We start from the raw sequence: 576,716 nt of genomic DNA on the forward strand, positions 1-576,716 counted from the left end.
TAATGTTATTAAAATAACAAACAAACAAAAAGACAAGCAAGAAAGAGAAAACAATACAAAGAAACTAATTTTATTTGTGGACTTATTGTCACCATTTTACTTATATACATCCATTGGTAAAATACAGATATTTGCACAAAGAAATAAGTAAGCGCCCAAAATTGAACAATCACATTTCCATATCTATCCATATATTTTATATGTATATAAATATATACATGTGTATATGTGTGTATGTGTATTTATTATATGTATAACATATGCACGTGTATGTATATAGATGAATAATTTAATGCATCACTTTGGTCAAGCCACTGTTCGGAGTACGGAGCATACATATTAATCTTCGTAGTGCCCTTTTTTTGGGGGTTGGAAAAGCAAGTCAAAAACTTCTCTTCCAGTCCCCCTCACCCCCACATTCAAGAAGACAAGGTAGATTAGTTAAATTTCACAATCTCCCATGAGGCCTAAGTTCCAGAGGCTCACGAATTCACTAGGCATGTGGTGAGGATCTGTAGGACCTACTAGTTTCTCAGAGCTAGAGAAATAAAATCTTTCCCTGGCTGCTACTTTTCTATTCTGAAAATTCTCTGCCTTCCAAATGTATTATAAAGACAAGCCCATGTGCTACACCTGTGCCTCATGTAAGAAGGCCTGCAGTGGGCGGCTGGGTCCACCTTTGCATGTGCATTGGCACAAACTCTTGTGTTCTTTCTGCAAAAGAAGAGGCTATCTCTGTAGCTGGTGGTAAGAGCTGACCCTCGGGCATGTATTAGAGGAAATAGAGGGCATATGTCTTGTTTTGGTTCCAGACCATTTGAGCCTAATAGTAGAAACTATTTCCAGTGCTCTGACTTCATACCAGTAATTGTCCTGAGTGCTCACGTGGATCATTTCCTTATCTCTCATATCAACCATACAAGGTTGCATTATGACTTGAATAAGACAATTCTCTCTTATTCTTGGTGGTAGATATTGTCCACAGTAGCAATTTGCGACGTATGAGTTTGCTACTTTGTCACAACCTCTCTACCAGGAGGTTATAAAGAAAACAAATCTCAGATCAAAATCTGCCACATATTAAAGTCATTAATTAAAGATTATTTATTATTAAGCAGGAACAGAACAGTTCATACAATGTATTCTGCCGGTTTGATCAACCCCAAACCTGTCCCTTTAGTGCTCCAAACTTCAACATGAAGGAATATTATTTAAGACAGATGACCACATATTTTAAAGTCAGAGCTCCATTTACAATAAAGTCAGCATCGACTAAAGAAACCCCCAAACCAATCAAGAACCATATGGACACTCTCAGGGTAAAGACTACTGGCCTCCCTAGATGCTTCTGTCTTGTTCTGAAAAGATGGAGCACACTGGTAATATTTTTTAAATATTTAAGTCAATCCTCATATCTTGAAAACACTTTAACTAAGTAAAGACCATTTCTAACATTTGTTATTCTAATTATCAAGCCACCAATTTTACAAATAACAACTTATTCCTGAAATTCACCATTAGCAAAGTAAAATTACAAAGTATAATTAACAAAGTATATTATGTTTATTATGATATCAATAACAGAATTCACATGCATTTCAATATGGTTTCCTAGTGTGCATCATTTCTAAATATAGTATTAACTGCACCTATATTACAATATTTGAAGATAAATTACAGACATTATAACAAGCAGGAACTGTGATCATCTCTATGTTACAGCTAAAGAATTTGAGGCCTTCAAGAGATTACATAACTCTAAGGTCACATTTAGTCAAAATTCAAACCTAACAAGTCTGTCCCAGGGCCCATGCATAATTTACAGGATTCAGCTTAGGTCATAGAGTTTTATGTTGGATTTGGGAACCAAAGTGCAATACTCAAATAGACTGATCCTTTGCTAGCTACAGCTCTCCTACATATGCTTTCCCTAGTCACCTCTCAGGAAGTACTTACAGGTTAAAGACAAGATTAGGGGGCCTTCCCTGGTGGCGCAGTGGTTAAGAATCTGCCTGCCAATGCAGGGGACGTGGGTTCAAGCCCTGGTCCTGGAAGATCCCACATGCCACAGAGCAACTAAGCCTATGAGCCACAACTACTGAGCCTGCGCTCTAGAGCCCATGAGCCACAACTACTGAGCCCACGTGCCACAACTACTGAAGCCCACATGCCTAGAGCCTGTGTTCCACAACAAGAGAAGCCACAAAGAGTAGCCGCTGCTCACCACAACTAGAGAAAGCCTGCGTGCAGCAACAAAGGACCAATGCATCCAAAAATAAATAAATAATACATTATAAATAAATAAATAAATAAATACAAGATCAGGATAAATATCTTCACTCACTATATTAGCAGGACCTTTCAGCTCATACCATGTAAGTTCCAATTTGGTGTTCATTCAAAAGGTTATTTATCCTAATTTCTGTTGCTTTCTCATAAAGAAAAAAAGTATATTTTTTAAAAAAATATAGCAAATTGATCTAAGATCACTTTGGTATATTCACATTTTGACCAGAGTAAAACTTCAAGTGCTAAATATATATTGATGATGTTTATTAGTCTTTAAATTTTCAAAATAATTTAAGGCTTCTGAATTTCACTTCCATTTGATCCTGATAAAATGCTGCTTGACTCTGAATAAATAATCTTAAACATGCTTGAAACAAAAAGCTGCTAAGATCCTTTAGACATCAAATGGTCTCATGAAACACTTGAATGGGCCAAATATAAAAGACTCCGAAACATAAGGATTAAATTTCCCTTGACATCCACTTGTTATAAAATTAAGAAACTGTGATTGGCCAGTTTTGGAAATTTTGTAACATTTGTAAAGGCATTCAAGATGTTTTTCAGAACTTAAAGCAGTCTGGGCTCTTCCATTCCCAATAAAAAATATATAATAAATTTACACACATGGAGAGTGAAAATGTATATATGTATGTGTGCATACATATATATATATAATCATTTATTTTTTTAATTTTACAGTTTCAAGTGGAAAGTTTGTACCTCAACTTTTGACTTCTGGTGATACCTGAATATACATTACCTAATCCCATTACTTTAAACCAGAGATCAATTTTTTGCTAGAATTTTTAAAATATGGAAAAAATTTAATTATTCACCGAACTTCTATGGTACTATAGCACCTGGAGGCTCATCTTCAAATGCTCACTTCTTTAGGAAGTGAGCTTTTGTGTCATAAATATTATCTGCATGGTGGAATTCCTGCAGGCAATGTTCCATGGGCTATGACAGATAGTAACTATGGTTCTTCAGATTCCCCTAATTTTATGGATAGCCCTAATTCCTTCTTTTTTATTTTCCAGTTTTATTGAGATATAATTGACATATAACATTGTGTAAGTTTAAGGTGTACAATGTGATGATTTGATGTATATATATATATATAGTGAAATGTTCACCACAAAAATTTAGTTAACACATACTTCACTTCACATAACTTTGTTAATGTCATTATGGTGAAAACATTAAAACTCTCATAGCGGTTTGGCCTGAGGCGACCCAGCACTGGAGCCTGCCCGGCTCTTTGGTTGGGCTAATGGTGGACTCTGGGAGGGCTCACACCAGGGAGTGCTTCCCAGAACTTCTGCTGCCAGTGTCCTTGTCCTCACAGTGGGCCGCGGCCACCCCCCGCCTCTGCAGGAGACCCTCCAACACTAGCAGCCTTTGCTCAAGATACAAGAAGGAAGAAACCAGGTACGTTGACCAGAGCATTCGGGGTCCCTTGGTGTTCCCTTGCCATCAGAGAAAACCTTCTCCCACTAAAGGACTGGATTCTCACGTGGTGCAATCTATTTACTCTCTCTCCTGAAATATGCAATTTTCCATCTGTTCCAGGAGTTGGTGCCCATCAATATCTGGTGTGGAGTAAAAAGCTCAAAACATCAAATGAAGACTTGCCTCAGCAATTCTTTCAAATCCCCCACTGGAACTTCTAAAATGGCCCACCTTTCAAAGTGGCATAAAAAGCAATGAGCCATTTAGTGATTCAGCCAGAAATACAAAGCCCAGGCTGCTTCTCCTTAAACATTTCCATAAGGCAAAAAACAAACAAAAAACCAGCAAAGAGAGAAGAAAAAGATAACTTTTTCTTATGATCTACATCAACGATGGCAAAAGGCTTCACCTCACATGACAACTCCAATCAAGTAGTAGTTCTGCCTGAAGTGCTGGGTTAAGAACTTTGAAGTCATGTCTGGACATGGTAGGAAATGTGCCGTGATCAATTAGTAATGTCTGCATATATAATGAGGAGTGGAAGCCTGTATGCCATCCTGGCTTCCACCTTCCAAAAGTCACAATTGTTTAAGAGTTTATTCATCTGGAGTTATCTAGTATGTGTTATTATATGTGGATAATTTAAAAGTATCTTTTAATGCCCAGCATAACTGATGGCATTAAAGAAATTACAATACATATCAGCAATTTTCCACAATGGGCCACTACTCAGAAAAGTGATCTAGAGTTTTCCCTAGACAACCGTGTAAGAAACCTATCACATGCTTACATCTTTATTGCTCACATCTAAGCTCCATAAAATTGGCTTCACCCAACTGGATTTCTCTTTAAAAATAAATAGTTGTTCTTTCTATTCTCACTCCCCCCATAAAAACCTCTCATAGCAACTTTTGCATAAACAATACAGTATTGTTAACTATAGTCACCATGCTGTACATTAGATTCCAGAACTTATTCATCTTGTAACTGGAAGTTTGTACCCTTTAACCAACATGTCCCCCTACAGCCTGCCCTCAACCCCTGGCAATCAGCTTCTACTCCCTGTTTCTATGAATTTGGTGTTTTTAGGTTCCACATGTAAGTGAGCTCAGCAGTCTTTCTTCATCTGACTTATTTCACTTATCATAATGCCCTCAAGTTTCATCCATGTTGTTACAAATGACAAGATTTCCTTTTTTATGGCTAAATAATATTCTCTCTCTCTCTCTCTCTCTATATATATATATATATACACATACACACACGTATGTACATTTTATGAACAAAAATAGAAAAACACATCACACTCTAGTGATTTCCAAATTGAATGTGCAGCCATATCTTTTTTCCAGAGATCAAACCTGTATAATTGAACATCTGCTGAGCTCTTTCCACCAGCCACCTCCAATTAAACATGCCCCAAACCAAACACATAATTTTCTTCTGTTGCTTTGTCTGAAATCTGCTTAAACCACTTCAGCATTGTCATTATAATATGTGTGTGTATTAGTTTTCATTCGCACCCTAGGGGCAGTCAATTGTCCTAATCTAGAAAACACTCCCAGGATGGGTCTTGGCAATTAAAAGATATAGTTACTTGAAGTAATTTAACTATCTTTTTTTCCCCAAACAAGAGCAGAGGTTTTGCTAATTAGCATAATGGACATTAAGAAGGAGGTTTTGTTTGTGACATTAGTGGTATTAAAGATATGTACATAAGCTAGAACAAATTTTAGGAAGCTAAAGAGACCAATCATCTGTACCTATAGAAATAATTCTCTTGCCTTAAATCTAAAAACTCATCAGAGGATTCTTGGACACCTCTCTCCAATAAGATGGCTAGCTAAATCCTGCCCCTAGAATATTAGCACATTTGCCTCCAACGAACTTTTTATGAAAGCTGCTGTCCCTAAAAGGACAAAGATCCAGAGTTGTTTACACTTATATAACAGGTTGGATGTCTGTGTTTATAACCTGATTGCTGATAAATGCCTATATGCATGGCAGCATTTTTCTGAGAATGCTTTCTTTTTTTTTTTTTTGCAGTACGTGGGCCTCTCACTGTTGTGGCCTCTCCCGTTGCAGAGCACAGGCTCCGGACTCACAGGCTCAGCGGCCATGGCTCATGGGCCTAGCCGCTCTGCAGCATGTGGGATCTTCCCGGACTAGGGCACGAACCCGTGTCCCCTGCATCGGCAGGAGGACTCTCAATCACTGCGCCACCAGGGAAGCCCCGAGAATGCTTTCTTTCTAATCTAGGAATGAGAATTATTGAAGGACCCCTATAGTCCTCACCCACTTATAATTATTGTAGACTACAGATACTTCCAGAAACTATCTAATATAAACATGCAACCATCAAACATTTTCCTACTTTCATATTCCTTAGCACAGCAAGGAAACCTTCGTTCAGTTTGTAGAAACCGGAAATCTAGACATTATTGTGACAGCTCCTGCTACAGAGCCCCATATATAATTTCATATTGAGTCCTATGATTCCTCCATAATGAATTGTGTATTTATTCATTTAATTTTTTTTCAATCCTAATAAACTCCCCCTGTTCAGGCTTCCATTATTTCTCACATGAATTGAGACAACTTCATCTTAATTCATGTCTCTGGGGACAGTCTTTCTTTACATTCTACAAGCTGTACATGGAGTAAGCATTCTAAAATTGAATTTCAATAATGGTACACCATCCCCCAGTTAACCTTCTCAATTGTTTCTCATTAGCCTCAGAAGCATGTCCTAATAAAAAGGTGCAGGACCCTGTGGGTCCCTCCTTGGTGCAAATCCTTTCCTTTCCATGTCCCCCATTTCTCGTTTGTAGGAAATAGGCTTCATTCCACCTCCTTGACCTCCCTTGAGTTCCAAAGGGCAGATTCAAACAGTTGCTAATCAGGGAAGGGAGGGAATGCAGAAGCAAGGGAGGAACAGTCAAGAAACAATAGTACAGCCTTGCTGCTGGTTTCTGGTTCCTCCTGAAGGAATATACATAACAATATCTTTGAGTTCTTCTTCAGGAACTAAGATCCCTATCCAGGTGGAGGATGGTAACTTCAGGCTGAACACAAGATTCCTGGAGCACTACCCTGTTACCTCACCACCAGCCGATCAGAAAAAAGCCACACACCCTGCAGCCCTCACCCCAAATTTTGCCTATAAAAACTCCCCAAAAACTATCTGGGAGTTCAGGGTTTTGGGGCATGAGCTAACTGTTCTCCTTGCTTGGTCCTTCAATAAACCTTTCTCTGCTCCAAACTCCGACATTTAGGTTTGTTTGGCCTCACCGTGTTGGGCACACGAACTTACATTTGGTAACATTAATGCCCTGATAGAGTAACAAAGTTCTCAAGAAAGACACTTATGACTTTGCCGTTGTGTTCCCTTTAGCAAGGGCACAGAGGCACGAAGTAGTACAGCATTTCTGCAGAACTTTCAACCCTTCCATAGTGTCTGAGGGTGAAGTGAAGATGGTGGAGTGATGCAAGATTAGGGGAGGTTGGTGGTGGCCACATCATGACAAGCCTTGTGTTCATCAGCCGGTGCTTGGGCTCTATTGCATTTAGTTTTGTTTTTTTCATTTGATTTTTTTAATTAAGAATTTTCAACATCTGCCCTATGAAGACGTGCAGTATAAAATTAAGCAAAAATGTTATAGGTTTCCAAAATGTATTGAAATTCTGATTCTTAATTTTAATCATTGTAATCCTCAATGCAAAGACAGACTGTAAATAATTAATTGGGAGTTAGTGCCCATTCAATGATTTCCACTTATTAAATAATTTGACTTTTACTATGAATTCTTTTGTTGCATTCAAAACAACGGTCTGTGTTGAAGAATGATCTTAAAACTTTTCTTATGACCATAAATGAGACATTATTGTTTCTCATTCTCCTCTGCTTGCTGTTAATAGTAAGTTTAGCTGTCAGAAACCGGAAAGAAAATCCTGTGATCTTTACCATGTGATTTTCTCTGACATATCAAAGTCCAATTTTGAGAAGTTTTTGTGGTTCATCATAAAAGATGAAGAAGAAGAAGGAGGAGAAGGTAGAAGAGGAGGAAGAGGAGGAGGAACTAGGTCCATTGAGCATTTAAAATTGCTCCACTTACTTCATTTTTAGCCTAATTTGTGGTTTCTCTGAGAAATCTTCATTTAGCAATCCCAAGACCCACACAGCATGGTCAGTGCACTGGAACAGAGTAATGCCTGGTGGTGTCAATTCTAATCCCCTATGGGTCATGACATTGCTGAGTGCTATTGAATTATACTTGCAAGTAAAAGTCTGTAGTTTGGATCATGTGGTGCAGATAAACAATACAGAACCAGAATGAACAAGGCAGAATCATATTGATGTCTCTTTACAGAACATATGCTACAGGTCCATAAGTAATAAGGCAACTACAAGACAATTATAAACCTGATCTCTTTGAAATGTACCAGAGCAAGTGCTTTTGCATTTAGGACAATTTTTGATAATGTGTTGTAAGAGTTGTAAAAAGAATATTTTAAAGTGAATTTGGCCATAGTGAACATACAGTAAAGTAGGGCTTCTCTTATGTAAGTTTTTTCATATGATCACAAGGAATAAAAAAGTAATAAATTCAGAATGTGCATGGGCAATTTGATATGCGAAAATTATGGAACAGGCTAGTGTTAGGTTTTGGTTAAGATAATCAAGTACACAAATGTTTGAAGCAAAATTATAAAAGCAGAGAAAATAAATGAGGTGGGAGAATTGCCCTTATATTATGATTTGATTAAGAATTAGAAGTCTACTCATCTTTCTGTTATGATGTAGACTGAAATGACTTCCTTCTGTAAGTCCTAAATAAACGAACCTTTATTTATTGATTTATTCGTTTAACATGGGTTGTCCAACTGGTAGCTATGTTTGGTCTTTCTTGAAATCTAAGTATCCTTTGACTTTTATTACCAATTCTTTTTTTTTTTTAATTTCACTTAAATTGTTTCACTTAATAATTTAACCCTGACATCCCTGTTTTGAACATGACAAACTCTTTCTTGCCCAGGGCCGGAGCTATGAGCCAGGATGTGAACTCAGAGCTAATGACTCCAGTGCAGACTTCAATTCCACCCTCATAAAGTTTAAATCTAGCATAGTAGTTGTTATTTACATATATAATCTTTAAACAAGGTGGAGAGTAGTAGATAACATGACACATATAAAGACCAAATTCTAGAAAGTCCCTTGATAAGACAATCTGGAAAGGCTTTGTGGATGTAGTGACATTGCAATGATATTATTTCAGAAAGATGGAACAGACATAGAGACTAGGTAGGCAAGGGGGCCATCTGAGATAAGTTAGAGAGTGTGTTAATGAGTGTGTGGATTTTAAATGAAGAAGATGAATTATTGCCTAAAAAGACTTTAATTGAAAGTGTAGGAAACCTGACTCTTGGGGACAAAGCCATCAAGCATTACTTAGAATCTGAAAGATACTCTATGTATTATTGTAGGCACAAACAATACTTCCATTTTTCATACTGAGAAAATCTGGAAAGCATGAATATTAAAGAAATAAATGAAGTTTTTCACAAGGCAAAACATAGAATTACTCCTATATCCCTTCTGTACCTATGAGACAAACATCCAAAAATGTATGAACAGATCACAAACCCACACCCATATCCACACAAGAAAATGTTTAAGAATTTAAAAAATCACATAAAAATCCTTGAAAAATATTTAGTTTTTATTTTGTTGTAAAAAACATTTTTATATCTCATGAAATATAAAAATCCAATATCACCTAGATATAGCTGTTGTTATTGTTGAAATCTTTCAAAAAATGTTTCCTACATGTCCACCTACAACACACACACACACAGAGTTTTTAAAACTTACATCATGTATTTAGTAGTTGAATAGTAATTCAATGAACTTAGGTACTGATTGATTTAAACAATGTCCTACTGGTAAATATAGATTGCCAAGTTTTGCTTTCATAAATAATCCTGAAAGGAATATCTTTAAACAAATATCATATTGTTCTTGTTCTCTGATTTCTTCATAATAAACTCCTAGGTGGTAATTGCTGTATTTACTTATACATCCAGATATATAGGTAGATAGATATATGATAGATGAAAGAAAGAAAGAAAGAAAGAAAGAAAGAAAGAAAGAAAGAAAGAAAGAAAGAAAGAAAGAAAGAAAGAAAGAAAGAAAGAAAGAAAAAGAAAGGAAGGAAGGAAGGAAGAAAGAAAGGAAGGAAGAAATAGATACATTATGTATACATAAAATCTGTCCAGCAGATAATTTACCAGTTTATCTACAAAATAGTATATGAGCATATCCATTTCTCCAAAACCTTACCAATATTAGGAGTTATCATTAAGTTTTGATAATCTGATTTTATATAAAAAATATTTGAGAGCCTATATAGGCCAGTCTCTTTTCTAAGTTCTGAGAATGAGCAATCATCATATAACATTCTCTGCCTTCAAGGAGCTTACATTCTAGTAGAAAGAGACAGATAATAAACAAAACAAATAGAAAGTTTATATTACAGCATGTTAAATAATACATATAGCATGTTATAAGTTGATTTTGTTATGAAGAAAAATAAAACAGGAAATAAACAATTAGAAGTGCGGCAACAGTGGTGGAATTTTTCCATTAAAAAGTGATATCCCACACAACTTTGTGTACATTTCTTTCATTGTTTCCTAGGTTTGTATATTTATTGGACCTTTCTTCTTTATCTTTTTATATCCACACCTATATTTTCCATTTGGACTTTTTTTCTTATTGAGTTATAAGATCTCTTCATAAGTTAAATGTAATATATAATACATTATATTGATGTTATATATTCATTAATTATATAATTAATAGAATTAATACCAATAATATATTGCTTATATACAATACATATATGTACTTATAGTATAATATATATTTCTCAGCACTATAGAATGCATAATCATCATTGGTCTTTTAACTTTACGGTATTTTCTATACACATGTACATTTGCTCATTTGGAGGAGAATTTACATCATTAAAATATTGACTCTTCATTACCATGACATACATTTATGTATACTTGTCTTTTCTAGCTTTACATAGGATTCTAGAACCTTTTGTTTGTATTCAAATAGATTCTGAAAACAAGTAATTTTTAAGTATTTGTTGCTACTTTCCCCCTATTTTATCTCCTGCTGATTGATGTTGTTATATTGCTGTGTCTTTGTTTTGACTTGCAGATTCCTTGAAGACCTGATAAAATCTCTGGAAACTTGTCTGAATAAACTACCCACATATAATTTTGCATACAATTTCAGAGACTCAGTGATCTCTTGAAGTTCAGACAGACCTTTTAGTTGTATATTAACCCTCAGTTTATATATTCTGTAATATATGAAAGCTATTAAAGTTTGCATTTTTAAAATTCAGTCATCTTTCTGAATTATCATACATGTACTTTTTCAATGGATTTTCTAGTACTTTCCAGGTAGACAATATGTCACTTGAAAATAACAACATCATCTTCTCCTTACGAATATTTTTACTTCTTATTTTATCTATTTTATCCAGTATTTTCAGAACAATATTAAATAGCCTTAGGAAAACACTAATTAGCTTTAACAAGTACTTCACCTTATGTATATATGTGCTGTTAGCTTTAGTCAATTTCTTTATCATACTATAGAAGTATCCTTCTATTCATATTTTACTGTAAGGTCTTATCAGGTATTGGTGTTGAATTTTTCTAATACTTTTATCAGTATTTTTAGAAAGCATCATACGATTTTTGTTTGGTCAGATAAAATGTTGGATTATTATTAATAGTACCAGGCAGGAGAGTCTAGGCTCTTATATTTTCAGTAAGAAAACAACCACAAATCCTGTTAGAGTAACACAAGAAAAGGTTTTCTCGCTCATATGAGAGGCTTACTTGGGGGCGCCAAGGGACACCATGTAAAAGCTTAGGAATTCAGGTTGACAAAGACTTCCCCTTAACAGCTGCCACAATCATCAGAGAAGCAGGAAGAGAACCTGGAAAATCAGACTGGTTTTAAAGTTTCTGCCCCTAAGTAACACATGTCACTTCCACTCACATTTCACTGGGTCACTCGTTCTTGCTCATGTTTAAAAAAAACAGAGAAGGGCAATCGTAGGTATCAGAGGAGGGACTACAGAAGGAATTTAGTTATTGTCCCAACATTTTTGCCATCATGAAATAAACATTATTTTATGTTTTAGTCAGGGTTTTTTTAGAGAAGCAGAGCCAATGTATACTATAATTATATATATATGACTTCTTGAATTTTATATATGCATACCTATATATACATATATATATATATATATATGACTTCTTGAAAGGAATAGGCTCTCATGATCATGGAAGCTGAGAAGTCTAGGTCCAGGAGAGCCAGTGGTATAGTTCCAGTACAAATCTGAGTCCAAATGCAGGCGAAATCCAATGTACCCGCTCAAAAACCCTCAGGCAGAGAGAAAGAATTCTTTCTTACTCAGCCTTTTATTCTATTCAGTGCTTCAGCTGATTGGATGATGTCCATCCACACTGGGAAGGACAATCTACATTACTCAGTTCACGAATTCAAATGTTAATCTCATCCAGAAACATCCTCACAGACTCACCTAGAAATAATGTTTAACCAAATATCTGGGCACCCTACAGCTCAGTCAAGTTAATATATAAAATTAACCATCACACTTTATCAGGTGTATTATTGTAGTAACATAGTTCTATTATTTTATCATTATTTATTTATTATTTAAGTACTACTCCTTGTTTCTTTTTATTTGAATTTATCCAATATATACCTGCCCAATCCTTTTTAAATATTGTTTAATTATTTTAGTGCATTTGTTATATACATAGTAAACATTTGAATGTTATTTTTTGAACCAGTCCAGACTCTTTAGCTTTTGTTAGGGAAGTTTATAAATTCCAGAAAGGACAGAAAGGATGAAGGGTAAGAGATTCCTCATTTGAGAATGGGCACCAGGGCTTTTGACTCCTGGGCTTTTCAGAAGAACGAAGCAACAAATTCTATACTTTTGCTTAAATAACTCTTAACTGTGTTTCTGAACTTGAAGTCAAATTAGTCCCACTTGCATTTCAGATAGTTCTGATTAATGAGTTCTATTACCTTATAATATACTTCTGGCTATTTATGCTGCCTGACTGTTTTGTTTTTTCTTATCCTATCTTTTGCTATACCTCCAATGTTCTTATTGCTTTATCTTGTCTCCAATGGTATAAAACTTTATTTTCATTGTAGTAGCGAATGCATATATATTTTTAAATGTGAGCCTCTATTTTTCCTCCAATGTTACAATCATTTTAAAATAAATTATTTATCCTGCCTCTTTGGATGAGGAGCTTGCATGCTGTATTTCCTCTCCTCCATAACTGACAATTATCACATTATGGAGAATAATCTAGCTTTTTACAACCCGATTACTAGTATTAACTTAATTGTTACATTACACATTTAAAACAGCTGTATTATATCCATTTTAACACTTGTTTGACAATCAATTATCAAGTTTTAGTCTGCCTATGGCCACTTCTCTTACAACCAGTTTGCCCATATTTCAGATCATTTTTTTTTCATTTATCAGATGAAAAGGGTAATTTTCTAAATATTTTTTTTTTAGGAAAGATATTCAGATTCTTTATTTTATTAATGCTTACAAGCCTATGACTTTTTTTTTCCTTTTTGTATGTCATATTGTTTAGGAACAAGTTTGGCTACATCTAAGAGAAAATCCTAAATGAAAAATTGCTTAAAATAGGTTAACATTTATTTCTCTCTCACATAAATGAAGCCTGGGCATACGAAGTCCAGACCTGATCTGGTAGTTTCATGAATTTTGTTAGTGATCCAGGCTTTATACTTTGCCATCCCTGGAGTTCACAGCATTCTTATGGTCCAAGGTGGTTGCTGAAGTGCCAGTCATCACAAGCCCTTTCCAGGCAGAAGAATCGAGGAACAGAGAGATGAGAAAATAAAGTTACTCCCTCCTTTTAAGGAGAATTCGTGGAAGTTTACACACTTCCAGTTATATCTCATTGAACCAATAGGAAGAAAATTGTCAAATCAACGCATGTAATTGCAAGGAAAATTAAGAAATGTGCCTGACTAAAATTGAAGGAGAGAATGGAAATTTGAAAGTACACACAAGTTCTGGCTACATAACTGAGCATTACTTTTTATGAATAAATAAAATTTGGGGGTCACAAACTTTGTTTCTAAAATCTCCATCAATATTGCTTAATTATACCTGTCTTAAACGAAAAGTAATTATCCAGATTTTTCACTTTTGTAAGTAATATCTCCTTTTTCTCTTCTCAACATGCATTTTCTGAACTTGATATTTATCTCTGGAATTATAGAGAAAAATTCAAACATGTACATATATACTTTTCTTCATTACTTTTTTTGAATTCAATAATCCTTTTTAATTTTAAGATTATAGTCTTTCTTCCTCTCAGAAAGTTTCTTTCTATTACTTTGATTTTTGTTTCTCTTCCATTTATTCTGCTTTTACTCTGGCATTTGTACTATAAATACATTGGCTTTCTTAGAGCTCTATCCTCAGTAAATTATCATCCCTCCCTTATATTTTTATTTACTTCTGGAGAATTTCTTTACCTTATTTTCTAAGTCACTAATTGACTTACAATACATTTCCTTATTTGTCTGAAGTTTACTGTTAAAAATTTAGTAATGTTTTTCCTTAGGAATAACAGTTCCTAATCTTGTTTCTCAAATTTTGTTGTGAATAAAAGATAGAGGAACTTTTGATTTCTCTTCTTCCCTGTTTCATGTAGTAAGACCATTTCACAGAAATGCATCTGTACTGATTCTTCAGCACTACAATCTTTTGGACTACTGAGTCTTTTCATCCACCTGGTAATTTTTCTCTGTCTGCATATTCTTAAACAAGAGGTCTATATTTGCCTGGTAATGTGATTTGTGGTTTATTTTTCAGAGGTTGTGTTTAAATTTTCGTCCCCTATGAAAGAGGAAGAGAATGTTTACATTTTCTGTGGTTTGATTCTGCTGGCCTGGGGATCCAGATGGCCACAAGACATAGGGAAGGATGTGTTTCATCTTTTCTAGCAGGTTCTGTCCAACCACTAAAGCAGGTGACTGATTTCTGGCCCATTCTAGCCTGTAAGGTGGCCAAGAATTAATTCTGAATTGCATTTTCAAATGGAAAGGTAAAAGTTACTGTAAAGCTAAGGCTTAAGGAAAATCTCTTACTATTGCAACTGGTGGGTTTTTTTCCCCAGGTTTGTTGTGTATCAGGAGAGGTTGAGGAAATCTGCTGTGGCTGGTCACTTAAGTACAAAGAACGTTAACATATAGTACTCACGTCCAAATTGTCTAGCTAGCTAACTCTCACCTCCGGTCCTTATTATTCCAAGCTTAGCTTTCTATTTTCCCAGTCTTGTAGGGACAAAAGCTACCCACCTACCTAATAGGCAGGACAGCTCCTTTGACTCCATCTGCTTCATATTTTCCAAAAATTTCTCAAAGATTCTTGATCCTTGATGGAAATCCTGTGTTTCCAATGCCACATAGATATATTTTTATCTTTAGACCCCTTGCGTAATTTCAATAATTTGGGAGGAGGGAGAAGAAGTAAATGCATGGGCACAAATATCTATTTTGAAACTGAAATCTGAAAATCTGGTTTTTGAGCCAAACCACAACATAAAGGACAATTTTCCAAACTACAAATATGGTTTAAAATGTTTCCACTGCTTACAGTATGTGCTGTGTGGGGTAAAACATTTTAATTATTTTCAGAGAAATAAACTTGTTTTATTTTTTAATGTTGGTAAACCTATACATACAGGAATATTATAAAGCTGAAAATATTTTAACTATCTAAAAACCAGGCCTAGTGCATTTTAAGTACTAAATTGATAAACAGGACACAAGTCTAATATTTCAGTCTAATATAACAGAATTGTGTGGTTGGTATTTTTCCCATAGTGTACCTAAAGAGGCAACTAAAATTGTCAATGTTCTGCCAAACTTTAAGACCTGTGAGGCCAATTGTGATCTTTAATTAAATGTTGGTAATACCTACTTGACAGATTAAAACTACTTTTATCTCATTAACTTTATTGACCATATCATAATGTTTTTCCCTTTTTTCACACACACAGAAATATATTAATTCCATGCTCACAATCTTCTATCACAGGCCACTATATTAAGTCACACGTGCTTACAGAGGTAAGGTCAGCCTGGCTGTCCCCATTATAGTCAGTAAGAGCTGCTGAAATCTCCCAAATTTGGTCATCAGAATCCTATCTGCTCTCGGATGGATCCATCTGGTTCTAGTGAGCAATAAAGGATAGGATTCTTTAATCAGGAACTTTAAAAAGATTAAAAATTATTTTTTTAAAAAAGATTCATTGTGAAGAACTGAACTCATATTTTAAAAGAACTGCATAGATAAAGTTAACTAAATTGTTAACCTAAAGTAAAATTAAACACAAAAGGAGGTGATCTACAATCTTCATTACAATGCCTTTCTCCCAACATTGGTAATAGCTTTAGTGGTGATAATGGTGATGATGATAGAAGTTATTATGGTCCCCCCTGTGTAGTAGACTTTTGTCCCATCCAGCATTCATCACCCTATGTCCATTAACAGCTCTGGATTTTTTTCTTTGAGTAACAATGCCCTAATATTCTTGGGCACCCCTTTCTTGTTCTTTTTTTTTTTTTTTTTTGCGGTACGCGGGCCTCTCACTGTTGTGGCCTCTCCCATTGCGGAGCACAGGCTCTGGACGCACAGGCTCAGCGGCCATGGCTCACGGGCCCAGTCACTCCACGGCATGTGGGATCTTCCCAGACTGGGGCACGAACTCGTGTCCCCTGCATCGGCAGGCGGACTCTCAACCACTGCGCCACCAGGGAAGCCCCCCTTTCTTGTTCTTACTCCACTTCCTAGTCCCTGATAGAACAAGTTGCATGGCCAAAGACCAGGTCACAGAACCAATTGTTGGTCCTGTGATTTTGTAGGGATGAGCATGGATATATGTTGGTCAAATTACAGAGAATCTAGGGGGTTTGCGAGAGTGACCAGGAGAAGGGTGACTCTCTCTCCAATGAATCCAAGATGCCTGGAGCTGTGGAAATATCTGGACATCATGAGGAGGAAGCTTGCATGAGCATAGAACCAGAAGAGGGGAAGTAGAGCCAAGAGACAGAGGAAGAGAAAACAAGTTTGAGCAACACCAAATTTGAACTTAATCCCTGAACCAAGTCTTTGCTAAAGCCATTCCTACCCCTGGGCCTCTCGGTTCGTTCTCCCTTGCTCACTCCTCTGCAGCTCCTGATTTGCTTTAAAGAGGCCAAAGAAATTCTCACTCAGACCCCTGCATTTTCTGTTACCTCTGCCTGGAATGACTCCCATCCTCACCCTCAAGCTGTTCTCATTACTCCCTCCTTCACTGTCGTCAGGTCTCTGCTCAAATATCAACTCTCCAGATAAGCCCCACATGACACTCTTCCAAAGAAGCACTTTCTGTCACCTGCATAACCCCACCCTGCTTTCACCTGCCTAAGTTTCCTCACATCCGCCATTATATAATACAGCAGGTTTTTATGTGTAGCTTCTCTGTCTCTTCCACAGGGGTATGAGCTTCCATGGGCAATAGGTGTGCCTGCTTTCTCATTGCCACATCCAGCGTCAAGGGGCTGGAGGGGGGAGATGTAACAGGGAGGCTTGAGACAAGGGGTAGCTCAGTGTGTTCCAGAGAAATTGGTTTTGCAGGTACCACGAATGGAGCAGAAGGTGTGGCCAAGAGCCTTGGACACAATGAGGTTGAGAGGATCTGAAATGGTATAAAAGAGGTGTCTGATAGAGTAAGTTAATATTGAGTGCCTTCTTAGAAACATGTGTGTCATATTGGAAGCACCAGCAAATGTTATTCGTCTATTATTTACAATTATTACAGATGAAACATTTGAAACAGGGGCTTGATGGTTATAAATACATTACAAATAGCACAGTAGATATATGGAGATTTCTTGTATTCATTAATTATGTAGTCATTAATTATAATTAAGGATGTTCATTAATTCATTGGTTTCAATTGACCATCCACCTTGTGCAAGACAGTGCCTGGGACTAGTGATCACAGTAGTGAACAATTAGATATGGCTTCTGTCCTCATGAGAAGAAAGAGACAAACACATGAATTAAATCATGATTTTGATGGAGAAATACAGGGCTGCCTGGGAACATAAAGGAAGGATATGACCTAGCCTTGGTAGGAGATTATCAAGCAGGTCAGAGAAGTAACACTTTAGTCAAGAGGAAGAAGAGAGAAAGAGAGCTTTGTGGGCAGAGGTGACAGCATAGGTGTGGTAGTTAATTGCATGTGTTAGCTTGACTAGGTCATAGTACTTGGTTTTGGGTCAAAGACCAGTCTAGATGTTGTTGTGAAGGTATTTTTTAGATGACACTAGCATTTAAATCAGTGGACTTTGAGTAAAATAGATTATCTTTCATAATGTAAATAAGCCTCATTTAATGCTTTAAAGGCTTGAGAGAAAAGACTGAGGTCTCCTTGGGAAAGGATTTCGGCCTCCAAAAGGCCTTTGGACTGGAGGCTGTAATATCAACTCTTGCCTAGGTCTGGAGCCTGCTGTCATGCCCTGCAGATTATAGACTTACTATATATATATAGATATATCTACATCTCTCCTACTGGTCTGTCCTCTGGGGAGAACTCTGGCTAATACAACTGGGCAAAGGCCCCAGGACCACCAGAGAGCACAGCTTGTTCTAGGCTCTGAGAAAAGGGTACTGTGGTAGAGTGAAGTGTGAGTGGTTGAGCCTGGAGAGGACAGCAGGAGCCAGATATTCAGGACCTTAAGGCAGTGGCATGGATGTTCATTTTATTTTGAGTGCAATGGAAATCCACTGAATCCTGTGAAGTAGGCTGGGTTGTAAACATCTAGCTTTGAAATCAGAAAACCTATGTAATAATGTGGGTGAAAGATCTTGTGATCCTGAACTAGGGTAGGGCTGAAAGAGAGAGAGAGAGAGAGAGATCAGTGGATGTGGCCTTAGCTGTTCTTATTGTGTTTGCCCTGTAGGTGCAACTGTCTTGGATCACTGCAAAATACCCACAGTAGTTGCTAGTGAATAACTTAATTCTGGGGTAAAGATTTCCTCTTCTTGACCTGCATCTATAGCCATGGAAAAAGTTTTGTACATGATTCCAGCTTCTTCCAGGCCAGAGAGATAAGTTCATTTTAAATTCATATTCCCAATTTTTTGTTTGTTTGTTTTAGACATTGAAAAGTTTAATATTTTAACTCAAAAATGTTCAGACATCTTACAAATACCAAGAAACTCTTACCCTGGATGAGACCTGAAATCTCTATAAAAGTGATGTTAATATACTCCTTTCTTTCTCTTTTCCCATTGACTTGATCTGCTAAAATATGGATTGCAAGTTTCAGTAAAAAGCTTGAGATTTATGCTTAAATAGATATAATTACCAGTGAAATTAGAGAACAGCCAACTTAAAATTTTCTAGGTATGTGAATCTAATGCTAAGAAATTCACCAATGTTTAAATGGAGTCCTGAAATCTGCCCTGCAGCCCATTACATTCCTCTGGTACTCGTTTTCTCCAGTTACTCACAATATTTCATATCTTTTTCTTTCCCTTGGAATCTCCCACCTCATCTTCTCAGTACCCCTCCTGAAGCTGAAAACTTCCTCTCATACCTTTTGTGAAAACAGAAGCAATCAGAAGGAAAGTCTTCCCAAGGATCATCTAAACCCTCCTTGACTTTCTCCACTCCTACTTTTCCTTCTTCCTCTGATTTCAATGAAGAAAATGTCCCATCTTTCAAAAATTAATCTATCAAATGCTTAGGTTCCCATCAAGTTTTCTGTTGTCTCCTCCAAGGTTTTAATCTCTTTGGTTATCCCCTTGCGTCATTTTTTTCTTTTTTTTATAAATATATTTTTTTAATTAATTTATTTATTGTTGGCTGCATAGTGTCTTCATTGCTGCGCGTGGGCTTTCTCTAGATGTGGCGAGCGGGGGCTACTCTTCATTGCGGTGCCCGGTCTTCTCATTGTGGTGGCTTCTCTTGTTGCTGAGCATGGGCTCTAGGCACGAGAGCTTCAGTAGTTGTGGCTCGTGGGCTCTAGAACGCAGGCTCAGTAGTTGTAGCGCAGGGGCTTAAAGTTGCTCCACGGCATGTGGGATATTCCCGGACCAGGGCTCGAACCTGTGTCCCCTGCATTGGCAGTTGGATTCTTAACAACTGTACCACCAGGGAAGTCCCTTTCCCCTTACTTCTTGTATTTTTAAGTTCTCTGTCTCTGCTGGATTATCTGTCAGCATGAAAAGGACACTCAGTGATTCCCATTAAGGATGGAAGAGGAGGAGGAGGCAGCCCTCCTCTTTCAATGATTTCTCCAGCTTTCAGCTCTTCTCTCTTCTTTCCTTCTTCAAATACTCCTCATAACTATGACACGACTCTCCACACCCGGCATAATAACGAAAGGCATTCATCCTCTATTTTCAGATACACAGCAAGACAACAAGAAATTAAGACCACCTTGCAGTACTTTATTATAATTTATTTTTTACTGAGATAACATTTGTTTATAACACTATGTTATCATGTGTACATTATTTCTACTTCTGTATATGCTACAATGTGCTCACCACTGAAAATTTAGTTTTCATCTGTCACCACAGTTGATCTCCTTTACCCATTCACCCTCTTGCCCTGCTCCTCCCGCTATGGTAAACACTATGCTGTAGCTGTGTGTTTGTTTGTTTTGTTCTTTTACTTTGTGTGTTTGTTTATTAGTTTTTTAATATTCCACATAAGTGCAAAATCATACATCAACCCTTAGTTCTTTTTTTTTTTAAAAAGAAGTTGTTGGGGGTAGGAGTTTATTAATGAATTTATTTATTTTTGCTGTGTTGGGTCTTCATTTCTGTGCGAGGGCTCTCTCTAGTTGTGGCAAGCGGGGACCACTCTTCATCATGGTGCGTGGGCCTCTCACTATTGCGGCCTCTCTTGTTCCGGAGCACAGGCTCCAGATGCGTAGGCTCAGTAGTTGTGGCTCACGGGCCTAGTTGCTCCGCAGCATGAGGGATCCTCCCAGACCAGGGCTCGAACCCGTGTCCGCTGCATTAGCAGGCAGATTCTCAACCACTGCGCCACCAGGGAAGCCCAACCCTTAGTTCTTGACAGCGACCCCAGTGTCTCCAACAGCAGCCAATAGACAGCTCCTTCCTGGGAAGAGCACAGGCAGCACTACACGGTTGAGAGGTTCGGAGAAAAATTGAGCTGATTCAGCCATAGATACATTTTTTTTACAGATTATTTTCCATTATAGGTTATTACAAGGTGTTGAATATTATTCCCTGTGTTATACAGTACATCCTTATTGCTTCTCTATTTTATGTAGAGTAGTTTGTATCTGTTAATCCCAAACTCCTAATTTATTCCTATCCCTCCCTTTCCCCTTCAGTAACCATAAATTTGTTTCTATGTCTGTCAGTCTGTTTCTGTTTTGTATATAGACTCATTTGTATTCTTTTTTAGATTCCACATGCAGCAACTAACACATTTACAACGTAGTAAATCAACTATATTGGATTCAGAATGAGCTGAATCTGGCAGTCAAATCCACCAGTGAGCACTGCCTTGAAGGGCTGGGGCAGCACTAGAAATGCAAGGATTTACCTTCCCAGAACACACCCCGAGGTGATGTGGCTTTGGAGGAGTCTGGCAGCCAAGAAGCGCAAGCTTAGCCAGCATTCCTGATAACTATGGGATTAGGGTGCCTGCCAACTTTTCATCAACTTCTGTCTCCATAATAAGGACAGAAACTGCTTCACTGGTTATTAGAGAAAAGTCCAAATTGGTTAATTTGGTATAGGTTGAAGAAACAGATTAAAAAATAGTGAGCATCACCCCATATCTTCACTGAATTTTTAAGTTCTTACTTAAAATGATTTAAGTAATATTTTGCTTTTCAATGACAGTTTAATGTTAATTTTTGTGATCGCAAATGCATTTTGGAAATCCCCTTGATCACAGCTATGACTAATTTATTTTTAATTGCATACTGACATTGCTTAACTTCCTCTAAATTTTGGCAGTTTTCTACCATTCAGTGCAGCAATCTTTTCATGAGAAAAAAAAATATTTACTCCAAAGTGAAAACAGGTTTCTCTATGGGTGTTCTAATATATTTGTCACTTTCCAGTTCCAGAATATTTTGGCATTGAGAGTGTCTATTTGACCATTATAGAAGTTTTTGAAAGAGTTATTGTGTTTTAATGTTATTTTTCAATATCTTCAATGTAAATTTGGTTTAGAATTTTGCTTTCTGCAAATACTAGTACAAGGAGACAGCATCAAGTTCAAATGGAACTACATATTTAGATTGTGAATGTATTTATGCAGGTTACTACCTTATAAATGGAAATATAATGAGGCTAGGATCTGAAGCGACAAATGGGACTCTGAATGAGTATGTAGGTTAGATATTAATATTTCCATTTTTAAAATAAGGAGATTCAGACTCAGAGAGATTAAGTGATATGTCCAAGGTCACACAGTTAACCTGCTGTCTGGGCCCAACAATCATGCTTGTTCTACTACCCCACATTGATTTGTTATTTTTTGACATTTCTGAAAGAATTCAATCCACTGAGAGGGGTATGAGGGAAAAAAATTGGAAATGGAACATTATGAAAGATTTCTGTGGCTTGGAGACAATGAACAAACCATGCATTAGTCACTCATTTTCCTACACCCTCCCACCCATCTTGGAAAATTTGGTCAGAGAAAAAATTTATTTTTTGTTTGTTCCAGTAATTCTGCAGATTGTCCTAGGAAAAAAGGACAAATAGAAAAGAAATAGAACATTTGATTCCTGATTTGAGGCAATATACAATATACATAGGAAGAAACTACACACATAAAATAAGGAAAGAATGATCTTTATAAAGCCATGGATTAGTAAGTGCAAATTAACATGCAAATAGACACTACAGTGCTGGGCATAGAGATGGAAGTGGAAGCCAACTTTTCTCATAATCAGACAGACTACTTATGAAAGGCTACCTGAAGGAGGTTACTTTTAACAAATTTCAAAAAGATAAAGGACTTCCCTGGTGGCACAGTTGTTAAGAATCCACCTGCCAATTCAGGGGACACAGGTACAAGCCCTGGTCTGGGAAGATCCCACAGGCTGAGGGACAACTAAGCCCATGTGCCACAACTACTGAGCCCGCGCCTAGAGCCCGTGCTCTGTGACAAAGAGTAGCTGCAACTAGAGAAAGCCCGCGCACAGCAGCAAAGGCCCACCGCAGCCAAAAGTAAATAAATTTATTTTTTAAAAAAAGACAGAAAATAAGAATGTGTGGAGAGAAAAGGAGAGGGGGTAGGTTAAATGTTCAAGGACAGTGATGTGCTTAGCTTGTGGGGGACAGCTTAGAGAGGGAAAGAGTGGAAACATTTGGAACTGGTAAAAATCATTGAATTCTAGAGTTCAACGTCTAAATTTGATCATGAAGTAGTCAAAAATAGTTAATGAATGAAAAGACTCCTTAGGAGTTTCGCCTTTTGGGTGCCTGAAATGCAAAATGTCCCAAACACTTGACCTTCTATCTTTTAAGTCACAAGTTTCACAAACCTGGGACTTGAGTCATCCTTAACTTCCTCTCTTCCTCACCCTCCCTCTCCCAATACAATTTATTCCAAGTTCTGGCAACTTTACTTCCTAGACATCTCTTAAATTCATTTGCTTCTCTCCATCTCTATCACCACCATCCTAACACAAGCTCCCATTGTCTTTCTTCTGAATTATTTTATTAAAATAGCCTAATGTGTCTACTGTCAGCCAGTCAGGTCCCTCTGCAATCCAGTATCTCATCGCATTAAGACTGATAACGTAGCCAGCTGCTCACAACTTCCACAAATTGCCCTGTGAAGCCCTTTATCAACTGTCCTCCATCTATCTCTCCAGCCTCAACTTGTTCTCTTTGTACCAGACTCACTGACCTTCCATCTCTATTTGTACTCATCTTGATTTCTCTCAGACACATGACCTGTGTTTTCAATGTTCTCTCCTTTTTGACCAAGTTCATATGAACTCATTCTTTGGCTTTGTTCTTAAATAGCACATCCCATGGCATCCTCCCCTGACTTCCCTGACTAGGTCAAATTCCTGTTTTAAGCTCTCATGGCACCATTTACCTCTCCTTTGAAGCACTTAACGCCATTGCTACAAATTATCTCCTTTAATTATCAAAACTCCGTGAAAGTGGTTTAATTATTTTTACATTCTATTGACGAGGACACTGAAGAAAGAGGTTAAATAGATTCTTCAAGCTTATAAGAATAAAAAGTGATAGAAAAAGGAGACAGACCTAAGCAACCTGACTTCCAAGCCTGTGTTCTGGATGTAATAGCTGCCTTTATATACTTGTCAAATGGATGGATGGACAGATACCTGAATAGGCAAATGAGCTGATGTAAGCAGTTGTTTTTTGAGTACTTGAAAGAAGAAAGAGTAGGAAAAACGGCTACCCATAGAGTTGCAGTGGCAATCAGGTGTTTTGCTCATGGGTGAGATTGGTAATGGAAGAAGATCTGAGGAGTGCATCTTCAAGACAGTGAGAAAACTAGACAGGTGATGGCTGATGTGTCAAGGTCAGAATTGAAAGAGAAGTTGACAGCCATTCTAAGAGCATGACCTATGGAATTGGGAGAGTAATGCTGAGAGCCTTTTGTAAATGCTGTGGGACCCCTCAATTTTAAATATTTTGTCCATTATATTCTCCAGTTGAGTTCCACAAAGTTTTCTCACCTCATCCCCTTCCATGAATAGAAATACCTATCCTAATTTGTAAATCCCTCTGAAACATACTATTTTTTACACCTTATTATTGGACTGATGCATAGTATAGTATGGCTGTCTTGAGTAGACCTCATTTGTGCTATATTATGACAGCTAGTTTTTACTGATCATTGAAATTTCAGCAATTTCCTTTTATTACTGATTTCTACTTGAAACAAAACTTGGGGCACTAGTTATGCAGAATACAGATTTAGAAGTCAATTGCTGTAATGTTAAACTTGCCCCCGCCCACCAATTATTAGCAGTTTTATGATGCTTTTGACGGTAACAACTATTTTCCTGGGAATTTCTTTTAGTCAACACATTTTCAAAGCATTATTTGTTTTTTGGGAGATTTCACTAAGACAAACCATCAGCATGTTTAAATAATAATATAAATTATATAGAATATTAAAAATAGAGCCTTTCTAAGAAACAGTCTTGACAAAGCTAAACTTTTCAGCACCACTTAAAAAGATTCTATGAAGTATGTTCTTAGAGCTTTATTTATAAGTACACACATATTTTCTAAGAAACAAGAATAACCACTTAGAGACACATGAAATGAGTTTACTTGAGCACTGGGTACAGTTTCAGAAATCCCTCTCTCTGCATCATGCATAATCAGACAATATGGGTTGGTTTTTGGTTTTTTTTCTGTTTTTCCTTTATGCATAGCTATGATTTTGATGATTTCTCCAATGAACCTTAGTATTTTAGGCTTTACTCTGTGGAAATTCTTGGAGGGGAAAATGGTATTGAAAAAAATCTTACAGCAGATTTGTTTGTTGGGTTTTTGTTTTTCTTATTTGGTGTTGGTAGGGAGAGATAGAAAAGAAGAGAATGAGTCTGCACTCTTGCAAATATAAATGAACAGCGAAAAGTGTGAAGTCTGAAGCCATATTGCCACTTTTCAGCTGTGCAACCTTGAAAAAGTTACTTGATTCCACTGTGTTTCCTTTTCACCATATGTAGAGTGGGATGAGAGTAATAGCAAGTGCACGGAGTTTTCACAAGGGTTGAATGGATTATAAAGTAGTTGGAAGAGTTCCTGGCATATAACAAGGACACAATCAATGTTAGTTCTTATCATTATTAAATGTTAATTTCAACAAATTAGTCACTTGTTCAAAGTCTTTCATGGTGTCCCATAATCTTCAAATCAAACTAAACTTCTTTTCTGTCTTTCAGAGGAGGCCATAATCAATTCTTACCCTCCCAGTCTAATCCCTTATCCTCTTCGAATATAAGTCAACTGCCCTAATAACATTGTCTCTTCACTGACTTAAAACACCTTATACTCATTACTTTTAGTGAACCTCTTTTAAAAATCCCTTCATGCATTAATTAATAACCTCCCATTGAGTTAATTTTTTCTTATGAATGAACACAGGATTGTGCCCATTCCATTTTTATTATATTAATGATATGGTGCACATATTTATATTAGCATTTAAATCCCAACTTGGTGGTTTTATAATTTGAAAAATAGTAATAATAATTTGAAGCATATCTGGAAGTTTAAACTGTGGAGAATTATTGTGAATAATTTGATGAGGAAGATGAGTAGCAATTTATCTCCCAGATATTAAAACGCCCTCTAAAGTTATAGTGGTCCAAAAAGTATAGCACTGCACAAGAACTGAATCTGGATCAGTGAAAGAAAACAAACATAGAGATGCTCATCAAAATCCACACCAAAGGCAAACTGCAAAGCAGGAAAGACACTGGATACAAGAATGACACATAAAAGGTAAATATTCTTAATACATAAAAAGCCCTAAAATGACAATAAGGAAAATCAAACACTGACTAGAAATTCTAAAACATAACATTTGAATACATCAACTTGACATATTTTTCCTAGCAAAGCTGTTTGCATATATTGATGGTAGAAATAAATTTAAATTGGCAAAAAGAAAAAACAAACTATGAAAAGAAATGTAACACTATTTGTAAAGAATGTTAAAAGATTCTTAACTTTTGATGTACTAATCCCATTTCTAGGAACCTAACCTAATTAAAAATTAAAGAGATGCCAATTAAGTATATCTAAGTATGTACAACATATCATTAAGATAGTAAAAAAAAAAAAAAGTCACAGCACTTGGTCCATCAATAGAGGGAGATTAATTAGGTAGTCTAGTGATTTGATTTTTAAACAACAGCTAATGACAGGGGAAAATGCAAAATATCATTGCACAATAAAAGCCAGGAAACGTATAAAATATGAAAGCTCAAATGCCAGCTTCAAACCCTATGTTGCCCTCTCGAGAGACCAAACAAAAGGACCAAAGAATGTAAAGGTGTAGGACATTTTAATCAGCAGTGAAATGAAGGAACAGCACCAGACACAAATGTCAAGGAATTTGACTAGTATATTACAGATGGAGACAGATTGAAAGACAGACTCATACTATTCTGTCCAAGAAAATAATGCAGAATGGCAGGAAGTATTAAAAACTTCTGGCATAACATCAGAGTCATCCTTATTCAGAGGCAAGGTTTATAGTCAAGAGTTTCCTGCATGGGTAATGCGGATCTCTACTTGGGGTTCTTTTATTTAGATGAAACATAATCAGATGCAGCATCTTATGGCCCTTTTGAGATATTTGAGGAAAGAATGCCTGGGGGTGCATTTCTTGTCTCTTTACTCATCTCTTAATAGAAGACTAGCCTGGATGTAGTATGTGAAAATGGACAAGTTACTCATTCTCTGTAAGTCTCCATTTACTCATCTGTAAAGTGGGAAGAATAATAGTGCCTACCTCACTGAGTTGTGAAAACAAAATAAGGTAATGCTAAGTAAACTCAAACACAGGAATATCTCACTAGGTCTTGAAGATTATTACAAGCATAACTAAAAATCTGGAAGGGTGAATTTTGAAGGTGTGGTGGTCCATTAGAGAGATAGCGTCTTAGGTAGGGCACTTCAGGAAACAGACTCTGATACGGAAATTTGCCTACATTAGGGATTATCCTGTATGGAAATGAGACCAGTAGGACTGGGTAGAAGAAGCAGTGGAAATTCAATGCAGCAGTGACAAAGGTTTCAGCCTATGCCATGTGAAGATTTGATACTGGGATTATCCTTCAGAAATCACAGACCAGACACTGGTTAGTGGCTGTCCTTGGAGAGGAGCCTACCTATGGGAGAAGTAGCTACTTTGGGGCAGGGCAATTCCTAGGGGAGGCCTCTGCAGTGAGCCGGCAACAAGCAATGCATCCACCAGCTGGGACACAAGTACCTTCAATCTTAACAGGAGTCCTGGCTGGTCCCCAAAGCAGCCATTACAGAAGATGCTTGGAACCTTTAGCCACTACAGACCAAGAATCCAAGGAAGATACTCATGACCATGCCAAAAAGGAGATCTACTGGCTGGAGGGATGCTTTTTTCTAGCCTGATTTTTCATCCCCAACACGATAGTCTTTTAAATATATTTCAAAGAGGCTTACTCAAACTCAAAATGCAAAAACTACAGAAAGGAGTAGAGGCCTAGTTTCCTACTTTCCTATAACAGAAATACAGAAAACTGAAAATCAGATGCCCAGAGCTGGACCCTAATACAAAAGTGACAACAGCTTTATAGGAAGAAAAGGAATACACATACCTGACCCCCACACACATACAAACACACACAGAGGCAAGCCCAAACTTTGAAACTGACTTCTGGCCTCCAGACTCTGTTTTTACAGGTGCATTTTCACAACACCTGGGTAACGAAAACAATGGGATATAGCAGGTTAAAACAGAGAAAAGAGGGCTTGTTCTTTGCTTGTTATTCAAAAGCTAATGTCTTTAGGAAACCAGAGAGGACTCTCAGAAAAGAGATTTCTTCCTTCTCCTTAAAATAAGAAAGATTCCCTTGGGCTGGGCAGGGGCCTGGGCAGGGGGAGAGGTGTTGTAATGTTCACAGTGTGATGAGAATGCTGCCACTGGCGGGTTCTGGGAAGGGGGGGTTGCCCACCCTGCAGTCAGAGGAGAACTTCACGTAAGGTTGGGAACTCAAAGAAAAGGAGACCTTGCTGTGCTCCCTAGCTAGAGCCTGGAGAAGCTGAAAACCCCCAGAGCTGGGTAGGTGTCCACACAGCTAGGTTTTAAACCCTCACATTAATGAGTCCCCTGGTACAAAGTAGCCAGAAGGAGAGGAATGAATTCCTGCCTCCAGATATGACCAAAGGAAACATGCAAATCAGTAAAAAGTCAACCACTCCAATAGGAAAGCAAACAAAGACTCCAAGTATTTTTTATTACTGTTTTATTTGCTCAAAATAATGTGTGATTCATTCATACTGATACTATAATTTATCCATGTCTTGTTAATGGACACATGGGTTGTATCCAGCTATTTTGGTATTACAAACAGTGTGGTTGAGGACTTTCTTATGCATGTCTCCCGGTGCATATGTGCAAGAAATTCTGAAGGGTATATATTCAGGAGTTCAATCACAGGGTTGAAAAGTTTGCAAATCCTCAACTTGACCACATAATGCCAACTTGTTTCCAAAATGCTTGTAGCAATATATATTCCCACCTACAGTGTGTGTGGAAAGGTTTACTTTCCCCTCAACACTTGGTATTGTCAGACTTTTAAAAATACGCCAATCTGTTGGGACTAAAAATGCATCTCACTGACGATTTCATTTGCATTTCATAGTTTTAATGATGCTGAGTCTTTCTTATGTTTATTGAAATTCTCATATTTTGTGAAATGACTGTTTGTACCTTTGTTTCAAGAGTGAGTTTTTAACTTCCAAATGTATAGGAAATGTATGCCTTCTTTTAGTTTATATACATATAGTTTATATATAGTTTATATGTATATTATCTATCTATCTATCCATTATGAACAGAGAATGTGGTCTAAATGATACCAGTTCTCTGAAATTTGTTAAGTCTTGCTCTATGGTCTATGGCTTTATGACATTGATTAAATTCATAAAAGTTCATGTGAGCTTGAAAAGAATAAATACTTTCTATTGTTCTGTATTGGATCAAACTTATTTATTGTATCCTCCGTACATCTAAGCTTATCTATTGCTTGTTTTATCTACTTGAGCTGTCCAATACTAATAATAGTATATTTAAATATCCAATTTTGTTGTTGTACCATCTGTACCATCTGTTTCTTCTTGTAATTGTGGAAAAGTTTGCTCTAATGAATTTTGAACCTATGATGTCCAGTGTATATAAGTTTAGAATTATTGTATTTTTCTGGTGATTTGATCCTTTAATCATTATCTAGCCACACAAGCTTTATCTGATTAAAATTTGTTTAATATATCATTTTGTACCCTTTCTCTTACAGCTATTCTTATACCTATGATTAAAGATGCACACATTGTAAACAGTATCATGTTGCATGAGAAACGTTGAAGAAGGTCAACAAAGCTAAATGGCAATTCTGTTGAAAGTTTGATAAAATTTTTCCACCTCTGGCAAGAGTGATATTTATCTGTTACATTTTTTGTAATTACTGATATAAATGGATTTATTTTTATCATCTTAGTTTCTGTTCTGTTCCTTGTTTGCTGTGCTCCTTTTTGTTCTTCTCCTTTCTTTTCTTCTCTTGCATTTATTAATTTTTCTTTTTCTGTCTTTTTTCTGTTAGCAGTTTGGAAGTTATACACTCCAAACTCTTCTCATCTTTAAATGGTTACATTTTTTAACTTTCATATTTTACTTAACAAAGACTAAATAAATCAATGTATTTACTCTTTTTAAAAGCAGTTCAGAGGCATTAGTGTTCAAACTCTAATCAGTCACACACATACATGTACGCGTGTGCATGCACACAAAATCCCCATCTTGTTTTTTCTAATCTCGTCAATGTAAATGTTATTATAACATGCTTACAATTTCCTTTGCTCACCAACTTTTTAAGAAAATCATGCCTTTCTTTTGGAATCATTTTTCTTCTTCCTGAAATGTCTCCATTTCTTTAATAATTTACTTTTATTTGTCTGAAAATGTCTTCTGTGGCCCTTGCTCTTGAAATATTTTTTGTAGGCTATATAGTCCAAGGTAAATGATTATTATTCCTCAATATTTTAAATATATTGTTTCTTCACACTCTTTTGGCAAATTTCTGTATTTCCGTCTTTGGTGTTTAGTAGTTTCACTGTGATTTTTTTTTTTTTTTATCCTTCTTGGATATATTGAACTTTCCAAATCTAAAGATTCATGTTTTTTGCCTTTTGTCAGTTTTTAGAAAATTTGTACTCATTATCTTTTTTTTTGGAATTTTATTTTATTTATGTTTTTATACAGCAGGTTCTTATTACTTATCCATTTTATACATATTAGTGTATACATGTCAATTCCTATCTCCCAATTCATCCCACCACCACCACCCCTCCCCCACCACTTTCCCCAATTGGTGTCCATAGGTTTGTTCTCTACATCTGTGTCTCTATTTCTGCCCTGCAAATGGGTTCATCTGTACCATTTTTCTAGGTTCCACATATATGCATTAATATACAATATTTGTTTTTCTCTTTCTGACTTACTTCACTCTGTATGACAGTCTCTAGGTCCATCCACATCTCTACAAATGACTCAATTTCGTTCCTTTTTAGGGCTGCATAATATTCCATTGTATATATGTACCACATCTTCTTTATCCATTCGTCTGTCGATGAGCATTTAGGTTGCTTCCATAACCTGGCTATTGTAAATAGTGCTGCAATGAACATTGTGGTGCATGACTCTTTCTGAATTATGGTTTTCTCTGGGTATATGTCCAGTAGTGGGATTGCTGGGTCATATGGTAATTCTATTTTCAGTTTTTTAAGGAATTTCCATACTGTTCTCCATAGTGGCTGTATCAATTTACACTCCCACCAACAGTACAAGAGGGTTCCCTTTCCTCCACAACTTCTCCAGCATTTGTTGTTCGTATATTTTCTGATGATGCGCATTCTAACCGGTGTGAGGCGATACTTCATTGTAGTTTTGATTTGCATTTCTCTAGTAATTAGTGATGTTGAGCAGCTTTTCATATGCCTCTTGGCCATCTGTTATGTCTTTTTTGGAGAAATGTCTATTTAGATCTTCTGTCCATTTTTGATTAGGTTTTTTTTTTTTTTAATATTGAGCTGCATGAGCTGTTTATAGACTTTGGAGATTAATCCTTTTTCTGTTGATTCATTTGCAAATATTTTCTTCCATCTGAGGGTTGTCTTTTCATCTTGTTTATAGTCTCCTTTGCTGTGCAAAAGCTTTTAAGTTTCATTAGGTCCCATTTGTTTACTTTTGTTTTTATTTCCATTACTTTAGGAGGTGGGTCAAAAAAGATCTTGCTGTGATTTATGTCAAAGAGTGTTCTTCCTATGTTTTCCTCTAAGAGTTTTATAGTGCCCAGTCTTATATTTAGGTCTTTAACCCGTTTTGGGTTTATTTTTGTGTATGGTGTTAGGGAGTGTTCTAATTTCATTCTTTTACATTGTAGCTGTCCAGTTTTCCCAGCACCACTTATTGAAGAGACTGTCTTTTCTCCACTGTATATCCTTGCCTCCTTTGTCATAGATTAGTTGACCATAGGTGCATGGGTTTATCCCTGGGATTTCTATCCTGTTCCATTGATCTATATTTCTGTTTTTGTGCCAGTACAATATTTTCTTGATTACTGTAGCTTTGTAGTATAGTCTGAAGTCAGGGAGTCTGATTCCTGCAGCTCCTTTCTTTTCCCTAAAAACTGCTTTGGCTATTCGGGGTCTTTTGTGTCTCCATAAAAATTGTAAGATTTTTTGTTCTAGTTCTGTAAAAAATGCCATTGGTAATTTGATAGAGATTGCATTGAATCTGTAGATTGCTTTGGGTAGGATAGTCATTTTCACAATATTGATTCTTCCAATCCAAGAACATGGTCTATCTCCCTATCTGTTTGCATCATCTTTAATTTCTTTCATCAGTGTCTTATAGTTTTCTCCATACAGGTCTTTTGTCTCCTTAGGTAGGTTTATTCCTAGGTATTTCATTCTTTTTGTTGCAGTGGTAAATGGGAGTGCTTCCTTAATTTCTCTTTCAGATTTTGCATCATTAGTGTATAGTAATGCAAGAGATTTCTGTGCATTAATTTTGTATCCTGCAACTTTACCAAATTAATTGATTATCTCTAGTAGTTTTCTGGTGGCATCTTTAGGATTCTCTATGTATAGTATCATGTCATCTGCAAACAATGACAGTTTTACTTCTTCTTTTCCAATTTGGATTCCTTTTATTTCCTTTTCTTCTCTGATTGCTGTGGCTAGGACTTCCAAAGCTATGTTGAATAATAGTGGTGAGAGTGGACATCCTTGTCTTGTTCCTGATCTTAGACGAAATGCTTTCAGTTTTTCACCATTGAGAATGATGTTTGCTGTGGGTTTGTTGTATATGGCCTTTATTATGTTGAGGTAGGTTCCCTCTATGCCCACTTTCTGGAGAGTTTTTATCATAAATGGGTGTTGAATTTTGTCAAAAGCTTTTTCTGCATTTATTGAGATGATCACATGGTTTTTCTTCTTCAATTTGTTAATATGGTGTATCACATTGATTGATTTGCGTATATTGAAGAATCCTTGCATCCCTGGGATAAATCCCACTTGATCATGGTGTGTGATCCTTTTACTGTGTTGTTGGATTCTGTTTGCTAGTATTTTGTTGAGGATTTTTGCATCTATATTCATCAGTGATATTGGTCTCTAATTTTCTTTTTTTGTAGTATCTTTGTTTGGTTTTGGTATCAGGGTGATGGTGGCCTCATAGCATGACATTGGGACTGTTCTTTCCTCCACAATTTTTTGGAAGAATTTGAGAAGGATGGGTGTTATCTCTTCTCTAAATGTTTGATAGAATTCGCCTGTGAAGCCATCTGGTCCTGGACTTGTGTTTGTTGGAAGATTTTTAATTACAGTTTCAATTTCATTACTTGTGATTGGTCTGTTCATATTTTTTATTTCTTCCTGGTTCAGTCTTGTAGGGTTATAACTTTCTAAGAATTTGTCCATTTCTTCCAGGTTGTCCACTTTTTTGGCATAGAGTTGCTTGTAGTAGTCTCTTAGGATGCTTTGTATTTCTGCTGTATCTGTTGTAACTTCTCCTTTTTCATTTCTGATTTTACTGATTTGAATCCTCTCTCTCTTTTTCTTGATGAATCTGGCTAATGGTTTATCAATTTTGTTTATCTTCTCAAAGAACCAGCTTTTAGTTTTATTGATCTTTGCTATTGTTTTGTTTCTATTTCATTTATTTCTGCTCTGATCTTTATGATTTCTTTCCTTCTGCTAACTTTGGGTTTTGTTTGTTCTTCGTTCTCTAGTTCCTTTAGTGTAAGGTTAGATTGTTTATTTGAGATTTTTCTTGTTTCTTGAGGTAGACTTGTATTGCTATAAACTTCCCTCTTAGAACTGCTTTTGCTGAATCCCATAGGTTTTGGATCCTCATGTTTGCACTGTCATTTGTCTCTAGGTATTTTTTAATTTCCTCTTTGATTTCTTCAGTGATCTCTTGGTTATTTAATAACGTATTGTTTAGCCTCCACGTGTTTGTGTTTTTTATGTTTTCCTCCCTGTAATTGATTTCTAATCTCATAGTGTTGTGGTCAGAAAAGATGCTTGATATGATTTCAATTTTCTTAAATTTACTGAGGCTTGATTTGCGACCCAAGATGTGATCTATCCTGGAGAATGTTCCATACACATTTGAGAAGAAAGTGTCATCTGCTGTTTTTGGATGGACTGTCCTATAAATATCAATTAAATCTATATGGTCTATTGTGTCATTTAAAGCTTGTGTTTCCTTATTAATTTTCTGTTTGGATGATCTGTCCATTGGTGTAAGTAGGTGTTAAAGTCTCCCACTATTATTGTGTTACTGTCAATTTCCTCTTCTATAGCTGTTAGCAGTTGCCTTATGTATTGAGGTGCTCCTATGTTGGGTGCATAAATATTTACAATTGTTATACCTTCTTCTTGGTTTGATCCCTTGGTCATTATATAGTGTCCTTCTTTGTCTCATGTAATAGTCTTTATTTTAAAGTTTATTTTGTCTGATATGAGAATTGCTACTCCAGCTTTCTTTGGATTTCCATTTGCATGGAATATCTTTTTCCATCCCCTCACTTTGTCTGTGTGTGTCCCTAAGTCTGAAGTGGGTCTCTTGTAGACAGCATATATACTGGTGCTGTTTTTGTATCCATTCAGCCAGTATACGTCTCTTGGTGGGAGCATTTAATCCATTTTACATTTAAGATAGTTATCGATATGTATGTTCCTAGTACCATTTTCTTAATTGTTTTGGGTTTGTTCTTGTTCTTTTCCTTCTCTTGCATTTCCTGCCTAGAGAAGTTCCTTTAGCATTTCTTGTAGAGCTGGTTTGCTGGTGCTGAATTCTCTTAGCTTTTGATTGTCTGCAAAGCTTTTGATTTCTCCATCGAATCTGAATGAGATCCTTGCCAGGTAGAGTAATCTTGGTTGTAGGTTCTTCCCTTTCATCACTTTAAATATGTCATGCCACTCCCTTCTGGCTTGTAGAGTTTCTGCTGAGAAATCAGCTGTTAACCTTATGAGAGTTCCCTTGTATGTTATTTGTCATTTTTCCCTTGCTGCTTTTAATAATTTTTCTTTGTCTTTAATTTTTGCCAATTTAATTATTATGTGTCTCAGCGTGTTTCTCCTTGGGTTTATCCTGTATGGGACTCTCTGCACTTCCTGGACTTGGGTGACTATTTCCTGTCCCATGTTAGGGAAGTTCTCAATTATAATCTCTTCAAATTTTTTCTCGGGTCCTTTCTCTCTTTCTTCTCCTTCTGGGACACCTATAATGTGAATGTTGTTGCATTTAATGTTGTCCCAGAGGTCTCTTATGCTGTCTTCATTTCTTTTCATTCTTTTTTCTTTATTCTGTTCTGTGGCAGTGAATTCCACCATTCTGTCTTCCAGGTCACTTATCCGTTCTTTTGCCTCAGTTATTCTGTTATTGATTCCTTCTAGTGTGTTTTTCATTTCAGTTATTGTATTTTTCATCCTTGTTTGTTTGTTCTTTAATTCTTCTAGGTGTTTGTTAAACATTTCTTGCATCTTCTCTATCTTTGCCTCCATTCTTTTTCTGAGGTCCTGGATCATCTTCACTATCATTATTCTGAATTCTTTTTCTGGAAGGTTGCCTATCTCCACTTCATTTAGTTGTTTTTCTGGGATTTTATCTTGTTCCTTCATCTGGTACATAGCCCTCTGCCCTTTCATCTTGTCTATCTTTCTGTGAATGTGGATTTTGTTCCACAGGCTGCAGGATTGTAGTTCTTCTTGCTTCTGCTGTCTGCCCTCTGGTGGATGAGGCTATCTAAGAGGCTTGTGGAAGTTTCCTGATGGGAGGGACTGGTCTGTACTTATTGTCTTTTAAATGTTAATAATTAAAAGCACAGTCTCTGTTGCTGGACTGCCTAAATTTGACTCTTGGCTCTGCCACTTAACAGTTACGGTATCTTGGTGAAGTTATTTAGTCAATTTCTGCCTCACTTTCCTTACCTATAAAAAGTATTAATAATAATAATTATATGATGATGATGATGACAATGATTAATACCCACCTGATAGGGTTAGAATACTCCCTGGGCTATAATAAATGTATTTATAACATGTCATTTATAATATAATAAGTATTATTTTTATTACTATTCTGTTTATTTTCACTTTCTGAAAATCTGATCAGTCATTTCTTAGAATGTGTAGCTCTATAGTTCAAATCCCTAAAGCTCTTTTTAATAGTTCTTCTTTTTGCCTCCTTGATCTTCTCTGAGTAATTCTTCACATTCATCTTAATTTCAGCTCCATCAGATTTTTTAACCCATTCAATGAATTCTGTATATAATAATTCTAACAGCATAGGTTTTTCTGAATCTGGTTGTGCCTTTTATTGTTTCTGTTGACTCTCATTCATGGTATCTTATTTCCTTATGTGCTTATGTGTTTTGTGTTTATGTCTTAAACTCACTTCTGAGGAACATTGTATGTGATAATTTCTTGAGTACGCGCTTGGAGATGCATTTCCCCATGAATGAAACCCAAAGCTCTTTAAATTCAGTTCTCATCTTGGGTAGTGGAGATATGGCCCTTAAACTGGCTAGAGAGGGATGTCTCGAGGGAGAGTCTCAAGGGATACTCCTACCCTGCCAACCCAGAGACACTTCAGTTGTCAGTTTTTCATCTTTGAAGAATGCTTTCCCATCAATCCCAGCCAAATAACTCTTTTACTGAGGTTTTAGAAATCCTGCTTGTTTCAACACTCAAATACTCACTGATCTGGATTACTGGACCAGTTTTTAGTTTGCTTTTGTTTTCTTATGTTATATCCTTCCCTCCTTTCCAGATTTTCCATTACTTTCTTAATAGATTATCCATGCCTCTTTAAATGTTTCTTCTTTAAACAGTGTATCGTTAAGTGTTTTGTATTTGGAGGAGAATTTAAAACATTTCACTTACTATATTGCTAGGATGAGAATTTGATGCTTTTTTTTTTTTTTTTTTTTGAGGTATGCGGACCTCTCACCGTTGTGGTCTCTCCCATTGAGGAGCACAGGCTCCGGACGCACAGGCTCAGTGGCCATGGCTCACGAGCCCACCCGCTCCGTGGCATGTGGGATCTTCCCGGACCAGGGCACGAACCCATGTCCCCTGCATCGGCAGGCGGACTCTCAACCACTGCGCCACCAGGGAAGACCTTGATGCTTAATTTCAAAAATTAATTTAAATTCTAGGAGAATTCAACCCAATGAATATCTCAGTATGACAGTAGATTTTTAACTAACCAATTAATTAATAAAAATATTTTAAAGTAAAGATAGATATCTATACATTTGAAAAAATTGTTTTGTTTTATATTTGATACTGCTAGTGCATACACACCTACAAAAAGGCTAGATGAATTTTCATCCAATTTGTTGAAATAGGTTGTGCTAATTAAAAGTAGGACCGTGAAGATACAAAAAACAGTAATTTCCAGGGAACTCTTAAAAAGTAACAAGACCTCAATTGAAAAGGTGATTATCAAACGAACTATTTCTCTTGTTTGAATGGTCAGTAGTGGCAGAGATTTATTTGTTTAATGATAGGTGAAAGAGTTATTTTTAAATTTTTTCATAATCGAGATAAGCAAATCTCAACAAAAAAAGCTAAACCAATTTCATGGATATTATGTAAGTTTTCCCTAAACTTAAATTAAACATAATTTACCAAAGCCATTTTGGCTTAGTAAACACAATTTTAAGCAAGTATTATTTATATCTCACTTCATTTATAATGTTATTTTCCAAAAAGAATCTTTATGTGAAGAAGAAAACTGTAGATTTTCTAAGTGATATCCTCAGAATACCTACCTTTAAATAGAGGTGAGAACATATTTTGCAAGAGTAAATTTTTCAGCAGAAAACTTTGAGAGACATTATACAATAATGTTTTCAATGATTTTTTTTGTTGGTGCTGCAAAAAATCATTCCTCCTAATATATAGGATTGACTTCGTCCATAAATGGATCATGGCACTAAAATTATCTACTCTATCTGTCTGCATAGAATCTGAAATTCTGACCTTAAACAAAAAATTAGGAAATTCTGCTTTCTGAAAATGTTAATAAATGTCTAGCTCCCATATTTACAGAAAGTGAACCAATGTGTTTTGAGGACCCATTGCATGCAGAGCACTGTGATAATCAGTTTTAAGTAGGTGAATCTACTTATTAACCTTTTAGATAGGTAGTAGCATGAAGAACATGCTACAAATTACTTTCATGTTTAACAGCATGGAGCACTTCCAGAATTCAGATATACAGTACCAGGCAGCCAGGGGGAGGGATGGATGTGCTGTGCCAATTTCATAGCAATTAGATATATACACAATAAAGCATGAGTGATTTTCTAGGGAAATCTTTGTAAAATTATGAAATCCTGCCCCACTAATGGGAGTGAGTCACCATTTACACATTGATTTTATGCCTGTATCTTGATGGGAGGAGAATTCAGACTTTAAGTCAAAGCCCTGTAATGCACCACTGAAACTAGATAAAAGAAGGTTGTCACAATGATCCAAACACACACAAAGAAAAATTCCAGTGCTTCAAACCCTGCACCAAGAAACTACATAAGTTGAAGAAAATGCTTGATTCCAAAATGTACCAACTTCTCTTACTGATCAAATATTCAAATGCCAACTTAGTTGACATGAGGAATGAAGCAAAAGTTTGCAATGCAATAAGGTAATTTATCTGAAAGGGCTTTTACTCTAAAAGTTCAGACAGTCTAATTTCCACATTCAGAATAAATTTATGATGCCAGTTCTTTTTCTGATAGAAGGATTGATATTTCATCTCCAGTACTCCTTTTTTCCTACAAAACTTTGCATTGTTGATCATATTCAGTAAACTAGAATTGATCATGAAATTTGAAAAACAAATAGAGAGAGAGACATTTATTTTTCAACATTGCTACCAGTGAACTTTTTCTGATTTGATTGCTCATATATGAGATGTTATTAAAAATGATGGTAGTTTTAAAAGTCATTGTGTAAGAATTTATACCTTCAGTATTGTGGACCCACTGTGGTTCCCTTGGAAGTAGTCAGCTGTGAAAATTCTGCTGCCACTGTTCAATGAATATTTACATTTTCTCAGTCAGTAGTAACTCAAATGGATTAGACGTTCATTTCTTTCAATGCTGCTATATATCAGTCTTTCTTTTTGACAGGTAGTTCTTGTAAGATAAGTTCCGTTTCTGTTTCACTACTCATATTCTTTTCATAAGCATCATGCTTGGCTTGACCTTCAAATCATCCCATAAGCTTGTGGCAGAGAGCTTGAGTTATTTTGTTGACTTCTACCCCATGATTAATTTATTCATTCTTCAACTCAGTAAATAGTTATTAAGTGGCGACCATATTCAAGGCACTCTTCTAGGTTTTAGGAATACAGAATAAAATGAAAAAAAAAACAAACCCACAGAGGTCCAGCAGTCATGAATCTTACATTCTAGTGGGAAGAGATATACAATAAACAATTAAGTAAAATTTATAGGAGGTCAGATGATAAGCACTCTAGAGAAAAATAAAGCCAGGAAGGGAGAGAGTGTGCAGTAGGTAGGTGAGGCAAGGCTTGTAGTATTGAGAATGATTAGAGAAAGCATCAGAAATATGGTGATATTTGAGCAAAGGCTGGAAAGAAGTGAAGAAACAGGGCATAGAGGCCTCTGGGGGAAGAATGTTCTATACCCACGAAACAAATACAAAGAATCAGAAGCAAGAACAGCAAGACATATTTAGTCTGAGTAACTTGAAGGATGAATTTTTGATTTACTAAGAGAGGCAAGACTAAAGGAGGGCAGGGTTTGGGGGGGATGGGCATCAGAATTCCAAGTTTGGAAGTACCCATTTTGAGATGTGAAGTAGACATCCAAATGGAGATATCAAATATCAAGTTGTGTATATCCATGTGAGGTTATGGGAGATGTCTGGGCTGTAGATATAGATTTTGGAGACCACAGTGTGTGTGTGTGTCTGTGTCTCTGTGTGTGTGTGTGTGTGTGTGTGTGTGTGTGTGTGATATTTAAAGTCATACCATGAGATTGAATACGTGAGTATATAAGAAAGAGAAATGATCCAAGGAAAAAATCCTGAAAATTCTAATGTGTAAATTGGGGATTTCTAACTGGATTATGTGTATCCTGGGAATACACATAAGGTTTTCAAAGGAATATTCAGGCTGGGATACTTTGGGGGAAATCATTTTCCTTGCCCTCAACATTGAGATACGTAATCATGACTAGAATTGATTGACCTGAGATGCTTCAGTTGAGTAACCTGTATGTTTTTATTTCCCATCTTTCTTTTCAAAATATTTTACCCTGGGAGTTCCCTGGCAATCCAGTGGTTAGGACTCGGCGCTTTCACTGCTATGGCCCAGGTTCAATCCCTGGTCAGGGAACTAAGATCCCGCAAGCCACACAGCATGGCCAAAATATATATATATTTTTTACCTTTATGCTCTTTACGTATGATATACTTTTCACAGATTATGAATCTTCCTATGTTGCATTGCCCCAGGTGTTAATACCTTTGGACTCCAAACGGGGGGAAATTTGAACGTATTAGTGTCTAATTGTACTCTAATGACTGACAACACATTTTTATATATGTCAGGTTGTTTCCAGTTTTTCTATTGCCATGAAATTGGAGGGGCTCTAATACAAATATTACCTAAAATATTATTAAAAGTAATTTGTGATGATGGATCATTTAATTTGGGAGCATAGAGTTTGAAAGGTAGTTGAAGAACTAAGTGATATTTTTAGAAGGAGACCTCTCTTATCTCCATCTACCTGAACTGTGTTCCTCAGGGAGCACACATGCAACAATGAAAAAGAGGAATAGATGTGGAGCAGAGTCATATTCACTGACACATACATGAGCTAATAAAAGAGAAAGCTCCATACAAAACAGTAAGAAATGCAAGTGATTATATCGGAGAGGGAGGAAAAAGTCATGATTAGGAAGGGAGGGGTTACATTACACATTTACACATCTACGTTGTGTAAATGCTCTATTTATCTCGTGGATGGTGGTTACGTGAGTCTGCATTGTGATAAATTATTGAGCTGTACATCTTCATTTTGTGAATTCTTCTAAAGGTGTAATTCACAATAAAATGGCTTAAAATTACACTAGGATAAAATTCTGTGATGGGACTGCAATGGAAATAATAGTCTGAGGAGAAAAGAGAATGGTTTATAATTTCCTACTGCTAAAGAAAGCCATATTCATGTGCTTTAAAATAGATAAAGGTGTATATCAAATTGCTATAGTATTATTATTTCACTGGCTACATTTGTAAGCGTGGTGTCATAGTTCTGTGCAAAATGGCCCTGTTTAAAACATGTGGGCACATAACTTTTGCAACTATGTAAACTTAAGATGAAAATATTTAGACGTCAAATAAAAAAAAGAATGGTCCAGGAGATGCACGAATAAAACAGTTTGAAGACCACTGGTTTAGAGGTCAGGGGTGTAAGGAAATACAGCAAAGCATCCTGAGGTTGAACTGCCAAGAGAACAAAAGGAAAACTAGGAGAGCAATGGTCTCTGGAAATAATGTTTCTACCAGGGAGACAGGATCAGCTTTGACCAATACAACACTGCTGAAAGTTTAGCTAAAATGAGGACAGAGAATTCACCACTGGATTTGCCAGTTAGTGGTCATAGGTGACCTTGGCTGGGAGAGTAGTGGGCCAAAAGCCTAACTGAAGTGTGTTCAAGAGAAAATGGGGGAGAGGAACTTAGTGCAGTAAGCATGGACTAAACTTTCAAGGAGATTTGCTTTAGCGGGGTACAGCTGGAAGGCAATGTGAGGTCAAATCGATTTTTTTTAGTCTTTTTTGTTTGTTTAGATGAGAGAAATTACCACCTGTTTGTACGCTGGTGGTAAAAGGGAAAAAATTGACAATGCTGGGAAGAGAGAGGGATTACTGGAGCATTATTCTTGAGCAGGTGAGAGGAGATGGAATCTGGAGTATAAGTGGAGGGTTTGGTTTTACTTGAAAGTAGCTCTTTCATAGTGAAAACAGGGAAGGCAGATTATATACATAGTGCTGGAAGTTGGGTGGATGTGTTTTGAGGGTTGTGTGGCAGTTCTCTCTGAGTGCTGTTATTTTTTCAGTGTGATTGGAACAAGATTGTCATCTTAGAGTGAGAAATGGGGAAGAATTGTTGGGGGTTGAAGAGAGAATAGAAGCTGTGAAAGAATCATCTAGAAGCGTGAGAGACTAGAGTAAGGGCATGTATAGGGTCACTTGAAGTTAGTGATAATGAATTCAAAGTGATGTGTCAGTAAACACAGGGTTTTTTGTTGTTTTTTCCTTAGCCATCTTCAGCTATGTTCACTTTTTTTCTCCAACCACAGATACAGATGTGCAATAAGCAAAGTACTGTATTTGATCAATGTTGGACCTTGCTTAGCAAGTAGGATACAATGAGAAAGTTGTGAGTAAGTGATTAAATCATATTCCTGAACTCAGTGTAAGTAACAAGAAAGATGATGGCATGAGGAAGGCGAAAAACAGTGAACAGCTCATAGAACCAATGAAGGTTCCAGTGGGATCAAAATATTGCTGAAATCTCCCTTTCCCTTCCCCTTTTCCTGCCTCCCTTATTTATTTATTGCCTTCTTTTTTTGTTTCACTTCTAAATGGCCTTGAACAAATTACTTAATCTCTCTGTGCCTCAATTTCCTTAACTTTTAAGTAGAACACACCTCATTATATTGTTGTAAAGATAAACTGTTTTTGTATTTTGATTGTAAGGTATATGTAAAGTATACTTGGAAGAATGCTTAGCATCCAGTACATCTTCTACAAAGGTTGTCTATTAAAACTATTATAATCCTTTCTTAACACCTTTCCTTCTTTAAATGTTTGCCACACTTTGACCATGTTCTGGTGTACTATGAGATATACTGCGTTACAAAGATGAATAACACAGGTTCCAATAAACTCACAATATGCAAATACTAAGAGAGGAAACTGAATAAGGTGCTCTGAGATCATGTGGAAATATACACCTAATAACCTAACAGCGCCTGAGGCTGCTTTCTTATGGATGAGAAGGAATTAGCAAAATGTAGGATGTTTGATGGGAGTAGGAAGGGGATTCCAGGAGAGAAGGGTGATATCTAAAGTAAGGATTCTTAAAATAACAACCCTGGAAGGCACAAGAATCCTCATGAGCCTGTTCTGAAAAAGGCAAAAAATTCTGGGCTTTCAAAGTGTGAATGGAACATATTTCAGAACTGTCCTGATTTACATACAACTAAGGGCTACTTACTAGTAATCTACTGAGTGAGTTATTAAGTGTCAATGTATTTTGGAGTCTTGTATTAGAATTAGCTCATTTCAAAGAGCTAATTACTGAAATACTGAAAGAGCTAAATACTGAAATACTCAAAGAGCTAAATACTGAAATACTCTAATTGAGCATTTTACTAAGAAATCTGGCTCCAGGAAATGCTTGAGCTTCTATTTTATGTTTACATTGATAGAATATTTCTAAAACATTCAGAAAAGATGTTTTTCTATCAGTGCACCATAGTGTTACTGGATTTGGTGGTGGTTTTCCTCAGCTGTTCTTGCAAAAATTTATATAGATTTGGCTTTATCAATATCAGTTTTGTTGCAAATGTTGAACCAGTTCTATAGTATATAGCAACACATATTTATGTTTGGGGATTATACTTTTCCAATAACTAAACCTTCAGAATTGTATGCACTGAAATTTAAATATAAATTATTCATATTTTTTGTCACTAATGTAGATTCTCCCATAAATTCCTTGTAACTTGACTTTTTCTTGGTAATATGCTACCTCACACTGAATACTACTCGAAAAATCCTGCAACATATTATCAAGATAAGTAGTGGTTAAAACAGTGGGCAATTTTTAAATTTAGAGCATATTATTAATAACATAGGAATTATGTATACTATTTCAATTATTTTCTCTCAAGTAAATAATAAGCTATTTATGTGTTGCTAGCAGCAAGTTTTCTGCAGAGACAAGTATTTCCTCTCCAAAAATTTTTTTCTCAGTTAACAGTTGGAATATAATGGGGTTTTATAATCCTTGGAGTCTTGGTCCTTATGATAGACAGAATAATGTCCCCCCAAAGATGTTCACATCCTAATCATCAGAACATGTGACCGTCGTACCTTCCATGTCAAAAGGGACTTTGCAAATGTGATTAAAATAAGGGTTTTGATATGGAGTTATTATCCTGGATTATCTGGGTGTGTCCAGTGTAACCACAAAAACCTTATAAGTGGAAAAAGGAGGAAGGAGAACTAAAGTCAGAGAAGGAGATGTGACAATGAGAAAAAAAGTCAGCGAGAGATTTGAAGCTGCTGCTACACTGCTTGCTTGGAGAAATCACAAGCCACTGAATTCAAGTGGCTTCCAGAAGCCGGAAAAGTCAAGGAAATATTCTCCTAGAGCCTGCAGAAAAAATGCAGCCCCACCTACAATTTGGTTGTAGGACTTCTGACCTCCAGAATCATAAGATAATAACCTGTGTTCTTTTAAGTGACCAAGTTTATGGTGACTTGTTACAACAGCAACAGGAAACTAATACTTAAGTCCTACTTAGGGTACTGCAATCGTTAAAAAATTGAGAACAGTCATGACAGGCATATATGAAAATAGCCAGCAGTGAGCATCTTCTTTGGACCTACTGGACACAGAGAACCATTTGAAGGCCACTCTGAACCCACCTCTGAGTTCAGAAATGATCTGCTTTGCGTGGGAAACTCTGGGAGAGACTATCAGATCTAATTTTATACTTTGATTCTTCAACTGTGGTAAACACATAAGTAGAGAAATATGGCATTGTGAGTTAATAAACATTTATTGAATCATCTCTGGTTACTCAGAACGATATCAGCACTCACACTGCTGCCTTCAATACATATGGACTGAAACAGCAGTGTTGAGAGCCCACATCTGTATCCGTTCCTGGACACATTTGTCCAACTACATGAATTCTAAAGCCAAACACAAATAATTATTAATTGAATTGCTTTACCCATGCCTTTTAGCACCTCCTCAAATGGAATAATAGAGTTATTATAATACATTTCCCTTATAGTTCATAAACAAGAAGTGGAAGTGGAATATTGTTAACTTATTCCAGTAGAAGATCATAAAATGCTACACTCTGTCTAAAGTTATAGGGCAAAATCTTGGTAACAGTGATGGAGTAAATATCAGGTGGAGGGATGAATTTCCTCTTGGACAGCCCTAGCATTGCTCTATCTATGCAAATCTATAGATATCTTTAATAAATCACCAAACTTCATTCCTTAAATATGGACTACTGCTTTGGTCTGAAATTTTAATAGTTTAGAGGTTGAGAAATATCTAAACACTGCAAATAGCTTAACTATCAATCCACTAAGTGTGTAGTGGTAAAAACAGCATCTGATTACCTGCTCCAAATGCTTCTATAAACATGTTTTAAAAACATTTTTGAAGTTTTTTTCTAGCTGCTTTTGCCAAGTTGACTATTTTAAAGGTACCGTAGAGTATCATGTTCTACTTAAACAGACAGGTCTAAATGTGCTTTTAGTGAAGAACTCTCTAAGAGTGGCATTACTCTTACATTCCTATTACTTTTTCATGTTATAGTAACAATACTTCTTGAGAGATATGTTATATGAAGCTATTGCTCAAGAAGAAGTACCAGATAACTGATTTATTGGATTTTAGCTAGCTGTCTTGGTCACACAGAAAGTATGATTTGGATATAGGCCTGTCTCACAGCAGGAGCTGGAGCTGAATCTGCCAGTGAGACTTTTAACTTTACTTTTCCTTCATCCCTCTGCAATGTTGGTTTTGCAAAAGAAAGTAACGTCAGATATTTGCAAGTAACAAACTGTAACAGTCATATATCAGTACAATAATAAATTTTATCAAATCATCCCAAAATTTGTAGCTTAAAACAACCATTATTCATCCATGCTCACACAACTATAGATCAGCAGAGCACTGGCTGACCTATAGTGGCCTTGACAAGGCTTAGTTCCATTGGCCAAAGCAAGCCACATAGCCAAGCTCAATATCAATAGAATGAGGAAATATATTGTGCCCAAGTGGAAGGAAAAATAAAGAGGATATTTGCTAAACAATAATCTAAACTTGAAAGACTCTGACTAACTTAAGCCAAAGATCAATTTATTGCAAAGATACAGCATAGCTCAAAGGAGCAAAGGAAGACCTGAAGAATCAGGCTTGTAAAGGAAAGAGAATGGATCCAGGGGTCTATGTAGGAGGAACCAAAAGATAGTCTCTGTAGGTACTGTTCCCCAGGTGGATGAACACCAACCACTTTTACTCTTTGTGTCACTCCAATCAAGTTTAAAATTCCAAGAAGAGCACATCTGTTGAGCCGTGGTTCGTTCATGTACCTGCTCCTTTGCTTGGCCATCAGGAAGTGGTGATGCAAACAGTGACTCATTTTTATTTTGTCTTTCCTATCTGCCATCCAAGATGGAGTGTCAGCTTCATTTTAAGGAGGGTGACACTGGAGTTTGTAGGACTGACAGTCAGCTTTGTTAGGAGTTATGTAGGTAATTAGATCTCAGCTGTTTATAGCTAGTGAGAGAGAGAATACTTTTATCCTACCATTCTAGGCATGAGTCTGAAATTAATTCTGAATGGTTGTGAGACCATAGAATTAGAAGATGATGATTTATAGGAGGTAAAGACTGTACTTATTGCTGGTGATAATAGTCATCTTTTCTCAACTCCTATACACTGCATAGGGGAAGAAAACAACCAAATGAATATCTGAGTATATTTACGAAGGGTGCAAGAAGAACAGATGCAAAGAAGCAATAAACCAATGTCACTATACATAGCAAATAGCACCATAAGTTTGGAATTTCCTGAAATCTTCATTCAGAGATTTATGCAACTAATGTACTACAAAAGATACTACAAAAAATACCAGATATACAATTCTAGTACAAATCTATATATTGGTATAGGGGCATAAAGGATAACAGTGAATAAACCATGCATAAGTATATATGTCTGAGTTGCTCATAGCGTAACACTTCCCAATATTAAAAATTTCATATTAATTTAAAAATACAGATTTACATATATATAGAGAGAGATATTATGTATGTATGTTTGGGTACTGTTATATACAAACATACATACCTAACATGGAAAACATGGTACTGATATTTTTATGCTGGCCACCAGATGGGCACTGTTGCTAGAATTACATTTAATTTTGCTTTAAATAATTTTGACTTAAAATTTTTATTTTAAAATGTATATCATATTTGTAGAAAAATAGTGTATCTTTCTTTTTAACTTAATACATAAGTTTGAATGTTTTAGAAAAGTAACTTCTTGAAAACAATTGTAACTTTCAATGTTTTTCGTTTTCTTTTAGTTATGCTTTTGGATGAAATATAACATTTTGTGCATTTTGAATAACAAGTGATGTGTGATTTTTAGTCCTTTAGAATGTACAATTTGAGATTATAATAGGAATAGATAACAGAAAAGTGCAGATCAGGAAAGAAATGGAAAATCTTCAGAAGAGCTGTTTGCTTAAAATTTTTAAAATCTAGAAACAATGGAAGTGAGCGTACTTTTCTTTAATATGCTCTGTGTAAAATTTACAAGTAAGGCACTATATTTTCTTTATTTAATGAAGATTTACCAGTTAAAACATAAAAATAAACAACAGGTCAGATGAAATCCCAGCAACCTCATTTTCTTTAATAACTGAAAAGGTAAATATCAGCCCAAAACAATGAGAATGAAAAAGAGAATTATCCACATCAAATTCACAGCTCAGAAGAAACAAGTACACTCTTTAATGGTCTCCCTATTAAAGGATGAAGAAAACTACATTTATAAAATAGGCAAATTGAAAGAAAAAGACAAAAATTACTGTGTTTTTCAGATTATGATCCTAGAAAATGGCTGTCACATCCTTCTGACAGCATGAGAGTGTTTTTAGTAAAACACAATCTCACTCAAATCAATGATTATATAACTTTACTGGATACACACGGATGAACATTTAGTATTTAATTTTACATAAAAATTATTTTAAATGGAGAAAAATTGTAGACATTGGCATTTGTATTCTAAATCAATGGCAAAGAATTGCTACTATAATTATATGTTTCCCAACTAATCTTCAAGTCCAGCCTTGACTAATGAAGATCTCCATAACTGGATACACAAATTTCTTATTAGAGAAACGCAAAATACCACTTTCCAATTGAAAAAATAAAAATAATTCAAAAATGCAATTACTAGTATTCAAAAGTCTGAGTAAATATAAATAAATAACATTCAACAAAGGTAAGTAAATGCCAACATATTACTGCCAGTATAGAAAATAATAATATCACATGTTTAATATTAGCTCAGCATAGAATGCTTTTTATGGCACAAAAAGAACAATACTTACAGAAAGGAAAGGAAAAAGCTCAGTTTATTAGAAATTATTTCCAAATTTGTTGCAAGCAAAACTGATCATGTAAAATAGAGTTAAAATTAAAAATAATGAGTTTTACTATCTGGGATGGAGAAATAAATATTAGATTACTAGTTTAATGAGTAATAAAATAAGAAATTATAAATAAATAAAAAGTAAATACTATTCAATTCAATTTGGTTGTAGCAAGGACAAAAGTTATGTTGAACAACTAGTGTTTATTATAATTATTTTTGAATTCCCAAAAGAAAATAATAGAGTTGAATTCATTGGTTTTACACCTAATGTATCAAGTATGCATTCTGGCTTAAGAACTAAGAAACAATTTTCAGTATTGGTTTAAAAGATTTTCTATAGCTATGATAACAGTGTTAGCATAATTAATAATTTAAAATGTATACAAATTAAAATCTAGGCCAAAAACCCAGGAACATGTACAGTATATAGTTAGATTTTGTTGCTAGGAGACATGGCCATGACTTACTAATAGCAATGACATTCCTTAGAAAAATTTAGAGATTACATACAGTTTTTTTATCTGTCCAAAGATGGAACAAATAACTTGATAAAACAAATATAAAATATTGACCTCATAAATACACATGGAAACATGATGATAATGTTAACTAAATATTATTAAAGCAATTGGATTTGATTAGGCAAGATATGAGATGTTTTAGAAGACTAGAGATAAACTAACAGAAGACTCTTAAAGAGTGAAACGTGACCTTAGGTGAAGATTTAAATTAATAGTGAATATGTGCTATAAGTTATATATTACGAACTGTTGCTTGTTAGTAAAAAGGTTAACAGAAGTGTACCAAAAAAAAAAAATCTAAATTTGGCTGTGACACTTTTTAAAAGTTAAAAAAATACGTATTAAAAACTGCTTATATAAAAAAAAACTGTTTATATGTGTTTTTAAATCAATAGAAACTACACATGAAATATGCAGCAAAAATGACATTGCAACAAAATATAAGAGTTTAGAATAAGGAAACAAAAATGTTTTAAGCCTATAAAGGAGAAAGAATATTGCAATAATCACCAATTTCTACAGAAACTGTTTCCTGGTCTTTTTTTTTTTTTTTTTTTGCAGACTTATTGAGATAATTTCACATACCATAAAATTCACCCATTTAAAGTGATCAGTTCAATGGTTTTTAGTATATTCACAGAGTTGTGCAACCATCACCATAATCTAATTTTGTCATATTTTTTAATCACAAATTTATTGATATAATTCACATACAGTAATATTCACCTTTTTAAAGTGAACAATTCAGTAGTTTTTAGTATATTCAGAGTTGTGTAACCATGACCACCATCTAATTCCAGGACATTTCCATATTCTGCAAAGAAACCCCTTACCAATCGCTGGTCACTAGTCACCAGCCACTAGTCATTTCTCCTTTCTCCCCTGCCCAAAAGCAACTTTTCTCCACTCCTGAAAAACACTAATCTATTTTCTGCTTCTGTGTATATATCTTTTCTGGATATCTCATATAAATAGAAATATGGCCTTTTATGTCTGTCTTCCTTCACTAAACATAATGTTTTCAAGTTACATCCACCTTGTAGCATATATCAGAACTTCATTCCTTTTTATGACCCAATAATATTCACATGTATAGATGTACCACATTTTATTTAACCATTTAACAGTTGATGGACATTTGGGTTGTTTCCACGTTTCAGCTATCAAAAGTAATGCTATTATGAACACTTGTGTACATGTTTTTGTGTGGGCATATGTTTTCAGTTGTCTTGGATATACACCTAGGAGTGGATTACTGAGTCATGATAACTCTAGTTTAACTTTCTGGGGAACTGCCAAACTAGTTTTTAAATTAGTGGCACCATTTTACATCCTCACAAACAATACATGAGGGTTCTAATTTCTCCATATCCTTGTTAACACTTGCTATTATCTTGTCTTTTTGATTATAGCCATCTTAGTGTGTGCCGAGTGGTATGACATAGTGGTTTAGATTTGCATTTCCTTAATGACTAATGATGTTGAGCATCTTTTCATGTGCTTATTGGCAATTAGTAGAGCTTCTTAGGAGAAATGTTTATTCAAATCCTATGCCACTTCATAATTAGACTTTTTAAAATCTTTGTATTGTTGATTTGTATTTCTTGTCACTTTAAGATTAAAATATAGTCATATTTTTATTGAATAAATTTGACATATAAGCTGTATAAATTTAAGGTATACAATGTGTTACATTGATACATTTACATATTGTAATATGATTGCATTTGTAGCAATATTTATCCCACTATGTAATTACAGTATTGTTGTCTATATTCATTATAGTGTGCATTAGATTTTTTTTTTTTTTTTTTTTTTTTTTTTTTTTGCGGTATGCAGGCCTCTCACTGTTGTGGCCTCTTCCATTGCGGAGCACAGGCTCCGGTTGCGCAGGCTCAGCGGCCGTGGCTCATGGGCCCAGCCGCTCCACGGCACGTGGGATCCTCCCGGACCGGGGCACGAACCTGTGTCCCCTGCATCGGCAGGCGGACTCTCAACCACTGCGCCACCAGGGAAGCCCGTGTGCATTAGATCTTTATGATGTATTTACTACTCATTGAAAGTTTGTACCCTTAAACTACAGCAATTAAATTATAGTCCTGATAGAATAGAAATTTGATAAAATTGAAAAAATACTGCTCTTTTTGGTTTGCCTATAACATGCAACTTTAAAAAATTTGAAAGAACAAAATATGTAATACAGATGGATCTGTATTACAGATCCATTTAGATGGATCTAAATATCACTTTAAAAAGATGGTGAAAAGATAATAGATATGATAACAATTCAATACATAAAATCAAAATATTATAAATATTTTCTATGATTTGATAATTTACCTATGGACCCCCTTATATTGTTTGAACATGATATGTTAAAAAAATCCATAGTTTGTTTCTGAATTTAAATATTGCTTTACAAAATTTGTTGGCAATTTCAGTTACTACTGCCTCAGCAGAGCAAAATTTTTCAAAAAATTACCACCAATCTAAAAAGCCTATCTGGAAAAGAAGTGTGGGCAGCTATCACCAAATACTGCCAACTGAACCAAATAGATTAAAAGCCCTAGAACATTATTAAGAAAATTGTACAGAGAAAATATAAACTCAAATTATAAATATCTGAGACTGTAAGAGACTTAAAATGACCCTTGGTTCCCTTCCTTTGGTAGGCATGCAGCAGAAGGAGAAAGCCACTCAGAACATAAGGAAAACATATTCCTAACGAATGCCCACCACAGGTGGGACAAATAGGGCACAGCCAAAGATCACGGAGAAAAGTAATGGGCTTGAGACTTCTCTGGTGGGAAGCAAAATCAGGGTCTAATCCAGGAACATTTCCATCCCATACTCGCTTTCTAAAGTAGAAGGTCCTCACCACCTCTGCCTGGTAAGATTTCAGAATAGTTGTATATCAGATTAGTGTCTGCCATGGATTTTCTATTCTTCTTTCCAAAGGGAAGTGTTTAATACAGTTACTCTGTCCGTGTTCTACTATTGTATATTTGGAGAGCATGGAAAAGTAACTTATCTTTTTATTCGTGAGTGTCCAGAGCAAGAGAAATCACACTCAGATTTGATGTGGAATCTCCTGCATCATTCCCAAGGAGCCTAGGCTTTGAATTTGATATCATGGCAAAATGGGACTTTGGGGTTGACTTCTCTGGGAAGGACTGAGTATATTTTGCCTGTGAGAAGTAGAGTGAGTTGAATATTTTGGTGACCCGAAAGGCAGAAAGTGATAGTCCGTAATGCTGTTCACCATATATGTCCAGCTTGCAGTCTCCTGGGCATGTAGAGGATTATACATCCTGTCCCATTTGTTGTTGAGTAGAGTATGTGACCAAATCAGGTCAGTGGGTTACCCTGGAAGTGGGATGTGATGACCAGCAATGTTTGAGATAGTAGCTGCTCCATCAACCTGAGTCCGGAGAGGGTAAACCATGAAACAAAGCTCACAGCCAATACCCAACAGTCAGGTGCATGAGTGAGAAATAACTTGTGTTGTTATGAGTCATACAGAGATGGGAGTTGTTTACTACATTATAAGGTAGACTTTCCCGATGGCTATAGTGACATTAAACACACGGGCTTCTTTAATGAAAATGAAGTCTTCTCCAAATTAAATAGTTAAACACTTAATGGTTAAACTGGTGAGGAAACCTTAAGAATCATGCTATATTGTCTCAAATTTGTTTTTGAAATTTGTTGGTCCTGCGATGAAGTTCAGACCCAGAAAAGTACAATGCTTTTCCCTGTGAAAAGCAGGTGAAGTTCTGAATTTGGTATCTTTTATTCCACTTCCAGTATTAACAGTCACTGCTTATGGTACAATGACTTTAGAATAACAGAAGTTAATGTGGCTCTTTACTCCCAGCTTCTCCCCAGGGTACTTGGCAGTTTCTCTCAATCTTCTGGTTGCTTTCTCAAAACAGCTGGAACTTAATTCTGAAAATACAGAAAGACAACATTGTCCTACAGCTTTTAATTGCCAGTTAAGCAGGTTTCAATTTATGAATCCATCTCGTATGTGATTAACGTGGAGTTTTATGGGTATTTTTTATGTTTAAGGTTTTTAAACACTGTGAATACTTTTCCACCTTACTTACCTGAGTAGGGAGGGTTAATCCCACACTCCCCGGTCTCCTATAAGGCACATCACCCTCTTGCATAGTGGTTCTTAAACTCTGCACCTTAGATCATGTGGGAGCCTTAAAAAATTCTGATGCCCAAGCACACCCTGAATCCAGCAAGTGTAAATACTTTGGAGAGTGTGAGAATTAATTTCATGTGTCAATTTAACTGGGACATGAGCTGCCCAGATATTTGATCAAGCATTATTCTGGATGTTTCTGTGAGGGTGTTTTTAAGTGAGGTTAGCATGTAAATTGATAGACTGAACAAAGCATACTGTCCTCCCTAATGTGAATGGGCCTTACCCAATCAGCTGAAGGCCTGAATAGAATAAAAAGGCTTACCCTTCCCTGCACAAGTGGGAATTCCTCCTGCCTGACCGCTTTGAGTTGGAACATTGTTTCTTTGTTTGTTTTTACCTGCCTTCAGACTTGAACTGAAACATTTGTTCATCCTTGATCTTGAATCTTCTGATCTTCAGATTGGAATTTATACCATCAGATCTCCTGGGTATTCAGCTTGCTGACTGCAGATCTTGGGATGTGGCAGCTTCCATAATTGTATAAGCCAATTCCTTATAGTAAATACCTTATAAAATATATGTATATACACATATATAATTTTACTCATGTATGTATAAAGATTTTTAAATATATCTTTATATATACATATGTACATCATATGTACATTTATTTTGTGTGCATATATATATATATATATATAGTCATGTGACTTTATGTGGCCAAGAAAAGGTGAGAAGTTATGTATGTCATGTGTATATCATGCAAAAACCAAAGGGTGAATCTTCCTATTGTCTTTCCTCTCCTATGGTGATCACAAATGTTTTAAGGACAGGATGCTTAGTGAGTCTGGTTCTTGGAATGAAGATGATGTGGAAAAACAGTGCCAATGACATGAAATGGAGCACAACAGACCTAGTACAGACATGAAGCATGAATGAGATATAAACATTATTATCATGGGTTTTCTGTAAGAGTTTTTCAGCCTTCTGTTAACACATACATACACTACCCAGTCTATAAACTCTGGGGCCATTCTGCCTCTGGGTTTATTGTGATGTGAGATAATATATTTTCTTATAGACTAAAGCATTTGGATCATGTTTTTTGTGCGTTTGCATCTGTAATCATTCAAATTGTGCACCAAGAAAGCTCCTTTCATTTCTTCAAACTCTAGTTTTTGTCCTGTGTTCCTTGGGTTTTTCCTGGTTTCATAGGACAGCATTATCCTTCTAGCTTTTGTTACACTGCTATATATATATATATATATATATATATATATATATATATACTCATCACATGCATCAGAGTGATTGTTAATCTTATTTTTACATCATCTACCTGCTAGCCAACAAGCTCCCCAACAGAAAGATTTACGTCTTTTCTATCTTTATTTCTCTGGCATCTAGATCAGTATCAAGCAGTTTAAAAGGCCCAATACACATTTTTTTCTGAGCTAAGTCAAATAATCTTATAATGTGGAAATGGTAATTCTCTCACTTATTTATAATAGAATTGTCTTCAATATTTCATCTACATACATTGAAAATCACATAACACAGTGCTGTGATTTTGCTTCTACAATCAAACAGGATTTAGAAAGCACAAGAGAAGGAAAATGTATTGTCTTTATCCATATTTTTCTCCCTCCTTTGTTTTTTCTTCCTTCCCGATGTTACAAGTTTCCTTCTTTCATCATTTCCTTTTGTCTTAGAGAACTTCCTTTAGCTATTTGGTTAGGGTAGGTCAACTGGCAAGACAAACTCTCTTAGTATTCTTTCATCTGGGATGTCTTGATGTCCTCCTCTGCCATCTGATTGATATCAACTGATTGCCTTTCTCATTCAAACTGTGGTTTTCCTGGGTTTTGGTATGATGAGTGAGTTTCCTATTGTATCCTGGACATTTTGTTTGTTAGGAGACTCTTGATGCTATTTAAATCCTCTATTTTAGCTTGTAGTCACCCTGTTCAGATTTAGCATATAGTTTCTGGCCTACTTCTGTGGGTTTTAGCTCTAATGACAGTTTAGTTTTCGTAAGATTTGCAATGCAATTCTGGCCTGTTTTGCTATCCTGGTGCTGCTGGGTCTCCTGCTCAATTCCTACTGGTGCTGAAGTAATGTCTTGGCTCATCTTCTGCCAGGGGGTGGATGAGAGCCAGAAGATGCTGGGCCTGGGTTTCTTATGCCACTGTGTGGAGGGCAGGAAAAGCTGGGCTCCAATGACACTGCCTCGAGATAAGCTGTGCGTCAGCTTATCTGCTAGGGTGCCTTTGTGCAGCAGTGGTGGGTTGGGCTTTGGGGGCTTTGAAGCTGCTGCTTCAGGTAGGGTTCAGCCAGCTGGTGCCCTAGCTATGGAGCAGGTGCTGGGGCTTCCCCTCGGGAAGCCAGGTCTCGGACTTGCCCTTTCTCGGCACCATGTGAGATAGAAGGAAAACCTAGGAAACTCACAGTGTTGTCATTCCTCAGGTCCTGAGTCCCCTTGCCAGTCCACCTTTTTCTTTCCACCTCTTTAAATCCTTTTATCATCGTCTGTTGAATTATTTCCAGGGCATTTAGTTGTACTTAGAGGAAGGAGTGGGTATACATTAGCCTATAGTATCTTGTTCCAGAACTGGAAGTCTCTAAGTGCTTTTATGTATTAACTTATTTAATCTTCACAACTTCTTTGAAGTAGGGTAATATATAATCTCTTATTTTCCACATATGATAGGTTAAGGAAGAAAAATGAAAATTAATAAGATCCTGCCAAAGACGCCAAGAAAGAAGAATATATAAGTGAAATATATACACATATATTTTTGTGTACTCATGCATGCACACATGCGCACACAGAGTTATAGCTATGATCTTGAATAGATTTAAAGCTATAGTGCCTACTTTAATCACAAAATAAAGCAACTTAGAATGCATGAACAAGTTTTTAGAAGTTATTTTTATATACTATTTTGAACAGAATTATGATTCACATTTTATTTTTCATAATTTTTCATTACATTGTTTGGGAAACCATACATGGAGATATTTTTCTGTTGTGTTATCTCATAATCACAATGAACAGCACACAGCTTTATGAGTTGATATTTCTTTTTTGTATATATAAATTTATTTATTTATTTTTGGCTGCATTGGGTCTTTGTTACTACTCTGGCTTTCTCTAGTTGCAGTGAGCGGGGGACTATTCTTTGTGGAGGCGTACGGGCTTCTCATTGCAGTGGCTTCTCTTTTTGCGGAGCACGGGCTCTAGGTGTGCAGGCTTAAGTAGTTGTGGCATGTGGGCTCAGTAGTTGTGGCACATGGGCTTTGTTGCTCCGTGGCATGTGGGATCTTCCCGGACCAGGGCTCGAACCCGTGTCCCCTGCATTGGCAGGCAGGTTCTCAACCACTGCGCCACCAGGCAAGTCCCTGAGTTGATATTTCTTACACAACAAGATACAAGTAGCCAGAAAGTACTAAAGTAACGTTTCTGGGTTTTCAGACACAACATTGTATTTATTGAATAAACTTATTTGTTTATACTTAGAGATTCTTCTTGTATTATGGTTTTTCCTAAATTTACACAGACTTGTTTATCATTCATGTCTCATCTGCTGTAGAATTTCCATGTTGTTTTGGTGGGAAAAATATTTCTTTTGTCTTATGTAACTAAGGAGAGTGTAGCCCAAGTCATGAAAGAGAAATGAAATAATCCTATTAATATGAAAAGAAGGAGATAAAAAGGGTTGGCTCAAGTCAGATTATATTCACCCCAGTGATTCTCTACTAAATGTTTGTATGTTGTTTTTGCATTTACCATCTTCCATTAAAAATAATAGCCATAATGTGAATAAGAACAATAATACATTATTTTACAGTGTACATAGTTCTTTCAGATTCATAGTTTGCATTTCATTAACATGAATTTCCTATGATTCATGAATTAGTGAGAGGCCTAGAGCTTTGGACCCTTGCTGCTGGGGTTAAAATCCTAGCTCTACCCTTTTCTAGCTGAATGACCTTGGACAGGTTACTTAACCTTTCTTGGCTTCATTTTCCTCATCCCTAAGGTAACATGAGCAAATTACTCAACCATTTTGTCCCTTAACTTCCTCATCTCTAAGATGATACAGTTTTCCAGGAGGATTAAATGAGGAAATGAAGTAAAACACTTGGAATAATGCCCGCACATAGTAAATACTTAATAAATGTTACTTATTGTTATCTCCATTTTATATATGAGGACCATCTGGTTCAACAGATAAGCACCTGCAAGAAATGGATATGCAGCATATCTTATACTAATTTATTTTACATTAAAATGAAATGAATTTAAATTTTCTTTAAATGCTTTTGTGGAGTTGCATTTCAGAGCTCAAGAAGTAGAGCATAGATAATACAGAGAAAGACATTTACTGCTTGTCACAGAGCAGTCACTTTGGAGCTCAGAGCTCTTATCTTTACAACTTCCCTCTGAATTCTAACATAACCCTTGAGGAAACTATGACCTCCTCCATTGAACAACCACCTCTTTGGACTAAGGCCAAACTGGACCTGCCACCCTTTTTTATATCACCAGTGAGCTAAAACCGATTTTTATATAATAAACTTAGCAAGTGATTTGCTGATAGAAAACACTTATTTTGGACCCCAATTAAATGAATGTTATCCCTCCCAAAAGAATTCCATAATTCTCATTAGTAGATCTGTATTACAAAAATTTGTAATCAATAGTTACATTTTTAATTACACCAGCAAAACAGTTGTGGAAATTTGTTTGCTTTCTTTATTATGTTAAGTGTCTTCATAATATCCCTGATTTTGCCTATTGGCTTTCAAGACCTAAAGTACTCTTTGGTTCTTAACAGAAAAAGTTTGCTAACTCTTGGTCTAAGACATTAATGTGACTATTTTGCATGAGTAAATGGCTTTTTGACCATCACGCAGGTATACACTTTGAACTATATTTTTCCAATAGTGGTTATGAATTGCCTCTGTTAATCAGATTTGATTTTTATCTAAAATATATAATATTTAGCCTTGGGATTTGAAAATATTTATTTTGAGTTTATGTTAGATGAACATAAACTCATCTAACATATGTTAGATGATTTTGAGTTTATGTTAGTTTATGTTAAATTTCTTTGTAATTTTAGCATGATGTTGTGACCCTGTATGAGAACAGTCAACCTTTTTGAAATTAGCAGAAGGAGTCTGCAGATGTTGTGAGGGGTCCCTGCCCCCTCTTTCCCAAATAACACGGAAAGATATTTTTCTTCTGTGAAAATCCAGGAGGCATTTTAAATTTAGTAAGTCAAAAGATTAGGCAATTTAAAACTACTTTTACAACTGAATTTCCTTTTCCTCAAAGGTTAATTTCTTGTAAATTTATTTTAACCTCATAAAACTATTAAAATTTTTGCTGTTTATTTTCCCTTGGGCTTTTAAATGTTAATGTGTTTTTTAACCTGCATCACTGAGACATCTTTAATGTCTCAGAATTAAAGGAGCTGAGACATACATCGTGAGGAGCTCAGGGTCTGGAACCAGATATTACTTAATAAATATAGTTACATTATTACTGAGAACTGGGAAGGATCTATAGCTCAACTGGTCTAATCCCAACATTATATAATTGAGAAAAACGAAGTCCAGAAAATCTAAGTGATATATCCAAAGCTTCCCAAGCATTCCCACTTAGCAGCATATCCAAATTTCAGATTTTCATTTTCATTTCACTAAACCATCAACAGGATATTATATTATGTCACTGGAAAACCAACTCCACCTCTTCAAAAGAGTATTATGGGACATAATTATCATGAAACTAATTGTATCCATCTTCCCTCTTTTGTTCTTGATCTTTCCTCTACTTTTTTTTTTTTTTTTTTTGCGGTACGCGGGCCTCTCACTGCCGTGGCCTCTCCCGTTGCGGAGCACAGGCTCCGGACGCGCAGGCCCAGTGGCCATGGCTCACTGGCCCAGCCGCCCCGTGGCCACGGCATGTGGGATCCTCCCGGACCGGGGCACGAACCCGCGTCCCCTGCATCGGCAGGCGGACTCTCAACCACTGCGCCACCAGGGAAGCCCTCCTCTACTCTTAAAATACCTTTCCCAGGGTTTCCCAGGGCTCAGCACAGGAGCTACTTGATCATTGTAATAGTTAATTGAAATATCTAATCTATTCTCACAATACAAATAAAATATTTTAGAAATGTTCACCTCTGAGTAGTAGTAGTAATGATGAAAATAATTATACTGCCCTTTATTTAATAAATAAATACCTAACAGCACAATACCTCTACACTAGCATAGAGGTATTGTGCTGTTAGTTTGACAGATATGATCTTAATCTTCCTGATAATCATGAAAAGTAGGCATTTTTATTCCCATACATATGAAATACTAAACTGGAAAAAACTTGTGTAATGAATTTGGTACCTGGCTGAGACATAACAATTAGAACAGCTTGCTGAGATGGAAGCTCCTTCCATTTCTCAAGGCCATTTCTTTGGAAAATGAGCCTAAATTCTCGTTACTTCTGTGGGGCTGCCCATGAAAACATTTTGGTGCCCCCTAGAGGTTATCAGGAATGTACACTTGTCAAATGCCAGGAAATGGGAAGCTGAAGTCAATTCAGCAGGTGCTACCTATCATTCATTGCTGCCTGAGTCTCCAAACTTAGATACAACCACAGAGGAACTCTAGAGAGCTGTGATTCTCCAGCTTCAGTGAGTATCAAAACCACCTGGCAGCTTATTAGAACTCCGGTTTATGGACTCCAGCCCCAGAGTTTCTGACTGAGTGTGCTGAGGTGGGGCCTGAAAATGTGCATTTCTAACTATAATCCCTGGTGTTTCTGATGCTGCTGGTCCAGGGACCACACTCTGAAAACCACTGCCCTAGAGAATCATCTCAAAGTTTAAGCTAGCTCCAGAAGCTGGTCCAGTTTCAGTAATTGGGCACAGCTACTGTCAATACTAGTTCTCCCCTGCTCCCTTTAGATGATGTAAACAGTGTGTGCAGAGAGATGTGGACATCTGTATGAGGGTGACACTTCCTGATGAACTATAGATTCCTTGATCTCTGGGAATTCCAGAGACTCTATAGGGTGGGTGTAGGAGAATCAGATGAGGTATGAGGTCAGAGAACTCAGGTTCTGGTTTCAACTATGTCATGTAATCAGACCTGGCTGAAGACCAACGTCCTCACCTGAACACAAATAAAGTAGCCACCATCTAGAACTACACTGTGGTTTTAACTCTATCAAATAGCTTGGAACCTAGGAGGCATGAAACAAATTTTAATTAAATCTTCATCTCCATGATGTTATGGTTCCATATTTACATTTCCAATATAAAAATATTATAAGAAAAATTATGTAATTAACATGAAAACATTTTGAAACAATGGTAAATAGTAACATGAAAGTAAAATCCACAGAATTATTCTGTAAGTTTCATGAATTCAATCAATGCTATTACTGTTATCTAACTCTGTTTTTACTCATATTTACCTACTTTTCATCAATTCTCCTTTCTTATTCCTTTTCCCCATGTATCCCAATTTCACCAAATTTTCCTCCATAGAAAATGCAAATTGAGAGAATGCCTTCTCATTTTTGTTTCATTTTGTTTTTTTACTGTATGAGTGTTTAAATGTTTAAATTGTTTTCTCAATCATTCTAGCAACTGGATTTATTTTCTCAAGGTAATAGGGGACTTGAATGTTGACTCTTGTGGATTCTACTTCTGTTTAATCTAGGTCGGGATTTATGGAGAGCTCACGTGGTGACAAAAGGGACCACAGAAGACTTTCTTCAGGATGGGCGTAACAGAGTCAAAGAGAAATTCAGAACTCATTTGGGAACAACATAATCTAGAAAGAACTAAGACCTAGAAGTTAATGGTCCTGAAGCATGTGAAGCCTCCAAAAACATCCTGAAATAATACGGAAGGAATAATATAATTATATTTTTTTGAATGAGAAATCTGGTCACTCATGTATAAATTTCCCTTTATTAACTGAAAAGTTGATGACACATAGAAATTAATACGTCATGTCTCTCAGGAATTAGTTGTAGTTTTCCTTTCTTTCTTAATGAAATCCACTGGACATATCTTCTCATTCAAATTTGTATCAAATTAAAAAATATGTTTCTGTAGGCTGTGAATGTTATTTTTGGCTCTTTTCTTGGTTTTACACAGAACGGAAAGGGAGCCAGAGAAGGAATCAAACTTGAACTCACGTCTATGACTTGCATTGTGCAATGCTATAAATAGCATGACTTGTGAATATTTGGAATGCAAGATATGTTTTTGCAAGTAAAATACAGAACCATGATTCTATGTGGTGGATGAAGTTGAACATAAATACTCATATCTTGTTGCTGACAGGGTATCAAAGTTGTGGAATTAGGTTAATTAGTGTAGGGGTAAACATATTTCAACCACATAATTCACTAGTACAGACTAAAGAAAATTCCCTAGGGGTGTGTGCGGTGGGGAGTGATGGAAGAATCCTTCATCAGTGATAGGTACTTGTTCTTCGTCTCATTTTCCTTACAGGAAAAATGTGACTCTGGCTTCCACTTTTTCTTTCTTAAGGAAGTTATGTAACAGACCTTTAAGCTAAAATCTAGAAGGACAAATGAGTTAATGAATGTTAAATGCTTTTGAAGTATTTAAAAGAACAGAGGACTATTAAATCTGTGGCATTAAAATGAGTACTCCTCAGAGTTCCAATTCATTTATCTAATGGGTACCCCGTCTTTGGAGATGCCCTCACAGTGGCTTTAAGTTTTCCAGGGCAGGCAAAATGACATAGGTAGAGGTAGCCATTTTGCAAAGATATTTCGGAAAATGTAAGTAGGAAAAAAGTTATTGGGGATGTGGGAGAAATTTCAGATTGAGGATATTCTTGTGGTAAAGAAATCGGTCAATTTTCAGAGCGCCTCCTGTGTGTCGGGAGTATTGTTAGATGCTGGGAATAGAAAAATGAATTGGATGGGTCCTCTTGCCTTCAAGGGGGTGACAGATAATTACACAAATAATTATCACACTGTGAGACTGGTATTAGGCTGGGGACTTGCACAAATTCCTGTGAAAGCGGTGAAAGGTGGAATGGAAGCAGGAAGAACGAGGTGAGGCGTTTTAAATTCAAGCTAAATTGTTGACTCATTTAGATGCCATTTCAAACAATAGTGACTTTGGTTTTTGCTGGGGGCGGCGGGGCATGGGGTGGGAGGCAGGAGAGTGGTAGCAGTTGTCGGACACACATCACACTAAAAAGACAAGAAGAAACAAGGAAATTCTCTTCCAAAACAGTGAGGAAAAAATATCCAGAACTTCCCTGAAATAAAGGAAGCCTTCTGGCTACAACGTGCGTTGCTAGGGATTTATTTTTTTCCTCCTTTCCTAAGAGAGTAAAATCACGCAGACACATTCAAGCCCTTAGAGTTTTGTGAGCATATTGTGTATTCAGGACGTCAACTGAGCAGGGTGTTAAGTGCGTGACTATAAAGAAAGGGTTAAACGGAAGGGGGTGGGTCGGAGATGGGAAGGCTGGCAAGAAGGTTCAAAAACACCATTTTCCAACTTGCAAAAACTCTGAACTTTTAAGCACCCAAAAATACACATGTGTGTGTCTGTGAGCTCAGGCAGAGCTATTTCGGTAGAATTAAAAAAAAATTAAAATCGTAATCTCTCTCTGTGCTTCAAACACCGAGCAGCCCCCTTAGGATCCCTTGGCAAAAGCTGCAGCAGAGGCACCGGCAGCGCTATTTACGAGCCGCGCTCAAAGCCACCCTCTCGTCCTTCCCCCGCTGCGAACTACCGTCTTCGAGACTGGGTCACCTCTGGGGCCCTGGAGTTGGGGGCGGGGGCCCGGGAACCTCCTTCCTCCGCCAAACTTTGCCCGGGCGTGGGAGCGAGGGCGCGAGCCGCGGTGCGCGGGAACGCGCCGCCGACCGCCGCCTCCGCCCGGCGCTGGCAGCCGGGGGCCTCACCTCTCAGCTGCGAGGTGCGGGCTCCCAGCGCTCAGCCAGTGGGCGGTGCCGGGCCGCGCGGGGCGGAGCCGAGGGGGTGGGGGCTCCGCCGGGTATATAAAGGCGGCGCCGGCTTAACTTCTGACTTGGGGTTATTTATTTGGGGAGTTCGCGGACGGCGGAGGCTGGCGGAGGCTGGCGGTGGCGGCGGTGGTGGCTGCCGCAGACGGTGGTTAAAAAAAGGCGGCGGCGGCGAGTGATGCGAGCGCCGTGGCTCCCGGGCGCGGGCGGGAGCTACAGAGCTTTCCGGGCAAGGCGGGAGCGCTGAGGAGAAAGGGGAGCGTCCGGGGTCTCGCGCCCGGCTCCACAGGCGCGGGCTGGGTTTTTGTTCGGCTGCGCTGAGCGCCAGGCAGCCCGAGCCAACAACTCCAGTTACAACAACAACCCACCTTACCGCAGCTGAGCGAGACTAGGGCTGCTGCGTCCGTCCTATTGTTTAGACACTTGCCAGGAGCTCGGGAGTCAGCAGAGCCACCGAGTCCCCGCTCCCTGTCGCCGCTTTCTCTCTTCCTCACTTCCCTCCCCCAAGAAAGGGGCGCAGAAAGCCACCTGGAGAGGGGGAAGAGCCTGGAAGGAGACAAGCTGCTCCGGACTGCGGCCGCCGAGTCAGGTGCAGCGCCCAGAGTCGGGCGGCGTCGCGACGTCGGCGGTACGACTCCCACCGTGGCTGTGGGGACTGGATTCAAACCCTGGGAAAAGTTCCTGCACTTTGAGAAGGAGGACCCACTTGTGGGCTGTCGGGGGGAGACCGAGGGGCTGCCCCGGCCCAGGAGCCTGCTCTTATTTCTTCCACCTTTGCCATCAGGTGTCTGCTGCGGAGCTGCGGCGTATCCGGGAGACGAGAGGGGCTGACACACGCACGCACATAGGACTGCCGTTCAGCTGCCTCCTGGGGTCTCCTCGGATTAGCAGATACCACAGACCCAGCTGCCATCTCTCCACCGTCCGGAACGCCCCGGGAGGACCCGGGAAGCGGACACCTCCAGCTTGGCCTTTGCACTCTTTCTGGCCGGCCGGTCAGCCATTCCCTAGTCAGCCTTAGCAGGAGCTCTCATCCTCAACGTGGCCTCTTGGATTTCCTCTCCCGGGGTCGTGACTAGTGGATATTCCTGCCTGCTGGGCGGCTCGATTGCCCTTTTGTCTTTTCTGCGTGACCCCGTGGAAGGCCCTCTTGCGGAGCGTCTCCAAGGACGCCGGGGCGGGAGGCGGAATTGCCCAGACATCCTTCAGCGAAGTGCATGTGTGTTTGCAAATCGTCCTCCGCTGTCGGTAGACGACGAGGACCGGCCCGGGCTGCGGAGGAGCAGCAGGCCGGTGGGGCAGGCCGCGTGAGTGAGCCTCGTCAGGAGCCCCGCAGCGCGGTCCCGCGCCCCCTAGGCTGCGCGTCAGCCCGGTGCGCCCCCGCGCGCCATGTCCGGTCGTTCAGCGCGCTCCGCTCCCGGCCCGCGGGGCTCCTGCGCCTTCTAGTTTCGGAGAGCCCACTTTGACCGAGGCCACCATTCCTACTGAGCCTCCTTCTTCTGTCTCCTACCGTCCTTACTGGAATTGGATTTGCGGAGGGGGTTGGTGGAACCGGATCACCCCTGTTCCACGCGCAACTGGCCCCTGCATCTTCACCATCTTCACCGCGGTTGGGAGCTCCAGGTCTTTTACCTCCAAGTTGATATTTGTGAGGCAGACGACGCGTGACCTCCTCCCCGCTGCTTTGGGGTCTCCCTGTAGCCTTGGCCGGGCCAACTGATCTTCAGGACCTAAAGTTGCCCAAGGAGCGCCTGCCTTGCAGGAGGAGGGTGAGGGGAGCTGAGAGGCGTGTATCTGTGTTAGCTTTACTGCCTTGAATATTACTGTTACTTCTATATTATCTTGTGCACGTTATCCGGACACTCTGGGTTGCTAGACTCGCGCCAGGCACTGGGCCTCAGGCACAGCGCAGTTCCAACAGAGCAGCAAGCTAAAGAGAAAACCCCTGGCGCCGGCGAGCTAGGAGGCGGCGGGGGAAGATGCGCGGCGTGGGCTGGCAGACGCTGTCCCTGTCGCTGGGGTTAGTGCTGGCGATCCTGAACAAGGTGGCGCCGCAAGCGTGTCCGGCGCAGTGCTCCTGCTCCGGGAGCACAGTGGACTGTCACGGGCTGGCGCTGCGCAGTGTGCCCAGGAACATCCCCCGCAGCACTGAGAGACTGTGAGTATGGGCTCTTCCTCCCCCTTCCTCCCCACCATCGGGGTCGCGCAGCCCCTGCGTCGAGACTGGAGGGACTGAGCGGCACAGAGAACTGTGCCTGGGTCAGTCCTCACTAGCTTTCCCGAAGGCTCATCCTGGTCTTGAACTCTCTGGGAGGGCGCTGCCCGGGGAGGGGCCACTGCCCAAGGAGGGGCGGGCCCGCTGGCTGCTGCGCTTGGTCCCTTCCTCCGGCTTCAGTCCCGCCACTCGCAGCCCTTTGCGGGCGAGTTCTGTGAGGTTGGGGAGACGGGGAGATGGGGGACGAATAGTCGCGGATGCCTGGGGCAAGGGAGACGCGACTTTGTTCCTCGGACTCTGCAAACGGAGTCACCTTGCGGTTGGGAACTGTCGCGGGTCGGTTCAGGGCCGAGTCCCGGCTCTTGTCATCGCGGGTGGCGCGAAGAAGGGGGGTTGACGCGGGAGGGGGTGTACTCAAAAGAGAGAAACCTCCGCTCCCCGGCTTTGTGTCGCCCTCCTGGGGACTGAGGGAGAGGAGACGGGGTCGTGGGGCGGCTGAGCCCTCCCAGGGGCGCTTCTACAGGCTGCGGAAGGAAGGATGCCCCAGGACGGCAGCAGCTTTCGCGGTGGCCGCGCGCAGCCCCCCGCGACTCTTCCCCCGCCTTTCATTTCCCCTGGGAGGAGGCGGCGGCGGCGGCGAGCCCCAATGACCTGTCCGAGGGGGAAGGTTCCGGAGGCGGACCACGTCCCGTCGGCTAGGCGAACTTAGGGCTGGCTCTCCAAGCGGAGCCGGCCAAGTCGCGTCTGACCAATTTGGTGACCCCGCGGCCCTCGGCTGCCCCCTTCGGCCCTTCCTGCTGAGCCCTAGTGCCCCCTTTCCACCTTTCTGGCAGTTTCTGCGTCCCTGCTCGTGGCAGCCTCTCCCCTTCCTTCCTCTCTTCGCGCTCTGCTGCCCGCAGACATCCCCGCCTCCCTGTCTCTGTGAGCCTCTAATGAAGAAGTAATCGCAACGCGGGTGTTGACGGCCCACGCGCCGCTTGTGGGGCGCTTTCCGAGTTCAGGGAAGTGGAGCGTGGAGGCCGTTCTCTTTGTGAACGCAGAGGCCGCCGCCCCGCGCTTCCCGGGCGCCCGGGGCGCGCTCCCTTCACCGCTGAGCTTGGGCCCGGCGGGGCGAGGGCGGCCGGGGCAGCGCTCTCAGGCTGCGCTCCCCGGGCCCCTGCGTCCCCAGGCTGCGAGGGGGGCGGACGGCGGAGGGGACGCCTTGGATTCGCAGGTTTCCACCAGCGCGGCCCGCAGCGCGGCGAGTCGATCTTCTTATCCAACCCATTTTCCTCGCCCTTAGTTTAAAGGCCAGAGTTGAGCCATTCCTTCCCTTGCCAGTGGCTGCCCCATCCCGAGCCCCACTGGGCCGCCCGCTACTCCGTCTCTGCCCTCCTTCCCTGGCCCGCAGCGCTGGGCAGGTTGAGTCCCTACCCAGGGTATCTTGTCAGAATATGATCTCCCAAGTTTGTCTGGGACTGCGGGGCTGGCGGTGGCGGTTGGGACTCAGCTTATGGCAAGTAGCCCGGATAAAGAAAGACCCCAACCACTGTAGGAACAATTCGATGGTACTTTGCTCAGCACGGAAAATGGGTTGGGGAGAAAGCAGTGCAGAACTCTCTTTTAGCCCTTGTCATTTCATGCTATTCAGAACAGTTTAAAGTTTAAGCACTAACATGTCTTATTCAGCAAAAAGGGAACGGTTCGGGGAAAAAATAGCAATTGAGTTTTAAGGTCCTTGAAAAAAAATTTACCCCTATGAGGGATCTATAAAGAAGTTTCAGAAAATAGTTTACTCAGTGCTGGCTTATAAAATTATGCCATTGACAACATAAACACATTAAATACACATGATGTTTTCAAAGTCAAGGTGGGGTTTACTTCCGTGAAGGAGAACATTCAAACTGCAGCAAAGCCTGGTTTTATTTGAAATGATTGGAACCAGGGCAAGTTTAGATCTTGACCTAAGATGCCAGAAAAGGGGTTTGTGACTCTTGAGGGAAACGTGGTGCTGAAATCTGAACAAAAATGTCAGGGCCTGAATACTATTTCCACTATTGCCCTTGCTAGTAGTTTTCACTTTACAGTCACAGCGGGTGTCCCCGAGCTGCAAACGAAGAGTTTCGTTTTCATACAAACATAGAATTGTTGGAAGGTAAATGCTTATAAATGCGAGTCTTTGAAGTGCAGTTCTTTTGATGGCACTCAAACTTTATTCTTTGCCTTAGGAAGTTTAGCCATGGTGCCACCTAAGGATAGGGTTCTGAATTTTTAAAATTTTCTTCCTGAATAGTATTAGAAAAGTGTTCCTTTAACTTCCTGAAGGTAACTTTTTGGGAACATTACTAACAATAATAGTAAATATCAGAATACCTGTGAAATTAATATACACCCCCTTATAAAAGCAAAAATTGAAAGCATCCCATATACACACAAAAGAGAACATCTCTTGATAACAGAATCACTTCATTTTCTTGTCATATGACAGCAAGCATGGACTCTGTAAACTTAATCATTTTAAAAATTTTCTTTCAGAGATGACTTCCTTTTCTTTCTCTGTCTTTTACTTTGCAAACTACTTTAGTAATTGGAACTGATCCTTTATCTCAAAGCTCTTATTTTGTTTATATTTGTCTTTGTTTAACTAGATAGTGGTAGAAATTAAACAGAACTTTCATTTTCTTACTTGTTTTCTCTTAGGGATTTGAATGGAAATAACATCACACGGATTACTAAGACAGATTTTGCTGGTCTTCGACACCTAAGAGTTCTGTAAGTATGTTCTGTGTTTTGGAGAATTCTCTTTTGTTTTTTAAGGTTGTGTATTTTGAATTGTTACTGATCTCAGTTTTAATAACTGCCTCAATGACAGAAACATAAAATTTTAAAAGGCCTTAGTTTCCTTTTTTTTTTTTTGTTTATCAGTGTACTTCAATTTTAATAAAAATGTAGGCCTTTATTTTAAGGTTGGATGCAAGCCATAGAAACAGTATAATGGAAATGACTTCAAATGTTTGCTATACCATACCGTAAGTGCCTTATGCATATAAAAATGTAGAATAGTTGCTTTTACAATATGAATGAGTAATGTGAGACATTTGATATACTTTTAGGATTTGAGATTAACTATAAAGAATTTAAGTGGGCCTGCATTTTATTATTGCTAATATAAAAATGTTCAGACTCTTCTAGCAAGCAACATGTACCTATATTTTGTAACATTAAAATCAAACAATCCAGGTTTTCGCAGAGTTTTTAGTGGGAACTGTTTCTCTATAAAAATATGTTGGTCATATTTTGAATCGTTTCTTGTATTTTAAAGATTTGCAACTCATAAAATTGTTGCAGTATGATTACTTTTTTAACTAATGTGTTAAGTTAGTTGTGAATAAACAATCATTTGAGATTCAGTGTAATGTAAAATTGTTTTTACCTATAGATTTATAAATGTTTACATTGCAGTGCACATATACTTTTGATCATGCGTGTTCATTGTTCACTTTTGAAAAACACATTTTTGGCCTTTATGAATTCTTCCAATTTCTGACATATATCCATCAGTGAATTGAAGTATGTGTATGATGAATTATTGTATGTTGTTTCTTTCAGTTAAGAACTCACTTGAAAAACAGCCATCAGAGTTGTAGTGTCATGGGTTACTTTTCAGGATATACTATAGTTTAAGGTTCAGGATTCTGACGAAATTTTGTGAGAAACTGAATTAGCATTTTTTATGAAAGTTTCGTGATGAGGATGCTATTTTCCTTCCCTGATTTTTCTCAGATACAACATTGTTAGATTTGATATTGAATCTCAAACCAGAGCAGTATTTAACTTCATAAAGGGACAAGTTTTCAGTTGCTGAACTGACACTTTTTCAGATGGTGAGTGGTAACATTAAGACTCCTGTTATACTTTGCATTTCAGTCAGCTTATGGAGAATAAGATTAGCACCATTGAAAGAGGAGCATTCCAGGATCTTAAAGAACTGGAGAGACTGTAAGTATTTTCAATTCCAAACTTATGACGACATAACTATATTTTAAAAAATAGTTGCATTTCAAGGACCATGTCTTCAATTTCATGTCTTAGTCTTTGTAAGTTTACGGAAAAAAGAAGTTGATAAAGTGATTTTCAAACTAATTTACAATTAGAAATAATAGAATTTTTGCATAAATAGTACTAACTTGTACAAGTTCAAAAATACAGACTTACTTTCCTGAGACATTTACTTCCTTGGTAACCATTGCTTTGGTACTTAGAGATGTACATTTTTTCTTATTTTTCATCTAGTTTGTTTTATTTGCTTATGTAGGAAGAAAGGTGGTAATTTTATTTGCATTTATGGTACATTATGGAAAAGAAGAGTTTTGCTGATAGTTATTTTAGTTCCCATGCTATTGCTATGTGTGTCATTAGTGACATTTGAGGAAATATTTAAAGTTCTTAGTGATAAAGATTTACTTTCTGATATTTAACACTTGTGGTGAATATTATTAATAACTGCTATTCACAGTTTTATTTCATTATTTTATAGTAGCTTTCTAAATTTTTTTTTGCTGGAAAAAGAACTTAGTAGAAATGGAAGTAAGAGTTATGTTATCAAAGCACATCATTTAACATTGATTGTTTTTTTCCAAGAAGATCAAATGTGAACTTCAGGATTTAAAATACATTTTTATTTTTTCAGACACAAAATTTTATGGATTGTTATATATTACTGGAGGACCATTATTATTTAATGCCTATAGTGTATATATACAAAAGACAAAAACCTCTGCTGAAATAATTAGATAAAATACACAGTTTGTCATTTGAAATATGAATAACATATCTCCATATGTCTTGATAATTCAAGTTTAGTAGCTTTGCATTTCTAAGGGCAAATATCAGCTCTCTTAAAAGTAGCAACAATTATTTTAATGTTTCCATGCCTGCTTTAAGAGGCACTTTAGGTAAAAATAAACATTTTATTTAAAATAAAATTTATTTATTTAAATAAATTTATTTATTTAAAATAGTGAAATATGAAGTTCATTTAGGGCATAGCACGTGCTCAGATTCACTGGGCCCAAGGGCAAAAGTTAATTCTGTGTAACTGTAAATATAAAAGTGGCTTGTCAATTTCTAAGGTATTTGTAAATATAGGCTACACTTTTATAACCTAGAGTAAAATTAAACAGAGATATCTAATTTATTTTGCTATAAAATTTTGTTCATGAATAATATTACAATATAGCGATATAATTGTGGAATTCAAAATAAATTTAAAACCACTACTTAGAGTTAGTTTTGGGGAGGAAATAAAAATAAGTTAAATATTGGGTTAAGTTTATAACAAAGTTTATAAGTTCGTAAGCTGTTTCTTAATATATAAAAATACTCTGAAAGTATTTATTCTTTGATATCTTTTATGAATAGCTAATCTCTAGTGAGAACTTGGCAAAAGTATTTTTAATCCATCCATTAAAAACTAAGCATTAATATAATTTAAATGTTTAGTAAGATGAATAGATAATTTAAAATTATCATTTAAGCATTAACAGTTTTTTCCATGAGTAACTTTTATTTATTCATATATATGAGTTTAGTAGTCACATATATACATTTTTCCATGTGAGAGAGATATATATGTATGTATATGTATATTTTTTTCTTAAACAACTTTGATATCATTGAAGGATTCTCAGTGGCTTTTCATGAAGTCTGTATTTTGTTTATATTGTAATTTTAAATATTTTCAGAAACACTGGAATAAAACAAACTTTCTCATTATTTTTCAAGCCACTTTGGAGTACCATTTGAACTTTCATCTTGAATAAATGAACTTTTCCTAAAAATTATTAACCAGATACCTTATGATCTGAAATTCGATTAAAGTTGTAAGTAGGTACTATTTTTTGACTTTTACTTCCCCGGGAATGTCACTTCATCTCAGAACAATTTTCTGTTCTACGGAGATGCAGTCAGATGTTGCAGAGTGGGAGGAGGATTTGTAATTTTGAATGAAAACTAATATATATGCAGGACTTCTTTAAATCACCCCAGCTGTTGGCCGAGAGCAAATATTTCATATTTGTGAGGAAAAGCTGAGAAAATTCCTTTTGTTTACAACTGCCAAGTCCATCTGATGGAAGCACATTGTTATCTGACAGCCAATTCATCTCCTTGGGACTCTGGAATTCAAAACCATTTCTTAGGAGCATTGTGGATACACTTTTCAAATATTTATTTCTTTAAATACATTAAATGGCAAGCAGTTTTGCTAAAGAATGCATTCAGGTTATTGTGGAACAAACTATTTTAAATTTTTTTCAGTATATTAATTAAAAAAAATTTTAAAAAGCTACCCAGAGAGTTCTATAATCAAATTACTGTGGCCTTATAATAATATTATTATGGTATATATTCTTATTGTAGTAGGTGATGCCATTAACATCACACAAATTACCTTTTTTTCCCCCGAAAGTTGCAAGAGACAGTGTAATAAACAGGAAGTAATCAGTGAATTAACTTATAAATAATTATACCTTGTGTGAGTTTATATGTTTTTTTAGCAATTTAAATGTGAGTTTTAAATTCAAACTCCAAATTATGAAAAGGTGTATAAATGCAGGTTTATCTTGTGAATGCCATTTATACTGTATATATAATATAGCAAGTTAATTTTCTTTCTTTGTGTGAAGAACAAAAAATAAAAACATTAACTTTATTCATATGCAATTTATGGTTCTAAGTTATTTTTTCATTTTAAAATGATAAAATGAGAACAATTCCAAATATTTTGAGTATTTCAAAATTATAAGTTTTTTTCTTTTTACTTTATGTTGCTAGAGTTTTAACTTGATCAGAAAGAAGACATCTGAGAACAGAAGATAAGAGCTGTGCCTTTTAGAAATCCAACTTTTAATCTCTAAGAAACAGGGTCATGTGATTAGGTTGGATTTAATTTTAGTATAGGATGAGAAAATCATTATTGGCAAATCAAAGCATTATAGCTACAAAAGAAACACATTTTTTCCACTTCAAAGAATTGATGAAATACAAGGTTATCAGTCAAAATGTCAAGTAGTAGATGGGTATTGAAATCCTCCCTCCCTTCCTCCCTTTTCTGTCTCACTGCCTCCTTTCCCTTCACTTCCTTCTTTGTATTGTATAGAGAACAACAGCAGATGATATGATGATCAGAATGTGGTTATGAATCATTGTAAAAGGAATAAGTTTTAATCATGCCTACACACTATGAGCACACAGTACTTCCTGTTTTGTCAGTTTCCTACTTTATGCCCAGACCTAACATGTGCACTGGTGGATTCCCATGGATGCTCTGTGTTGCCGGTAGTACCTGCTTATCTGAGATGAGAATGAAGCCTTGAGAATGTGCCTCATGTAGATTGCATTAACAGGTCTCATTGTTTAATCAAATGTTCAAATGAAATCTAATATAGTTAAGTGACTAGATAGTCAATGGAAATTAATTAAGGAAAAACAAACTACAAATAAGCTACAGTAAAGAAACATTTAAGAATTATACTTCTTTATATTTCACAGAAGATGCCTGTGTATACTTGCAATAAAGTCTCCAGGCAAAATTATTAATTCAAGGTATTTCTTGGTTAGTGTATAATGTGTTAGAAGGCTAAAAAAAATCACATTGGGACCCCTGACTTTTCTATGCTGGTGTAAAGTTATGTTGTTCACTTATGTCTTATGGGATTATGCTGCAGTCATTAAAGTTCTATTTTATGGCCACTTCAGTATTTCACTACTGCAAATCATCTGCTTTTGTAAGTTGCTGGATAATACAAATGCAAGAGTATGAGAAAGGTTTTGAAATTTTTTAAAGGTTGTCCAAAAGAAATTAGGGTATTTTGTCTGAAATACAACGAAACACTCAATGCAAAATAAAATGTGTATATGCCTAGGTTATATTAATGAGAACCAATAGCATACCATTGAAAACCTTGGATATTAGATATTTCATTAACTTCACAGTCATACCCTTGCAATAAGGAAACTGCAGAAGTGATAAAGGCAAAGGCTTGGACTGCACTTTTTTTCCTACCAATACGTTGTAAAGCCATTCCTATAAGACAATATTGCTTTAAACATTCCAAATTTTGGTATCTTTGGATTTGAGATTACCTTTTTTCTACTAACGTTGTCATTTGATACTCATTTTTACTTGGAAAAAAGAGTCCTGAAAATATTATTATAATGAAGCCATGCAAAGCCTGTTCACTTAGCTATTTTAAAGTTTCTATCAAGTAAATACAAAGAAAATACTCATTTTAATTTAGAAATGTCTTTACAATAGAGCCTAAATTTGACTAGACACTATCCTCTCCTTAAACGATATCTAAAAGGCACATGTATTTTTTGAAGGTGATGCTGAGTTATTTCTCCCTGGGTGTGCACACCATGCGTAGGCATGAGACAGCCAATGTGAGGCTGAGGAACTACGGCACTCTAGAATTTTTGTTGTAGGTCGCTATACATGAGTTTAGATAGAGAATATGTTGTGGAACAGGTCTGAAGGAAGGCTCCCCTTATCCCCTGTTCATGAAGGTGGAGAATCCCTCTTCTGACTCATCCTGCAAGTTTATAGGCAACACATAACGTCCTTTTTCTTGAAGTAAGGGCAAACTAACAGTGCTAATCTCCTTGGAAAAGAATGCAAGCTCATCTTAAAAGAATTGTTCTCTGGCATCTTTATACCCAAGTTTAAAATCATGGCAGTTATTTTCTTGGGAAAGGCTCTTTAAAGAACATCTCAAACTCAGCAAAGAGGCTCAGTATGTACATTGTATGAGATAAATCATGCACCTAGATGTTCAAGAGTGTATCACTATCTGTGATAGCCAAATATCAAATTATTTTCACCTGTTTGTAAGCAATATTGAACGATTTTAAATTACATTTACTGACTATGGTCTTAGAAGGCTTTAATGCAAGTGCACTATTAGAAGTTTTGCAGAACATTCAATCTGTCTGAGAGGGTTTCTCATGCAGCGTTTTTTTTTATGGGCCTTGAAGTTGAACGGTGGTGAGAAGGCCTGTTTGCTCTTTGTGGACCGTTTTATAAATTCTGAAACAGCAAGGCTGTTTATTTTTCCCACATCTGTTTTGGGCTCATCCTTTGTGATAGTGTTTGCTGGATGCTGTGTCCTTTATACCTCCCCTGAAATGAGTAGTTTAGTTTGCACTGTTACAATGTATTTGTGGAAGCAACGAATGTCAAATATTTTACATTGAACTCTGTCTTTCATTCCTGTTGGATACCTTTCTGCCTGAATTATGCCTTCTAGCCCGAATTCCACAACTTTACATGGAAGGAGAGACTTTTCTGTGTGGACTTTGTATATATTGCTCTTATCTGTTTTCAAAGCAATTTATATCTGCTGGACTGGGAGGAATATTGGTGAAAACACTTTCAGAATGAAAGTTTGGTAACAATAGCACTGATTTGGTTTTAATGCAATTGGAATCTTGCTTTAAGATAATATTAACAAAAATTTGTTTGATTGTCATCTTGGCAGTGTCTGTCCGCCCTGGATGAAGGTGGAGCTTCATCTCTCTGCTGCTGCCCTACTCAGTGTAGATAACCTAGACTCCCCTCAGTGTAGGCAGCTTGTAATTTTATATGCTATTGCCTGGTGTCCTATGAGTATTGGCAGACACTCATTGGTTGTGCTGTTGATTATCTTTCTAAACAGATACAAACTCTTCTACCTGCTTTTAAAACATTAGATAGGAGTGGCATCAAAAAACCCTTGGTTTCAATTCCACTGTGAGATCTTGATCAAATTCCTTCGTCTTTTAAAACTGCAGTTTTATCATCATTAAAACAGAAACAATTATCATATCTCATAGTATTGGTACACGATTTTAGTAAGATAATGCACAGAGTTTCACAAAATGCTTGACACAGAGTTAGCACGTAAGGAACTATTATTATTATACATTTCAACATCTCCCTTCCTGTTTTTCAGAAACTGAGTTTCTGAATTATTTTATCTTATTGAGCTAATAAAATGTGTCTATAATAAATTTGACTTTTAAATATCCATATTTACCATCATTTTCCTTCTGATTTTCTTATAGCATATAATCAATAGACAAGATGTGAAGAAAGTACAAAACCTTCTCCAAATTTTTTTCAGAGTATTTATCAAAATCTCTGAATGTATAGAGAATATCAAGAAGTAACGGGAATGAATAGGAAGCAACATTTTTATTAATAAGTTTTGATCTCCCTACCACAGAATATAAAGGGTGAAAATACTGATATCACTGCTGAAAGTATAAACTTTATCTAATACAAGCTAAATGTTAAAAATCTTTGCCTTAAAAATGTTAGCATAAAAGGCGAATGGTAATTTACCTGAGAAGAAGGCATTTATGTTTGAGAAATAGAAGATTGTAAAAGATAGACTTTTTAAGGCAGCATTTATCAAATGGCACATTGTAATACCTTACATTTACAATGACAGGTAAATATGAGACTTGCATTTTTTACTAGCTTTGGTAAAATCGTTTTCATTTTACATTTTGGATGGGGGTGAACTTTGCAAATGTTAATTGAATTGAGGTGAAAGTTGAAACAATAAGAGACCTCCAACCTCTAGTAATGGACAAGTCACAGGAGCAGCTGGCAGATAATAATTTGAAACAATGCTTGTCAGTAATGCTTATGCTGCCCTTCAAGTTGAGGTTGTTAAGAACCTGCATTTCAGAGGCCAGTGATCTTTAGTGTGACCCAGAAAGATCATTCACCCTGCTGAAGGTCACACTGAAAAAATAGCCCATAGCACAGAGGAAACAGTTGCTGAGATCTTTCTTATCTTTACCCTAAAAATATGTGTCTCAGAGACACACATTACACACCTTTCTGAAACCATGAATTTCTATCCAGCGAATTTTCAGTCAGTCTCCTGAGATCTTGTGGACAGATTCCATCTAGCTGGTGATGACACAGGAGCTGAATATCACTGAATCTCTTATCTGTCCTTTGACACAATTGAGTATGCTTGCTGGGAACAATTGGTAATTGACCCACCTGGTCTGCTTAATGCAGCAAATTCATGTTGGTTCCCATAAATCCTCCTCTGAGATGCCCTTAATTCACTACATGCTGTTTATCTGTTCTTGGACTATCAGATTTTAACTTCTTTAACACATTTACATTAGAGTTATTATTATGACACACTCATCTTCGAGCTACCAAGAAGTATTCTGTGGTATTAGAAGAAGCTAGGTTATTTTCTCTCGAGCTGTGTTTAGAAATTGTTGTGCACCTTGATAGTCTAACTTAATTCTGGATTTTAAAAAATCCTCTTTAGTTTAAAAACTTAATTTCTGGTCATTGTATTAGAAATTCTGCTTAAATTGTTTTCCTTTATTGGATATTTTGGAAGAGTTTCACTTTTTATTTTAATGTTTGTATTTCAATTTATTCTTAGTTCTAATGGAAGAGGAAACAGAACAGGAAGCAAAAGTGTATTGATACTCTTTTAAAGAAAAAAAATGGAATCATACTATTTTTCTATGCATGTTACCATGTCACCTATTATCTGCCTTTTTTTGTATACTACTGTGTCTTATACACATGGTAGGCTTAGACACATTAAGATCATTCATAATAATTTTCATGGAATAGTGATAAATTACTTGAATTCTGAGAAAAATATTTTATACGTATTTTTGTTTTGCTCTCAACTTTCGGTATTTTAAATAGATCATTAAAATAGTGAACTGCCTATACAGCTAGTTTTTTTTTTTTTAATAAAACTTGGTGTTTTATTTTTAGGTGATTCATTCATAGATATTTAGGAAGTGGGCTATGTAAAACTACATTTTTCCCAAAAAAAGATTGGTGAAAAGGAAAGTTGAGGATTACATTATTTTGAGGAATGTTTAGACTGACTCTTTGAAAGGAGTGATTCAGAGGGTATGTTCTGGAGTCAGCCCACCTGAATTCAGGTTCTAGCTCTACTTTCTATGAGCTGTGTACCTTCATCCAAAACAGCAGTGACAGTAGGACCTACTCATGGGGTAGAATGAATGTGATAATTCATGTAAACTTCTCAGAACAACGACTATCACCTAGTAAGCTTAATATATGTTAGCTATTACTTTGGGAATGAATTAACAACCACTAAGAATTTGAAAAAAAATTGAGAAAAGACACTGCTTGCACCGTATCTGAATTATCTACTTTCTTACAGTATCTGAAATGAGACCAATGTAGACCCATTAACAAGAAATCTAGTAGCAGCCCTCAGTCACTTGGGTATCTGAATTTGTTTCACCATATTGAATTCCTTCCAATTTCTAGATGATGTTGAGAATGGCATGGCTGGGGGAGGTTGAAGGAAGGGAAAGGAGGCAATTGCTGTATAGAGCACATGAAAGCAGGTTTGGTGGCGGGTCTTAGGTTATCTGGAGGGTGGCATAAAACCTAAGGCAGGTACCTTAGGGAACATGCCTGGAGAAAGTTGCCTGAACATAAAATGCACATGCTAGGATTTTGCTGAACTATATCATAATGCAAAGAGCAGTTTTTCCTAAGGACCTAATAAGTGCCGGGGAAGAAGGAAGGAAATACACAGATATGGCCTTTACACTTGAAGAGTTTACAGTGTAGTGGGAATCAGACCAGTGTGTGAATAAATATAATATAGTGTGAGGGACTCTTATTTATCAAATACTATGGGCATATGGAGACACAGGCAAGGGAGGAATCAACTTTAGGAGAATCAGGGGAATTACACAGAGGATGTAAGAAAGTACCATTTGGAGAAAAGGGAAAGCTCTGTACAGAGAGTTGCCTGTGCAGGGGCTGGGGACCTGAAGGAGCGTGCTTGTTTTGGCTGGAGAATCATGGACGATGTTTGTTAGTCCAGTGGTTTGGATCAGATTATGAAAGCACATCTCTGTCATTTCAAAAATTGCAATTGCCTATTTGGACAATGGGGAGTCTTCCCTAGACAAATTCTCATTAGCCCTGTTGTGAATACTTGTAATCTGTTTTTTCAGACAAAATATAACAAGGTCATCATTAAGTTATATTTTATTGAAAATGTTTAATAGTAGACTCTGGAAGTACTCTTTCCTCAGAACCATGCCTGGCAAAGAAAAAAAAAAAAAGCTTTTGGTTTCACTTTACAGTTAACCTTGTTAAGTGCTTTATTCATCAAAATTAGTGTAGGTGAAAAGTAAGTCCACCCTTTCACTACTGATTTTACTATTTTTCCCTCTGATTGTCTCAGCATACATTTTTATGAGCAAACATTTTATTAAGTGCTGAGAGTATTTCTATAGATGACCAACTTCTTAATAATATGAGTTATGTAGCAAAAGATGGTAAGCATAGCTATCATTGCCTCATGGCGTTTTAGAGTTGGAAGAAGTTCTGAAGTTCACCTTGTCCAACTTTTCACTTAATGCAGAATTTCTTTTTATTACATCCGTTGCAGGGAAAAAAATGCATAGCCTCTGCTTGAATATATGTGGAGTAAGGAGTTGAGAGCTTCCTAAAGCCGATCATCCCATTTCTTAATATCTTTTATACTTAGAAAGGTCTTCCTTATGATCTACTTTCTTGAGTTATAATTACTAGTGCTATTCCTGCCCTCTAGAGACTAAATAACTGTAATTCTGCTCCCATCTGATGACTGTTTAAATATGTCATCATATTTAAAAGGGGGCAAGATTGATATGCCCTCTTTTCCTGCCACCTTAACATTTATCTTTACCACAAGAAACACCTCAAGTTTCTTCAGTGTGATGTTAGTTTCTGGACGTCCTTACTCTCCTCTAGAGCTATAGCAGCTTATAAATCATTTAAGTGTGCATTTTACATTAGCTTGTCATCATTTTATTTAAATTTGGGAAAAGTAGAGAGGATAGATATTTATTTTTACTGAAATGTTAAATTGTACACTTAAAACGAATGAGATTGGGATATGAGTACATGAAGGCCAGATTTTGCCACTCTTTAGTTAGTGTGCATAGTCCAAAAGAGCTTAGTTATGTAGTACCGGGGCTTAAATTGAGTTAGAGTTGCAATCAAGTTCTTTTCTAAAATATTTAAAACATCCCAATATCAGTTAAACATTAAGAAAACATTACTTAAACATTTTTGCCCTCATTGTTAGTTATAACTCAGCCTCATTCAGTTAAGAGTCAAGAACTGTGGATTGAGGTTTTCTTGTGATTTTGCCTAGAGGTAGAAACCATGCTGACACTTTCTTATACATTTTTCTGAAACTAAATGAAAAGCTAAAAAAAATGAAATTTCCACCTCCCCTCAGTACCTTGGCTGAAAATTTAGGTCGTTTGGGACAGCGTATGAATTATTTTAGGGCACCATTTAATATGGTATTTCTGCTGTATGTTGAACTTGCCTAACCTAGACACCAGAGTCTGAGTCCAGAAATCCTGTTTCATTGCATCTGTGCTGGTTGACTGATGTTGCAGGGGATGTGAATTTAGAGTTTAGGCCCCAGTAATCATCATCTGAGTAAGCACAATGGAAAATTGCTTTAAAGAGTCATGTAACAAAAGGTGTAACCAACTTCTGATTTTCAATGCTTGAATTCTCTTGAATGTCGTTTCATTCTTTCCTGAAATACAGGATGAGGCATGACACTACCCAATCACAGTCTCATTGTTGGGTACTTTCTATGTAACATATGCTTTGTTTTTGTTTTTCTCAAAAGGCGTTTAAACAGAAATCACCTTCAGCTGTTTCCTGAGTTGCTGTTTCTTGGGACTTCGAAGCTATACAGACTGTAAGTAGACAGAAATAGTTATTGTTGCTTTGGGTAGTACCTCGCGTTTTATTAAATGTATTTTGGATCTGTTTCCTTATGCTTTCCTGGAATCTATTCATCTATTCATCCGTAGATTAATGGATTAAAAGTTTGCCTTTCTTTCTTTTCTTCTTTTCGCTCTCTTTTCTTTTTCGTTTTTTTGGAAATTTATGATTGGTTTTCCAGTAGTTCCAGTTCTTTTATTTGGTTAGCATTTACTGATTCGTGTATATGTTATTGTAATTGTATTATTCTTTTTTGGTCCTGATGGGGAGATTTACCAGACTTCTTTATGGAAACTTTTGATTAAGTTCTGAAGGGGAAGATTGCCACTGCACTTCCTCTTCAGAGGAAGTTGGCAGTGTTTTCTTGTAAAGTTGAGGTTTTTAATGTCAGCTTTTTTGATATTGTTTCTGTATTCACATAGTGTTTATTAGTCTGGAAATATTATTATAAGGTATTTAAAGAGGACTGTAAATTTCCTCTTAAATGTTCCTTTTAAAGCCAGAATTCCAAACTGTGCAATATGAACGACTGTAAGGGTTTCATATCAAATACGTCATTGACTGTTAACAGAAGTACTTTGGAAGGAACGTAATGTGAGTTTTAGGCAGAATCGCTTTTTCTTTCCTGGAATGCTTGTTCACTGACCTAATGTGCATAGTGAAAATATACTTTTGAAAGCTTTTAAAATTAGATTTTCAGCCACATGAATGATTTTGTGCAGATGGGAGATAAGCTACAAAGTGTTGGAAAAATAAATAACAATGATTATTGATGTTTGTGGATGTTGTGAAAAATCGTTGGGATATATAGAATAAATTGCTCAGCCTGGCTCCCACCTGGATGGTGGGGAAAGTCCCATATGGTCATGCTTGTGGGGTAAGTGAAGAGATTGCTTTTTCTGAACTTGACTTTGTAGCCACGGCTTCGTGGTAGCCTACTAGTTCAATATTGTTGTTATGAATTCCAGAAGTAGGAAGGCCCTCTTCTCACAGCCCTCCCCCGACATTGTATCTCAGTTAGGCTCTGTGTTAGGTCCTCCTGACACCTTAGCTGACTATAGAGAGAATTTTCTCAGCAGGTGAAGGTGGAGCCAGCTACATACCAGGTCTTCTCTCTAGAGTTCTTTCCTGATTATGTTCCTCTAAGGATAGCCAAAGTCACCTAGCAGTATTTCTCCTCTGCGTTGTGTTCCCTGCTGGTTAATTGACCCAATTTAAGTAAATTTAAAAGAATCAAATAAAGAAACCTTGAGACCGCCTTTTTAACAAGAATTCTCTAAGGACTATTTTTACCAAGGAAACTAGATGTAGGCTGTTATGAAAATTATATGTATGAATATAAATTGATACTTGTATTTAATTATTTGTGCTTAGTTTGCAAGAAGGGCTACAGAGATGGTTTTAATAGATTCTACTTTCTGCTTTAACTTTTTTGATTGAGGGGATTTTGTAGAATTGATTTCAAAGCTAGTATACATTGAGTGCTATTAAATTACTACTTTGCTCACAATGTGCATATAAAAACAATCCACGTTGTCTAGAAAATTTTCTGTTTCCTATGTAGCTGTGAAAATATAATTTAAATGGAATGACTGTTATAGCTAGAATTAAAATTATTAAGCTGAAGAGAGGAAAATATAGGAAGTAACTTTAACACTGTCTCTGAGAAACTAGAATGTTTGATTTTTAGTCTGGAAGTACTTGGATTAATTTTCTTAGAGGGATTCAGGTGGTATAATCTAGTGCAGAATCACTTATCAGCAAATTATATTCTGTTCAATATTTTGCCCCCTTTTACAATGTCATATAATGGACCAAGGGATTTTCCATTATGTTTTGTTATGATTTTATAACTTTATGAAGCTGCTGTATGAAAGAAGATGGCTCGGAATCCTCATGTGAGTTAAAGAAACAGAACCCATAAAACTATAAGGCAACATTTTCTAGTTAATTAAAAGCATGTTAACAAGTGGGGCCATAGGCAGCTAGAAAATGTGTTCAGAGTCATGTTGTGCCTGTTTGGCTCAAAGGATTTCCCCTGGGGAGTAATGGAAGATAAAATTTTGTTTCTGATGTGGGACTAGTTGCAAGAGGGACTTGAAAGCTTTGATTTCCTGAAGTTAGAGCTTGATGGCTTAGTGTTCAGTACTGATTGTGACTTGACACCTGACATAGACACTGGATACACATGGAAACATAGAGGTGTAATTTTTTTCTGCGTCAGGAAAAAGGAATCTTCTTTTGGGTTGAGGCACTGTTCTCTCACCTGAATTAGACCTAGTGGATTGTTAGCAATGATCTTTCTCTTAAGAGGAAAGTTATAAGCTACATGTAACCAGTTTTTTATGATGGTGATCACTAACTGATTAAACAACCACCATTAAGAGTATTTAATAAATAAAGGAACAAAAGCTTGTGAAGCTAGCTGCCTGTCTAGTTTAATTTCCAAGAGGAAGGATGCAAGTTCAAGTATTCTTCATATGATACAGGTGCCTACTAGCTAACTGGAAACAACTGTTCTAACAGATGGAAAAATATGCACAAATCTACGTACAAAAATGTCCTTTAAAATGTTCATTTAAAAATGAACTTTTCTTTCACAAGAAGGATAAGTGACCAAACAAAAGATACAGAATTTTGGACAAACAACAGGACAATATGTTGTGACAGGGAAAAGTCCACTGGTAGCTGTATTTGCATATCAAATGATCTACAGTTGCCCTGCTGTATAATTCAGTAGAGCCATACACATCTAGAATTCATGAAAGAAACAAATTTAGATTTATTTTCTCTTTATAAATTGATGCATAATGCTAATTCGTACCTCTGGTTCTTTTCCTAACTTATTTTATCTTTTACCCTTTCTTAATACTATTGTTTCCTGATACATAATCAATGAAAAAGTTTACTTGTTTTACTATATAGTTCATACACTGATGTTTGACTTTTATCATTGTTTGCTTAGATTAAATCTAAGCAAACTGGACATTATACAGATTTTCTTTGTGCCTCTGTAATGAATAATCGCCATTTGACTCTTGGCTGAAAATGAGATGCCAGGTGAAGAAGCACACATGCTTTTTAAAAAAAACTCTAAATGCAGTATAAAAGAAAAAGAGGGTACACTGTATATGAATTATGATTCGACACGGTTGGTTGCTGCTAGCGGCCAAATATGCTTTTCCTTTGCTGTCTGCTCCAATTTCTCTTTGGACGGGTTGAGAGAGCACTCCATGTTCAGGTCAAGATGTTTGCTCAGAAATAGTAGTACAGTTGCAGCTGTGTTTGTTGGAGCAGGAGACTAGTTTAAATAGCATTACCATTTATCCAGTCCATTAACAGAACTCTGTAAAATAATACCAACTCTGCATAAACTACAGGACAGTGTAATAAAATTACAAGCGCTTGTTGACAGATGGAAAGTGTAAGTAAAGAAAAAAGAAAAGTAAAGGGCCATAGGTTGGAGGTTAAGAGACAGCACATAGTTTTCTTAGCTTATGTAGATACTCTGTCCTCCCCCTTTGCTCCTCCTCCAAAACTGAGGTTGCACTTTTATTATCAGTTTAAGAGTGGAGAACATGATTTTCAGAACAATTAGGAGCTGGTTAACGGACAGAAATTTCAGTGACTTTTGAAATGGTTGATTATGATTGAAATTTATGAGTAGCTTATACAGATGTTCCTGAAAAACATAACCTTAAAGGTGACTTACCAGCTAGAGTTTGCAGCCACTCATCTGGGCTCATTAGAGAGGAATTTCATTGCTAGTACTGTGGTTAAGCATTCCGTTACAAATATTTGTTTTGTGGTTTTCAGTTTATTTCTTTGAGTATTATATATTTACCCAGACTTCTAACATAAGCTTAAGTAGCCAAACCACGGTGCAGAAACTCATTTTTCACTTGTATCTACTAAAACAAAGCAAAACTAACAAACAAATACATAGGTCCCAGTGATTCATTTTTTTTACTTCTTTAAATAAAAACTCTTTATTTCTGGTTAACAAGCGGTGTTTCCCTAGAGACCTTTGGAACCACTAAATTATCTAACATTATAAGTAGTATTTTTAAAGCCAAGGACTCTTTTTATGGCCTAGTGACTCCTTACCTGAGACAAATAAATTTTGAGCGCTTAATTCAGTTGGTCAGATCACAATTCCTTTGCTGTTGGATGGGATCTCAGATTCTCCAGATACTCTTTGATAATAATTATTGGGAGTATTTAAGAGGAAAACGTAATTTCTATTAAGGTAAAAATTGATTTGTGAAACATAACAAATATACAGTGAAGCTGTCCTTATTTCCCTTTCTCATAGAAGGAGCCTTAGCTTTTGATTTTGCTTTTTAATAGTTACAAGGGTAACACATGCTTATATTAAAAAGGTTTAGGGGACTTCCCTGGCAGTCCAGTGGTTAAGCCTCTGCACTTCCACTGCAGGGGACTCAGGTTCGATCCCTGGTTGGTGAACTAAGATCCCACATGCCTCGTGGCCAAGAAAAAAAAAAAAAAGGTTTAGACAGTTCAGAAAAAGAGAAAAGTAAGTGGGAATAGAAATTATTCATGATCTCACCATTCAGATATAACCGCTAGTATACTTGACAATTATTAGTAGATTAGTTTTCTTTTTCTTTTAATTATGCTATAAATGCTGGTATACATGCATTATAAAAACAGTTTTTTTAGTATCCCCAGGGTTTAGTATAAGGCTTGACCTTTAGAAAGCTCTCAGTGTTTGATGTATTGAATTAAATCTCCATTGGGCTCAGGGTTTGTAACTTGAATGAGCAAATAGTAACACTGGGAAGGTAGTATGAATAATGGGGAACCAAATTAAATTTAAAGGGTACCTTGGCTAATTAAACGTTTGTCCCCTTAGGTTTTCTAAACATTGAAGCGTATCGGTAGACACTGAAAAATCAAAATGATCCATTTTCCATCTAAGCAAAATATACCTTAATACTGCACTTATATAAAACTAACCTCCCCCCTCCCCCAGTTCTCTGATGCCAATTAAGTGTCAGGATTCTTGGATTCAAGGATAAAAGCAGAAGAGAGCCATGGTGCCTGTGTCAGAATTCCTCTTGAATTAATTTCTGCCAGCTCTGATTAAAGTGTGGGCTCCTTAGAGGTGTCAGGTGTGTAGTTTCCTGCTTCATTTTACTCTTGGTCTGTTTGGCCCCTGCCACAGTAAATCCGACAGTGGTAGTGCAGGAATTGCAGGTTATAGTTGCCAAGGTTACTGTGGTCCCACCAGATCGACATCATTAATCATCCAGGGAGCTGCCATGATAGCTGCCGCTGATCTCTGTTGCCGAGACTGCTAGAGAGCTTCAGGTGCGGAGAAGAAAAGTTGTTCGGAGGTGGTTTGTCTGTGTCATCATTTGATGCAAGGATACACTATTTGTATTGTTAATACTGATACCTTGCTAAGGGGAACAGATTGACTCTTTATCTTTGAAAACAAAGATTTCATATGAGAGATAACACTTAGGAAGGTGTTAACTGTCAGTGATTAAAACCTCAAGTCCCTTATTATTTATTAAGTAACTTATTAATTACTTATTATTACTGAGCCCAAGGGACTCTGATCTTGCCACTTAAAAAAACAGATATATGAGGAGTATTTCATTGAAAGAGATTACTGTTATATAACCGAAGGTTTGTTTTTAAATAGGTAGACAAAACACTTCATAGACTGATATCTGGACACACTTCAGAGTAGCCATTACCACTTGCCACGAAAAAAAATTAGCCAAGCCATTGAATAGGACTTTTGTTTATAAATCAACATGCAATCGTATGATTTAGAAGTTATAAAAGCAGTGAAGATTAAGACTGTATTTGAGATTTTTGCCAGGCCTCCTGTGGGTAGTTTTTACTTCAAAGGGATCACTAATAAAAGACTTGTTACTGGAGAACGTCAGAAATCGGCAAGTTTCTACTATTGCCAAGCCACCAACTAGACTTTTTGAGTGTGAAATCCACAGCATAGTTCCTGGCAGAGGAAAGTCAAGTGCAGAAAGGTCTTTCCCACTCAAGTGTACTAGTTTAAATAGTTGCTTTCCCAAATGTAAATGTTTCTGTTTCCACCAGCAAATATTCATGGTTAGCCAACTTGAATTTGGCGAATCCTGTGATAGGTGCAGGGGAGAAAAACTGGCATGGTGTGTGGCCCTCTGTAATATGGGACATTTGTTGACCTCAACCATTGCTAACATCTGACCTGTAATATGTAAATTAAAGCCTACAATGTTCATGGAGACTGTGTTTTTTTTGAAAGATGAGTTTAAGTATATGGTTCTCATGTCAAAAAGATATTATTCAATACACATCATCAGGGAATATTTTAAAATTTGACTATAAATCATAAAATTGCCACTGCCATCTCAAGATTACAATTTGGGGACTGAAGTTTATATAAATATTAATTCTAGGAACAAGTGTCCATAGTGTGTTAGTTCTAATGAACTAATTTTAATGTGTTTACATTATGTTTTAAGACACTGAAATCAATTTATTTTATGAGAGGTTGCATAAAATACTAGTGTTTAAATGCCTACTCAGGTATTAGTAGCTTTGCTATCTTTGTCAATCAATGGATACCTCTGGAGATAAGGTTCCTTATCTGTAAAATGGGGATGATATTTACCTCCTGGGAATATTTCAATTCACAAGATAAATTCTGTATTCAAAAGAACATTGTCAACTTTCCAGTATGATAGAAATGATGCTTGTAGGATTATCATCCTCTCATTGCAAAATAGCATGAAATAATAGTCACAGATGTCCTTGCAAGTTGCCCACAGTCAGCAAATCTCCCAGTTCTCTTTCACGTCTCTCTTACATTTATTCTCAGTGTAATAACACATACATAAGCATAACCACATTAATTTTTTAACACTGCAAATTAGCATAAAATGTGCATTTGCATCATTCCAATTCTCCTTACTTGGCAACACAAGTTACATTAAGGCCAGAATGTTTTTAATGAGATCTCTTACCCACTCCCAGTTGATGATTCATATAATTTTAAAACTCTTATATAAAATGAATCAAGGATAGAAAAAGAGGCTGTGATTCAGGAACTATTTATGTTAGTCCACATATTAAATTGTCGTTTTAATGATGTGTTGTCTTGAATAACAAAATGAAGGAAAAATATGAATTAGTTAGAAAATGCTGAGTAAACTCCTTAAGGTATAGGTAAACTATATTGAAAGTTATTCAGAAGATTTACGTTGTGTTGCTAAAGAACATTTTTATTACTAAGATTTCAGTTTTAAAAACAATTAGTTCATTGAACTTATAATATACAAATATGATTTGATCTGTGGAACATCCTGCCACCTTTACATAAGCTGCATGTGTGGTTTTCAGTGCATTTTTAGACTAAACATTTTGTCAAAATGCAGTTCAAATTGCAAACTGTTTAGCACTTTGGATTTAAACAATGATTGATAATGAGATAGCTTTGAGCCTGAAGTTATTTTTATTTTGTCTGTTTTTATTATAACTCCAATACTTTTTATATGTACATAAGCTTTGCAGTCAGATGAATGTGTATATGTCCTCTTCATTACCTGTTACCCACAACCAAGTTATTTGCTATCAAGGAATTATTTATAGAGGGTTAACCTTAAAACATTTGATAAATTGTGATATAAGAAACTTAGGGCAAGAGTTTAAGAAAGCCTAAACTCTAGAGAAGGAAACAATGAAGAGTAAAAAGTCCAGTCTTTGGCAATACCCATGGTCTAGGGTACAACATGGCTGTGTGAAATGTTATTAAGAGAACATCTGTGCCTCTTGAAATGTCCCCCAAATGAATGTGAACAGCTAAGTATGGCAACTTGATTTAAGTGTTTTATAAAAAAGATGTAAAGAAAAGAGAAATAAATAAGTCTGGAAACAGAATGGAAAAAGATAGCTTTGCCCCCTCATGATAGGTTTCTTCTACTAGTGAAAGATTAAAGCTTGAAGTATGTGAATAGCTGAGAATAGCACAGAGAAAGGTTGATTGCTTCCCCTCCAACAGTTCCAACTGATTGAAAAAAGCCTAAAGTTTTGTTTGTTCTATGTCTTAAACCATCAGAATTCTCTTTTAGGACCAGAGGAATGCTCTGGAGGAAAAGAATCCAAGGATAAAAAGTCATTGCAAGCCAACAATTGTTCCTAATCCTCACAAAATGCTGGAGAAATTAAATTTATTCTTTATTGCTCAAAGTGTTACCTAGGTCACTGGGCGATGGGAAAATTGCACTGGAAGTAGAGTAGGCGCAAGCTTTGTTTTGTGTCTAGATGCTTAACCTTAGACACGACAAGGCATCTTAGAGTGTGGTGGGAACTTGGTTCAGAGCATTAACACCAAGACTTTTATTACCCAGGATTTATAATAGGCTGTGCTGTCAGGAGATGAAAATGTTGTGTTTACATTGCAGTGTTAAATGATCATTTAATTAACACCTAAGGAAAAAAAAAGTTGTGAAATTCTTAGCAGCTTTTACTGTTGGTTTCCTGGGAGGTTTTAATATCCGAGTTTCATTGAGATTTCTTTTTGTTAGTAGAGACACAAAAGACATTATACACTTTTTAAGGAAGACAAACAGTTTAACCTTGACCCTTTTTTTCCTAAAATATTAATTTAAATTACATTTTAAATCTGGTGTGCTTATTTAAAAGGTTTCTAGATTCGTATCTCAAAAGTATGTCTTAATTAAACACTATTTCTATGTAAACATCTGGCATTTAAATGTTATTTAATTTACATTCTAAACTTTCTGCTGTAAAACATTTGAAATTGCCAATTAATTTACCTTAGGTGTAATATATTTACAGTATTAACTATATGAATTTTACATCTTTTAAACTACCACTATAGTTACATTGTTTTAAGAATAAGGGTCAAAATAGGTAAACATTGTCAAATGATTCTAGGGGCGGGGGTCAGGGGTTGAGGTACATTGTTATTATATTATCATCATCATTATGTAATTAGAGATCATTATTCTCATATGATGCAAGAAGTTTATACATAGACAATAGGAAGAATGATGCCATTAATATGAAAATTCAGATTTACTTCATTAATTGCTAAAAGATTTGATGCTGTCAAATGCCTTCACTTATTCCTGATCTTTTATAAAAACAATTCCCTAAGATAGAGTGGTCTTGAGACAAATTGATAATATTTGGACAATATAATATGTACTGCCAAGGGTAGCCGCATACTCAGTAACACTGTCTTTTTCTAAAAGAATTATTAAAAAATTTATATCTGTTACTCTTCTCATTTTATCTAGGTATGCAACTTCGTATTTTAATATATGAAATATTAAAAAATATTTGTTGTTACTTGCTGTTAAAGTAAAAACTTTCTTAATTTTTCCAGAAATGATTATACCATTATAGTGTAGTTTTTGTAAGTACACTATTTTTATTCATATTGCAACTAAACATGTTTATTCCCATTTTTTTTTAAGTTTAAATTCAAATGCCTCAGGATAAAACCTGCTTTCTGTATTATTCATGGTAAAAGAGTGCAAGGAGGCTTGAATGTTATTAAAATCTCTTAATAGAACACTACCAAATGTAAAATAGATAGCTAGTGGGAAACAGCCACATAGCACAGGGAGATCAGCTCGGTGCTTTGTGTCCACCTATAGGGGTGGGATAGGGAGGGTGGGAGGGAGACGCAAGAGGGAGGAGATATGGGAACTGTATATGTATAGCTGATTCACTTTGTTATACAGCAGAAACTAACACACCATTGTAAAGCAATTATACTCCAATTAAGATGTTAAAAAAAAAATCTCTTGCCCTGCTTTGAACCAAGAATTATATTCTCATTCACAAAATACTACTCAGCATTACATAGCCACTTTGTACAACGTTATATGCTCTCCTTACTTCTATCAAGTTTCAGCATTTCTCTAAAACTTTTCTCTTTTTTTCTTAACCCACGTGATTTTTTTTCTTCCCAAAGCTGTTTCTCCATCCAGAGTCTAGTAACAAAACCCCCAAGTAGGAATATTGCTTTAAATGTTATCTCCTTTACACACATACCCACATTTTGATTGAGGTAGTTATAAGACACAAAATGCTCAAAAGTTAAAAGGTATGAAAGAGAGAGAGGAGTGACGATATCTGGTTACTTAAGATACTGGATAACTAGTATATTCTAAACGATGTAGTTCTTTATACCAATTGAAATTCCAAGCCAACTAGGTGCTGTGTGCAGGTGTGTATGTGTGTGTGTACACGCGCACGTGCACGTGTGTGTGTATAGTTGGAGATGGGGATACTGAGAGCTAGGGAAACAAATATTTTGTGAATGTTCAAAAATGTTTGAAGAATAAATAGGTAGGGAAATTATAGGAAATTTCATTTAACAAATTGTTGCTTTTACACTAAGAAAGCAACGATATGCTCTTATATGAGAAAAAGTCAGTGTTAAACCTTTATGCATTAATTATTTGGAATCTCTAAGTAGAAACCAAGGGGAAAGATTTCAGGATTTATTTTAGATAAAGTCTCCAGGTTTGCCTCTTAAGAATAGTAATAACTATTCTAAATACAAACAATTACACTGTAACAAATATGTTTGATAGTTATTCTATTAAAACCACTGCTTATAAGAGATTGGGAGATACAATATCTAGAAATACTCTAGTCCACTCTGCGGGGATTAGGTAGTTAAAATTAACTTCCCTTTTGCGTAAAACTCTTTTGCCTGACTTTCAATCCCCACGACAATCTAGTTCTGCTTTAGACTTTAACTTTCTCATGGCTGTCACAGCATATATGCTATGTTCCAGGCGAGCACATTTTCCTGTTACTGATTGGAAATTCCCAGCACATTTCTGGACTCCTTCCTTGCTTCCAATTTGGAGTAGCCTAGTCTGCCATCCTCATGTAAGCCTCACCTCCTCTATCAAACCTTTCTCAACTGCTTTCGTTACCTCCAAATGATCATTAATTATAATGTAGTGGTTCTGAGTACAGACTGTTGACTCAGACTGCCAAAATTTGAATCACTTAATGGGTAAACTTGGGAATGTCACTCAATTTCCTGCCCTGTGCCCCAGTTTTCCTTCTTGTAAAACGAGGATGATAGTTAGAACTTACCTCATGGAGGTGTTGTGTAGAATAAATTATTCACTAAATGAACAAAGCTTAGTATGATGCTTGACAATAGTAAGTGCTAAGTATTTTTTGTTTTTTATTATATGGGCTACCATGATTATTATCTGTCTCATACAATGTGCTGTTCGGTATTATTTTCTATTCAAAACATGTGTTAACTTTGCCAAGACTCCTGTCTTACATTTGTCTTTGTTTTACATACAGCATCTAGCCTAGTGCAGGCTGATTAATAAATACTTTCCAACTGAATGCTTGATGGAACTCCGCCTGAAAAAGACACTAACAATAGTTTGAATTAGGAATGAAATATATGTCATGTGGATCAGAAGTCAAAAGACATACTAGTTGTATTCCTAACTCTGCTGGTCACTAGCTGCAGATGCTAAGTAAAGGTACTTGATTTGAGGACCAGTTTCTTGGCTTATAAAAGTATTTGGTAGTTCATATAAGAGAGAGACAAGAATTCAGCATAACGTCTCCTGGTCTTTAGGGAATGTGCAAACATAACTGAGGGAAGAAGAGGAAATAAAAATGTATCAAAGATTTGCTCTAGCTCTTTTTCAAAAATGTATAGGGAACTCTTCACGGGACTTGCAAGAACTATAATGGTGGAATTATTCATGGTGATAAACCAGGAATAAGATGATGAGATTGTGAATGAATGATTTTGTTCTCTTTCCTATTTGCAGTTTAAAAAATAAAAGCAGTTTCTGTATGAGATAAATATAACCTGCTTACATTTTGCATGGCTTTGCTATTAAATGTAAATTGTTTGAAGACTTAGGTTAAAAAAAAAAACAATTGAAGGAGATTTGGGAGATTTGATGGTTATGAAGTATTAAGTGGTTATCCTGATACTTGATAATCCCTCAATATGAGATAAGTGGTGTGTAATTGAAGTAATTTCAATAATCACCTGCCTCTCAAACATCACTAATGGTAGCATGAAGAAATGAGTTAAAAATCAAACAAGGCAAATCAAGGGAGAATAATGGTTGACGCAGGTGTTCATGTTCATACTTGTGTTATCTTTTGATTTTAACAGGTTTGTGAGCAGGGGCCTTCATTTTCTGTAATTCACCCTACTAAATGGACTGTGCACCCTGGACAATTAATTTTCCTGACTTTTTGAGGATAATAGAATGTATAGAACCCAAATACTCTGAAGGCAACTGAAATCTGAGTCTGTTTCTAAAAGACAGGCTCGCTCTCAGAGTTGGTGTGGTTTTCTTTCCCTCTCTTTAAGGAGAATGAATTCCGCACATAATGAGTAGTTTCAAGAAAAGTTGTTAATCAGGTAGTCCAAGTGACCACCCTGGATTCTTTTATTACAGAGGAACTGATGGAATGAGAAGGCAACATAGTTACATTTGATAAAAGGAAATACCTTTTTTCCTATCCCCACCCACCATGTAATCCTCTGGAATTTAGTTGACTCGGGAAATTACTGCAACGCGGGAAATTACTGCAGTGTGAGAAATTACTGCAGCAAATAGCCTGTTTGGAAAAGCTAAGTTGGACAAAAAAGAATAACACTTGTAGCTACAGTAATTACATTAAAAATCACAAAGTGTATTACTCAGAGTATTTCAGGGCAAGAGTTTTCACCTGAGGGGGTCTTGAAATAATTTTTCTTCTATTCTTGTTAATCTTATAGCAAAGAATTACACAATGGGCAGTACCACTGTTATCAACATTTCTTTTTGTTCTTTTCTGAGTTATCAGATATCATTCTGTTGCCTAAGATGGGATACTACATCAAAATCAGATGAAGAACTTGACCTCAATATGACAGAGGGGCAAAAAAGAATCATACTTATAAAGGAATGTTATTAAAATGGACAAATGTTATTCTTTTAACTCTTTCCCATTCAAAAACCATATGCTAATTTAAAGAGAGAAGAATGATATAAATCAACAATAATACAGTCCAGATATTGCTTTATTTTCTAAATTAAGTGACCAAGTTGAATAATGCTATTAAAGTATAGGTAAACACGTTTTGCTAGAGGTTTAGCTATTTCCAAATAAATGTTATATTCACATCATCAGTGTCATATGTACTTACAAGGTGTACTTACTTTCGTTGTATTTTTATAAGATGATTCAGATTTAGATTTTTATTTTAGGTATAGGTCTTCTCCCCAATTCTCAAGCATATGTTAATTTAGTGCCTTGTATTTGTTGCTATGCTGATTATTTTATATGTATTATATTTCAAAGCAGTGATTCCTAAAATGTGCTCTCCAATGATCCAAGAGCAAAGTATTCTGTGGTCAGATGTTTTGGGAAATAATGAAAGTCGTATCCCTGTGGTGACTGCAGTGGACACTTGTGTGTTAATCTCCAAGGCATCTTGCAATGAAGAAATCTGTTTAACTTAAAAAATTTGTTTCTCAAAGTTATTTGACTATACAGGCCCCCCTTTTCCCTGCTTCCCCCACTAATACCAGTTAATCCAAATAGCAAGAGCAGCCTTTAGCTGTTCCAAAAAATAACTACTTTTCATTCATTCTCATTGAGAGTTTTTAAAAATAAAAACTTTTAGTCATGGATTGTTGAAATTTAATATTATTTTTCTTGTACCAACATGGTCAGGTAAACAACTCTTTATAGTGCATTGGTCTAATAAATCTGTTCTTTTCAGCCCACCTTTGAAAGTAAACTTGGTATTCGTTTGTTAACTCTAGGGATGGAGAAACTTAGATTCTTGGGTAAGAATTTTGATATCTTAGCACTGGTATTTGCTTATGTGTGTGTGTGTGTGTGTGTGTGAGATATATAAAACCATTTGTTATATGTATACACACACACACACACACACACACACGTATAAGCAGATACCAGTGCTAAGGTATTGAAATTCGTATGCAAGGATCTAAATTTCTCTATCACACACACAGCGCCACTGAACTCTGTTTTAATGACTGAGAACATTTTATCACTTAACTCTTTCTCTTTTCCCTGATTTTGTCATTGTAACACCTGAAGCCCGCTGTGCACAGCATTCTTTAGCAACACAGGGAAGTCTGCATCCTCTCAGCTGGGTGTGAAGCTGCAGGAGTCTTTCTCACTCCACAGAGTGTTGAAGCTAAAAGTATTTTATATACAATTTGTAGTTGGTTAAGGGACTTTGAAATCAACATAGAGTTTCATATGTTCAGTATTTTCGACCAAAACCCATGTCTCCAAGGACTAAAGGACAAAATAATTTAGATTAGATTAGGTTAAAGACAGGAAAGAAAGAAAAAAGAAAAAAAATTAATAGTATTGAAATCTCCTAAGACAGTTTTGTACCTCATAGGTACCTCTCAACAGGATACTTATACTGGTCATTACAGAAAATTGTTGTCCTTTCTGTTAGTTCACCTAGCATGTTGCTTGAATGCCAATTCTTATTTATATTAAATAGGGAAAAGATATCAAAGAAAACACCAGGTTATGGCTAAAACATAACTACTTCAGAGCCTGATGAAATGGGTTTAATCGAAATAATCACTTCAAATTATTCAGCATTTACAAGCACATTCTTCAGATTTTATTATAAGCATCAAAATAATCCATTGCGTCATAGTTTGGGTTCCTTCTGTGTGAGGAAACCGAGTACCCCAACCCTGTCTTCCCACTTCCCTGTTTTTCTTTTATGCTCCATCGCCATCTATCATATTGTGTGTTTTACTTATCTGGTTGTCTTTCCCTCCCAATTAAAACGCAAGTTTCATGAAGGCAGAGCATAGTAGTAGTTGCGCAAGAAATAACAGTTGAATGAATGAATACAGGTTTTGCAGCAGACTGCCAGGATTTGAAGCCTAGCTTCCAAGCTTCCTAACTGTGTGACTTGGACGTTACTTAACCTCTCCACCTCAACATCCTCTTCCTTAGGTGGAAATAATTAGAGCATCAATGTCACCGAGTCACTGAGAGGATTAAAATATGTAACCTATCTGCCAGAGTTTAATTGATGTTAAATATTTTTCACAAAAACAACTCTTGAATGGGTTAAGGGCAAATAACCAAACATTTACCATTATCTATTAAAATTATTTGTTATTGCTTTTTGATTTTTGACTGAGTCTGCCCTTCCCCCCAAGCCCCTCTGTACTAGAATGGGAAGCCTAACTGTTCAGAGACACATCACAAGCTGCTTGTTCTTTCCTTCTTTCTTCTCATCTGTTTCATGAGTTCTCCATTTTCATGGCGTTCTCTACCTTCGCAGTCCTGCTTCTGGAATGTTGAAAGTCCCGCCTGGCTTTGCTACTAACCAGACACTGCTTTACTTCCTGTCTACAGAGACTGCTGCCATTCAGAGGGTGCCACCACCCACCTGGGGAGAGGGGCCCTTCCTTTGTGTGGCTGTGCAATACCAAACAGTAGATACCTGCCAATATGCAGGTGTTTTTACTGACTTTTTACCATGATCAATCCACCTCTAGCCTAGGGAGTTAAAGATATTTGACTAAGTCTAGTATATTATAGAAATAGTTTAATTTTTATATTATCCTTATTAGTTTGTTAACAAAATCCCCTCTGTAGGTTGTACACCCCTCCAGGGTTTGGGCACTTTCATCTCTATCACCATAGAGCAGTTTTCACAGATAGTGGACATGTAAATATTTGTAAGCTGAAATAAAAGTGCAGGCAGTACAAGGATCCACAGTCATCTTGCATGCCAAATGAGCTACCAAAAGCATCTGACGTTTTAACTTTTTAGTATCTTTGCATTTATTCTCCCTTGATAGTGTTTAAATTTAAAAAGAGTAGCAATTAGTAAACTTGTTCAATCAACATATCTTATGTCAATGTAAGATATGCACTTAAACATAGGTGGCTTTTTGTACCAGTTTCCTCACTGTGATATTGAGTGTCTAGAAAAGGCTATTCTACAGCATCTTTGATAGCATTTATAAATTCTTTCCTAATATTTTACACATTTGTGTGTGTGTGTGTGTGTGTGATTTTGTGTAATTTGCAAATAAAGCAATAGTGCTACCGAATTAACTACAAAATTGAAATTGCTAAAATAATAGGAAGCAATTGAGGCGGCTAGTTTCATCTCATCATTTTGTATCCTTGCTTGGGTTGCTAAGGCACAGCTCACACATTTAGTGTGCTTCCACAATTCTTTGCCATTCTAGAGCAAGTACTTCTGACATTTTGATTAGGCTTTTGTGTTTGGTCACTGTATTAAATTGAGCAATTTATTCCTTTCCACTTAAATTGTCTTCCCTGTACAAGGGATGGAGAGGAATTCACAGCGCCTGCACATAAAAGGCCATTATCTTATCTTAGCAATTCCAGCCCTATAGAGACAGTGCATCATGACAGCTCAGCTGGGAAGCTGGGAAGGGAAGTGTACCAAGGAGGGTGAGATACTGAGTGTGAGTCATTGATGAAGCCTATGACTGGGTTGGTGGTGAGTCCATCAGCAGCAGCAAAGGTTAGCATCCCTCTGCCGATCTTGGCCTGATAGACCGTTTAGCAGACAGACTGAAGTTTGCCCCCAGGGAGTGTTCTCTGCCTATAGTCTTGATTTAGTTGTAGCTTGTACAAACAACTCAGGAGACCATATTACACTGTTATTCTTCTTGCCCCAAATCAGAGCACCTTTTTCTCTTTTTTTCTTTTCATGGGATAAACACACTGATATTTCGTGTGTATGGCCAGAGGCAGGCTGTAGAACAAGTCTGTAGAAACTTTGGTGCTTTACTCTAATACAGCCTTCATTCCACAAATATTTTCTGATTGAAGGAAGTGGTGGTGAGAGGGTGGAAATGTTGAGGTCAGCTGTGTCACTCTCATGGATTCAGCACATGACCCAGGAGCTCTTCTCAGAGGTTTATTCGTATTAATAGTTACTCACTGGATCTTCAGCAATATGAAGGGGATCCAAATTACAGATGGGAAAACTGAGACCCAAAGAGATCATGTAATTTGCCCAAGTGGCAGGCTGGCATTTGATTACAGTGCAGTGCTCGTTACCACATGTTTTGACTGGACGGGGGTCAAGAGTTTCCGTTAATTAGGTAAAAATGCTACAAAAGCCATGATCCTTATAATCTATTTAAAATCTTCACGGTGTTTGATGCATTGTTAACTCTTCATAGGTGCTTATAGAGAGCTTGTTCTCCTCTGTCTTCTACTCGTCCCATCACAGATCCAAACCTGAAGCTTCGTGTCACCTTGACTCATTTCCTCTTCCTTTATCCAGACTCTCAAGTTCCGTTGATTCTAGCTCCTGACAACCACACCCATCCATCCTCTCCTTTCCCTGTCTTTTTACTTCCTAACTAGGGTCCCCTGCTCCAGGATTTCTTCAACCAGAGGTATCTTCTTTTTTTTTTTTTTTGTGGTACGCGGTCCTCTCACTGTTGTGGCCTCTCCCGTTGTGGAGCACAGGCTCCAGACGCGCAGGCTCAGCGGCCATGGCTCACGGGCCCAGGTGCTCCGCGGCATGTGGGATCTTCCCGGACCAGGGCACGAACCCGTGTCCCCTGCATCGGCAGGCGGACTCTCAACCACTGCGCCACCAGGGAAGCCGCCAGAGGTATCTTCTTAAAGTACAGCTTGGATTAGGTCCTTTCCCCAGTCAAAATCATTTAGTCTATAAGCATAGCAGTTTAGATTTAGCAAAACATTGTCCCATGACAGTCACAGGAACTCAGATAAATATATATCATTGCTTCAATTGTACAGATGAAATAACTGTAGCCTACAGTGGTTAACTGAATTACTAGCCCACTGTAATAAGGCTGGTAAATAATAGAACAGTTACTTTTCTCTAAACCTTTACTAACACCAGGGTCTGTAGTCTAAACTCCTACCTTGGCTTTCAGGTTTCCTCAGTGGTCCCAATTTATCATTCTTGTTTCCTGATGTTCTCTTATTATACCATGTACTTGAAGAGTTACACATGTTAAGTCAGCTACTGTTGAGCCTGTGGACTTTTGCCTCTGGTATTTCCTCTGCCTTCTTCATCAGGCAAGCTTCTATTCACCCTCCGAGATCCAGATCATGCCTCTTCCACAGTGAAGGCCTCCTTGATTTCACCCAGGAAAATGTGACCCCATTAACTCAATGCCTCAGGCAAACAGTACTCTCCATTTAGAGGTCACAGCAGCCTCACACAGATTATCCCTCTTCCTTCTCCTTTACTACCTGACAGAATACTGCTCACCCCCTTTTTTGATAACAGTATGCCTTATGTCTCAAGAGGCTGTTACAGCAGAGGTCATACGTTAGTTATCTCAGTCACCTTAGGTCCTGGCCCAAAGTTGGGACTACTTTGTTGACTAAATGAGCTTACATGAAGACTTTGATAATGAATTCAAATGAATTCTTCTCTGAGGCTTTTTTTGGAGCGCTTAATCTGAGCCTGCTCCCTTTGCAGCCCTGCCTCATAGTTTTTCTTAGGCCTCTGTTAGTTTTATGTAACAGTTTCCTTTTATCATAGTTAATTTTTTCTTCTCTCTCTCCTTCTAGAATCCAAGCTTCTGGTGGCAGGTTCTAAGTCTTTTTCACTTATATGCCTTCCAAAGCACCTATCATATCACTGAGCATGTAGTAGGGGCTTGATAAATGCTTATTAAATACAAATAGTAAGGACTTTACATTCTTTTCCTCCAAGTCACATTTCTATCGTTGAAACAGAAAACTTGTGTCTGAAAAAAAAAATTTTTTTTAATCAGTAATATTGTATCTGATTTTTAAACAGTTCGTATTTGACAGAACCAGAGCATGTTTATGCAGATTGCTAAATCAGTGTCCAGACAAAAAGCCCTGCAGTTGTTGTATTCCATCGTGTTTATTACGGGAACGTTATGTTGTTAATTTATTTTAGAATTTAAAAAATGGCAAGTGAGTCAGCATGCTATGGTAGAGAGAGCCAAGATTTTGTGGGATGGAGTTCAAACTCTAGTTTTAGCAGTGTGCTGGGTGGGAAACAGTCTCTGACCTGGTTTCCTTACCTGTTAGGTGAAGATAATATACTACATATGTTACTGGGTCGCTGTGAAGATTTAGTTTGTGGTGTCAGCAAAGTGCTTGCACTTAATAAATTCTCCATAAATATCACTAGTTATTAGAAACACTGACACTTCACTGAATTCACGTACTCTACACATGTGCTTGAAAATGAGAATATTTCACTTTATTTTCTGAAATGCTCTCTACCCAGGATAATATTTCAGGTCAGCCAGCTTATTGTGGTTGCTTTTGGAAAAGCTCTTCCATTTTAAAGTCTTGTTGAATTCCTCAGTAAGATGTAAAATAGGTGGTTGTGGTTGGTGGATTAGTTATATGGGTTCAGTTGCAAATGAATGACACCTGTCTGAATCTGGCTTCAATAATAAGGAAAATTATGATCACGCTGAGCAAGAAACTTAGAGGTAGCGTTTCATTTGTTTCTCTCTCTTCACTTTTCCATCCTCGAGGGCAGCTTATGCTAAGGCTTTGCTCCTGGTCTCAAAATGGCCATCGTTTAAGCCTTCATGTTGGAATCCCACTGGTTCATATTGCAGTGGGAGAAAGAGGAAAAAAGAAGCGAGAGAGAAAAAGAAGAAAGGGAAAGACAGAGAGACGGGAGGCGATATTTCCTCCTGCCCAGTGGATTCTGAATCCCTTCTTTCAATCCACTGAAACAATTTAGGTAAAATGTATAACTTTAGAACAAAGGTTGCCAAAGAAATGGCAGGTAGTGATTGATTTAGACTAGTTAAGGTATCTCTCTGGACTTTTGGATGGATGGGTAAGTGAATCAGATTAGGATTCTATCAGGAAAGAGGAAGGGGCGCTGACTGATGTGAGGAAATAATCAACAGTGTCTGCTACAGTTAAGAACTTAAAAGTTTTCAATTGTTCATTTGATTTTACTGTAGGAATTTAGAAAAGTTGCTATTATAGCAACTTTTAGTTTCGGCGCATAAAACTGAACCTCTTAGATTTGTTGATTTATTTGTGCTTCATTTTCACATGTAGGGATAATAAAACTTACCTTTCAGGTTTTTGAGATGATTAAAAATGAAGTGTGTGTAAGGCCCAGCACATGAAACGGACTTGCTATAAGTAGTTGCACTTGTATTTTCTTGGTCAGAATTTCTTTATTTCATCTTTGTCTCATCTGTATTCCAGTGTTCCGATCCAAATATTTACATTATGAATCCTCACGGGTGCCTGATTGTCACATCTAAGTTTATACACCCAAGAAGAAAACTCATCAAGTTCTTTCTTTAACAAAACAGTTGACCTTTTATAAACTGTGTAATCATGCAATCTCCTGTGATCCTCACAGCAGCCTGTGATGTAGATATCAGTTATGCTATTTTGCAGATCTCTTTACTTGCCTCCTCCTCGAAAATGTGAGTTTCCCGAGGACAGAGACTCAGTCTGTTTTCTCCATGGTGGTATCCTCAGCATCCAAAGTAGCACATCACAATGGCAGACTGGTAGATGCTCAATCAGTGTTTGCTGAAGGAAAGGAGAGAGTGAGGCAGGGAGGAGTTCAATGTGAGCTCCTGAGAGTAAAGGACTCTCTCAGTTCATGACTTTGCCCTGAAGATATGAATCCCCATTCTTTGTGGGTCTTAGACCTGTACACCCACCCCTCACTCTTTAGCTTTATCCTGCTTTCTTCACCCTCCTTTTTTCTCTCTGTGCTCAGCTGCATGAGCACATGCGGTTCCCAAGATAATCCATGCTTTTCACTTCCATAGGGCCTTCGCGTATACAGATTCCCAGGCCAGTGGCTCTACCTACTCAGCCCCCTGCTGCCTTCCTATACCCGGTCACTGTCCCATAATATCCCTAGTTTACTCTAGAGCCTTCATGTTCCAGTTCAAACATGACTTCCTCTGGAAAAGCCTTCCTTGCTCCTTCAGATGAACTCACCTTCTCTTTACACATCCCCATACTATAAGGATATACTTTTAAATTTTTTTAAATTTATTTTATTTATTTATTTTTGGCTGTGTTGGGTCTTCGCTGCTACGTGTGGGCTTTCTCTAGTTGTGGTGAGCGGGGGCTACTCTTCATTGCGGTGCCTGGGCTTCTCATTGAGGTGGCTTCTCTTGTTGCGGAACACGGGCTTTAGGCACGCGGGCTTCAGTAGTTGTGGCACGTGGGCTCAGTAGTTGTGGCTCGTGGGCTCTAGAGCACAGGCTCAGTAGCTGTGGCGCACAGGCTTAGTTGCTCCGTGGCATGTGGGATCTTCCCAGACCAGGGCTCGAACCTGTGTCCCCTGCATTGGCAGGTGGATTCTTAACCACTGTACCGCCAGGGAAGCCCCAGGATATAGTTTTTAAATGCTTGTGTATGTGTATGGCTATTTTTATGAATGCTTTCTTCACTAGAGCTTCTGAAAACAGCATGGGTTTTTACTCATTATTGGTTCCCTAAAGCCTGACGAGTATCTGACATATCCTAGGTGCTCAATAAACATGTGTTAAGTGAATGTCACCAAACTTTGTCTTGTCAGCCTATTTTCATGTGTTACTCATAAATTATATTTACAGTTTGCAGAAGAAAGGTAGTGTTTTGTATTAGTCCCTCTTTTTTTTTTTTTTTGCGGTACGCGGGCCTCTCACTGTCGTGGCCTCTCCCGTTGCGGAGCACAGGCTCCGGACGCGCAGGCTCAGCGGCCATGGCTCATGGGCCCAGCCGCTCCGCGGCATGTGGGATCTTCCCAGACCGGGGCACGAACCCGTGTCCCCTGCATCAGCAGGTGGACTCAACCACTGCGCCACCAGGGAAGCCCCCTAGTCCCTCATTTTTTTTCATGTATCTTTTCTCACAATAACCTAAATACTGGAAAACTGTAAAGTCTTCAGGATCAGCCACTGCTTCCCTGCCTCAAATCTGTATCTTTATTTCCTTCTCTTATTTTAGGGCTCAGCTTAGAATTTACCTTCACTGGGCTTCACTTCACTCAAGGCTAGATGATGTGTCCCTTGTCTGGGTGACCTGATCACCCCTCCCCCCCATTAATGTAGTTATCATGTATCTGTTCTTCTCATCTGTCTCTCTTTTGAGCTAAAAAGTAGACTGAATCTAGTCTAAGATATTTGCCCTTCGCTCAGCACAATAACTGGCATGGTACACACCAGAGATATTTTCCCCAATGACTGAATGCATGTCCTGCACTTGTATGATATTCCCCAGGTATGACAATCATTCCTAGAAAAAACATTCAGTAAACCATTGTAATTTAATTCAGTGTCCTTAGTGTGGCATATGCATCCTTCAAAGATTGCTTACAATAATCTACTTTTTAGTGATCTTAAAAATTGCAGTGCATATTGGATGCTGCATACAAGTGCCTGGCTGAGGAGGAGAATGGGAAAGGAAATCCAGGTTGGCCTTTGCTTATTAGGCTATTTCTGCCACTGAGAGGCTGCCTTTAAAATTTTTTCACAGAGATGCTGTGTGTGATAGAATGGCCCTAGATATAGGAAGAAAATGTTAGAATTTTCTATTTAAATTTCTATTTAAATTTTTCTCTCAACTTTGAAAACTCTCTACTTTTGTCTATGTTTAGAATTCTCCATGGTATAGTGGTACTGTAATATTAATGTATAAATCCGTGAATAAATTATAAATGGTGGGGACATATGCTCAAAAAACTGTACTAATGATGATACACGATGAAAACAGTCATGGAGAACTTTGATTTAACATATAATTCCAACGTCATGGGAGTTTCCAAGTTGATTTACAGCTTCTTATTGATGTCATTTTCAGATGTGTTAAGAAAGGTGTGTTAGGGTAATGACATCCTGGACAACCCGTGTACCACAGCATGTGTGTACATGTGAATTTTATGTCTGCCTGTTGTGCTTGTGCTTGTGCTGAAGAAGAGAATGGATGAACTGTGGCTAAGGTTGTCTGTAGCCTTTGTTCAGATCCATCCCAATGCCTTCCTTTTTGGGAAAGCATATACCCTCATTTCAAGATTCTTGAGCCAGTTCCCCTTGCAGATGAGCAGTATATGATGAGCCTTGTTTCCCCATTATTGGCTTACTCTTACTCTTTAGGTATAAAGCAAATATTTCATTTCTTCTCTGCCTCTGGGTTATGATACTAATGAATGAATGGTAGGTTTCTGATCACAAAATAGACAAATATGCTTGGATTCAGAATATCTTACCTGAAATCATGGCCCAGCCACTTTCCAAATGTGTGATTTGGACAAGGAATTAACCTCTCTGAGCTTCTGTTTCTTTTTCTGTAAGATGAAAATAATAATTAATTCACAGATTTGTTGAAAGAAGTAAATAAGCATATGTGAAAGTGGCTGGCATAGTAGGAAATAGACAGTTTCTAGAATTTTTGAGTTTTGAGCATGCTAACTGCAGAATCCTTTCTCATATTTATTAGCAGCACTAAAATCACAGTTTCTTGCCTGTGAGGTCTGATGTGATGGTTGCTTTAAGATAAAAGTTTGCTCCTTCTCTGTATTAAACTAGTTAAAATGTGACTGTATGGTTAGATAATTGGCTTATGGATTAATCTGTTTTCTGAGGAAATGACAATCTCCTAGCCTTTTCTTTCTTTTTTTTTTTTTTTGTCTACTCTAAGCAGCCATACTACAGGGCTGAGTAATGAGACAGTGATGGAGCTTCCATCAGTGCCCTGAATATTGTTGAGTCATATAGGTGCTACAGGGCTCTAGAGGAGTAAAAGTCACTTCTCACTGCAGTATCTAAAGGCAACACAAAAAATCCATGTTAAGTGGATTTCTGTAATCTCCAAAACCATAAGAGAGGGAAAAATAAAAGCATCCATACAGAGAGAATAACATTATTTGAAATGGTTAAAAAGTATGTTTATTGACAAAGAAAAATGTCATATGTTTGTGGTATTGGATTAAGGAGAAATAGTCAAGAAATGTAAACTGAGACCATTTTAAAGGCTTGGAAATGCTAGGCTAAGGACTTCATTCAGATTTTATTTGGCAGGCAGGGGTCATCTGATCAAGGTAATTCTCTGGGAAGATAATGACGTAAATTGAAGTGAAGAAAGACTTGAAGCCTAGAGATCAGTCACAGAAATAATGCCATGGTCCAGAGTCCTAAATTCAGGGTGATGCTGTTAGGAAAAGAGGAGGACGAGGACGATATTTGCGGTGAAATTGCATAGGTGTTGTGTAGCATGATGGGTTTAGGTAGAGAACAGGATTTTAAAATTGTAAGCAAAGCCTATATAAACAACAAAGAAAGCCAATTCTGAAAGCATTTTGATTAATTAAGGTACTAATGATTATCAAGTGAAGTTCTTAAACTATAGTAGTGTGAAATAGGATCCTGCAAGGAAAAGCACTACTTTTATTTCAGGGTTTGGAATCACTTCTTTTTTCCTGACACATATGCCCAGTTTCCCTTTTTCTGTTGTTTGAAGAAGTAGAGGCTTAGCTGTATTGATGTGACCTTCAGTTTTCGTATTAGAATAAAAGGATGTATACTCCCATGCTGGAAAGGACCTTAGAAACTTAGGTGAAGAACTAGGTGCCAGAGATGTTATGTGACCTGCCCAACGTTGCCCAGCCTGTGGAGGAGCCTTCACTGTGGCTCAGGGAACCAGGCTCCTCACGTACAGATACTCCTAAGACTCTGTGCTGCCCAGTCTATACCTGCTCCAGGAACCCAGGTCCTTTTTCCTTCTTTTTATTACCATTTCGCACTGTTTGCATTTGTTGTTATTTAAAGGCACTTCCCTGAAATTCATAGAATATACATGATGTTTATTATTATTACTGTCTTTAGAAAGTACCCACATGTTAAGGGTGCTATGCTAGGCTCTGTTTAAAGCCAGATAGATATACAAAGGCCTTAGCTCCCACTGTGTCTCATATTTCATACACTGGGGTTTATATCCCAGTGTATGAGTAAATGTTTAAGTAGAAGTTTTCTCCTAAATTCTCCATTCTTACTTAGATGGTTTTTTGCTTTGTTTTGGTTTTAATTCTGGCTAATAGTTTTGGTTCTAAGGAAGATGGAAAGGAAATTCACATGCTGCTTTTCTTTTGCAAGAATCTATAGGTGTAGTTTTAATTTATACATGTTAACGTTCTTTCTAGAAGAGCTATTAGTTTATATACCTTACATTAGTTTACAGATGAAAAAGCTGAAAATTGGCTAGACTCGCTTATAAAAGGTAAAGCCATGATTGGAATTCATATCTTCTTAGGTCCATAAAATAGACCTATTGAGAAGTGACATCCTAATATTGACATTGGCAAACTGAAAGACACTCAGAGAAAAACGCTAAGGATGTTAAAAGGCCTGAATGGAATATCATATGAGAATCAGTTGAAGAAACTTGAGAGGTTTAGAAGAAAGAGATAGCTAATCTGGGTGCTACTTAATCAGACTTTCTAAAACATCTGAGGTATTATCCTCTCAAAGAAGTTTTAAACACTAGATAGCTCAAAGGGACCAGAGTAATTTGGCAATGGAACTGTTTGCCTCAAAAGTCTTTGCAGAGGGCTTGGGGCCAGATATTTGGTACTACCCCATAGTTGGAAGACTGCACAAGAATGTGTCTTAAATGTTTCTAATTTTTCTGTTGCTGAATTCCATTTAAAAGTGAATCTGATACAAAATGACGTATATATTGTTAACCATAATTTCTCTGAATCAAGGATGATAAGGCGTCCCCTACTCTGGGAAGCTCCCTGAGGGCCCTCTGAAACACTGTGTATGCAGTAATCTTAATTTGAAAATCCCTTCGGTAAATAATTTCCAATTTCCATTTCAATGGAAAGATGTTAATTTAACTTCAATTTAGAGCAAGGTCAGTTTGTGCATCTGACTCCTGATTTGTACATGAGTGTTGGGGAAGATTCTCACAGGTTTGTACTTGGGCGGAAGACATATCAGTATCTTCATAGCCAGAAGATCCAACTCAATTAATTTATTGCCAATTAAATCCAGTCCTCCCCCAAGCCCTCTTGAAAGGTATTTGAGCTGCCTGAGAAGCTATTTAACCCAATGAAATGAAGTAGAACAAAAAAAATCTTATATTATTTTCAGGATTTTAAGGAGGTATCTTCAGACATTTTTTTCTGAACACAGTGATCTTTTTCTTCGAAAAATCTATGCGCAATTGAGAAAGCATAATTATAAGTAAATCTGCTTAAATTTATAGGCTTGATTTTTTCTTAACAGACCACTTTTAGAAACAAAGAATGGAGAATAAGGAAGGACAGATATTATTAAATAGTAGAGTTACATGCTCAGATTATTATGTTCTTTGATACAGAAAGCTCTTGTGTAAACTACGTTTTCACTTTATTTATATGATGATCTGTGTCATACTTGAAATCTATTTCATCCAAGAAAATATCTAGGAAACAGTAGTATGTTCAAACAAGTTTTCTACTAATTGTTGTCCACTGACCTTCTGCATACTGTAGACATGCTAGAAATACTAGCAAAGCAAACAACTGTTCATTAATTACCTCTTGTTATGCTTATGAGAGCAGACTCGTAAAACAATTCATATTCTCTCGCTTTGAATGCAGATATATTAGTTAACTTATTGCTTATTTTATTACTCCACCTACTTATAATAATATCAAATGTTAAAAAAAGATGTGGAGAGTGGAATTTTGTGTGGAACAAAGAGAATAAAACCAAAAATAAACGAGTGACCCAAGCTGGAAACAAGTTAAAAAATGTAATTTTTCAGTTACACAGAAGTTACCATGGCATTACCTTTCCTTTAGTGTCTGCTGGTGATTTAATTTAGTAGTTTTAGAAAAAAAGTGTCTATTGCTGTGTTTAAAAATTCTAGTTACAACATTGGTAAAGAAATTTCCAAGTACAAGGGGTATTTGTAGAGAACTCATGAAACTGACAAGTGATTGACATGTAAACAACCTCACTGTGCCCTTATATTCCATTCTGTGATGCTAGACTATAGATACTAAATAAGCCTCAGGAAGTTACCACCATCCAATTTTTATTAAATGCTTGGCTTCATGGATGTAAACAATATTGTTCATTAGCTGCCTAAATAAGCCGCTTTCTTTGGAGCTGCTGTACCATCCTTCCTCAGTGTGGTGGGATAGATGCAACAGTGAACAAACGGAAACTTTCCTTTTGCTACGTGAACAAATGGAAACTTTCCTTTAGTATGTTTAACTGAATTTAAACTCTGGAAAGGAAAGCAAAGTGCAGATTTCATCAAACAGATCGAAACCATGTAAATGTGAATGAAAGGGACAGCATTTCCAACTTGAAATTTTCTGTTTATGACTTACCAGAGTCTGAGTGAAATTGCCCTTTTCTTCTCTGATAATGCAAAGGTGACAGCTCAGCATGTACACACAGCATTATGTTATGTGCAATCAGAAGCTCTTGTAATTGTCCTTGAAAGCAGTCTACTGTTAATATATCTTGATTTTCAGAGTGTCATTTTTTTCTCTCTTGGACCAAGACGTGCTTTTCCTGCTTCTTTACATGTAGTTTTCTTAATTCATATGCATTTCTTACTGTACTTCTTAGGTCTCATTTCTTTCTAAAAAATCTTTGTTACAGCCTGCTTTGATAAAATATTTTGAAATAGGTAATAAAAATAGATGAGTGCTGCTATAAGTTATGATTCTTTTAAATCATAACCACATTTTTTTCTAGTAAATTCAAAAGTAAAGGATTGATCTGAAGTAAAACTTTGTTTTCCTGATTTTTAAAGTTTGAAAGAAATTCTTCTGTTTCTTACCATTTTGTATTTCTAAAATGTTCAAATGATTGCCTCAGAGTTTGGAGACAAAATATTCGTAATTTTTTTTCCTCTTAAACTTGAATGCTAAGAACTTGGAAGTTTTAAATGAGCTATTTGCCAGCAGATGACAATTCATTCCAGATAAAAGAGAAGAGAAGTATAGTATGATCTGTGTTTGCTAACCAACAAAGTCTGGAAAATCGCATTTTTGAGATTCCTCAGGCAAAATTGTCAATCTAATAAATGTCAATAGGACTAACTGAAATAGGGTAGGGTGAATATTGTAGAATTTTAAGGTTGCTAGAGATTTAGTGTGTATTCTTGTTGCTAATTTTAAAAGTCGCATAGGGTTTTTGCAAACAAAAATTATATACCTCTGTAAATCTTGGCATTTTCATTTCTTTGCCCGACTGAAGGAAAAGTGGGAGGTAAAAAAAAAAAAAAGAAGGAAAAGGAGGTCAACATGAATTGACTCCAAGTCAACTGTAATCTATATCCTGTCTTCCTAATATATCTCATAACAAAAACGTTTTATGTCAGTATATTCCAAACGTTTGTAAGTTATTTAGAACTTGGAACATGTTTCCCATAGAAACAATGTTGTAAATATTGGTTCAGTTCCCAGGCCAGTACATATAGCCTATTTAATCCATATGTATCTAAGATACAGTACCAATGTTTGCCTGAGTTCTGGGTCCTAAAAGCATATGTGCAGGAAAGAGTGCATTGATGAGTATTTTCTCTCAATTTTCCGGAAAGAAAATGGTCCCCTAGGAATTTTCCGAAGGAACTATTTTTGATACTTGTTCCTTTTGTTCTGCTTATTCGTGTCCCAGAGGCCTCCTATGAACTTACAGTCAAGGCAGGGACCACAGGTTGTTATCTCACCTGACCTTGAAAAGGAAAGCAATTATCTTTAACATATTCACTGTAGGTAATGGCATTTTGACCCTTTTATTGTTCTGGACTTTTTGAAAAGGCTCATTAACCTCAACTTTCTAAATGACCAAATTTTAAGAAAAATAACAAGATAAAGTTAAAAAAATATGAAGTATGAAAAAAGACAATTAGGGTTTGACAGAAACATCTTGATGTGTTGCTAGATATTTAAAGTCTTTAGGGCTTAGTTGTGATTTTTAATTGCTTTCCACTTTGTCCCCCTTCAAATGTCTCATTTCTATCAAAATTTTGTCGTTTTTTTTTTTTTTTTTTTTCTGCGGTACGTGGGCCTCTCACTGTTGTGGCCTCTCCCGTTGCGGAGCACAGGCTCCGGACGCACAGGCTCAGCGGCCATGGCTCACGGGCCCAGCCACTTCGCGGCATGTGGGATCTTCCCGGACCGGGGCACGAACCCATGTCCCCTGCATTGGCAGGTGGACTCTCAACCACTGCACCACCAGGGAAGCCCAAAACTTTGTAATTTTTTACAGTAACCCTCAGAGCCTTTGTTGAGGTGAGGCAGTGTCATGGGGAGGTTGATAATGAATTCTTAGTGTGCAAATAGGGGATTGTAATTTATTGCATTATTTTTCAATTATGTAAACTTGCTATTATTCATAGTTGTAATTTTACATTTATTTCATTGGCTTTGTGGACTGTGCTTTCCCCACTGTCCTACATTCTAAGTGAGTAGGGATTTTATTGCTTTTTTGTTTTCTTTGCTCTGTACTAATTCCCACTCTTGCCACTGGATTTGAAATGTTCTCAGACAGACCTCCTGGGGCAAGCAGGTTAAAGACAACCCACCCAACGGCTGAATCATAATAGCCATTCAAGAGATGTAGGTGTTTCTTAAGAGATATAAACCTCTGCATTGCTCTGAATAATAAGAACATGCACACTTAAAAAACTGTTCTTTCTAATGCATTTACATACCAACAAGGGTAAAAACAAATTTTATTACCAAAATATTATTTGAGATAATATTTTTAGTGAGGAGTAAATGTTTTATTTTCTGTGTTTAGTTCAAAGGATGACATGCTTTTTAGACATTATACACTTCATTTGGCCATTTTGTCTATTTCATTAAATTGAAAATTAATTCCAGTTTTCTTAAGTAACTATTGAATATATGCTGATTTTCATGACTTCTTTTTATCCAGAAAAAAATATATATAAAAATAAAATAAAATCTATTAAAAAACATAGATTTCCAATGTGCTTGTAGGTCTTCAGTTTTGTTTATAAAAACAGACAAAAATTATATACCTGTGTAAATCTTGGCTTTTTCATTCCTTTGCTTTTTTTTTTTTTTTTTTAAGATTTGTTATGTGATGCTCAAAAGTGTGGACTTTTCAGGCCCAACAGGGGGAGCCAATTCCATATTCTATTGAGGTTGCTTGGCATTACTGCTGTAATTTGTTATCTATTTGTCAAAGCCAAAAAAACACTTTCTTTGTCTCACCTTGGCCATTTACAGGGCCCCATAACAGGTAATCATTAAAAAATGATGCAGTGTTTTATACTAATTATCTTTTAGTCTGTAATACTAAATTTATTAATCTATTATGGTCATGCTTAGAAAAGTCTGAAGTAAAGCTCATTATTTTCAAGTGTATATTTTTAGTCAAGGTAAAGGTAATCTTATAATCTTTTCACAATAAAAATCAACATGGAAAATATAGAACATTTTAATGCTCATAAAAATCATTTAGATATAGTATATTATGATTAAGTTAATAAAGATGGAAAATATATTTTCTGCTTTTTAAACTAATCAAATTTATAAAATAATTAAAATCATATGACTCTATTATACGGATTTTTTTAAACCGCATACCTTGTTTTCCTTAAAATAAAGATTTTTGACTAAGTTCAGGGTCTACCACAATGAATCATTTAGGGTGGTATTGAATTTTCATAATTGTTTCGTTCTGTGTTCTATTCTCAAGGAAGAAAGTGGAATGGTTTTACTTATTTATATTGCTGTAGGCTATACTTTGTCATAAGACATTCTCAAAGATTAGAAAACTTTTCAGTCTGATATTTACATCTATCTTGACAAAAGGCATGGGATTATATTGTGCAAGGACATTGTTTTCACAGTTTAGAATACATATTATTTCATAATATTCTCTGCAATAATTTTATTTTGAAATCTTCATTCATTAGCTAGCTACAAATATATATATATACATGTATCTCCTAGGTTATAATATATGATGAATGTATTTGGGTTGTCTCACATTTAGGCACCTGCAAGAAAACACACACACACAACACACAAATATACATCCTTTGTGTTCTCAATGATAACAAAACTTTGGTCTTCATTTTCCTATATATTCAGTGACTAACATAGTGATGGATGTATATTATGTACTAAATAACTAATTAATGATTAATTGCTTATCTTAAATTTCAGGAGAGATAAATCTCCAGCTTATTGATTGATTTTAGCAAAAGAGAAAATTTACATATATTTTTCTTCTGTGAAACTCTTCTTTTATTTTTTCTTTGAACTTAGCTTCTGTGTTACCTAGAGCTTCATTGGAATATCGATATGCTAGTAGGAGCCTAAAATGTAATAGCATTTAGTGAATTTGCAGTTTAAACAAAAATTGGATCTGCTATATATAATTTTCTAATTAAAGATTAATCTCAGTCTTTGTATTCCCTAACATACAGTACAGTGTTTTCAACAGGGTAGATACTTTGTATCTTTGTAAAAGTCCACGGTGGGGACTTTGTAAAAATGTGGATAAATGAATGAATGAATGAGGGGGTGAATTCTTACTGGCTATAAGACCTTGAAGAGTGTATATATCTGCTTTCTCATGTATAAAATTACATGCTTACTGCCCTGTTTTTTCACAAGGTTGTTGAGAGAATCAGATGAGGTATGGAAGAACCTTAAAAATTATAAACATTTTATAATTATGAACTTATGAATAATGATTAACACTACACTTTTATAATTTATAATATTGACTATCTGGGATATATCCTTATTATAATCTTAAGAAAGTTTCAATGTAAGAATGTCTCTTATTTTGCAGTGTTGCAGTGAATCATGCTTATAGGAATGGCCAAGTAGATTCATGTTTGTCAAAATGAGATTCCTGTTATATCCAATTACCCTTTTGTTCTTCATGCCTCAGAATGTCATTTTGCCCCAATAGCAAGACATTAATGGGGCATGCTAACTCTATTGTGCCTGCTACTTACGTAACATTAGTTCCAGACTCCCTGCTTTTAATTGAAGTGCTACGTAGTTAAATTCTCATGTCATGAATTCTAATTCCCTAGTAGAGCTAAGGAAGAGGATTCTATTGAAACATTTCCCAAATAACATTTTTTTTAATTGATGAGAGTATTTTGATTAATGAGATATTAGGAGGGGTGACGTATTTTCATTTGTAAATAAGCGCTGAGATTTAAAAAATTGTTAAAGAAGCCTATTTTAGAATACTCCTATCCCTCTTGAGAAAAGTTGTCTTGACAACAGTACCATTTATAATTAGAAGTGATGAATATTTTATTTCTCAAAGGAAAATTCTCCCTCAGTATGCATGACAGTGATTGGGCTAAATGTTCATCAGGCTCAATGATTTCTAGCGCAAAAAAATACACTGGATATCAACTTTTGGGCTCAACAATACTAAAGCTTTACAGTTCAGCTTACGGAGAAGTTTTTCCATATGCATATTTATATTAGTATTCTGTGAGGTAAGAAAAGGAGATATTATTGACCTTAAGAAGATTTGATGTCTAATAAGTGGCAAAATTAGAACTAAAGAAATGTGGAATAGTTTTTTTCTTTTCATCATTTTGCTAAAGGGTGTGGAAGCACATGGCACATTTCAGAATTGTGCTTTTACTCAGGTTGTAATCTATTTTTTTATATCCTAGAATTCGTATCTTTTCAATTTGAAATATTTTATTCTGAAGTTCATGAATGAAGACTTAGCTCAAATGAAAATATCCAATACAAATGTCAGTCTTTTTATTGAGTGTTCAAGATTGAAGTTAATGACTATTCGCATTAAAAGACATGACTCAAATTTCATTTTGTGCATTTATTTGTTGTATCAGTCATCAGACATTTATCCAGTGCCTGCTACATGCTAGGCAATGTGGAATGTTCAAGTTCAGTAGAACACAGTCCCTGTTGGAGGGATGGAAGGGTACATCTATACAAAGCAGTGGCCAACCTTCAGAGTATTGAAATCAAAACTGCTGCATGATGTCATGCATACCATGTTCACTTCCAGAAGGGGCCCATTTTGTGGAGGGAGGTTAAGTTGGGGGTACAACATCCACTAAGGGAAATGACTTGTGTAATCCAGTGTGATGAGAGAGCAAGAGAGAAGAATAAGTGATGCGGTGTAAGGTGGAATGTTAAATGGGGCCTGACTCTAGAAGGCCTTGAGTTTTGAAAGCAAACATTTATCATCCAATAATGTCTATTACCGTGAATTCAATGGCTTATTGAATTACACAACTGTTCGTATCTGACTGCATGTGATCGGAGTTTGCATGATATAAATTTACATCCTGTCATGATCTATATGACTGCTAAAAATCCATTCACTTTTGGAAGTCTTATAACTACAATTAAAGTTTAACGTGAGGCATATTTTATCATTAATTCAAACATTATACTTGCGAAAAATTCAGTGGATATATCCTCATGATGAATTTTAAATGGAAGTAGTGTTATATGGAATACTTTAATTTTATATTGTGTAAGACTTACTTTTAATACAGTTTCACTCTTCGGCTTGTATTCATAAGAATGCAGAATTTCATTCAAAGACATTCAGTGGCCTGATTTGCAAGATATAGCCTTATCTTATCAGCACCCTTGGAAGGCAGACATTTTGCTTATTCCAAGGCATTGAAACAAGGCTTGAACCAAAGTGTACTGGCTCTTTATATTTACATTTCACTTATTTATTTTTCACAGAAAAGAAATTTCTTTATTAGCCCTCATTTCTCATTAGAGCACATTTTATCTCGGAGAAGCTCTGACGTCATAAATTCAATATTTAATTACAACTGCGATGATATTTTTATTTCAGACGTAGTGCATGCAAGGCAGCACATTTCATAGAAATGAAAGAAATTATATGAGATGGCCGCCTCCTCTATTTCCTCCTATGTACCAAGCTGTATTAGGTGTTGAAAATGCCAGGTTGTGTAACCATGAACAAGGTGCCCACTGGGAGCCTAGTGTCCATTGAAAGGACAAACATGCGAAGAGCAGTGGAACAGCATCAATACTGAGCTAGAGCGAGCATTGCAGTCTGTGGAGGCATATGTGTGATTCATTCTTTCTGTCTTTCTGGAGGTCTTATAGAAAAGTATTTTGAGTGTGGCTCTAAAAAGAAAATTACATGTTCCTGGAGCTGAAAGAGCATTCCAGCTAGATGCAATGGCAGGAATAAAGACACAGACCTATGAAAGAGAATGAGAGTTAAGTTGAGGGGAAGCCGTAGGAGATGAATATGGAAAGGCTGGTTTGAGTTCCCTTAAATGACGTGCTACAGAGTTTGGATCTCATCTAGTTGTTTGGGGCAAACACTGAAATTGTTTAACTAGAGTTGTGACATATTGAAATCTGTATGTTAGAAAAATCATTACAATTAGGAGTGCGGGTTTGAGGGACTAGGGGCATATTTTTATTTATTTTCCCCTGCAGAGTTTTAGCTATGAAGGCAGAGAAAGTACCTTGTTCAGTCATGTGTCACACACAGTTCTAACTGCAGTGTATTCCTTACTACTACTCAATACGTGTTTCTTCACTGAATGAATGTCACTATTATTCCCCCTACCCTTAATTAAAAAGCCCAGCTAGATATTTACCAAAAAAAAAAAAAAAAAGAAAGTGAAAGAGAACTAAAAATTGAATTAAGGCAATGAAAATGGATAATATAAATGTATTTGGGGAACATTTCAAAGGTACTTGTTTGTGAAGGAAGAAGAGGAATTGTGGCAGACTATATTACATTGGCCCCACTGAGAAACACCTCCCAGTACTCATGGCCTTCTATAGCCCCTTTGGTTGAGTACGGGTTTGGCCTTGTGACTGGCATTGGTTAATGAGACATTAGTGAGATGCAAGCAGAGGTTTGATAAATGTTGGCACATTGGGGATTGTCCTCTTGGAATGCTTGCAGTTAGAGTGCACCTTCTTAGAACAGCTACCATGCCATGAGGAAGCCCAAGAAGTGATGTAGAAAGGTCCATGTGGAGTGAAACTGAGACCCCAGCCAACAGTCCCATCTTTGCTCCCAGCCAATCCCAACTGTCAGGGCATTTTGCAGCTTCTAGCCCTCTCAGCACCCTGGATTTATTTACCATATGAAGGATAAAAACTGCCTGCTTAAACCACAGCATTTTGAGATAATCATTGATTGTCCTCTTAAGTGACTAAGTTTGAGGGTGCTTTGTTACATAGCAGTATATAACTCAAATGGAAATCAAGAATAACTTTCATATATCTGGGCTGAATTAGTTGGTGGATTGTGATACCTTCATTTATCTAAGATCAGAAATGCAAGCGGAGTAGCCCCTTGCGAACGCACTAGACTGAACTCCTGAAAAGAGGATTAAATATTTTTTTACTGCATTTTAGCTCATAAAAGCTACTCAAAACTGTTTGCTGAATGCAATATTGAAAGAAAGTCATACTTAGGATATCGATGTGACATTTGATCAATGTTAGATAGAGAACTTTCCAAATAGCTTTCTTTTTTATTGTTGCTTTTGGTTATCATAGAACCCTGTAACCTAACATTCTGAATGGTAATAGGAGGTGGAAACACACACACACACACACACACACACAAACACACACATCAAAAAGGAAGGCACAATATTCTTTCAATTGGAACAGCTTAGATCAAAACACATGGGAAATAAATTTAAGGTCTACAACATATGTTAAAAAAACGGAAGTCGGGCTTCTCTGGTGGCGCAGTGGTTAAGAATCCTCCTGCCAATGCAGGGGACACGGGTTCAAGCCCTGGTCTGGGAAGATCCCACATGCCGTGGAGCAGCTAAGCCCGTGCACCACAACTACTGAGCCTGTGCTCTAGAGCCTGCGAGCCACAACTACTGAGCTCGCTTGCTACAGCTACTGAAGCCCGTGCACCTAGAGCCTGTGCTCCGCAAAAAGAGAAGCCCCCGCAATAAGAAGCCTGTGTACCGCAAGGAAGAGTAGCCCCTGCTCTCTGCAACTAGAGAAAGCCTGAGCGCAGCAACAAAGACCCAACACAGCCAGAAATAAATAAAATTTAAAAAAGAAACCTGAAGTTAATGAAAAAATTTCAGTAACATAGGATAAGCCAGGCTTATCTGTTGTATTACATTTAATCTAATATATGAAGAATACCTTGCATGGTAAACCTCTAATTATACACAAGTTTGTATACTTGGGTTTGAAAGTTTGGGGTTCCATCTGAATGAGAGGCAAATGATGTGTTTAGGGATTGGTTACTACTTCCTGATGAAAATGTACAGTTTAGAAATCCTAAATGAGCTGTGAGGTCTAATAGGATTGCTTGAGTGTGTAGATTTTCAAAGCTGTGATTTCCTCCTACAGAGTTTTGCATAATTCTTATACCTTCATTGCTATCAAAATTTCATTTGGCCAAGAAATAAGCCCTAGAATTTTGGTTATCCTGGAAGAAAAGAAAAATGGTGGAATCAGTTAAATCAGTGGAAGATGATGACAATAATTTTTTTTGTTTTGCTTCTGAAGCTGAAAGCAGCAGGGGGCAGTAGAACATTTGAGTATGGAACAGAGGGAAAGGAGGACTGGTCAGTGGAGAAGGACATTGGTGTCTCTCAGGAAGTGTTATTTTTTATTTTTAAAAATTTTATACCCAAGACTCTTTTTAATCATTACTCATATTTCCTGTTCTCACCATCCTGCAAGATGGGGATGAATAGTCAGATATAGTCCAACATTAATAGTAAATGAAACCACTACTTTAGAAAAAAATAACTTTTGCTCCTTTCTCAACTAAATCAGTGAATAGAATTTGCTTCTATGCACAATATGTAATACCAATTTGTGTTTTAATTCCCTTTTCCTCTTGTGTATAACTTTTAAAAGTCCTAATAAGTAAAGGGACTCAAATTAGGAAGCATGAGAATTATAAACCAGATGATGAATTGTGTTTAATTTTTCAGTAGATACGCAGCGTTCTGTTTGCTGGAGTTTGAGGTCTTTATCCCACTATACTTTCTTATGCTTCTTGTATTCTAGCAAGTCAAGCAAACCAGTCTTTATTTCTAGAGAAATTCTTTGCTCTCCTGCCTCTGTTCCTTTGCTCATACTGAACTTTTTACTTAGGTTTCCTGTATATTCATGGCTCCAGCTTACAATCAATCTTCAAAACTTATTTTAGATTCCAGATTATTGGTGACCACTTCCAGTATTTCCCAACCAAAATAGCTGCACCCTCCATGCATTTTCTCTAGCGGTATTCATGCACTAATAGTACGTGGTTTTCTACCTTATTAAAAAAAATCATCATTTGCATAAAATTTGCGTTTTCCTCATGAGATCCTCAACTCTTTGAGTGCAAAAATTTCTCTCTCTGACATACACACAGCACCTACAATAGTTTCTTACTCTTGTTACACATTTGAGCAGTATTTGTTCAGTCAATAAATGCACTTATCCTTGTTAAATCTTACCTATACTGCATTCAGGCATTCAGGAGGTAGGGGTGAAAAGACAAGAAACTAACATTTATTAAGTGCTTAAATGTGTGCCAGGGACTCTAATTTTGTCAGTGTCAGTTCTCACTCTTTAAGGTGGGTAATATGTCCATGCAGATGTGAACATGAGCTCACAGGCTGTGACTTGCCCAAGCTCACATAGATGGTGTGAGACAGAAGTGGGATTTGAGACGCTGCTCATCTCCCCACACAACCCTCAAAGCCCACGGTGTTTTTACCACACAGCAAATACTTATTTAGTATCTACTATCTGCCACATACTGCTTTATGGACTATTGATTCTACATTGAATAAAATACTATCCCTGTCTCTGAAAGGCTCACATTCCAGCAGGGGAGAGATTAAAGTTATTATTATGATTCTGAGTGATAAGTGCTTGAAACATGTCCTATGGGCCTGCGGGGAGGGGACCATTAGCTGCCTAGAAAGAGTTGCACCTCGTGGAAAGTTGCAGATCAGATTTGAGAGGTGACGGGGCCTTAGAGGATTAGCAATTCACCAGGTGGAGAAGATAGGCTCCTCGGGCAGAGGAAGGAGTGTAAGGTCAAGAAACAGGAAGGCAGAATCCAAATATGTCACTTCATTGGGAGGGAGTGGACTTTGAACTTTGTGTAAGAGGCCAGAAGAGAATGGAGGATGCTGTCATCTCATTGTAGGGCCTCTGTAGCCCTCCAACGTACCAAGAGGTAACCTGATGTGTTAAATCACAAGAATGCAGAGGTTTATAGACTGGATATGATAGAGTAGATAGAGGTTTATGGATTAGATAGGAAAGCAGTGGTTTTACTGAATCTATAAGGTCAGATAGGAAATATATGAGAAGAAGCAGCATGGTAAAGCAACATGGGCTTTTGAAGTCAAATAGAAGAAGCTTGTAGTCTCAGCTCTGACACTTTTTAGCTATGTGATATTGACCTGACTTCTTTGAGCTTTGGTCATTGCCTCTGTAAAATGGGGATATTAACTCCCTCAAAGACTAGTGGTGCAGATTAGAGAACGGATACAGCACCTAATAGACAGTAGTGGTATTTAGTAAACACAAGCTTGTCTATAGGCTTCACTTCTCTGCATATGGGTATACTTATAAAAATGTTGATAAAGCACAGTTTCTAAGACTATGTATTTTTATATATTGTATGAAGTAGATTCAGGATTCTAATTATATACATAAAGGCACGCATACATAAGTACATAAATACAAACATGTATTTATGTAATATAGAGAAATCCTGATGCTATGAGGGCATGCTTTCCATTTTCTTGCATTTACTAGCATGAAATAAAAATGATTTTGTCATTCGTCATTGAATCTTATTTTGGGGAGTTTTGAGAATAAGTCTAATTTTGTGCCATTCCTATGACATTTTAGGCTCCTAACATCATTATTAATTCAGAATTATAAGTTATATGCTTCTTCTGGTTTATAAACCAGTTTCCTTGGTTTCCAAGTATGGGCAGTTAACAATAGTGCTGTACTTTTTTTTTTTTTTTCCGGTACGCCGGCCTCTCACTGCTGCGGCCTCTTCCGTTGCAGAGCACAGGCTCCGGACGCGCAGGCCCAGCGGCCATGGCTCACGGGCCCAGCCGCTCCGCGGCACGCGGGATCCTCCCAGACCGGGGCACGAACCCGTGTCCCCTGCATCGGCAGGCGGACTCCCAACCACTGTGCCACCAGGGAAGCCCTAGTGCTCTACTTTTAACGGAAATTATGTTTGCCAGAAGTCCTATTCTAGGTATTTTTAAGTTAAAAGAGTAAGTATTCTATTTACAATAAAGTTACTCTCAAGTATTTCAGAAACAACAATGAAAAGTTTTTCAGTAAGAACACCAAGCAAAGTATGAAGGACGTCAAGTTGAATTCCCTGGGCTAGAAACTTCTTGACCCATTCACATCCCTACTTTCAGTCTTTGAATAAGGCACTGAACCCTCTTTTTGTCTATTAATTAATCTTTTAATTTTTTTCTTGATCCCCTCTGGTTTACTTTTCACCAGTCATTTCCATTTCTCCTATATTTTTAGCTTATTGCTTTTTGTTAGCTCTTTTCCTCTGCCTTTAAATATGGTCAAGATTCTGATGTCCTTAGCAAAAAAAGGAAGCAACAAATAAATCTCCTCTTGTTCAGTGTTTCTCTACTTGTTAAAATTCTATCACTTTCCTCTAAACAGCTAGACATCTTGGTATAGTTATCTATTTGCTACCTAATTTGTCATTAATTCCTCAATCCACTGTGATAACCTCTACCCTTTGCCACACCTCTAAAGCTCCTTTTACTAAAATTATTGTTAATCCTCTGAATCTCCTCTTCCCAAATCCAGTGATCCAGTCTTAATCTTCATCTGCTACATTGGACAGAATTTAGCACCATCCTCTCTCTTCACGCATGAACATTTCCTCAAATATCTTTCCCATTCTTTTTTTGTTCTTATTCTATACATGTTTCCTGGACAAGCTCACCAATTTCCAGTTTTAAACTGTACCACCAACTAACATCCCTAAGATCTAGATCTTCATCCCAGAACTTCAGATTCACACAAGAAAATATTTGCTGCCCATATAAACTTGGGTGAAAAACTAGTAACTCAGACTTACCCAGCACAAAAATGTCTCTTTCTCTCTCTATGCTGATCTCCTCCTCCTTCACCCCAGTCAAGAATGTGTTCCGTTCCCTCCGTTTTCTTTTGCAGTCCCCAGCACCATCCTTCCCTGAGTCACCTAGGACACAAACCTGGTGTCAGACTCAGATGTTCCTCTCATCTCACATCCCGTAAACCTTAATCCCTGACGATTTTGACTCTTAAGTATTTCTTGAATCTTTCTCTTCCTTTCCTATCCTGTTTACTATTACCCTAGATTATTACATTAGTCTAAAATGGTCTTGCTGGCTGGAGACCTGCTTCTTCCCATCGAACTTGCCCCAATTACTGCAGGGTACTCTGTCCCAAACCTAAGTCTCCCCATGTAATTATACTGAAATCTCTTTAATGCTACTCGGACCCATTCTCTAACTTAATTTCAAATAGCTTTCATTTATAAATCCTCAAAAGAAGGGAATGTGTTTATTATTATCTGTATTCTCAAGAACCTATCACAGGAAAGGTAGTCCATAAATCCCTATGAACTGAACTCAATATTTTATACTAAAATAATTTTAATTAAAAAAATAATGTATAGGAAAATTGGGAAATTAGAAAACATTTTTTAAGTTTAAACTCTACATCCCGTTTTAATACCATGTTGTTATAACAAGATATCCCTCAGATGTTTATGTTTTCAGGTAAATATAACATTAACTTTTTAAAAATGTGATGAAATAATTTTGAATATCTTTATATTGTATTAAGATGGCAGTGTTATAAAATAAAAATGAGGTAGGACTTGGTGCATTGTAGATGGACATTCTGATTGTATTTTAAATATAAGTTAATATGGAAACCAACTTATAAAATTAAAACATTTTTACTAAATTTTTCTCCAACTTATATTACATGCTGTTACTGGCAGTGAATAGTACTAGTTTGACTGGAAGGTTTTCTTTGTTGTGTTTTACTATTATAATTGAAATGGACTATTTTTTGTGGAATATTTAGTAAATTATACAGAATATTGAGGCTTGATTGCTTGCAAAATTAATGTAATCTTATTGGAAATACACTTTGTTAAGCCACTATAAATGTGTATCCAGTAAATTATTCAATGAATTAGTATTCAGATGAAAACATATTGAGTTTCTTAGGGCTTTTAATATCAGTTCTATTTCTGTAAGTATTTTAGCTTTCCAGTACAAGGAATGCAATTTGAATTGTTTACTGCTGTAAGCCACTGGTTATTTTCAGGCATAATGGAATAATGGTGTTTAACTGCAATGTGGTATTTTCTAAAAGCACGTGAAATATTTCACGAATAAGATTAGCTAAAGAATTTAGTCTCATTTTATAACCATGACAGTTTAGGTGTGCAACACGAGAAGTTTGTATTTTCAGAACAGTTTTTCAGCGTGTTATTTTAAAGAAAATGAAACTCTTTCTTATAGGATCAGATATTGGGTTTCCACTAACTGTGTTAAATATCTGGTTTTAAGTTACGGTATGGAAAATTTAGGTTACTCACTTATTTAGGCATTTTAATGTGAACCAAGAAGAGTTTAATAATTATAATTGAAAACTGTCATACAGATAGGATGGTGGGATGGCAAATTTATTCTTTAGCGGAATACTAAGAATTTTATTATTTCATCTCTGTCGGAGCATCCTGGGGGCTTTTGTTTCTTGCCATCCTCACGCCTTTCCCTTCTGCCCTCACCACACACAGTTTGCTATGTGGGCAGCAGGGTCAGAAGGTTGGAGGGGGATGGGAGAGGAGGGGGGCCGTTCTGGGGTGGCTGGACCAGAGGCAAGACTGGGACCTTCTCTTCTCTGAGGCAACAGGACTTCAGCAGCAAAAAGAAAACTAAGGTCCAGGGGAGCAAAGTTTGATGTTTCCTATCGTGATTGGATTTTAGACATGGCATCTTTGGCTCCATTTAAATTCTTGAAGTCTGTCAAATAAATGTCTTTGTTGTTGTGAAGATCTTTTAAGAATACAGAGAAAGAAACAAAGAACTTGTATAAAAAACATTCTTAAAACTCCTAGAAACATCTCCTAGGAAAGAATGTTACAGTTCTAGTAACTAAGAACTAACTAAGATCTAAGTCATTTTGGTGGCTTATTGGATTGATACTATTTCATGAAAATTAAATAACTGTCATTGTGGTAAAACATTGGAATGAATTTATAAGGAATTGTTTATTTTATAATACCAGGTAAGCATTTCTTTTCATGATTAAATCATATTATGAGTACCGCATCGAGCAAAAGGTCAATTGCCTTTTCCTTGTCTCCTATAGACTTCATAAATTTACATTGAAAGTTATATAAATTTTGTGGATATATGTTATATCTTTTGAAAAACAGAAATGTGTATATCTCAGAGAAATACAAATTGTTTTAGATTTTCATTTTAAATTAACATTCTCCAAACATTTTTATGAGTGATTAGATTTATAGAATGTTATAGAAATTATATGCTATAGTTTTAGATAAAATTAAAATACATATTGAAGGAAAAAAAATCCAAAATATTATTTAGAGTAGAACTTATAATTAATATTTTCATCTCTCTTCAAATGACAAATTTACAAAGTTTTTTTTGTTTTAATAATTAACTGTCATTCTAATAATTTTCATGGGACTCTGAAATTGGTTATAAATTGACTATAATTTTTGATGTTTAATTTTCAGTAGAGGGGTTGTTATTATTTAGCTATTAAAAATGTATCGGGTCGGGACTTCCCTGGTGGCGCAGTGGTTGAGAGTCCGCCTGCCGATGCAGGGGACACGGGTTCGTGCCCCGGTCCGGGAGGATCCCACGTGCCGCGGAGCGGCTAGGCCTGTGAGCCATGGCCCCTGAGCCTGCACGTCCGGAGCCTTGCTCCGCAACAGGAGGGGCCGCGGCAGTGAGAGGCCCGCGTACCGCAAAAATAAAATAAAATAAAATAAAATGTATTGGGTCAATGTTAACCTTTAATCTAAGCTTTCTTGTCTTCTAAGAATGTTCTTTCACATAGAAAATTGACAGAAAAGGAGAGAACTCTAACCCTAACAAAGAATAATACCAAAGGTTTTGGATTGCCATAGCAAACTGTGTGGCTTTTCGGTAGGAGGATTTTCATTCAATACTATTAGCCAAGTGATTCCATGGCAATATTACATTCTAGCAGTGATTGTGTCTGTCAGACCCCAAACATGGTAATCATTGGTATTTTAGCTAATAGTTTATTATTTGTGTGTTTGCTCGCCTTTATCAAATTCTTAGCTGAGAGATTTCTGTTTTCATCTCACTTACAGTAAAAACAGACTGTGCTGAGTCTGAATGTAAAAAAAAAAGCCAACATTTTTGCCTGAGGAATTTTTTTAAATCATATCTGCTAGGTGAACTTGTGGTAACCAATTACTGATAATCCCTGGCAATCATTATGAGAAATAGCATTTAAAAAAATAAAAGAAGAAAAAAATGTAATGATGCCACTGCATGAAAAAGAACATTCTGGAGTTACAGAAAATAGTCCAGTCAATGATAATCATATGTTATTCAGTACAGGTTACTCAATTGTCATTTAACAGCTTGGAGCTTTATATATATGTATCTCTCTCTCTCTCTCTCTCTCTCTCTCTCTTATATATATATATCTACAGTTGTTCCTTCAAAGAAATGAGATTTAATTTACATACTCATGCTCATGTGCAAACACACACACAAACTTGGTTAATAAAGTTCACATCTTTCTTATTTCAAGTTATTATAAATTTATTTTGTAGCCTGAAATACTTTTATGCTTTTATTGTTAAACATATGTCTTTGACAATCTCTGTGTGATTGTGTTAGAATTTGACATAATTAAGAGCTTCTTCAGTTCTATGATTGGTATAGGTGCTTCTAGACCTAGTTGTAAGATACTCTTTGTAAACTGCACTGCTTTAATCACATTCTCCTGTAGTTTCTTGGCACAATATTTGGCTTTTTGTAGAAAGTAGCCTTCTTATTGCTTTCTGCCTCCTATTTTTTCTTTTTAAGTTTATCCACATCACTGCTTAAGTATCTTAGAGTCCATGTTTTTACAGCTATTTTAGTGTCACAAAAATAAATATTTTATGTATTATGACTGCAAGTAGAATGTTGTTCTTGGTTTGTAGATCTTAGTTAGGTTGTTTCTCAGTCCTGGGGCAGTTAAAGCTGAAAATTAGATGATAAGCATATTTCTGCCAACCCCAGGTCAGATTACATTCTGATGGGCAGGATGACATAGTGGAAAATATCCACCTCCCACGTCAGAAAAGCCTGGATTTATATTCCAGCTCTCTATTTATCGGCTGTGTTATCTTGGACAACTTTCTCAGTCTTTCATCCTTAATACAGAAGTAACAATATGTGCCTCTGAGGATTAAATGAATGTTAAGATGTGCTAAGGATTAGAAACACTACATAATGACAAAGTACAAACAACCTTCCTTCCCACAAATATTTTACAGTTTTAGAGGTTAGTACATATACATGCACATTTATTTTAAAAATTGTATATTAAATACATGTATATGTAGATATGTATATGAGTTTCTACTTTTTGCCAGGCTCTGTTCTAGATTCTTGAGATACGTGATTTAATAAAACAAAGGCCCCAGTCCTTGTGCAGCGTAATAATTTAGAAAGTGAATATTGCAAACTTTCTTTCAGTGTCACTAATGTTTATTTTAAACCAGTCCAGCGATTTGGGCTATGTGTTTTCTTGGTTCTCACTATATTCATATTTCCATGAAATAATGGAGAGAAGAAAATTTCTCATGTGAGAAGAGGTCTTATGAATTGATTCAAAAAGACAAAGGATATATGGGAAAGTGAGTAAATGATATTAGTAGGTAATTCACAAAAGAAGAAATGCAGATGGCTAATAAATTCATGGAAAGCTGCTCAAACTCCCCAGTAACATGGGAAATGCAAATAAAAGGATATCTGGTATTTTGTTCACAAAAGTGGCAAAAGGGAGAAATATTGATATTATCCAGTGTTGGTATGTGAAGGTACGGGGAAAACAAGCAAATTTCTACAAAGGGATATGAATTGTAATTTTTTTTTTGGAAAGCGATCTGTATTACCTAATAAAATAAAAACGAATGTGATCATTTACCCCTGATTCAGCTGTTACCCCTGATTCAGCTGTTTCACTTTTAGTAATCTATCTTGGAGAAGTAAAGTTACAAATATGTAAAACTGTTTTCAACACTGTACTACATTACTATGTGTAAAAACAAAAAGCTAAGAAAAAAATCAAGTCTCTCAAAAAAGGGACATTTCAACACAAATATACTAATGTTTGAAATATGTCTTCAAAACTATTCATCAGTGTTTGTGAGAACAAAAATCTGGAAAAAATCATGAATTTTCATTAATAATGGAGTAGTTCAATGAAGTGTGGTGAACCCAAAGTATGCAGCATTATGTAGATATTCAAAACGATGAATAGGAGCTATCAGCATTGACCTCGGTGGGTGTCTATGATATATTATTAAGTGAGAAAAGCAAGAGGCTTGTAATGAACTTATGATCACATTTTTGTTTTAATACTTCTATATACATGGTTATTTCAAATTTGAAGATGTTTTGTGAACATAGAGAAAGATAGGGAAGAATGTATATGAAACTTACCTCTGTGAGGGTTGTTGATGGGAGATGGAAAGTCACAGCACTTGACTTTCTTCTCTCTGATTGTTTGACTTGTTACAATTATCATGTATAATGTTGTAATAAAGAAACAAAATAGAAAAATTAGAATTTCAAGCTATTAGAAATGGTCTATTTAGGGTTTAATTGGTATATCCCTTATCAGTGTGGAGGTTAGTTACAGAATCTACTGCAACGCTTTGCATTATAGTAGGTGTTTAGTAGATATTTCAATAATTCATTAAGTAAAATGTACTGAGGACTTTTAACACCTACCTATATGTATGTGTCTCCCTCTTTCTCTCTCTACATATGTATATACAATATTTACTTATTATTTATGATACATTTATACATAAAAATACGTTTGAGAGCTCTTGCATAGAAGGTACTTTTGTCTTGAAATGACCTTCCTGCTTAGCGTGGACTTCTGTTTTTTTGGTAGTGGGAATGAACCAAGCATAGATAGTAACAGAGCCCATAATAAAGTCATCTCCCTCTAGCTTCCTCCCAGTCTCCCAAAATGTGAGCTGGGCAAGGCATAATGAACTTTATGCATTCATTCACTCAGTTATTCCAAGGTTTATTGCTTGTTAAGCCTTATGGGGGAAACAACGATTTATTCATGGGTCTTTTGCCTATAAGGAGTTTACCGTTCTGCAGGTTATAAACATGTCATCAATTCCATGTCACTTGATTTTTTTCTTTTCAGCATAGATTATGGTTTTATTACATACTTATTATCAACTTTTACCCCAAAATCAAAACCCCTCCGTTCCTAACCCTTAAATATATACTTAGTGTAAGGAGGTGAAGCAAGGGTGTGATTTTACAGAAGGACCAATGAAGGTGGTTTTTTTTGGGGGGGTTTTTGTTTGTATCTTTTTTGCGGTACGCGGGCCTCTCACTGTTGTGGCCTCTCCCGTTGCGGAGTACAGGCTCCAGACGCGCAGTCTCAGCGGCCATGGCTCACGGGCCTCGCAGCTCTGCGGCATGTGGGATCTTCCCAGACCGGGGCACGAACCCGCGTCCCCTGCATCGGCAGGCGGACTCTCAACAACTGCGCCACCAGGGAAGCCCTGAAGATGTTTTTTTACATATGTTTATGCATGATGTTTCTTATGTATAAAAAAACAGTAAGCTATAGAGGACAGTTTAGACATACTATAAAAATGGCTACCATGGGCATTATACTTGCTGGACTAAACATTCTAGTTTAACTAGGCTCAGTTACACTTACCTACTAAAAAAACTTCCATCTAATAAAACTTCCATTCTTTAAGCCCAGAATTCTAAGCAGAAAAAAGTGTTCTAGTAGATACTTTTATTCCTAAGATTCTCGTTGTGAAAACATTGACTTTTATTATAGTCATGTTTTCATGTGTTTATCTTTAATATATTATTTAATATATAATCAAATATATAATATATCTTTAACAAAATATACACATATATATTATTATATAACAAAATATTTATTTAATATAACAATAAGATATATTATTTTTATATGTTTACATGTGTATCTTGTTATATATTCTAGTAAATCTACTAGAACTACTATGCATATTTTTTACCTATTGGTATCCATGCATTTTTAATTCTTGTGAATATTTTTGGGTAGCATTATTACACTCTGAGCCTCAGTTTCTACATCTGTAAGGTGATATCAGTAATGCACTTCTGAATTTGTTGTGGAAAATAATACTTATCAAGTACATGTAGCCTCCAACCAGACCCCTGTTCCTGTTAGTAACTGGTGCTTTAGCATTCAGTTACCACATACCAATATTGTTTGTAATGAATTACTACTGCAAAGAGTAAACCATGACACTGGCTGTGGGAATGTATTTTTCAGAATCATTCTTTTCCTTCTCATTAGAAGATAAAAGAACAAATGGTGAGACAGTCCTAAAAAATGTACTTCTCCATGTTGTGACTGATTCTCAACAAAAGGAAAAAGACGTTTACATAAAGGATTTCTGTTGGATTTCTAACTATAGAGAAGAAGCATTTTCTGAAATGCCGATATGTTATAATTTAATGATGTGTTCTTTGGGGAGATGGTCCACTTTTTGCACATTCATCATGGCTCTAAAAGTGAGTAAGGATGAAAAGCATGTAGTGCTTGCCTTGTTCTTACATCAGAAGAATTTTTTCTTTTGTCCATTTTATGCTTGTTTCCAAAGGCTTAAAATGAAAGCTTTGTTTCTGCAATAATGGCTTAGTGTAGGCTTACATTGTTGATCCCCTCAGTAGATGCAATGTAATCCACTTTGGTAATGTGAATTTTTAAACAATCATTCGCCTTTGCCATTAACCCTTCTCTACTAATGATAATACTCTACAAAAACTACAAAGGAACCCGGGCCCAGCTTAACATTAGACTTGGAGCGCACTTAGCTGAATTTGCATTTCTTATTTTAGTAGCAGTGAATTGCTGAGCATATGTTGAACTTCATCAATACCAAATGTAGAATAGGTGATTGTGAAACTAATGTTCAAGTGCAAGCATTCAAATACAAACACGGGAAACTAGAAGAAAATAATGATGAAATGAAGCAAAAGGGCTTTCCAGTCCAAAATTCCCCTTGAAGGGGCTTCGGCCGCTGTTGCTTTTTGCAATATTTTTTAACTTGACCTGTTGCTTTGCTTAGTTCATTGTAGTGCAAATGTCTCGAATAAAGCTGTACATGAGTCATTTTTTTTTTTTTCTCCTCAGTTCAGGCTACTTGGATAATAGCACACTTTGAACACAAGCATGGGAACCTATTGAATGTTTCCTGCATAAAGCTTAGAGCTTGGCTCAGCAGCTTGACATGTTTCTTTAGGAGAGAGAAATGGCAAATTAGCTAAAAGTAATTTTATTCCATGACATATTTCCAAACTAACTTTGAGAACACATTTCCACTTAGTGTTTGGATTCCACTTTGGGGACTTTGAAAAGGTTTCCTGCACTTGGTTAAGTAAAATAGTTGGTGGACGGCTAAATTAAGATGTTCTTCAGGGATTTGTAGATATTTAAAGTTTTACCTAAAGGAGAGAGGACTTTACTGCAATTCGTATTGAAGCTGCAGTACTGTATGCCTTCAGGGCTGTGGATTTAATAAACAAAAGATCTGTCAGTGAGCTTGGTGCACGGTAGGGGGTAGATGTAATTATATACTTTAAAGGGGAAAAGACTGTTATTATTTTACGTTTATTGAGTGCCAACATTTTGCAATGTGCTGAACCTAATATAGAATTAGACACAGTCCTTGCCCAATGGACTATCTATTTAAATTAGACACAATCTAAATATTTCTCTTAAGTAGTTCCTGTGTTTTCAAATTTGTTACACAGTCCATTGTACCAGTGCAGAAATATAACTGTACTTGCAATTGTTATTTAAAACTATGAAGGCTGTCAAAGACAGGTGGTAAAATGAGATGTGATTCTTAGACTATAAAATCGCATGTTTTTTTCAGGTCTTTTCCTTTAACAATCATTATTAGATCTAACTTGAAATGGGAAGCAGGAGAGAGGTATTACATCTAGAAAAGGAGGGATGTATCCTTTTGATTTTTACTTTGGAAAAAAAATGCTGTTTAAGAGTAATAACACCACTGATTTACGTAACTAAGTTTGGAGTTACATTTATTTGTGTGCTTTTTATATTTATTTTAAATTTAATTAATAATTAATTTTTTGTGTGTGATTTTTAGCTAATTGCAGTCTGAAATTCCATGGCAGCCAGCATCACACTGTCTAGCCCAGGGCTTTGCAAGTATTAGCCACTCACTAAAAATTGTTGAAGGGATGAATAAAATGGGTTTGCAAATGGAATTGCATGTAAGCCATCATTTTCTCATGACTCTCTTTTCTGATTTTAGAGACTGAGGAGTCGGTGCTATACTGGCTTTGGGCCAGGCACTAAAAAAAAAAAAACAAAAGCAAACAAACAACAACAAAATCTGAAATAATTTTCTGCAAATCTCTTTAAAGAGCCCTGGTTTGGAATGACTTCCTCTGATAAAGATGTTTCTTGTCTCTCAGCAAGGCTCAGGCATGACGATCCAGCAGATCGTCCAGGGCTGTGAGAGTCCTCAGGGCTGTTGCGATCCCCACCAGTGATCAAAGGACCCTTTCACACCGGATGTCTGGTTTCAAGGGAGGTAGTTACCATATACAGCGGTCGGCTTATTGATCTGTTGTGTGGACACACACAGTTTCTCTTAACTCTATTGTGAGTCAGGCTGGTATTAGGAAAAATGTACAGATAAACATAGAGAAGAATATATAAGTTGGCCTGTTTATGTATTTATCCTGTATATTATGACTGTTTCACACCAACTGCTGCATCCCCAGCTCCAGCACCTTCACTCAGCTCCCTCCTGAGTTCGCATAGTACACATCAATTCTCAATTGCGAGATGTATCTGTTCTCTCAGTGAGCAGAAATGAGGGTCCTTGATACCACAGTGGGATCATCTGGCCCTGGGTTTGCATCTCTGGCCTGCCATTTACTCTCCGTATAATCTAAATCAAGTCAACTTTTCTAAGCTCTGGGCTCTTTAGATGTAAAATGGGGGTAATAATGGCACTGAGCTCTTAGAATTTGGCTGAAAATTAGTCTAAGCTATGTACTTTGAGCGTACTACTTTGTTATTATTAATACTATTACCATTATTATGGATAATAATCTATTTACCATATAGTGTCATTGTCAAGTACACATATCAAAAAGTCAGTTGCACATATACACATTATTTTAATTTAAAATACAAACTTGATATTTCAAGGCAATTTTGTAAGCAGTTATCATTCTGATCTGCCAGCAGTGTAAATGTAAAGCTTAGGAAGTAGGGAGTTGGCCCAGTTTGGACTGCAGCATCCACCCTGCCCGATTCCTCGTGCTCACTCACCTGTTCCTTATGCTTGTTATGACTCTGTCTCTTCTGCCTGTTCTTCCTGTTCTAGTTCATTCCTGCCCTTCTGAGCCAGATGAACCCTAATGATTTTCCACTTAAGCCTTGACTTCTTACCCCTCAGCAATGGTCTTACTTTCTACTTTGGTGAGCATCTGACTTAATTTCCTGAAACATTTCTTCTGTTTTCCTCAAAATTTCTTCTGTTTTCCTCTTGACCTTTCTCCTCCCCTCCTGTTTCAGAACACAAAGAGTTTCTATAACATTTGAGATCAGTGACTGCATCTTACCCTCCATCTTCTGTCAGTTGCTCCTCCAATCTTTGCATAGTCTCCATCTTTTTTCTCCTTTTTGCTGTTTTCTCTCTTTTGCCCTCAAGATTCCCTTGATCTACTTGTCTTCCATTCACTCAACACACACTCGCTCTCCTCCCTGCTTCCTGTCTGAGACTGTGTTCTGAAAATTCACTTGTTGTGTGTTCTTATCACTAAATCTGATGGTCTCTTTAATCGCTTACCTTTCTTCTCTCTCCCTGCTCCCTTTTCCTCATCCCTGTTTTTGAAAGCTAATGAAAGCATTTTCTCCTTCTGTTTGAGCTTCTTATCACTCCCCACCCTTCCACTAACATGTAGGCCTTATGTTAGATATTACATTCTGTACATGATGTATAGATCTGTATATTCCACTTCAGCCTATATCTCATAGGCCTTTTATCTCTGACTGCTGGCTAGACACTCCCAGGCAACTCCAATCAACCAGCTAAAAACCCAACTTATCACCTTTCCTCTAAACTAGCCTCTCCTTGTGTTTTTCCTCTTTCTGTTAATGATCCCCCAATTCTCCTTAGATGCCCAGGCTACAGATCACTGAGACATTTGATAACCAATCACTTGCCAGAATTCTACTGATTTTTCCTCCATCTCTGTCCTTCAGACCTGCCACATCCCTTGCCTTCTCTGTGCCTGGCTTTTACTACCTCTTACCTCTTCTAGTAGCAGGAAATTCCTCCCTGGCCATACCATTTCTAGCCTTTGTAGAAAATGAAAAGCCACAAAATCCAAATGCCTTCAGCAGTCATTCAAGGTATTGGCTCTCAATGACTGGCTTCTGATCCAGTGGCCAAGAGACCTTAACACATAGAGATTTTTTCCTCACTCTAGGGCCCAATTAGGCTGCAAGAGATGAGATACTTTTCTGAGAGAATCCACCAAAAATACTGTTTAACACTTGTCCATTTGCTGGGTTGGAATCATGAGGGAAGAGTCACAAAGCGTGAAGTACCCAGGAGCATCCTCCTCTGTACAGGCCAATCAGATTCCAGCTTTATGTTTTCTGCTTTCTTCTCCCCGCAAACCTTCACAGCTTAGCCCTTTATGATTACAGGGCCCTCTGTGCCTTTCATATTGTTCATCACATTTTTTTCTGTTTGTTTAAGCCAACCATTTCCTCACAGTCTAGGTTTATGTCTCACTTCCATGAAACTCCTCTGAAATGAAATCTTGAGGTGTTTATTTCAGTAGTGATGCTATTTCTTTAAGAGTGATCATGCATTATTCTCTTTAATCATTGTATTTCATGCCTTATGCCCTAAAATAAGCTCTAGGAAAATAAAGTCAATGTCCAAGACCCATTTTAATTCCCCATAGTGTTTAGCTTGGGGCTTCCTTATAGTCTTTGATGATGAACTTTCAGGACTACACACACTAATGTTATTGAACACTCTGAGCACTTTATTACCCCTCATCAGTATGATGTCACCTTCTAACCACTTCTCTTAGGAACACTGTGTTAGACAGATCTTCTACATCACTGCATTAGGTAAATAAGTACCATTTAAAATATGCTTCAGAGCTTGAAGAGTACTTTCATAGAAACATGTCACTAGATCCTCATAAAAATTCTGTGATATAAGTACTTCTATTATCTCCATTTTGCAGATAAAAGGACTAAATATCTTTGTGTTTGAGAGTAGTACTCTCCACGTGAAAGACTGTGGAGATCAGAGCGGGAATCTCTCACACAGGCAAAGATACTAATAATTTAATTTTCTCTGTAGAAGATTTCAGCTGAAAAATATATTGTGACCTTGGATTTCTAGAGTATTTACTCATATCAAGACTCTGATGTCTTGCTTTCCAGGCAAGAGTAACCTAACCTTTTCAGTCAAATGTAGTTGAAGAGAGTAGCGTAGATGGAGAAGAGAATGGATTCTGTCTTTGAATGAAGACATTAACATTTAAAGGATTAGAAACAATTTTCAGAATAAATGTTTATATGTACACACATTCATGTTTAAAATTAACATAAAGTAAGAGCTTTAGCTGTATACACTGAATAAACAAGATTAAAAACATTTTTTGTACATTATGGCAAATACGCAACAGAGATACATCTAAGTCTTAGTTTTTATTCTGAATTTTTCTGCAACAGAAGCAGAAGAGGGAAATAATCCAGTATATATGTAGATACCAGAGTTAGCCAAACTGGAACTTGCCCTTAATATTCCATGGAAAAGGAATATTCCAATTCCGTTAGCTCTAGAACCCTGCCGGTTCTAGAAAAAATACCTGGTTGGGCAGAGTCAAAATTGTCCTAGGAAAAGCAGGTAGACAGAAACTGCTATAAGCTAAATTCAGTTATCGTGTCACTTGAAGAATTACCATAAACAGTGTGTTGTTGATGTTTCCTCTTTAATTCTTCCCATGTGTCTTGTACATTATATTGTATATAGCGTGTATTCAATTTGTATCTACTGAATCGTTTACTATATACCTTAAACAATATATTTAATTTGTAAGTTCATACCATGACCCTTAGGCACTTTGGACAACTTTGGGTTAATGATAACTAAATTTTGAAAGAGAGGGGAAGAAGTAATAAGATGTGAGCAGTAGTGAGAAAAAAAACGGAAAGCAAGTCAGAAGCACAAGGGTAGCAAAATAGAGATTGCTAAAAATATCTAAGGTTGGCCAGTCATCACGGCACAAGCAAAGCAATCTGAGGCCAAACCATGTGGCATTTGAGACCCCTGGAGTAGAAGACCAGGACACCATCTAGGCATGACAGTGCTGGTTTTGCCATCTTCATGTTCCCAGTGGATCGCAGCAATTTGGATGAACTAGAATACTGTGTTGGTGAAATGCTGCTTACCCTGATCAGGCATTCCCTGCTCTTCTTCCAGTGGTGTTAAAGCAGAGGCAGTGATTATGAAGATATTCTTTTTAAAAGCTCCTTTAAAATAGTGAAAGACATAAAAAGGGCAAAAAAAAAAAAGTCCTCAATAAGCTCTGAAAATAGAATCAAGTAATGAAAACCCATTGGAAGGAAAGCAGGCAGCCCACCTCTGTCTCTGTGTCTGTCTCTCTCTCTCTAGTGTTTCTTCCTCCTCTCTCTCTCCTCCTTTCCTTCTCCTCTTCCTAAGCTCTTTTTCCCTCCTACTTCCCTCACTCCTCTGCCCCTTTCTTCCCCTCTTCCTCCACCTTATCTTTCACCAAATCCAAAGAGAAGCAGTAGTAGAAGATGGCTTTTAACTGCTCTCTGGTTTATCTCCCTTTTGTTTAGAGGAATGGCTTAAACTCAGTAAAAGTATTTCAGAACAATGTTGTGGTAAAAAAGAATCTTACAAGACATCTTTAGTCTGCTTTCCAACTCTGATCCAATTAACTGTGGCCAATGGCACACGGTCATGAAGTCCAAACCCACCCCTATATGTTGGAGAAGGTAGGGGTAAGGTGAGACATTTAAAAAAAGAGAAGAAGGGGAAGGAAAAGAAGAAAAAAGAGAAGGAAACATCAATTTTGGCTCAGCAAATATCCTGAAAAGTATCTGCTACACCAGTCATTCTTCCAAATTAGTATGTCAAATTGCCAAAACAGAGCTTACCTACATTATTTGCCTTTATGTATATATAACCAAATATTTTGTCCACAGCTTGATCAGCGTTTGTTATTACCCCTAGGTAGAAGAACATTTACTGTTGTAATTTTGCTAGAAAGGGCGCCATTCATTCTTCCTAATTCCTATATCAGATTACTAAAATGGAGTATATCTGCATTGTTTAAAGCCTTTACATAATATTTACAAGTATTTTGCCCTCAGTTTCATCAGCGTTTGTTTTAAGAAATAGACCTAAGTAGAACATTTGCAGTTTTTGTAATTTTGACAAAAGGGAACACCATTCCTTCCTTATGCTAATTGGTATCTCTCATTTAATTGTCAAAACAAAAAATTCCTTTTTGAATTAAAAACTAGAAAAAAATTAGCTGCTGATGAACTGGGTTTCTTTAAAATATTTGACCATAATTTTATACATGTTATGTTATCAATAAATATTTGCTTCATGATGAAATAAATAAAGGAATGAGAGAATTCATCTTATTTAGCTTTTGCTTTGGCTACCAGGAATTTAGTGCTCAGTTTTGTGTTTAATGGCTGTAGCTTTTCTTAGTTAAGTGTTCCTGCTATATTCTTGCTCACCCTCATTTACTATTTTAATGTTCTTTTATGATTTTACTCTGTGCCCTTCAAAAATCTGTTTTGGAAGTAGCTGGCGTATAAATAGCATAAAAAAATAAACTGCATATTCTGACATTTACAGTTGTAAGGATAATTCCATGTTAAGGATGATTCAGTCTGCAAGTAAAGTTATTGGATATATGTCTAAATATATTTTAGAATCATTTTGATCATCACAAAACTTTTCTAAGATGCTAATGTTTCTTGTTTTGTTGTTTTTCTTCCCATTAAAACATTTCTCTCTCTACCCAAAAATGCACAATGACTCAGTTTGGCTAATTTTATCAAACTGATGTGTTGAAGGGCATTTAACTCTCTTGAGTCCTCTCATAGGCCCTAATTTTCTTAATTGTACCAATCCCACTATGGATTTCTCTCCCCCAGAAAGCATAGCTGCCCATCTTGCTTATTTACATTCGTAAACTTTTGTTCTCTCTGGATTTCTTTGCATTTGCATGCTTTTTCTTTTTCTTTGCTTTTCTTTGCTTTTCTTTTTTTTTTTTTTCTGTTTGCTTTTCAACCGTTCCACTTGTCTTGTCTTTCAAAACCTGGCTTAGGTATAACCTCTTTTGGTAAGATTTACTTAATGAACTCCAAGTGACTCTTTTTCCATGTCTCCTTGGGATTATCTACTCAGTTTTTACTCTGTTAATTTGCCCTTATTTGTATGACATGTTGAAAGTGTTCTGAAGCCCTTTTTAAAGTACAAGAATGAGTTCTGGCTCTCCACTTAGAAAATTTGCTAATTGTTTCTCAGACTGTATCTTCTTTCCCTTTTTTATATTATCCCTGAACCACATAGTTCAATGTTCTATGGGATGAAGGAATGTTCGTTAAATGATGTTGGCTCTTAGTCGCTCAGGTTAAAACACACAATATTGATGATGTTTGTCTTAACAAACATTTTATCAGGAGTTAAGATGATAATCATTTCCAGGAAATTTAAATTTAAACTTAGAGAAGTGCAGCACAGTTTTTGACATAGTTGTACATTCATCCATTTCAAACAGGTTCCTAAGCTAGTTTCTTTGTTTCTTCCCCTTTATTCATATTCTTTCCAGACTGATGGAGGCATATGGCTTTAATTATCAAGTATATGCTAAGGACATGCAGAGCTACAGCTTATTCCTGACTTTCATAATGAAGCTAGTTCCTAAGCAGCAACATTTGCCAGATTATTTTATTGTATTATGACATTAAACATGGACCAGCAGAAAGCTAGCTAATTGGGAATGATACCTTTTCCTTTAACTGCTTATTTATTTTCCAGGAAACTAATTTAGTTTGGTTATAAAATGAAACCTCATAACTCAGTATAAATGATTTTGGTCATATAATATCAATAGCTAGGTTGAGTAAATTCCTATAAGTAAATAAACAACACTTTTGAAAAAATTTATTTAAAAAATGAGTAAATGTAGCTTTATTGCTGTTATTTACAACATTTAAGACTGGAAGGAACATTTAGTACTTGTTTTTCTTCTGTCTTTTAATGATTTGGCAAGCATTATTTGTAATTAGTGAGTTAATTGTTTATAGTCAAAGACTGTTGCTAAAGTGCTTTAAAATTAAAAGCAGTTTATTTCATTTCGCTGGAAAATAGGCAAAACTCCTTATGCTTAGGTGTTATAATGATAACGTTTTCTACGCATCTATAGTTTTTCATTATCACCTCTGACCAGGGAGAAAAATTATATTAAATATAATTCTACCTTGCTAGAGAAATTACATACTAAGGTAAAATATTTCGTTGCATTTGCATTGAGCTTAGGAGAGGCACAAAGCTTTGTAGTATCCAAGACTTCTGCAGCCCCCCAAACTCAATTATTGCCCCCTTGTGGGTGACATTACCCCCATTGAGTGTGCATGCCCTATATTATCTTTATGTAAAACCATCTATAAAAACTTTTTTATTTAACCTCATCCAGACTTTACCTGAATTCTAAAGTTTGTTTATGTCACTTCTACTGACGCTTTTTTTTTTTAATTCACAAATATTCCAGAGTTAGAATAAAGGTAATATCATTTGTGTGTGTGTCTGTATGTGTACATACAAACACACATTGAGAAGCTCTCCTGTACCCAGAGTTGCTAAGTTCAATTAAAGATGTATTTTGTGCAGGGCTTCCCTTCCCTGGTGGCGCAGTGGTTGAGAGTCCGCCTGCTGATGCAGGGGACACGGGTTCGTACCCCGGTCTGGGAAGATCCCACATGCCGCGGAGCAGCTGGGCCTGTGAGCCATGGCCGCTGAGCCTGCGCGTCCGGAGCCTGTGCTCCGCAACGGGAGAGGCCACAACAGTGAGAGGCCTGAGTACCGCAAAAAAAAAAAAAGATGTATTTTGTGCAAAATTTTATGATGGTTATTGAAATTAATCTTAAGAAACTGCCAGTCCTCTTTCTGATTTTACCTGTCCCCAATTATATTCCATTTATTTTATTTTATAGTGCTATCAAAATATTGGTACCTTAAAAAGATTGTGTGAGAAATTTGTTAGGTTTTTAATTTTTTTAATTCTTGTTTGATAATACAAGAAGCAAAAAATGCTTAGCTTTTATGTAAAATACAATAGAATCAGCAATGATTAGGAAATTTGTATACAAAAAAATAGATGTTCTGAATTCTCAGAATCAGAGTATCTATTGGATATTTTCAAATTAAAAGAAAAAGCAACTTGGTATTCAACTAGTATGACATGGGCGCCTCTATATTAGACTTAGGATGTTGCCGATGAGAATGGTTGTACCTAGTGCATCACTATCATACAGCAACCCTGGATAACCATTGATGGTATATTCACATCTGGTATCTAGTTACATTTATAAGTACATAATCACAAGCAAAAGCAGTCAGCCATTTTAATATAATCTTCAGTTTATCAAAAGCTTACCAGTACCAGACATGTTCTAAGCATGAGAGAGAAAATGGAGTAAAACATGACCCCTTCCCTCAAAAACTTACCCATTACAGTGCAACTGACACACACAGTCACCGAAGTGAAGCTCATTTTGAGACAAAGAGAATAAGGAAAAAAATCTTGGCAAAAGTGATTATTTTAAAATAGTTTTGCAAGAAAGATCAGGAGTTGACAGGAGAAAAACCATAGCATATATCTCAGCTGAAAATTGCTAACTTAACATTCAATTTGTATAACTAATGGTTCCATCAGAGGATTCTGAATTTTTTTATTCATTTCCTAAAAGACACTTACTACTCTGTTTAAAACAGTGTTGCTTCAGTGTGCTAGATTTTATGCCAATACATCACATATATTAGTTCATTTAATCTTCCCAACCACCCTGTGAGGTTTTATTATCCTAATTTTACACATGAGGAAACTGAGGCTCCTAGAGATTTAATTGACTTGCTACATTTTTCAGGATTGAAACCCAGGCAGTCTCATTCACTGGATACAACTCATACAAAGAAGAAGAGTGAACAGGACCACAAAGATGAATTCGACATAGACCTTTTCCTCAAGGATTTTCAATGAATTCAAGGAAGATGACATTTGGTGGATAAAGCAGAAGTGATTTAGTGCCTAGGGAAGGATTATGTACTTTCTCTTAACTCAGAGCTTGTGCCAATTAGAACAGGAACAACTAAGTTAAGGTCAGCTATCTCTCCTAAACAATTTTAAATTTAGTTTTATTTTATTCTTTATTGTTGCCCTTCCAAAGTACCTTTTGAGATAGAAGGGTGAGAAGAAGGAATTAAGCCACGAAATATCAAAAGTGGTTTATGAAAAAGAATAAAGTGGTTTATGTTCTCTTGTTCCCGCAATATCCAGACAATAACAGCCTCCATTCTCTTCAGATTAATCACTACGGCAAACAAGGAAGAAAGAAAGAGCCAGTATCAAAGGGCCTAGGAGACTTCTCTGTTTCTGATCCTAGTAGAATTAATATGACCAGTTAGAATGAGCACACAAGAGACTAATCTCACAGGGTCCTGGGATTCCTTTCTCTCCAGGTGTTGACAGAAATGGGAGAGTCTGGATTGGTAGGTTTACATTTACCAAAAAGTCTGCAAAAGACATAGGTGTTCTAAAACAGCTCATACAGGAAAAAAAAAAAAGTACATGGGTTCATTTATATGCACATTTTTTTCAATAGCAAATACTATAGTACTACATGATCCATGGTTGGTTGGTTGAATCTTCTGATATGGAGGAACCATGGATACAGTGGGCCAGCTATAAGTTATACTTGGATTTTCAACTGTGTAAAGAATCAGGGCCCCTGACCAATGTGTTGTTCAAGGGTCCACTATATATGCAAATGTAGGAAATGTAACCATTTTGGTAGATGATTACAAAATATAATTTTGATTTTATTTCGTATATGTTTTGAAAGGTGCAGATGAAATCCATTAAAATGGTGTCCAGCCTTCGGAAAGGCCACATAGAATCTAGAAGTTTTCTGTATTTCTGTGTAGACAGCTAAAAGTTTATCTAGAGAGGTTTAAATACAGGAACATAGGACTTGAAAAGGATTGTGGGTAAAGGGAAGAATTTATAAAGAAGCTGGCTTTTGAGGTGGCCCCTTAAGATGGATAGAATTTAGACATGTGAAGATGGGGGGATGGGGTGGGTAGGGCTTCAAGCAGAAGTTAAAGATGGAACAAAAGCATAGAGTTAGGAGAAGAATGAATGTGTATGAAGTACTGGTTTATGTTGACTAGTTTATTTTGACTTGACTAGTGTATATTAACTTAGAATCATAAAACAAAATCACTGGTATTAAGAATGGACTATTTTGTTGAGATAATTTAATGAAATTCCTTGAATATCAAGTTAAAGGATTTATGCATTATTATATGGCAAATGGGAAACACTGAAAGTTTTTAACTGGGAAAGTAACATGTTTAGTTAGTTGTTTGGGAAGATATACCTGGTAGTAATGTGTGAAATGGATCAAAGAGGTAAAATCTGGGAGAACCATTTTAGGTTATTATAATAGTTCAGGTGAGAGTCCTAGTTTAGGCCAGTGGCAGTGAAAATAGAGAAGAAGGAATGGAACCAGAAAGTGAAATGGATAAAGGCCCATGGAGGTGGCTGCTAATTTTGGGTGGGGAAAGGGAGAGAGAGTTCAGTCACTGGTGATGACCATGAGGTTTGATTCTCAGTATCCAGGAAGATTCAGTTTCCATTAATGGAAATAAGAGAAGCATATTTAGGATGGGAAATGTTAAGTTCAGTTTTTAATCTGAAGCCATTAAAAATGCTTTAGCATTCATTTCTGGATATCTAAGAGTGGTTCTGAAACAAACAAAAAAGAGTTGTGCTGAAAATGCAGAGAGAGGCCAAGGCTGAAGGTACACCCACAGTAGGTATATTCATATAGAGGAAATATTACTATCAAGCCATTAATTTGCATGAAAGTTCCAGTTGAATGACTAATGAGAACAAGCTTAAGGCTTGTTTTCAGGGACTACCTACATTTGGAGAATAAAAAAAAACAGGGAAATCCATAGCAAGAAGGAAAAAAGAGAGGATCCAGGAACAGTGTGTTCCAGAAAACAGAGTTAGGGAGGGTAAACACTGGAAACATACCATTGAATTTGGTGACAATTAACCAATCATACCTAATCAAATTACATATACACTGTGTTCTATTTTTAGCAATTAGAGATGTTAGAATGCTTTAAGAACATTTTTAGGAGTCTGGAGTCAAAGAAATCAAAATGAGGGACTATGAAATAATCAAAGCATTTATTGTATATCTATTATGTACCAGGTTGAATATATGAATAAGTGATCCTACCTTAATTATATTTGAAATATATGTTCTGTATAATATGTATAATGGCATTATATTAATCAAGTTCCCAACAGTCATGAGATGGAAGATTGAAATGTTTAATTGGGCAGCGATAAGAAACATCAGGGAACAGTGACATACTTTGGGACTAGCAACAGCCAAAAGCCAAAGGACTAGAGGGCTCGGCTCAAAGGACTGAGAGAGAACAGTGTTACCAAAACCCAGGGAGAGTCAGTGCTGTAGGAGAGGCAGCACTACTGTCAGAATGGAACCTAGGCAAAGACACAGCCAAGACCTAGCAGTACCTCCCATTGGATGGACCAAACAGGAAAAGAAATGATTTGGGAGCTTGAGTGATTCTTCTCAAGAGTCAGACCCATAGTGCACAAATTAGGAGAATGGAGCTGAGGGAAGAGGACAGAAAGTATCACCAGCGTGCATAGTCAGTGCCCATACTCTTTATTTTAATAGCAGAAGTTGAATCAGTATAAAGATAAAATGACATGGTTTATTGTTTAATGAATGTGTGAAATGTGACAATACTATATCATGGATTACCTTTTTGATGTCGTGTATAAAAGGATATTTTAGTGGTTATTGCGATTTTCTTTTGAAACAGAGTGAGTAAAGAAATAAATATGAGTTGACATATTAGTGCATTTGCTGTGCCCCATCCCGCCAAAATGTTCTCAAGTTGGAGCACAAGGAAGAAAAACTACGAGTTAAAACAAAATTCAGGAGTCCAAGAATCAGTGTTGGCTTACCAAATTTCAGGTTAGAAGAAGAGTACAGATTATTTGTGGCTAAGTATACCAGAGAGGGACCTCAAAACTGCTTAAAAACTTCTAGTCTCAAGGCAAAATTGATTTGGACCTGTAGACTGAGATAAATCAGCAGATGGGAAAATCAAAAAATATTATTGTCTCAGGACTACCTGGTAGTAGTAGTAGTAGTATGGTAACAAAATTAGTAATAACTATCATTTATGGAGGGCTCACAACATACCAGACATGATGCTAGACACTGTATAATTTAGTTATGTAATTTTCGATCCAGTTGTCTATCCAATCTGGAAAAGAAATTATATCATTTCCCCCCATTTCATAGATTAGGAATCTGAGGCTCCGAATAGTTAAGTAACTTCTCCACAACCATACAGTTAATAAATGGATGTTGATAAGGCTGCCGTGCTTCGTCTTTGTATATTGTGTTCTCCCATGTTCTCCCAGATGTGCTGTACCTCCTTCCACCTCTTGCAGTCCAGGGAGCTATCAGCTTCCTCTTTTCCCTGTTGACTTATTTCACTTTTAGTGTCAAATCCTACTTGTCAACTTAACACCCCTACAGTTACTGATCCATTGTAGGTGGTCATGCTGTAACTGATATGCTAGATTGTGTTTATAATCTTCAGAAACTGTGTTGCCTATGATTAGATTCTGGCATTCATTAATTAATCCCAGTATTGATTCATCCCCTAGTATCCGCTAAGGACTGAAGCTCTGGGCACATTAGATACAGGATGTCCCAAGCAGAAAATTTCTTGCTGTTATGTAGAGGGGTCAGACAGTAAAAAGTAAACAAATATAAAACAGTGTCAGGATGTGGTATGTGCTATTAAGAAAAAGAAAACAGGGAAGAAGACAGACTCATTGGAGATGCTGTTTTAGACGGATCGATGCTTTTCTAGGCAGGCAATCACCTTCTCAAGAAGTAATATTTGAGAAGAGAAAGTGTGACTGTCAGGGGAAAGAACATTTGAGTGAGGGTGAACAGAAAATGCAAAGGCCTTACTTAATGTAGGGTTTGCTTACTTTCTCTGCTCATCCTTCAGGATAGGGCCAGAACTGTTCTGCTACGTAGACGTCATGCCCCTAATAACTGACAGATGGAGAAAGAGATAGAAGACTGAGGTTAGCTAACAGCATGTCCTTTGTGATATATCTACGATGGAGATTATCATGTCAGAGGTCCATCCAGTTATAATGCAAGTGCATAGGGTGATAGTGTATAACATCTCATCCCATGGTGACATTTAGGCATGTCAAAGTTTGCACTTAGCTCAGCACGTTCACCAGCATAATGCAGTTTTTTTAATTGTCTCTTTAACCCCCAGTTCCCTCTGCCAACGAGCTGAAATTCATTTCTCCTTTAAAATGTGAAGATGTGGACTTATCTGTAGCAGTTATAAGCACAGTTGAAGAACAGTTTTCACAGAGTTGGAAGAGGGCTACCTGCATCTCATTAACCTTTCAACTACTTGCTGCCCCTCCCCACAGATTACTGCAGTTACTTGATCAACATCCACACCATCAGAGATGTTGCTATCATATAGGGCTTCCACGTTATTTTCTTCTTAAAAAATTTAGTGCTTTATAAATATTTGTTTGTGGTTGGCTCCTGGTAAAGCAGTTTAGAATTATGCACAATTTTTTTCGGGGTCTAATTGCTTCCCTAATTCTCTCATAAGAGTTTCGAAGTGTTTTATTACAGTTCTTTCAATAAGCTGCTACAATAGGATGTATAGGTATTATTATCACTTTTAAACAAAGGGCAGGTTAGCTAGCAAAGCTTTTAAGTAATAGCCACTAGATCAACTGGGTAGTTGTGGAGTCAGGACTGAAACTTAGACAACTTGACATTAATTTCAGTTATTTCTCTAGAGCTTAATGTTAAAAGATGATAATGATACCTCACCTAAACAAGTCAGAATTGGACTGCTGTACAAGTATTTTTAGGCTAATCTATACATGAGTGGATAAGAAGCAAAGAGGCTGATCTCCTCAGGCAACAAGTGGCTTCCATATTCTTTTCTCAACTGATCAAACTTTGATCTTTTCCTCTTTGCTTCTCCTGGGTTAAAAAGAACTAAAAACTGTAAAGGTACCAGTCAATTATATTTTAAAAGAAAAAAATGATGCCACTTAATATGCCAGGTTTTTCAGTGGATCAAAAACTTTAAGTTCAGAGTAATTTCTTGAAAGCTTGCTTAATAAATAGTTGTTAATCCAAGGGAAATACAAGAAAACCTTCGAAATGCCACTCGTTTGAAAAGGGTTACTCATTTTGGATAAATAATTAGGTAATTTTTCAAGGATATCACTCACAAGTAAGGATTATTTGTATTTAAATGATTCATCTTTTGTCTCTTATAAATTAAAAAAATTTTCTCATTCACATTGTCACAGCTTGACAGGGTTGCTCCTAAGAATTTTTCTTCCTTTCTGTTAAACTTACAGAGGATGAAAGTATTTTTAAGTATCTATTGCTCAAGAGGGGCAGGTGCTATCCAGCCTACAATGGTCCATTTTACTCCCATCAATACATTGTTGGTCCCAGTGACTCCCTTTCTGATGGCAAAAATTACTTGCATATTATCAGAGCGAATTAAGGTGGTGCTGCAATCTGTCCCTAAAAGATTCAGAACATGATCCTTTGATGGCAGCTTTGGGGCAAGATAGTCCCAGCATCACATTTAGTCAGAAATATGGAGGGTATATGTTAATGTGATTTACATATCTCACTCCTGTGGAGTCTTGTGGTAAATAATAGAATTGGGCAAGGAGCCCTGCATCAAGGCAAATTCACATTATTTCCTGACACACACAGTGAAGCTTATTTTGGGATAATGGCTACATATGTTCAGGAAGATTGGGCTCATGAGCCCACTGTCTGAACATTTTCCAGAAAAAAAAAAAGAATGTATTATTAGAAGACATCGGGGAGGGGGTCCTCTGTTATTTATATAATCCCTTTCTATGAAAACAAATAACCAATAATCTTTTGTTCCCTTGATCAATAAATGGACTATTGTGGTTAATTGAATATTTTGACAAAGTGACATACATTATATATTCCATATGGATTGCAAATGTTTATAATACTGAAAAAAATAATAACCAACTCTTTAACATGATAATGCAACTGAACCTGATTTACTTTTTTTTTTATTTTGGTGGGGGAAGGTGTTTTCTGACAAGGCAGTTAAGGATTTTTTTCTCAGAAGTCTACTTGCTTACTTATTCAAGAAATATTTGTTAAAAGCCATTGTATGCTAGAAAGAATCTTAGTACCAGGGCTGTAAATAATAATTGAACACACTCCCTGCTTTCTAGTGGCTCAGAATTTAAAATTTAATATCGAGACAGGCACACAAACAAGGATTTCAGGAGGAAAAGGGGGATGGATGTTCCTAATTATCCTTGGACTGTTTGAAGGAATCTTCAGAGAAAAGGTTGTTTAAAAGAAGTCTTAGCAAGTGAATTTATATGCATTTTTCATATGGACTCTGGGGCAAAGGACATTCTAAGAAGGAGCCACAACAAGTACATAATTAAAGAGTCATGAAATGTCATTATCCTTTTTCGGTACCGTAAGGGATTAGGTGTGGCTGGAGCACAGATTGTTTTGAAGGCAGTGACGTGATCTGAACCACTAGTCTGATGACAGACCAGGGCACTATCCTAAAATGGCTTGTATGTGCCGCCAGGGTCTTGGGTTTTTATCCTGAAGGGTCCTAAGTCATTGGAAAACTTAGCAGTCAGTGTAAAAATACCTAATTGAGATTCAGAAATACCATTCTGGTTCTTACCACAATGTATATCATCATTATATGTCTTTCTAGGGCCCCAGTATCTTTCTAGGATCCTGTTTATGTATCCTTCTAGGGCCCCAGTGATTGCTAACACATTGTCAAATGAATCTAAGCTCATTATAATTATACCTGTTTTCTGAATACCCTCCAATCTTGCCTCCTCCAAAAACTTTTCTTCTTTATCCTCTCTCTCTTAATCTAAGTTTGTCCCTTTCTTGCTACTTTCTTTCTTTCATAGTCCTCCAATCCTGAGAGAATGGGAGGAAAGAATAACCACAAAACCCAAAATCCCTTGACACATTCAGTTGTGTCTCATAGTTATTCATCTGTTATTATCTCTCTTAAGCCAAGGGAGTATCTGTGTCTTGTTCATTAAATATTTACTGAAAAATTTCCAGTGCTGCTTCTCTTCTGGGTGCTTAGGGTATAATAATGAACAGAAGAACAAAAAAATGCCCAAACTCATAGAACATACTTTCTGGCCAGAGAAGATAGAAAATAAGCAATACATAATTAATAAGTAAGTTGTATAATATATTAGAACTTAAGTTCTATGGAAAGAAAGAAAGGATAAGGAGGATTGGAATGGTTGTTTTCAATTTCAAATAGAGTGGCTGGATACCCCTACTTAGAAGGTGAGATAAGGACAGACACTTCAAGGTGTAGAGGGAGGTTGCTGTATAGATACCTGAGGGTGAACAAAGAAGCCAGCCAGTGCAGAGGCCTTATGGAGGGTCACCCATAGGACCCCAGGTGGTGAAGGTCTTGCACCTTGAAGATGTGTTCGCAGAGTATTGAAATAAAGAGCAAGGAAGACATTGCCCTTCTCAGAGGCATAGAGTTTAGCAAAGGGAAAGTAAAGGAATTGCTTTCCCCTTGGACGCCCATAGAGAATGTGTCCTCTGTTGGGTACAAAAGAATTGGATGAGACATTACACCGAGTCTGTGTTTGAACCTCAACAATTTCCATTCCCTCACGCTGACAGTAAACTAGCTGCTAGAGCTGCTTACACAGCTCCACCTCTTGTTTTGTTTACTGTAACTTTCAGTGTTTCATAACCACAATTTCATGTGCATTTTATTCAACTTGTTTTCAAATAGAGGGAAAGAAAGTTTCCTTGAGGCATTTGTCATTCCTTATTCCACACGAACCTGGAGCAGTGGTGCAGGAGTGAGTGGATAAATCCATCTGCAAGTTAATCTAGTGGAACACCACTGAGCACGCTCATTTGACAGAAGTAATTAGAGCAAGGGAACGTGCTCAGGCCTTCCCTTTACCGTAAACACCGTGCCCTTTTAAAATTGTGTGAGTTGGAAAAATAACAACATCAACAAAAAATTCACTCCAGTCAGTAATTAACTCTTTATTGACAGATACATTTCTAAGAGATTAATTACTATTCAGTAATTATAGTGCATGCCCACACTAAGGATTTGAAATAGTTGTAGCTTCCTTTGGTGTAAAGTAGATTCTCTAATGTGTGCCTTTACTCCGAATTTTTAAATCTTCTTTGAAGGTACTGATTTTAGATTGTATTTTGCCTAATATTTGTCAAATAGGTTGTTGTAAATTTTTTGTGTAAAATTGCATTTTTGTCCAGATGGTTTACTTGTTTTTGGGAGTCGTAATCAAAGATAAATTTATTAGTAATTATATTAGGTTAGAAAGGCCATAGAACATATTTTGTGTTCAATGGGTTGAATTCAGTTGCTAGATTTCTTTGTATAAATGGACAGATTGGAACATGATTTTTAGAAATGTGTACAGTTTGTGATTACTAATGATTAATCACATTTAGGAAATTAGTATTTTCCCTTAAGTTTTCATCCCACGATGCTTTTAAATTATATGAACATCTGCTTAACACTGTGTGCCAAAGTCTATGGTTAATAATGTAGATTGCATAAGCACCTTTTTCTGATTAGTAGAAATGTATTAAAAACAATGGAAATTAAGGTAAATTTTACAGTATTTCAAAATCCACAACGCATGCTAACACAACAAAATGAAGAGTTACAGTGCTGTTTACTTCAGTGTTGATATCAGGAATAATCAAGACCCATCACACATGTTAACAGGGATGTACCACATCATTTTCCCTTCAGAGATTCTCTGTATGGCTTTAGAATTAAGGGGGGGTGGAGTTTGACCTATGCTATATCTAAATCTGAGCTATATTTCATAACAAAGTTTTACCAAGACTAGAACACTTAGCACAAGCCTAATAAACCTAGGACCAGAATCTAAATTTAAATACGCTGCTTTAAAATGAAACCATTGATTTAATTTATCTATTTGTTTCTTTTTGAACCTTTATTGAGTAGTAGTCACTGTTCCAGGTGCTGGATATACAGGCACTATCAACCACATGCCCGTCTAGCTATAGAAAGAGTGATTAATGATTAGAAGCTTAAATGTTTCTGTTAGGATACCAATCAACCCTCTATTTCTGATAATGATCTTGACCTTCAGAACCATAAAGCTTTTTCTACAATTTTTCATGGCCATTCATGCGGTAATCTTCTTTTGTTTGTTTAGAACCTACTCTGTGTAAAATATCTTTTTAAAAATACAGTCAAAACCACAAAGATGGAAACATACGATCTTTTTGCCGTCATAGCTTACAGTCTAGCAGGCAGAGTAGACAGACACACAGGGACACCCCTCTGATCAAGGTGACGGTGATATAAGTGCTATACAGAGAAAATAAACCTGCTATGGGATTTGAGGGACAGAAAATTCATTCTCATTGGGATGATCTGGGAAGAATTCTTAGAGAAATTTTCTTAAATATTATCCACCTTTTCCTTGTCTTCAATATTTTGATAATATTCTCCTTCCCACACTCCTACATTGCAATATTACTAGTAAAAAATTTGACTTTACCTGGGCATATGAGGGCTTAAATGAATAGAATAATCATCTGTTTCAGGCAGAGTGGATCCATTTCCTCTTTATTTTCCTTTTCCTGCCAAACTCCCTGCACATGGTTTGTATCCTTCTCTTGTCTCCCTCCTTGACACCCTGGGGGTTTTAATTCCATTCATTCTAGTGACCCATTTTCTGAATGGTCGCCCTTGACCTCCATCTAACCAAAGAGAAGAATGTTTAATCTTACTAATCCTGGTTAACCTGTGGGGTAGGAAGCACTACTGATAACCCCTAGCTTCCTAAAATCCTTTTCTCTCTTAGGACAGTATCTTTCATATATCTTTTCTTTTCTTTAAACACAAGAGCTATTTTTCTTCTCTGCTATAATACATTTTTGGAAGGCAAGGAAACATGGTTAATTTTACTTCCTGTAATGCCTACCTTGCCAAGAATATAATAGATGCTCTATAAATACATGCAGATTCTTTTGGGGAGGATTTATATTGGTGGTACCCACCATTAGTTATTGCTTGTGGAATGCGTGACGGATGTAGATATTATTTCACTAATCTTTGTAAGAATTAACAATATCTTTTAAATCAAATTAAATTTGATTTAAAATCCATAGTCCACAAGACGGGTGGGAACTTAAATCTCAGTCATGAGTGGCATCCTTCAGGATCCTATAAGAATTGAGGGTATTAGGTACTACCCAGCAAATAATGACAGAACCTCTCTCTTTAGTTCATCTTGGTCAGTGCTGATATATTTTCTTCCAAAATCTCCATGGGTCCTTGAAAACCTGTGACTCTTTGGCTCTGTGCCTTAATTAGGCACAGGAATTTTCGCCAACGCTGAGATCTTGAGTGCCCTGGGCCAGCATCCTTTTACATACTTGGACCTTTTCCCTGCAGAGGTCCTGCTACTCCCTATGGGTGCTTTAAGGACCTTTGGCCCTTTCCTCATCTGGAATAAATTCTTCTTCCTATGTGGCTGCTCTTTATCCTGTTTCTCCTAGCTTGGTGGAACCAGCTTCCTGGAAAAAGACAAACCTAGTAGCAAGAAGTCTGCAAATTTTGCATTTGCTCCTGTAACTGAGGTTTCTCAACCTCAACACTATTGACATTTTGGACCAGATAATTCTTTGCTGTGAGTGGCTGTTCTGATTACTGTAGGAGGTTTAGCATCGCTGGCCTCTACCAAACAGATGCCAGAAGCATCTCCCACTTGTGACAGTCAAAAACATCTCCACACACTGCCAAATATCCCCTGGGGAGACAAAATCACCTTTGATTATGAGTCACTGTTATAATTCAAACTTACTGAGATATGAAAAACTCTATATAAATTATACAGTCACAAATATATAGTCAGGAGATATTAATTCTCCTTTAGAAAAAATGAGAAAATTAGTTGGATTAGTAGCCAAGTGGGGGACGATAATGAAAAAGGAAGGGGAATGGCACTTATGTGTCAGCAAGATGTTATTCACATTTTACTGAACACTAAGAAACTGTATCTCAGGACTGCTTATTTATCAGGCAGAAGAGGCAGGTTTCAAGCCCACATCCATCCAACCTCAGATTTCAAGTACTTTTCATGAAACCATATACTAATCCAGCTATGCTGTTTACTTTGCCAAATATTTTAGTGCATACTTAAGAAGACTGCATTCTTTGCTTTACTTTGTAATGTGCCATTTTGTATTGGGCACTAGATTACAGGTATAAACATATTTCACCAAAAAATGAGTCAAAATGTGAAATGCCCATCAGCTCATTCAAATTTGAGTAGCAGACATATCTAGAGTTCTTAAAGGTTATGACTTTTGTAGACTGTCTGCAGAAGAAACATCATGATTAACTCAAAGCCCATGCTGTTTACTATTTTGCTAGACTCTGGTTCTTTTAGGACAAGTAAGGCAACTAAATAGAATGTGAGAGAATTGAGTGAGCAAAGGTGGGAGTGGAGAACTTCTAAAGAGGAAGAAGCGCATATAAAGATGAAGCAGTGTTTAACTGCAAGTTTGTAATAAGGCAGATGCAGCAAATGCAAAGTATGAATGAAGGGGAATGAATCTGTAGATAGTTGGGTATTTGTGGTGAGGTCTTTTTATGCTCCTCTGAATTTATTCTTTAAGCCATTAGGGAGCCATTGAAGAATTTCAAGCAGTAGCATTTCATGAACAGATCTGTGTTTCAGGGGAAAAAAAACACTATTGCTGTTATAATATGAACATTGGATTTGAGTGGGGAAAAGTCTCTGAAAGAAAAGAGTTAAGATGCTGTTGGTAAAAAGAATAAAATACCTGGGAATAAACCTACCTAAGGAGGTAAAAGACCTGTACGTAGAAATTTATAAGTCACTGATGAAAGAAATCAAAGATGACACAAACCGATGAAGAGATACACCGTGTTCTTGAATTGGAAGAATCAATATTGTGAAAATGACTATACTACCCAAAGCAATGTACAGATTCAGTGCAATCCCTATCAAACTACCAATGGCATTTTTTACAGAACTAGAACAAAAAATCTTAAAATTTGTATGGAGACACAAAAACCCGGCATAGCCAAAGCAGTCTTGAGGGGAAAAAACAGAGCTGGAGTAATCAGACTTCCTGACTTCAGACTATACTACAAAGCTACAATACGGTACTGGCACAAAAACAGAAATATAGATCAATGGAACAGGATAGAAAGCCCAGAGATAAAACCACGCACCTATGGTCAACTAATCTATGACAAAGGAGGCAAGGATATACAGTGGAGAAAAGACAGTCTCTTCAATAAGTGGTGCTGGGAAAACTGGACAGCTACAGTGTAAAAGAATGAAATTAGAATACTCCCTAACACCATACACAAAAATAAACCCAAAACGGATTAAAGACCTAAATGTAAGACCGGACACTATAAAACTCTTAGAAGAAAACATAGGAAGAACACTCTTTGACATAAATCACAGCAAGATCTTTTTTGACCCACCTCCTAAAGTAATGGAAATAAAAACAAAAGTAAACAAATGGGACCTAATGAAACTTAAAAGCTTTTGCACAGCAAAGGAGACTATAAACAAGATGAAAAGACAACCCTCAGATGGGAGAAAATATTTGCAAATGAATCAACAGAAAATGGATTAATCTCCAAAGTCTATAAACAGCTCATGCAGCTCAATATTAAAAAAAACAAACAACCCAATCAAAAAATGGACAGAAGATCTAAATAGACATCTCTCCAAAGAAGACATACAGATGGCCAAGAAGCACATGAAAAGCTGCTCAACATCACTAATTATTAGAGAAATGCAAATCAAAACAACAATGAGGTATCAACTCACACCGGTTAGAATGCGCATCATCAGAAAATATACGAACAACAAATGCTGGAGAGGGTGGGGAGAAAAGGGAACCCACTTGCACTGTTGGTGGGAATGTAAATCGATACAGCCACTATGGAGAACAGAATGGAAGTTCCTTAAAAAACTGAAAATTGAATTACCATATGACTCAGCAATCCCACTACTGGGCATATACCCAGAGAAAACCATAATTCAGAAAGAGTCATGCACCACAATGTTCATTGCAGCACTATTTACAATAGCCAGGTCATGGAAGCAACCTAAATGCTCATCGACAGACGAATGGATAAAAAAGATGTGGTACATATATACAATGGAATATTACACAGCCATAAAAAAGGAACGAAATTGGGTCATTTGTAGAGATGTGGATGGACCTAGAGACTGTCATACAAAGTGAGGTAAGTCAGAAGGAGAAAAATAAATATCGTATATTAATGCATATATGTGGAATCTAGAAAAATGGTACAGATGAACCAGTTTGCAAGGCAGAAATAGAGTCACAGATGTAGAGAACAAACATAGGGACACCAAGGGGGGAAAATAGGGGGAGAGGGGGGCAGTGGTGGTGGTGGGATGAATTGGGAGATTGGGATTGACATGTATACACTAATATGTATAAAATAGGTAACTAATAAGAACTGCTGTATTAAAAAATAATAAAATTAAAAGAAAAAAAAGATGCTGTTGGTATAATCCAATCAATAAAATTGAGGTCCTGCACTAAAATAGTGCCAGTGGTGACTTTTATTTATTCATTTACATTTAAATTTTTTTTTTCTAATTCAGAACTTCTCAAACTTTAATGTGCATTCAAATCATCTGGTAAATGTAGATTCTCATGCATTAGGTTTAGATGAAGCCTAAGATTCTACATTCGTTATAAGCTTCCAGATGGTGCCAGTGCTTCTAGTTCATAGGCAGTGTTGTGGGTAGTGAGGTTCTAAATAACATCCTCTGTGCTGGATACTGGAAGAATAAAGTAATGGCAGGTAGTGTTGAGCATGCGGTCCCAGGTGACTGCAATATAGGTGGCTCAACTTTGTTATTAGGAGTCGGTTTGCCTTCCCCTCCAGCTTTGACCTTACTATGTTGGGTTCACTTTCTGGCTTCCCGTAGTATCCTTCTGCAGCTCTGGGAGCTCATCCTCCCAGGTTCAAGTTTGGTAGAAATAAATTACTCACCTATTTGCCAGCAGCCCCAGTGAAAAGTTTCATGGTATTGCATTGGCTCCAGTTAAGTCATATGTCTACTTCTGAACAAACACTGGGTCAGGAGGATTGTGATGTTCCAATTAGCCTGGCCTGAGTTTGTCCATTCCTGGAATCAGTAGTAGAGTCAACTCCATCTGAAGTGCTTGGACTGATAATGGGGAAAGTGTGTCATTCCCAAGGAAAAATCAGGATACTGAACTGAAAAGGTGATTAGATTTCTTCTATATATGGTGAGTGAATGTATACCAGGGGTTTCCAAATGTTCTTGATTTTTTAGGAATTTTTTCCTGGAGCTCGAGTCCAAAAGAAATACCTAACAATTTATTTGGTAGTTAGGTCGTAATAACTTAATAAGGATTTATATTCTAACAACTTACTAGAGTTATGTTTATTAAGTAGTTAAGTCCAAATAACTTAATAAGATTTTTGTCCTAACCATTAAGTAGCTGCTTGATAAAATATTGCATATAATTAAAAGAAAAATGATATTTTTGTTTCATTCTTAAGTGACCTCAATCCCTTTCTAAGGGGATGTGTGCACCTGTTGGGCTCCACACAATTTCTTTTTTTTTTTTTTTTAACATCTTTATTGGAGTATAACTGCTTTACAATGGTGTGTTAGTTTCTGCTTTATAACAAAGTGAATCAGCTATACATATACATATATCCCCATATCTCCTCCCTCTTGCGTCTCCCTCTCACCCTCCCTATCCCACCCCTCTAGGGGGTCACAAAGCACCGAGCTGATCTCCCTGTGCTATATCCACACAATTTCTTGACCTCAGGTTACGACTGGATACTGCCCCCTCATTTCCTATTCTACAATGATTTTTGTGCAATAAATCCCTTTTTTTTCTAATAGCAGGTCCTAAATCTCTGCTTTACAAATAGATGATGTCATCAAAAGGAATGTATTATGAACACATATTTCTTGGAACTGTGAACTATCTTAAGCTAATTTTTGGTGTGATTGCCAAAGATGTTAAGTATCACTGTGTTACTCTAGAAATAAAATATAATAACAACCCCTGTGAATTCCCCAAGTTGCCTTGGTGCACAGTTTGGGAACCATGGTCTTAGAAATTTTATATTTGAATTTCCTATTAGACATCTGTGTAGAGATGGAGAATCAAATGTTGACTGTTTGGGTTGAGTTTAGGTAAGAAGTCTGGACTGGTGGACACTCTCAGCATAGAGATCCAATTCCTTCTGCATTTTGACCCAAAGAGCTCTAAGATGGTGCTGCACATCTCTCCCTTCTCCTCAAGAGTAAAATGACATATGTCTACTCAGCTACCACACAGCTTCACGGTACATTATGTTATTCTTTGATCTTATGAGTCCTGAATCTAATTGATGTCTTCCATGGAGTAGCTCATCTCAGTATTTGCATTTTATCTTACATTTGTATTTAAAATAAACTGCACCATTAGTGATGCTTTTGTCTTCTAAACTCTGGATTGTTCACATATTGGCTTAAATAACTGGAGGTGGGCAGCATGTATTTTTTATTCAGGTTGTAAACCCTCTGAAGTTTTTGACTTTGTTCCTTTAAACTTAATCATGTGTAACGTGGCTTAATTAATAAGGAATGAGCAGAGCATGCTTTTGATCTTGAACTGATTTTTTTTCCTTAGAGTAGTTGATAGAGTATTTTCTCATTGATTAGGCTTTTCTCCTAGCTTGTTTGTTGTTTTAATGGTGTAGAGTCTATATCTTACAAACTGATTTTCTATTTTTTTAATTTTTTTTTTTTACTGGAGTATAATTGCTTTACCATGTTGTGTTAGTTTCTGCTGTACAACGAAGTGAATCAGTTATATGTATACATATATCCCCTCCCTCTTGGACCTCCCTCCCACCTCCCCCCACCCCCATCCCGCCCATCCAGGTCTTCACAGAGCACCAAGCTGAGCTGATTTTTTAAATAACTTAAATGTAATCTGGAGCAGTAGGTTTCCCAAAGTATATGCAAGTTTTATTTTGCTAGAGTCAGTAATCTTTGTATGTCCCTAGTTCATGTATGAGATATAATGAGTCATCATTCTATTGTCATTACATCACTGCAGCTCATCTTATAACATTACTCTCTTTCTCATGAAACTGTCACTCCTACTGATTGTGTAGAATAACTTCTATTTCAATCTCGTCCCATAGTCCAGAAAATAAAATGTATTTAAAATATCAGGTACACCACTGTTATGTGAATATTTAATTTTTTTAATTAAAAAGCAAAAGCTACTAACAGGTATTCAGTTTCTACAGAAATACCGTGTTAAGTTTTTTCTCTTTGAATATCCAAATAATTTTGACTTTTATTTATAAAAACAACATAATGTTAGACTACTTATTTTTTTTTCTCTGTTAGATTCTCCTTTTACTTTTTATTTTTCCTTTACTTTTACATTTTTTTAATTGAAGTGTAGTTGATTTACAATGTTGTATAGGTTCTCCTTTTAATATCTTTTCATACTGCAAATGAAATACTTGAAAAGTATTAGCACAGCATTGTAATTGTTTATTTATAGCAGTAGACTTTGAAACACAACATCCTTGTACATGTTTATTTTTTGAGGTTTGGTGTAGTTTGTTTCTTAAATGGCATAAACATTGCTTTGCTATGACATGCATTTTTGACTCCAGGATATTTTAGGAAAAGTGTTAGTAGTGAGCATCTGCAAGTCCTTATCACATCACATAAAGAAGAGTGCTTGGATGAGGTGTTGGAACAGTACTTCTGCCTAGGCATCTGAGTTTGTTTGTGATCCTGAATATCAACAGAGTTCCCTAAATGATAATGCAGTTTGTGTTGTGAGGATTGTCTTCCCAGTGGGGGCCCTTAATAGCTTTTCTTAGTTCTTGTCTCAGTACTTATTTATTCATGATTGACATGTGACAGTCACATTCCTGGGTTTCATTTGTGTTTTTTTTTTTATCATGCAGATATTCAAATGTCTTTTACAGAAGGAGAATGACAGTGCATCTGTTGCTTGTTGAATAGACACTTGCTCTAGGCTTGCAAAATGTCAGTGCCGTATGTCTCAATGTATGTGATTTTTCTTTCGTACAGTCATTTTTCTCTTAGTATTCCAATGATTGTTTGAACGACTGTGTGATAGCAGTACTTAACCTGTCACTTACTGAACTTGAAATCATCACCATAGCTCACTGCATAACTCTACTCTCGGTCGGGCCATCCTGTCACTCCTGCTGATTGTGCAGAATAGAAGCCACTTCTCGCCTTTTATTTTTTCTTATATGTTATGCTCATATTTTGACTGGCATTTTGTATATCTCTGGTATTTGTTATTAGGAGTTAAGATATTTCCTGTCCCAGATTAATATCAGTACAAGCTAAAAAGCTGAACACTTTGTTAATGCATATTAAATATTAATCACCAGGGCTAGAGATTTTAGTCTTATAAGCATGTCAGACTGGGTAAACATTACTTAATATTTTGGCTGTTGGAAGGGAAAAATTATTTTGGATCTTCAAATTTACTAAGTCTCAAAGCATGTTAATTTCAGAGCGGACTATCCGAGTTTTGCCTTTTAAGAAATATCTGATTAGATAAATAAATTTACAGTAATACAGAAAAAATATTATGTCGTAAATACCTGTATGAAATTTGCTGTTGTATAATCAGGAGATGCCATTTGAATGTAGAAGTGGAGCAGGGAGAAGCATCAGATGAGTTCTCTCACATCTTGCCTTTGTTCTAAATTAGAGCCTGTTTTTGACTAGAGGTGTTATAGAAGGAAAAATAGGTTTTTTATTGACTCAGATTTGAGGTGCGTAACAGGTGTAAATTTATATGCCTTCTGACAGAGAATTAACACCTGGCCAAGGTAAAACTTTAGGCCTTCGTGAAAATTAAAGTTTTAACTTTATAGAAAAAGCCTCTTTGTTTTAAAACATGATGAAATTGTGGAATTAATGCGTAACTCAGTTGTTTTATTTTGAACTTAAAGACGATACTTTCAAAAGGCATCTTAAAAAACCAAGTATAATGACAATACAATTAAGCTTGTGATATAATAAGGCTTTTAATATATATAGACATATTGTAATTTGTTTCACAAATTGCGTAAACCACAAAGGCAGGAGCCAATGCAAATAACGCATAACATTTAACAATAACAAAAAGCATTTTTACTGAGAGCAGACACGTACATCATTTACTACGCTGTATACAAAATATTTTACAACCCTTTATTATTGACATTTTTTCTTGTGCTTGGAGAGCAGCACAGGTAAGGCCATCAGAACCTTATGGATCCTGAATGCAGCTGCAAATAGTGTCCCTTAAAAGAGAGTGCAGCTGGTTTCCCAGTCTTTTTCGTGCCAGACAAGGAAGTGACTTTCCTTAGAGAAGAGGATTACAGTCATATCCTCAAACAAGGAAACTAGAGCCAGATTTCTTTTTAGAACTTGCAGTGGGGATTCTGAAGGAACATTGCACTGAATTTTAGTTTATTCTGAACTTGAGTTACTAAAATTTTGGTAACTCTGCACATTCAACTTTGGAAGTAGATGGGACCACAGAATAATGTGTACTTTTCGTAACTTAAAAATAATCCTGTTCCTTGCATAGGATTAAATGGTTCTAAAACCAGAAGAAACTGCAAAGAAAAATGAGCACTACATTAGCAGTTACTCAAATATCCTCTCAAATGTTTCTTTAATTTTGTAATGAATTTTTGCATTTGTCTTCAAATTAAATACCAGGAAAGCATTATTTTCTCATTTTTGTATATTGTATAAAAGCATTTAATGCTAAATTAAGATGGCAAGGTAGTGTTTTACCTTCCCTTTCTGGAAAAAAAATCAAATATTTATTAACTGCTTTCTATTGTTGTCTTTCTCTTTAGAAAGTAATTTGTGGTCAGTGGAGCCCAGCAGGGAAGCTCCTTTTCCTCCAGATGGCTGTGACATTTGAGAAAACCTTGGAGGATTAAAGGCACTCCAGTGAGCACTCAAAGTCCTGACACAACTTGACAGTCCTAATCTGGGTCCCGAACTGATTGGATGACCAAGGGCACAAAATTCTCATCCAACTGTGCAATCACCATGCACATTTTTAAGGGCACTAAAATTATTCCAAAGTTTTGATGACTGTTTTAAACAAAAATATATAAACCTTTTCTTCCTGGCCTACGCTTGGAAAGGCTCATGGAGGTGCCTTGTATAGCTTAAAAAAAAACCTGGGGATATTTTTGCGTGAATGAGCACAGCATGCTATAAATGTCTTTACTCTTTATTAAGTAGGGTTTGCAAACAATCTAAATGGTTAAATGGTAGAGGAAACTATAGAAATTGATCTCGGTGAGCAGCCTACCAAATCTAATTATATATTGTCACCATCTGCTGAAATATGATAACAGAATTAATACAATTACTGTCAGAATTTGAAAGAAAAAAACTTTTGAAAAAAATCGCACGTGTAGCGTTTGTGTGTGTGTGTGTGTGTGTGTGTGTGAGAGAGAGAGAGAGAGAGAGAGAGAGAGAGAGAGATAGAGAATAGCAAGAACAAGAAAGAATAGCATCTTGTGTGTTCTTTTTTACTTTCCTCATTTTGTCAATTATTGTTTAAAATAATCGGAAAGACTTTTTCCTAATTTTTGAGTTGATTAACTCAAATCAGGTTATCAGGTTTTGGTAAGGTGATTTTATAGTTTGGAATTTTAATTATATCCATGGCAGCTTCCAAAATTACCATGGCAACAGGTGTGCAATTATCAGCATTGCACATAGCTTCAATGTGTAACGCATTTTTTCTGGCTGAATGAATATTAAATCATACTGCCTAACACCTTCTCTGCTAGTAAACAGATAAAGCTGCGGCCATGGCCTGTAAATCGATCCTGCTTCTATAGATTTCTTTTACTACAAAGCCATTGAATGGGGTAATTTGTGCCTTTCAGGGTTTTCTGAATTTGTTAGAGCTTGACAGAAAGCTAGTTTCATTTCATGTAATGAAAAAAAAAGTGACGTGTTTAATTACTACTCACATTTTCTTTCATAGAATTCTCTCCAAAAAGAATACACTGCTATAGTTTTTGGTTGCAAGGTGCGTGTTCATGACAGATGAGATTTTTTTTAAAAAAATTCATTTTCTTAAGACACCTTGTGTTTTAAGTGCCGCTGTTCCTAACAAATTCAGGTGGTCTTTGTATGAAGCACATATGAAATGAAACCTTTGAATTAAAACATAAATATCATCCTCTAATACAAATCAACTCTAAGAAGACAATATAATCCATGATATTTAGTGCAGTCTCAATTTTACATTGTTTCTAATATTCTAGGTGATCCTTTCAGACTGACTCCCACCTGTAAATAGGCAAGAGAGTGAATAATTATCTATCAAATATTATCTTTTGTATATCTCTGATTGTTATAAAACCCAAAATCTTCCTTAAATATCTCATGAAAGAGATAACAATTTATTTTTATTATTATTACTATTATTATTTTTTGATCATCCATTATCATTTAATTTATAGACCCAATATACATATTTGACTGATGGAAGTGAGGCTTTTTAGGAACTAGCGTTATAAGAAATCTGTCTTTGTTTAAAATACACAGATTAGGTCATGCCATAAATAATATTGTTAAATGGGAATCCAGCTAAATGATTACAAAGTTATATGGATCTTTTCAATATTCATTCTTTGTTTCAATGGCTATTTTATTCTGGATTGACATTCGGTAACTTGAGATCATTAAATGAAACAAACATGAGTTAATCTGTGTTAGAACAAAAGCTAGCATGAGAAGATATATTTAAAACTTCTAGACACTTGGATTTCCCAGACAGATGATTCTCCAAAAGATTAGAGAAAGGCTATATATGTCTACTCTATTTCTCCCTCTCCATCCCCAGCCAAATATCCCACAATACATATCATTTAAGTATCATCAATTTTAATTTGTGTGTTTTCATTTCATACTAAAGTTGAGGTTACCAGTGGTATAAGATCAGATCTCCTACTTATGTGTTGGTGCATCGTAAAATATAGCCTAACAGGCTGTATTCATAATATGAACTGAAACTGAGAAAAAGGTGAATCCTTTATTCACACAAATAGGTTAACATTCCCGAAGTAGTGTCCATGGCATTGAAAACTGTTACAAGAACGTGGAGAATATACTGGTTTTCTCTAGATTGGTTTCTCCACTATTTCTCTCTTTATTATTTACTCTAGCTCATATTTAAGCTGTGTTAATTTTTTTTTTAAAGAAAGGGTAAACACACACACGCTCAGTGTATTTCTGTAGACTCCCCTTCAATGGATCTCTGCCTGTGTTAGCCATTGTTTCAGTTGCTTGTGGCTGCTCGATTGTGCAAGGTTGCCTGGAAACGCTCCTTCTTCAGTGCAAAGCTCTCCAGCCACTTTCCATACCACCCAGTCCAGGGCTTAAAGATTCAGGAAATCCAGCCACTGGTGTTTCTTTTCAAAATCTCCTTAGTAAAATAATCATCTTGTAAATGTAGAAAATAGGAAAACAGCTTCACAGCCTATGGGGCATGCATGTTTAAAACAAAACAAAAAACTTTCAAAAAATTGTAAAATTGTTACAAGTTAAAACAAATTGAAAATTTTCTTCTAAGTGAACTTGATATAAAGTTTTGTTAAACCAGTATTTTGTAATGTGTAATATTATTTGGAAATATTTAAAATTAACATCTACCACTGTTTCTCAGTCTACAAATTTGGTCCTTTTCCCATCAAGGTTGCATCGTATTCCCATGACCCCTTTAAATTGGAAAACTTTGAAAGTCAGACACCTTGATTTGGAATTTTTATGCTTTTATTACATTTTAAAATAAGTAACGTTATTAGGTAGCAGGTTGTGATCATTATTTGCTTTTTTCCTTGGTCTGAGTTAACCTTGAGAGGTTTTCTGGAATATAAAATTGGTGTGATGTTTAATAATACTGATTCAACTGGTCTTACTTGACTTTGCTATTAAGTCATTTTCTCTTTAAAGTATAACTCAGTCACTTTAGCTGCAAATTAAGAATTGAAAATATCTTTGATATAATTTTTCCACCATTAGCAGAAATTCCTAATTTTGAAGTGTAAAGGGGGAGTATTATATCATCATGCATGAGTTAAATATATGCCACTCCATAATATCCATATACCATTACGATTTAGATTCTTTTTAAAAGTAGCACCAGGTGGGTTTTGGTCCTTTTGGTTTAAGTAGGAAGAATTATTGGTTTGTGATATAGGACAAGAAAGTAAATATGTGCTCTGTGGTGTTTGAAAGGTATACAGTCATCAGATGTGTCTCACCTACATTTAAAGTTTGTTAGACTTTGCTCTCCTAACAGTTTTCTTTTTTCCCAGTTTAGTTTCAAACTCAGATTCTAATTGTATGATATAAATATTGCCAACAACTCCCTATTGGTAGATTACGTAGGTTAAATTGGTTACTAAATATTAAAACTTCTCTATCATATCATGTATTCAGATTTCTTTGAATACTTTTCTCTATCTTTTTAATTTAAATAATTGTTTCTACTGATGCCTGAACTGTAGTTGCTGCATAAATTCATTTTTAAGGTTACTCATAATGTTAATTAGTTTTAAATGCCTATATGACCCTTGGTTGTTTTACTGATTTAGATTCACTCATTATGTTGTTAAGAAGTTATGAAGTTAAGAATTTAAATCATTGGTCAAGAAAATCAAATACATTCCTTCCCATCCTCTTTCCTTCTGTCTCATAAGCCAAAGTGTCTCTTAGGATAAAGTGTTGGATCTGCTTGTCAATTGCTAATGAAATTGTTTAGTTATGTTATGTTATATCTCAGATACCACAAAGTGATGAGATTGGTTTGATTTACATAGAGTACTGGGAGCAAGGCAGAAGAATGAAGCAGAGGCATATTGCTACCTGTTTAAGCATGTATCCACTCTATCATTAATGCAGAACAATTAGTTGTGGGCCACAGTTTGCTGCAGTGACTTAGAATTCTGGTGTTCTCATTGCCATCAGGGCGGGAGTCTGATTTTCATGTGAATTTAAATTGTTAAGGCAGGTAGAATATCAAAACAAGCTTATCATGGTGATTCTGAAATAATTATCAAGGAAAAGATGAGAGAAAGCGTTCAAGTATTTACTCTGTGAGACAATCTGTCTCCAAGGTCCTTTACATATTTTACCTCTCTCCATCCTGGGAAAGACCCTATGACTTGCATAGTTTTATTCCCATTTTACAAATTGAGAAACTCAAGCTTTTTGAGGTTAATTAAAATCTGATTTCTTCCAGTCATTTTTAATTCCAGCAGATATACTTTCCTACTACACCTCTAACTTTCTCACTAATGTGGGAACAGATGATATCTCTGGTGGCATAAAAAGTAATCACCTTAAGGATAGAGAAGCATAACTGCCAGGGATTTGGATTGTTCACATCAATAGTGTACTAAGAATAATGTACTCAGTATGTGAAAAACAGCCATCACCACAAGTAGAGCACCATGAAAGTTTCTGTAAAATTGGGCCATGCATTTTGAGCTTTTAACAGAAATAGATAAGGATTAATAGGTATTCTGATATTTCCATAGAAACCAGGAAAAATACTCTGGACCTTTGAGGACCATTATGTGCCAAGCCCACAGTAAGAGATGTAAAAATAAGTTAAGAAATGGTCTCTGCCCCCATGGAACTCCTACCCATGAAAATCACAACTATAGAAAGTCATTATAATCAACTGTGGTGATTGTGAAGGCATAGTATAATGTGCTATGGGCAAATGGAAGGTGTCACTGAGTAGTGACATTCAGGGTCTGGAAGGACGTGTTCATGGAGGAGGGAGGAAGGGAGGGGGATTTCATGCTGGCGCAGAGGTGAGGATGGCTTGGTGAGCAGCTCCACGTGACCCATAAAGAATGTGTTTTGGGCTTCCCTGGTGGCGCAGTGGTTGAGAGTCCGCCTGCCGATGCAGGGGACACGGGTTCGTGCCCCGGTCCGGGAGGATCCCACATGCCGCGGAGCAGCTAGGCCCGTGAGCCATGGCCGCTGAGCCTGCGCATCCGGAGCCTGTGCTCCGCAACGGGAGAGGCCACAACAGTGAGAGGCCCGCGTACCGCAAAAAAAAAAAAAAAACCAAACAAAAAAAGAATGTGTTTTGTTGAGTCAGGAGAAGCGTCTGGTTAAGTCCATGGAGCCAGTATCACAAAGTCCCTTAAATGACATGCTAAGGAATTTACATGCCACCTTATTGGATAAAGAGGAGATCTATAAATCATTTATTAATTATAGGCAAAAATGTGCAGATTCATACGTTGGAAAGATTGCATTTGTGGTACTCAAGGGGATATGGTAAAGGGAAAGGGATTACAGTAACATCAGTAAGGATATTACGTTCAGTCTAAAGATCTTAGGCTCTAGGGAACCAATGCTCAGGGCTTGAACCAAGAATATGAATAAGACCAAAGAAGAGAGACTCAGAAACCTTGAATCAATGTCATTTAAGTATTTAAAACTCATCTCCATGCCTTGCTTTTAATTCTTTTGGATATGTACCTAGGAATGGAATTGATGGACCATATGGTAACTCTGTGTTTAACACTTTGACAAAAGTCCAAACTCATTAGCTTTCATAATGAGGAAATGAGAGAGGACTTTCTGGCACTAATAAAATATACACGTTTCTCTCAAAAAAAAAAAAAAATCTTGGGAACCCTGTATTTACTACATAAGGCATTCAGCTTTTATTTTACTTTATTTTGTTTTTTAATGAATGAATGCATTGGTGGAGACAGTAAGGAAAAGTCAGCTGTGACATGCCTGGCAGTTAGCTATCCTCATGTGTAACAGACCTACAAAGACTTCAAGCAGGAAGAAGATTTAACATGGTAGGATGGAGATGGCTTGATAGAATGAGTAAGTGAAATGGGATGGCTCTTCCCAAGAGTGGGACTGCGCTTTAGAGAGGATGTGAAGATGAGGTAATCTGTGAGAGAAGAGAGTATTCAGTGAGCGACATAGTGGAGGAAAGGTGTGATATTTAGGCATGAAAAGGAATGAAAGATTCTTCATTTTCTCCTCTAGCTCTGGTCCTCAGACAGTGCTCTGCTCATTCCCTATCTTCACTTAAGAGAAGCTCCACTGAAAGGAAAATTGTATTAACTCCTCGCTTTCTCTCTGCATTAAGGTTTTCTACTAAAAAGAAAAACAACAGATATTAATTAAATAGCTGTTATTGGAGTCCTCCTCCATTGAGCTGAACAGAGGACCCATCACACATTAGTGAGAGTATTAGATGTGTCTGAAAGTGGGAGAGAAGACATTTCACATTTGGGCTCTATCTTCCCCCTTGGAACTTCTAAACGGTTTCATCACCTCATTTCATCCCAGACAAATGCAGGAGGGCTTTAATAGCCAGGAGAGGAGAGCAGGAGAGCCTCAGGACTCCAAATTATGGATATAAGCCTTCCTTTTGACAAGTTATTTTTTGAAAAGGAAAGAGAGAGGAAAGAAGAGAAAGAAAGAAAGAATGAAGGAAACAAAAAAGGAATAATTGAATGGCATAAAATTTCTTTTTTTAGTTAATGTACCCGCAATGAAAGTAGATCCCAGAATTTTGAATGTTCTATGACCTTCGGTAGCTTGTTTAAACTCTCAGTACCTCAAGGCCCTCTTTTTTGTAACATAGGGATAATGATTTTATTCCTATGTTGTGAAATAGGCTTTTTCTACTCAGTGTGAAGTGTTCAGTGTGAAAATACTTTGTAAATTTTAATGTTCTTAGAAAATGGGTTTTCTTTATACAGTGAATCCTTAAGGGCAATAACTTATACTTCTTTGTCATCTACTTTATAAGAAACATACTGTCTCAAAGTAGTAGAAGAAGTCAACGAAGTGGTAAAAATTGTGTAAATTAGATAAAAGTATATGTGATAAGTTAAAGTCAGGATTTGTAGAGTAGATAAGTTAGATTTTTTCATACAATTTACTAAGAACTGTGCCTGATACATACTATGCCCTTAGAAGCAATCATAGTTGTAAGGGATGATGTCTTTTTTTTTTTTTTTTTAATAGGTACCATTTATTGAGTGCTTACTAGGTCTTAGTCACTGTTGTAAACAGATTACATGTATGAATTCTCATTTTTACCGTCACCCTGTGAGCTATTATCCCCATTTTATAAACAAAGAAATTGAGGGATAGAGAGTTTAAGAAACTTGCCCAACATTAAACAGCTGTTACTTATTATGTAAAAATGAATCTATATTCTCATTTTGTATCAACCAAAGATCTGAATAATTGCTAACCAGAGCTGATTAACAAATGACGATCAACATGTTCAATATTTGACATTTTATTTACTTTAGGAGGCTGTTCTTAATTTTTACAGATTATTATTTATTTTAACCTATGATAGAATCATTAATATAAAGCCTTCTTAGGTGAGTAGTTTTCAAACTGTGCCCCAAGGATCCCCAGGAATTTCATGAAGAACATCACATCCTTTTCATTCATATTCACTCCAGGTATATCTGTTTTATATATTAGGTTTCATTATTAGAGCCCTCCCCTTCCTTCTTTCCTTCCTTCCTTTATCCCTCCATTTTTTCCTCCCACCCTCCTTCTTTTTATCCATCCATTTATCCATCCATCCATCCCTCCCTCCCTCCCTCCCTCCCTCCCTCCTTCCCTCCCTCCCTCCATTTATCTATCTATACAAACATCCAATCAACCAACCAGTCAACCAACCGACCAACCAACCAATCAATATGTATCACAGAGAGTGAATTTAAAACACAATTTTGTTTAATTTCACATATTAAATATTTTGGAAAAATATTATTTATATATTATATGTTATCCTTTTTATTAGAATCAAAGATGTTCTCTCTTAAGAGGGAGAGATGGAAGTTGTGTCCAACTTTGAGGAGTTATGTAGACCTTGGCTATGGGAATGCAGATGCAGTTTCCTGTATAGGAAATGATTATTTCCCTTTTTAATTTTTTATGAACTTCAAGCCAAGAAGGGTGAAGTTTTTACAAACATCCTGCCTTGATGGTTTGATTGACATGATCTGAGCTCACGCTAATCTATCTGAATTGACATGTGGTAGTAGGCCATTGTTCAGAATGGAAAAACAGATTGTTTCTGAAAAGGAAAATAAAATCAATTAACTATATTTTTCCCCTTAAATATTTAAAGTATGTAGTATTAAAAACAATAAAACTCCAATTGGAGAACAGGGCATTTAAAATTTTAGATTTCAGGATCTTTCTAGAGCTTGTGCAAATCACTTCATTAATGTCAGCAATATTATTAAATCCAAATTTATGAGCAAATATGTTAGCTACTAAGTATCAGTGCATTAAAAACTTTGGTCTTTCCTGATTAAATGTATAGCACATTAAAATGCAATACTTAATTTTAAAGTAGATCATATGTACCTTTAAAGATTGGACAGCAGAAAAACATTTTTGATTATGAAATGTTAGATTATCTCTAAATCTTTTTTCTTAATAAGTGTATTCAGAAACTTTAAAGTGATTTTCAATCTTGACTCAAAATACACCATCGTGATTTTTTTGTGTTTTCTTTTTTGTCTCTTTTCCTTTCCAGTTCTGCCATACTATATTAAGAAAGAAATATTGACTAAAAGGCTGGTTTCTCCTGATTAAAAATGCTTTCCCAGGGGCAGCCTAATTAAAATATGCTTCCCCCTCTGTCTCTCCCTGTCTCCTCTCCCATACTAGAGGACAGCTTTCCTGAGGTAGGTGAGAGAGCCTGGAACTACACTCAGAGAGATTATAAAGCCAGAAGTAGAATCTTCATTTCTATTGAAGATTTAAACCATCTTATTAAAGTTGGTTCTATTCACCTGACTTAAAACTTGTGTTGGGGCCTGAAGTTCAGGCTTGGCGGGCGGGTGAAGGCAGAGGGGAGAGTAACAAGGACACTTACAAAATCTCAAGGGGATGAAATAAGTGTATTGAGTGCTTGAGAAATGGCGGGCTGATTGGATACTTTTACTGGATTCTGAGGATTTGGGGGTAAAAAGAGGAACAGCTTGTTTTTCATGGTTTAATTTTCTCAGCAGATTTACAGATTGTCCTAATTTTGATGTGGCTTATATACATTTCAGTTAAATTAATTTTTATATTCTGAGAATGCTGTGTTATAAATCTTTGTATTTTATTTTGTAAACTTTTGTATATTTTTTAAGTCCCCAGCAATGCATACATTCTCTTAAAAATAGGTACTTTTATATCTAAAACTATCTCTCGAATACATATGCACAAACATATTTTTCCTGAAACTTAATCCTGAAGGTTTGGCTTTTCTGCTTAATTTTTATAAATTAATTTATTTTAACCACACACTTCTGTTACAGAACTTAAATATTAAAATGTTTCCTTTAAAAATTCATTGTCCAAGAGGAATGAAAATATTCAAAAGAGAGGTTTTAATGTTTACAGATTGCTTTCGGACTTGGTCTGTAGGTTAAGTACACCTTCAAATACTGAAAAAATAATAGTACTTATGGTTGATTAAACCCTGATAATAAAATCAATAAAATAAAAATAAATACTAGAACTAGATTCGCTTCAGATGTCTAATTAAAAATATGTTAAGTGAGTAAATTACAATGAGTCGCAAGAAAAAATAGAGTGAATAATCATGACATTAAAACAAGAGAATAGAAATATTCGGTATTAATGTCATTTTCTTAATTTGAAGCATGTGTATGATCTTTAATATATACAGCAAAAAATAAAAATACAATTAAGCCATTTTGAATGCCATTTTGAAAACAAAAGAAAACAAAGATATATTCCATTAATCTGCAGTAATAATTTAAACGATAGTACTTTGTCTTCCTTACTATAATTATTTCTGTAGACAAGAAGAATAACTTGGAGAGAATTTGCATTTACTTTTGCTTAATTTTGTTTCTGTCCTTGGGTTTCACTTCTGTCCCATGGTAATATGTAAAAGTAGGACCACCTGTTTTCCACTGGGCTTTCAGTTTGGGTAAATAGAGCACAGAAGTATATTCCTAATCAGAGTTCTTCTGGAAATCTGAGGTAAGTTAATGAGAACAATAATAATAATATAAAGCTGAAGTCAATAAAATAAAAGGTCTTCCAGAAAGACTGCACCCCTCAAAAGAAAAAAAAAGAAATCTATGAACAGACACAAACTTCCTGTGCTGACTTAAAAGCTTTATGAATAAGGAAATCAGCTCACTTCCATAAGGATCCAGGAAGGGAATACTTAAACGTAAATCCTGATAGATAGAATCTAGGTAGCATGTGTTTTCCTACAACAAATTATAAGAGAACAGATTATTATAGAGTAATGTTTTTAAGAAGTTGGAAATATTTCTGTCTTTGGAAAGATTGCTGTGAATTGGAGAAGGCAGAGGAAAAACTGTTTTTGCTTGAAAATTTGCAAAAGTATTTTGAGTTTGTATTTCCCCATTTATATTTTAAGTTAGCAATAGGGAAAAAGATCAGATTTGTGTATGTGTCAAAAAAAATCAGACCAGAAAGGCCATCTTCCATCAATTTTTCAACTTGAAAGGGACAGGGAAGGGAAAGTTGGTCTTTGCTCTCCTCCATCAGAGGAGGAGTCCAGTCAGTTTGTACGCAAATGATTTATTCTGAAAAGCAGACTTTACACTTAGAGAAATTCCAGAATGGAATATTAGTGCCCCATGGAGTGTTTGCAAATGCAGTAATGCATCAGGGAAGCCAGCTTCATGTATCCTGCCTGCCTGCACTTACGCAAGCTTAAGTGTTCATTTTCAATAATGATTCAAATAATTGGAACATAAAGGGGCTGCATTTCAGGATAGCTGGACTACTCACCCACTAGCTTTCCACTACAAAGAGGAAAAGAAAGCTTAACTGTCTAGTTTATGATGTTAGCAGATAATTAAGAATAAGAAAATCTAAAATTCAGACAGTATCCATCTTATTAAAATTTGACTTCGTTTCCATTTTTCTTTAAGTGCAAAAATTTTATGCTTAATATCATAACTGCCACTTTATGTAATTATATTAAAATTGTTTCATGTAAGGCATTTTCCTATTCTGAAGGTTATTTTGAGAAAAGCTAGAACTTCATTTTCTCTCACTCATATGTAAATTAGCCAGTGTAAGCAAATAGCTTCTATGAGAACCCAGGTGTTTTCAGTGATTTAATAATTAATTCCAGACTATGAATTTTATAACCCAAATACTGTAAAGTTTTAAAATAAACTTTCAGGCAGTGAATTGAGGTACTACAAGGTCATGATATCAAACTGTTAATTGCAGTATATTGTGACATTCCTCCAGGTTTACATGCTAACTTTAGAGAATTTCTGAGAGGTGTTCTCAATATTGCACTTAATTTAACTCATCAATATAGCATGTTTCATTTACATATATATATATATATATAAAATTTTATATGTTCTCTACTAAATAAAATTGTCCTCCTTAGCATTATATTTCACATTCTCCACAATCTACTCCAAGTGAAGTCCTAGTCCTAGTGAAGTTTCCAACTTGAATTCTCACTGCTTCATACCCCTCAGTTGACTAAACTTTTTGTTATTCTGAGTGGTGATTCTCAAATTATTTAACAACAGGTTCAGCGTAGTTACCAACTATTCAGAACATACATTTGTACATCCTGTAAGTGTTTAACTGCTGGATATCAGCTCTAATTTTTTTCTCATATATGTTCTGTAATTTCTGACATCCCTATTTCAGTTAAGAATGATTCATGTAACACAGCATACAACTGCTGAGTCTTCAACTGTTGGTATTTATATAAGAAAAGTCTAGAGGTAGGCAGTTCAGGGCGAGTGTAAATCCTCAGCAGTGACTAAGGAACCCAGGCTCTTTCTGCCTCTCTGCTGCACCATCTTTAGTATGTTGGCTTTTGTCCTTATGATTATCACCTCATATGCATAATGTGGCTGCTGTACCTCCAACTTTTCATCCATATTCCAGCAAGGAGAATCGTTAAGTGTAAAGGAGCAATAGTTAAAGGGCTGTGCCAGTTCATGGTGTTTTGTTTTGTTTTGTTTTGTTTTTTTAAGTAAAGTAGAAACCCTACCCAGTAGTCCTTGACTCACATTTCATCAGACAACACTGTGTCGTGGCTGCCTCTTCCTGGAAGATGGCTAAGGAGGAGGAAATGCAAGTGAGGATTGGGTCATTGAATGAGCACTCTACCACAATGCCTTTTGCTCACATTTATCCCTCCACTTAGAATGCTCTTTCTGTCATCTCTCCTGTGCCTTTCATCCGCAGCTTTTGTCCCATTGCAGACTGAGGGCCTATCAGCTGTTGGTTATATTTTCCTGTGGAATATCACATTTTAACCTTTATAATACAAGGCAAAATACCTGTAACTAGCTATGTGCAACTGTGTCTTAATCTTGAGGTTGAAGACTGTATCACCGAGTTTTAAGTGTCAAAAAATTATTTAAACTAGTTTATTCCATAATTCATTGATTCATTTAACATGGAAGTCCAGGGATTTGCTGGCTTCAGGCATGTCTGGATACAAAGGCTGAAATGATGTGCGTATTGTTATCCTCTGTATCTAGTCTCACTCGCAGACTTGTCCATCTTCCCTCCCTTTCCCTCTCTCCTCTTCTGTTCTCCTTCCCTCTCCTGTCTTTCTCTCATTCTTTATTCTACTTTCCTCTGTTTTGCTCCATTCTGAACTAGGTTCTCAACACATTGTGTAAAAGATAGCTATTTGTGGCTCTTACTTGATTTTTCATTATGACAGAGTCAGGGAGCCTCTCCTGCTCCCACATGCACTTATCAAATGTTTCTGGAAGAAATGTGATTAGCCTTGTTTGGCCACATTTCTACCCTTTAACCCATAGCTGCAGCGGAGAATAGAATGTTAAGATCGGTTAAGTCTAGGTCATGTGACCATTCTGGTGGCCCAGGGGTGGAGAGGACTATAATTGATGGTCCTACCACAGCCATATGTGAAGTTGGGGGAAAATGCTGTGCAAGCAAAATAATATCTGTTAATTTTCCTATCATTTTCCACTCCATGTATATGCGCCTGACAAAGTAAATAGGAGCTCAGTAAGTATTTGAAGAAGAGCATGGAAAAATAGGATAAGAGAACTGAGCTGACCTGTACGCAAGAGGAGAAAACCAGGTAGCGTTTCACAAGCTGTATTTAGATCATGCAATGCCATTTTACGTTTTGAATTCAGATGAATTCCTAGTAGATAAGTCATTCAAATTTTTTTAAAAACAAGAAATTTTAACCCAAAATCACGTGCAAAAATATGTTATCTTACCAATTGCTCTTTCAGCAAATATTTATTGAGTGCCTACTCTATGCTAAGGCACAAAGTGGAAAGTGTTTTATTCTTTGGGTGAAGGTAATTGAAATGTTTTTCCTCTATACTTAATGAAAATGTTAATCTGATAGAGAAAATAACAGGTGATGACATAGGTAGCAAGTAAAATATATTCAGGGAACCATTTACTTCCTTAAAGCTTCTTATAAAATGGTATAGTGGTGTATTCAACTCTAGTTTATGGAAATAAGAAACTTAAGGAAATGAATTCAGATATTTAGCCCTATTTATTTTAAACCAAACAAAGAGGCATTTGATACATTTTTAGGTCTCTCAAAAAACATCCTAAACATAAGCATATAACTCCAAATAAAATAAGTTTATATTTACACATTTTATTTCTCTGTTACTTGATTCAGAGTTGTTCTGGGGTGAAAGATTGTAGCATTTATTTCTCCTGATTTTTTTCTATTTGCCTCGAATAACTCAGTTCATGAAAGACTTCTGAGAAGTTCATTGCCATTGCCCCCTATCTTTTGCCATCAGTGTTTGGGATGAGGAAAGGATGAACTTGAAGCATGGTTGCCTCTTTGTCACTGCTGCACCTAGTCATTATCTCTCCAGAAAGCAGGCTGAATCTGTCAGGCAAAGCTTCCTAAGGCTGGATCCTTTCAGCCCATTCTTACAGGGGTAATAAGGCTTGGAAATTATTTCAGTGGGCCTGCCCTGGAACAGCATTCCTCTTGGTTTTCTTTTGAAGACTGATTGGTTTACAAAGAAAGACTGAAAGTGCTACTCTTTTTTCTCACTTTTTCTCTTTTTTTCCATTCTTGAAAGCTTGATAGTTGTATGCAATAAGAAGTCTTACTTGATAGATTTTGTGTCCATGCTTTATGTAGTTCTCTAAACCTGATTCTTGGAGCTGAGGAACTTTTAATGGGACTCTAGCTAAGCTGAAATCACTTATATAATCCAGCTCTGTAGGGCAATTTTTCTGATTTTTGAAATGGCATGATGAGATAGAAAAAGATAGAGGGAGCAACGGGTGGTGTGAAGGGAGAGATGCAAGAGAATTTCTAAAACTAGTCTTAACAGACTAAGATTAAAGTTCTCAATAGCCTTCTGGAAAGAGAAATTTCTAAACACAATTTTTGGCTTTTTTAAAGTTAATTGAAAATAATTATATGTGTTTGTGGTAAACCACAGCAATCTCTCTGTAGTGTCGTGCTCAAAATATGCCACTAGAACAAGTTAATGAGGATGTTTCACAGCAATTCTAGTCAGGTAAAAATCAATTCAAATAAATTAAACATAAAATTTAATCACCTACTCTGTACCCAGAGTCTTTTTGGGGATCTGGAAAACTCCTTTTAAGTAATTCTTATAATTGATGCATTTGATCTAGTGATAGGAATATAAAAAAGTGAAAAATGCTCATGATAAAATTTGACAGGGGCTTTGAGAGCAGTAAATATAAGGAATTACTTTTGACATCATATGCTCTAAGGAAGTACTTTATATCCTGACTCCAGTTTTAGGAGGTCCCCTGTGAACCTATAGGATGGCAGAAATGACTTTTTTCCTTCTATAATGGAGTGGATATTTACACATCACACTCAGATATACAAAACCGGTGTTCTATTTTATTTGTCAATAAATACATCCTGCCCACAATGATGGAGAGAGAAAGTAACTTTGCTAAACAAAGTTATTTTAGCCATCTTTGGTTTATATTGGTCTCTTTCAGATGAATTCAATTGCAATTGACATATCCTCAGTCAATTTGAAGTTCCTATTCCATGTCAGGAAGGTGTCTTCTCTCAATGAGTCCACACTCCTTCTGTATTCTTCCCAAAATGGCGCTGAGAGAAGGGCTAAATCCCCATGTCCCATAATAAGAGAGCAAGATGCTTCTGATCTGTGTGCTGTCTTTGTTGTCATTGATTTCCTCTGGGGTCAGAGGTATTGTCTGGTATTGTCTAGATACAATGCCTTGTATTGTCCCCAAATATCTTGTGTTCTTGTCCACGAAGGGCCAGCCATTTGGGGTTGTTAATGCTTATATAGGCTGTGAAAGGAGGTTCTGTTGCTATTGGGTTTTGAGAGCCCCGTAGTTTATAGCAAGGGTTGGCAAACTATGGCAGGCAGACAAAATCCAGCTGCCTGAGGGCCAAATCCAGCCACGCCGATCCATTTATGCATTGTCTATGTCTGTTTTAGTTCTACAACAGCGTAGGTTAGTAGCTTCTACAAAGACTGCATGGCCCACGAAGCCTAAAACATTTACTAACTGGCCCTTTTCAGAAAAAGTTTGCCTAGAGAAAGGTCAGCATCATGCCAGTAGGAGATGCTCTCTTTGTCTCTCCCTCTCAGTCTACAACTAATAAAACATCCGTATCTCAACCAAGCCTCCTCTGCTCAATACACCAGAATGCTGGAGAGATCCTCGCATCTGTACATCTGAAGGTGGGTAGACTGGAACACTGAGAGGAGGCAGAACTGAGAGAACAGCTGAGATGGTGCCTATGGTTCTGACCCTCCAGCCCTGGTTGACCTGCAACCCCAGAGAATCCAGTAGTAGCAGGGGAGCCAGTGCACACGATTCTGACTTCCCAGCCTCAGCAGCGTCAATGGCATAAAGGAACTAGACATCAGTGATGGCGGTTCCTTCAGCTGCAGCAACATCCATAACACTGGTCCCCCTGCCTGGGGCAACAGCACCACAAACCCAGCAACCACGAAGCACCTGCAATCCTGATGCTCCCCACGTCCTACCCCACCCGCTGTTGTGGGGGAGGCACCCAGTGGGCCCAGCATCAATGCCAGTGACGGTGGTGACATTGGCAGTAGGCAACAGCAAGGCACTTGTGACCCTAAAGGCATGAGTAGTGACAAGGCAGGCGCTGTCAACATGTCTGTAAGAGGTAGTAGAGGGTGGAAAATGCTGATTCTCAAATATACCAGAGGCTGCTCAGAAACTTGTGCTATAGTGCCACCTACTGAAAAACAAAAGAAGGGCCTCAAATTAACCACCTGTTGAATAGTTAGAATCAAAGTAAAAGAAGCTTTACCTAAATAAGAAAGTTGTTTGCTACTTGAAATATGCCGGCAGAGGACCAACTCATCGAGCTTCATGAAAAACCACAATAACATGGTATCACAAAGTGATAAGGACAATTCTCCAGGAACCAAACTCATTTAAAGTCATGGAATATTGCAGTCTGATAGAGAATTCAAACCAGCTGTCATGAAGAAACTCAACAAGCTACAAGAAAACAAAGAGGAAGTTCAGTGAGTGCAGGAATAAAATTGATGAACAGAAGTAATATTCTACCAAAAAGATTGGAACTGTAAAAAAGAACAAAACAGAAGTTTGGAGCTGAAGAGTTCAATAAATGAGATGAAGAATGCATTAGAAAGCATTGTAAATAGAGCAGATCATATGGAAGAGAGAATTAATGAGCTCGAAGATAGAAATATGGAAATGATTCAGGTAGAAGAGGAGAGAGAACTGAGTTTTTTTTTTTTAATGAAGAAATTTTATGAGAACTATGTGACTCCCTTAGGAAAGGCAACATAAGGCTAACGGGTATCCCAGCATGAGAAGAGAGTGAGAAGGAAGCAGAGAGTTTGTTTAAAGAAATAACAGCTGAGAACTTCCCAAACCTGAGGAAGGAACTGGATTATACAAGTCCATGAAGCTAAGAGAGCACCTAATTACCTCAGTGCAAAAAGACCTTTTCCAAGACACATAATATTAAAATTGTCAAAAGTCAATGACAAAGAAAGAATTTTAAAGGCAAACAGGAAATAAAAACAGTGACCTATCAAGGAGCCCCCATTAAGCTATCAGCATATTTTTCAACAGAAACTCTACAGGCCAAGAGAGGGTGGAATGACATACTCAAAATACTGAAAGATAAAAGCTATCAGCCAATAAAGCTCTAACCAGCAAAGTTATCCTTCAGGTACTAAGAAAAAATAAGGCCTTTCCCAGAAAAACAAAATGAAAAGCCAGCCTACCAAATCAGTGAAGATATTTGCAAGTCATATATCCAATAAGGGGTTAATATCCAAAAAATATAAAGAACTCATACAACTCAACAATGACAAAGCAAACAACTCAATTGAAAAATTGGCTTGGGACTTGAATAGACATTTTCCAAAGAAGGCATCAGATGGCCAGTGTGGCATGTGGAAGGATGTTCAACATCAGTAATTATTGGGGAAATGCAAATCAAAATGACAATGAGATATCTATCACCTCATGCCCTTTATAATGACTATTATCAAAAAGGCAAGAAGAAGTGTTGGAGAAGGTGTGGAAAAAAGAGAACACTTATACACTGCTGGTGGTAATGGACATTGGTGTAACCATTATAGAAAACAGTATGGCAATTTCTCAAAAAGAAATTAAGAATAGAACTACCATATGATCCAGATATTCCACTTCTGGGTATTTATTTGAAAAATATGAAATCACTAATTCAAAAAGATACATGCACCTCTATGTTTATGTTCTTTCCAACATTATTTACAATAGCCAAGATATGGAAACAACCTAAATGTGCATCTACAGAAGAACAGATAAAGAAGATGTGGTATATGTATATATACATATACACACAATGGAATACTACTCAGTCATAAAAAAGATAAGTCCTGCCATTTGTGACAACATGGATGGATCTTGTGGGTATTAAGTGAAATGACTCAGATGAGAAAGACAAATACCATATGATTTTACTCGTGTGGACTATAAAATAAAACAAACAACACAAAACAAAAACAAACACATAGATACAGAGAAAAGATTAGTGGTTACCAAAGGAGAAAGAGGCTTGAGGGGGGAGGGTGATATCGGTGAAGGAGGTCCACTATGCGGTGACAGATGGAAATTAAACCTTTGGTGGTGAGCACACTGCAGGGTATACAGAAGTTGAAATATAATGTTGTACACATGAAACGTGGAATGTTATAAACCAAACTTACCTCAATTTAAAAAAAGTGCCAACCCCTGATTTCTAGAATTTTGGGGTTGACCACTTCTTTGCCTGTCCTTCTTCTTGACATGTTTCATCTTTTCCAGGCACAAAGGAATGATTGGGTTTCATGCACAGCAAACCCAGACCAGGGAGCTATGTCAGATGCATCTGTGTAGAGACCTCCCTGTCCCTCTCCCTCTCCTGCTTCACTGCTTTTGTATCACGCTGGATGTAAAAAGGAAGCAAAGCACCAGTCCAATCTCAGCCTGTCCCTATTGCTCATCATAACTAGGGATATTGGAAGTGACTGTATTTTAAGATTCCACTCTCTAGGCTGAAGAACTTTGGTATTTTCTTACAGACTCATGTATCATTTTCAACTTAGTTATGTCCCTTCCAAATCTCTGTTCTTCTTCTTTCCAAGAAAGGCTTTCTACTTTGTATTGGCTGGGGCCGGGAGGGAGAGGACTTTCCTTACATGAATGATTCTCAGAGTACTGTGTACTAGCAATACCACATCATATGAAAAATTGCTAGGAATGAAAATTCTCCAGCCCCGACCCCAACCTGAATCAGAACATCTAGGGGAGGGACCCGGCAAGCTGTGTTTTAGCAAGCCCTCCCGGTGATTGTGATGTTTGCCAAAGTTTGAGAACCACGGCCTTATATCATAACTGCAACTAAAACTAAATGATCTGTGTTGACCAGGTTTCATTCTTGGTATGTGACAGAGAGCTTTCAAAATGTAGAAAACTCCTTTCTTTTTCCACAAAAATAGGCTGGAGTAGACTCAAAAATTCTGTTTTGAAAATTAAAACAGATTCCTTTTTCTCCTTGCATTTCTAGTCTAATAATTCTCATTATTCCTGAGGTACTCAATGACTCTAATTAAATAAAGTTACACACACGGGAAGAATAAGCATCTTATTAGGGTACAGTTTTCCTGAATACTTCTCTTCTATGCATTCATGACACAAATTTATCTATATGATAGTGTACATACCTGGGACCAGCAACATGATTTGCTGAGTCAGGAGTTTTAACTCTAGGCTCTTGAGTGTGATGATGGCTCCAAGATTGAAATCTTCAGCTTACCCAGAGAATTTCATTTAGACCTTCCATGGGCATTTCAGACTTGGCAGGAGTGAGAGGTCATTCCTTTTCTTTCCCCTCCATTTCCTGAATTCTCAGCCTTGGTGAATAGCTCTGGGACAGTGACTATGAGCATTTGTTTTATTAGTGTTGTGACCTTGGACAACCGACCTTTCTACATTTTCCTGTAACATGGAGGAAGTCCCAATTCCCACGGGTAAATTTTGGAGATTTGGTGAAAACGTATGCCTGATAAATGGTATTTATTATCCTAAACTCGCCACCTCCTTAATATACTCTTAGTGACCAAGTCACTAGGCAGCACTTCCATAAATACCTTTCAAGTAATATTGCTTTCCTTTCAACAAATCACTACCGCTAGCAAAGACCATCTTCAGTTATTTTGGGGATGACATGGTTTCTTGTTTGTTCTTCCCACCTCTCTTTGGCTCACCTCTCGGAGCTGCCACTTATGGTTTTGCAGGGTCTAGAACACACAAGGCACCCATCTAAGGGGGACCATTCCAAGGTCAGTGAGACCTCCCTTTCACACATACTCATACTCACCCACATACACACTATCACATAGCCACACGCACACCACACACACTGACACAGACATTCAAACACACACACGTACACACATGAACTCAGAGATCACCTGCCACACACACCCACTCACACTCATTCACATTCACACGCACGTTTGTATACTTATTATGAAAAAAGAGCAAAGCATTTTTTTCAGCAGAATATACATTTCTGTGACTGTATTGAGAAAGTAACACTTTTCTGTAATCCACATGGAGGTGTCATAAGGGAATCTCTGCTGTCCTCTCTCATATTTTCTTCAAGAGCTTCCAGAATGATTCTGTAAGATGCCCCCAACCCCTTCAGGTTCCCTGGACCGTCTCCCACGGCACTTTATGCCTTCTCAGACATGCATCGTTGTTTATTGTCCTGACACTCACCTGAGGTTGAAAAATCCTGTGAGACTCTCATTGGTACCCAACCTTGTACCTGACCAAAAGGAGACGTGTAGTAAATTATTTTTTCATTTTTCATCCACCAATGGGCAGTGAATGTTGTTTGGGGGCCACTTTCCGTATATATGGATTCAGTCACAGAAATATTGTAAGGGTTTCGTAACTTGCCCGTCTTTTTCTTAAATTGCCTGGTGATTACATATTTACTTATTTTAATTATGAGGAAGAACTTGATAAAACATAACCACTTCTTAGGTTTCATTAATAACTATCCTGTGTCATACATTTTTAGCAAAAACAGAAATTCCAGTTCTCAATCACTGTTCTCATCACTCTGTCCCTTTGAGTGGGCTAAAGCGTTCTGGCTGTCTTGTTCTTAAGCCACATTTAGAGTCTTTTAATATCTAACACCCTTGGGGAACTGTTTATATGTACCACCCACTATGCCAGATACTTTTGAAGCCTAATTTCATTTAGTCTTCAAACCAGTTCTGGGGCTGAGGTGATTCTTATTCCCATTCTACACACACAGGGGAAATACATTTTGAGAGGAATTTCCTTGATGTCAAAGGGCGCATAAAGGGCAGAACTTGGCCTCAAACTCGGGTGTATCTGCTTTCAGAGTTTGTGATTTTTATAATGATTACTGGACATTCTTTTTAGACCTCATTAAATTTTGTAAAAATTAGAGTGGAAAAGGAACCCAAAGAGGAAAGGGTGAAATACAGTTTAATATAACCATTTTTTAGACTCCTAAAGAAATTATTTTTATTACCTATAAAATATACAAATATATTTGTATTTATATATGAATTCTCTAACTTGCAAAGTTAACATTGTTCTATTTGTAAGTGTAAATGGTCTTTGCTAATTTTTATATTTTACTCTGTCCTATAGCATGGATCCTGCTAAGTTTTGACTTTCACACTGGGGAAAAATACTTTCCACTTTTATGATCCTTGCTGGTATATTTGCTCTCTCAATTTTACACATCTGCAAATACTGGATAGGATAAAACAAACCATAGACAAGGAGACATTTAAGGCCATTCACAGATTCAAGCATTATAATACCAAAATTGAAGGCAAGCATATTGATGTTGAGTAATATTTATCGCTAGAGTTTGAAAAGATCTATTAGATTATATCTCTTTTATTATGAAACACCATTTTGTTTTAAATGTGTCTACAATGGGATAAATATTTTATAAACCTAAAAGAGAGGACAAGTGGCCTTTAAAGAAACCACCAGAGATGGATGGATGTATTGTAGGAGTGTGTTTACATATACAAATATTATTTTCCCCCATTTCCTACTCAGTTCCTTGTAAGTAATAGGTGTTGGATGCTAAATGTCATTATATTTATATGTTAAGCAGCATTTCTAATCTCAAGTCAGTTCTTTCAACTAACACATCTGTCTTTGACCTCTCTCCCTGTGGCATTTTAGAGTTGCTAGGGAATTTATAATCAAAATTAGTTTGACAGGGCTTCCCTGGAGGCGTAGTGGTTGAGAGTCCGCCTGACAATGCAGGGGACACGGGTTCGTGCCCTGGTCTGGGAAGATCCCACATACCGCGGAGCGGCTGGGCCCATGAGCCATGGCCGCTGAACCTGCGCGTTCAGAGCCTGTGCTCCGCAATGGGAGAGGCCACAACAGTGAGAGGCCTGCGTACCGCAAAAAAAATTAGTTTGACAGCTTTCTGAAAGATAGAAACAAATGTTCCTTGCTGGAAGAAAAACATCAACTTATTCTGCCTTTATTATCACACTCAAGAAAACTTTATTATCACACTCAAGAAACTTTTTGCCATTGAGTTTAACTCTGTTGTTGACTTCTATTGGATCAGCTCTCCTGGATTTCATTTTACCAATATGTGTAACATGAACCCCCATGTCTGAAATGCCTAACTCATTAATGTATGCAGTGTTTCATAAATAGTCTGTTCCATTTCTTTGAAGGAAAGTTTTAAAGTGCTTGCCTTTTCAAATATAAGTTTAATAATAACCAGTATTAAAGTCTTGGTGTCATTCATTCTAAAATCTTGTCTATCCTTTAAAATAGCTAATATGTATGTATGTGTAATACACATGGGTACATGTGTGTGAGTATAATAAAGTTAGCTCTGACAGAATTCCTTAGGGCTTCCTTTAACGGTAATTCACTCATTTGACAAATATGTATTGAATTCTTTCGATGTGCTAGGTTTGATTCTAAGAGCCACAGATATGAAACTAGCCAAGGGTGACCGCATTCAGTTCCTCCAGGGGCTCAAAATCTACTGGGAGAAACAAGCATTTGAATAGCAATTTATAAAACCGTATAGTAAGTGTTTCTCTGGAGTAACACATAGAAGATGCACAGCCCATTCCAGGAAAGGTTATGAGATAAGGAATGATCTGCTAGAACCATCTGGGGCAAGAGGGTTTTTGGCAGGGGAAACAGTGAGCAGCGAGTAGAAGAAAGAAGTATTAGCAAAACCTGGCAGAGTTTGACTCCTAGGAACTGCTCCCCTCTATGAGAAACAGTAGATACGGTGATTAAGCTTGTGCACCCAGAGGCAAGCTGCCTCAGTTTGGATCTTGGCTCTGACACTTATGGAATGTGAGTTCTTAGCATCACTTCTGTGGGTCTCAGCTTCCGCATTTTAAAAGTGGGTTTTAAAATGTGTACCTTGTGAAGGTACAGTGGGGATTATATATAGTGATATAGACAGGGTGCTTAGAATAATGGGCAGCAAGTACTTTGAAAGTACTTCTATTGGTTTGTTAGAGCTGAGTATCAGAGTACCACAAACTGAGTGGATTAAACAAGAGAAATTTATTACCTCACAGTTCTGGAGACCAGAAGTCCGAGACCAAGGTGCCTGCAGAGTTGGTTCTTTCTGGGTACAGTGAGAGAAGGATCCGTTCCTGGCCTCTCTCCTTGGCTTACAGATGGCCAGTTTTCTCCCTGAATCTCTTCGTGTATTGTCTTCCCTCTATGCATGTCTATGTGTCCAAATTTCCCCTTTGTACAAGGACACTAGTCATGTTGGATTAGGGCCCACTCTAATGACCTCCTCTTAACTAATTACATCTATGACAACCCTATTTCCAAATAAGGTCACATTCTGAAGTACTGAGCGTTAGACTTCAACAAATGAATTGGAGTAGGGCACAATTCAACTCATAACAGTGCCCAGTTTTTAAAAAGTGCTCATGTTTTCTTGCAAAAAAAGGTAAATGTTTGGACAAGACAGGTGAGAAGAAGGAGGAAATTTGAATGGAAGCAGCTGCCCCTTTGGAAGGTAACAGTCATTGCCCAGCACTGCAAAGGTCTGTTCTGGCATACTTTTGATACTTATGAGAAAAATGCCAAAGTCCATGTTTTCATTCTGTGCTAGTTACTGTTTTCACTTCTTAAATTGAAGCTAAAGTTCTACTTTTGGTTGCCTCTTACTGAAAATCACAGTTATATATTTCTGAGCTATGATAGAACTTAGAGATCAACAATTCCAGCCATCTCACTTGGAGAGGAGAGGTACAGGAAAGTGGCTAAAGAAGCCTTTATTACCACCCTCATGGCCCTGACTATCTTCCCCTCTGGCCACTAAGCCCCTTGAGGTAAGAGGACATCAGTGACGCATACCTTACTTGTGCCTCGCAGGCACTCAGTTGCCTTCAGCAACATTTACTTTCCTAACTTGCTTATAATCTGTGTGAAGAGAAAAATTGCTTACAGAAGAAACGGGTAAAATTGTGCTTTAATCTGTTGCTTTCAATTTTACCCTAACTGCTCATTGTAATTGGACTTTTTTATCTGCGTTGCCATTTCTCTGTTCTTTAGCACTGAAGTAGCCTCTTCTTAAGCAGTTCAGTCCTTTTTCTTACCTAAGAGTCAGTCATTTCCTGCTGCCCCTCCAGCTGATAAATGGAGTCTTTTGCTAACTGAGGACTCCTCTTCCATCCCTATGGCTCCCTTCCTGCCCTGCCTTCCACTGTTTCATTCTTTACTCTTTCCCCCTCTCTCCTCTCTCCCTTTCCTTCCCTTTCTTCCCCTCCCCCTTGTCCTTTGCATCTCCATCCCTTATTTTCCTGTTCCTTCTACAGACAGTAAATAGGAAACGTAACTTCAATTGTTACTGAATCTTCATATATTAGTACCTTGGAAGATACTGTTTATGGTTTCCTAGCTGTGACAGTATAAACTCAGAGTTTATGTTTACTCCCTACATTGATGACTTTTCTGCCAACTCTAAATATCCTAAGTGTCAGTAAGCCACGGAGTTGAAATCTGCTAACATTTCAGACATCAATATGGTGTTGTCAAATGTGAGATTTAGCATTTTTTTCTATTGCTCTTTTTTTTTTCTTACAGCATCATTGATGTTCTAGTTAGGGAGAATGGAGTGATGAAACATGGAGAAACAGTCATTACAGGGCTAATGTGTATGTGTATAAGTGGGTATTAAACAATTAGATAAAATTAGTGTGATTTCTAAAAATTTTAGCTTGGGCAGCTGGCATTTTTTTTTAACATCTTTATTAGAGTATAATTGCTTTACAATGGTGTGTTACTTTCTGCTTTATAACAAAGTGAATCAGTTATACATATACATATGTTCCCATAATCTCTTCCCTCTTGTGTCTCCCTCCCTCCCACCCTCCCTGTCCCACCCCTCTAGGTGGTCACAAACCACTAAGCTGATCTCCCTGTGCTATGCGGCTGTTTCCCACTCGCTATCTATTTTACGTTTGGTAGAGTATATATGTCCATGCCACTCTCTCACTTTGTCACAGCTTACCCTCCCCCCTCCCCATATCCTCAAGTCCATTCTCTAGTAGGTCTGTGTCTTTATTCCCATCTTACCCCTAGGTTCTTCATGACCTTTCTTTTTTTTTTTTTCTTAGATTCCATATATATGTGTTAGCATGCGGTATTTGTTTTTCTCTTTCTGACTTACTTCACTTTGTATAACAGACTCTAGGTCCATCCACCTCACTACAAATAACTCAATTTCGTTTCTTTTTATGGCTGAGTAATATTCCATTGTATATATGTGCCACATCTTCTTTATCCATTCATCTGGTGATGGACACTTAGGTTGTTTCCATGTCCTGGCTATTGTAAATAGAGCTGCAGTGAACATTTTGGTACATGACTCTTTCTGAATTATGGTTTTCTCAGGGTATATGCCCAGTAGTGGGATTGCTGGGTCACATGGTAGTTCTATTTTTAGGTTTTTAAGGAACCTCCATACTGCTCTCCATAGTGGCTGTATCAATTTACATTCCCACCAACAGTGCAAGAATGTTCCCTTTTCTCCACACCCTCTCCAGCATTTATTGTTTCTAGATTTTTTGATCATGGCCATTCCGACCGGTGTAAGATGATATCTCATTGTAGTTTTGATTTGCATTTCTCTAATGATTAATGATGTTGAGCATCCTTTCATGTGTTTGCTGGCAATCTGTATATCTTCTTTGGAGAAATGTCTATTTAGGTCTTCTGCCCATTTTTGCATTGGGTTGTTTGTTTTTTTGATATTGAGCTGCATGAGCTGCTTGTAAATTTTAGAGATTAATCCTTTGTCACTTGCTTCATTTGAAAATATTTTCCCCCATTCTGAGAGTTGTCTTTTCATCTCGTTTATGGTTTCCTTTGCTGTTTAAAAGCTTTTTGTTTCATTAGGTCCCATTTGTTTACTTTTGTTTTTATTTCCATTTCAGAAAGGATCTTGCTGTGATTTATGTCATAGAGTGTACTGCCTGTGTTTTCATCTTAAGAGTTTTACAGTGTCTGGCCTTACATTTAGGTCTTTAAACCATTTTGAGTTTATTTTTGTGTATGGTGTTAGGGAGTGTTCTAATTTCATTCTTTTACATGTAGCTGTCCAGTTTTCCCAGCACCACTTATTGAAGATGCTGTCTTTCCTCCATTGTATATTCTTGCCTCCTTTATCAAAGGTAAGGTGACCATATGTGTGTGGGTTTATCTCTGGGCTTTCTATCCTGTTCCTTTGATCTATATTTCTGTTGTGCCACTACCATACTGGCTTGATTACTTCAGCTTTGTAGTATAGTCTGAAGTCCAGGAGCCTGATTCCTCCAGCTCCGTTTTTCTTTCACAAGATTGCTTTGGCTATTCGGGGTCTTTTGTGTTTCAGTACAAATTGTAAAATTTTTTGTTCTAGTTCTTTGAAAAATGCAATTGGTAATTTGATATGGATTGCACTGAATCTGTAGATTGCTTTGGGTAGGATAATCATTTTCACAATGTTGATTCTTCCAATCCAAGAACATGGTATATCTCTCCATGTGTTTGTATTATCTTTAATTTCTTTCATCAGTGTCTTATAGTTTTCTGCATACAGGTCTTTTGTCCCGTTAGGTAGGTTTATTCCTAGTTATTTTTAGTTGCAATGGTAAATGGGAGTGTTTCCTTAATTTCTCTTTTGGATTTTTCATCATTAGTGTATAGGAATGCAAGAGACTTCTGTGCATTAATTTTGTGTCCTGCTACTTTACCAAATTCATTGATTAGCTCTAGTTTTCTGGTAGCATGTTTAGGATTCTGTATGTATAGTATCATATCATCTGAAAACAGTGACAGCTTTCCATCTTTTCCCATTTGTATTCCTTTTATTTCTTTTTCTTCTCTGATTGCTGTGGCTAAAACCTCCAAAACTCTGTTGAATAATAGTGGTAAGAGTGGACAATCTTGTCTCATTCCTGATCTTAGTGGAAATGGTTTCAGTTTTTCACCATTGAGGACGATGTTGGCTGTGGGTTTGTCAGATATGGCCTTTTTTATGATGAGGTAAGTTCCTTCTATACCTACTTTCTGGAGGGTTTTTATCATAAATGGGTGTTGAATTTTGTCAAAAGCTTTTTCTGCATCTGTTGAGATTATCATATGGTTTTTCTCCTCCAGTTTGTTAATATGCTTATGCTGTATCACATTTATTGATTTGTGTATATTGAAGAATCCTTGCATTCCTGGGATTAAACCCCACTTGGTCATGGTGTGTGATCCATTTAATGTGCTGTTAGATTCTGTTTGCTTGTATTTTGTTGAGGATTTTTGCATCTATGTTAATCAGTGGTATTGACCTGTAGTTTTCTTTTTTTGTGACATCTTTTTCTAGTTTTGGTATCCAGGTGATGGTGGCCTTGTAGAATGAGTTTGGGAGTGTTCCTCCCTGTGCTATATTTTGGAAGAGTTTGAGAAGAATAGGTGTTAGCTCTTCTCTAAATGTTTGCTGGAATTTGCCTGTGAAGCCATCTGATCCTGGGCTTTTGTTTGTTGGAAGATTTTTAATCACAGTCTCAATATCAGTGCTTGTGATTGGTCTGTTTAAATTTTCTATTTCTTTCTGGTTCAGTCTCGGAAGGTTATGCTTCTGTAAAAATTTGTCCATTTCTTCCAGGTTGTCCATTTTATTGGCATATAGTTGCTTGTAGTAATCTCTCATGATCCTTTCTATTTCTGCAGTGTCAGTTGTTACTCCTTTTGAATTTCTAATTCTGTTGATTTGAGTCTTCTCCCTTTTTTCTTGATGAGTCTGGCTAATGGTTTTTCAATTTTGTTTATCTTCTCAAAGAACCAGCTTTTAGTTTCATTGATATTTGCTGTTGTTTTCATTTCTTTTTCATTTATTTCTGATCCGATCTTTATGATTTCTTTCCTTCTGCCAGCTTTGGGTTTTATTTTTTGTTCTTCTTTCTCTAATTGATTTAGGTGTAAGGTTAGGTTGTTTATTTGAGATGTTTCTTGTTTCTTGAGGTAGTATTGTATTGCTATATACTTCCCTCTTAGAACTGCTTTTGCTGCATCCCATAGGCTTTGGGTCATGGTGTGTTCATTGTCATTTGTTTCTAGGTATTTTTTGATTCCCTCTTTGAATTCTTCAATGATCTCTTGGTTATTTAGTAGCATATTGTTTACCCTCCATGTGTTTGTATTTTTTACAGTTTTTTTCCTGTAATTGATATCTAACCTCATATCATCTTCTTAAACATTTCTTGTATTTTCTCCATTCTATTTCCAAGATTTTGGATCATCTTTACTATCATTACTTTGAACTCTTTTTCAGATAGACTGCCTATTTCCTCTTCATTTGTTTGGTCTGTTGGGTTTTTACCTTGCTCCTTCATCTGCTGTGTATTTCTCTGTCTTCTCACTTTGCTTAACTTACTGTGTTTTGGGTCTCCTTTTCACAAGCTTCAGATTCGTAGTTCCTGTTATTTTTGGTGTCTGACCCCAGTGGGTAAGGTTGATTCAGTGGGTTTTGTAGGCTTCCTGGGGGAGGGGACTGGTGCCTGTGTTCTGGTGGATGAGGCTGGATCTTGTCTTTCTGGTGGACAGGACCGTGTGCGGTGGTGTGTTTTGGGGTGTCTGTGACCTTATTATGATTTTAGGCATCCTTTCTGCTAGTGGGTGGGGTTGTGTTCCTGTCTGGCTAGTTATTTGGCGTGGGGTTTCCAGCAGTGGAGGCTGCTGGTCCTTGAGTGGAGCTGGGTCTTAGTGTTGAGTCGGAGATCTCTGGGAGAGCTCTCGCCAGTTGATATTACGTGGGGCCAGGAGATCTCTGGGGGTCCAATGTCCTGAACTCAGCTCTCCCACCTCAGAGGCTCAGGCCTGACACCTGGCCGGATCACCACGATTCTGTCAGTCACACGGCATTTCCTCAAAAACCGCAAGGGAAGATCCTTGAGGACAGGGCATATCCTTGTTTCTCTAGTGCCTATTACAATGCCCAGTCCACTGTAGAAACTCAGTATGTAATCGGGAAGAACAAATCTGACTCCATACTGGATCAGTTTCTTTTACTTTAACCTTTGTATTCGATTGCTTCTGCTTAACCATACTAGCTCAGGAGGCATGAAACCGAGGAAGACCCTGTCAGAAGTGGCATTTTTATGTTGCTTATCATGTTTTTTCCATTCAGATTTTAGGTGGATTAATAGTAGAACACACATCCAGGCATTGTATAATTGTTGAAGCAAGAGTGGCATCATCAGTTCTTTAGAAGAGATTTGTTCTTCAAGTTCTGGTGCCTCACATTGTATGTGATGGTAGAGAACGTCCAAAGATTGATGAACAATTAAACTAGGCAGATTCTATGACAATCAATGTGTACAACAGCTTTGCCTAAAATTTTTTAACAGTTTTCTTTTTCCTGGTATATAGAGACCTGAAAATAGATTTATACTTTAAAAATATTTTAATATGTTGATTTAGTTTATTTTTCATATTCTTAATGACCTGGTCATTACAATAACATCTGCATATTAACCCTGAAAAGGGTCTAATTTTAGAGTTTCATTTTATACTTTGTAGATTTCTGAGGAAGAAATATGAAATTGACAAGGATTAAAAGGTCAGATATGTTGTTTTTTTGTATTCTGTATCACTGTTTCCAACTTCAAGGTCTCAGGGTCCCTATAAACTGTTAGAACTTATTGAGGACCACAAAGAGCTTATGATCACGTGGAATATATATTTATATATATATACACACACACATACATATAATATAAATTAATATGGAAAATGTTAAGAGGTTTATTTTGTAAATTTTTAAAAAATAATAAAACCATTATGTATTAACATAAATAACATTTATTTATAAAAGAACGTATTTTTCAAAACAAAAAATAGTGAGAAGAACATCATTGTTTTCAATTTTTGTAAATCTCTTTAGTGCCTGGCTTGTTAGAAAACACCTGGATTCTTCTATCTACTTCTGTATTCAAACTGTTGTGATATCAGACAACAGGTAGCCTTGAGGAAACTCCACTGTACACTCATGAAAGATTGAGAATGAAAAAGCCAAGAATTCTTAGTATTTTTATGACAATAGTTTTGACCTCAAGAGACCCACTGAGAAGTATCTCAGTGACCTCCAGAGGTCCCTGGAATGCTCTTTGAGAACGACTATTCTACAAATTTTTAATGTGAGATAATTTTGTTGTAGGAAGTGTGACTCCAAAATTTGGAATTTTTGTGTATTATTCAATTTTCAAAATTTTCATTTGATTTTTAACGTTGAAAATCTCTTTCCTGTGCATCAGGTTTTTCTACTGCCTATGTTTATGACAGTTAAAAACATGAGTGAGATGCTCTCCAAATAATTTTCTTCCCTTTTAGCCAATTTAAGAGACCTTATATGTTTACAAATTTTTATTCTTCACTTGACCATAAGCTCCATAAGGGAAGGGAGTATTCAATACTGTGTCTGATGTACTTGCTTGCTCAAAAAATATACATTAAATACCTGAATAAAGAAAAAAAGATAGGAAGGAACAAAAGGACATATTAACAAACCTTGAATAAAATGCCAAGTCTTTGCTTGAGGTAATTAGTTCTTCAAATGTCTAGATCATTCCCAAATGGAAAAAAAAAAAGTGATCAAAATTTAATATACAGTGAGTATATGAATACTTTATAGTTTCTCAGATAAAATATGAAGAAGTCCGCTGAAAGTGAGTTTGTCTATTCAGAAATTTTAAATGGAGTGAAGAAAACCTCTAACAATGTACAAGTGTTATGTACTTGCCTAAAAGGATGGAAATATTTACTGCTATATGTATTAAGCAAGAGGTGTTTGTAGTATTATAAACTAATCATGAGCCCTATTCTCCTATCAGGCAGAGTTGTAATAAGGGATCCATAAAAAGAGATCCATAAAAGAACTCTCATGCCACTTGGAATCAGATCACCTGGATTTTGGTGCTGATTGCACATAGCAATCTGATCATAAACTGCTTATTCAGCCTCTCTGAACTTACATGTCCTCCCACAGAAGAATGATCTAACAGTGGGAACACTTTAAATGTAACAGCTGCTTGTGAGGTAGTGAGTTCCTCACTACCGAGGGTTTTAAGTCCAAGAAGGAAGACCAGATCTCCAACACATTGCTGACAGCATGTAGGGATCCATGCAAGCTTGATTGCTTCAATGTCTGTAGACACCATTTCTCCCCTATGAGAACAATAGCCAAGGTATCTGTATTCTGCATCAAAGAATAAATGAATTGGGAGCAGAAACCAGTCCATGGCCACTAAGGCCCTCGAGGTAAACCTTAGATTGAGAGCAAAGGAAAAGAGTGTGTCAGACAAATGAAATCAGTGTGTGATTTTCATGTTTTTTTGAGTTTTATAGAATGAGGTGACACTAAAGGCTGTGCTTGTGTGTGTGAGGCAAGGAGTATATGGGAAATCTCTGTACTTTCTGTCCAGTTTTGCTGTGAACCTAAAACTGTTCTAAAGTCTATTAAAAGAAAAAAACAAAAGCTCTCCACCAGACAAAATCAGAGAAAAAACTCCAAAGCCAGATGTCTTCACTGGCACATTCTACCAACTTTTATTGGAGAAATAATGTCAAATCTACATAGACCTTTCCAGAAAATAGTAAAGGAGAGACTTTTTCCTGAAACATCATATGATAATAAAATCAGACAATTCCATTAAAAAAAAAACTGCAATCCAATATCACTCATGAACATATATGCAAAATTCCTTTTCAAAAAATTTAATTAATATAGTGATAAATAAAAAGTAATACATTATGACCAAGTGGGTTTTATCCCAGGAATACAACGTTGCTTTAAATTTTGAAAAATCAGTCATTACAATTTGACATATTAACAGATTTTTTAAAAAGAGAAAGCAACAACATTTAGCACTCATTCATGATGAAAACTCTTGGCAAACTAGAAATAGAAGGGAACATCTACAAACTGATAAAGGGCATCATTGAAAAACCGTATAGTTAACATCCTCCAAGTATGGTAAAATACTTTTCCTCTCAGTTCAGAAGCAAAGCAAGTATGTCCACTCTGACCAATCCTACTTGACATTGTATAGAATATCCTAGCCAGTCCAAGAAATCTAAAGAAAAATTATACAGCTTCATAAGGAAGAAGCGGAACTCTCTAACATCACGGTATTTTGTAGAACATCTTGAGGATTCATCAAAAAACCCACCCATGCAAATATTCAGTGTAGCTTTTGAAATAATAGTCAAACAGCAGAAAAGAACTCATTGTTTATCAGCTATTACTGTGGTTTAACAAACATAGTGGTATCCATACACAATGGAATACTACTACTCAGCAATAAAAAAGGACTGAGCTATTGGTACCTATAACAACTCTCAAAAGCCTTATGCCAAGTGAAAGAAGCTAGACCTAAAAGACTCTACGCTGCGATATAATTTATATGATATTCTAGGAGAGGCAAAATTATAGTAAATAGAAATAGAACAGTGGTTGCCAGTGGTCAAGGGCCCAGGGAGGGATTGACAGCAAAGGGTTATGAAGGAACTTTTTGGAGTGACGGAATAGTTCTGTATCTTGATGGGTTTAATGGTTACAGGACTGCATACATTTGTTAAAACTGTTTGAATTGTATATTTAAAATCAATTTTATTTCTCATAAATTACACTTCTGTAAAGCTGACTTAAAATAAGACACAAGACTCTATCTTCAGATAGCTCTTAATAGTTATACTGACAGAGTGTCACCAAGGATATTTTTCAGTAATTGGTTCAGAGTTGTGGGCTGATAAATGGATGAAAGCAAACCCCCAAAAAAGAGCTTAATAGTATTTTAGAAAGCAACCATTGGAAGTTAATGCTGGAATATAGCCACGTAAGGAGATCAGTAAATCCTAGCCAAAAGTTCAAATCTTCCATTATTTAATGAACTTGGACCAAGCTGTGGCACTTGTTAGTAATTATAATGGTGGTGGCAAATTTCATATGTATATGCTTTACAGTTTTGAAAGCAACTTAGAATCCATTGCTGTATTACCTGAAAGATCTTAAGCCTGAGACATGTTCTGGCCATGAGAGCAAGAAAATATGTTCATGGGTATAAATAGGCATCACCAAAAATTAGAATGCTGTTCAGAATGCAAAATAACTTCCCAAGTCTTTACAGCCATTCTGCTCATCTGTCTGCCTCTGCTGTTCTTACTTTCTGAGGATCTCATTTTGGACATCCCACATTCCAACTCTCTGAGATAGGATTTGATTTGACTGAGTCATTTTCCAAGATGGTGGATGCCCACCGAGAAGACTTTTTTGTATCAGATCAATTCATTGCCCAGGGTAAGGGGTTGTTTTGAGGACAGCAGTTAGCCCTGGTCTGGATGGGTATGATGAAATCATATGGCACCAGCACAATTACGGCATTATACCCATGGCAATTTTTATCAGAAGTAGTTGTGGCCTGACTGGTATTTTAAAATATAAAACCTCTTTAGTATATCGTTTCATCAGATCCCTATGACAGTCATTTTAAACTCTTCATTTTACAGATGAGTCTTTTCAGTTCCTTGTCCAGTGAGCAGCTCTTAGTAGGCACTAAGTAAATATTTGTTGAAGGATATTGTGAAGAAATTAATAAATGGATTGATGCAGAGATGAATAAATCAGTGATGTTCATAGAAGTTATATATCTTGGCCAAGGGCACAGGGCCTGGCACACATTAAAGGAAAGCAGTAGAATACAGTGCGCAGTTAATTTTGCAGGCTTTGCACTCAGATCTGGACCTTAACCTGCTTAGCCTCAACTTTTTCATGTGTGAAATCAAGGTAACGATTGCACTTACCTTTTCCGGGTCTTAAGAAGCATCAAGTAGGAAAATGTTTCCAGATGCGACAGCACATGCCAGGCACTTAGGAACTACCAATTAAAATTCAGGATCTCTGATCATAATTTCTTTGATTCTTGTCATTCCATCATCCTTGTGAAATAAACGTTCTTTTTGTAGAATAAAGGAACAAAAGGAACACAGTTTTCATCTTAGTAGAAATAAATCCGTGTCGTTTCTTTATCTTCCTTCTGCAAGTTCTGCTTATTACTGTGTATCTTTTTGCGTGTCCTTTTGTGAGTTTTTGGTCCCAATTAGATAACATATCTTCTCAAATTTAGTAGAATCTAATTTATCTGGAAACTACTCTTCACTTAATTTCAGCTCTTTATAACATGGCCAAAATCGAGGAATTAAAAAAAAAAAACAGGAGCTAACCATAGAGTACTTTGACCTTCCTCCAAATAAATGCCATAATATGTATGAAGTATGTATAAGTGTATAAAAGCTCACACATTTGACTCATAGGAGAATAATTTGAAATGTACTCACAGCTCATTGACCCTTTTTGAATATAATTCTCTTAAGATGGATTTTCGGATTTTCCCACCCAGAGCTGATTGAATCTAGCCAATTAAAAGAAGGCAAGAAAACTGACAACAGTAGGAATTAATTTTTCACAGGCTGTACTCTTCATTAATCTCAATAATACAAGGTATGTGGCTTCATCTGAGATGTAAATATCATTTATGCTAAACCTATTTCTTTGATAAAGGGTTGCGTTTGTGTTAAGAAACATATATCTTTACAAAACATCCCAAACATAAATAACTCAGAAAGCATTTCTTCATTAAGCAACATTTGAAGTTTTACAAATTGAATTAAACTTACTGAAATATGGATAATGATGAGCCTGCAATAGAAAAAAACTAGAAGTAGAGTGTGCAAACCGCATTTTTCCATTTTTAAACATAATATCAAAAATCTGTTCTTGAGTTCTCAGACACTGATTTAGCGAGAACTATTTATATGTATCAGACAATCATCTCTCTCCTTAACAGATATTGGGATAGTTTGACACCAGGCATAATCTGGAAATGTAAAAATATAAATGTTTAAGAGGATAATCTGGGACTTATCACCAACAAGGACCAAAATAACAGTGAGATATCAGACTGTGCAAATGATACGTCGTGACATCTCTTGTATGTAGACAGATTTAAGTCCTTTGTTCCAATTGGAGATACTGAAAAGTAGCATGTTCTGAACATTGAAGCCCATTTAGATAAACCCACAGAGTACATGGTGGGCTTTTGTTATAGTTTTAGCTTCCCAGCCTCTTGTATGCTTTTCCTTTGGGGGAAAGAAGTGTCTTAGTGGAGGTAGGGTGTGCCTTTTTTGGTAGTCATCAGCGTTTTCTCCTTATTTCCAGCTCTCTGCCCTACAGGATAGAATTTCCTGGCTGCCTTCCTGTAGGATGGGTCCATTTCTACTTCTGGTCAGTCAGGTGTGAGCAACAGTGAGGGGGTCTTCTGAGTCAGATCATCTCATTGCTGGTGTGAGACTCGCTGGAGCCAGTCTTAAGCTTTAATTTTTTTGTTTGTTTCAAGGCCCCTTTACAGTCTTAGAAATTTTTGAGGCTTGTAAAAGATTTGGTTTATGTTGGTTATATAGCTATGCATTATCTATGTGTTATTTTTATACCTATATATCTATATTTACTGTATTAGAACTTGAAACAGAAATTTTTAAAACGTGTATTAAATCATTTAAAATAGCAAAACAAACCCATTACATATTGTCACAGTATATATTATGTGTACAGATAGTGTATATAATATACACAGTATATATATGTCTGTATATAGTACATATAGTATATATATACACACCAAAAAGTGGAAAGAGTAGCATTGTTTTACATTTTTGCAAATCTTATTTTTCTGTCTCAAAAGAAGACAGCCTAGATGCTCATATCAGCTTCTGTATTCAACCTGTTGAAATATCGCAGTATCATGTAGCCTCTGGAAAATTCCACTGTATGTTAATTAGTAAGAAAATAAGAGTGCAAAAGGAAAATGCTAGGCACAGCAGACAAAGAGAAGGCAGATGAAATGTGGCAGCATGAGAAGGAATCCATGTGCCATTGCTGGTTCTGAGATTTAGGGCCCCATCTGCAAGGTCCAGAGAGAGCCCTCTAGGAGCCAAGGATGACCCCCAGCTGACACAGCAAGGAAGTGAAACCTCAGTCCTAGCACCACACGTAAGTGAATTCTGCCAGCAACCTGAATAAGCCTGCAAGTGCATTCTCCCTTTGTGCCAACAGAATGGAATTCAGCTCTGCTGACACCTTGATTTTGACCCTGAGAGACTTGCAGTTCACTGGACTTGACAGCTTCTGTTGTTTTAAGTCACCATCACCCCGCAAATCAAAGAATGTAATTCGTCATAGTAACAAACTAAAAAAAGAAAGACCATATGTTCATCTCTATACTCATAGAAAAAGCACTTGACAAAATCTAAAATCCTTTCCTGATAAAATTCTTCATGAAACTAAGAAGTAACAGGAATTTCCTCAAGCTGATACATGGAACCTATGAAAAATCCGTGTAGAGCATCATACTTCCTGCCCAAAGACTGAACACAAACATTTCTCAGATATGATACCAAAAGCACAGTCCTGAAAGACCAAATTGAAACATTAGACTTTATTAAAATGTAAAACTTCTGGTCTTTGAATGGCACTGTTAGAGAATGAAAAGACAAGCCACAAACTAGGAGAACATACTTGCAAATCTTATATCTGATAATAAAATTGTATCCAGAATGTATGAAGAATTCACAAAACTCAAAACTAAGAAAACAAATTACCCAATAAAAGGCAATTTAAAATACATTTAGGTCATAGACAGAAAAAACAGGCTGGAAAGAGAGAAGTGAATTCCTAGACAGAGGAGCAGCATTAAAAATATTATGGAGACATACCTATGGTCACCTAATTTATGACAAAGGAGGCAAGAATATACAATGGAGAAAAGACAGTCTCTTCAATAAGTGGTGCTGGGAAAACTCGACAGCTACATGTAAAAGAATGAAATTAGAACACTCCCTAACACCATACACAAATATAAACTCGAAATGGATTAAAGACCGAAATGTAAGACCTGACACTGTAAAACTCTTAGAGAAAAACATAGGCGGAACACTCTTTGATATAAATCACAGCAAGATCTTTTTTGACCCACCTCCTAGAGTAATGGAAATAAAAACAAAAATAAACAAATGGGACCTAATGAAACTTAAAAGTTTTTGCACGTCGAAGGAATCCATAAACAAGATGAAATGACAACCCTCAGAATGGGAGAAGATATTTGCAAATGAAGCAACTGACAAGGGATTAATCTCCAAAATATACAAACAGCTCATGCAGCTCAATATCAAAAAAACAAATAACCTAATCAAAAAATGGGAAGAAGACCCATTTAGACCCATAAAGACTTCTATTTAGGCAGAAGACCTAAATAGACATTTGTCCAAAGAAGACATACAGATGACCAAGAGGCACATGAAAAGATGCTCAACATCACTAATTATTAGAGAAATGCAAATCAAGACTGCAATGAGGTATCACCTCACACCAGTCAGAATGGCCATCATCAAGCAATAAATGCTGGAGAGGGTGTGAAGAAAAGGGAACCCTCTTACGCTGTTGGTGGGATTATAAATGATACAGCCACTATGGAGAACAATATGGAGGTTCCTTAAAAAGCTAAATATAGGGGGCTTCCCTGGTGGCTCAGTGGTTGAGAGTCCGCCTGCCGATGCAGGGGACACGGGTTTGTGCCCCGGTCCGGGAAGATCCCACATGCTGCGGAGCAGCTAGGCCCGTGAGCCATGGCCACTGAGCCTGCGCATCCGGAGCCTGTGCTCCGCAACAGGAGAGGCCACAACAGTGAGAGGCCCGCATACCGCAAAAATAAAAAAAAATATATAAAAGCTAAAAATAGAACTACCATATGACCCAGCAATCCCACTCCTGGGAATATACCCAGAGAAAACCATAATTCAAAAAGATACATGCACCCCGGTGTTCATTGCAGCACTATTTACAGTAGCCAGGACATGGAAGTAACCTAAATGTCCATCAACAGAAGAATGGATAAAGAAGATGTGGTACATATATACAATGGAATATTACTCAGCCATAAAAAGGAACAAAATTGCTCAATTTGCAGAGATGTGGATGGACCTAGAAACTATCATACAGAGTGAAGTAAGTCAAAAAGAGAAAAACAAATCTTATCAATATAATATTGCTTATATGTGGAATCTAGAAAAATGATACAGATGTACTTATTTGCAAAGCAGAAATAGAGACACAGACGTAGAGAACGGACATATGGATACCAGGTGGGGGGGATGGGATGAATTGGGAGATTGGGATTGACATATATACACTACTATGTATAAAATAGATAACTAATGAGAACCTACTGTATAGCACAGGGAGCTCTGCTCAGTGCTCTGTGTGACCTAAATGGGAAGGAAATCCAAAAAAGAGAGGAGATATGTATATGTATAGCTGATTCACTTTGCTGTACAGCAGAAACTAACACAACATTGTAAAGCAACTATACTCCAATAAAAATTAATAAAGAATTTTAAAAAATATTGTGGAGATCTGAACAAAATGAGTTTTAAGTAATGTTCGTTTATTATAGCTTGAGCTTTAAAATATCTTTTCTTGTTCACCTTATCTTTAAAGTTTATGTGTACATGTATGTGTGTGGTGGGTAGCTATTATTACTTATCTTTAAAGAATATGATAATCAAATGAGATCATTTCTGTGAGTGTAATTTGTAACTGTAAATTGCCATAAGAGGGGTTATTACCATCAGTAATATATTTTAATTATTATTATGGGGTATTGTCAATATATTATTATAATTATTATTATTAAAGATGAGTTGCTATATATCATCAAAAGGAAACAAAAAATAGGCAGATAACATCTTAATATTATTATGAAAATCGTTTTGAACTTGCAGATTCCCAGGAATCCCTGGACTCCACTTGATAATCATCATTCTATGACTCCTTTTCTCAGACATGGCGACTAGATCAAGTGACTGTCTTCATTTGGGTGAATACAGCATGTAGCAGTGTCCTCAGCTGATGAACACTGGGGATTGTAAAGAATGTGAGAAATAAAGTGGTTTTTCTTTTAGCCACTGAGATTTTGAGGTTTTGTTGCTATAGCACAATATAGCTCATCCTAATTATTACACTTTTCCAAACTGAAGTGGAAAGGTCCAGATACTCACTTTGTTGAAACTCTAGCAACCAGAGGAGTGAGCACAAACCTTATTTGCAGCCTATTCAATATTTCTATCTGGTATTTTGAGTCTAGAACAGATGTTAAGGAAGAGGTACAGATAAGAGTTTATTCCAGTGAGAAGCTGGCAGAGACCAGTAGCAGCAAAACCGCTGGTACCTGCAGCCTTGTTCACTCCTCATTGTTCAGCTATTGACAGACAAATGGGTGTCTGACTTTGTTTGACAGAACTGAATATCTTCTTCCCTGCTTATAAACTTGGTTCTCCAGTCTTCCGGTAACTTTCCTCCCTGCTTAAATTACCCAGAGCTCTATTCTTTGCCTATAAGAACACCGTCTAGCTTCGCACAGTCAGGTAAGTGAGGTTTTGCTCTTTAGGGGTGTCTCCAAACTTCTTTGATCATATTCCACATCAGGAAAAAATGTGAGCCTATAACCCCAATATATCTCCCTGCCAGAAATTTAGATCTCTTTTATAGACCAGGTAAATCTTGCTTGACCAGAATTCATTATTCCAAAATTTAACCTCACTATTCTAATTAAATACAAAGTCAGCTGTCTTATTGAAATGCAAAATTTTCTAGGTAAGTAATATTTGAAGAGGAAAGCAGCAATTCATTGAATAATTGGCCCTATTGATCTTATATTCACCAATAAGCATCTTTAAATATAAAATACTAACGTGGTATTGGAAAATACTATCACAGAGTTTTCCAGGCTGATGGTTTGCCGTGGACTATAGGAAAAATCATATAAAGATAGTATTAGGGTGCAAGCTGTACAGGCTTTGATATCTTCTAACAGAGGGGTTCCAGGGCACGGATTGACTTCCTAAAACCACCTAGCAGGTTGAATTGAAAAGTATTTTGAAAAATACATCACAGGGCTTCCCTGGTGGCGCAGTGGTTGAGAGTCCGCCTGCCGATGCAGGGGACACGGGTTCGTGCCCCGGCCCGGAAAGATCCCACATGCCGCAGAGCGGCTGGGCCCGTGAGCCATGGCCGCTGAGCCTGCGTGTCCTGAGCCTGTGCTCTGCAACGGGAGAGGCCACAGCGGTGAGAGGCCCGTATACCAAAAAAAAAAAAAAAAAAAAAAAAAAAAAAAAAAATCACAAACTTACTATGGCACTGCAGACCTACTTCTGCATTGAAGAATGAACTAGTGTAGGTTTTTGTCCTATTCTCCATCTAGAAGTTGTGCCCCTTGAATTGACATTTTAAAATTAAAATTTATTAAAATGAAGCATAATTAAAACAACTTTGAAAATATCAGCTTATTTTCAAACTCATAATTCTTGAACATTTTGAAAAAGATCTTTTATGCTTTTAGAAATTGCTGAGTTAATTAGACTATTCCCAAAACACCTTAAAACTGTGCTTTTGTTTTTGCTATTTCATTGAAAATTACTGAAACTCATTACTTAAGTATATGCTTACAACAGTACCTGATTGCTTTCAAGCTAATTTTCAAGTGAATTGAAACAAAACCCCACATTCCCAGAATACATAATCTTCCATAATTTTGTTTCCAGAATTGTAATTTTACAGTACCCATAAATAATCCATTTAAGGATGGAAAATACACTGTGCCTCAGGGAGTATCCAGACAAGTTGCTTTTATCACAAATATCTGTTTGGTTCTAAAGGCCAAAAAGCTTTTTTGTAAAAACTATTAGTTTGAGTTGTTGGTGCAATTTTTTTATATATATAAATTAAACCACAGAACTTGTTATAAAAGCGCGCATGTGATTCTCCAGGCTTCTCTTGTTGGTGATGATCTGGTAGTTCTCTAAAGTGCGTCAGCCAGAATGCACATAACCCATCTCAGAAGCATCATAGTATTCCTGATGCGTGAAATGACTCTTTTGAACAATAGGCAAAGTGTGTCAGATGGAGATGTAACAGGCAGGAAAATACACATGATCAGAGGCCACTAAGAGAACTGCTAGTAATTTCATTGCACCAAGTGTTTGTTTAACTGTGGAAAAAACCTTATTTGGCATAGAAAGTACATTCTTTAGAGAAGCTGACCGCATTGTTCAGCAGATATATCGCTTTTATGGCTGATGCATTAGACTGAAGCTGGAATTTTTATGAAACAATTCATTTATTGAAACTATGTTGTTGAAAAATCTCAATACTTTAAAGTACATGGTTAAAAATATGTTTCAGCGTGACATCTGATTTATCAACTGCCTAGTACTGATGACAGAATATTTGAATCAATGATTAGTGAGTTCGTTATCTTTTTGAATTGTGGGTTTTGCTAACTCCTAAACTGACTCCTGTTGTCAGGAGAGGTTTCTGGGTGTGTTTTTTTGTTTTGTTTTGTTTTTGTTTTTGTTTTGCGGTACGTGGGCCTCTCACTGTTCTGGCCTCTCCCGTTGCGGAGCACAGGCTCCGGAGGTGCAGGCTCAGTGGCCACGGCTCACGGGCCCAGCCGCTCCGCGGCATGTGGGATATTCCCGGACCGGGGCACGAACCCACGTACCCTGCATCGGCAGGCTGACTCTCAACCACTGCGCCACCAGGGAAGCCCATGGATGTGGTTATTTTAAAAGGTAGACTCAGTAAAGATTTCTTGGCATCTTTGTACTCCTTTTCTTTCTATTGGAAGACAACTTAATTCTACTTATAAAAATATTTTCGAAACAGGTTATCATTGACAGCCCTAGCGTGCTGACCCCTACAGGAAGAAATAGGGTACTGAATTAAGATAGGAAGGCAAGATCTGTAAGGCAGCGGTCCCCAACCTTTTTGGTGCCAGGGACTGGTTTCATGGAAGACAGTTTTTCCATGGCCAGGGGTGGTAGTGGGGGAATGGTTCAGGCGGTAATGTGAGCGATGGGGAGCGGCAGATGACGCTTCGCTTGCCCACCACTCACCTCTTGCTGTGCGGCCCGGTTCCTAACAGGCAACCCCCGGGGGTTGGGGACCCCTGTTATAATGGATACCAGCTATCACCAATCAGTCCAATGGTGATTATAAACCTGTGTTCTTCAGGTGCAATTGACAGTATGCCAATTGTCAGCATGAGAGATGTTTATATCTAATATTTAAGAAACATACATAAGTGCTTCCTTGTTCATACTATTTGAATTTCTTCTGATTTCTTCCATTTTGAGAGTCTACTGAGGAGATAGAAGCCTGATTAGATTTCTTGCCTTCTGGTCCCCTCAGTATCCCGACCCTTGGGAATGAGTTCTGAGTGAGAAACATTAAGCAGATGTATGGGTATAGTCATCTTCTGGCAAGCAGAGTGTTGGCATTACAGTAAGTCCCTTACATATGAACGAGTTCCGTTCTGAGAGTGCATTCGTAAGTCCAGTTTTGTTCGTAAGTACAACGAAGTTAGCCTAGGTACCCGACTAACAATCGGCTATATAGTATTGTATTATAATAGGTTTATAATACTTTTCTTACAAATAATACATAAAAACAAACACAAAAAATAAAGAAAACTTTTTTTTAAAATTTAATTAATTAATTAATTTTTGGCTGTGTTGGGTCTTCGTTTCTGTGCGAGGGCTTTCTCTAGTTGCGGCGAGTGGGGGCCACTCTTCGTCGCAGTGCGCGGGCCTCTCACTGTCGCGGCCTCTCTTGTTGCAGAGCACAAGCTCCAGACGCGCAGGCTCAGTAGTGTGGCTCACGGGCCTAGTTGCTCCGTGGCATGTGGGACCTTCCCAAACCAGGGCTCGAACCCGTGTCCCCTGCATTGGCAGGCAGATTCTCAACCACTGCGCCACCAGGGAAGCCCAACATTTTTAATCTTACAGCACAGTACCTTGAAAAGTACAGTAGTACAGGACAACAGCTGGCGTACAGGGCTGGCATCGAGTGAACAGGCAAGAAGAGTTACTGACTGGAGGAGGGAGAGGAGGTGGGAGATGGTAGAGCTGAAGGATCGTCAGCAATAGGAGACGGAGGGCAAGCGGCAATTTCACTCACGCCTGACATTGACGGCACAGGTTCTGGTTCCTTGCTGGAACCAGACGCATGTTTGCATCTTTGAAAGTTCGAAACTTGAAGGTTCGTATGTAGGGGATTTACTGTATTACCTGCAGTTAGCAAGTGTCTTCCCATAGGTTATTTTTCTGCTCTGGTATCTTCCAAATCTTTAAAACCTTGACTATTTGATTTTTAATTACATCTGTACCTTCTTGGTTGATTGAGAGAAGCCCCCTGAATTTACTCCAGGTAACTGGCATGTGTGCATGTGTCCCCAGGAATGTGAAGTAAATGACTGAGCCATTTGAGTTACGAGGTTTCCAGACACTACAGTTTAGGCTTGAGTGCTTTCATTGTGCTGCTCCTCCTTTAATACTTTTCTTTCTGCAAGAGGTTTCTTCGTAAGAGGATGAAGCTGTCATCATTTTTTATGCTTTGACGGCTTATGCTCATTACTGACGATTCATGGCTTGCCAGGATGAACCAGTGTTAGCTGTTTGCCTTGCAAGCCCCGTGCATTAACATTGGTTGGCTGTACTGGTGATGACAGGGACTGAGGGCAGCACTCTTTCTTGGGACAGCCAGCAGGAGCGAATCAATCACATCCTGTTGTGCTTGCATCTGTATGCAGCTTGCCTTTGCACAGCATGACTTAGTGAAAAATGGTCGGTCGTCGTGGTATTATTTTATTATAACTATGATGATTTTTTTTGGTTGCATTAGCATCAGCCTCAACTGCACAATAAAATAATTCTTGGCAACCACATAGAAAGTGTGAGACCTGCCATCATTTGACTCCTTCCGATGGTTTAAAGTCAGGCAGGTGTAAAGGGTTTTCAATAAAAATAAGATTGAAAATACATAACAATTGAGGGAAATAAAACGTTGACTATTTTTACAGGATAAACCCCATTTTAAGAAAACATCTTATTTTCTTTTTTTAAGTATGTCTGTCCGTCTTCCCTTAGAAATAGCACAACTTTATTTAAAAATTTCCCTAAAGAAATTTGAAATTCTAAAAACTCCCTGTTTAGAGTCTTTGTTGGGTTACTATTTCAAAATAACAAGGTTTTACCCCCATGGGTATGTTCTGTAGCATTACATCTCTCCAAGCAACCTACTAATCTTGTCTATTAGATGGGAATTTTTTAAAGAACTGTGTTCCCTTTTAAACAGAAAACTACTGTCCATATCCTGCTATTCTTCAAATTGTAGGAGCACATGGAGAGAGAGATCCAAATCCTACTAAAGTACTTTAGTTTCCATCTTTTTCATGCTCTAGAAATGGAATCCATTAGAAGCCAACAAAGCCCATGTGTATTGCTGTCCCTCCTGTCAGCACACTGCATTTTGATAATTCAGCCAGAAGGCATTTTTATAAAAACAGCCTTCAAGATCTATTCTTGAAAAGGCATTTGTATACTCATTATGCAATTCTGTCATTTGTCAATAGGGAGTTCTGTAAATAAAGCACTGAGGTCTAAACTGTAGTAGCTGATGGCAATAATCTTGGACAGAGCAATTTCTTTTTCTTTATATATCTTAATAGTTCACAGCCGGTCTTGAAATAATGATCTTAAGGCTTCGTTACTGTTGGTAGCGGCTGGATATTTGTACAGTAAAACCATAATGACTCAGAGACTTTCTGGTAAAAACTGTTGTTTATTATTTGCATAACCACCTGTCTAACTGTCCCGAACATTCTTTACTCTAAGATAAACAATATGGAAATCTATTTACCTTAAATTTATAACCATGCTGTCACTTACATTACATAATTACAATTTCTCTATATTCTGTAAACATTAAACATTTATGAGTGGGTATTTTGCTAGATAACATAATTAGAATGTAATTCCTGAGCTGAGACTTGGAGTGCGAATAGAAATTTGTTGGCCCATCCCAGCATAAGGAGACACACACATACACACACACACACATACACACAGATTTGGAGGATGGGCAGAACATGGGGAAATGCAACATATCAATATTTCAGATGAGCTATTTTGGCAGGTGCCTGTAGTGGACAGTGTTTCTGAAGGTAAAGATACATAAGCAGGGACCTGACAAAGGGCCTGGACCAAAAAATTTTAGATTTTATTTTGCAGGGATTAGGGGCTTTTGGGGGATTTTTTTCAGGAGATAAGTGATGTGATCCAAATTTGCCTATTAGGCAGAGCATTACAGCAACAATATAAAGTTGAGCCATTATTTTATTCTGTTGCTTGGCTGGTTTAAATAACCATAGCCTCATTGGTCAGATTGCACATAAAAATGCATACGTTCCCTTTGTAAATAGCTGCATGCTAGCTCTTGGCATAGAGCATTACATTTAAAAAATTTTAACCAGTTAACTCCTCTCATACAGACCAAACTTTGTTGAAAATATGAAAGTTAAACCCTGGTCTTATACCTTCCTTAAAACCCAATTATAAAAACTTTTTAGAAGAAAACTAGTCACAGCAAAACCCCATACATTTTAAAGCAATTTATTTTATGATGCTGGAATTTTCAAAACAGACTAGACAAGAATTGTTTTGATTTTTTAATATTAACTATCATGATATAATTAATTAACATAAGTAAAATAATATTTTTGAAAGATGAATCCTAGCAATGAACTATCTGTAGTAAATATTTAAAAGTACTCTCAAACTGCATTTTATTATTCTTATCCACCTGCACACCTTTTAAATGATCTGGCCTAGAGCATATAATAATAAAAACAAAAGTGGATCATGACTTTGTTTTGTCTTTAGATCCCTGACCTTGAATCCCTTTAGACCTTGAATATAGTAGGTATTTAATAAATGTCTGTTTTATGTATATATTAACAAATACCATGTAGGTCTAATTATGTGCAAGATACTGTTCCCAGCAGTTTTAAAGTTGTTAACTAATTTAATTAAAAAATAAATTAATGGATGACTAAAAATTAAGAAGATATCAAAGCTCAAATATTTTTCCCCATTCTTGAGAGATTGAGTACTCTATTGCCATGCTGTGTATGGACTCCTCACCTAGTTATAAAAGTGGGCAAAGTGTTTTACATTTGGTTCTTTTCACATGCATATCATGTGATCTTCATAACAATCCTGGGCCTGATGTTATTACCAGAGAGGTAAATATAAAAGAAGCAGAGACAAGAGAAGGAACTTTTTCTTCTGAAACCTAATCTTTTTATCTTTCTTGTTTTAAATTTTTATTGTGGTAAGAGCACAACATAAGATCTACTCTTTAACAAATTTTTAATTATCCAATACTGTATTGTTAATAATAGATGCAGTGTTGTACAGCAGATCTCTAGAACTTAACTCTTGCTGAACTGAAACTTTATGCCTGTTGATTAGTAACTCCCCATGTCCTCCTCCTCCTAGCCCCTGGCAAACACCATTCCACTCTTTGATTCAAATCCACTCTTTGATTTGACTATTTTAGGTACCTCATATAAGTGGAATCATGTAGTATTCATCTTTCTGTAGCTGATGTATTTCACTTAGCATAATGTCTTCAGGGTTCATCCATGTTGCTACAAAAGTCAGGATTTCCTTCTTTTTAAGGCTGAATAATATTCCATTATATATATTATATTATATAATATTCTATCATATATATATATATATATATATCACATTTTCTTTATCCATTCACCTGTCAATTGACACTCAGGTTGTTTCTACATCTTGGCTATTATGAATAATGCTGAAGTGAACTTGGGAGGGCTAATGGTCCTTTGAGATCCTGATTTCAGTTCTTTTGAATAAATACCCAGAGTGAAATTGATTGCTGGATCATAAAGTAGTTCTGTTTCTAATATTTTGAGGAACGTCCCTAATGTTTTCCATAGCAACTGCACCATTTTGTATTCTCAGCAACAGTGTACAAGGGTTCTGATTTCTCCACATCCTCCCCAAAACTTATCTTTGTTTTTTGATAATAGCCATCCTGACAGGTGTAATGTGATATGTCAATGTGGTTTTGATTTGCATTTAACTTGCTGATTAGTGATGATGTTCATTTTTTCATATACTTGTTTGCCTTTTGTATGTCTGTTTTTTGAGAAATGTCTGTTCGATTCCTTAGCCCATTGGATTATAGTTATTTTAATAGGGTTTTTAGTGGTTTTGCTGTTGATTTGTAGGAGTTCTTCATGTATTTGGGGGATTAACCTCTTGTCACATATATGGTTTGCAAATGTTTTCTCCCATTCCATAAGTTGCCTTTTCATTATGATGATTGTTTCCTTTGCTGGGTAGAAGCTTTTTAGTTTGATGTAGTCCCACTTTAGTTGTTGTTGTTCTTGTTGCCTGTGTTTTTGGTGTCACATTCATAAAATTGTTGCCAAAACCAGTGTCACGAAGCCTTTCTCCTATGTTTTCTTCTAGGAGTTTTATGGTTTCAGGTCTTATGTTCAAAAATCCATTTTGAATTGATTTTATATATGGTATAAGATAGAAGTTCAATTTTATTCTTTTGCATGTGAATATCTAGTTTTCCCAACACCATTTGTTGAAGAAACTATCCTTTATTGATTTTGTATTTTTAGCACGATTGACTATACACATAATAGTTCTATTTCTGGGCTATCTGTTCTTTTGGTCTATATGTCTTTCTTTTTGCCAGTACAATACTGTTTTGATAACTGTAGCTTTGTAATATATTTTGAAGTCAGGAGTTGTGATATCTCCTGCTTTGTTTTTCTTTCTCAAGATTATTTGGCTATTCATGGTCTTTTGTGGTTCCATATGAATTATTGAATTTTTTTTTATTTCTATAAAATTGCTATTAGGATTTTGGTAAGGATTACATTGAACCTGTAGATTACTTTGGGTATGAACATTTTAATAATATTAAATCTTCTGATAACACAAACATGAGTTATCTTCCCATCTGTTTTTGTCTTCTTTATTCCTTTTACATTTCTTCTATCCAGGGGAAAGACAGGGCCAGAAGAAGACCAGTTTAGGCCCTCTAAGGGTGCTCTTTATCAGACTGCTTCCGAAATAGATTTTGCTTTTTTCTCCTCTCTGTATTCTACACATCCTATAAGGCTGATTTTAATATCATATATCTGGCCAAATTACCCCTTGTTATCTCTCTCTTCTAAACCCTTTATATATATTTCTGTTGTTTGTTTTCCATATTACTAGTCATTTAATTATACTTCAATCCCTGTTAAGACTTAAAAGGCCTAGAGTTAAACTTTGGATTGATTTATTCATTAAATGATCAATTAATTTCTTTTTTCAAATCATATTTTCTGAACACTTTTTGTATACTGGTGAGTGACCCCAGGAATAGAGAATCTATTAGGTAAGACCCCACTGTGTAGTAATAAATATTTAAGTGCTGTATGCAAGGATCTACTTCACTAACTTTGGCCAAATCACGCCAATAATCTAAGGCTCTTTGTCTTCATTTTCTACTGATAAAATGAGGATAATAATATTTGTCCTCCTACCTAGAAACAGAGTTGGGATGGTAATTAAATAGGGTAACAGATAATAAAAAGCACTTCCTAAATCCAAAAGCACTGTGTTGAACAAATGATTTAGTAGCTCACTGCTTCTCAAAGTGTTTTGTTTACTCAATAGTTTGTTCTTTTGTAAGAATCTGAAAACCACTTCTCTATAGTTTCTCCTAGAGAATATACCTTTGTTTTCATGGAGTCAAATGAACATATCTTCCTTTTTCCTCTATAATTTTGTAAGATAGCTATCATGACTTTTCTTAATTTTCTTCATGAAGATGAATATTTCAAGTGTGCATATCTTTTAAAATTTTTATATGAAACAGTTTTAAATCTCTTGCCATTGCCATGCTCCTCTATATACCACCAAGTGTTTTTTATTAATTAGTAGATTTTAATTTTTCAGAGTAATTTTAGTTGTTTAAGACATTGAGTAGAAAATTCAGAGAGTTTCCATATATACACTCTCCTCCCTTACACAGTTTTAAGTTTGATTTTTCTATCCTATGCGATTGTCAAAATTGGACACGTTATTCCAGATGTGATCAAGAACTTCAGTTTACATGGAGTCTAGGGAGAGAGAGGACTCAAATGTGGCACCCAAATTTCTGACTTGTATAATTGAATGGGTGATGCAGTCATTACTCATATAGATCTCTGGGGAAAAAAGAGCAGAGTTGAGACGGTACAGGACGATTTCAGTTTTTGACATATTATGTTGGGGGCATCTGTAAAATACCCATGTAGACATTTCCATGAGACACCTGGGTTGAGATGATGGAGCTCTGGGGGGAAAGCTGTTGTGAAAAGGGACAGCATGAAACTAGCTTACACCCCTGAATGAATGTGGTGAAGAGGGAGAACAAAGAGGAGCTAGTAGAGGACCTAGGAAAGACTGAAAGAACAATTGAGGAGGTGAATGTTCCAAGAAAAACCAGATTTTTGTTGCTTTTGTTGTTTTCTTGCAGAGAAGTCACATGAGTTAAAGGGTTTTTGCATTTGGTTTGGCTGTGTTGGCTTCAGTAGATTCAGCTGAGCTTTCACAGCTCAGTCAAAAGTGGGTTCAAGAGTTACAGGAGGGCTTCCCTGGTGGCGCAGTGGTTGAGAGTCTGCCTGCCGATGCAAGGGACACGGGTTCGTGCCCCAGTCCGGGAAGATCCCACATTCTGAGGAGCGGCTAGGCTATGAGCCATGGCTGCTGAGCCTGTGCGACCGGAGCCTGTGCTCAGCAACGGGAGAGGCCACAACAGTGAGAGGCCCACGTATCGCAAAAAAAAAAAAAAAAAAAAAAAAAAAATGTTACAGGACATATACTACAAAGCTATAGGAATCAAGAGGGTATGGTACTGGCACAAAAATAGAGATATAAATCAATGGAACAGGATAGAAAGCCCAGAGATAAACCCATGCACATGTGGTCACCTTAACTTTGATAAAGGAAGCAAGAATATACAATGGAGAAAAGACAGCCTCTTTAATAAGTGGTGCTGGGAAAACTGGAGAGCTACATGTAAAATAATGAAATTAGAACACTCTCTAACACCATACACAAAAATAAACTCAAATTGGATTAAAGATCTAAAGGTAAGGCCAGACACTATAAAACTTAGAGGAAAACGTAGGCAGAACACTCTATGACATAAATCACAGCAAGGTCCTTTTTCTCCTTTTCCAAGATGGAAATAAAAACAAAAATAAACAAATGGGACCTAATGAAACTTAAAAGCTTTTGCACAGCAAAGGAAACCATAAACAAGACAAAAAGACAACCCTCAGAATGGGAGAAAATATTTGCCAACGAAGCACTGATAAAGGATTAATCTCCAAAATTTACAAGCAGCTCATGCAACTCAATATCAAAAAAAAAAACACCCCAATCCAAAAATGGGCAGAACACCTGAATAGACATTTCTCCAACGAAGAGGTACAGATTGCCAACAAACACATGAAAAGATGCTTAACGTCACTAATCATTAGAGAAATGCAAATCAAAACTACAATGAGGTATCACCTTACACTGGTCAGAATGGCCATCATCAAAAAATCTACAGAGAGACCTTCAAGATGGTGGAAGAGTAAGACGTGAAGGTCAACTTCCTCCCCACAAATACATCAGAAATACATCTACATGTGGAACAACTCCTACAGAACACCTACTGAACACTGGCAGAAGACCTCAGACTTCCAAAAGGCAAAAAAAAAGTCCCCACGTACCTGGGTAGGGCAAAAGAAAAAAGAAAAAACAGACGCAAAAGAATAGGGACAGGACCTGCACCTTGGGGAGGGAGCTGTGAAAGCGGAAAAGTTTCCACACACTAGGAAGCCCCTTTGTGGGCAGAGATTAGGGGTGGTGAGGGGGAAGCTTCGGAGCCCCGGAGGAGAGCACAGTAACAGGGGTGCAGAGGGCAAAGCGGAGAGATTTCTGCACAGGGGATCGGTGCTGACCAGCACTCACCAGCCTGAGAGGCTTGTGTGCTCACTCACTGGGGCCGGTGGGGGCTGGGAGCTGAGGCTCGGGCTTCGGAGTTCAGATCCCAAGGAGAGGACTGGTGTTGGCTGCGTGAACACAGCCTGAAGGGGGCTAGTGCGCCACAGCTAGCCAGGAGGTAAAAAGTCTGGACCTGCCTAAGAGACAAGAGACAAATGTTTCGGGGTGTGCCAGGAGAGGGGATTCAGAGCACCACCTAAACAAGCTCCAGAGATGTGCGCGAGCTGCGTCTATCAGCGTAGACACCAGAGACGGGCATGAGATGCTAAGGCTGCTGCTGCAGCCACCAAGAATCCTGTGTGCAAGCACAGGTCACTATCCACACCTCCCCTACTGGGAGCCTGTGCAGCCCGCCACTGCCAGGATCCCGTGATCCAGGGACAAATTACCCTGGAAAACACATGGTGCACCTCAGCCTGTTGCAACGTTACACTTGCCTCTGTTGCCAGAGGCTCGCCCCGCATTCCATACCCCTCCCTCCCCCTGGCCTGAGTGAGCCAGAACCCCCTAATCAACTGCTACTTTAACGCCATCCTGTCTGAGTGAAGAAGAGATATCCTCAGGAGACCTACACACAGAGACGGGGTCAAATCCAAAGCTGAACCCCAGGAGCTGTGCAAACAAAGAAGAGAAAGGGAAATTTCTCCCAGCAGCCCCAAGAGCAGTGGATTAAATCTCCACAGTCAACGTCATGTACCCTGCATCTCTGGAATACCTGAATAGACAATGAATCGTCCCAAAATTGAGGTGGTAGACATTGGGAGCAATGATATATATATTTTTTTCCTTTTTCTGAGTGTGTAGGTGTATGCTTCTTTGTGTGATCTTCTCCATAAAGCTTTGCTTTTATCATTTGTGCTAGGGTTCTGTCTGTGCGTTTTTTTTTGTTTGTTTTTGTTGGGGTTTTTTTAGTACAGTTTTTAGCTCTTGTTATCATTGGTAGATATGTTTTTTGGTTTGGTTCCTCTCTTCTTTTTATTTTCTTCGATTTTTTACTACTTTTTAATTTTTTAATTTTTAATAATTATTTTTTATTTTAATAAGTTTATTTTATTTTACTCTTTTCTTTCTTTTTTCTTTTTTGTCCCTTTTCTTCTGAGCCGTTTGGCTGATAGGGTCTTAGTGCTCCACTTGGGTGTCTGGCCTGTGCCTCTGAGGTGGGAGAGCCGCCTTCAGGACATTGGTCCACCAGAGACCTCCCGGCTCCGCATAACATCAAATGGCAAAAGCACTCCCAGAGATCTCCATCTCACTGCTAAGACCCAGCTCCACTAAACGACCAGCAAGGTACAGTGCTGGACACCCTATGCCAAACAGCTAGCAAGGCAGGAACACAATCCCACCCATTAGTAGAAAGGCTGCCTAAAATCATAATAAGGTCACAGACACCCCAAAACACACCACTGGATGTGGTCCTGCCCACCAGAAAGATCCAGCCTCCTCCACCAGAACACAGGCACTAGTCCCCTCCACCAGGAAGCGTACACAACCCACTGTACCAACCGTAGCCACTGGTGGCAGACACCAAAAACAATGGGAACTATGAACCTGCAACCTGCAAAAAGGAGACCCCAAACACAGTAAGTTAAGGAAAATGAAAAGACAGAGAAACACACAGCAGATGAAGGAGCAAGATAAAAACCCACGAGACCAAACAAATGAAGAGAAAATAGGAAGTCTACCTGAAAAAGAATTAAGAGTAGTCATAGTAAAGATGATCCAAAATCCTAGAAATAAAATGGAGAAAATACAAGAAATGTTTAACAAGGACCAAGAAGAACTAAAGAGCAAACAACAATGATGAACAATTTAATGATGAACATTAAATTGATGAACATTAAATTCCATTTAATTCCAATTTTAAATGGAATTAAAAATTCTCTAGAAGGAATCAATAGCAGAATAACTGAGGCAGAAGAACAGATAAGTGACCTGGAAGATAAAATAGTGGAAATAACTACCTCAGAGCAGAATAAAGAAAAGAGAATGAAAAGAATTGAGGACAGTCTCAGAGACTTCTCGGACAGCATTAAATACACCAACATTCGAATTATAGGGGTCCCAGAAGAAGAAAAGAAAAAGAAAGGGACTGAGAAAATATTTAAAGAGATTATAGTTGAAAACTTCCCTAATGTGGGAAAGGAAATACTCAAGCAAGTCCGGAAAGTACAGAGCGTCCCATACAGGATAAATCCAAGGAGAAACACATCAAGACACATATAAATCAAACTATCAAATATTAAATACAAAGAAAAAATATTAAAAGCAGCAAGGGAAAAGCAACAAATAACATACAAGGGAATCCCCATAAGGTTAACAGCTGATCTTTCAGCAGAAACTCTGCAAGCCAGAAGGGAGTGGCAGGACATATTTAAAGTGATGAAAGGGAAAAACCTACACCCAAGATTACTCTACCAAGCAAGGATCTCATTCAGATTCGATGGAGAAATTAAAACCTTTACAGACAAGCAAAAGTTAAGAGAATTCAGCACCACCAATTCAGCTTTACAACAAATACTAAAGGAACTTCTCCAAGCAGGAAACACAAGAGACCTACAATAACAAACCCAAAACAATTAAGAAAATGGTAATAGGAACATACATATCAATAATTACCTTAAATCTAAATGGATTAAATGCTCCAACCAAAAGACACAGACTGGCTAAATGGATTAAAAAAAAAAGACCCATATATATGCTGTCTACAAGAGACCTACGTCAGACCTAGGGACACATGCAGACAGAAAGTGAGGGGATGGAAAAGGATATTCCATTCAAATGGAAATCAAAAGAAAGCTGGAGTAGCAATTCTCATATCAGACAAAATAGACTTTAAAATAAAGACTATTACAAGAGAAAAAGAAGGAACAATTTAATGATGAACATTAAATTGATGATGATGATCAAGGGATCAATCTAAGAAGAAGATATAGCAATTGTAAATATTTATGCACCCAGCATAGGAGCACCTCAATACATAAGGCAAATGCTAACAGCCATAAAAGGGGAAATCAACATTAACACAATCATAGTAGGGGACTTTAACACCCCACTTTCACTAATGGACAGATCATCCAAAATGAAAATAAATAAGGAAACACAAGCTTTCATTGATACATAAAAGAAGATGGAATTAATTGATATTTAAAGCACATTCCATCCAAAAACAACAGAATACACTTTCTTCTCAATAGCTCATGGAACATTCTCCAGGGTAGATCATATCTTGGGTCACAAATCGAGCCTTGGTAAATTTAAGAAAATTGAAATCATATCAAGTGTCTTTTTTGACCACAATGCCTAGACTAGATATCAATTACAGGAAAAAAATCTGTAAAACGTACAAACACATGGAGGCTAAACAATTCCCTACTAAGTAACCAAGAGATCACTGAAGAAATCAAAGAGGAAATCAAAAAATACCTAGAAGCAAATGACAATGAAATCCCTACAACCCAAAACCTATGGAATGCAGCAAGAGCAGTTCTACGAGAGAAGGGTATAGCAATACAATCCTACCTCAAGAAACAAGAAAACAGCTCAAATAAACAGCCTAACCTTACACCTAAAGCAATTAGAGAAAGAAGAACAGAAAACCCCCAAAATTAGCAGAAGGAAAGAAATCATAAAGATCAAATCAGAAATAAATGAAAAAGAAATGAAGGAAGCAATAGCAAAGATCAATAAAATCAAAAGCTGGTTCTTTGTGAAGATAAACAAAATTAATAAACCATTAGCCAGACTCATCAAGAAAAAAAGAGAGAAGACTCAAATCAATAGAATTAGAAATGAGAAAGTAGAAGTAAGAACTGACACTGCAGAAATACAAAGGATCATGAGAGATTGCTACAAGCAACTACATGCCAATAAAATGGACAAACTGGAAGAAATGGACAAATTCTTAGAAATGCACAACCTTCCGAGACTGAACCAGGAAGAAATAGAAAATATGAACAGATCAATCACAAGCACTGAAATTGAAACTGTGATTAAACATCTTCCAACAAACAAAAGCCCAGGACCATATGGCTTCACACACGAATTATATCAAACATTTAGAGAAGAGCTAACACCTATCCTTCTCAAACTCTTCCAAAATATAGCAGAGGGAGGAATACTCCCAAACTCATTCTACGAGGCCACTGTCACTCTGATAACAAAACCAGACAAAGATGTCACACAGAAAGAAAATTCCAGGCCAATATCACTGATGAACATAGATGCAAAACTCCTCAACAAAATACTAGCAAACAGAATCCAACAGCACATTAAAAGGATCATACACCATGATCAAGTGGGGTTTATTCCAGGAATGCAAGGATTCTTCAATCTAAGCAAATCAATCAATGTGATACACCATATTAACAAATTGAAGGAGAAAAACTATATGATCATCTTAATAGATGCAGAAAAAGCTTTCGACAAAATTCAACACCCATTTATGATAAAAACCCTCCAGAAAATAGGCATAGAGGGGATTACCTTTATTCAACAGAATAAAGGCCATATATGACAAACCCACAGCCAACATCATCCTCAATGATGAAAAACTGAAACCATTTCCACTAAGATCAGGAAAGAGACAAGGTTGCCCACTCTCACCACTATTATTCAACATAGTTTTCGAAGTTTTAACCAGAGCAGTCAGAGAAGTAAAAGAGATAAAAATAATCCAAATTGGAAAAGAAGAAGTAAAGCTGTCATTGTTTGCAGATGACATGATAGTATACATAGAGAATCCTAAAGATGCTACCAGAAAACTACTGGAGCTAATCAGTGAATTTGGTAAAGTAGCAGGATACAAAATTAATGCATAGAAATCTCTTGCATTCCTATACACTAATGATGAAAAATCTGAAAGAGAAATTAAGGAAACACTCCCATTCAGCATTGCAAAAAAAGAATAAAATACCTAGGAATAAACCTACCTAAGGAGACAAAAGACCTATATGCAGAAAACTATAAGACACTGATGAAAGAAATTAAAGATGATACAAACAGATGGAGAGATCTACCATGATCTTGGATTGGAAGAATCAACATTGTGAAAATGAATATACTACCCAGAGCAATTTCCAGATTCAATGCAATCCCTAGCAAACTACCAATGGCATTTTTCACAGAACTAGAACAAAAAATTTCACAATTTGTATGGAAATACAAAAGACTCTGAAGAGCCAAAGCAGTCTTGAGAAAGAAAAGCAGAACTGGAGGAATCAGACTCCCTGACTTCAGACTATACTACAAAGCTACAAAGCTACAGTAATCAAGACAGTATGGTAGTGGCACAGAAACAGAAATATAGATCAATGGAACAGGATAGAAAGGCCAGAGATAAACCCACGCACATATGGTCACCTTATTTTTGATAAAGGAGACAAGAATATACAATGGAGAAAAGACAGTATCTTCAAAAAGTTGTGCTGGGAAAACTAGACAACTACATATAAAAGAATTAAATTAGAATACTCCCTAACACCATACACAAAAATAAACTAAAAAAGAATTAAAGACCTAAATCTACGGCCAGACACTATAAAACACTTAGAGGAAAACATAGGCAGAACCCTCTATGACATAAATCACAGCAAGATCCATTTTGACCCACCTCCTAGAGAAATGGAAATAAAAACAATAATAAACAAATGGGACCTAATGAAACTTCAAAGCTTTTGTGCAGCAAAGGAAACCATAAAACAAGATGAAAAGACAACCCTTAGAATGGGAGAAAATATTTGCAAATGAAGCAAGTGACAAAGGATTTATCTCCAAAATTTACAAGCAGCTCATGCAGCTCAGTATCAAAAAAAGAAAAAACCCAATCCAAAAATGGGCAGAAGACCTAAAGCGACATTCCTCCAAAGAAGATATATAGGTTGCCAACAAACACATGAAAGAATGCTCAACATCACTAATCATTAGACAAATGCAAATCATAACTACAATGAGGTATCACCTCACACCAGTCAGAATGGCCATCATCAAAAAATCTAGAAACAATAAATGCTGGAGAGTGTGTGGAGAAAAGGGAACCCTCTTGCACTGTTGGTGGGAATGTAAATTGATACAGCCACTATGAAGAACAGTATGGAGGTTCCTTAAAAAACTACAAATAGAACTACCATATGACCCAGCAATCCCACTACTGGGATATACCCTGAGAAAACCATAATTCAAAAAAGTCATGAACAACAATGTTCATTGCAGCTGTATTTACAATAGCCAGAACATGGAATCAATCTAAGTGTTCATCAACAGAAGAATGGGTAAAGAAGATGTGGCACATATATACAATGGAATATTACTCAGCCATAAAAATAAATGAAATTGAGTTATTTGTAGTGAGGTGGATGGACCTAGAGTCTGTCATACAGAGTGAAGTAAGTCAGAAAGAGATGCTGTATGCTAACACATATATATGGAATCTGAAAAAAAAAAAAAAGGTCTGAAGAACCTAAGGGCAGGACAGGAGTAAAGACGCAGGCGTAGAGAATGGACTTGACACAGGGAGGGGGAAGGGTAAGCTGGGACAAAGTGAGAGAGTGTCATGGACTTATGTACAGTACCAAATGTAAAATAGATAGCTAGTGGGAAGCAGCCACATAGCACAGAGAGATCAGCTCCGTGCTTTGTGACCACCTAGAGGGGTGGGATAGAGAGGGTGAGAGGGAGACGCGAGAGGGTGTAGATATGGGGATATATGTGTATGTATGGCTTATTCACTTTGTTATAAAGCAGAAAGTAACACACCATTGTAAAGCAATTATACTCCAATAAAGTTGTTTAAAAAATGTATTAAATAACTGAGATAAACAGTTATTAAACATAAATGTAGTACAGTTGTATTAATATAAAAAATCATATAACATTAAAAAAATCTACAAACAATAAATGCTAGAGAGTGTTTGGAGCAAAGGGAACCCTCTTGCACTATTGGTGGGAATGTAATTTGGTACAGCCACTATGGAGAAGAGTATGGAGGTTCCTTAAAAAACTAAAAATAGAACTACCATATGACCAAGCAATCGCACTACTGGGCATATACCCTGAGAAAACCGTAATTCAAAAAGGTACATGTACCACAATGTTCATTGCAGCACTATTTACAGTAGCCAGGAAATGGAAGCAACATAAGTGTCCATCGACAGATGAATGGATAAAGAAGACATGGCACATATATACAATGGCATATTACTCAGCCATATAAAGAAACAGAATTGAGTTTTTTGTAGTGAGGGGGTTGAACCTAGAGTCTGTCATACAAGAGTGAAGTATGTCAGAAAGAAAAAAAACAAATACTGTATGCTAATGCATATATGGAATCTTAAAAATATATATAAATGGTTCTGAAGAATCTAGGGGCAGGAGAGGAATAAAAACGCAGACATAGAGAATGGACTTGAGCACACAAGGAGGGGGAGGGGTAAGCTTGGATGAAGTAGGAGAGTGGCATGGACATATATACACTACCAAATGTAAAATAGATAGCTAGTGGGAAGCAGCTGCATAGCACAGGGAGATCAGCTTGGTGCTTTGTGACCACCTAGAGGGGTGGGATAGGGAGGATGGGAGGGAGATGCAAGGGGGAGGGGATATGGGGATATATGTATACGTATAGCTGATTCACTTTGTTATATAGCAGAAACTAACATAACATTGTAAAGCAATTATACCCCAATAAAGATGTTAAAAAAAAAAGAGTTATGGGACGTAAAGAAGGAGAGGCAGATGGTATGTACAAATGGTTCCAGAATTTGGAGTTTGAAAAGGAGAACAGAGAATTCAGTATTTGAAAATACCATGGAGAATCAAGGAGGTAGAAGTAGCATTTTGGCCAGAATTTTTGGAGGTGCTTAGTGTACTTTAAGTTGGGCCATCTTTTATCATCTGTTCCGCAGGAGACTTTATTATGTTGTTGCCATACAATATTCTCTGATTTTGTTTTATCCAAGCATGTACTGTTTCTTTGTTTTTCAGTTCCTAATATAAATAACATGCTATTCATTTGTATATTGATTTTAGGTTTCAGTTTTGCTGTTTATACATATATTCCATTCTGGTAGTCTGTGGATTCCTTTGTCAATTATCAGTTATTATTTCCAGAAATCCTGAAACCAAGTATATTTCATTATATTCAGTATAACATCTGGGATATATTTCAATTCTATTTATATTTAGCTCAATCAGTAATATCCATCCTTTGGCTAATGTTATTATAAATTGATTTAGCTATATTTTAAATTAATTGAAAATTTTACCCATGGTAAATACATAAGATTATCATTGAATCAAAATATATACTATTAAATTAAAGATTAATTTTGGGATAACACAAATATACTTTCTGGCATATGTACAATCTTGTAAAAAATAATAAGCAGCTTAATGTTAAGCTGACTAGCATGAAAAATATTCAGCATGGTAAAAAATTAAAAGAAATGTGTTCTCTATATCCAGTGTTTCATTAATGGGGAAGTTAAACTTTATTCTTTTTCTACTGTGGCTGAATTTTAAAAGTACTGAAGTCAGTAGCAGAATATAAGTTTTCAATACTATACTATTTGGTTTAAGAAAAATATTCTCTTCAAATTATAGAGTAATATTAATCTTTTAATATTATAATGAGGGTGCCCACACCATAGTCTTTAAATCTGAAGCCTGATAGGACAGTCTGAGTTTAAATCCTGGTTTTGCCATTTAAGAACTGAGTGACCCTAGGCAAATTACTAAACTCTCTGACCCTCAATTTTTGCATCTATAAAAGGGGTTAATAGTGGTATGTACGTCACAGGAAGTTGTGAGTTTTGATTAGATTAATATATGTAAAATGATCAGAACAGTAATTGAACATATTAAGTGTCCTGCAATTGTTTGCTAGCATCATAATTCATTTGCATCTATACACAGCTCTTTTCAGTGTGCATGCAATTATATGAATGTCACTGGGAATGACATTTTATCCTTACATAGTACTATTCTCATGATAGGTAGCTCAGACTTAGGTGTAGATGATAGAACTGTTCTACCAAATGAAATAGTTAAATTGATGATAGAGTTAAGGGTAGATTAGATCCTATTTAAAACCTGTACAAAATGTGTCTCACACAGTATGTTGACAGTTACCATTACTTGAATTTAATCTTTTCCCTACTCTTCTTTCTAGGGACTCAGTTAATCAGTGTTCCTTGAGTATCTAATATGTATCAAATATTATACTATGATTTTTAAAAATAATTATTTAATTAATTTATTCTTCCCTGCGTTGGGTCTTTGTTGCTGGACTCAGGCTTTCTCTTAGTTGCGGCGAGCTGGGGCTACTCTTCGTTGTGGTGCACGGACATCTCATTGCATTGGCTTCTCTTGTTATGGAGCATGGGCTCTAGGCACACGGCCTTCAGTAGTTATGGCACACGGGCTCAGTAGTTGTGGCTCGTGGGCTCTAGAGCGCAGGCTCAGTAGTTGTGGCACATGGACTTAATTGCTCCGCGGCATGTGGGGTCTTCCTGGACTGGGCATCGAACCCATGTCCCCTGCATTGGCAGGCAGATTCTTAACCACTGCGCCACCAGGGAAGTCCCTATACTATGATTTTAATGCTTAAGACAGGTGCAGTTATTGCCTTGAGGCAGCTTATACACTGGAGGGCAAGAGTTACATCAAACAAATAAGTATTGGTACTACAAAGAAAAAGTTATAGTAATATTATAGTAAAAGAGGGCATCTCTCCTGGTGCTGGGTGCAAAAGCCACCCTAACTGAAGTGCTATAATAACCTGAGATCAAAGAATGGAAACTTTAGCTACCTGAGGAGGAAAAGTACCAAGTAGAAAGCATGGGGTATGGGAGTTTACATGACATGTGTACTGACTGTAGAGCAATACAGGTGTGATGTATTCTCTTTCAGGGGACTGAAAGAGAAGCCAGAACTCCTAGAACTAAGAGTTCCTGTTAAAGATAGTGACTTGGGGCTTCCCTGGTGGCGCAGTGGTTGAGAGTCCGCCTGCTGATGCAGGGGACACGGGTTCGTTCCCCGGTCTGGGAAGATCCCACATGCTGCGGAGCGGCTGGGCCCGTGAGCCATGGACGCTGAGCCTGTGCGTCCGGAGCCTGTGCTCCGCAACGGGAGAGGCCACAACAGTGAGAGGCCCACGTACCGCAAAAAAAAAAAAAAAAAATAGTGACTTGGCCGACCCCCGAGGAGTCCCAGGCCATCAAAGCTCTTCAGAAAGACCTCGAACAATTTGCCAAGCTCCTAAAGCAGAAGAGGATCCCCGTGGGATATACCCAGGCCGATGTGGGGCTCACCCTGGGGGTTCTCTTTGGGAAGGTGTTCGGTCAAGCAACCCTCTGCCATTTTGAGGCTTTGCAGCTCAGTTTCAAGAACATGTGTAAGCTGCAGACCCTGCTGCAGAAGTGGGTGGAGGAAGCTGACAACAACGAGAATCTGCAGGGGATATGCAAGGCAGAGACCGTCATGCAGGCCCGGAAGAGAAAGCAGACCAGTATTGAGAACCGAGTGAGAGGCGACCTGGAGAGCATGTTCCTGCAGTGCCCAAAGCCCATCCTGCAGCAGATTAGCCACATGGCTCAGCAGCTCGGGCTTGAGAAGGATGTGGTCCGAGTGTGATTCTGCAACCGTCACCAGAAGGGCAGACGATCAAGCAGTGACTTTTCGCAGCGACAGGATTTTGAGGCTGCTGGATCTCCTTTCTCAGGGGGACCAGTATCCTTTCCTCTGGTGCCAGGGCCCCATTTTGGTACCCCAGGCTATGGGGGTCCTCATTTCACTACGCTGTACTCCTCGGTCCCATTTCCTGAGGCTGAGGCCTTTCCCTCGGTGTCTGTCACCACTCTGGGGCTCCCCCATGCATTCTAACGGAGGTGTCAGCCCTTGCCAGGAATGGGGACAGAGGAAGGGGGACAGCTAGGGAGAAAACCCTGGGATTCGTACCAGGGCTTTGGGATTAGGTTCTTCATTCACTTAGAAAGGAATTGGGAGCACACAGGGTGTGGGGGCAGGGAGTTTGGGGGAACTGGTTGGAGGGAAGGTGAAGTTCAGTGATGCTCTTGATTTTAATCCCTGCATCACTCATCACTTTGTTCTTAAATAAAGAAGCCTGGGACCTAGAAAAAAAGAAAAAAGATAGTGACTTGATGGACCCTAAGTCTTTGTGTTTTTGTTTCCTTACTAGCATGAACGTGAAATTACTAAGGTTATATTTTTAATGAAGGGGTTCACTTTAATGTTCTGTACCTTTGAACTGTATGCATTTGATTTAATAAGCATACCTATAAATCCTATAAATCTTATTTTGATGATGACTCTGACTACTATGGGAAGATTATTTGAATGGAAGATGTGGAGAGAGCAGATAGGAGGCAATTTAGTAATGCAGGAGAGAGATTATTGCATCTCGGCCTGGAAGGATGGCTCTTGGAATGAAGAAAAGTGGATAATTTTAGAATCTTTAGAAGAGACAATTTGTAAAACTTGGCAGTTGATGGATAGGAAAAGAGATGAGTGTACTATGGTTCCCATATTTCTGGTTTGAGTGTATGAGGTGTGGAATATAGGACGAGGTACAGGTTTGGATATGGGGAAGTTTATAAGTTTAGCATTAAAGTAGTATTTTTTTCTTTTCGAATTAGGTCTGGACTACTGTGGAGCAAATGCAATGTTGAGATGAGTATATGGTCTGGAGTGCAGAAGAAAGCGCTCAATTGCAATATAAATCTACAAGTCATAGTCATAGAGATGGAAATTGAAGCTATGGAAGTAAATCATGTTATAATGGAGGAAAGAATATAGAATAACAAAGAGGAGCACCTTGGAGCAACTAGAGCCTGAAAAAAAGCCAGCATTTAATGATCAGTTAAAGAAGGAGGAACTACTTATGAAAGGAAGCTAGAGAAAAAAATGAGAATGTGGTACATTAGATATCTAGGAAAGAGAGTTTTGAAAAAGGAGAGAATGGGCCCACAGGGTAGAATAATGTTAGGTTAAATAAAATGAGAGCTAAGAGTGTTTCATTAGGTTTAGTAAAGTGGATATTGAGGCCAAAACAATTGTAGTGAGACACATTAGGTACAGTAGTGAGAGTGGAAGAAATATTAGAATAAGCAGGAAGTGAGGAAATAAAGGGTAAATGTCTTGTTGGATATTTGAGTTTGGAAAAAAAGAGCAAATGTGATTGTCCAGAAGAGGAAATGGAATTGAGAGAGCATTTATTTGTTTTTGTTTTTGTTGTAAGAAGGGAAGTAAGATTTGCCCACTTAGGGCAGGAGTCAGTATGGACAGAATGACTAAAGATGGGGAAGAAAGTTTGTAATAGACATCTCCAGGGTCCTGGGAAGGTAAGAGGGATGCAGAACACAGAAGGAAAGGAAAAGGTGCCATGCAGAAGCAGGTTGGTTCATACATTCAGATGTTGGACATCAAAGGAGTTTCTGTTTAACACCTCTCCATTTCCTTGGTGAATAGAAGGCAGTAGCTTCCATAAAGTGTGAGGAAGGCCAGTAGAGTGGGGACCAGGGGTTGGAGAACAGTTGAGATTTTCAGAACAGGAGCATGAGAGAATGAGAGCTGACCAAACACGTGGATTGCCATGTGCTGGTAAATTCTTCTCAAAGGTGGTGACCATATATTTTATATGGATGTTAGCCAACTCTGAGATTGTTCCATGAGCACTCAGCAACTAAGATGCATGTACAGAGAAGATGGGCAGTTGGATTCATTCAGGGTTGGGGATTTTAGGGCAGGTGCAATAAAAACCCCAAAACACAAGTGAGTTTACGTTATTGGTGAGGATATGGCTGCAAAGATGAACCACTGAATCCAAGCTGGATGGGCTTCATCTTTGTCATCATTATCTTCATCCATTATCATCTTCTGAATAAGGATGGAATTGAAGTCAGAAATGCCTGAAAAAAAGGAAGAAAGTAGACAGAGTGGTTGGTAACGGATGAAGGATTCTCCCATCTCATCATGCCTCTATCACCACAAAGACACTGTGTTGAAAGAACGTCGTCTCTCCATCCAGTTCTTGGGAAGAACTCTAGTTAATCGTGGTGGTCAGAGCTAGACATTTGTTGGAACAAGTTTTGCTGGCAAGCCAGAACTTTGTACCTCAAAAGCCAGAGCCAATCTGGCTGATTCCTTTGTGACCGCCCGCTTTCTGGCTTTCTCCTCCATTTGCTTGCCCTCCTGTTGGGTGAACACTCTCACACATCATGTTTCTGGGGGAAGGGCAGAGCTGAAGGGGAAAGCACGTCAGCTAGGAAGACCTTCTCTCTGCCTGCTGACTCTAACCCATTCCATCCAGCAGACCTGCGCCCTCATCCATGCGGCTGGAGGTGTGGGTTCCCTTCACAGCCAGCTCTGTGATATCTCTGCAGGCGTACCTGGGGGTGCTGTTCCAAGATCTAGATTAGAGTGGAAGGCAAAAGATCCCTTTTAGCCTCACGCCTAAACTTTGTTCTCCCATCTGGTATAATGGAGAGGTTATGAATGGAGTTTTGTTGTCTGCATTTGATCTCTAACTGTGGGTCTTTGACCAGGTTATTTAAGCTCCCGATTTTTCATCTAAAAGTGGAACACTAATAATACCTATCTCACAGGTTGGTAATGAAGACCGAACAAGTTAATGCATGTAAAACACTTATCCAATACCTAAAGTATCATACTTAATAAATATTAGTTTTTAAAAATGAATTATTAAGTTACCAGTGGGCTCTTAATGTTATTTTAGAAGGTGATTAGTTTTGGTTGTTTTTCTTTTGTATTAAAACAACACAAGTTTATTACCTTTCAGTGTTGGAGGTCAGGGGTCTGGTATGGTTCTCAATGGACTGAGATCAAGTTGTTGGCAGGGTATGTTCCTTTTGGAGGCTCTTGGGGAGAATCCATTCCCACGCCTTTTCCAGTTTCTAGAAGCATTCCTTGGCTTGTGGCCCCTTTCTGGCTTCAAAGCCAGAAAGGTAGCATCTTCCAGTCTCTCTCTGTCTCTGACTCTCCTGCTTTCTTCTTGTGATTACATTGGGCCCACCAGGATAATCTCCCCATCTCAACATTCTTAATTTAATTATTTTGCAAAGCCCATTTTGCCACTTAAGGTGACATTCTATAGAATGTGGACATCTTTGGAGGGCCAATATTCTGACTACCACTGGAGGCTACTGCAAAAATCCAGGCAAGAGATGATGGTGAACTGAGTCAGAGTGACAGCAGTGAAGATGGTGAGAAGTGGTGTTGTTCTGGATATATTTTGAGGGTAGAGCCAACAGGATATTCTGAGATTGGACGTGGATCTTTCTTTTCCAGTGGAGGGGGACTTCCAGTCTACCTCTGTGTTGGGCCTGGACCTCGGTGAGGATGTGGGTTTCTCTGGCATGAGGACCAAGGAGTCACAGGTCCATTACTGGAAGCTATGTGGCCCGCTAGGGCCTGGTGCCTGTTGCATGGCCTGCACTTGCTCAGTTGAATGGGTATGAAGTCGGTCTTATAACCTGCCATTAGCTCAAGTGCAGGGGCCCTCCAGGGCACAGTTTCCCCCCACTCCCCACTGTCCAGGTTCTGCTGTGCCTGTCCTATTCCTATTTCTAACTTTTGGCCTGTTCCCCGGGAAGGTCACACTTGCTCCCAGGTCTGTCACACGTCATTTATTTATGTGTTTGTTTATGTGTGAAACCAAGTTCCCCTAAAACCGAGTTCCCTTACTGAGTTTATAATTAATCTCTCTATCCAAAACTTTATTCCCTTGCTTGTCTCCTCTGACCTCAATCCCTTTCTTGTCCCCTCTGGCCTCAATCCTATGCTAACTGAACACTTATCAACCAGAGTCGGCTATTGTTGATAACATCATCAATGTATTAAAATTGCTACATCATCATTACATTGTACTACATCATCATTAACTTACAAACTCAGGTGTTTCTCCAGGGCAAGATGAGCCCACAGATCCCCAAGCCATGGACTACCTGGACAGAGAATTATAAAAAGGAGACATCCTGATTCCTGAAACCATGATTAAGAAATGTCACGAGGCAATGATTAATTCTAGTTCCTTTGTTCTTCCCCCTTAAAACATTCCTAACTCAAAGACCAAGATGAAGTGTATCTGAGACTTGTCTCCCACTCCTTTGCTTGATGCCCTGCAAATAAATCCTTACTTTGCCGCAAATGCCTGCTGTCAAGAGTTCGGCTTTCTGCACCACGGGCACATGACTTCTTGCTCGGTTACATGTGTATCTCTCTGTCCAGAATGTGCTTAGATTTATTTTAACTTAAAAAATTTTTTATTTTATAATGTTTTACTCTTTTCTCATTTGATTGGTGATCTTAGAGTATGTACCTCATTTTTACTCTGGAGGGAAAGAGGGGGAAGTGGGAAGCTGGGGAACACTGAGTCCTGAACGACAGAGAAACAGCAGAGCTCCTGGAGGTAACTGAGAGGATAAAAGGGAGAAACAGGAAGATGGGCCTTGAAGGACGGGTACCATAAATAAATAAAATACTTAGACTCACATGGCTGGGAAGCTGTGGAACCTAAAATTCAAATCAGAGACTCATAAGGCTCCCAAGGCTTAAATCTGCCCCCAACACTATTGCCAAGTTGTTTGCACTGCACCTAAGAAAACTGAGTAACAGTTATTGCTTAAGTCAGAAGTGAAAACTAGAGTTAAATTATCTGTGTAAAACTTGAATTATTTGTTGTATATGTAATGTATCACAATATAACTAGCTATATTTGTTAGTTGGAATAAGAGCAAAGATATGGGGCTTCCCTGGTGGCGCAGTGGTTGAGAGTCCGCTTGCCAATGCAGGGGACACGGGTTCGTGCCCTGGTCTGGGAAGATCCCATGTGCTGCAGAGTGGCTGGGCCCGTGAGCCATGGCCACTAAGCCTGTGCGTCCGGAGCCTGTGCTCCACAACAGGAGAGGCCACAACAGTGAGAGGCCCGCGTACCGCAAAAAAAAAATAAATAAATAAAATAAAGACCAAAGATATGAAAACAATACTAATTCTGTTTCTCATTTAAAAACTCATACTGAAATATTTCATATTTATTCATTGGTTTTTATTGTTGTTATATAGTACGTTTTTAGTTATTGGTATTCAGTTTCTACACTGAGTATGTCCTACATATCTAATAAAGAAATAAAAGTAAGTTAGCATTATTGTTATACTGAGGAAAAAACTGTTTACAATTAATAATGTGGTTGTTAGTTTTAGCAAATTCATTTCCCACCTGATTACTTTCACCTCATACTTCCATACTTTCTACTCTACACACTTCATCTTGAGCATTCATTCAGCACATGCTGGTTTATCCATTACTGGGTTAATATACCTCAAGTGCAATTAGGATTCTGGGACTGAGAGGTTGAAGGTTTACTCAGGCTTTGCCGATCGTCAATAAATACCATTTCTCATCACAGTTCCTCAGTTCCTTTAGGTAAAATAAGGACAGTAGCACTGATCCATTTTCACAGTCTTGATTAAAAAAAATTAAACGCCTGCATGAAAAGATGTTAGTATGTTTTTTAAATAAAGATTTAAATGTGGAAAAATTGTAAGAGAACATAAAGTGGTGAAGGATTTGACTTAGAGGTCCTTTTTTTAGTTTTAAAACAACAAAATATTGAGATAGTGAAAAAGGTAATACAAGTAGAAGTACTCTGTAAGCTGTAGTCTATAAATGTAAGATGATATTGATATTACAAAACCATTCATATAAAATTCCCAAATTTCTTAAGAGATGTATCTATGTTATTTTAATTATAATAATGTATTTAATAATTGTTCACACTAAATTCCATTTAATTCTAAAATATGTTTTTGTACACATATACATTCTTTAGATAGGTGAACTTGTTAAATTGAAGGCTAGCTATATTTTATCTTTGGGAGTTAAACAATATACACCTGGAAAACTGGGGAAACCACAGTAATTTAAAATATTGCTATTCTGTGCCATTTTTGCTTAAGTTGACTCAGGAAATACAAGTAAGTGCCACTTAATGAAAAATATGTATAAATGGTTAAGATTAATGTAGATATGCAATGATGCAATAATGCTCCTATTTTGACTTAACATGAATCTTTGCTTTGTATCATATATTAAAATACCATTGGCAAACCACTCAACAATTCCCAGGAGTGTCCACTGGAGACAATGTTCCAAGAGGCCATTGAGCTTTGCGTTTTTGAACCTTTGCTGTTGGGGCATTGGTTTCTGGATTGCTCCTCTGTTAACATGATGAGCTAATTGGCCTAGCAGGACTCCCTTTAGAATAGCGGCTTCTGCTTAGTTCATCAGGAGTACAATTTGTTGTTTCATTTCCTCTTCTAGTCCCACTGGGGAAATTGAATTGTGAAAAGACTGCCTACTGGGAACATTCAGTACTCTTGACTGAATAAGTAACTTTATTTATCTATTTATTTCTTTGGTACTGTCTTAATTAGCAAAGAAAGAAGGACTTTATTAGGTAAGAGAGTGCTGTCGTTTTGATACAGATAGGTGCTGTTAGCAAAGCGTTTGATTCACAGAGCCTTCTCAAAGTCAGGGTGTTTTGCAGGTACAAAGCTTATGTGAAATTTTAATTTGCAGTGCTAGAGCTGTTTGCCATTTTGGTAAGTGTTAGTCATCCAGTGCAGAAGTTGAAGACAAGTCAATGATGGTCTTTAAAAAAAAAAAAACAACACAGTTGTGAAGTTTAGAAGATTTATTCTTTGGACCACACCAACTTTAGTTTTTCTCCAATGAATATTGTTGGTCCATAACAGTGTCCAAATGTGGGCTTGAACAGTGTATCCTTAAGTTTGAAAACCTTCACAATTTGTCAGTTGCATCATTATTTAATACTGTATCCACTCTCAGGCAAAAACAGAGTTTATGAGACCTAAACATCATGATGAACAAAGTCAGATAATATATTTTACATCTTTTTCTTTTAGAATTGAGGACTAGTTTCTACTGTACCTTATCAAACTCTTAAGTGTAATAAGGAAATTTCCTAAGATGTGATTTAAATATCCTCTAAATTAAAACCTCAGATGTTTTCTAGAACACCAGTTTAATAACTGCTTATCCTGAGAGTAGAGGCAGAATAATGTAATGATTAGAGATACTCTGGCTCTAGAACAAGACGGCCTTGATCCCAGTCACTGCTCTGTCGCTCACTAGCTTTGTGACCCTGGGCAAACAACTGAATTCCCTGAATCGCATAAGGTTAACTTAATAGGGATAGTGAGAGTTAATACAAGGCAAGCTCTTCGAAGAGCTCTTGGCAGACTGCCTACCACATAAGAATTGCTCAGTGGGTGTTAGCAGTTATTTTATATATTTCTTGATAATCCAGCACAAACCTGGTGCCAGTCATGTGTGCAATAAAGAACTCATAAATGCATTATTTAATGAGTGAATGGACAAGAGGAAGTGTTGTCCATAAAACTTAGAATCATTATAAATCCGTCTCTGCCCTATACTTTTAAACAAAACAGCACATTTCTCTGTAGTTATAAAATTACAGCCAAATGTGGGAGAGGCTCAGAAGAACTTAAAATCTGTATTTAGATAATAGATCCTTATTATCCCTAAGCCATTACTATATATATATAGTCTCTCAAAATTTTGAACATTAATTTGTAACATTCTATGAGTCTGGATGACTAGAAATAGAATTTAAAAATTCATCTTAATAAAATACTGTGAAAAACTTGCAAAGATTTTTTAAAAATATGCCTTATAACCCTTAAGAAGAAGAGCTTGTTTGTATACGGTTCCCTGATGTCTGAATTGAACAGGTAAGGGGAGGGGACTGGGGGAGTCACTTCATGGACTGAGTTCCTCATGTTCTTTGCCAGATATGATGAATATTCAAAAACGAAACAAAAATAACTAAGTCATTGTTCCTACTCCTAAGGAAGGTGTAATTAATCTACTTGTGTAGATAGTTGTAACACATGATAAATCGAATTATATATATTTGTATATATACTATTATTTTATATACATAAGATATATGTAATAGGTAGTATATATATATTATACACACATACATATATACGTGTAAATTCAAGAACTTAGTAATAAAGTAATTATTACTAATAAAGTAATTATTACTTTATTACTAATAAAGTAATACAGTATCATTGCTCTAAATAAAGTATTATTACTCCAAGTCTGTGTCCTAGGAGTTTAAGAAAATAAGGAAGTTTCCTTCCACTACTAAGAATGTTCTGCTTCCCTTTGAAACAGATTTATGGGGAACTGCTGAAGTAAGGGAATCATCTTAATCATTTTTTAGAACTCTTAGAAAGTTCTGGTCTAGGAAAAAGGTGAAAATATAAAATTTTCATTATGGGAGTTAGTTATTTTGTACGATACTAAGAAATATGAGTAAGATAGAGACATCATTGTTAATGATGTATGTACTTTTATTTTGCAATCACAGTAATTTATGGTAGTGTTGGAGGGTTTTTCTCCCCCATGATTGTTCCCATGTGTGGGAATGCAAAGCAGCGTGCCTGGCATATTATTTTCATTGTACTTGTCTATCTGTCTGTTTGGGCTTTCTTCACTCTTTTTTAATTAATCTGTGATTATCAACAAGAAAACATTGAGACTACTGTTACTAATTCAGCACAAATGGAAGATGGTATTGATGTACTAAGTAATACGTGGTGGCCGTAATCAAACTTTCCATGTGATTTCCATTTGGAAAACAACAATTTAGCAAGTTAATTCCTGCCTTTAGTTGATTCTTAAAAATTGGTCTCCATTTGGGCTCTCTGTTATAAAGGAATATGTTATTGTTTACTCTCTCCAGTGCATGAATAGTAAAATAATTCAGAAAGTACGTTTTCATATGATAGAAGTGTGATTATCTTGGCAGATATTACAACAACAATAATATTCAGATACTTCATTTTCTGTTCTTGGTGCTCTTGAAGCTAGTTGGGCCACGTGACTAGATCTGGACAATAGCATGTGATGTGTGTCGCTTCTGGATTGACTCAGCCCTTGTGTGATAGTGTAGTCTTTCTTCACTTTCCGTAAGGAAATGAGTCTTTTCAATAAATAGTCCTAGGTTAACTGGATTTACAAAGAAAAACAACTGCATCTTATCTCAGATATACACAAACATTAATTTCAGGTAGATTGAAGATTGAAATAGGAAATTCCCAACAATAATATTTCTTGAAAATGTCATAGAATATTCTCAAAATCTTTGGTTAGGCACATTTTAAAAAAGACACATAAAGCACAAACCTTAAATGAAAAGAATGAGAATTTGAACTCTATTAAAATTTTAAAAACTTTCATCAGAGACACCACTTCATAAATAAGAATAGAGGAGTATTTGTAATATATGTAAATGTAACCACAAAAGGATTCTTATACAAATTATAATTATATTTTAAACTTCTATAAATCAATAAGAAAGAGCAGATAGCCCAAGAAAACAAATGAAAGAGAGTGAGACCAATATCATATTATTATCGCTTATATGCGGAATCTAAAAAAAAATAATAATACAAGTGAACTTACTTACAAAACAGAAACAGACTCACAGACTTAGAGAACGACTTTATGGTTACCAGGGGGGAAGGGTGGAGGGAGGGATAGATTGGGAAGCTGGGATTGACATGTACACACTGCTATATTTTAAATAGATAACCAACAAGGACCTACTGTATAGCACAGGGACCTCTGCTCAAAATTCTTTAATAACCTAAATGGGAAAAAGAATATATACATGTATATGTATAACTGAATCACTTTGCTGTACACCTGAAACTAAAGCAACATTGTTAATCAACTATAATTCAATAGAAAATAAAAATTTAAAAAAAGAAAGGGGGACAAAAGTCTTGGACAGGCACTTCAAAATGAGAATATGCAAATGGACAATAAACACACTAAAAGATGTTCTACATCATTATTTATTAGGACAATGCTAATTAAAGCCACAGTAAGACACCATTACTTACCCATTAATACAACCATTTGAAACAAAAACCAAAAAACTGATAACACCGAGGGCTGACAAGGACTGTAGACCTACTGAAACTCTCAAAAATTGCCATTTGGGGTGTAAATTGGCATAACCTGTTTAGAAAACTGTTTTGTAATATCCTCTAAAACTGAACTTACTCATTCCTTATGGTACAAAAATTACTTACTCATTCCTTATGGTCTAACGATTCCACTTCTAGGTAGATGCTCAACAGAAATATGTAGATTTGTGCTTTAAGAGATGTGTTCCAGAATATTCATAACAGCAGTATTATTAAAACCTCCAGTGGAAACAACCTAAATTTTCATCAACAATGGGACATAAAAAATAAATTGGATAATATTCAAACTTTGGGTATGAATACAGTATGTGATGAAAATAAACTATGGCTACATACAACAACATAGACTCTTACAAACATAATGTTGAGAAAAAACTGCCAGGTGAATAAGGTCCAGACTGCATGATTTCTTGTCCATAAATCTTATTTATAAATAAGTCTAAAAATAGACAAAACTAATCTGCTCTAGTAAGAATCAGAATTGTGCTTTCCTTTAGGGAACTAAATGAGAATTCTGAGTCATGGGGAAGGGATTTACTGGTAGTGTTTTGTTTCCTTGCTGTTCTTACATGGGTGTGTTTATTTTGTTAAACTTCATCAAGCTGTGTTCTTAGGACTTGTGCACTTTTAGTTATATATGTTATATTGCTAAAAAATTCAACACTGAATCTGTAAGCAACTTATTACAAAAAGGCTACATTGATAATTACACTAGGAACATCTCCTCTCCTTTCAAATCAGCCAAATCTTATTACTTTTAAAGTCAGACTTTTGTGCGGTCTAACTTTGGTCCACATGTGCACTGCTCATATTCCCAGGATGCCGCTGTCTCTAAACATATAGGATTGCTGCCCTGAGATTTTCAAAGGGATGCAACATATTACAAAAATGCTAACAGCTTGTTTTGTAATGAGAAAAGATTTTTAAGCACAGACTGTTAGACTGTCTTCCAGATACTGAAATTTAATTCCCCAGTGCCTGCTCTTCCCCTTTAATAGTTGTTTTAGGTTAGAGTTTTGTTTTTAGGGAAAACAAATGAAGGGACCGGTATGGAAAAAAATCAATGGACATACATACTTAAATATGGTAACAAAATCACCAGTAGTGTAATCTGAGTCAAAATATGTTTTTCAAGTTGTGAATAACAAAACTGGACTAAAAACTATCTAGAAATGTCTGCCTCTTGTTATTTCTTTTCAGTTTTAACCAAATAATGTCTACCCTTTCACTGGCCCTGCCATCCCCTCAACTATTCTAATTCAGCATTCCTAGTTGGCAGGCAGTAGTGGAGAACTTGACTTCACAGTCTCAACAGCTTAGTCCCAAACCAGCCAGCAAAACATTAGGACTCTCAGTTGGCAGAAGCATGAAAGTATCTTCCGAAGGCCAAGTGATGTCACGTGAAACTTCTGTTTGTCCACCTTATTTGAGCAAAGCTCAATGAGCATGATTTCAGCAGAATATGAGGTGCCCCTTATTCTCAAGCTTTTGACTGAGTTCTGTATATGGACATAGCTGGGAAAAACTAAATATTTCTTTGCAAAGTTCAAGCTCCTCCATATCTAATGGAAAATTAGCATAGTGGAGAAGAGCCAAACACCAAAGATTATATCTACTGCACTGTGAAAGGCCTGTTCTGTGGTCAGAAGCAAAAGCAAAACAAAGCACTTTGATTGGCAGTGCTTATGATGGACAAGTCTTTTCAGACAGATGCTGAGATGGGGCTACAGATAAAGAAAAGCAGAGGAAATCTGAGAATGGTGGTGATCAGCAATTGTTCCTTATCTCCACCTGCATCAAAACAGTCTGTGATGTTAGCGTTTTTTTTAAAACTCATTTGTTCAACAAAGGCTGGTTAAACAGCTTTTCAATCTCAGTGATTAGCTTGGGATGCAGTATTCATATGACAGGGCACCTAGCTCAAGGGGCTCACAGACAAATTATAGGAGAAATAAGTTGGATAGAAACAAGTTACTACACTATAATGTAATAAAAAGAAATATACAAAAATAGAGTAAATCCACCAGGAGAATGTAATCCCCAACTCCAAGCTCATGCATGACAGAAACCCTTTTCAGGCCTCAATTTTGTATTACTTCCTCTGTTTGAACTTCAGGACTTTTACACATCCAGTTTTTTATTCTAGGGCAGAATGTGTGAGACCAGCTCCCTTCTCTACTGTTTATGCTCATATTGTAGCTTAAGCATCACTTTGCCCCAAAGCTGACCCTGATTCCCTTTTCCCCTACAGGGTAAAATTTCAGTTTGCTGACCCTGCTCTGTGCTCAGCCAACCTCCCTTTTGTTCATGATATTGCACTTGACTTTTACCATCTTTCTACTCCTACCAGATTATAAATTCCTTTAGGAGCAAGGCCATTCCTATTTCATTCAGTGTGGAAACCCAGCTTCTGACTCTGGAACTTAATTTATACTCATTGAGTCAATAGTAAGTGAGCCTTAGTCTGAGAAGCCTAGGGGACATGATGATGCAATCTACCTGGTAGAACCACAGAAACATAGGGAAGAAACAGCTTGTGTCACTGTAGCTCATGGCATTGTTCTAAGTGACAGTTTTCTTATATAGTTTTTTGTGTCCTACACAATACCTAATGAAGAAAGAATATTATCCACTTTTAAACTTTGAGCTCCTGGGGCTTCTTAAATTTGGTCTGTGTCGCATTGGAAAAATCAGATGAAATGTGTTGACCCTCTTCCATTCCCACCTTTCAAATGCACCTGTGCTCATACATGTTTGTATATAATTCCTAGGATCCCATGGGTCTGATTCTCTAGAATCTTGGTGCATTACATCATCTCAGCGTCTTACCAGGAAGTAAGAATGCTTATACCCATTTTATAGTCCAAGAAACTTAAGTGCAGCATGGTAGAATAAATTATTTTAGGTCATTTACCTATTAGTTTGTGGTAGGTCTTGCATATGAACCCAGATGGATCTTACTCCAAAAACCATGGCCTTTACACGACACCTGACTTCAAAGCATCTGGCACATGGTAGGTCCTTTCAGGTGAAAGGACAAAGATGGGAAAATGCCAATGTAGGGTTGTTTGAGCCACTGTAGAGTTGTTTGAGCCACTGTAGGGTTGTTTGAGCCACTGTGTTTTAAGCTGTTTGGTTTTTGTATATAGTGTTGAGACAAAGAATTAGAAAGTTCTTTAATATGTGGACTTGTAAATTTGTGCAAGAAAGTTGGGAAGGTAGGGCAGAGCCAAAGAGGAGAGCATGAGAGGGCAGAGCTACCCTACTTCAAAATGAGAGTTATGAAAAGCCGTCATTAATGATGTCTCATTTTATATTATTTTGGATGTGAGCTTGGGAAGATAATATTTTCAGAGTTATTTTGACTCAGGTTCAATTATTTTTCTCATGGTAAAATATTTGTATACACACACGTATGTATTTATATATGCATATATATTCATTTATATTTAACTCTTCAAAGGTGATCATTATTCAACTTAGATTCCTTGGTTAATAAAAATTAATAAATGCACATTTTATGTTTAAAAAAGTTTATGCAAAACAAATTTACTCACTTTGAGTCTTCTATTGTACGTTAGATTTTTTCTACGGCTGAATAAAACACAATTAATATAGGATTAATTTATGCTCTCAGCCCATTAGATGTAATTTAATATAAATTAATCATTTTATATAGAGAAAAAATGTTAACAGTATTTCCCTGCATATTATTGTTATTATTAGCCTCAACTTGTATCAGAGCTATTAACTTAATATGAAAGAAAATCCAAATTAATTTTTTCCCATGCTATGATGAAATCTTTTACATTTATGCTGTAAACTATAAGAGTAAATAAACAAATACTTTTTGGCTTGCAAGAATCATTTTATTTCACAGATGAGATCTGGTAAGTTGCTTTATTACAAATGATTTTTTTTTTAAATAAATGCTTTTTTAGAGACAGAATTCACATAATGTAAAATTCATGCTTTTAATGCATACAATTCAGTGTTTTTTGGTTTATTCTTAGAGTTGTGCAGTCATCACCACTGTCTAACTTTAGAACAGTTTTATCACCCCAAAAAGAAACCTTGGACCCATTACCACTCACTCCCCATTCTTGCTTCCCTAACCTTAGTTGTGTTTGCCCCTAGCAACTGCTAATCTACTTTCTGCATATGAATTTGCGTGTTCTGGACATTTCATATAAATGGAATCATACAAAGTGTGGCCTTTTGTGTCTGCCTTCTTTCACTGAGTATGATGTTCAATGTTTAGCCATGTTGTAGCATGTATCAGTACTTATTCCTTTTTGTGTCCAAATAATATTCCATTATATGGACTTACCACATTTTATTTATTTTTTGGTTAATGGGCATTTGAATTGTTTCCAGTTTTTAGCTATTTTTTAATAACCTTGCTATGAAGATTTATGAACAAATTTTATGTGGAGATATGTTTTCAATTCTCTTGGTTGTATACTCAAGAGTGAAATTGCTGGGTCATATGGTAACTCTATGTTTAGCTTTTAAATTGCGTTATTTGTCTTTTAATTGCTGAGTTGTAAGAGTTCTTTATATACTCTTGCTACAAGCTCCTTATTAGATATTTGATTAGCAAATATGTTGTCCCATTCCATAAGTTGCCTTTTCACATTTTTGAAGGTGTCTTTTGAAGCATGACACATTTTTAATACTGTCGAAGTCCAGTTTGTTTAGCTTTTGTCAATTGTGCTTTTGGTGTCATATCTAAAGCACACTGCCTAATGCAAGGTCACGAAGATTTACTTCTGTCTTTTATTCTAGGATTTCTTTAGTTTTAGGTCTTACATTCAGGTCTGACTTCATTTGAGCTAATTTTTTTTATGTATATGGTGTGAGGTAGAGGTGCAGTTTCATTCTCTTGCATGTGGATATTCAGTTGTCCTGGCAACATTGGTTGAAAAGACTATAGTTTTTAATTGTCTTGAGAGCTTGTTGAAAACCAATTGACAATGAATGTAAGGGCTTATTTCTATACAATTATTTATGCTCCTCTGATCTATGTCTATGCCTATGTCGATAACACACAGTGATTACTGTAGTTTGGTAGTAAGTTTTGAAATTGGGAAGTGTGAGTCCTCCAATTTTGTTCTTTATTTTCAAGATTTTTTTTTATAATTCTGCGTCCCTTGAATTTATGTATGAGTTTTAGTAGCAGCTTATCGATTGCTGCAAAACAAACAAACAAACAAAAAAATCCAGCTAGTATTTCAATAGCAATTGTTTTGAAACTATAGGTCAATTTGGAGAGTATCTTCCAATCCATGAACATGGGATATTTTTCTCATTTATTTATTTCCTTCTAAGTGCTGCTTTAGTTGCATCAAATAAGTTTTCTTTACTGTGTTGTTATTTCATTTCCATTCACCCTAAAATATTTTGTAATTCCCCTTAGTATTTTTCCTTTGAGCCATTGCTATTTAGGAGTATGTTGTTTAATTAACACATATTTGGGAATTTCCCAAATTTTCTTTTGTTATTGATTTCTAATCTCATTCTTTTTTGGTAAGAGAACATACTTATGTATGATTTCAATGCTTTTAAATGTACTGAGACGTGTTTTAGGGAGTAACATATAGTCTATCCTGGAGAATGTTCCAGGTGCATATAAAATGAATGTGTACTCTACTACATAGCTAGGTGGAATATTCCATACATGTCTGTAATATCTAGTCAGTTTATAGTGTTGTTGAGTCTTTATTTCTTTACTGATCTTCTGTTTAAGTTTTCTATCCATAATTGAAAATTAGGTATTGAAGTCTTCAACTATTATTTATGAATTGTCTTTCTCCCTTCAATTTTGTCTGTTTCTTTTTTTTCCCATGTATTTTGGACCTCTTTGATTTTATCTCACTTGGAGCTTGTTGGAGCTTCTTGTGTGTGTATCATGTTTTCATAAAATTTTGGAATTATCAGCCATTATCTGCCCCCCCTTTTTCTCTCCTCTACCTATTGTAATCCCTTAATGCAGATTTTAGTACATTAGTGGTATTCCACAGGTTGCAGAGACTGATTAATTTTGACTAGATGTTTTTGTCTTTGAACAACTAACATATTTATGGCATCTGAAGAATCTCTTCTTGATGACCTAGATGAGACGTAACATTCTATTTAAGTATTCTCATATTTTGTGTAATTATGATAATAAAGATAAAATAAAGTTTGGATACTTTCAGGGAAGGAATGTCTACAAGTATACTGTGAGAGAACAAGATATCTCATTTGAGCACATGAAAAGTCTGTAAATGTTTAAAGTGCTAGGAAGTGTAACTGACTGGAAGAAGTATTTGATTCTAGGAGTGTTTCAGCTATTATAATAGTAATAGGTATCATTTTTTGATCACTTACTAAGCTTTAGTCTTTTTCAAATATTACCACATTTAATAATTTACATAATATAATTATAGAAGCTTTAAGAATAGGTTAAAATCTCTAAAGCAATTTAAGCCTATTTATCTGAAAGTCCCAAGTTAACTTTATTATAGTTACAGCTGTCACTACCTCTTGGTGGAGAGCAGGGTCAATGCACTCTTCCCATGAAGTATGGAAATTTTGGACCTCTGTAGTTCATATGTAGAATGATTCTTTATTTCCATTTTACAGATGAGCAAACTGAAACTCAAAGAGATTAACCATTTTACTCAACACTATCTTTTGTTATATTTGTATATATCAAAGATAGTTGAAATTAAGTTCAAGAAGGGTTGATTATACTTTGTCACCAGTGGTCTTACTTATTCAATTCTTTTTTTCCATTATAGAAACATAGTAGACACTCAGTTAATGAAGATATAGTATTAAAATCAGTCAACTTTTTATTCTATCCAGGACCTGTTGTTTAGGCATGTGTTCTCTGAGTTCTCACTTTATATTTCTAAATCATTAGAAAAAGAAAGAAACATGATGGTTTATATATTAAAAATGTAAGTCTTGAATGTATTGTTGTCATTTCTTAGTATTAGTATTAGTCTGCCAAGGCTACCATAACAGAATACCACAGACTGGGGTGGCTGAAAAAACACAAACTTACTTTCTCACTGTTCTGGAGGCTGGAAGTCCAGGATAACGATGTCAGCAGCGGTTGGTTTCTTATAAGGTCTCTCTCCTTGACTTGCAGAAAGCCACCTTCTCACTGTATCCTCATATGGCCTTTCCTCTATGCATCCATGGGGGGCAGGGGAGAGAGAGAGAGAGACATCTCTCATAAAAAAGACACTCCTCATAAAAAACCAGTCCTATAGGATTAGGGCCACACCCTATGACTTCATTTAACTTCAGTTACTTCCTTAAAGGCCTTATCACCAAATATAGGCAAATGAGAGTTAGAGCTTCAACATATGAATGCAGGGGTGCACAATTAAGTGTACAATACTTTCTCTTACATAATGATTCTAGATACTGAGGAAAATGTTTTTTGAAAATATCTACAAATGGAGAAAAAAATCATATCACCTTCCTTCCCCATTTAACTTTTAAAGTTAAAATTAATATTAAAGTGTTATTTGTTTTAATAATGCTTATTCTGGCATGTGTTTTAAAAGACATAAATCCCGTTAATTGAGTTGAACACAAGCGTTAAAGCAACTGAGAAATTTTAGAATGAGCAAATTATTCTGAAAACAATTAGAAAAGTATGATTTCCGCTCAGTATGTTTTCCATTCAGCTCTTCATTTGGTTTACATAAGACTTGTTTGGAAAACTTTCTTTGTTCAGTTAAACAAGTTAAGTCTGATCTTAAATGTATCTGACTTGCCTTCAATGTTCTTGCAGCCACAGAAGCTTCCTCCTGCCTATCATTACTTTTATAGAATCTTTTCTTCACTCAAGTGTGATAAGTTTGAATATAGCTACATGAGCAAGTGGAAACAGAATGAAGCCTTGGGTTCAAATCTGGGCTTTCCTTTATACTGATCAGTGAGACCTTGAACAAATTACTTCATCTCGTCCTTCACTGCCTTGGCTTTGGAATCAAGATAGTAATATCCACCACATGTGGTGAATGTGGAGATTAAAAAAAGATGACATTTATGAGAGCCTGTTGCATTGCTGGACTCATCCTAATTCCCTTCATACCTACTCACTATGTTCTTATTTGTTGATCTATTTATATCTTTGTCCTCCTGCTTTGGAGCTAGGCTCCCGCTTCCTCTTCTAACTTATTTCCCACCACTCTCATCCTCTGTTAATAACATGAGAGCTGTCTTCTTTCCTGCCCAGCTCACTCCCACTTCAAGACTGTATGTGCTTTTCCTTCAATCTTGACTCTTGTTGCTCCAGATTTTTACAGAGCGGCCTTCTTATCCCTTCGGCCTGCACAAAAACTACCTCTTCTAGTCGCCTCAGATTCACTTGTTCTAAGAACACATGGACTTCCCTGGTGGCACAGTGGTTAAGAATCCACCTGCCAATGCAGGGGACCCGGGTTCGAGCCCTGGTCCGAGAAGATCCCACATGCCACGGACCAACTAAGCCCGTGCGCCACAACTACTGAACCTGCTCTCTAGAGCCCGTGAGCCACAGCTACTGATCCCATGAGCCACAACTACTGAAGCCTGTGTGCCTAGAGCCCGTGCTCCACAAGAGAAGCCACAACAATGAGAAGCCCGTGCACCACAATGAAGAGTAGCCCCCACTCACTGCAGCTAGAGAAAGCCCACACACAGCAATGAAAGCCCAATGCAGCCAAAAAAAAAAAAAAACCAATAAAAATTTAAAAAAAAAGAACACATACCTTCCTTCAACCTCCAGCCCTAGACATATTAACTCTTTATCCTTCACCTTGTTAAGTTTCCAGCACTTTTCACTATATGAAATGATCTTAAGTGTTTGCTGGCTGTCTTCTACACTAGAATATATGACTGGGAGGGAGAGAGACATTTTCTGTCTTAACTCAATATTCTGAGCATATGAGGGTTTGACAATAAATATCTATTGAATTATATACGAATAGAAGAATCTACACATTAAAACTAAGTAAATGACAATTTAGACATCTTTTATCTGACTTAGCAGCATATTTTATCCCTTGGGTTGTTATTAGATGTAATTCTCTGAAGTCACACGTGGTAGATAAAGTGGTCCAAAAAAGTTCCAAGTGATGATGGAAACTGAGACAAGGAATCAAGATGTATTGTTGTAAATTTACAATGTATGTAAAACACACATGGTTAGTTAAGACTTGTTATCTGCCACCTTATGGATATATTCGTGTAACAAAATATTTTTCTCTGTTATGTTTTGCTGAAAATTTGATAATGCAGCATATTGGTGTCATTTTCATTCCAAAAGTCTAGTTATAGGTTCAGGGTAACAATTAGATCTGCCATGGGATATATTGAATATTTAGTTTCCTTTCGATACAAGAGTCAGATGATCCTTTGACAAGCAGTAGTGAAAGCTTGAGGGTGATTTCACTGACTCAAACCTGATATTATCTGTTGCACAAACGAAGACATCAAAGGCTTTTTAAATACCGGTGAAATTCCTGGGAGAAGTAACTGCATATTAGCCTTAAGAACAACTCCTCTAACTTGTCACATACTGATATTTGTGTTTAATTGTTAATTTATTCACTATTAAACATTAGCAATTAAATATTAATTGAGAAGTCACTTTCTCTTGTTTCTGGCTCTCTCTCCTCTCTCTCTCTCTCTCTCTCTCTCTCTCTCTCTCACACACACACACACACACACACACACACACACACACATACACATACACACACAGGAATTACATCAAATTAAAAGGGAGAAAACAAGTGTGAGAGAACTGTGGTGGGAACTTTCTGCTTCCCAGGACACTAACTATACCCATTAATGCCCCCCAAAATTAAAAAAAATACTAATTCATGGCATTTCTTCATTAAAAGAATATCAGATTACTTTCTGTTTCCATTAAATGCATACAAGGGTACTATGTCTATTTTCACAGTTCAGTAGTTTCCCAGTAGATGGCACCATTGAGACTCAGTGTTGCTCCATCTTGATAAGGAAGTGTCATGAAACACTTGCAATTTCAAAGCATCTGTAAATAGAGATATAGTAACACTTGCAGTTGCCTTAGAAAACAAATACTCCTACAATATCTAGAAAATAAGTCAACTGTTGAAACCAATAAATGTCACAAGAACTCCCACCGTGTATATATAACTTTTCGTATCTAATGATTTTTGTAATTTTAAATTTAAACTATTGAAATTATTTTTATAAAGAATGTGAATACAAACACAGACACATATGCATATTTAATCTCTCTCTCCTCTTATAAATTCTGAAACCTTTCACGAGGATTTCTGTTAACCCCTCACATTCTTGCCCATTTTCTGCACATACTATAGCCATGAGTGGGGCAAGAATATGAGGGTCACTAAAGGTAACACTTTATGTCCAGACAGCTGGACTTCTACCTGTGTGCATTACCTAGGCTAAAGGAGGCTTCTAGATGTACAAATCTATGAATCTCTAACAGCTACAAGAATTTATATTTGGTTTTCCATGCTCTCAATTCCCAGAGTAATATCCAATCTAACTTTGCTAGTAACTAAAAAGCAATTCCCACATTTGTGTCTTAAAGATTTATGTGCAAGTTGCCTATGTAAAATTGGGAACGCATTTTTCTCTAGGAACGGTATTTTTAAAAAAAATTTTTATTTACTTATTTATTTATTTATGTCTGTGTTGGGTCTTTGTTTCTGTACGTGGGCTTTCTGTAGTTGTGGCAAGCACGGGCCACTCTTCATCGCGGTGCACGGGCCTCTCACTATCGCAGTCTCTGTTGTTGCAGAGCACAGGCTCCAGACACGCAGGCTCAGTAATTATGGCTCACGGGCCCAGATGCTCCGCAGCATGTGGGATCTTCCCAGACCAGGGCTCAAACCCGTGTCCCCTGCATTGGCAGGCAGATTCTCAACCACTGCGCCACCAGGGAAGCCCTAGGAACGGTATTTTAATGATTGTTAGGTTGTCTGGGTAATCCATAATGACATTTTAATCTGTGATCTGGTAAATTCTCTGTGACTTTGAGACGATAGAGCATAGCGGTTAAAGAAAAGGACTGGTGTCAAATAAACATCAGTGGATTTCAGTACCTTCCCAGTTAGTTATTAACTCACTATTTGTACCTATTTACGTATATTATTTACTTCCTACTCTTGCTAATTATTACTATCTGGATATATTTTGGCGAGTTACTCAGAGAAACTGGAAATTCCCATGGGCTTCAGTTGTTCCTATGAGAAAGGGATGGGGGATAGTGATTCCAGATCCTAAGTCACTGGTCACCAACCCCAGCTCTTCTCCTTTCTACCTGTATAACCTAAAGCAGTTAACATAACCTCTCGAGGCTCAGTTTTCCTGTCTTCAAAATGAGAAAGATGGCCCTACCTGGCAGTGTTACTGTAAGGATAAGGATTAAACAAGATTTGTTGTGTGTGTTTGTGTATGTGTGTATAAATATAAGATACATATTTGTATATACATGCGTGTATATACACACATATATGTATATATACCACCAATGTATACATGCAGTTGCATTACTATACTACCTGTATTGAAGTTAAGTACTAAAAGCAGGAGATTGATTATGTTTTATGACCTCACACAGTTTTCTCCATCTTAGAATAAGTACAAGCTTTCAGGGACTTCCTCTGGGCTGTGTCTCTGCTTTTTAAAATTTTTAGTCCTGGTAAACTCCAAAGCTTTAAAGTAACTCAATATAACACATAAACATGGCTCATGGAGGTTCTGTTAAGGGTCTGTATGGATCCTTTGAATAAAATAGAGCCAGCCCAGGCACTTTGAACAGATCATTCCAACAATAAGCAATAACCACTGCCTCTAATGTCCAAGTCATTACTGCCCATCTTTCTCCACCAGGCTCACAATTCATTGCACCATCTCCCTAAATAATTACCCAAGACAAAACCCCACTTCTCCCCATCCCATTCATGTCGGTTTAGCAACAGGCTTTGGTGAGGGTCTCTCTGTCCATGTGCTGCAAAAACTGTGGGCAGATGACTAACCTGAATTCTAACTTGGCCCCATAGGGTTAAGGCAGATATGTAGTTCTGAGTGGCCTTTGGGAACCACACTGTGCTTCTGGAAGCTCTCGTATATTCCTCTCTCCAAATGACCAGTCTTTTATTCATTAATTCATTCAACAAATATTGATGGAGCACTTAGTATGCCAGTTACTACATCAGGCACTATGTTTGCCCTTGTGGTCCTTCAAGTTTGTCTAAAAATATTGTCCATCATTTACTGAACACATCCTAGGTGTCAAGTGTTTTACAAACATTGCCTAATTTCATCCTTGTAGAACACTGTGAACGAAGGATCATAGATTACAGAATTGGAAACTAAGATGTAGAGGATAAGAAGGTTACCCAAAAAATGAAGGAAGAAAGGAGAAAGGAAGAGAGGGAGGGAGAGAGGGAAGGAGGAAGGGGAAGTAAAATACAAAAGAGTAAGTAGCAGAACTACCAATCCAGTAGAGGCTCCTCTGACTCCAAAGCTGAATGCCCTGCATGCTTGGGTGCACCGCCAGGTGCTGGCAAGAGAGGCCTTCTAATGTTAGGTAGGAAGGATAAAGCTATATTAAATAATGATTCAATATGTTACACTATGTGCATACATAGATAGCCACAAAGGCATAACTGAGCCAAGTTTATTAAATATATAGGCTTGCATGTGGTTGGGAAAGTTACAAGAGGTTTTGAAAGTAATTTTTGTCCCCTTGCGGTTAAGATGAAGTAGTGAATAGGGATCAATGAGCAAATGCATAAAGAAAGAAAGACAAAGAAAGAAAGACAGAGAGCAAGAGAAAAAAGGGAGGGACGGAGGGAGGGAGGGAAGGAAGGAAGGAAGGAAGGAAAGAAGGGAGGAAGGGAGGAAGGAAGGGAGGAAGGAAGGAAGGGAGGAAGGAAGGAAGGGAGGACAGCCAAGTTATTTTACAGTTGCATTTGTAAACAACTGTCGGAAGTTGTAACCTAATGAGAGTATCTCATTTTTAATCAGCCAAAATAATTCTCAACATTTCAAGTTTAAGGTTTTTTTGGCTTGAAGGTGAGACAGCATTAAATAAGATTTGGAAAAGTCACTGAATTGCTCAAGTTAACTATGAATTTTCAGGGTTTTTTTGTTTGTTTGTTGCTTAGCTGGAGTCCTTGTATTAGATAACTACTTTAATAAATATGTTGGCTCTTCTCACTGTTCTGATGAATCTGAATTTCAAGAAGAAAGAAATTTCTGAATAGCTTTTAAGGAAAGAAAAAGAAAAAACTTCGTATCTGTAGATAGTTATCGTTTTTAATGTATATATTTATGAATTTCAGTAGGGCATTTTTGGGAAGTTATGAAATGATGGTCAAGAAAACTGTGATAAAAGACAATTACCGTGAAACTTCTTGATTTACTGTCCATCTTTGGCACTTAGCAGATCTCACCAGCACATTCTAAACCTGAGCTCTGATTCTGACCTCTAACCACGCTGCATGGCTTCCATCTAGTGGCTACTCCATGAGACTTACCAGGCAATCATAAATCATAAAATAAGTAAATACTTAGCATTGACAAAATATGACCCTATAAAGATGTGAAGGCCATTTATTTACTAGTATTACTGCCCAACTCCTTACTGGATAATATATCAGATTATATATTTAACTTTATTTATTTGACTACAAACAAATCTTAAACTCCCAGGGCCTCAGTTTTCTCATCTGTACAATGGGGTAAATAAAAGTTTTACTTCACAGAATGTCTGTGAAGTTTTCATAGAATAATCTAGGTACTGCTGTAACATAGTACCTGAATCATGGTAAATTTTTTTGTTTGTTTTGTTTTAATTTTTACTTTATATTGAAGTATAGTTGATTAAAAATGTTGTGTTAGTTTCAGGTGTAGAGCAAAGTTATTCAGTTATACAAATACATGTATCTATTCTTTTTCAAGCTCTTTTCCCGTTTAGGTTATTACAGGATATTGACCAGAGTTCCCTGTGCTATAGAGTAGGTTTTTGTTGGTTCTATATTTGATTCATGGTAATTGCTCCATAAATAGCTTCATTCTTTTTTCTCTTTTTTTTTATAGTATAGTCACTAAAGTAATTATATTGTTTTTTTTTTCTACATCTTTATTGGAGTATAATTGCTTTACAATGGTGTGTTAGTTTCCGCTTTATAACAAAGTGAATCAGTTATACATATACATATGTTCCCATATCTCTTCCCTCTTGCGTCTCCCACCCTCCCACCGTCCCTATCCCACCCTTCTAGGTGGTCATAAAGCACCGAGCTGATCTCCCTGTGCTATGCGGCTGCTTCCCACTGGCTATCTCTTTTACATTTGGCAGTGTATATATGTCCATGCCCGTCTCTCACTTTGTCACAGCTTACCCTTCCCCCTCCCCGTATCCTCAAGTCCATTCTCTAGTAGGTCTGTGTCTTTATTCCTGTCTTACCCCTAGGTTCTTCTTGACATTTTTTTCCCCTTAAGTTCCATATATATGTGTTAGCATACAGTATTTTTCTTTCTCTTTCTGACTTGATTCACTCTGTATGACAGACTCTAGGTCCATCCACCTCACTACAAATAGCTCAATTTCGTTTCTTTTTATGGCTGAGTAATATTCCATGGTATATATGTGCCACATCTTCTTTATCCATTCATCCGATGATGGACACTTAGGTTGTTTCCATCTACGGGCTATTGTAAATAGAGCTGCAATGAACATTTTGGTACATGACTCTTTTTGAATTATGGTTTTCTCAAGGTATATGCCCAGTAGTGGGATTGCTAGGTCATATGGTAGTTCCATTTGTAGTTTTTTAAGGAACCTCCATACTGTTCTCCATAGTGGCTGCACCAATTCACATTCCCACCAGCAGTGCAAGAGTGTTCCCTTTTCTCCACACCCTCTCCAGCATTTATTGTTTCTAGATTTTTTGATGATGGCCATTCAGACTGGTGTGAGATGATATCATTGTAGTTTTGATTTGCACTTCTCTAGTGATTAATGATGTTGAGCATTCTTTCATGTGTTTCTTGGAAGTCTGTATATTATCTTTGGAGAAATGTCTATTTAGGTTTTCTGCCCATTTTTGGATTGGGTTGTTTAATTTTTTTTTATTGAGCTGCATGAGCTGCTTGTAAATTTTGGAGATTAATCCTTTGTCACTTGCTTTATTTGAAAATATTTTCTCCCATTCTAAGGGTTGTCTTTTGGTCTTGTTTATGGTTTCCTTTGCTGTGCAGAAGCTTTGAAGTTTCATTAGGTCCCATTTGTTTATTTTTGTTTTTATTTCCATTTCTCTAGGAGGTGGGTCAAAATGGATCTTGCTGTGATTTATATCATAGAGTGTTCTGCCCATATTTTCCTCTAAGAGTTTGATAGTTTCTGGCCTTACATTTAGGTCTTTATTCCATTTTGAGCTTAATTTTGTGTATGGTGTTAGGGAGTGATCTAATCTCATACTTTTACATTTACCTGTCCAGTTTTCCCAGCACAACTTTTTGAAGATACTGTCTTTTCTCCATTGTATATTCTTGTCTCCTTTATCAAAAATAAGGCGACCATATGTGCGTGGGTTTATCTCTGGCCTTTCTATCCTGTTCCATTGATCTATGTTTCTGTTTTTGTGCCAATACCATACTGTCTTGATTACTGTAGCTTTGTAGTATAGTCTGAAGTCAGGTAGCCTGATTACTCCAGCTCCGTTTTTCGTTCTCAAGATTGCTTTGGCTATTCGGGGTCTTTTGTGTTTCCATACAAATTGTGAAATTTTTTGTTCTAGTTCTGTGAAAAATGCCAGTGGTAGTTTGATAGGGATTGCATTGAATCTGTAGATTGCTTTGGGTAGTATATTTATTTTCACAATGTGGATTCTTCCAATCCAAGAACAAGGTATATCTCTCCATCTATTTGTGTCATCTTTAATTTCTTTCATCAGTGTCTTATAATTTTCTGCATACAGGTCTTTTGTCTCCTTAGGTAGGTTTATTCCTAGATATTTTATTCTTTTTGTTGCAATGGTAAATGGGAGTGTTTTCTTGATTTCACTGTAAGATTTTTCATCATTAGTGTATAGGAATGCCAAAGATTTCTGTGCATTAATTTTGTGTCCTGCTACTTTACCAAATTCATTGATTAACTCTAGTAGTTTTCTGGTAGCATCTTTAGGATTCTCTCTCTATATATAATATCATGTCATCTGCAAACAGTGACAGCTTTACTTCTTCTTTTCTAATTTGGATTCCTTTTATTTCCTTTTTTTCTCTGATTGCTGTGGCTAAAACTTCCAAAACTATGTTGAATAAGAGTGGTGAGAGTGGGCAACCTTGTCTTGTTCCTGATCTCAGTGGAAATGGTTTCAGTTTTTCACCATTGAGGACAATGTTGGCTGTGGGTTTGTCATTTATGGCCTTTATTATGTTGAGGAAAGTTCCCTCTATGCCTACTTTCTGGAGGGTTTTTATCATAAATCGGTGTTGAATTTTGTCGAAAGCTTTCTCTGCATCTATTGAGATGACCATATGGTTTTTCTCCTTCAATTTGTTAATATGGTGTATCACATTGATTGATTTGCGTATATTGAAGAATGCTTGCATTCCTGAAATAAACCCCACTTGATCATGGTGTATGATACTTTTAATGTGCTGTTGGATTCTGTTTGCTAGTATTTTGTTGAGGATTTTTGCATCTATATTCATCAGTGATATTGGCCTGTAGTTTTCTTTCTTTGTGACATCCTTGTCTGGTTTTGGTATCAAGTTGATGGTGGTCTCGTAGAATGAGTTTGGGAGTGTTCCTCCCTCTGCTATATTTTGGAAGAGTTTGAGAAGGATAAGTGTTAGCTCTTCTCTAAATGTTTGATATAATTCGTGTGTGAAGCCATCTGGTCCTGGGCTTTTGTTTGTTGGAAGATTTTTTAATCACACTTTCAATTTCAGTGCTTGTGATTTGTCTGTTCATATTTTCTATTTCTTCCTGATTCAGTCTTGGCAGGTTGTACATTTCTAAGAATTTGTCCATTTCTTCCAGGTTGTCTGTTTTGTTGGCATAGAGTTGCTTGTAGTAATCTCTCATGATCTTTTGTATGTCTGCAGTGTCATTTGTTACTTCTCCTTTCTCATTTCTAATTCTATTGATTTGAGTCTTCTCCTTCTTTTTCTTGATGAGGCTGGCTAATGGTTTATCAATTTTGTTTATCTTCTCAAAGAACCAGCTTTTAGTTGTATTGATCTTTGTGATTGTTACCTTCGTTTCTTTTTCATTTATTTCTGATCTGATCTTTATAATTTCCTTCTGCTAACTTTGGGGGTTTTTTGTTCTTCTTTCTCTAATTGCTTTAGGTGCAAGTTTAGGTTGTTTATTCGAGATGTTTCCTGTTTCTTAAGGTAGGATTGTATTGCTATAAACTTCCCTCTTAGAACTGCTTTTGCTGCATCTCATAGGTTTTGGGTCATCGTGTCTCCATTGTCATTTGTTTCTAGGTATTTTTTGATTTCTTCACTGATCACTTCGTTATTAAGTAATGTATTTTTTAGGCTCCATGTGTTGTATTTTTTACAGATCTGTTCCTGTAATTGATATCTAGTCTCATAGCATTGTGGTTGGAAAAGATACTTGATACAATTTCAATTTTCTTAAATTTACCAAGGCTTGATTTGTGACCCAAGATATGATCTATCCTGGAGAATGTTCCATGAGCACTTGAGAAAAATGTGTATTCTGTTGTTTTCGGATGGAATGTCCTATAAATATCAATTAAGTCCATCTTGTTTAATGTATCATTTAAAGCTTGTGTTTCCTTATTTATTTTCATTTTGGATGATCTGTCCATTGGAGAAAGTGAGGTATTAAAGTCCTCTACTATGAATGTGTTACTGTCGATTTCCCCTTTTATGGCTGTTAGTATTTGCCTTATGTATTGAGGTGCTCCTATGTTGGGTGTATAAATATTTACAATTGTTATATCTTCTTCCTGATCATTATGTAGTGTCCTTCTTTGTCTCTTCTAATAGTCTTTATTTTAAAGTCTGTAGTGTCCTTCTTTGTCTCTTCTAATAGTCTTTATTTTAAAGTCTATTTTGTCTGATATGAGAATTGCTACTCCAGCTTTCTTTTGGTTTCCATTTGCATGGAATATCTTTTTTCATCCCCTCACTTTCAGTCTGTATGTGTCTCTAGGTCTGAAGTGGGTCTCTTGTAGACAGCATATATATGGGTCTTGTTTTTGTATCCATTCAGCCAGTCTGTGTCTTTTGGTGGGAGCATTTAATCCATTTACATTTAAGGTAATTATCGATATGTATGTTCCTACTTCCATTTTCTCAATTGTTTTGGGTTTGTTATTATAGGTCTTTTCCTTCTCTTGTGTTTCTTGCCTAGAGAAGATCCTTTAGCAGTTGCTGTAAAGCTGGTTTGGTGGTGCTGAACTCTCTCAGCTTTTGCTTGTCTGTGAAGGTTTTAATTTATCCATCGAATCTGAATGAGATCCTTGCTGGGTAGAGTAATCTTGGTTGTAGGTTTTTCTCCTTCATCACTTTAAATATGTCCTGCCGTTGCTTCTGGGTTGCCGAGTTTCTGCTGAAAAATCAGCTGTTAACCTTATGGGGACTCCCTTATGTGTTATTTGTTGTTTTTCCCTTGCTGCTTTTAATATGTTTTCTTTGTATTTAAGTTTTGATAGTTTGATTAATATGTGTCTTGGCGTGTTTCTCCTTGGATTTATCCTGTATGGGACTCTCTGTGCTTCCTGGACTTGATTAACTATTTCGTTTCCCATATTAGGGAAGTTTTCAACTATAATCTCTTCAAATATTTTCTCAGTCCCTTTCTTCTTCTCTTCTTCTTCTGGAACCCCTATAATTCGAATGTTGGTGCATTTAATGTTGTCCCAGAAGTCTCTGAGACTGTCCTCACTTCTTTTCATTCTTTTCTCTTTATTCTGCTCTGCAGTAGTTATTTCCACTACTTTATCTTCCAGGTCACTTATCCATTCTTCTGCTTCAGTTATTCTGCTATTGATCCCTTCTAGAGTATTTTTAATTTCATTTATTTTGTTCTTTATCGTTGCTTGTTTCATCTTTAGTTCTTCTAGGTCCTTGTTAAAACTTTCTTGCATTTTCTTTATTCTATTTCCAAGATTTTGGATCATCTTTACTATCATTATTCTGAATTCTTTTTCAGGTAGACTGCCTATTTCCTCTTCATTTGTTAGGTCTGCTGGGTTTTTGTCTTGCTCCTTTATCTGCTGTGTGTTTTTCTGTCTTCTCATTTTTCTTATCTTACTGTGTTTGGGGTCTCCTTTTTGCAGGCTGTAGGTTCGTTGTTCCCATTGTTTTTGGTGTCTGTCCCCAGTGGCTAAAGTTGGTTCAGTGGGTTGTGTAGGCTTCCTGGTGGAAGTGCCTGTGTTCTGGTGGATGAGGCTGGATCTTGTCTTTCTGATGGGCAGGTCCACATCGGGTGGTGTGTTTTGGGGTGTCTGTTGACTTATTATGATTTTATGCAGCCTCTCTGCTAATGGGTGGGTTTGTGTTCCTGTCTTGCTAGTTGTTTGGCATAGGGTGTCCAGCACTGTAGCTTGCTGGTCGTTGAGTGAAGCTGGGTGTTGGTGTTGAGATGGAGATCTCTGGGAAATTTTCCCCATTTGATATTACGTGGAGCTGGGAGGTCCCTTGTGGGCCAGTGTCCTGAAGTTGGCTCTCCCACCTCAGCGGCACAGCACTGACTCCTGGCTGCAGCACCAAGAGCCTTTCATCCACACAGCTCAGAATAAAAGGGAGAAAAAGTAGAAAGAAAGAGGAGAAAAGAAAATAAAGGTGAAATAAAATAATTAAAATAAAAAAATAATTATTAAAATAAAATTTTTTAAAAAATAAAAAACAGGGCTTCCCTGGTGGCGCAGTGGTTCAGAGTCCACCTGCTGGTGCAGGGGACGTGGGTTCTTGCCCCGGTCCAGGAGGATCCCACGTGCCATGAAGCGGCTGGGCCTGTGAGCCATGGCCGCTGAGCCTGCGCGTCCGGAGCCTGTGCTCCACAGCGGGTGAGGCCACAACAGTGAGAGTCCCACCTACCGCAAAAAAAAAAAAAAAAAAAAAGGATGGATAGAACCCTAGGACAAATGGTGAAAGCAAAGCTATACAGACAGAATCTCACACAGAAGCATACACATACACACTCACAATAAGCGGAAAAGGGGAAAAAATAATAAATCTTGCTCTCAAAGTCCACCTCCTCAATTTGGGATGATTCGTTGTCTATTCAGGTATTCCACAGATGCAGGTACATCAAGTTGATTGTGGAGATTTATTCTGCTGCTCCTGAGGCTGCTGGGAGAGATTTCCCTTTCTCTTCTTTGTTCGCACAGCTCCCGGGGTTCAGCTTTGGATTTGGCCCCGCCTCTGCGTGTAGGTCGCAGGAGGGTGTCTGTTCTTCGCTCAGACAGGACGGGGTTAAAGGAGCCGCTGATTCGGGGGCTCCAGCTCACTCAGGTCTTGGGGAGGGAGAGGTACGGAGTGCAGGGCGGGCCTGCGGCAGCAGAGGCCGGCGTGACAGTGCACCAGCCTGAGGCGCGCCGTGCGTTCTCCCGGGGAAGTTGTCCCTGGATCCCGGGACCCTGGCAGTGGCTGGCTGCACAGGCTTCCAGAAGGGAGGTGTGGAGAGTGACCTGTGCTCGCACACAGGCTTCTTGGTGGTGGCAGCAGCAGCCTTAGCATCTCATGCCCGTCTCTGGGGTCCGCGCTGTTAGCCACGGCTCGCGCCCGTCTCTGGAGCTCCTTTAAGCAGTGCTCTTAATCCCCTCTCCTCGTGCACCAGGAAACAAAGAGGGAAGAAAAAGTCTCTTGCCTCTTCGGCAGCTCCACACTTTTTCCCGGACTCCCTCCCGGCTAGCCGTGGCGTACTAACCCCTTGAGGCTGTGTTCACCCCGCCAGTCCTCTCCCTGAGCTCCGACGGAAGCCGCTTCATTCTTGTTCTTGGTGTTTTTGTTGGTGTTATTTATAAAGTGAATGCCTTCATCACATTATCTTTATGCTCTGGACTACTTGTAAATCTGAATTCTTAGAGCCTAACCATATTAATAGGTCTGTCTATTGGGGTAACACTTAAGTAAAGTTTTAAGAGCAGTGCAAAGAGTAATTATATCTTGAACAAACATTGAAAATCATAAATCTAAGAAGATCCCTTTTCCCTCTTCATCCTGAGTTGAATGTTTTGCATGAGTTGCTATTTTCTTTGCTTTTTTGCAGAGTCTATATAGCAGAGTGGTTTACAGTATGGAGTCTAATGCCAAACTCCCTGTGTATGGAGCCCAGCTGTGCATTTGCTAACCACGTGACCTTCAGCAAGTTACTGAAAGGCACTATTCCTCAGTTTCTTTATCTGGAATATAGGCAATATAATAGGATATACCTCTGAGGGTTGTGATGAGCAAAAAGTAATTTGCTGAGTACAGCACATGGTTAGTATTATAAGAAGGTTAACCATTATTATTATTTTCTTTTTTTATCTTCTAACGGTGGTTTATTTTATTGCTTCTCTTAAAAAATCTTGCTGGAACACAGTAACAATCTTGGTCATTCATAAATGTATTCAGACATTTCAAAGTATTGGTTATCATACATTTATATATTATATAAAGCTATAATTAAATTCCTATATGTGCAAGCCAGATATTTAAAATATGCTTGACCAACAGACACCAAGTTGAATGAGATTCCAGGCTAGAATAGCATTAGCATAAAGATTTTATTTAGCCCTAGGGAGGAGCAAGGTGGCCACTCACTGGACAAAGACAAAAAGGAAATAACGCAGCATTGTTCGAGGTTGAGGATAATGTCAGTTAAAGCAGAAAGCTGCTGAACAGGTCACCATTTGTTGCTGAGTCACTGTTTCAAAGAATCACCATTTGCTATTATAAAGAATGGCCAGATGCCAGGACCAGCTTAGAGGTTACGTGTTGAGATATGAAGGTCGCAGGGACGTTTTAGATTGGGTTCCTCAGAAGCAGGCTCTGACACAAAGATTTATGTGAAATAATTTGCAGGAAGTGTTTCTAAGAAGGGAGGAGGAACTGGGAACAGAAAGGATGAGATGTCAAGCAAAGCTTAGCAGAGGATCACATTAGTTCAATTCCAAAGATGAGCAAGTGCTGAGGACATCATTGTTCAAACCAAGACTTGTTCTGATCAGGAACTAGGGAGTTGCAGCTCCAAGACGGTCGTTGGTTATAGGCTGGCTGTTTAGGGGTCAGGGGAACCAGTTCCCAGGTCCTCCCTGTTCACTGTGTGCACAGGTAAAACACGTTCTGGCATTCTTAAGAGTACCCTGCTGGAAAGGAGCCTGTCAGTTATGGAGAGTGAAATCATATTGAGGACTGGCATAAACAAAAATAGGAAAGGAATCCATCCAAGGAGACATGGCAGAGCACTAATAACTTCTGCTACAGAAGGAGTGGCAATTTATGTCTGAGTTGAAGAAGAAATGCTGGAAAGTACTAAGCAGTCCATTGCTGTTGCATTTACCTTGTTAAAAACTGACTTTGGCAACTTTTGTGATGCTGTTTGTATTCCTACCTCATTATGTATTCTTCCAGTGCTTAAAGTATGTCATTCCAAGGTTTTGTATTAGTAACTAAAAATATGAATCATAGAGATCCTTTAGATATGTATAGTATCTAGAATACTTGCATGCATATTTCCTTCCTGAACAACTCTATAAGTAGGAGAAAACATGAAACCTTACCCTCATTCCTGAGACAAAGTACTTATATTGCTGGATGACATCTGAGTCACAAATTAAACCCAGAAAAATGTCCTTCCTTATCCAGCAACTTACACAGACATACAAATGAAAGACAGGTGTAGACAGTTTGAAAATGCTTAGTCACAATAATTATGATTATCAGCATTACACATTAATGATCATAGAATAGATACTGTTTGTTATGTTGCATATATAGTAAATGGGATAAGATCTGATTCTTTACCAGTATTCCCTCTCCCAAAACATTTGGTGTCATTTATGTAACTCTTCAGGTAGTAGACAAATTTTGTTTTCCCAGGAGGTTCAAGCCTGCTAGAGAAATCTATATATTTTGATTGTTGATGAGAAGGAGAATGTTAACTAAGAATTTTTAGCTTCGACTCTGATGGTCCACCCCCATTAGGCAATTGACAAAAGCCAAGATTCAGCTAGAAACCAATCACTCAGTAGCAATGTCAGCACTTAGATTTAGCAGTAACTTTTCTCAACCAACCAGGAGTGAACTTAAGGTGTGTTTTCCACAAACCTTACCGTATCTTTATTTTGTACTGTCCTTTTTTCATTCTGTCTTTCCTAAAATGTATGATCTTCATTGTTTCATTCAGTCTTTCTACATTTGCTATGGACTGAATTGTGCCCCTCCCCCTAAATTCATGTATTGAAGCCCTAACACCCAAGGTGACAGATTTGGAGATGGGGTCTTGAGGGTAATTAGGTTTAGACGAGGTCGTAAGGGTGAGACCCTTAGGATGGGATTAGAACAGACACCAGAAATCTAGCTTTCCTTCTCTCTCTGGCATGTGAAGACACAGTGAGAAGGTGGTTGTTTGCAAGTCAGAAATAGAGCTCTCACTGGAAACCAACCATGCTGACACCTTGATCTTGGACTTCTCAGCTCTAGAAGTGAGAGAGGAAATTTTTCTGTTTTTAAGCCACCCATTCTATGGTATTTTATTATGGAAGTCCAAGTAGATTAGGACACTATTTTTGCTCTTCTGGAACTAGTCCTTGGAACTAGAATAGAGGAAATTAAATATTAATCAGCATCGCCAGAGCTTAGTTCAGATATTAAAATGGAGATCAGTTCCCTAAATTTGATAAGGAATCTGATGAATGCCATTATACAGAAATAGTCATTTTGCCTTTTCCAAGAAGTCGTGCATAACTTTCAAATCCAGAGTATGTTTTGAAAGCGAGTTAAGTCTGATGGTTACATGCCACTTAGAATTCCCAGTCTTGCTGGTGGAACATTTTGTAGTAACATTTAAAATATAAACATCTTATTTTCTCCTTCAGTGAAGAAAGCTGATTCATGATGAGTTCCTCTGTCCTTCCCTTCACCATATGTCTCCTCCTTAGTGTTGATTTCCTGTTGACATTAAAAGGAGAAACATGTATTAAGGAGTTAGCATGAATGCTTTGAATTTAATGATGAACTTTTTAAAAGCATGGGTCACATTTTCTTATAAATCCATTTAAAATGTATTGTGAACCATTTTGTTCATATTTTGCAGAAGCTTATTGTATTGGAAGTCTCAATATTCCCTTTTCCCCAAAAGGCTAAGAAAAGTATCGTAAATAGATTTACTTCTACAATGTAATGAGAGGAGGGGAATCCTGTGAGAAGCTGATAAGAGTCTTATGATTCAGTAATACACAGCCTATCAAATCCAGCTCGATGTCAAGAGGCTGTAAGCATTTTATAATTCCTGACGGAATGTTTCCTTTGCCTTCCTCCTCCGTGTTCTCCATTTGACAGTACTTAACGCACGCCCATGCAAGATATTTGGCACATCTGTGCTTTGCTTTCACGTTCATTTTTGTTAGATTATTCAGCCTACACTTATCAGAGATCTGCAGAAATTGTTTCAGAATGGTACTAATGGATACATGGATGGAATAACATCACAATGTGTTTCTGCTGCCCCTGCACTTTGTCATGAGGAGATAGTCATGTTTCAAAGGTCATTTCTTGGCTCATCCTTCTGTTTTGAAGGCTTCTTCCAGCTGTTTTTTTTCTTTCTTTTTTCTTTTTTGGCTGCGTTGGGTCTTCGTTGTTGCGCGCGGGCTTTCTCTAGTTGCAGCGAGCGGGGGCTACCCTTCATTGCAATGCGTGTGCTTCTCACTGCGGTGGCTTCTCTTGTTGCAGGGCACGGGCTCTAAGCAAATGGGCTTCAGTAGTTGTGGCACACGGGCTTAGTAGCTGTGGCTCACGGGCTCTAGAGTGCAGCCTCAGTAGTTGTGGTGCACGGGCTTAGTTTTTCCATGACATGTGGGATCTTCCTGGACCAGGGATCAAACCCGTGTCCCCTGCATTGACAGGTGGATTCTTAACCACTGCACCACCAGGGAAGTCCCTTGGCTCATTTTTTATCTACCTTATCCTACTTCATAGCCCCTAGTACATTTTGAATTGTCGTTTTACTGAGATGGCCTAAATTTATATATCAATATATCTATATCACACAAAGATCTCACAAATTGGATGCTTTGTTTCCATTGTGAATTACAAATAATCAGCTGTAAGAAACTTCAGAGTAAAGTGGGTGTATAGAATATTCAATACCTTTTTTTGTTATCATTTGGAACTATTAACTCCAGCAATTCTGTTTAAAATTATTTGGCGGACTTTAGATAATGTGTGTATAACCTACTCACCTTGCTTTTGTTTCCTTTCCCTTAAGTTTCCTTATGCTTTCTAAGGTATTATTAACCATTCTTTACCACTGCTCAGCCATTTAGTTTACCCTGTATTCCTTTTGTGTCTCTCCCACCCCCCAGGCTCCATCATAGGAGTGACTCACAATTTGCATATAAAACAACCAAATTTTTTATGTTTTTAAATTTTTTAAATTAATTTTTATTGGAGTATAGTTGATTTACAATGTTGTGTCAGTTTCTTCTGTACAGCAAAGTGAATCTGTTATAGATATACATATATCCACTCTTTTTTAGATTCTTTTCCCATATAGGTACAACCAAATTTTTTAAGTACATCCAAAGTACATTCACATGTAGACATAATAGGACACATTGAGATTGGTGGGATCTTTATTTCGTTAAATTTCCCCCAAAACCAACTTAATTGGGATGGAGGAGGGATATTTAAAAACCAAGAAAAAAGGCTTGAGGCAATGGAAAGATTATAAACACCTTTAGTGAACATACCACAAGTGCTCATTCTCTGCATTTTTTGCAATACCCGACTATTTGCCAAAGCAAAGAACCTACAAACTAGATGTTTTAAAATTTATTATTTTAGTGTGACTAAACCAGAATTTGATAAATACAGTGTTTAACATGTTTATACAGATTTGGAATTTAAACTGTATTTCAAGGTAGAAAAAGAGAGCATTTTTCTGATTATAAATGGTTAATGGTAGAATTCTCACTTGCCCAGGAGTCTGTATTTGATTCTCACTGCTTACAATTTCACAGAGGACGTCTCTTTTAAGGCTTTAGTACTGTGGCATTTAACGTACATACAGTAGACATGTGTTTACTAAATAAAAGAATGAAATAGGGAAAATATAATGTATAAACATAATGCAAAATAAATGTTTAGTCATCATGCTATGTGTTAACATTATTTTCATAAGTAAGGAAAGTGGTAAGCCTGATATGTATTTATTTACACCACTAACAAATAGTGATTATGTGTTCATTTAAATATTTGAGTTTTAAGTATAGATTTCCATTACATGTCTTTTATTAAAGGAATGTAATCTTGGCTCATGTGATCATTTTATCATACCCCTTGTATGGTTAAAGGATATGTCTCTCTATTGGTTACCTTTTTAGATTGATTTATCAGGCAAAGGTAATATTTCGCATTGTTTCATAGAGTTTGTAAATTAAATGTACAAATGAAACAATTTGCTTATTGCCAAGTTACCCATAGTTCACATAGAAGTAAGATGCATGAGGCTAATGTTTTTATTGGCACTTTTTCCATTGACTACTGACACTTTCCAGGAATGTTAAATTGAATCAAGAAAGTACAAACTGGGTCTTCCCTGATGGCGCAGTGGTTGAGAGTCTGCCTGCCGACGCAGGGGACATGGGTTCGTGCCCCGGTCCGGGAAGATCCCACATGCCGCGGAGCTGCTAGGCCCGTGAGCCATGGCCACTGAACCTGTGCGTCCAGAGCCTGTGCTCTGCAACGGGAGAGGCCACAACAGTGAGAGGCCCACGTACTGCAAAAAAAAAAAGAAAGTACAAAAACTACCCATGAAACATTTTTATCTGCTTATCAATTTCAGAGCACCTTAACTTCACGAAAATGACAAAGTCTCATTGTTCTCTGACAGTTCTTGCTTTTGAATTAGATTACTTACCCATTATGATATCTATGGAATTCCAGAATAAAATTCTAGTAAAGAAAAATATTGAAAAATAATTTGAGAAAGTAAGTCATGAAGTTAAAAAGATGCAAAAGGCCCATGAAATTTGTCATAGCTTTAAAAATACCAACCACATTATAGCATCTTATGTAATAAAATTTCACATGTATGCATTTTTTCAAATACTGTAGTGACCATTTTTCACAAATAAAGCTTGAAAAGTTAGCTACTATCCACGTGTATGTTATGTTATAAACTGATATTTTAAAATTATCAGTGGCATGCTTTGTTCTACTTAAAGATTTGTACATTTTATTATTGCAGTTTCATACAGTGTATTTCAGTATTTAAAATATCCAAATAATTTAAATAACAATGTTTAATATTTTATAACAGTTTCCTATTTCAAACTTCATTTCATGTTATTGGTTAAATTTATTAAAATACTTAGGATTAGCAACAAAAATACAGTAGCCCAATACGATTCTGTAGAACTCAGTTTTCTAGTTGACATGGTTTTAATGCAGTATTTGTCACTAAGGAACATTTGAAGTTAATGTATACATCCCCTTTCTGAGCATTTTTTATGTTTTTATAAATAGTCATAGAAACATTGGTTAGGATGCTGTGAGATGCCCTCCTGCTTTGAGAGATTTACCAGGTGGGCATTGCTCTTTGTTTCCCATCTCCGATCCCTTAGCCGTTAGTTTCATATCCATCAGCCCTCATTTGCCCCAATTCCACAGTAACTCCAATTTTAAAGTAACAGTGAGTGAGACTTAACTAACATCAGATTTGTGAGTTCAAATAAATTAGGTCTGTGTATTTCCTTTGTTCGCATACTTCTTTGTTCTTGCCCAGTACTTTAGTTGATCAATAAGGCGTGATTTGACTTAGGAAAACCTTTTTCCATTTCCTCAGAAATTGTACTGTTTATTTTCCCTGAATTTTCTGTGCATTTTAAACGCTGTTTGAAGTTCATTGTAAGTGTTCCATGAAGTTTTGTTTTAGCTCTAGTTATTTCTAGATTGTTTTTGACCTTCAGACTTTATGACTTGGGAAAACTTTGTTTTTAATAGATGGCTTTTCTTTTTATGGAAAAGGATTTTTTATTTTGTCACAAAGTTTTGTGCTTTGTTCATTTTATTGTATTTTTGAAGGTTTTTTATTATTACTTTGAGGTTTCTTTAATGTCATTTTTTTAAAACCTGTGGCTCATTTGTTTCTGAACTTTCAAGTTTTTCTTCTTTTCTTTTTTTTAATAAATATTGCCCAAGCTTCTGATGGCTTTTATTTGTATAAATGAAATAGTCTCAGGGGGGAAAAAAGTCCATAAATGTGTGTGTGTGTGTGTGTGTGTGTGTGTGTGTGTGTGTGGTATATATCTATTGTAGAGACTAAGTTCCCATTTAAAAATTAGCTACAATCAAAACTTACCAAAAATTGTTTTGTTTTCTAAAGATATGTTTTCTAAATCTTCCTGTACATAAATCAGTTTGACGGAAAAAAAAAGCCACTTTCAAGCAGTAGAAATTCCTTTAGTAAGTTCAATTTTAAGTTCCTAGGAAATGCATAGAGTCTTTAAAAAATCAGAGAAGATAATAATGGATACTTCATGTTGGAGGGTAGCTCTTTAGTGGAAAGCTTAAAGTTGTACATGGAGAAAACTCAAGTTTGGGTTGATTTCCAGCTTCATTAAGCTATTTGCATTCCCCAGCTGGCTTCCACACTTTTTCATACATAGCTTCCTTTGCCTGCCGTTCCCTCAGACCTCAGTCTTTTTCACCAACATGTGTTTTTCAGCACTCTTCTGTAACATCCCCGAACCCTCAGTTGAGCTTTGATGTCACCTTTGTTGCTGCGATTTTTTCCCTCTCACATTAATGTGTGAATGAGTATTCTTGGTCAGTGCTCCTTTCCAGACTGTGAGCTTCTTGAGGGCAGGGATGCTGCCGGCTTCATCATTGCATTCTCAGTGCCTAATGTGGTAACTAACTCATGCCAGCTGACTGCCGCTCAACCAACACCTGCATTGGATGAAGGAGCTCTGAGCCTGGAATGCGGAGGTGATACGGAAGAAAGGACATCACCAGAACTGTTGACAGATGGAGCACAGCATTCATTGACTAAAAGATGAGCATTCATTAACTAAAACGTTCACTGTGTGGGAAGCTGAATAGAAGGGGAAAATTAGTAGAATGCTATATATGGACAGAAAGTTGAAGCTAGGAAAAGAATGAAACATGGAGACAGGGAATCAAATTCTTCAGAGAATAAGGAGTTCAGCATAAGGAAAGGTGGTAGAAGAAAAATAGTTTTCTAAATAATCATATTTCACTTGATTTGACAGTGGATTATCTCATCAGAGATGACATGGAGAAAATTCATTTTGAATATTTTATTAATGGGAAGGACTCCAGAGTTTGACAGGTAGGGTTATTTGTATGCTGGTGATAGATAGGAATAGATACATATCGTAGCTTTAATTTTTGCAAATGTATTGCAAAGGAAAAAAAAAGGGATAACCTTAAAACATAACTTAAGAAAGAAGAACTGAGCTTAGAAAGCAGGACATGAGACTTGGCTGAAAAGCCACTGGTGCAGAATAAAAAAATTACCTGGTGTGTAACAATGATAATAATTTATATATTAATTTATATATATATAATTGTAAATAGTGTGTAGCAGGGGCCAGGCTTTCATTATTTCATTTAAACCTCAGAACAGCCATCTGGGGAAGATTTCATTGTTATCCCCAAAGAAGTCAATAGTGACTGAGAGGCAGGTGACTTGCCCAGGGTCCCCAAACCTAGTAACTTTAGAGTTGGGAATGGAACCCATTTAGAACGTTTTACTTTCTACGCTGTAGTCTAAGTTTTAACCAAACTCTATGCAACGGTTGTGATATAGCTGTCCAGGGTTTAAGAATTATGTTTATTTTATCTCATTTGATCCTTGGAAAATCTACAAGATAAGCAAGAAGGTGTTACCATCCTCAACTGAAAGGCAAAGAAACAGGCTTAAAGGGAAGCTGAGAGAGGTGCCCAGGTCTGTACAGCCTGTGAATAGTAGTGGTCAAACCTAAACCAATAGCTTTTAGTTCTACTAACACTACAGTTTCCACTAAACCACTCTTCCTCCACAGAGGGTTGCTCCATTAGAGAAAGAGTCTTCAAGTTCATATTTTTATTATAATATAGTAAGTGTCTTGTGTCTGTACGCACACGTACTTATGCTAGAACCTGTTGGATACCATTTCACCAAGGCCAAAGGTCATAGGGAAAGCTGTATTCTTACAGGATGGGTCTACATTTAGAGAAGCAAAAGGTATTTTGTGAACGCTTTATCATCGTGGATTCTAAAGGACAAAGTGAGAGAGTGGCATGGACATATATACCCTACCAAATGTAAAATAGATAGCTAGTGGGAAGCAGCTGCATAGCACAGGGAGATCGGCTCGGTGCTTTGTGACCACCTAGAGGGGTGGGATAGGGAGGGTGCGAGGGAGGGAGACGCAAGAGATATGGGGATGTATGTATATGTACAGCTGATTCACTTTGTTATAAAGCAGAAACTAACACACCATTGTAAAGCAGTTATACTCCAATAAAGATGTTAAAAATAAATTAAATAAATAAATAAAATTAAGGTTGAAAGCATACGGCTGCATTTTAAAAACTTGTCTACATAAGGTACTTTTGAGTGTGGTATTTGTGTCCTGAGTTAGTTAATAACAGCTGCAGGCCAGAGTTCTTCTACAAGCTGCTGGTGTGTTTCAATACTGCTGATGTCTTTGAACAAGTGAAGCGAAGCTGTGTGGGGAAAACTATGAGTTTGCATTCTTTTTTTTTTTTTTTTTGCGGTACGCAGGCCTCTCACTGCTGTGGCCTCCCCCGCTGCGGAGCACAGGCTCCAGAAGCGCAGGCTCAGCGGCCATGGCTCACGGGCCCAGCCGCTCCGCCGCATGTGGGATCTTCCCGGACCGGGGCACGAACCTGTGTCCCCTGTATCGGTGGGCGGACGCTCAACCACTGCACCACCAGGGAAGCCTGCATTCTTCTTTTTAAATGAAGCCTTACAACAAGGTCAGGTAGTAACAGTGGCCTCTAAAAATTTACCAATAATGATTAGATATGATCAGCAGATTATTGTTGCTTTTTCTCTCCAGGTCTTCCCCACCCCCCAGCCACATGTAGAATGTATCTAAATGTAGAATGTTATCTAAAATCACTTCCCTGAAGCACGTGTTCTCTACCATTTTTAACCTCGTTTCCATTCATTTCTAAGGCTTCTGACTGCAATTACTAACTTGAAGGGGTTAAAGAAGGCAGTGCGTGGGTGGGGGGAGAAGGGAAGAAAACCGTTTTGAGGCCCTTTCATGGTCCCTACTGTGCTAATTGCCTTCACGCTCATCTGTCCACACCACAGCCCTGCGAAGTTGGTATTTTTATACCTACTTACACTGAAAATAAAACCAAAGCTAGAAAAATGAAATGAATTGTGCAGAGTCTCACAGGGAGTAAGGGAGAGAGATCGAAACCGATGTTTGGCACCTAATGCCGTGTTTCTTATCTCTGTCCTTAAAGACTCTTGCATTCAAATTCACTTTTAGTATGTATTTGTGCAGTTCTATTGTGAAAGGTGACTGTTACCAGAAGCAAACAGTGTCTTGTGAAACACACACACACACATGCACACACAGAGGATCATACAGAAACACACAGAAAACTTTAAAGCAAGTGCCTAAATACCTGCCACTCAGAGCAGAGAAGAAACCTTGCCATCACACCACACGTGTCCCCTCCTGTCTTTTCCTCTCACACCTGCCTATTCTAATTCATGGTAATCACTTCCTTGCTTTTCTTTTCCTCGAAACCTTTTCAGAAGTTCTTTCGTTATCATTACCCAAGAAAACACAGTCATATCCAGGTGAGGAGCACAGCTATGCAGTAGGAAGGTAAGCAGGAATATGCCTCTGTTGCATTGTTTGCCTTTCTCACAGGAGTCTTGAAATTTGGACTCAGGCGGCCATTTCTCAGGCTTCCAGCGCCCCTAAGTGGCCATAACAGAAAATACAGCATTTGACAACTCAAGAGACTATCCTGCCAACTAACAGCTATAGACTTTCCTTTGGGTTCCTGGCAATGCTTCTCCTGTGTTCTTCGTCCTCTTTTTGTTAAACGAGGGCTCCAGGTACTTTAATTTGACTGCTTCCAGAGGGCATTTGTGCAGCGTTAATATTAAGTGGGAAATCGCTGACAGCGGAGGTGGCTGTCTGTCCTGCTCCCCCCTTGGGACTCCCCATTAGCCCTCATCACTGCAGTCCTATCAGTTTGGGACTAGGTGGGAGCTGTGACCGCAGACCTGCTGGTGCTGAGATATGCCTCGCTTCTCCTTCCTGTTCATGGCGTTCATGACTTAGAAACAGGTCCATTTCCTGTGTTTTTGTTCTGAGCTGTCAGGTCGCTTAATGGCATAGGTGGACTTTTGATTTTTACTCTCTTTTGAAGGTGCTTCATGGGGAGCAGCCTGTGACTGAACACACGAATTTGTGGGCATTTACCTCGCGTGGGGAGATACTTTTAGTAAAGAAAAGATGATAAGTTAAGAATGTTCTTAAGACGTAACCTTAGTGGGAATTTATTGGTTCCTCTGTTTCATAATCAAGGCAGAAATTCTTTTTTCATGTTTCTCCATGAAGTCCCATAAGCAACCCTAAATTTTCTAAAGCTTGAAAAAATGGACACTAATTTAAATCACTATCTATATTTTGACAGTCTTTTCTAGTGGAAAATTTGGTTTATTCACATATTAAGCCAATATTTATGGAGGGAACAAGTATATGCCAAAATTATTGGCATAAATAAGGTGAAAAGGTTCCTATTTTCATTACAGATGTTCTATAGCAAAGAACTGGAAGGAATGATTAAATAAGTGAATAAATTTAAAAAATAAATGAGGTAATTTCAGATGACAGCAAGAAATATGAAGAAAAGAAAAGAGGTTCTTTGGTTGGAGAATGCTTGGAAGAGAGAAGAGTTACTTTAGATGAAAGAGTCAGGGAACGCCTCTCTTAGAATAGGATCTTTGAGCTTAGCTGTCAATGCAGAGTGAATCAAGAACTGGACAGCATTTGAGACAGAGAGACCAAAAAATGCAGAATCCGAGCAGCATAAATGATTTTCAATGCATCTGAGAAACAGAAAGGTGATCAGTGAGAGAAGAAGAGAGTAGTAAGAATGAAGTAGGGCAGTGAAGAGGGGCCAGGTCCAGTCCCTTTGGGCCATGTGTGGATTTTATTCTGTAGACAGTGGCCATCGCTGGAAATGGTTGATAACAAATTACATTTGCATGTAGATTTTTTTTTAAGAAAAACTAAAATCAATGAGAGATTTATGAGTTTCTAAAATTGTATAGGATGTAGGATGTTGGTTATATCATAATGAAGCAGACACAAACCAAACAACTGAGGAAACACAATGTAAGAATTATTGTTTTCAGATTAGTTTACAATTTCTCAAAGCTCTTTGTTTTTCTTGTTTCTTTCACTTTTTATTTACTGACACATACTCAGTTTTCGAGATTTAGATAGTATCTCACAAGCTCAACTGCTGCCAGCTCACATGCTTATGCTTAGTTGTATTTGGTCCCAGCACACGTACTTGCTATTATGCCCCTGACTTTCTTGAGGGATATTATGAGAAGCTGCTGCTATATTTACTCTTGTATTTATGTAGAAATGTTTTTAAGGACATTATGCACCATCTCATCATGTGACCTCTCAGGTAGGTGTGCTCCCTGCTGCAGCATCAGGGAAAGTAAATGTGCTTTTCCTGGAGAGCTGGAATGCTTTTAATCTCAAACATAGGGTGTCTTTGCTCTTGCCAGGAACACAGAACTAAGTCTGCTTCTTACTTGGGACAAGGGTTTCCATGAGTGAACAACTCTTAACTTACCCTTCATCAGAAGTTACTTATCTATTTCTGCATCTTCTTGCATCAAACACATTTCTGTAAACTGCCTAGAATCCTTTCTGCATCAGATAATAGAATACGTAGATACCATAAAATTGCTCACCACTCTCTCCACCACCCCCAGGCCTGTATTCTCACTATTTTCAAACTGCTGCTAACAGGTACTTAGCACTTTCATTAGGGCTTGAATTTCCCTAGAGCAGCAGGCCATGGCTAGGAGTGGATACCCCTGCCTTTCATCACAGCCTGCACCTCCTTCTCTGTACACTGACATCCACACGCACCCACCATGGGCACACACACCGACACACACTAACTCTTTCTTGTATGCCAGGAGTCTGTCCAGGAGAAACCCAGCCTTCTGTGTGTTAACAGACTCTGTTGGCCACTAAAGGTGATGATAAATCAAATATAAGCGCTTAGTACTTGAAATTTGTTAAGTTGGCAGTCTTGTATTCTTACCTGAGGAATCTGCACTTTTCTCTTATTTGTAATATTTTTTCTCAGACGCCAGAAAGATGTTAAAGAGGGGACTCTCCTCTAACACATACCGTAATGTCTTCAAGGTCATTTCTTAAACAATCCTTTCCTGTGCTACCAAGAAAAAATAACGCGTGGGGTGAGATGCTATTTTATTAAAGTAAAACAGTTGCCTTTCTATGCCAAGGACAGAGATATCCTTTGTAGGTAGAGAAGAGGTGGCCTAGGAAGACCGGATCCTCACAGGTAGCATCGTGCCTCTGTGTTTAAAGCAAATGTTTGTTTTTTCTAAGACAATGTAGCCAACCCAGAGCAGCCTGCCTGGCAAAAGCAGAATGGGAAGGGCAGAACACATCTTTTGTGGAAGTCAGATAAATTTCATGCTCCTTAACATTGCTTCTGACTGCAGGCCTTTCACAGCAGTCTGGCTCCTTCCCCAGTGGGAACAAAAAAGGAAAAGTGATTAAAGTTCCCTCAGTAATAGATAGCAGGAGGCAGTGGTCTTGGCATCTTCTACAGAGGCAGAGAGAGTCCTTTAACAAGACTTGTGAGAGTGCTTTGAAGAAAAGAAGTTAAGACTCCCAGGGCTGGTAGAGGTCTGTCGTAACATTTGTTCATTTCCTCTGTTTCGTATGGCTGCTTTGACTTCCTGTAATAGCGTCACCCTCTTCATTAAAATGTTCCAGTTAAAAGAAGGAAAGTGAAGTTGAGCGCCTAGCTGGGCCCGGCGTTCACCATGCTCTACTGTGTGAGTAGGAGTGTTCAGAAGATGATTACTAAATCTAGTGTGTGTGTGTGTGTGTGTGTGTGTGTGTGTGTGTGTGTAAAAGACAGAATAGGAAGGAATGAATGAGTACAGGAGAGTGTTTTTTCTGTATGCTTCAGTGGCCTGGGATTTTGGATGGCCAGAATGGTCTTTGCCTCGGTCCAATCAACTGGCTAGACTCCCATTCTCCAGGACCAAACCCATGGACCTTTCGCTCTCTCTAAAAAGAAAGGGGGAAAAAAAAGGTTTGCAATCAGTATTCAGACATTCTTATAACTAATAGGATTAGGGGCGTTACAAAGGGATTTGAACAAGATAATTAGTTTACCGCTTAGTTGACAGTGGAACAAGCAAAATCCTTCTGAGAAAAGGCAGACAAAATAGGTCAGAAAAATGTGTGGGAAATGAGGTAAGACCCTCAACGAGGACCCTGATCAACTTGAATGTTATGAAAGGACTCCAGAGCCTTCATTCATTGCTGCAGACTGTTTGCCTTTTTTTTTTTTTTTTTTTCCTCAACTTGGGCCACCAGAGGTGTGAAGAAAAGTGACTTACTCAATGTTAGAGTTAACTGCTGTTGTTCCTGGACCCAGAGTATTCTGTTGTAAGTGCATAAATGCTGCCTTCAAAGGATTTCTCACAACGTGATATAAAGGGTATGTTTTGGAAAATCTGAAGAGCTCTTATCAGGCATTTTACAAGCTGGAAAAAATTATGCAGTTAGGAGAACTCGTTAAAAAAAAATCCCTGATGTTCTTGAATAGATTAATTATTGCAAAGAAAAATGTTGCAAACAGAAATGTGAGGGGGCGTGTTCTATGCTTAAAGTACTTATTTAAGTATTTGTGCTTTAATATGGACAGTTTTCACTGTGATTAAAATACACTTAAGAAGAGAACCATTTGAATTTCTTTTTAAATTACAAAAAGTAAATTTTTATCTTTTTAACCACATTGTATCCTCTCATCTCCTCCCCATCCTCTTAAAAACCTGTTATCGGGCTTCCCTGGTGGCGCAGTGGTTGAGAGTCCGCCTGCCGATGCAGGGGACACGGGTTCGTGCCCCGGTCTGGGATGACCCCACATGTCGCAGAGCGGCTGGGCCCGTGAGCCATGGCCGCTGAGCCTGCGCGTCCGGAGCCTGTGCTCTGCAACGGGAGAGGCCACAGCAGTGAGAGGCCCACGTACCGCCAAAAAAAAAAAAAAAAACCTGTTATCAACTGTACTATTATTGTCTGTGAATTAAAGAATACTTCCAAAATAATACTAGGAAAAAAAGTCTTCAGAGTATCTATGTATGTGGACACCATGTACTTTATTAAGTTAACTTCTGAATCATACAGCAACCACCAACCAGGTCAAAACCATCAGTAGTTGTTAGAAAGCCTTTTGGCCTGGCTTTGGCATAGCCTTGACTTAAGACCAGAAGAGGAAACAGCAGGCATTTCTGTTGAATGAAGTGCCCAGTGGCTCCATAGAAGTGGAGCTTACATCATCTATCCAGAGGTGAAAGAAGGCTAATTGACAAAAGAACTTATTGGACAAGGAAAACCAATTAAATCCCCCTAATGACACCTTGTTAAAATATGGCATAATTAACTTAAATAAAGAAGCCCAAATGTGTGTTTTTATATTCCCAGAGACTGGTTTGTTTATGTTCCTTTCTCTTCCTGTTTAGATAAAATACATTGTATATTCTTTTCATGTCACAATAAAACTGTCATGTCGCCCCCGCCCCGCCTCAGTATATGAAACTGTTTTAGCCATTGTATCCTCAGTTCTTAGTTTAGTTTTAGGATGCAATGTGAAATTAATCTCCTAGAAAAAGAGAGTAGTAATGCAGGGCCATTTTGTATGGTTGGGCAAGTTTCTCTCTGAACAAGGATACCCAACTGGCTAGTGGGTTTTTAACTCCCGCTTTCCTGGAAGAAGGAGTGCCTTCGTGATAATTTATAATTTATCTGCGTCATTCTAATTTATTCAAAGATGCTTTGTACACTATGATGGATTTTAAATGATTAGTGCTCATCTTTTTTTTTTTTTTTTTTTTTGCGGTACGCGGGCCTCTCACTGTTGTGGCCTCTCCCGTTGCGGAGCACAGGCTCCAGAAGCGCAGGCTCAGCGGCCATGGCTCACGGGCCCAGCCGCTCCTCGGCATGTGGGATCTTCCCGGACCGGGGCACGAACCTGTGTCCCCTGCATCGGCAGGGGGACTCTCACCCACTGCGCCACCAGGGAAGCCCTAGTGCTCATCGTTAATTTCTGTGAGTGATGCATATGTTTGGAGGGTAAATTTCCTTGAATAACTAATTCTAACCAAAAATCATTATATTACCAGATAGTTTCAGACAAAAGTTCTCTTAAACATCACTTAGTAAGGATATCAAATACCTTTCTAAATTTTAAATTAAATTAAAAGAGTTACAGACTCTCTTGTAGTATACTGCTCTGTGTTTTAGACTTGGAGAGATACCAATATGAAAAATAACAGGGTTCCTGAACTCCAGAGGATGGCCATCTGGAAGAGGCAGATACTGACTCTCAAAAAGAATAGCACGGAGCAGACTGGGATGCAAGTAGAGAGATGGGAGGCAGTGGAATGGGAAAATGGGGGAAGGAATTGTTCTTGTAAGAGGTGGGATTTCAGATCATTGGACTTCACCACTAAAATAAGAAAAGAGACTTGCAGTTTAGGGTGGATGAGTAGGAACCTTGGGAAATGTTGAGGGGTGGGAAGGGGGAAAGCGTGTTCAATAAATGGTTGGACTGGATCACGGATGTAAGTGAAAAGGTAGGATGGAATAGTTAGAGCAGGAACTTTATCATCAGGATGTTACTCTATTTGCATTAAAGAACCATTTAACAGATTTGGAGAAAGAAGTGATTATTATGAGGTGCACGTTAAAAAAAAAGTGATGGTACATCTATTAGACGTTTTGATTGGGGGGCTGAGGGCTAGAGATTTAAAGGAGTAAGTTGGTATGTAAAAGCTTGTTTAGGAAGCTAATATTACAGTTGAGGTGAAAAATGATAAGGCCTGACCAAGAGTGTAGAAATGGAAAGAAGATTACAGATGCAAGGAACATTTTGTTTTATTGGAGTATAATTGCTTTGCAATGTTGTGTTAGTTTCTGCTGTACAATGAAGTGCATCATCTATATGTATACATATATCCCCTCCCGCTTGGACCTCCTTCCCACCGCCCCCCACCAATCCTACCCATCTAGGTCATCACAGAGTGCTGAGCTGAGCTCCCTGTGCTATACAGCAGGTCGCCTTAGCTATTTTACACATGCTAGTGTATATATATCAAACCTAATCTCCCAATTCATCCCACCCTTCCCTTCCCCCCACCGCCCATGTCCACTTGTCCATTCTCTACATCTGCGTCTCTATTCCTGCCCTGCAAATAGGTTCATCTGTACCATTTTTCTAGATTCCACATATATGCATTAATATTTTGAAGTTACCTAAACTATAAAAATTGAGAACTTATCGCATATGGAATATTGTCTCCTACATATTCACTTACCATAGCAAAATGAACATATCTTTATATTATTAATTATCCTTGGAATTGTTAACTTTAATTATTGTCTGATAGTATGAGCTATAATTTATATATCCTGTCATATATATCATCTCATATTAAGCATTCAAATTATAAAAGTCCTTCTGAAGTTGTGAGACTTCCTACTAGGAAACAACCATTTTCCAGAGTAAAGGATTAAGTACTCCAATACACAAAATGATCTCCCTGCACGAAATGTCCATTAGCTTCCACAAAGTCATACCGCCTCTTAAACAATCTAGGTAACAACTGTGTGATTGCTAAGGCAATCGATACCTCAATACATGTACCTGTCCTTCTTCCTTCCATCATATTTCCATCTCTAGAACCCTGGAGTCCTCTCAGGTGAGGCCCACCAAGTCACATTTTTTAATGGAATTTCCTGGATTCTGGAATACTCCGAATCTTAAGAGCAACATAATATGAAATCTGAAAGCGTCTAATTTAATATTGAGAGTGCCTTGCCCACTGGGATATTTTGCCCTCCTTTTCTGAATATTTGTTTTCTGATGTTATCAACACGAAGTCAAATTAATTCAAGTCATTTGTTTAGATCAGGGATCTGCAAACTATAGCCTACAAGACAAATCCTGCCCTTTGCCAGGTTTTATAAATAAAATTGCATTGGCCCACAGCCACGCCCACCGTGTTATGTATAGTCTATGGCTGCTTTCTCACTGCAATCATAGAATTGTAACAGGGACCATATGGCTTGCACAGCCTAAAATATTTACTATCTGGCCCTTTACGGAAGAAGTTTGCTGACCCTTGATTTAGATGCAAAATGATTGTGTTGCTCTCCGTTGCTGTGATCAGCAATACTTAAAATGATGAAAAACAGCTTTCTCTGTAAAAGTGGGCAAAGTCGAAAAATTAGAATGTAAAATGCAAGCTATTGAATCACCTTAGGGTTAGCTACAAGGATTAATGAGATAACATATGTAAAACATTTAGAAAATCGTCAGGAATGCTGTAAGCACTTAATAAACGTTAGCGTTTTTTGTCGAATTTACTTAGTGATCTCATGCAGTTTCTTGAACTTAAATCCTCTAAGGAGTCCCAAATTTACATCTCTAGCCAGTGTCTGATCTGCAAAATCCAGACTTGTATCCCACAGCCTATCCTCCATCTCCATTTGGATGTCTGATCGGCAAAATCTCCATCTTATCTTGTGCAAAACTGAGTTCCTGGTCCTGCTTCCCAAACCAGCTTCTCCTGCCTATTTTCTCTTCTCATGAATGGCATCTTCTACCTGCTCAAGTCAAACAACTAGGGTCATCCTTGACTTCCCTCTTGAGCACATACTCCACATTCAGTCCTAAAGCAAATCCTGTTAGCTCTGCCTTCAAAATACATCCAGCATCTTACCACTTCCCGTCATCTCCACTACTCAGTCCAAGCTGCCTACAACACGCAGTCAGTTATCAGAATAACCTCTTAACTGGTTTTTCAGCTTCCACTTTAACACCTTTCCTATGATTCTCCAAACAGCAGGCTGAGTGATCTTGTTAAAATATAAGTTAGACTGTGTCATCTCCTCTGCAGTGGTCAGTGCTGCAGTGGCCTCCAAGAAGCCTAGTGGCTTTGTCCTAGGTCTACTAGTCCCAGTCTTATCTTGACTCCCACACTCCCTCTGAGACCTCATCTCCGACAGCTCTCACCCTGCTCCCTCTGCTCTGCTCTGCTCAGCAACGCTTGCCACCTTGTTGTTACCACAGTATGTCAGGAATATTTCCACCTCAGGGCCTTTGCATTTGCTGCTTTCTCTGCCTGGTGTGTTCTTCCCCCAGTTCACCACACAGCTTGTTACCTCCTTCATATCCTTTATAAATCTTTTTTTCAGATTTTTATCAATGCAGGCAAGACTATATAAAATTTTATTCCTTCAACCCTTTACTTCATATTCTCCTTCCCTGCTCTGTTTTTCTCTAGAGTTTCTTATCATCTGACATACTGTATTGTTTACTTATCTGCTATTTGTCTTCTTTCATTAGGATGTTAGCTCCGTGAGCGTTAAGTCTTATTAACAGCTATTACCCAGAAAGTAAATCAGGTCTCTGCACATAAAAGGTGCCTACTATGTATTTGTTGGACGGATTATTATTTTCCTCATCATTTTCAAGCCTACCGTTTACTGTGTACTAACCACGTGTCAGGCACAGTGCTGAGGTATTATTTCCATCTTATGAATGAGGCTCACAGAGGCTAAAATGACTTTTTTGAAGCCAGTGTTTTAGTTTGCTAGAACTGCTATGACAAAGGGTGACAAACTGGGTGACTTAAACCACAGAAATGTATTGTATTCCAGTTCTGGAGGCCTGAAGTCATAGGTGTCACCATGGCTGGTTCCTTCTGAGGGCCATGAAGGAGAATCAGTTCCATGGCTTTCATCCTAGTTTCCGGTGCTGGCAATCCCTAATGTTCTCTAGCTTATAGAAGAGTCATGCCCTCTCCATGTGACATTCTCCCATCGTGTGCATCTATCTTGGTGTCCAAATTTACCCTTTTTATAAGGATGCCAACCATGTTGGATTAGGTCCCATCATAATGACCTCATTTTAAGTTGATCACCTCTAAAAAAAACCCTATCTCCAAATAAGGTCACATTATGAGGTACTGGGGGTTAAGAATTCAGATATGAATTTGAGGGGAACACAATTCAACCCATAACAGCCATTCATTTCATTAGTAGAGGGGCTTTGATTCAAACTTGGATTACAAAGCTCACAGTGTACTAATATTTGCATCCATCTTTGAGAATTTAGTAATATTTATTAAGTGCCTACTTTGTGCTATGGACTCTGCTAGGAAACTATAGATAGTTCAGCCATTGCCCTTGAGGGACTCACTACGAAGCAGGAAAGAAAGACATAAAGTTAAGACCTATGACTTAAAAGCATCCGGAAAGCAACTCACCTGCCATTTTTAATTATGTAGAGCTTTCCATCTATTAGGTTTATTTTGCCAAAGCCTTCTAATGAAATTGTTCCACCATTTAATTTAATTTTCAGTGGGGTTGCCAGAAGTGCAATTAATTGATACAAGTTCCAACTCTGAAATTTCGCTTTGGAAAGCAGTCTGGCCTATCTTTGTATACCATTAAATTCAATCATATGCTTGTCATCCTGGCAGAACATCTTGATATACTTGAAGAAACATGGTAGGGGAAATAAAAAAGATATTGTCAGTACTACACTGTAGGGTTTCCAAATACAAATGTTAGCATGATTGGTTTATACCGATCCATCATTAGGTTGCATCTCCTTGGAGTTGAAACTACTTCTGGGCTTGGCAAAGATGCATTAGCACTAGTTAGAGGGCGAACCATGTGTCAGTCTCCCAAAGAAGATATATAGTCTTGTGTACTATTAGGATTGGATATGCTTATGTTGCAGTCTTTAAATAAATTTCTGAGACCTTTCTACAGATGTTGACTGCTGCAGGTTTGTAAATAGCATAGTATATTGTGAACTTCAGCTGATGTGGACAGCCTAAGAGAACGCTGAAATATGGGGCAATAGAAAACAACACAAAGAATAAACCAGGGACTGCACAAAATTCACTGAAATGATCTCATCCGTTTAACGACGCCCTTTAAATAATATTACCACTGAACTTGAACTTACCGTTTTCTCAGATTGATGCAGAATCTTTGTGACTTTTAAATTCCAGAAGTTTTTTGTGGCCCTTATTATTTGGAATGAATTGGATATATTTGTAAAGTAATGTACGCCTATATTTAGATATCTTTAGTTTCTTCAAAGTCCAACTAAAATGCATTTAATTGTACTCTAATGTTTGGGAAAGTGGGTAGGCATAATTATTAGCAAATTCACCAGTGAAGGAGTTAGAATGACCGTGTGAAACCAGGCCCTTACCAAGCATTTTAGTTTCTCTGCACTTCTGAGTACAGATTTTTCCCTGTAGAATTAAAATTGTACTCTACCCCTGACTGAAATATCTAACTTTGGGTTAATAAGACTTTTTACCTAGGGCCACAACAGCATTAATTGGAAACGGCAAAGCTTCCATATGAAAAAATATTCTCTTCCTAAACAACAAATGTTTAGACAATGTGATGTTAATATGGACTTTAAATCCCCTGTCCACGAGGAACTGATGAAAACCTATGGTGGTCAGTGTGGCAAAGGGGGGCGGCTGTGTTCTGGTCCAGCGTAGACCGTCTTCTGTTTTGTTTTTTTTTAAAGAAGATGTTGGGGGTAGGAGTTTATTAATTAATTTATTTTTGCTGTGTTTGGCCGTTGTTTCTGTGCGAGGGCTTTCTCTAGTTGTGGCAAGCGGGGGCCAGTCTTCATCGCGGTGCGTGGGCCTCTCACTATCGCGGCCTCTCTTGTCGCGGAGCACAGGCTCCAGACACGCAGGTTCAGTAGTTGTGGCTTGCGGGCTTAGTTGCTCCGTGGCATGTGGGATCCTCCCAGACCAGGGCTCGAACCCGTGTCCCCTGCATTAGCAGGCAGATTCTCAACCACTGTGCCACCAGGGAAGCCCGACCCTCTTCTTTTACAACCTAGATTTAACATCATTCACTGATGCCCTTTTCACTGATGTGTTGTGTGCCCCATGCACAGGTGACCATTTCTTTACATCAGGTCTTTATAATTCTTGCAAAAAAATTCCAATCTTTCATTTAAATTTGGCTCAAATGCAGTTTTAATACAGTCAACAGCATGTCTAGGTTATTTTGCTTGCTTCCTATATGCATTTGCTGCAAAATAATAGAGGTACTGATAACTGAGGACCATACTTCCTCATCCAAACATACTCATTCATTCATTCATTCTCTCCTTCTCTTTCTCTTCCCCTTTCTCTCTCACACACACAAACGGGCACTCACACAAATACACAATATGCACACACATACCCATAATCTGTGTCCTTTATGTCTCTCTGAGTTAAAGATGTTATAGCCCTTGAGGGTTGTTTAGAAGAGCGTAACTTCCAAGGTGCAAGAAAAGCTTCTTAATAGTGTGTCTTGCCTGCCCATGTGTCGCTGACTCTGATAATTCCTCTGTAGAGCATCTACAAGCATTCTGCCTACTGTGCCTCGGCTGAGAACTTTACTGGTTAACCCGTTTATTGCCATGCTGTAAGGACCTTAAAGTACTTTATCCAGAAAAACATTTTCTGTGTAATTATTATGTCCCAGTCATAATTTAGCCTAGTCAGAGAACCCAACTCATATTTTTAAGATCATTTTAATAAAGTAAGAATATAATAATCTTACAACCACGCAAATGGTTCCATCGAGGTGTGCACACATCACTGTGTGAGAACTTAGAAAAATACAGACGTGGTAGTTGTGAGTGGGGAGGAGAATGTTCGGGGAAAGGCAAACTGGGTTTAGATGGGGGTCTTACTGAGCTCAGGCTCCTCAGTGGAGAAAGGAGGTGTGTGCGGGGTGAGGGGCAGGTAGACAGGTGGTCTGTACAGAGCACCCAGCCAAGTGGGGGGAGGTGGTGTGTGTTAGGAAAGGGGACCAGTTTCATGAAGGGTATGGAACGCGGATGAGGCTAGAGTGTGAAACTGGAAAAGCAGCAAAATCACACCTTACAAACTTCGAAAGCTCGGCACGGTAGGAAGAGGTGACTATAGTTGTGTTTTAAAAAGTTCCTCAGAGCTCTGGAGGCTAAATGGGAGAGGGCATAGGCCGGAAACAGGGTCTTCATGTTCACTGTGAGATTTATCTTGAGAGTGAAGAAGAAATATTAGGAGGCTTTGCTGTATTGCCAGAGAACTCCATGGAATTTTCCCTTCAATTGAAATGATGGCTAAAAGTTTCATGTCTGCTTAATACTTTTCTAGGGAATGCTTAAACAGGTTACAGATGAAGACTTTTTGAGATGTGAAAGAAGACTGAGGAAAATAAATGAAAATGAAAATTTTGCTAATAATGTATTTAAAATTAGAAAAAGGCTACTTTTCCTTGCTCCAGTAGTTTAGAAGTGACTAGAATAAGTCACATGAATAAGAGTATTAGAATTGAATAGAATTCTATTTCTCGTAGGTCATATCGTGCCTGGGAAATCTCCAAGTTCTTTATAGCAATATATCAGGGAATGCAGTGACATTTTTCCTGTATACTGTTCACATTATTTGTGCATGCACACACAGCTTTAGTGATTAGAAAGTCTTTTATTAAAACAGGAAGTATCGAGTAGGGCACAGAGGATTCACTTTGGTCTTTTTAAAAGGACTATTGAAATTTTGACTTACATTTTACTGTGTGCAGACACAAACAGATGGGATTTAATTTCTTTCCTCATGAGACATAGCTGCCTTCTCGGAAAAGGCCTAAAATATTTCTCAAGGACAGATCCTGGAAAACTAAAGTTTCAAGAGACCAGTGCCTCAGGGGACAAGACATGGAAATGATACATTTTCTCATAAAGTTTAAATGCATTTTGGCCCAAGCAGACAACTTTTAGCTCAAGGCGCTTGCAGGGATCAGTCACTCATTCATCCCTCACAAGTTGATTGAACCATGGCTAAAATATCAGCTATTGGAGTAGAATAGCCTAAAAAAGAAATTAAAAATGTATTTTGGAACTAGACCATGAATGGCTTTATAACCATGATTACCAAGTATCTGTTGAACACTTGCTATGCACTAGGCAGACTTGGTGGTGGAAGTATTTCATTCTAGAAGTCATCCTGAAATATTTGAGGATAGCTGAAGCCTTGAAGGTAGGTGACTTAATAACCCATGCAGATCATCATTATGTAATGGTTTTCCTGGAGAAGAGGAATAAAACGTGAGATTGAGATATGGGGTACTCAGTGTGGCAAGAAAAGAACCAGGAGACAAAGACAAGGGAAGACAAAGAAGTCAAAAGTGGCAGATGCTGGGCTGAAGCATCTGTTGGTTTGTCAGTGACAACACCATTTGACTCTCGAGCATAAAAGGAATACTAGTTTAACACTTGCTGAGAGAGGTCTGTGTTGATGTGAGACACAGGATGTTATCCTCAAAGTGGGCAGGGGCCACCATGGTTACAGATTCCTGGGTCAGTGTAGAAAGGGAAGGAAAAGAACATTCTCCAGAGGGCTTCCGTGTTCTCAGCGAATTAGAAGACATACTTATTTTCCTAGACTCAGGAGGCTAAGCCTAGGGTGGGAAACTTGAAGAGAATGATCAAGTGATCCGCTCTCACCAGCTGCCATTGTGGCAAATGGAAAAGAACAAGATGGGCTCAAGTCAGGAGGACGGTGGGGGGCCCACTGAAAGTGAGAACCATAAATGTGCAATAATATTATTATCTTGTTTTATTTTTATTCTATTGTTTTCCCTAAAAGTTGCCTTCAGAAAAAAATTCAACTCAACTGATATTTAAATGTAACTGTCGTGTAGGTTTTACTGCAGTTGTGGTAGCCTTTCTCATAGTGGGGTTCCTTGTCTCTAGGCTCTGGATCAGACACACCTATGTTAGAATCCTGGCATAAGCTGTAACTCAGGAGCCTTCATCAGCTATAAATGGAGAACATTTTTATACACAGAATCACTGTATATTTTTTTTTTAGAATTAGCAATAATGTAACAGTGGGTAGCCCAGTACAGAGTGAGTGTGATTAAACGTTTACTATTGCCATTGTCATTTTTATCACTATCTTTTAATAACATAGAACTTGCTTATTAATTTCTTTTTTAAGAGAAAACTTCTTTAAAGTCTCATAGCCTGCCAGGTTCTCAGTTCTATGTCTGCCTTCTACTGCGTTCAACACCTTTTATTTATTTATTAACATTTTTTTAACATCTTTATTGGAGTATAATTGCTGTACAATGGTGTGTTAGTTTCTGCTTTATAACAAAGTGAATCAGCTATACATATACATATACATATATCCCCATATCTCCTCCCTCTTGCGTCTCCCTCCCGCCCTCCCTATCCCACCCCTCTAGGTGGTCACAAAGCACCGAACCTTTTTAATTGTAAAGTCCACCTCTTCCGTGAAGCTTTCTCTGATACTGTAGGGCCACTCATCTCTGCACTTGCTTCCTAATGCCTGTGTCTCTGTAACATTCTTTAAGATTTAATTGCATTCTGTCCAGATATCTTAACCCATACTTTCTTTACCGTTGCAATAGTGTCAGCCCTGTTACATGGGCACAACATAAGTGTCCTCTCTGTATCCAGTACATCAAAGGGAGCTGCGGAGGGGTGATTCAGTAGAGCGCTGGCCGTACCTGTGAGCCCCAGCCTACTAAGTGCCATGTCAGTTTCCTCCATTCTCCTTGCCCTTCTCCAGCTCTCTGTTAGAGAGCTCTGCACCTAACACTGTTATTAAATTATCTGCTATTAAAATGATAAATTGGTTTCTGCTTCAGTAATTCAATGTGCTTGAAGACTACTCTTTCCAGAATCTTGCTTTTATATGAATGTGTTACTTTAAAAGGTGATATTTCTTACCTGAACATCATATTTTCAAGAATTTATCCTTTATTTCTATCATTAATTTGGATCCTTTAAAAAACGATATTTTAGAGAATGTCTTAAAATTAAGTGAATTTTCCACAGGTAAGAATTGTAGGAACATATTGAGAAGGATTTACATAGAATCAGAAGACTGAAAGGGGCTTATGCCATCTCCTTTCTTTTCGATATTGCCATTTCTTCTCCAGGTTATTGTTTTCATCCTGTAACTGGGCCCGGTTTTTGCTGTTATTCTGTTAGCAGCAGCACACTTTACCACAGAGCATTTATTGGGGTCTGTATTTCATGCACCAGCTACAAACATGTGTATGACCTGTGGGTGTGTCCATGTGTATTTTTCCAGGGTCAGGTCCACCGATTTTGTGAGAGTTTCCAAGAGTTCTAAGTTCCCTTTTCCCTCATAAATATAAGAATCACTGCTATAGTGGAAAGGACTTCTCACTTCTATAAAATTAGCTTCAAACACAAGTTCTACCACTGAACTTGTTTTGCAGCCTTGAAGGAAATAAACGACTCTCTAAACTTGGTTTCCTTTAGAGTTCCCTGAAGATGTCAAGTGGGCTAAATGAAACAAAATATGCAAAGCCCTAGCCCACAGTGGTTGCTTCCTAAATGCAATAGAGACTTCGTCCTTCTTGTCTAAAAGTCATCATTCCCACTGTAATGTTGCTCTGATTCATTCATCATCAGAGATAGAATCCAGCTGCTCCAGTCTTTGTGCACGACAACTGTCTGTGTGCTTAAAGTACTTAAGCCAACCCTTGCCTCCTTAACCACAGGTTAATTCCTTTGACCCTTCTTCGAAGCCAGTTGTCAGATGGGAATTTTCTCAGTGGTTTGCCCACTTAAGGCAGTATGTCTCTGGAGGCGAGCGCTTGAAGGGGGAAGCAGGTATTGTTAACAGCAGAGCCGAGTGTGGGCTTGGGTTCTTGTGTTTCTGCCCTGATTGTCTCTGTTTATTAGTAAAGGAGTGATCAACCCAATAGGTTGTTACATGGTTCCCATCAGCCCTGAACACCACTTCTGCCTAGAAATGGGACGTGAGTGTGAGGAAGTGCTACTTCTTAAGGGATGGGTAATGAAGAAGAAAGAATGAAGCAGCAATAGTGGGAGAAGTCTGGAAAAAGTGTTTGAAATTGTTTCCAGGATTTCCAGCCAGTCTGGAGCCAAGAAAAGCCAAAAGTCAGTATGCAAAACGAACCGTTCAAATATCTCTTTCCTCACTGTCAGAAATGAATCAGGCAGCTTTTAAAAGCAAGGACTTTACAATTTCAAATTTCAAATTAAGACCATATAAAAGAAAATATGCATTATATAAATGAATCACTGCCTCAAAAAGCCCCCTCGACATGTTTATCTATTCAAATAGTTAACTGAATTCTAGATGCAAAATATTACAATCCTGAATTTAAGACCAGCTACTCATATTGTTAAAACTGTATGTACAGAGAGTGAATAGGTAACTCCATCAAATAAGTGATGTTCAGAAAATCCAATATACACCCAGTTCCTCTTTACTGTGTCAAATGAGAAAGATGAAAATATCTTATACGTTTTTAGTTTTTGGTCTGATTTGTTGCTAATATTTTTCCTAGAACAAAAGCAGGAGAAAACTTCGAGGCAGAACCTAGGAGTCCCTGATATATGGGAATTGGGAGCAGGACAGAAACAGAGGTGGCCCTGATGAATGCTTGTTTTAAGGAGGTAGCTTTGCAGAAGGAAATGATATTCTTCAGAAGGCCATCCATTGGACACACAATATTGATTCTCCTTTCCTGTTAGTCACACATTATCTGTAAGATTCTGACTTCCTATGCGTATTAATAAAAACCCTTAGGTTTCTTGGCGACAACTTTTAAGCCCAGCAGTTTGACTTGTCAGATGGAAAGGCGGCACTTCCTATGAGGAGCCAGAGCCTACAGTGAGAGATCTGCGCATCTGGTGAGCAAGGGAGAAGGGACCAGGCCAGTGCAACTGTCCAAGAAAGAGCCAGAGGTTTGCGCTGGGTGCTGTGGTGACCAGTTGTGAGGTGCCTCATGCATAACATGAGTTAAAGCAGCTGAAGTAACTTTAATTCAAATGATTCCATTTTTAAAGTCTGTTCAAGGTTATCCATATTATAACATGGCTCTCATTTGAATCCCAACATCCTTTCTTGATTTGGGGAGAAAAGATGGAGCTAATTGGTAAGACATTCTCATGGGAGAATGCCATATCCTGTGTGTCATGGAAAGAAGTGGGTTGCAAACTGCTATGAAAGCCAACAAGTATGTGCCCTTTCTGTGGGAGGGGGGATACAGAGGAAGGATGAGCATCTTTGTTTGCCAAGCCATGGCTAGTTGGAAAGAAACAGTTCTTCAGAAAAGAGTAAAACCTAAAAACACCTCTGTCTCTCTCACACACACACACTCTCTCTCTCTCACACATACGATAAATAAAGCAGGGAGTGAATTCAGAAGCAACTAGTTCACAATAGCACTAAAGCGAGAATCATTGCATTTTTTGGCCACTTGACTCTCTAGATAAAAGAAGAGAATGGGAAATAGTATTAGAAGAATCCACAGATCTTTCTCAATGAAAAGATGTTCAGAATAATTTGAAGAAAGAGAAATGACTGGTCAAAAGCCAATGGAAATTTGATAGGCTGGAATTTTACCAAGCCTATACCCAGACAGTCACATTTGGAGCCCAGAAAGTAACATGAGTAAATCTATGTCTATCTACCTAACTTGACATCTATTGTCTTTCCGAGAGACTTAAGAAATCTGTGTATTTCCTAACCTTTCATGAATATTCACTGATATCGATGTGCTGGTAACGCACTAGTTTAACAGTGCTAAATATCCTGATTGTGTATCTAATAGTCTGCACTTTTATATGATCCAATGGCCATTGTTGTTTAAGCAACCCAGAGTATGATTTTTAAGAATTACTTTTTCTTTGAGAGGAACAGGAAAAGAATATTCCAGTCATCCCTAGAAGGGCTTTCAGTTTGAACTGTGAAAGATTCATTGCTTTTCTTGAAAATTACTTAATTGTTTTTAATTGTTATTATTAGTAACTATGAAAATAGTGATAGTCTATATACTCAGGGACTGGAAGAAATCTAGGTAGGAGCATTTGGAAACAGCTTAGTTTTTGACTTATTCGTACTATTTTTTACTTATGGGGAAACTTCGTCCATGGGGAATTGTTAAATATTTTCATTCAGTCAAATCATTTGAAAAGTAGAGACAATGTATAAATTTCATTCTGTTGCACTGTTTTCTAGTTTACAGAGAGGAAACCTATTTTTTTATTTATATGTGCTTAAAAAGAAGAAAACAGAACATCAATAATATTAGCTAGCTAGTATTAGCTAGACTATAAGGAATTAAAAATGACTGATAATTAAAAACTAGAAATATAAGGAAAAACAAAAGAGGTATGACAGAACATTTAAATTTAAAAATAAAATTACTGAAGCTATTTAATTAATAACTAATGCTAAAAAATTAAAATACAATCTGGAACCCAGTGCTATGATTTATTTCAGGATTGACAGCTCAGTGTTTGTGTCTGAATTCCTGAAAATATGATTTGAAATGTCTAACCTGTCAAGAGTATAGTCAGTAACTGAGAACCTGTAACCTTTTTTTCAGAGTCATCAACTTTAGTTTCCTTGGTTGAGGAAAAGTACTTTTGATAAATTCTGAACTTGATCAAATTAGAATTGGGCAACTGAATCTTCATCATATGTTGATGCTACTTCTTTTAACTCTAGCAGACCATTAGAGAATCATGCCACTTCAGTCTCTCCATACATAAAATGAAAGCAATATCACTTTCCTTCTCTAGGTGATGCTACAAGAATGAATATAAAATCCTATCAAATTGACTGAGCCATGTGGATCCTCTATAGTGTCGGGCTACATTTCATTCAAAGGGATATTAAAAACAGCATCACAAATTAATTTTATTAATTTTATATTGGAATTTTATATTTTAAGCCACATTTTAGATATTTACAGTTCTATTCCATTTTATCCTATCTGAATTTCTTATGGTACATCACTCTAATTAATTAGAAAGAACAAATGATAAGTATTACAATAGAAGGAATCTGGAAGTGTCACTTCATCCTATCCCCTCACTTACTGTCAGAGAACATATAAATCACTCCAGATAGATGAGACCATATCCTATTTTCAAAGATCTGCTCTACAGAAAAACATATACCTATATTACCGAAGAAGGAAAACTTTGATCCAGCTAGGTTTGATGATTTTATTAATTATGAAAATACTACAAATAGGATTTTTTTTTACTCTCTTCCAATTTTAGCAACCTCCTCTGCTGAGTCAAAATGTTACGAAGAATTCTACTAAGATACTTGCTCATTAAGTATATTTGGAAAAGCCATATTCTAAATCTAATATTTCATTTGGAATTATACTCCTTCCTATACAACAGTGAAAGTTATGTTGTGTGTTTCACAAATTATGACCAAGTCAATTACAGCACCTGAATCCATATTTGGGGTGAAGTAACTTGAGTAACCAAAGAAAAAGAGCGACCCCAGTATTTGTGTCAGAATAATCTATGCTTACAAAAAAGTAAAATATACAAATTCAGCCAAAACAGAAGAATAAGAATATTAAAATGTTAAAATATTACTCAGCCATAAAAAAGAATGGAATTCTGCCATTTACAGCAATGTGGATAGACCTAGAGAATATTATGCTTAGTGAAGTAAGTCAGACAAAGAAAAAAATACTGTATAATATCACTTATATGTGGAATCTAAAAATTAATACAAATGAGTGTATATGCAAAACAGAAACAGACTCACAGACATAGAAAAGAAACTAGTGGTTACCGAAGGGGAGAGGAAAAAATTAGGAGTGTGGGATTAAGAGATGCAAACTACTATATATAAAATAGATTAGCAAGGAGGATATATTGTATAGCACAGGGAATTATAGCCATTATCTTGTAATAACTTTAAATGGAGTATAATCTGTAGTAATAATGAATCATTATGCTGTACATCTGAAACTAATATAGTGTAAATCAACTATACTTCCGAGAAAAGAGTATTAAAAGAATGCAAGTTTGTGGGTGTGTTTACAAATACACATATTTTTTAAACCTCCACAGAAGTTTTTTTTCTTCAATTCTAAGTCACCCAGCAGCCTTAGCCTGGACGTAGGTCACTGGTGCACCATAGGTCACATTCCCAGGTTTTCTGCTCACTTACCAGTCCTGGAGGCCCTGCACCTCCCTTACAGTCCTGAAGTTCAATGCGCTGTCAGGAGCTGTCACTCAGTCCCACTTTCTGATATGGCTTTTCCTGTGTGGGATAAAACAAACCTCACATTTCTCCCTCAATGTTAAGATTATGATTTCTTTGGAATTAATCCATTAAAAAAATCTTATGCAAATCAAAACTACAATGAGATATCATCTCACACCGGTCAGAATGTCCATCATCAAAAAGTCTACAAACATAAATGCTGGAGAGGGTGTGGACAAAAGGGAACCCTCTTGCACTATTGGTAGGAACGTAAATTGATACAGCTACTATGGAGAACAGTATGGAGGTTCCTTAAAAAACTAAAAATAGAACTACCGTACGACCCAGCAATCCCACTACTGGGCATATACCCTGAGAAAACCATAATTCAAAAAGAGTCATGTACCATAATGTTCATTGCAGCTCTATTTACAATAGCCAGGACGTGGAAGCAACCTAAGTAACCATCAACAGATGAATGGATAAAGAAGATGTGGCACATATATATAGTGGAATATTACTCAGCCATAAAAAGAAACGAAACTGAGTTATTTGTAGTGAGGTGGATGGACCTAGAGTCCGTTATACAGAGTGAAGTAAGTCAGAAAGAGAAAAACGAATACCGTATGCTAACACATATATATGGAATCTAAAAAACAAAACAAAAAAAATGGTCATGAAGAACCCAGGGGCAAGATGGGAATAAAGACGCAGACCTACTAGAGAATGGACTTGAGGACACGGGGAGGGGGATGGGTAAGCTGGGACAAAGTGAGAGAGTGGCATGGACATATATACACTACCAAATGTAAAATAGATAGCTAGTAGGAAGCAGCCACATAGCATAGGGAGATCAGCTCAGTGCTTTGTGACCACCTAGAGGGGTGGGAGTGAGGGAGACGCAAGAGGGAAGAGATATGGAGGTATATGTATAACTGATTAACTTTGTTATAAAGCAGAAACTAACACACCATTGTAAAGCAATTATATTCCAATACAGATGTAAAAAAAAAAAATCTTAGGTAGTGCAGACAATGCTTCCTTTGTAAATGGTCCCTTTGTTCCCTAAACAGCAAAAAGAAAGAAATAGTACAATTAGAAAAGGATATATCAAATTTTATTAAGACATATAAAATTTCTAAGATCTTGTAAACAGAAAACTACTCCTACTTGGTAGGTTAATTTCCTACTAATAGACACACAAATGATATGTGTGTTGGAATTATTTTATCAGTGAATATTCCTCACACAGATATACTGAGGCTAAGAACTGCACTTAAATGTGAGCCCTGAATCTGCTGCAGCTAATTTTCTATGTATAATAACTAAGTAGAGTTTGTGCATATACCATTTTATGCAGTACTTTTGTGGCAAATTGATTTAAGTGCCCTTTTGGAACACTTGTTGGGCGGAATTGATTCTGTGGCCGCTAGATTGACTTATACAGCACAATTGTGGCTGGATTGATTCTGGCGTTTAAATAGTGTTTTAAGCAAATGGAACGGTCAGTAGTGCTATAGAGTAAGTTCTCTGTCAACTTAGTCTGTGAAATGCTGTGACACTTGTTATTAAAAGAGAGTCAGTAAAGTACCATGGGTTACAATACCCATTGACAGCTGGCAACGACAAAACAAAATATTTGAGTTGCATTAGACATTTTAAAGTAAATTTTATCCAATTTATCTCCTTGTAAAGGTATAATCTGACATGATCAAAGTAGAATTGTTGAGTTGTTCTAACTGCAAAACCCTGCACCACAAGATAAAGAAACAACGTTACAAAGTGGATATATGTGGAGGATGCCTTTGTACTTTCTCCTGACATATTTCCAAACCCAGAACAAATCCATCCTGGGTCATTTTAGGTTTAGCTTCCTGAGGGCAGGAACTTTCTATTCACTTCTAAATTCCCCCAATACCTCTTAAATGCTGAGGGTAAGTTCCTGTAATTTCTCAGGCTCCGTTTCCTCGTCTATGTGTGGGTGATACGAATACCTGCTTCTTAGGTTTGTGGATATTAAATGCGGATATGTTTAAAACAATAGAATGATGGCTGAGTAGAAATGCATTTCTACGAAGCGTATAACAGGAATGAACTGTGCAGTTTAAACTATTCAGCCCTGATTTTTCTTTTGCACTAGTTGCTGTTGTCTTGCTATTTGTTTCGCCTTAACACCATTCATCGTTTTTTCCTCTTAATCTCATCCTCTCTTATTTTGCACCCCCCCGTCACCCCTTCTCTCTCTCTGTCCCTTTCTTTTCTCCCTCTTTCTTACTTCAACACAGCTCTGAGTTGTTTCTTTGATTTTCCAAATCTTGTTTAATTCTCTGCACTATGGCAGTTTCCTTTCTGCCCCATCAACATGGTTCGCTTGGGAAAGCAGACGGCTTACAGTGAGAAGCACCTGCCTGCTGCTCCTGAATCGAAGCCTTTCTCCTGGCAGAGCAGGTGACCAGATACCTGGTGATGGAGATACTCACCCCCACTTCCTCCACCTAGGAGGCCCCACCCAGGGTAGCCCACTAAATTCAGAACCAGAAGTTGCTTTTCAGATTGTATATCTGTAGTTAGTTCTTTTTTAGATATAGTTCAGAAATCATGGTATCAGAAAATGTGGGCTTTGGATCTCCTTAAAATGTCTGCTAGCTGCATAATCAAGAGTGGATTGTGCATTGAGTGGAAACATTAGTTTAAGATTGCCTTTTAAAAATTATAAAATGGCTTTGTTACGTTCAGAACATTACAACATACCCGTATACTCTTATCCTTCCTTGTAATCCAGCAACTGTATATGATGAATTTAAATTCCCTGAATTTAAAATGTATCTTAGAATAGCTAAGAGCTTACTGGGATTGTTTTAAGTATTTGTTGATAATGACAGCAATATAATTCACAGATACTATACTATGTTTAACTGTGAAAAAGGCTTTTCTGCTAAATTGTACTTTTATAGATAAAATTGGTAAGCTAAAATTCTACCTAAATTATAGGACGTCTTCCCAAATCCTATTTATTGCTATATATTTCCACGTTAAAATGATCATATATAACATTTACTGAATATTGTTAATACTTGTGAGGTCCTGTGTTAAATATTTCACATAATCTTCCCAACAACCCTATGAAATGTGTTCTTAATGTTAGTCTTAATGTAAAGATTAGGAAATGAAAGCTTGGAGAAGTTAAAAAAAAACACTGGCACAAGGTCATAGAGCTAATGAAGGGCATATCTGGCACATCCAGGATGAAACTTTCAGATGATTAAGGTGGAGACCAAACCCTCAAGTTCACCTTGAAGGGGAGGGAACAGACAGAAACTTGTATGCAGCTGTGGCAAATCTACCATTATCCGGTGCTTGCTCTGTGCTGAGCACTCCACTAAGCATTGCACAAGCTTTATCCCAGCTCTTCCAAACAATAACCTTATGAAGTAGGTGGTTTTATTATCCCCATTTTACAGATGAGGGGGTGAAGGTTTAGAGAGGTGGAATAGCTTGCCCATGTAACAAAGCCAGTAAGTGGCAGAGCCCAGATGTGGGTCCAGACCCTCTGGTTTGAGTGATGGGGCTCTTGAACACGTGCTGTACTCTTCTCTCTGTTCACAGGAAGACAGGATTGTTCTCACCTGGTGTGTGTCACGTTTAATTAAGGTTGAAATGTACTAACTTTGGCCCATTGCAACCAAGCTTCCTTTCTTCTCCCATTAGGATAGCTACCCTGTGGGGAATTCTGAGGAAGGAGAGAAACATTGACGGGGAACACTTCTCTTTCACCCCCATCCTCTCCCCAAACTTGCAAGAGTTCCTTGGGATGTGACCCCTGAAATACTCTAATGATACCAGATAATTCTATGAGTATGTAATATGAGACTTTACTACATATAGTCTTTCTTTTCAACTAATGCAAACATCTCTCTCTTACGTGAAACTCATTTTTTTTCTTATCCACTCACAGCTATTTAGATCTTCAGATGCATAAAAATAGTCATCTTCTGTGCAGTGTATTATTTGATTATATATTATAACTTTAAAGTTTCACTAAATAAACCGTACTTTTTAACAAATTAGGAATTTAGGATGCAATGACTTTTACAGGTTGGCATACTTATTTTCTACCTACATTTATATTTATTTGCTTTTCTAAGTTAAAATCTGAGCAAATACTAAGTTATCATTACTCAGTAGTTTCCAAAGTAGTCCATGGAAGTACAAATTTATGATATTCCCGGTCAGACTCTAAGAGAGGTTAAACTGTGGAGGAAAATAAAATTACCAGTAATTAAATTTACCAGCAAGTTTGCCATCTAAAGCAAATTTATGGCTTCATAGTGAAAGATAGTTTAGACACTTTCACATAAAGCGGATCCATTTTCACATGATATAAGTATTATACACTGCTGTTTCAATTTATATAATTAAAATGATATCATTGCACTCTGAGGTTAATGGGATACCCAACTGGAAACCATACATCGTGAGCAATAAAATAGCAGCATTGCAGTATTGGCTCTTTTGTTAAAAGCTGATGCAGTATTTCAGCACAATTAGATTACATTCTACCTTTTAAAAATCTTTAGAACAAGTAAGAGAGATATGTTGATTAAAAAGAACATATTCTTGAAAGTTGCTTTTATTTTTTAGGAACAGAAGGATTAAATGAGGATCTATAAAGAGTGCTTAGGATAAATGTTATTTGCCAGTTGTTTTCATTCTACCTCCTATTGAAAATAAATTTTCTGGAGAATATTCCAGAGAATGCTTCAAGTGAGGTTTCTAAAATTATCATCAGGAGTTATAATATAGGATTGTTTTAAATCGAAAATGAGGGACATCCCTGGTGGCGCAGAGGTTAAGAATCCGCCTGCCAATGCAGGGGACATGGGTTCGAGCCCTGGTCTGGGAAGATCCCACATGTCATGGAGCAGCTAAGCCCGTGCACCACAACTACTGAGGCTGTGCTCTAGAGCCCGTGAGCCACAACTACTGAGCTTGTGTACAACAACTACTGAAGCCCGCGTGCCTAGAGCCCATGCTCCACAGCAAGAGAAGGCACCGCAATGAGAAGCCCGCGCACCGCAACGAAGAGTAGCCCCTGCTTGCTGCAACTAGAGAAAGCCTGCAGGCAGCAATGAAGAACCAATGCAGCCAAAAATAAATGAAAAAAAATTTTTTTTAAACTGTCAAAAAAATTGAAAATGATTGAGATCTGTTTAACTCTGGACAGAAAAACTTCCTTATGTCATAATGTTTTACACTTTTTCTACCTAAATTACAGATAGGGAGATATATTAATAAGATATCTACATAACTAATATATATCTCTCCATATACCCATATTTTCACAGTGAGTTTTTATCTCTCTGTATCTTTCTTTTTTCTCCAGTATTTCTCTTTCTCTTTCTTGTGTCTCTGTCTTTGTCTGTACACACATGTACATAGATTTAGAAAAAACACGTATATATATAATTTAATATTCAGATCAATATCAGTATGGATATGCATATGTAGATAAAAAGCAGGGATAGGAAAATACATCTATTCCCATTTTTGAATACAGTTTTATCCCAAATTCAAAACGAAACACATCAAGAGCTGTTTTTATAGCCTATACAAATTCTGTGAGCGTGATCAAAAGAACATATCATATATTGTAGAGCTGTTGTGGGTGTATGGAGGTAAAATTAGGGGAAGAAGACTATAGCTCAGTGTACAGAGTTGAACAGAAACAAACAAACCTTCTAAGAGAGGATGGTATGTAAAATGGGTTCAAGCTGGTCTAAAGTAGTGACCACTCCTTGATGGCCATGGCTCAATAATTGGGCTTCTGTTATATTAAAAAGAATATTAAACCAGTACAAAACTATCACAAAGGATTCAAAGAGCATATCAAATAGACTTGTCCCCAGCACAAGTAGTTATTGATTTTTTTTTTTTAATTTTTTGCCATACGCAGGCCTCTCACTGTTGTGGCCTCTCCCATTGTGGAGCACAGGCTCCAGAAGCGCAGGCTCAGCGGCCATGGCTCACGGGCACAGCCGCTCTGCGGCATGTGGGATCCTCCCGGACCGGGGCACGAACCCATGTCCCCTGTATCGGCAGGCGGACTCTCAACCACTGCACCACCAGAGAAGCCCAGTTATTGATTTTTAAATTGCCTTACAAAGCCTATTGCCTGTATCAACTGAAGAGTAGATAAACAAGTGTGCTATATCCATACAATGGAATATTATTTGACAATAAAAATGAACTGTGGATACACACTACAACATGGGGGAGGGAAAGGGAAGTGACTGTTCATAAGTCCAAAGTTTCTTTCAGGAGTAATGAAAATGTTTTAAATTTAGATTGTTATGATTGTTACACAACTCTAAATAATCTAAAAACCATTAAATTGTGTAATATAAACTAATAGACTTGTAGGTATGTAAATTTTATCTCAGTAAAGTCTATTTGCAAAAGTTTTCTGTTGGTGAGGGTCATAATTTGTTGAGATTTGATGTTTGCCAATTTTATTTATTAATCATTGATTTAGAGTTTTTTTCAACTGAAGCTTGTCTTCCACTGAAAATGTTTTCATAATTATCAAGAATCACTTTTTAGTTGAAATCTGTAAATTCTGGAAGGAAAGCCTGATGGTTGACTATCTTTATAGACAAGGAGTTTTTATAAAGTCAGAATTGAGTATACATATTGATGAAGGCTCTTCATTGACAAGTGTACCTTTAAGAACAATTGAGGAAGAGAAAACAACAAAACTTTCTGTTCTGAAGTAGTGAAGTGTTGTTCTCTAGTCATTCTTGCATGAAGATTTCTGAAACTTTTGTTTTGTCTTATTTTATTACTCACTCATCTTGTTTCTTACTGCTAATAAGATTAACTGAAAACTCCATAGTCATCTTATTTGAATGTTCTGGAATCCCAATACAAACTCTCTTTCCTTCTAATTAATTGTTAAATGCAACAAAATTCTGTCTTACCATTCACTCCCCAAATATGTCACCCTTAATATACCTGTATGTCTCTGGTCTTCCCATACTGGTCTCTTTAGAAACAACTTCCCATTTCTTCTTAACAAACTATCCCCATTGCTTTTCCTAAGACACAAATGCCTTCCCCTTGCAAAAGCATCTCTTGATTTATATGTCACATCATTCTGTTATCTCTCACTATTTAATTTTCTCATGCATGTTACCATGAGTGTGTGTTTGCTCTTTATTCATATATATATGCCTGGTCTTCCTGGCTATATTACAATTTTTTGATGAAAAAATAGCATCACATCTTTGATATGTCTCGATACATGAATAGTGCAATTCCTGACACAAATACATGGAGTTATATTCAGGAAACTGTTATTTCTTGGTTGGCATCCATGTTTTATTGACTAAATTATGAAAGTCACATATATCCCTGAGCCTAATATTGAGAAAATTAGAGTTTTTATTTCCATCAGCTGAAACTGATACTGTTGTTTAGGCTGAATAATGGTTTTCAATGACGGTTTTCCACTTGAAATATGTGACATTTGTACTAACACCATCATTCTAACTTTGCTGTTACCTTTATCTTACTGATCTCAGTAAAAATATTTGGATCACAAAAAGAATATTTTTTACCATATCTTTGGGAAGAAAATAATAAGTATATCATGATCTTAATATACCAGAGTAGATGATGACATTTTCATGTAATATATCCTAAGAAAGACGTTGAGTACCTATTAAATCAGTAATCTGCTTGAGAACCTAAATGTCAATAAGTATACTACTAATTTGCTAATCAGTTCTGGACATTTTTATTTACACTTTATTGACCACAGCCAGGCACTGTATTCGGCATTGGGAACACAATGATGAATTATTCAGTACCTGTTCTCGGGAACTTTTGGCTCTCGTGGGATGTGTCAACAAGTAAACTAGCAATTATAATCCAGTATATCAGTTAAGTATGACATGTTACAGGAGCATGAAGAAGAGAGCCTACTCCAGTATTAGGATATTTCTGAGACAATTTTTAGAAGAGAGACTATTTAAACTCTGCTCCAAAGGTTCAGTGGGAGGATTAACCAAGTGAAGGACTACTTGTGAATATTCCAGGCAGAGGGAAATGGATATACAAAGGTTTGACAGGAATACATGCATGCATATTACATTGTGAGTGTGTTACAGTCAGCCTTCTGTATCCACAGGTTCCACATCCATGGATATGGAGGGCTGACTGTATATTTACTGAAAAAAATCTGAATATAAGTGGACCTGTGCCGTTCATACCTATGTTGTTCAAGGGTTAACTGTATATTCCATGAGTCCATATGTAAACTTAAGAAACTCCATCATTTCACAATATACACACATATTGAATCACTGTCATATACCTAAATCTAATATAATGTTATATGTCAATTATATCACAATAAAAAATTAGAAAAGAAACTCCATGGCAAAGTTTTCTTTTTATTTTGTTGTTTTGTTTGTTTGTTTACTATTATCTACCATCCCCAACACTCCAATCAATGATTAAAATGACAAAATGAAGTATTTCCAATCAACAACAAAATTAAGTATTTCCTCCTTCAGGAAACTGGTATTTTTATCAGTTCAGCAGTATAATGATCACCTTACCTGCTTGCTTTCTCTTTCGGAAACTGAGCTTCTTGAGAGCAGACCCATGTTACTTATATATTTTATTTCTAAGAACTAGCAGTGTATTCAGCACACACTTCCTCAGTATATGACTCTTGAAGTGAACTGAACTGGACTAATTGAAGTGCAGGAAGGTAACATGTGTGAGTGCCTTTGTGTGTTAAGACTGGGCAAGGCACTTCACATGTTTGCATAGAATGTATCAGATCGTTCAATCTTTGCAGTAACTCTGACATAGCAATGCTTGATATTTTTTCTAGAATTAAAGAAAATAGAGCATGATTCAATGAATATTAGTAACTTGACCAAGGTCACACGGTCACATATTTTTATGGAGTGGAACCAAGTGTTGCTATCCAAAACCTGATTCCTGTCCTGTCTCAGTACACAACCCTCCAGGATACCACTGCAGGCATCTGGGGGTGTTTTCCGACTGTTGTGATTATCTCTGTGTTTGGATGTGTCAAAAAAATAACCTCACATGGGTTATCATAAAACATGGATTATTAGCTCAGTGGCCCTTATAAAATGTACACAAGGTTATTTTTAAAATTTGTTGTCATGCACTATTTTTAGAATCTCTCATTACCTGAAGGCTCTACCCAATTAGGTATGTCTTCCTTGAATGCACTTAATTGAAGTGTTTATAGGTAACCAAATGGTGACTAAAATATTACTTGGAAAGATAAGTGTTAATGTGAGGTGATGTTATGATACTATTTTGAAGAGAAGAAAGAGAAAGGATAAACATTATCTACACTGTAAATCATTTATTATTTCAAGATTAGTGTCCTGGTTGTAAGATTTTACATTATGCAAAAAAGTCTTTAAAATGGCCTCTCAAAACATTCTGGAGATAGACGGTGGTGATGGTTACACAACATGTGTGAATGTACTTAGTGCCAATGAACTATAAACATAAAGTGGTAAATGTTATGCTATGTATATTTCACCACAATGCAAAAGATTGGCCTCTTATCCAGCCTTTTTCTTTGGTCAGAGAACTGTATATATTTTTTGGTGCTTCCCATTTTTTATTTCCTATTGGCATTCACAACTTCCAACTGGATGCATGTAAATGAATGCCAGGCTTATAAACCGAACAAAAGCTAGAAGATACCATTTATTGGAGATGTACCAATGGGCTACTAATGTGGGGTTCAAAGACAATGGGAATAACAGTTCCCTAGCAGACTTGTTAAAAACACAGGTATCCTGGACCTCCCCGAGAGATTCTGCCTGGCATCCCTGATGGAACTCAGAGGTCTGTTTTTGCGGTACGCGGGCCTCTCACCGCTGCGACCCCTCCCGTCGCGGAGCACAGGCTCCAGACGCGCAGGCTCAGCGGCCATGGCTCAAGGGCCCAGCCACTCCGCGGCATGAGGGATCCTCCCGGACCGGGGCACGAACCTGTGTCCCCTGCATCGGCAGGCGGACTCTCAACCACTGCGCCACCAGGGAAGCCCCAGAGGTCTGTTTTTTAAATGGCCTCCCCAGAGGACTCTTATGGCTGATCCTAGAACCGCACTTTAAAACCACAGCTCCTGGGTCATCGAACTACAATACCAGAGAGCCAGACCTCTACAGAAGCCACCTCCTGTGTGAGGCAGGGCAGCAGTGGTCAAGCATATGAGGTTTGGAGAACAACAGAGCCAAGTTCAAATCCCTGCCCCACTGCTTACTAGCTGTATGACTGCAGCTAAATTACGAAACCTCTGTAAATGCCAGTTCCTTGCCTCCAAATGGGAATAGAAGAGTACATTCTGATATGGTTACAGAAACAATTAAATAAATCCAAGTGTATTGCCTGACAGTTAATTGCCCAATACAAGGTAGTTTTGAGTATTGTCTTATTTCATAAATTCTAAAATGAACACATTTTTACATTTAAGTATCTATGGGGTCTTACAAGTGTTGTAAGTTGTGTAAAAACTTCGATTAAAACTTTTTATTAAGTGCAAGAAAGCACTGTTATCAACGCATATTAGAGAGTAGAAGAAAAATAGATGTGTATTATTACTACTATGTTCAATAAAGCTTTGGTTGCTGAGTATGAGAAGTTGCTGAGGTCTTGAGTGACAAAACAGTTTTCAGTGGACGAACAGCACTGACAATCCCTAAAAAAGAGACCATTCATACATCTGACAAAGAATGATTTAAAAAGAAAACTACTCTACATAAGATTATATTTAAGATGTGGAAGAGAAAGGATATGTGTAGAAGAGACAGCCCTATTTATGAAGAATCGGCGGTCAAGTTGTTGGTTAAAAATGTATCATAAAAGAAACAGAATTATCACAAAGCAATGATTGCATCAGATTTTATGCTGTTAATAAATGCTTTTGAATGCATGAATGAGAGAATAGAAGTGAGAGAGAGAAAAGAACACAGCTGACTTTCCCACCTTCAGAGATTGAAATCTTGAGTGCACTAAATCTTGGTTCTTGGGGACACTAACCTGCAAATGTGAAATTCATCAATACATATCATCTGAAAGGAGATTTATATGTACCATGCATAGCTCGATTCTCACTATGGTACAAAGACTCATTAGTCTGTATTTCTCCCTCTAATCTCTTTATTGAGCTCTAGTTTAATATCTCCAAGGTTTTGTGAAACAGTGACACTTACCTCTCCTGTGTTGCCTTGTTGTGTCTATCATACTAGATTTTGCTGCTTATCAGGGCTTCAACCACAAGCTTATATTTATCGCCTCTCTTCCTTATTCACACTCATCCAGCGTGTTCCCATGTTTTGTAAGATTTTTCTTCAGAATTTATTTTTCTTTCCCTACCTCCTTTCCATAAAACTTTGCTTATTAAAGGCCTTTCATATGCCAGGAATTCTAAACAAACAAAATAAACTAAAATCTCTAACTTCATTTATCATATTGTCTAACAGGAGAGACAGTTATCTAAGAAAAGAACTCAACTAAAAATTTTGGAGTGTTACAGTAAATATGAGTGCAGGTCACCTTAAGAGCACAGAAAATGGGAACAACTGACTTCCCAATAAGCAATAAGAATGTTTTATAATTAATTTGTAATTATGTAATAATTTTATTGATATTTAGTTATTTGAATATTAATTTACATTACGAATAATATTGTTGTTTGGACCAGGCAAAATGGCCCTAAGAGCCATTTATCTTAGCTGTTTTACAGATGAACAAATGGAGAAAGAGGGTAGGTGACTTGCACAGCATAACATAGCTACTAATAGGTTACAGAGATCTTAGCACGTGGCTCAGCTGGGGGATTGGAGAAGAACTATGCTGAAGGAGGTACTATTTGCTCTGTGTCTTGAACAATATTTAACCCTGCATTTCATGGCGATAGGAACTAGGTGCTTAAGACAAAATAAAATGTAGATAATCTGAAGATTTGGAAGAATAATTTTATAAAAGGTAAATTAAGAGAATATAATTAATGAATGAAATAGAAGGCACAGAAAGTATCTGAGGTGGAAATAGAAGCACAGAAAGTATCAAAGAAGGCCCACAAGTGAGACACAATCTGAAGGTTTCAAGAAATGCCAAGAAAACCAGTGTAACTGGAGAAGAGTGTGCGAGGTGGGGAGGAGAAAGAGATGAGGTCAAAGGTGTCAATCAGTTGATTTGGGGGACTTGTAGACCTTGTAATGCTTTGAGTTTTTCCCTCCTTATGATATGGGACATCAGCGAAGAATTTTTTTTTAACATCTTTATTGGAGTATAATTGCTTTACAGTGGTGTGTTAGTTTCTGCTGTATAACAGAGTGAATCAGCTATACATATATATATATATATATATATATATATATATATATATATATATATATCCCCATATCTCCTCCCTCTTGTGTCTCCCTCCCACCCTCCCTATCCCACCCCTCTAGGTCACAAAGCACTGAGCTGATCTCCCTGTGCTATGCGGATGCTTCCCACTAGCTGTCTGTTTTACATTTGGTAGAATTTATAAGTCCAATGAAGAATTTTGATCGGAGTTGTGGCAAGATATGATTATAGGAAGGCAAAGGGAGGAGCAGAGAGAGAGTTGGGAAGTTATTAAGACAATCCACAGAAGGCGGGGTGGTGGCTTTGTCAGGGGAGCAGAGGTGTAGGTAAATCAAATTCTGAATATATTTTGAAGAATCAGGGGAATTTGCTGGTGGGTTGGATGTTGGGTGTGGAAGAATATGAGATGTCAATGAGGACTCCAGAGTTTTTGGTCTGAACAAGTGTAAGAATGGTGTCCTCTTAACTGAGATGGAGAAGAATTCAGGAGGCGGTTATTTGACATGATGTCAATTTTGGAAATATAACTGTGGTGCCAATGTGGCGGATGCCTTGGAAGGGATCATAAGTTGAGGCAACTATATCGGTTTGGAATCTCAGTCGTGTGTGAAATGGTGATGATATTCTAACAGGGACCATGGCAATAGAGAATGGGAGGAAGAGGCTTGGTTGAAGACACTGCTGAAGTGGTTTTGTGAATGGCTTGTATGTAGTAGAAGGAGAAGGATCTAAAATGGGAAACTCCAGGGTGATGACCACTAGGGTCACTTCTCAGGCCTACCTCTGGGAGGCCTATATCTTTCCAGTTGTGCAAATACCAAGAACGTAGAACCTTTCCTGTTTGAAACCACTTATATTCACCCTCGTTCATATCCTTCATATCAAGATTAGCTTCAGAACGGGACAGTCTTTCCAGCTCTTCTCACTTCCTTGTCATTTCAGAAAATGAATAAACCAGGCTTTCAGATTTAAGATGTTCAATATTTTAATTCATATGGAAAATTCCAAATTATGCCTGAGCATTTGCAGTAACTTTTTTGTTTGTATTTTTCCAGGTTGATTGACATATAACATTATATTTGCTATACTACAAAATGATCACTGCAATAAGTTTTGTTAACATTCATTACCTCACATAGTTAGAAGTTCTTTTGTGATAAGAACTATTCAGATTTACCATCTTAGCATCTTCAAATATAAATGCATTATTGTTAAGTACGGTCACCTTGCTTTACATTACATCCCCAGAACATATTATTCTTACAACTGGAAGTTTGTACTTTTTGACCACCTTCACCCATTTCTCCCATCCTCCACCTTCCTTCTCCGGCAACCACCAATCTGTTCTCTCTTTCTATGAGTTCCACTTTTATTTGATTCCACATGTAAGAGAGATCATGCAGTATTTGTCTTTCTGTGCTTGACTTACTGCACTTAGCATGTGCCCTCAGGGTCTATCCATGTTGTGGCAAATAGTAAGATTTCCTTCTTTATCATGACTGAATAATATTCCATTGTGCATGTATGTGTGTGTGTATATATATATATATATGCTTGTATATATACACACGCATATATATATATATATATATATATATATATATATATATAACATCTTCTTTATCCATTCATCTGCTGATGGAGACTTAGGTTGTTTCTATGTCTTGGCTATTGTAAATAATGCTGCATAGGGGTGTAGATATTCTTATAAGAGAGTGATTTTGTTTCTCTGCATATATACTCAGGAGTAGGATTGCTGGATCGTATGGTAGTTCCATTTTTAATCTTTTGAAGACCTGCTATACTGTTTTCCATAGTGGTTGCACCATTTTACATTCCCATCAACAGTGCAAAAGTATTCCCTTTTCTCCACATCCTTGCCAACACTTGTTATGTGTTGTCTTTTTGATGATGGCCATTCTGACAGGTGTGAGGTGATATCTCATTGTGGTTTTGATTTGCATTTTTCTAATGATTAGTGATGTTGAGAATCTTTTCATGCATCTATATGTATTCTTTGGAAAACATCTATTCAAATCCTCTGCCCATTTAATTGGGTTGTTTGAATTTTGATGTTTAGTTGCATGAGTTCTTTACACATTATAGATATTAATCCCTTATCAGATAAATATTTTGCAAATATTTTCTCGGTTCTATAGGCTGCCTTTTCATTTTTTGATGGTTTTCTTTGCTATGTAGGAGCTTTTAGTTTGAGATAGTCCCACTTGTTTAATTTTGCTTTTGTTGCCTTTGCTTTTGGTAACAGGTATAAAACAGTCATTGCTAAGACCAGTGTCAAGGTGCTTACCGCCTACATATTCTTCTAGGAGTTTTATGGTTCAGGTCTTATGTCAAAGTCTTTAATTCAATTTGAGTGTCTATGTATGATGTTATACAGTGGTTCAGTTCCACTCTTTTGCATGTGGAAGTCCAGTTTTTCCAAAACCATTTACTGAAGAGACTGTCCTTTCTCCATTGTACATTCTTCACTCCTTTGTCATAAATTAAGTTTCCATATATGTGTGGATTTATTTCTGGGCTCTCAACTCTATTCCATTGATCTCTCTGTTTTTCTGCCAATACCATGCTGTTTTTATTACTATACTTTGTAGCATAGCTTGAAATCAAGACATGTGATACCACCAGCTTTGTTATTCTTTCTTAAGATTGCTTTGGCTCTTCAGGTTCTTTTGTGGGACCAAATAAATTTTAGGGTTGTTTGTTTATTTCTGTGAAAAATGCCATTGGAATTTTGATAAGGATTGCACTGAATCTGTAGATGACTTTGAACATTTTAACGTTATTAGTTCTTCCGGTCCATAAGCATGTAATATCTTTCCATTTATTTGTGTCCAAAAGTTTACAAAGCTAATTTAGTCTCCTTGTCTTCCATCCCAGCTCCCCAATTATCACACTTGTTTTCCCCAAACGCTTTTTGCATTTTGCTATTCCATTCCTCAGAAAAATTGAGTGGTTCCAAACTCTCCTCAAGATGACAAGCACCTTAACTTGCATCAAAGACCTTATATTTGGACCTAACTCCAACTCTCAACTTTATTATTTAATGCTCTCCAAAAAGAATTACCTAGTTCACTGGAGACCCACCATTTCTCCACACTACTGCCCAGTGCCACTCTCTGCCCATTGTCCTTGCCTGCTCCGAATTTCAATTTCCAGATCAATCTTCCTAAAAATCAACTCCAATCAAGCCATTTTCCTACTCGGAAGCATATTTTTACACTCTATTGCCTAGTGATATAATTACAGACTCTTCCCTTGGCAGCACTATCCTGCTAGCTCAGTAGTTCTGACTCATTTTTCTCATACACATAGTTCACAGAACAATGCACTCCCATCAGTAATGTATCACATTGCCTACAATGGTCTTCAAGGAACAGAGCAGATATACTTAGGGGCACAGAGCAAATTCTCCTAGTAGCATAATTGTAATATATATGTAACCAATGCCTCTACAGTAGTTACTGTGCGCCAGTCACTTTGTGAGCACTTTAAAGAGTATTTCATTGAATCCACTTAACAGTCCTGTGATATAGACACTGTTATTGTTTCATTTTACGGATGAAGAAACTGACATACAGAAAATGTAAGCAATTTTTGCAAGGTCACATGGTTAATACCTGATACCTGATATCGCTGAAGCTTGGTTTCTTTAATAGTAACAAACAGTAATAATAATGATAATAATAATACCTACTTCACTTCTCAGTCTGCAGCCTATACTCTTAATTCCTCTGGCATACCTCCTCTCTCCTTGGATTTCTCCTACTCACCCATACCAACACTGGAAGATGAGAAATATTGAGCTCAGTAATTTTCATCAAATTTCAAAAAATTCCCTTTCTATTTTGAAAGTGGCCTGAATCAACCAAGCCTCCAATGACTGTTACTTCTCTGATCTCCTGGATCACTTTTCTAAGATTCCACTCATGCTTTACTTATTCTATACTACCTTGTTATCATCCAACTGTGAGATATAAATCACATCTCTCCAACGAGACTGAAAAATTTCCACAACCAAACTCATAATAGACACTGTAAATTTTGATTTCCCAATTTTGTTAATGGTTCCTCTATCAAAGTTCAAAATGACTTCTATCTTCTCTCTCTTCTTTGCCTAATCCATATCCACATACAATTCACTTCTAAGTTTTGGTTCTTCATGCATCCCTGATACCACTCTTAATCTCTTGTACCTTTTCTGTCTAAAGGGTGGGAGCCCATCCATTAACAAGGCCAGGGTAAACAAGCAATGTATTGATGGTTATTACGTTGCTTCATAATTCTCATTACTTTTTCCCTAACTATCATAAAAATCTTGTATCTGGTTATCCAGATTTGAGTCTTTGACCCTTGGTATTCTCCTAAATTCTACTGCCAGTTTAATCTAAGGAAGAGTATCTGTCCGGCTCCCATACATCACTCTTCCCTCGCTACCACTGTCTGCTGAAATAAGAACTCACTCTTCAATCGGTATCAGAATGTTTACTCCTCACACCCCTCACTTTTCCTTCCAACCTCATCTCCTATTACTGCACTGCATGTTATACCTTCTAAGCAAACCAGACCAAAAGCTACTCCCATAGAAGTTCTATTTTTCTACCTCCATACTCTTGCTTGTGCTATGTATTTCACACAAAAATGCAAATGACATAAGTCAGAGGCTAGGATGAGTTAAGAAAAAGTCTCCTACGTTTTAGGCCACAGGAAGGACATATTGAGATGGATTAAGTAGCCCTCAGTGTCATCTTTAGAAATCCCCACATCCTGGCTCAATATTTATCTGGATTTCCTCTACATCTTTTGATACTTCAACACTTTCTGTCATTGTTTAGCACCTGATATCGTTGAAGCTTGGTTTCTTTAATCATAACAAATAGTAATAATAATGATAATAATATCTACTTCACAAGATGGCCATGTAGGTTAAAAAACATAAATTTGATATTATATTATCTCTAAAAATTTAAGCATTGCACATAGCAGGTACTGAAAACTTGTTAAGTTTCTTCCTCCTGTCATGGGTGAATATTATTGCCCACTTAACTGAAGGGACCTGAGATCCACAACTGAATTTGGCTGCCAGAGTAAGCGGAGCACAAGAGCAGAGACCCCATAGAATAGTCTACTCAGGGGGGCAGCGACACATAAGCCACTGACCGTAGGGAGGCTCTGAGCCTGACTGTCCCTCACCCTTCTATAAAAGATAAGATGGTAGGTGTTAGCAGAATAAAACCCTTCTAATGCCCTAGACTTCTGCCTGAGGCAGTCAAAAGGACTAAAATCACATTCAGAAGGAATGGTGTTCTGACTCTGTTTCAGTGCTCTTCAGCCATGTCTCTATGAGCCACCTGAAGTCATCCTCCTGACTAGCCTCCCACCACACCCTCACCCTCTTTGAGACCATGACCCTAGAAAAACTGTGCCCGAGGTGGCGCATGAAATGGCCCCAGCTGGTGGGAGGGGAAGACTGCAGAGCCTGGGAAGCAGGCAAGGTCTGAAGCCAACATCTCTGCCATTTTTATTCACCTACACAGTCTCTAAAGCAGTCTTTGTTCTAGGAGAAGTGGGAAAAATAAATAAGTGGTGAGAAAACATTGAACTGACAGGGGCACAACAATTAAAACACTATATGTTTTCACGGAGTGCTCTAGCATTAAATTTGCTTGAATCCAGTTTTTTCCCTCCTCGTTTCTTACTACTTTCTGAATTTTCTTTCTCCAGTATCTCTCTTTACCTTCTCCTAGCTCAGTAGCCTCCTTTGAGCACTGTTTCTGACATTAAGCTTTTAAATATATGCAATTAAACATTTCTTAACTCGATGTAATTAAACAAAGGAGGGAAGTCAGTCTGAGATCAACGACAAGCTGGAGAAATAAGCAATTTTTAAGGAAATGAAGTTTTCTTACTCTTAGGGATATACTGAAGCTATTGATAACAGTTCACTTAGGACATGAATGGCTGCCTTAACTCCTACATAAGCACATATTACAAACTTACTGTTTGGAATAAAATATGTATGTGTTTTTCTTTGCTTTTTTGCTAAAGACCTTTACTCTTTAGACTAACATTATTTCTCTACAAATTGCTTAGCAAACTTTTTTTTATTTGAACATTGCAGATATTGAGATATAAATGCAAATCTCACTTGTTTAAAACTTAGTGCTAATGAGGTCAAAACCACACAGTAAATCTCTGTATCTGCCAGTTATCTCTATTGTGTGACGAGAAGTGTGTGAGCAACCAGCTCTGGTCATAAGAAGCATTGGGGGAGAGAATGCTGGTGAATTCATCCAATATGCCTCCACAAAATTGGAAAATGACTCCGTTTTGGCAGGCATGTACCCGTGGTCAGTAGCTTCATCTTTCTTTGTGTGCGTCAGTTATCTTGAATTTAAAGATAATTTTAGTACCTTCATTGTTACTTTAATACTTTATTTGATATTTCAGCTTTCTGCTATGTGGTAGTGTTATTTAAAATTTCCTCTTTTCAGTGACATTTCTTGCATGTGTATTTATATCCTACTTGTTAAAGCTAGTAATACTATGTGAGCTTATAGAATTGCATCTGAACTCTGAAGGAAAAATAATGATCCATTTCACGAGATGAATGATTTTTACAAACTCTCATTTCAACTCAAAGAGTGCTTTTTTTCCCTTGATTAAAATGTATTTCTCGATTAAATTAAAATGCAAATATAGACAGTCTGTGTTTATGGTTATAATAGAATTATTTAAAGAAGGTTCTAAATCAACCTGCTGCTAATATTTCATGCAAGAACTGTGGGTTTTATTGTTGGGCCAGTACTGCCGTGTTCCATTTTCAAGATTGCTTAAAGTGCTATGAAAACTTAATCACACTGCCCAGGTTTTATCAGTTTTTGCCCAGTCTTCTCTAGGATGTTAAAAGGGACTGCTTTCCTATATACGTCTTAAGTTATGTTAGTGATATTGGAGAAATATGAAGTACTAAAACTTTAGAACCCCTTGAAATTGAGTTATGAACAATTTACTATTTGTTTTAAAAAATATATTTTATTACACAGAAGTGAATCAGCTCTTAAATTTAAGAGAACCATATTTAATAATTTATTATGGAATTAAATATCTGAAAAATTACTTCAAGAAACCATTTAGTCCAACTTTTTAATTTATATTAGATATATAAAATATTTGTATTAGAAATTGCATCTAATGCTATGGATTTAATTATGATCCTTTAGTATTATTTTAGCTTTCCTTTTTTTTTTTTTTTGGAAGTGTCCTATCACTTTTCAAACACATTGATTAAAATAATTCTTAAATAACATTTATAACTTGATCTTTTTTCTTTTTTTGTTATTTTTAGTGACCTCAGTGAAAACCAAATTCAGGCAGTTCCAAGGAAAGCTTTCCGTGGGGCAGTTGATATTAAAAATCTGTAAGTATTTTTCCTAATTGATACTGTTTTTTTTTAAATTACCCATTTTCCAAGTTTAATTTATATTGAATAAAGTGTCAGAAAAAAATGGTGAAAGCCTATATACATCTTTATGCTTCCTTAGGAGAGCTTGTAACAATGAGTTTTAAATTGTTTTCACAAGCTATCTGAAGAGATTCTTGTTTAGAAGATGTCTTGAAACTGAAGTTGTTATCAAATTCATTCTTCAAACCTTGTGATTAATCTTGTGAAATCTAAAGAAATTATTTGATTATAAGGTATTTACAATGTATTTTCTTCCCCTTACTGTGAGCTAATTTCAATAGCTCCTTTTTCACTTGTTATCGGTGTTTATTGGAAATGCAGAATATTTTTTTTCTGGAAAGAGTAGATAATATTTTCTTGTTAGAGATACCTGTGGCCTAGAGCTACAGCTTTTTAAAATAGCTTTTAGATCACCATTTTCATTAAATGCCAACAGTGTGAGAATGAGAAAATTGTCTTTCCCTTTGTGTGAATACTTTTCTTGCATCTTTTCCATCTTATATCTTTATGAAAGAATATATGTATAGCCTTCTTTAAAAAGCAAAAAAAAAAAAAAAAGAAAGAAAAAGAAAACTACGTTTCTGTATTATCCCTTGATAAATCTTTAATCTGGTGTTTTGTGTAGATGTGGTTTTTGTAAGTGTGGATAGCTCTTTACATACCAGGTTTAAGATCACAGTGGCAATCCTAATATCATTGATATATATCTTAATGAATTTAAAAATACCTTGTTAGCCTTTTAAAATGATGGTTTTTGACTCACCGTGAATCTAAAATGTAAAACATTTTCTGTAGCTTTTCCATTAGTTTGGAATGTGGGGGGAAAAGGCCCCTGTGTGCTGAGATTAACTATCAGGAATTCAGTATTTCTTAGCTAGTAATAAACAGGGCAGGCACTTTAAGAATTAACTTATATTCCGAATTCTCCATGGTGGGATCCAACAATATTTCTCCCAGTAGCAAAAGTGAGACAGATGTTTTCCTTCGTCAAAGAGGACTGTTTATAAAGCTACAATTTATGGCCTCTACATCCTCTCCTCAATGTAAATTTTTTTTTAATTTGTACTTTTTTAAAATTTGCACTTTAATTTGTACTTTTTTTAAGTGTATAGGTAAAGACAGAAAAACATAGACTTCTAGTATAAATGTGTAGAGCCGCCAAAATCCTGGCCCTAGGTTTTTATGAGCATTTACATGTTAAAGAGATTTTATTTGCTTTGTTTTTCATCTCTAATGAAGACGTAGGGAAGCCTTCAGATAGATTCAGAGATGTAGGGTGTTCAGAACTGCCGCTGTATATTACATCTGATCAGAACAACATAAAGATCCCAATGTAGCACCTACCCGAGTTGCCTATATGTCTCTGTAAAAGGACAGTAATGGCCAAAGTTGACCACCCTTTGAGAATGCCACTTGCAATCTTACAATAGTATTTTTTCTAAAGCCTTAAAACAGGTGGCTTTTAATCTTAGCAAAGATATTTAGGGAATCCAAGTCTATTAAGTAATCCTTCTCCCATATTTAAGGATGCATTTGGGAGTGAGATACCGGTCATGGTGGGATTCTTCCTTAATTCCTCTTCATTTATTCTTTAAAAATGTGATTTTAAAAGTTTAGAGATAAAAAGAAAAGTAAAATGCTAGCCTTTGTACTTTGAAGAAAGCAATATTGACTTAGAGGATTTTTGCAATATTTCTCCCCACGACATCATCCCCCCTCTCTACCATTTTAAAGGCAGTTATTATGTATACTGTGAGATGAGTTTAGGACTATCTCAGAATCTCTTGCCATTTTTTTGTTTTGTAAACGTAACAAATCAGTAAACTTCATGGAGCCTTAATTTTTACTTTTATGAAATCAGTATAATAATTTCTTACATTTGCTGTGGTTATTAGAGAAAAACCATATGTGAAAAACCTTAAAACAGTAATATGCTACAAAATATAGTACAGTATTCATTCAGCAAGTTCATTCAGCAACTGCTAAAATTTAGCACTGAAAATTTTATACTAAGGAGAGAGGAAAGGAGAGCATAAACTAATTTGCAATATTAGTAATCAATCAGATAGACCCATGTCTATCATGGGTCAATTAGACATGGAGCTGCAATAATGGGGAAAAAAATCTATCAGAAAGTACTAAATGAATATACACAGGACCCTGATTTATAAACAAATTAAATGCAACAGGTACTGAGGAAAGAAAGAGATAAAAGTATTGATATTGCTTGACGTTATCAGGGAATACTTTAGAAAAGAGTTACTGAAAGAAAATATAAAGGCATCTTCAAGGAGGTTGGCTCATACTGTATACTGGTGAGTAGTGGCCGGTAAAAGCAGACTGAGAAAGTAAGAATTTATTAAGACCTATGCAAGGCCTGATTTCTGGGTTTCGATTGGTTTGGAGGATTAAAATTAAAGTGCAGTGGAATGTGTGTGTGTGTGTATTGTGTGCGTGTGTGTGTGTGTGTGTGTGTGTGTGTGTGTATGATGTAAGGAATATTACCTTTGTTTCAAGGCGAACCAATACTAATTCGGAATAGCAGCAGTGGTAAGAAGCATAGCAATCTGCATATGGAGGAAGCCGAGTAGAGTGGCATCCAAATGATTTTAACTTTGGAGGTTTCTGTTCTTATGGAGGAAAGGGGGCTTAAGAAACTATGTGAGTGCTAAATGATGATGTGATGATCAAAAGAACAATTTATTCCTGGTCCTCTCAATGCCTTCCATGTAACAGTGAGAAAGACCATGACAACATTGAGACACCACAATGCATTTACAGGTTTATTTAATTAAATAAGATCATAGTTACAATTTTCTAAAATTTCACATTTAAAAAGCATTTTGCTATAATTAAAAAATAGTTCAAACTACATTATTCAAAAAAATTTCCATTTCATGGGACTTTGTGTGAAGTTTAGTTTTACCATTAAAAATTAAGAAGGATATTTGGTAAAATATGTTAGAACTGAGAGTAAATTTTAATTTGTATTATTGTTAAAATGGTAACTGTATGTCATCAAGTAATGACTCAGTAAAAGTCCATAAATATTGACATTATTAATATTATTAACATTCAGTGTGGGAAGGAGAGGTATAGTGCTTTGTCTTATTTATTATTCCAGTGTGTACGTTTACAGTTTGGACAACCCTGCATGGTGCCATAATGGCTAGTGTTTCGAGTCATTCAGGGACTAAAAGAGCAGAAGTAAGGCTGCACAGAAGGAATACGTGCTTTAGTTGCATCAAGCCGATATTTTGTATAGCGCTGTCTAAAAGACTAGTCTAATGCACTGTACCGAGTTTATTGGATTTACCACATATTCAGGCCTTATTCAGAACAAATTCCAGTTATCAGAAGATTTTCACTGGAAGCGCTTGCTTTAATCTTGTGGATTGGCTAAATATGCTTGAGGCAGTATCCTGACAATATGAAATTGATGCTGTGGAAATTTTGCAAATTAGCAGATTTTATTCCTCTTCCTCCAGGCAAGCCACAGTAAAACTATTCTAGACAGCTGGACATTTATCTTGCTCTTAAACATCTCCAGGGAGAACTTCCCATAACTTTTTTGCTTACCTCTATTAATTTCCAAACTGGATTAAAACCTTTATATTTTATTTTGTTACCCAATTTTCTCCACCTGCTACTTAAACCAGTTTCTTTTTTCTGGCATTGTACATGAGAATAACAAGATCGTATTAAAATATCAACTAAATAATAGTGTTTATAAAAGTCACTGGCAGCACTTTTACATAGGATTTACATCTGTGTGTTTGAACTCTCCAAGTATGAATTCAAGTACTGATACCATATCATTACCAAATGATGCCTCACCGAAATGATAATCAATGTTTATATGATTTTCCTTGATAAACTTTGTATCTATATTTAATATATTTAACACTGACTAATAAAGGCTTGGCTGCCTCCTGATCAGTTTCTGAACAAAGACATGTTACATTGTGCCAGTTTTGTTTACAAGTATGTATGAGGCATTTCCATTTAATTGAATAATTTAAGAGAATATTCAAATTATAATAAATCTTGCCTTATTGCTGAGACTTGCAAGATTATTCTCTAAGTAGGTATTTTATGAATATAAAATTTTTCCAAGAGTCTCTTGTTTTTATGAGAAATCATTTCTAGTCATGTTATCTTAAGATTTAAGCAAAGAAGTGCAAATATATGAACTTAAAAATCAAATGGATAGCCAATAGTTACTCACACTACAAAAGCAAACTCTAACATACCTTACATTAGTTTCTTTAATGAGTTGAACCTGAATACTTAAAATAACTAAATTCCAACAAGCATTATTTTAGGTAGACTTTTTAAAGTACGTCATACCTGGTTTTTATTCTTCTTTCATGTTGCGGTATATCCTCAAAATGTACTCTATGTTCCAAACTTTACTATTTACTGTTCATTAATAGATACATTCCTTTTCTATTTGCTTGCATTATACCAATTCCAATAAATTTTCATCTGTTATGAATCTTACCCTCCTTTTCCAATAAAACTACCTGTTGTTAACAAATAGGTTAAGGAAAATATTTATATTCATTCTTTTATAACATACATTAGTTTACAGACAAGGGTTATAAGATGATTTAAGTTATAAGATGATTTAACTTGGTTCTCTTTGAGTAAGTCATGGTATCATTTGGGAAACAAGAATGCATGGCCATGACTTTTTAGGAAACAGATAACCCAATTTGGGATGCACCGATTCTTGGTGATAAGATTTGGCAAATAGGAAAGAGAAGGTTAATCTGTACGTTGCTACACAGCTATTTATGTTATTTAGAAATTTAATTTTTTTCTGGAACTCTGTCATCTTCAATTTATTTTATTAATGGATCAATTAAAACCCATAGGAGGAAAATTCACAGTTCTATACTAGGTACACAGAAAGACATATTTTGCTATTTTTTCACACTTCTCTATTTTAAAATATCAATCTACTGGTTTCTTTTTCTCTATCATCTGCATTCTTCATGATGATACGGGAACAAGGTTGCTCACGTAATATAGAATAAATATGTAACAACCAGAAGAGTGTATTATATATTTAACCATTCAAATGCAAGACTTACTTTAGCTTTGTCCTATAAATTAAGTCATATTTACAGAATGACTACCGTAATCAGCTACTTTTCATGTTTAGTTTACTACATTTCTTGTCATACTTAATTACATACTTTTTACATAATTATCATAAAAATAAAATCCATGTATATCAAATTGAAATTGTAACTTTTAGTGCCCCTAGCTCCTCCCAAAAGTGTTTTCAGTAAGCCTGAGGCTGAAGAGACTTCGAAGGCGAGGTTGGTTTCTCACTCAAGGGGCTTGCTATCTTTAGCGTTAGATTAAATACCACATACAGGTCTTTAGGGGGAGGTAGAACCTTCTGAACAAACCTGTAACAATGGCTCTTCATTTAGATAAATAGCAAATGAAGTTGAGTTTTATGGTATAAGGACCAGGGCGTCTCTTAACATCCAGAATGCTGCCTGTGGACATAGGGGACAACCAGCAACCAGCAGTTGTTTGGGTTCTTAGATGTAAAATGTATTAGGAACTCAGCAGTTGCCACAGTCAGTACCATGGGAACTGTCCATGGTCCTAGAATTTGCCTGGTTTAAACTCAGTCTAAAAAACCACACTGAATTGTGATAATCCGCAACAACTATGGTCAAGTTTGCTACCAATAACCTCTCCAGCATCTCATTTTGCTGTTTCTTCTGGGTGCCTTAGCACTCTTTATTACTGATAGCTTTCTCTCATGTAAAAATGAGTCTAAATAACGTATCTTCATCAACATTTTCCAAAACACAAAAACTAAAAAGAAAAAAAACGCAAGATGTTTTAATTGAATAGTTAGGAATCTAATTCACATATATATCAGTATAAAATAGTAAGTGTCATGATCTTTCTGTGGCTGCGTGTTGTCCTTGAGACAGAACAGATCTTTAGGTTTCTTACTTCCCCAACCCTGGAGAGCCACTCTTTTCTACCTCTGAGCAATTACAATAACCTGCTAATTGAGTTTTGATCTCCAATTTATATTCTCATTAGATAGTTGTAACATTGCAGCCAGATTTGTTTTCATAAAGCATTGTTTTTCATCCCATCACTGCCTGGTTCAAAATCATGCAGCTTATTAAAAACAAAAACATTTTGCTATAGGCATTATGGCAAAGCCTTGGGGATTTAGCAGAGTATTGTCTACAGAAGTTCTGCAGGGTCTGTAGGAATATAGGCTCTTCCCTGAGAGAGCAGCGACTTTTATCAAATGGCATGCCATCTAGTCTCTTTAGATATTCTGACTAGTCCCAATGTTCTGACACCCATGCAGGCTCCCAGCCCTCTCTCCCCCCGAATCTGCACACAAGTTCTTCGCTCACATCAGAATGGCCCCTCTCTTGCAGACATTTACTGTGAACAGTGTAGAACCTCTGCTCACAAGTGTTGTTTGAACCAGTCTCCTCCATAGGGAATGCTCACTTTTATTTCTGTCTTACTGGATTCTATCCATCTTTTAGGGATCGGGGGATTTTTTTTCTCTTCCTCACACAATTATTTTCGCCTAGGGTAATCTCTTCCTTTTCTGAAATTCTGTAACATTCTTCGTCTACTGGCTTCTTCCTTGAAACTTGGCCATTAGAAATTCAGCAGAAACCTCCATTCGCAGAATGAATAGCTCCTGAATCTCTTTTCCTAGCCACCTGTGTATCTAGTGAGGGCTTCAGCAATACATAGATTTAAATTTGAATCAAGGTTTCACTAAATATTTACTACCTATTTTGCATAATTTATTGAACTTCTGTGAGCCTCATTTTCTTATCTATAAAATCAGAATAATGATAATACCTACCTTTTCAAGTAATTGTGAGAAATAATGAGACGGGTATATCTACAGACCCTGCCATTTGCTATGCATTCAATAAATGCTAGCAATTATCATTGTCAGTTTCAATTTCTACCTCCCTTGATTAGTCTACTTAGACTTACCAGAACGTGAAGGTCAACTTAGTTGTCTTTCCTCCAGTGTCTATTACCATCTCTGTTAGAACTACCTTTAGCTTCCTTCTAATAAATTATCAAATGGATATAACTTTATACCACAGCTTATTCCAATAAAAACTGAGATTCTTTATTCCTATGAGAAAAACATAATGTTACTTGAAAGATTGCAAAAGGGTTAAATTCTCAAATAACATAAATTATTTTGGGTTCCTAAGAAGAGTCCTTTCCTTGGTTATTTCCTTCATTAATGTCCAGGCTAACAGATGAGCTTTCATGCCAAGGTAAATAATGTTTGCTGATACTTCTCTTCTAGGATGTTCATTTATATGGATTAATTTAAATTTTTTTATTCCCTCTATGTATTATAATTTAAATCTTGAACTGCTTCTTAAACAATCATTATTAGCATAAGATTTGTATATTTAGGCACTCATATTCACCTGAATTTTATACACACAGGGAAGAAATAGAACAGATCCTGCCCATATCCTTACCAGCATTTTTTTTTCTTTTTCTCCCATTATATTTATGTTTTATCAGGTTGCTTATAAAATAGTGAAATGTTGTTTTTCCCTCATATTGACTGTAGTCACTTTGATGTGTTTTAAGTCAACTAGATTCTTGGAGTTTGTCATCTTACAGTGGTGAGATAAATATGAACGAAACTTCTGTTTCTCATACCTAAAAAACCCTGGGAAAGTGGAGCATAGTGATAATAATTTTGTTGAAACATTGAGAAACTCTGCCTGGCTTAGAAATTATTAAAGAATTTTTATGTTCACTATTGTTTCAGAGTTAAGTATATTTTATGGTGTTCTAATTTTTATAAAAAGAAAATTAGTAATAAGACTTTATTACTTGGACACTGCACTGAAATATGAATTTTCTATGAGTAAGGACAAAACCAACTAAAGTTAATGCAGGAAGGTATGTTTTGTATGTAATTCAAACAGTATGGTATCTAGATTTTTAAAAATGACAACAGGAAATCCTGAAAAAGACTTACTTAAAAGTAACAGAATGGGGAGGGGATATGGGGATATATGTATACAGATAGCTGATTCACTTTGTTATACAGCAGAAACTAACAACATTGCAAAGCAATTATACTCCAATAAAGATGTTAAAAAAAAAAAGTAACAGAGTGCAGTGTCTCCAGTTATATTTCAGGATGCCAAGTAAGCAAATGTCCAACCGTTTTTGTCATTTAATATACCTCTTTTGTAAAATTTACACCTAGCAATGTTATATATTGTCTCTCATTCTGAGAATTAATCAAAATCTGAAGCTAGGCTAAATTATTTTTAGTCTTAAAGACAATCAGATCAGCTTTCGAAATTTTATGTGAGTGAGGCAGAGTGATCTCTCTTAATAAAAACATACTGCATTCTCTAAGACTAAATTTACCAGTGTTAGGAAAAAATAAAATAGGCAGTCTAGAGTTATTCTAGAGCATCAGAAGAGGAGCATCTGCCACTGAAAAGAGAATCATAGAATGTTAATGCTAAGATTAAGCATTAGCTTAATGCTAAGATTTCTTTAAGAAATCTTAAAGAGAATATATTTTTTAACAACATTATTTTCATGAAATTAAAGATAAAGCAGTGCCTTCAAGTCACACTCTTACAAACTAGGACAGTGGAGGATCAGAGAGGATGGGTCGGAATTTGAACAGAAACAAGAGAGGAGGGCTGGGGGTAGGAAATGAGGAGAAGACACAGCAGTCTGGGCAAGAACATGTAGGCTAGATGTTTGAAAGAAACCACCAGTGGTACTATCCATACCGTTCTTTCTCCTGGGAAAATAAGAAAAGCACTGGCTTGCTTCCCCCTGGGAAGTAGCTCCTGTGTCAGGAAAGGATCCTCAAGCCGTCTCTGATGCACCTAGTGCTCTTATCATCTAAAGATCAACACATTTACCTTATGTCTGGGTAAATCGCTGTAGCATTACTTTTTGGAGAAGTGAAAAAAAGTCTCTTCTTACTAATTCCTTAATTCGGAACAATTTTACGGCACAATTTATAATCACGTCTAAACATGTCACTAAACTCTTGACTGAACAGATCCTTTCCTGTTTACAGAAAGCAGGAGTGCCCAGGGTTTGCGAGGTGGTAGAGAAGGAAGTGAGTAGCATGAGAGGAAACAAGGTGAAGAGAATTAGTCCAGAAACTCTGAAATAAATCACACTTTTGCGGAGTTTTGACACTGTTTATCTTGAACCATATGCAAACAAATAGAGGTTTGTGCAGAGAGATTTTCCCATGAGCAGTCATGCGGGTACAACACTTTCCATAAACATACCTTTGGATACTACAAAATCTACCCACTGTTGAAAATATTATTTACTTCGATTTTCATTGTCCTTTCAAATGAGTAGTGTTTTCACAAAATACCTTCCTTCTCAGAAGATATTTGAACTGAGATATGATGGCATTCAGGAAACTTTTAGGGACGACTTTGGTCCTATGAGAGCTGAATATTCTTAATGGTTTAGTGCCAGTAAGGGCTTAGATTTCTGTTAAGAATCAGAAGAAGCATATAACCATGAGTAACGTTAAAGAGGGGTAAAATTAGAAAAGTTTCCAGCAGCGTCTCAACTTCTAGTGGTATACAAAAAGTAATCTGTCTTTCAGTACTTGTAAGACAAGATTTGCTTGAGTGCTTTCTGGCAAACTAGGGCTTCCCCTTTGTGTATAGTATGCATGATTTAAAAGAAGCTGTGTCAGCACTGATTTATACATTGACAGCTAAGGATAATAAGATATGGGCAAACATACAGCTCACCCTTTTACAGATTAACCTGGAGACTGCATTAGGCAAATTTGATAGCATTAAATGATTTTGCCAATTTGTCTGGAAACAATTTCTCTTTTGTAGTGTGTCAAGGGTAACACTTCATGCCATTGTGCTAATTTAAATGGCTTTGATAAATTGTTCAAGAGGTTAGAGAATAGTAGTGTAGATATATATTTAGCACTTTAAAAATAAAAAACGGCTATTAACTTAATTGTTAAATGAATTTAATCTGTAAAAATCAAAAGTGCTCAAGAATGTTAAGTGTTTTCTTGGAACTGCAGCAACCATATTACATCATGAGTCTTTAAAAAGTCTTCTTAGAAAATAAAATTATACCTCTGCATACTTCCTAATAAGCAGAAATGCTTTCAGCTGTTACAGTAGCATGAGTGGTAGCTGTTGTTTGGGGAAAGCCTTAGTTTATACAAGCAATAAGATTGTATCTTCTCAAGGGCTCACGTTTTTTATATTGCACATCTTAGTACGCACCATTTGCACGGCATCAAGGTAGCCTCTTATATGATTATGTCCTCCAGAGACCTTCTTAAAAATGAGATGTATATTTCATGAGACATTCTCTATGTAAATAATTTCTAAAGTAAGGACTTTGAAAAGGCCCCTCTGAAAGTCACTGGTTTAAATCACTTCACCTTTATTCAGTCGTCTTGTGAGAGAAACAGCTATTGCAACATTTCCCTTAAAAACCGACCTCAGATTTGAATTAGCCCTTTTGGTGAATTCTGCACTTGAAACAAGGACAAGATTCATTTGTATTAGGATCATAGTCTTACCCTGTACATGTACCTCCCTTCCCAACGCATGCAGAGCTGACAGCTCACCTGACTATTTCATTAAACATTTTGTTTCTATCTCAAGTGAAGCATTAAAATACTTTTTCTTTACAGGAATAATAATATTGCTAAGCATCAAGCTACTAGATTTAAATAAAAACTGCTTATTTGTTAAACAAAAAGGAGAGTGCTGTGGGATTTAGTACTTAGTTGTCCATTTCAACCAAGTAAATTTCTTAGTATGAAGAAGGAAATTTTAATTCCCCAGACAAGCGGCAGGAAAAAGCAAATAAGTTTGGCGCAGCCATTTTTTTCAGTCTTTGAATTTTAGCAAATGAGTACTTAAACTTCTGGAGAACATTCATTTATTTGAATTCTGTATTATTTAGAATGAGCTGATACAGCTTTTAAATGTTTGACTGTAGAGATGTGTGATGTTTTAACAGTCTTGCTGCTATATGTGTTTCATAGTGTTTGGGGCCGAAATTAGCAGCTTTGAGAAAAGCAAATTTTTAAAAATTTCTTAATACTTTTAAAAAACTTGTTTTCTGGAGAGTGGTGTAATTTGGGAAGTTCCTTAACTGAAAAGTCTAATATTTACAGTGCCAAGAAGTCGCATTTAATGATAACAATGCTTGCATATAGTGAAGCTTAATATAAAACAACTGGTAGCTTTGTAAGGTGTATGTCTAGTTGGGAATAGCAAGGAGATAGGTGGGACGTCATTTCTCTTTCCTGATTTGGAGTTCTTGAAAGAAAACTGCTTTTAAAAGAAGAAAACCTAAAAGTATTCTTGCTCTTTCTTGCCAAGGATAGTGAAATTAACATGCAGCTGGGTGTCTCTGATAAATGGATTCTGTTAGGTCACTGAGGGGGTGCATGTGACATTAAGTGATTTACAGTCCTTTACCTTAATGAAATTGTTTCAGCAAGATGACGCTGAAAGCTCTTAATGGATAGCTTTTCTTGATGTAATGAAATTGCATTCCTATGGCATTTAATATAAGGTGCAGTTATTATTTACTGGAGCTTTCCAAGGGCTGCTATTTGCACACACAGTTCAGAACAAAAAGAGGTTTCAGTGACGGCACCGACGCCAGAATGGCTTGTGACATTCTTAAGCAGATGAGTGTATTTGTGAGAGCATTTCAGTTAGTGCAGCCAAGGCTTCAGAGACCCTTCAGGAGACTCCCTTTCACCTAACCCTGCTAGTGTCCAATCTCTTACATATATTCTTCTAATCTGTTTAACAGGCAACTGGATTACAACCAGATCAGCTGTATTGAAGATGGGGCATTTAGGGCTCTCCGGGACCTGGAGGTGCTGTAAGTACCACTTATTTCTTACTCTTTTAACGGGAGCTTTGTGTCTGGGGAGTGCTAAGGTGGATGCTTATCTGTTAGCTTGAAACCTTGTGTCAAAATGGTTTCCCAAAGAGAGCCCTTAAATAACTCACAGCGAATACAGAGAAGAGTTGAAATGTGTGTGTGCAAAACCTTGCATAGCATATCTATATGCTTAGGTAAAATTGTCTGATTTAGAAACGACACTCAAATGTTCACACGTATTGTCTTTTAAGTGTTTCTCCTTATGATAAAATAGTCTCATACACAGGATTTGTGAGAATTCCCAGAATTGCTATATATTAAGATAACATCAGTTGCATAGGAAACATTACAACAAAAAATAAATCTTAATAGCTGATATGTTGGTATGTTTTAGTTGCTGTGCAATGGAAAGACATTTTCTCATTTTAAAATGTCATTTTAACTAGATAACTTACCATCTCTGTAAGGTTACTTTGAAAGGTACTGTCTAAATTTAATAAGCCGCCCACTAGGTCCATTTTAAAGTCTTCACTACTGACTTTGTAAAGCACTACACACAGATTTGAATTATAATTGACATTTTCTGTCTTTCCTTGCTGGACAGACATGGCTGACAAAATTGGTTAGAGGTAACTGAGTAATCTCTACAGACCTTTGACACTGTAAAATAATTTTAATGGCATTGTTAATTATAATGAAAAATAATTTTAATGAAAACTAGAGTTACTCAAGCTGCTTAAGCCACCTGTACATTTCTGAAAAATTTCCCCAAAGAGTCACCTTTCTAACTTTTTAAGTATACTTACTGATTTCTCCCCCCAATAAAATATATTTCTATGCTATAATTCTCCCCTGACTCAGTTTGTTCAGAAATATGAAACTGAATTAAATGTGAAGAGGTTTTGAATTTTCAGTCCATGTGTTAAATGTTATCCAGAAATCCTCCTGAGAAAAAGATCCCATTGCTTTATAAATTGAGTTTGAAGAGCAGAATGTAATTCTGAAAAAAGTTGATTGTTTCAACTAGAATGGCTTATTTTTCCAATATTTTCTATATGATTTTGGTTTTATTTGCAAGTAAATGAATCAAATTTCTCCGTGTGTCATGTGCTGCTAAGTTATTAATTATTTTTAAAGAATTATGTAAGAATGAGTTGATTGAGGTAAATAGCTCTGAGAGTATATACTGTTCTCTAACCACATGAGAGATCACCTTTGTTTCTGTTGATAACAATCTAACTTATTCTAAAGGAAAACAAAATCAAAGTGCTTGTTGTACACATTGTAATTGTAAGGCCACTTTTAAAATTGTGTTCCAGAGCCATTTTTAATATAGGAAGCTCACTAATGCTATTTCAGAGTGAGAATAATTGCGATACAACTATGATTTCATGATAGTGGTCTGACGTCAAAACCATAGTCAATGTCACTAAACTTTATATGTGAGGAGACTACCACAAGTGTTACTTAGTTGAACAGAGCAGAATAAGTCAAAGAATTTGTTATTAAGTCAGTGCACCTAACTGAGAATATGAATGATACCAAACATTTAATGAAAAATTTGCTAAATGTTTTGAATGAATTAAATCCCATAAAGTACTTTATTATTAAGTAAAAGAACTTAAATACTTATTAGCTATAGAATAACTAATATATGTTTAATATACTGAGGAGGTATTGAGTGCTCCATATATATTGAGAGAGAGAGAGAGAGGAAGAGAGAGAAAGTTCCTGCTATGTGTCAAGCTCTGTGCTAGGCATTGAAAACACTTTACCCACAAATACAATAACTATTCATTTGCTTTTTTAGTTCTAAACTAGTATCATTGTTTTTAGAAGCAGGAAGTTCAAGAAAACAGTCACCTCCTATATTTTGTCAGGTTAGCAACATATCTAAAAGGTGACTTTTGCAAGACCCACTATCACGAAACACACCAAAGTGTGATAAACATCTCGTGGTTCATGGAATTAAAATCAAAATCTAAAATGTTGGGAACTCTTTTGAGGACCTTAATAGATAGGTCTCAAAGAGTATCTAATGGACAGAGTTTGTTTGCTAAAGAAAAGAATTAAAATTAGCACAATACAAGAAAATGTGAATTTTTTCCAAATAATTTTAATATTTTATATTAAATATATAGTCAAGCAGACATTCTTTTAATATATATTAATCTTTTAATGCTCATAATTTATGCAGCCATTAGAGAAATTAATTAATGAAGAATTTAAGGCTAAATTGGCTAGAACGCTGGAAAGACTGACTTTGTTAATCCATAATCTCTTGTCAAGTAGATCAAAGGTTTACCCATTATAAATGTCTGGTCTGGGGCTTTTTTAATATAGAGTTACCATTTTTTATATAGAGTTGCAGAAAGAAATTTACCTGTTTTGCTTATTTTTATCATCCATGACTCTTTAAGATATATCTTTTTATTATGAGGAAATAATGAAAGAGCATTAATTTGCACATCACCTTAAATTTTGGATTTCTAATGTTTTGGATATTTTAAAATTTTGATTCTGTGAATCATGTGTGAATATATGAGTATACTGAGGCCAAACAGGAGAAGATGGGGGTAATCATACTGAACCATTGATGGAAATTTGTTAGATTAAAATATATATTAAGGGAGAGAATGAATAAAGTTCAAGAAGGAAAAGCCAAGGTAGATGAAAGCAAGGAGGCAGTTTATCGCTTGCATGTAAAACGAACTGACTTTTTGTGGAATTCTCATTGATAGGGTTTAGAATTAACTTTATTTTCTTAATAAGAAGATGATGTCTCAAACATAGCATTGGAAACTAAATGTAGATAAATATTTTCTTTTTCTTTGGACACTAGATTCAGAAATGAAATACATTGCTTGAGTTGCCAGTTTTATATGGTTTGTTTTTCTTTTCTATAGAAGGGACATAATTGAATTGAATTGAAACATAGTGGTTCAAATCCATTCAATATCAGACTTTCTGCCAAATCCTATGCTTAGCACTAGGGAATAAGAAAGAATAAATCAAGATCTAAGTCCAAGAGGGCCTACATGATTACCAAGGCTAACATTTCTTATTTACACACCAGGATGTCCTTTGTACAAGAACATATTCTCATTACATAGAGAAAATCTTGAGGTTGAACATAGAAATAGACTTCCATGCAGGAAAAAGTGTTCACAAATAAAGAAGTACAGCATATAACTTCACATTGTTTCATAATAGGAATTGATCATGGCCATAACACATACATGTCATCATACCTAATCAAAAATTATATTTATTGTTAATTTCAAAATAACTTAATTTCATTGGTTCCACATATTGTTCAGTTACCAGGTATTAATATCAATATTGCTTTGCCAGCATCAATACTGAATAAAAATAATGAGATAATTTATTTTTTTAGTTGCGTTAAACAAATTAACATTTTGAGAAAAGTCTTCAAATTGATAGCCACTGGCTTCGGCATGCAATGATAGCTCTTTTGTGTGGAATTATAAGAAAATATAGTCCAAAATTAATGCATGTCTGCCTAGTGTGAATTGCTTAAAAGAAAAGTTGTCCCCCAAATCACATTTCAGTATGCTGTATACTCTGAAGATTTAAGCCATATAAAATCAGCATAAATTTTGAGGGTAGGAAAAGGGGTCATTTAAAGCAAATCCCTTTGAGAAGTGAAACCTTTTAGTTCAGACATCAGGATATGTTTTAATGGTGCTTGAAAAAAAGTCTCATTTCACTCGAGTACAGGAAAATACTAGAGGCTTTCGGATAACATGAGCCGACCAATTCAGTGCTTTATAGATCCTTCATTCAGTGGGTTTTTTTCTATATGACTTAGTTCAGATCATTTGCATTAGTTCTTATATCATTCAATACATTGCTAAACTGGATAGTAAAGAGAGTCAGTGCATGTTCTAGATCTGTAGCTGTCGTGCCCTACTTTACTGAGAAGTTTAAGTAAATCCCTCTACCCCTGAACACCCCATATCCCACCATTGATAACCATAGCCACCGGCTGGCCTAAAGTGGCCTCAATGTATCTTGCTTAGCCCAAACAGACGTGGCCCGTGGACTCTGAAATATTTGAGTTAGTTGCCAGTATTTAAAAATTAGGAAGATTGATCTAAAAACTTCCGTTTTTAGTTTCTCTTGAGAAAATCAGATTGTTTGGCAGCTCTCCATTACAGCAGAGCAGCAGTCCATCAGAGCTGAATATTAGTTGCTACAACAGAGAATATCATCACTATCACCAAGGTCCTCTTTGTCCCCAGGGATCGGTCTGCTCTTCCCCGTCTCTCTTCCCCATTTTATTTCTTTACAAGCAGCCTGCTTCTCTCATGTATGTTTCCTGCATGGCCTCTGTAGGCAAGTGAATGTGCAACCTCTAATTCAAACCCTTCTTGAATATCAAACATCATCCACCTGTACCAAGATCCATCTTTCCTGCCTTCTTCAGCAACTGCCCTGTTTAGTCATCACCCTACTGTATCTTCTGTATACTGGAATCATTTGTCATCTCCACACTCTGCTCACCCATTCCTGGGATAATGGTCTTTTTCACTGTTTTGTCACAATCAGACTTCTCCAAATGGAGACAAAAAGATATCTCTCTTCTAAATCTTACTAACTCTAAGTTTTTGTATAATTCATCTCTGCAGTTGGGCTGTATGCTATTTTAGGACAAGATTTATGCCTGACTTATTTTTAGAAATTCCATGTTACCATAAAAATAAGAGCAATTCAGGACATATTTGATGAATGAATGAGTAGTAGTTGTAGTAGAAATAGTAGTAATAATACAACTAACAATGCTTGTGTTAGAGGGAAATTAGGAAAAGTTTGAACCAAGTGAGAAGTATACTTATTTTCACCGTATCTCCCTTGACCACCCATCTTCTTGACCCTAGCTTCAAGAAACCATGATCACTACACAGCACTAAACAAAGAACAGGATATGTGGCTGCAACTAAAAACCGCTAGAATATATTAAGCTTTTACTATATTGCTACAGCATGTCACTTCTTTCCTACCCAATGCAAGTACCAAATATAGATATTGTTCTTCCTACTCAAATTTCAACAGCGGCTGCTGTCCACAGTAAAGAACAATTAACAGGACTCTGTTCCAGGACCTGAAAGTACTGATTCTGTGCCATTGCTATGAGATTTCAATTGGAGAATTCAAATGGGTTCATTTACTCGTGGACACTAATTATACATAATACCCTTAAAGGAAATATAACTGTTTAATTTTTCCAACTGTGACTATCTCACGTTCATTTCTTAACCAGTATCGTAAATCGACATGTATGTGCACAGTGCATAAAGCTACATGGTCAAAGATACTATGACTCAAGTCACAAATTAGTAATAAATATTTGATGAATGCATAGTAATATGTTAAAGTATGAAATTTATTTATCGTCTTGTGTATAATACAGTTCATTCTTGATGCCATCTTTACCAGGTAATCGTTCTGCATAAACATAATCACAAGAGGTTTTTTCTGTGTTAACATATGGAGTGATCAATAAATTTTCATATCTAAAATTTCTAACCTTTTTTTATTCTACAGCACTCTCAACAATAACAACATTACTAGACTTTCTGTGGCAAGTTTCAACCATATGCCTAAACTTAGGACTTTGTAAGTAGCCACAATATATATATAAAGTCAATTTAATCAATTAATGATTCCCCTTAAGTACTGTTTTTAGTAAGTAAAGAATATGACCACTAGATCATCATGGGGTAGACAAGGGAAACACCACTTTTTTAAAAGTTCTGGATATGATATTTGAATAAATGAACTATTATTCTGAAAACTTGAAAGCTTCCTTTTAAATGATGTGTGTTATGGGAAGTTTGGGGGAGGGAGAAAAACATTTACTTTGAGCTATTGTGGAGATCACATTTCATTAAGAAATGGAAGACTCCTTGATTGACTGTCAGAAATGATAAATGGTAAATCTCTATGATTTTATTACTGTATGGCAAGCAATCCTAATAAAGCTAAACTGGCTCTCCAGCATTCTTTGTGACGTAAAATTACAGCATCACCCTTTAGTGCTTCTGTAATCAAGGTTGTGTCAGCATTTATATTTTAAAATATCTTTTCAGGAGGTACAGATGGACATTAAAATATTTTAGATGGATAAAAATGATTCTCTAATAAAAGTATTTGATACAGCTATCTTTTTCTCTTAGAGAAAAATTAATCCTCAAAGCCCAGGGTGGGGTATTTAGTTAAAGCATTTTCAGTGATAAATAGCATTTGAACTGGGTTTCAGAATCACCTTGACCTAAAAATATATATTATATACAACATGTGAGAAATGGTGAGAAACAAAACCAAGCATTGGACTTTTTGAAAAAATATGCGTTTTTAAGTAGAGTAAATATATTTTGATAGGGTTTTCAAAATATTTTTGTTTTACAATAATTTATAACTGAAAACGTTACATTTATTTTCTCTCTTTAATCAAAAATCAGTTGAATTGCCACTTTTTAATGAATTAGATAATACCAATACTAATGTCATTTTTTCCTCACTAAAACTGAGCTCTTCATGGGATATAATTTCCTTGGAATATAATATAGCAAAATAAAATCATTCTAAAAGTAAGCAGGCATAACTAAGTTTTGTTTTCTTGGGGCTATCAGATTGAGACTAACTGGCAAAATGAAGAGCCCAGTTCACTCAAACTATATTTAATGAAGTTGGTTTCTCATTAGTTTTAGCTAAGTTTTTAAAAACAAATTAAATAGTATAGTGAGTACAGTGAGTCTTATTTTCTTGTGGAAATCCACTGCAGTTTGTCTTACTAATCAGGTTTTTAAATTTTTATATTCTTTTCTCATTTCAAATGTGTGCACATCTAATTGAATCATCATAATGTACTTGGTTTCAATGGAAATATTTAGAGAGCAATGATGTGGAATGTGCCTTGTGGCTTCCAAAAGATGCCACTTTGACCTCCAAGCAAACTTCACCAGAGGTCACCCAGCGTTCCCAAAATGTGCCTTTCTGTCCTGTGGCATGCTGTCTAGTTTGGATGCAAGACAGTCTATTCCATACCTCCAGGCTCAAGGAGAATGTAAAACAGTCATCTGACTTTAAATTCCCTTGCTTTGGTTGTTTCATTATTCTGTATTATCATTGCTACTTAAAAATTCCATTTTTATGGTCCAATTAGCTTTCTGGACTGGGTTCCATGTTTTAATATCCATTACTGTTATTGGGTTATAATCGAGCACATCAGCTAAAAAGGGCTAAAATGGTATTACCATGGCATAGATGATTCTGGGAATGATGCTTTGATTTATAGCTTTGGATGTCCTTTTCTTTAGTTTGAAAAAACATAAAAGCCAGTTTGAAGTCATTTACCTAATTTAGTGGATACATTTGTCTGATATTTTATTAATGGAGAAGTGCTATTTACCACTTGGAAGGGATCCATGATCTGGTGTGGACCCCTGCCAGCGTAGAGGGGGCTGGCATAATTACTTCACTCCCAGCCATTTATGTCTTTTAATTTCAGTTCCTGCTCTTTGAGGCTATGTCCCCAAGAGCCAAAAGCAGCTAATCCCTTTTACTGCGATTAAACAAAAAGAAGGAAATCAGAATAGGGATGTGAAAAGAAGTGGTTTATATTGAATTATTATTCTGTCGGGTTCAGCAAAAAATGAAAATGACCTGCTAAAAAAGTTTTGCCAGCAGTTGCCACAGAGACTAATAATGACAAGACTAACTGGTATTTCAAACTGGGAGCCACAACTTTTCTTAACATGCCTCCTACCCCTGCCTGAGCCCAGACCTCCCCATTCCTCCACCCCACCCCCACTGGCTGCCAGTATGTTGGGACTGCAGAGCAATTTGCCTTGGACTTCTTTGTGTCTCTTTGTCCCTTTGAATAGACGCAGGCAAAAGATTTTCATGGTCATGTTCAAGCTTCTGTATACTTGCTTAGCTCAGAGGTAGATGAAGAAGGACTTGAGTCTGTGGTTATAAACCAGTTTAATTTTTAGGAAAATAATTAGATTGGCATTTATTAAGCTTTAACCTATTTATAGGTAGAGATGAAGTTACATGTTATTATGAATGAATTTTCCAAGTTTTGAAATGACTCTTTTCTGTTTTCTTGCTTTAAACTTCTTGGCTCTCATTTAGTCGACTCCATTCGAACAACCTGTATTGTGACTGCCACCTGGCCTGGCTCTCGGACTGGCTACGCCAAAGGCCTCGGGTGGGCCTCTACACTCAGTGTATGGGGCCATCCCACCTAAGGGGCCATAACGTAGCTGAGGTTCAAAAACGAGAATTTGTCTGCAGTGGTAAGGGAGAAAGAACCTTTCTGTTTTCATATTCCCGTATGCTATGATGTAAGGAACTGTGTAAGGTGCATGCTTCAGAGGTTTCACTGTTCCTCACTAATGTGCAGTTATGCACTAATCACTCTGTGGAAATCCTCTGTGTTAGGGATGATGTCATAGGCTCTAAGACTTTTCATGTGATGCAGTCCTACCTAAGAGATAAATGACTAACTTTAGTAACAAAAATCTGAAAACAAAAATAAGACACCGGTTATGTAAAGTATCAATAGGTGACATTCAGTTAGTTCTTTCTATGTGCTTAAGCATCAGTCTAAGTATTTCACAAATATTTACCTCATTTTTACCTCCCTCATAACATCTGTCGAGAAATGTAACATTACATTAAAGTTTAAAATGCTGAGAAAAAGAAATGGTAAGTAACCTTGTCGAAGGTTGTAGAGTTAAGTCCAAGGATCTCAACCTAGGCAGTCTGATTCCCAATCCATATAAATTATTTCTGCTTCAGAAGTGTCTGTTCAAAATAACAATAAATCAAACATTTTAAATATTTGTAATGCATCATAAATAGCAGTTTCCTAAAGGAAGAGTGAGAAGACATACTAGTTCAGGATTCTATTTTATTACTATCCTTTAGACCTTTTTATGTATTTTCTCATGCTTTTTGTAACCCAAACAAAATTTTCTTATAATGTCATGGAATGTGCTCAGTAGGTCTGATTGCTTTATAAAAAATTAAGTAAGGAAATGACTAACAATTCGTTACTAACCACTTTTTTCTCTTTTCACTTTTTTCCTTCCTGTTTTCTAGATGAGGAAGAAGGCAAGTTCACGTTTCTTGTTTAGACTGAGACTATTTTTGTAAAGTGTGAGAACTTGTTGAGAGGGACCTGGTTAGTAATTAGCCTGTAGCTTCCTCCCCGGGTATCACCACCACTCGAGCCCTTTCTCTGCAGGGCAGAGAGGTCTGGCCCTGCTGCAGGGACAAACCCAGCGTTTGCAGATGCCTATTTGGTACAAAATGCCTGAGAGCCTGTTGTTCACCATTTGAACAGTAAAATTTCAATACTGAGTAGTAAAATACATACCTCTGGGTAACTACTTAGCCTAAAATCTTAAGCCATACAAAGTCAAAAAAGGAATCATCTAGATTACAACTAACAGAATGACCTGATACAAATTATTACAACTTCAAAAAAAGCGGTAATTTTGAACCTACCCAGAAATCAAACTTAGCATCATCTATTTCCCCCACACTTATTGGCACATGATTACTTATTTAGACAGTTATGTCTACCAAGAGGGAAGTTTTACTGTTTTCCTTTCCTTCTTTGAGTTAAAGTAAGTTAAGCTACTTAAATTCAATAAAGACCATGCTCTATCTAAGCTTATTAGAAATGAAATATAGATTAGTCTGAAGTTGCTGCTTTTTTTGGAACTCATAATAAATTTGAATAGAATTCTAGTTTCAAATCAGAATTTAACCTCTCTCACAAATCTTTCAAATTTTAAAAATTATCATTTTTGTAATTAGTTTTAAAAAGCTCATTTGCTTTATCGGTACTGACCCCAAAACATACGTGCATGCTTCCTAAAATATATTGTAGAAATATAGTATCATTTTATAATCAGGTATTTAGAGAAATGCATTTCTGTTTAATAACGTGCTTTGTTATTTTAGCTAAGTTTGTGTGTTTCACAATGATGAGATTGAGGAGGAAGAACTACAACTTCCGTTTGTTTCTTTTTCAGGTCACCAATCATTTATGGCGCCGTCTTGCAGTGTTTTGCATTGTCCAGCTGCTTGTACCTGTAGCAACAATATCGTAGACTGCCGTGGGAAAGGTCTCACTGAGATCCCCACAAATCTGCCAGAGACTATCACGGAAATGTATGTTCCCTGAATTCCCTCATATCCCCCCACCTCCCCAATAACCCAAGCCATGACTTTCTTTAGGAGATTCTGGGTTTATCAAAGGCCAAACTGATCCATTAGCTTAGACAAATGTTTCTTTCAGAATTGTATTGACCTTGACTCTGTTTAATTAAATATCTTATTGAAGTGGCTAGGATTTTTCTTTCTTTTTTTTTCAACACAGGTAGAATTAAAAGGAATGCATTTCAAGGAAAAATAATACTTTCCGTTTTCTTCAGAAGGTGTTGTTAGGCGCTTTAGGAAAAATAAGAGTATGAGTACCTCATTTATCCAATTGGTTCTGGAGATCTGCTTCTGCCCATTTATAGCTTGGAGTGGTGAAAAATAAAAGAAAAACCAAGCTGGGGTAATAAATCGTAGAAACAAGATAACTAGATGATGTCTGCCTTCTCAAGACAACACGTTTTAAAATGCAGTTTCACTGTTTTGTTTGAACCGTTGTATAGTCCACCACAAAGGATAAAAAAGATAATATTATCAAGTCAAAATGTATAAGATTTTTAAATTAGTGAGCATTTTAGCTTATTTGAGCCAATGGCTACCTCCATCAAAAATTAAATTCTCTCAACAAAATATTTCATACCTATTTTGTATGCAGCTGCTGGATTCATTTCTGTGTCCTAGCCAAATATAAGTCATGTGGCTAAAACAAGGTCACATAAGATGTAAAGAGGACTACTTTTACCATCTTGGGAAGTAAGCATTAGGAAAAATCTTTACCTTAATATCTATTAACTAAGAAAGCACCTCTTAACCACCCAGCCTACCATATACTGTTTTAGAAGTTAATTCTAAATTTGAACTAAATCAATATTTTGGGACATATTTGGTTAAAATAATAAAGTAGGATCAACTTCTTTAGATAGGCCTTCATAGTAGGCACCAAAAAAATTAAGTTATTTTCAAGAACTATTCATTATTTTTTTCAACTGTTAACTGCCCTAATTTATCTTATATGAGAATAATCTTAATTCATAAGCCCCACTAACATTATTTTAAAGTATTTAATATGTGCTTAAAAGTGTACTTAGAGAGATGCAGTACTTGACACAGACAAAGAATATATGTATGCACATAATAATATTATTCTCATCAAATTTTTAATTGATGAAACACTACCTTGGCCATAAAAGACATTTGTATTTTTTAGCTGAACCTTGAAAGAAGAACAATATACGGCTTGGAAAGAGGCAAGAGACATTCTGCGACAGAGAAACATTGGGGACAAAGGGCAGAGGTGGCAGTGAGCATTTTGTTTTAGGGATTGCACAGTTGAGTCTAATTAGAGTAAGAGGTGCATGTTGAGGCATCATGGAAAATAATGCTTCAAAAACGACATCTCCATCTAATTCTAAAGCCACAGATTACATAAGGCCTCTCATCTTAGAAGATGTAATATATGATGGAGTAGATAGTAGAAAGACATAGTAACTGTTCCCACAGAGAAATAGTATATCCATCTCTCCAGGCACAAGCATTTATTAAGTAAACACTTATTATTACATAAAGGCAGCATGAATTCTCCACAGAGCTCCATCAAGTGACATGCAAGTTAAAAGCTATAAAATGAGGTACAAAGTAATACATGTCGTAAGAGAGGAAAAAATAAAGTTCAAGGTTTTTATTTTTTTCATTAATTTTTATTGGAGTATAGCTGCTTTACAATGTGGTGTTAGTTTCTGCTGTACAGCAAAGTGAATCAGTAATACATATCCATATATCCACTCTTTTTTAGATTTCCTTCCCATTTAGGTCACCACAGATCATTGAGTAGAGTTCCCTGTGCTAAACTGTAGGTTCTCATTAGTTATACATAGTAGTGTATATATGTCAATCCCAATCTCCCAATTCATCCCATCCCCCTTTCCCCCCTTGGTAACTGTAAGTTTGTTCTCTGCATCGGTGACTCTATTTCTGCTTTGCCTATCAAATTACCAATGGCAGTTTTTACAGACTTAGAACAAAAAATTTTACAATTTTTATGGAAACACAAAAGACCCCAAATAGCCAAAGCAGTCTTGAGAAAGAAAAACAGAGCTGGAGGAATCAGGCTCCCTGACTTCAGACTATACTACAAAGCTACAGTAACCAAGACAGTATGGTACTGGCACAAAAACAGAAATATAAATCAATGGAACAGGATAGAAAGCCCGGAGATAAACCCACGCACCTATGGTCTCCTAATCTGTGACAAAGAAAGCAAGAATATACAATGGAGAAAAGACAGTCTCTTCAATAAGTGGTGCTGGGAGAACTGGACAGCTACATGTAAAGAATGAAATTAGAACACTCCTTAACACCAGACACAAAAATAAACTCAAAATGGATTAAAGACCTAAATGTAAGTTCAAGGTATTTATTACAGAGGGCGTAAAGTGGAGAACAAGTTACAGTGGCTAACTAGAGTCAGAAAGCTTTAGTTAGAACCCTAGGTCTACCTATCATTTACTAGCTGTGAGACTGTATGCAAGTTACTTATCCTCTATGGGATTATCTCCTCATCTGAACCAAGTGTTGTCAGTTTGTAGTGAAAGAATTAACACATGTAGAGCTTCATGTGCTTAGACGATAGTACTCATTGAATGATACCTCGATCTCAAGCCTTCATGTAGGAGGTAACGTGTGCGGTAGGCCTTGAAGGATAATTAGTGAATGGAACTGCAAAGATGAGAAAAGAGCTTTCAGAAGTAATGAACCTTATCAGCATAGGCGATAAGAATGGAAATCCAAGATACTGCCACACAGGAACTCAATTTGATTGGTATTTGGTACCTGAGAGAGTTAAGGAAACAAAGTTGGAAAGGTAGGTTGGAGCTAATTCATGGAGGACTTTGAGAGTATAAGGATCTAAATCTTTCTTTGGAATGCATTTGAACACAGGAGTTTGAATCTCTAAGAAGAATTAATCTGACAGCTGTGCACTAGTGGTTTGGCAAAAGGAGAGAAAACCAGGCTTAAGGCTTCTTAGGATACTATTATGTTGGTCGAGGGGAGATGTCATGAGAGCAGGAGCTAGTAAGTAATAGTAGGAATGGTGATGTGGAAGCAGCTATGATAGCTAATACGGAAGCAGAATTAATAGGATTTTGCCTTTGATGAGATGAGAAAAAGGACTCAAAAATGATGCCAAAATTTCAAGTATGAGGGCTGGGGAGATGGTGTTTATGGCGTTGTATATAAGAAGCTGAGGAACAGGACCAAAACTAGGAAGGAAGATGATGGTGAGCAAAATTTGTGAGATACTGAAATTCCAGTAAGATATTTAGAGACACTAAAATAATACAGACTATGATAATTTGGAACAAGACAGGAGGCAAAGATTTTGGAGTAATTAATATTATAAAAAAAAAAAAAAAACAAGTAGATGGTTAACGCCATCAGATGGCCAATGGAAAGGAGAAAAACAGAAGAGAAACCCGAGGGAACTAAACAAAAACAGCAGAGGGCCACAATAGGTAAGGGAGGAAGGAGCTTCTGGGAAAAATGATCCTCCGAGTCAGATAACTCCGGGCGATGAACCAAGAGGAGATCTGAGAACAGGTCTTACAATTTGACCAGCACATTGTTCTTGAAGGATTCAAGATAGAGTGATAGGTAAGTAAGCCGCTCTTCAGAGTGTTAAGAAAGGTCAGAGGTGATGAATATTGGAGAGAGCAGACATGGAGTAGTTTGAAGAGTTTAGCTGAGAAAGGATTTTTTAAAGAAGACAATTGCAATGATAAAGGACAGATGGGTTTATTTTAAGGTGCAGAAACCTGCAGTCATTAGAAAGTCAGAGAGGAAGAATAGGTTTAGAGAGACATGAGAGTGTGAGAGTTAGATAATATATATGTGGAAGCAAGATTGTTCTGGGCCCAGGAGGGGATTGATCAAATCCTGATGATAGAAAAGGAGACAAAAATGCTGTTGCTGGTTGACAAAAGAGGAGTGAGTTGTAGACATAACAGACTGAAAGGAATATGAAACATTTCAAATGGTTTATCTCATGTAGTCTGTTTTATTTTTTGTCACAGAGCTTTTCTTACATTTTGTATGCTCTATAGATTCTGTATGATGGTGGAATTTAGTAGCATAAAAGTTAGACTGACTAATATGTCCCAATGAGTTTGTCTGTGTTGAGGTGGTGGTTCATCAGGCAAAGCTATAATAAATTCATAAGTAGAGATGAAATCATATGTGAAGCTCTAGGTGAATTTTACTTCTCTGATTATTACATTATCAGCTTTATCAGTAGAGCATCTGGTAATAAATCATATTGATCTTCAACTCCAACAAAATACACCCATTACCATTCATTATAGTGGCACAACTTACTAGCTTAGTGACTCACTTCTTTTATTACTCTTTTACTTTTTAATTAAAGAATCAGTAAGGGGCTTCCCTGGTGGCGCAGTGGTTGAGAGTCAGCCTGCCGATGCTGGGGACATGGGTTTGTGCCCCGGTCCGGGAGGATCCCACATGCCGCGGAGCAGCTGGGCCCGTGAGCCAGGCTTCTGGGCTTGCGCGTCTGGAGCCTGTGCTCTACAACAGGAGAGGCCACAGCGGTGAGAGGCCCGCATATCGCAAAAAAAAAAAAAAAAAAATCAGTAAGATTCATAAAGTGTAGAAATAAAGTTAGCAACATCTTTAAAATTTTTTATACATTCTATATTTTTAATACATGATGAACTGAACATTATAAACTCCCTTCATATTTTTCATATAATGTTTTAAAATTGGATTTTACCAGTAAATTATTAATAGAATTTCTTTATTGAAAATTATCAGACATTTCATTCAGTAATGTTGAGTTGACTTCCTACTGTCTAGTGTGTCTTTATTCCTGTAACTATCTCATATTGTGACAAAAAGAAAGTATGTGTGTGTGATATGTAGCAGTGATCAACTGCCTGTAAATCTGGGTAGAAAAACTTGCCTCACCCTTTCCTTTTATCTGATTTGTGCTTGCAACTATAACTTCACACTGTGGTATGTGCTTAAATTTGTTAAGATATAGAAGGGAACTATTCCTTTAAAGTCAGAATTGAAATAATTGGAGAAGAAGGAATAGAAAAGAGACTAGCATTTATCTAATGCCTGCAGTGTGGGATACTATGCACATATTGTAGCATTTGATCTTCTCGTTGACCTTTGATGGGTGTATTTGTGCAATTTAAATAAAACAGGAAAACTAATGCAGAGGCATGTGTTAGATAAAGGTTGGTTTTATTTCTCCAAGAGGCCTCATTATCCTGATGATTTTACCATGGTCCAGGATCTGTCCTCCCATTTGCAGACTAGGAATCTGATTTTGACTGCACTTAATTATTACATTTTGTAACTATATATCCATATATGTATATGTGTATATATATATATATATGTATATATATAAAATATATTTGTGTTGTGTGTTTGTCTTCACTACTAAAGCAGCTCTATGAAGACAGGAACTGCTTCTGTTCTAATCACCACTGAACACCCAGCAACAAATCTAGTTCCTGGCCCATAGTAGGCCCTTGATAAATATAAGATAAATATTTATTGAATGAATGGATAATGTAAAAATTAAACATTTAAAGCAGATTTATCTCTGAAAGGGTGGAGTTATATTAAGCACGATTTAAAAAAAAATCTGAAGGAGCAGTCCATTCTCTTCCCATAGAAAAATGAAATGATGCTTTTTAAGCATAAAATCAATAAGAGAAATTTTAATGAAAAAAAGTTATGAATAGAATGCTTAATGAAATGAGCTAAAATGAGCTAACTAAAAATTCCTTTGTTAAATTCCCTGCTTCCTGTCCTGGCTTGGATTCTACTCTCTACATGCATCTGAGAGCAACTTTTTTCTGCTCTAGGTTGACCAAGCCAGTATCTAATAGGTACCCTCCTTCTTTAGATGTAATAATTAATTCAATCTTTTTACAGACATCTTAGACATCTTTCTCTAAGGTCACATTTTCTCTGTAACAAAGCCTATAGACGTTTACCTCAAATCCCTCAAAAGTTGACAATTTCATTTTGCTATTTAAAAAAAGACCAGGCTCAAAAAAGTTAAGAAATCTTGTAAAAAAACAACTCTTCAATTATGAAGTGACTAAACTGGCCTCAGTCTTAGATTTATTTGACTCCAAAGCCTGTTTTCCATCCTCCCTCCAGCTGCAAAAGAAAGATAGATGTGGCTTAGCTTGTTGGGATATTATAAAAGGAATGATTGAAAAAAATGAAGAGAGGTAGATATCAGAAAAACAGGACACTTTAAGAAACTTACATGTGAAGGGAACATAGAAGGAGCATAGAGAAAGACAAGGCATGAAGGTATAGGAATGTTTACAAAACTAAGAACTGTTTCGTATGACTTTATATCTACAACTGTTGTCTTCTTTCCTAGTCTCTATTAAGTAATTTCATATCTCCCTAGATTTTGTCTACATAGAAGTTATCACAGCTTAATTTGATATCCTGGTTAATGTCAAACTACCCTATTAGACTGCAAGCTTAATGAGGGCAGGATCATGTCTTTTTTCCTCACCATTTTTGTCCCAAAACTTAGCACAGTGTGGGCAGGGAGAAGAACAGTACTGGGGTGGGGGGTCTGGGACATACAATCAGGAGAGCCTCCAAGCCTCCATTCTTCCTAGTAAAAGAAAATGTGACAAAGGAGTATGGACTAATGAAGATAGATGGGGGGAAATAGAATGTGTAATATCAGGTAAAATTAGGTTTAGAAGAAAGAAGTTGTTGCTGCCCTGGAATCTTTCCAGCACTTGGCTGCTTTGAACACTGTTGGTTGGGTACCTTGTTTTCATACACATGGAATGCCTTAGGCAAGTCTATACAAGGCCTGACCCATGGCAACAAAATCATTAATAGCAAATTGATTCTCTATATATCAAATCCTCAGAATTAATTTCTTAAATCTTGTCTTGAGGTGTAATACTTTGAATGTGATGTGATAGATTGCTGTAAAGTAGACATTTAGTTCTCTTCAATCCAGTTATAGATTTTCTGTGGCATAGCACCTGTCCAAACCATTATACAGAAATTCCATACATCGCGGAGAACAGTTAGTAAAAACATAGGTTGAACAATTTAGTATGTCTTGTTCACTCTTAGGTCTTACTGCTTTTAATCTTGGTTGCATTTTTCAGGACTCCAAAGCTGGGAGCCATACAATTCTTCCTTTTATTTGTCTGAGAGAAGATAAGGAAGCGTTCAAATTTCGGGAAAGGAAAGTATGGTAGCAAAGTTCTTAGGCCGGGTCTTATGAGGGCTATCTCTGTTTTCTAAGATGTATTGCAAATTTTCAGAAGTTATAGTATTTGTTTTGGATGTACTATTCAAATAGGTAAAATGGAAAGGGAACTCACTTTGTTGTATAAATTTATTGGACTGCTTTTACTCTGCTAGTAGTAAAGAAGCCTATTTCAAAGAGATTCACAGTATTAGAGGTTGGATATGAAGTTAGGAGTACATTTTTTTCCCTTTTGTTCACTCTGGATCATTTGCATGCATAGTTATAAAGAAATGAAAGTGAGAATGATTCTTGAATGCTCTGATTACAAACTGCATTTATGATACTGAATATAATTTTAAAAATACATCTTTGCCCTCCATTTCTGTTTAGGCACTCTTCCTGTGTTTAACCCTTTTGCATGCTATTTCTGCATTTGCCCCTTCCAAAAGGGGCATCCTTATTTCTATTAAATAATACTTGCCAAATTTTGAATCTGCATATTTCAAAGTTTCTGTTGGTAGGGATATGTAAATTAGATTTGATCAACTTGTTGTTAAATAACCTATACTAGCTTATTAGGAAAGTTACAGGTACTCATGATATCAAGCATGACTTTTTGACTATTTAACATGCACTCAGGAATATCTCAGCTAATAGCACAGCTGTCATGCTGTGTAATTGGTTCATTTTCTTTTAATTATGCCCACATTTTGAAAATAAATTTTAAAAATAAATATAACATAACAGTTTGACTAATTTTTATAGCACATGTAAATTACCTTGACTTTACTATTTAGACAATATCGATAAAATATCTCTGAAGTTTTCACATCATGATTTCATCATAAGTTAGGAGCTTAGAAAAAGACATAATAATTTAGCTTCTTACAGAATGCAGAAAGCCAATTCATTGTTCAGTATACAAACTAAGATCGCCACTGAGTTTCCTCACAACAAACATCTCACTTAATTCTTAGTCATTAGTAGCCGTGCTTAGTGTAATCCCTACAGCAATTTTGATAGTTCCAAAGCAAAATAGTATAAGATAAATTAGGTAAAATACATTTAAAACTAAACTAAACCTGTAGTTCCATAGACCATTATTGAGTTCACTAATAATCATTGGAGCGTTTTCATCTTTATTTTGACAAAATTCTCAATTTTATATGCATATCTTGAACAATCTTTAATTCCTATTGAATGAAATAGTAGGATAATCATCTTTGTAAAGAGAATTCATTTTTATTAAGAGTGTAGGTTCATGAAAAGAAAATTATTTGCTCTTATTTCCCTCAATTTACTTCCTTTTTTCCAGTTTTACTGAGGAATAATTGACAAATACAGTTGTATATATTTAAAGGCTACAACATGATGATTTGATATACTTACTCATTGTGAAATGATTACCAAGATCAAGATAATTAACACATTCATCACCTCAAATAGTTAACTCTTTTTTTGTGTGTGGTAAGAATGCTTAAGTTCTACTCTCCACAATTTTCAAGTATATAATATTTGAAATATATTATTAACTGTAGTCACTGTGCCATACATTTGACCCTCAGAACTTATTCTTCTTATAACTAAAAATTTATACCTTTTGACCTTCATCTTCCCAGCCACCAACCTCTGCGACCACTATTCTATTCTGTTTTTATGAAATCAGATTTTTTTTTTCAATTCTGCATGTAAATGATAGCATACATTATTTGTATTTACCTGTTTGGCTTATTTCACTTAGCATATGCCTTCCAGGTTCATCCATGTTGTCACAAATGACAGGATTTCCTTACTTTTATGGCTGTGTAATATTCCATTGTATATATACCACAATTTCTTTATCCATTCATCTGTTGTAGGACATCTAGGTTGTTTCCATATCTTGACTATTGTGAATAAAGCTGCAGTAAACACAGAGATTCAAATATCTCTTCAAGATAGTGATTTCAATTCCTTCAGGTATAAACCCAGGAGTGGGATTGCTAGAGCATATGGTAGTTCAATATCAGTTTTATTGGAACCACATACTGTTTTCCATAATGGTTGTACCAATTTACATTCCCGCCAACAGTGTATAAAGAGTCCCTTTTCTCCACATATTTGCCAGCATTTATCTCTTATGTTTTTGATAATAACCATCCTGATTTGTGTGATATCTCATTGTGTTCTTCATTTGCATTTCTCCGATGATTAGTGATGTCGAGCACCTCTTCATGTACCTACTCTTGATTTGTATGTTTTCTTTGGGAAAATATCTATTTAGTTCCTTTCTTCATTTATTATTTTGATTATTTGCTTTTTTGCTATTGAGTTGTATGAATTCTCTACATATTTAGGTTATTAACCCTCTATCAGATTTGCAAATATTTTCTCCCATTCTCTTGGTTGCCTTTTCAATATATTGATTTTTTTTCTTATTTGTACCTAATTTCACAAAAATTTATATGTATAATGTGTATGTTATATATACGTATACACACACACACTCTTTATATGCTTTTGTTGTTGTTGTTTGATCATTTCAGAAGGAAACCACAGTGCCTTTCATAAGAGAAACGTATAGAAGAATGAATCAAACTTTTGTAATATGAGTTAAGATGTGAAAATAAGTATGGTAAAATTATAAATAAATTGGTGAAAAAGAGATCTTAAAATGACTAGAGTGGTAAGGCAAAGCAGATGCTCCAACTGGTTTCTCTTAAAAATCCCAAGGAGTCTGAGGAACATTATTGCAGCAGACAATGGCATGTGGAAAAGTAACATTTTTTTCATGTACTACATAGTCAACAAATATTTTTGAGTGCCTACTCTGCATCAGGCATTATGGATGAGAGGTCACAGTTCCAGCTTTCAAAATGTTTACAATGCAGGGAATTGAAGCTTTACACACACAGAAATTTTAAAAGCTATATGATAAGTAATAAAATACATATGCATGGAGAAATACATATGCACAGAGAAGGGAATATCTTGATTTCCCTGGGAGACTAAAAGAATCTTGGGGTATGAGGATGTGTTTTGAAGGCAGAGAAATTGTGGGCTTTCTAGACAGTGGAAAGAGCATGTGCAAAGCCCGAGAAAAGTGAAAGAGTCATGTGTCTTTGAGAAATTAAAACAGTTTTAGTTGTTAGAACATAAAGTACAAGCCTAATCTCGACGAATCACTGTCCTGATGTTAACAGGATACAAGGGGAAATTTTGAGCAGTGTAGTAGTATGATTTGATTTGTTAGTTAGAAAAATCACTCTAACATGGAGTAGAGAATCCACTTGTGATACAAACAGTTACATAAGGCATGATAAAGACAGGCTTAGCAGCAGATACTAGTGAGAAGTTATTCCAAGAAATGACCCAAGTGCTGTTGTGGTTGAGTCACTAAAAACTTCTACAGGAAAGAAATGGAGACCCATCAGATGTAAATAAGACCTATGTAGACTTTAACATAGAAATGAAAACAGCTGGGGCACAAAGTAGTATTCATTCTCAGGTGAATGAAATTGTCACTTTTTTAAAGAATTAAGTTATTGATTTATGGTTGTAAAATCAGCTAGAAAGAGTAAGTTGAAAATTTGTTTGGTTCAAATTCTACTAGTGATCACAGTGTTATCTGAACTTTAGGGGGAAAATGACGGATGACTTGGACAATAACTCAGTACAGGCATCGGGGAGAAGGCTAGTTGCTATCTATTCACTGAGTAATACTGTTAAACAAATGATGTATAAAGGTAATTTGCATAATGTTTTTAAAACTAAAATTATTACCAAATGGGGGACTTAGCTCAGTGCCTAACTCATATTAAGCGTCCAAGAGGTTTTAGTTATAATGAAAAACAAAGCAGCAAAACTTGCATTTGTCTTTCTTGGATTGCAAAAGAAAAATTATGAAAACTGAATGTTACTGACATTATGAATCTGTACTCTGCCCCTGAAATCGGCGAGCCATGTGTCTTAGCCCATTTTTCCCTCTAAATCTAAATTATGTGATTCTGTGTATTGAATGTACTTTTTTTTTGCATTTGAGTGTGTCCATATAAATATATACGTAAAAATTTTAACACTCATTCAGAAGTTCATTGCCTGAAATATGAGGTCAATAGGAACTCACACACACACATTTTTGTTTTGCTTTAAATGCTTAAAGACCAAATGGAAAAAGAATTATTTTTATTATGAAAACATCAATTGAATTTGCACTGAGGGAAATGTCCCCAGAATGACATCACAAGAAATAAAATAAGATAAAGGAAGTGGACAATTTTCAGGAACAAGTCATCCCAACATAGGGATCGCTGATAATCAATTAGGATGGACAGAGTCTTAAGGCAAAAATGCTAGCTATATGCAAAGTATGTGTCTCTAGAGGCCAATATTCACTCAGCTGTTAAAAATATTTGTTAAACTTAAAAAGTCCTGGAAATCGCAATTACATAACAGCAATAATATTCTAGTCTAAGATAATCTTGGGTCATTTTATGTAGAGACATCTGAAGGATTTCAATGGCATGCATTTACTGCTCAAGTTAGAAGTAATATTCCAAAAATATAAAGTACTTACTTTAGAACTATTATGTAATAAGCAAGAGGATCCCTGATGTCAAAGTAATATTGCTGCTTCCTCCTTTACAAATGCAGGACTGGTGTTACCTATGATGAGAATATTTGGCTACACTCAGCAGTCCATGACTCAAAAACTAAAGTCATTCTGCAGCTCCAGCCGTCACCCCATTAAATCTGTTCTGTTCTTTGGCAGCTGTTTTTGCCATTTACGTTAAAAGCAGATGGGGAAAATGCAAAGAACTGTCAGTTTTATTGCCATGTATAATCAGCATCTGGGCTGTATGTTACAGGAACACTCAATCCAAACTCATACTTTACTGGTGGTGTAAAAACTTTTTTTGAGTTTTTCAGTTTTCAAATTAGAGTAAGGGCTTTATTTTAATCATGTTGATCATGGAAATAGCAACCATTTGTATTTTTTTTTCAGCCTCCATGTATGTGAATGATGCTTGAGTGTATGTGTTTAATAGACAGTTGGGAGTTATCTGCAAAACTGTTTTGCTAATTTGTTTTAAAATGTGTTTTGGAACCATAAATGTTTATTTCACATTAGAGATCAAGTCATGTGTCAGATTTATTCCTTTCTATAATCTGTGTGTATATGTGTGACTAATACATGCTATAGACATTATATTATATAATGCCATATATTATATGTTACATATATACACATATATATCCTCATTTTAATTTTTTCCACTATTTTTTGAGCAGGAAAAAACGTACCATATATGTTTCTTTACATCTCATAATTTTTACCAAAACATTTATAGTAGGTTTTATTTTCTCATTTTTCAGATAGAGAAACTGAGACACAGAGAAACAAACAGTAACTTTTGCAAGATCCACAGAGCTAATCAGTGGCAGATTCTGAATTTAATCCAAGTCTGTATAAAGCTCATACTTTTAATCACTAAACTCCACTTTTTATCTTTATGTCGATACATATACAAAACATAAATTATGTGATTCTCCTCTTGGGAGAGCTATTTCAGCTTTGGCATGTGGATGTTATTTTTTATAGTTTATCAAGATAATTTAATTTGAAAAATATTGAAACGAATGCCTGAGTATTGAAAGCTTAGTGAGTCGAAAGTGTCATTTAAAATAAACTAATGTTGTTTAATATAGTGTAAATGTCTTCAGAACTAGTTGGAATATTTAACTACCCAATTACACTGTATGTTGTATACTTTCCTGATGTAAGATCTGCTCATTGATAACCATGGTAAAGTATTTATATGCCACAGAGCCCAGCTATACCTGCACATAATTTCCAGGTTTAAGTGTCCACAGTATTACAGCAGAGAGATTTACTGATAATTTCCCGTTTTCTACCATCTTTGAAATAGGCACCAGAAAAGTGACGTATATTGGTAGCTATTCATTCTTTAGGAACTCTAAAAGTGTGAAGACATATATTTCTTTTAAAAAAAAAAAGCAGTAGAGAACAAGAGAAAGAGATATATGGGAGTGGGAGGAAAAAGTTCTTTTTATTGGTTAAACATACTTGTGAATTTTTTGATTGGAACAGTTAGAAAACTGTCTTCTAACTAAAATTGAACTTCTAACTAAAATTTCCTTCTTGTTTTGATGAAGTGTAGCAGCAGATTGCTTTGAGATATACGTACATACAGCGATGAAATGTTTTGGAATTGTTCACATACATTCCGTGGAGAAAAAGGTTCTGGCTCCTTTTATATGAAAAAGTCTTCCTTTATCATATGGGGTTTATAAAATTTTCTCCCTCTCTTACTCAGTTTTCTAAATCTATTTTTACTTTGAAATTTAAAATATTAATTTTTTATTTTTTTTATGAAGGGCTAGCATTTGGAAGGCTCTTAATTATGGTGGATTTTATCTACAGCAAGCAAATATATCTCAGCCATTACACTATCTCTTTTTGTAACCCTGGAATTTTTTGTTTGTTTGTTTTTGTTTTTTTTATGATTGTGGATGTCTGTTTCTTATACTTTTTTCCAATGTTTGCTTCTTATATTTTGAAGCTGTGTTATTAGGTATGTAATTTTTTAACATCTTTATTGGAGTATAATTGCTTTACAATGGTGTGTTAGTTTCTGCTGTATAACAAAGTGAATCAGCTATACGTATACATATATCCCCATATCCCCTCCCTCTTGCATCTCCCTCCCACCCTCCCTATCCCACCCCTCTAGGTGGTCACAGAGCACCGAGCTGATCTCCCTGTGCTATGCGGCTGCTTCCCATTTGCTATCTGTTTTACATTTGGTAGTGTATATATGTCCATGCCACTCTCTTTGTCCCAGCTTACCCTTCCTTTTTTTTTAACCTTTACCTGAAAACTCTAATATTTTTCCTCCGTATTTTTTATAATCTGGTTTTAATAGTCCCCCTCTTGTTTTAGGAGGAAGGGCAACATTTGAGATGTGTGTTGTTTGTAGTTTGTCAAATACATTATGAGGTTCTTGTAATGAAACACAGAAATTATTTATCCTAGAGACCTAGAAGTTTACAGGAAGTACACATTAGTTTATTGTTTGTCCACTGAAAACAAGAAAATGGACATTTTTAAACGTTTTAAAACTTACGGTTTGACATCTATCAGTGGTAGAATATTTTCCTGCGTGAGAATCTGTCTCTTTGAATGAAGGAGGCAATTATGTTGTGCCTTAACGGACTGCTAGACAGTGCCATAAAAACCAATTAGCTGCTGAGTCAATGTAAATAACCATATAAGCTTCGTTTCAAATATTCTTTTTTTGGAACAAGGTTGGAAGTAAATAGATAAATAAAGAAAAGCAAGCAAATCCATTGTACATGTCATTGTTCAGCTTTCTGTTGCATATGTTGTAAATGATATGGTTTGCCATATGTAGATTAAGTCATGGGACATTGCAGTAAGGAATAATACCTGCAGTATTGCTATATTATGTTTGTTATTTTTGCATATAAAATTAAATATGTTTTCATCATGAATTCTCTTTGTTTTGTAACTTTTTGAACATGCATTTTCTAAAAAAATAGATGGCCCACTTATATCTTTTTGTTTTGTTTGCTTTAGCAGGAATAGTTATCAATGAAATTAACTGCAGATTCAACACAAACTAAGTTACAATAAAATATATTTAAGGGCTTCCCTGGTGGCGCAGTGGTTGAGAGTCCGCCTGCCAATGCTAGGGGACACAGGTTCGTGCCCCGGTCCGGGAAGATCCCACATGCCACGGAGCGGCTAGACCCGTGAGCCAGGGCCGCTGAACCTGCGCATCCGGAGCCTGTGCTCCACAACGGGAGAGGCCACAACAGTTAGAGGCCCGTGTACCATAAAAATATATATATATATATATATATATATATATATATATATATATTTAAAAGCCATTAGAACAATTAGTGATCATTATAAGTATTCTAGGTTCTGAGACTTTAAAATAATAAATGAATTTTAAAATTTCTAAAGAAGTTTTTTAATTATATTAAGCGATAGAATTAGTTTGACCACATTTGTAAGTTAATGTTATTGACATTTCAGAAGTCTCAGTACTGAATATCTCATTTTTAAAAAAACTTATATTGAACAAATTAGTTGGAAACATAACTGTAAAACTGGACACTTTATCAATAAAACGTCCATGAGTGTATAAACATATCTGCTTTTGATCACCATTGAATTCCAATTATGTAATACAATATGTTGCACAGGGCCGTCATTAAATATTTGCAGATTGAATGAATGAATGAATAATTGCTGATTCCTTATTTTCAAGAAACTGAAATTATATTTACGAAAAGTAATTGTATGATCTAGTTTTGCATGACTGTTGAAAGAAACCTGCTAGACACTAAAAATTTTTATTTTTTCTCATATCGCATTATATTATTTTGAGAAAATCTTTAACAAAATGAAATGACGTTTCATTGGCCTGGATTTGAAGAAAGTCCTTTAATCAAGAGTATTCCATCTATAGCTTGTTTTTACTATATTTTCGTCAATTACATTTTAAACTTCTTAAAATCCAACTACAAGAATGGATCACAGCAAAAAAAGTGTGTCTCTAAACCATCAATTCATAATGTTCTAATCAATAATGTAACAGTGAAATGATTAAAATATCCTTTGCTATACTTAGAGCTTTTGAAAAAAGTAACCCTTTCTTAAGACCTAGATAAATAATCCATATGAAGGAAATTCATATTTGCTTCATTAGATTTATTTCTTGTCTTCTAGGGTAAATCTGCCCCTTAGGGGCCAACAATCCGGTGGAGGAAGGATATGTGAAAAATAAATAGAATGAAGTCAGATAAGAGCAGAGGAGTTTAGAAGAAAATGCCCTTGAGCACAGAGAAATATACAATTAACCATACCTAAGAAAGTAAAGGAAAGCTTCAAAAGGAGGCTGTGCTGTAGTCATCTTAAAATAACTAAACAATATTATTAATATTGATGTGAAATTATTAACTTCAATGGCTAACAATAAGGAATGATTAAGGAAATATGGCACATTTTGACAGTTGAATTGTCATGAAAACATTAAAAATAATGTCTTCCAAAAATTTTAATGATATAGGAAAACATGGATGATATGATGTTGAGTGTAAAGGAGTCAAGTCAAAATTCTCTGTACAGTAAGATTTTAATTATATAAAGTAAATATGCGTGCAGAAAAACTAAAGTAAGATTCACGGATCTGAGTACTGTAATATGAGTGATTTTAATTTGCTTCCTTAACATATTTCGTAAATAGCTTAAGTTTAAGTTTTTCTTTAATGTGAACAAAATAACTTCCGCTTTCTGGACTAATTTTGCAAGTTACAGAAAAGATTTTACCTTTTTGTGAGAGAGCAAGGTACAGAAACTTGGGGAATAACTCAATTTGGAGGACTAGAAAATGAAGCCATAAATAGAAAGAGAAAAGCAGAGCGAGAATCAGGAACATATAGAGTCACATCCAAGGGAGGAAGGATTGTTCACAATATCATATGCTACAGTGAGTTCAAGAGCAGTGAAGACTGGGGAAACCCATTACCTTTAGAGACAAGGAGGTCAGAGGGTGAACACTGAGACTGTTGAAGAAAACATGATATTGTAATATAAGGCCTTTGAATCAGAAAAGACCGTAATTTAAGCAATTTGACTTTACCTCCTAGTGATATTTTATTTATGTTGATCTGATGTCCATTAAATGCTTGTAATACATATAATGTCAAAGTATTACCAACATTCAATAAAAATCACTGTATATGGCACATATATAGCCTATATATGGCCTCTCTCTGTATATAATATTTATACATAAATATACCAATATAAATGTATATACATATATGTGTATTTTTTATATATTTTTTTTTAATTTGGGCAAGAAAATGGAGCTCATGCCAGGTATTTCAACAGAGGGATTTAATATGACAAATGAGTTAAACAGCTCTAGAAAGTGACACAGATTAGAAAGCTGCTTCCACCCCCAGGGCTACAGAGAACTAAGAAGTTGATGATATACAAAGTTAGGATCTGGCCCTTAGCAGGAGCTAAAATTAAGGAAGAGATGAGACCACTGCTGAGGACATATCCTGAGGCAGAAAAGGGGAGAATACCCTGGCTTCTCCCTTCGTCCCACCTTGGGTCTCCCACCAGTGCCTCTCACTGATGAAGTCTCACAAAAGCCAGTTAGCAACTGAGCCTGGACTAAATGGTTCACAGGAGTCAGCTCTCTGGGATACAGAGCAGAAGCGAGGAGAAGGGATGGGAAATGTGTATTAGCATATTTATATGGGTAGAAATGAGGCTGAGAGACAACATTTTTTGATGGACTAAAATATTTACCAAAACACCCTGTGAAATATACTGTTTTGTGTCTTTCATAACTAGATGGGTAAAATCTTGTCTTCCTTTGATAGCAGAACCATGGAATAGATAATGTTAGAGGGTTATTTTCACCTCTCAGATTTTAGCGCATCATAAAAACACGGCAGTTGTGTTTAAATGCACTTTGCTGCAGTGGTTTTCACATGAAATATTCACATAATGGATTGACAGAGTCCAGACAGTTTTACTGAAAATATCTGTAGCACTTATAAATTTAGAATATAGGATTTTTGCCTCAGAAGAAGCTTCAAAATTAATTTTCTGCATATAACAATTCTTTCAAGCTATAATATGCTTTCTGTAGAGGAAATGGTTTATAAAATTTAGTATTCAACCATAATGTCTTTTGTGGAAGAGTTATAGTTATCTGTAAAACATGTTCTACATCTTTTCAATGTTACAACGTATTTCTTCCTGATATTGAAGTTAGCAAAACGTATTCCCAACTTAGCTTCTTACAGGTGTTCTTTCTTTTATACAAACTCCAGACTTAAATATTAATGAACTTGTAATGCTTAAAAAATCAGAATATTTTTATTGTTTTTAGAGTTGCTTTGTTTTTATTCCCAATCTTGTACCACATTTAGGGCAGAGCACAATTAATTTTAGTAGTCTTTTTGGAGAAAAAAAAGAAAATATCACTTATAAAGCATATCACCTTTGCTTCTTGACATGGCTTGAATTAAACACATCTGGGAGCTCACATTTCTATTTAAAACTTAATTTTTTTTCATTGCAGACGTTTGGAACAGAACTCAATCAAGGTCATTCCTCCTGGAGCTTTCTCACCATATAAAAAGCTTAGAAGAATGTGAGTGAATAATATTCTGAAATCAGTGTAATTTTTAAAAATTATACAAGTCATGACCATGCGAAGACATCCATTTAAGTATGAATAAGTACTCGACAGATTAAATATTAAATGATGTGACTATCTGTTGCTAGTTCTATAATATTGTAATGTTAAAAGCTAAACTATTAATTTTTAAAGTTCTCTGTAATTTAGCATATTAATTCACACTAGTGTGAATGTACGTGGTCAATATATTATGCAATCAAATTCTTAAATATTCTATTTTCAAAAATAACACATGCCATCTTTAATAATAATTTAGGAAAATAGCCAATAATTGATTTAAAAGTGTGATTTTTTTTTTAAATGTAGGATGCTTCAGATGTTTCATGTTGCAAATTTTATATATGTATTGATAGGTGCAAAACTGACATGCAAAGGCAATAAATAGCTTTCTCCTGCAGTAAATCTCACTGATATTCTATTTAGTTTAACCTAACCTATTTTTAATCTTAGCGACCTGAGCAATAATCAGATCTCTGAGCTAGCACCAGATGCTTTCCAAGGACTACGCTCTCTGAATTCACTGTAAGTATTGACCTCATCACTGAAGGAAAGCAGCATGCACAAGGAATAGTGGCTCTAGTTTTAAATTTGGATTTAAGGGATATACTCTTTCAGTTTTTTATTATGAATTATTAATAATAATTAGTATGAATCTTTAGTGAATTTCATCATTTTTATGGAGAACTGCTACCTGCCACTAAAATTAGCCAATTTTTAGGGGTATATATTTTAAGGTTTGACAGTTCTGCTGTTTAGAGAGCAAGAGTATGAGCCCTTTTCTTGACAATGTTTTCTTTCTGAAGTAAAGGGAAAATGTTTATTTTGGAGTGCTCTGGTCAGTGTTGTGTTGATAATCCTTAAGCCCATAGCCGCTGTCTCTGGGGACAATTACAGTCCCCTTTAGAATGATGTTGGGCGAAGTCTTGCAGAGAACAGTGGAAGACGACCATTGAGAGGGCCCCCCAACCCCTGCTTCGTCACCTAAAGACTTCCCTGACAGACCAGCTTTAATCTCTCAAAGAGCAAAGATAAGAAGGTATGAGAGCTTTTTAATGTCAAAAGGACTTCCAGGGAGATAGCTATGTAAATTAAAGTGGTTCTGAAGTGAATTTATAAAGGCCATTATTCCTTCAAACTTGTACAAAATCTTCAGAAGTCCACCGAGTAGAGTTAGCTTTTATTTCAAATTTTAATTTTAAAGTTTGGAAATGAAATCTGGTATTTTTTTAAGGGGTGATGCTTAGAGAAGGGTTCTTATTGTTGTAAATTACTGCAGGGCACTTAGAAACTTCAGAAGTCAATGGTAGCCAGTGAGAATTTCAGGATACACATGTGTGATACTCAGATAAACACCTTTGGTTTATATAACAGTTTACAGTCATACCAAGGGGAGGAGATGGACCAGCTCTTTTGGGCACATGGATGTTCAAGTTGCTATGCTGGTCTGCGCAGAAAACTGCAGTTTTCTTTGAAGAAAAAAATGGAAAACTATCACTTCACCTGCAGTGTCTGCCTAGGTTCATTTCTGTTTGGTTTTTGTTTTGGATTTTTATTTTAATAGATGAAGTCCAAGACCAGGGAAACAACTATTGGCAGAAAGTGTAAAGTACAGTCATGCACTGTTCTCAGGGTGGGCTGTCAGATTCTAAAATCGCAAAGCGCAATGCAAAACTCTATTACATCACCCAAATTGTCCGTAAAGTACATACCATCCTGGACAGTAATACTATCCAAAGTAAACAGAGCCAACCTCCCAGCCATACAAAAGGACAGAACAAAAGTCAAGTCAGTGTACAAAGTCTTGGTCCTTCAAGTATCTGTCCTCAAAGATAACCATTAAATGTCAAAAAAAGAGAGAAATGGATGGAGAATTCTGATTTATATCTGCTTGCTTGCAGAGTTTACTGTTAAGTTCTACTGCCTTAATGATGTTGACACTTGTGGTTGTGAGAATTAAATGGTAAAAAGAAATAATAAGTTAAATAAAAGAGTAATCATTTTAATTTTGTTAATCATTCATCACAGTAAATTACATTATATTTATTAAATATATATTTATTATAATTAATGATTATAACTTATGTACTAATCTACATATATAATAAACTAACGGCAAATTGGAAAAGAAATGACAACACATGTAAAAGAACTTGTTTGCTGAATTGGGATCTTAGTCTTCAAGATCATAGCTCTCATGTACATAGTTCTTTTGGAAAGCTATAGAAAAGCATTATCTTTCCTTGTAGAACTGCATTTCAGTCAGGACGCTAAGTCACTGAGGAATTTCTAGTTCAAATCATAGCAGTACATGGAAAAGTAGGAACCTTTTTCCAGAAGTGGAATACCCACATAATGCCTTATAATATTATAAAACAGAAAAGCTAGGAGAAAATCAAATAGCTGTGATATCACAGAGAAAGTCCATATATTATAACTAATATCATTTTCCTCTTTGTGTTCATGTTCTGAATTGGCCTTCCAAAGATTAAATTATTTACCCCCTCCATAAAATATATAACTACCCGGATTTGCAATCACCCTTTTCTTCATTTAAACACAATCATAAATTCAACAGAAATGTATTTGGGCCCCTCTTGTGTACTAGTCCCCACGTGAGTGAACGAAACACCAAAATCCCTCCCTCATGGAGGTGACCAATGATAAAGTAAACTATGGACAGAAAATATAGTATATCTGATGATACAGGTGCTATGAAGGAAAACTAAGAAAGGAAAGGGGATAAGGAATGCTAGAGGAGGGGAGAGCTAAAATTTTAAATAGAACAATTAACAAAGGCCCCCCAGTAAAGTGATATTGGGCAAAGATCTGAAGATTGGGATTGTAGGAGTGAGCTCTGCAGAGATATGGAGAAAGAGCATTCAAGACAGAGGGAACAGGGCTTCCCTGGTGAAGCAGTGGTTGAGAATCCGCCTGCCAATGCAGGGGACCCGGGTTCGAGCCCTGGTACGGGAAGATCCCACATGCCGTGGAGCAACTAAGCCTGTGCACCACAACTGCTGAGCCTGTGCTCTAGAGCCCGCGAGCCACAACTGCTGAGCCCACATGCCACAACTACTGAAGCCCGTGCGCCTAGAGCCTGTGCTCTGCAACAAGAGAAGCCACTGCAATGAGAAGCCCGTGCACCGCGACGAAGAGTAGCCCCAGCTCGCCTCAGCTAGAGAAAGCCCCTCATGCAGCAACGAAGACCCAACGCAGCCATAAATAAATAAATAAATAAAATAAAATAAAATAATTAAAAAAACAGAGGGAACAGCTAAATACTGAGGCTCTGAGGTAGGAGTGTGCGGAGTGTTTCAAGACAGAGCAAGAAAAAGTCAGTATGACTTGAGGGGAGCAGATGCTTGAAATTAAAATAATGAAAAGGTTGCAGTTGTTGGTAATGGCAAGGTCTCGGGTACAGCCACGAGGATAGAGGGATAAATATGGTGAAAGACAGGTTGCTGGAAAAGAGTCATGTTGGAGACTGAAATAGTGAGCCAGGAGTTTAAGTCTTCCAGAAAGGGGTGAAGTGACTTAGGTGTATGTAGATTAACTGCAAGAGGGATGCAAATAGGCCACATTTCTTTCTTTAAATGAGGTGTTTACTTGTACAAGTTGCTTTTATATGTCTTACTGCAGCTGTACTCAATTATATAGCCAGCTTAATTTAATCACTACATTTGCTAAAGAAGCGAAATATTTAAAGGTGGTATGTTGCCAAATACCTCTAATGCATTTTATTTAATAAATTGATATTTTATTCAATTACCAAAATAGTATATGTTAGAGAAAACTGGATTTCATCTATTGAGTGTTTTTTAAGGTCCCTCCTATTAAATTCATTAACATTTATTTATTTTTATTAACATTTATTTTGTTACATATTATTATATATCACTATTATATATATTATATACTACTATTATATATTAACATATTTTATTATATAACAGTGTATTACGTATTATTAACAAAATATCATTCAAAATACATGCATCTATGAAATCATTTTATCCTCAGGGCTTTTTATTACTTTCACTGTGACATCAACAAAATTTCTATAATATTTAATAATCATTTCTTAAGAACTTGGCGTACAAGTACATTTAGCCTTGCCTCTAAACATTTTTTATTTTTCATTTACTGGTTGGATTTATATTATATTATAATTATATATATTTATATTAACAAAATAACTTTATATTAAGTGTTATAGCAGTGCAGCATAGTGGCTAAGCATATCTCCTTTAGAATGCTGGATGGCTTGTATTCGAATACTGGCTCTAACTCACTGGTACACAGAGCTAGTTACTAATTTCGCTGTTCTTCAGTTATCTCATCTCTAAGATGGGGATGAGATTATTCCTCTCCTGGCTTTGTTAAAAACACAGAGTAAACTTTCAAGAGATATTACAATAAGACCATGGCAAATTCTTCTCCTGATTCTTATCAATGTGTATGATTTTGGATTTTAATTATCCCAGGGAATTTTTATGCCCAAGATCCTCAGAATATGATTTTCCCCTCTTCTTACTTTTTCACTAACCTTTTACAAACTATTGTAGTTCACTAATTCTTATTTCCTCTCTTCACTAACCAGCTCACAAATTCCACAGTGGTCTATAGTCTAAGGCTTGATTGCTGTATTTGCATTTCCTACAGGCTTTTCTTGGACTGATGTTAACTGTCCAGCACAGTACCTTGCATTTACCACTGGTTTTCATTGAAAATGTAGCGACCTCTGCTTTCTCTTTACTGTACTCTCTTTAAATTTGCTTAGTGTTTTAATTCTCAAGTACACGTGGTTTTTCATTTATAAGTAAGTATAGCTCTTTAACATTTATTTGGAAAGTAAGTCTGCTCATTGCACCTTTTTCATGATAGCCAACATGTAGGTTTCTATTTTGGACATTTTTTCGCTTTAGTAGGAGTTCTGTCTTCTGCTTTCAACAAGGGCAGGAGAAGTCAAAGACTGGCCAGCAGTGGTTGCTGTGTCTTACTGTCCCAGTATTGAAACACCAGAGTGAAACTCGGTTTAGTATTCTTAGCCTTCCTTCTTGTAGCAGGTACAAAAGCTGCCATAAGATTTCCCTGTTGTTTCAAACGACTATAAAAAATTCTCTATCAGCATAACTGTACTGTATATAGAATGGCAAAGATAAGCCATGTATAAGAAAACTGTAGAAAAGCTACCCAATTTGTCATTCTTGGTATTTGGAAATTGTGCGTATTACTCATGTATTTATTTTCTTTTCACCTGAATTATTTTTATCTTGATTTTTAAAAATTTTCCTTCCCTCTTATGAGTGTAGCAAGATTCTCACTGGCCCTCTTGCAGTTTGTATCTTTATGTGATGATACTCCTTTCCCTCATTTTTATAGACTTTGGCCCTATTTTCTTGGCTGCCATCCAATTGTTCTGTCCTGGTCTTTGGACTTTTGATATTTTTAAATCCCTTTTTCCTTCCTACCATTTCGATCTCACTGTGTGTAAAAAAACTATTCAGCCCTAGTATTGCTATACCGTTTTGTAGAGAAATCTCATCCCCATCATATCAAGTATTTATTATAATATTTTTATGATATTCCATATACCCAATTATACCTACACTTACAGATTTCCTACATCCTTTTGTGATTTTCGTCTTTTTCTCCCCTGTACCCAAATTGTCTCATTCATAGTAAACATCTATTTTCTTATCATGATCTTAAAGAAAACAGAATGATTTGTTGGAAAAGAAAATGTTCACAGTGTAAGTATGTCACACTGTCTAGCTAGTCCTCCTTTTGTGCTATTTGAACCAACCTTTGAAACAAAAGACCCAAGTGAACAACCTACTAAATTACTCACCCTTTGATTCTAATGTGGGTTCCCCACAGTTCTTACACATCCTGTTTCCTTTTTAGATCTCGATGGGTTCAAAATGTGAAACTCCTTCAATATTCAAAATAGCCCTTTTGGGTGTCTCTTCGAAGCCATACCTTTTATTCATCTCAGTTGTATCAGCGGCTGGCACACGGGCCAATGGTGAACATTGAACAAGTAACAGCTGGATTCAGTTTAATTGGGCACGAAGCCTAGAACCTGGCAAAGTTCCTGGCACATAATGAGTGTACGATACCTATTGCTGAGTGCATTACTTGAATGATATTCCGTTGAATATCCCGAATTGGTGCCACCTTGATCTGATCATTTGTTCCCTAAAGCCCTCTGTTCTCTTATTCTTGACCTTAAGATATATATTATTATTGCTCTACCCTTTCTTAACGCCCTTACCTCCTTGAGCCCGACAATGTAGAATTCTCTCTTTTGTTCTTGTATTTTTAAAATCGTTTCTTCTCTAATTGTGTTAAGTTTTTAAAAAAAATCTATATTCTACACAAATGAATTTTTATGTTATACTGTATAACTATACCACTGGAATCTATACAAATGAAATGTCACATTGTACAGCATAGCACCCAGCTTTATTTGTTCCCTTAAGAATTTTCTTCATATTTTGTAATATATCCCACCTCTCACTGACATCTTAAAAGGCAACAGCTTTTTCCTCACTCTGATTCATCTCTCTTGCATTATTTTCCTCCTTTCCAAACAGAAATCATGTACAGCTGCCAAACATATTAATTATTTTGATTCTCATTTTGGCTTTTTCCTCCACATTTTTGTTTTACATCTTTATTGGAGTATAATTGCTTTACAATGGTGTGTTAGTTTCTGCTTTATAACAAAGTGAATCAGTTATACATATACATATGTTCCCATATCTCTTCCCTCTTGCGTCTCCCTCCCTCCCACCCTCCTCCACATTTTATGACATCATTTATTTCTCTTCCAAAAGAATACTTCTGACTTTTTAAAGTAATTTATGCCCATCCTAGAGAATATTTTAAAAATAAAGACAGTATATATAGATTCAAATTCAAATGACCTCTGGACAGTAAGTCACTTACCATCTAGAGATTTTCCACTTTTTTTTCTATGTATATATGTATATATTCTTCTAAACAAAGTTAAAATTATACTATAATATATTCTTTTGTATTATGCTCTTTTAAACTTAGTGTTGTATCATGAATACTTTCATTTCACTAAATATTCTTCAGAACATGATTTTTACCAATGTGAAATATATATTTAGCCAATCCCCTTCTTTGGAACTTGGATACACTTTATTTGTATTTAATTTTTCACTGTTATAAATTATTCCATGAACAACATTTGACAGATAAAATATTGTGTTTATCTCCGATTTTTTTCTTAAACTCTTGAGAGAAACTAAGTTAAAATTTATATAAACATCTTTATGACTCTTGATACATGTTGTCAAATTTTTCCTCTAAAAATATAATTTTCGTCTTTTCCTACACATAATTGTGGTCCTCCGCTTTTGAGGCCTGAGAATAGAGGGGCATCATTGCAGATCTGTGGTCAATAGCCAGCATGATGAGTCAATCATTTTCATTTATTTGCTGTTGAAATCCCCTCATTTCACCCTTTCTGTGAATACATTAATTTATTCCTTAATTTGTTCCTGTGCTAATTTATTACTCATTTTACTCTTCAAACAATATTCACTCATCAATCCAATGTTAGAACATCACTGTGTGTCAAAACCTAGGCACCAGGTATGCTGAAGTAATTAAGTCATGGTCCCTGCACTTTGTGGCTACACTTAGTGGCTAATCAGAGGTAGGGACATGACAATACATTCCTATTCGTATTTCTTTGGGGAACATACATTTTAAAAATTCTCCTGTATCAATATTAATGATCACTGTCTTCACAAATCTTACATTTCTTATGCATATACATTATATGTTTAAAACGAAAATTTTACACTTATGTGGATTCCTTTCACTGTTTTCTATTATGATAATCCTAAACCTCATCCCTTTAAAGAACAGTAGGTTCCACATTTGCTATTCTCCTTTGTTATATACTGTGTGCTCTCATTACATTTGAACTGTGTGTGTGTGCGTGTGTGTGTGTGTGTGTGTGTGTGTGTGTGTGTAGAAACACATGACAATTTAACAGTGGATATTTCTATGAAAGGGGAATAAAATTATAAATTATGTTAATTTTTTTGTTTTTCTATGTTTTCCAAACTTTCTACCATAAGCTACGTCTAATCTATAATCAGGGAAAAAACATTGGCAAATTGAAGTTTGTTTACTCAACTATGGCTTTTATGACGTATGGAGCTTACTAACCTCCTATATGCCTGAATACATATGTTTGGCTGAATTTGTTTTGCTGGTTGATGTCTAATTTTTTTGTTTGTTCAAATCATGTTTTTCCAGTGTCCTCTATGGAAATAAAATCACAGAACTCCCAAAAAGTTTATTTGAAGGACTGTTTTCCTTACAGCTACTGTAAGTATTTGATTGTTTCTGATCTGTTGAACCCAAATATATATTTTAGCCAGTGTACCATCTCGTATTTCATGGAGGCTTCAGAAAAATTTGACCCAAAATGACATAGCTTAATGAAATGGAAAAGATTAGTCTAGTGGAGCTAACATTGATGATGGTTATTTATTTGAAGACACAACACTTTGAAATTGTTCCCAAACCTTTCTTTCCACATTGTCATAAATGTGGGCATCCTGGCTGTTCTGTCATTTATAGTTTGTGGAATCCTTGCCCTTTATGAAATTTCTCTGGTTTGATTTACCAATAATTGGAAAGGAGAAAGACCTGGTAATATGTTTATCCACCTTTGTCCAAAGAATCTGCAACAGTGACAATACTAGAATAACATCCCCCAACACAAAGATGGTGTTTAGTAGCCTAGGACAGAGTGGTAACACTCAAACTAATCTTTAGTGAGAGAATTATCTGTCAATTTCCTGGATTTTGTCTTTAAAGACCACTCTGCTTAGAGAATAGCTACAACTTATTGGTCTCGAAAGAAGTATTTATGATACATATTTATAAGAATAAGACTTGACCCCAGGTGTCTTAATTAATGCTCATATGAAAATGAGATTGAAAAAATACGATAATACTAAGATTGTTAGTTTTGGACCATCAAAGTCTATTCAAATCACCAAACACTTATAGGGTATCTCATTTGGGGTACACACTGACCTAGCTACTGTGGATAGAAAGATGAGTATGATATAATTTTTTCTCTCAACTAGCCCACAGTCAGTCTACTTTAAAATTCTTAAGTTTAGAATGCTATTTTCTCTTTTGGATGTGTGTATTTGTTGGAGTTGGGGTTTGAACCACTTACTTGGTAAAAATTTATTCCTGGTCTCACAAACAGCCCAAAGGTTGATTTTTTTCCTTACTTGATAAATGTATGTTTATAATTACATCCTATTATCCACATTTTAAACCTTTCATTATTATGCAGAAACATATTTTATATCACAACACAGTTCATACATATACACATATGTGTGTCATATACATATACACATATGTACACATATGCATGTGTACACATATACACACATGTGTCTGTTCATACAGACACACAAATGAAGCAAATCATTAACAAAACTGTTTAACCTCACTATGTATAGTACTGTCAATTCTGTTCCGTTCTCTCTCTCTTCTTAATGCTACATAACTCAATAAATTGATCTTACAACAGACCAATCCGTCATGATAAATACTGACCTTTGTCACCTAGTGACTTTATTTGGGCATCAAATTATTTTTTAACCCTTCATTTGCAGTGAAGTTAGCAAATATTGTTTCTGATCTTGAATAGGATGACTCTATACACATTATAGGTATAGCTAGGTACTATAGCCAAGTGTTGCCTATTTGTTATTTACTTTTGTGTCATTCTTTCACATCTTCTTAGCATTATTCTCCTCACCATTCACTTACGTTCTCTTGCTACCACTGTCCTGCCTGGTACCAACACTAAAAATGGCACCTTTTTCTTTCCACACACACTTATTGGTAGTTGTTGTAACAAGTGGGTTGATAAACACTGGGAATCTGTATGTAGATAAACCTTACTAAAAAAGCCAGCTTTCTCCCTCTGCCCTAAGTTCTATCTCTAGACCAAGCCTGCCAGAGCTAATGTGGCACAATAGACTCTTTATGGTTAGTTGAGAATTTGGTTAGGTTAAACATCTTAGATCTGCTTGAACAGATGAGATATTGAGGAGAAGAAGTAGGTAAATGGAAGGAACAAAAGAAAGTAGTGTTCAGTACTGTCCCCCTAATTTCTGGACCACCTGAATGTAAACTAAGTCCAAAGTGCTCAGAACGGCACTTTCGTTAGTTGTGTCTTCCAGGCTCCGCATCTTTTCCTTGTCCTTAGCATTGTGCTTTCCAGCTCCTTTCTTAGCTCACTAGTTAGGGAACATGGCCAGTGGGCCGTGTGTTGTGGCCCCAAGTGGGGAGGTATAGGATTAATCAGTCCACACCTCAAACCATGCCTCTAAGCTCTTAAGAAAGTATTATATAGATCACAGAGAAAACCAAAACTGCAGTTTCTGAAGGAAGATAAAAAAAGAGTACAGCAGGGAGAACCACCACTAGAAAGTCCTAGCTTTGCATGTGCAGGGAATTGAGGTCTTAAAAAGGCAAGTAAAACTGGAATACCCTGAATTACAGAGATTCTGGTGGGCAAATGGGAAAACAGTTTTCAGTGTGTTAGATAAGAAAGCATCATACCCAAACCACATAGCACATATTTTTTGAGCTACTAAATTTTGTTAAAGTCCGAAGTATCAAAGCTCTGAACTGAATGGTGACAGAGAAAAAGAAGTATCAAAGAAAATTCTCTGCCCCTGGAGGGCTAAACTGTCTTTGGGCAAACATGAGGGCCTCTATAAAATAGTTGACAAGACTAGGTAGCACTGACTGACTTCCTAGAGGAAGGAATACATTAGTTGGGTGGCAGTTGTATTCTGGAAAAGTCTTGTTCTGGAGAAGGTGGACCTTCTGTGAGACCTTGATAGGCCAGAAGGTTGAGGCAGGTGGAGAGTCGGGCAGACACAGGGACATATAACCTACAAGAATGATGTTTGCCCAAGTGTGATCTGTAAACCACAGTTCCACAGAATATTGATGCAGAATACCACTGGTTTGCATGAGAAAAAACAAGTTTGTGGGATATTATGTTAAACCAAGTGAAATGGATATGTATAATGCAGAATGAGGGTCTTCGTGTGATAATGCCACTCTCCAAGAGGGTTATAAAGTAGTCGTTCAACAACAAATATTTATTGAGCACCTAGCACATGCCAGGCATGTGGGAAACAACAGAGAACAAAATAGACTAATATCCCTGTTGTCTGGACCTTATACCCTTGGGAGAGGGTTCATGCAGATGGCAGTCAGCAAGAACATAATAAATAAGCAAATCACACGTAACAGAAAGAAATGTGTATTTAAGAAAATAGAAAAAGTAGATTAAAGTAAAGGAATTGAGATGCTAAGGATAGGGGAGGGGCAAAGACAGGCTGATGGTATTGGAGGGAGTGGCGGGGGGAGGCTGAATGGAAAAGGTGACATTGCAGCTGACTCGAAGAAGCAACATAGTTAACCAGGCAGACATGTGGGAGAAGAGCCTTCCAAGAAGAGAAGAGAGTCTGGCAAGGAGACCTGTGTGGCTGGAGCTGAAACAGCCAGGAATAGAAAACTTGGAGGTTGTAAAGTTCAAAAAAGGAACCAAAGACCCCATTGGGCATTATGGGCTATTGTCAAGTCTTAGGTTTTATTCAGAGCAAACTGGGAGTTGTTGCATGGTTTTGAGAGAGGAGTGATGTATTCTGGTCTATGTTTAGAAGTCTCACTCTGGCTACCGTTTTGAGAATGGACTGAACTTCTTTTTCACAGAGCAGCTCCAGGGACTAATGTTTTATAAGAACTTTATGGTGCCCTTGACAGGAGAAACTGGCTCTCACCCACCTTTGTCTATTGCTGTACTTCTACACATTCCAGAGAATATATTTAATAATTTTTGTTGAATAAATGTATAAGTACCACTCGATTTAGTCAATCCAATCATTAGACATGACCCATGCTTTATCTGCCATGACCCCAAATCTTCAGCCTGTGATACCTCAATGATTACTTAATGTTAAGGGTAAAAGAAATGGATTTCTTGATTGGGTTTTCTCAAGAACAACAGAGTCTTGAAGATGGGTTAATGAGATACTACACTTTAATCCTACGACTATTTAATCAAACAGATTATTGAATGCCAACAAGATAAACTGCCTTCGGGTAGATGCTTTTCAGGATCTGCACAACCTGAACCTCCTCTCCTTATATGACAACAAGCTTCAGACCATCGCCAAGGGGACCTTTTCACCTCTCCGTGCCATTCAAACCATGTATGTATATAGGATTTGGATCAAACGTGATGACCATTGTATTCACTCTGAATTGGAGAGTTGAGTTCATTGCAAGTCATGTGTAAAAGTGTTCTGTATGTGTTTCTGAAAGGCATTTGGCCCAGAACCCCTTTATTTGTGACTGCCATCTCAAGTGGCTGGCGGATTATCTTCATACCAACCCAATCGAGACCAGTGGTGCCCGCTGCACCAGCCCCCGGCGTCTGGCAAATAAAAGAATCGGACAGATCAAAAGCAAGAAATTCCGTTGTTCAGGTAAGTTCTTACTCTGTGTAACATTTCCGCAGCGTTACCCAAAACAGTAGTGAGATGTACAGACAGCTGGCCTTGAGCTGAATTACCAAACATTGCAGAATCGTATTTCTTTTTCTTCTGCCCATGAAGGAAAAGAACTGTAGTCACAATTCATGTAGCACTCCTACATGTAACCTTTTTAACACAATATCCAGCAGAAGAAATAAAGAAAAAAAGACGCCTGGATACTTCATACTATAATCCCAGGGTTTGAATTTAACAGGGGCCTTTTATCTAACTCAGTGCCTTTAAAAGGCTGTAAGTCTCAAGTTTGTTGTATTGTTTTTCACTGAGCAAGAGTAAAGTAATTAATCATGTTTCCATTTCTTTAAGAAAGTGAACTGAGATTTGGTTACTTGATTTGCTCAGGCTCAGAAGTAGAGGGAAAAAAAAGCTCTGGATTCCTTGCTTCTCACACTGAATGCTGTTTTCTTGTTTTGCATTCTCACATTTTGAATAGGACTGTGAGGGTACATTCTTTTTCCAAAAGGCCATCTTTTAACACTTTGGGAATATTACATTTACTTATAAAAAGTGAAATATAGATGCATTTTATTAATATTAAAGGGAAAACTTACTTCATTGAAATTTACTGTTTGCTTAGGTATAATCTTTTCTATTTTCTCATAATAAAGTGCATTCTATATGTTTTGGGTAGTATGCTACCTAACTATTCCAGGAGTTATTTCACATTCGGCAGTTAATTTATACTAGGAAGCTAATATCAAAACAAAGCCCTTTATTGTCCATGGTTCCAGATGCATTTCCTACTCACTGTACATGATTATACTTCAGCCACTGCTGTGAATATACATTTTCACTTAATTATCTATAGTAACTTTAGTCCATTCTTAATCTAATATAACTCATATCTCTGCTTGCTGACATTCAGGTGCATCTTCTATTTTTTTTCTCTTTTTTTATTTAGCTAAAGAACAGTATTTCATTCCAGGTAGGTTTTGCTCGGTAGTAGGACTAACTGCAGACACCTTTTCCTCACCTTATAAAATGTAGCTTCTAAAACTTTGATATGCATGCTTTGGAAAATCCAGTGGGTACTCTGTAGCTATATTTCCTTCTGCATAGATCACTTGTAGCTGTTTCCTGAAAACCTGACCTTTGCATGCAGCTTCTGATGTTAAACATATTACTATTAAACTCCCACCTTTTTCTCTCTCTCTCACTTTGGCACATTATCTGAAATTTCTCACAGTAGCTAAAATGTTTCAATCTATGGCTTTCTACTTAAATAATTTTCTCTCCTTATGTTGTATATCTGCCCTTTCAACCTGTTTTTAAAATATAGCATCTTAAGCTGGTTTTAAAGACAGAGACCTTTCTGTTGTCAAAGAACTAGTTCTACATGAAATCAGTCTCAAACACACAGAACTGTGTTTTCCATCATGAGATTTACTTTTTTATAGAGATTTTTTATACTAAAAAAGTATCCCTTATTTTTTGCTTTACTTTGCTTGCTGTTGCTTCACTTTTTATACCAAAGCAGCAACTTCCTGCTGATTTATGTGCAGTTGGACTTTGCTTGTGATTTAAAATTCTTACATCTCTGGAGTCACAGTATAACTCCACGAAAACAATATTGACATCCATCCTGAAAGCATCAGAAGTTCATGGGCACCAAGTGCCTTGGATAACTTGGGCAAATGAATGGAAAGTTTCTTAGAAAAATAATTGAAATGTTTTACCACTGCAGTCTTAACCCTATCAAGGCTGATGATTCTAGAACTAGCTCTTTGAAATATGTTTCTTTACTTATTTTTTCCTTGCCTGCCAATTGTGTAAAATGCCTCTTGACTTGTTTGTTTTAAACCATTATATAAAAATACATGTTAGTAGTTCATTGGCTACATTTACAATATCCTGGCTATATTCTAGACTATAATATATCTTAATAGTTATAAATTAAAAAAATATTTATCAGGTGTTAGTATGAAAAAACGTACTTATTTTCTTAAGAAGAACTCTGGGTTTGGTCTCTATTTTAAGGAGATATGCGTTGCTTGCCATTGTTGAATTATAATATGAATAATTGTATGCATTTAACAGATTTTGTTTCATTACACATTTTGACTTGAATGATCAGTAATATATATATTACACTGGCTGCATAAGAAGTAACATGTTGAAAAGAACAGTTGATTGGCCTTCATTGGCAAGCTTTAAAATTCAGTGTTTTTACCCAATTATTAAGTAGAAAGTCATCTGATAGCTATTACCCAGAAAAAGCCATTTTGAAAAACAGAACCCCTATAGGATAAAACATCAATATTACTTAAATCCCCAAATTAGAGAAGTGAATATAATTATCAAATTATTCAATCTTTCACATTTAAATATGCTTTATCAATAATTTAGAAATTAATATTTCAAACTCACCAAATAAGGAACAAAAGTCAGGTTGTTTTCATAAATTCTGATACAGTTTTGTCCTCTTACTAACAGCAGCCAAAATAGGTTTGGGGAAAAAAAAAAAAACCAAAACTTTTATGTCAGATATCATGGCTTAATCGTCAATTTCTGGTCATTCAATTTACATGATTTAAACAAATAATTATAGAAGTCAGGACTCAGAAGAATTCTTTGGGCCTCTCCTCCCTTTTTTTTTCCAGATTTTAATTAAAATATGAGCTTGCCTAAAGAGCAACCATAAAATAAGCATTACCATTGCATTGAATGCAGATTATTTTCAATGTAAAATACCTCGTGTATCTGTCACTTAGACTTTGTTCCCTGTATTTCCTTATTTCACTTTTTAAATGAAAGCTTAAACTACAATACAACAGATCCTCAATAAATGCCACAACATTAATTGGCAAATGTAATGAAACTGTTATATTCAGCTTTGCAAACTTCTTCCGAGATCCTGATTCCATTTCAATTAAGTGACATTATTTATAAGTTGGAAAGATCATTATGAAGCATGTAAGCCACAACCTAAGGTTTAATCCAAGTGTTCCGGTGATAGTCCTTGAAGATCTCACGATTAGTTTTTCACTTCATTTTACATGTCTACTTGCCGACCACCATTCTGGATAGCATCTAGAGATTACAGTGAGCACTCAAAGAAAATTTATCTTGTGGAGACTTCATTTTTTTAGAGGAATTGACAAGAACTTAATTTGTGCGGTGCATCTTGTATGCCATTGCTTTTCCTGTACTGCTGTGCTTCAAAAAATGATTATGAAAGTTTACAAAGCATGACGATTCTTGTCACACCAGGCCATTCCCCGATAATTGCCACAGTAAGGGAGGAAGGAAGAGACCTGAGTGAGTTTTATATACGTGTATGTTAATCTTAACTGGGTTTACTGTCTTTCTTTCCTTCTCGGTGATCTTTACTTTTGCAGGAATTCACCATTTTGGCTGTAAGTAAAAGTGTCTGATCTGAAACATGATATCCTCCCTTTTCAATCCTGATGTATCTTCTTTTAGTCTCACTCTTTTGCACCCTTTTTTTTTTTTCCAAGAAGAAACCACAGATCTTTTGAGCCTCTCTGTTGTCCTTGTAGCGCACCTTCAACTTCTTCCTGGATGTTTTTTCCCGAAAGCTGTTGTTTCCATTCTGCAGTTCTGAGGAACGTTGGAGGCACCTTTCAGTATAGCCCCTTCTTTGTGTTTCCAGGGAATCTTCGGTAGTAATACTCTTACTATGGTCATAAACATTCTGCGGGGAGAATGCATGTCATGTAAACAGTATTACGTTTCCAGAACGTCTGTAGCTTTTCTCCTGCTTCCCTTCATCTTTCCTCTTGGTCTTACCTTTGGCCTAGTGGATGGTGTAGTGGTTATGTAGCGAGATTTTCTGTTGTGCTTGATCTAACCATGTGGTTGCCAGGTATGAGTAAAACATGGTTCCGTCAAGCACCATGGAACGTCACGCAGCTTTCTACAGCATGACAAGCTGCTGAGGCTTAAATCAGGATTTACTTGTTTCTTTTTATAAAATCAAAATGAACAAAAGAGGGCTTTTTAAGCATTTCTGAAGATTATGTGAGAGGGAGAGAATAATAAAAGACCATAGAAAATTTAAAAACCTGAGTCCATCTATTTGCCTTGAAAGCCCTAATTGAAAATGATATCTAGGCATATGTTTATTACTGGATACATTTTAAATTCTTGACTCAGAGAAAAAATAAACTTTTTCACGACTAGTAGCCATTGTGTGATTAGCTGTCAAATAGTCTAGAATGGCTCATAACTGGATCAGCAGAAAGTACAGCTGTGAAAAGCTCAACTCTGTTAATGTTTTCCTGTCCTGTGAATCTGGTTACTCTTTTTTCCAGCAAATTCCAAGCCCTTGTTTTAACCCTCTCCTGACATCCATTGACCAAAATTCCCCAAGTTGTCTCCCTGCTGCATAATCTATAGTTATCTTACTTTTTTCTTCCTACAAATAAACAAATATTCTAACCTTCAGACTCAGTATCTTCTTTTCTGGCTTGAATCCTCACTAGGTACAGAAGATTATCGATCAAAATTAAGTGGGGACTGCTTTGCCGATCTGGCTTGCCCTGAAAAGTGCCGCTGTGAAGGGACCACAGTAGATTGCTCCAATCAAAAACTCGCCAAAATCCCAGACCACATTCCCCAGTACACTGCAGAGCTGTAAGTTCATCTCCCAACAAAATCCTATTTGGGAGGGCAGGAATGAAAGCATCAAAGCATTGGGATTTTTGTCTTGCCCTTTCATTCTCAATAATTACATTAATTTTATTTGACACACATTGGCATAACTCTTCTTTGTACAAGTATATGTATTAGAGGTTTTCTTACTTCATCTTTCTGGCCCAAGATACAACTACAGAAGTTAACTCACCTCTCAAAAATTCAGTTAGCACTTAGTAGTGCTAATAATAATACATTCATTTAATATTTATTTCTTGGATATTACTTATGTCCAAACCCATTTCTAAGCACTTAATAGATTTTTAATGTAGTCTTTTCAGCAACCAAATAAAATAGTTTGGAGTCACCATTTTGAATCTGTGTTAATTATGAATTCAATCAGAGTCTTTTTTTTATCAGCTGTGCTACTTCACTGACTCACAAGTGGAAGGATTCAATGTTTACCAAGTATGAAGCACAAAGGATGGTTTTTTTCTGAACAATGGATATCATAGCAGGAAAAGCTAAAAAGACAGAGTGTAATCAGATCTATATTTATAACACTAACATAGGGCCTAACACATACGAGGGTCTAAAATATGTTTGAATCATTTATAGATTCTGTGCCCATGTATGTTGGTCTTCACTGACTTTATTTATAAAAGTATGACATTTAATGTTAGTGTTTCTAAAAATCCAAGAAAAACCTAGTGAAACCTCATCATTTTTAGAACATCTTAGCAATGTTTATGTCTAGCACCATCTGGTATTTTTCATTAACTGCTTTGCAAAGTTGGTTGTCTTTTTGTGCATGTATAATTCTCTTGTCTTCAACTAGATTATAGCCCCTTGATGACAGAGATTGTGTTTTATAGTTTATCTCACACAGTGCCTATACTCATGCCTGTTACTTAATGAATTTTAAGCAATTTGAATAATTAAAAATAATATAATGCTTTCAAAAAGATGGCAGAAACTCACTACCTAGTGGTTTTAATGATGCTTTTTAAAATTTCTGTTAGTTCATGAAGCTATTTCATAGGTCCAGGACTTTAGAAATGCATGGAGACCATGCAGTAAAAGCCATGAACTCTCTATTTACTATCATGTAGGGAGTTACATTTATTTCCAATAATACCACAAACAATAATTCAAATTTTATCTTCCAGCATGATAACACTTTAAATAAGTTTACTTGTCACTCAAGAATTTAGAAATTCATATCTAATTCATCTTTCAGCAAAAGTTGTGTGTGTTTTAAGAAATTAAGATTTTTTTTTAATTATACCTTTAAAAATCAGTACTGGGAAGAAAATATTTGTAAAACATATATCTAAATATCGACTAAATATATCTAAATATCTGCTCAGGGACTCATATCCAGAATACATGAGGAGCTCTTACAACCCAACAATTAAAATGTACCTTACCCAGTTAAAAAGTGGTCAAATTATTTGTATGGACATTTCTCCAAAGAGATATACAAATGAGCAATAAGCACATGAAAAAATACCCAGTATCGGGCTTCCCTGGCGGCACAGTGGTTGCGAGTCCGCCTGCCGATTCAGGGGACGTGGGTTCGTGCCCCGGTCTGGGAAGATCCCACATGCCGCGAAGCGGCTGGGCGCGTGAGCCATGGCCGCTGAGCCTGCGCGTCCGGAGCCTGTGCTCCGCAACGGGAGAGGCCACAACAGTGAGAGGCCCGCGTACCACAAAAAAAAAAAAAAAAAATACTCAGTATCATTAGGCATGAAGATAACTCAAATCAAAACCGTAATGAGGAAAAACAAAAAAACATAATGAGAAAGCACTTCACATCCAGTGGAATGGCTTTTTAAAAAGACAGTAATAGGTGAGAGAAATTGGGCCCCTCATACATTGCTGGTGGGAAGGTAAAATGATGCAGCACTTTTGAGAAACTTTTGAGTTGGGCTCTTCCTCAAGGAGTTAAACGTAGATTTACCACGTGACACAGCAATTTCACATCAATGTACATAACCAAGAGAATTGAAAACATACAGCCATACAAAATCTTGTATGCCGGTGTCCTAGCGGCATTATTTATAATGATTAAGAAGTGAAAGCAACTCAAATATCTATCAGCTGATGAATGGATAAACACATGTGGTATGTCCACACAATGGAATGTAATTTGGCCATAAAACAGAATGAAGTACTAACCTATGCTAAACATGGAAGAACCTTGTAAATATTATGCCACGTGAAAAAAACAGACACAAAAGGCCACATTTTGTGTGATCCCATTTATAAGAAATATTCAGAATAGGCAAATCCACAGAGATAGCAGGTAAATTAGTGGTTGCCAGGGATTGAGGCAGTGGGGGGCAGCAGACTGAGAATGACTGCTAATGGGTATGGGGTTTCTTTTTTGGATGATGAGTATGTTCTGGAATTAGGAAGCAAAGACGGTTGCACAAGCTGGTGAATATTTTAAAAACCACCGAATTGTACACTTTAAAAGGGTACATTGTGTGGTGTGTAAACTGTATATCAGTAAAGCTGGTTGATACATATTTATGGAGAAGTGACTAGAAATAAAATATCCTAAAGTGCTTTTGGAGGCAGGGGTAATAGTGGAAAAAAAAGTTTGAGAAACTTTGTTCTACAGATTACTGAATGAGAGTTGGTTTTGAATTTCGATGATTGGTTTTCTTCACTACGTGCTTCTTAATGTTTTATTTTGGTCATTAAAATATGGGATAAATTGGAAAAGATCTGTACTTCCCACAAATTTTCTGTGATATGTGTCCTATATTTTGCTTTAGGATATTCATTAAATAATGTTATAATTCTGTACGAGAAATAAAATTTAATCTCTTCCTGACTGTTGGGAATGAAACTTTTCTGTTTCTGTTTTCCCTAGACGCCTCAATAATAATGAATTTACAGTGTTGGAAGCTACAGGCATCTTCAAGAAACTTCCTCAATTACGTAAAATGTAAGCCGTATATTAACCATCTTTTTAAATATCTGTAGTGCTGTGTTTTCTTATACCTTTGCAGTTTTATTTAGATTTCGTAGGAAATTGGAAAATACAAAAGATTCAGAGACAGGTCTATACAGTGACTACCTATGACATGAATTTAGGGTAAACTCTGAGAGGAACCTAAGTAATTGGCTCTTTCCTATGTATTCCAGTGATGGCAACCATGTTTTCTGTAGCAGAACCCTAGCATCTTACCTTAACTCAGACAGCTAGTTTGTTATGTGGCCACAGCAGGAATCCAGCAAACTAAGTGCATTAGAGATGAGTTCAGTAATGTTTTGTAACTTCCTTTACTGTTCCCCAAACCATGCTGTTATTTCTCTTTCAGCACATTCATGTCAACTGTTTGACTTTTTGCTTCATTAAACTTACATTAGAAGAAAGTCAAAATTAATGATTGGTAAACTGACTTGATAGCTCATTTGTGTTACTACATGTCCGCAACTCATATTTTAAAATAAGTTTATAAGCTCAGCAGTTTCAGCAACACTCTGACAGTAACCCTCCCCCACCCAAGGTGGATGGAAAGAGGGACAGGACAGAGGCCAAGAATGAGGGTCCATGGAGCACCCTCCACACAACAGGAAGCATCAGGTGAAGGAAAGAAGCATAGTTCTGTGATATTTGTGCTTTCATATATGTAACTGGTCCACAGTCACATAGGCTATAAGTGGCAGAGCAGACTGAAAGAATTTCCTGTGCACTTGACCCACATATTACACTGCCTCCCAAAGAGTTTCTAAGTTCTTAACTGTCCTCCTTTTTCACTGACGTTAACTGCTTTTTCTTTTTAGCTCTAAGATGCTTTTCAATTCAATACATATTTATTCAGCAGCTGCTATGTGCAGTGTTCTGAAAGGAATAAAATGGTACCTAAAAATGATCCTTGTTCTGTGGGCATCCCTGGTCTTGGAGTGAGCCTTGAGAAAGAGAGAGAACCTATAGGAAGATGTTACCTCAACTGGATGTTCTTGCCCTCTGGGCAAGCCTTAGTATTTTGTATGATACAAAATACTGGCAGTCAAGTTGGTTGTTTTGACATATTATTACATGAGAAGTTTAACTGGGAACAATCTCAGATTCAGATACATTTCTGATGCTATCTAAATGCAAACATAGTCTTTCCTTCTTTTCTCTATCCAGTTGTCTTCTTTGAGTCATTAATTCATTCAACAGTTTTAATCGGGCACTTCTTTGAAAAGTTTCTTAGGAAGTGTGGCGGCAAACATAAAAGTTTACACAACTCAGTACCTGACCTCAAGAGTTTTATATCCCTGGGGGCCCTGGCAGATCATTGATCAGGCTGGTACTTTTCAGCATAGATATTTCTCCTTTGTATTATTATCACTTTGGCTTGATGGAATCAGGAAGTGGTGACTTTTCAGAGCCTTGGGAATGCCAGGCAGTGAAGAGCTTAGAGTTTTTGTGGAAGACGTTCATTCAGTAGAAGAAAATGATCAGACATGTTGTCTCAGTGCCCTCGTTGTTAGAAAGAAATTGTTTCAAATATTTGTTTCAACCATTTTTATTTAGAAATTTTAGCAACAATAAGATCACAGACATTGAAGAGGGAGCATTTGAAGGCGCAGCTGGTGTAAACGAAATACTTCTCACGAGTAATCGTTTGGAAAATGTTCAGCATAAGATGTTCAAGGGATTGGAAAGCCTCAAAACTTTGTAAGTATTCTTATTTGCATTGTGATTCTTCTACCACAGGATTGTAATTCCCAGGTCATTATATTCCTGGGAGGGGGAATAGCTCCTGCTTTTCCTCATCCCCCCCCCATGTCTGCTCTGTCTCTGTCTCTCTATATCTGTCTCTGTATCTGTCTCTCTCTCTGTCTGTATCTCTCTCTCTCTCTCTTTCTCTCTATCACACACACACACACACACACACACACACACACACACACGCACATTTTGTAGAGGCAAACGTCCCTGAGGCTTCCCTGGTGGCACAGTGGTTAAGAATCCGCCTGCCAATGCAGGGGACATGGGTTTGAGCCCTGGTCCGGGAGGATCGCACAGGCCGTGCACGGAGCAACTAAGCCCGTGTGCCACAACTACTGAGCCTGCGTGCCACAACTACGGAAGCCCACACGCCTAGAGCACAAGCTCTGCAACAAGAGAAGCCACCGCAATGAGAAGACTGCACACTGCAACCAAGAGTAGGCCCTGCTTACTGCAGCCAGAGAAAGCCCACGCAGCTACAAAGACCCAACGCAGCCAAAAATAAATAAATAAAATAAATTAACTTATTAAAAAAAAAAACAGTCCTTGACTCTGATACCTCTGACTTCAGTATGCTGCTTGCAAATGATCAAAAGAACCTCTCCTGGCTGTTGAATCTTCAACAAAAAAGATTATCTTCGCTCCAGTGCTTGTACAGATCTGGCTCCTCTGTTCTTCCTTAGAACAATCATTCTCTTTCCTTTTCCTCAAATACCTCCACCTAATACTCTCTCTTGGCCCAAGGTCGCTAGCTTCAGAACCCACTCCAACACCTGCAGCAGAATAAGCCTAGCTGGAGACTGCCTTCATCTGCCCCTGCAAGGTCTTAGTGAAAAAGAGAGAAACTGGCTGGTGGTATATCTTTTACTGTCTATTTCAAAGAAAACATGCTAAGTGTATGCCTACTTACTCAGTGGTAGGGAGGTTGGGAAAAAGAAATCCTGTGTGTTTCCAGAAGGTTGTTGGCCAAGGAAGATGGGGTTTGAATTGACGAGTAAGGACAACACTTTGAGTTACTTGAATTTTCTTCTGTGTGTATGCGTATTTTTCATAATCTCTAAAGCATAAAATTATGTTTGACAAAAGTGGTGGCCTAAACATTGGAAGAGACACCAACGAAACTCTGAAGCCTTTGGAAGACACGAAGGAAATTATTTGTAACCAAGACACGCCCTTGGGAATTGCAAGCTCTACTGTCTCCCCCAAACCCTCACCCTGCCCCGTGCAGCCACCAAGAGGCCTCGTGCCCAGGGTAACTGAGAGCCAAGGAAGTTCATTGCCTGCCCTTTATCAGATGTAGAGGGAGAAGGCATTTCCCCAGCCAGCAGCATCCCCAATTCATATCCTACTCAAAAAAGCCCCTGCCCATGAAAGGAGAGCTTCCTGCGGTAGCCTGGAGCCGAACCATCCAACACAGCCAACCTGCCACCTGCTGACCGCTCCCATGGGCTAACTAGGAGTCCCTTCGAAATGCAAAATGTAATGCAAATATCCCTTTGGTCTTTTTATGGAGGAGATCCTGGGAGTGTAGAATGCGGACAGAGAAGATATACTTATATACTATAAGTAGGGGTTATATCTACTCCTGCCCCTATTCCTCTCCCCCAAGCTGCCTCAGGTAACTCAGAAAATCATAAATCCTGCAGCAGGCAAAAGTCTCCCTTCTTGAATAGTAGCCAAGTGACTGTTGTAACTAGAACCTTCTCCTTAAGGGGGCCGTGTGAGTCGGGATGGGGAGGGGAGGATGAGGGGTGAGCCTGTAACTACCTACATTAGATAGCCTTGGGCTGCTGTAACAAGATAAGTGACTTAAGCAACAGGAATTTGTTTTGTCATTGTTCTGGAGGCTGGAAGTCCAAGATCAAGGTGCTGAGAGGGTTGGTTTCTGGTGAGGACTCTTTTCTTGCCTTGTAGATGGCTACCTTCTCTCTGTGTCCTTGCATGGCCTTTCCTCTCTGTGTGGGAAAAGAGAGCTCTGGTGCCCCTTCCTCTAAGGACACCAGTCCTATCAGATTAGGGCCCCACCCTTAGGGCCTCATTTCACCTTAACTACCTCCCTAAAGGCCCTGTCTCCAAATACAGTCATACTGGGGGTTAGGGCTTAAGGATATGAATTTTAGGGGGACACAGTTCTGTCCATAGCACCACTCCAAAGAGTTTATCAAAGTATTTTTTTCTGGCTGGGTCCAGTCACAGGACTCTCTGTGAGACAAGTTCTCTCAATTCAGCCTTCTCCTTTGTTATATTTCTAGCAATGTTTTTGTGCCTCTTGTGTTTTGGCACCTGAGACAGACACCCACTGACTCTCTACTTAATCCCACTGTACCTCAAGCAGCAAAACAGATCATTTAGACCAAGCTAGGAGTATTAACAGTTCTTCTGTGGGTTTATTGGGACATAGCTATTGCTTTAAGTGGTCTCTTTCAGCTTGGAGCTATAAAGATTTTGACAAGACCCTCCTCACAGCCTGTAGACTTCTCAACCCTTTAGGACTAGTAAACCTCTTAGTTCGTACATGTACATATTTCAGTGGGTCTTTGAACCCCCGACGTTGCAGGCAAAATGTGGTACATATGTGTGCTTGTGGGTTTTTCCAGTGACGGAAAGCAAAACTTTTTTCGACTTTTCCCAGGAGTCCGTGACTCCAACAAGATTAAGACCAAATGTTCTTTACTATTTATGACAAAGGATAGTACTGATAGGACTACTTTTCTGTTGTGCATTTGTTTCCTAACATAAAACGATGCCTTGATAAGGAGGGCATTATCCTTTCTCGTTGTCTGCGACTTAGCAGAATGCAACAGCTGATATTTCTTATTTATTATAGGACAATCTAGAATTTTAAAGGAATGCTTTGTTGTTCTTTTTGCAGTCTTCTATTAGGGTGATCAACCCATGTCTAGAAGCATTAAGGAAAATACTAACTTTTCAGAAATTCTGAATAAAGTTTATGGCAACTGTTCATCTTTACATGGGAGTTTAAGAAGCTTTTCATTCCTTTTCTAAGCCCCACAAATAAATATTTTGGGAAAAGAATCGAGAAACAGCTAAAATTTTAGCAGTGATGAAGAAATGACAAAAGTGTTAATCCTGTTAATGGCAATGACTAAAGAAAAAATGGTCAGAATTTTTTTCAAGAGGAATTTTATTGTGAACAACTGGGATCTCTTAAGTATTGCCTCCTTTTAAGTCTAAACTCAAAACAAATAATTTGTTCAGGCTTTGTGGAAGCTCAGTCAGGTTTGCCTCCTCCAGCCCGTGTTGACATTGACTTGGCTGTGAGTCCCTGAGATGCCCTCAATTCTTCATTTTCTGTGGCTATTGATTCTTTCCTTTTTGCCTCCTTTCTCTTCAGCAGCAAATGTAATGCTTTTTAGAATATATAAATCATGGGGCTTCAAGGGCTTAGAGAGCTGTAGGTGAATTAGGACATTATGTAATAGTGCAAACATAATTGTATCATTAAAGGAAAACATTCTGCCCTCCCTAGATGGGATTGTAAGCTGGTGCTGAGGCTCATGAGTTTTTGTAACTGAATGTTATCACTGACAATTCTAAGCATTTTATTCTAGCACAAGGTTCTTCATACAGTCGGCCCTCCATATCCACGTGTTCTGCATCTGCAGATTCAAGCATCCGCGGTTAATGCAGAACCCGTGGATATGGAGGGCCACAGATTTTGGTATCCGCGGGAGGTCCTGAAATGAATCTCCCAGGGATACCAGTGGATGACTTGTACATATCTACAGCAATTCCTAGTGACAGGGGAACATTCAGAAAGCAGGGATGAATGCTACACATGTGCAAAGAGGGGTTGTTTCGGTCTTAAGATAGGCAAAATCGATTGCCTGATATTTTATCTCCTTAATGATGTTGTATTTTTTTCCCTCAGGATGTTGAGAAGTAATCGTATAAGCTGCGTAGGGAACGACAGTTTCACAGGACTCAGTTCTGTGCGTTTGCTTTCTTTATATGATAATCAAATTACTACAATCGCACCAGGGGCTTTTGATACTCTCCATTCTTTATCTACTCTGTAAGTATGAAAAATAGTCTTCATTTATGTATTAATCGAGCCCGTGTATTATATTTGTTACTTTTATTGATAAGATTTTAATGTATTACTAAGCAGTTCATAAAAATGAGATCAAAGACTTAGACTTTTCTTAAAAAGGACAAATTTGTTCATGTTAAACTTATTTTAATTTTTCTAAAAACATTGCCTACTATCCTATATTAAAATTTAACAAAAATCATGGTATTTTTCAGTCGTTTGATTTTATAACAATGTGATGTGGCTTAATTTATAAATGATACTCTTATAATTTGATTGAGAATTATTTTATTCTTTTACAAATAAAAGAAATGTAGATTTGTTTTTCCCAGTGCTCTCACATTGGAGTCTTCACAATATAAGTATTATAAAAACAGAGTTGATAGGGTTATTGCCAACAAAGTGTACTCAAAAGGATCATTCACAATGACAGGAGATATATTAGGATGACCAGACCAACAATAAAAGCTCACCAGAGGGCATTTACTGTGATATTAAGAAGGTATTAAAGAAATAGGCTGAGCCTATCCAAGAGCACATTTTATGTGGACGGTTGGAGAATAAAGAATATTTGTAGGTCTACAGATAGAACTCAGAAAGTGTCAGAAAACAAACAAACTTTCCAAGTGTTTCAGGCCCCTTGTATGTCAGTATTTAAAAAGCAGTGTTTGAAATGATAAACCTTATAACTGATATGGCTTCCTGGTAATGGTGGCATCTAAAAATACTAATTTAACTGAAAAGGTAGTTAGAAGGAAAAAAATCATGTTCAACGTAGCTCAAGTCCCTGAAGAAATAATTTGAGGGAAGCATCCATCCATCAGTAAGGTACTTAATCCTCTTTCCACATAAAATGTGACATTTTCCATCAAGTGACTAATTTGTGCATATTAAAGATGGCATGTTTATAAATAATGGGATTGTCAATAGGTTTGTGCTGAAGTGGTGAGATGCCAAAAGTATTGAGATTTGTAGAAGTAAGTTCATTTTTATAACTGGCATTTAATCAACTCAGCTGTCAGTTCAGATGGGAAACCTATTCTCTGGAGCAAATAAGAGATGGAAATCTTGAAATGACAAATTAATGAAATAGCTGTTGTCAGGTTAAACTCAATAATATAAGGTAATCAGCCTTCATCTTTATATTAAATTACTGCATTATCAGTGTAGGGAAGTTTGACAGTAAGTCAGATCTCTGACAAGTCTAAATTATCTCTAAATGAGATATCTATCAGGATTCGCTGCCTAAACCCTGAATTGCCACCTTCACTTTATTTTTCATATGAAATGATTTGAAGAATTCTTATATGAAAATATTGTTCTTATTTTTTAAGTTCCAAACATAGATATTTCAGTCAAAGAACGCATCCCATATGTTGTGTGTGACTGAGCATGAATTGGGGGTGGGGTGAATACAAAGACTAAGAAGGAATCATTCCAACAGATACAGTACGGGAAAATGGTAGCATGGGGTTTTGAGAAGTCAGAAAGCGAACCTCTAAACTGAGCTCTGCATTGTTTGCATGTGGCGCTTAGAAACCTCTTGGCCAATCCTTTTAATTGTAACTGCTACCTGGCTTGGTTGGGAGAATGGCTCAGGAAGAAAAGAATTGTAACGGGAAATCCTCGATGTCAGAAACCCTACTTCCTCAAAGAAATCCCCATCCAGGATGTTGCCATTCAAGACTTCACTTGTGATGATGGTAAGAAAACCTGGCCAGGTCTGTGACCACCAGACACTCTCTGGTGATTGTTCTGATGCTGTGGGGCATAATTAGACAGTACATCATAGTTCAGGCAATGAATAGTTATTATGCATTTTTTGCTTTGTTTTTGCTGTTTTGTTTTAGCAACAGGGCACTTACTTGCTCAGACTGTACTCTCACATCTAGCTCTACTTGGTTTGTGTTTCTGAATGTTTTAGAAGATTTTCTAATTTCCAGCTTGTGGTTGATACTATTTAAATAGCTTCGTTTTTGTTTTTCTTTACTATTCTAAGCATCTCTTTTAGTAATTGCCATTTAACTACCAATGATAAAAGCAATTGACTCATAAAATAGAAATTCTAGTAAACCTAACAAGAATAATAGTTTTCACTTTTTAGTACTCTCTGTATATCATCACATTTAATTCTCATAATAGCCCTGTAATGTAGGTAGAACATAGGTTCTATAATTGTTGGCAATAAATGAAGAGCTCATTTGAGCCGTATAGTTTCAAATGAGGGGCCCATATACTTTTTGCTAACCATGTAAAACTAATCTGTCCCTTTATGTCTCTTCCTGTCTGTCTCTTTTCAATCTCTCCATAATTCAGTTTACATATTCTGATTAAAAGTATAATTTGTATAAACAACTGAACAAAGAGCACATTATAATCGTATTGATAATACAAACTGTGAATTGTTTTATGGAATTCTGCCCTAGGCAGTCTGAAAAGAGACCTGCACAGAATGTACGGTGTCGATTTGTAAATACTTAATATCCTATACATAAGTCATCATATGGCTGAAGACTCTTGTGTTTGTTAAGCTAAAGGCATAAAATCCCTTCTAGCGTCTTCAAAGCCACAAATCTGGGTTTTCCTGTATTTCTTTTGGCAATTTAGGAAATGATGACAATAGTTGTTCCCCACTCTCTCGCTGTCCTACGGAGTGTACCTGCTTGGACACGGTGGTCCGATGTAGCAACAAAGCCTTGAAGGTCTTGCCCAAAGGTATTCCAAGAGATGTCACTGAATTGTAAGTAGAGCTTGTCTTTCCCTTTCCTGAAGGATTAATATTTCACACACCAAGGGAAATGGAGACCAAACAAAAATCTTTTGAGTCTTGTTTGCAAATAGCATTCATTTTGTGGGCCATTCATTAGTATCATGGAAAACCCTAAGCAAATAATATAAAAGCTAGTTCAGGTCCCCTTGGGAAAGGCTGGTTGTGTGTTTCTCTTTGTTTCTCACTATAGGATTTCTCAGAGCCTTTATTATGCTAGTGTGCAGTCTGAGCTCCGAGAGAGGATGTAAACTCTGAGGTAGTTCCCATACTTGTTGTCTCCATAGCCCTTTTCTCATGGAGTATCTTGCAATGCTCATGTTCCATCAAATGCACCTTAAGAAATGCTATGTATTTAGTTTATCTATGGTGGCTGGGATGTTTCATATGATTGATTATTCTTTACCGTGTGTCCCCTTGGAGAATATCTCACACAAGGGATACATAAATACGTGGGGTGTGGAAGGAGCTGACATAATCTTTACCCTTAAAAGGAGATACTGCCCTTTGGACTTGAATCAGAGTCCCTTAGATCATAAAGGGCATGGGGCCAATTATCCCTAATATTTTCAGAACTGATATTTACAAATTACATAGCCAATATAGACGTATAAAGATGCTAAGCACCGCACACACTTCCTTAGCTGCCTTATGCTTTGTATGTGGAACGGAATAAACCTAAGCATTAGCTGCTTAACAATGGTGCATGCAGGCTCCATTTCATTCCTTTATCTGTATATGAAGAACCATGGACAAATGCTTGATATGCGATTGAGTCACTTTGCCTCTGTTTATTTTTTTCTGTGTGAAACCATGTATCAAAAATGTAATTCAGGCAGATGTTTACTTGTAATTCATGCACAAATGTACAAGTATTGCAAAGGAGCAGATTTGATAAACTTTTGGCAACCTGGAACATAGGCAATGAGGTTCAAGAAGATGCCACTTCAGTTATCAAGGAACTTATGTTCAAATCATGTGCAGTTCTATGAATTCTAATTTGGTCCTGAATTGATACTTTGAGAAAAAGTGTGTGACCTTCCCTCTTGAAGCTGAACTGTTGTAAAGGGCTCAGTTTCTCTCTTTTGTTACCAACCACAGTTGTTAGTTAACTGTAAGCACTGCTTTATGTGTGTGTGTGATTAAATTCTTAATTCTTATTTTGATATGTATTTATTTCAGAAGATTACCCTCCATCCACTGTTGGGAAGATACATGCCTATAGAGTATTCTATATGCAAAATACTGATTATAACAACACCCCAGCCAAGGACATAATACCCAGCATAACATTTAGATCACCTTTGATGCTAAATCCCTCCTTCTACCATTTTAACTGACCCATGCTTTTGTCCTTTTACCTGATTCCCATCAAATAATTTTAAATGTCTTTTAATTTCCTTGTTAAATTACTTCTGCTTGATTCATTTGTCTATGCCATCTATGTGTTTCTTCTGTCAGATAGTTGAGTCTTCAATCTATTCCTCTACAAATTATTAAAAAATAATTCTTTTTTTAAAGAAAATACGTTTTAGAGATGAGGAAGACATTAACTCATCTCCTGTGAATTCTAGCTTTACCTCCCCAAGAGCTTATTCTTAGAAGCATACCAAGTCAGCAGGATCCCTCTCTCCAGTAACATATATGCATGTATTAGAAAATTTCCATGTGCATATTATATTAAATTATTAAAGAATTTGGCAAATATAAGTATGTAGTGGTGGACAGTTTTGAACAAATGGTATCCATTATTTTTAATCAGTTCCATATAGTTTCCCTCTTAGATTGTTTTACTTGTAAGCATTCATAGTGCACATTCTGAACCTTTTTAGCTTTGTGTTGGGATGCTTTTTAGAGTAAAGGAAAAGTGCTGAAGTACATGGGATTATGCTTCCCTCTAGTGGTACCAAGAAACGCTTAGCTAGAGAAAAGAAAGAGGGGAGAGAAGTTGAAACATGAAGTCAGAAAATTTGAATAGGCATAAGAAGTCATAAAAAGCCTGACTCTTAATCACATGTTCATTACATATTTTGATAACTTGTGCCTTTTATATAACTTTTTTCATTCTTAAGTATTTGAAATAGATAGCTATCTTAGGCAGTTTCTCAGCTACTTCTACATCCAGCAAAAATACGAACCTCAACCTTGGATCTGGAGATAGGCCACAGCCCTGGGGCAGGGTGGGCAACATGCCCAATGTGGCAGAATTGTTTGTGGACACATCTATAACCAGATGGCCCAAGTTGCTGAAAGACATTTTTACCCATCACCGTCTACATTCTGGGAAAGAACAGCCTTGGGAGGAGATGAAATTATTTTTCTTTTTGTGACGTCATGGATATACCTTTAAGCATTCATTTACTTCTGTGTCTTGACTGTTAGCCCAAAGACTGTTTATTTTCTGATCATTCTTCTGACTCTAATCAGAAAGGGAAATTTGACTTACATGTGGTTATTTTCTTACTACTGTATCGTTACTGTGCTGTACTTGTGCACTTGATAAATGTTGTGATATTCTATGAAACCTTCTAAAATTAATATCACCAAGCAGATGTACAAGGGGAGAACTGTTTCTAAGATTTTTTTTAACTGATATCTAATTACATTCAAATTCCCAAATATATCCTTTGAATCATCCGTTGTTATTTACTAAGTGTGTTAATACAAAGTAAGGCAGCAAAGATTGGTCTTGCTGGTGGTAGCAACTTCCTGCCAGTAGTGAATGCATTTCATGGTGGTGTTTCCACATAAACACAAGTGAACTGAAGACTGACTTAAAATATAGGCGATTGAATGACCCTTCTTGCTGACACACAAATGGTTGGATACATGCCTTTCCTTCTTAGATAAACCACAAGGAATCAGACTCACCAGTCTCTCCTTGGTTTTATAATTTAGCCTAAGTAATCCACAAAAGAATTCTGCTGGATTGGACAACTGTGGTTTTTTACTTCTCTTAAATAGCAGTCCTAGCTGGGAACATGACATCTTAAAGCTGAAATTTCCAAGTGTTTCCTTGCTTCAGCTGAGAGTGAAATATTGTTCAACTATTTGAGGATTCACTATTGTTACTTCTTAAAAAAATAATATTGTTTCTTTGTTTTCAGGTATCTGGATGGAAACCAGTTTACACTGGTTCCTAAGGAACTCTCTAACTACAAGCATTTAACACTTATGTGAGTAATGTATTTTTCTGCCTTTGACTTCTTATTTTATTTCATGAAAATGGGGATAGCAAGGGGCAGAAGATTTAGTGAACCTTTCAGATTATATAAATCATCTTCAGTTAGATGCTTCCCTTCTTGCTCACTGTGGTTCTGGATCACTAGCCACATTTTCATTGAATATCAATCAGGCAATGGTGCGTCTTAGAAAAAGGTCCTCCTCTATTCAAAGTACAAATACAATGAAGTCTAAGTATCAGAGAATTACAGAAAGGCAGTAAGTTGCATACTTCTATTGAAGATGAATATGAGCTATTTTATGACAATCCAAGGAGAAAAAAATGGAAAACAATGTTTTTATTCTCGACTTTAAATAAAACAGAGTAGATAGTAATAGCTTTACTGAGAATATATTATAAATATAGTTTATTAGGCTTGATTTTCTTATTTAATACACTATGAATTAACATATGGGCTTCCAGTATTAAAATTTATTTTATAAAATCCATATTTACTCATATAGTATTTAGGTAAACTTGACAAAGATACTGACATTCTGAGTATAAACGTCCAAACATTGAATTGTTTTTACCAGTTTGGTTTGATGTCCTCCTAAAGTAGCATCTCTCTTTCATTATGTAAACAATTTTTTACAATTTTTAAGTTGTAAATGCAAGATTATATGTAAACATACAAACATTTCATTTCAATCTAGTTATGCACACTATATTTTTAAAAAGATATAATCTTACTATATATAATGTCACACTTAGAGTAGCCTTGTTGGTAATTGATAAAACTTGTCACAAAACAAAAAAATCAGCAACGATAATGGATATAAAGGGAAATACTTTTTTACATCTATCTGATTTTAGAGTAAATATGCTGTCTTATATTTCCAGTGTTCCTAGAAGAAACAGGGTTTGTTCCTAATTAGTGAATTCTAGAAACCTAGGTAGCAGAAAATGTTATGTTTCTCATTGTGAAGTTTACCCTAAGCACGTGGAGGCTGTTGATCCTTTTCAGCTTTCCTTAAATGTATGTGAAAACCAAACACTTCGTAGGAAGTGTGTAGAACTGCTTAAATGACAAATGATTAAATTAAGCAAAAAGAACATCCTCTAAGATATCTTGTTCTGCCTCTAGTTATTTATTTAATAGCAGCAAGAACTGATTACATACATTTGTTCTGTTAAATAAACCATTAAATTGCTGCAACTTCCAAAGGGTCACTTCAGCAGAATTGGGTCATTTGTGAGACAGCATGCGATTATTTAAAACCAGTTTGGAAATGAAAAATGAGAATTTGTAGATCCAGAAATGGTTTTACCAGTGACTCATTATACAACTCTAGGCAAGTAACTTCTGCTAGTATCGATGTATTTATTTATTTTTTTAAATTTAGCCATAGTACTTCAGCAACTAAGAAGATGGATTATAAAGCTCCTATAACATTCCTGCCATTTTCACAATTTCATTGGTCCATTTTACTGATACTTTGGTATTTTAATAAGGGAATGTGGATAATCTTCAGCAGCTTTTCTGAACCTTGCATTTCTTCACATATTTTGCTTCAGAAAAATATAGTGAACATAAATACAGAGACATAGATGAACATAAATTATGACCCATAATCTTCCATTTATTCATGAATCTTCCTTTAGTCATATATTTGGCATTTTGCTTTAGATAAAAATTAGTGAATATTCACTAATATGTGTATCCCATTGTCGTATATATGTGAGTGAATGTATGTATATATTTACTAATTTTTTCTAAAGCAAAACGCTAAACATATATAATAGGTCATTATATAGATGTTATTATATATTAATATACATTACAATATTATATTTATAATATGTATTATATGTCATTATATTATATATATCATGTATATATTATATATAATAAAAATAAGATCAAGTTCACTGAATATAAATTACAACCTGTAGTACAAATTACACTTATAAATACCCATCTAGCATTGATAAAAACTCCACATCTCTCTCATTTACTTATCATTTATTAAACAGACATTTACTAAGGACCATCTAGGGGCCAGTGACTTTGCCAGGCAAAGTTTTTAATTATGGTGTTGTTTTTAATGATGGCATTGTAATGTAACTAAATGAGGGATTCTTTCAGTTATCCAGTTTGAATATTTGTATGTGACAGTGAAGATAAAGTATGTGTTACTGATGAAACTTTCAAGAACAAAGGTTTATTTCTCACCTATCCAATGTGTCTGTTGTGAATGGCCTCCACGTGTCTTTGCCCTGGGATCAGGCAATGGGTACGGCCTCTCTGTGGAACATAGGAGCCTTGCAGAGGTGGGAGCAAAGGGATATGAGAAGAGTCTCAGCTCTAAAGCTTCTGCTCTGAAGTGAAACCAGCGCTGGTGCCCACACTTCACTGGCCAAAGCAAGGCACATGGTCACTTCTAATTTCAGCAGGCTTGGGCATGAATAGTTATGAATAACATTACAGTCTACCCCAGAGGATTACCCAATGTTTTGTTATTTTCAGATAAAAGCTGAGTCCTAACAATGCTGCTATAACTGTGAGCAAGAAGAACTTTTTCTTTCTAAGAATCACTAATATGTCAATTTCTATGGTAACAGTGGACTCCATTTTTTTCTTTTTCTCTTTTAGAGACTTAAGTAACAACCGAATAAGCACCCTTTCTAATCAGAGCTTCAGCAACATGACCCAGCTCCTCACCTTGTGAGTAGGAAGTATGGTACTAAGTTAATTCCTTAATTCACTGGACATTCCTGGTAAACAAGACAGAGTTTCTGCCCTCAAGGAATGTTAATACTGTTGGGAGAAACAGACAAATAAAAACCTCAGTAAACAAATACAGATAGTATAAAAAGTGTTGGGGGGCTTCCCTGGTGGCGCAGTGGTTGAGAGTCCACCTGCCGATGCAGGGGACGCAGGTTCGTGCCGCGGTCCGGGAAGATCCCACATGCCACGGAGCGGCTGGGCCCGTGAGCCATGGCTGCTGAGCCTGCGCGTCCGGAGCCTGTGCTCCGCAACGGGAGAGGCCACAACAGTGAGAGGCCTGCGTACCGCAAAAAAAAAAAAAAAAAAAAAAAAATGTTGGGTTCTATAAAAGAAACAAAGAATAATTTGCATTTGTGGCAGGTTTGGGAGAGATCCTTAAGACAGACTTTCAGAGGAAGTCACCTTAGGAAGGACACGGTTGAGGCAACAGCAACAGCAGTGGTAGGAAGCATTCTAGACTGTATTTTAGAAATAAATATGTTGTATTGGCGAAACAGCACAAAGATTGAAAGGATATTATGCGTCAATATTCTCAATTTATAAGATGCTAAAGTAACCCTTTTCTTAACTGCTTTATTTTTAAAAATGACATTTGGCCATTTGGGGATACTTGAGTAAAACAAATTGGCTTACGTGTGCTTTCAGAATTCTTAGTTACAACCGTTTGAGATGCATTCCTCCTCGAACCTTCGATGGATTGAAGTCTCTTCGATTACTGTAAGCATCTTATGTTTAACAGAATACTTCTTTTCTCAGGCATCTGGATTTTGGGTCGTCTTTTTAATGATTTAACTGCTTTGTTTATTTTGGGGTATTTTGGGTTATATAAATTCGAATTTACTAAAAATTTGGAAATGGGAAAATTCTATCTTACGGCATCAATTCTCAACAGCTTTTACTTGGACAACATAATTTTCTCTTTTGTAACATGTTGTTGCTGGGGTGACTTATTTGATAATATATGATATTAAGATGTAGTTTTATATAGATCTAATTTTGCAAGAAATATAGGAAATTTTAATTTCATTAAAAGTTATATAATGCAACACAACATATTTTTACTATACAAAATTTCTCTTGAAGTACATGAAATAAAATGTGGTCCTCAATCCCAATCCTCTCCCCAGAATTGACACTTAAACAGTTCAGTGTTCTCTTCTGGTCCTTTTTTATGTTTGTTTTTATGTATTTATATATGTATGCCTACAGCTGTATAACTTAAAAACCATAAATAGGGTTTTTCTTAGCCTGTCATTGACTATTTTTATTTAACAATATGCTTTAGACTTTAGACTTTCCATTCCATCATATGTAATATTCCTCAACTGTTTAACTGGTAAAGAGGGTTCCATAGAATGAAGGGACCATAAATTATTTAAGCATCTTCATCTTTACTATCATTTGGTTTGATTCCAAATTTTCGTTATTCTATACAGTGCTGGAATGAACGTCCTATACATCCATCTTACTGTCAAGCATATTAGGAGAATACCAAAAGTAGTCACCTTGTTGTCCCCCAAACAATTTACAAATTTATTTTCCACCAATGCTATTCTAACAGAGTACCTATTTCAAAGCACTCTTGTAAATATTGAGTATTATTAATCCTTTCATTTTTGTCATATGACAGATGGAACATTATTTTCCATTCCTCTTTTAATTTGCAATTCCAATTACTAGAACATTTGAGTATATTTTGTTTATTGAGCATTTGTATTTCTTATTCTATGAGCCTGATTGTATCAGTTCCCATTTTCTGTGGTTACTTTGTCTTTTCCTTATTAACATACCTGCCTTTATGCACTTGACTCTAAGTTTGCAGGTCTTTTTACAAAGGAATTAATCCTTATAGCTTACATATGTTGCAGATATTTCCCATTCTGTTTTTTATATGCAATCTTTTTTTTTAATTGAAATATAGTTGATTTACAATGTTGTGTTAGTTTCTGGTTGCAGCAAAGTGATTTGGTTATATATGTGTGTATGTGTGTATATATATATGTACACACACAGATATATATGTATATATTTTTTCATACTCTTTTCCCTTATAGTTTATTACAAGCTACTGAATATAGTTCCCTGTGCTATGCAGTAGGATCTTATTGTTTTGTAATCTTTTATATTATGGATATATTTTACATTGCCAAAATTTATCACTCTTTTCCATTATGATTTCTGAGTTTTAGAATATAGAGCTTTAAAAAGCCTTCCATATCCCATGTTTATAAAAAGGAGCTCGTCTATATTTTAATACACTTTCAGTTTTATTTTTACATTTAACTCTTCGATCTAGAATTTACTTTATGCATATGATGTGAAGAAGGAACTAACATTCTGCATCCCCAAATAGATACCCAGTTGTGTAAAGACTATTTATTGAATATACCATCTTTTCTACACTAATTTTAAAAGCTTGTTATAAACTAAAGTCTCATATATGCATGGGAATTTTTCTGAACTCCCTGAAATAATAGGAAATTTAATTTTGCTTTTTCTTGCTTTTAGTTCTTTACATGGAAATGACATTTCAGTTGTGCCTGAAGGTGCTTTCAACGATCTTTCTGCATTATCACACCTGTGAGTATCTAGTTCATGAATGTGGGTTTAGGGTCAAACTCTCCCTGGCAAGTGAGTTTGGAACAAATGGTCCATTTTTATTGTCACATCATAAAATGTGATTGGTTCCATCTTTAAAGAAGATGTAAAGATTTTCAATCTAGATATGGCGCCTTCTACAAAATAGCCTTTATTTATCCTTTTGGCCCTAACTCCCCATTAGTTGAGCTCTCTTTGCTTTCAAAAATGTCTCTTCTTACAAACATGGCTCCCCAACTTCCTAGCCTATGCCTTTTCTTTAATGTTCTCTGATTCTAAATATCAGCTCCCCTTCAATTCAGTCTGCCCAAACCCTGCTTTTCCAAGTCATATCCCAAATATCACCTCCTCAAGGAAGCCTATCCTGATTTGCTCAAACTGGATTCATTTATTTAGCAAATATTACTCAGCACTGACTGTGGCACCATGCAGAAATAAATTAGACAAAATTTAAGACATTATGGTGTGGGAGAGGGAAACAGCCAAATCCTCATATTGGCTGAAATTTGTTTCCTTTGCATTCTCTCTCATAGCAGGCTGTTTGTACCTCCATATTTCTTGGAAGTACAATAAAACAATTTAATAATGAGGTCCAAAGCACACAACTGGGTTAAATTCCATTGTTCCATTATTTTTAGCTGTAGTGTTAAGGCCTTGGCAAATTGGAAGGAAGTTCAGAGAACAGCCCTAGAATCCAAAGCCTTCTTGGGTCAGGCTGAGTTTGGCATCACCTGGTGACAGTTATCTGCTTCAGCTTAAATATCAATATCAGTTGGCCCTTGGTTCTCCAGAAGAGGTTACTTGCCATATTTTTTCTTGGATTTGCCCTCCTCTTCAAAGTCTACCAAACCCCAAGAAGATAAGAAGTTTAGAAAATTGAGAGAAGGGGATGGGCAGAGAATAGGAGCCATTAGTCAATCATGCTACATCTGAATTTCCCTTATAGGGGCTGTGTTATCAGTGTAGGTTTTTGTCAATGGGACTGCTGCTGTCAATATCCCTTCCATTACATTAAACTACTAGGTCCCTGGAGGCAAGACCTCCATTTTTTCATGTGTGAGCCCCTGCTCCGACCTCAAAGTTGACATCAGGGCCACTTCTCTGCAAACTCCATGGAAGTCACTTGTCTGAGATCCCATGTAAATGAGACCCCTGGCTCAGGGGTGCAGGACTGCGGCACTGCGGCAGGGAATGCCGCCTAGAGAAGGAAGTGGCTGTTCAGCTAGTGTTAGGGTGATGAATCAGAAAAGGCTACGGGAAAGGTGCTGCTTGAGCTAAGTAGGATTGTCCTTTATGTGACCCTCCTCCCCAACAGGGAGAGCAATTTGAATCTTCTTTGTCATGCATCCTATTTGGCATGTATTTCATTTTATGCAATTGTCTTTTATACCCCAGACCGGAGAGAGCTATGCTCCATTCACAGTTTTTACTGTTTCTCCTGGCATAGTAAGGACTTAGCAAATGTCAGTACAGATGAGATCAAATGACTCAAAAACATCATTTTCCTCATTTTTAATTTAAAAGAAAGGTTTGAATCTGACATACATATGAGCATAACATTTACTTCAATTCTTGGCTAGAGTTTGGCATTAAAACAGCTGCAATATAAAGTATTACGGTTTTGTAAGTATATTTTGAAAGTCTCTTCATAGAATAATTTTGCTTAGACTATATATCTAGAAACATTACTAATCTGAAGTTAATTATAAATCAGCATTAATCAGTTTTTAAATGCTACTTTATGCACACACTGCTCGTGCCCAAGCTTGGCAAATTTGTGAATCCATTGGTTAACGTCTCTGGCCTCAGTTTTTTAATCTGTAAAATGGGTTGTTAATAATGTTGATCTCATGGAGTTTCTATTTAGGATAAAATGAGGTAATTCATATAAATGGCTTAGCACAATTCCTGTATATCATAATGATACAATAAATAGCTAGTGTTTATAATCAAGCATTATCTTGATTACTTTTCCTATCACTACAACTGCTTATGTGAGTAGGAACCACAGTTCTAAAATGAAAAACTTTAAAGGGACAAACGTCCAATGGAATTCCAAGCTCTGGGGAACTAGCTTTATGCATCTTTATTATTTTATGCCCTTCCTTATCTTCTTGCGTTTTACTGGTCCTTTACCCTGAAACATCCTTTCCAACCTTTTCCACATACTTGAAACTAAATATCTAAAAGCTCAGACTTCTTAAACCATCAGTCTCCCAGAAGAGTCACCCTCTGTTCATAGTTATCTTGTAAATTCTTCTGCTATACCACTTCTAATGAAAATTACTTGTATGTATGAGTCTATGTTAATCTCCTTTGCAGAAGGAGTTTTTTGGGGTTAAAAATAATATATTATTCATATTTGGGTCCCCAGAACCTGGCATAATGATTGGGTTCTAAGTAAATCATTGGTGAATGAAGGAAGTGTTAATGTGCATTTGGCATGTGCTTGCACACAATATAAACCTGTCTGCAAATACAAGGAGACTTTGTAAAGCCAGGTAAGTGTTAACACTGGTGACAACTCACTAAATCGCAGTTGCACATAATTCAGGAAAATGGGGAATCCCCAATGCCTCCATTTTCTTCTAAATTTTTATCAATAAATCTATAGGGATTTTCTACTGAGCATCACCATAAATTATGGTCCCTTAGCAAATAATAACGGTGCTTCCATACTTGTGTGTGCTTTTGTTGTGTTGTTTTACAGAGCAATTGGAGCCAACCCTCTTTACTGTGATTGTAACATGCAGTGGTTATCCGACTGGGTAAAGTCAGAATACAAAGAACCAGGAATTGCTCGCTGTGCTGGTCCTGGAGAAATGGCAGATAAACTATTACTCACAACTCCCTCCAAAAAATTTACATGTCAAGGTATAGTTCTTAACCAGTTGTACTTCTGTAAATAAAACTTCATCGTGTTCATTTAAAAGAAAAAAGAAAACCATGGGCTGCTAGATTTCATGGGTATAGCTGAAAAACTCCAATAAATAATTACTGTTTCTTCCCATACTTGTTGAAGACAGAGTAGTTATATGAGGAGCCCAAGGAAAGAATTTATTTTGAAATAAATCACAGAAATAACCCATTGGAAATGACTAAGTTTTCTTTAAAATGTATGGAGAAATGAAGAGTACACAATTTCTGGAAATTCCTCTCATAGCCTCTAACAAGTGAAATATTTTGCTTTTGCTTTGTCTGAATGTGTACCCTGCTCCTAGGGCTGCCAGGGCCCTGTGGCTTCCTGATTCCAGGTAAGGAGAAATGAGCCCTCCCCAGTGTTCAGGCCAGACCTTCCGACTCACCTCCTGTGCTTCACTCTTCCTATGTCGATGGTGCTGTTTCTTGCTTGTTTGGATCCTTTTCTTTTCCCTTTGTTTTATGTGCTTGTGAATTCTATACAGTGGCTTAGTAACAAATAGTTTCTTCTCTTATTACAAAAGTAATCTATGCCCAACATAGAAAATCTAAAGGATAGGAAAATGTAAACGATAAGAAACTAAAGATCTAAATCTAACAGTTAATGACAATACCAAAAGATAATCACTATTAAACTTGTTTTGTATATCTTTCCACTTTTTCTAGTCAAATATATGGATTTAAGTTTCTTACCAAAAATAGGGTAGAAGGTCACTATAATCCTTAATTTTCGATGTTTCAAGAGAGCCACTTTTAATTATTAGATGGAGGAGAGAAATTCTTAAAAATTCTAAATGTGTAAGCAGCAAATGCTTATTAAACTTGTTTTATTGGTAAAACTAAACCTTGGGTATTGTGGAGCATAGAGAAAGTTGCAGACCTACCTGAAAAGATAAGCTTTCAACACTTGATCATGTAGGTGGGAAAACATATCTAAGTAGGTAATAGTGTGCAGTGAATCACAGAATGAAGACCAGCCTGGTTTCACCTGGGCTAAATTCCAGCTTCAATTTTCAATAGCTATGTAACTTTAGTTTACTAGCTTAACCAGCCTGTGGCTCAGATTCCTCATCTGTAGGCAGAGGTGATGATAATACATACCAGAAAGGGTTTTTTAAGATTAGATGAGATATTATAAGTGGAATCTTAAAGAAAAAAAAAAAAAGAAAAGAAAATGTCGTTTTCACAGGAACAGAGAATAGCAGGGTAGTTTCCAGCGGCCGGGGGAGAGGGAAAATGGGGAGATGTTGGTGAAAGTGTACAAACTTTCAGTTATAAGGACAATAAGTTCTGAGGATCTAATGTACAGCATGGTGACAATAGTTAATAATATGGTATTGGATGCTTAAAAGTTTCTGAGAGTGAATCTTAAGCATTCTTCCCACACACACACAAAAGTTAACTATGTGAGGTGATGGATGTATATTATCTTGCTCTTGTTAATCACTACACAGTGTATATGTATATCAAATCATCAGGTTATACATTTTAAGTACATACAATTATATTTGTAAAATATTTTTCAATAAAGTTGGGGGAAGAGCATTCTTTTATTTAATATATATAAAACATGCTTACTGCCTTACGCACAATAGCTCTCAGTATAGGTTAGCTGTCATTTTTATTATTATAATATTTCAAACACCAGCAAAAATATGATGCGGGATGGCATGCTATGTTCTGTTGGTGAAAGAAGGAATTTTCAAAAACTGTATTCCCTCCTCCAAACATTTTTAAGTGGTCATCTGATGTTATTTCATAGTTATAAATGGTAACAGAAGATGTAATTCACAGTGCATTGTAAATATTGATATCTTAAAACAACACTCTTCCATTATTCTTTTAAATGTATTTTGTGGAATCTAAATATCACAGCCAATTTTAAAAGAAACAAAAACAAGATCCTCAATATTTTATGTTGCTCTTTTTCCTCGAACTTCGATTTTTCTCCTTGAATTTCTATTTCCAGTACCTCAGAGAACTGTATCATTCTTCACTGCCAAAAATATGTATATAATTTGAATATTTAAAATTTCCTACCACTAAAGATCTATGAGTTTTTAAATTTTTATTAGAATTAATTGTCAATAATGCTTAATGCAACAGTGATTGCAACAGCATAATTATTTATCAATATGCTAATATTTATATTCAAAATTGAAATTAAAATTTTATTGGAAATGCCTCTCTGGGATTATGTGCATTGATTGCAAGAGACTTTGCAAATAACCAATGTTTTAAATTATTCTTTTGTAACCTCAGATGCTTCCTTGGGGCAGTGCCCCATGGTAAATTTCTGGTGGGCTGAGAAGTATATCATTTTTTTGTAAGGTGGAGATGATTGTCAAAGGGGAGATAGGGGAGGAGAAACTGGCATAAAAACTTACTTGTAGGCATATTATTGGGCAGATTGATTCTAGAAAGAGTATATAGACAAGTTGAGCAACTGCAGACTGATTCTGTTACACTCTCTGTACCCAGGGATACTCACACTCCACTTTGAAAAATGCTGGTGTTTATCTTCAATTCTTAAATCTTAAAGTTCCATGAAGATATTTCTTTTTTTTTTTTTAATTTTTTAAAATTAATTAATTTATTTATTTATTTTGGGCTGTGTTGGGTCTTCGTTGCTGCGAATGGGCTTTTCTCTAGTTGTGGCGAGCGGGGGCTACTCTTAGGTGCAGTGCGTGGGCTTCTACACTGCGGTGGCTTCTCTTGTTGTGGAGCACGGACTCTAGGTGCACAGGCTTCAGTAGTTGTGGCACGTGGGCTCAGTAGTTGTGGCTCACGGGCTCTAGAGCACAGGCTCAGTAGTTGTGGCGCACAGGCTTAGTTGCTCTGCGGCATGTGGGATCTCCCTGGATCAGGGCTTGAACCCATGTCCCCTGAATTGGCAGGTGGATTCTTAACCACTGTGCTACCAGGGAAGTCCCCACATTAATTTGTTAAATGTTCCCAGAAGGCCAGTGAATACAAACATACATACACGCATAAATGTCTGTTTAACTCAAGATTTGTCTAATTGATTTGACCTTTTCTTCATTAATAGTATCTTTTGTTCTTAGTATAGCATGAATGGAAATATGCTTTGGTCTGGATCAGTGTAGCCTGATAGACCTTTCTGCAGTGATAGAAATGTTCCATACCTGTGCTATCCAATATGGTAGCCACTAGCCACATGTGGTTGTTGAAATGTAGCTAAGGCAACTGCGGAAATGATTTTTTAAATTGTATTTAAATTTAAACTTAAATAGTCATATGTAGCTAGTGGCTACCATATTGCATAGTGCTGTTGCTACAGGACTCAGATGAAGAAATCCTGTCAGAGAGCGGCTGTGAAAGGTTTCTTGCAAGAGTGTCTAAGCCAGTTGTTTGGATAAGCAGGCAAGTGTGAGGACTTGAGCTACAGGTGGGTGGAACTGCAGGAGCCCAGCTGTGATATAGGAAAATGCTGGAACTTTGACAGTTTATTTAATATTCACTGACTCATCGAATTAACAAATCACACATATTTCAAGGTACATCCTAAACTACATAGCAGACAGCATAGGTGTAGGCCAGTTGACAAGAAGTGTAGACATTCAGAACTCAACAAATTTAGTGTAAGTGCACTTAGCAAACTTTAAGATTTACTCAGTTCCTCTATAACTTAACCTAATTTTAGAGAGATAGCAAACATTGAAACTCATAATGTTCTTTGCCAGCATTTCTCGATATTTGTCAGAATATTGTAAACCACTCTCATATTCTTTGCTAGAAATATTTACTCATAAAAAATGGATTGGTAAAGACAAAGTATTCTAATCCATTCATTAAAATAATTAACTCTGGGAAATCTACCGAGTACTGTGTTTTTGAGTTTACACGCTTTATGAGCTTGAAAGCAGTAAAACTACACTTCTTTAAATATTTTATAATTTGAGGTTTTTATATTTTAACTTTTGTGCCAGTTTTAATGTGTTTTATTTATTCATGAAAATCATGTAAGTACATACTCCTAATATTAAAGTTTGTAAATATGTAATTTCAAATTACAGCAGGAAGATGAATATTCTTTATTTGAAAACATGTTTATGTACCTATATTTAAATATAACTTAAATATTTTCTCTGCTAGAAAAGACAGTATTATTTTGAGTAATTAATTCTTTCAATACAATTTTTATCTTACATTTTTCAGAGTATTTTCTTTGTAGTATAATCTCATAGTTTCAGCGCACAACAGAAATAAATGAACTGAATGAAATAGATTATCAGAGCATATTTAATTAATACCCAGATTAGGGCATTCTTGAATGGGAAGCAGATGGTCATGACTTGTTCTTATAACCCAAATGTCCTGTCTTCATCTTTTAAATATCAGATGATATTAGAATGCTCAAGCAGAAAATGAAGGGTTTTTCCCTCTCCAGGTTTTCATTGAAAACGTCAGCATGGAATGTAGAATATTGTTAATTTCTAATATTCCCTTTATTGCTCTTGGTTCAGGAAACTTTAGTTATGCAGGCTACTAAATTGTTCACTTTTAATTTTACAGACATTTATTAAACACTTAAATGTGCTAAGGAGTGAACAGTCTAAAGGAAACAAGTGGTATATTGCCTCTTTCATTCAACAAATATTATGTGAGTTCCTGTTATGCACCAGGCACAGATCCAAGGTATTAAGAATACAATAATAAATAGGACAGAAAAACCCCTGCCTTTATGGAGCTTATATTCTACTGATAGATAACATTTAAATGGATAATTGCAAAACGATATGGAAGTGTGGTGATAGAAATATATATACAATATTAATAATGTGTATCCAAACCAAACAATTGTGGAATTGTAACCAATACCACCAGGTCCATCAGGGCATCAGGAGACTCTTATAGTGAGTCAAGTGGAACTGAGAATGGAGCACAAATCAGGGAAAGCAGCCCCAGTGGTCAGGTGTCTGGTAGCCAGGAACCCAGTGAAGAGGCAGGGGTGTGGTGCTCAACATACCTCATTAGTTATCTGTAAAGATCAGCTAAGGGGTTGGGAAACCTGGGACCTTTTCATATCCCAGAATGATCAACATTCCACCACCACATGGTTGATCTCTTCTGCTCTTTTTATAGGTGAAGAATCCTCTGAATTCTGGAATTTCTGGGAAAAAGTCCACATCTCTCAATAATAACATTGTAATATTGTCAGTTTTTTTTCCCAGTGAGATCATTTCCTTTTGGGGGGTGTTCTTGACAAGTTCAAGGTCTTTTGTTTTTTTTCCTCAAAATTATTAGTTAATATTATCCTTAATCATTTAATTAAAGTATGAAGGTGATTAAATAATTTAACCTAAAAAAATGAAAAATTTACTAGTTAGATCTGTTTTGAAATAGTATTTAAAACTTGGTCAAATCCTTTTTACATTTTCAGATTAGTATCACTAGAACATAGTTATAAATTTGAAATAACCTTAGCTTTGGGGGAGTAAGATTTGCTCGCTGACTAAAGAAAATATTCAGGTTTCTACATAGTTATTTGCCAAAAGCACCATCTTTGAAAAACAAACAAGGGCTGTTTTTCATTATACTTTTTTTTTTAAATAAATTGTATTTATTTATGTACATATGTATGTATGTATGTATTGGCTGCGTCGGGTCTTCCTTGCTGTGCGCTGGCTTTCTCTAGTTGCGGCGAGTGGGGGCTACTGGGGCTACTCTTCGTTGTGGTACGCAGGCTTCTCATTGCAGTGGCTTCTTTTGTTGCGGAGTACGCGCTCTAGGCGCGCAGGCTCAGTAGTTGTGGCTCGTGGGCTCTAAAGCATAGGCTCAGTAGTTGTGGCGCACGGGCTTCGTTGCTCCCCGGCATGCGGGATCTTCCCAGACCGGGGCTCGAACCTGTGTCTCCTGCATTGGCAGGCGGATTCTTAACCACTGCGCCATCAGGGAAGCCCTTCATTATACTTTTTAAAAAACTTAAAACACTGGGCAATTTTTAACAGACATTTATTTTAATAGGTGATGAGAATTAATGATTTGTATTCCATTCTTAAATATCATACATCTATATCATCTCTGGTACAATAATTCCATGAAGTAATTATTGCTCTTTTTCTTTTAAGTGTGCTTCAAGAAGTTTATTTACTGGCTTAAGATCATATGTGTGTGTAGCAAATGGCCAAGCCAGGGAATCCCAGAGGTGTAATACCCATCTTCGTGTTTTTGTTTAACCATTTATAAAATGCAAATTTGTAGGATTTTAACCCCCCTATCACCTAGGGACCATCTCTACCCCTCCACTGAAACTATAGGGATACCAGTGACTTCCCTCTTGCCCATTTCAATAGCTTCTTTTTAGCTTCTTTATTTGCCCTCTTTTCATCTTAGACAGTAGTGGCCACTGCTCCCTCTTGTACATTCCCATTGCCTCTTCATTCCTTTGCTGACATCTCTTTCTTACCCACTCTTTAATATTGACATATGTGGGGTTCTCTCCTTAGCCCTGTTAATTTAATTGATTTTGGTCCTGTGGCTTCAAGTATCTAGCCATGACTTTTCTTATGAACTTCAGATTCATATTTCCATTCACCTAGTGAATTCCTCCCCCTTGCTGGCTTGCAGAAACTTAAAACACATATTCCAAAATATGCTTTCCCATTTTCCACATTCTCTTGCAACTGTCCTATAGTTGATCCATAGATGTCTCTATTACTGAACTATTAGTTAGTTATGCCCAATATCAAATATCGCCCTTTGTTTTTTCTGAGTTGTCTTTGATGTACATCTGACTTTATACAAGGGCAGTACTAGGGGGTTCTACTATTTGACTCATGTGTCCAAGGGACACCAGAATGAAGGCAGACTCTGGGATATAGTTAGAAATTTGTGTTTGGAGCTTTTAGTCATAAGTCAAAGTGAGACACAATTCTCAGTGGGTGGCAATATTAGTGTCAGGTGCATAGCTAGTGATTTGAGTCAAGTAAGCAAGTCAGCCTACAAGCTTTAATGGATTTGCAGTCCAGCAGTTCTTCCATCAAAGTTAAAGTAACTGACAAAGACAAATTGGTAACCAAACTTTCTGCTCGTTTTCCCTTTGAATTATTAAGCTAAACACAACTCCACTCCATATAGCTGATGCTAGAGAACTCTCTTAAGTCAAGACCTAATCTTAAATCAATCTAGATATCCTAGACTGGCCTTCATTTCAGTGACATTAGTAAACATTTGTATTCAGGAAGCTAGATTTGTTTTCTCCTCTGCGACATCTTTCTCCTCTGTGGCACACATCTTCTGAGGGCTAATGTCTTGGCAATAATTTAACACTTCTTGGAACCGGCTTTTGGAAGAAAGAAAGTTTGAAGATTGGTGAAGTTGTATCAGCAAGCAAGTTCTAGTTCCTTGCCAAGCATCACTGCAAGAACAAAAAGAACCTCTCCTTCTTAATTGTGTGCTGTTATTCCCCGTGGTTGTCCACGCCAGATTTACAAATCACAGTCGCAGTCCTTAAAAACATAAAATCATTAACTCTAGGTGTCGTTACCCAATGGGAAATTATCTCTCGGTGCCCATTTCCACTCTCCCTTGTTTTAGTTAATAATAGGCCCTACAGTTTTTCCAGATTTCAAAAGCTCCTGGCATAGACCGAAGGTACTCAGTGAACTTGCAATGAATGAATAAACAGCAAGCTGTAATTTGCCTTTGTGCTAAAATTTGAACAAACGTACAGAGGAAGACTTACTCTCTTTTCTCCTTTTAAGTAAACCACTTATGTCCCTCCCAGCCCCTGCCTTCTTTGGATGTCTAGGCTTTAAAGAGTGTCAGAACTTTCTGTGGCTTCTGTGCTTGTTCTCACTATATTCTGTGCTCAGAATTCATTAGCATCTCATTTAAAGCTTAAAGCAACCCATTGAGATGACTGCCATTACTCTCCTAATTCCATACAGTTAAGTAACACATCTAGATCACTAACTTGGCCTGGTTGACTTCTGATCCTCTTCCTAAGATTACTACGCATTATGATAAGAGCTTGTCTATTTCTTATTCCTGGACATCTTCTTTTCATCTGGGACCAATCAAGTGTGCAAGATTCTACGTGTTGGTTTGCTCTTAGAGAACTATGCTAACCCTTCTACCATTTTATTTTGACTTTAGCATATCCCTTTGGCTCTGATATTATCTCCTTGTTATAGAAACAGATTAAAGATGTGATTACCCTTGAATAAGAACTTTGCAAGAAAGGGTCTCAGAGAAGTTGTCCCGGATGGAAAATGAACCACAGATTGAAGGCAAAGACAAGACAGAAGGTAGACTTAGAAGAGAAGCAAAATATGGATGGGAAGATGAATGAGAGAAGAGAACCAGATACAAAGGATATAGTTCCAAGGGGTTAGAATGTAAAAATAAATGGATTTAGATAAACCAAGTGGATGTAAAAATCACATTATAAGAAGAACATTTAGTTAGGTGGAATTATAATCTAAATAGGAAAAGGAATCATACCATTTTAAGACATTTGGACATATCGGAGGACGCTGCTATTTGGAATTTCTATAATTCAGAAACATCTTTTGAATTACCTTTCACTCAAACTCAAGTGCTAGAAATAATAAATTATCTTTGAAAAATTGATTTTAAAAGAGGGATTTGAAAAAAGGAGACGCAAATAGAATGGTAGCTATTAGTAGTCAACTTTACCAAGCTGAAGAAATTAGAATTCAATATTTTATATATTCCTCAACCTGATGCCGCCAGAACAGTTTGTGGGTTTAGGAAATTATCAGAAGAAGCCTGTGCACATGAGAAATCTTGTTATTTTGATTCTTGTAGCTAAACTGAATATGTATGGGAGAGCAACAATCTCCCTTCATATACCCATAAGAAATTGCAGATACTGAAAATAGTTGAGCAGACGTGCTATATTAAAAATGAAACTTGGTCCTGGAAAAAAAAGTGGAGAAATTAGATCGTGCTTATTAATCAAATATGGTTCAGTGGATATTTATTCAATAAATCTCGACTGTGCTAAAAACTGGACAGAGGCTGCTTCAGCCTGGCAATTTCATTATCTGCATACTCTATTAAAATAATTCTTCAAAACATACCCAGTTTTTTTCCTAAAACAATCTCGAGCTTCTCATCTAAATAATCAAACATAATTTTTGAAAAATGTCACATTCCACATAATAAACTTAGAAACTGCCAACCCTGAACCCCTCCATTCAAACTACAGTCTTTTGAGGTTGAAAGCACAGAATTAGACTAAAAGACAATTTTCCTCAAGGTCTTGGGAAGTAGCCAGATGAATGTTTACAGTCCTTGCATTTGCTGACGTGCCGTTTTGCTGGCGTACATTCTTAGCTGCTTCACCCTATGCCTTTGTTCTAAGAGTCTTCTTTCTTCTAGCCTAGCTCAGGAATCCATTACCATTTAGATATTTCCTTTCCTAGTGCTGATTCTAAGTGTGATCATTTTAGCAAACACAAAGCCATTTATTGTGGGGTATGACATTAATTTAACATACTGCTCTAATTAACTGCTACATTTACTTCCCCAATGTACTGAATAGCTAAATTTATTTGATAAATACATTGGAGGAGGGTGAGAAATTAAATTTCTACATGGCTCACTTCAGTATTAATCCCAGCAATTTCCCAACTGTAATTTGATACAACAACTGCCTTCGTTTTTCTGGTACCAAGAAAAAGCAGAGGAGATACAGGCAAGGCCTCCCCTAGTGATTGAGGTGTCACTGGGAGCAAACACCAACCCTTCCCATTAATAGTGATCCCCAGAACTGTCATTTATTTCCAAATAGTTGAAAAAGAAACAGGAATCTCTATGTAAACATATTTCAGGGTTTTTGTTAATAGGAAAACTGAACAGTATAGAACGCTGTCCTTTTTTGGATTGTACTCCAAAACCATTATATGAATATGTATTTCCTAGGGTAAGGGAACATTTAGGTATGAAGAGTTTTAATGGCCACCATGTTACTTCACATTTTCTTTCATATATGAGTTTCTGTAAGTAGACCAACAGCTTACTGTTGGTCTCTAATCTGTAGAAAATTTTGATTAAAGGAAGTTTATATTAGCAGAAGCCATACAGCTTTTTGGGTGGAGGTACCTTGAAGCTTAGAGCAGTGGTAGAAGAGTAGGGGCAGGGGAGGGATGCTATACAGCTGCCTCAGATAACCTTGCTAGAAATTATGTGTGGTGAGACATACACTTAGAATTATCACTGCTAATTCCAGTGAGGATAAAGAACTACAGAGAGATTGATGGTGAAAGCAAAAATATAATTAATGTTTATGTTATAAAATATTTGTATTTTAAATATAAAAGTGTCACTCTGACAGAGTGTACTCATCAGACAGTTGCCAAAAGGCAGTCTAGTGCACTCTCACAAACAGTGCAAAAAGTAGCATCAATGGAACATAATTTTATTGAGGATGGTACAATATCTACATTTTTAGCCACTTGTGGAACAAATATGTGTGACCAAAGGAATGTATCTTCAACTGAATCTGCATTTAATCTAGACCTTTCATGGATTATGACATTTTTTTAATGTGTATCCCAAAAGGTGAGATTGCAAGTAGAGTCCGCTTCAGCAGTATTTTCTTCTCGACAAGGAAGACACAGAAATCTCACTCATCTTGTGCCTGTGCTAATGTGCTAACAAATTGAACTGAAGGGACATGAGGGAGGATATAATGAAGATTTCATTTTCGGTTTCTTGTCCTAAGTATAAAAGTGGCAGTCTTTTGTATCTCCTGTATGAAAATAACAGTACTGGACTAATATTATCAGGGCAGGTGCACATTATTGCATTTTTGTTTGCACTGATAAATTTTTTTTCTTTTATTTATTTGTTTTATATTTTTTTAACATCTTTATTGGAGTATAATTGCTTTACAATGGTGAGTTAGTTTCTGCTTTATATCAAAGTGAATCAGCTATATATATACATATATCCCCATATCTCATCCCTCTTGCATCTCCCTCCCTCCCACCCTCCCTATCCCACCCCTCTAAGTGGTCAAAAAGCACTGAGCTGATCTCCCTGTGCTATGTGGCTGCTTCCCACTGGCTATCTGTTTTACATTTGGTAGTGTATATATGTCCATTCCACTGTCTCACTTTGTCCCGGCTTACCCTTACCCTTCCCGTGTCCTCAAGTCCATTCTGTACGTCTGCGTCTTTATTCCTGTCCTGCCACTAGGTTCTTCAGAACCTTTTTTTTTTTTTTTTTTAGATTCCACATCTATGTGTTAGCATACGGTATTTGTTTTTCTCTTTCTAACTTGCTTCACTCTGTATGACAGTCTCTATGTCCATCCACCTCACTACAAATAAATCAATTTCGTTTCTTTTTATGGCTGAGTGATATTCCATTGTATATATGTGTCACATCTTCTTTATCCATTCATCTGTCGATGGACACTTAGGTTGCTTCCATATCCTGGCTATTGTAAATAGAACTGCAATGAACATTGTGGTACATGACTCTTTTTGAATTATGGTTTTCTCAGAGTATAAGCCCAGTAGTGAGATTGCTGGGTCATATGGTAGTTCTATTTTTAGTTTTTTAAGGAACCTCCATACTGTTCTCCATAGTGGCTGTATCAATTTACATTCCAACCAACCGTGCAAGAGGGTTCCCTTTTCTCCACACCCTCTCCAGCATTTATTGTTTGTAGATTTTTTGATGATGGCCATTCTGACTGGTATGAGGTGATACCTCATTGTAGTTTTGATTTGCATTTGTCTAATGATTAGTGATGTTGAGCATTCTTTCATGTGTTTGTTGGCAATCTGTATATCTTCTTTGGAGAAATGTCTGTTTAGGTCTTCTGCCCATTTTTGGATTGGGTTGTTTGTTTTTTTGATATTGAGCTACATGTGCCGCTTGTAAATTTTGGAGATTAATCCTTTGTCAGTTGCTTCATTTGCAAATATTTCCTCCCATTCTGAGGGTTGTCTTTTTGTCTTGTTTATTTTTTCTTTTGCTGTGCAAAAGCTTTTAAGTTTCATTAGGTCCCATTTGCTTATTTTTGTTTTCATTTCCATTTCTCTAGGAGATGGGTCAAAAAGGATCTTGCTCTGATTTATGTCGTAGAGTGTTCTGCCTATGTTTTCTTCTAAGAGTTTAATAGTGTCTGGCCTTACATTTAGGTATTTCATCCATTTGAGTTTATTTTTGTGTATAGTGTTAGGAGTGTTCTAATTTCATTCTTTTACATGTAGCTGTCCTGTTTTCCCAGCACCACTTACTGAAGAGGCATTCTTTTCTCCATTGTATATTCTTACCTCCTTTATCAAAGATAAGGTGACCATAGGTGTGTGGGTTTATCTCTGGGCTTTCTATCCTGTTCCATTGATCTATAGTTCTGTTTTTGTGTCAATACCATACTGTCTTGATTACTGTAGCTTTGTAATATAGCCTGAAGTCAGGGAGCCTTATTCCTCTAGCTCCATTTTTCTTTCCCAAGATTGCATTGGCTATTAGGGTCTTTGTGTTTCCATGTACATTGTGAAATTTTTTGTTCTAGTTCTGTGAAAAATGCCATTGGTAGTTTGATAGGGATTGCACTGAATATGTAAATTGCTTTGGATAGTAGAGTCATTTTCACAGTGTTGATTCTTCCAATCCAAGAGCATGGTATATCTCTCCATCTGTTTGTATCATCTTTAATTTCTTTTATCAGTGTCTTATAGTTTTCTGCATACAGGTCTTTTGTCTCCTTAGGTAGGTTTATTCCTAGGTAACTTATTCTTTTCGTGGCAATGGTAACTGGGAGTGTTCCCCTAATTTCTCTTTCAGATTTTTCATCAATAGTGTGTAGGAAAGCAAGAGATTTCTGTACATTAATGTTGTATCCTGCTACTTTATCATATTCATTGATTAGCTGTAGTAGTTTTCTGGTAGCATCTTTAGGATTCTCTATGTATAGTATCATGTCATCTACAAAGTGACAGTTTTACTTCTTCTTTTCCGATTTGGATTCCTTTTATTTCTTTTTCTTCTCTGATTGCTGTGGCTAAAACTTCCAAAACTATGTTGAATAATAGTGGTGAGCATGGACAACCAATAACAGTGGTGAGAGTGGAACAAGAATTCCTGATCTTACAGGAAATGGTTTCAGTTTTTCACCCTTGAGAATGATGTTGGCTGTGGGTTTGTCATATATGGCCTTTGTTATGTTGAGGTAAGTTCCCTCTATGCCTACTTTCTGGAGGGTTTTTATCATAAATGGGTGTTGAATATGTCAAAAGCTTTTTCTGCATCTATTGAGATGATCATATGGTTTTTCTCCTTCAATTTGTTAACATGAAGTATCACGTTGATTGATTTGCGTAGATTGAAGAATCCTTGGATTCCTGTGATAAACCCCACTTGATCATGGTGTATGAGCCTTTTAATGTGCTGTTGAATTCTGTTTGCTAGTATTTTGTTGAGGATTTTTGCATCACTGTTAATCAGTGATATTGGCCTGTAGTTTTCTTTGTTTGTGACATCCTTGTCTGGTTTTGGTATCAGGGTGATGGTGGCCTCGTAGAATGAGTTTTGGAGTTTTCCTCCCTCTGCTATATTTTGGAAGAGTTTGAGAAGGGTAGCTGTTAGCTCTTCTCTAAATGTTTGATAGAATTCTCCTGTGAAGCCATCTGGTCCTGGGCTTTTGTTTGTTGAAAAATTTTTAATCCCAGTCTCAATTTCAGTGCTTGTGATTGGTCTGTTTATATTTTCTATTTCTTCCTGGTTCAGTCTCGCAATTGTGTTTTTCTAAGAATTTGTCCATTTCTTCTAGGTTGTCCATTTTATTGGCATATAGTTGCTTGCAATAATCTCTTATGATCCTTTGTATTTCTGCAATGTCAGTTGTTACTTCTCCTTTTGCATTTGTAACTCTATCGATTTGAGTTTTCTCCCTTTTTTCCTTGATGAAAGTGGCTAATGGTTTATCAATTTTGTTTATCTTCTCAAAGAACCAGCTTTTAGTTTTATTGATCTTTACTATCATTTCCTTCATTTCTTTTTCATTTATTTCTGATCTGATCTTTATGATTTCTTTCCTTCTGCTAACTCTGGAGTTTTTTTGTTCTTCTTTCTCTAATTGCTTTAGGGGTAAGGTTAGGTTGTTTATTTGAGATGTTTCTTGTTTCTTGAGGTAGGATTGCATTGCTATAAACTTCCCTCGTAGAACTGTTTTTGCTGCATCTCACAGGTTTTGGGTCGTGGTGTTTTCATTGTCATTTGTTTCTAGGTATTTTTGGATTTCCTCTTTGGTTTCTTCAATGATCTCTTGATTATTTAGTAGTGTATTGTTTAGCCTCCATGTGTTTGTATTTTTTACAGATTTTTTTTCCTGTAATTGATATCTAGTCTCATAGCGTTGTGGTCAGAACAGATACTTGATACAATTTCAATTTTCTTAAATTTACCAAGGCTTGATTTGTGACCCAAGATATGATCTATCCTGTAGAATGTTCCATGAGCACTTGAGAAGAAAGTGTATTCTGTTGTTTTGGGATGGAATATCCTATAAATATCAATTAAATCTATCTGGTCTATTGTGTTATTTAAAGCATGTGTTTCCTTATTTATTTTCATTTTGGATGATCTGTGCCTTGGTGTAAGTGAGGTGTTAAAGTCCCCCACTATTATTGTGTTACTGTCGATTTCCTATTTTATAGCTGTTAGCATTTGCCTTAAGTATTGAGGTGTTCCTATGTTGGGTGCATGTATATTTACAATTGTTATATCTTCTTCTTGGATTGATCCCTTGATCGTTATGCAGTGTCCTTCATTGTCTCTTGTAATAGTCTTTATTTTAAAGTCTACTTTGTCTGATATGAGAATTTCTACTCCAGCTTCTTTTGATTTCCATTTGCATGAAATATCTTTTTCTATCCCCTCACTTTCAGTCTGTATGTGTTCCTAGGTCTCAAGTGGGTGTCTTGTAGACAGCCTGTATATGGGTCTTGTTTTTGTATCCATTGAGCCAGTCTGTCTTTTGGTTGGAGCATTTAATCCATTTACATTTAAGGTAGTTATCGATATGTATGTTCCTATTATCATTTTCTTAATTGTTTTGGGTTTGTTATTGTAGGTCTTTTCCTTCCCTTCTCTTTCCTGTCTAGAGAAATTCCATTTGTTGTAAAGCTGGTTTGGTGGTGCTGAATTCTCTAAACTTTTGCTTGTCTGTAAAGGTTTTAATTTCTCCATTGAATCTGAATGACAGCCTTGCTGGTATAGAGTAATCTTGGTTGTGGGTTTTTCCCTTTCATCGCTTTAAATATGTCCTGCCATACCCTTCTGGCTTGCGTAGTTTCTGCTGAAAGATCAGCTGTTAACCTTATGTGGATTCCCTTGTATGTTATTTGTTGCTTTTCCCTTGCTGCTTTTAATATTTTTTCTTTGTATTTAATTTTTAATAGTTTGATTAATACGTGTCTTTGTGTGTTTCTCCTTGGATTTATCCTGTATGAGACTCTCTGCACTTCCTGGACTTGATTGAGTATTTCCTTTCCCATATTAGGGAAGTTTTTAAGTATAATCTCTTCAAATATTTTCTCAGTCCCTTTCTTTTTCTCTTCTTCTTCTGGGACCCCTATAATTCGAATGTTGGTGTTTTTAATTTTGCCCCAGTTGTCTCTGAGACTGTCCTCAATTCTTTTCATTCTTTTTTCTTTATTCCGCTCTGTGGTAGTTATATCCCCTATTTTATCTTCAAGGTCAGTTTTCTGTTCTTCTGCCTCAGTTATTCTGTCATTGATTCCTTCTAGAGAATTTTTAATTTCATTTATTGTGTTGTTCATCATTGTTTTTTGCCCTCTAGTTCTTCTCTGTCCTTGTTAAATGTTTCTTGTATTTTTTCCTTCTATTTCCAAGGTTTGGGATCATCTTTAGTATCATTACTCTGAATTCTTTTTCAGGTAGACTGCCTATTTCCCCTTCATTTGTTTGGACTGGTAGGTTTTAACATTGCTCTTTCATCTGCTGTGTGTTTCTCTATCTTCTTATTTTGCTTAACTTACTGTGTTTGGGGTCTCCTTTTCACAGGGTGCAGATTCATAGTCCCGTTGTTTTTGGTGTCTGCCCCCCAGTGGCTAAGGTTGGTTCAGTGGGTTGTGTAGGCTTCCTGGTGGAGGGGACTAGTGCCTGTGTTCTGATGGATGAGGCTGGATCTTGTCTTTCTGGTGGGCAGGACTGCATCCAGTGGTGTGTTTTGTGGTGTCTGTGACCTTATTATTATTTTAGGCAGCATCTCTGGTAATGGGTGGGGCTGTGTCCCTGTCTTGCTAGTTGTTTGGCATGGGATGTCCAGCACTGTAGCTTGCTGGTCATTGAGTGGAACTGGGTCTTTCCACTGAGACGGACATCTCTGGGAGAGGTTTCACCATTTGATATTACATGGAGCCAGGAGGTCTCTGGTGGACCAGTGTCCTGAACTTGGCTCTCCCACCTCAGAGGCACAAGGCTGACACCTGCCTGGAGCACCAAGACCCTGTCAGCCACATGGCTCAGAAGATAAGGGAGAAAAAAAGATGGATGGATGGATGGATGGATGGAAGGAAGGAAGGAAGGAAGGGAAGGAGGAAATAGTTATTAAAATAAAAAATGAAAAATTATTAAAAATAAAAAAAATTAAAAGTAATAAAAGAAAGAAAGAAAGAAGAGAGCAACCAAACCAAATAACAAATCCACCAATGGTAACAAGCACTATAAGCTATACTTAAAAAAAAAATGGACAGAACACTAGGACAAATGGTAAAAGCAAAGCTATACAAACTTAATCACACAAAGAAGCATACACATACACACTCACAAAAAGTAAAAAGGAAGAAAAAAAAAAATATATATATATATATCTTTTGGGAAGTCTGAGGTCTTCTGCCAGCATTCAGTAGGTTTTGTAGGAGTTGTTCCACATGTAGATGTATTTCTGATGTATTTGTGGGGAGGAAGGTGAACTCCACTTCTTACTCCTCCACCATCTTGAAGGTCTCCTGAGTTTGTACTTATTCCAAACCTTGCCCACCCATCCCCTAGCACACACACCCACAGTCCTCTTTGGAATCCATGGCTTTCCATACCAGCCGCCTGAGTTAAGTTGCAGGCACTGGCCATGGAAAGCATCCGCATTAGCTAGTCAGCTAATGAGGGGACTGACCCTTTGATGCTGGCATCACTAATGTCAGCTCTTAACTACCTAAGCTCACAACTCAGAGCCCTACTCTGACATGAGAGAGTTTCACTATTAACTCCCAATGAGATGGCCTCCTGTTGCGTTCTTAAAGATAATTATGATGATGCTGATTTCTGGTTTTGTCATGGAAGAGAAACACATATGGATATGTGACCAATAATAATTTTATACAAAATGTACTGTTACATTAAGGCATTGAAATAATTTTAAGTGAACTGAAAACAGAAAGCATCCACTTCTCATATTTTTCAATCAATTTTTAGGTCCTGTAGATGTCAATATTCTAGCTAAATGTAATCCCTGCTTATCAAATCCATGTAAAAATGATGGCACCTGTAACAATGATCCAGTTGACTTTTATCGCTGCACCTGTCCATATGGTTTCAAGGTAAGTAGAAGCTGTTGTGGGAACCAAGATCTGAAAACGTAGCTTTCCTTGGTGGGTCTTTATTATTCTGTTGTGCTTTCTCTATGTGCTGAGTACTACTTTATTTACACTCAACTTGACCATTCCTTGTCCAGGGGCAGGACTGTGATGTTCCAATTCATGCATGCATCAGTAACCCATGTAAACATGGAGGAACTTGCCACTTAAAAGAAGGAGAAAAAGATGGCTTCTGGTAGGTCATTGGTCTGTGATCTTCTGTGTCTGACGTATTGGAGCAAGAATAAGCAAAGATTCATTTTTCCTTTTTAAATCCAAGGGCTTTGTTTTGAAAAGAGTACCAGAAATTCTGTTCATAAGGAAAGTATGTATTAGTCCCTTGCAGAGATATTTCGATATAAAAACAAATGGAGACATTACAGTATTCTCAGCTCAGGATGCTACAAAGCCAAGCAATTTAAAAACACGCACATGCGTACATTGGAACTAATCAAGTCAGATTAGGTCAAGACAAATTAGTGGCTCTGTTAAGCTAATTAATAGTCAAATAGTCCCCTACTGCAAGGCATATATCCATCTGTTGTTTTGTGTGTTGCTTTAACAGACTGTGTGTAATGATAAGATGTGGGTCTCATTGAAACAGAAAAGTAATGACTCATTTCCAAGCCACCATATGTGTAGACAAACATGCTGTGAACATTTTTAATCGCGAGTTATTTAATCATACAGTACAGTTACTTCAGATCTACTTCATGAATCATGAAACAGAGTTCTTACAATGAAAACTAATAACTTCGCATAAGAATGCTAATCTACTACTAAAGCTTGTTAGAAATACCACTTTTTATAATACATATACTTCATTTCTGCCTTCTGTTATGAAGTTGTCTCTTTTTCATCAAGCCTTTACTCAAAGATTATTCTGATGCCTAGCAAGATGAAAGGTACAATGTATTATGCCAGTGAAAAATTGTATTTGTTGAGAGTTAAAGAGAATATTCATATTTTATAATTACAAGGAAGACAAAGTTTTATTTTTAGATTTCTATTTTGCTTTGACACATCAAGAACATTACACATAAGTTAGTAAGTGTAATTTTTTAAAAATCAGAATCATTCCTCCTCATTTATGAGCAAATAAGCATGAATTATTTTATTAGAACACAACTAGAGATTAAGATATCTAGGGCTGTAGAGTAAACTTTTCTCATTTTTTAAACCTGCAAATGTATTGGATTTATTGACTTATAGGACCATGGGGCCATTTGCCATCTTGCAGCCAGCATAAATTTTCTTTCTCAAATTGTTTCTGATTTGGGGGATATTAACTTAAATTGATGCTTACAATGTGTCATTTAAAAGCATTTAAAAAATCAATTTCTTGTCGTTAAAATCTCTGTAATTGATGAGTGTATTTAGTTTTTTTCAATATTTAGACCATATGGTTTGGAAATATAGGAAGGTGTCTTTTGTCTTTTCTTCCCCTGGCGTTCAGGTGTATTTGTGCTGATGGATTTGAAGGAGAAAATTGTGAAATCAATGTTGATGACTGTGAAGATAATGACTGTGAAAATAACTCTACATGCGTCGATGGAATTAATAACTACACATGCCTTTGCCCACCTGAGTACACAGGTAGGAAGACTAGGAAATGCTATTCCATCAATCCGTGTATCTGTTTGAAAGCACCACTGGCACTATGCTGCATGTGTTTAGTAGACCATTGTATTATTCAATAACTGATAGTTGTTTTGGAAATTAGCTGTAATGTAATAACAGACGGAGTTAAAGATGGTTTCAGCCAACCAAATAAAAGTCCTGGGGAGCTCAGTTAGAACATAAGCATCCATCATAAAGTAATACTTTCCAGCACAAAGGAAGTTATCATACTGAAGCTTTTAGTCCCACAACTGAATGACATTTTCATGCAAAGCACTTTTCCTATGCAGACCAACCCACCGAAACATATGTGAAAAGGCAGCATTTCTTTACATAGGCAAAAAATAACCAAGCATTTGAGATTCTTCGTGTCCATACTTGTTTATTCATCAGTGAGTGTTTGCATGTAGCAACTCATGTCCTTCAAAATAGATCACATTAGGAAGATGCTGATCGCTTTGGATAATCTTATCAGACCATTCTCCCCCCACCCCACCTTTTTTTTTTCTATCTTGATACAAAATGTCAGGAATAAAGGTGGTAACTCTCATGAGACTATCCAAACTGCTAAACTTCTGCCCTGGATAAACCAATTTGCTATAAAGTCAACATCAAGTTTACAACTTACTTATTATGTCAGAATATCTATTTTGATCAATTTTTGTGGCTATGAATAAGAAACTTCATAGTTACATTCTTAATAAACCATTTAGTTTTAAAATTGGTAGAGAAAAGGAGAATGTTACATATTTTATTTGTAAGAAAAAATGGAGAAGTACATTCTGTCACTCTATTCAAAGTTACCATTTTCATTCGGCTGGGTATTTTTCATTAATTGTATTTATTTCCATATACATAGTTAAGAATATCAGAGGGTAAAATAGCTACTTGGATGACTGAGGTTAACATCTCTAGACATGAAAAATGGAAGCACATCTGTATGATTAATTTTCCCAGGGATTTGTTAGAAAAGCACTGAAATTTAAGCTTTTATGGAATACTCAAACTTTGCATTTTAAGAGGTACTTTCTTGATGGGAAGATGCTAAATAGAATAATGAGTTTTTGTTCTAATATCCCGCGTCTGTTTGAGAGATTCTGCAGCTGCCTTTTCTATGGTATGATTTTTTTTTTCACACCAGTGAAGTACCTGATGCCATACGAAGTAATATACTGAGTTTCCAGTAGAAATTTTAGCATGTATCACCAGTTACTCTATTTTATATATATATATATATATATATATATATAGCACTTGGACTCCTTAGTGGCCAGAATTTGAATTCTTTGTTATTTTGCATTAATTAAGGATAGCAAGTATGTCTAATATGCACCCATTCTAACATAGCTAGGAAGAGTTTAGGTGTTACGTAGCTTTGACATTCACACGAGCTTTACTTGTGTCACACCTCACATACATGCCATTAGCCTGAGTGCACTGATTCTCGAGCCCTTGGAGCTACCCCGAGAATCTGAGTTTTTCTGGATGGGCTAATTTAGACTTACACAAGCAGCCCAATGCTTGCACCAAAATCTGTAGCTAGTACCTTCTTAGAGACAGTTCTCTATCCTGTCATTGTTCTGATCATTATAGGAAGAACTTAATTCACTTAATGTCAGAGACCTCTTTAAACTAACCTACTCTGACCAGGACAAATTGGATCCGAGTATTTCCAGCACAGTTTGGTTAGCCAATGTGTTCCTGAGCACAGAAACCAGGAATTTTTCTATATCCCCTTACCAATGAAAACCTAGACCTGACAGCACTGCTGTATTCAGATGCTTCATACCTTTTCCATGATAATTTACATAAAGTGGCAGTCTCTTCTGCGTTGGTTTGGTTGGGTCCGCCTTTGGCTTTAGATGTGCTCTACTTCATTCCTTATCCATCTCTTTGAGTCTTTGTTTTACCTTCTCTCCCTTTGTTTTCCAAGATCCCTTCACACCTGATCTTCTTAAACACGTTTTCTGCATCCTAAAATGATTCAGTTCAGTGCAACTTCCTCTGAAAAGTATTACGAAGCTTCATTTCCCTGTGTCAGATCTCTTTCTTTGAAACACATCCAAAAAACTCCAAAGCTTATTAGCACAACCACTTTAGAGCCAAAACGTGACATCTATAAAAGCTATCATGTGGGAACCTGCTATGACTATTTGTCAAGGGCCGTTTGGTGCTCAACAAGAATTGAGACTCCTCTGGTTTTTTCAGTCATATCTATTGCAGGTATCAGTTTGCCTTAATTCAGGCTAAGGATAAACATTGCACTCTATAGAAAGTTCATAGCATACAAAACATGAAGATACTATCACTATAACTTTGGGTTGGGTTTTGTGGGAAGTGAAGAGTTTTGCAAACTGGCATTAGAGCAGATACCTAAATCAGACATATTTGTAAATCATCTATTAGCTGTAGCATTTTTGTCCATATGTGAAATGAACTCATTTACAAAATATCAAACAACCATCTGCAGATTTTGAAATCAGTGGCACATAAATGGCCTTTAATTATAGGAGGTTATAAATTGTACTCCAGAGCTTTATATCCTGCTTCATCCAAGTCTGCAGTCAGGGAGACATTTTCTTATATCATGGCTGTATTGTTTTTGATTTAAGTTTGGAATCTGATTAATGAGCATGAGATCTTGGAACAGAACCCCTTCTGTGCTCAGAAAATATAATAATGTTGTCACTGCTTAAAAATCATTCAAGTTATAAGTTGCTTTTCTGTTTGGAGATTTTTTTTTTACTCTGTATCTCTGAGGCATTCAGTGAGAAAATGAACTCTCTAGTAGGAACAAATAAGACTTCATAGGAAAAACTTGTAAATTAATATGGTGAAAGTTTTTACATTTGGCACCCACGTTAAGAATCAGAATGGATATGATATGTTAATAGAGAAAATTCAAAGATCTGAAATCAGTCTGACAGAGAGGTCATGATATGACGGGCAGGCTGTAAAACATGGCTACATGTGTTCAAAATAAAATGAACCACTGTTGAGAAATTTATTAAATTTATTTAAGCCCATGTAACCAGAACTTCACAGTAAATAGTTATTGATTTATTATAGGACAAAACTCTGTCCTTTCCCGCTGCAGGGATTGACAACATAAATTTTAAGGGTCAGTATTGTTTTTCTGTTATGTAACCGTTACTATCCCCTCCCCACCGAAAGCATCCAAACTGTTATTTTCTACCTAATTCAATCCATCATCTGTCCTATGTATAACATATGACTGTTGATTGCTAGTATTCTTCAGACAAGATTAATTTTTGAGAAGTTTAAGTCACTATGATTCTAAATTAAAATCACTGTGCTAAGGATTAATAAGACACTGAAATTGCTAAACAAATAATTTAAAAATTCACTCCAGGGTTTTAATAGTAGCTTGAGAGATTGTGTTTTTGGTGATGGTTGGTCACTCTTAAAATAAATATTATGTCCTTTCTAAAAATAAGGCACTTCTTGAAAGTAAAGTTTTAAAAACTTCCTCAAATTGCACTAGCCCAGAACTTACAAAAGTGAACGTTGTAAGTGTGGCACCCCTGCGATGTTGAAAAACTTGACACCTTTTCTTAAGCTCTGGTATGAATTCAGGTATTGCATCGAAAAATGTGGTTTTGAATGTTTCCTAAGAGCCAGAACCCTGGATCTGCTGTGTCAAGACTATGTTTCTTAATTAACCCTCTTCTCACAGGACCACACTCAAAGATGATACAAAATCGATCACATTTTAACCATGGGGTATTGCTTAATGGGATGGCATACATTCAGTAAATGAAAGTTTCCATACAAGTTGGGTGTGTAAAGGCTTAGAATGTATTTTGTGGGAAAAAATTTCAGAACATTTTAATTTTTCCATTTTGTACCATTATCTCTCTGTTTTTCAAATCTCCAATGCCCACACACAAACCATTATGTACACATCTTACAAAGTAAAGTTGCCTGTTGTTAAATCACCGGTTTAGCCACAGATCTCTTGCTGCCTGTGATGGCATCTGCCTTTTACCTCATTTTCTCCTTGTTTGTGCGTTTGGCCCGGCTGTAGGTAAGAAATCTAAGCCTTGCTTCAGTTTGCTCTCTCACCCTGGGCTTCTCTGTTGTTAATGCTGTGCTTTGGCTTCCTGTGCTCCGCTGTGTACTGCAATGTAAAACGTCTTTTGTCTCTTCTGTCTTTGTTGCTGCCAGCTGCTAATCTGAATGAGGTGGAAAAAGGTTAGTTGCCTTTTAAGTCTATTATTTTATTTTAGTTTCCCTCTTTCTTTCAGAGCTACATAGATTTCATGGTATGGACATGGTAAAAGGAATGTTGACAAAAATGAAATCTGAGATCAATATGTCAAATCAGTCATTCAGATCCTTGATATGTAGATAGCTATGCCAAACAGTATAAAGAGGGTATCTGAAATGCACTTTACCAATTTCTGGAAGACTGTGAAAGAAATTCTCTGAGTGGGCAGAAGAAGTGGCTAAAAATCAAGACTAATGCTTTCTAGTTTCTACTTGTCTGTATGCTTTTCCTTTTTTAAAGGTATCCCAAACATGTATTATTTTTATCATGAAAAACATGTCATTTAGTACAGTACATAGGCTGTAGCTAGAAAAAATTTTAAATAGTGAGAATTTTCCCATAACTTTAAATTAATATCTTTAGTAATTTGAAACATGAAAAGTATTAAAAGATATATACATTTATTAAAACATTTTATAAAATAAAAATTACAAAGCCCAAGAGGTTGATTTATAAAATGACATTGTCAAACTCATAGAATGTCACGAGTACTAGGCAGTGTTTTTAAAGCATAAAAAGAGCCATATCTAACCATTGACACTTTATGGTCTGCATGGCTTTCCAAATACCTCAAGGCCCAGGAAAGGAAGTCCTGTAGTGCTCAGGGTGATCAACATGTCTGGAGAATCATCATGAAATCTTTGTTAAATTTTTATCTTAAAGATTCAGAATTATACCTAATAACATTGTATTTTCACTCAGCTTACCAAGAGTCTTTAAGTGCCAAGTACAAGCACAGCATCCTAAAAGGGTGCTTGTCTTGACAGTTGCAGTTGTATGTAAGGCATTAGCAGTATGATTATAGGGCTAACATGGACTATATTGTATAGCAGCTCTGTCTCCTCTTGCTAAGGACTTCATTTTTTTTTTTTTCTGTTGCATTGTTCAGATGATTTACTGTGTTTAGTCACTTACACTTACTATGTGCAGAGTTAAGTTAAAAAACATGAAAAAAAGAGTTGTTTCCTATTTGGGAATGTAAAAAATATAGCCTGTACATTCTCTGTGGATTAATGCATCCAATACCATCCTTGGTAAAATGTCATCTTTTCTTTTTTACAAGTACTAAAACAGTTGGTGGTCTGGGGCAGAGATGTCTAAGGTCCGATTCTATCTCAGAAAACACGATGGCAATTATTCTGTCACAGGAAAGTGTCCTTAAATAGTTATATATACTCTCGGGAGCAAGATTGGCAGTATGATATTGTTTTACATCACCACATGGTTTCATGTGTTGACTAAACCTCATGCTTATCTTTATAAAAGATGTCTCTTATTTTCAAGAATCTGCTGCTGACTGAATTTGCTTTAAAAAACAGTCAAACCATTTTCTATTATTTGAATCCAAAACATAACTAGAAATGAAATTTCAACTTCTTTACAGCACCCAGCATAATTTTCTTAAATAAAAAGAAACTCTGTTATTAGCTGACATATTGTTAATTTAAAAAGAACTCTGCAGATATGAGCAATAAGGACTTGAGCAATACCTTGTGTAAAACAGTGACAAAGTACTTACCCAAGGATACATACCTTGTAAGTAGGGATCTAGATGCAAACCAGTGTCTAACTGGCCCCAAGGCCTGCACTGTAATTTGGAGACCTTCCCCTGGAACCAGTCCCTTCTTATTTGCTGCCATCTTCCAGACTTGGCATCTTTTCACATCCACAGTGGCTCTGACTAATCCTTTGTGCCAAATAAGCTTTTCTTCTGCTGTCTCTTCAGCTGGCTGTAAGTAATTGACCCTTAGGTGTGTTTGTAAAGAAAACAAAATTCAGGTGCAGACAGGCAGTCTACTTTATCTACACATGAAAAAAAGAAAGTGCCTAATCGGTGTCTGTACAATTAATTAACTAATTCCCCTGATGACTAGCCTACCTTCCATCACATAGGGCAGGTGGGATACTGATGAATTTATGAAGCTAACGGGAAAAGCTAAAATTTCTCTCTTGGCACTAAAATTTATCAACTGTGGGGCCTGTCATAGTCTAATGACATCTGTCCCACCTCCTTTAGATGTTTGAGAATAACATGGAAGAATGTATAAGAAAACACTTGAAAATGTTATATGTCTATACTCCAGAAGTATCAAGGGCTGTCAGAGAGGACAAATTTAAGTTTTGGATCATTTAGTTCCAACCATCATCACTACAGTGACATGGTGTAGATGGTTTGATGTCATTCCTAATGACGGAAGAATTCTTACGGAATTTTGATAAAGAAAATTCTACCTAAAGTAAGTTATATGTGTGAAGGAAATTCCTCCGCCTCATGGTCTTCAGTCTTTTTTCAGTAAAAAGACAGTTTTACTGTCTTTTTAAAAATTATTATTTTGTCATTTTATTTGCCATGCTCACTTCCAATGGAAAGGCTTTATTTGAGAATAAGTCTTTGGTTCTCTTTACCCTCTTATTCTACATTGAAGTGTAAGGAAATACTGAATACTGAAGAACTCTTGAATTTGGCTGTACTTTTTTAGGTTTTTTGTATATTTTTGGATTGTCATGATCTCTTAATAACAGTGACTCCTTCTCTCATTAATTGTGCCTCAAGCTGTGTAAGGTCTTTTTTGTCAAAGTCAATATAGCTGCACTCATACTTGCAGTCGTTTTTAACTAGAGAGAGGACTTTGGCAGCCTAATTATATTTTGTGGTTTGCATTCATGTTCCAACCTCTCAAAGCCTTCTTAAATGCATTTGAATCTCAGAAAACATTTTAAAGATCCTATTTGCTCTTTAGTTAATAGGCAGGGCCCATTGAGTTCAGAACAACCATTTAGCTTAACCAAGGCTTATTCAATCTAATTTGGATTTATTTATTTTGAAACGAAGTTAAATATTTTTATAGTTTCAGTAGCTGTTGGAATTGGCTACATTATTTAGCCATAATGTTCCAATGAGGAAGTACTGAAAAACACTTCCTTTTTTGTTTATTTATTTGGAGAGGTAAGTTTTTCCATTTTAAAAATTCAAAAGATATTTATTGAGAAAATACCTTATTCAGAATACTATGCTCAGAATTGAAAGTGATATGAAAATACATAAAACATTACCCTTGTCTACCAGGCAGACTCTTTGGTTTGATTCTTCATTGCAAGTTCAGATTAGGTCAGTTATTTCACCAGTACAAAGCCATCACTTCTCATATTCCAAGAAAGTTAACAGCAAAGTATAGCTACTTGACTAGTTTTTAAATAAAGAGAAAGAATTGTTTCTGAACACAAAGACTAATCAAACTTTCAGGCAGACAAGCATTATGGAGCAACCCATTTCATGTCACGTAGAACAAAAGTGAGATTATAAAATGATTTTCTTTTCTGAAACATCAATATCCACATTTATAGCATATTTCCTTGAGCCTTCCTGTTTTGAATTATGATAAACTTTATCTCATGAGGTTATACTTTGGCTTTTTCCGCTTATGCTTGTGTCCCATTTTGTACACCCTTTGCACCAGAGGACATTTATCAGTGGCTAATATATCTTCAAAAGTTCATGGCTCCTCAAGATCAAGTCCCGATATTTCTCTACTAACAATTGGATTTAATTAAGCTTAGAGAAGTGGGTATTATCTAGATAGTTTATTGATTATATTATGTAACAATTAACTATTGCTAATTGATAGAACAAGTTTCAGGATAATAAACACGAATAAGAAAACATCAGATTATTATTAAAAGGAGCCTTTAGGAAGAGTTAGCTCTTTTATAAAAATAAGAAGCAGAAACACACTGTTCATGAGTAATCCTTTACTTACTGATGAAATAAATTCAACTATTACTATCACTACTGATAAGGATACTAAATATTCAGATTGGAGAATGGGCTTCTGCTCACGTTGATGTGCTCTGGTGCCTGGGATGATAATGTTGAGCAGAGTAGGCAACAGGTAGGGCTAGCCTGGTTCAGCAAAAGAGAAGAAAACAGAAATGTTTTTCCTTCAGGTCCAATTCAGTTAACCTGTTCTGGAATGACTCCCATAATCCCATCAGCTGTGTCCACCCTCTAATACAGTTCATGCATCTCCCTGCTACATTGCAAGGTCTGTGAGAGGAGAGAGAATGCTATTCTTTACATGAATAAAGAACAAATGGGAAATGTACAATTTTTTTGAGGAATTGTATGTATGGAATTTTTCAAATTATGTAATGAGAAACATTCAGGTCCATTTATCTTAATCTTTCTCAGACAAGCCATTTACACTCACACTTCCTCTTGATTCCCGAGTTCATCCTCTCTGTTTCTGATTGGGATAGTCATCATTTGGCAGACAAGATTGTCAAGATATCTGAGTCAATAGGCTACCCCTCAAGTTTGGCCTACAAGGCCATACGTGAGGGTGGGATCTCAAAACACAAATCTGCTACCAGTATTCCTTATTCTCTCTTCCTCCTTAAATTACCCCTTATGCCATCTGGGTCTCCTTCATTAACAATTTGTAAAGTATTTTCCTTTGAAAAGCAATCAAATAAGTGTTTTCACATTTTTCAACAGCCATCGAGTATCTAACTTGTGCCAGATAATTTGCTAGCAAATGCAAGGGCAATGAAGAGATACAAAACTATAAATAAAGGTATCTATCCCTTGCCCTCAAGTAGTGTACTTTTAAGAAATTAAATCTCAATTTATTTCCAATAGGTTGCTTTTTTTGGTACCTTCCCTCTCTGTGCCAATTCAAATAGAGTAAAATTAGTACCATTTTTCTAGGTTTTTCTTGAGCGAAGCAAGAGCTCAAAATGCAAATATTTGAAGAATGATGCATTTGACCCTCCAAAACTCTGTGTCCTGGGGATGCTGTCAGGAATTCAACCAGACTTCCTCCCTTGTTATAAGTATATTTGAAAATGTCATAACAGTTTAAATATAACACTAGAATGCTGGTTCAATTATTCAGTTTGCTGTCATGAGTTCCCTTTCCATTATTATCAATAGTAATGATCCTTTCATATTAAAAAAGAAACTAGTTTATGAACAGGAACAAACAGTTTATGAATAGGAACAAGAACAGGCTGCAGTGTCAGCCCTGGAATCCTCCCCACCTCCTTCATACATCCGTGGTCCCCAGAATGGACTCTGAGATTATTTCTGTTTCAGAGAAAAAAGAAACTAATCTGGTTACATTAGCAAAATCTAGTGAGAGTTAAGTGTTCCAACAATGCCATGAACCTGTATTTAAAATTGTTTGTGTTTGTAAATATGGCCAACCTGAATTTACAGGGCTAACTTTGGGAAAAATATAAATGAGATACTTATTAATTCAAACCCACCCTTTCTTATTGCTCTATTAGTGAAAAAAGTGAATATTTTAAACAGAGTAGTTTGAGTTGGAAAATTCCTGAAATCCTGATCTAGGGACAAGATGACCAACCTTTTCTCTGCTGAGCAGGCTTTGAGAACTGAATAAGCCTCAGCAAGACATGCTGTTGCCCAGATTTCTTGGTAGATAGAAAACAGCTAGTTGTCCATCCAATAACTCTTCAAAAATGTCTTCTCTCTAAATAGCACAGTTTACCTTGCCAAGAGAAGAAGTCTCTTTAAGGGTAATAATGAACTTTGCATCTGTGTAGTCTAGTTTTCAATAATAAATAAAATAACAGTAAATATCATTCAGCCAGTTTGTAGGCCACGATGCTGTCCATATTCCAGTCACTAAATGAAACTTAAGGGATACTGGAAAATTAAGCATCTATCTTATGTCTCTAATTTTTCCACATTTTAACTTCTCCAGAGTAAGGATTTCGTCATGAGCATCCTTTTGTCATTTGCTGGGTCTAGCTCAAACTATCTTCCCCCCAACATTTTTTAATGAAAATTATGAAACTAAAGCAGGTTTGAATTTTGGTTAAGTTAAAAAGTCTCACTCCAGAGTACATGTAAATTAATCCTACTATATGTGGTTAATTTCCTCTTACACTATTCTTATTAGTTTCAGGAAACATTTAATATTAGCTCGTGGATTATATAATATATTCATTGATTTGTCAAAGAACCACTATAGCTAAGAATTTTCAACAACGCCATAAGTTAAACCAGTATATTTTCAGGAAAAGCATGTTTAAAAAATTTCAGTGTCTGTGTAGAAAATGTAAATCATTTTTAGTGACAAGACAACTCAGGTGTCATACCATGAGCTTGAATGTCTTTGGCATAATTTAAATTAATCACTTTCAAGATTATTACTTTATAATTAGTAATAATAGAGATGTTGGTAGTTATTTTTACTTGCAGCTATCATTCAAAGTTCAAGTCAGTCTCCAGATTTATTGTAAAGTAGATGAAACAGACATTGGACTCACTTTTCTCCCCCTCTACAAGACACAGTAGTTTGTGATTCTCTTGCCTTTGTCACCTTCAATGCCATAAGAGGAGGAGGGTCTTCGTTACTGTTTGGGCAGCCTGTCCTGCAAACCTTACCTGTTAACACCAATGCCTCTTGGAGAGAGGGCCAAGGGCTGATTGATTCAAGTCAACCAAGACTCACAGTGCTTTGCAGAGAGGCATCCAGCCCTGGCAGCAAATGTAGGGCTAAACTATGCTGATACGCTCTGTTCAAGCCTTGACTCTTTTGAAGTGCAAAGGTCATGGTTAGGGGCCACTTCCTCTCCTCGTGCATCGCTTATTAAAGACTCTGTTGGAGAAGCTTAAAGAAAATTTCAGGCATGGGTGAGGACAGCCGCATGGAATGAAGTAGGAAAGGAAAGAGACCAAAGGAAGAGAGGGAAGGAGGGAGGGAAAGAAGGAAGGAGAAAAAGAGAGAGAGAGAAAAGAGAAGAAAAGAAATAGTAGCATAATTTGAAAGTTTTATTCCCCACTATAAACCTCCAATAATTTAGAATTTACCACCTGTATGGGTTCGCTAGTGTTATTACAACCCAGTACCACAAACAGGGTGGCTTAAATAACAGAAATGTATCGTCTCACAGTTCTGGAGGTTAGAAGTCCAAAATCAAGGTGTCAGCGGTGTTAGCTCCTTTTGAGGACTGTGAGAGAAGGACCTGTTGCAGACTTCTCTAGCTGGCCTGTTGGTGGTCATCTGCCCTCTCTGTCTCTTCACGTGGGCTGCCCTCTATGCCAGATTTCCTCGTCCTGTGAGAACATTAGCCATACCAGATTAGGGCCCACCCTAAGGACTTTTAACTTGATTACTTCTATAAAAACCCTATCTCCAAATAAGGTCACATTCTGAGGTACTGGAGGGCTACAACATATTTTTTGAAGGGGGCGGGGTGCATGGGGAGACACAGTTCAACCCATGACACCACATCCTTATTTTACAAACTCTTGATTTTTGCCCCAGAAAACCTGGTCTTTTCAGTGTTCTCTATGTCACTGAAAGGTCCTTCCAAATATTCATACCAGAAACCTAGAAGTCCCAGACAGCTTCCTCTCTCCCCTCCCCTAACCCAATCCATGACAAATTCCCATTTATTTTGCTTCTAAACATCAGGCCATCCATATCTCCTCTACCACCACCTGAGTACAAGCTAAGTCATGGCTCATATCCATTTGTATTTGTCTCGGTGCTATCCATCCTGCTCTAGAGCCCAAATGCTCTTTTCAAAGTGTGCATGTCATCTGGCCATCCTCTATCCTAAAACCCTTCAATGGTACCTACTGCTGCCTGCATTCTGCCATGTGGCCCCTGCCAACCTCTGTGGCCTTCTCTGTCACCACGCTCTCCTAGGCTCACTCCCAGTCTCTGAGAGCTCATATTTGCCCTGTCACCTCCTGCACAGAGCCACTGCCAATGCTCTTTATCGCCCCCCTTCACCTGCAATCCAAGTCCTACTTCTTCAGAAAAAAATTCCCTCACCATCAGTCCTCCTTCTAGAGCATCAGGACACTTTTTAGCATTCATCACTCAGGCAATTTTACAGTTACTTGTGAAATTAATGGATCAAAATCTTTCTCCTCCTCCCCTCATGTATAAGCTCCATGAGAACAGGGATATCGTTTTTTGTTATTCACCATTATACTCCTAGCGTTAACATAAGTCCTTTTACACAGTTTGCACTCAAAATATATGGCAATGTTAAAAATCTGGTGGTTTGCTACCAGACTTATTTGAAAACATCCATAGGCAGATCGCGCCATGGGTATCAGGGAAGAAGCTTGTGGAATAGTTCTAAAACGATTTCAGTAAGTGCAGTAATAAGGAATGCAAACAAAAAGACAGTTTTAGATACCAGAAGTACAAATGAAGATTAAGGAAGGACCCCTTGTGTATAATAAGGAAAGAAAATTAAAGTTAGGTGCACGGATCTAAAATGAAGCAGGAAGCAAGGCCAACTCCAGGTACTGTTTCCCATAAGAACCATCAAGTGCACTGAGATTCCTGCCTCATTGCAATAATATTCACAGTATTGGTACCTCAGTGGGATTGGGGCACATGCTGACACTGTTTTACTGAATACAATAATGATGTTCTGTCCAGTTAAAGCATAATGCTCTCTCTACTAACTTGCTTATCTGCATTATTCATCTCTTCAGAAGCATTTTGCCTTTTTTTTTTTTAAAAAAAAAAGGTTTTTATAGCCACAGTTGACCTTGCACAACTTCAATTCCAGAACCTCATTTTACTCATGAAGAATTGGGGACCAGAACAATAAAATAGTTCATTTTTCTGCAACCAGTCCACTGTTTTATATTGAATAAGTTGCGGAAGACCATCCCAAGCAATAACTCAGCAATCCAAATGTCATTTCACCCAATTAGTTTCTCCCTAGGATCTCTTTATGCTGGTTCACTCCAAAGAGAGCATTAACTCTGTTGATCCAGCTTTTACTGCCCCACCCACAAGGTGACCTTAGCATTTGTCATCCAGATCAGGGCATCTGTGTGAGTGTGTGGGGACACTTGAAAATTACCCTGGGATGGCAAGTATAAACCTGAGCCAGCCAGGATGTATGGTCATATTACCACTACATCAGATTCTTCAGAAAGACCGCATTTACAGATGTTCAGTAAGCAATGAATTACATCTTCTGGACTCCGAGGAATCATGCCCTTTTAGGGAAGAGAGCATCACTCCTGCCTTACTCCCTCACAGCTCTTACTAGTGTAACTGTAGAACTTGTCCATTTCCATCCCACTCTATGCCTTACTTACCTGACAGACACAATCAGGAAGAGGTGATCTAAAAACTAAACATCACTTCCTTACAAAAAAAAAAAAAAAAAAAAAGATGCCTCTGTTTAGGACATGTGTTTTTTCTTCACAAGTTGTAGTCGATCATTCACTAACTTGTTATCCTAAAGAGGTAACAGTATGCTCCCTGGCTGACCCCTCTAATTCTTCTCCCAAACAGAAACAACCAACACACACACACACACACACACACACACCCCTACCTTTAACTTCTCATCAACAAAAAAAGCTGAAAACTAGAAGCACAAGGAAAATTAATTTGCTTGTCTGATCAAAAGTGAAATCTCAAATGCCAGGCAAACATTGTGTTCCAAGCTATTGCTTTATCACTGGGGACTTTTAAGGGTCCAGGCTGAAAGCAAATGAGTAGGATTTCCTGTGATTTTGTGGAGTGGGTTGGAGCCAAATTATGAAGCCAGTGTTTGTCTAGACTCCCATCTCTTGAGGGGCTCATGGGCGCTGAAGTTTAACCTGTGCTCAACCACATTGCCCTTAACCACTCCAATGGGCTGACTTACCTTTCCTGATGCCATATGAAAAATATAAATACCTGCTTATAAGGTAATAGAGTACAGCGCTATGTGTAATAGAATAAAGAACATTTCCATCTTTCCGTCCATCCTGTCACATCACATGCTTTATCATTTCAGGAGGTGAATATGAAACAAGTTGAATATAGGTCAACAAGATGGAGTTCTTGCCTTAAAAAGCATAAATTTTTCTTTCAGTGACTATTATTTTAGTATATCACCATACCATACTCTACAGAGATATAAAGACAAATATTCTAAGCATACTGCTCTCATCATATAGTAAATCCTTATGAACTATGGTTTAGATTGTCTTAATTGGATTGGATTGGATTGGATTAGATCAAAATGAATAAGAAGTAAAGCATCCCCCCCTTTCATATCATTTTTAAAATGATTTCTTATTTGGGTATAAAGTGAAGAATACATAGAATGATATTTAAACTGCCTTGCATATAGACTACTATAAACAGCCTTTATCCAACCAGGTAGATTTGATTAGAAAACTGAAAGTGATTTCATCATGATAGGCTGAGAAATTATAATGAATACATTCTATCAAGATGTATTACTAAAAGTAATAATAATTGAATGTAAGATGCTTTAAGTAAACCCTGTTTAAAAATAGCTCATTAGGTATAGGTATATCTTGATAAAAACTTTTTATATCACAGATTTACAGACACAGAAATGCTTCTTATAAAAGAAATATATGAGACTTTTAGTACAATTAGTTCTCTTTAAGAGACAGAAAAAACCCTAACTTATCATACACTATATTGATGTAATACCTAGCTTAGTACATTTATATATGTAAGTCACTGAAAAAGATCCTTGAAGTGTAAATGATTTGCCACATTTAGTTGTTAAGCAACTATTTCTACCAGTTAGCAAAGTATTACCTTAAAAGGATAGTCTTATAACAAAGAGATTTGCTGCAGACTCCTGATGTTTTAACCTCTGTTGCTTTAAATCCACACACTTTGAACAAAGTTCTAATAGTTTCTTGGAAACGAACAACAGCTGCATATAGATGTATCACTTTATTCATTCATTTATTACATATAAAATAATTAAAAACTAATTTAAAGGTAAGGTAGAAAAGGAGAGAACTTTTTAATTTTACATCTTTCCAGTCACCTTAAAATCTCACACAATGATTGGGAAAGTGTTCTCACCGAAAATCGTATTTGGCCTAATGTAACTGAAAATAAAATATAACCATGTTATTTATAAATGAAGAAATTTCCTAACAGATAATTGGACATGCAATTCAACAAAGTGTGTCTAGAATCTTCATGGTTATGCTTGTAGCTCTCATTTATGGATGACAATTATTCTTTATAAGCTAGCTGATAGAAAGAAGTGTACGCTCTTTATCTAGATTGATTCTCCTTTTGCCTTTTTCTGTCGTGACGGATGTAGCTGAGGAGTATACTGTTGAGCTGTTGCAATAAGTCATAAAAGGGAAACAAAGTCTTTTTCCTCTAGACTTGTAGAACCTTGGAGACTGTGAAGATTTGAGGATTATCTTTTCAAACATAAAACAACAGAATAAGCCAGACATAAAGGTGTACATACCAAATGATTCTATTTATGTCAAGTTCAAAAACAGGTGCAAATAATCTGTGGTCCTGTCAGGGTAGTGGTTACTTACCCTTGGGGTTGGGCCTCTGGAGTGATGGTCAATGGTGTGTTTTTGGACATGGATGCTGGTTACATGAGTGAGTTCAGTTTGTGACTGTTTATTAGCTATTCATTTATCTTATGGATATATGTTATACCTCAATAAAAAGTCCAAAATTTTAAAATAATAATAATAAAAGAATAAAAACGAAAAGCATTCAGATTTCCTTCTCCAATAGTACATTCTAAAGGGACTCCTATTAGTTACAGATAACAATAGCTGTGTTGTCCCAATTCATAAGACTATTTAGCAGCAGAACCAGCATTTCAGACCTTCTGCTTCCATGTCTTGTGATTTTTTATTTTTTCCAATCACAAGCTATGCTTACCTCTCAGACCCATGACACAGCCTGCTGGCAGGAAACCTGTTAACCTTTGTCTATGACCTAACACCGTTTGCCATGTTAACAGGTGAGTTGTGTGAGGAGAAGCTGGACTTCTGTGCACAGGACCTGAACCCCTGCCAACACGACTCCAAGTGCATCCTGACGCCAAAGGGATTCAAGTAAGTCCGAGGCTGCTTTGGGGCTCACAAACGGGGGAGGAGGGCCTTTCTTTAAGGAACCCTCTTCTTTCAGGACCTAGCTTCACACCTTTGCTCAGGACTTAGAGGACATACTCTCCAGTGTCAATGGAATTTTTATAAATGTTTATCTACAGCATGGGCCTTTTTTAGTACACCAAAGAAAAGAAAATGTTTCCTTTTGTTTTGTGACTTTTCCTGGGAAGTCATGTATGAAATAAAATAGCCTTTGGCTATTTTTAATTAAATTTATTTGGAGGCCAAATAAATTCATAATATCTACTAGGAACTTTATTATCTGAATGGAAGTCTGTGGTAAAATAGGGAGTTTCATTTAATGTAACTGAAAATGTTTTCTTATGCAACAATACTTTACCCAAGAGGAGGAAGACAGCGTGACCATATGTCCCAGGCTGCCTCAGTACAATATCCGTTTATGCCTATAGTTACATATGCCTATGCCTATGTAACTATTAATAGTGTCTCCTTCACACACGTGTGTGTTGTGTGGGATGATAAAACACACAGTCACACCAGGTAGCAATCTTCCTGAAGTATGTTTGGTATCAAATGAAATTATTCCTTTGCCACAATTCTGAAATATTTTAAGGGTCTATCAACAGCAACTTCTCTTCTTAGGCCATAGATTAGAAATCATCTGGTCCAAATTCTTCACTTTAAACATGAGGAAACCACAACCAAGAGAGGTCGGTGGCTGTCCAGAGGTCTCAGTGTTATTCACTGGCAGAGCTGGAGCTGGGTTTTATACTTCCCAGTTGGGTGATTGTTCTAGTGCAGGTTATCTCTAAGAAACTTTATACTTTATGACCATTACTGTTGGTTTGTTACAGAAGGTGAGCTGGGTTCTCAGAAATGACACTGTAGTGTTCAGGTTGAGTTGTGCCTACAAGAGACAACTAGCAAATAGCTTTACTGGTTTCTTTACCCAATATTTATTGAGCACCTGCCATGGGTCAGGGCACGAGTAATGTTACCATCTTATGTTTTTGTGGCACTTTATAGCTACTCACTCTCCCATTCTTTATCTTCTCGGTGAAATGACTCAGGCTTAGTTGCCATAGGATTCAGAGAATTAAAAATTACTCCAGTCAGGAACAGTTTTATAAGAGTAGATGGGATTAGAGCTGGGACTCTAACATTTTTTTAAATTTTATTTTATATTGGAGTGTAGTTGATGAACAATGTTTTGTTAGTTTCAGGTATACAGCAAAGTGATTCAGTTATACATATAGATGTATCTATTCTTTTTCAAATTCTTTTCCCATGGGACTCTAACATATTAATACTTGTCAACAGATTATCAGACATTCTTACTTGAATGGGAGGTGGGGTCAGTATCACCTGACCACACCTGGATTTCAAAGACCAATCAGAATAAAATATTTATTCTCAAGTTTTATTTAGAGAACAGTTTTTGATTCAATTTGATTTAAAATTCATTATTTTAGAATATACAGATTCAGTTGCAGCACCTGCTGATTCCATTTGATGCCTTTTTGGGAAAGAAAAGAATATATTTGATTCTATTTTTCATTATATTTTATAGTTTTTTATAGTTTTTTATATTTTATAGTTTCCTCTGTGGAAAAAACAAAAGTCTTATTGAAATCTTTATTTTATACAAAATCCTGTATTGCATTTTGTTCATCCAAATACTGTATGTAAATTATTTTAATTCATATTGTCTTTGATCTGCACACAATGAATTTGGCAAATTGAACGTCAGTCATTTAGGTAACAACTGTTATCATTTCTTAGAGAAATTGGCCAGTAAAGCAGATGGTTTTCCAGAACTGCCTATCTGCTGGATAAGCTCTGTGCATTGTAATGACAAGATAAAGTATTAGTAACACTTACCGGAAACCATTAAAAACTGAGTAGTTCATCTTCAAAAAGACTAACGACTAATTCAGTATCTTCTATTACTATCAGTTAAATTGCACACTTTTTATAGTGCATCTTACTGGATTAAGGATTAGCTGATTTGGAAACCCATTGTTTTCAGCAGTAATTTGTGAGTTTTATGTAGTTTAGCAGAAAACAGGTTAAGTCGTAGCATTTGCTATTACTCGCATATTATAAATAATCACACACTGTGACAAAGGGAGTTGCAAAAAATAAATGGACTTAAAACCCAAGACTATATGAAGCTGCTAAAGAAAATTTCTACTGACAGATATTGTTTGGACAAGATGTACTGTTAACTTCAGCTACATTTTCTTACTACTAAGCTAACAGAGCTGGTTTTACTTTTCTTGCTTTATTATATACCTCATCAATCTCCTAAATTGTTTTGAGATATTTTTAGACCATGATATGCCATAAGCAGTATTTTCAAGCATGCATCTTACTTAGTCAGCTTTGGGGCTTCTAAACAGTATATTTTATATTCTTTGCTTTCTTCCTCACTCCTTGCCAGAGTTCGGGGAATGTGATACCTTTTATTGATAATACAAGCTTTAAGGAATTCTTAATTAAATATTTTCTTCCTGTTTTGAAACTCGGTCTAAGGAGCCAAAGAAAGACAAAAATGTTGGTCTCATAATGTGACGCCAAGTCCTAATGGGCTCGTAAAACAGTATCTGTAGAGAAAAAAATATATAAAATAGCTCTTAAACAGCCACTATGGTGAATACGTGGTTCTCTTATCTTTTACTTTGATTTCTTTTCTCAGGTAAATAATTCAGAGTGTTTCAAAGCATTTCTTCTTTCTTTTAATGCTCTGTACTTGAGCAGCTCTGGTCAAATTAACATTGATGGAAGCCCTTTTCTCAGGCCCCGTCCATCCTTTTGAGAATGTCTATGGCCACTTAGAATCCATTTAACTTCAGACTTGTTTGCTTAGTTATGATTTAGCATGAAAACCACTGGCTCTAGAGCAAGCATGCTGATGCAGTGAGCTCATTTTATTTCTTAAGTCATACACACAGAGCTAAAAGTCTGTGTTACCCTTAGAGGGTATATACTCCCATTTATCTTATTAATTCATCATTTCTCCAGTAACTCTTAAATCCTGATTTTGCATTTTTAGGCAAAACCCTTGGCATTCAGTAATATCCACATTCACTAGGGTGTTTTTAATTATCCTCATTCACTTGAATCCTAATGGCTTTGAAATAGAAAACTGAATAATTAGTACAGTCTAAACCATAAATACTTTTTTAGAATTATAAAAACTTACATAGAATTATTTTTTAAACCTACCATTTATTGATCATGCATTATGTATTAACTAGTAATTATTTTACAGATAGTGTTTTTATTTAATCTTTTAACAAACCTGTGAGATGGAAATTATTATATACATATTATAGATGAGGAAAGGAACACTTAGAGAGATGAAGTAATGTAGTCAAGATTACATACACTTAAGGATGAAACCAGAATATGAACACAGTTCTTCTGCCTAATTGCAAAGTGCAAATTCTATAAGGCTAAAACATAATTTCCTGGTTTATTTGTTTTTTTTAAAGTCAGTGAACCCTTTCTTAAACCTCAAACAGAAACACTTATGGAAGCCCAATGTGTAAAACTAATGAATCACAGCAGGAGAGTATTGTTTGGGGGGGGGCAGTGCAGAGGGAAGCTGACAGAGGCCCCCTCCCCGGCTATGGCCATTATCTTTGGGGGTTCCATGGTCCCCTATTGCTCCACAAAGCATAGTTTAATAACCACTGCATGTGCCATATTGCTTTTCCTTGGGCACCCTTAAAATCCCGCATCCTTGGTGTCAGAGCTAGACATTCCAATGGTCAGCACTGGTGAAAGAGATTTTAAAGGGAACCCTGAGTAATCAATTATCTAACGGTACAGAGCAGTGGTTAGATATTCAGGCTTTCTTGTCAGATTGCTTGGGTTCATTTCCTGGCTGTGTACAAGCTAGATGTCCTTGGGCAAGACATTTAACCAATCTGTGCCTTGTTTCCTCACCTGTAGAGTGGAGTCATGGTATCACGGATGTCACAGGGCTGTGGAGAGAATTCAATGAGTCCATGATGCAAAATGATTAGAACAGGGCCTGAAACAAAGTGCTCAAAGAACATCAGCTGTATTATTATCCCTGGTTCTTCACCATCAGTGCAGCCGAGACCCCTTCTGTCCCACACCACCAGAGTGAACAGGCTGAGAAGCTGTCCGGGGATGGGCCCCAGGAATTTTGTATCCGTTCCCCTGCCCCACCCAGTTAGGTCAGCCCCCATTCTGCCATAACGATAATCTGGATTCATGGTGAATTAGGGTATCCAATGCTAACATATTTGCTTTTCATAAAATTATCCTTTACTGTAATGCACCCAGTCTCTGTTGGAAAATTTAAAATGTTAATTGTTCTTAAGATATGCTTAATATTCTTAATAAATTTTACAACACAGCACTTTCACCGTGTCAGCAGCTCAAATGAATTAGACAGCTGAAAACAGAGGACACCACGGGCAGATAAAGTGGGGGAAGAAGGGAGGGACACACCCTGGTGTGATTAGTCTATTCTTATTTGGATTGTGGATACTCACTGTCATCAGAGAGGGAAAATTGCTGTTCCTCTGAGAGATCACAGTGAGAAACCATGGCATACTTTGCAGATCAGTACTATTTTCTAGGCATCTGTTAATTTTTAAACTTTATGAGCCTGTTCTAAATATGTTTTTGCAAAGACAGCACCAGTTGTTTCCTAGATGAAATGCAACTCTTTTACTTATTTTGGCTCAGTTGGGTTTGAAACTATGTACCTGCTTGTTCAAACAGATGTGACTGCACTCCAGGATACATAGGCGAACACTGTGACATTGACTTTGATGACTGCCAAGATAACAAGTGTAAAAACGGAGCCCACTGCACTGATGCAGTGAACAGTTATACGTGCATCTGCCCCGAAGGTTACAGGTAAAAGTGCAAGTACACATTTGTATTTAGAGCTAGGTGCTAACAGGGCTTAATTCATATTGGCAACTAAGTAACGTCTAATTGAGTATTTTCTGTTTATTCTTCAGTGGCTTGTTTTGTGAGTTTTCTCCACCCATGGTTCTCCCTCGTACCAGCCCCTGTGATAATTTTGATTGTCAGAATGGAGCTCAGTGCATCATCAGGATAAATGAGCCAATATGCCAGTGTTTGCCTGGCTACCAGGGAGAGAAGTGTGAAAAATTGGTCAGTGTGAACTTTGTAAACAAAGAGTCTTATCTTCAGATCCCTTCTGCCAAGGTTCGGCCTCAAACAAACATCACTCTTCAGGTAAGATTCCCCCACTACCAAGAGCTAATCTCATTTTAAAACAATTCAGCTGCCAAATATAAACATACGTGGTGGTTTGTGAGTGATGTTATTTCTTAAATAGACAGTTACATCCTGCATAGCACAGTGACAGAAAATGCTACTTGTATGAAAAGCTTCTATTCTTCTTCTCTCTAACATTTGTGTCTTTCAAAACTAAATGGGCACTAGGTATTTTTATTCACTACTTGATCATATAAAACACACACACAGAGACAAAGCAACAAAATCTCTCTCTTTGTTTTGCGCTCAGGTAATGGCATTTTATTCATTTATTTTTATGGCTCTGCAGTTCAGGTTCTGCACGGTAGCGGGGGGCAGGCGCTGGGGGAGCTTTCGTTAGGAAACCTGCAGCTGAGAACAGCACAGGTGAGACAGAACATACCTTGGCAGAAGTGTCAGCAGGTGTCTTTTAACTTCGACATGAAATTAACAAACTCAAGTATTATCATAAGTCTTCCCACCAAGTCACCGTGTACCTTTGAGCAAGTTATTCAAACCCCTATAGACAAGATTACGCTAGATTAGGGTGATAAATTTAGGGTACCTGGGGCAAATTGGGGCTGCATATTTGTTTTGTTTTGAATTCAAAGAAATGTGACCAATTTCCTATAAAACCCGTTCCATATTTGGTTTACCCTAGCACTTCAGTGAGGGGCAGGGGCTTCTTGAGAAGTCGTGAGGAATGGGACCCTGGAAGGCAGACCAGCCTTCTTTAGAAAAGCCTGGCCCCCTAACTTCCAACGTTTGCCATCCGTCTTGTTATGAGAAGTACCCAGTGGTGTTCAGGCTTAAGTCCTAATTTTTACTGAGCTGGTCCTTCCAAAGCCCGGAAAAGTCAGAAAGAAGGATAAAAAACAGAGATTTTTCCCTGGTCACACCATAATTTAACGTGTAATATGAAAATCCATCTTGCTCAATGCAGTCACATTTCACATATGCCATAAATAAAGCCCATAACAGGAGCAAAAAGCAGGTAAGTGAAAATCTCCAGCAAAGGAAATTCTAAGCACGTTCAGTGATGTTAACTTAAGTACCTCTTATTGTTCTTTTTAACAGAACGGAAATGTGATCATTTTGTTCCTGATTAGATTTTATCATTCTCTGCTTAGACAATATAGTTTGATATCTAAGGGGGAAAGCTTGATTTACTTTAAACACTGTGGACTCTAATGATATGGAAAATATCTTTCAATTTTAATTTGCTGAAGTATAAATTATGTGATGTCCTTGTTTTTGCATATTTCATAGGACATGAATCTTTAAGCTTTATCATTGCCAATATGCAGAAAGAGAATAAATATATAAGTTCATGAATGTAAAAAGAGCTTTTTGAAGTTCTTTATGAATTTATTTGCAACAGAGTAATCCAGGAATAGGTCATCTTTCAAGTAATCATTTCAATGTGCATTAGTATTTTATCAGAGCCATAAAGAAGAAATAAACCATAGTAAAAAACTCATTACTAAGAAGTCTTGTTTCTTCTTAATGAAATATGTCTGGATGACTGTTTGTCCTACTAATGTCAAGGTTACTTCCCACTAGATTGCCACAGATGAAGATAGTGGAATCCTCTTGTATAAGGGTGACAAAGACCATATCGCCGTAGAGCTCTACCGGGGACGTGTTCGTGCCAGCTATGACACCGGCTCCCACCCAGCTTCTGCCATTTACAGGTGAAGATCTGTCACTTACTGGTAAAGGTGAAAATAATTGCTTAATGCAGAACTGCCTCTCCTCTCTTATTGTGTCATGGGGAGGGGAGGGAATAATTTGGCTACAGCAGACTTTATGATAGGTGTGTTAGAGGCCTGGCAGTAGCAGACAGCATACTCAAGTTGGATAATTAAGGAGAGATTTATAAGAGGACTGTACAAAGATTGGTTGGGACAGTATAGTAATCTGGAGCTAGTAACTAGGTATACTGCTAGTGTCCATGGGCTTGAAAGAGAGAGGGGAGGCAGCAGGTATGGAAATCGATGCTCAGAAAAGGAATTGTGGAGAGGACTGCATGACAGGAGCTCAGGGAAGGAACCAGGGTTTTAAATGCATGATCCCAAAAATCTCCTGTACCCCCGCTTCCCTCTGGCCAAATCAGATGCCAGAAAACAAGGAACCCACTGATCTCAGTAATATAGCTCACACATGAGCCTCCCAGGGCTCAGAACAGGCTGAAGACAGGTGGAGAGTAGCCCTAGAGAAACAGCTGCAGGATACCCAGCACAGGGACAAATTTAAAGTTACTATTCATGCAACACATATTTATCGAGCACCTACTATGCGCCAGGCACTGTTCTAAGCTTTCAGCAACAGAGCTTCTGCCCTTAGGAAGCTTACAAGTAATAAGCCAATGGGCAGCTACAAGATGTGTATTATCTGATCATTCTGTTGGAAGTTTTATAATAATATTATGGTATTGATGATATATTGAAGACATGAATGGGATGGGGTGGGATTTTCCTGAAAGTGTGCTTTTTGCATAAGACTAACCTTCAGAGCCCCTCTGTTGCATCTCAACACCAGTCGCCCTGCAGACGTTACCTAGTTGATTTCTTCACGTGTACAAATAACTGCTACCATTTAGAGAAAGGTCGCAAAGTCATAGGCAGTCCGTTTTTCCAGGCAGATATCTTAAATGAACTGAACTGGCTAATTGCAGGAAAAGAATATTCTCTCATCCTTTTATTCTTGAAAAGATTTTAAGCTTTTAGAGAAGCACTCCCCTGTTACACATAGCCTTGGTGTTGGCAATATAATAGGAGTGGTTGTGACCGGAGTGAACTAAAAGCAAATCTTTGTCAAAACAGGACTAGACTACATCTGCTCAGGTCTCCCTGAATGCTGCCATGTGAAAATGTGGGCCCAGGTTTTGCCAGAACTTGTGATTTTTCAAGAAAAGACAGAAATCTGGCTTTTTTAAATATAAAGTTTTCCTTTCAGTATGGATTCACATTTTTTTTAAATACCATATGTGGCAAACAAAACACATTTGTAGCCCAAACATGCTGGGTAAAAGTTTGTGGCCATTGATGGAGACATAAAATGGAAATACTGGCCTTTATGATCTTGATATTATACTTATATATTTTCAGTGTGCTTCACATGTTATTTAATCTTTCATAACGGTTCTGGGAAATTGCATGCCCATTGTAGCCATGAATGGAATTCAGTAAGTCCTTTTGGTGGTAAGCTAACCCACTTGGGAATATTTAGAGCATGGAAACAAACACATAATTATTGGTTTCCAAGCAGAATACAATAGTTACTTCATCTCTAAATGGTGATGAATTAGTGCCAATATTTTAAATGTTGCTAGGCCTTAAATGTTATAGCCTCAATTTGTTTCAGCTCATGAAAAGATTTCAGAATATTGATCTTATGGTTCATTTTTGGTATTTTGTGTGTTTGTTTTGTTTTATGCAATGAAACAGCATAGAACTGTCAGGAACCATAGTGAAAGTTCTTGGAGTTGACTTACTAAAGCTAGTGTTCACATAAAATGTACTTAAAATATTTCTAGATAAGTTGTAAAAACCCAAGTGATTATATCCAAATGAGGATTTACTCTAAAGAGCTTATTTTGAGTTTATGTTCATTACCATTTTTACCTAACAATAGAGTATACCCTGTAACATCTATAAAAAAGGATAATATCACATCACACAGTTTTTGTTATGAACCAGAAGTAGATGTTTCTGCTTGCAGACCATCTAATGGAGACATCTGCTATAAGGTCCAGAGCAAACATAACTTTTATTTATTTATTGCTTTTTAGTTTATGGCCAACAATCAACAAAAGTTAGTGTATTGTTTTTATTTTTTTAAAGAAATTTATTTATTTTTGGCTGCTTTGGATCGTTACTGCACGTGGGCTTTCTCTAGTTGCGGTGAGTGGGGGCTACTCTTCGTTGCGGTGCGCGGGCTTCTCATTGTAGTGGCTTCTCGTTGCGGAGCACGGGCTCTAGGCACGTGGACTTCAGTAGTCGTGGCACGTGGGCTCAGTAGTTGTGGTTCGCAGGCTCAGTAGTTGTGGCTCACGGGCTTAGTTGCTCCGCGGCATGTGGGACCTTCCCAGAGCAGGGATCAAACCCGTGTCCCCTGCATTGGCAGGCAGATTCTTAATCACTGTGCCACCAGGGAAGTCCCAGTGCATTATTTTTAAGTTAAAGAAAAGAAGCAACAATCACCGAGAATTCAGATAGAGAGATAATTGATTAATTGATTGATGTGGATATAATATATGGATACTATATATATATATATGTATATATATAATATATGAATATAGTAGTATTCCAATTGACATTTTTAAATGCTTTTGTGAAATAGAGGCTACTGAGAACATTAAATTATTTCAACACACCAGGAGAATCTAGTTTTTAACAAGTAATAATCATAGTGGCTGAGATGTATGTGCAAATCTAGGCTTAGCAATTACTATATATAAACTTTAACAAGGTCTTTAATTTTTATGTGTTTCAGAATCCATATCTGTAAATAATAATGTAACACCTGCCCCATCAATTCATTACAAGGATTTAATTCTACACTCAGCTCTGTCCTCACTCCTCACTCACTTTGTCTTCATTCCCGTCTCCCTTCTAGCAATAGAGGAAAATCTTTTTGGTGTCTCTTTCTGGAGTGTAGCAAGTGTTGAAAGTGAACCCTCTCTTCTCATACATTGACACTGGAAGTACATGTTGTTTACAATTTCTATGGAGAGCAATTTGGAAACATCTTTCCCACTACTGGGAATTTACCCTAAAGTTATACCTGTGACATAGAAATGACATATGCACAAGGTAATTCACTGTGGCAGAGGTTGTAAAAACAAAAGTTAGGAAACAACCCAAGTTTCTAACTAAATAACTCCGGGGCAGCCACACAATGGAATGTGCTGTTAAAAAGAAAGAGGGAGTGAGAGAGGGAAAGAGGGAACAAGAAAGTTCTCTATCTATGATATTGAAAGATTTCCAAGGTCTATTGCTCAGTATATATTAAAAAAAAAAGTAAGGCAGAACAGTGTCAAAGGTGGGTAAATAAGTATACCCATGTTTTTATTTCCATGTACTTGCATAAGGAAAAAACTTGGGATAGAGAGGAAAGAGTGGGGCTGAGGCACAACTTGTGTATAAATACCATTTTATATCATTCTGATTTTTGAACCATTTGAATGTCATTACAACTCAATACTAAAATTGAAGTAATAGAAAAGAGCAGGTGCTCTAAAGACAGTCTGCCTTGATTCAAGTCCCAGCTCTGCCATCTATTAACTGTGTGTCTTGGGCAGATTGCATAAGCTCTCTGGTCCTCACCTGGTAAATGGAAATAATAAATCATAGTTCCATCTTTTCAGGATCGTGGTAAGAATGTTATGATTTGATGCATGTGGAGTATCTAGAATAAGGCATACCAAATAGTAAGCAGTACTACTAGCTGTTGGGATCATAAATTCAGAATGTCCAAAACTAAGTTCATTTCCTTTGCTTCACCCTAGTGCATTCCTAATTTCATTGAGAGGTATCACCATCTTCTTGGTCATCTTAGGTGAAATGAAGTTACTCTTAACCTTTTTTTTTCACCTTCAATTTGAAGTTTGTCCAAGTCTTAATTCTGCTCTTACTAATTTTCTGGCATTCATCTAAATGCCTCTATCCTTGCTCAGGCCTTATTAGAATATGTACTCTAATGAAAAGTACTACTTCTCCATCATTACAACAAAATCCATCAATAATATTGTTGCCATCAGATTTCCCATAAGTAGCTTAATAAATATTTTGTTCAGTTGAATTAAATTTTCAAATCTTGTTGTGTTTCCACTTTATATAACTTTATTAAAAACGCATCACACTAGGGAATTCCCTGGTTGTCCAGTGGTTAGGACTCAGTGCTTTCGCTGCCGAGGGCCTGGGTTCATTCCCTGGTCAGGGAACTAAGATCCCACAAGCCACATGATGTGGCCAAAAAAACTCACACTGATGTTTTTAAAAGGGGATATTTTTACATATCCTTACATCAGAGAATTTGAGTTCAGTTAATTGCATGATTTTATGTTATATAAGATTTACCTTGGTAAAACTTTGTTTCCCAAATTATGCAGTATCTAATGTGCTATTGGAGCATCACATATGGGAGTAATGTCATATATCAGGTGCCTCGTTTCAATTGCCTGGTTAATTTTCAACACTGATGGAAATGGATTTTGTGGGGTTTTTTGGTTTTTTTTTTTTTTTACATCTTTATTGGAGTATAATTGCTTTACAATGGTGTGTTAGTTTCTGCTTTATAACAAAGTGAATCAGTTATACCTATACATATGTTCCCATATCTCTTCCCTCTTGCATCTCCCTCCCTCCCACCCTCCCTATCCCACCCCTCCAGGTGGTCACAAAGCACCGAGCTGATCTCCCTGTGCTATGCGGCTGCTTCCCACTAGCTATCTACCTTACGTTTGGTAGTGTATATATGTCCAGGATTTTGTTTATTTTAGTAAAATGAAATCTGTTAAATTAGGGGAAACTGTCATCCATTATTATTGTTTCTATTGTAGTATATTTTTGGGTTTAAAATGTTTGATCTTATGCCCTACCAGCTCCCAGCTGTTCCAGGTCCCAGCCATTTGAGTGGTCCTGGCTGAGACCCTAGACCCTGGGAACAAAGATGTTCTTTCCCACTGTACCACATCTAAATTTCAGAGCCTCAAAACCAAAAAGAAAAGAAAAAAAAATTAAAAAATAAAATGTTTGACCTTAGATGTCAATTATTGTCTCAAACGAATTGATATGAGAACTATTATTTCATGGAATTATGTTTAGAGGTAGTAGTTAACAAAGATGTGCATTTAAGAAAACCCAAATGTAGTAATTGTTTATTTTCCAGTAGAACTAAAGCGGCGTGCACATTGTCTCATTTTACTTCTTACATTTGAGAGAAGATCGTGCTTTCCTGTAGCCATGTATACTGCTAACAAGGCCAGGCATACAGGCAGTGGTGTAGAGCTAGCACCAGATTCACCTGAAAGGTGTGTTAAAATACAGAGTACTGGGCTGCACCTCTAGCTTGTGATTCAGATCTCAGATAAGCCCCAAATGTTCATTTCTACAAGTTTCCAGGTGATGCTCTGATCCAGGGACCACAATATGAGAAACATTTATGGAAAAGGAATATATTTGAGCTGTGCTCTGAGAGCTAATGGTGTGCATCACTTCTCACATCCAAGTTCTAAGACCTCTGTTTGATGCAGCCTTGTTGAGAGTAATTTCTGCCATAGTAATCAGCAAATGCTACAAATCCAGACTCATTCTTTTTTACAGAGAGCCAGTTGTTAAACATTTGCCTGAACCCTGCTAAGAGATCTAATCAGCAGACAAAGACAACGTTAGCAGCCCAACAAGTGAATGAATGTAGAATATGGCACACATGCCTAATTGTTACAGTGCTTGGAGAATAGCATAAAGAGGGACGTGGTAGTAGTGCCATGAATGAATGAATGACAGCCCAAACTTGAAGCCAACATCAGCGGTAGTCCCTCAGACAGGCATAGAGTAACACATTATTTTCTCAATTAAGCTGTTCATTGATTGCCCTTCAAAATGACTTTCTTTTCATCTAGATGGGCAGAAACTTTTTTAAAAATCGTTAATGACAATTGTATGCTTCTTTCTTTAGGTTCAAATTAATGTCATTTTCCAAACCAGATAGTTTCTTTGGAAACATAGTCGACTATTTAAAAATTAAGAAATCAGGTGCACACGTTACAAAGGTACAGTACTGTACCATGCCTTCCTCAGTATCAGTATTCAGGGAACCTGCACAACTTCAGGGGACTTTCCCCCGCAGACTGTTAGGTTGGTTGGCTATACAGTCTCTGGGTTATGCAACTTACAAGCTTATGTTAGGGAAAAAAAAAAAAAAAAAGAATTAGTCTCATTGGAAAGACAGACCGTTTCCATGATAAACACTCAGCCATTCTTGACTATGCTGTATGAGAAGGCACCACTTTTTATCAGCTTCACGACTTTGAGCAATTTACCTCACCCTTTATGCTTCCATTTCACGCGGAGACTTGGAAGCAACTAATGTAAAGTGCCTAGTCGAGTACTAGGCACAGAGTATAATAATTGGTAATGCTGGGGTTTAAGGAGACTCTTCATGCTTGGATACCCAGATACTGAAGAATAAATACCCAAGTGCAAATACTGTTGCCCTACATGTGACTCTTACCAGATGTTCAAATGTGAAGTCTCTTTCTATTTTAGTGCATTTTTATTTAAATTACATACATAAGGTCCCCAACTTACGATGTTTCCACTTACGATTTTTCAACGTTATGATGGTACAAAAGCAATATGCGTTCAGTAGAAACTATACTTAGAATTTTGAATTTTGATTTTTTTTCCCGGGCTAGCTATATGCAGTAGGACGCTCTCTCATGATGCTGGGCAGTAGTAGCCACAGGTCACAGTCAGCCACATGATCACAAGGGTAAGCAGCCCATACACTTACAACCGTTTTGCACCCAGACAACCATTCTGCTTTTCACTTTCCGTCCAGTATTCAATAAATTACATGAGATAGTCAACACTTTGTTATAGAATAGGCTTTGTGTTAGATGATTTTGGCAAACTGTAAGCCAGTGTAAGTGTTCTGAGCATGCTTAAGGCAGGCTAGGCAAAGCTATTATGTTCAGTAGATTAAGTGTATTAAGTGCATTTCTTTTAAGTGCATTTTTGACTTACCATATTTTCAATTTACAATGGGTTAATTGGAACTTAAGCCCATGGTAAGTTCAGGAAGATCTGTAATTTGCTTCAAAATACAACTTTACTTGATAAATTATTTTATAAAACGTTCTTCTGAAAACTCTTATGCTAATACATAAATACCTTTAATCCCACTTGGCTTCCCATTCCTTCCACTCAAAGAAGTGGGCAGGGAAATTTTTTATTAGCCTCCACACTTCACAAATGAAGCATCTTTAGACCAGACATATCAAAATGAGGTGGCCAGTTGAATTTGTCTAGTTTTTTATTCCTATTCTATTGCACAGAATATGCCAACAAATACTTGGCAAAAAAGCAGGAGTTCACATAAGCAAAGTGAACTATTTATCTTTACTCCACTGAAATACCTTAAGATTTACAATTGAGATAGAAATGTAACAATATCATTGTTAATGAGTCCTGAAGACATAAAGACAATCAAAGACAATTTAGAGCCACTCTTCTTTTAAGCCCCAAGTTTTTAAACTCTTTTTCTATAGCAAACCAAGAGACAATTGAGTAACGGCTTTGTTTTCACACATCCATTTAGAAATCCAAGAAAACAAAATCTCAGGTAATAGATGAGTGTAGTAAAACTGAATTACATAATAAAGGTAGTAAATGCAATTTATCTTCCTAGTGGAAAGGCTCACTGTTAAGTGGTTCACTTGCAACTTTTGTGAGTCATGGAGTATATAGTTCCCTAGGGAGCAGTGAGTGTTTGTCAGTACTTGTCAGGACCCAGAAGGATGTTACACATTGCAGGTGGATAGGTAGGAGATGACCGTGATAGACTGTAAAATCGATGATGTCTTAGTTTTATTCTGCAACAACTGGTGTGTCAATCACTGCTTTTATTTTGAAAGGGTATATAAACAAAGGACTCCTGGGCATCCCCCAGATCTCTGGCTTTAGGAGACAGCATGAAACACCAATTTAGAATACTCTTAGCTCTGCCATATTCTCTTCAGGCCCCATACACACAATACCATCTGAAAACCAAAGAATCTAAAAATATTAATTTCACAATACTTATCTGTTAAAAGCCTGGGCAAAGCCTCACTTAATTCTGAGAAATATAAACCGAATTAAGCTCAGTGGTAACTCTTACCGAGTTCTGGAATCATCAGATTAGACATTGAAAGCTTTTGGGAGGAGAAAAGTGTAGTCAGTCTGAACTTCACTTATAATTGGGAAAAGAGAAGCCAAAAACAAGTTTCAAATCTGTGTATCTCATATGCGTTCAATGATTTTTAGTAAATGTACCAAGTTGTGCAACCATCATATAAGATTTTTTTCCATAGAACTTTATTCCTGGGCTGTTTGGGAGAGAAATCATCTATTAAAGGCTGGCTACTGGTGAGAACAAACACATGCCATTTGTACAGTACTAGATACTCTTCAGGTTTTTTATTTTAAAAGTGATGGATAGGGCTTCCCTGGTGGTGCAGTGGTTGGGAGTCCACCTGCCGATGCGGGGGACACGGGTTCGTGCCCCGGTCCAGGAGGATCCCACATGCCGCGGAGCGGCTGGGCCCGTGAGCCATGGCCACTGAGCCTGCGTGTCCGGAGCCTGTGCTCCATAACAGGAGAGGCCACAACAGTGAGAGGCCGGTGTACCGCAAAAAAAAAAAAAAAAAAAAAAAGTGATGGTAATAGTTAAAAGCACGTACTCTAGAACCAGACAACCTGGCTTCAAATCTGTTTAGCCACTGGCTGTGCCATCTTGGGTACCCTAAGTGCCCAAATTTAGAGTTGTGAGTCTTAAATGAGTTAATGCATGTGAAGTTGCCCCATAGTAGGTGCTGTGCAATTCTTTGATCTTATTACTTGCATTTCCCTGGTGAGGAAAAGAAAGCAGAGAAAAATTACCTGAAGTCACAGTAACTCAGTGTCACACATCTAACAAGAGCTAGGATAAGCTGAGCAAGACTTACCTCCCAACATTATCTTTCAGGATATCACCACTGAAAATTCCAAATTTTTTAATAAAATGCATCTTTTGGATGTCCTGTCCTAAGTATGCCTGGAGGATCTTGACTATCTATAACTGTAGGGCCTCTCACTGTTGTGGCCTCTCCCATTGCCCGTTGCGGAGCACAGGCTCCGGACACGCAGGCTCAGCGGCCATGGCTCACAGGCCCAGCCACTCTGTGGCATGTGGGATCTTCCCAGACTGGGGCACGAACTCGTGTTCGCTGCATCAGCAGGCGAACTCTCAACCACTGCACCACCAGGGAAGCCCTATATGTTATTCTTAATACAACTCCCCTATCTTTAATTTACTTAACATACATTTATTGAGCATCTACTATTTATCAGACACTACTGGATACATTAAGGAAGAAATAAATAATACAGGGCCCCTGATTTAAAGGAGCTTACAATTAGTGGGAGTTAAAGACATGTACTCAGGAAACAAAAAAAAAAAAAAAAAAGGAAGAAAAGAAAGGAATAAAGGAGTAGGAAGTAAAATGAGTTAATAATGAAGCTACCTACCTCCAGCTTCCCAGCTGAAACACTGCTTTAGAGTGTGCAGAACTTTAAAGGTATTAAACCTTTCAGTTACACTGCACCAAATATCATCATCAACAATGACATACCTAGATCAATTGCCTAAGACTGATGTGTGACCAAGAACCAGTTCCCTAGTACAAATGAGTCTTTTTCTTTGCAACTGTAAAGGAAAAAGGGGGGCCCATTATTAATATTTATAAATTAAATAAGGTCATTGTTCACAGAGCATTCATATAAAACCACTTAAAGAGTTGTATACGATGACAAAGGAAAAAGCAATTGACTACCACCTTCTCTATGTATATCTTTATATTAATGTTTTACTTAAAACTTCTAATAATTTGGATATGTCCCCAAAGAAGTTATTATATTTCTGCCGGTCTTTAGCATTATCTTACAATTAATATTAAAAATAAAGCCTGACTAATTTCTTCTTGAAGAAGATTCTGAAGTAGTATTGGATTATTTATATGATGACAGTGGTGGTGGTGGTAATGATGATGACGGTGATGATACTAATATCTAGCGTTTAACTTTGCACTTTCTATAGGCTAGATGTTTTGTTCTGCATTTAAAAAAATCATTTCATAGGGATAGACCTCAAATTAACCATAGGAGGGGGGAATATTTGTTAGCATTTACTGAAGAGAAGATTGAAGTTTATTAGCAATTAAGTTACTTATCTAAGGTCAAACATTTAATAAATACAAGACCAGCATTCAAATCCAGGCTTATCTGATTCTAAAATATGTATGTTTAACAAGTAGTTGGTATTATTTAAGACCACTAACATCTGGTAGGCAACTTTATTTAGAAAGTATTTTCCTTGTATATTGTTTCCTCTGTTGATTTTAGTGGTATCAAGTATTGGGATAATTAAATGTGTAAAACGCAAAAATATTGATTGGCACATCTAACATTTATTTTTTTTAAGATGATATCTGAAACAGGTTATTAAAAATTCCTGCACACGTGGACACTTTTTACTACTTAACACCAGAGAACTTCAGGTGTTTTCACAGCTCTGCAGAATGGTTTATATTGTTGTCAAATCACAAAAACATTTTATTCCATGTCGGCAAACAATGGAATAAGATTAGACTCCTGTGGTGAGAACCATGAAGAAATATCTATACATTTTTCTGTTATTTTCCAGGCTTGACGTATTTGCAAATTTAAATATCAGTGCCTGGAAATTTAAGCAATCTTTTTGCATAGGGACTATTAGGTATTCACTATCTTCCTTATAGTATGTTCCCATATTTCCCTTTTTGAGCCCTTTTTCCAGTCTTTCGAGTCAACATCTCAGTATATTAGTTCTTTAATATTCACTATTGATCTGTTTTCTTTGTTGCTCCTGTTTCAATTTGTCCTGTTTGCATCTTTGCCTGATGTAACACTTGTGTTAGGTTGACAGACACCCTTTAAAACCTTATAGCACCTATCTGCTAATTGCACCCAACTTCATTTTCAATTGTCGTTTTCCGTTTACCTGTTTCTTAATCTCTTTGTTTTTGTCCATTTTATGAATTTCCATAAGCCCCCTCAAATTGTTAAGAAGGCGGATGTAATGATTGTTGGACCTGTCCCTTTAAAGTCATAGAAGAGAAATTGTAGAATCATTGTCATCACTAGACTCCCTAGACATGACTATGTTAAGCATTCTATTTAATCCATTATTCCCACCTCTCCACTGAGCGTAATCATCTTCACAGTAATATCATTTGATGGACATCCTTCTGAAAAATGTAAAGAAAATGAGAGTATATTATCAATTAACAAATTTCAAAAAGTGCAGTGATCCTGCCAAGTTGGTTCTTCCTGCATTTATATGTATGTTTGATTCTAATAAGTATTACTGTGTAGTGCTTAAGAGTGCAGAGACCAATGATCCCCTAAGATCAATGTCTAAAAAGTATATTTGGCACAGGTATCAGTTAGTTGTCTTTTGAATGCAATTTGGAGTAACAGTATCTGAACAAATGAAACTTTAGTGACATTTAAAATCAAATGCATCAATTGTGCTTTGGAATTTCTACATACTGGGAGAATGTGATTGGATAATGATAAAATGTATTCATTTCCACTTCTCCCAATGGGAGAACAAACTTATTTTGTATTACCCAAGAAATAAAAAATGATTGTATCTCCTTGAAAATATCTTTTATTTTAAAATCAACTACTGGCCTTTATCTTTATTAATGTTAAATAGGAGTATCTTTTCCCAAAAAGAGCTTATTGGAGTTTGAATTGTAACTCCTTTTCTTTAATTAATATAAAATTGGAGGATCAGTTATCTTTTTTTTTTTAATAGCGTGGAGACGATCAATGATGGAAATTTTCACATTGTGGAACTACTCGCCCTGGATCAAAGTCTCTCCCTCTCTGTGGATGGAGGGAGCCCCAAAATCATCACCAACTTGTCAAAGCAGTCCACTTTGAATTTTGACTCCCCACTCTATGTCGGAGGTAAGCGCTTTTCCAAATTCCGTGGATTCCCAAACCCTGTGATGCTCATCACAGACTGATCCTGAAGTTGTTGATGCCTGGTGCCATGGTCATTGATCAGTCATTGAAAGGTGGACAGCAAGGATAGAAAAGAAAGAGCCCTAAATGGGTGATAAGAGACCATGTTGTAACCCTGGCTCTGGGTCTAACAAAATGTGTGGTTGGAGTGGAGAAGGACATGAATGTTTCTTTTGTGTCTGTCACATACTAGGTGATTTAAACATCATAAAATCTAATCTTACTGTTCTGGTGTATAGGAAAAAGAAAGCTGGTTAGAGGTCAAATACAGACAATGAAGAAGATGGGGAGTCAAGTGTGATGCAAACTGAGGAGCGCATGACCCACCCCAGCACTGTTAAGGAGGCGAACACTACCAGCTTCAGTTAAATGTCACTATGCTGGAATGCCTCTACTGTCATCTGCGAACTCATGTACAGGATAGGATAATTATTAATGAAATCAAATGAATGAATGAACAAATTAAACGTACAACTTGTATTGGGGCAGCAGGAAGTACTTCTCTTTAGCTAAGACCTTATGGTGAATGGACAAGGGAGACGGTCAGAAAGGTGGATTAGGGCCTGGAATGACAGAGTGAAGACTCGACTTTATTTTTAAGCTGCATGAAGGCAGATGAGTAAATAGATGAGGGATAGAGTCTGAGCAAACTTCTGAAGGAGCTCCGAGGAGAAAACCTGTGATGGAGAGAGCTTGTACTTTTACCTCTATCTGGAGGAGTAAATATATACTGGAGACAGAATTTCAACTTTCAGGCAAGAAAGCATATGATTTTGAATTGAGTTGCACTGAATTAAATTACATTGAATTGACTGAATAAGTTAACTCATTTTACAGATAAATAAGCTAAAGTTTCTGAACAGGTCAATGTAACCAATTTCTTCACCATGACAGGTATTTCATGAACTTCACATCATTATTTTCACAGTAATGACCTTGGGATGCTGCATAAGTTTCTTAACCCCTCAAAGCCTTCCCTGAAAGCATTTTGGGAAATTTCCTGAAATTCCAGAGCACTTCTGTTTTTAATAATTTCAGCAGTAGAAAATCTGAACACTGATAGACTTTTGATTTTTTTTAAAGCAGTTAAAAGTCTTTGGTTCATTTCTGTAAATATTTATTGAGCACCTCCCATAAGCTGAGAATTAAATTAATAGGTGCATGAAGAATACAAAACTGAAAAAGAAATATCCCTTCTGTGTCAGGGGAGTGGGGAAGGCAGTCACATCTTCATGAAACCATAATACATTTGTAATAAAAGTATCTCATATTAAGTCCGTGCAGCAAATTGACTGATCTATTTGCTTCCTGGGAATCACACTGTGGGACTCATTAACAGGCAAAGGCCGTCCATTCTTGCCTGCATTACCATGAACGGCAGTTGCTTTGGCATGGGTGAAGTCACAGATGTTACCTGTGGTTGGAGAGAAAAGAAATTATATTTACTAAGCACATGCTGTGTGCTCAATGCAATGCTGCTTTTACAGTCTTAACCCTCAGAGACTTTAGGAAGTAGGTATGATTTTTTGTTTTATAATCCCTAAGGGACTTCATGGAATATGTCCAAGTTGATAGAGACCTCGTTTGAGTTCAGGTCTGTCTAACCCCAAAGCCACCTGCGTTGCCACTCACCTTCTTAACATGGAGCAGAAAAGGAAGCAGTCTAAGTTCTGTGGCTTTTCATTTATTTCTGGACTTGTCCTTCACTTGATTTTATTATGTTTTCATTAGAAATCATTTCATTAAATCTTTTAAGACCCCTTTAGAATGTGGAGAAAATAATAAGTAGAGAATGGGAGTGCTTGGGCCAGAACATTTTTACAAAAAGGGGGAAAAAATGTTTTAAATTAGTACTGAGAAGTGCTAATCCTTCTAAGGGTAGAGGGCCTGGAAGAATCCAGATGGTGCCTCTTTCCACTTCCAACCAGCCTCACTGCCAGAGAACACACTGGGCTCATTTCCTTCCCACTCAGGGTAATTCGGATTTTAAAAATACAATGCAGTCCTAAGACTGCAGCCCTGAATTCTTTATGGTAAAGGCAGGAGAACCTGAATTAGCAAAGGAGAGCAAGGTAAACAAGCTCTCTTTTTTCTCAAAGTCTGCAAACAGGAACACTCCCCAAGGAAGATGGCCCAAAGGTGATGCATTCTATGCCTTAGGCCCTTGCAGGAGTATTTTCTAGCAAAACAGGGAGGCAGGTTTCCCTACCTTTGGGTTTTCAACTACCCATGATATAGGCTTTACTTGATGCAAAGCACTGTAATCTTTATGTTTTTCTGTATAATTGTCCAACCAGAACATACATTACTTAAAGGGTTTTTTTTTTTTTAAAGTAAAGACCTGCACGTAGAGACACCTCTGTGCATCACAAATCTTCTCCTAATGCCCCCATTGTACAGAAGACATCAGTGTTGACACTTGGTCTGTTTATTGTCATTTTGAAATATGTAGAGCTTGTTAAGGCTAAAAACCGTCCACTAAGTTACCTATTGTTTGATAGATTGAATTCCAGCTATGGTCCATGGCATAGAGGAAAGGCTAAAGGAAAACAAACATGGATCTACTTCTGTTTTTCAGTTAAGACTTAGTTCCCTGGTCAGAAGTCTACCAAGCACCTGAAAAGGTTGAGTTAAGATCGTTCTTGACTTCATGATATCCTACTGAAAGTAACTATATGTGTGATGTATCAACATTTTCATTTAAAAATTACTACAATCAAAGCTAGACCTTTATCATTGTTAGTTTGGGAATAGAAGGAACACATTTACTAATTGCTTCTCCCTGCTGTGGAACTTCATGGGTCTGTAGTTAGTCTTGACATGTGTACATATGTGTGTTGCGTGACTAATTGAAAATAGTCTTGGAAGAAGTTCTTTTTTAACCTCTGAAGAAAGGACCTCTGAAGAAAGGACCGATGCAGGGGACACGGGTTCGTGCCCCGGTCTGGGAAGATCCCACATGCCGTGGAGCGGCTGGGCCCGTGAGCCATGGCTTGCGCATCCGGAGCCTGTGCTCCGCAACGGGAGAGGCCACAAAAAAAAAAGTCCACATGTTTTGGATGGATGGATATGACTATGTAGAACTTACCCCCAAACAAGGAATTCCCAGTCACTAGTCCTCTCCTGGAAATGGAACATTCCATCCTTTTGACCCCACTCTACAAAGCAACCCAGTTCCCAAGGCCAGACACACACAGACTAAAAACTTGAACTCATGACCTTCAAATCCTAGACACTAATTCAGTACCTGTCAAAATGTGACCAGGACCACCTGCACCAGAGTCACCTGAGCTTGCATGTTAACATTGCGATTTCTATGCCCACACCGTCATTCTGGGTTAGAATCTCAGGTGAGGAGAGATGGGGGCCTGGGAAGCTGCCTTCTCAACAGCGCCCCTCTGGTGGCTCTTATGTATGACAGGCTTGGAAACAACTGGTCTGGTCCATCCACTCATGTTACAGATGAGAAAACTAAGCACCAGAGAGGGGAAATGACTGGCCCAAGTGCACACAGGCCAAAAATACAGACTTTGACCTCTAGCCTAGTGGTTTTGTATAAGCGGCTATCTGACTTTGGTGCCTGCTAGACCTCGAATGGAGGTCCTTCGAATGGGAAAGGAGATGCTGCCACAAGGCAGCGCCCAGAGAGTACTGTGGCTCGTGGTCTTTATAACCAACAAACCCTCTAGAGAGTGACAGCCCTGGTCTTTTCCAGCCTCGACCCTCCAACCAGTAGCTCAGAGTCCAGGTGTAGGGATGGTGTGAGCACTGGGGGGAAGGTCAGCTGCTCTAAAGGCCTTGGCTCCCTCCCCTCCCCCGCAGCAACCTGGATGGTTGCCTCGTGTAGGATCCCATCCAGGAGCTATTTCAGGGTCCGGCTTAGGCCATGGAAAGATTCCTCAGTTTTGCCAGATAAGGGTTACCAGATGACCGTCACTGGTAGAATATATATATATGTGTGTGTGTGTGTGTGTGTGTGTGTGTATATATATATATATATACACACACACACACAAAGATTGCGAATTCTGGTTTTGGAGGAATTTCTTTTATAGTCCTGATTTCTTGGAATATGAAGGTTTCACTCTCAATTAGCAAGGGGAAAAAAAGGATGTGAATGAAGTGCTGTCCTGATTGGAAGCAGGGTGAGTTTTTCAGACACTGACATCCACGGCTGAGTTTGGGACATTGCCAGTGGTGAGCTGGACTAGCTGCCAGCTTAGAATTTGGCAGGACTGGGGTGAATGGTCCCTGTGAACCCCAGCTCTGCTCTCACTCTCTGAAAATCAGGGGGCTGAACCATGACCTGAGATTGGGGAAGTTTGTGTCATCGGCTTAATTCTAACCCAGTCTTACTGGTGACACCGAGCATGTCGCCGAGCTCTCTGGGCCCTGGGCCCCTTTCATCTTTAAAGGGCAGGATTGGTCAAGGAATCAGTCTGGCTCTAGGCTTCTGGGCTGTGTGTCCAGGTTAGGGGGTGGGTGTGGAGGTAGAAGGGAGTACGAATCCCTCCCCCATTCCCAACCTTGCTTTTAAATACAGTGGCCCTGATTTTAGGTTTTATAGATTCATGCCTCCATATAAGGGTTTTTTTATTTAAGAAAACAAAAACCAAAAACAAAACAGATGTTAGAAACTAAAGATTGACCGCCAATGAACTAGGTTCTTTATTCTAGTTGTGCATTAGAATTGCCTGGAGCATCTTCCAAAAAACAAAAACAAAGAAACACACATCCCTTCTCCCTCCCCCACTCCACCCAGTTAATCTGATCAAATCCGTCTGGGCTGAGGTCCCAAGCATCAGTATTTCTTCAAAGATCCAATGTGATTCTGATGTGCAGCCCCGTTGAGAAGCGCAGGACGGGATGCTTGTGCTGCCTGGTTCTCCTGAAGAAGAGTCACGCAGACTCCTGCCCCGCTGGAAGAGCTAAGAGGGTCCGGGTGGCCACTGGCTGGGGAGCCGCGGAAGGGCGTGACCTCTGACTTGGTGCTCCCCCGCAGGCATGCCCGGGAAGAACAACGTGGCCGCAGCTCTGCGCCAGGCCCCCGGGCAGAACGGCACAAGCTTCCATGGCTGCATCCGGAACCTTTACATCAACAGCGAGCTGCAGGACTTCCGGAAGGTGCCCATGCAGACCGGCATCCTGCCCGGCTGTGAGCCGTGCCACAAGAAGGTGTGTGCCCACGGCACGTGCCAGCCTAGCACCCAGTCCGGCTTCACCTGCGAGTGCCAGGAAGGATGGACGGGGCCCCTCTGTGACCAGAGGACCAATGACCCCTGTCTTGGAAATAAGTGAGTCTGGGCTGCTTGGTAGTTAAACCCACACACTCCAACCTTCAAAGCAAAACCCCAGAGAGGAAAGAAGGAAAGGGGGAGGGGGAAGGGAGAGAAAGAAGTCAGTTCATTAGCATTGTCTCCCTTATATTCCATCCATCATCCTCCCTCCTCCATTCTTATCCTCTCTGCCTGACCCATTTCCATCTCTGCGGTCCTCCACTGTAGGTGCGTCCATGGCACCTGTCTGCCCATCAACGCCTTCTCCTACAGCTGCAAGTGCCTGGAGGGCCATGGGGGCGTCCTCTGTGATGAAGAGGAGGATCTGTTTAACCCCTGCCAGGCGATCAAGTGTAAGCATGGGAAATGCAGGCTCTCAGGACTGGGACAGCCCTACTGTGAATGCAGCAGTGGATACACTGGGGACAGCTGTGATCGAGGTAAGCCAACCCAGGTGGGCACCGACCTCTATTTTGGCAAAGCAAGAGGGGCCCCCATCTTTTTTTTTTTTTTTTTTTTTTTTTTTTTTTTCTTTCGGTACGCGGGCCTCTCACTGTTGTGGCCTCTCCCGTTGCGGAGGACAGGCTCTGGACGCACAGGCTCAGCGGCCATGGCTCACGGGCCCAGCTGCTCCACGGCATGTGGGATCTTCCCGGACCGGGGCACGAACCCGAGTTCCCTGCATCAGCAGGCAGACTCTCAACCACTGCGCCACCAGGGAAGCCCCAGGCCCCCATCTTTGAACAGAGAGAGAGAGAAAGGAAGACACACAGAGGGGAGTGATATGAGGAACGCCAGGTCTTTGCAGTATTTGTAGTTGCTGCTGTTGATTTACTTAACAGTGTTACAGGAAGGCACAGATGTGAAATGTCCTAAACCTCCGTTGCAAGATATTATACACCCTTCACAAGTCTTCTCACACTTGATTTGCTATGAAATACTACTTTTCCCTTAGGCGGGAGCACATTTACTTTCCTTCTTTCTTACCTTTACCTGCTGTTCTCATCTGTACAGATTACTGATTCATCTTCTGGCACAGAGAAGACGGTACTAATAATTCTGCTCTAGTTTTAGGACAAAATCGCCTTTGACCTTAGAATCAACTGATTTATCACAGTAAATTATGCAGGTGAGAGGGATGGAAACAGGCTGACATCTCAGCCCACCTATTTCCTTCTCCTGTGTCTGCGTGATCAGAATGTGCTTTGCCTCCAGCTGGCAGGGATTTTGTTGTGTGTATCGGAGGGATGAGACGAGAGGAACGTGCCCATGGAGGCTTTTAGCAGATGTCTCTTTTTGAACTAGTTCATACTTGGGTAATTTATGAAGTTAGTGGAATGTTACTTGTATTAAGTAACAGATTGAACGATATTAAACTCCAGGTCTAATAAATTAAATTGCGTACTCTCTGAAACGGCGCCCTCGGTAAACAAAACCAGCTGTTAGTAGTGTAAAAACAGAAGATGTATATTTTTGCTATAAAAGAAAAGATTTAGGAATCCAATTTTCTTGTCAGCCCGAAAGCATAGTATTTACAGTCCACATATAAAGTATTCACTTTGCTCAAAATAAAGGCCGAAAAGAAGTGTTTTTCAAAGAACTGAAGGCTGTGCCACCGGGCCGTAATGTGGAATAGCATAACACTGAAAATAGCCGTTACAAACAGGAAGCGAAAGCAGTGTCTCCTGAACTGAGTGGTAGATTCACGGCCACTTCACACGACTGACAGCGACTGCCCTTATACTGCTTGTGCTTTTTGTTCTTTTCTAGAAATCTCTTGTCGAGGGGAACGGATAAGAGATTATTACCAAAAGCAGCAGGGCTATGCCGCTTGCCAAACAACTAAGAAGGTCTCCCGGTTGGAATGCAGAGGGGGGTGTGCAGGCGGGCAGTGCTGCGGACCTCTGAGGAGCAAGCGACGGAAATACACTTTCGAATGCACTGATGGGTCATCGTTTGTGGACGAGGTTGAGAAGGTGGTGAAGTGTGGCTGTACCCACTGCGCCTCCTAAACCATGTCCCTGGCAGCTTTGGTCTTTGGAAAATGTTGTATACTTCTTGACCCTGTTGGACTCACGAATGCTTCATAGTGGAAATAATTGAAATATATTGTAAAATACAGAACAGACTTATTTTTATTATGAGAATGAAGACTTTTTTTCTGCATTTAGAAAAAAAAAAAAAGAAATGCTTGAACTAAAGCTTCCCCAACACTGGAGAAGTATAAAGAATGATACACCTGAAGGCATTAGAGCAATGATGGAAACCATGGTAACTTGGATTCATCTTCGTAACTTGCTGGAGACCAGCAGAAGCACATACCCAGGGGAGAGACGAGGTTCTCTCTGCTGATGTGAAGTTGCCCAGAGCATAATCTCCTGTGCCCTGGTTTGCATCTACGCAGTTCATGAGGACAGACCAAGCACATGTGTGTGAGTGAGGGTGCAAGGCAGATGAATGGAACTCCAGCATTCACAGCCAGAATGAACGGATGAGAAATATTTTGTGCAGAACATAAAGTATCCTGAAGACCTGGGTTCCATTCATCAGAGGAGACGAGAGTGCTAAAATAAATTTTATCTTCTTTTTAAACGTCAGCATGTTAGCAGGAGAAGCACACAAAAGTGTTTATCTACCGTTTTCCAGTATTAATTTTTTGTAATATAAATGACAAAGGAGATGATAAAGAACCAATAGATTATTGATAAATAAATTAGTAATAATATGAATTTTTGTTTCTATGAGTTCTAAACAGCCCTATACAGTATTCGGTTTCAATGAGAAATATTTATTGTATCAAAGTACATTGTACTTAACATTCTAGGCCATCCTTTTGCTGTTTCTCAATGCTTTAATATATATTAATTTATAATTGTCCTGATATTTTTGTACATTTTCAAACTTAAAAATCAGGATTCTTTTGTGGTTTTTTTGGCAATAGTACTAACATAGGGTGTTATCTTGGGATAAATATGTGTTGATCTGTTTGTTTACCTTGACATCTGACCACTGGTGTCACTGACCTACTGGCCTCATTCAGGACACCTGCAGAGGGTATGTAAAGTCTATGCGTGAGACGGTCATTGTACAGAAAGAAGCGCCCCTCTGCAGCGTGTCCTCACAGAACAGAAATGGTGTGTAGCAATCGACACTAGAAAAGTAGATCTTTTACAAGTTAATTATTTCCTCGACTTTTTTTTGCCCTTTTACCGAGGGTGGGGCGGGGAGAGAAAAGGCTGTAATGTCAAGAACTGTGATTTTTTTTTCCCCCAAACAATAAAGCTCCTTTATTACCTTAATGTTCCCATGTTAACATGTTTGCTGCTAAATTACAATGTAGAATTGATAAGGATTTATAGTAGACTGTGCTCTTCCCTCATTAAAATCCCAGGGTACCCTGTAAAGATGCAGATGTTTCTTTCCAAAAACATTTTTACAAAGAAAACTAGACGTACATGTATAATTCAGTGTGCTTTGTCTTTCTCCAGACTAATATCAGTTACACTACTGATGTTTGTAAATTAAACAGATATTTACTTCATTAACAGCTTGTTGGTTTTCTTAGAAACTGCACAGTATTTAGAGTCTCCTCCTTAAGAATTTCTTAATCAAGGTGATACCAAAAGAACAGGGAGGGAAACCTATACCTTTTTGTTGCCAGAAATTGGTTTGAGATCAGCATACTGTGACATCTGGGTACTTTGGGATGGCCACATGAAAGAGATGGAGAAAAGAACATATTCTTGGCTAAGAAAAACAGTGCATATTCAATTAATTTTTCCCCAAAAAATATTATAAGATGAAATCTAACTCAACCAAAATGGTATTTTCCTTTATGCTGTTCTTTTCCCCTCAATTAGATCCAGATGGAAAATAACACAAGAAAAAGAGAACTTTTCTCCAAAGGTACTGTCAGGCAAGGGTTGGTAATATCTAGATATACTATCCAGAACAGGAAAATAACACTGACTGGGTGGGATATTAATCCTCACCCACCAGCTAAAAGTTTTTCATTTATTTCCCTGTAAGAAAATCATGTGTGCGTGAACTCACGTGGACACGCGTGTGCGCATGCACACCTGCGCAAGCGCACGCGCACACACACACACATACTGCTGTTTCACAGACACAAATGTCCAATCATTTATTCACTCTTGTTTAAAATGTCTACATTTTAATAATATAAATATTATGCAGTCATTGTAAGCCATTTGTTTATTCCCACTGGTTGCTTCTTTTCTTCAAGGGTTTGCATTATCTTAATAGTCATTGCTTTTCGAGGGCTTATTATATGGCAGGTGCTATGCCATGGGCTTTATATGAAATATTCATCTCCCTCTACAAACCTGTGGGATTTTTATGCTGCTTGTTTTCCACAGGCATAAACAGCTCGAAAACAGAGGAGCTGAATTCCAGCTCAGGCCCTTCAGATCACGTGGTCTATGTTCAAGAGGTAAAGGCCGAAGCTCAGTAATTACTACCCTCTACTAAGGGACTTTTAAGCCTTGGCACTCATTTCCACAGCACAATTATTCTCTATTGATCATGTCAATTTAAGTAATCTTCATTAGAGACTTTATTTTGTTTTTGTTTTTTAAGGGAAAAAAAGTGAAATATAGTAGTTTACAGAATGTTATTCTTTCTCCTTCCTGCTTATAAAGACACAAAATAGAATTATGTTTGCCTGGAATTTGGGCTGATTTAGCAAGTTTCCTAGGGGATTATTTGCTTCGTAATGGGGCTACATTCTGCAAGAGTCCTTCTTTGAGAAAATTCAATAGTCAAATAATTACTAGTAAATGAGGTAAGGACATTATTCATGTTACAAAAGGCTGCCTACTTACAAAGCCTAGACCATAGGATTTCTTTAATAGGAAACTATTTTGGAGTATTTCCAACAGATTCAATATATTAAAACAAAAAGCATTTTGCATATCTCAGAGTCAAGGCTGCTTCACAGAGTAATGTACAGTTTTTTTGGGGTTTTTTTTGCAGTATGCGGGCCTCTCACTGTTGTGGCCTCTCCCATTGCGGAGCACAGGCTCCGGACGCACAGGCTCAGCGGCCATGGCTCACAGGCCCAGACGCTCCATGGCATGTGGGATCCTCCCGGACCGGGGCATGAACCCGTGTCCCCTGCATCGGCAGGCGGACTCTCAACCACTGTGCCACCAGGGAAGCCCAGTAATGTATAGTTTTAATCTGAAAAGATAAAGTAATTAAACATCCCTAATGTGTTTAAAGTCTCACATGAGTGAGGCGGTACCGTCAAGGACATGCCATGGAGGTTTGACATGTGTTCAATTTAAGATGTGTTCATTGAATAATAACTCTCTCCCTCTTCAGAATTTGTGTTCACCACAGATTTCCTGAAATTATTTCTAAGCACTAATAGACTAACCCTGGGTTTAGAATTGCTCTGAGCATTTTCTTTTTGGATGGCTTGCTTTGTCAGCAGCAATTCTTTCTGGAGAAATGATTGAAAGACTGTGGAAATCGATTCAGGACTTAAAGATCCTGAGTGTCATGGTGTCATCTGCCTCATAGAGTGACCATTATTTCAAAAGTCATGTTTGTAAAGGTATATAAGCTGTAAAAGTATATAAGCTGTAAAAGTATTTAAGCTATAAAAGTATATGAAGCTTTATATAAAGTATATAAAGCTATATAAAATACATAAGCTATTTTTCATTCTTAATCCTCTCTTGGGTACTCAAAAGTGACTTAAATTTTTATTTCCTATCTCCTGTTATGTGCAAGGAGCTATGCCAAACTTCTGATACATAGTTTCAAACGAAACAGATATTGCTTCTGCCGTTTTAGAGCACACACTCCATGCCTTTGGAGTTGAGGTTAAAATGGGTGATAGATAATATACAAATGACTGAACTAATATATAATTTCAGATTGTGATAATCTCCCTGAAAGAAATTATGAGGTACTAGAAAAACGTAGAGCAGAGGGATCCAATCAAATACATATTGGGAGTTAGGGAATGCCTCTGTGAGGAAGTGACGCTGAAGCTAAGTTGTGAAGGATAAAGTAGGATGTGCAATGGAAACAGATGGAAATGTATGTGAGGGTCAAGTGGGGTGGAGTCCATGCAGAGGGAACAGCCTGTTTATAGGCCTGAGGAGGGAAAGACTCTTGCGTAGTCAAGGGAACAAAAGAAGTCAGTGTGGTCAGAGTGAGGCATATATTTATTTCATGTGTGTAATACAACAATGACTATTTTCTGGCTTTATTAACTCGCTTCATCTATTTTTTTGAGCGTCTGTTTACGGTAAGCTTTTAAAGTGCCAACAAAAATGGATTTTCATTGTAAAATAGCAACTAGTTAGTAGTGTTTAACGCAGTTCCAAATGAAATACCTCTGAAGACACAGAAAATATCAACACTTACAATAGCACTGAAGATTAAGAATAGTATTTCTGGAATCTCAAAGGCATTTTCATGAACTCAGAAGCTGATGAGGCTGGATTAAAAGAAACAACTGCTGGCCAACCCATGCTTTGAAACTCATGAGCATTCTTTGCTCTGGACACTAAGGCAGAGACTCAGGAAAGGGGTCAACTGAAAAAACAAAAATACCTGTGCATTAAGGGCACCGTTTTGTGAGGATGCCAAGGGCTGTTCCTCCAACCAGTGAGGTAAAATTGTTCTTCATCTGCTAGGATGCTCCAATTCTCATTAAAGAAACCAAAAGAGTACAAAAACTACTATACAGTGTTACACTGAATCTTGAGAGATGTCTCTATAATAAACCATTGTAGATATGGATTGAGCCTAGAAGAGCCATGGTAGCAATGCATGCTTAGAATGATGGGAGAGAGAAGTACTTCATCAGTTCACAGAACAATTGCATTATATGGCTCACTATTAAGCAAAGTAATATGGTTTGAGCAAAAGCATGGTGGTGGAAATTACAGGCCATATATGGGGGTGAGAGCTAAGATATTCAGAATTCTTGTTGGCAATAGAAGTTTACTGAGATTGTCTGAGTAAGAGAATGATTTGTCAAGACCTGAAATATGGGAATTTTAGATGGGTAGCAGAATGTAAAATCAATTGATCAGGTAGCTATTTCTTAAGTATATAAAAAGGTAAGAGCCAGGAATTAAAAAGGGGGGGAAATGGCAAATGAATTAGAAGAGACTCTATAAAGTGTATTGTTACAGTGGGAGAATTACTAATTCATGATGAATTGGGTGTTTGGCAGGGAAGAAGGGGAAATCAGGTGTGACTTCTTTTGAGCTTGTCTGTTTGTTTCTGCTTTTCCTTAAAGCACAAGAATTGAAATGTGGGTTTCGCTGCAGCATAGTGACTGCATAGGGCTGGAAAGAACTTGAGGATCAGAGTTGCTGACCTGGGAAGCCCCACCCTTATGCTCTCAACCCGTCTTCCACTCCACTGAATGAACATAATGCATTTTTCTATATCATGTCTTTACTACTTTTAATTAAATGTCTTTACTGAACTCCTTTGTAGGATAACATCCAAACTCTAGTGTGGTATTCCAGATTCGTCACAAAGTGACCTCCCCAAGCCTGTAACTTATGCTCTTAGATTGCCAAATTGTAGGAAAGGATATTTTAAAACAGATTATGAGCTGAGATGTCTAAAACCATAGGTATAAGATTCATCCACATAGAAGTGGTCGCTGAAGCCAAGAAAATGGATGAGCTAATTTAGATACCCAATAGAATGAACTTGACCAGAAGAATAGGACCCAACTTTAGATAATGCTCACATTTCTAGAATGAAGTGGTCCCAGAATGGAGATGAAGAAAGAGCAGTTTTAATAGAATGATGGAGTAGTAGCTGGATAGCCATGGAGAGGAACAGAAGTTATGAGTAATAGACTTCCCTCTCAATAAGTCTGATAGCAAAAGAAGAGGTGAGTCAGGATGACAACTGGAAGAGTTGGTGAGGTCACGCGGCACTCATTCAGTGGGTCAGTAAGAACTGGTTTATCCCCTGCAATGACAGCTTGTGAAGGTGTGGGGCAAGCACTTGAGGTAGATACTGGAGGGAATACAGAGGTCTAAGCTGAAGGAGCAAGGCCACACCAGCTCATCTCTTACATGAGCGAGTTGAACATTGGAAGGTTTTACTGGGGCTGAAGAAACAGGATTCCTGAAAGCAAGAAGCCACAAAATTATTGAAACAGAGTCGAGAGAGTAATATATATATATATTGCATATATATATATATGCAACAGTTCTTTTCCAAATGGACTTCTCAGTTGCCTCTTCCTCCCACAGAAGGGAAATAGAGGACATTGCAAGTGCTAACTGTGTCCAGAGACACAAAATTCAGCTCAGTGGAGGCGTTGCCATCTTGCATTTGAAACTACCTTTGCCTTTGTGTCAGTATGTAGGTGGCTGAATTTGGATTCCAAAGAAAATCAAATGTAAAAAAAGCACACACACAAAATGAGAGAGTGGGAGAAAGAGCCACAGAGACAATCATCCAAAATACTTGCTGTCATTAATCTTACTCTCCCTCCTTGAAATGGCTAGAATTATTTTCAGTTTGTTCATAAGATTGTGGCAGAGAGATTAAGTAACTTGCCCAAGGTCACACAGTCCAGATTTCCTGACTCCAACCATAATGCGATATTGATTTTATTGGAATTGATGGACAAAGTCTGTGAATGTCCTCATAAGGTAATACCAGAGAAATGAGTATTTCTCAAGGGGAATTATCTTGTTTTTTTTTTGTTAAAAAATGTCCAGGAATAGCACTCGCTTGCCCAATAAAAACACATTAAAATCTTCTTTATATCTCTCATTTGGTAAAGAAAAATAAATAGTGCTTTTTTACAGGAATTTTCTTTCAGAAACTGAGCCCAGAGAGATGGAATGAGTTTTATGTGGCTGCTGAAGGATTCCTGGTCATCCTTCCACTCAGGTGTGCCTTGATTGAGGGAGCCAGCCGGGAGCAATTGAATTCTGTTGCTAAGATAGTCTCAAGGACAGAATGGGACATGCCCTAGTCCAGTTATATCAGCCACAAAGTTGCAGGCTTGGACTCATTCTAGGTCTCAGGCATTCTCTGTAAGAAAAGAAAAAAAAAGACATGAAAAAGAACTAGAGAGAAACTTCTCTTTGAATAGGCATGTCTGATAACATCCCTGTTCACAATTTCAAAGGCCTGCATTATCCCAGAAAGGAGAAAGATGCACATCTGTGAATTGCCTGATCTTGCAGTTACTTGATCCTGCTTGGTTTCTGCTCACAATATCACCATTCAATTACCTCGACCACCAGTTCTTACTTTCAATTACATCTCTACATTGATTTTTTCATTCCTATTATTCCTACGTTAGCTACAATTCTTCCCTTCTGATGCCTGTCCACTCCTTTTTGGAGCTGTGAAATGAACAGGAACACATTTCTGAATGAGATGCACAATACTCCATTTGATTAGGAAATAAATCTCTTATCATTTGGCAAGAAAAGCATGGTGGTCTCACAGCTCAGAGAATGAAGTGGAAGTCCCTATTCTGTCTCATATAATCTGATTTTCCTTTTTCCCTCTTTCTTCTAAATGGTTTCATATTTTAGAACATTAACACAGGACTTTACCATTAGGAAGGACAGTCTGAGAATGAAGAGTGGGAGTGTAGTGATTCTCATCACAGCTGTGATCACAACCCTGCACACTGAAAGGCCAAGCGTACAAAGAGGGAAGAGGCCCTGGCAGTTCAATTTGGTCAGACCTAGAGTGGCTCCTTCTTGGCCCTGATACGTGGGTACACATGCTCACACACACACACACACACACACACACACACACACACACACACACCATGTGGTTTCCTAGAACAAAATTTCACCTATAAACTCACTAATTCCAAAGTCAGAATAAATTAAGGAAAACCCCATGATATCTGGTCACCTGAGCTTTTAGCCCCAACTAAAGAACCTACATTTACAGAAATTTTGGAGCGCCCAACTCAGAGACCATGTGAGCTCATCGGCTGAGAGAGATAAACAGGATTCTAGAAATCTAATCTTCCCTCACATGGGAAAAAATTAAGTTACTCACAGAATTGCCTGAGATCCAGATCTAAAAGAATAATAGTTGCAGCTTTGCATACTCACATTTTCTTTACCTGAATCCTATTCTTTTTAAGAGCAGAATCTCTATACACAAAGAAGCAATTTCAGTTGTGGCTGTCATGGTACAATATGAAACTGACCGGTGAGCTCATAGTAAGAAAAGCACATCTGGAAAGACATCCTTGCCCTAAGAATATCAAGGGGTTACTTTTGCAAGTTCCTTTTCCTCACCTCAGCTTGGATCTTCCTCCTTTCACATTCCAGGTTAATGGAAGTGTGTATCCAACCCTTGTTGTCGGGATATACCAGCATGCCTTAGTCCATCTCATGTGGACACAATGACATATCTGCCAGAAACACTTCAGGACCAAAGCACTTACCTGCCAGCTGCTGGACTCACTGCTATTGGACAGCCTTTAGCTATCAGACCACTTTGGACTTGTTTAGCTTAAGAGAAAGCTCTTTTCCAGGGTCCCACACTCTTTCCAGAGTGTGTGCATTTCTACATGCAGTGACTAGAGGATGAGAGCATATAAATGCCTAATACCCTGTCTTCAATGTGAGATGTTGATGAAGGGCCACTCCAGCTTCAGAACTCCCCATGGGATTAGCCAAAACCTTTAAGACTGCATCACAATACCACTTCTCCCTCTGCCCAAGCCTGCTTCCTTCCCTGCCTTTCGATGGGTGGTGATTCTACAAACACTCCCTCATAGGTCTTATGTGTGCACTGCCAGCTTCCTGGGGAATGCAACCTGGACTACACCTGTCTCCAAGTCAGGTGGTGAACAGGAAGATGCAGTGCAGCAGCGAGATGAGCATTGAGGTACAGAAAGAGGCAAACTGCCACCTCAGGGAAATCAGGGAGGTAACATGTGACATTTCTAAAATGAGATTCGATGGCAGAGTGGCAGCCTGCTTGAGTGAGCCAGTCATTACTGTCTGAGCCCCCACATGGTTAGTGCCCTAGAAACTGGAAGAAATTTCCTTCTCACCTGTTCTGTACCTTTGCCACAGGTTTCACACTTAATCGTCAACAAAGGGTCCAGGTTGCTGTCTTACAGGCTCAGAACCCCAATACTTCCCCTTTCATGGCCTTCCTTCAAGATCATGCAGTCTCCTCATTCAGCCTCTCAAACATAAAAAAAAATGATTTCCACCTCCTCATTGGAGAATAGAGCTTCATCTCCTCAAAGGTCTTGACCTTGGCAACCCAAAAGCCTCCTATAACTCAGGATGTTTCACTCTTCCAGGAGCAAAAACGGAATTATCTGGTGTCCTAGTCAGCTCAGGTTGTTATAACAAAATACCAAAGACTGGATGGCTTAAGGAACAGAAATTTATTTCTGGAGGCTGCAAAGTCCAAGATCTAGGTGTCAGTCAAGTTCTCTCTGGCCTGGTGCAGCCTACAATCGCTTTTGTTGGCCACAAGTAGAGCAAGAAATGAAGAAGATGCTGTATGCCTATCACTCTGGCCAACCAGAGAGTCACAAGAAGGAATGGTGTTTTAGTTATCAACTGTTGTATAACAAAGTTCCTAGTTCTCAGGGGACCTGACAGAAACAAACACAATTAATCTTTGTAAGTTGAATACCAGCAACTTAAACATTAGCTGAAAACCCAAAGTGATAGTATACAAAACACTAGAGGAAGTAAGCCACCATAGATAGGGTTAACAGGAACAAGAATCAGGAGAATTAAATCCACTTAGCATTCATATATTTGAATTATCGTATATAAAATATAGGAAAAGCATATCTAAAATATTTAAAGAAATAATCAGAAATTAAAATATGTGCCAGGAATAAGACAAGGTAGGTTTTAGAAAGAACCAAAGAAGTATGAAAAATATAGCTGGTGAAATTAAGCACCAATATGAGTTAAAAAACATAACAGATACAATTGAAAAGAGAATCGATGAACCAGAAAGTAGATTTGAAGAAAATTCCTATAATGCAATATAAAGGGACAAAGAGATGGAAATATGGGGAAGGGGGGGAGGTAATGATAAAATGATGATAGTATGAGAAAGTTTAACATATCTACTCAAGTTTTCAGGAAAAATAAAATAGAATGAATTGATGAGAGCAAATATTAAAAGAGATAATGTTTAAGGATTTTCCAGAATGGATCAAAAATATGATTCCTTTGATTCAGGAAATGCAGCAAAGCTGAGGCAAGATAAATAAAATTTATCTTAAAATAATTAAGAAATTAACTTAATTATTACAACCAAACTGCAGAACACCAAAGATAATAAGATCCTAAAAGCAGTGAGCCAGAGGAAAACAGATTATCTACAAGGTACTTAATTATTCACAATTTTATTGAGAGCATACTTCTCATTGACAGCAGTGGAAGTTAGAAGACAGTGGTAATGAATCCTCCAAGGGGTGAGATTGTTCAGTTCAATGTTAGTAAACTAGAGGTAGTGTGTTGGCTCAATGGAAAATTGGGGGTAATTATAGTACCTACCTCATAGGATTGTTACAAGGACTGAATGAGTTAGGCATGAAAAGGGCACTTAGCTGGTGCTGGGAAAACTGGACAGGTACATGTACAAGTATGAAATTAGAACACTCCCTAACACCATACACAAAAATAAACTAAAAATGGATTAAAGACCTAAATGTAAGGCCAGACACTATCAAACTCTTAGAGGAAAACATAGGCAGAACACTCTATGACATAAATCACAGCAAGATCCTTTCTGACCCACCTGCTAGAGAAATGGAAATAAAAACAAAAATAAACAAATGGGACTTAATGAAACTTAAAAGCTTTTGCACAGCAAAGGAAAACATAAACAAGACGAGAAGACAACCCTCAGAATGGGAGAAAATATTTGCAAATGAAGCAACTGACAAAGGATTCATCTCCAAAATTTACAAGCAGCTCATGCAGCTCAATAACAAAAAAACAAACAACCCAATCCAAAAATGCGCAGAAGACCTAAATAGACATTTCTCCAAAGAAGATATACAGATTGCCAACAAACACATGAAAGAATGCTCAACATCATTAATCACTAGAGAAATGCAAATCAAAACTACAATGAGATATCATCCCAATGATATCACTACTGGGCATATACCCTGAGAAAACCATAATTCAAAAAGAGTCATGTACCAAAATGTTCATTGCAGCTCTATTTACAATAGCCAGGACATGGAAGCAACCTAAGTGTCCATCAACAGATGAATGGATAAAGAAGATGTGGCACATATATACAATGGAATATTACTCAGCCATAAAAAGAAACGAAATTGAGTTATTTGTAGTGAGGTGGATGGACCTAGAGTCTGTCATACAGAGTGAAGTAAGTCAGAAAGAGAAAAACAAATACCGTATGCTAACACATATATATGGAATCTAAGAAAAAAAAAAGTCATGAAAACCTAGGGGTAAGACAGGAATAAAGACACAGACCTACTAGAGAATGGACTTGAGGATACGGGGAGGGGGAAGGGCAAGCTGGGACAAAGTGAGAGGCATGGACATATATACACTACCAAACGTAAAATAGATAGCTAGTGGGAAGCAGCCGCATAGCACAGGGAGATCAGCTCGGTGCTTTGTGACCACCTAGAAGGGTGGGATAGGGAGGGTGGGAGGGAGGGAGACGCAAGAGGGAAGAGATATGGGAACATATGTGTATGTATAACTGATTCACTTTTTTACAAAGCAGAAACTAACACACCATTGCAAAGCAATTATACTCCAATAAAGATGTTAAAAAAAAAAAAAGTTAACAATCATTAGAGGTTTAACACATGACCACTAGGAGGAGTATGAGAAAAAAAAAGAAGACACTTAGCACAGTGAAATAATTATTTAATTAGTAAGTAATTAAATGTTTGCAGTTATTACTTATGATTATTATAGTGGAAAAGACAGAGAAGTTGGAGATGAACAGATCTGGCTTCAAATTGAAGCTTTATCTCTTATTAGCTGAGTGATCTTGTGTTTGTTGTTTAGGCTCTCTGACCCGCAATTCCTCATCTGGAAAATACACTTACATCCTCCATCATAGAATCAGTGTGAGGATTAACTAAGTTAGTGTAAGTGAAACTCTTAACATAGAGTCAAGTTTACAACAAATACACAAAAAGCATCACAATTTGTTCCTCCACGTGCTCCTTTCTAGGTGTCATCTTGAAATGCTATTAATTTTTTTAAATGTAAGTTTCTTTATCTGAAAAAATTGAGGTAATAATAGCACTTTTTTCATTAGGAGTAATTAATTAATCCATTCAATGTAGTCCTTCACTGCTCATTTGCTGAGCATATACTTTGGGCCAAGCACTATGCTGAGTTCTGGAGATCCAAAGATGTACCTGTGGATACAAAGCAAGATGAAATGAAATAATAATAATAAAAAAAAGATTAAATGAAATAAGGTGGGTAAAGTAACTAGCACCATGCCTGTCACACAGAAAGCTCACATTCCGGGCTGAACCATCTGTCTTCCTTTCCCTGCCCCTGTATATATCAGGCATTGTACCCACTGTCAGGAGATAAAACGATGAGTGAGACACAGGTCTCCTGCTCAGGATTTTGGGAAAGTTTTGAGAGGTTGTTAAGAGGGCAGGTCTGGATAGAGCCAGCCAAGTTCACATCTGGTTCCCCATTTATTAACTGTGTGAATTTCTTAGTTTCAGTGCCCAAACATAGAAGTTGAGAAGAGACTTAGATGCAAGCAGTTTATTTAGGAGGTAATCCCATGAAGCATATGAGAAAAGAGAGGAGTGAGAGAAAGAATGCCAGAAAGATAATAAAGGATGTGTTCATCACAGGTTACTGCTGTGGACAATTGAAAGTTGCACTGGAGTCCCTCTGACTCTGTGGACCACATCTCAGAACAGTGCCATGGAGGGATAGAGAGTATTGGGTAACCACTAACCCTTGCCCCTAATTGATTGATGCTCACTCTGGGACCTTTGACTCTACGAGCTATCCAACTCTATTCCCATGGCTGGAAATCTCTCTCAGAGATTCCAGGAAAGTGGTACAGGAACTGTCGAGTAGATTTATGTCTGTGGATATACAGACAGAATGTCCTGTGGTGATTTAATCTCTCTTAGCCTGTCCCACCCCATAAAACTGAGTGAATAACCATTTACCTGTGTTATCTATATTTCCTCTAATGCTTATAATACCTAGTGCCTGTTGAAGTCAACTCTTTTATTCACTCATAGAAGAGACTTGCTCCCAGCTAGACTGCATTTCCCAGCTTCCCTTGGTTTTAACTGTGTCCATGTGAAGAAGTTCTGACTAACGGAATGTAGTGAGAGGATGTGAGCCTCTTTCAGACCTGGGAATTAAGGTATTGGGCATATCCTCTCCATGCTCTTTATTCCCATCTAGACAGCTAAAATACAAACATGGCAGAGATCCAGCTTTGACCACACAGATGAGAAGAGTGCACTGAGAATGACTGAGAAATACAGATGGAAGGAACTGGGTCTCTGAATGGCCACATAGAGCAGAGCTGACCCAGCCAGCCTGGACCCATTAATCAGAACTATTACAGGAGAGAGAAAAATCAGTTTCTGTGTCTTTTGAGCCACAATATTCTGGGGTCCTAGGTAATAGCACCTTGTCTTCATCATGCATTCCTTTGTGCGGTGGTTGCAGATAGTAAATGAGACAATTCATGACAGTGCTTAGAACAGTGACTGGCACCTAGTAGAGTTCTTGTGAATAATGAATAGTCATTATCATTTCTGTTTGCTAAGGTATGATCTTCTCGGCATGATCTGAACCACTTAAACTCAGAGTTGGGGAGGAATGGAACCCCAAAGAAAATTAGAGATGTTGTAAGAACTACAGGAACTGGATCCAATTATAGGAACTAGGTTCTGGATAGACCAAAATAAATGTCCCTCACACATAATAATGATTACAACGTCTACCATTATGGAGGGTCTACTATATGCTAGGCTCTTTACTAGGAGGTTCATATAGTTTTATTCATTCTTACAGCATTCTTATGGTATAAGTATTTGTACCCATATTTTCCTGTTGGGAAACAAAAACCCTTGGAAATAATGGAGCATCATCTAAAAGGCAATCATCATTTGGGAAAAAGAAATAAAACAAACTCTACCTCAATCAAGATTCTCACTAAGCCTTCAGATATTTGAAAATGCAACGGACTTTTAAGAGGATGCAACAAATGACAAGTGTTCAGGGAGTTTCTGAGCCACCTGAGGGAAGGTTAGGTAACATGCAACATTTTAATTCTATTTTGTCTGGCGCCTTCACAGCTCACTCTTAAGGGATCCTAATCATTAATCACCCAAAGACTTTGTGTCTACACTCAGGCTTCTGGGAAATTGATATATCTTGAATTTTAACATCATGGTAATGGTCCCCAAATGAGACCAGAATGCTGATTCTTACCATTACCTACACAAAGTGTCTAGACCTACAGGACATTAACAGTTTTCTCTCCTGGGCTATGACTTTGTATAAATATTCATGCAAACATAATAGGACTTTGCATGGAAAAAAGTTCACAGAATCACTGCACAGACTCTGCATTTTCACTAAGGAGATATCCTGGGAGCAGGAAGGCAGCTCTGAACTCTGTGGAGTAAATTCCCTGATATTTAGAACTCAGGAAGTATTTTCTCAGAAAAAATTTATACCATATGAGTAAATTTCCAGTTAATCTTCCCCTCTCCCTGACCACCATCAACCATCTGCAGCCCCACTCTCCTTCTGCTAATCCTCTTTTCTCTGGCCTTCAACCAGCCCAGGACAAATGGAACAGCTAGCAAGGAAGTGATCATTCCAGGTTGCAGACTTCTCTGTTTCCAAGAGAAAGGCATGTGAAAAAGGAGAAAAGCCACAATCTCAGGTGGAGAAAAGCAAGGAGAGTCCAGGAGCCATTAGGACCTCATGGCAATGGCCATAACAAAGACTCCTTCTTTGGCCAACCTTCAGTCAGGTTCCTCTGAGTCTTCTCCTTAGCTAGGTCCCTTCCTTTTTGAGCTGATCTCAGTTTTAGCAAAGAATCCTGCAAAGCCAGTTTATCAAGAGTCCCACCCCCACCTCCCCCTTGGTCAGAATGGCCATTATCAAAAAATCTACAAACAATAAATGATGGAGAGGGTGTGGAGAAAAGGGAACCCTCCTACACTGTTGGTGGGAATGTAAATTGGTACAGCCACTATGGAGAACACTGTGGAAGTTCTTTAAAAATCTAAAAATAGAGCTACCAGCAATCCCACTCCTGGGCAAATATCTGGAAAAAAAAACATAATTTGAAAAAATACATGCACCCCAATGTTCATTGAAGCACTATTTACAATAGCCAACACATGGAAGCAACCTAAATGTCCATCGACAGATGAATGGATAAAGAAGATGTGGCACGTATATACAATGGGATATTACTCAGCCACAAAAAAGAACGAAATAATGCCATTTGCAGCAACACGGATGGGCCTAGAGATTGTCATACTCAGTGAAGTAAGTCAGACAGAGAAAGACAAATATCATATGCTATCACTTATATGTGGAATCTAAAAAATAGTACAAATGAACTTATTCACAAAACAGAAATAGAATCACAGATGTAGAAAACAAACTTATGGTCACCAGGTGGGAAAGGGATGGAGGAGGGATAAATTGGGAGATTGGGATTGACATATACACACTACTATATATAAAATAGATAATGAATAAGGACTTACTGTATAGCAAAGGGAACTCTACTCAGTACTCTGTAATGGCCTATATGCAAAAAGAATCTTAAAAAGAGTTGATATATGTATACGTATAACTGATTCACTTTGCTGAAACTAACACAGCATTGTAAATCAACTACACTCCAATAGAAATTATAAAAAATAAAATATTAACATATTAATAAATAAATTCCAACGTAAATCCTAAAAAAAAGAATCCCCCACCCTTAATAGTCAGTTAAGCTCCTCCTCCCAAATCCTTGATCTCTAATTAGGTCCCTCTTACCACCACCATCACCTCCACTAATACTAACAAATTTCCTCTTGGTAATTTTCCATTCAATTCCTCACTCTGTCCATTGGCTATAAATCCCCACTTGCTCCTGTTATATATGGAGTTGCATTCTATCTCTCTCCCCTATTGCAATAGTCTTGAATAAAGTCTTCCTTGCCATTTTTGACAAATGTCCAGGCAAAACTTTTCTTTTACAGCCTTTTCCAGCAAGTAGGGCTGGAAATTTCTGTGTGCTGTGTGCCACCATACTGAGCTGTGGCTTCTGTATAAACTATCTAGATATGTATCCTAGATGGACACACTCATACACAAGTTTTCAAACAACTTGAGGAGATACCCCAGCTTGCTTGTTTTCTCTTATTGACCTTCTATTACCCTTAGGCAAGTGTTCAACCTGAACAGATGTAATGACTTTGTTAAATTAACATTTGCTAAGTGGGGCACAGGGTGGCAGATGTTTTCTGCATTCAACAACAGATCACAAGAGAAACTGAAAGAGAGAAATGTATTACTCACAGGTCCAGGAGGAAGAACACAGCATGCTACAAGTGTCCACAAGGTACATGGCCAAAGCAGGGTGCAGGCAGAGAGGGGCAGGACCTGGGGCAGGACCTGGACCCTTTATTAGGGTCCATGTGTAAAGTGCACTGGGGTTCCAGGGCTAAGGCCAGATTGGTTGATTCAAACCAAAAAGAGCAAATTTTGTTAAACTCCACGGGGGGGGGGGGGTTCCATCTAAGGGATGGACAAGGGGAAGACTGTTGCTCACAAGGGCTGTTGGAGAAGTCACATCAGGAACTTTGATTTGCTTGTGACCCTGTGGGCTGCTATCTAGGGCATGCACCTGCATGGGGTGGCTAGTGTCAGCTTAAGGCCCCCCGAAGCTGGCTTGGCCAGACAGCAATACCATGGAGTACTGAGCTAACCTCTCAGCCACAGTCTAGATTTCTTCATCATTTAGGCTAGGGGAGAATAGCTGCCCCTCCCAAATCAAAGAGGTTGTCCTGAAGCTCAGTGAGGAAACGAAGTGAAGATGCTTTGTGAAAGGCCAAGGTATACAAAGGGAAGATTTACTATGGAGGAAAACAAATATTCAGATGATATTGAGACATTTAGGGAAAAGTTCACAACATCTTAAGTGAAAAAATCAGGCAACAGAATAACATAAGCAGTATTACCCTAGTTTTGAACTATAACATGAGAAGATAAACATAGGAAGAAAAACAGTAAAATGTAAAAAGTGATCATTTGGCTAATGGGCCTATTTTATACCAGCATGCATTTTCCATATTTTGTTCACTGACTGTTTATAGTTTTATAATTCAAAATAAGGGTTAATAGTATATGAACTGGAGTCTGTAGTTGGAAACTCTGTTTGAAGGACACTTTGCCATGGATACCAGGGCTCGAAAGAGAAGGTTACATTACAGAACTGGCCTTTAGTGATCTCCCTCCCCACTCCCCCCAGCATTTCCCACCCATTTTCTCTTCCTCCCTACCTCCCTCTCCCTCTCTTGCTCCATCCCCAGAAGAGAATGCAAATGCTTCTTTGAAGCAAAACTGTTTCCCCCCATATCCAGGCCCTTTCTTTGACTCATCTTCTAAATCAGCCTCTTTCCTTCCCAAAATCCAATATCCTTCAAAAGATGAATTCTGTTGAATAAATGATTCTTTATCTCATTATATAGGAATATTAATCCATGCCCTTCCTACCTCATTGCTGTTTTCTTCCATATAAATATTGAAAGGGATCTAGCATGTGAAAGAACTTTGTAAACTACTTAATCACTATGGATATAAAAATTAGCTATTTCTCATAATTCTCATGTACTCTTACTGTAGTACTTGTAATACTGCATTAGTTAATTAGAGCTGAAAGTTTGTCTTTCTCCTTTTCAGACCAGTTCTGTGAGAGCCAAGGGTATTTTTTTCTCTGTGATATGCTCAATGTCTGGCATGGGGTAAGTGATAAAAATATTTGTCAATTGTGATAATCAACATATTTGATAAAAAATAGAAATTTAATCAGAGGATCATTTCCATAGTAAGAAATGGAACTGTGAAGCAGGTCAAAAGCTACCCAGCCAGGGTTCAAATCCCAGGCCTTCCCATGCTGAAATTGTGACCTTGGGCACCTGTCAAGCTCTCTGCACTTCAGTTTTCTCATTTGTAAACTGAAGAAAAAGATCAGCTGCCATCCCGGCGGGTCATTGTGAGATTATTGATTAAAACACCGGAAGTGCTTAGAACAGTTCCTGGCACCCAAGCAAGTTTTCTTCAAGTGTTGGCTTTTATTTTATGATTATATTTAAGATGCTTGTACTTTCCCAGATCAGAGACACAGAGCCTCCAACATGCCCTTGCCATCACTCTTCTGTTCCTAGCCTAGAAAGCTTCCACTGAAACCAAAAATATAGAAGAGAAATACAAGGATAATGTGTCATTTCCCAGCAGCTTCAACCACTTTCTTCTTTCCTGTGCTCTTATTAATGTACAACGTCATCCCCCATTCTAGAGGATCAATGTAGTAAAGCCAGGTTTTACATCTGATTTCTATTTATATTGCCAAAAATATTTAGCTCAGTGCTTTACGTATGGTAGACTTTCAAAGGTGTGTGATAAATGAGGGAAGTGGCAATAACAATATCTGGGCTGATTTGAGAACACAAGGGAAAGTAAAAGAAGTTTAGGAGTGTGGGTAGGAGATACTGAGTAGGGACCCACAGGTTGATACAGGTCAGTAGTTTTTAAACTTTGGCTATGGCGGTGTGTGAGCCTGTGATTGTGAATATGTATACATATTTGTTCCTAGCACAGAGCTCCTAAAACCCTTGGAATTTCCTAAGTGGTGAGAGCCATAAAGGTGTCTTTTGTTATGTTAATGATGTCATTTTAGAACCCCACCTAAGGATGGAGGCTGGTTCCCAGGAAAACCAATCATGTGATCTGAAAGTCCAACTTTCAATCCCACCCCCTGATATCCAGGGAGGGGAGAGGGGCTGGAGGTTGAATCAATTGCCAAGGCCAATGATTGAATCAATCATGCTTATGTAATGCAGCCTCCATAAAACCCACAGGGGTGGCATTTGGAGAGTTTCTGGGTTGGTGAATATGTGGAGACTGGAGAGAATGGCAAACTGGGAGAGGGAGTAGAAGACACGTGCCCTTTCCCCATTCCTTCTCCTTTGCTTCTCTTCATCTGACTGTTGATTGCATCCTTTAATATCCTTTGTAATAAACCAGTAATCTGGTGAATAAATAGGTTTCCTGAGTTCTGTGAGCCATTCTAGCAAGTTAATCAAACTGAAGGAGGGGCTCATGGGAACCTCTGATTCACAGCCATTTGATCATTGGCACCGGTGACAATCTGGACTTGCAACTGGCATCTGAAGCAGGGTGGGTGGGTGGGGGCAGTCTTGTGAGACTGAGCCCTTAGCCCGTGGGGTCTGATGCTATTTCTACGAAGATAGTGTCAGAATTGAGTTGAATTGTTGGACACCCAGCTGAGGTTGCAGAATTGCTTGGTGGTGTGGTATCCTTCTCCCCCCCACCATCCCCCTTCTTTGTCCCAGCCCCTGCCCATACCCACACAATGGAATTGGCTGTTAGAATCTTTAAGGTGGCAAAGGGGGTGGAGGTGGAATGTGAAAGAGGCTGAAAAAGTAGGCCTCCAACACACCACCCCACCCTTGAAACTTTAGTGAGGGAAGTCTCACTTTTGTTTCCTTCTATATCCCTTTATTGGGGCTTCATATACATATAGAAGTCTTTTGCTTAAAAAGAAAAAAGAAAGAATGATAATTATCACTCCATGTCTATTCAAGTGCTGGCTCAATTAGATAATGTGATACCTGGGATTCACTTCAAGTCTCCATTGCTGTCTGTGTTGACTTCAGAATGTTATAAGCATTTGTTACAATGGTCCAGATTTAAGGGTGACATGAGTTTCCAAGGAGGAACATTTTTGATGAATTCACTGTAGACCGTTCATTACAGCTACAGTATAATTTTCAAAAAGGTAAATGCAAATCTTTCATATAAATATAAAATGAACATGTGACAAAGATTTTACTTAACATATTAGTTAATGAGGGAATATATAGGATATTAAAAACTGCATGTTTCAAGTGCTTCACAGCCACATGTGACTTGTGGCTACCATATTGGACAGTGCAGATGAAGAACATCCCCACCATTATGGAAAATCCTATAGGAGAGCACTGGTCTAGGTAATGGTAAATTCTGTGAATAACAGGCTGGTAACTATAGAGGATTCCCAGAACCTGGACAGATTGAGAAAGCTGTTTTGGGTTTCTTAAGGGAGGAAGCAGCCTTTGGTTTGAAAGACAAAGAGTTCTGTTAAAATCTGATGAACTGTTTAGGCTGATAGTTTGTGCCAAAGCTCTGAGTCAAGCAGAACAGAAGAGCTGGAGGAATGCAAGGAAGGCTGGACAGAAGGACAAAAGGAAGATTCTGAAGGTACATGGAATTTGCTTATGACTCTAAGAGTAGAAGCCAAGTTTTTCTTTCCTTTTTTCCTAGAAGGGGTCAGTTTGGCAAATCCTTCTGTCATGCTCATGTACATCAGGGGTCTAGTGTCTCACTTAATCGTAACCCTGCACTTTGATGATAAACTGTTATGCAAATACTACAAATGACAGTGTTAATTATTGAATCATCTGAAAGGCTGGGAGGGTGGACCAGGGAAGTCGTGGTTCTGGTTGTTGTGGACTTTTCTGTTCTGAGAGATTTGTGATTATTATTAAGATACTTCTAGACTTTGCTGTGGAGGTCTGGGAAGGAACTGGAAGGAGAGGTGACTCTGATTTGAGTGGGCTGCTCACAGGGTTCTAGAGATATAAATGGCTCAAAGGAAACCTGTGAGATGGAACCTGGCTGAGAAACTTTCAGATAAATGAAGTCCAGCAGCCAACTTAAATTTGCTTTCTTGTGTTGTGATCCCTTTACTTACTCTATCCTCACGTTTCCAGCAGTACCCATCAGCTCCGTGTTAGCACTGACTTCTGACTAAAAGTGGAACAAGGCAAACTAAGGAGGCTAAGGCACCAGAGAGTGAAGTAAGGGTGTGGCCGGAAGTAATCAGGAAGAAATCTAGGACAGACAATTATCAGGAAACTGTATTTCTCCTAGGGACACTTAGCAATCTTGAGAGGAGGCTAGAATTCTTGAAAAGTGGAGGGCTATTCAGAAGCCTCCATAACTTGACATCACTTGGGTTACATGATAAACATCCCAATAATTACAGTAACTAATGGAACACCTGCTATATCCCAGATATCATGTTTACATGCATTGTCTCATTTAGTCCCCACAATAACCTTGCGGAATAAATATTATTGATACCCCAATTTATAGAAAAGGAAATTGGCAACTATAACAAATAACCCCAAATCTCAAAAGCTTTCAAAAATAGAAGTTAATTTCTCACTCAAAAAAAATGAAAAAGGGTGTTCTTCGTGGGCATGGAGGTCTCCTCCAAGTGACAGTCAAGGACCCAGATCCCTTCTACCCTGTGACTCTGCCATGGTCAACGAGACTGTGGTGATAATCTGTATCTCCCTGGGAGGAGGGAAGTGAACGTTGTCAGGGAGAGTTTTAAGTGCCTGCTTTGGAAGCACTGCCTGTCACTTCTGATGGCCTCCCATTGACCAGAACACAGATCGTGGCCACACCTGACTTCAATGGGTCTGGGAAAAGGACTCGCTGATTCCTGAACAAAAGAAGAAATGAGTTTGTGAAACAGGTTGCCAGTCTCTCCAACATCAGGCAACTGTCATTGCAATTGATCTAAGAATATCAGAAGAGGGATTTGAAACGAGATTTTTTTTGTTTATCTAGGTCCCACACGACTGTTTATACACATACGTTTAGCATTTGGGAGCTGTTCAGCTTATCCTCATTGATTTGTTGGTTTATAAGCCTGTTTCAAAAATGGACTCGAGGAAGTTTACCTAATTATACCTAGGACAAAAGTGGGAAGAGAATACTAGTTTTGGAGCAAATAAATCTGGTTTTCCTTATCTGTAAACTGTGTAGAATAGTATTTGCTTTACTGTGTAATTATTACAGATACATAATGCACATAAAGCACCCTCCCCCGCCCCAAATATGCCTGGTAAATAGTACGAGCTCAATGAATAGTAGCTCGTCTGATGTGATTTTCCTAATAAGAAAAATAAAGGAGAGTACGGTGAGATGAGGTTTGGCTAACAAGAGAAAGTCAAAGTATTTAATACGTGACTGCCTTAAAGCTTTGAAAAATGGTAATTAGAGGCTGGCACATTAAATTCTGAGAAAATTAGTGGCCAAAATAGTGGGAAACATAATAACAGCCCATGTGCAGAACATGAATCAGCTGTCTGGAGAAACCCAGAATTTCCTGACACTGAAGATTGAGAGATATTTTAGGGAAAGGACAATGGTTTAGGAAGTGGGTCACATTCTCAACCAAAGACCTCAAATGAATAACAAATATTCTAGAACCATCTCTTATTGACATAATTTCCCTCAGGGGCATACTACCAAAACCAAATTTGGGGGGAAAAAAGCCAAAATACCCAATTCCATCAGGATCAACAAAATAAAATCCAAGTAAGCAGTATTCTAATTATTTAACTTGACCCGGGAACAACATTCAAAGATCCACATGATGAGTGAACACATCCTTAATGTCTTTGTTCACCCAAAGGGGGTACAAACACCCCAGGATGTGTGCAAAAACAATCCAAGGGGCAAGGGAAGAAAATATTGCAACTTTCATCTACATTTATTTTTACCCATCCTATTCTGTTTTTATTTGTTTCACAAAGTATATATTTTCCTAGTACTACATGCATATCATCTATTAATAAATGAATATACCTATATTGGTCAAATAGGCTCAAAATGTTTTTTAACTTAAATGATAAAAAAATCCTCTGTTTTAGTTGATCATCCATGAATACTGAATTTATTTTTTGTCACAGTTCATCTTTTGAAGAGAATTGCAGGGCAGGCTACCAAGGTTATATACTCTGACCAGAGCCTGTAAGGTTTTCATTTTCCAAGTTTCCCTTGCCTTTGGGAGGCACTATGATAAGTGGAAAGGATGCCAATAATTGAGTAAATTACAGTGTTCATGTTCAAATACCACCAAGGTCAAATACAGCTGAGTTATAGGGAACGATGATGCCGTCCCAGTTCTGTTTTCCTCAGGGGGTGGATGGATGGAGTAGATGGCATCTCTATTAATGTGGGTAGTAGCCCAATCTGAGTGCTTGATGCACAGTAGGTGCTCTCAGAAGTTTACTTGCTTCTCCTTAAGGGTTCTCCTTAAAGGCTCAACTGCTTTGTCCCGGCTGCTGGGCCTCCAGTTTATTTATCCCTGGGGCAGCTTCTCGCCAGAGAGATCAAATGTTTGCTCAAATTTAGCTAACATTATTCCTTTAAGGCAATCACATAGTCATGATATCGGGACTATGCTAATATCTCTGAAGTTTTTGTTTTAGAAAAGAGACTCCACACCAGGGAAAAATTAAACGTTATGATAAGGGAATATTTAATTCCCTTCCTCACCCTGGAGTGAAATTCCCCCATCTGTTGGAGGGAATGCAATTGAACAGAAGCAATCTGAATACATCACTGCTTTAATATGCAGTGGGAGCCATTGTAATATGGCAGTTGGTGGGTAACCTCTGATGTCCAGTGTCTGGTTTTCAAAACCCCAGCTCCTGCGTACATCCACTGTGCGACCTTGGGCAAGTCAAATCAACCCCTAGTGCCTCACTTGTGAATAGCACCCACCTATAAGCATTGTTTTAAGGGTAAAATGACTTACACTGTATGGAGTACTTAAAGTAAGCACTTATTAAACATTCAATAAATATTAACTATTATTATCAGTGATTCTCTCTCATTCCCCTTGTAGGGTGTTTATGCTGAAAGCGGATATATTTTTGGAGATAGCTACTCAGAAGGGAGATTCCAAACCCAATCGGAACATGTGAGAGCATCCTCACCTAATGCTTTGGTTACTGTATTGGAACCACCTCTGCTCACTGGTTTCCTCCTGAATCATAACCCTAAACCATCATCCTATTTTTCAGAATTCCTGGTCAAATAAGTTGTCCCACTGACCGCATAGACATCATCTTTTAGTCCATTCAGTACTTTCAATCCTAGTGCCAGCCACATGTGCTATCAAGGATGACATGGTGCAGGGGGTGTTCTTCCTCTCTCCAGCTCTTTGGACCACAATCCCCAAGCCACACAGACACGGTCTCTTCCTTTCCAGACCTCACGTCAAACTTTCCACTTTGCTTCACATGATGATGGTGGCTCAGCCCTGCCCATTTGGACTCTACGTGTATCTTCAGTTTCTCGACTCATCTCAGAATTGGATTGAAAGCCTATTTTACTTTGCTCTTTTGTAATTTTTCTTTCGCTTAGTTTGACAGTATTTAGAGCAAGTTATTTTTAAAAGCTTCTAAGTAACCCATTGTCTTTTTCTATCGGGACCAGCATTAGGAAATACTCTCAAGATGAAATAAGAATTAAACCTAACAGCCCATTAAGTGTGTTGCTGCTGGCTTCATTAGAGCCTCCCAAGTCGGAAATCCACTGGGTGTACACATTCAGGTCAAGACCACAGTATTCAGAGAGGTCTCTTTATCTGGCAAGTTTTGGAAAACCTTTTAAAAATATGACTTTTTCTTTAATGCTCTAATAGTATTTCCTACATCAAACTCTTCCCAGTCTGGATTCGCAAACACCAATATCCTAACAAGATAATTAATAAAGATCCAGAAACTGTGTGAAAGGGATTTGAGATTCAAATCCAAGTTACCAGCTGAGGAAGACTGAGGAAGTTTTTTTTTCCCCTTTTTGAGTCTTTGGTTCTGAATCTGCAGAATGGAGATAAAAACGTCTATGTCACAGGACCTGGAAAAAACTAATGATAAGATAAATAAGGTGCCCAGCACCACGACTGGCATATAAAAAGTACTTAATAAAGAGTTATGATTATTTTCAATCTTTCAGGACAGTACAATTTATTTTCTGGCAATGAGTCTGCACTTTCTTCCCTTTTGATTGGGAATTTATGAGCTCAGTGTCCTGACACTGGTTAGCTCATGCTGACCAAAAGCTATGATCAGCAGTTATAAACGTCTGTATTTGAAATCAGGAAAATAAATTATTTGTGGGTGTAGAGTGGAGCAAATCTCTCACGCAATGAAGCCCAAGGGTGAAAAATTACACAAGTGAGCCATGACAAGTGGGTGCTATTAAAGAGCTGGGGTTTTGGAGTCTCTGTCTGACCATAAGCAAGCTTTTGAATGGCTCTGAGGTTTGGGTTCATCCTCTGAGAATGCTCATAATATACTGTGCCTTCCCCAGGGTTAGTGATGATGAAAATTGAGATAATATGTAAAATGCCTAGCACTGGCCCGAGACACAGTAGACTCCCCACAAATGATCATTTTCAACTCTTCCTTTATGGTAAAACACTGGGAACCACCGTTTTATCCCCGTATCCACTCACCAATGCACACATGCTTGGGAATGTGTGCATTTATTCCTGAGAATGACAGCCTCGTATATCATACGAGTAGCAGGTGATTAGGTTAGACAGCAAGCCTGAGTCTAGGAGATTCAGTGCTGGCTCCCATAGATCTAATTAATCTCACAGCTATGTCCTGATTTCTTAAACAGGAGGCCTCTCTCAAAATTCCTTTGAAAACATATTTCTTTCTTTTTTCCTCCCACCCACATTTTAACTTTTAAATTGGATTCTGTTCTAGATGTCGATCCCGGCATCCTCCATTGGCCACCACTTTGCCTCTCATCCTAGTGGGCTCCTTAAAGCCTCATGAAGCCTTTTTTTGTGTCCACCAGCATCCCAATTCTCCCCTTTCTGTCCTTGAGAGAAAAGTGCTTCTAAGAGGTGGAGGAGGAATGTGCTGGGGAAAAGCCTAAGAATTATCCTGGCTGAATTTGGTATTTGCTTCAATCTTTGATCTCGGATGCAGTAAAGTGTCAGCCAGACCAAAGTCATTTTATATATAGGCCTGCATAAGTGAAGTGGAGGGACTTCATGGTTAAATGATTAAAACGTTCCATAGAAGGTGCAAGATCAAAGGGCTGATGTCTGGTTTTATATTTCTCTGGGGTCCCGCAGGCCATGTGGGTGACACAGATGACCTTGGGCGTGAAAGTATTCAAAGGCTGGTGTTTGTTTGTTTTATTCCAAAACGTGATTTGTGTTTCCCAGGGCTGCCTGGTGACAGGTTGTATTGTGGGCTCCCCACGGCCCCAGTCTGTGTTTAAGGGGGGCTTTCATTGGAACAGCAACCATAGGCAAGAGGGCATGACCCTGTCATGTTGCCACCAGCACTTCTTTCTGCCAAACCCCAAGGAAACAGACTCCATTATATTACGGGAAGGAAAAGACCACAGTCTTCTCTCGCTTTTTTTCTTATTTCCAGTGAGAGTCAAGGAGAGGTTCACAAAGTCCAGGGTCAGTCTCTGGACCTAAGACAAAAGAGAAACCAGAAAATTTCCCATTGTCCCAACTGTCCTTGTAGGAGGGGCGGGAATCTGCTGGGCAGACATTTTTCTCAAGGTCCTCCAGTTACAGGAAACTTAGCAGGGGAGGAAGAAGGATCTGCTGTCCAGAGAAGCATCATCAACTATCTTGGGTGACATGGAGCCTTAACAATGGAATAGCTACCATTTATCAAGGAGCTGCTCTTTGCCAGGCACCAGCTCAAAGTGCAACTCACCCCTTGCAAAGTCTTTCATCCTCCTTCCTAATGGACATTGTGGAGACCAGAGTGTGGAGGTGACTCCCAGAGATCACACAGTTTGAGCTGAGATTTGAACCTATGTTGATCTGGCTCTGAAGTCCACACCTCCTCAATCACCCTGTGTTGGGGTGAATTGTGTCCACCACGCGATAGTCACATGGTGAAGTTCTAGCCTCAGAATGTGACTGTCCTAAGTGATAGGGCCTTTAAAGGGGTCAATAAGTTAACATGAATTCATTTGGGTGGGACCTAAACGAATACGGCTGGTTTCCTTATATAAAGGGGAAATTTGGACACAGACTGTTACAGAGGGAAGACCATGTGAAGACACCAGGAGAAGGTGGCCATCTTCAAGCCAAGGAGAGAGGCCTCAGAAGAAACCGACCCTGTTGACACCTTGATCTTGGATTTTCAGCCTCCTGTAGAATTGTGAAAAAATACATTGCTGTTGGTTAAGCCACCCAGTCTGAGATACTTTGTTATGGCAGTCTGGAAAATTAATAGATATTCCTAGAGTTTGTCTGATTTCCCAAAGGAACAACCCAGGGACGCAGGTGCTAGAGACACATCCCTCTAACTTACTCTGTGTGAGACACATACAATGAACTTATCAAAAATTTGCTTTTTAAGGTACTTGAGTATAATTTCTGCTGAAAGAATATTGGTTCTTTTTTTTTTAACTCTTTATGGGAGTATAATTGCTCTACAATGGTGTGTTAGTTTCTGCTGTATAACAAAGTGAATCCGCGATACATGTACATATCCTCATATCCCCTCCCTTTGGCGTCTCCCTCCCACCCTCCCTATCCCACCCCTCTAGGTGGTCACAAAGCACCAAGCTGATCTCCCTGTGCTATGCGGCTGCTTCCCACTAGCTATCTACTTTACGTTTGGTAGTGTATATATGTCCATGCCTCTCTCTCACTTCGTCCCAGCCTACCCTTCCCCCTCCCCATGTCCTCAAGTACATTCTCTATGTCTGCATCTTTATTACTGTCCTGCCCTAGGTTCTTCAGAACCACTTTTTTTTTTTTACATTCCATATATATGTGTTAGCATACAGTATTTGTTTTTCTCTTTCTGACTTACTTCACTCTGTATGACAAACACTAGGTCCATCCACCTCACTACAAATAACTCAATTTCATTTCTTTCATGGATGAGTATTACTCCATTGTATATATGCGCCATATCTTCTTTATCCACTCATCTGTCGATGGACATTTAGGTTGCTTCCATGTCCTGGCTATTGTAAATAGAGCTGCAATGAACATTGTGGTACATGACTTTTTTGAATTATGTTTTTCTCAGAGTATATGCCCAGTAGAGAGATTGCTGGGTGGTATGGTAGTTCTATTTATAATTTTTTAAGGAACGTCCATACTGTTCTCCATAGTGGCTGTATCAATTTAGATTCCCACCAACAGTGTAAGAGGGTACCCTTTTCTCCACACCCTCTCCAGCATTTATTGTTTGTAGAATTTTTTTATTTATTTATTTTTTTGCGGTACGCGGGCCTCTCACTGTTGTGGCCTCTCCCGTTGCGGAGCACAGGCTCCGGATGCACAGGCCCAGCGGCCATGGCTCACGGGCCCAGCTGCTCCGCGGCACGTGGGATCCTCCTGGACTGGGGCACAAACCCGCATCCCCTGCATCGGCAGGCAGACTCTCAACCACTGCGCCACCAGGGAAGCCCTGTTTGTAGAATTTTTGATGATAGCTATTCTGACTGATGTGAGGTCATACCTCATTGTAGTTTTCATTTTCATTTCTCTAATGATTACTGATGTTGAACATCCTTTCATGTGTTTGTTGGAAATCTTTATATCTTCTTTGGAGAAATGTCAATTTGGATTGAGTTGTTTGTTTTTTTTGATATTGAGCTGCATGAGCTGCTTGTTTATTTTGGAGATTAATCCTTTGTCAGTTGCTTCGTTTGCAAATATTTTCTCCCATTCTGAAGGTTGTCTTTTCGTCTTGTTTATGTTTCCTTTGCTGTGCAAAAGCTTTTAAGTTTCATTAGGTCCCATTTGTTTATTTTTGTTTTTATTTCCGTTTCTCTAGGAGACGGGTCAATAAGGACCTTGCTCTGATTTATGTCGTAGAGTGTTCTGCCTATTTTTCCTCTAAGAATTTTACAGTGTCTGGACTTATATTTGGGTGTTTAATCCATTTTGAGTTTCTTTTTGTGTATGGTGTTAGGGAGTGTTCTAATTTATTCTTTTACATGTAGCTGTCCCATTTTCCCAGCACCACTTATTGAGGAGGCTGTCTTTTCTCCATTGTATATTCTTGCCTCCTTTACCAAGGATAAGGTGACCATATATGTGTGGGTTTATCTCTGCTATTTCTATCCTGTTCCATTGATTTATATTTCTGTTTTTGTGCCAGTACCATACTGTCTTGATTACTGTAGCTTTGTAGTATAGTCTGAAGTCAGGGACCCTGATTCCTCCAGCTCAGTTTCTCTCTTTTTTTTTTCTTTTTGCGGTACATGGGCCTCTCACCACTGCGGCCTCTCCCACTGCAGAGCACAGGCTCCGGACGCACAAGCTCAGCAGCCATGGCTCACGGGCCCAGCTGCTCCGCAGCACATGGGATCCTCCCAGACTGGGGCACGAACCTGTGTCCCCTGCATCGGCAGGTGGACTCCCAACCACTGCACCACCAGGGAAGCCCCTCCTTCATTTCTTTTTCATTTATTTCTGATATGATCTTTATGATTTCTTTCCTTCTGCTAAGTTTGGGGTTTTTTTGTTCTTCTTTCTCTAATAGCTTTAGGTTTAAGGTTTGGTTGTTTATTTGAGATTTTTCTTGTTTCTTGAGGTAGGAGTCTATTGCTGTAAACTTCCCTCTTAGAACCACTTTTGCTGCATCCCAAAGTTTTTGCGTGGTCCTGTTTTAATTGTCATTTGTTTCTAGGTATTTTTTGATTTCCTCTTTGATTTCTTCAGTGATCTCTTGGTTATTTAGTAGTGTATTGTTTAGCCTCTATGTGTTTGTATTTTTTACAGATTTTTTTCTGTAATTGATATCTAATCTCATAGTGTTGTGGTTAGAAAAGATACTTGATATGATTTCAATTTTCTTAAACTTACCAAAGCTTGATTTGTGACCCAAGATATGATCTATCCTGGAGAATGTTCCATGAGCACTGGAGAAGAATGTGTATTCTGTTCTTTGTGGATGGAATGTCCTATAAATATCAATTAAGTCCATCTTGTTTATTGTAATATTTAAAGTTTTGTTTCCTTATTTATTTTCATTTTAGATGATCTGTCCATTGGTGAAAGTGGGGTGTTAAAGTCCCCTACTATGAATGTGTTACTGTCGATTTCCCCTTTTATGGCTGTTAGTATTTGCCTTATGTATTGAGGTGCTCCTCTGTTGGGTGCCTAAATATTTACAATTGTTATATCTTCTTCTTGGATTGATCCCTTGATCATTATGTAGTGTCCTTCATTGTCTCTTGTAATAGTCTTTCTTTTAAAGTCTATTTTGTCTGATATGAGGGTTGCTACTCTAGCTTTCTTTTGATTTCCATTTGCATGGAATATCTTTTCCTATCCCCTCACTTTCAGACTGTATGTGTCCCTAGGTCTCAAGTGGGTCTCTTGTAGATAGCATATATACAGGTCTTGTTTTTTATCCATTGAGCCAGTCTATGTCTTTTGGTTGGAGCATTTAATCCATTTACATTTAAGGTAGTTATTGATATGTATGTTCCTATTATCATTTTCTTAATTGTTTGGGGTTTTTTATTGTACCAGCTTTTCCTTCTCTTGTGTTTCCTGCCTAGAGAAATTCCTTTAGCATTTGTTGTAAAGCTGGTTTCGTGGTGCTGAATTCTCTTAGCTTTTGTTTGTCCGTAAAGGTTTTAATTTCTGTGTCGAATCTGAATGAGATCCTTGCTGGGTAGAGTAATCATGGTTGTAGGTTTTTCCTTTTCATCACTCTAAATATGTCCTGCCATAGCCTTCTCGCTTGCAGAGTTTCTGCTGAAAGGTCAGCTGTTAACTTTATGGGGATTTCCTTGTATCCTATGTGTTGCTTTTCCCTTGCTGCTTTTAATATTTTTTCTTTGTATTTAATTTTTGATAGTTTGATTAATATATGTCTTGGCGTGTTTCTCTTGGATTTATCCTGTATGGGACTCTCTGTGTTTCTTGGACTTGACTGACTATTTCCTTTCCCATATTAGGGAAATTTTCAACTATAATCTCTTCAAATATTTTCTCAGTCCCTTTCTTTTCCTCTTATTTTCCTGTGACCCCTATAATTCGAATGTTGGTGCATTTAATGTTGTCCCAGAGGTCTCTGATGCTGTCCTCAGTTCTTTTCATTCTATTTTCTTTATTCTGCTCTGCAATAGTTATTTCCATTATTTTATCTTCCAGGTCACTTATCTGTTCTTGTGCCACAGTTATCCTGCTATTGATTCCTTCTAGAGAATTTTTAATTTTATTTATTGTGTTGTTCATCATTGTTTGTTTTCTCTTTAGTTCTTCTAGTTCCTTGTTAAATGTTTCTTGTATTTTCTCCATTCTATTTCCAAGATTTTGAATCATCTTTACTATCATTACTCTGAATTCTTTTTCAGGTAGACTGCCTATTTCCTCTTCATTTGTTTGATCACTTGGGTTTTTACCTTGCTCCTTCATCTGTTGTGTATTTCTCTGTCTTCTCATTTTGCTTAACTTGCTGTTTTGGGGTTCTCCTTTTCACAGGCTGCAGGTTCATAATTCCCATTGTTTTTGGTGTCTGCCCCCAGTGGATAATGTTGGTTCAATGGGTTGTGTAAACTTCCTGGTAGAGGGGACTGATGCCTGTGTTCTGGTGGACAAGGCCGGATCTTGTCTTTCTGCCTGGCAGGACCATGTCCATTGGTATGTTTCGGGGTGTCTGTGAACTCATTATGATTTTAGGCAACCTCTCTGCTAATGGGTGGCATGTGTTCCTGTCTTGCTAGTTGTTTGGCATGGGGTTCCAGCACTGGAGCTTGCTGGTCATTGAGTGGAGCTGGGTTTTAGCATTGAGACGGAGATCTCTGGGAGAGCTCTTGCCTATTGATGTTACGTGGGGCCGGGAGGTCTCTGGTGGACCAATGTCCTGAATTTGGCTCTCCCACCTCAGAGGCTCAGGCCTGACACCTGGCCAGAGCACCAAGGTCCTGTCAGCCACCTGGCTCAGAATAGAAGGGAGAAATTTTTAAAAAAAGAAAGAAAGAAAGAAAAGAAAAGTATGTTATTGAAATAAAAAATTATTAAAATAAAAAAATTAAAAAGTAATAAAGAAAAAGAAAGAAGAGAGAAAGCAAACCAAAAAACAAATCCACCAATGATAACCAGAAATAAAAACTGTGCTAAAAAACAAAACAAAAAACAGACAGACAGAACCCTTGAGTAAATGGTAAAAGCAAACCTATACAGACAAAAATCACACAAAGAAACATACACATATTCACTCACAAAAAGAGAAAAAGGAAAAATATATATATATATAAAAGGAAGAGAGCAACCAAATCAATAAGCAAATCTACCAATGATAATAAGCTCTAAATACTAAACTGAGATAAACATAACACCAGAAATAAATAAGATGCAGAAAGCAAACCCTAAGTCTACAGTTGCTCCCAAAGCCCACTGCCTCAATTTTGGGATGATTTGTTGTCTATTCAGTTATTCCACAGATTCAGGGTACATCGAGTTGATTGTGGAATTTAATCTGCTGCTCCTGAGGCTTCTGGGAGAAATTTCCCTTTCTCTTCTGTGTTCGCACAGCTCCTGGGGTTCAGCTTTGGATGTGGCCCCACCTCTGCTTGTAGGTTGCCCTCTGGTGTCTTTTCATCACCCAGACAGGAGGGGGTTAAAGGAGTGACTGATTAGGGGGCTCTGGCTCACTCAGGCCAGAGGAGAGGTAAAGGTATGGAATGCGCGGGGCGAGCCTGTGGTGGCAGAGGCTGTTGTGACATTGCAACAGCCTGAGGTGCGCCGTGTGTTCTCCCAGGGAAGTTGTCCCTAGATCACGGGACCCTGGCAGTGGCTGGCTGCAAGGCTCCCGGGAGGGGAGGTGTGGATAGTGACCTATGCTTGCACACAGGCTTCTTGGTGGCTGCAGCAGCAGCCTTAGCGTTTCATGACCATCTCTCATGCCCGCACTGATAGCCACGGCTTGCGCCCATCTCTGGAGCTCATTTAGGTGGTGCTCTGAATCCCCTCTCCTTGTGCATCCCGAAACAATGGTCTCTTGCCTCTTAGGCAGTTCCAGACTTTCTCCCGGACTCTCTCCAGCTAGCTGTGGCACACTAGCCCCCTTCAGGCTGTGTTCATGCAGCCAACCCCAGTCCTCTCCCTGGGATCTGACCTCAGAAGCCCAAACCTCAGCTCCCAGCCCCCACCCACCCTGGTGGGTGAGCAGACAAGCCTCTCAGGCTGGTGAGTGCTGGTTGGCACCGATCCTCTGTGTGGGAATCTCTCCGCTTTGCCCTCTGCACCCATATTGCTGCGCTCTCCTCCATGTCCCTGAAGCTTTCCCCCTGCCCACGCCCCGTCTCCACCAGTGAAGGGGCTTTCTAGTGTGTGGAAACATTCCTCCTCCACAGCTCCCTCCCACTGGTGCAGGTCCCATCCCTATTCTTTTGTCTCTGTTTTTTCCTTTTTCTTTTGCCCTACCCAGGTGCATGGGGAGTTTCTTGCCTTTGGGAAGTTGGAGGTCTTCTGCCAGAGTTCAGTAGGTGTTCTGTAGGAGTTGTTCCACATGTAGATGTATTTATGGGGAGGAAGGTGATCTCCACGTCTTACTCCTCCGCCATCTTGAAGGTCCTCCACCCCAGCATATTGGTTCTTATATAGGGAAGTTCTGATCATAGTATGGAAGGTTCTGGATAAGGAGTTCACATCCTTTGAGAAGTGTTCCATAACCCCATGTCTCCAAAATAATTTAGATCAATCCCTTTTTTGGTACTTGAACGCCTAGTGCATGCCTTCTTCTCAACATTTACACTCTTCTCTATAATTACTAACTTAACTCTGCGTCCTACACTGTAAATACCTTGAGATCCCGAATTTGTCTTATTTGACTTTATGTTGTCAAGACCAAGAAAAAGCCTTTATTCGGGATAGTTGAATGAATCAGTGAAGCCACTGATTCATTCACACCTGAATGAGGCCAGACACACCTGAATAAGGTCACCCTCCACCACAATTACCTTGACAGGTACCATGGTGCTGTCAGTAAGCTCCAGGTGAGATTCCTGGAGTTAGGAACATAAACAAAAAGGAGCAACCCACGTTCAAAAATTAAAGAGCCTGTGGCCTTTTGAACTTGTTGGAAGGAATTTTGAGCTGATGCAGGTACTTGACTCCCAGGGAGTAGAAACAAAGATGGCATGCACAGGATGTGGGCAGAAAGGGAGCTTTGAGGGAGAAATAAGGCAAGGTGGCTGCAAAAGACCTGGTCCAGTGGACAGAGCCTAGGTAGAGGGGATGGCAGAGCCCAGCATTCTGGCAGACCCATCCCAAAAGCCTGTGGGGCACCTACCACGCAGCCCCACCTGCAGTGCGCTGCAGTTGTAGAAACTTTTAAGCAGCTTATCCCTTCTTCTTCCCTTTCCTTTTCCTCATTGCCCCACCTTCTTTCTACTTTCCTCATCCCTCCCCCTTTCCCTTAAATTTCTGTCTTGCTTATATCCCTTAGAATTTAGTGAACACAGTGTTGAAAACGCCAGCCTTCTTTACTTTTGCAAAGATAAACCGTGGCCAGGAGCTGTGCTGATGTCACATCCAGAGTTCTATACAAGGACCAGCTTCCTCCTTATGGAGGGTGACTATAAGGAGTCCCCCCACAAAAGCATACATCCTGGGCTTGCTTTTTCAACAACCATAACCTAACTTGTCCCACTTTTCTAAAAGCTATAAAGCCTTGTGTTTTGTCTTAATAAAGGTGACCCTGTTCTTTTGTGTGACTCTTAAAGATAAGAGTTACAAGCTCTGAAGAGTTGTCTTAGGAGAGAGCAAGCTGTCAGCTAACTAAGGGCTGTCATTAGATATATGGTCAGTAAATATATGAGTGAGGTCATGGCATGGCTCTTCAGACACTGTTCTTTCTCACTCAGCTCTCTTTCCTTGGTCACCCAAACCAGAACATTTGAATTTTGCACTCCATCCTGGCAGGCTGTTTTCTTCTTTATAGTCCCAGAACCTACCAAGGAAGGGAATGCACATGTCTGCAATGCCTCTTACATGCTGGGCCCAACCTAATGCATGTGACTCACTCTTCTTTGTTAATAGAAAAGCAACTTGGAGATGGTGTACTATTGATGAGAGGTCACAAGAACCATCCACCCATCCCTCTATCTAGCCATCCAACAAATGTTCATTGTACATGTACTATTGGCTCAATTGGGTACCATGCTAAGGAACAGGGTAAACACCAAGGAGTGATGTCCAACAGGCATAGATCCCAAGAAACAAACAAGCCCATGGTGGAGACTTGAAATTCTAAATAGCAATGTGAGGCTTCAACAGCAATAAAATATCAGATACATAAAGCTCTAGAAGCAACTTAGGATTTGGACCAACTAAGTGACATAGATAAGAAAAAAGCATCTCATGATAGGGTTAGATTTAAAGCTGCTGCTTGAAGGTATGTCTGTATGAATGAGCAGAAGGCACAATTTTAGCAGGGATAATAGTGTGAATAAAGGGTAAGAAGAGAAATGTGCATAGTGAGTAAGGAAGATCACTAACAGTCCTGTCAAGAAAGGAGGATGCTCAGGTCAGGGAGTGGAAGAAGATGAGATGAAAAAAATAGTGTAGCAGATTGAATAGTATTCTGCCCCAAATTCATGTCCACCCAGACCTCAGAATGTAACCTTATTAAGAAATAGAGTCTTTGCAGACTCAATTAGTTAAGATAAGATCATACTAGACTAAGGTGGGCCTTTAATCCAATGAGTGGTGTCCTTATGTAAACAGGAGGGGACAGACAGAAAGATGCAGGGAAGTAGGCGATGTGAAGATGGAGGCATAGATTGACTCATCGGTCTACAAGAAAAGGAGAGCCAAGGGTTGATGGGACCCACCAGAAGGTAAAAAGAGGCAAGGAGATATTCTTCCTTAGAGCATTCAGAGGGAGTGTGGCCCTCCTGACACCTTGATTCTAGTCTCCAGAACTGTGGCAAAATAACTTTCTCTTGTTTTAAGCTACCAGTTTGAGATAATTTGTTATGGAAACCCTAGGAAACTAATACAGTTAGGTTAGCACAGATTAAGATTCTCACTGTGGAGTCAAGCACATGAGGGTTCACATCCCAGGTCTGCAGTTTCCTAGCTGAGAGACTTTGAACAAGTCAATTTTAATTCTTCAAACTTTAATTCCTTAGCTATAATGTGGATAGATAATAATACCTACCACACATGGTTTCTGTAAGAATTAAATGAGATAAAATATGTAATGTATTTAACCTGGTACCTGACACAGAATAAGCACCCAGACCATGTATCTTATGATCACCATTATCATTCATTATTTTTAATAATACTCAGTGCTCTCAATATTCAAAGAATTCTGACAGATGATACATGCAATGTGAAAATTAATATTTCTTACTCTTAAATTACTGTCTTGGTCAGCTTGGACTACTATAACAAAAATACCATAGACTGGGTGGCTTAAACAACAGACATTTATTTCTCACTGTTCTGGAACTGAGAAAGTCCAAGATCAAAGTGTCAGAAGATCTGGTTCATGGTGAGGGCTCATTTTCTGGCTTGTAGACAGCCACCTTCTTGCTGTGTGTTCACATGGCCATTCCTCTGTGCATTTGTGTTAAGAGAAAGAGACAGATATTTCTCTTTCTTTCTGTTTTTATAAGGGCACTAATCCCATCATGAGGGCCCCATCCTCATGACCTCATCTAATCCTAATTATAGCCCAAGGGTTCTACTGCAAATATCATCACATTGGGGGTTAGAGCTTCAACATAGGAATTTAGAGAGACACAAACATGCAGCCCATAAGAGCTGCCCAAACTAAAAAGAATTATATCATCTACATGTATACAGAGTAACACAGTGAAAACTTCAATATACTATTATCTATTGATGTTTTACTATAAATGTTAGGTTTTCTAACACACAAAATGATATTTCCCTTTTTCCAACATTTTCACTTCTACTTTGCATCAGAGGCAGCAACGGCAGTAGAAAACACATTAGAAGCCTCCTGTTTTGGAAAATGCAGGATCTTTTGGCTATAAGACTAGTTACACTGGCAAAGTGAGAGCCAGCTGAGACATATCAGAATAATATCAGTTGAAAGAAAACGTTTGGCAAGCCAGGAATACCCATACCATCTTAAATTTTGGTCAGTGTCCTGGGATAATTGTTCACCCCTTTCCAGACTTTGCCTTTGTGGGTAAAATCTTAAATTGAACATTTTAACAAGTGGTTAAGAAACTGGATTTTCGAATCTGTTAAGTCATTTCTTCTTCCCAACAGGGAGAGACTGGGAGGCAGCTCTCCTGTCAAATGCTGGCTGGTGAATTCCTCAGGGTTGATCTTACAGCTCACAGAGCTATTCATCATTTTAGTGAGTATACTCAGAGGGGGCCCCTGGTGATTTACATGCTCCAGATAAATTATGATGCCTCTCATGATGTTATCATCATTTCGGCTCATGGATTCGAACACTTTCTGGGAGAGGACTTTTTTTACCCTTTCTTAAATGATGAACAACTCCCAGACAGATTATATTGTAGTTGTCAAGAAAAAAGATATAGGTATGTTTTCTTAAAGATAAACAACTCGGCCACCACAGCTAGTCCGCCTAGCAACAGGAAAACATTGTCCACTGAGAGTTCACTGTTTATACCACCTGGAAAAGATCATCACACTTGCTTGGTCTTTTATTCCTATTCTACTTAATGATGAATATTCTCCTGTAGTTTTACCAGGCTATTCCATCTCCAACAGGGGATATCCTAAATAAAACAAAATGTCTGCTTCTCAATTCCAGTAAATCTACAAGGTGTCAGTGCTTGGCTTTGACCTCATTTGACCTTGAGTTGATTGGGCTTTGCATTCTGCCCTGATCACAGACCAGGTGATGGAAAATGTGTTTTCCTTTCCCCAAGCCTGCCTTGTGGCTTCTGTTGGTGGTACATCTCACCACAGTCTTTTGGTGCTAGACCATAAACTTCCAAGATGAGCGTGGTAAGCAGAATAATGCCTCCCCATTCAAAGATGTTCACGTCCTAATTCCTGGGATCTGTGAATATGTTATGTTTTATTGCAAGGGGGCATTAAGGTTGCAGATAAAATTAAATTTGCTAATCAGCTGACATTGAAATGGGAAGAGGAGTCTGGATTATCCAGGTGGGCCCAGTGAAATTACTGGATTATCCAGGTGGGCCCAGTGAAATTTAAGCAGTCCTTAAAAATGAAAGAAGGAGGCAGGATTCTCTGTTTAAAGTGATGTAACATGAGAGAAATCTGACTGGCCATTGTTGGCTTTGAAGATGAATATGGAAACCAGAAGCCAAGGAAAGCAGTTGGCCTCTAGAAGATGGAAAAAGCAAGAAAGTATTTTTCCTTCAAGCCTTCAGAGAGAAATGCAGCCTGCCAACACCTTGATTATAGTCCTATGGGACACATATGGACTTCGAACCTCCAGAACTGTGAGTTAATATATTTATGTTGCTTTAAGTCAACGTTCGTGGTAATTTGTTAAAGCATCAATAGGAAACAAATAATAGGAGAAGCATTTTAATTGTCTTCCACTTTGAACACTCAGCCCAGTGCTGGCACATAGCAGCTAGTTAATAAATGGTGGGTGAATGAATGAATGATGTCCCAATGTCACAAAGCAAACGTCCTATCTTTCAAAGTTTCTGATCCCCCTGGAATGCTCTGGGTTCTTTGTTCCTCTCTGTAGATGCTTCTAGTTCTCCTTTCACTTTCACAACAGTTGGGGACCATTCCATGGACTCCAATGAGCCAATCTGCTCCCTTTGACAGCTCAGTCCCTGGATTCTCTTAGATGATCCATCATTTCAAAGGGAAGTGTCACCACCTTTCTCACTTCTGTAGCTTCACTCATACTCTTTTCTTCACCTTGGTGCTCAAACCTCTTAAAATACCTGGACTTTCCCAATGCATCACTTCCTCTATGATGCAGATGCTGTTTCTTGTTTTGTCTTTGTTTTCTGTTTTTTTTTTTTTTTCTTTGTCATGGGTATATACTTGTTCTCTTGGTTCAGGTGACAAGCTGATATTTGTCCTTCAAAACTTACATTATACAGTACTTCCAGGAGACTTCTTTGACTCTTAGATATAATTATTTAAATCTTCCCTTTGGCTTTTCTTTTAAACTTCCTTACTATGGTTATTGATGCATTTGGTTTTTACAGTAAAACTTGGCTTCTTCCTTTTCTTTCCCCTCATTATAGTGTCGGCAACCTCATGTCCTGTAACAATATCTTTTACACAAAAGGCTTTCAATCATTATGTAGTAGTTAATGAATATGTGGTAGTTAGGAATTTAACCTTTGAAATTTTAAAGTAAGAAGATATTTACGTCTATATTAGGAAGGACTGGCAGAATTTTCACCTAGGAGAGAAGAACCTTCTATTATCAGCGTGCCCTGAGATTTAGGAAGGCAAACCATTTAACTTTGTTTTTTTAATAATATACTTTTTTCACTAATACAAATCACCAGTATATTGTCAGAAGTAATTCTTTTTCTTTTGGGTTGAAAAGTTGGGGCTGCATTACCTAGTGTATAGTATTCAATTCAGAGCAGACGTCTTATATGATTAAGATTTTATAGTGTGTGTTCTCACTTAGTGTAAAGGAAAGGAAAAGGTAAAACAAAAGGATTCCTAAAGCTAGTAAATTGTGTTTAATGGAATCAGTTAAAATTATCGTTTGTCAGATGGCAGGTTCTGAGAAAAACATTACCTCCATAACTTTTATTTTTTTCTCAAATCTGTTGAAATCTCTTGGAAATGAGCATAGGTTGAGAGGAGGAGGTTAAGGTCAAGTTTATATAACTGAATCAACTGACTTGATGATTATTTTGGCTGTCTTCATGATTGATTTCTCTATGTCATTCAGAATTAATCAGGAGAAAACTCAGGTAATCAGGTCAGCTGAGCCTGAGTCTTGTTCGATGACCATATGTGACATGGCTAAGGAGTTATTTTCTTCACATGCCATGTCCACTGATCATCAACCAAAAGGGGAATCACTGGGTTTTCTCCATGGAATTGTGATTAAGGAGGGAGAGGAGGACTGAGTTTAGTTGCAGTCAAGCATAAAGGAAACAGCAAATATGTTCTTTGCAAATGGTTGGTATCACAGATCCTGTTTTCAGGATATTGTGCTTCCATAATTTGAAACTAGAATTTATGACTGCATTATTTTCAGTGACATAAACATTCCTATGGATTTATGAGTATCCCCTCATTAGAAGAAGTGTCCATGAATCACATAAAAAGAAAGTATTCTTACTAATATCACTTAGAATGAATTCTGTATTACAGGCACTTACAGAGATGTAAGCCCTTGGCAAACAAGCACTAGGATTGTCAGATTAGCAAACTAAAATATAGGACACCCAGTTAAACTTGCATTTCATATAAACCACAAAATTTTTAGTACAAGTAAGTCTCACATATTGCGTGGGACATACTTATATTGGAAAAAGGTGTTGTTTATCTGATATTTAACTGGACAACTCTATTTTATCTGGCAGGCTTCATAGGTACTCTCTGGCATATGCTATCTTTAATGGCTTTAAACAACTGCAATTGTAGCAGCATGTATGTGAACCCAACTAAATGTCCTTTTAATGACCATATTTAATTATCTGATTAGTGGAGTTATAATTTAAAGATGTTAAATAAGGATGAAGTCTCAAATGTGTTTACTAAAAAGTTAGTAAGTCTAGTTTGGAAAGAGGATGACACTAAGTAATGACTCTGGGAATTGTGCTGGAAAAATTTATGATAGTCACATAGTACTTGTATTCCATTTGATGTATTAGATGGGATTACTGCCATACATGGAGAAGAGAAATATGCCTCTTGGATATTTTGGTAGCTAAGATGATAGAGTGAAATTGCTCAGGGAACTGTGGGAGTCGAGGAAGAAGCTTAGGGTTGGAGTTCATCAGAATAGCAATTACCCAAGTGGGTCAATTTTTTTTTAAGAAAATAGATTTTGATAATTGAAGTCCAGGAGGAAACCACCTGGTTTATCCGAAATGACCTTCAAAATGCAAATACCCAAGTGATTTATGTCACTTTTAAACTCTGTGTCTCCAGTTAATGGCTACTCTCTGGATCATTTGGGAAAAAACAGCTGGTTTTTATAATTATTATCATTATGGGATTTGAATTAATGTAAATAAGACACTCTATTCTTTTTTTTTTTTTTTTTCTTTGCGGTACGCGGGCCTCTCACTGTTGCGGCCTCTCCCGTTGCGGAGCACAGGCTCCGGACGCACAGGCTCAGCAGCCATGGCTCACGGGCCCAGCCGCTCCACGGCATGTGGGATCTTCCCGGACCAGGGCACGAACCCGTGTCCCCTGCACCGGCAGGCGGACTCTCAACCACTGCGCCACCAGGGAAGCCCGACACTCTATTCTTTTAAACATTTCTTATGCACTTTCATAAACAACCTGCTGCCCCCCTCCCCAGCTATCACATCGCTACCCCCTTTTAATCGTAGGTTCAGTCTCTATAGCTCTAAAAAGAGTCCAGCCAAAGAGCCAGTCACCTGGATATTCTGTCTACAGAATTCCAGATGTCATTAAAAACAAACAAACAAACAATCTGGGTCTTTGACCATGATCAAGCCAGTTGTATCTTTTTTCATTGAGAACACTTGGCCTTGTATAGATGAAGAAATAAATTCACAATATCAAAAGGTGCCTAAAAAGATTATCTGAAGAATCCCTTGCTTCTAAACAGGTTAATGCTAAACCAGGGTTTCTAAATAGCAGTATTCATGAGATTTGGGCCCAGCTAATTCTTTGTTGGGGGGAGGGCTGTCTTGTTCAATGTGTAGCAGCATCCCTGGCCTCTACCCATTAGATGCCAAAAGGCCCGCATCTCCCAGTCATGACGACCTAAAACCTCTCCAGACACTGCCACATGTCCCTTGGGGAGGTCAGTTGAGAAACACTGACCTAAATTATCCAATATTGATAGTTTTATTCTGGACCAACTAGCATGGGGGGTGGCAGTAAAAGCTGGATTTAGTCTAGGAAAGGTAAGAGAGTGACAGGGATGGGAATGGGATGAGGTAGTGGAGAGTAGGGGGATGAAAGCAGTAGACTGGTAATAGCCATCGCTGTTTCATTCATTCACGCATGCATTCATGGATTCAGCATTCTTCATCCATTTATTTGTTCATTCAACAAATGTGTATTGAGGGCTTACTAAGTAGAAGAGCTGGGGATTCAGTGGGAAAGCAAATACAAATTCTCTTCTCTGAAGGAACTTATATTCAAATGGAATGTAGGGGACAACGAATAAGAAGATCACTAATGTATCAGGTGTTAACAAATGGTCAGAAGAGGATGTTAGTCTGGGTCTGGTTAGGAAAACAGAAAACACACCAGCAATTTTAACAGCGAAAATGTCATACAGAGAATGGGTTGACAGAGTGTAGGAGAACAACAAAGGCTATAAAAATGAAGAGAGGGTACTGAGGTCACATAGAGATAGAACTTTAGGAAGCTGCTGCTACCCCCAGGGCTGGGGGAGCAAAGGGAACAGGATGGAGTGACTAGAACCTGGAAACTTAGAAAAGAGGCCAGTGGAGGTGGGATCCAGGCCACTGAGGAGGTGGACCACTGGCTGCTGTTGTGCCTAAGGGGCTGGGATTAAGTCTGGGGGGAGCTGGGGGTGACTGGCTCACTGGGGACAGTGTCTCTGAGGGATGTGGTGAGGCTGCTTCTGAAAATATGGAAGCAGTCTGTTCACTGAAACCAGCTGCTGAGCTGGCCTGACACTGACATGAACAGCAAACCAACCAAAAGGGGCGGGTCTCCTCTTTACCGCTGCTGCTCTCTAGCGCCCTCTATTGGCAGACTTTAACAGGGAGCCAGGGGGTGCAGGGAAAATGTAGTCCGCAGAGGCCCAGCTCCAGCATTACACAGGAGGGTGTGGAAGGGAAGTTTGAAGTTGAGTCAGAGCCACGGAACCCGCGTAGGAAGGCTATTATTTTACATTGGAGGTCCTTGGAGCCTACTCCAGCCCGCTTCAGAGAATGCCTTGTACATGGATGTGCTTCAGAAGAATCATTCACTGTGCTAATGTAAACTTCTCCAAGTCAGAGGCAGCCTGTTACCTGTCTCAACACAAAATGTTTATGAAGTGAATGAATGAATGAATACAATGATGCCTTTAACATAATGCTATTGTTATTTTTCTGAATTACTTCATTTAATCCCAGACTCAAGTTTTAAATTGTTATGTTTAAAATTGAATACAAATGTCCTGGAAATTAAGTAACTATAGCTGGAATATTACTTGTCCACACCAGATAAGATTGTAGCATTAGCAAATTTTTCAGCTTGTGTTCTTCTGATTACCAGCCCTGTGTGTGTGTGTGTATGTGTGTGTGTGTGTGTGTGTGTGTGTGTGTGTGTGTACTTGTGCCCAATTCAATCTAATTCAGAAAATATTAACTAGGCACCCACTAAGTGCAAATCTCTGTGTCAGATGCTACATGGGACCTGAAACAATTAAACCAGTCCCTAAAGGACTCAGAGTATTGATTTCTATGTGTGCCATCTGGCGCTTATCACTATTTTTAAAAGGTCTTTTCTTTGATTTATTGAGGTCCCTTGAATCCTCTTCTTTTCTGTTTTTAAAGATATTAACAATGCACGTCTGCCCCCACCGCACTTCAGCTTGCAGCTCCGTCTCTTTTATGAACAGAATAAAATAGATTTCCTCCCAGAAGTAACCCTTTGGTAGTACTTGTCTAAAGAGAGAAATTAACTCTTTCAGACTCCCAGGGCACCATTACTAAATGTTCTGTAAAACTCCTTCCTAATTACTACCTGGAGAGAGACTTGGCATCTGGAGAACAGCACCCAATGTGTATATACTTATATCCTTCATCGTGACCTCAAAGAGGGCTGTGAGTTCATCACTCTGAAGAGAAGGAAGCCTCAGAAATGCTTATTCATAAATAAAAATAGGATGGGGCTGTGCCCTGGAGGATTACAGTCCCCTAACATATTTTGAAAGTTTGGCTCCCCAGATATCCTGAGTATTTGTTACCAAACTGGTTGACCAGACCTGTGCCAGGGTCCTAGCCCGTCCCAAGACCCCCGTCTCAGCCAGGGAGGTTCTTTTTCCAACGTACACAGCCAATAAGGAAACCGATACTGAGACTGGAACAGCATGAGCTCTATTCAATGGCCAAAGAATGGAGGAGCTGGAACCTAGTTTGCAAATCAACTTCTCAACCCAATTTGAGAGGAGACAGCAAATATAGAGGAGGGTAGAAGTAAAAGGGAGGGATTTGGAAAGAATGGGAAGAATATTCATGAGTTATCTGAGTACTGGGGCATGGTTTGGACCTGGAATAGTTGCAGCTCTCTTTTTCAGTCCTAGTACGGGCTGTACCGGTTGTTGTCATGGCAATTGTCAACTGTCCTGGTGCTGGTGGGTGTGTCATTTAGCATATGCTAATGTATTACAATGAGTGTATAGTGAGGCTCAAGGTCTACTGGAAGTGGAATCTCCTGCCATCTTGGGCCCAGCTGGCTCTAACATGTTCTTGTTTTTTTCTCTTTGCTGCTTCCTCCCGAAACTTTGCTAAGAGTAGTTGGTTTCTATTTGAGGGAGGCACATGGGTTTGATTCTGGAGCAACAACCTTGGTAATAGATTGACTCCAGCCCTGAAAGGAAGCAGGAAGAAGGCTGAAGGGCTGGGGGCTGCCCTGATTAGGGCCATTATGCTAGCTTTGGCTGTTAAAGGTGATCTTCCTTAGCCTGTCTCTAAAATTACTGATAAATACTTCAGATGCTGTTAAATTGAACCTTGTTTATCGCCTCTTTCCCTTCGGAGAAGCACTCTATTGAACGTTAATACTTTCTTCCCTTGTTGCTTCAACATGTTTTTAAGGCCCAAAAATACCTTGCTCAACATTTGTGATTTTTAATATTCCCTAGTCTAGGCTTTCAGGGAGGAAGGCCTACAATGTTCTTTGGATTGCTTCATTATTGATATTCTCCAAATCTTCACCATTTATCTTATCAAAGATCTTGGAGCATTTTAACTTCAGAATTTTGCCTCTGAAAATGTTTTTAAAACTAGTAGGTAGTATTATTCATGTCTCACTTGATTTCTAATCTTAGCTTTACTTCGTAATCAGACCATCACTGAAAGAACATTATAAACCACACTGAATGATTTATACAGGCTAGACAAGCCTAGTGGTAAATAGAATCCAAAGGGCCAAGCAGTGATACAAGTCAAATACTAGGCCTCCAAGAAAATTTCTTACAGGGACCTTTTCTCTTTACTTTCAGGTTAAGTTCTCCAGAGAAAGAATCTTTTCTAACATTTGCAAGCCCTACTAGTGTTCTTGGGTGCAGGAATGATGAAAAGGCAAATGGTCTATTATGTGTGGTCAAAAACAGTTTTTCAAAGCTGCTCCGCAGATGTATTATGTTATAGTCATTTCCCTCCACATTATTTGGTCAAGATAACCACTGCCAGTCAATGCTGATTGCACTTAGCCAGACCATATTTTTTGTCCACCTTTCAGTGCTGGTCTTATTTCCTGCTTTTAACCATACAGATATATGACAATAAAGAAAATAATTTTGCCAGCAACTGAATTACAATATGTGTTTGGTTCTCCATTAATAAACCTCTATCTTGTTCAACATTTTCAGTAAATAGCCTTTATATTTCTTCCTCTCTTCAGTTTGCCAGCTGACAATAGAAAACATTAACTGGGGTTGAAGGCTATGAAGGCAAAAAAATGAGAGAGAGAAAGAGAGAGATGGTTAGTCAGCACCATCTAGTGTCTAAAAGTTAAAATTTAATCAGCGTTTTTGGATCTTCCTTTCCCTGCAGCATACTAGAGAAATAAATAAGTGCTGGTGGTATTTTATCTAGTATTTTATTTTATTTTTTAAATTTAAAATTTTTAAAATTTTATTTACTTTTTATACAGCAGGTTCTTATTAGTTATCCATTTTATACATATTAGTGTATATATGTCAATCCCAATCTCCCAATTCATCCCACCATCTAGTATTTTAAAATATTTTCATTCTTTAAAAAATTTGAATAAAAGTTCTAATGTATAATAAACACATTCAGATTATGTGGAGCAAACAGTAAACCCAAGATTTATCAATTATCTGGTTATCTTCTCAGCCAAGACAGCTATTCAAGAAAGTTTCATCCTAAATGTATTTGACGTTAATTAGAAAATGTATAGACATCACTGATGAAGCTAACTTGGTTATTTGTCTTCACTCTGTTCTTTGAACTTACTCAATTTATTCCAGCACTGATCTCTTTCTTTAAACCGATGTGGGATCTAGGGACGAAATTCGACCAGTGCCTCTCAACACACAGCAAGTATTTTTGAGTTTGTGGAGTTGAGAGCTAGAGATTTGGATCACAGAGTAACTATTTTACAAATCTTTGGTAATGCTTTTCAAAGCTGCTCTGTTAGGCAACTAGAAATTACTCCACAGCATGGAGAAATCTACTGTATTATTCTCCAAAGAGACAGAACGCACAGGATATGTTAATATATAGAAATATTTATTTTAAGAACTTGGCTGACGCAGTTTTGGAGACTAGCAAGATTAAAATCTGCTGGGTGGACTAGCAGGCTGGAGAGATCCATGTTGCAGTTCAAGTCCAAAGACTGTTGACCACAGAATTTCCTCTTGCTCAGGGGAGGTCATTCTTCTATTCTACTGGGGCCTTCAACTGATTGGACGAGGCCCACCCACATTATAGAGAGCAATCTGCTTTACTCAAAGTCCACTAATATAAATGTTAATCTCATCCAAAATCATCTTTACAGAAACACCCAGAATACTGATTGACCATACACATAGATATTGTGGCCCAGCCAAGTTGAGAGACAAGATGAACCATCGCATCAGGTGAAGTGTGCAGAGGGAAAAATAAAGAATAAGGGAGAATTTGGAAAAGTTTTAAAACCTGCTTATTATTCACATCAATCAAATGATTGCATTAGGTCAGAGGTTCTAAACAGCATCTTTATCTGGCACCAACACTTCAAGCACATTGGATCTGTGAGATCATGTGGCCCAAGTAGCAGAATGGCCTACAAGGCAGCCTGGACCAGTTGCAGAGCCTTCTCTTGTTCTGGGCCCCTCAAAACTCGCAGCTTTTCAGTTCACTCAGTAAATGATTTAGAGTAACACATGCAAATGACAAATAAGCTGCCTTCAAAATGCAAAGAGGCCCAGTGGGCATTGTGCCTATTTTGGTGTTGGAAGAGGGGTTAGATACAACTTACCCTTTACCTTAGAAGGAATATCTCAACATGTCCCATGCTACTGAATCCCTAGAAATTTCACAGACGTGGAGGCCCGTGCATTTTATTTAGGTTAATTTCCTGCACTCTGAAAAGCAAATGCCTTCCCAATAAGCTTAAAGTAGTTTGCTACTTTTTTGTTCATTAGGTCCAATCAGTATAATGATATCAATGTAATAGATCAGTGTGATACCTTGTGGAAGGGAAAGGTGATCAAGTTTCTTGTAGACTAAATTATGACAGAGGGCTGGAGAGTTGATATATCGCTGGTATAAATCAAGGTGTCAGCAGGGTGGGTCTTTCTGAGGCCTTGAGGGAGAATCTGTTCCATGCCTCTCTCCTAGCTTCTAGTAGTTTGCTAGAAATCTTTGGTGTTTCTTGGCTTCTGCTGAACCACCCAGTCTCTACCGTCATCTTCACGTGGTGTTCTGTCTCCTTGTGTGTATATCTGTGTCCAAATTTCCTCTTTTTATAAGGACACCAGAAATATTGGATTAGGGGCCCACCTTACTCCAGCCTGACCTCCTCTTAAATAATTACATCTTCAACAACCCTATTTCCAAATATGATCACATTCTGAGGTACTGGGGGTTAGTATTTCAACATATAAATTTTGACGGGATAAAATTCAACCCATAACAGCCTGAATGTTCATAATATGTTCTTACCCTCAGTGTAATATTTGACTAAATCACTATAAAATTATTATGCATTGTACCTCAGTGAAGATTTCCATTCTCCTTCACTCAAGTGTTGTGGGTTTTATAATACTTTAAGAGGAAACACTTTTAATCATCAAGAGGCAGTTTCTGCTTCTCCCTCACCCGTGCCTAAATCAATGCTTTTTAAGCTGTAAAGTACATTTCCTCATCTGGGGAATCTTGGTGAAATGCAAAGTCTGATTCAGTAGACCTGGGGTGGGGCCTGAGATTCTTTATTTCTAACGAGCGCCTAGATGATGATGATGATGATCTGAGAACCACACCATGAGTAGCAAGAACATAAAGATACCTCCACAAGCCACGGATCAGAAATTAAGTCAAAAGTCCAAAACAAACAAACAAAACAATTGCCTCAGCAAAAGACTGTACCAGATAGTCTTAACCATTGACGTTATAGAGAATGAAGTGGTGTGGACAGGTTTTCCATTATAACCTGACATCATCACCATGGACACCTGTCAGAGGGTAGAGAAAGCTAAGGCTTTCCATTTCTTTTAGCCCTGTTGCAAATGATTTTATGAAAGAAGAATCATTAACCCAAGATCAGCGGAACAAGAATTAATTACCTAGGACTTAATGAACTGATTTAATTGTGGTTAATTTTCTACTTTCTAATAGACATATGAGAAACCCATTCCTTTCCTGTCTATCTCTAGCCTTCAATTTAATAGGCTATATTTGAACTAAGTGGGATGAAAAACTCTTTACATGGTATATTATCCTGACTTGCACCTTGGAACAAAAAATATCCTATAAAAGATCCCAAAATGGGTTATAAACTAATATAATAAAAAATGTTTCTGCAAAAGTAGTATCTTCAGCTATAGTATTTAATGCTTATTGCCTCAGGAAGGGGGATGTCATCATAAAAAGAAACTGACAAAAGTCAAATTTTTGGCTTTGAAGTTTCCAAAACCAAGTTCAATGATCAGTCATTATTTGGAAGATTTGGAAGAATAAGTCATAATTCAGAGTCAAGGTCCAGATCTGAGTGCAAAGAGACAGTGTCTTTTGATTCATATTTCACTTGTGAATTTTTCTTAACTACATGTATTTAGTCACCAAGCATTTTAAAGAACATATCAGAGGTATTATTGGCTTGTCTTAATTACTTTAAAGAAACTCTGTTCCTTTTTGTACAAATTACAGACCAACTAATCATCCCCAATCATTACTTGCCCTCCCCACCCTCCGAACGGTCCCAAATGCAAGCCACAGGGCATGGGGGCTTTGCTGATGCCAGGCCACACAGATCAGCTTTCCAGAGTATACAGCAGGGTGGAGAAGGGTATAGAGTAAGTCTGTAGGGACACAGGGGAGATACATATGGCACATTCTGTCTTTTTATGTTATTTGCCATATCGCTGAACACATAGGTCAGCCTTCCTCCCCTTCTCCCTCTCTCTCTCCAAAAAAAGAACCTTGAAAAATTAAACCTTGAAACCAGGACAGAATTAGGAGACAGAAGTTCACTACCAGCTCTGTTTCTCACACACTGCACGCTCTCCCTGGAGCACCTCATCTACTCCTATAGCCTCACTTACTGTGTATATGAGACAGGCTGGGACCTGGCGCCTGGGACCCTTTGCTGCAGTGCTTGCACCTGGACAAACGTCTCCTCCAGCAACAAAATACAAAGAAACTGTAAGGGACTAAAAATAACTGCATGTGTGCACAGTTGGGGCAAATTATGGACAACAAGATACAAAAAGACCAAAAACCCACACAGCACAAACCAAGGGGGATGGACAGGCCATCTAAACCACCCCTGCCCCTAACAGACCCACCCCTTACCCTCATCCTGTGTAAGGAACAAGTTCACTCCCCTCAGGGAGTGAGCAAGGGAAACTGTTACTTGTTCTCGCTCCCTCCTGTTGCAGCAGGAACCCCAGCAAAGACTTGTGTGAATTTCTTGTCTGGCCTCTTATCAATTTCTATTGATTAAGGAGGCCAAGAACTCTGGTCGGTAACATATGTGCTGATGACTTTAAAATCCACAGCTCACCCAGCTCTTGCCCCTCCACTCTAGATGGCCATATCTGCCTTCTGGGCAACTACACCTGGATGTCTCACAGCCTTCTCAAATTACTATGTCCAAGAAAGTATCCACCATTTACTGCATAATATCCAGACCAAGTCACAAAGCCAGTGGACCTGTTTTTTCTGTTGTTGTTTTTTTAATTTTTCTAAAATGAAGTAGAAAGTCTTACAAGAACCCTGTTATGATGAGGAAATTAAGGCTAAGAGGGGTTAAATGACTTGCAGAAGACCTCACAGCTGAGAAGCAAAGGAGCTGGGTTTCCAACCTACACAGCCTAACTTCAGAACATGTGCTCTTCACTTCTCTGCAGTATTGAACACGGATTATTCTTACTCTCCAGGCAGAGGGGCTAAAAGGTCATGAGCTAGGTGCTGCCAAGTCTGCCATTGTAGAGGCTAGGAGTGAAGAAGGGGAGAAGGTGGTACAATAAGTCTTGGAGAAACTGGAGAAGAGAGATTATAAGGTGATAATAGCTAAGAAATAGGATTTTTTTTCCTTAAAAAATTACTTATACATGCATTGGGCTAGATATTGGAGATAGAAAAGTAATGGAAACAATTTCAGTCTAGTGGAGAAGATAGGTAAATACAATATAATGAAATTTAGAAGTTAATATAGACTTGTATGCAAGGTTCACAGAACATTAGAGAAATTAGATACACATGGAATTCATTCGTTCACTGCATTTATTTAAAGAGTATTTCCTGAGTCCCCACTCTGTGCTAGAAGCTGGAGAAACAAAATGGAAAAAGGTACAGTCCTTGTCCTGAAGAAACTCACAGCCTAGTGAAGATGCTTCTGAGGCAGCAATTCAGGTACAAAGAATGGCGCTACAAGGGCAGGGAAGGATTACACTGCCTGCAGTGTTCAGACAATGCCAACTGTCTAGTTAGCTATTACCTGAGCGAAAAGTTAAGACTATGGCTTGACAACAGAAGAGGACACTAGAAAGGAACACAGTGGACAGGTCTGAAAGGGCTTGGGTTTTTTACTGCTTTTGGTTGCAATTGCCAGGGTACACGCATTTTCCTGCAGTATCCGTTTTATTAAAAATAATCTGGAGTACAAAAACACACTTTAAAAAAATATATGGATGTATTATGTAGTTGACTGCAACAGCATATAGTAAGATATGACAGGAAGGAAATTCCACAGATGGGCAGGCAGAGGGCTCTCTCCGCAGAAGAGTCTGGGGCGGGAGTTCACGGTGGTCCTCAGCTCTCAGAGGGTTTAGGGCAAGATACTTGGAGAACATCGAGTTAAGAGTGAGAGAAAAACATACGAGTTAAATACACGGACTGCGGAGAGGGTGCGGCGCAGGTACAAGGAACCTGTGCTCCCCTCTGCTCCTTGGCTCTATTGTTCCTAAAATACCCTCCACCAGGAGCCCCTTTGTCCCCGGAGACAGAGCTCCTAGCTCGCGAGCTTCCCTTGCAAAACCCAGCGCCTCGTTGCCAGGGCAACCCTTTCCCGCCTGGCGAGCCTCTGCGATCTCCCTGCTATTGGCTTAGCGGACGCGGCGTGCGTCTGATGTCACTGCATGGCGCCGCGAGATCCGGGAATGCTGCGAAACCTCATTTCCGGGGCCCCAGCGGCCGGTGGCGGGACCTGTAGCTGTTGGCCCAGCGGGCGCTGGGCAAAAGCCCAACGTGGGGTGGCGGCTGGTGTTACAGACCGCGGCGGGAGAGAGGCGCGGTAGGAACGGGTCTTTGGAGCCGTGACCGGCGCAGGTGCGGGAATCCGTGGTGCCGCCCGCATTCTCTCGGAGCAGGAGACTTCCTCTCTGGCCTGTTGCTATGGCCGCCGGACCACGTTGCTAAGGAGCCTGGAGATGTTGAGCGCCAAGAGCTCGCCCTTCGTGGTCGGGCTTTGACCGAGAGTTGCCTTGTCGGCCTTATTTGAAACTGGCCGCCTTTCTCCCACTCTCCCCGACCTTCTTAAAAAAACAAAAAAACCCACAGCTTTCTCTCCATTTTTTCCTCTCCATGTCCTTCTCATTTTCTAACTTTGACAACATCCCGGCTCTGAACTGGTCTTAGGTATCTGGAAATGTGTGGTGTTGGAGGCGGAGAGGCTAGGAAAATGGAAAGATATTAAGACCCTTAATACTGGCTCTTTGGATTTATAGTACTTTATGGTGAAAAGGATTGGGATAGGTGAATATTGGGCTGTGTCGCTGTTCTTTGGAATTTGAAGGAGTTTTAGAGATGGAGCTCATCTTCTTTTGTGGGGCTCCTATTACACTTTTGGAACTTCCCAAACACCAGATTAGAGAGTAGGGGAAAAAAAAGTGGCCTCTGCCTCTGAGAATTTGCCAGATAGTTTAGTGCAGTGGTCTCAAAGCCAAGTGCGAGAAGAAAATGCATGTGGGAAAAGAAATAGGTTATATGAACTGTCCAAAACAATGAAAAAAGAGTACGCTTTCCTGGCATTGACCCAGATGCCTATAATCCCTTGTAGATGACCTGCAGCATCTAAGGAAACCTGAGGTAAAAATGAGGGGTCCACAGTGGGGGCCTCCTTGGTTTGTTTGCTCTCTGATACTGTGACATAGTTTAGGTGATGGGGTTAAGTGGATTTATGGATTTTAGTGTCTATTTAGGATTTATATATTGTTTTGTAAAAGATTGAGGGGTGTCTGTTGCAATATTTAGAACACAAAATAGTTCTTACTTTTTCACTTCCTCCCACCATTAACCCTTTACATCACCCCACATGTTATTTAACCAAAAAGCACTCAAAAGAATTTAGTGTAAGATGAATTAAGCTTTTTTCCCTTTACAAACAACTTATGCTCTGTGTTTGCTGTCAGTGGTATGCTGCGAGGTGGATATTATTTTTAAAAATTGAGTACACTTCATTTGTCTGTAATGGAAAGGGTGATACTTTTAACAGTAACTGAAAAACTAATTGTTTTGGAAAGAAACTAACAGGGTGTTTTGGAAGTGGACAGAGAAATGTTTGCATCATTGTGTGTGTGTATGTTTTGATATTGTTGCTGAAAATTACATAATTGTATTACACATAAAAACTGTCCTGTATACTTAAAACCCTTGGAAGCTCAACTTTCTAACATGTTTGTCAAGTGAAGAGTTTCAGTGGCTTTTTGAACGTATTCAAAATATAACGTAGCACTTTCGTGTTAGTGCCTTACAGAAACAGCTATGTGACATAAAAGGAGATAGATAGAAATTGAGTCATTCTAACAACAACTTTTGCAGAATTGGAAGGTAATATTGAAAAATGTGCATCATGATTTGATGTGGTGAACAATGCTATTTTTCTGTTTGTAAGTAGGTATCTTTGTGATGCATCTTTTTCAGATACGACAGCTATTACAATTTACAACCAGAAAAAAAAAATACGGAATTTAAATCAGGTCTTCAAATTGATAGCACAAGTATTAAACCAATTTTTTCAAAAAGGAGAAGACATAATTTAGTTACATTGACCCCCACTATTATTAGTAATACTGAAAACATTTTGTACCATTATAAAGAAAATGACAGTAGCTAAACTCATATAGTACTTACTATGTGCCAACCACTTTTCTAAAGTCTTCATCTACTTTTAGAGTAGCTAGTTACTGTAATTATCCCCAGTTATAGACTTGAGGAAACTCAAGTTTCCTTGACACAGATTTTTTTTTTTTATTAAACAGAAACTTAGATCATATTGTTCCCCATCAGGAGTTCTCAAAACAGAGACCAGGTGCAACAGTAAATACTTGTTGAATAATCACTGAAGTGCAGTATTAGGTTGACGTAATTAAAGCCTGCCTTAGCTTATCTTAGAATATTATCTGACAAATTTAATGAGCTAATTACCATATTTCTAGAAAATGCCTTGGGGATGAATGTGAAGTGTAATATTGGGAAGTAACTCATCTGCTGGTAGTAGGATGAGAAAATTAGTATATTAAATCAAGAACGTTGAAATTTAAAATTATTCTGTGTACAGAAATAATCTTAACATTTAGTTTATCTTTACAAGGTACTTTGGTCACATCGTATTTGAAATATTTGGGGGCTGAATGTTATTACATGGAGCTTTGTCCTTGTGAAGATTTCTAATTTGTCAAGTGAATTAAAATAATCTCATGTTAGTACTCATTTAAGAAGGCATCAGCATTTATCCTGAAGAAGAGAAAACTAAGGAGTTATGACCCATGTCTTCAAATATTTGAAAAGCTGTCATTTGGAAGTGGAAGAAGACTTCACCTGTGTTGCCTTAAGAGAAGATCTTACAGATCTTTTAGAAAAATAATTAAAGACTTAAAGTGGGAAGTGCTCTAATGGAAGAATAATTGCAGTGTCATATAAATGGGGGAATGGAGTAACCAGATAGAAATAAGAAAGCAGTGCATAAATCAGAGTGCTATGGATGTGGACATTTGAGAAACAGAAGATCAGGAAAGGCTGCATGGCACTTGGGATTGGAGCTAGACCTAGAAATACCAGCAGGCAGTTGAGTGTATGAGTCTGAGTGTTGTGGTGGAAGATTCCTTGAAATAATTTGATTAGGCAGGGAATCAAGGGCTATGAATGAGAGCTCTCCCATTAGCAGAAAAGAGGGAATTGTGAAAGAGGGAGAAGTGAACTACCATTTACTGGATAAGCAACTTTATATATTACCTTATTTAACCTTCAATAGCAGCCTTGATAGGTTTGTATTATTTCCCCCATTTTCATAGGTCAAGAAGTCAAGGCTCAGAGAGATTAAATAATCTGCTTAAATTCTTAAACACATAATTGGTAGAGATGAGATGCAGACCCAGATCTGAGCCCAAAGCTCCTACCTTGTCACACCACACTGATCACATCTGTAGGGTTGAGTGTAGGAAACGGAAGAAAAGGAGACAACAGAGATCCTAAATTTTTCAGCCTGAGGGACCAGAAAACTGGTTGTACCTTGAATTAACAAGAGGTTCATAACTTCAGTGTGATAACTTCAGTTTTGGTTACGTTCAATTTAGGGAACTTATGGTACATTTAGTAGGAGAGTTCATTTTGTCGCTGGAAAAGTAGGACTTGTTATGCAGATGTTAACATTTGGAACTTTGGAAATATGGAGGCCAGAGAAGGTGAAGACAATATGGGACATGCCAACCACTTTTTCCAGAAATCTGGTCTGCATTTTCTGAATATAGCCAGAGGATTACAGTTGAGTTTCTAAACGTATGTTTTGACAGTTTGAATGGAAAAATGCATATTTTTATACATCTTACTTTCTTACAGATGGTTTTTAGTTTACTGTTATCGATATTGAAGTTGATATAATTTCATATTTTCTTATTGGTCTTTCAGGTATTTTGTTCCATACCATACCTATTTTGTGGCTCTTTTACTGTATTTCCTACTCTGTTCTGTTTGGTCTTTATATTGTTAATGAATCCTTCTCCCCAAAAAAGTTGAAATCAAGTTTCATTTGACTGCAGGAGCAAAAGAGAAGCAATGCAGAAATCCGAGTGCCATAGAGGCGTACAGTTAAGAAGCAGAGTGACAGGTACAGAATGTTGCTTTTAAATGAAGAGGTAAATTTTGTTAATGACACATTCTGTTATACTGATGGATGCAGGATGAGCTTTCACCTCTTCCTTGTTGACATTCTGTTTCTTCCAGATAACTGTGATCAAAGGACATCATCAAGTGCACAAATAAAACATAGGACTACAGTTCAACAAAGGAAATCCTCCTCGTCAACCAGTTCTCCAGAATCTGCAAGACATCCTCGACCAAGTGATAAACTTAACCCTAAAACAATTAACCCTGTAGGTACCAAAGAGATTCCTGACTCAGTAGATTTCCAAAGTAGTAGACATTTTATTGAGCCATTCTGAATGCTATCCCAAGTTCTTTTGTTTGTTAGTTTTAAGCTAGTGGTGAAGGAAGGCATATGGTAATCATGATGAAGAATGGAGATAATGATGTGAGTGTGGAAGTGAGACGGTGTAAAGTAAAAACCAGCTTTGGTATATCCTATCACATTCATGGATGAGTATTGTAGAGTATAAAATAAATTGCATTATCAGCTTTCTTTTTTTTTACTTTACTGTGGTTATTGTACTTCCTAATATCAATGAGTAAACTTGTATTCAATTGCCATAGGATGAATTACATGCTTCTGTAGTTGCATAAAGTCTCTGACCATTTGTCTATCATCTATAAATGAGCTCCACTAGAACTCTTAACTACGGCCCTAGTTTTCTTTTGCCTTCTCACAGCAATTTAATCACATTTAGCAAACATAAGATTCATGTACATAAACGTGGGTAATTGTAAGTTTCTAGATCAGTTTATCCAAAAAGTGAACACATTTGTGCTCCAACACCAGATGGTGTCTGGCCCAGCCTTACATAGGGTAAGGTGATAATGGTTTCAGCCTTTAAAGGGGATTATGAGAGTGGCTGAGACATGGACTTTGATGGCAGGTAAAATATGGCAGATACTTAAGTAAGGATACAATGAACTATCCAAGGGCAGAGGGAGATTTTCTGACTTTATAAAAGGAAAATGGAAAATAGTTTAAGCTTCTGTGTTCCTTCACTTCTTTCTGTAATTTGCAGTGTCAAGGAAATCAAACACGTGAAAAATGCCCTGATATCTCTGTGCTCTTGCTTCCTTTTCTCATATTTCGTTGAGGGAGTTTATGGTGACACTTCAATTTTCTCCCTTTCTTTAAAGAAAAACTTTAGTAATATTTAGTGGCCCTAGTCTAAATTTTATTAAAAATTAAGAAAAGCTTTGGGAAATAATTTAACGATTTGACTTGAGAATAGGGTATATTAGAAAAGACCATGTCTAAGATATGTAAAAACTCCTGATCCAAAGCAAATCAGTTGGAAGTCGGGATAGTGGTTACCTTTGGGAGAAAAGGTGGAAAGGGGTTGGAAAGAGGCACCGGTAACATTCAGATTTTCCACCTGAGTGTTGGTACACAGGTATATTCACTTTTTGAGAACTCACTGATCTATACACAGTTTTTAAGACTTACATTTTCCTTAGCAGGAATTATAATTAGATAAATGAAACGTTAGTATTGCTGTGAATTGTCACACAGAACATAGGTTGAGCTTTGTAAATTAATCTTTTATTATAATATTATATTTTAATGAAATGTCATTTATGTATTTTTACTTAAAACATATGTGTTTTTCCAGAGGAAAAAGGGTTCGTTCTAAACTTAGACTTTTATGTACATTTTAAAATTACTGCATGTGACTTTAAAAAGTTTTTTTAGCTAGTTGTATCTTTAAAATAGATTAGTAAGTTTATATTTTGTAATTTAGACGGCTATGTTTCATTTGATTATGTTCAAAGTACCATGTGGCAAAATATTTACTTTCTGTGCCTAAATTCTTAAGCCTCTGATCACTTACATTGAGATTCTGTATGCTGCGATTGTTTAACTGTTGTGATTGATCATCTTTTAAATTATCTTTGAGAGTGCATATAGAATTAATTTAGTCATAAAATAATTATATAGAAAAACTGAAAGTTGTGAAGTTATATATCTAAGCAGACACATCTGGGCATGTGTTTGTGAGAGTCTTGCTCTGTCTTCAACTCTGTCACTCCTGTTCATCCTAAGACTTTGATTTTTATTGAAGCACAAAACCAGATTGGAGAAATTACAGGTTCTCTGACCATCCAAGACCGTGCATATTTGAGTGGAGGAGAAGTAGGAGATGTGTGGGAGGTTGAAAACACATTATACTTTCCCTGTACACCTTTTCTCCATTTAGTCCTCACTTTGAAAGGTCACAGTGCAGAAGGGGTGGAAAGATGTTATTATCTTTATTGTATTTGTTTATAGTATTTATATTTAAAAATATTTATCTATAGTATATTTATTTTATATATGGTTTCAGCTACCTTCAAACCTTCTGAAACAAGTTAAGGGTAAAAGGAAATATACAAAATGCGTTTGTGGTTGTGGTTTCAGTATTGAGAGGATTGATCATTTTTCTTAGCCATTTTTCTGAGTAGAATGATGTTGTACTTGATATGAGCGTGGTGGCTTGGAAGTCAGGGTGTCCATCTGCCTCTGACCGCAACAGGATTGAAGTTGATTAGGTATCACAAAGTGGAGGTGATAGTAATATTTATTGTATTCTTGTCATTTTTTATTTCAGTTTGGTGAACAGTCACGAGCCCCTTCTGCATTTGCAGCTATTTACTCTAAGGGAGGTGTTCCTTGCAGGTAACATCAGTACAAGTTATAATTGACTATATTATTCAAAATAATTGAGTAAAATCAATACAGTTTTCAGTTTAAAGTTTTGAAAAATTTATTTACTAGGGAGGTTGAAATAATGGTGACTTATTCATACTTTGGCTGTTGGAGTGGTACAGATCCTGGGACATTGTTGAAGAAAATCATTTTAATTCCAAAACAGAATTACTGATAGATGTACAGTAAACCACCAAATAATTTAAGAAATTGAATGAACCAGTTTCTAAAACAATTTAAGCATTCATAGGCTTGGGCGAATTTCAAATAAATAATCCTTTTTTGTTCGTGAACTGGAAGTTGACAATTTAATGAAATTGTTTCATTATTTTTTTAATTATACTTCAAAAATCAAAGATTTACAATTTTATTTATTGAAATTATACTTATTAATGAGTAATATAGCTGTTTTTGTTTACTTTTGATGCAGTTCTTGTAGCCCTCTTGGATAGAGATCAAAACTATTTTAAAGCAGACGATGCAGGTTACTAATAGAGTGATATCATTTTAAGATTTCACTACTGAGAAACATTAATTTCTTCTAAGTATAACCAGTTTTAGCCTGTTATAGATGATAGAAAATTTTGTTTTCATTGTGGAAAGAATAATCAAAACATTCTTTTTGTTGTTCTAAAATTAAAGAAATGTAGTTTTTAGTGGTATTTTCAGATTTGGAGGGCTAGGAGTGAAAAATAAGCTCAGGAAGCACTCTTTAATTTATTGTTGTTATTATCTTGTACTTGCATTCTGAATTGAAACTCTATTTTAAGGGTCTTATACCCCCTCCCCATTCTGAGAATTTATTATTGCTAAAAATGTAAAAACAGTCTTGCCGAGGCTTCTTGCTATTATGAAAAGAAGGTGTCAAGTTGAGAACATTACAAAAGGAGCGTGAAGTAACAGTTGAGTGTGTTGAATAAGTTCACGGTCATGAGTGTGTTGAATAAGTTCACGGTCATGAGTGTGATGATGGTTCCATGGGTGTATTCATACATCAAAACTTACCATCTATACTGTATAATAATGTCCATTTTATTACATGTTGGTTATGTCTCAATAAAGGCTGTTAAAAAGAAAAAAAGCAGCAGCAGCAGTGACTTTAATTCAAGGGGCTGCCTCTTTGTTACCCTGCATGGGCCATTGCACCTTCCTGGCCTAAGTTTTCTTCTCTTTAACAGGGATAAAACCTGGCTTGCCTTTAGATTATTCATGTTAGGGTTAAATGATTTACATCTGAAAAATAATGTTACTTATTAAAAAATCATTGTTGCTAATTATCACATTTTGTTTGCATGTTTTGTGGTAGGTTTGCTATAGTTTTGTCTATATTATTTGGTTATAATTATAACTGAAACATATCAACTGTAACATTTGCATTAAGACACAAATAGCAACATGCTGGAACTCCAAAATTGTAGGCTAAACAAATGTGGAGTTTAGTTTTGCCACCAAACAATTTTGCTAAAAGAGTAGGAATTTGTAGGATTATAAATATATAATTATTGCTTTATAAGATGCCTTTGTAACATCATTTAAGGTCATAGTATTCCTACATGTTACAAAATAATTCTAATATGATTATGTTCTAGAAAGAATATGTATATGTTAGATAATCACTGCTTAATATATGTTGTCCTTGTTACATGCACTGCCTTTTATATTTTAGATTGGTCCATGGTTCAGTAAAACACAGGTTACAGTGGGAGTGTCCTCCTGAAAAGCTTCCATTTGATCCTCTTCTTATTACTTTAGCTGAGGTAAATACTCTATCTTTCCTAAATGTTTATGGAAAACAAATTTTTTAAATTGTGTTAAATGTTATTTTGTAACTCATCAGTAAATAGTTTTGAAATAAAAGCCAAACAACAGTATTAAAGCACCATGTTCCCTTAGGAACTAATTATGATTGGTATGTTTATTAAACTGTTTAAACAGCTTTATAAACATGAAATTAAACATGAAACATGAAATCTGCACAGGTATTTATAGATAAGTGGATAAAATATTCATATTTAATTTAAAAAAAAGTTCTTGGAATCAAATTGAATTAGTCAAATCAGGAGAATATCACTGATTTGAACTTATATTGCATCAGATAACAATTACTGATTGGTCTTTCTTTATAGAAGCAGGCACCTTTAATATGATATGTTTCTTAGGGAACTGATATTACCTACCTAATGTTCTTTGGGAGAATTCTCTGGGCTTTTGCCTACTGGTACATTTTAAGTAGAATATTATGGAGATGGTTTTTGTAGAGGATTTTAGAAAAACTGCTGATAGGTTCCTTTATATTATTTAACATTTGTTTCAGGAAAACAGTTGGCATAGTATTAGCTTGAAGAGAGTCAGTGATATCTCCTGTGAATTTTATTATTTATAAATGTATAGAGTTAGAGTCAGAAGTTGAGAAGTGAATTAACCAGTTGTACTTAACCTTTGAGATACTTGTCTTCTTTAAGAGTTAAGGATCATTTTTGTTGTTGTTGATGTTAAGAACGTCAGCAAGAGCTTCGATGGTATTAATCTGAATAGGCAGTGCCTCTAGGATAAGTCATACAGTAATAAGTAATCTAAATAAAATACGACACAGAAAAAACTCAAGCTTTTTTTCTTCATTTAAAGAAACATTTGCTTTTCCTATAAAACTAGTGGGGAGGGCCAGGTGGCGCCAAAACAGAAAAGTAGATAATTGTGCTGATTGAGATTTCTTAATTATAGTGAATCCTTAGAATTTCTAGTTCCTCCTTTAGTTTTCCAAGTATACTTACTCTTTTAAATGGACATAACAGTTACTACTGAAGACTGCCGAATTTTCTTAGGTCTCAGCTTTTCTTAATTTGTACCTCAGCTTGCCGAAGGTATTTTGGTGTAATAAGCAGTATATTTTTATGGGTAGCCTATTTTGAAATTAAATTTTAATTAGTCTCTTAAACTTGGTATTGAAAACTAAAGATGTTCTAATATTTCATTAGTTCTTTTTTAAACTTTTTATATATGGTAGCAAACAGTATTTTAGATGAATCAAAACTGTAGTGATACCTTTACAAACATACTCTAGCTAATCACAAGGAACGGGGAGTGCTTTAACTTGGGGAGTCCCCAAAGGGACTCTGAGTTTAGTTTAGACCTCATAAAGTCAGTCTTTTAAATACCCGTTTTCCAAACACCAATGCTTTTATTTGTGTACTGGGTAAACTCCACTCATTTAATAATGAGGAAATAGTGACAGAACCACCACTATTTAAATCCATTTCACCTCTTGACCTGAGATTCCTCATCTCTAAAATGAAAAGGATAGGGGTGCTCCTAAGACCATAGAACCTGTGTTCCAAAATGGTGCTGGTGTGCTTGGCATCATAGTTTTCAAAAGCATGACAGCATCTAGGAGAAGAAGTGCTTCATCACCGTTTGGAAGCAGATAGTTTGGTCTCAAGGACAAATTGTTTGAAAATTAGTATTTTTAGGCATGACCCTGCAGCTGGTTATAGTTATTCCAAATAATAATTAGTCAAACTGAGGGAATGTTGCCATTGCTTTCTTTCTTTTTTTAACATCTTTATTGGAGTATAATTGCTTTACAGTGGTGTGTTAGTTTCTGCTGTATAACAAAGCGAATCAGTTATACATAAACATATATCCCCATATCTCCTCTCTCTTGCGTATCCCTCCCACCCTCCCTATCCCACCCCTCTAGATTTCTTTCTTTGTTTTATCTTTTCAAAAAAGGTACCTATTTTATCCTGACTCAAAGTGATCAGTTACATCAAAAGACTACTGTCTAATTGTTCCTAATGCATTTGGGGTGAAAGGCATAGTAAGAAATGATTTCCAGTGTTTTTTTTTTTCATATTTTTGTTTGACATTCTGATGTTAAAAATGGCATTTGATATCTTACAATGCATTTTAGACATAGTATAAGGTTTGTCTTAGTATTTAAATATGAAGGAAATATAATATTTTAGAAAGTCATTAAACAAGTTGCAAAATCACCTTTAAGATAAGGGGTCCAGTAATTTTGCATTCATAAAGTAGAGTTTATTAACATACATTTTAGACTAATTTGCTCTGATTTCAGGCAGTGTTTGGGAGTATATACAACATGTTTTTAGTATCCTGGTGAGGTTTTTTTTTTCCTTCTCTTTATTTCTTTTTATTTCTTTCCTCTCCCACCTGTCCTCCTTTCTCTTTTTTCTGTTTTCTTTTTCTTTATTTCTTTTACTTTTCCTTACTTCTCCTTTGATTTTTCCTGTTCCTTTTATTTTTTTCTTATTCTTTTTCTTTTCCTTTCCTTCTTTTCTTGGTTAGGGATCCCTCCTGCCTCATGTATGTCCTGTGTTCCACGATTTCTTAGTTTAATTGAAATTGTAATTACTGAAATTATATTTCACAAATAGGAAAATAATAAAACTTGATTTTTACTTACACAAGTGAGGATTAATTTTTTTGGTATTAGCATCACTAAATGGGTAGTAAATCATGTTTTTGTCTTTGTTTTGGCAGGGTCTGAGGGAGACTAAACATCCATACACCTTTGTGTCAAAGGAGGGTTTTAGAGAATTACTTTTGGTCACAGGTGCTCTTGAAAAAGCTGTGCCTTTGCTTCCTAGACTGATTCCTGTGCTGAAGGCAGCTCTGGTATGTCCTTTATTCCTTTAGACTTTCTGTGGTACATTTAGAATATTTCATGTCTTTTTTTCTTTCAAATTATATGCAAATTTGTTCTTTACCTGTGATTTTGATGTGTGTGCAGAATTAGGCCACTGTTATTCAGGGCCAGATGATTACTTCCTGGAAGACACCTTGGGAGGATGTACTAAAAGGTAAAAAGGGACATCTTGAGTAATTAGAGAAAATAATGAACCTCAAATCAGTCTTTCCGTAGGCTACAACATATTTTAATTAATGTTTCAGTCAAGCCAAATTTGGTTTTTGCTTCTAGATGTCCTGTACTAAAGGTTATGTTTTAAATTCTGGGTTTGGTTGACTATCTTCTAGGACTGAATGTTCAATCTCTTTTTCTCTACCTGCTTGCCCTTTCTCCTCACCCATCCTGCCTTCTCCCCTCTTTCTGTCCCTGCCTGTGCACCCCTAACCACCCAACCCTCCCCAGGTCCACTTGGATGATGAAGTGTTTGAAAGAGGATTGAATGCTCTGGTACAGTTAAGTGTCGTTGTTGGCCCTTCTCTAAATGACCATCTGAAACATCTGCTTACAAGTGTAAGTACTGAAAAGATTAGGTAGGGATTGTGTATATGTATCTCTTCCTGATGTAATGGCTTCAAATTAATCATTAAAATGATTCAAAACATTAAGAAAACCTTATCATCCTAACCAAAAAATATAGACGTCAGACCTAGTTGTTCATAAAATATTTTTACTAGTGGACATGGAAAGCAGCCACATGAGCAAATTTAGAGTTGTAATCAAAGTAAGCAGAAGTTGAATGGACAAAAGTTAATGAAGTGTGAGGACTTCATGCCTATGTGGACTGGCTATGAATTATAAGCAGAGCTTATACGTATTCTTGTGGAATTGGATATTGTCAAAGTGATGTTCTTCATCTTTTTTCTTTTTCTTTGTTTCACATTGTAAGTTTTTTAGTGAGTCTCTAGCATTCAGGATGAGACATTTTCCTATTAGGAGTAGTTTAGCCATATCACAAACTTATATTGGGGTACTCTGCAGTTCAAGTGGTCCCCAAGACCACCCTTAGGTTGAACAACTTGCTGAAAGGACTCATGGAACTCAGAGAAACTGTTATTCAGTGTTGCAGTTTATTACAGTGAAAGGATACAGATTGAAGTCGGCCAAGGGAGGAGGTGCATGGAGCAGGGCTGAGAGAGACCAGGTGTGGAGCTTCAGTTGTCCTCTCCCAGTGGAGCTGTGTGGCCAGTGCTTGCATTTTCCAGCAGTGACGTCTGGCATGATGCATGGAGTATTGCCAGCACGGGAAGCTCACCTGAGCCTGGGTGTCCAGGGTTCTCATTAGAAGTTTGTCACATGGCATCACCGCCTGCCTGCCTGGTTGACCTTGGTCTCCAGCCTCTAGAAGTTGAGCTGATACCTTGTGGCCCGAGGCCCCCACTTAAATCACTTTTGTTAGCATTGACTATCTGGTGTGGCCCAAGGCCCCAGGTAAACAAAGACATTCTTATCTGGAAGGACCTTCCAAGAGCTTCAAGGTTTCCATCCAGGAGCCAGGGGCAAGGACCAAGCCTTTCTTTATGCAGAGTTAATCCTTTACCGCACACACTGAAAGAAAGATTAAAGTCCTGGCTGGGATAAGCTGTAGCTAGAATTTCTCTGCATGCATCCTTCTGTAGTTCAGAGCAGAGACATCTATGTTGATCATAGTTCCACTTTTTTCTTGGACCCATCCACCTGAGAGATCCTAGAAGTGTATTTTTAACTTCTTATTCTGCAGATAGACTAATACACCCCAGGAACCACCTGGCTAAGCCTATGGAAAGAAGGGGTGGTGGTGCAAGTAGGGGTGCTGTGGTTAGAAATGGTAGGAGATAAAGTCTCACCATGGGTCTGGTGGGGAGAAGACAGAGTGAGACCAGACTCTCAAATGTTAACATATGGGGAGTCTCAGGACAGAAGGAGGAGAATCCTGGCAGATCCTTGCTTATCACCCTCAGGTCAGCAGGTTGGGTTGTGGCTGACTAACTACAGGAATTTCACAGTAATATGTAGAATGACTCATTGTAGATTGATTGCTTCCTTCAAACATTCAGCAGTTCAACATAAATCTGCTGTTCTCTGCCCTCCCATTTTGTGTCAGGTATCATGTGAGGCACAGGGAATATAATGCTGAACAAAACCAGATATGCCCCCTGTCCTTGTGGAGGTTGGTTTTTGTTTGGGGGAGAAATAAGTAGCAAGGACGTCCTCTGAGAGAATTAGGATGAGGTGAAGAGGAAGTGACATGGAGATAAAAGGATCCTCCCCCCAACTGGAAGTTGAGCTTCCTAAACAGCCTCCCATTCCTGCCCAGTGTTGGCGGAGGGAGAAGACCAGATCAACAGTTAAACTATTTTCTTTTTTTTTTAAGGGACGGTAGCATTAATCTTTGGTCAGTCACATTCCTGCCCACAGCTCTGCTTTTCCTAAGACAAGGACTGACTGAAAGGACCTCTTCCCTTCATGGGGCGGCAACACTTTGGGGAGACCTAGCTACCACACTGGGCTTCACGCCCCAGTGGGATTCCACGGAGGAGAGATCCTTGGAAACAGGACATGTGGAAGTTTGTCCCTGGTCTGTTAGCTACATACCATGAGGACCACTGAGGCGCTAGATGCTCCCTCCCCTCCCCTCATCCACCACCCCCTTCAGCCAGAAAGGCTCCACTTTCATGTCTCATAAACTTCTACATTAGGTGTTTATTTTAAGAAAGGACTCGTCTTCTAGAAAAAGAATTTCAAAACCAGTTACTGAACCTATATACAACTGATTTTCTTCATATGTGAAATAAGTCATATCCTTTCTGAGCTTCAACTCTGAGAGGCTGTCCACTGACCCTAGGACAGTGATCCTCAAACTTGAAGGAAGAAAGAAAGAAATCACCTGGGAATCTTGCTAAAAGTGCAGAACCTGGGCCTTTGTCCTGCGATTCTGATAGAGCAATTTATGGGGTGGGACCAAGAATCTGTACTTTGTAAATGGGCATCTGTGGTGGTTCTGATGGTGGTGGTTCATTGTTTGTCCTGCACTCCCATGCCTGAGAACATGGTCTCGAAGAAAGCAAACTTAAGATCTATAAGAGGTGCCTTTTCTGTTCATCCCCAGGATGTTGATAAGCCCAGCCTGTCCTCTCTTTTAGAGTTGCTTTTCTCACATTTTTAATCTTTCTGGGTGTCTCTTCTGACCCTCCCTAACCTTTGATGACCTGCTGAAAGGACCCATTCCTCAGTGCTCAGTGGTGGGAAGTATGCCGGGGTTACTCACAGATCTGGGAAGAGGAAGAACCAGAAACCTACTCTAGGACAGGGGCTTTATGTGTTTGATCAATGAGGAATTCTTGCCTGGGCTCCATTTTTATCCCCAGAAGGTGGAGCCGTGAGCAAGTCCTGCTGTAGCTGAAATGTTTAGGTCTTTGGGTGAGTGTTGCAGACACCTGGTGGGAGAACACAGTTATGAGTTGTGCCTGAGGGCCTGAATTGCGCCGTTTCTCTCTTTGCTCTTGTTCTCGCTCACCTGTGCTCTCTCCCTTCTTAGCCAGAGCTCCACCTGTCCAAGGAGGCCCCTTCAGGACACAGCTGGGGGTGATAGGTGGTCTTGTGGTTTTTAGTCTGATTCTTTTGCCTGCCACTGTTAACCGAGTTATTCATGTAAATGCTCTGTTCTGTTGTCTCTTCCTTTTTTAACTGTAGGAAACACGTGTGTTTTAGAAGCTTAGCTTTCCATCGTAGTCCTGCAGATGCTCTTGCAAATTACAGAATGGGAATGTATACAATTTCTTAGAAAACTTACTCTGGAAAACTTACAGTATGCTAGTACTGTAGTAGATTTTGTAGGGTTGGTATTGTTTCAGATAATAGAAATCCATTTTTTTAAACAAATACAGTGGTGTCTATTATATGTAAATTTTAATGAGATGTTTCCTAAAAGAAGCCTTGAAATCTAAAACAAATTAAGTGGGGTTTATGTACTTACTATACAGTAAAGACTCAATGGTATTATTTCTAGTTAGCCTATTAGTGAAGTTTTACTTATGTTTATAGTGAATAGTGTTACTTTTTCAAATCATTTCATTCCCTTAATCTTATTTGAAAAGCTTTCCAGGAGACTAAGGGACAAGAAATTCAAAGAACCAATCACCACTGCATTACAGAAGCTGGAGCAGCATGGTGGAAGTGTAAGTGAACATTATTCCCCATAAATCATACTTTTTAAACATTTCAATTGTACTATGAAATTGACTGAATAACATATATTATCTCACTTCAGGCTCAAGTAACCACGTGGAGTTGATATTATTATTCTCATTTTAGAGCTCAGAGTTTCTGTCTTGCCAAGGTCACACAGTTTTGTTTTGTCTTTCTTAATTGAAGTATAGTTGATTTACAATGTTGTGTTAGTTTCAGGTGTACAGCACAGTGATTCAGTTATACATATGTGTGTGTGTGTGTGTGTGTGTGTGTACCCTTTTTCAGGTGCTTTTCCCTTATAGGTTATTATAAAATATTGAGTATAGTTCCCTGTGCTATACAGTAGGTCACACAGTTTATAAGCACGAGGATTCAGACCCAGGTTAACATAGGGCCTGTGCACTGCACCGTGCTTACTGTACCACACTCTGTGTAGTACAGCTATACGTTTTTTTAAATTTTGGTTGTATTTTGTATTTTGGATGTTTTTGCTTTGACCCTTGGGAAATTCAGAAAACAAAGGGATTAACTTAACTCGTTGAAGAAAAAGTGTTATTTTTCCTTTCATTTGCCATCTTCTCTGTCTGAAAAATTTACAATCTGCCCATAATCGAAGATTGAAATGAGGTTCCCAGGTGGCTGCGTTGTTCTCTCTGGAAGGCATGTGTGCTCACATGCACACAGAGGAATGATTCAGCTGACTAGTCTAGCTTGCAAGAAGGTGCAGAGCCGTGGGGGATTGCATTACTGTCTGTGTGTTGTGAAATAACTGGGTTAATTGAATTTTCATCACTTGAAAGAAGTGTTCAAATAATCTAGTCTTGGAAATATTTCCATAATGCAGTAGTAATTCCACCATGTTTTGGAGATTACATTTAATCAGATCTTAATGATAGAGTTGCATGTGATTATCTTAACATTGTAGAACTTAGTTACACTCTAGGTATTTGATTATAAAGAAAATTTGCGTGATCGATACAATCTTAAAACGGCAGATGTTTGAGTTTAAGCATTGCCTAAATTACTTAATTTGACCAATTTCAGTGACTTTTAAAACTGACTATATTCTTTTCATGATGAATGCCTAGAATAAAGTTTATGAGGAGGAAGTCAGTCCCTGGGCTACTAGATGATGAATTTCTTTGTTGTGTGTGGGTCTAGGCGGAGGGTTAGCCTTCTGACACCTTGTTGAGATGCACAGAATCATCCCGCAGTCAATCCAGTGTCCCTTCCCAGCAGAAAGGAGATTCTTCTTGCTTACAAATGTGTTGTTCTGAGAATTGGAATGCGAAATAATTTGCCCTTTCCTCTCTGTGAAATGCAGATAAACACATGCTAAATAACATGGCAAGGCTTTTCAATCTGAAACTCTCCCCAGATGGTTTTCACACATCCTGTGCTGGTATGGGACATGGGCGATTAGAAAGGGGTGGGCCCAGCAGGTTAGATTTCTTGGGGGGGGGTGGAGGAGGGGATAGTTTTTGAGTAAATACAGGTTAGAAATAGCACACTAGGATTTGGAGGGGGAATACTGAGGATGTAGGTGACCAATCCAAGGGTCCCAGTGATAGCTAGCAAGGAAGTTCTCTTATTGCCACTCAATCTCATTAGTTTTTAATCATGCTAATACAGAATTTAAAAAGATTTTGAAGTTATAAGGACTATTAAGTGTTGTTTATTCCCTCATACTTTTGATCTTCTTGTTCCCCCTTCTAATGTCCTTCATAATATTTTAGTAATAATTAATGTAATTGCAACAGGAAGTTTCAATCACATATCAAAGACTTCCCCTTGGCTTAATTATTATTGTGCTTGCTTTAGGTACTTTATAATCCATCATGAAATTAATGATGTTCTTTCCTTTCTAAAAACTTAAATGTTTACATCTTTCTCTTTCTTTAAATATTGGAGATGAGTCTTTATGAGAGATTCTTCTCAATATTATAGTTTCTCATTTCTTAAGGCTCACGTGTATCACAATGATGAAAAGACTCAACTTCTAGAGAAACTAAAATATCAGTTACAGACAGCCAGTGTCATTTTTTAGAACTAATCAGTTTGCTATCTGCCTTAAACTGAAATTGGTTCATTCTCAGCCTGATTTAATTTTCTTTTTCTGTTTTTTTTTTTTTTTTTTGGTGGTACGCGGGCCTCTCACTGTTGTGGCCTCTCCCGTTGTGGAGCACAGGCTCTGGACGCACAGGCTCAGCGGCCATGGCTCACGGGCCCAGCCGCTCCGCGGCATGTGGGATCTTCCCGGACTGGGGCACGAACCCGTGTCCCCTGCATCAGCAGGCGGACTCTCAACCACTGCGCCACCAGGGAAGCCCTAATTTTCTTTTTAAACGATATACACATTAGTCTTGAAAAAAATACATACACATATACATCCTGATCTTTATCGAGCAAGTAAGAACTTATTACATGAGAGGTACTCTATTGAGTATATTTTAGACATTAAACTCATTTAATCTTCGCTACATCCCTCAGAGGTGGATTTTTGTTGTTATCCCCCCGTAAAGAGCTAGAAACTGAGATGCAGAGAAGTAATTAGCCCCAGATTTGACAGTGAAGTGACCGGCAGAAGCTGGATTCAAGTACTGGTAGTCTGGTTCCTAACTATTTTTCTAGTTAAGTATTTTTAAACCACAAAAAGAGACAACGTATATTTTATTTAACTCAGAAAAAAAGTTCTGTTTCCATCATTCTGCTCCTATCCCATTTTGTGTGTTTGGAGTTTTGAATACTTTTTTAGGCATGCTCCTGCAAATGTAGTACCTCTTAGGGGAACCCTGCATGATACTAATGAGGCTAAATTTTTTTCTGTTGACAGGGAAGCCTTATCATCATCAAATCTAAAATTCCAACCTATTGCTCCATATACTGCTGAAGAAACTAGCCCTGGTGACAGGTGTTAAACGCTGACCACGGGTATGCACGGAACCTTTTCAGATTCACTTCACTTTATTCTTTTGTAAATCACAACCACCCTTCATTATTCCTGGCTTTAGATGAGTATACACAATTCCACTGAATCATAGTACAAGTTATTCATTAAAAAAAAAGAGTGGTTGATGGAAAACTATTAAAAAATAAGTTCTATAATAGTACAATCTCGTGGGGTTTATTTTTTCATATTTTTTATGGTTTGTGTGAGCAAGTTATTTGGTTTACAATGGATGTGTTTGTATATATTTTCTAGTGCCTTTTATATATAACATTTATACAGTTCGTGTGTAGCTATGCACTTACTTTTAGACATTTTGCCATTTCCGGGTTTTATATTTATCAAGTCTATGAAAATTTCAAATAGTGGACAAACATTTGTGAATTCACTGTTAATTATTGTTTGTAAATATGTATTTTATAACGTAGAATGCTTGGAAATAATTTTGAGTATTCTAGTTTTAAGAAAAAAATTTTTAATGTGTAAGTTCTCTTATAAGTATGGTTGTTTATTACAAATCATTAAAACTACCTAAACTTTAGGTATTAATTTAAGTAAATGTTATTTTTGTAATTCATAGTCTGAAAATACTGATATTCAGTACATGAAGATACTCAGAAATTAAAATCTTAAAAGTCTTACATGTATTCAGTGATTTTGTTGTGCTTGCTTATGTTTAACAATTAATTTCAGTTGAAAAAGCTTTTAAAACGTAAGTTACAAGTGTAGCTCTGAATGTTGATGTTACAGAAGCTGATTCTGGATCATTCTACAGGGAAAGGAGTAGAGGGAGAGAAACATCTGGGCAGGAAGAGCGCCGTTAGGGACCCGGCTGGCCACACCAAATCCAAGGCTAACAGACTTCTGAAGGGCTGGAGATTAGGGGCAGCAATATTCTGTCCCAGAAGCCTCGGAGAACACCCTTTCTTTGCTCCATCCTCAGGTACCAAGAGTGATCTCTTTGTAATTCTCATTTCAGATCCAATCTCACGGATGTAACTTAAAATACGAGGAGTTTCTGAAGAGTGTTAACAGCAGAAATGCTCCTCCTCCCTCAGAGCTCCTATCATTCCTGGTCCCCTGGCTGGCACACTCTGTCCTCAAGTAAGTGTCTAGTCACATCCTCAGGTCGCATCTGCTCACAGGCCTGCCTGCCCACTGGCCTTGCCCTGACTCCTCTATCCTTGCACTTAGCTCCACCCAAAGACCAAGATCTCTACCTTTTAGAAAAATGCCATAAGAAAAATGTAACGTTTTAAATCTAGTAATTATAAAATTTATTGTAATAAAGACCTGTAACATAGACAGTAGAGTTATAAACATTTTATTTGCTTTTATTTTTTCTTTTTGAAATACAAAATGTGCACATTGAATTTACACAAACACGTGATGGCCAAGTTCAGTGTACATGTATTGTACTACTCTTAATTTCTACACTGGTGATAGCAGGGCAGCTTTCAACATCCTATCTCTACACCAGAATAGATACCTGATTTATTGTTGCAAAGACAGTTGCAAATTTCCTCCTACTCTAGCCTCTTGGTCTTTGTGATATTTCTGCAAAACAAACAGGGAAGGTGTGTGTATCTTTAGTAATATTGTGGCAACTTTACAATTTTGGCTTAAGATCATTAAAAATAATCTGAATTATTGGAGTTTTATGATGAGCTAAATCATAATACAATCCAGATGAGTTGCTTAGCACTTATATTCCTTTTCTATTAAATTTTGATATTATAGTTCTCGATATAATGGAATCACTGGTGCTTTCAAAGTGAATTCTGCTTGCTGTTTGTTCTTGGTAGGCATTAGGGTAGCAAAGGTTTGTTTGTCCCTAAATGGCATCTAATGTAAAGGTGCCATGAGGGAGTCAGGAAAGAGGATGGGATAGGCCTTGAATGCAGTTAAGGATTACTTGTTGCTAAGCATTGCCACATACTGGATGACAGATGTCCTGACCCTTTGCTAAGCCTGTGGACATCCTTGCTTTGTTTCACACCTTCTTGGACTTCCACTTAGTGACATAACAGTCAACCTGTAGGACTGAACAAATCCAAAATTACATACATCATGTAGGCCTTGGCTGTAATATGTATTATGAAAAATTAAGAAATGCTTATTAAATAAGCTTTATTAGGCATATGCTGACATCTGGTGATAAACTGACTTGTTTCATGTTATAAAAAAATGCCAGGTAAATGAATGTCTTTAACAGAAGGAAGCAAATCCAGAGAAACTGGGACTGTGTGTTTGTTTGTTTGTTTTTTTCCAATTGTAGTAACCTTGTTTTGTTTACTTAAAGTATAAATGGAATTACAGCATACAAACATGAAAACTAATATCTGGAAATTAAGTGCAGATGCCAGTATGTCAGAAAACCATTTAAAATCCTGGGGCTGAATACATACAAATGAATAGCAAAAAACACAGATATTTTAAAATCACCGATACTGTGAAAGCCTCAATAATCCTGTGGCTAAAGAATCAATAAAACTATATGCCAGATCCTGTTACTTTTGAATATTCACAGGGTATGAACTGACTTAGAACATCCCATGAACTCAGTGGCATTATGAGAAGGATGCAAATTTATAAATGGAAAACTCAACTCTTTTGGGGATTGCTTTATATTAAAACAAAGCTTGTTTGCATAATATGCCTCAGTGTAAAGCTGAGCAATCTATGCTAAAAGTGGTAGCTCCAGCTTTGTGTGATAGAATCGTTCACATTTGTCTGATTGAGGACGCATTCGACAAGTTAGATCACATTTTCAAAGAGCTGCATGGAGCGCATGATGTTTTCATCCTGTAAGGGAGAAAACGTGGAATTAAGTTCACCATATCGGCAAAGGAAAGTGCACTGTTTTGCCTCTAAGTACTGCCACCCTCCACCAACGCCTATGCCAAATGTTCAGATACTAGGGGTCTGCAAATGTAAATACTCTTCTACCCATTTTCCACACAGATAAGTATGGAGAGCCCATTTTGTTGAGTCTACTAGGCTTTAAACAATTTATTTAACTCTGACTCGGTGTTAAGAGGGGCTATTTCTCAAATTATTAATAGAATGCCAGCATGGAAACTGGAGAGGCGCAGAGCATAATCAAAGCGAGCAATGCAAACTGTGGCATTTTAGGTAACCGCCCGCCAAATCACAGAGACTTGTACACATGGAAGGATACAGGGTTTGTGTATGAGCCAAGAGCCAACTTCATAAAGATTGGAGGTTGGGGTTTAGGAGACAGGTTTGCAGTAATTACACCTCTCTTTCTGAGTCTGTTAGGGCTAATCTGTGTGGACTTTGGGAATCTTTAAAAATGAATGGTCTCTCAATGCCAGAGAAAGGATTGTTTGTGAGAAACCATTGCCCAGTGTCTGCAGTTTAGCATGTTCCTTAGAAACTTAGGGGGACAGACTTAGGGCAGGATAGGGGCACTTGGAGATTGTGACTGTTTATAGCAGTGGAAAATGGTAGCAGAACTAATGATGCCTTCCACTACTAGATGCCAAGTAACAATACCACCATTAAGTAGGTTGATATCACTAAGTTCGTTCAAAGACCGTCGTATTGAAATGTGAGTTGAGAAAAAGGCAGGCATCAGGAAAGGGAAAGTATATCAACTTGAAAATAATGAGAAAAACTAAAGCACCAGCAAACTCCTTTGACTCCATAATTTTTTTTTTCTTTTTTTTTTTGCGGCACGTGGGCCTCTCACTGTTGTGGCCTCTCCTGTTGCGGAGCACAGGCTCCGGACGCGCAGGCTCAGTGGCCATGGCTCACGGGCCCAGCCGCTCCGCAGCATTGGGATCTTCCCGGACTGGGGCACGAACCCATGTCCCCTGCATCGGCAGGCGGACTCTCAACCACTGCGCCACCAGGGAAGTCCTGTCTCCATAATTATTTTAAAAATTCTTAATCGTGATTCTACCCACGTCAAGTCAAATAACTAGGTATGCTAATACTGGTCTGCCACCAGATGGTGGAGAACCACATGGACTTTTCCTCAGGGAGAATTTTCTGCTGTTTAATTTTGTGACTGAAGACCATTACTGGTTCAGCCAAAGACATCTGTTGTCCACATACATTGAAGCAATGATGTTTCTCTTAGAAATCGGATATAAGTTTGGCCAGTGATACACTCTTGGCTGTACTGGAATTCTAAATCTATGGAGGATACGGTAGACAAGTTACATGTTATATGCTAGTTCTGGGGAAAGAACAATTCAAGTCTCACATATGTTTTATCCTCAGTGATGAATATTGTAAAGGATCTGAAGAGCAAAAACACACATGTGCAACCTTCATCTCTCCAGGGCTTCCCTCATAGCCTGCCTTGGGATAGACAATGAATGCTGATGAACTGAATGTGCAAATTGGTGATTGTTTTCACAGTGGTAGGCTTACTCATCTCAGCTATGTAGAAGTGGTGATCTTAGGCATATGATCTTTATACTTTGCTCAGTTCATGGTGGCTGGCTGGAAGGACCAAGTTCAGCTGTTAAGGAAGCAAAAGGGATAGTTCCTTTACTATCGTTACTTACTTTTTGGCAACTTTCGATGAATTCATCTATGGTAACGACTCCATCTTTATTTTTGTCCATTTTCTGTTCAGGAAGAAAAGAACAAAAAAATTTGCTCAGACTTACCCCTTGATACCCTCACCCTGAACTGAACAAGCTGAAGCTGATGAAAAGAAAGCCCAGCTGCTTATTTTATGGGGAGGAACTGCTTCAGAGCACAAACTAGTAGCTTCTTAGTGATAAGAATCGTGGCTGACTGATTTTAGGCTGTTGCCTTTTCAATAGAATGTGGTATAGATCTAGAGTCACTCTGTTCTAGTAAAATCCTGCCCTCCAGCTATGACAGACTTCAGGCAACTTGCTGAAACTTTCAGAGCCTTGGTTTTCTCATCTGTGAGATGGGGCTAATGAGGATTTATAAATAACCTCATAGGGGCTTGTGAGAAATGAATGAAAACAAACACCCCAAAATATATGAGACATGGCAATTACTTGGTGTTCTATCCAGGACATGGTGAGTGTTCAATAAGTGGAGTTATCAATATTATGATAAATTCAAAACCAAAATTACTAAATTAGTATGATGGTAAATATTCTATAGTTTTGTCTCTTTCAGTAAAAATTATTTTCCTGTACATTCTTTTGAATCATCATGATGCTTTGCAAACATCAGGAAATTTGCTCTTAATTTCACTTCCTCTCTGACTTCTATTGCATTCCTACCTGGAAAAATGTTTCAACGTGTTGTCTGGGAGCATCTTCTTTGAGGACAGGATATGTGCATTTACCCATCATATCGTATATCGCTTTCATTATATCAAGCATTTCCTGAAAAGGAAAAGGCAGTCACATGAAGCCTCATGCAATGTGAAAATAAACCACTCCGAGAAGCTTTGACAGATTATCCCTACTCAATTTCAAATTTTTTATTTTTCTTTGAGTCTTCATTAAATGTCTTGGTTGTCCCAGAGGAAAAGCCAATGGCCTTATGCCTTAAAAGCAGCAGAATCAGAATGTAAGAATCAAGTCGGATCTTGGTTTCAAAATGAATAAAATTCCCATGTATCTAACATGATCAGGAAAGAAACATTCTGGTTTAATGTTTGGACTTCTCTAGACTTCACATTGGCTATCTTTGCTTTATTGAGTTATTATATATTTTATATGTTGATTATCAATTTCTGTTTATTGAGAATAAAATAAACTCCACATCATGAGAATTATACTAAAACTGATAAGTCTCAAAGCTCATTAGGGTTTTCATTGTGTTTTTCCTACTGTGGCTTTAACTAAAGTCACACATGTAGATTAGTCAAAATATGACCGTGGAAACACTTCGAAATTTTAATTTTTTAAATTAAAATCTAGTTTTTGATTTGTAATTTTCAATCTTAGTGAAAATAATATCTAGTTAACCTAGACATTCAGATTTATTGTTTACACTTGTTTCCTTCATATCGAAGTTTCCACAGAAGAGTATGGATTAAGTCAATAATATGGACGTAATATATATTTACTTCTGAGAGTATTCAATTCCATTTTAAATGATAAAGCAATTTGTAGTTTGTAAATTTTACGTGAAGCCCTTTAAGATGTTTTGAGCATAGAAGTTTGTTTGACATAGAATTCATGTGATGTGTTGGGTGTAAATGGTAAGAACAGCATGTTTATGTTAAACATAGAAAGGGATAGAAAGGGATCAAAGGACCAAGAGATACCTAATATCCTGGAGGCACCTGAGTACTAAATGTTTACTGTGTACTAAATATACAAGAGACACTAAGTATCCAGGAGATATGCTCGATATACCTGAATACTTAATACTCATGAGGTCTTAATTAAGCCACCCATTTGTGAGACCCATCTGGCCCCATGTGTCTTCTGCTCAACAAATAAAACCCATGGCCATTGATCAGGTTAATTGTCACATTGTAACTGTGGTCAGGTGAACTTGTCCCTGTGTCTTCAATAGAGCAAGTTGATGTCATTGGCCCAAGATACCTTCTATTTGAAGAGCCCAATGCTCAAAACTCAACTCGGGGGAAAGCTAGTGAGAGAAAGAGGACATATGGACATTGAACCACATCCAGGCTTCAGGTAATGTGGTCTTTCAACCCTACCTCCACTCCATCCTAAATTTGTTATCTTACCCCATCCTGCCCCCCCCTTGCTTCTTGCTGTGTTTTAAATTAATTTATTAAACCACTTGATATGAGCATCTGAATTTGGTCTGTGAGGCTTCCTTTTTAGATAGCCCACGTGGGAGTTTATTTGGGGCTCCACTATCACATCAGGTCATTTCCCACACAGTACAGGTCACTACATAATCCACACGATTTTAAAATTGCATCTGTTTCCATATGGACCACATTATATGATAGAAAAAAGGTTACAGGCCAAATATTCTAACGCGTGGATATATTTTCTTCCTATTTGATTCCAACTACTATCTTTATTCCATGTACAGTATTCATTAAAATGCTATTAGGAAATCAGGATGTAATCCTTCTATTTTTTTTTTTTTTTTTCTTCTGTGGTACGCGGGCCTCTCACTGTTGTGGCCTCTCCTATTGCGGAGCACAGGCTCTGGACCCGCAGGCTCAGCGGCCATGGCTTACGGGCCTAGCCGCTCCGCGGCATGTGGGATCTTCCCAGACCGGGGCACGAACTCTTGTCCCCTGCATCGGCAGGTGGACTCTCAACCACTGTGCCACCAGGGAAGCCCTCCTTCTATGTTTTATATTTACTTTGAAGATTAACCATAAACTGTTTCTAGCATTCCAAATTTTTCATCAGAATATTTCCCCAGCACTACAGAAAATATTTTAGACTTCCTGAAAAAGTGGTTCTAAAATAATAATTGCGATTGTTTAACATTTTGAAGTGAAAAAATGAAAATGGTCTGAAAGCTAGCTGTGTTGGTGAGGCATTTCTTACTTCTTTAGTGATGTAGCCATCTTTATTTATGTCATACAAATTAAATGCCCAGTTGAGTTTTTCTTGTACTGTCCCCCGGAGCAAAATGGAAAGACCCTTGATGAAATCCTAAAAAATAAAAATAAAAATATAATTTGATATGACATTTCTAAAAAAGAAAAGTAAAACACAAACTCTAATATAATTCTCTGTCAAATGATGGAAGCAAGGGTTACAACCCTCTGGATTTTGAACCATTTATTTATAGCAAAATGGTCCATGTGTTCCTGATTATCTTTTTTTCCAGAGATTTTTTGTGGGCATAAACCACTCCTTAGGTTTAATATTCTTACTTTCTAATTGGAAACTGTGACTTTAAATCAACCTTGGAACTGGAAATTGTGTCAGAACAGACACCCAAACAACAAGACGCATGTGTATAAGTGGTATTACTTTCCACTACAAGTGCACACAATTCTTTTACTGAAAATCTAATAACATTGTAACTTTAAAAATACAAGCACATACATAACACAGTTCCCATGAACAAGATCTGCTAACAAGAAATGCGAGCTGTCCTTAAGATACAGGCCAATTGAAGGCTTTATTTAGAAATCAAGTTATAATATGCATGGGGGCAGAAGTTAAGAGAATGGAGCTGAAAGCCAGGCTGCCTGAATTCAAATTCCAGCTGTTTCATCTGATAGCTCTGTCCTCAGACAACTTACCATCCTTTTGCCTCTATTTTCATATCTGTAGAAGGGATATGTTAGTATCTACTTCTTAAATTTTTTATGAGGATTAAAGGAGTTAAGCTGTTTATAACAGTGTCTGGCAAGGGCATCGGCTATGTGTTTGTCCAAGTAAATGGAAACCTCAGTCAGTATCACTGTTAGGCTGATATGACTGAACGGCAGGCAAACCAGATTAACTTGATCAAATTCATATATATTTGTTGTTCTGTAGGCAGGGTTAACATTACAATATGGTGAATTCTGATCTCACATAGAACTGACAATCTGTAGTTAGGTAGGAATGAAAGAGCAGAAGGTGTTACCAAGTCCAAGCTTTCTCTGCTCCCCGCAGGACAGGCCAGTAAATCTTGAGACGAGGTGTTGAGGCAAGGAATATGACTTTATTCGGAAAGCCAGCAGACCGAGAAGATGGCAGACTAGTGTCTCAGAAAGACCATCTTATCAGGGTCTGGATGCCAGTTTCTTTTATAGAACAGAGAGAGGGAGGAGGTAAGGAAGTAAAGTAAAAAGGCCATGAGTCTTGCAAATATCTCCTGGAATGGCCAGCCTCAGGGAGGGGATGTGTTAATTTCTTCTTTTCTTGCAGCCATTCACAGGTGGACAGGGTCAGGATGCTTCCCTGAACAAAGGCACTTTGGTTTACCATTCAGGCAGAGGGGCAGTGTTCCCCGAGGCAGGCCATTATGTATAGACAGTATCCTTTTAGTGAACAAAAGCAACGGGGAAGCAAAAGCTAAAGTAAAAGAAACAGATCCAACATGTAGTCAGATTTTGTTCTTCCCTGTAACAAAGGGAAATGCAGAAGTGGCCTCTGGGTGAATTTGTATTCTCTCTACACTTTTACATTCCAACATTTTGTAATTGTTTTCCTGTCTTAATTTCTTTAAATGCTTTTTTTTTTAATGGGTGACATTCATGTAGTTCAAAATTTTAAAATATATAAGATTACTGATAAAAAGTATGCCTCCCATTCTTGGACCCTAGTCACCCTATTTCTTTCCCCTAGACAACTGGCGTTAGTAGCTTCTTGTATTCACTTCCAAAGAATTTTTGTGCATATACAAGTGTAAGGCATATTTATTTACACAAATGATAGTCTAACAGGCTGTTCTGTACTTTATTTTATTTTTAACTTAGCAATAAATCTTGGAAATAACTCTTGTCTTTTTCACTGTTGCATATGTATGAATATATCATAGTTTACTTAACCAATCTCCCATTGATGAATATTTAAAGATTTCCAATCTTATTAAAAACAAAGCCACAAAGAGTGACCTTATACATACATAACTTACATTTTGAACAAGTATATCTGTAGGATGAGTCCCTAGAAGTGGAATTGCTGGGTCAAAGGATTTGAACATTGGTAAATTTTATAGTTATTTTCAAATTTCCCCCCAAATTTCCCTCTCAAAATTTGTATATGAGAATAGTATAGCTTGTCAGTACTATATGCCATCAAATTTTTTATCTTTTTCAATCTTAAAGGTTAATATTTCTTTCTCAGATTACTTAAAATTTGTTATTTATTATGAATAAATTTGAGCATTTTTTCCAAATGTCTTGATTTATAGAAACTCTTCACATATTAGTGAAATTAGCCCTTGTCTGGGATATATCTTCAAGTATTGTTTCCCAGTTTATCATTTCTTTCAATTTTTATTACATTGATTTTTGTAAAGCAGGCATCTTTTTAGCTTTATATTCTAGATTTTGTCAGCCTTTTACTTTATATTTTTTGGTTTCTGTCATATTGAAAAGACCTCTCCCATTCTGAAGTTATAAAAGGATACTCCCATGTTTTTGTTCTAGTACTTTTAAGGTTTACGTTGTTACATTTAAATCTTTATTCCATTTGGAATTTACCCAATGTTTTTAGATAGCTGTCTGGTTTCACAATATTATTTGTTACCCACTGATTTGAGATGCAAGATTTATCATATCCTTAATTCTTTTATCTATTTATATTTCTGGAACTTATGTTTTATTTCATAGTATATCTGTTTATCTAAGCACCTCTACTACATTGTTTTAATTATTAAAACATTTTAGTAATTTTAATAGCTGTAAGGGCTATTTCCTCTTAACCCTTCTTTTTCAGCTATTTTCTTTCCATTTTTCCTTATTTAAGTATTCCACCTGACCCCTATTGGGATGTTTATTGAGCTGGAGGTAAATTTACAGATCAACTTGGGCAGAACTGACAACTACATGTTGATGAGTCTTCCTATTCAAGACAATAAGAAACCTTTCCCTTGTCCAGGTTGTGTTTGTCATTGAGTATGTTAGTTTCCTCTTGCTGCTATAACAAACTACCACAGATTTGGAGGATTAAAATAATACTTGTTTATTATCCTCCAGATCTGTAAATCAGAAGTCTGAAATGGGTTTTACTGGGCTGAAATCAAGTTGGAGGCAGAGCTGCAGTCTCCCCAGTGGATCTAGGGATAGAATTTGTTCTCTTGCTTTTTTCAGCTTTTAGAGGCCACTTGCATTGATTGGCTTGTGGCCCTTTCCTCCATTTTCAAAACACAGTACTCCAACCTCCTGTTGTAGTATCTCCTCTTTGCTACCCTGATCTTCCTGCCTCCCTCTTACAGGGACCCTTGGGATTACATTGGGCCCATCCAGATAATCCAAGGTGATCTCCCCATCTCAAGATCCTTAATCACACCTGCAGAAAACCTCCTTTACCATGAAAGATAACACATCCTACGTCCGGACATTAAGATGTGGACATTTTTGGTGGGTCTTTATTCAGCACACCAAACTCTTAATACATTTTAAGGCCTTTTGTTTTTTCCAAGTTGTTCTTTCACATTTCTTAGTTATATTTATTTCTAGGTATTTTAATCCTTCCGTTGCTGTTATAAAGGAGGCCACAAGAATTCCTTAGTAGGCAGAAAAAAGAAGAGACGCAGGCAACAAATCTTGAAAATAAGTTTCTCAGGAGGTAAGAGAGGTCAAGAGAAGAAAGCATTTCACTAGGAAAGGATGGTTCATCTTGATACCAATCTTCTGGGGAATGAAAAGAGCTTACTGAGTCAGCAACATGGAGGTCACCAGTGACTAAAGGGAGAAGCTTCAGTGGAGGGGAGGGAGCAAAGAGTGATAGAGACTGTTAGAAAATTCACCAACCATGGCTGCATGTGAAGACAGAGGGACAGGGCTATATCTGAAGAGGAGGACAGGATCACAGAAGAGAGTTTTGAAGATGAGCACTTTAAACACTGAAGGGACGAATCTAAAAAGAGGAAAATACTAAAGATGTGTGTGTGTGAGAGAGAGAAAAAGACAGAGAGAGAGAGAGAGAGAGAAGTGGACTACTCCTGCGATGGTGGGAGAGATGGAGATGGTCTGCCCTGGGAAGAGAGGAGGCACATTTCCTCAGCTAATACAGAAGGAAGGAGAACACCATGCAGATGCCCACAGCTGAGAAGAGGTGGGAAGATGAACGAGTCCTCATCTGAGACCTTTAATGGGTGTTGTCTGCTTGGGAGTGAAGGACATGGTGGAAAGGATAAGAACTGAAGGTTTGAGGAGAGACAAGGAGGCAGCTCTGCTCCTGGACAATAAGGTGACTTGTGCAAATTACGGGAAGCTGCAGCTCCCTCAAAATATTTTTCTGCCATCTGCTGGAAAATTGTTGTAATATATTTAAACCTGTAGTATATAATATACTGTAATTAAGAGGTAATGACCCTCCTTGGAGTTGTGTAGTATACAACTTGCAAACTATATAAGCTTTGGCTTTTTTGGAAGGTATAAAATAGTCACTGCAGAGCATGGGAAGGTAGGCTTACCAGAGAAGGATTGCTGGACAATTTTGAAAAGCCAGATGAGGTGGATGGTTATCAATATAATCCTTACCTGTCACTTCAAATCACAAAGTAATAGTTCTATGCCTTTAGCTGAAAAGAGAGGCTGGACACAACATCCATGAAGATATGCTTAGAGCATTGGTTTTCAAGATGTAGATTGCTGCAGAATCACCTGGAGGGCTTGCTAAAACAGCTTGCTGGGTCCCACCCCAGAGTTCCTGATTCATTAGGTCTGGGGTGTGGCTCAAGAATTTACATTTCTAATAAATTCCAAGGAGATGCTGATACTGCTGGTCCAGGGATCACACTTCGAGAACCACTGGCCTGCAAGAACCATCACTGGCATTGGCCCCATCACCAAGCAGAATAGGCCAGAGCAACAATGGGAGATTTAAAGTCATGTGTGGACTTTTGTTGTTTGTCTCCCTAGTTGGCCCCTATTTCCATTTGGTGCTCCATCCAATTCTGTGGAAGCGCACTCCATCTGTGGCTCTAGTGATGGAGCCATGCCCTGGGCAAAATCAGGAAGCACCTTTTATTCCTTTGGTCAAGGCAATTGGATCTGTGGTTGGCCTGCAACTGAACCCAGTCTACATGAGTGATTTTCAGGACTTCTGCTAGGAAGGGGTATGACAGAGATGCTTTTTCTTTCCTGCCTGGGGAAAAATCAAGCCTGGAGCTCAGGAGCTGCTGGCATCTTCTTGTAACCACGAGGGAGCCCACTCTTAGGTTGCAGCCAGACCTATCTCTGGACTTCTTATTCTTTTTTTTCTTTTTTTTTTAAATTTATTTATTTTATTTATTTCTTTTTGGCTGCGTTGTGTCTTTGTTGCTGCGTGTGGGCTTTCTCGAGTTGCGGTGAGTGGGGGCTAATCTTCATTGCGGTGCACGGGCTTCTTATTGCCGTGGCTTCTCTTGTTGTGGAGCATGGGCTCTAGGCACACGGGCTTCAGTAGTTGTAGCACATGGGCTCAGTAGTTGTGGCTCGCAGGCTCTAGAGTGCAGGCTCAAGTGCAGGCTTGCGGGCTTAGTTGCTCCGTGGCATGTGGGATCTTCCCGGACCAGGGATCGAACCCGTGTCCCCTGCATTGGCAGGCGGATTCTTAACCACTGTGCCACCAGGGAAGCCCCTGGACTTCTTATTCGCCAATACAGTTACATTGTTTTTGTTAGTGTATGATTTTCTATTATTTGTGAAAAAAAGTACCCTGATTCACAAGCTGACATCTAATTCCCATCTTTCTCTTAAATACTATGTATCCTGAAACTGCATACATTGAAAGATAGCTATGAACCTTGAACACCCCTCTCTCTTTTAATATACCATCTTGCAGGATGATATCAATAAACAGTTATTTCAGAACAGGAAATAACTATTTGTGCAAAAGGAAAATGAAAGACTCAAGGTATCTTGTACTGTTCTTGCTCCATGCTTTTCTGAATGGTAATTGAAATCTGTCAAGCAGGAGTTACAAGGCTAAAAAAAACCCAAACAACTCTCAAGAGTACTTTTCACAATCACCTTACTTTTGTCTGTGAAAGGTTACATCTGTTCCCTAATGTACAAAACTGATAGATGGGGATTGGTACTGAATTCTGGTTTCTAATATCTTATGATAAAGGCAATAGAAGGAAAAAGGCATAGAGAAATGACCCTATAATAACCTAGTCTTGTTCTATAGATAGCTCTGTTTATCGACCAAACCTTTAATTGGTGCCTTAGTGCTGGTTACATACATTCTGCCCACCATTCCCACACTAGGAGCTGCATCAAAGACCCAGCCTTGAGAGAGTATGTGTTATTGAGACCATCTAGATGGTATACATGACTGGACCCAGGTAAGGCCTGGAAAGTCATACATGTGTTTAGTATATTTCTTACTTTATGCTTGCTTTTACATTTTTAGGAAAATTTTTAAAGTTGTTTATTTTCTCTGATATGACCTCCCTTGACTGGAGTTAAACTTCCATAGTGGTTGAAGGATACAATTTCAGGTACTACCTAAAGTTTGCATTTTTGTTTGGAACTAATAAAAGATATCAACATGTCTGAAAAGGAAAAATGTATATTTCCCAAGATTTGTAGCCTAATTTTATCAGGTGAAAGAGATAAAATACTTACCTTGATTGATATACAATTCTAGTTAAGTAATTTAATATCTTAAAAGATGAAACCAGCCACATTAAGCTAGAGGAAAGTGGTTTGATCTCCCTGAAGGCCATTAAAAATTAAATAAGTTTTAAACAAAAATCACAAATATATAATAAATGTATATGTAAATATCATGCTTGATGTAGGTAAAAAATACAGAAAACTATAGAAGAAAGTTGCAATCACACATAATCCTATCACCTGTTCACATTGAATATTCCCACTCTTTTTTAATGCATACTTTGGCATATACTTATAGTACAAGCCATATATTATATATAAAATTATATTTATTTCACTTAAATTACAAGCATTTTCCAATATCACTGACAATTCACTGTGACATCATTTAAATAACTACAAAGTAGGTTTAACTGTATGAAATTGCCCATATTTTTTATCATGTTTGCCAAGAATTTCATATGATAGTTTCATATGGTCTAATCTAATAATACTAGCACAATGAATTTTGGACACTTTGGACCCCAAACCACAATAAGAATTACAATTTAAATGGCAGCCTAGTACTTAAGCAAGCACACACACACACACACACACACACACACACACACACACACACACACAAAATCATACACCAGAAACTAAAGTTATTAGTCTATTTCCATTTCTCTTCTATTAATTTTTTAGTACTCTTGTCATTAATGTCTAAATCAATTTTACCACCTGGTAATCACTGCAGTCTCGAGTGTGAAACACTGCTTTGTCTTATGAATATATTCTAATTTATTTAACCATTCTTTCTTATTGGTATATATGTGTATTAATTTAAATTTTTCTTTATTGTACATGACGCTATAGTAAATACTTTTCTCCAACTATTTCCCATCATTCTGACTTATTTCCTAAGGAAAGATGTGGAATTCCTGGGTTAAAGGGCTCTGGGAACACTGAAATTTATTAGTAGTAATGAGGACAGTTTATCGATAAGTGTGTGGGGCTTGGTATTAGGCAATTTCTATGCATTACTTTATGTCAGCCTCACATAACCATAGTGAATAGGTATTGTCGTCCTTATATTAAAGATGGAGGCTCAGAGAAAATACGTGACTGAGGCAAGGGATGCAGCCAATGAGAATTAGAGCTGGAAACTGAACCCAGAACTCTGACTCAAAGCCCAGGCTCTCATTTTGTCTAGAACTGAAGCAATGGGCTGTGGTTACACAGAAAAGTATGATATAAACAAATGCTACATCTCTTTTTTCTGATACTATAGGACATAATTGTACGGTGATATGAAACAGTGACTCACAGTGATTGCAATTTTACTAATAACATTTGCAGAACGTTTGGAGGTACCAGGAATTCATAATTCTTGCCATGAAATGACATGGATAAATGAATTAGAAAATGGCCTTAGCTTTTAAAAAGGAAAAGTGAGTCAGTATGTGAATACATGTGTGACTAGGAACAGAATAAGAAGATAAGATCAGCTGAAGAAGAATCCCAACAGTTAGATGCCCAGGAAACAAAAGAAAATAGAGTGAGCAAGAGAGAGAGAGACAGAGACAGAGAGAAATTGATACCAGTTCTCTGAGAGAGACTGACCAGTTGTTATACAGGATCACTAACATTACTGAGCATATTAATTGTGCCAGACCATTTTCTAAACTCTTTAGATTCATCATTTAATCTGACAACGAGCTTGTGAGATATCTATCCTTATTATTTCCATTTTACATTGAGGAAATTCAAGCACAGAGAGATTGAGGAACCTGCCCCAGGTATCCCAGCTAGAAGTGGTAGAGTTTGGATCGAGCCTTCTGACTCACAAGCATGTGCTTTTTCAGATGAGAAGAGATTTCTGGCACCTCCTTGGAGATTGGAGTGTTAAAAGAGGAGACTGAAAAATTCAAGGACCGGGTCAGAAAAAATAGAAGATGAGGCTGGAGCATCTTGTAGTGTCCAAAAGTAAGGAATGAGCAAAGAAAGAAACAAAACAAAACAAAAAAATAAACAACCACAATGATGGGGCCATGTTGAAGCCAACTGCAAGAGCTTCCAGTGGCCCAGCTGGAACAATTTAAGCAAAAAGATAAAATATTGAACTATAACTCAAGTATAAAATATATGTCCATTTGTCCACACCGATATGAATCACTGGTGGAATACATTCATAAATGGAGGAGAAGAGACAAATCCTTCTCTTCTTTGGAAGAGAAGAATTCCAAATCAACTATGTGTACACTCTACCCTTAAGGAGTTGGAGCATAACTCCCAATCTGTAAGTGTGATCTGTGTATAACTTCCTTCCAAAGAGTATGGTTTGGAAAGAGGGATAAAAGCATAACTTTACAGTAAAGAAATTACCAGCACTACTTCAACCAGGTGATCAAGTTTTACGTCAAACGGTCAAAAATCATGTTGATACTATGGACTCTTGTTATGTAATAATAAAAGCACCTTACCTCTGTGGTCTTCCTCCTCAAAACACATATCCCTATTCCAATCATGAGAAAAAACATCAAACAAATCCCAACTGAGGGACATTCTGCAAAACACCTGACCAAAACTCCTCAAAACTGTCAAGGTTATCAAAACAAGGACAATTTGAGAAACTGTCACAGCCAAAAGGAGCTTAAGGGGACATGGTGAGTGAAGGTAATGTAAGATCCTAATAGAATTCTGGAACAGAAGAAAGGCTTTTGGTAAAAACTAAGAAAATCGGAATAAAGCATGGACTTTAGTTAATAATAGTGTATCAACATTAGTTCATTAATTGTAACAAGTTTACCATATTAATGCGTGATGTGAATAACAGGAAACTGGGTGTGAGGTGTATGGGAACTCTCTGTACTATCTTTGCAGTTTTTCTGTAAATGTAAAACTGGTCTAAAATAAAAAGTTTATTTAAAAGATGATTTATAAAAAGAGGGACCTGACCTTCAGACTTTTGAAGCAGATAGAGATATTATTGGATGCTTTTTCTCTTGTCCCTCTTGTAATAATCTTCTGCTACCCCAACTTTCATTAAACATTTCAGTGTATGATAAGAGGGATTCAAAGAACTTGCCCTTGGGGGCCACAGGAATGTGGACAAGGGCAGCCATGGCTGGAGGAGCTGGATACCCTACAAAGACTATAAGGACAGAGCAGGCCAGAAGGACAGGGTGACAAGCAAAAACTAGGACACATGCAGCATGGCCACAGTCCTTGGGAATCAATAGAAATGCATGGGTGAGGCCCAGGTTGAAGAACCTTTATGGCAAGAATTGTTGGATTCTACAAAAATTAGTCATGAAAATGGGGGAATGTCAGCTCCATAAGGACAAAAATTTGTGTCTTTTGTTCACTGTTGTATCCCCAGCACGTTGAATATATATATATATATATTTTTTTTTTTTTTTTTTTTTTGCCACCCTGTGCTGCATATGGGATCTTAGTTCCCAGACCAGGGATTGAAACCTCACCCCCGCAGTGGAAGCACGTTGTCTTAACCACTGGCCCTCCAGGGAAGTCCAAAAAAATATTTGTTAAATGAAGGAACGAAATGAAAGGACATCTCAGCTACCTTTCCCTTTACTTCGCCAAAGAGCAAAGCTCCTGGAATGGGCACAAGAAAAGAAGAGGAGAATTATGTGGACAGGATGTGTAAGTGTGTGTGTGTGTGTGTGTGTGTGTGTGTGTGTGTGTGTGTTGAGAGATATAATAAAACTTAATGATTTAATCCAACAAAATGGAATTCTATACCTATTGGTAACATTGCCTAAATAATTCCCCTTGATGCCTGACATCTGAAAAGAAAATAGCTATTTTACTTGACAGAAATGACTCATCCTAGAAGGAAAGTTTTCCTGTAACCATAATTGATATTTGGGGAGAAAAAACCCATTTTTTCTCATCACTGTGAATGACAAAGGGATTATTTTGGGGGGTTTATAATGCCTCCCAGGGTACCACTCACATTTCATTCTGTCATAATTGAATTGTCAGTGAATGGTGTTTTCTTAAAGCTCTGGACTGCGGCAGTCCTGCTGTCAATCTTCAGTTACCTGTAGTAAGCAGGGATAGCTATTCCAGAATTGTTCCAAAGGAAAAATACATTTTCAGACTCAACAGTTCAAGTAAACTTGCCATTAGGGTTGTGCTCAGAGGAGTGCACTGCTTTGATGGTAATATTCTAGAAAAGGTAACTATTGAAATGGTGGTAAAAGTTCAGGGTTGCTTTTGCAGTCAGCAATTGGGTCATTCAGTAATCACTGCGTGGGATGAATTACTGAGTGGTAATTGTAAACATTGGTGATAATACTCAGTAATCAAATCATAGAAGACCATCTCAGATGTCTTCCAGCAAACATAGTGCCTCAGTATCTCCCTCTGCAGGAGGCAATCTATTGTGAGGGTTAAGAGTAGGGGTTGGAAAACTATGGTCCAGGGCTCAAATACGGCCCACCATGTGTTTTTGTTAATAAAGCTTTATTGAAACACAGCCATGGTCACTTATTTCGGATTTGTCTGTGGTTGCTTTTGTCTACAACAGCAGAACTGAGTTGGTAGAATGAAGACTATATGGCCTGCAAAGCCAAAAATATTTACAGTTTGGTCCTTTACAGAAAAGTTTGATGACCCCTGGTTAAAACCAATAGGTTTTAGAGACTTAGGTAGAGCTGGGGTTCAATCCTGGTTCTGCCATTTACTAACTATATGACTTTGGACAAGTCACTTAACCTAAGTTTGTAATTCCTCATCTCTAATACGTGGCAAGTAATACAGGTCCTTTATTTTTTATCTGCAACTTACCACCCCCATCCAAAAATGCTTTTGTAAACTGAAAAAGAAAAACCTTTACCGGGAAGACAGGGGAGGTGGTGAATTTTGGTGCCAAAACTCATTTGATGCCAAAACCTGAACTGAAATGGCATGAAAGTATTCTATCTATCTATCTATCTATCTATCTATCTATCTATCTATCTATCTATCTATTATCTATCTATATCATCTCTATCCTTTATCATCTACTATCCATTATCTATCCATCGATCACATTAATGAGAAGACATTAAAAGCTATTTTAATATTTGCAAATCGTAGTAGCTTGACACAGTATAAGCTTATTTACCACTCACACACAGTGAAATACGAGTGGGGATGGGGTTCCATTCCATGTAGTCATGCAGAGATCCAGCCTCCTCCTACTTTGCTGGAAGGCAAACTGAAATATGTAACCTCACAGTCTCCATAGATGGGAAGACAGAGGAAGGAGATGTGGTCACTTCCACTAATCTCCCAGTGGTCAAAACTCAGTCCTGGTGCCACCTAGCTGCAGGAGAGGCTGGGAATACGGCCTAATCATGTGATCATAGAGCAAAGCACATGGACATTGGATCAGTAGTGCTCTCTGCCATATTTATTGTTTATCAGAGTTTTACTGAACAAATGTTACACCCTTGATTATAGCATACTGCAGACCCTGCAGGAGACATTAAATAATATAGAGTATAGGCACAGCATTACGTTTGTAAAATCTGCAAGACTCTGAATGAAACTCAGCTGACTCCAAGGATTTCAGATGAGGGACTGGGGACCTACATATTCCTCACTGGCAGGATAGCACAGTTGCTCAGAGATGCATTCTGGGCCAGACTGCTTGGGTTTGAATCCTGGCTCTCCTACTTTCTAGCTAAAATGACAAGTTACTATATGTAATTCATTCAGCCCAATGCCTGACTCATAATGAGTGCTAAACAAAGGTCAGCTGGTATTATTGTGTGTAGCTATTACTATTGTTAATGTTATTTTTACACACTTAGTACAGTGATTGACACACATTAAGTGCTTGTTTTATAATCAGATGCAGAGCAATCTTTCACAGCATCGCAGAGCAATCTTTCACAGCATCACAGAGCAATCATCTGGCCTGTGCTTGAATGTTTTCAGTGTTATAAGATCACTATGTAATAAGATGACCAATGTCATTCTTAACTGGCTTCATTAGAAAAATCTGCCTTGTAGGGGGAAGTTTATAGCAATACAAGCCCACCTTAAGAAGCAGGAAACATCTCGAATAAACAACCTAACCGTGCACCTCAAGCAATTAGAGAAAGAAGAACAAAAAAATCCCAAAGCTAGCAGAAGGAAAGAAATCATAAAAATCAGATCAGAAATAAATGAAAAAGAAATGAAGGAAACAATAGCAAAGATCAATAAAACTAAAAGCTGGTTCTTTGAGAAGATAAACAAAATAGATAAACCACTAGCCAGACTCATCAAGAAAAAAAGGGAGAAGACTCAAATCAATAGAATTAGAAATGAAAAAGGAGAAGTAACAACTAACACTGCAGAAATAAAAAAGATCATGAGAGATTATTACAAGCAACTCTATGCCAATAAAATGGACAATCTGGAAGAAATGGAGAAATTCTTAGAAATGCACAACCTGCCAAGACTGAATCAGGAAGAAATAGAAAATATGAACAGACCAATCACAAGCACTGAAATTGAAACTGTGATTAAAAATCTTCCAACAAACAAAAGCCCAGGACCAGATGGCTTCACAAGCGAATTCTATCAGACATTTAGAGAAGAGCTAACACCTATCCTTCTCAAACTCTTCCAAAATATAGCAGAGGGAGGAACACTCCCAAATTCCTTCTACAAGGCCACCATCACCTTGATACCAAAACCAGACAAGGATGTCACAAAGAAAGAAAACTACAGGCCAATATCACTGATGAACATAGATGCAAAAATCCTCAACAAAATACTAGCAAACAGAATCCAACAGCACATTAAAAGTATCATACACCATGATCAAGTGGGGTTTATTCCAGGAATGCAAGGATTCTTCAAATCTATCAATGTGATAAATCATATTAACAAACTGAAGGAGAAAAACCATATGATCATCTCAATAGATGCAGAGAAAGCTTTTGACAAAATTCAACACCCATTTACGGTAAAAACCCTCCAGAAAGTAGGCATAGAGGGAACTTTCCTCAACATAATAAAGGCCATATATGACAAGCCCACAGTCAACATCATCCTCAATGGTGAAAAACTGAAAACATTTCCACTAAGATCAGGAAAAAGACAAGGTTGCCCACTCTCACCACTCTCATTCAACATAGTTTTGGAAGTTTTAGCCACAGTAATCAGAGAAGAAAAAGAAATAAAAGGAATCCAAATCGGAAAAGAAGAAGTAAAGTTGTCACTGTTTGCAGATGATATGATACTATACATAGAGAATCCTAAAGATGCTACCAGAAAACTACTAGAGCTAATCAATGAATTTGATAAAGTAGCAGGATACAAAATTAATGCACAGAAATCTCTGGCATTCCTATATACTAATGATGAAAAATCTGAAAGTAAAATCAAGAAAACACTCCCATTTACCATTGCAACAAAAAGAATAAAATATCTAGGAATAAACCTACCTAAGGAGACAAAAGACCTGTATGCAGAAAATTATAAGACACTGATGAAAGAAATTAAAGATGATACAAATAGATGGAGAGATATACAATGTTCTTGGATTGGAAGAATCAACACTGAGAAAATGACTCTACTACCCAAAGCAATCTATAGATTCAATGCAATCCCTATCAAACTACCACTGGCATTTTTCACAGAACTAGAAGAAAAAATTTCACAATTTGTATGGAAACACAAAAGACCCCGAATAGCCAAAGCAATAGTGAGAACGAAAAATGGAGTTGGAGGAATCAGGCGCCCTAGCTTCAGACTATACTACAAAGCTACAGTAATCAAGACAGTATGGTACTGGCACAAAAACAGAAAGATAGATCAATGGAACAGGATAGAAAGCCCAGAGATAAACCCACGCACATATGGACACCTTATCTTTGATAAAGGAGGAAGGAATGTACAGTGGAGAAAGGACAGCCTCTTCAATAAGTGGTGCTGGGAAAACTGGACAGATACATGTAAAAGTATGAGATTAGATCACTCCCTAACATCATACACAAAAATAAGCTCAAAATGGATTAAAGACCTAAATGTAAGGCCAGAAACTATCAAACTCTTAGAGGAAAACAGGTAGAACACTCTATGACATAAATCACAGCAAGATCCTTTCTGACCCACCTCCTAGAGAAATGGAAATAAAAACAAAAATAATCAAATGGGACCTAATGAAACTTCAAAGCTTTTGCACAGCAAAGGAAACCATAAACAAGACCAAAAGACAACCCTCAGAATGGGAGAAAATATTTGCAAATGAAGCAACTGACAAAGGATTAATCTCCAAAATTTATAAGCAGCTCATGCAGCTCAATAACAAAAAAACAAACAACCCAATCCAAAAATGGGCAGAAGACCTAAATAGACATTTCTCCAAAGAAGATATACAGACTGCCAACAAACACATGAAAGAATGCTCAACATCATTAATCATTAGAAAAATGCAAATCAAAACTACAATGAGATATCATCTCACACCAGTCAGAATGGCCATCATCAAAAAATCTAGAAACAATAAATGCTGGAGAGGGTGTGGAGAAAAGGGAACACTCTTGCACTGCTGGTGGGAATGTGAATTGGTGCAGCCACTATGGAGAGCAGTATGGAGGTTCCTTAAAAAACTACAAATAGAACTACCATATGACCCAGCAATCCCAGTACTGGGCATATACCCTGAGAGAACCAAAATTCAAAAAGAGTCATGTACCAAAATATTCATTGCAGCTCTATTTACAATAGCCCAGAGATGGAAACAACCTAAGTGCCCATCATAAGATGAATGGATAAAGAAGACGTGGCACATATATACAATGCAATATTACTCAGCTATAAAAAGAAACGAAATTGAGCTATCTGAAATGAGGTGGATAGACCTAGAGTCTGTCATACAGAGTGAAGTAAGTCAGAAAGAAAAAGACAAATACCGTATGCTAACACATATATATGAAATTTAAGGAAAAAAAAATGTCATGAAGAACCTAGGGGTAAGACAGGAATAAAAACACAGACCTACTGGAGAACGGACTTGAGGATATGGGGAGGGGGAAGGGTGAGCTGTGACAGGGCGAGAGAGAGGCATGGACATATATACACTAACAAAAGTAAGGTAGATAGCTAGTGGGAAGCAGCCGCATGGCACAGGGATATTGGCTCAGTGCTTTGTGACCGCCTGGAGGGGTGGGAGAGGGAGGGTGGGAGGGAAGGAGACGCAAGAGGTAAGAGATATGGGACATATGTATATGTATAACTGATTCACTTTGTTATAAAGCAGAAACTAACACACCATTGTAAAGCAATTATACCCCAATAAAGATGTTAAAAAAAAGAAAAAGAAAAAAGAAATATCTCCCTTGTAGAAACCACTGTGGTTAACATCTAATAAATACTGAGGACATATTTGGTGCTGGGTACTCAGCCAAGCCCCTAACTGACATCACTTTGTCATCCTTCCTTTACCCTATGAAGTAGCTTTGCTTGCTGATGATTCGCAGAGATGAACACTAAGCCCAGAGGGTTGAACTACTCAGCCCAGGGTCTCACAGCCACTTGGTGGTGAAGGGGTTTTAGATCCAGTATTATCTGGATCCAGGGCCCCTCCTGTCTTACTCACTCTACCCTTTGGAATTAAGCAAATTAAGTAGGAATCTTCCATTTCCCTTTATCTCAGAATCAGGATGGTCTCTGCTGTGCCTCTCAAGATGCTATTGTTACCCCAAATATGTTCATTGCCTAATCATCTCTGTTTTCTAGAGACTTTTCAGGTAGGTAATCAATTTAGAAACATAACTACAATAACTTAGTTTTAATTTTGATTTAACATTTATTAATTTAACCATTGGTTTGTCTTTAAAGAAAACAGTTTTTTTACCAACATGCTTATAGTATATAGCCATTATAACTAATTTCCCAAATTTTAACCAGCATTCATCACAATTACTGTGACGAATGTTACGTATTACAATAGTGACATTATGCATGGTTCCATATCATTAACACCAGACTAAATTTACATGTGAAATTGGATACAATGTGCTACAAGTAATTGATGGAACGTTTCTGATACATTAAGTAAGTTCAAGTAATGAAATCACTAGCAGTCTTTGTCTTACTCAAACTAGCTATGAAAGATTGTATTAGGTGAACTGGGATGTTTGACTTTTATGTTATGGCTAAACTAAGGCCGGTGCTGGAATTAATCTTGTTGGTAAAGTGCAGCAGACACTAATACGATATTGTTCATAGGCTGCCAAATCGGAAGAAACGTTACAGGGGACTGGTACCTATGACAAGCTCACATCTTCCCCACTAACTGCTGCTGCCACATCGGAGTCGACCCAACTGCCCTCGCCTTGACCACTGCCAGCTTCTCCTCCTATTTTCCCGGTGATATTTCTTGGTTAAGTTGTGAGATGACACATTGAGTTTCCTGGCCCAGAATCTTCATTTTAGTAGCGCTCAATCTCTATGAGCATCTAGGATGTATGAGGAAGCACTTTGCTGCCCTGGTCACTCTGCCCCAGGGCCAAACTGAATGACCTCTCAGCAGGCTGCACCTCCCTTTTGTCATCCTGACTCCACAAAGCGTTGAAATGTAAGTCTACCAATTTAATTTTAATATCTCTTGAACTTGTCTCCTCCTCTCCAATGCCTTAACTGTAGTTCGGGCTGACATCAGCTCCTGTCTGGACCCTTGGATAAATAGCTGCTAAATGGACTTGTTTCTAGGAACACAGCCCTGATACCTTAACTTCCCCGCTGAAAATTCTCCAAGGGCGCCTCACCTCCTGCAAGATAATTCAGCCTCTTTAGCATCCTGCCTCAGATGTGTGAGGATCTGTCCTCCGCCTCCTTACACAGCTTTCCTGTCACCCTCCTCTTTTGTATTCCACCTTCTAGGTGGTTTACAAATGCTTTCTCTTCATTCCCAGGCCTCTGCCTCACTCCCACTGCTTCCCATCCTGAGCCATTAGTCTCTTGAGCATCTCCGGCTTGTCCTTCAGACCTAGTTCATCAAGTCCATGGACAGGCTTCCCTGATACAGCCCCACCAGTGCCCTTCCTTGTTGATTCCACACCATCATCTGCTTTCCTTTATCCTGGCACTCACTGAAATTTCTGCTCATGTGTAAGATGCACCCTTCCCAATCCTAAATATGCATACCCTCTAAGTTATCTGGTTCCCATTATAAACAGTGACAATTCTGCCCCCAATTCCAGTGTGTGAGTGGGGATTTCCTCACACCATCAAGTTATCTCCAACACCAGATATGTGTCTTATAATTGAACTTAACGCTGATACTTCCTACCTGGAGACAGAGCCAGATACTACATCATTGCCCCCTCCCAGCCCCCAGCTTCAGATGCTACTTGCAAGTATAGGTTGTCACCTGTGCTTCTGACCAATGGGTTACATATTGGAGGTTCCAACAAACCTTTTCTAGGGTTCAATGACTTTGCTAGAGCAGCTCACAGAACTCAGGGAAACATTTACTTACTAGATTACTTGTTTTTTGTAAGAGGATATATCTCAGCAACATCCAAGTGGAAGAGATGCACAGAGCAAGGCATGGGGAAAGGGCTTGAGCTTCCATGCCCTCTCAGAGCCCCCAGCTCTCCCGAAATCTCCAGGTGTTCACCAACTGGGAAGCTCTCTGAATCCTGTCCTTTTGGGTTTTTAAGGAGGCTTCATTACAGAGGCATGATTGATTAAATCATCGGCCATTGGTGACTGAACTCAGTCTCTAGCTCCTCTCCCCTCTCAGGAGGACAGGACGGAGGGACTGAAAGTTCCAACTCTCTATAATCAAGTGGTTGGTTCTCCTGGCAACCAGCCCCCACCTCTAGCTGAGGTTCAAAATTCACCTCATTAACATAACAAAAGACATCTTTGTTGTTCTCCTCACTTAAAACCCAATGTTTTAGGAGTTCTTTGTCAGAAACTGGGGACTAAGACCAAATATATATTTCTTTTCTTGGATATATATTTCTTATTATAAATCACAATATCACACATATATTAAAGAGTGATAATAATGTTACTCGCTAGAGACAAAGCACAGCCATTCAGAATATAAGCAAATAGATGATTTACACATTCTACCCATGTAATATAAATAAAATATACATAATAAAACAAAATAATACATAATATATAAGTAAATGTAATAAATATATAAATAAAATATATTTTATTTATTATTCTATTATAAATAAATAATGTATTTAGCTATGTGAATACTCAGGACATATTTCATCTTACTGATGCTTACATGTAGTATTTTATGAACAAAATTAAATACAAATCACTTGAAGTACATAATTTGAAAAGGGATTTCCTTATAAAATTGTCAGTGTGGTGAATGTAGCATTTTGTTATACTTAATTTCTTTCTTCTATCTCTCACTTACGGACCTTCGAGAGCAGGGTTTTTATCAGCTTTGTATTTCCAAGGCCTACCACAGTAACAGGCCCACAGTGGATGCCAGTAAATACTAATTAAATTGTTTGCTTTCTGGGTTTGCTGTCATGCAGTTGGGAAAATGCACTTTTCTTGTATAAACACATAGAAAGTACTAGAAAGCAAACTCACTGTGTGCTGTCATTCGCACTTATTTTGAAAGATAAGAGCAGCTTCTTGACAATACAATGAGGGAAAGTAACTGTTCTTAGGCTTTTTCTTTCCTCTCCTCAAAAATTATCAGGCAGTACTAAGAGAGAAGTTTATAACAATAGATGCCTACATTAAAAAAAGGAGAGATGTCTCAAATAAGCAATGTAACTTTATCCCTCAAAGAGACAGAGAAAGCACAAACTAAGCTTAAATTAGAAAGAGGAAATAACAAAAATTAGAGCAGAAATAAATAAAATAGAGAATAGAAAAACAATAGAAAAAAAATCAATGAAACCAAGAGTCGGTGTTTTGAAAAGATAGACAACATTGACAAACCCTTAGCTGGACTAAGAAAAAAAGAGAGAAGACTCAAATAAATAAATAAATCAGAACTGAAAGAGGAAATATTGTAACTGATGTTACAGAAATAAAGAGAATAATAAGAGACTACTATGAAAAATTCTGTGCCCACAGATTGGATAACTTAAAGAAAAAGTGGATAAATTCCTAGATACACACACACAACTTACCAAGATTGAATCATGAAGAAATAGAAAGTCTGAACAGACCTATAACTAGGAGATTGACTCAGTAATCAAAAACCTCCCAACAAAGAAAAGCCCAGCAGCAGATGTCTTCACTGGTGAATTCTTCCAAACATTCAAAGAACTAACACCAATGCTTTTCAAACTCTTTCAAAGAACTGATGTGGAAGGAATACTTCCAAATGAGGTCAGCATTACCCTGGTGTCAAAGCCAGACAAAGACATCACAAGAAAACTACAGGCCAATATTCCTGATAAACACAGATGCAAAAATCCTCAACAAAACACTAGTAAACCAAATCCAACAGCACATTAAAAAGATCATGCACCATGACCAAGTAGAATTTATCCCTGGGATGGAAAGCTGAATCAACATATGAAAATCAATTAATGTGATACACCACACTGACAGAATTAAGGGTACAAATCATATGATCATCTCAATAGATGCAGAAAAAGCATCTATTGACAAATTCAATACCCTTTCATGATATATACTGTCAACTAGGAATAGAAGGAAAGTATCTCTACATAATAAAGGCCATACATGAAAAGGCCATAGCTAACATCACACTCAGTGGAGAAAAACAGAAACCTTTCAATGGAGAAAACTAGAAACCTTTCCTTCTAGGATTAGGAGCAGGGCAAGGATGCCTACTCTTGTTGAATGTTCTTATTACAATAATAATAATAATGGAATAAAAGGCTCAAAAAGAAAAAAAAAATTACATCACCAAACTCAAATTTTCACCTTAGAAGCACTAAATCCCTTTCAATGTGTCTAAAGTCAAAGCATATTAAAAAAAAAAAAAAAATCTAAGACTTACCTCAAAACTTACAGCTCCATTGTGGTCCGTATCAAATGCATTGAACAGAAAATGTGCGTATGTGGTAGAGTCTGAAATGTTGAAAATAAAATAATAAGTTAGCATTTTTATCCTACAAAGGATTTGTATAGCATGTCCCAAGCCTCTTTCTATCTAGGAAAATCTACTCTACCTCCTTTGACTTGTGCTTTCTTCTCAGCTGCCCACCTTCTCTCCATAGAGGATTGTAATTTGAGATTCATAGGTGTGAGTTACCTACAGAGGCCATTGGTGACAGAAGCTCTCTAAGTTTCTGGCTGGAAATGCTCTGAACACATGGGAGACTTAGGTGATGTTACTGACCCTGGGATGAGTAATGTTACCATAGGTGGGTGTGAGGATTAACAAGATGCATCTGGAAATCGCATAGTGCTTGGCAGGGACTATCTCTAGAAGAAGTAAAATAATAAAAATACTAATAATGAGGCACAGATGAATTGCTATTATTGGTGTTGTTATTATTAGTTTGTTCATCATTTTACAACCCAGATAAGGATATCAGGACTCAGAGAAGTTGAGAAACTTGCCCAAAGTCACACAGTCCATATGGAGTAGAGTGGAATATAACTTAGGTCTTTCTGACCAAAAAGCTAAGCTAGCCCATAGCCAGTAAGGCTGCCTGATGAAGTGGAAACCAGGGTGATTTGGGAAGTTTCTGAGGCCATGTTGAAAGTGGATTGTGTGGTCCTAAAGGTTCCCAGTTGAAAGCAGTGAGGAGCTCCTGCTTTGCCTGGGTCCTGGATGGGATTAGAGGCTCTGGGCAATGGTAGACAGCTTTGGACAGCTCTCTTGTCCCAGTGCCACACGATGGTACCTAATGATACTGAAGTTCTCTGAAATCTAACACTTCCTCTGAGTTTGCTTCAAGTAGGTTATTTCCCTCTAATTTTTCTTTCCTTCCATTTTTCTCCTTTGTCTCCCTAATCTCTGAAATTTCTGGCTTTATATTTTTAAAGTATATGTATTTTTCTTATTGTGTTCTTTTCTTAGTGCACAGTTTTCATTTTTAAGTGCTTCTGTGCTTGACCCTTGATCAAATTTACGTGATTCTTTTAAATGTTTCATCTCATGGGTTTTAGCCTTTTATTGTAACCTCTTTTATATTAAAAAATTATAACCTTTTAGCTCATTGGCTCTAGCCTTATATCTTCTTTTTAAAACCTCATCTATTTCTATTTTATAACTTTTAACCTTTAATTTTACTGGGATTTAGCAAAACTTCTGTTCGCCTTTTACTTTATGAACTGCTTTTTGAAGACTGTCAAGAAAGTAAGTCATAGAAGCAGGAGTAGAGAATAGCTCTCCCCAAATAAGAGAGAGGTCAGAGGTCATGCAAACTTCTCTCCTAGCTCTCAAGCATCCATGGCCTGTGTATGGATTTTCTTCCCTGAATGCCTCACCCCAATGGTTAACTCTGTTGCAGGCCATATATTTCACAAGGTAAATTGTATACTCAGTTTCTCAAAATGGTGGTGGTACTTTCTTTCACCTCTTATCTTGAAATATGATGTGAGGAACCACTTATTTTTAAACGTATGAATTAATAACACTGTTTACAATGAGCCAAACAGGCACCACAATTGGGCCTTAACGGTATGTAAAACTGTTGTTTGTAGAGTGGATGTCTATCTTGTGTTTATTGGTCACAGGAAGAAGCCCTTTCGGGTATGAAACCAGGGTTTTGACTACAATCAATTTAGTGAGATTGTTGGGAAGTTCCATATAGAATTATCAAGAATTGTCAGTCTATTTCTATTTGCAAAGTTGTTTTGCTCTCAACAGTACTTTTACGTAGACTTCTTGAACTATTTAGTGCCCTATGGAGAAATGAGCTGACAGATGGTATGCTAAACTTATTTTCAGGGAAGAAAAAATAAGGGATTTTGCATATTTTAAAATGAGCTTCATTAAGCAGGTCTCTTGTTACTTTATTTATACAGTAAGAGTAAGTGCCTTTACCTCAGCAAGCAGAACGCACCGTGAATAATGGCTCAGAACAAACGATGTTGGCAACTTTTAAAAACTTAAAACACAAGATAATGTAGGCATACAATAATTACCATCCTTCTCAGATGAGGTTGTTCTAGTTTAAAGCTTGACACAGGGGACACACACTCTCAAGGTTTTCCCTAATGTGGTTCAGAGGACGTCTTTTTCCTCTAAATGTACCTTGGCAAGTTTCCTGGAAGTGAAGCCAGTTTTCTAACCTACATATACCAGGCGGAGAGAGGTTGCTAATACAGTAGTGGAGTCAGATTGCCCGAATTTGAATCTCAGCTCTACCAACTATTAACCGTGTGACCTTGGGTGTGTTGTTTAACCTCTCTGTGACTCAGTTTCCTCAGCTACAAAATCATAACAATATGTACTTCAGAGAGTCATCATAAAGAGATTAAATGAGGTACTATACCCAAAATTCTTAGAACAGTCCTAGGCAAATATTAAATGTTCACTAATTATTAGCTATCATTATTAAATAAATGTGATCAAATTTTTTTTTACAGATTAATACAGTTCACCTGAAAACATTTCTATTTTTTGTGAACTCTCAATTGTGTATCTAAGTGACCGAAGTTCTAACCTAATGGAACTTCATGCTCAGTGAAAACCAGTACAATTATATCATGAATGGTACTGAGTTTCTGACAGAGTTTGGATTTCTTCAGTAGACATCCGGAGACAGTGAAAGATTTTAAAGAAGGGGAATGATGCTACTAGCTTTGATGGGGTGAGAGGAAGGAGATAAGGCATTGGAAGTGTCTGACTGGGCACAGAGGTGGATTCTGTAGAGAGAAAGGAAACTGTCCACAAAACCATCTTGGTCTGATTTCATCTGACTGTGCTCTTCTTAAATACTCAGTAAATATTTGCTAAAAGGATGAATAACTGGCATCCTGGATTCTAGATTTCAGTACAGTTCAGGGCTCAAAAGAAATGGCAATGGTTTCTGCTCTTCCCATATGAGCTGACAGTCTTCTTTGACCATAATTCCTTCCATATAACAAAAACAGTTACTGAGTATCATATTGATGACTTTGCTCAGTTTCCTGTAATTTTACTTGTGAAGCTGAAAATTAAGTGTTGAAATTTTACAGTTAGGGGACAAAATTTGTGGAGTCTTAAGATAGGAAGTGATCTTGGATACCATTTAGCTATTTATCTAGATTTAACAAAGGCGGGAAGTGGGTGTAGGTAATGTTAGGGACGTAGTTATGGTCACCTAGTTAGTTAACGGTAGAGTTGGTAATGAAATCAAGACATTCCCACACTAACTCTTAGAAATAAAGGATGTTAGAACAGAAGGAAAACATGAGGATTCTTCTGTTCCACATCTGGTGAAGGAACAACCTGAGGCCCAGAGAAATAAGCTATTTGAGTCACACATTTTCGTGGGGGCAGAGAGTCTATCTGTAAACTCAGGACTCTTGACCTAGTCCAGTGTCTTTAACCCAATTATGACACAGTGACGATACCAACTAATCCCTTGGTTGAAAAGGCCATTGATACACATACATTTCAGAATATTTAAACAAATACACTTGATTATCATGTTCCAGGTCTGTGGTTGAAATCAGTCTGGTTGATTTCTTTCTTCCACCACAAATCCCCTACTCCCACCTGAATTCAGGCAAAAGGTACAGACTTAGATTAATGCATTTGAATATACAATTCATGGCAATGTTACTACAGTAAGGCAGGTTCACATACATGAGTGGTAGTCTCTGTTAAGTATGCTCTCTCTAAATCACCCTGAAAATTCCTAGAAATATTGTCTGCGCATGAGAAGGATATTCAGTGGGTGGAGTTATTTGGAAAAAAAATTTAAACCTTTTATGTCCATGGAGCTCATCTAAGTGCCTCAAGTGTCTTGAACGCAGTGATTGTTCGATAAATATTTGTTGACTTAGATTCTTCTGACTGAAGCTCACTGATTCGTTCCTTCAGTAGCTGTTTATCAGGTGCCTTGTATAGTCAAAGCAAATGCAAAATTCCTACAACAGAAGCAGGAGTAGCCCAGGAAATTGGAATTTTCATGAGCTTTAAAAATGCCTGGTGAGCTAAGAGTTTCTAAGCTAAGGTTTCCCCTGTACGTGGCGCTGAAAAGCATTGCTGGGCTTCCCTGGTGGCGCAGTGGTTGAGAGTCCGCCTGCTGATGCAGGGGACATGGGTTTGTGCCTCGGTCTGGGAGGATCCCGCATGCCGCGGAGTGGCTGGGCCCGTGAGCCATGGCCGCTGAGCCTGCGCGTCTGGAACCTGTGCTCCGCCACGGGAGAGGCCACAACAGTGAGAGGCCCACGTACCGAAGAAAAAAAAAAAAGAAAAGCATTGCTGTAATGATACAGGTAATGGCACAAACAAGCCATTTCCTCTCGGCTTGTTTTATAGGAGACATACTTTATCCCTTACGAACAGGAAGATTCTGTTCAGTCCAGCTGTGCTGACATCCAGAACTCCAAACAAGTCGTGCTTGGTAAACCATCTTGCTAAGAAGTAGAGAAAACTAAAGAGCCTGACACAGTACAAATTGCAGAAGGTTCTGGCAATAAGACAAAGAACCTCCCTGGAGGAAACTGTGAGACATTGTGATTTATGGACCCATCATTATTACGACTCATAATGAGAGACATCTGTTGCTTTCAGGCCATCAACCTAAATAAATGACTACACAGAAATGAGAGGATGGCCATAACATGGATTTGCCTGCCATCGGAGAATACATTCCTCCTTAGGACATTTTCCCTTTTCTAGCGGCACTGCAAGATACAATTTGCATGCGTGATATTAATTTTTAAAATTGCAAGTCATCATTTTTAAAAATATTTCATTTCCTTCAGTAATGCTGGCTGCTTTTAGATTTATGCATTCAATTAACAGGAATAATCAATGAATTTTTAAGAGTGCAAAAGTGATCTTTCCACAAATCCCTTTGGACTTTGTAACAAGAATCCCTTGCAAAGGATTGTGCTTAAGTAGATGTTCTCTAATGTTGAAATGTTATTTTTCAGATGAGGATAAAATTTTAATGTGAAGTTGTATCCAATTTGTAGCATGTAATAACTTTCATTTGAGATAATCAAAAAATAAAAGATTTCCATTTGTGCTAAGTGTTTTTTTTTTTAATTTTTATTTATTTACTTATTTATTTTTGGCTCTGTTGTGTTTTCGTTGCTGTGTGCGGGCTTTCTCTAGTTGCGGCGAGCCGGGGCTACTCTTCCTCGCGGTGCGTGGGCTTCTCATTGCGGTGTCTTCTCTTGTTGCAGAGCACGGGCTCTAGAGCGCAGGCTCAGTAGTTGTGGTGCACGGGCTTAGCTGCTCTGCGGCATGTGGGATCTTCCTGGACCAGGGCTTGAACCCGTGTCCCCTGCATTGGCAGGCAGATTCTTAACCACTGCACCCTCCGTTTGTGCTAAGTGCTTTGATATTAATGCCTATCAATATATTGTCAGACACTTAGTTTATAGTAAACATCATTCTTTTAAAAAATTCCATGGTTTTTAATAATTTAGAAATATGTGTTAAACAAATGATATTCTAAATTCCTTATCAATTCAGACAAAGGATCCATTACAATCCTGGCATCAGACCCTATGACCAATACCTGTCTGTGGGCTGTTATTAATGAGATGGGGTTAGGGAAGTTGTCACCTATGATGTACCCAAATTCATGTAATAGTGGGTCACCCTGTGTTTTCTCCGAATTCTAATTTAATTCTTTGAAAAGTCCATCATAAGTGAAACTTTCTAGCTTGATAATCCATGCCCAAAATTGAAATTTTCAATTTCAATTTCAACCTATTAAATATCTAAAGCCAAAAGTGAATCTAATTTTTGTATGAAATAATTAATATTTAAGTGTTGTATACATTCAAAGTTCCTTTTACAGATATTATCCCATGGTGAGGTGGATGTCATTCGTTCATCCATGCATTCACCCTGTTTTGCAGTGAGTATCTAGAGCAACTACTTGTCACTCACTGTTCCACGACCTGTGGACACAGCAGTGAGCAAAGCTGACAAAAACTTTTGTTCCCTTGGAGATGACATTCTAGTGGAAAAAGAGACAGTAAGCAACAACACAAACAAATGAAATATATATTATTAGATGCTCTTGAGAGCTAAAGAGAAACATAAAGAAAAGGCCTGGGGGATATGTAGGGTTGTCATTTAAGCCAGGGTGGCCAGAGGAAGCCTCACTGAGAAGGTGGCATTTGAATAAAAGCAGAGGCGGTGAGATATTGAGATGGATATTCGGGAGAAAAGAATTCCAGGCAGAGAGAATAAGGAGTGAATTCAAAGGCCCAGAGATAGGACTTCCCTGGTGGTCCAGTGGTAAGACTACAAGCTTCCACTGCAGGGTGTGTGGGTTCAATCCCTGGGTGGGGAACTAAGATTCCACATGCTGCACGGCCAAAAATAAAAAATAAAATAAAAAAACAAAGGCCCAGAGGCAGCAGCAGGACTGCTGTGCTGGAGGAAGGGCAAGAGGCCAGGACCTCTGGAATAAAGTGAGTGAAGGGGAGGGTCAGTGAAGGACGAGGCAGAGATAGAACAGGAGACGGTGACCTTGCCCTATGCTCTGAGTGGATGGAAGATTCTGTGCAGAGCAGTGAGACGACCTGGCTTACATTTTACCAGGATTACTCTGGCTCATGTTGAAAATACAGCATGGCTGGGGAGTGGAGAAGAGGGGTGGAATCAGGGAGACTTAGTTCAGAGACCACAGCAGTTATTTTGGCATCAGATGATGGTGGATCTTTTAAGTGGAATTGAAGTGAAAATGATGGCAAAGAAATGGATGAATTTCTCTGCACCTTAGTTTCCACATTCATTAGAAAGGGAGAACCATAACTCGGGTTGTTGGGAGGTGATGGGTAACACATGCCAAGGCCAGACACGTATTAGATACGTGATGAAAGGTGGCTACTTCAGCTCAGGCTCAATTTATCTGGATAGACTTTTTTTATTTCCTCCCTGTTGTTCAGCTTGTCTAACTGTGCCTACATTGTGCTTTTATAATACTATATTTTTAACCCCTATCCTCACATATATTTTTTTCTGTTGACATTGTTCATCTGCTACTCTAGACTCTAACATTCTTTGGGGCAGGTACCACATCTCACCCCTCTTACATCATCAGCACCTAATACACAGCTGGACACAGAGCAGGCTGCAGGACAAGTGTGAGCTGGGCATCCTGCTGAGTGATTGAAGGAGAGACTATAAGGTCCAGTGGCAAATATGTCTCTCACTCGTCTCTAACAGGTATGTATTATCATTATGCGTTCCTTGTTCTCTTTCCAATTAAAATAATGTCTAGGGTGGTATTAATTTTCTTAGATGCAGGGGTAGGGGTGATAGTGGAGAGTTCCTGAAAGAGAGAGGAAGAGCAGAAAGAATATTAGATGAGGTTACAGAAAAATCTGGGTTCTAACCTAGATCTGCCACTTAGTGGATGTGTGACTCTGAGCAAAACATTTAGCTTCTCTAAGCCCTGGATTTCAGATCCGAAAATTGAGGATAATTCCATTTGTCCTAATTTTGAGAGTTGGGAGAATGAGACGTATAATGCATGTGAAAGCTTTGTGGCATATCCAGCACTCACCCATCATAGTTAGAAAGCACTGCGCCTTTGAGAGATGTGGTATCGAGCACACAGGAATACTGCTTGCATTAAGCTAAAGAGTGAACTCTAGGGTATTTGATAATCTGTAAGTAGCTCACTTTTATGATGTATTGAGAATCGTATGCACTGCATACTGTGTATTAATTCTCTGACATAAAGATGAAAAATGTAGAGTCATGCCATGAAAGATTAAACCAAACTCAAGACTGCAAGCATAATTCTAACTGAGAGTAGAATTCACTGGTCCACATTTGTACTTACCTCCCTGTGGAAAGAACTGCGAGTAAATCTCTTTGAAGGTGTCTTCGTTGACAACCCCGCTGGGGCATTCCTAGAGAAAGTGGTAGAGAGGCAATATGAGCAAAGTGTTCATAAAACTGATTTTGTGCCCATTTGAAATAGAACTGCCTACGTGCAAAGCTGCAGCAAGAAAGTTCCCCATCCACCCATTATCACAAAAAGAAAAAAAGCACACTATAAACTTCTCTTTGTTCCAGTTCTCACAGACTGAAAAAAAAGTTGCTGTTGTAAAAATCTTTGCCTAGTATCAGCATCAAAGCTGGTCTGACACATTAAAAAAACACACTGCTGTTTTTAAGAACATGTATGTATATTATCAACGAGGTAGGAAAACATTACTTCGTTTTTCATATATCAAGGACATTGCAAGATGCTTCTGATGTGGTCTTGGCTGGGTCTTGGTGCTGTATCCTCTGGAGATGTGCTGGACCCCCATAATCTTTAGTTCAATGAGAAAATGCTGTGCTCCCTTTGGGTATAAGGTGGCCCAACAAGTCTCAAACAGAAATAGTTACTAATTTCTGTTAACAGATTGTAGGACTGAATGATAACATTGTTAGTAATAAGTAACCTGAAGATCTGTTGAATTTCTGGAGAGGAAGGTTTGAAAAGAAACAGGCCTGAACATAATGAATTCCCACCTTTGTCCCATGGTTGGAGTTATTTAAGACTAAAGGATATTGACCTTGGGAACTCCACTAATGTTGGACTACTGACTTGGTGGGACCAAAGGGTAAAGGTACCCCTCTGAGATTGGGCATTTTCTGTAAAAGGAGCTGCAATCTAAAATGTTAGAAAAGATCTGCCTTGATGCCGAAATCAGGACTAAGTAAGTGGACTTGAGACTGAGGTAAGCGCGAAAACGCTTTCACTCTCTGGAGTTGCAAGAACAATCTGGTCAGGATTCTGAACTGGACACACTCCTTGAGCAGTGGAGACTGACAATCACAAAATAATCCAACATCAAACCACATGTGGGACGTTAATCATACACTGAAAGTAGGGAAGTGATAAGTTCTATCCATTTCTTCTGAGTAGCTTCTTGTGAACAGGTGCATCTTACCTGAGCTCCCTTGCTTCAGTTCTCACAGGACCCCATTTCCCTGCCTTTAGACATGAATATTCTGTATACTTTAAATTTGACACTGTTACTGGGACCTTCAAAAATCATTTGTGGTCTTTAAAGCTTTTCTTAACTCTTAAAAATCATTGTCCCTTCATGAATAAACTTGATGTATTAATTTGATCTTTCTTTATTCTAATGAGCTAGTTATTCACAACTATAATGTGCTTCACATGAGGAATTTTCTGTTTTTCCCTTTGTTGGTTTGAAAGGTAGTACCTTTGATATATAAAAACAGTTTCGAATAGTAGTTTCAATGTGAACTTGTGTTTATAGAGCTCGTCAATGTGGACTTTCCCCATTTGATCATTGTAATAAACCTATGACTTAGGAATCTCTATTCACTGAGGAAGAACTAGGCTATGTGGTAAAAGTTCCTTGTTACTCAGCTAGCCAGTGGGAGAGCTGGAATGTGAGCTTGGAACTTTCCAGATCATCACAAGGTTTTGAATGAAATAAGCCCTGTGGAAATAATGACCCCCAAGGACCTAAGAGGATTGGAGCAAAAAATGACAGCCAACAACAAATTAGGAAAAAAGCAAGCAAGCAAATTATGATGGTTAATTTTACATGTCAACTTATCTGGGCCACAATGCCCAATTATTTGGTCAAACATTATTCTGGATCTTTCTATAGGGTGTTTTTGAAGGAGATTTACATTTAAGTTGGTGGATTTTGAGTAAAAGAGATTACCCTCCATAATATGAGTGGGCCTCACCCAATCAGTTGAAGACCTAAATAGAACAAAATGCTAATCTCTCCAGAGCAAAAGGGAATTCTCCAGCACATTGCCTTGGGAGCTAATATGCAACATTGGTTCTTCTTGGTTCTACAGCAGACTGCCTTTGGACTTGAACCGCAATTCCTTCCTGAGTTCCTGAGTCTCCAGTCTGTCTCTCTCCTCCATCAGATTTTAAGTCTTCACAATCATGTGAGCCAATTGCTTAAAACAAATTACTTTCTGTATATATACACATCTATTGGTTTTTATTTCTCTGGCAAATCCTAACTAATACATAAGCAAATGAACAATCAACAGCTACAACTCCAAAAGGAAAGAAGATGGCATGTAGATAGCTCATCACTCAAAAGTTTTGACTAAATGACTCTGTCTAGTTGGCAGCAACAGAACCAATTTTAAAAGCAAATAAGCACTTTGTAGTTGGACCCTCTCATGCATGGAAATTGTGATTTATTGGCTATTTATCTCTGAGCCATCTGCTGGGGACAGGAAGGCGAGAACAAATAGATGGCTGTCTGCCATCAGGTGGTGAATTTGTGCAAGGTCAAAGCTGGAAACTTGCCTTGGAGTTCAAATGATTCTAGCCAGAGACAAAGATGGGAAATGAACGGACACCTGCAGCCAGCAAACTTGTCAGCTGTCTCTAATCTCTAGATGTATTTGATAGATATATCTTATAATGTGAAATGAAATTCAGAAATTGATGGTCTCATATGTCTGTTTTATGTTTAATCACATGTCTGTGTCAAACGAAATCCATTCTCTGCCAACTAAAAACTCCTGGTCAGGGACTTCCCTGGTGGTCCAGTGGTAAAGAATCTGCCTTCCAATATAGGGGACGTGGGTTTGATCCCTGGTTGGAGAACTAAGATCCCACATGCTGTGGAGCAACTAAGCCCACGTGCCACAACTACTGAGCTCTCGCACCTCAACTAAAGAGCCTGCATGCTACAACTACAGAGCCCATGTGCTCTGGAACCTGTGCACCACAACAAAGAGCCCGCGCACGCAATGAAAGATCCTGGATGCCACAACTAAGGCCCAACGCAGCCCTAAAAATAAATAAATAAAAATATTTTTTTAAAATTAAAAAGACAAAAATTTCTGGTCAAGTTTTAGGGTGGTAAGTCTCATCAAGTGGATCTGTCTTTATCCATCTTATATTTATTACATTAACTTACATCTTTAACTCATGCATACTGTATGTTTATTATTCTAAGAACTTTTCTGGGAAACAAGGCAGCAGCAATAAACAAGTTAAATGTTGTGCCGTCATGGACCTACATCCAAATAGAACAAGAAAGGTCAGAAGCAACAGAAAAGAACACACAAAAATAACAGTCCATAGAATGGTGATCTTTTATTTATTCTAAAGGGTTCTTATGGGAAAGCAATTCATTTTACTACCTTCAGGTAAAAAAAAATTAATCCGATTTTTTAAGACTCTAGTGATTTACAAAATGGTATGAATGATCTATTCTCTAACTCTTCCCTCACCAGTTTTGTGAAGTCATTTCTGCACAAAAGAGGTATCTCTACCTCTCCATTAAGAATGAATTTGACGAGGCCCTGCGTACAGCTAAGTGTATACCATAAAAGATGTGGCTGTGTTAGGTTAACTCTTGCTGCTGTAACAAACATGCTCCCAAATATATAACTTAAATATATATAAATTTAAAAGAATGTAGTATATTTCTTGCTTATCCAACAGTCTTGGAGGGTGGGGAACAGATCAGAGTTCTTAAGGGACAGAGGCTAATGAAAGCTTGGCCATCGTCATGTGGCATCTATGTGATCATTTAATCTGAAGGAGAAAAAGACATTGAAGAGTGAGTATTAAAGGTGTTTATGGACCAGGTCTTAAGGTGGTACATATCCTTTCCATTCTTATATTTTTAGAGAGAAATCACTTAATATGTCCACCCCAAACCACAAGAGAAGGCTCATGTGCCCAGGAAGAAGATAAGAAGACAAACTTGGTGAACTGTTAGCAGTGTCTGTCTCGGAGCCTTATTTGAAAATGCTCCAAATGTCTGTGCTCTGAAATAGTTCTCCCACTGATGCTTTAATAGAACCATCATCATATCACTTAGCCATATAAATTCTTTTCATTTCCCCTGGAGTCATTTTTAAAGGATGACATTTTCAAATAAACAAGTGCAGTAAGGCCTAGATATCTAAGTATGAATTTGTTAATTAGGATTTCTTTACTCTAAGAGGAAGAACCCAAGAAGCAGTAGAATTCCCAGCTTTAGAGAGAGTGAGGAAAGCTTCACTCGTATATACTTTGAGAAGTTGCTATAACCTTCTATAAATTTTATGGTTTCTATATTATATTTTCTAATGACATTTCATCTGATTATTAGCAAGTGATCATTTCATGAATATATGTTGTCTATAGAAAAAAAACTAAAGATTACCCTTAATTATGCTACTGTAAAACTATTTTAGTCTTCTATCTAAGCATGTATTAATATGCTGTACAAATAAAATTAGAATAATGTAAGAATATAGTATTGCATCTTCTTTTTTCTTACTGTAACAAAATATCCTGAGCATTTTCCATGTCATCATTATTAATGGCTGCATAATAATGTGTCCATTGCACTTGTCATATTGTTGGATATTTAGGGGATTTCAGCATATTTTTGAACTACATAGGAATAACAATGTAGTTAACATTCTAGTGCATATATCTGTGATTGAGCCTGTGGTTCTCTCTTTACAACTAATCCCAGAAGGAGACTCACAAGACCAAAGGGCTTAAACTATGTTAGGCTCTTCATAATGCACAGTCACATTGATTTCCAGAAAGGCTGTACCCATATGTGCTACCACCACTTGTTTATGAGAAAGTTTCACATTGAGAGGGGCTGCTGACCAGAGTCACGTGGTAATTTGACACTCACCAAATCCCATGAACAAGCAACAGTAATTTGCTTTCCTCATGAATCTAATCATCATTCTGAAAATTATCAGAGGACATCAAGGCATTTGTCCAGATCCCTCCAGATGTGCAAGTTTTTCATGCAGACAAGGATGCTTTGATGGCAGGCTGCTGGACCACATCACCATAGCTATTTAATGAAGGTACATTCAATGCCTTCTTACATACATCATTTCTTCTAACATTTTCACTAACCCTGAGGTGAGGAAAATGAAGCTTGCAGAGATTAAAATGAAGAAACCTGTTGGCATCACATTGTTTTCAGAGGCATACATGTGTTTATTCTTTGAACAAATAGTTATATAGTGCCTTCTGTGCATCGAGCACTGTTCTGGGCAACAAAGAAACAGAAGTGAATTTTTTTTTAATTTTATTTTTGCTTTTATGGAATTTAAAGATTAGTGGAATCAACCTCCCTGACTCCATTCATTGCGATGTTAGCCTTCTGGATTATCATCTTTGTCTCCATCAGGACTGAGAAAGTGGCCTTCTGGTGCACAACATGGTTTGCCTCCAAAGCCACCCATCATGGCTGTGTTGGAGAGAGCCATGTGCAAAAGGAAGACTTTTCAACCCAAACTGGGGATATTGCAAAAAAAAAAAAACAACAACAAACTGGGGATATTGATTAAGAAAAAAATTTTTAAAATTAAAAAAAAAATGTATCTGTTATGACCAGCGAGTTTCCTTTAGTGCTTCTTAAACCCTTTGCAATGATATGATCAGGATGCAATGAATGTGGAATGAGATTTTCTCAGCACGTAACTGCCATACTTTTGTCAAGTGGTGAAGAGACGCTTGCCCTTTGGGGCCTTGTAGATGTGTTCTTCTCAGCTCCCTTAGGTAGGGTTATGAGAATGTGTCAAGATCAGTTGTAAATGTTCTATGATTACTTTGCTGCTACTAATATCAGTATTAATAAAAGAGATTTTTATAAGAATAATTAGCATGATGATGATGATGATGATAAGTTAATACATTGTGTTAAATGCTTTACATGGATTTTCTCATGTGAATGGACAGATGCTAGCATTACCTCCATTTTACATAAGAAAACTGTTAGGGAGAAACTACCCACGTTCTCATAATTAGAAAATGGCAGAGCCTAGTCTATTGATCACAGAGTCAGGAAACTTGAGTGTTTAAGCAACTTTAGAGATACAGGTTTCCCCTGCTCTCCAAAAGTAGAGTGCTCCTATGAAACCTTCTGTAAGCTGAAATGGCAGAAAACACAGAAGCAATTACCTAGGACACACCTTGCTAATGTGTGCAGAAAATAAGTTGAGATAAAGCAGAGATGCTCACAGACAGACAGTGGGATATTACTCAGTCATAAAAAGAAATGGAATTAAGTTATTTGTAGTGAGGTAAATGGACCTAGAGTCTGTCATACAGAGTCAAGTAAGTCAGAAAGAGAAAAACAAATACTGTATGCTAACACATATATATGGAATCGAAAAAAAAAAAAAAGATACTGATGAACCTAGTTGCAGGGCAGGAATAAAGAGGTAGACATAGAGAATGGACTTGAGGACATGGGGTGGGAGGGGGAAGCTGGGGAAAAGTGAGGGAAGCATCGACATATACACACTACTGAACGTAAAATAGTTGGCTGGTGGGAAGCAGCTGCATAGCACAAGGAGATCTGCTCCGTGCTTTGTAACGACCTAGAGGGGTGAGATAGGGAGTGAGAGGGAGACTCAAGAGGGAGGGGATGTGGGGATATATGTATGCATATGGCTGATTTGCTTTGTTGTGCAACAGAAAATGACACAGTATTGTGAAGCAATTATATTCCAAAAAAGATCTATTTTAAAAAAACAACTATGGAGGCTCAATGCTGAGATGCAAAGTGTAGTTCTTCTTAGGGAAGGAGATTGGTGGTGTTCCTTTATGCCTGAGGTGTGCAGCCTCTATATCAGTTAGCTGCAAAATGAACGCTGAATGCTATTTTCACTTTTCTCCTTTTTATATAAAAGTGAAAAATCCTCTTCAGACTTCTTTTGATTAGGGAAAACAGGTACTAATACAGGTCTTTCATAAAGAGAACTTTTGAAAAGCGGGGAATACCTGTAATCCAGTCCAATGGCTTCATTTTAAAAACAAGGAGACTGAGGTTGAGGTTACAGGAATTGCCATAAACCACACAGTGGGCTGCTGAGCCTTACCTTGTGTCTGTGTTTCCTGATGTCTAGGCTGATGTGTGGACATTGCAAACACCCTCACGTCCATACAATAGCTGGTATCATTCTGCCAGGAAGCATTTAGAATAATTTAGTGAAATGCTTATGCTCCTGGGCTCTGGAGTGAAGTAGAAGGACGGCACTGAACCTCTGCTTAAAAGCTGCATAGCTTCAAATTGTTTCATCTAAGTCCTATTGTTCTCCTCTGTAACACGGGGATAACTATTGACACCAGAGGTGTGTTATGAGAATTAGTAAGATAATGCACGTTATGTTATTATCTTAGTCCTCTTCTTTGTGCACCGTATTTGCTCATTAAATATGAGCTGTTAGTATAATGTTAATAATCTAGAATTTGGTAAGCAGAACTCCATGATACAGAGAGTCGCTGTAACCTCAACATGGCTATACCAAGGTTAAATGGTATTCATCAAAGCAGTTGAACCCAGTAGAGTACCGGTCTGATATAATGCAATGAGCCTATAAAACAGATAGGAGTTATGCCTCCTCCTCTAGTTTTATAAATTGAATCTGCTCTCTCTAATATCATCAGAGTTTACCCTCAAAGGCAGGGGAATACTGCAGTTGTAAATGACAGCTGAGAAGAATAAAGGCTACCATACTGGAAATAAATGTCAGTAGAAACCCAGGAGACTTTTTATTCATTAATTTAAGGAAAAGTTTTCCCTACTAATGCTTAGATGAGTACATTAGAAATAAAGTAGTCCATGAAAAGTGTTGGGAATGGTGCTTTGAAGGGAGATCCACGTATGCATAGGAAATTGCTAAAGAAATTATTTTCTGAGGTGCATTGTGAGTTCCTATACTTTTACCTCTTAAGAAAGCCTTTCAGCATTTCCTCGAAAGTTGTCAGAACTCTGGTGGAATGCTCTAGAAATGGTTACAGTGATATGCTCTAGAAATGGTTACAGATGTATTTTCTTGCTAATATTTGTCCACTACTCCACTGGCTGAAATCTCCTCTTCCCATAAATGATTCTGTTCGGTGTATACCATCTCCTCAGGTTCAGAACAATTATTAAACATTTAGAGATACCTCTTCAGGAATCAAAAAAAAAAAAGGAATTATGGTACAAAAATATCATGGAGAAAAAGTAAAAGTCCTTTGTGAAATAAATAACTCCTTGGGAACCCTTTTATGATATCTAAAATGTCACATCTTTTAAGCATCTATGTTTTTCATCAACTCTCACACCTACTCCTGCTGCCAAGGAAGGCATACATGACAATGGTTGTGAGGTGCTTAAGTTGAAAACCTAAGGTTTCTACCCACAGAAATGTGATGACATCCATGTTTCATCCAGAGACTGTTTTTTCAGTTATTCTTTCTGACAAAGGAAGTAGACTGACATCTTTGATAAGTAGCACAGCAGACTGTGGGCGGAACAAAAAGGGAACACGAAGACTGGACACTGGGCACTCAGACCAGAGAAGAAAACGAGGGAGACTCACATCGTTCCCCAAATAAGAAGAGCATCCATTCTTCTGGCAAAAATAGATGGCAGGTAAGTTGGCCATCTTAGAGGAAGTTACCTTCTTAAGCAGTACAATTGTTACAGACCACACTTAAAGCGAGCTGGGTACGAGTTCATAAGCAGAGACCAGAAAGCATCTTGGACACTTAGAAGAACATGCAGCAATAACCCATGAGATACACCGAAAGGGAACCTGATGAATTGGACAAGACAAGAAGAGGATTTCAGGTGTGTGTCTTTAGGGTTTTTTATCAACAAATTCTTCCTGCTTCCAAACCCATGGGAAGATTGTGTTTCATGGGTCCTTAATGGTTTGCTGGAACCATGTGTCAAACTGCCCAATGAATGGGAAGTAAAAGTGACACTGTAATATTGTGATTTATAATAAGAAATATATGTTTGGTCTGAGTCCCCATTTCTAGCACAGAGCTCCTAAAACCATGAGAGAGATAAAGTTATCTCTTGTTATGTTGATGAGGTGACTTTCGGACCCCACTCAAGGATGGGGGCTGGTTGCCAGAGGAGCCAACCAGGTGATTAGAGCGTTGGAACTTTCAGTCCCATCCCCTGACCTCCAGGAAGGGGAAAGGGTCTGGAGATTGAATTCAATCACCAATGGCTAATGATTTAATCAACCATGTTTATGCCATGAAACCTCCCAAACCCCCAAAGGACAAGTTCAGAGAGTTTCGGGGTTTGTGAACACATTGAGAGTTGGGGAGAGTGGCATGCTCGAAGACATGTTTGAAATTCATCTGAGAACTCAACTGTTTATGTAATATATGTATATATTTGTTTATACTTAAGTGAATTTAATCATAAGCTATTAAGTTCTTATTTTGAGTATGAATCCAACTGTTTATTAATTACTTACTACTTTACAAAGTCATAACTTAAAACTACTTTCAAATTACCACATGGACTCCATCTAATTATTATAGTTAAGATTCTGGTGTCTGGAGTGCCCCCAGATCAGATAAAAGGTCTCTTTATGGGAGGATGCTTAAACAAGTTGTATTTTTGTCTGACTGTGTTTTATGCTACAGATGTATCATAATTGTTTGTATATATTTAACATTTGAGAAAGTGGCTTTTATTTTCTTAGTTTTCAAGATGTGAACATATCAAGCTGAGTTATAGTATAATTATTTCATAGGCAAGACAACTTTTTATCCTTTGAGATTTTAAAAAAATATTTCCCATTACTTAGTTGATTAAATTGTGAAAACAAAACACCCCACCACCTCCAGCAAGGATGACTTTCGAAAGGTAGATGAAGTGAATTCACTGATACAATAAAGATGATGGATGGAGACTTTCATTCTCAGAGACGTATCATTGGGAAGCATGACTGTCTTCACATATTATTCCACCCTGTTTAATATGTAATCCAATTGGAAAAGCATAGATTCTTTAAAATTAAATTTCCATTCTCCACTTCCCTCGTTTGAAACTGGGGCTGCTCTGGAAAGTCACTCTCCTAGTAGCATGACAATTTAAAGATGACTTGGTATTCTACAGTTGGAGGAGAATTTTCAAAATTTACATGGTGCAATGCCATGAACTGTACTGCTCTCATCACTAGATTCTGTTTGTGGACTCCTCTTCTCCCTTTAGACTTGGTAAATACCTTGAAGGCAGGGACTGATTTTTATAGAGCCCAGCAGTGTTCACAACAGAGTATTAAAAATGTTTATCTTGAATGGATAAATACAGAAACAATTCTTAGCTTTTAAGAAACTAGAAAATAAACTTGATCTGGCAGTTTCCTTTAAAACTTGTGTGCAAGTTTTTAGAACTCCTTGCACTCCAAAACAATTTTTTTTCTCTGTAATTCTTCTGTTCTCTTCTATCCAGTTGTGCTGAGGGAAATTTTTTGATGCCTTGTGCTGTATTATTCAAGGTCACCACTTTGTCTTAAATACCTCTCTGTCCCTGGACTTTTGAGGTCAGAATCTTGGTTCCACTTCCCAAACCTCATGACTGCTTATCGTAAATATAATCACAGAAATTAAGGGGAGACCACCAGGGTCAAGACAAAACACTTCTTAGTTCAACACAAATTTTAAAAACCTTACCGTATTCAACATTTGGGCTGTTAAAAACTCATTTCAGAATGATAAGATTAGCCCTTCAGTTTTCAGAGCACACAACCGGATCACTAAGAACTAAAACTAGCTTTAAATTTTTGTTCCAATATTCCCAGGTGTTTGAACTCTTAGCAAGTCATTTATTCTCTCTTAGTCTGTTTCCTCATCTGTAAAATAACCTCTAAGGAATACTGACATCACAGGGAAATAAAACAAATGAAAATTAAAATAGATAATGAAAAAGAAAAAAAAAACTGGATACAACCAACACATTACATATTTTGCTGCTTCCAAAATTTGCATTAAGAACCTTCTGTATTCCCTGAATATACTCCTTGGGGCCAAAATGAAGCCAAAGTGGTTAAATATGAATTTCAGATTGGGAAAAAAAGGGGGAGAAAGACTTTCCTACTTAATATTGGAAAAGAGATGAGTGCTGGGTGATAATGAAGATTCGACTCAGCTGCTAAAGCGTGGAGATGCAGGCACATCCTCAGCCCCACGAGGCCCCACTGTCACCCAGGATGAAGGAGGAATATAAGGTACAAGGCATGTTTTCTCCTCATCTCCAGCTCTACTCTCTAACTGTGTGGAAGAGGGAAATATTATGGGAGATTTACAGCCAAAACAAAAAACCCAAAACACCAAAAAATAGGCTCCGGTTTCAGCTGTACTAACAAAGAAGTCATTGAAATGTCCCAGGATTCTGAGTCTCAGTCTATAAAATGTGAAAAGTAACAGCATTTTATAGCGAAGAAATGTAACTCATTGACATTATGTATATAAAGATCCTAGTACTATTCTAAGAATTAGACAAATGTTGATTTCTTTTAACATTCTCTTTTCAAGACACTTATGTTGATTCTGCAAAATGAAATTGCCCATATTTTGCAGGAAAAGGCTTCCTAGGATCTGGCCCAAGTCCTGAGCCTTTATTGGAATGCATGTAGAGTTATTTGATTCAAAGAGTATTCAGAAAAGGATTTTCCCAACTTTATACAAAAAAAGGGTTCAATTGGTCGACTCATTGTGTTGCTTCCAACATGAGTAAATTCTACAGGTACTCAAAAAACCGTTTGAGGAAATAAAAGACAAAAGTGCCCAGAGAGCTGGTCTGTGTACAGTTTTCAATTGCTGTACAACAATACCACAAACTTGGTGACTTAAAACAACACAAGCTTAGTACCTCACAGTTCTGAGGGGAAAGAGTCTGTCATGGCTTGGCTGTGTTCTCCACTCAGGGGCTCACACACAAAATGTTGGCTGACTCTGGTTCTCACCTGGACTTTGTAAATCTCTTCCAAGCTCATTCAGATCTTTGGCAGAATTCAGTTCCTTTTGGTTGTAGGACTGAGGTCCCTGTTACCTTGCAGGCTATTAGCCAGTGGCCTCTGTCAGCATTCTTTTCACATAAGTTCCTCCATCTTCAAATCAGCAAAGGTGTATTGAGTCCCTCTTACCCATTGATTCATTCTACTTCCCTTATCATTTAAAGGGCTCATGTGAATAGATCAGACTAATAAGGGTCTCTCCATTTTAAGTTCAACTGATTTGGGACTTCAATTACATCTGCAAAATTTCTCCACAGCAATACCTGGATTAATGTTTAGCTGAATAACCGAGAGACAGGAGTCTTGGGTGGGTCATCTTAGCTATCTGCCTACCACATCTGCTTTGTCTCAGTATGGGCTGACTTTGGTTTTCATAGCAGTTTCTGTTTAACAGTCTTTTCTATAGTTACATTTACAGTATATCAAACAATAGAAACTCTTCAGACTTGTACAAATACTGTACTATTTTCACCACGACTAGCAACTATACTACTTGCAGTCCTAGTTTAACCAGATTTGGAAGGAATATATCCTGCCGAGGCTGTGCTCAGCCGCGTACAGGACCAGCTGAGACTGCAAAACTGAATATTTTTTTAATGAACGCTATGAACAGTATTCCATACGCTGAGGTGTGCCCTGTCCTTATTTATTTCTGCTCTATATCACCAAGGTCATTATGCAGATTTTATGAATTGATTAGATCACTTTCAAATTGGCATGCCATCAGCCTAATGATATTGGGGAAAAAAAAACCTCAACAAAAAATCTACTTAAAAAATCATGGGCTTCCCTAGTGGCGCAGTGGTTGAGAGTCCGCCTGCCGATGCAGGGGACACCGGTTCGTGCCCTGGTCCGGGAAGATCCCACATGCCGCGGAGCGGCTGGGCCCGTGAGCCATGGCCGCTGAGCCTGCGCGTCCAGAGCCTGTGCTCCGCAGCGGGAGAGGCCACGGCGGTGAGAGGCCCGTGTACCACAAAAAAAAAAAAAAAAACATGTAATTTTTCAATCAGAAAGAATAAAACACTAAGATGATATTCATGTACGTGTACAGACATAAACACAATTGTAAGAGAATCTATTTTCTGAAGCTTTGCAATAAGCATATACTCTTTCAGTCTAATTTTCCCCACCTACCAAATTGGCTGGATTCTGGCTCTTTGATGACTTCATTGTGTCTGTTGCCTCTTGACTTCTTATGTGAGAATATACATCTTCCTCACTCTGTAAGCTGTTTTTATTTATTGGTTTTCAGTTCTTTGCAGTCAAAGACACTTTAACATAAGCAATAACCTTTTGTCATTTTATTACATCTCTCTACAGAACGGGGAAATGAAAATGAGTTCTCTTTATTGGTTGCTGACAAATTTAGTGGAAGTTCTACCGGACCCAGAAGAATAAGCTAGAGATTACAGTGATATGTGCATGTACGGGGTTGATTTGATTTGCCTAGGTCCAGATATTTGAAAAACCCATTCTAAGGTATATCCAAAGAAGCTGTGAAGGAGTGTAGAGGCTGGAGGATTAACAGAAGTAATGTTTCATGTTCACCTGTGGTCTGCTGGACACTGAGCCTGATGGTGTAGGAGATACAAGTAATCATTAAATCCTCATAACAAGTAGAGGAGGTAGATATTTTCTCACATGGTATATAACAAATGAGCTCAGAGGAGTTTAAGAAACTTCCCCAAGATCAGACAGATATTAGGCAGTAGGAGAGATAGGAACCTGAGTTTGACTATAAAGCCTTTATACCTTACAAACCTGCCATCTCTGAAAAGCAAGTGTAACTAAAGAAAAGAAAAATAAACGAATAGAGAACTAATTATCCCAATATTTTTTACCCCTATTAATTCACCAAAAAATCAGTAATCAATGATTCAACAAAGATTCCTAAACCACCAAGCATAGTCCCCATCCATTTGGAGTTTACAGTCCATCAGGGAGAAGGGTATTATTCAAATATTCACACAAATACATATCATATTAAAACCCATGGGGGCAAAGCAGCATGAAAAATCAAACTGCTTTTCATAAACGAATTCAAATGTCACAGGTGAGGAGATGTAGGGTAGCAGTTCAAGTTCTCTGGTCATTGGCTTTTGTGAGGGAGGGGGAAGACATGGTCAATCCAGCTCTAAACACATTTTATTACAGATTTATTTACCTCTACTTTCTTATTATCAGTTCTGAGAAAGGAATGCTCTGTCCCTTTCTCACATAGTTGCCTCTCATCAAGTTACAATTTCAGGAGCAGCCCTGAGTCTCTGAAGCTTAGCTGTAAGTCAAAGGAATGTTTATTCTCTTTAATTAACTTCCCTTTGTTGCAAATACTAGAGAAGTTTCTACCCACTGCCTTCTGGTGATTCTTCAGAGGTTCTTCTCTAAAGGGGACAACAACAGCCAGACATGGAAGCAAGGTTAATGTCCATTGACGGATTAATGGATAAAGAAGACGTGGTACATATATATAATGGAATACTACTCAGCCATAAAAAAAGAATGAAATAATGCCATTTTCAGCAACATGGATGGACCTGGAGATTATCATACTAAGTGAAGTAAGTCAGACAGAGAAAGACAGGTATCATGATATTGCTTATATGCGGAATCTAAAAAAAAATGATATAAATGAACTTATTTACGAAACAGAAACAGGCTCACAGACTTAGAAAAAAAATTCATGGTCACCAGTGAGGAGGGGTGACCCCCTGGGGGGAAAGATAGATTGGGAGTTTGGGACTGACGCATACATACTGCTATCTTTAAAATAGATACCAACAAGGGCCTACTGTCCTTGTCCTAGCACAGGGAACTCCGCTCAATATTCTGTAATAACTTAAATGGAAAAAGAATTTGAAAACGAATAGATACATGTGTATGTATAACTGAAGCACTTTGCTGTACACCAGAAACCAACACAACATTGTTAATCAACGATACTCTAATATAAAATAAAAACTTTTTAAAAAGTGGGGGGGCAATTAGCCAGGGTCACAAAAGCTGCCTGAGAGGACAGTGTGTCTCGACCTGTACTGTTTCCAGGCTCCCAAGGCGGCGGAGTGGCCCCAGAGACCTCGGCCTGCTAACTGTCAGTCGTAGAGCACATCACATGGCCCTCTGGAGCTTGGGGGACCCGCGGGACGCGCGGCCTCATTCTCCGAGTGTTTCATTACAGTGTTGAGGCACAAGGGGGCAGCAGTGTCCCCCACGATCGCTAGAAATTCCATTTCTAGTTCATACACTTCGGCAGTTCTTTCCCTAAGCTTGGGGCAAGTTGGAGTAGATTTCTCTCCAGAAAGATATTTTCTCTTTATGAAACGTGGCAGGAGAGCTCTTGTTCCCAAATTAGGTAGAAACAAAATTAACTATTTCAGGGAAAGGGACCCAGAGACTGTCTCCTTTCTGGATATTATAGTTGGAGTAAGTCAGCCTAAAACTGCAATCTCTTTTTAGGCAGTTGGGCGGCCCTTAATTTTAGTCACCAAAAATCTGTAGGTTGTAGGCCTAAGGAAACAAGTAAACAAACAAGACAGCCACAAAAATTCTAAAGTTTGAGTATGAAAATCTTATAAATTTGCTTTTAAGTACATGGGGGCTCTGCTTGTTCGGTTATTTATTGGGGAAAGTTTTAAATCCTCCGTAAAACAGAAATAATGATAATACCTATCTTGGGGTTATTATAAGGCTTAAAAAAGGATAACCCATATATAGTGTTTAGTGTGATACTTGGCATTAACTATGACAGGGATTATTTGTATAATGGTGGGGATATTCATTATGAATCTTTTTAGGTTTTGTTGTTTTTTTCACCTTTATCAAGGATATTAAATTTATCTTTATTAAATGCCATCTGCTTATTCATCTCAAAGGGTTTTTTATAATCCCAAACCAATCTTCCATTTTCTTAGTTGCTCTAGGATATAGCTTTTGGAATTTGATGTCCCTGGCTTAAAATCCACTCATATCACTTACTAGTTGTGGGACTTTGAATAAATTACTTAACTTCTGTGATCCTGAGTTTTCCCATCATTCATTTATTCATCACATATTTTTGAAAATATAGTATATGTCAGAGACTGTAATAAGTGCTGGGTATAAAATATAAAATAATCAACAAGACAGATGAAGCCCCCCCATGGGGAGCTTAGAGGCTTATCAGAGAAGGTACACATAAAACAAAGAGCTGCACAGATAATCATTTAGGGTTGTGATAAATGCTACAAAGGACGTACAGGAGACCTACCTGAGGAAGTCCCACTTAAATGACTTTCACACAGAGACCTGAAGGATGAGTAGAAGTTAGCAAGAGCCGGGGTAGAAGCCAAGGGCCCGTACATAGCCTGGGATTTGTTCAAGGACTAAAGTGATGACAAATGTGCCAGAAGTGATAGTCTCAGAAAAAGTTAGTTCAAGGCCTGCTAGATGGGTTAAAGATCTAGGTCTCTACCAGTCATATGATGGGGATAATATACGTGCTTTACAGGCTCTGGAGAGAATTAACATAATTTACCTAAAGTGCCCAGCAAAAGTCCCAATCATTTTATACATAATCAATATGGCCGTTTTCTTTTTGTCCTACCAGGGCTGAATTTCTAACTCTGATATAGTATTTTTTCAACACATAATTATTTAGCATCTACTCTGTACCAGGCTCTTTGCTGCAAGCTGAACAGACAGAAGGGGCAAAAGAGACATGGTCTTGCCCTTGCCTTGATCAATCTTTCCACTGATCAGCTATTAGGTTCTTTGCCTTGTGTAAATTTATTTCAGCTGAACAAGAGTTTCAGCATAGCTGAGACATGATATCTCCTGCTCCCATCTCCCAATACAGAAAAAAACCAAACACACAGAATAAATTCACATTACTGTGGATTACAATGTAAATAACTCAGGATTATATAATTTGTAAGTAGGCGTTCCTTCTGCATCTTTCTTTGCTTTAGCTAATGATTAATAATAATGATGATGCTAATTTCTACAGTGCATACCTGTACATGGTGCAGTGGATTAGGCTGGATCTCTATACTGTTGAAAGGGCTAATAAAACCTCCATGATATTCTCTGAGGCACTAGCATCTGAGGCACTGGAGGGTTAGAAGACTGGCAAGCTATTAGATGTAGCTAATGCCTGTGTGGATATGTTTACCCTAAAACCGAAGTACTCTAACTCGTATTCTTCTCTGCTTATCTGTTGTAATATATTACATAGTGCATATTTATTTATTTATTTATTTAACACATAAAAATCTTGACTTCTCAAAAATATTCCAGGCATAGAAAAGAACTATCAAATCACAAAACTCTACTACTTTTACTCTTCATTTATATCTGCACTTTTTCATTTTTAGAGCTCATAGATATTCAAGACATTTATTTGTAAGTATGGTGAAGGCATTATTCCCATCAGCAAGAGAGCCTCTTCAAAATTCATGCTATATAAGTTTGTGATAATTTGTACTCTCTTTAGTGAGGCATAAAGCTACAGGCTTTATGTTCTTGCCACACACTGAAGGAACAGCAATGCATGTTTTCCTCAGTATTTCACAGATATTTTCATTCTCTGGTTCATCTGCTGTTAATCTTAGTGCTTCCCAGAAAGAGATTAATGTTTGGAGTTAATGACGGTAGCTTTGCCTCATATTTTCTCTGTTTTTGTTATTTTTGTTGGGAGATGAGGAGTCTTGAATTGTTTGGTCCCTATACAATCTTCTGAAAATATTCCAGAAATCTTTTGCATTTTTTAAGGGTGAAAGAGACTTGAATAGGTTTAGAGGATATAGGGAAGCAGCCAGGAGAGAGAGGATGGGGAGAATTACAGATATAGGTAAAGAGGGAGCAAGATAACAGAGGGAATGGGATTAAGAACACAGGGGAAATTGACCAACCTTTTGTTTTACACTGGAAAGAATAAATCAGTAAATAAACCTAAATCAAGTGCCAACTACGCTTTAGACCTTGATCTGGGAACTGAGGATGTGGTGGCGACTGATGAAGAAAGACAAGATCCCTCTGTTCATAACTCTCTGTGGGAGCAAAGATGTTTCTGCATATGCATTTACTGATGGAATCAGGAGACCTTTGCAGGATGTATAGTTCTAACTGAAGTGAAGCGTAGAGGAAGAGATATTTGATCATGGAAAAGTAATGAGACTGTCAGCTTGTGTGTGAACATCGTAAATAAATAGTGACGGTTAGGCAAGTAGTAGAAGAGTGAAGAGAGAAGACTGTTGGCTGAGTTGGATTTTTGCCACGTGGGTATTGTGATAGGCAAAAAAATGCCCCCCCCCAAAGACATTCACACCCTAATCCCTGGAAACTGTGACTATTACCTTATATTTTGCAGGTGTGGTTAATTTAAGGATCTTGAGATAGAGAGATTATCCAGGTGGGCCCTAAATGCCATTACAAGTGTCCTTCTAAAAAGAGAGGCAGAGAGATTTGACACACAGGTAGAGGAGGCGGCAATGTGAAGATGAAGCTGAGAGAACATTGAAGATGCTGGTCTTAAAACTCGGGTGATGCAGTCCCAAGCCGAGGTAGGCTGGCACCGACCAGAAACTGGAAGAGGCAAGCATTAAATCTTCTCCCAGAGCCTCTGGAGAGAGCATAGCCCTGCCAACACCACGATTTTGGCTCAGTGTTACTGATTTCAAACTGCTGGCCTCAGACTGTGAGAGAAAAATGTCTGTTGTTAGCTACCCATTTTGTGGTATTTTGTTACAGCAGCCCTAGGAAATTGATACAAGTATGATCATACAACAAGAGTAAGGGAGTAGGGAGGCTCAAGAGGTGTATTGAGTGATCCAAGGTATACAAGCCCAGAGGAATATGAAACTGGGGAGACAAAGGAAGGGCTGGTGGTAGTAAAGCTCTGGTTTGTAAAGTCAAGGAGCAGGATATAGTAGGAGATAGGACCCAAGACAATTGAACAGATGGAAAATTGTGGTCAAAAAGGTGAAACTAATTGAAGACTTCAGGAGTTGCACATTGTCAGGTAAAGATAAGGTTCAAGTTATGCCCATCGAAGTGAAAAGTTGAGTGGAGAAGAAAATAATGGCATTTAAAAAGTCAGAAATCACCGGAGGTGGGTGCCTGTTAGGACAGGTGGGTGCCTGTGAGGTCAGCTTCATGGATATTGCTTGCAGGCCAGTGAATCAAGAAGATTTTAAATTCAGGGATCAAAGTCTTAAATGAGTATGATATAGTGATTCTGAAAGTGACAGCATGAGATACACCGACTTTAGCTTCCTGTGGCTCTGTTTTATTCTCCTCTCTTCCTTGCTTTAGGAAGTGTCAATCCCCCATAACACATGATACTAGTGGGGCTCTCAGTCTCAGTACCTACCATATCCTCTGGCCACCGGGCTAACTCATTGTTGCAAGCTTATCTAAGAACAATTCTCCATCTCCCAGGTCACAGTGATTAGTTCAGGTATGTCATGTGACTAAAGCCAGATCCTTCCTTGCTAGAGCTATCAGGACTGATGAAGAGAGAACAGAAAAGATAATCCTAATGATATTATTAGAGCCCTGATCCAGTTGTGCCTGATGCTCTAATTATTTCTCTATCCCAGTTATGTGAGCCAATAAAACTTCTAAAATTTTAATTTAAGATACTTTGAATTGTGCCATAAGGATGAGAAATTGTTCAATAAGGCAAGAAAAGGAAACAGAGTGGAAAAGAAGGCATAAAACTATCTTTGTTCTCAGATGACATGATCATCTATGTACAAAAACTGAAAGAATCAACCAAAAAATTCTCGGAACTGATAGGCAATTAGTTCCAAGGTTGCAGGATGCAAGATTAATATACAAAAGTCAATTGCTTTTCTATATACCAACGATGAAAAAGTGAAAATTGAAATTAAAAACATGATATCATTTAACACTGGCACCCCCAAAATGAAATATTTAGGTATAAATCTAGCAAAATATGTACAAGTTCTAAATGAGGAAAAATATAAAACTCTGATGAATGAAATCAAAAAATAACTAAACAAATGGAGAAACATTCCTTGTTCATGGAAAGGATAATTCAATATTGTCAAGATGTCAGTTCTTGCCACCTGTATCCATAGATTGAAAGCAATCCCAATCAAAATCCCAGCAAAGTTATTTTATGAATATTGACAAACTGATTCTAAAGTTTATATGGGAAGGAAAAGGACCCAGAATAGCCAACAGGAAGGAAAAGAACAAAGTTAGAAGACTGATGCCACCCTACCTCAAGACTTAGTATGGAGCTACAGTAATCAAAACAGGGCTGTATTGGTGAAAGAACAGACAAATAGACCAATGGAACAGAATAGTGAGCCCCAAAATAGGCCCACATAAATAGAATCAGCTGCTCTTTGACAGGAGCAAAGGCAATACACTGGAGCAGATATAGTCACTTTAAAAAATGGTACTGTAAAAACTGGACATACACATGCAAAAAAAAAAAAAAAGAATCTAGACACAGACCTTACACTCTCACAAAAACTAACTCAAAATGGATCACAGTCCCAAAAGTGAAACACAAAAGTGTAAAACTCCCAGAAAAACATAGGCGAAAACCCATAGATGATCTTGGGTATGGTGACGTCTTTTTAGATACAACACCAAAGACACAATCCATACAATAAATATTTGGTAAGCTGGACCTCATTAAAATTAAAAACTTCTGCAAAAGAAAATGTCAAAAGAATTAGAAGATAATCCAAAGACTGGGAGAAAAAAATTGCAAAAGTTACATGTGTAAAAGAACTGTTACCTAAAATATACAAAAAAAAATCCTTACAGCTCAACAATAAAAAAAGAATCTGATTAAAAATTGGGCCAAAGACCTCACAGACACTTCATCAAAGAAGATATACAGATGGCAAATAAACAGATGAAAAAGGGCTTACATTATGTGTCACCAGGGAAAAGCAAATTAAAATGGCAATGGGATATCACTATATACCTATTAATATGAACACAATCTGGAGCACTGACAACACCAAATGCTGGTGGAGCAATAACAATGCTCATTCACTGCTAGTGAGAATGCAAAATGGTACAGTCATTTTGGAAGACAAAAGTAAACATACTCTTACCATACCATCCAGCAATCGTGCTTCTTGGTATTTACCTGAAGGAGTTGAACTGTTACATCCACACAAAAATCTGCACACAGATGCCTTATCCATAATTGCCAAAACTTGGAAGCAACGAAGATACTCTTCAGTAGGTGAATAGATAAATAAACTGTGGTACATCCAGACAATGGAATATCATTCAATGCTAAAAATAAATGATCTGTCAAGCCATGAAAAGACATGGAGGAATCTTAAATGCATATTACTAAGTGAAAGAAGCCAACTGAGAAGGCTATATATTGTATGACTTGAACTATATGACATTTTGAAAAAGGCAAAAACTATGGAGACAGTAAAACAATCAGCTATTGCTAGAGGTGAAGGTGGGGGGTGGATTAAAAGGCAGAGCACAGAGAATTTTTAGGGCAGTGAAAATACCCTATATGATATTACAATGATGGATATGTTATTCTACAGTAGTCCAAACCCATACAGTGTATAATGCCAAAGTTAACCCTAAAATAAACAATGGACTTTGAGTGATTACCATGTGTCAGTTTAGGTTTATCCTTGGGAAGAAATGTACCACTCTTGTGAGTGATGCTGATAACGGAAGAGGCTCTGCATGTGTGGGGTTGGGATATATGGCGAATCTCCGTAACTTCCTTAAACTGCTCTAAAAAATATGGTCTTAAAAAATTACCTAGAATTAGTTTTTATTACACATACTCCAAAATATCCTAATCTATACCACAATGGTATTTTCTCCCTGCTTTTTGTTCTTTGTAGGATGGTTACAAAGGGATAAATGTAGTCCCTTGTTTCTCTTGTTGGTGTGTTTTGGTGCTTCAGGAGATAACAATCAAATGAGTGAGGGAGAGTTCATATTTTTCTTAGCTATTGTTTCAATCTCTAACCCCAGGCACAAGAAATGATATATTAGTTTATTTTATGAACGTTATTTTCACTAACAGAGGGTTTTAGCTTCAGAGAATTATTTCAAAACCCAGCAGGATGCCGAGACAATGCAAACAAAAACAAAACAGTGAAACAAAACAAATTAATCTACAAGAACATTTGAAATTTTAAGAAATTTCAATATCACAGCTGTTCTTATTCAAATCAAATCTATTCAACAAATCTCTATTAAACCCCTACTGTAAGCCAGGCACATATAAATGAATAGGTGAACAATTTGAATTGACTTCTTGTTGTGGCCTAATAATTACATTATATGATGAACTGCTTTGAGAAGTAAAGTGTGGTAGAACACTGAACTAGAAGCTCTAGGTCTACCATGAATTAGGCAGAGAGAAATACAGTATGTCAATATGAGTAAATATTGATGATTTTATGACAATAAGATTCTGTAATAATTGCAATTCAGATACCTCAATTCCTTACATTATCTGATAATTAAAAGAGTCTGAGTGCTATTATTTGGAAACCACAAAGGATCTATCTCATTAACACTGTTTTTGAGTCCCTACCATTTATCTGGCACTGAGCTGGGTACTGGGGGAATACAACTGTGAGAAAGACAGGTCCAGCTCTTGTTCCTTGCCCTGTAGTACATATCAGGGGACACTCCAAGGCATCATTATCATAGTAATTATCATTTCACTCTTTACATTTAGCAGGTGATAAAACTCACATTCAAACACTAGTGTCGTAAAACAGTACAAAGGTCTCTATGTCTTAAATGGTTTCATTATTTTTATTTTAGTCACCCCAAAATAGAATCCTTAATTCCTGTGCAATTCGATAACTAAATAACTGATCATTATTCCCAGAACATTAGTTTGCTTGAGTTAGAAAGGCTCATTGTGCTCAAGTGTCTCATTTTTAATCTGAGCAACCTGAGGCAAGGGATGCCAAGTGATCTGTTCAAGGTCATATTTTGACAGAGCAGGAATAAAATGCTCATAATATCACTCTCAGCCCAAATTTGTTCCACTAAACCACGCGTGTCTATAAAAGACAAAAATCGAAGAAATACAAGATTGTCAGGTTTAAAATTCTCTTCTTCTTCAGTTGTACATGTGGTGATGGGAAATAATATTCTTTAAGTCTGTAGTTATATTATTATTATTGACTTGAGTGGTCAAATTTAGGATGACTTATTCTATAAGACTGGAACTCTCACTCTAGAAGTACTGTGAATTTTTAAGGAAAAATTCCTCCTTCCTTTTCTTTTCCCTTCCTTCTCCCCTTTATTTTTCCTACTTTCTTCTCTTCTTTCTTTGATTCTTTTGTTACACAATCATTTATTCCACACAAAGTTATTCAGAGAAAGACAAGTACCGTATGTCTTCACTTATATGTGGAATATAACAAACAAACAATCAAACAAAAAAAAATGAGCAAACTAAACCAAATAAAAACATGTAGATGCAGAGAATAGAGTAGTGGTTACCAGAGGGGAAGGAGAGGAGGGCAGAGGGTAAAACAGGTAAGGGGATTATCTGTACAGTGATGGATAGAAACTAAATTTTTGGTGGTGAGCATACTGTAGTGTATGCAGAACTAGAAATATAATGTTGTACACATAAAAATGTAATGTTATAAACCAACATTATATGAATAAAAAATAAAACTCGTTCGCTAAAACACTACTACAGTAGCTCAAGAATCACGATAGTCCGTAAATATTGCCAGTATTTTGTTAGGTTTGTACCATTTCTATAATCTAAAAAATTTCTAACAGAGCCAGAATTCATATATTTAAAATCTGTCTTAGATAACAAATATAAAAGAAACAAGGGAATGAACACCACAGATTAAAGAAAGACAGGTAAAGGCAAAATAAACTTTTTAAAGATGATGTGGAAAAACAAATTTATGACTTCAAAGTAGCACTAACCATAAGTATTAGATTGCAAAAACTGGCCAGAAATTCCTCTTCTTCCTAAACCCATGACCTTCAGGAGTCCCTTTCACAACTATGCTGGCTCTGTCATGTGACTTTCTTTGGCCAATCACAAAGCTGCTGTAATTACATGCTTGAGAAGTGCTAGTGCATTGAGCTTTGCCCTCTTCTGCTACTCTCAGGATATCTGCTACTACTGTCAAGTGAAGAAGTACAGGCTAGTTTTCTTGGCTGAAAGCCTGCCAACCATTGGACATTTATGAGACACCATCCTAGATCTTCCAGGTTCCAGCTGACATATATGCATGAATGAGCAATGCAGATGTCAGCTGAGCCATCAAGAGCAGCATTGCTCAGGTGACTCACAAAATCATGAGCTAAATAAATGCATGCTGTGGTTAGCTCCTAACATTAGGGTGGTTTGTCACACAGCAAAAGTTGACATGTAGAAATTGGCACCTAGAGGTGGGGTGCTGCTGTAACAAGACGTAAAATATGTGACATTTGCTTTTGGACTAGGCAGCAGGTGGA

The 576,716-nt window shown here is 37.4% G+C and overlaps 3 protein-coding genes and 1 pseudogene across 19 annotated transcripts in view; 3 read left to right on the top strand and 1 right to left on the bottom strand.

The window, feature by feature from the left end:
- Positions 1-63,491: 63,491 nt before the first annotated feature.
- SLIT2 (slit guidance ligand 2) lies at positions 63,492-446,240 on the top strand. 2 transcript variants are annotated; one of them, XM_030864309.2, is made up of 37 exons: positions 63,492-65,596; positions 68,333-68,404; positions 69,560-69,631; positions 80,356-80,427; positions 303,200-303,271; positions 315,188-315,259; positions 320,831-320,902; positions 323,426-323,589; positions 325,339-325,477; positions 343,880-343,951; positions 344,450-344,521; positions 352,304-352,375; positions 356,170-356,313; positions 356,426-356,589; positions 357,557-357,580; positions 361,101-361,251; positions 364,136-364,210; positions 365,792-365,935; positions 369,882-370,025; positions 371,580-371,746; positions 372,651-372,783; positions 375,918-375,986; positions 378,630-378,701; positions 379,410-379,481; positions 381,273-381,344; positions 384,073-384,236; positions 401,727-401,851; positions 401,986-402,083; positions 403,344-403,483; positions 419,574-419,667; positions 424,447-424,584; positions 424,692-424,932; positions 426,517-426,647; positions 438,565-438,719; positions 443,779-444,070; positions 444,281-444,492; positions 445,823-446,240. In XM_030864309.2, exons 1-37 carry the CDS (start codon positions 65,418-65,420, stop codon positions 446,062-446,064), a joined length of 4,593 nt encoding a protein of 1,530 aa, XP_030720169.1. In that variant the 5' UTR covers positions 63,492-65,417; the 3' UTR covers positions 446,065-446,240. The 2 variants fall into 2 exon arrangements, with proteins under 2 accessions (XP_030720169.1, XP_030720171.1); XM_030864311.2 differs by lacking the exon at positions 357,557-357,580.
- Positions 219,855-220,611, top strand: LOC132597338 (POU domain, class 5, transcription factor 1 pseudogene; annotated as a pseudogene).
- A 51,561-nt stretch (positions 446,241-497,801) lies between the features above and the next one.
- On the top strand, positions 497,802-540,756 carry PACRGL (parkin coregulated like). 10 transcript variants are annotated; one of them, XR_009563972.1, is made up of 13 exons: positions 497,802-497,970; positions 501,678-501,745; positions 501,862-502,010; positions 504,375-504,442; positions 506,139-506,229; positions 508,976-509,110; positions 509,586-509,693; positions 513,257-513,337; positions 516,184-516,281; positions 517,048-517,401; positions 522,790-522,914; positions 527,089-527,233; positions 532,270-532,519. XR_009563972.1 is itself a non-coding variant. In XM_060299207.1 (10 exons), the coding sequence occupies exons 1-9, from the start codon at positions 501,694-501,696 to the stop codon at positions 522,894-522,896; spliced, it is 984 nt and encodes a 327-aa protein (XP_060155190.1). In that variant the 5' UTR covers positions 501,678-501,693; the 3' UTR covers positions 522,897-522,914; positions 532,270-532,519. The 10 variants fall into 10 exon arrangements, 1 of the variants encoding a protein (XP_060155190.1); XR_011377476.1 differs by having other exon boundaries at positions 517,073-517,401; XR_011377475.1 differs by having other exon boundaries at positions 517,277-517,401.
- KCNIP4 (potassium voltage-gated channel interacting protein 4) overlaps positions 517,606-576,716 on the bottom strand; it is a 1,198,945-nt gene continuing 1,139,834 nt past the window's right edge. For all 7 annotated transcript variants that reach the window (XM_060299203.1, XM_060299199.1, XM_060299202.1 and 4 more), the window contains 6 exons: positions 552,307-552,376; positions 544,383-544,453; positions 523,755-523,862; positions 521,541-521,645; positions 520,839-520,901; positions 517,606-519,102 (listed from right to left, as the gene is read on the bottom strand). In XM_060299203.1, the coding sequence (XP_060155186.1) occupies positions 519,055-519,102; positions 520,839-520,901; positions 521,541-521,645; positions 523,755-523,862; positions 544,383-544,453; positions 552,307-552,376 (465 nt within the window). In that variant the 3' untranslated portion in view covers positions 517,606-519,054. The remainder of the gene's footprint in view (positions 519,103-520,838; positions 520,902-521,540; positions 521,646-523,754; positions 523,863-544,382; positions 544,454-552,306; positions 552,377-576,716) is intronic.

This window comes from Globicephala melas, chromosome 5 (genome assembly GCF_963455315.2).
Source record: "Globicephala melas chromosome 5, mGloMel1.2, whole genome shotgun sequence".
Lineage (NCBI taxonomy): Eukaryota > Metazoa > Chordata > Mammalia > Artiodactyla > Delphinidae > Globicephala > Globicephala melas.

Bases quoted from the DNA above. Each gene is read 5' to 3' on its own strand.
- SLIT2 (XM_030864309.2), top strand. From the start codon at position 65,418: ATGCGCGGCGTGGGCTGGCAGACGCTGTCCCTGTCGCTGGGGTTAGTG. The intron at 372,784-375,917 runs GTAAGTAGAGCT...CTTTGTTTTCAG, and splicing joins CCAAGAGATGTCACTGAATT to GTATCTGGATGGAAACCAGT. The intron at 381,345-384,072 runs GTGAGTATCTAG...GTTGTTTTACAG, and splicing joins CTTTCTGCATTATCACACCT to AGCAATTGGAGCCAACCCTC.
- PACRGL (XM_060299207.1), top strand. From the start codon at position 501,694: ATGCAGAAATCCGAGTGCCATAGAGGCGTACAGTTAAGAAGCAGAGTG. The intron at 502,011-504,374 runs GTAGGTACCAAA...TTTTTATTTCAG, and splicing joins ACCCTAAAACAATTAACCCT to TTTGGTGAACAGTCACGAGC. The intron at 517,241-522,789 runs GTACCAAGAGTG...TGTCTTCAATAG, and splicing joins TTTCTTTGCTCCATCCTCAG to AGCAAGTTGATGTCATTGGC.